Consider the following 487,587-nt stretch of genomic DNA (forward strand, 5'->3'; position numbering starts at 1 on the left):
TGTGATCAAAGCAGGAGAGGGACTCAGGAGGCTCCATCTCTTTGCTCAGGGCCTCTGCTGATCTGGGGAGCTACAGCTCCTCATGCACTTTCTGTGGCACGGCTGGGGAGGAGCTGCAAGCCCCTTTCTGAGGATGACTCTGGTTCAGCAGCCTGGTGGGAGCTGTGCTGTCTGTGCCTGGTGCAGAGGGTGCAACACACTGCCCTCAGAGTAACTGTGAGCACTGGCTGCAGCCTGAAGCATCTACTCAAGCAGAAACGTTCTTGCTCCTCCTGTCATACAGTGACAAATATCACAATTCCTCCCATGAAACCTCAGGCCAGAATTACCAAATCATTCTAAGCTGTCATAGAGCTGTACAGTATTTCAATCTGATTATGGCAACTGAGGAACAGCTCCTTGGGATCAGACACTTCCATCTTCACCCTTCCCCAGTGCCAACCCCAGCTGATGTTTTATGCTGCATGGGAGAAAGAGATCTGAGCCATCCACAGAGGAAATACCATCCTCTGCTCAAAACAAGCATGACCAGAGCTGGGTAGCCCACAGCTAAAACTGCTTCCTTTTGTGGCCGGGGCAAGGGCAAAATGGACCCACAGCGAGGTGACGTGATGCTTTGCACCCAACCTCTTCTTTGCCATCTCACGAGGGGTGCGCCCACTTACCCTGCCCAAAAATGAGGAAGGAAAAGAGAAAAATGATGCAAAGAAGGGAAAGTTTTGGTGGAAGGATATTTCCTGCCCCTGACAATCAAGCTGCAGATCCAACCCACAGTTTTGCCATCTTGGGTAGAGCTAAAGTGGGAACTGAGTGCTGTGTGGGAATGTCAGGGGCTTTCTGATCCCCTCAATCTGCATGCAATCAGATGATGAAATGTGACAGCAGAGGTCAAAGGATTTGGGAGTTTGGGGCTCCTTTTCCTCAATCAGGGCTGGGGATGAAGCTTCAATTTCCACATAGGGAACCCAAAGTGGGTTGGGGTGTTTGTTCAAATCTACCACCTGGCCCTTAAGCTCTGCTCAGCTTCTTCCTGAGCAGCACATTCAGGACTGCTGGGCACGATGCCCGTGTGACTGGGGAAGCCCAGCAGGCACTCATCTCTCGCCCCTTCCCCCAGCCGAGCACACACCTTGCTGAATAACCCTGCCACTCGGTGTCGGTGCCGTGCCTCTGCTCACACGGTCCCCTTCCTTCCCCTTTCCAAAGCCCCACGCCCTTTCTCCACTGCCTCCCTGGCAATGCCAGGGTGGATTTCACACTGAGCATTATTCCAGAGGCGTCAAGAGGGCCCCGGTCCCCGCTGTACCCGCACTGCCATGATGCCAGAATCACAGGGTGGGGTGAGAGGCTGGAAGGAGGGCACCTGCCCCGAGGTGACAGCCCTGGGCAAGGCAGGGCAGGAAGCTGCGAGTTCCCCGGGGCTCGCCAGCAGCATCCCTGCTCCCACATTAACCGGGACCGCTTCAGCCTGGTCCCCCCTGCCCCTGCACCCGGGGGTGGGTGGATTCCCAGGCGAGCCCCCTTTGGCGGGCCTGTCCCGACGGGAGTACCCGCTCCAGAGGGGTGTTCACTCCAGAGGGGGTGTTCACGCCAGAGGGGGTGTTCACTCCAGAGGGGTGCCCGCTCCAGAGAGGCTGTTCACTCCAGAGGGGGTGTTCACTCCAGAGGGGTGCCCGCTCCAGAGGGGTGCCCGCTGCAGCGGGCGCTGCCCTCCGGAGGGGCGGCGGTCGCTGCCCGCCATTAGCGCGGCCGGTTCCCGCCGCAGCCCTTCCCGCGGAGCGGGGCCGGGACCGCGCCCCCGGGCTCCGCGCCCCCGGGCTCCGCGCCGCTCCCCGGCCGCCCCCGGCTGCGCCCGCAGCACCTGCGGGCCGGAGCCGCCGCCGCCGGCGCTCGCCCAGCGCGGGGCTGGCAGCTCGGCAGCACCGCCCGCTGCCCGCGGCGGAAACTCACCTCCATGCGGGCCAGGGGCAGCGAGAGGATGAACGCGAAAACCACGCCGAAATTCATCCCGACTCCAGGCCCCGCCGGCTGCGGGCACATGGACGGCGAGCCCCGGCAGGGAAGCGCTTCCCGCAGACAGCCCCGCGGCCGCCCGGCCTCAGGCATCGAGGGCGCTGCGCGTTCCCATGTCCCCTGCGAGCCGGGAGGAGGTGGGAGAGCCGCGGGAGCCCTTGGAGGAGGACGTGGAGGTGCTGGTGGTGGTGGTGGTGGTGAGGGGAGACAGAAGTAATTCTCGGTGACTCGCCTGCCTCTGCGCTATCTCATAAGCCCGGTGGGAAAAAAATGCAGTCCCTCGGAATTATACACATCCAGATTCTGGGTCCCCCTCGGCGCAAGGGATGCTTCAGTGGTGGCTTTGGCTAGGTGGTCCACATGCTATTCTTCCTCTTGGTTTTCTTTTAAAAAAAGATGTATATCTTTTAAAAAAAATGTATATCTGTAAAAGCTTTTACATGCAGGTAACAATGTCTCAATGTTCTTAGAAGAAGGTGCACAGAATAGTAACTAAAAGGAAAAAAAAACTTTTCCAAAGTTTGGAGTGAAATCCAAAATATGAAATCTTCTTCCTTAAGTTGTCCTCTTCTTAAAATGCTCCTTTTCTTCCTTTTTGCCACTTGTTTTTTAGAGAAAAGTTGCCAGTGTGCATTGAATTTCTTCCCCTTACATTAGTTTCTGGCTCGGGTGCCTTCTCGTTCCAAGAGTTGGCTTGGACAGGAGGTTTGCTTTGGGTTTGGAGACAGGTGAGAGCAAATGTTTTTGCTCTGGGTTGTGAGTGTGTGTTTGTGTGCGTGCGCTGAGCCTTGACAAGCCTCAAAGTGGAGCCACTGGTGCTGCCTCCCGCACTCTGTTGCAACAAGAAAGGAAAAACAAAAAAAAAGGCAGAAAAGGTAAAATTGCAGGAGGGCCGAGTGAGCTGATGGGTCTTTATTTTCTGCGAGCTGCAAGAGAGACTAAGCTGGCACTCGGGGCTGCTCCTTTTATGAAGGAGAGGAGATGGGTGGAGCATAACTTGCCATCCTCCTCTTTGGCTGGGTATCAAGGAACAAATCTAGTGAGGGATTACTGACAAAATAAAATACTGTATTACTGACAAAATAAAAAGTGTATTAATTTAAATGATAAATTAATTAAAAATGACTAATGCTGCAGCAACCTGTATAATGTGGCTTTAATATCGCGTGAGGAATGGGGACAGAAATTCCTGCCTCCTCGGCAAGAGATAAGAAGAGAGGAGTTCCCGGCACGGTAGTTTGTTATTTTTTTTGGCCCCAGGTTCTCGCTGTTTCAGTCTGGAGCCCATTCCTCTAAGCTCCACTCGCTGCCTTCCCTGCCCTGCTACACCACTAGCTCCAGGGAGAGAGATGACTTTAATATCTCACATCTCTTTGTGTGCAGGGGAAAAAAAAGAAGCCAGAGAAATTTACACGTTGCTATAAGACAATCTGGTGTTGCTCGTGGCACCCGGAGGTATTTTGCTGCATGATTATCTCCACGATGTAATAAACATCTGAAGGGAAATTAAGCCAGCAGATATTTGCTGTGGGGGGGAAAGGGATGGGGAGGGTAAGGCTGCTAACAGGTGAGTTCAAGAAAGAGTCATATCCTGTTGAAAAAACACCCTCTCACGTACATAGGAGCGCTCTCCCGGCGCCGACTCGCACACTCCGGGCACGAGCAGGAGGGATCTCTGCTCTGCACCATCTTTGTGCAGGCTCGTATCCACCGAGACATTCCTGCACCGTCATGCACCGCAGGCGCTCGGCAGGCGCTCGCTCTGAATCCCAAGCATCCCCCCTGCCTTTCCTATGCTACGCACACGCTTCTGCTCGAGCCGCTCGCATGCACAGCTATGTGCAAATTTTGTCTCATTCACACATCCCTGGGCATCCATGTGTTCTCCTTCACTCTCCCCCTCTCTCTTCCCTTCTCACATACATACACCCACTGGCATACCGGTGGCCTCATCTCACAGCATCACACATGCTCCCTCAGCCTCTCTGGGTGCCTGTAAGTCTCCTGCAGCCAACCCTCCCTAAAACACACGGTCTCGCACCAGCACTCCAAAGTGCCCGGGTGCAGGAGGGGCAGACCCTGGAACTGGGCAGCAGGCAGCCCCCCAAATGCTCCTCTGCAGCAGGCACCTGACACCACACCCCAGCTTGGCCAGCTATGCCCCTGAACCTGGTTTTGGTCTCATGGATGTGGGTGTTGGTCAGGAAGCACAGGGACACAAGGAATACTGGGGGTCCTCCATAAATAGCCTGGGTCCTCTGGGGCAGCATGTCAAGGTGCTCTTGGGTCACAAAGATTACCTTCATTCACCCTAACCCAGAAGAAGAGTGGGCAGGTTTCTCCTCAGTTGGAGAGGTGGTCAGAGCCGTGTCAGCTCCAAAGCCCAGGTCATCTGAGGTGCCTGAGTGCAGGGATAAGGAGGGTCCTGGGAGTCCCTCAAACTGAGTCTCAAGTGGCTCAGTTCCAATATTGGAGCTCAAGGGGGAGGAAGTAGAAATGCAAGGCATACCTTTGCTCATTTCCACCACCAGAGACCTTAACAAGACTTTATCTTAGATGCTCCAGCCATGATAGCCCTGTCCCACCCCAAATTCCTCAGGACGCTCTTAGAATTCCCCTCATTCTCCATCCTGGCCTGCCAGCAGCGTACCAGCCATTTCAAGTGATGATAATTTGGCTCTAACCCCCAGTGATGTGGAGCTGCAACCCTGATGTCCACCTGGGTGCTGAAACACCTTTTCAAATCTGTGGACGGCTTCAAAAAAAGAGTTTTAAAAGGGCCTTGGTCCATTTCACCTCTTTCCAAATGGCACCAGCCAAAGAATTGCTGCAGCCTTGGGCTCCTTGGCAGTCAGCAGGGGAAAAGGTGAGGATTTGAGAAGTTCTTCTATGTCTGTAGAGGGCTCCAGGGACAGCTGGGTCCTGAATGTCCATGACCCTGTTAGGTATTTAAGGTTCCCAAGGGGTCACTGGAGGCCCAGGAGGGATCTCTGCCCTCAAATAAGCTGGGGTGGCTACACCACCCTGGTGCCACCTGTGTGGGGAGTCCCCCACGCTGTAGTGGCTTCCTGGCCAGGACAGAACAGCCTGTGTGTGGGAAGGCTGATCAAATTCCTCGGCAGGAATATTGCTGCCAGAGAGGAGAAGGTCTCAGCAGAAAGCTAGCAGGGACTGCTGCAAATTTCTTGCTTGGTAGCAACAAGAGCTGCTGCAGGGCCTGATTTTGGGGGAGATGTGGTGTGCTTTTTTTTTTTTTTTTGAATATCCGGCTCTATTACATGCTAGATGGGATAGAAATAGAGTTATTTATTTTCATGTGGATGATGCTGGGCAGTTTTTAGAAGCTCAACATCAGAAACAAAAAGCTAATCCCTGTAGAACCTCCAGACAGCAAGGAAGAGGATGTTTGGAATTTGACTAATCATCTACCTATGACCCTGCCTGGAAATAGAGCAAAGTGATACTCAAGCTGCTCAGGCTTCACCAGTTTTTCTGTTTTTAAGACAGGGAGAGATTTTTCTGTAGCGATGTCTTTAGACTGAGGGGGTCGGTCTCACTGGCACTGAGTTTGATAGGGGTGCTTGCACCTAAAACTGCTGTGCCTTGAGCCTGCTGGGGGCTCCCTTGATTCTCTTACTTCTGTGGAATTAGTTTGAGATGTGTCCCACAAACCCCTAAAACTAATAGGGGTAACTGGATCTCCCTCTCACCTGGCCTGTGGGGTAGGCGTGGAGGCCTGTGGGGCTATTGGTGTCCCAGATGTCACAGGTTAAGAGTTTGAAGCCACCATGGCATATATTGGGAAGGTATTTTGAGGCTACATGAAGCATCTGGACCATAAAAATGTCCCATTAGAGCACCATGACTTGACAAGATATGGTTGCAACTGTGCTAGCTGGCAATGGCCCCGCAGACAAACCACAACAAAACAAGATTTCCTAAGAGCCTGCACCAGGATCTCTTTTAAAACACTTTCACCACCACTACAGCTCTCAAACCTGCAAACAGCTGAACTCATCTCCCTGGTTATTCTGTTATCACCAGGGAGGAGAGCCACACGTGTCTGAGGACAATAGGCAGTTCCTTGCTGCAAGGCTGCTCTCCCCTCATCTCGTGTTGATGGAAAAAATTATCGTGCTAACCACCATCCACAGCAGCATGGAGTGAGGGGTGATTTTTTTTTTTTTAATTTATTACCTTTTTTTTCAGAGGGGGCAGGTAGAGAATTATGAAACAACAGGAAGAAAAACAGGGCTTACAATGGAAAGCAAGACTCAGTCTGAACAGCTGAGGTGTCTCAGCCTCTCCATGATGAGTCCTATTTTGAAAACAATCAATGGAAAGAAATTAGGAGGTGTTGACAGCCAACGTGTAGTCAGCCGGCCCACTCAAGGTATCTGACTTAGGTGCTGCTGCTGCTCCGGTCCCGGGGTTCGGGAGGAGGATGAGCAATCCCTGCGCCCACGCCCTGGGGCTGCCGCAGCCGTCAATGGAGGGGAGACGCCGCGGCAGCGAAAGGAGGCACCTGGAGTGAGTTTTACACCTCCTTTACACGCGGAGATACGCTCTGTGGGCGAGTTGGTGTTACACGCAGCCCCCGGCCGAGCGGGGTTTATCCCGGCTGTCCCAGGGGATAAGGACGGGGTTACTGTGCCCTGCTCACGCTGTGTTACTCAGCATTTGCCCCAGAGGGGCTGACACGAGAGCTGCCCCGACTTCCCTGAGTAAGGACTGAGCTCGGTTTAATGGAGGAAGAAGGAGGAAAGGAGAAGAGAGGCCAAAGGAAGGAGACAGAGGCAGGCACGGAGCTTGGTGCTTGTATTTGGGGCTGGAGAAAGGCAGAGCCTCAGGGTACCCAGGGCTTGCATAATTTGCCTTCCCGCCCCTGGCACTGGCAGGGAAAATGCTTTCCAAGGATGAGTAAAACCCTGACAGAGCCAGCGGCTCCAGGGGAAAGGGAAGGTGTCACCTGGGGAGCAGGCGTTTGATGGGACCTGCCAGGCTTTCCCTGGGAACCACCCCCTCTGCCTGTCTCTCCGTCAGAGGGATTCCCCCAGCCCCTCACCACCTCCCTCATCTCACCCATTCCTGGCAGGAACCTGGCAGAGAGGAGAGGATGGGGACGGGGACGGGGACCAGCATGCAGACAGATGCAGAGGGCAGAGCCCAGCCCCTGACAACCGCAGAGGGGAGAGGGAGAGGGCTCCTGTCGGCTGTGCCTTCCTGCCCCGTGCTTTGAGATGAAGGAGAAGGCAAAGGCATTTCACATCTCTGCGGATGTGCAGCTCGAGCAGGATTCAAAGAGAAAAGGCAAGGCTGGGGGGCACTGATTTCCCAGCACTTTCCCGTGTGCACACGCTCCTGCATCGAGTGGGGAGGAGGGGATGCAGCCTTTTCTGATCATGCTGCCATATATTTCTCCCCCACCCCAACCCCCAAGTTTAGGGTAGAAGGGAACAATTTCCTTACACTGGCAACCATCCATTATGTCTATGGATCTGCTCCCCACCCCATTCCCCCTCTCTTTCCTGTTTTGATGAAAGGAAAAAATGTTCTGCTTTCCTTCTTTATTTTTCCAGACTGGTGAATAGCACTCGAAAGGAATTTCTCTCCCTCCCCCCTTCCCCTCTCCCAGTATAATAAATACATACGTATGTGTGTGTGAATACGCCACACATTGCAGGTCATCTGTTGTTTTTCAAAAGGCATACACTATTTTTGTTTCCAAATTGATTAGGTGAGCAGCGGTCCCCCTTTCCACTGACACCACCCCAAACACTGCTTCCCCTGCCCTCGCCCTCTGCCACTCACCATGTCCCCATCCTTTGCCCCCGGGTCCGCAGCGAGCGGCGGTGGCGGTGGCAGCAGCGAGAAGGAAGCTTTGCTGAGCTGGAGTAAAAATAGCCCCAGCAGTTACTCAGCTCAGAACGTAACATGACTCATGTGAAACGAAGATGAGGGTCGAAAACCAAAAGCAAGCAGCTCTCCCCCCCCTGGCCCCTGCCACCTGCTGCTGCTGCTCACGTCACAGAGCAAAACCCACTCAGAGTGCTCCTGGCTGGGGGTCAGGGCATCAGCCAGGATGGAAAGCCCCGCTCGTGCTACCTGCAAGAACTGGTCCTCTTGCCTGCACCCATCTGGTGGTGCTGACACCAGCAGCAGGCGAGTTTGGTGATGCTGCAGCCGACTTTCAGCTCATTTAACCTCCCTTAAGCTGCAGGCCCTGAGCAAAGCTGACATCCCACAGACACAGTGGGACCAAACACCCTGCAGCAGTACCCTTGTACCAGCAGCACAAGTGCAGCCAGACACCCCAGTTTGCTGTGCCTGCCGTTGCCTGAGCCTGGAGAGAGCAGCGAGGTCATGCCCACCCTGCACCCACCCCTGGCACTGGCAGGGTGCCCCCCGTGCCCTGTGTGGGACAGCTTGCCCCCAGTTTTGGGTGGGTGGGAGAGCAGCACGCCTGGCCTGGCAGGAGGTAGGCCGCGCTATCTTCTGGCCTGTGTAATAAAGGAGGGAGTTTAAAAATAGCCCTTGAGCTGCAGTGCCGGAAAGGCAGTGAGACGTATAGAGAGGGTGTGTGTTTATCCTACACACCCTGGGGCTGCCGCCCGCTGCCACGGGACCTGCCCCAAAGCACAGGCACCATTCACTGCTCATGGCTGCCTGCCTGGCCTGGCAGTGCGGGGCTGAGGGCAGCCCTCAGCTCTGCCTCACAGGTGCCAGGGCTGCTCAGAGGTGCCCACCCACCAGCCCATCCCAAAGCCATTTGGAAATGTGGGACATGCACCTCTCCCCCATGCCAGACCAGCCTGATGTGTGGCTCCTCCACCCCCCTACATCCAGACAAAGTGGCATCTCTCAGGACAAAGCCTTTCAATAGATCCCCTGCCCTCTGCCCTCTCCTGAACAATGAGAAATCAAGGAATATTGTCCGAGCTGAATAAAAAGATCTAAATTTAGAGTGTCTGATGTGTTCTTGGTTTCCTGCCATAACTCCCCTCCTCCCCGTCCTCCCTCTTCATTGCTTGCTTAGCCTTATGCACAGAAAGGTTTCTGATGGGGTGAGATCACCACCAGGACCCTGTCTCCCCAGTGATGAGACAGAGGGGAATTCCAAGTTTGACTCTAGTCTCTGTTTTTGTAAGACATGGAGGAGGGGAGCACACTGGTTTTTTCCTCACCAGCTTAGATGTGCAGAAAAGGGAGGGAAACCTAAGATCAGGAGAGAGGAAATTTTCTCTCCCACTTCAGCCTCCTCGTGTCATGGCCCTGACCTGCCCCAAGCACTGTCCATATGTTTCCATCTGCTCATGGCATCCCCTCCTACAGCTCTGCCACGGCAAGTCCCCAGAGCAGCGCTGCCCCTGTGCTGTTCCAGCCCAGAAGCTCAAGCCTGTAGGACCCTCACTGTCCTCCCACTTCCTCCAGGTGGGCCCAGACAGAAGCAAGAAGCTCAGAAAGTACAAATAAAAGCAGAAAAAAGCCTGACACAACTCCCAAAAATGCCCAGGGGGGAGGGAGAGGAGGGGTGTTATCCAGCAATGTACTCCCGATGTTTAAACAAGGGACTCCCTTGGGTTCCTGCCTGATAAGTCTGGGTGTCAGGGGAATCTATTCATTTGTTTTCTTTTTTAAACAAAAAGGCCTTCCCACAACCACAGCGAGGAGGGAGCCAACACTTCTTGACAAACAGACATGTCTAAAGTGCACACATGGGAATCCTCTCAGCCTTGCTCCTGGAGAGGAAAAAAGCCTAGACTGCTCCTGACCACATTGCTCAGTGTCAGTGGAAAGGGAAGCATGGGCCAGCAGCATTTTCTGCACAAAGATGGACACCAGCAGATAACTCCAGCTTGCCAGCATGTCTGTGGGGTGTCTGGAGGTGCAGAGATCTTTTCCAATAGTGGAATCCAGGCAGGTGGGCTGGGACACTGACTCAAAAGCGAGGAAAACTTTTCTCACTCTCCTTTGGCTTCAAACAGTGTCTCCCAAGAGCTTCCTCTGACCTTCCCCAGCTTGGTCACTGAGTTGACAAGCAGGTGGAACAGGACTTTGAGGCCAGCTAGGCCCTCCCTGCTTTGCTCTCTTTCCCTGGCTGCATAATGTGTCTGGGAGGATTATGAGTCTTTTTTATTATTATTGCTAATTTTCCTTTTGCCAAGTATTCAGGGACAGGGTCTTCAGAATGACAGCACAGCGAGTGTGCCAGGGTCATTGCTGGACAGGAGAGGGGAAGGAGCAGCACTTGGGGCTCACAGGGAAGGGGAGGCAGCCACAGCCCACCAACACAGTGAGAGCCTGCAGAGAAGAGAAGCAGGGCTGCACCCACTGGGGCAGAGAGAAATGCTCCCCTTCCTTCCCTCTCAGAAAGAGGGAACAGCACAGGGGGCTCAGCAAGTGAGAGGGAGAGCTGGGACCCCTTTGCTGCTGGAGACTGAGTTTAGTGCCCATTCCCAGCTCAGAGGGATTGGCAGGGCTGGAGGCTGGGGAATGGAAAAGTTCAGGTCTCCAGTTCCATGTGCAGTTGCTGCCAGAAAGCATCAGACTAATGGATAGAGCAGGGTGGGAAGGGAAAATCCAGCACCAAGGCTCCTGGAGAGGAGGCTTCCTACTGTGGTCTGGCTTGTCACTGGCAAGGAGAGGGCTGTTCCACAAGAGGGGACACTGCAGGTGTGACTCCAGCCCAGGTGTGACCGCCCTGGTCCAGGTGTAGTTCCTCAGTACCTAAGCAGAGACAGAGATGAGGCTGGAGATGAAGTGACCCACAAAGCAGGTGTCAGGTCTGTCTAGGAAAACTGGTCAGGAAGCCAGGACAGCCAGGACAGGAGCAGGCACAGATGTGCCTCCAGCACAGCTGGGCTAAATGGAGTGTAACATCAAGGTGTGTTCTCACACCTCATGGAGGTCTGGGCTCTGTGGATGGCTCCTTGGGAAATGCTGGATAACACACGGCAGGGTCATGGAACTGGGTGAGGATGGTGGCACAGGACCAGTTTAAGGTCACAGTGCGGGGACAGGGAATTTGGAGCCAGGTTGGGATCATAACTTGGAAGCAGTGCAGGCACATGAATGTGCTTCAGAGACACAGAGATGAAAAAAGGCTCCCAGAGGCAGGCAGACATGGGGAGGGGTGCCAAGGCCCTGCTGTGGAGAGCCAGGGAGTGGAAAGGGACATGGGAAAGCCAGTGTTGAGAAGGCACAGGGACAGAAAAAGGGATGCAGTAGTACCCTAAGGTCACTAGGGAAGTAGTGGGGTGCAAGGTCCATGGCCTGCCCCCAAGGAGGTGCAGGTCTGGGTCATACATAACCCAGTTCCAGGCTCCAGCACAGCTCAGGACTGAGAGAGCTCAGCTCAGGCCAAGCACAAGCCCAGCATGGTCCAACAGGTGATCAGCACCACCAAGGTGACAACAGGGAGAAATTCCAGTCCCAGCCTTAGGCAAGTGAAGATACTGTCAGGAGCAGCAGGAGACGGGGCTGCAGACAAGGCTGCAGCACAGGCCCAGGGGGCATCCTGGACACCCAGCTACCACCAGCTAAAGACTGGAGTCCACTTGGAACAACCAGTCAGGATCCAGAACAGCTGAGGAGGAGGCTGGGCACAAATACACCTACAACAGAGCTCAGGAGCAGGTACCTGGACCTGAGCTGAAATGGAGCTTATATGGGGCCATGCTTGGCAATGCCATGAGCCTGCCTGTGCTCATGGCACTGCCAAGCATGAGCCGTCCCCACAGCAGGATATTTCCAGCCTCTTTAGGGTGTGGGACCTGTAAATCTGTCCCTGGTGAGGCTCACCATCTGGGCAGGATGTTGATTACCTAAACCAGCCAGAGGGAAAAGAGGCTCAAAAGCCAAGACACACCTGAGCAACACGTAATCATGCTGAACTATCCTTGCCTGGCCTCATTCTTCTTTCCCTCACTCTCCCTTACTCTCTGGAATGACAATGCAAGATACTACCTCCATCTCTGAAACCTATGCCAAGAAACTTTTATTTTTAAATTCACAAACAATGACCTAGCAGCTGGTCCAAGGCTTTTTTTTCCCCTTGCTAACAGAGTGGAAATTATATATATATTTAATTAGCTCATCGGAGCTAAATTTCCCTTCCCACCATTCTTCATTAAAGGCAGATGTAAAATGACCCCCGACTCCAATCTCTATTGAAGGGGGTGTGACCCCTCTCCATCTAACAGAAGTTTCCAGAAAGCCAGTTTCTCCCATCCTGCCTCTTTGCTTTGTCCAATTGTTGGTAGAGGGAGCCAGGAGTTTAAAATGCCATTTTGGCTGCCTCTCCATTATCTTGGGCAGACGGAGGGTTGAGATACCTCAGAGAATGGAAAAATCCTGATAAAGGGCTGTGGTACAGATATACCCTCACGTCTCACCAGCCCTTGGACCCAGCTGGGATTCAAAGATGCTTTCTTGCTGTTAAAAAAAAGAAAAACAAAACTAATTTTTTTTTAAATACCAGCCATCTCAGGTTCTGGCTGGACTTGAAATAAAGGCCAGCCTACAGGTCTTTAGCTTCTGCACCCAAATATTAGCCCTTCCCTATGCACTCACTGGCCATGTGCCATTCCAGGGCAACCCTCCTGACCTCAGGAGAGGGGCCTGCCTGCCACCTTCATGCACACCACACTGCCACCAGTGCCACCAGTGCCACCAGTGCCAGCAGAGGACCATGGTCACTGCACGAGCACTGTCTAACATAGGTGCATGCCTTCCACCACCTGAGGCACGGCAAGGGGATTCAGTAGTCTCTTCACACCTCTGAAAATTGTGCTGAAACCTGTAAAACCCTTGTTTTCTTCATGTTCTCCCTGAAGATATTCCCTGAAGGCATTGCTTTTCTTCTCCTGGCTCCTTTTTTAGGAAAGGTACTGGGCTGACTGCCCTGGTCCCTAAAGTCCGGAAGTGGCGAAAGGAGCACACGTCCCCTTTTTTCTGCCCTTTCCAACCTGCCCAGATATTTGTGTGAGCATCAGGAGACAGAATCCATGGCACAGACATCCCGTACAGCCACTGCTCCTCACCTTGAGAAGGACCTTGTGCTCCAAGGTTCAACAAGACCTCCTCTTTCCACTGAAAGCAGCCAGCCAGAGCTACCTGAAACATGGATTTTGGTACCTTTGCTACATGTCAATCTTTCTGCCATCCTTCTTCTCATTGCCTCCCCTCTCCCCACAATTATTTATGACCCGGATCTGGACTTGTCTTAACTAAGCAGAAAAAAATAGCACGATGGATGCTTCTGGCATGTTTGGGTGCCACAGTGGCCTGGACTTGACTCCCAGCTATTGGTGGTGGTTGGCTATTGCTTGGAAAGCGTCCTCCAGGATTTTGAGATGAGCAGTTCCTAGATGCATACAGTGTGGGTTAGACCCCCCCACATGCCCCAGACCCCCCAGTCAATCTGCCTTGCACAGGGCCAGGCCAGGACATTCCAGATGGGCTGTTTTGGGCCTGGCAGCAAGTCTGGGCTTCTCTGCATGGCTGTGACATTCCCAATACTGGGAATGTCTCAAAGTCTGGGAGTTGTTTGATCACTGCCATAATCTCCCTCAATGTCTGAGCCACAATAGAAGGTCAAAACAGACGTAAAGGCCGGCTCCTGCTGCTGCTCCGGAGTGACTGCGAATAGGTCAGACTTATCTCAAGAAAACACAGCTCCAGGAATGGCACAGACCCTCTTGTCCACCTGTCTGGCCTCTCCTTCTCCTTCTCCCTCACACACCCCCTGCAGGACTCTCTGCAGGGCTGCCAGGGATGCAGGAATCTCAGCAATGCTGGTCACACAAAGCCCTCTCCAGTGACAATAGCTCCTTCCTTCCTTCCTTTCCCCGTTCCTCCTTCCTTACCCTATTCCTTCTTGCACCTCTGCAGCTCTCACACATTCCCAAAGTTGCTCCCAGGGGTTTCCAGGAGCTCCTGAGCAAAGCCCATTCCCGGCCTCCTCCCCCAGCATGGCAGGCCACAGCCGTGCAGGGCAGCCAAGGGGGTGCTTTTGGGGAGGAGGGGTGTCCCCACCAAGCAGCTCTGCTTGGGAACAGACATATTTACATCTCTGTCTGTGACTGAGGGTGTGGTTTCAAAAACTGGCACAAGTCACTTGGAAAAAAGCTTCTGGAGAAAGCAGCTCTCCTGCCTTCTCCCCTCTCCTTCCAGCTGTGCATTCTCTTTTTTTAAAATTTTTTTCCCCCTGGTTCATCCATTTTGCAGGGATTGTTTTCAGCCTGATCGGCTCCAGCTTGCCACCCTGCCACCTGTTCACTCACACTGAGATAGGAAGCTGCAGAAGGCATGGCCAGGCTGGAGGAACCAGCCCCTCTGCTGCCAGCAGAAGCCAAGACCAGCAGAAACCAATCCTAAACCCACTCGCTCCCAGTCCCTCTCTCTTCATACTGGGAAGTATCCCCACAATTATGTGGGATACATGTACCTGTGGCTGTGCCTCTGAGCTGAAGGTGCTCCACACATCTCCAGAAGGCCACATAAGTGTGTGCAGGGAGAATTTTGCTGTATAATTTCTTACATGGGAATGGATGCCATGCAAGTGGCCCAAAGGTTCTCTGTGGACTCACATGTGTCCCTGTATGGGACACATGGCCTGTGGGATTATCTGTGTTCCTTGTGTGAGGCAGCCATACACAACTTTGCCTTTTCCTTGCCCCCATAGAGCTGGATGGGGCTGGAGCTGGGAATCAAACCCACACAAGCTGCTTTGTTCTTCTGGGACTCAGCTGAGGGAAGCCAGTCTGGAAGAAGCAGCAGGGTTGCTATAACCCACTCTCTTCTCCCCCTCCTCCTCTGCCTGTTTCCTGACACAGTTCCTATATAGGACAAGTTGCTGTTGCAATCAACTCTTAAGTTAATGAAACCCTGAATTAACCCCCATTTTCTCCCACCTCTTCAGGGAAACTGCCCAGCAGGCCAAACAAATCCTGGGTATCTGTTCCCTGCTCTGAGGGAGGTACATTCCCAAGGACGTGTGTGGGAACTCAGGCTGGAGTGGCCTGCAGGTCGAGGACCAGTTGATAAGGACCTTTAAACCTTTAAACCCCACTGCACACAAGAGCATAGGGACATTTACCACTCTCATGGAGGATGGTAGGAAGAGAGAGAGGGAAAGGTTTTTGGGATTCCTCCATCCAACAGACAGGGCAGCAGCAGATAAGGGGCAGTGAGATCTTTCAGACATTGCCAGCAAGGTGTTTGCTGGCCCCAGACACGCTGGTTCACTGGTGGTCTGAAGGGCAGCCTGGCTGACTGGCTTGGAATAAAACACTGGATTGGGAGAGAGGATAGTCCCTTCCTCCTTGAGCTTTTCTGTCAGGTGCAGGGGGACTCCAGCTGCTGGCTTAGCCAGGGGTGGTGGGCACATTTAAAACCTCTCTATGCTGGACTGATCAGTCCATTTTTCCAATATGGTGTCTTTCCTCATTTAAAGTTTGCACTGAGGTTCCTGCCTGACTCTACATGTTTCCAGAGCTATTTTTTACCTTTACCACTGATGGAAATTACCAATCTAGAGATTTCAGTACATTAATACTATGTATGTGTTTTCCTGCCTCTTCTTCTGGATTGAAAGGTTGCAGTTAGCTTGTGGTGGGGCTAGCAAAGTGCTTCTGCCTGTGATGTTCATGCTAGGACACCGAGGGAGCAGGCCTCCCTCTCATTTGCACCTTTACTGCAGCCTAGATCTGGAGTGGTGCTGACCTCCTTCTGCTGAGGGACTGGGCTTGTCAGGAGCCAGGTTCTCTGGTGCTGCTTCAGCTCCAGGCAGGGAATTAGCAATGGGTTCTGAATCATAAAGACCTGTGATTTTTGCTGAGAGGTGGTGCTGGGTAGAAATGTCAAACTTGGACTGATGTTTCTGTAAAAATGCAGGGAAGCTGGAAGGGGCCTGGGGGAGGGACCATGAGTTATACAGAACAGATCCTTTGGTCCTGCATGGCATTAGCACTTTTAGCAACAATGGTAATATTCATCATCATCACAGCATTCAGATAGCAATTTCCATCTTGTAACTGCTGTGTGTGCACTGATTCATTTCTTTCCCTTGGTGAGACAGGGAGGAATTGTTATCCCATGGCTAAGATGTGGGGAAGCAGACATCCCAAGCCCTGCAGAGAGGGTCAGTCCTGGGGTGCAGTTGGTAAAATGGTCCCTGCCTTCTAGCTCCACATCCAAAAGACTCTGTGTGAAAAGTGCCCTCTAAAACACAGCTACGCAGTCACGGCACCCCAGCCACAAAGGATTTGATGAATCAAAGTGTGCATCTCTCCCAAACTATGCAAGATTTTTTTTCCTAGCAAAGCTGTTTTGGTGCGTGGGCACATGGGAAGGATTTTACCACCACTGTAAGCTCCTAAAGTCCTGTTATGGGCTTTAATTTGCAGTGCTGGGGTTCTGGCACCTTGCAGTGGGACTAAAGGGGCTAAGAAGCGTGTCTGAGCCCGGAGCCACCCGTGTGACGCACAGGCCACCGAGTGCCATGGAAGGCTGGAGCCTTTTCCCAGGCTGCCTCCCCCGCTCCCAGCTGTGCCGGCCGGACCCTCTCTGCCGGGATGGGACCGCTGTGTCCGTGGCTCTGTGTCACCGCCGGCTCTGTGTCACCGCCGGCCGAGCCTGCCCCCGTCAATAGCAGCCTTTGTCCCGGGAAAGGTCACCCGAGCCAGGCACGCAGAGTGCAGCGAGCGGGGAGGCTGCTGCTGGAACAGCTGAGCGTGGGGAAGGGAAGAGGGGCAGAGGGCACAGGGGATGAGGGGATGGAAGGGGCAAGGACGTCGGAGAAGGTCTGGGTTGCTCCTGCTTGGGGGAGGTTTGGTGTCCGTACGCAGCGAGGAACTGGCCGATTTCCACAGGGTTACGCTTGAATTTGTGTGGGCAGCACCTGGACCCTTGTTGGGAAAGATCTGACACCACAAAGCTCAGTGCTTTCCTTGGCAATCTGCTTTTCCCATAGCTGGCTGTGCTTTTCCCATCCTGAGCGCAGCGCTTGCAGGGCTTTAATGGCTTTAGCACCGCACCTACAGCCGACAGCACCTGATCTCCTCTTACACTCTCCAGTCCCCAGACAAGGGCCGTGATTTACTCTGTCTGACCTCCTGCTGTGCCACACAGGTGAAGGAATGTCCTCTGCACGGGATCCCATCACCTTTATCACCTTCATCATCCCAATGAAGTGCCACGTTCATAGTGCCAAGGATTTTTATGCCCGTTGAGCAAGACCTTTGCTCCCTGGCCCGTTAGCATTGGGTCATTTGTGCTTTTTTCTGAAGCTTCACAAAGAAAGTGGGGCTGGAGCCATTCTGGCAGTCATTTCCTTTCCCCTCATCCCAGCTCTCTGGAAAACACACTGGAATTTCAGTAACAAATATTTCTCCAATTTCACGTTCAGATGTCTGGGTCGTGAGTCCCACCCTGGTTTCTGAAACACAGGCTTTACCAGTCCAGAATGGGTGTCTGCCTCACCAATTCCTTCGAGGATATCCATGAAACCACTCACAAAGTCAAAGCAATTGCCAGCATTTTTTCCTAATCTATTCATAGTTCTGTAGGGTTTTAGTCAATGCTCTGGAAGCATATGCCATTGGGTGATCATCTTGCATTTGAACAGCTGCTAATCTCTGCAAATTTGCATTCACCGGGTTTTTTTAGCCTCCTCCTTAATCTCAAGGCACTTGGTTTTGGGGTTTCTGTAACAAGTATTTTTTAATTTTCCAAAGCAGTTCTCATTATCAGAGGGATCACCCTGGGACAACCATTCTCCAGGGAGAACAGAATGGAGATAAATTAGAGATGCGTTTAATTTTAATTCATTTAACATGCCCAGGATGAGCTGGAGGGTGGGCAGGGCAGCAGGCAGGGAGGGAGAAGAGTGAGAGCAGTTTGCCCCTGGGTACCTCTTGAGAGAGCTTGGCTCATTACATTATGAGACATCCTCATTTAGGCAAGATCACAGACCTGGGTTTGCCCCAGACCCTGTGGAACCTCGCTGCGCCCCTGGATACGCCTGCAAATCTCCACAAGGCTTTGGGATCCTTCTTCACAAACTACAGCCTCACAACACTCTCCAAACCCTTCTTTTGCAAGCCAGGGGAATAAAGACTAAGGGGGGAGGCAGAGCTGCTCTTCCAAGCTCTGCCTGCAGAAGGAGGTCAGCAAAGCGTGCTGCCAGCAGGAGACCCCGGGCATGCAGAGCTCTCTGCTTGCAGGAGCTGGTAAAGCCTCCAGAGCCCCACTGCCCCTGGCTGAATCTGCTCTAACCTGCCCCTGTGCTCTGCCAGGCTTCTCTACATTGGCACCATCTCCTGCTCAACGGAGAAATAAGGGGACTTTCCCAGGCATTCATTCTCCTGTAAGGGTACCAAAAGGAGGCAGCTCTGAGAGCAGGCTGCTCTCAGCTAGGAGATTCCCTCTGCAAGGAGCCCTGGTGGCTGCAGCGATCGGGGCCAGAGTCACTCTCTTTGGCTGGTATCTTCTTCAGGCTCCAGCTGTGACTTCCGATCAATTTGATTCCAAATCAGCCTATCAGCCACGGGCATTTCTCAGCTCTCAAGTCCTTCAGACACGTGTTTCTTTGAGACACCTCAATTACCAACAAAAGGGTCAATCACAACATCCAGCATGGAAAAACAGAGTGGAAATATTTGCACTTTCTTTGACTTTGTCTCTCCAAAGATTTTCTCCCCCAACCCTGTGCAGAACAGACCCTTTTATTTTGATTGATTTATGATCACTTCATTGGAGGTTTGCCTACCTCAAATCCCAAAGGTGCCATCAGAAAAGGGCAAAAATTATGCAAAATTAAATAGTTTCTTCAGTGTATTCATAATCCTGGGATCCTGTTGCCAAAATGAAGTGGTTTAGAGTCATATGAGATGTCTTAGAGTATCTGAGACACATGAAGGAGGCTGGCAGATCTGCCATGGAAGTTACTGGAGCCCAAGACCGTCTGGAGTAGCAGCTGGAGGCCAGGCAGGATACACTACTGCATCTAAAATGAAACTGGAAACCAATATTTGGGCAACTGCATCAAACCACAGCTGAGTGAGCTGTGAGTGTATCCCCAACCCAAGAGAAACAACCTCAGGATGAAGACAAATCTGAGAACTGAACAAATGTGGCACTACCAAGCCTTGCAAGCACCCTGTCTTCTCTGCCAAATCAAATCCGGTTCTTGCACTAACACTGAATTGAGCTGCTTGTCAGATCTGCTACAAAATAATTTCATCCCCGCTCAGGCTGGCCATCTGTTCACTCTTTGGATTCACATGATTTTATGCCACCACTCTGTAACCTGATGATCAATAGCTTCACCATTTCTGGCAGCTGCCGTGCTGCGTAAAATCTTTCCCAAGCGCTCTGCTTACAGGCATGGGTGTAAGGGGCCTTGAGATTCCATGGTGATGTTGACCAGCATTTTTCCCTGCCTCTGCCAGGATGGAGCATGGGTGTCCTTCATGTCTGCCTCCCCTCCATGCGGTGTCAGGGACTATTTCAGCTCTTCTGCCTGCCCTGAGGACCTCACTGCTACAGGGGCATCCAACCACCTGCCCTCAGCCCGCCAGCCTGACCCGCTCTGCTTCTGTGGAGGGTTAATTGCTTTAGGCCATGTGGAAGCACCCTGCCACTCGCTGCAGGGCTGATAAGAGCCCGAGCTTTATTCCTCGGCCTCAGTTACCTGTTGCTGATCAAGGGTCGTGCGGCTGGGGCCAGCAGGCATTGTGTGTTCTGCCACCTGAGTGTGTGCTGGGAGCAGCACGAAACCACCACGGTGCTCCCAAGGCAAAGCAAAAGGCTCTCAGTTACCTGGGACTCACTGGTGTGTTGGATGAGGCTTGCAAAGCCCAGAGGTGCTGTGGTGGACACTAGGTCGACACAAACGTTCAGATATGAAAGGGAATGTGTCCCCAAGGGTGTCTGGAGAGCTGCGGGGCTGGGAGCCCCCATCACATCCCCACGGGGATGGGAGTAGGGAAGGAGAGGCCCCCTGAGGAACAACGGAGCATTGAGCTGCTGCCCTATCTCTCCAGGGGGAGGGAAGCGGAAAGGTGATAAGAGCCCTCTCAGATGAGGAATTCCTTCTCACTTTCCCCTTTTTGTTTGCCTTTCTTCAGAGATAATGTGGGTTTTGGGCAGCTTACCTGGATGCTGAGCTGCAGCAGAAGGGGCAGCCACAGCCACCCCAGACCCATCCCCCTGGGTACCCCTGGACCCAGGGCTGCCACTGTTCCTGGTGGGTTCCCACAGGAGCAGCCCAGCCATGGCCCCTCTCCTTCCCCATGCTCTGACCTGTGTCCTCCAGCCTGCTTGCATGACACCCCATTGATTTACATCAGTAGCTGTAACCTGAGGAGCAATTCGGAAAAAGGGAGCAAGATAATGGGCAGTAAAGCCGAGGCTGATAGAGGTGGCAGAATATTTGGGTAGCATTTCACAGCACAGGCACTAACCTCCTGAGAGGGAGCAGGAAGCACCAGAGTGCCTGCCCATGCCGTCCCCAGCCTGCACTGTGCAGGCTTTGCATGGCCAGGACATGACCTCTGTTCTCAGAGGCCCTGAATCTATCTCCTGCCCCCGCAGATGGGATGGGTTTGAACTGAGCAGAGCTCTGGGAAGAGGGGCACAGAGAAGCAGCACTACCAAACTGTAAGTCCCTTCTGTGACTGTGTGAACAATCTCCAGAAGGAGAGGCTGATTTCCAGCCGCCTTTTCTAAACCAAATCGCTCTGACTGCTTAGTCCAATCCCCTTGTCCTCTGCATGACACAGCCCAGAAAATCTTGCTTGCCAAGCCTTTTCCCCAGCCCATGTTTTTGTGGCTGTGGTGCCTCCAGTGACCAATCCTTGCAATGTGGCACAGCAAGGTACAAGTGTGTTACAGGATTCTTGGGAAGTGGGAAGAAGATGGGAGACTTGCAAGCAGTCAGACCCAGTGTCCTCTTTTCTGCAGAGAGGCTCAGCTGCACAGTGCTTGGGAACCCCAGAGCAAGACTGCACTTGTCTCCGCAGCAGATGTGACTGACAAGGTTTGTCTGGAGGGTTGTGGCCGTGTCCCAGCTTCACACCTTGCTGCCTACACCCCCTTGACAAGAGCTGGGACATGGATCATTGGGTATGGCAGCTCGAGAGGGACACCCTGTCAGCTCAAGGTGGGCACATCCAGGCCAGGGTCTACCCATTGGTGTGAAGAAGAAAATGAGAGGGAAAGAAACAATGAGAAAAGTATGGGTAATGGAGAAAGACCAAAGCATGAAGCTGGTGTTTTATCCTTGGCCTGGGCTCAAACCTTTGGAGCAGGAGAGGGATCCTTACTCTGTCCAGAGGAAGTTTTGGGAGTGTCCCTTTGGTGCTGGAAGGGATCACAATTTGAATTCAGTGCTTTTAGGAAGGGACTTAAGCACAGCTTCCAGTGAAATGGCTTGGAGATTTCTCTGCTGCTGGGATCACCAGTCCTTGTCACTCGGTGATGGGTAATGTCCCCTGTGGTGCTGCAGCTGGGACACATATTCTGGGATGCCCAGGGATGGCCTTCTGGTCCCTCAGTCACCCTGGGCTCTGATTCATTCCTGCTGTTTGTTGCCAGTCCTTGCCAAAGGGAAGGCTGAGGAGAACATGGGAAGAGAGGGTGACTCATCCTTAATGCCCAGGTGGCTGTCCTAGCTGAGGGACACCTGAAGGCTTCCGGCATCACAGGAAAGCGGTAGGAAGGGCAAACATTGCCAGAGAAGCCATGCAGGAGAACAGGGTTTCCCTGCTGCATTGTGTGCCGGTGCATCTGGGAATCTCATCAAGCCCACGCGGCAGAGTGAACTCAGAGCCAGCGTGGGAAGGCAAACCCAGAGCCTTTGTCTGCCCTCAGATCCCATCCAGCCATTGCTCTGGCTCCCTGTTGTGCTGCCAGGGTTGGCAACCACTAAGTGGCATCCCCAATCCACTCGTGGCGAGGTGGGGAGGGAGGATGATCCTCAGGAAATATGTTCCTGAAGGTGTAGCCGTACCTCCACCAGGATCTGTCACCTCCCTGCCACTGCCACCCCCCTGCCAGCACCGCCAGAGACCAAATGCTCAGGGGAAGAGGGAAAGACACATGATTTGGGAGAGCAGAAAAAAGGGAGGAGGGACAAGAAGGTATGGATGAGGGCAGTGGAGATGGTGGTGCAGCCGAGGGAAGCTGGAGCCAGCCAGGGATAGCTCGGGGCTGGGTTTTGGAGAAGTAGATGACATGGAGGTGGAACCACTGCTAATGAATACTGTATTCGACCTGGCAATTGAGACAGATCGTACACAAGATTAGAGGTCATGGAAAGTGTATTACAAGCTCTGCATTGCTTTTATTCACTGGAGACTTTTGGAAAAACAAGCAGGAAGGCAGCACAATGGGTCCCCCAGCTACGGACATCTCAGCACACATTTGAAAGACAATGGAGAAAACTATTAACTCTAAGAGTCCTCTATCCTGTCTCCAGTAAGATGCATTCCTTGTTTGGCCTGGATAGGAACTAGGGATCAAACAGACAAAGCCAATTAAAAAAAAAATCTGGTAGAAATTTCTTCAGGGGAAAAAGGGGGTTGGGTAGAGGGGAAGGATGACGCAGCTGCCAGGATCAAGCACAGCCTGAGTAAGGGCCTTCAGCAGATGTTGACTGGCAAAGGAAGGCAGGTTTGCACACAGCCTGTGCTGTGGGGTCTCTCTGTCCTGGATATGGAATACCTTGTTTTGGTCTGGCTGCTGGTTCCCAGCATCCCCAGCCAGGCCTGCAGAACGATCCCATCCAGCCCCAGAGGGGTTCAGGCTCTGGGGAGCAGCAGGGAGGGTCCTGGGGACCCTCAGCTTCTCTTCTCACTCTGGCACTTGGCCTTGACTGGAAGGACAAGGTCAGAAGCATCCTTGCTTGAGGTGTCCACAAAGGTCTCTCCAGGAGGGAAATCTGCATCCTGTCACCTGTCTTCATTAGAGAGATTATCTAATGAAATTGCTCTTCCATCAGCATTCCTCTGATGACAGATGGTGGCTTCCTTTCCCAGGAACCAGCAAAGCTGTGCATGTCTCCAGTTCTGCCACATTCTTGCTCATGACCACAGCCCCCTCTCTTTGGATAACCACCAGCATTCCCCAGGGCTCTACTGCAGATTTTAAGGTTCAAAGAGTCCCATTTGTCCATAGGGTGACTGAGGGGACCCTAAGGGGCTGCACCACCTTCCCTGCCTGAGATGACCTGAGTCCTTCAGCCATAACTTCTCTGCTAGACAGAGGCAGGCCAAGAAGCACAGGCACAGCCCCTCAGGAGTTCTGATCCCTGTGCTGGCAGGGCTTCCTCCACCTCCCTGGGAAGTTCCTGCTGGAGTTCACAGTTACATCAGCAATGGCAAACTCTTGCTCAGATGGGTAGTGGAATTGGACAGGCTATCCTGTTTGAAGGGTCCAGCAGGATGTTCAGGCTGGCTCCTGCTTCCTCTGCTGCTGCAGCACAAGCCTGTTTGCTCTTCCAAACCCCAAAACCCATCCCATTGTCTCTTTGGCTTCTCGCAGGTCAGCAATCTCATGACTCTGCCATTACACCACCCCCTGCTCAGTCTTGACCCAAGTTTATCCTATTTGTTTGGGCTTAGAAGGTTTCACTTGCAGCTTCTCATGTTGAAATGAAAGAAAAAGGGGCAGGGGGAAACCAGTGGTGTAGTCAAAGGAAGGCCAGGAAAAGTGATGGAGCTGAGGAGAGGTTTGGGGCAACCTCTCCTGCTGCAAGTGACCCTCTCACCCCTGCTCCCCACGGAGCCCTGGGGAGCTACTGTCACATCTTGGCTCTGGAGGAGAGGGGATATCCTTAACATAATTTCTTGAGGTATTTTGGCCAAGCATCCTGTCCCCTCTTCCTCTCCCTGAGTTCCTGTCATCTGCAATGGCCAGTGACCTCAGCAGCACAACGGGTTGTTGAATTCAGTGGTATGAGACCATGAAACATCCCCATGGCTCCTTCGGGGCCTGTGGGCTACTTGGTTCATTTCCTAAGTCTAGAAATAACCTGTTATTTCAAAAGATCCATCCCAACCTTGAAACTAGCCTCCTCAAGAGTGCTGTTTTTGTTGTTTTGACTCACATTCCCCCCTTCCTGCCCCAGCCTGGAAGGTCTCAGACCCTAATTTAACCATGGGTTGGTGGGGTGCCCTGAGGCTGCAAAGCACTGGGGAGTCTCTTGTTGAACAGATTCTCCCTGGAGAAAAACCAGAGTTTTTAGGCCATTCCCTACCTTCCCAGCTTTCCATCACGTACCTCAGCAATCCATTTCAATTGCCCTCTGTCCCTCAGTCTTGCTTTTGGGGGTACCTCTGTCCCAGGAGGTACTCTGAGCACCTACTCAATTCCCAGCATGGTCACTGGAAGTCTCCCTAAAAAGACCCCTGCTCTAATCCCCCTTCAGCACATTCCACTGCTGATCTCCCCTTCCCTGCACGCCCTTCCATGTGTCCTTTCCCAGCCCCGCTCCTGGACACACGTGACAGTCCCAGGTTTGTTCTGCAGTAAAATGTGCCTCCGTCCCTGCTCTCCAAGACACCCAGCCCCTGACTACATCCCTGGGAGCACCTCATCTTCATGATTCCCAGCCCTCCTGAGCTCGGCAGCCTCACCCCTCCTCCACCACTTGCCCCAGGAAACTCTGTTCAACACGAGGAGCAGCAGTGCTGGATCCTGCTTCCAGATCAGCATTTATCCCATGCTGGGCTCCATCCCTCAGAATCCAACACACATCCTTAAACCTTTTGTATTCTGCATAAACATCTTTGCCCAGACCTCCTAAAGGGCCAGGCAGGAGAGGAAGCAATAGTGTCCAAGAGTGTGGAGCCTTTGCGTCATGGCCGTATCGCCCCATCCCTCACGGATGCAGAGAAGTCCGGCTGTGCAACGCTGCATGGGGCTGTACAGGGAGCAACACGAGGTAGGTAGGGTTGGAATGTGTGTGAAAGGCCAAGATGTGCCAGTGATGGATGCACAGCATCGATTTCCTACATCCTGAGTCCCCAGTTTCCCACCTGGGTCCCTCAGAGCATCCCACAGGACACCCCACACCTGCAGCATCCTCCCTGTGACTGGAAGCTCAGGAACCACCCACTCACCATGGCTTTCCCTGCCTTCCCTGCCTGCCTGGCAGAGCTGGGCCTCTGGATTCACACATGCAGAGGAATGTGGTCCATCCAGGAGGAAAAGCAGGTGTGGATAAATTTGGAGCATAAGGAGGCGGAAGGGTCCTCGCAGCCTGGAGGAAACCAGCTGCCAGTGCTGGGGTAGCTCAGGGGAGGCAGCAGCAGCAGAGCACAGGGCAAGATTGCAGGAGCTGGGGGAGGCTCAAATGAGGAAGTTAGTGAAAAGCATCTGGAGATTTGAGGTCAGGTAATTCCTCATATAGCAGTTCCTGCACCACTCTGGGAACGGACAAACAAGGCCTTCCTTCCTCCCAGCTTCCTCCTCCTCAGCAGCTCTCCTTTTCAGGAGAGGCAGGCAGCCAGCCCTCCCCTCCCACATGGCTGACTGCATCCCTAGGGGTGACTCACCTGGGCCTTGCTGCGCTCTAGGGCTGAGCACACCTCCCTGCCCGCCGTGGGACGTGGGACGTGTCAGCAGTGTGGGCACAGGGACGTGCCCGGGGCCACACAGGGCAGCAAAGGGTGGTGTCCTGCCATGGCACAGGCAGCAGCTGGCACTGCTCTGGGCAAAAGTTGGAAACCACCTGCCAGCCTCCCAGTGCAGTGAGGTGTGGCTGCTATTTTAGGCTGGGAAAGCACAGGAGGATGGATCTGAAATCTCCCTGCAAAGCTGCGGAGGGCACTCAACCAGGTGTCAGCTCTAGCACTGGTGAGCCCAAGTGGTGCTGCTATTTTAGGAATGTATTCTTTTTCCCTGTTAGGCTATTTTTGGAGGCTGAGTAGGTACCAAAAGGACCCAGATAGGTTGCAGATAAGGGACTGATGACATTTTGACGCTTATGTTCCAGCCACAAACACTGCTCACAAAGGCAGACCCTGGGGATTGGAGGCACTCCTGGCAGCAGCAGCAGCAGCATCCTGGCTGTGCTGCCGTTTCTGCAGGCAGCAGGGTAGGAGTGCTGTAAGCTTCCCCCCAGCAGTGCTGCCCCAAATGGTTCCGTGGTCCCCAGTGTCCCACAACACCACTCAGCTTCATTGCATCACTGGTAGGGAAAATCCTTCTCCCTTACTCTGGAGCAGGCAGTGCACGTGCCGTAGGGATGGGGTCATGAAAGGGAGGAGGTTCTACGTCTGATGGAGCTGGAATGGGCTCTCACTCCTGAGCCACAGAAGGATCTGAGATGTGAACACTGCCCCTTATAACAGAAAATGTGTCTACATTACTTACAGGTACATATGCTCTTCTTGGAATTAGGGATATGGGAGCTGGATGGGGCAAATAACCTTGGCACAAGTGTGTTGAGGAGAAGGCTGTGTCCACTGTCATCACACTCCACTGCCACAGGCAAGGCCAGGACTTAGAGAGCACCCCAGCCCAGCCTGGCTGAGGCACTTGCACCCCATAGGGCCAGCAGCTAGGACACCCAAGGTCTCTGTTCTGGGAGAGTGGATTTCCTGCCCCAGAGCCACATGAAAGATCCCTTGGCACTTGGGATGCAGCACTCCTGACCTGCACCTTCCAGAGAGGAAGCACATGGTGGCTTCCCTAGGACCTGGAAGGTGCCATGGATGGGGATGAGGACAGGGGCAGCTAAGCAGGGGTTTGCATGCTCCTCCTGGCCCTGGGTGAGATGGATGCCAGACCCTCTGACCTTTTTACTCAGAGTTTCCTTTTGTGTCTGTGGGACAGAGGGCCTGTTGTGTGTGCAAGGCGTGGGGACAGCCCCCTGGCACTCGGCGGGATGGAGGGGAGAGCTCTGAGGCAATGGTGAGGCAGGCGCCCACGCTGCCAGCAAGTGTTGTGCTGTTCCCATGGCCACCATACCAGCCAAAGCTTTTGCAGCAGCTGGGGATAGAGTAGGGGACATCCCCCCAGGTCATCTCCTCCAGGGCTTCTCCATGGCAAGAACATCAGGCAGCGTTAGTTCACAGCTGCTTCCTCTCCTCACCCGGGGATCCCCCGAGGTCTCTTTGCAGCCCAGAACTCAGTGCAGGAGGCTGGGCTGGGGGAGATGGAGGTGCAGCCTGCTGCAGGAATGTGAGGTGTGCCATAAGCTGGGACTGAGACTACTTGTCTGGGCTGTCTCCAGCACAAGCCCATGTCTAACTCCTTCTGAATGTCTTTGTTCCCCTCAGTGGCGTCAGCAGCTCTTCGCTCCCTCCAGGAGATGATTCTGCTTCCGTCGCTAGCATTTCCTGTGTTTCTCCCCCCTCACTCCCGTAGAGCCAGGCAACACCAGCACAAAAACAGGATTTGAGTGGCTGGAGAATTATCCTGATAACAATGACCAAGGAGACAGTCCTCTGGACGGGACCCTCCCTAGAGTCAGCCCTCCAAACAGCTCACACCAACCTTTGGCACCCCCTTCTTCCCTGCTCCTGTGGCTATTTGTGCACAGAGGGGATTTTAGGCAGGGGAGTGAGCAGCCAGAAAGGGGAACTGCTCCATGCTGGCAGGTCCTTCCATCCCCACACCTTGGCCATGGTGGCCAGGCAAAGCAGCTCTGACACTGTTCCCATTGTCCCGAGCTGCTGTCCCATCACTGGTCAGCAGAGCAACAAGTTACTGTGCCATGCTCTCCTCTTGCCATTCCAGTTCCATTTCCCAGGGAACAGAGCATTTCTGGGGAGCAGGCAAGGGTAATTGCAATGTGTCTTCATCCATGAATAGAGCTGGAGGCAACTCTGGCTTACAGGTGGGAACAAGGGAGATAATGCCTGCAGACATGCTCCATGCAGCAGCAGCCCTGGGCCTGTGTGTCCACCTCTCCACCCAGGCATGCCCAAAGGAGAGCTGGGATTGCTTAGCATCCCACATGGAGATCTGAAATTCAGGGAGCCCTCACTCATGGCCCAAATATTTGCCTGGATCTCCTGGAGGAGGTCCCATCCCCAGCTGCTGGCCACCCCTTCCTGATGAGGAGCTGCCACCCTCCCTGCGTGCTGCCGGCACAGCTGGGGCAAGGAACAAGGGGCCCGAGCGAGCGGCTGATGGTGCCTGGAGCGAGCGAAGGAGCACATGCACAGACTGATCTGCTGGCAGGGCTGGAGGCAGCAACAAGCACTGGGAAGGAGCTGCAGAGCTGCAGAGCAGCTGGAGCCTGAAGAAGGTGCATCTGCAGCCACGCTCCAGCTTGTTGAACAAGCCGGGTCCGTGTCTGCGCCGCCCTCCCCCTCCCAGGTGCTGGGCTTGTCCTTCACTGAGTGCTCCCTTTGCTGTGCACGGCAGGGACCTGCAGACTGACAGGGGGACAGCCAAAATTGACTCAATGTGCACCCAAGGGACACGCCCCTGGCGCTATGGCCTGGAAACCTTTCCACTAGCATGGCATCTGCTTCCCACCAGGGCTCTGGGTAGCTTGGAGGTGGTACAACCCAAGAGAAATTGAGGAAGTCCTGCCTGCTGCAATGTCCAGCAAACACCAGACTTGCAGAGCTGATGGAGGGAGCAAGACAGTGCCTCCAGCCTTATTGGACCTTCCAGCCTCAGCCTGGCCTTGCTGTTCCTCCACTGCCCTGCTCTGTAGATGCCCAGCAGATGTGCTGGGCCTTTGGAGCAACTGGTGGGACTGAGGCCAAGTGTAGACAGGAGTTTGTCCTGTCAGGGCCGGGGGGTTGTGATTCCCTTGTTACCATCAGTGCTGCTGATCCATAAATTCCTGGCAAGGGAGGAAATCTGATTTTTGGCCAACACAGGAGGTCTCTGACCAACAGAGGCAGGAAATAGCTACGGTGAGCGAATAAATAAATGGTGCAACTGTAGCTCTGCCTTACATGGTCTTCATGGGGAGTTTTCCTTTGTTTTTCAGGTTGGCTATTTATACCGCAGAGTGTGAAAACGATGTCAGCAAAGCCTCTGCTCCTCACCACAAAGAAAACCAGACTTGAGAATTTTTGCAGGGCTGACAGACCTCCTTGAGCTGAAAGTTTCAGAGGCTGTTCACAAGGCTGGTGGACCTGGCAGGAAACACCATCTGCCATGCAGTTCCTGAGAAGTCCCCTCTACTTCCACACATCCAGCTCAGGGGAACAGTGGTCCCAAACCCATCTAGAATGTGGCTCTGCCCTGTAAAAGTCCATCTTGCCTAAAATGTACTCACAACCCCCTCCCAGTACCCCTTCACAGCCTCCCTTTTCTCACTGTCTCTCTTTTGCTCCCTTTTTTTCCTATCCCATTCTCCATTGCAGCCTTTAAGAGTTTTGGCTCCTGCCTGCTCATCCTGGCAATGTTTGTCCAAGTGTACCCTGGAGGACAGGAGAAGAAGGAATGGGGAGTTTTCTTTGTGGAATGTTGCTGCTCCCCTGGGAAATCCCAGGAGATATTTTGGAGAAAATAAACCCCAAGATGGGTCATCCCCATGCTCACAGGAGGTAGGAAAGGACAGACTCAGCCCAGAAGAGGAAAGTCTACCAAGTCCAAGCTGAGCTTGTTCAGCTGTGGATGGTGAGCAGCAGCGGCCATGCTTTGGGAAAGGAAAAGAGGAATAAAACTTTCCTTCCTCCATGTCTGTCCCCTGCAGTTAGGAGTGGCTACAACAAGCCCACACGAGTTGGAGTCGCTTGGGTGCCAGCAGAGCCTCGGTGGTGCCCATGGGCAGGGGCGGCCGAGGGCTGGGAAGGGAAAAGCCAACACGAGTTCAAGGATTGCCGGTGTACTTGAGACAAGAAAAACTCTTTCTGGTGACACATGCATCAGGTGTTTCCAGACGATAACAAAACCTGCCTGAGGTCATCGATATTTAATTAGCAATGAGCTCGTTAAACATTATCCCGGGGGCAGGAGGGAGGGGAAAAGGTGCCGAATTGGAGAGAGATTTAACTCTTTGCAGAGAAGAGAAGGAGGAGGGAGGGTTGCCTGCAAGGAGAAAGGGTCTCCGTGGTTGGACCCCATCAGATTTGAACACTAGACTGGGCCCAGGGGTAGAAAATCTTTGGGGTACGTGTGTCTCTTGGGTCTCCAGGGGAAGGAGGTGCTTTTTCCCGTAGAAATGAAAAGTACTAAATGTGAAAGCTCAGTGCTTCTGCACCCCAGCAGCCCCGGGGCAGGAGGAGGAAAAGGCTGGTGAGTGTGAGGCCAGTGCCGTGCCTGGTTTCCCCTGCGGAGCCCTCCCGGGCCGGCCGTGCCAGAGCCGGGGCAGCGCGGCGCTTGCTCTCGGCTGGCTGAGTCACGGCCCCGCTACCTGGGTGCCTTCACACCTGGGCCCCTGCCCCGCCGCCGTCTCCACTGCTTCCTCTGGCACACATCCCACGCTCCGCACCGCACAGACCCGGCTCAGCACCCTGGGGGCGAGGAGGAGGAGCAGGAAGGCATGGGGGGACAGTCCTGAGGGTTGCCTTTGGGGTGAAGAAGAGGGGATACCAAAGGCTCAAAGTGGGGGTGACATGCATTTTGGCCCTCCAAACCCTGACATGCTCCAGGAGGAGATGCTGTAAAGGTACCAAAATCCAGCTATGGACCACCCTGCTCTGTCCTTCCCCAGCCACTCACACGTGCTGCTCCCTGCTACCTCCCCCCTCCAAAATCCCCTCTTGGCTGCCCCAAACCTGACACCCATAATTTACCCCTAGATCACAGGGACCTGCTGAAAGATTGAGCATGAGCTGTGCTGTGAGGGCAGACATGAAAAGCAGCTGTGTCTCCTGCCCACAGCCAGGCTCCCCTGCCACGCCAGCAGCCCCTCAACACCAGGGACACCTGGGAAGGCTCCTGCTTGGAGAGGGAAATGGAAACCTCTTTGGGAGATGGACAGGACAGCACGGCATGGCTTGGGGTATGGTCAGCCACAGCTTCCATCAGCTGGCTGGAATCCCTGGGGCCTGTTCCTGCTGGCAGGAAAACCCCTCTTGGAGAGGAGGCAGGTGAATCTGGGCTGGTATTTGCCAGTGGCTCAGTGCCAGGGGATGGTTCCACTCTGCCTCAAGCAGTCAGCTTTTGTCAATGCTCAGTGTCACCTCTCTGGAGATGCTGCATGCTGTCTCTCCTGCATCTCTGGCTGCAGTGGTGGTGGGGGGGTCTCCCCTTGCTGAGCACCTGGGAGGGATCCCTAGAACAAAATCGCCTTTGTGGAAGGGTCTGATGAGATCCCTAAAACGGCTGCATAGTGAGGGCCTTGGGCTGGGATGAGGCCAGCAGCAAGAGGTTCCAGCAGCAAGGATGTACATGCTGTCTCCACATCATCTGTGATGCAGACAACCTTCCCAGCACAGGTGTACTGCCTTCCTAGAACCTCATCCTCTCCTTATCCCTGTTTGTCACCAGGGCCAGGCACCAAAGAGGAGGATGGATGCGTGGGACAGATACAAACTCCTGCCAGGCACCTTGCCCTTGGGTAAGGTGCCAGCTCCTGCTTTCCTGCTCCATTTGCTGCGACATCCATGGGCAAAGTTCACATGTGACCCATCAAGCACAGCTGAGGTCCTTCAGAAGTGGGAGAGGGAAGGAAGCTGAGGTGGGGAAGGTGCCACAATCCTAGTCCTCTACCCCTCGCCCACAAGCTCTGAAAATGGTGGGGAATGGGGTGGGAAAAATGAGCAAATCCCTAGTTTAGGGGCAGAGTAAACAGCAGCAGCAACCCACCAGGTCTTGGAGCGAAGGAAGAGGCTGCAGCCCCAGGCAGGGCGGAGCAGGTCGGCAGATGCAAGAATTTCATCTGCAAGGAGCAAGGAAATGTCCCGGAGCTGTTTGATCTCATTGTATGAAGGGAAGCGGGAGTGGGCGTCCAGCCTTGCTGGAACCAAACAAAGATTATAAATACCTCTGCCATCAACAGCTCCTCGCCGACCTGGCCTGCCAGAGCCCGGCTGCTGGCTGATTCCCAAGGGGAATAATGAGCTTTGCTTTCCATCTACCCCTCGAGACAGTGGCACAGAGGAGCAGAGCACACAGCAGACAGCTCCAGCCACAAAGGTGAGGGGGAATTATCCTATGGAATGATACATGTGGGGGTAGCTCCTCTCACTGACTGCCTGCAGGGCTGTCCCCAGCAGCAACAGCCGCTGTTGGCTTAATTCAGTCTCTACCGCCACTGGTGTCAATAAAGAAGTTTAAAAATACATGTTTTAAAAGGCCTGTGATGTGGCATTTGGGTGTGAAGTGATGCCTGGGCCCAGTGGACAGTCTCAGGGAGGTGTCCCTTAGATCTCCAAGCCAGATCTAGGTGTATGTCTTTCCCTGATTCAATCCTTGGGTTTGAATTTACGCCACGCATGCTACCAAGAATGCTGCCTGACATCAGAGTGCTTTGGGGCTTGTAGGGAGCTGGGTGGCACCCTGGCACAGGAGCTGTCCCTACCAGGGAGGGAGGAGAGCCCCACACAGTTTTGGGGAAGTTGGGAGGCTGTAGAAGACAAATTTAGCCTTCCCCCATGTGCCCATTGGTCGCCACAGAAACATGCGATTCCTTCCCCAGCACCGTGCTGAGGGAAGGAATGAAAAGACTTCCCAAAACTCACATGAGCTCCCCTAAGTCCCGTGCCCAGCCAGGGAACAGTACTGTACCAGGACTACTGACATCTCCCTGGCAAGAAGGCCTGGTGGCCATGGGAATGGGGAAACTTCAGCTTTGGCTTTGCTTTGGCACAGGGGAGCAGCAGTCCTGGAGCAGGGCTGCCTCCCACCCCCCTGGCCCACGTTGGGAGTGCCTCTGTGGGGAACCACTCCTCACCACATCCATGCCCCCAGGTCCCACAGGCAACTTCTAAGGGTTGGTGAGAAGCCAGCAAGTTGTCAGGTACAACAGGAGTCCTCGGGCCGGGGCGGGGGGGGGGGCTGCAAATCAAACGCAGCACGCCGCCCTCGGAGCAGCGCCCTCGGAGGAGCTGCTCTGGCAGAAAAGCCGCCGCGGTGCAGTGCGTGAACCCGGCCGCCGCTCCCCCGGGGCACCTTCATCAGCCCTGCTCCCCCAGCGAGCATACTTGAAGCTCCCTGCTTGTCACTGGGATCAAAGGCAGGGGCCGGGCTGGGAAGGCAGGGTGTCAGCTGGGCCACTTGTGAAGCTCACTGCGGGAGCCAAGACCTCCAACTTGAACCCAATTTTTTTTTCCCCCCCAGGCATCCTTACACACTTCTAAGGTCTCCGCTCCAGCATCACAGCTGCATCTCGTTTCATCTTCGGCGAGGAAGAGAGGCAGCAGTGCTGGCTGGGGCCAGATGCCGCTGGAGGAGCAGCCCCCGGCCGGGAGCACCGGGTCCCAGCCCCGCTCCGCCGGCAGCTGGGCTGGGGAGCACCGGCTGCTGGGGGAGAAACCCAGCCCCGCTTCCCAGCCACAGCCCTCCCACCACCAGCTGGGACAGGGCACGTTCCCACGGCTTTTGGTGTTATTTCAGCAGGGCCAGGGCTGTCCCTGTCCTCCTGTGGCTCCCGGGTTGGTCTGAGCATCACCAGGGTGTGGGATCTTTTCTGACTGGACTGGGATGTTGTTGGACATTTTGGAGCAGGGAAGATGCAGTCATGGAGCTGTGGGATATGAGATGACACTGCCAAAATGAAAAACTCAAAGTAATTAAATATAAATATAAGTCACCCTAAAAATGTTGGCTCTCAGGAGCTGCTGGACCAATGTGTGATGTGCAACAATTGCTGCCTGTTGCGCTGGGGATTGTCCCCAAAACAGAGGATGTGTGCATTGCAGGAGCAGGAAGGCTGGGAGATGAGAGTTGCAGGGTGGGCCCAGGCTTTAGGAGTGGGAGGCTTTGCCAAAGCCAGTTTGGCATCCCATGGCTTCACTCCCCAGGCACACAGCTTGGCAGGGACCTCTCACAGCAGGTTCCCAGGAGCTGCCCAGCAAGGCAGCCAGGAGTTATCGTGGGGTTTCAGAGAGCCCTAAGGGAGGCTGAGGGGACTCACACAGCCCGGGTGCTCCGGCTAAGCAGGGCTTTTCCCCAGGCCAGTCCCACCAGCAAGCCCTCGGTGACAAGTGTCTACAGAGGAAGGAGCGCCACCTCCTGACGCTGGATGTCCCTAGGATTCCAGGAAACTGCTTTTGTGGGGATTTTTTTTCCCCCCACTATCCGCTGTTTTATCAGTCAGCAACAATCGCTTCAAAAATAAACAAATCCAAGTCTGGCACTGGGTTCCAAGACAAAGAAACTCCTCCTGCCAGACACACGCCGAGGATCTTCAACAATGACATTCCTCCAGGACTGCTTCCACCTACTTAGGTGCCAATTTAACTAAAAATTGCCTCTGCTATCATTGTCGCTTAAAATCAGCAACATCCCAGAGCTCCCACCACAAGGTATGGTACAATTAGGTGCTTTTAGAGATTTTCATCAAGGTAGTCCACAGTTTGTCATGGATGCTCACCCCCAGCACACCCATTTATCCTGATAATCCCAATTCCCTTGGATGCATCTTGACTGGTGAGATGGAAACAGCAGCAGGCAGGGCTGGCTCAGAGCCATGCCCTCCCTAGCCAGCTAGTACAGACCAGCTTTAAAAAGTGAAAAGCCCACCTAAGGCTAACAGGTGGAGGGGAAAAAACCTCACTCCTCAGAGCTGCCATTAAACTGCAGGCTCAAGCTCGACAGAGATTGGGAATTCCACTTTTCTGCACCAGAGGAATACTAATTTAAGGATCTTCTCCACCTACCTGCCAACTTGAGACTTGTGACAAGGGAAAAAGAATTACTTATTATTTCTCTCTTATTTCACTTGGCTGAAATCAGCTAGCAGGTTCATGTGTTAAATGAGGCTGACAGTGAGCCAGGCAGCTCATTCAGTCACCCAGTCTGGTTTCTAGGGAAACAAGGTAAATGTTTTTCCTCCTTCTTGCCACCTTTTAACTCTTAGAAGGCTCTCGTTCACCACATGAAAAAATCTCTACATCCCATTTTTCTCCACTTTACATAAGAGCAAATAGGGCCAACCCAGGTCTGTTTCAGGGCAGTGCTACACTTTGGTGTGAAGGGCTGCAGTTACTGCCTCAATTGCTGCCACGTCTCCAATTATGGTCACACCAAACCATCTCCCCGGGAGCCAGCAGGGTATTTTAGGCCAGGCAGTAACACAACACCAGCAGCACTCACAGCTCTCCCACCTCTCAGAGGGTGGGATGCAAATCACCCCCCTCCCTGCCCAGGCAGGGCTGCCTCCTGTCACCCTTAATCAGGGAACTGCATGCAATTCAGAAAAATCCAGCTGCTGTGAGGCTGGGATTTTTTAGTGTATCTGCTGCTTTCTGCTGCTCTGAGAGACAGCAACAAACTGTATTTGCAAAGTGTGCACAGGCTACAGCCCCTGCCATACAGACACTGGAAGGTTTCCATGGCAACAACCAGCACCCACCAGCTACCCAAAATTTAGTGGAATGTCTGGGTTATTGCAAAACCCATTTGACTCAAAGCTCTCTGTCCACCCAGCTGGGGCTTGACAGGTGGACTAGTATCTCAGCAACTGCAAACCTATTTAGGGCCCCTGCTGCTTCACTATTTCACACACCCAGAGACATCCTGCTCTGACCCACAATCTTTTCTCTGCAAAACCAGCAACAGCAGCTTCATTTTTTTTTAGAGCAACCCTGCTGCTATAAGGGAGATGCTCATAGGCTAAACCTTTACATGCTTCTTTGGTTTGATCCACACATAGAACCTGCAGTCAGAGTACCAGGCTTGACATAGTGATATATATAATAAAAGGCAAAATTAATTTCTTTAAAATATTTATTTTTTTGGTCTGAGAGCACACAGGCCATAGGACCATTCCACCCATTAGGCTGCCTCCTCTTTTGCAATGCGATCCTTCTTGAGTGGTCCCTGAAAAAAACCCACAAAACAAGCTAGGTGAATAGCAGCCTGCACAAAAGACATAACATCCCAGTCACAAAAGCTGTAAAGAAATCAAGGCAAAAAAAGCCCTCCATGCTGCAACCCATTGGAAACCCCATGCCCCAATCCCACAGTTTTGGGAAAGCTGAACCGGGCTGGCCGGGTGACTCCGGGTGCTCCTGAGCACAACGCTGGTGCCACCTGGTGGGGAAGCTCCTGCTGGGTCCCGAGCACGGCACTGCTCTGACCCTGCCAGGGCCTTCAGAGCTCCTGGCTGCCTTCTCCAGCCAATGACAAACTGGGAACGCCACCACTGTGAGCACCCTCCTCATGAGCTGCTCTTAGAGAAAATGGAGTAGTGCTTGTTCCATGCTTCAACACTGAACAACTTGTACCCTAAAGTGGCATCACCCCTCAGACACAGAGCTGTCACTGGGGAACAGAGACCCCAGGCCCTGCAGTTATATCCAAGCTGGCAGGAGGAGGTCTCTCAAGTGAAGTTTCTGTTTCACAGGAACTTTGGCCACATGACAGCCCAAAGGCCAAGCTATCAGCTGCCATGAGCTCCAAGACAACCCAGTGGTACACCAATAGATGTGCCAGGAAGAGCCCTTACCATGAAAGCCTTCTTCTCCTCAGCTGTCTGGAAGCGGCCATGACCAAATTTGGAGGTTGTGTCAATGAACTTCAAGTCAATCTTCTCCAGGGCCCGGCGCTTGGTCTGCACAAGCAGGGACTAAAAAGAGAGATGCCAGGTGAGTATGCAGCAGCAGCAGCGCCCTTTTAGCCTCCAGTACACTGGCTACTTCTTGTCCCCTCCATGGCTAATGCCTCCTCAGTCCCTCTGACCTCAACTGCTACCATGTGCAAGAACACCTGACCATGAGCCATCTACCCTGCACCCGTGGCCTCCCAGGCTGAAGACTGGCCAGCTCCCTGCAGCACAAGCCCCACTCCATCAGTGTCCTTCTGCTCACAAGATTTCTCAAGCCTTAACCATGTCCATCACTACACCTGCAGAAATGACCTCATGCCACTCCCAAGGCCATTACTACGAGGTGGGTTGTGTGGAAGGCTTTTCTTTCTAGCAAGCCACATGATTCCCAGAACAGCACACACACCATCTGCACCAGAGGCAGCACAGCTCCCTCACTGTTCCAGCCCATCACTCACCTTGCGCAGGGTCAGGACCCTCTTCTTGGTGCCCACAACGCAGCCCTTCACCATGATGAAGTCATTGGTCACCTCACCATAGTGGACAAAGCCTCCCTGAGCAAGGAGAGAACAGTCAGTGCTCTGTACCAAGCAGGACCAGTGATCACATCTGCCTACAGATCTGCACCATTTCTGCGCCTTGACCATTCCCACATCCACTGAAATCCTGTTTCCAGTATTGCCTTTCACTGGTCAAGTTTCTTACGCAGACGTTTACTTGTTGCTGTAGGGCTTTTATTAAGAACAGCAGAAGAGGCTGACAAAACAGCAAAAGCTCTCCCTGTTAAGTTATTCCTTGTACAAGTACCACTTAAGGTTTGCAACATCTCTGTCTTATTGCCACATAACAAATTCAATTTCCATGTTATACAAGTCAGTACTGAAGCTGACTAAACACCACCACCTTCAACAGCAGCTGACTTATCTAAGAGCTCTTCATTTAACCATTTTGTGTCTTATACCAGGGCCCATTTGCCTCTCAGGATTGCAACTCACAAGCAGACTCTTGGCACAGAGCTGCAGCAACTCACCAGAGGGTTAATGCTCTTGTCAGACAAGTCATAATCAGTCGATGCATTGTTTTTGATCAGCTTTCCATCCTTGATTTGGTAACCTTGGCCAATCTTGTAAATCTAAAAACATAAAGAAAGTCTACTTAGCAAAAGGTAGGAAAAAGAGCCTGTCATCAGATAAAATGTAAGGAACTCTCCAAAACCTCAGAGGAAACAGTCTGCTGCACTTGGGAAACATGTGGCCATCCAAGAATTTTAGTTATCCAACATAACTAACCATGGCCACTATCCCCAAGACAACATTCTAACACAGCAAAACACCCCAAGCAGAACTCCCCACTCTGTCTGTTCACTGTCACAGAGCAACTGACATCAGGCAGCTCTCACTCCTGGCTAGCAGCTGAGGGACACCAACCTTCTTGTTGATCTCGGTGCGGTGGTGGTAGCCCTTCTGGCCCGCCCGGGCCACGGAGAAGGCCACGCGGGCGGGGTGCCAGGCGCCGATGCACGCCACCTTGCGCAGGCCACGGTGAGTCTTGCGTGGCAGCTTCTTGGTGTGCCAGCGGCTGGTGACGCCTGCAAGGGACCAAAGCAGCCTGCTGTCAAGCTGAGATGTCACTTCAGTCTTCAATCACAGTTTAAGCCACCTTTTCAAGCTGCAGTCCCCAGGCAACAAAAGGGATGCACAGACCCAGCATCCCAGGAATCACCATTTCCTGGCGAAGGTCCCTCCCTGGCTGTCCCTGGGCTGTGTTCTCAGAAGGAAGGCAGCATGGAATGACTCCTCACGGATGTCAGGCGCTGTGCCCAGCGCTCATTCCATGGTCTCATCATTGAACTGTGACAGCAGTACAGATTTACCTACCCAGCTCTTGGTACATGCACTTATGAAAACACAAGGCCAGCATTTCATTAAAAACTGTATCCTATCACAAAGAGAAGGACTTCCATGTGTTTACCTTTATACCCCTTGCCCTTGGTGACTCCAATGACATCTATCATCTCATCCTGGCCAAAGACCGTTGACACAGGCACCTGCTGCTCCAGCTTCTCCCGGGCCCAATCCACCTTCTCAGCAACAGTGCCACCATTCACCTGGATCTCCATCAGGTGAGACTTCTTCTGCCTCAGGGGGAGCAAACGCATCTAGAACACAGAAAACATGACATTCAGCTCCTGCTCTTCTGAAATGAACCCTGTATTAATAAGCCCAGCATCCTTTTAGCCCTGGCCTAATATATTTCTCTAGTATCCTTTTTCCAAAATACAGAACTTAAAGAAGTCCCTACAACAAGGGGGAAAGTTGTAAAGTGGCTTGCAAGTCATTACCCCACAGCCATCAGCAAAATTCCACTGAGGAATAACAAGAAACAAGGGGCAATAGTTTTAAACTGAAACAGGAACAGAGTGGATTTAAACTGGACCTAAGGATTACTTTTATGATGAGGGTGTGAGTCACTGGCACAGGTTGCCCAGAAAAGCTCTGGATGCCCCCACACCCCTACAACTGTTCAGTCAGGTTTGACAGGGGCCTGAGCAACCTGGTATAGTGAAAGGTGCCCCTGCCCATAGCATGGGGGTTGGAACTGGATGATCCTCTTAAGGTCCCCTTTAACTCAAACTGTTCCAATTGTTTGATAAAAGCCTGCTACACTTAAGGCCACTTTGGGCTGGATCGCATTTACAGTTACTTCTGCTGTATTTAGGAGAGGGAACCAGTGAGAGAATCAATAGAGGTTGCAACACTACTGTCTACTACAGGAAATTAATTCTATTAAAATTTGCCATCTTACTGCACTAAGAGCCAACTTGAAAGATTCAATCCATCTCCCAAGAAAGTCAGAGCACTGACAGCTGGGGAGACACCACATCACTCAGCAGAAGATCTCCTCCAGCTGAGCAAGAGAAGCTGCCGAAAGCCTGAGTGCTCGCAATCCCAACAGAATGCAGCCTGAAATGTTGCTAAGCACACAAACCTGAGTTTAATGTTCAGTCTGGTTTTATATGTATCTGAAATTGAGACTAGGTCTACACAGTATAAGCAAAGGACTGTTCCTTTGCAAAAAGTTCTTACTACAGCTCAGTGTCTTTTGGACATTCCTTCAAAACCAGCCAGTGGTTGCCAAGGCTCCTTAAACATCCAGTGAGCACAGTTCTGTAGAGAATGAGTGTGCTGAATAGACAGCATCAAGCTGCAGGGGAGGGCAGAAATCTCCCTACAGAGACAGATCAAGTTTCAAGCCGGCCTGCTCTCTCAGCAGTTTCCAGCATACCTGAGCCCACAGGCACTTACCTGAGTGTGAGCCATGACTCTAATAACCTGGCAGTACTTCTTCATGCTATTGAAATCTTTCTCCAACTGCTTTTTGCCCTCCTCATCTTGCCACTTCTTGCAGTATTTGGTGAAGGCTTTCTTCTTGGATTTGTGCCTTCAGGAGCAGAGCAGAGACAAGGTTTGGCTAAGCCCTTCATCAATCCCCAGGGAAGTGGGGTGAGCGGAAGGAGTTGCCACCTCAGTTGGCTTTGGCTCATTGCCAGCTTCTAATGACTCTTTTCCACTGGCAAGCGGAGCCTGGAGCTCATCAGACAGTGGCAAAATTGCCAAAGCTGAGTGGAGCTGCCATGAATTCCAAAGCACATTAACATTCACGCTACAGAAAACAAAAGACTGTAAGGAGATGTCAAACAATAACAGAAAAAAAACAATAACAGATCTTTAAAGCAATTGTGAGATGACTGTGATCTGCTTCAAAATACCCTAATTCCCCCCCCCCCCCCCTTGTGTGCCCAACAGCAAGGTTGTTACTAAAACACCCTTGAGAACCTTATTGCTCCACTTTGACGTCTTTTCAGCCTGCCAATTCATAAACAGGCTGGAAGCTCCAGACACGCTGGAGCCACACTTGGGCAAATGCACGCTTTCAATCACAACAACAGCGCCTGGAATGGCAATCACAAGTGACACTTGTCTTCCCCTTTCCTGAGAGAACAGGGCTACAGTCAGGACTCGACACTCATCAACAAGCACCAGAGGCGATTTCCTTATGTCCGCCCGTCGAAGTATCATCACGTGTAGCCTGTTAGGGAGCGCCTGGGCAGAGCCAAAGCCACCACACCCACACCAGCACCACCTAAAGTAATGTGCCACCCTCACAGCGCCACTCCTACAGCCTATCCCATTATTAGTGTCAAAGCTAAACACTAACTACTAAAAAGCCGTGCTAGGATCATTGCAGCCCAACAGTAAAAACACAAATCATGGCCTGAGAGCAGGCAAGGCCCTGCAGTCTCACCAGTTCTTGTAGAAGCGGCGCTTGCACTCATCGCTGATATGCTCGGCAAAGATGGTCTTGAAGCTACGGAGACCACGAGGAGTCTGCACATACCCCACGATGCCCACGATGACCATGGGAGGGGTCTCTATAATAGTGACTGCCTCCACCACCTCCTTCTTGTTCACCTCTGCATGGAAACAGAAACACAGCGCAATTAATTCCAGCAGCAACTCTTTTAACACCACCTGTTTTTCCTCACTCTCAAGTCCTCCATGTGAAAGATTAAATGACTCAAACTCTTTTCACAGAGATGATGCAGGGTAAAGCAACCAACTCTGAAGTCATTACTTAATGTCTTGCAAAACTTTGAGGCTGGCTCATAAGGAGAAAGGTCAGCCAAGCTGGATAGGCAAAATGGATGGCAGCAAGGACTGGACAATCTCCAAAAAAACACCGAATGCAGATGACTGATGTCCCCCCACATCCAGAATAGCCATCCCAAGGTGCAGCTAAACCAAACCAGTGGTTACAGCAGAAATACACCTCCTACTTGGACGTGGAACAGGGTGAAGTCAAGCTAGGACTAGAACCCAGAGCTGCTGCTGAAGGGGCCACGTGTCACCATTCCTGATCAACCCCACCTCCTGTTCCAAGAGGAACACTAATACCTACTGGATCCAGGTCTGTCCACCTCGCGGACAATGTGGGTCATGCCAGCTTTGTAGCCCAGGAAGGCAGTGAGATGGACAGGCTTGCTGGGGTCATCTTTGGGAAAGCTCTTGACCTTGCCCCGGTGCCTGCTGCTGCGCTTGCGGGGCAGGAAGCCCAGGGAGCCGTGCCTCGGGGCCGAGAACTTGCGGTGAGACTGCGGAGAGACAACCAGCACTCAGTGCTTGCTACAGAGGCTTGCTTGCACCCATGCGGGGCCAAGGCCAGCTGTCCTTGCCTGAGAACAGGAGTATTACACATATCCAAGACATTTTGCATTCTAGAAATTCTCACTATCACCTGCTAGGCTTCTGTATTCTATTATGTTACAGGACTGTAATCCCCACGCAATAACTATGTACTTCTCAGATTTCTTTAATGCCCCTTCTAAGCTTATTCTTATCTAAGATGCCACCAAGTCCCACTCTGGCCAGGGAACTACAGAAGCTGTAATTTGGCCACAGTGTGCCACTACAAGTTCAGTCCACCCCACGAGTCTAAAAAATACAGCTTCACATTTTTCAATGAATCGGTACCAAAATAAGCATTACAGAGACAATTTCAGTTTGAAAAACTGCAGTAAAGCAGCATCTCAACACCCGCCTTTGAGCCAGTTGCCCTGGGTGGAAAAGCAGTATTTTTTCCCAAGATTTTCTCCTTGAGTACCACCCCTGCAGCCTACGAGCCATTAAAGACTGGCTTCCACCCGGAGAACTCTCACGCCCAAGAAAGATCTACCCATCCAATCTCACACGCAAATTAAAGAAAAATACCGTGCAGGTGTGCACGGAACTAAAAATAGCATGAATTTATTTAAAGAAAAAAAAATACTCCACAAGAGTTACCCTAAGCGAAGTTTAAATCCCCAAAAAGGCCATAACCCCAGGATCTCTTTAGAGAGAAGCCGTCCCCCCCTCCTACAAAAAAGCGCCCCAAATGCCCCCACAGCTGCCCGCGCCACCCACACCCCGCTCCCCGCCCGGCATCGCACTGGCCCGCCCGGCCTCCCGGCGCAAGGCCTCGCCCGCGCCCCGACATGAGCTCCGCACGGCGTCCCGCAGGTGCCAGGGGCGGCGGGCGCGGGGCCGCGCGGCAGACGGGGCCGGGATGGCGGCGATGCCCGCGGGATGCGCGGTCAGGCCGGAGGCCTCCGCACCCACCATCTTGTCCACGCGCCGGGCCGGAAGGGCCGCTAGCGCCGCGCGCAACCTTTATAAGCGCACCGCCCTCGGTCTCGCGAGAGGGTGCGCGGCGCTACGGGTGGCGAGCGCATCCATAAAGGTGCGCAGGCACCGATGCGCAGAAAAACAACACCGCATAAACCATCTAGCGGGGCTTGTGGGGAACTTCGGTCATAACAGATAATGTTTATTTCACTTCATCCCATTTCATTCAACTACATTTCATTTAATGTCATGAAAACTTGACGTGTCGTTTCGTTTCATTTCATCAAACTTCATTTCATTTTTCTATTTCATTTCATTTAATTAAATTTTATTTTATAATGTTAATTTCATTTCATGAAATTTCAAAATGTCACTCAGTTTCATGAAATTTTGAAATTTCATTCCATGAATTTTCATTTCTTTTTTTTTTTCTTGAAATGGAGTTTCAAAATTTAATTTATTTTAATTTTGTGAAATTTCATCTGTGTTATTATAATGAACACGGGCCTTAATCCACTATTGCTCGTGGTACAGAAGAGGATGCAAACCCAAGACAATGGTATCAGTGGAAGCCAGAGCTGGGTGGTTTGGAGCCTCCCACACATGGGGCACCCTCAGGACCTCCTGGGGCTGACAAATAAGGATGTGTTTGACACAACACAGCGGGGAGATTCCTGCACCCGGAATGAACTGGAGAGCTAAGGATCCAGCTGTGCTGGTACTGCAGCTCATCTTCCTAAAACAGAGATGGCCCATCTCTGGAAAGATCCAAATTCAGGTGGGACAGAGCTCTGAGCAGACTGATCTAGTTGAAGATGTCCCTGCTCCTTGCAGGGAGTTTTGGACCAGATAACCTTTAAGGCCCCTTCCAGCCCAAACCATTCTAGAATTCTGTAGCTGGATGTGATGGAGGAATGTCCATCTTCTACTACCAACCCGCCCCTCAAAAGGAGCCCCACAAAAGGTGAGGAATGGCTGCTCACTCTTTGGAACTCCCAATGGGAGCCCATGGCTTGGCTATAAATGCTCCTCTATCTCCCTTGTACATTTGTCTTTCACTCTTGGACATTTTTGGCTTCCACTGCTGAGCTTAGGGAACCATGTCAAAACCCAAGGGCTTGCTTTCCATTTCAGATTATTAGGGACTCTGCAGCAGCCAGCAGACCACTGGTGTGCAGCTACTCTGCCCAACAGGCACAGGTCAAGGAGCTGGAATTGCCCCTAAGGCTGGAGGGCTTCTCCCCACACATCCCTTTCGGGCTGTGCCAGTGGCCGCGGTGGTAATGTGAGAAATGGAGAAGTCCAAGTTACTGTCAAGGCTGCAGCCTCTGGAGTGCAAGGTGTGTATCTTGCAGTCTCTGCCTCCTAGAGTCAGTGAGTCTCCCCAAAATCTGGACACCCCATGTTCACAGAGGGCCTTTTCCCACCCTCTCCTAGGACGCAGTGTGGGTGGGGTGGTGGATGCTGGAAATGAGAGCCCCAGGCTTTGCTGCAGAGTGATCCTGAGGCTCACCGAGCATCTTTGTCCAGGGCAGGCACCTGGTGAGGGATAATGGGTTGTGCCCAAGGGCCCAGCCTTATCCCTCTGTGGGGCAGCATCCCAGAATGACAGGACTAACTGCTAAAAAGTCCCTTTTAGAAGTCCCTAAAGAGGTCCCTTTTCTCCAGGGACCTCTGGAGATCACCTCGTCCTGAGGCAGGGACACCTAGGGCAGGTGACATGGGAAGAAGGCACGAGGTGTCTCCAGAGAGGGAGGCTCCATGACCTCCCTGGGCAGCCTGTTCCAGTTGCCTCTGCCACCTCGAACGTAAAGAAGTTCTTCCTCCTGTTGAAGTGAAATTTGTCGTGTTTTAGCTTATTGCTCTGCTGGGCACCACTGAAAAGTGTCTGGCACATCCACCCACCTTTGAGATATTTATATGCATTAATGAGATCCCTCTCAGTGTTCTGTTCTCCAGAATAAAAAGGCCCAGCTCCTGCAGTCTCTCCTCCTAAGAGACGCTCCAGACCCCAAATCATCTTTGCGGCCTCTGCGGGACCCCCTCCGGCGGCTCCTTGTCCCCTACTTGGGAGTCCAGAGCTGGGCACAGCTCCCTGGGGCCGAGCAGAGGCTGTGGGCGGGCGGGGGGCTGGCCCTGCTGGGCCCCACAGCAGAACCCAGGGGTGGCATCGCCCCCATCCCTGCCCCGGGGTCTGGGTGTCCTGCCCTGGTACCGGAGGTGTTCCCCGCCCCGCAGTGCCCGCACCCCGGGCACTCGGCACCCTGCGGCCCCAGGACCCCGCGTTTGTTCCCGCAATGTGCCGCGGGCGGCCGCGGCGGCGGCGGGGCGGGGGAAGGGGAGGCTGCGCGCTCCCGGCGCGGCGCGTCCCCGTGGGCGGGCGCGCGCGGCTCGTCGCCGCCGGGCTGCCAGGCACGGCTCGGCTCGGCGCGGCTCGGCGCAGCCCGGCTCGGCTCGGCGCAGCCCGGCACCGCCCGCCGAGCCCCCCGCCTGCCTCCCGCCCACCCCCGCGCCGCCATGGACGGGGGCGCCTTCGGAGCGGGGAAAGCCGGCGGCGCCTTCGACCCGCAGGCCTTCATCCGGCAGCCGCAGACCATCCTGCGGTTCGTCTCCTGGGTAAGGCCCCGCCGCCCCCACGGGCAGCACCGACACCGGCACCGGGGCGGGGGGCGGCCCGCCGGGCTGCGGGGGTCGCGGGACTCCCTCACGGGCGGGCGGCCGCCACCGACCCTGACCTTCCCGCACACCTGCATACACACTCACACACTCACATACTCACACAAATAAAATCATTACGCTGTATGTTATATAGCATTATATGTTATTATATGGTATCATCATATGCTGTTATGTATTACATATTTATTGTTATGTGCTTTATATATGCATGTGTATGCGCATGTATCCACATATATATATAATATGCATGTGTCCATCAATATGTCTCCACACAGCCTAGGTCTGTACGCAGAGATATGTACATACATGCTTCCATAGCATTTATGGCTATGCCTCTGTTATAGATATGTTTGTAGGGATCTGTCTCTGGGTTTATATATATATATATATATATATATATATCTGTATGTATAAATGTCCAGGCATATCCACACGTATGCATGCACACAGATGTACAGCTGTATGCACATGTATCTGTGTGTGTGAGTACAGGCCCATATAGGGTGAGAGCAGGCGGGTTTGGGGTTTCTCCCGTGGGGAGGGACAGGGTGAGTCAGGTTGGACCATGACCCTGTCTCCGTCTCTGGTGCTTTCCAGGGTGGGCTGTCTTCTCACTCTTGCATGCCTATCTGTTTATGGTAGACGCAGGGAGAAGGCAGGATGTGGGGTGACAGGGGGAGCCTGGGAGGGGGATGCTGCAGTCCTGGAATTGCTTCCCTGTGGGTCAGAGGGTGCTGGGCTCAGGCCGTGCTGGGGGAGTTGAAGGGGCTGTGGGGGCTGGATGTTGCTCTGCCTTTTACCCCTATCCTCTCAGCCCCCCAGCCTGCTTCCCTGTAGCGTTTTCCTCTTGGTAATTCGCGGGGAAGGGGGCAGGGGGAAAGAGGAACCTAACGGGGGTGTCACGGGAAGGTTTCTCTCTCTTCCCGTGACGCTGATCCATGGCTGCCCATGGGGCTGGCGCGTTTGTTCAAGAAGGTCATTGGGATTAAGGGAGCAGAGCTGCAGCAGCGAGCTGGCGGGGGAGAGATTGAGGTCTGAGCCGGGAGAGGAGAAGGGAGGGCAGGCAGAGCGCCGGGGAGACACATGCGCACGGGAGCTGGGAGGCAAAGCGGCAGGCTGGCTTTGGGAAAATAAAATAAAATAAAAGCAGTGCCAGGTGCAATCAAGGAGGGAAAGGGAAGGTGGCCTGGCTTGCTGGTGGTGGTGCAGAGGCAGCCCTTGCCTTCCCAACCGGGTGGGTGTGTGATATCTCCTCCGGGCGACTTGGAGGGTGGCTGGAGAGTGCCAGGACAGCTGAGGACTTGATTAATGCGGGCATTCTGTCTGTCTGTCCATCTGCCTGAGCTTGTTTACAGTACAGCACATCACACTGGCAGGGGAGAGCTGCTGCTGGGCGCCAGGCAAGGGGGTACACGTGCCCCCCGCCCCTGGGAGGCTGGACTGGAGCCAGCCTGTGTGCCCAGGGATGATGGACGTGATGTGACCTACAAAGGCTCTCCCGTTGCTAATCTCTGTGGCAGAATTTTATGTTTTCTCTATCTGCCTCTCAGTCTGGTGGGTTTTTTTCATCCAAGCACTGCAGGATTTTGGCTTCCCAGAGGCGCCAGGTGAGGGAGAGAGAACAAGAAATACATTTGTTTTTTAATTAGGCACCTAATCTGCTTCAGAGTATCTCAGACACTGTTGGCTTGATTGCCGAGCTCATTTCTGTGCCCTGCAAGGTCTCCCCTGGCAAGAGGCACTTTCTACAGAGCAGCATCTCCTTGGGACCTCATGCTATTTCTCCCTGCCCATCTGACCTTGACAGAGGACAGGATGGGATTTACCCCAGGCACTTCACTTGGCCCTGGAAATTGAGGTTCTTTTGCAGAAGCTGGAGGTCCAGGTCAGCAGTTCAGCAAGGGAGGATGGCATGGCCATCATGGTGCAAGGCTATGCCTTCCTTCTCCTGCTTTTCCACTGGCTTGGTCTTGTGTGTTGTCCTGAGCATCTCTCCTTTAACAAAGCAGGGAAACCGAAAGCTCACCCCAAATATTTAGTTGTAGTTTTGGTCTTTTCTTTAAACTTGAGACCAAGAGAGTTCCCTGTGGGCAGTGAAACCCTCTCTCAGGCTGTCGCAAGCATCAGACCCTTTATGGCCCCTTCCATAAATTGCATGAGCTTTTCTGAAAAAAGACTAGTTTGTGGTTTTCTTCCCTTCTCACTTCCTCTGAGAGAGGCTTCCATGGCTCCAGTGGTCAGAGGTTTTCCATTGTAAATCTGTTTGGTATCTGTTTGCTTTTGTGATCTTTTGCCCTTCACTTTAAATGGTGCTTTTCCGTCCCTGGTGTTTTCCCCTGGGTATTTATAAACTGATTGCATCCATACTTAGACTTTGCAGTGCCAGGCTCTATGAACCAAACTCTTCTGGTGGCCAAGGGCTCTCCCTCCTCGTGGTCTCCCTGAGAATCCTTCCTCTCACATGCTTTTGCATGCACTGAAAGTATTTTGCCTGCCATCTCTGAGATCTCATTTGCCTTTATCCTGCTCACGGTATGAATGGTGCATTGTCCCTCCAGGGCAAGCTGGAGGCTCCTTTTGCCCTGTTTCACGTGATGAGCTTTCACTGAGCAGAAATTCTCATGATTGCTTCCTTAGGCAGTGACCTTGTGCTTGGGTCAGGCTGCCTTTTAGGACACTTCATGATGGCACAGAGGTGCACATGACTTTTTACTAAGAGATACCAAAACTGGCTCTTACCCACGGAGTTTGCAGCCCAATTGAGGCAGCAGCAAATCTCCAGGGAGAACTTCAGGATCAGGAACAGATGGGATGACCAAAGATTATTTCTGTTGCTCCTTGCTGCAGAGGAGATAGGATAAATTTGACAAGGGGAATGCTAAACTGTGGAAAGAGTTTAGCAATTCTGGAACATCTGTCCACCACGACAGTGTTGTGAGACAGCTCAGGTTTCATGGGTGCTTTGGAGAGGTCAGCAGGCACAGCAGAGTGAGTGTCTCCTTCCAGAAAGGTTGCCTGGTGTGTGTGCTGGTGATAGTGGTGGCTCTGTGGGGTTCCTGTGTCAGGTTTGGATGTTTAGGTGACCCAGAAGCTGCAGCTATTGGTGCTACAGCTGGAGCCAGTGGCGTTGGGTGACCCACACTGAGCTGGGGCTGCACAGCTCCAGGATTCTTTTTGAAATAAAGCAGGCAAGTGTGAGCACATCCCTACATATTCCCACTGTGTCCTGACCCACAGGGCAGTGCAGCAGTGCTCTCCACAGCTGGTGCAGGGGAGCTGGTGGCTCTTCTGCAACCCACAGGCGTTGGATATAGCGCTGGCGCCATAAATAAGTAAAATGCTAATTGAAACAGGTTGTTCCAGGTGCTCCTGTCTGCTTGGAAACCTGCTTGCTGGAGAAACTGAAGTGCTGCTTGATGTAAAAGCCTAACAAGGCAAAAGTAACTCAGTTTTTGGAAGCAGGCCCAGCTTGTTTTGACGTGGGCTTGAGTAAGAGTATTTCTAACCAGAGCTGCACAGACAAAGCAGCCCGTTAAAACTTGTCACATAGGTTGAGGTGCCAAGTCCCCCTCTGACACCAAGGACACTGCCTCTCTGAAGGGAGGTTCAGTGAGGAGAGGCACTCAGTCTCCTTTTCCATCACTTGCTGCTGTTGCCACCATGTCCTTTGGCTGATAGGAGCATCCAGAACATTTGAACTGGTACAGGAAGGGCTGTCCCCTGTGTCTACAGGCACAGCACATCCCAAGCAGCTCCAGCTGAGCAGACAAGGCAGGTGAAGGACAGGAACCACATTCCTGGCTTCTCCCTGAGAGGCTGGCACCTGAAAGCTGGAGGATGGGAGCTAGTCACAGCATGGCAGAGAGCCCCATCTCCTGCCTTGCCAGCAGGTCCCTGGCTTGCCACACTCATGCTTGGCTTACAACACCACTAGTCTCTTCCCAAGGACATATAGTATGGGCTTGCAATGGCAGTTAAACTGAGCCTTAGAGCCTGGAGGCCTTGTTAGTCTAAAACCAGCTGCAGCTGGGCTCCCACCTTCCTTCTGTCCCCAGCTAATTTAGCTGAGACCTTGCTCATGTTCCTGACCCATGGCTCATGCTTTCTGCCTCTGCTCCTCCACTCCATTTTGCTGCGGCCCCCATGCTCGCTGGCTGCGTGCTTGTGAGATAAATTGGTGCAGATGAAAGGAATATGGAGGTTCAAAGCATGTGCTCTCAGTCAAGCCCTAGGGACAGTTCTTCATGGGATGCCCTTGCCTAGGTCAGCTTCAAAAGGATTTTTGGGGTTTTGCTGTCATTAAGATTGGGTGAAAGGCTGTGTCACAAGATGAACAACAGATATGCACAGTTGCTCAGTGATTCAGGTTTAATATAGCAGGTTGTGTTGTTTCCAGCACAGCTTTTCCAGGAAGGATCTTGGAGCAGAAACAAATCTCTCATTAATGATATTTCCAGATAAAAATCTGAGAAGTAGCAATAGGGACCAAAGACAGTCAGAAACATGAGCAAAAAATAACCATATGTAGTCTGCTGTTTGAAAACATGAGAGGCATACAGGGGAGAAGCAGAGGAGCTGCGTGGTGATGGGACATGGCTAATGCAAATATTTGTGTGAAACAAGGCAGCAGAGAGGACCTGTGTGGCTGCAAGAGGAGCAGGCACTGCAGGTGGCACGGCATGCCATTCTCTGCCTATGCTGGCACAGCCAAGCCAAGGAGGGGGAGATGTGCCAGAAAGAAAACTGAGCTTTTCATCAGGGAAAAAAAAGCAACTTTTGGGCAGCCACTTTGCTGACCAGTGGCACAGCAATGTAGGGACCATCTAGAAAGTACAGAAGAACTTGGATACCACCATGGATATGGAATTGTGGAGGGCTGTCACCAGCAGTGGTGGGACAGAAGATGCTGTTTAACCATGGGAAGTGCATGAGACATGAGCACAGATCTGGTGGGAGGCAGAAGGGTTAATGGCCAGGCAGTCAGCTGCCAAACCATGTGTAAAAAAAAAGGCTGGCTGGCCAGGAAAGTGTGTCCCAGATCCCATGGCAGGAATTAGGGATGCGGAGCCTTTCTGCCTTTAGTCACCTGCTCCGGCTCAGCCCTGGCTGGGGAGCTGGTGCCACATGGCTGATGGCCAGGGAGGGTGAGCTGGGAGGGAAGTACTGGCACACCCGTGCTTTTCCCCTGTGCCATGTTCAGGGAAATGGGGTCCAGGGAGACTGGCCTCCTTCAGCAGCTGCACAAGGCTCAGACTGTCGAGACTGTGGGCAGGAGTTGTTTGCTGCCTGCGTGGTGCTGGCTGGGGGGAATAAATGGAGGCCGCCTGTTTCCAAGCTGCCAGCCCCATGCATCTCAAAAGCTGCATGTGTTTTCTTCAAAATGAACTAAATACCAGTAGATTTAATGACAATAATAATAATAATTATTATATTCCATGTCTGTGCAGGGCACTCCAAAGCTTTCCAGAGACTCCATTTGCAAGTGGCTGAATGAAAATGAAAGCCAGATCATCTCTGCCAGTTTATCATTTGCACCGTCTCCTGCTCTTGCTTTCTTTTTAAACAGAAAAATTTCATTCCTGGTCATTACCAGATCAAACTCAGAAGAGGTTATGGCTTCGTTCTGCCGGAGGGGGATTTGATTTAAAGTCCCACGAGGAATATTATGTCATTAAACTATTTCCTCTCTATAACAGAATAAAAAAGGGGGTATGTGAGAGGGAGAGGCAGCACGCAGTGCGACAGAGGCTCTGACTGGAGGGCATTGCAGCCAGCCCAAGCAGGCAGCTCGGCAGAAACCCTCTTCAGCCTCATCCCAACCACAGCCACCATGGGGATCTTGGGGATGAAGTCAGGAAGGCAGCCTGACAAAGTGCTGGGATGAGGTACAGGAAAATCCTAATGCACTGCCAGAGGCTGGCCGTGCTTTGCATCCATCACATGATGCTCAGGAGCGTCTGATGCACGGCTGGGGATGGGCAGCATGGTGGAAAGCACCTCACATGATGCTCAGGAGGTTTTGCCTGGCTTTCTGCAGGGTTGAGCCTGCAGTGGGGAGGGACTGGAGAGCCTCTCTTCTCATGTCTCACCTTTGCCTTTGGCAAAACCAGATCACCTAGTTTACCAAGGGGGAAAAAAAAAGGTGTTTTATGACAAGAGGCAGAATTTTGCCTGGTTGGCACTTTTCTCACTGTAATGAGCCTTTACATGCTTGTAATGGCCAGCATGAGCCCCTTGAGAAACAAGGAAAGGAAAACTCTCAGCTTCTCTGTCTCCTCCCTGCAGTGCTAAGCATTAAGTTCATTTTGCTGCGTCTCTTGGCACAGTGCTCTGCCTGTGTCAGCTTTGCAATGCACCTGGCTCTGGCTGCACTTGGTGTCCTCAAAACTCTTGGATGGAAACAGGAATCGAGGAAAATGATTGCAACAACCTATATGGACATGGTGTGTAAGGAGCAGTGAAGTGGAGCAAAGCCCAGTCCCAGTAGCAGGGCTGAGTTGGTCAGATCTTTTCCACGTGCTCTTTTCTGTCCCTTTTTTGAGTGTAGCCAAATATATTACTGCTTATTAAATGAGTACCTCCAGACAGGCCACACATCTGCCCAATTGATGTTGTTCTTGGAGGCTTAAAGAAACCCTCTCAACCTAAAAATCTAGTTAGTTCAAGTCTGTTAACTGACTTAAGTAGCCTTGCTGAAGAAATGAGGCCGCTTAAGAGCACAAAGCTGGAGATGGTTGGCTGGTTTTCATTACCAAGCATAGGAAAGTGGCCAGTGATCTCCCTCTGCAGAGTGGAAGTATGGGCTGCATTCGGGAGCCTCGGGAGACCTCCTGTTGGCTTGCAGACAAGCCACTTGTCTGCATCTCACTTCTCAGTCAGGAGAAGACTTCTGCCATCTTCTCCTTGCCTCCTCTTTGCAGTTGGATGTGTATTTTGGGCCACTTTATCAATGGCTGTAGGCAAGGCTTTGTGCAGCAAGTGTCAAATGGGGCGAGAAGACACAAGCAGCAGTAACACAGAGCAGTAAGAGGCTTGTGCCAGTGCTGTTGGTCACTGGTGTTTCCTTACAAGTCCTGCAGATGTGCCAGGAACAGGAACGTAAACACTTCATCCTTGAAACTTGGTGCTTTGTTTATAATCTAAGCAGTCATTCATTCTGCATCTGCTGCTTAGATCATCTTTCAGGGCATGGATTGTGAAATCAAGGAAATAAAATATATTTGCTCTTTCTAAGATGACTTGCCACATCAGTGAGCTTCCACCCAGCTGCTCCCTTACCAACAAGGAATAGCTGCCATGGATGAAGTGTGCAACTGCTTCTCCTAAAGGCTGCAAGATCTAAGCTCATAACTATGATTTTTTTTTTAGAAAATTGTTTGTCACAACAGTTTCCAGGGATGGACATCATGGCAATGAAAGAGGTGATGTTGCCTGGCAGCAGCAGCAGCAGCAGCAGTTGGTTCTTTTGCTGTCCAGGTCTGCCTGGAATCTCTGGTTTGAGCCTGCCCATTCTTGCCCAGTCAGTGTAACCCAGCCCAGCTCAAGGCTTCTGTGCACAGTGGGCATTTTGCTGTGCCACCAGGGTGGTGACAGGCTGGCAAAGGGAGCACACCCTCTCTTTGCCCTCTCTGCAGTGCCAGGGAGTGGAGCATGGATCAGAGCTGATGCCAATGGTGTGGAAAACACAGAGAGAAGGAGACATCTTGTAAGCTAGTGTGCTTTGGTCCATAGAAAGCTTTCCTAAGGACAAAGAGTACTTTGGGATGGCTGTTTCAGGACAGAGGGGATAAGCATCCACAGTGTCTTATTCTGCTCACAAGTGAGAACATGCTTAGTGAAGAAGAATCTCCCTAGAAAACTCCTAAGATCATCTGAACCCAGATGCTTGCCTGTAAATATCCCTTGGGCACCTCCAGGCTAGGAAACAGGTTTCTCTTCATAGGAGAGAAGTCTGGCATCTTGGCTGACTGCAGGTGGAGAAAGGAAGTTAGAAATGCCACCTCTGCTTGAAAATTAGGGAGAGGGAGATGTTCCTCTAGTCTTGTGACTCTAAGCTGTGCCTTTATGATGTGCCAGCATAAAAAGATATGAAAGAGCAAATGCAAAAAGAAATTATTCTGTCCAGCCCAGCAGCAAACCCAAAGGTAGGAGCAGAGAGGAGATGTGTATCAGGATGTATCTCCACAAATGTGTCTCTGGGGAGAGACCATTGCAAAAGTTCATTCATCCCAAATGATTAAACAGAGACTCGCAATAAATCTCATTGCAAAGGTTTGTCTGACTCAGGGAGTCAACATTTTACTAGTTTTGAGTCCTAAACCAAAACTGAACAGCAGACTATGCTACTTTAGAGGCTGTTCCTCATCTTCCAAAGAGAAGATAGGCCTTCTGTGTGATGCTGCAGAAAACAGGGCACCCACTTTGTAAGCTCAATATATGGAGATTGGTACTTCAGGTGTCAGCATCAGTGCTGGTCACAGCCTCACATTGGGATGTCACTTCAGGAGTCTGTCAGCTCTCCCTTGGGTCAGAAGAGCAGGGTGTTATATTCAATGACCCTAGCAGACCTGCCAGCCCAGCCTGTTGTGAAGGTGTGTGAGACATCCTACTGAAAGAGCCTAGCTGTAATTTTCTGCAATTTTGCTGCTTTCCAAACCATTCAGGCTGAAATTTTGAGGACTAAATCTTTGCTTCTAACAGAATAGATTCTTATTTAATTTTCACAGGCAAGTTCTGCAAAATATGATCAATCTTGATTTGCAAGAAGAAGGAGGAGGAGGAGGAGGAGAAATCAGTTATTTTACTTCTAAACTTAAAAAGCTCTTATGATTTTCAGAGAACCCATATAGCTCCTACGCTTAGGAACACCAGCTTCCAGCTTTTTTTAGTTTGCTCTAGTGTGATACACCCAGTTTCAACAACCCAAGTGTGACCCAATTACAAGACTTGAGGTGAAAAACTAATATTGGTTGTCAGTGGATATTTGTTGGAGTTTTGCAGGTGAAACGTGGTTGATGTTGAGTGTCTGCCCAAGGGCTGTAGAGGGGCTCTGAGTAAGGCTTTTCCTCTGGATCTTGATGGCACAGGCCAAGCAGCAGAGGTCTGTGCTTTGGATCTCAGGTATCTGACCTCACTGATAATAGGTGGTGTATTGGGTTGGCATTAATCAGCCATTTTCCCTGCAGTCACAAAGCTGCTTCTCTGCTTTCTGGGTTGTCTTCTGGTGCTTGGTTGGGTTAAGTGGAACTGGGGTCCTGACCAGGCAAACACTCAGACCAAGCTCCACTTCTTACAGGAGACTTGACCTCCTCATCTTCTTGTGTGCTGCTTTTCCTTGGGGATGGGAGGGTGGTTTCAAAGGTGCCAAGTCTTGTTGTGCAGACATCTCCCAGGCTGGCAGAGTACCCTGGTGATGCCCTAGTGCACTTCATATGTAATTTCATCCCATGCTTGAGGTCCCATTCCCATTTCCCTGAGGCTCTTCTTGCAGGCAGCATCCAGTCAGCTGTTCCTAGTGAGGGTCTCCAGATGACTCGCAAGGAAAAATCTGTACATGCTGCCTTAATATTCCCCTCTTTCTTCTGTGGGGAAGGGGAAGCTGTTTATTTGAGATGCAAGGTGCAGGACTGGGGCTGCTGTAAATAGCTCTGTGCTTTGGTGAACCTGCTGTGTCAAAGAGGGACAGCCTTGTGGCAGGCGGTGAAGGCTAAGCCCATGAGCAAAGATTAGACCAGCAACTGCGGATTAGGGCATTTCTACCTGGACTCATCCTTAATTCTGCCTGATTTAAAATAACATGCAGTGGCAGTGGTGGTGACAGGTAGGGAGGACTCAAAGTGGCCCCTTACAAGTGGACCTGGAGTGGGGATGTTTGGCCCCTGAAATCTATGGGGAGGGTTGGAGGGTGTTGGCATATGGGTGAGTGGACAGGATAGGTGGTGTCATGGAGTGGGCTGATGGAAAACTGGTGGAGAGAGGTGTGTAGTGTGGGGAAATGGGGAGAACAGAAGCCCAGCAGAATGGAGCTGCAGAGCAAGCAGGGCTGTGGATTGTGGGAAGGTGGATGGGGTAAAGAGCGTAGTAGCTTGATAGATAAAATCAGTGAACAGATGCCTGGTAGAAACAATTAATCTCTTGAAGAGAAAGGAGTGAGTGGGAGAGTAAGTGCAAATTAAGAGGATTTCCACTACTAGAAGCCATTGTATGCAGGCACCCACACCAAAACCATATCCCAATTTACATTCCATGTCACCTCCCTGTGTGTCTGTGGGAAGCCACCCTTATTCCAGATTGCAACTGCTTTGCATCGCTTTAGGTCAGATGGATAAAAAGGTTCAATCTAAAAATGTCCTATTATAAGTTAATCCTCAGAAATAAAATGAGACCATGTTCCCAGTAAATTCCCTGTGGCTACAACCCAAGCAAGTCAGCCGGGCAGGAGCTCAGCAGAGCAGAAAGGTGCTGGTGAAGGGTGTCTGTCCCCTGCAGAGCTCTGCTCCTTTCTGCTGGTGCAGAGAGATGGGGCTTGCCCTGATGTGTCTCTGGCCTCCCTCCCCTCCAGGTGTTCTCCATCGTGGTGTTCGGCTCCATTGTCAATGAAGGGTACGTGAACCGTGTGGATGAGGTGGAAGAGCACTGCATCTTCAACCGCAATCACAATGCCTGCAACTATGGCATTACCGTGGGTGTCCTCGCCTTCCTCAGCTGCCTTCTTTACCTGGCCCTGGATGCCTACTTCCCGCAGATCAGCAGCGTCAAGGACCGCAAGAAGGCAGTGCTCTCGGACATCGGCGTCTCAGGTGAGCTTCCAGCCCTTTGGCCCTGCTGGCTTATTCCAGCCCTCAGGCAAACTGCTCAGTGTCAGGCTCCCCATGGAGTATGTCAGAGGGACCAGGAATGGAGTGAGGGCAGGAGCAGGTGAAGCACCTGGATTTGCTAAGGACTTTGGGCTTGCAAGTTCTTTCACAGTTAGTCCCTTGCCTAGCCATCCTATGTACAGCTGACAAGAGAAGGGGAGGGATTGTGCCCTGCTTTTCTGTTGCTTTGGACTGCCCATTTCCCTCACTGCCAGGTGTCTGCCTGTGCTTGGCAGAGGGTGAGTACCTTCTACCTTCACCCTTTCCTGGGGGCACAGGTGTTAGTGATCTTTCAGCACCTTTCCTTGATGTGAGTTCCTGAGCTGTTCTGTCCTGAGCACAAGCTGGTCTCCGTGTAACTGCAGACCAGCTGCTTCCCACTCTTTTGCAGCTCCCGTGGAAGGAATTGCTCTTTGCTTGTCCTTGCAGGACAGGATTGTGAAGCAGTGGCTGTTTCATAGAGCCCAGGTGATTGCTCTAGTACTGGAAGCCCTTCAGGCTCCCTCCCAAGGCCAAATGCAAGTCCTATGATCAATCCAAACACAAGCAAATGCACTCTCCTGAGGTGCTCTCTGCAGACACCTCTTGGTCACCTTGACAGTTTGCTGTCAGGGAGCCTGCCAGCTCACTTGGGCTCAGACTGGCTGAGCAGTCAGTTTGGCCCAGTCTGCAACACAGTGGTGGGTCTCAGAGTTGAAATTTCCAGAGAAATGTAATATGTATATGTTATGCTCATGCATATCTTCTTGTTGTCTTTGTCCTTCCCTTTGGCACACCGGTGGTGGTCCATCCCAGCCTTTTGGGCATTCCTCTGGTTCGTTGGCTTCTGCTTTCTGACCAACCAGTGGCAAGCTTCGAAACCAGAGGACAACCCCCTGAATGAGGGAGGGGATGCAGCCCGAGCAGCCATCACGTTCTCGTTCTTCTCCATCTTTACCTGGGTGAGTAGAGTAGCCATGACATGGGATCAAATGTCCTCTGTGCTGTATTATCTTGTGAGGAAGGAAAGGAGACTGGCTAAGAGTGGGGCCCCTGGGATCTCAGTTCACATGGCTTCTGAGAAGGAAATGCAGGAGAGGAAGCGGTTGAGAAGTAAACTTGGGACTCAAAAACTTGCATGGAAATAAGTTTTAGAGCACTAATAAGTACAGTGAGCAAGAGAGTTTCATATCCCTGTAAGGAGCATTCTCAACAGACCTTTAATAAGACCTTGGACAAGCCAGCTCCCCAGCCACCATTGTCATAGAATCATACAAAAATTTGGGTTGGAAGGGACTTTTAAAAGGCCATCTAGTCCAACCCCCTGCAAAGACCAGGGACATGGTCAACGAGATCAGATGGCTCAGAGCCCAGTTCAATCTGACTTTGAATGTTTGCAGGGATGGGGCATCCACTACCTCTCTGGACAACCTGTTACTGTTTTCTCTGTGTGTCAGAGGACTTCAACATCATGTTCACCTTACAGACACTAAACAGAGAAGGGAGCTGCAGGCCAGGGGTTGCACCCATCTCCCTCCCACCTTTGCTCCCATCATGCAAGATGTCATCATTGTTCTTCTGGATTCTGCACCCACCACTGGAGTGCCACATCACTGGGTTGCCTTTAGGAAGGTGATAGTCCTGTCTTAAGACTGCCCTTTCCTCAGAAGTTCTTTATTGCCAGTTTCCTGGAAAAACTGTTGGGTGAAAGATAAATATCTCTGATGACTTCCTCCTGCCTCTGACTGCACCAAGCACAAGTGATTTTTTTCTGAAGTGACAGGATAGTGCCAAGCAGGAAAGCATTTTACCCTTGTCTCCATGCATAAGCCCTTGTGGCTTTATCTTCTCCTCTTCCTACAGGCCCTGATGTTGGGCAGGGGCCAGATAGGAAAGGTGCCATAAAACCAAGGAGCTGTCAAAGAGGAAGGGGGGCTGCAAAGGGTTGTGCTGTCAGCACCCTCACCACGGTGACACCAGGCAGGATTGAGGGACAGCAGTGTGTGTTCCCTTCATGAGCTGTGTCCTGCACTCGAGAGCTGCCAAAAGCTCCTTGTGAGCTCCAGCAGAAAGTGAGACAAGCAGCAGGGTTTTTGCAAGGGGTCCCTCAGGACACTTTTGGAGGTGCCATCACCTGCAGTGATCCTCTCCCATGCACAGGCTTGCGAGTGGCCAAAACGGCATCCTCTTCCCTTAATTCCTCAGGTTTTTTTTATTTCAGTCAAACACTCTGGTTTGCTCTACCTTACTGATTCTCCTTCCCACAACCCTCTCTCTCCTCACAGGGCTGCCTCGCATTTCTGGCTTTCCGGAGACTCGGAGACATTAATTTTCAGGAGGAATACAATACCCTGTTCCCTAACTCCCCATCCTTGCTGCCTTAGTGCCCCTTGCTGATGGGAGAATTTGGGGGAAGGGGTGGAGGGATGCAGCTGGAGGAGGTCACTGAGCAGAGCTGGTTCCAATGCCCTGACTATGAATGTGTGCTCACTGCAGGGCATGGGATGGGAAGATATGGGCCATTGAATTGGAGTGGGGTTGTCCATTAAATGGGGAATCTCCCTCTGGAGAGTTGGAACTGGCAATTTCTTCTCCTCTTCTGCTCCCTTCTCTCCCTCACCCATACCTTAACTAATGCTGTGTAACACCACTGTGCCTTTTTTTGATGACTGCTCAGACCTAATACTTCAGCCAGGAGATGCCCTCTGCCCCGACTATTTTATCTCTTCCATTTCTTCCCAGACCTCATTCCCCAAAAACCTCTCCCCTGTCACTTGCTAGACTCCTCACCTCTCTCAGGGATGCTCTGGGACAATTAGCCATGCCTGCTGAACCCCGTGCCCAGGCTCCTGCAGTCCTCCAAAGGTGCTTGAGGCAGGAGACAGCAGTTTGCTTGCTAACTGTCCCCTGGTCTGGGAAGCAGCTGCCTTGCTTCCTGCTGCTCCTTCCCAAGGTCTGTGCTACACCTTGCAGATGTTGACTGGTGAAGGTGTTTCAGGGGGTGACCTCTACCTCAGTACATTGTGTCAAATCCTGCTCTCGTTACTGGCCTTTACAAGTCAAATGGCCTCATGGACGCAGCCCAGCAGCCAAGCCCTCTGGTGTTGCCAAGGCAGATTGCCTTCCCACAGCCAGGAGGGGCTGACTGGGATAACTAGTGCCAACTGAGCCTCTGCCACCTGTGCAATGTTGGTGAAACCCCACTGGCGGACAGGAGGTGCCCTGAACATCCCAGAGAAAGCAGGGAGCCTTGGCAGGCTGCACACAGCCAGCTGGTCTTGCAGCCATCCCTGCTCTCTCTCCTTGTGGGCTCATGTTTTCTGTGGGAGAGTGTGGACTTCCACGCTCGTGGGGCGTTTCACCGGCAATCTGCCAGGCGGGCCTCGCACACTAATCCGTAACCACTACTAACCCACTTTTGTTTGTTTCTCTTTTTCGGTACGTTCCTCCTCTTTTTCCTCTTCCCTCTCTGCTTCCCATGTCTTCCCTCCACCTCCTCCCTTAAAGGTGGGCCAGGCGTTCCTGGCGTATCAGCGTTTCCAGTTGGGTGCCGATTCGGCCCTCTTCTCCCAGGACTACATGGACCCAAGCCAGGACTCCGGCATGCCTTATGCTCCCTACACGAACGAGGAGGATGCTCCAGATGCGGTGGGGACGTACCAGCAGCCCCCTCCAGCAGATGCTTTCGACACCGAGACACAGGGGTACCAAACGCAGAACTACTGAGCCACCGATGCCCCTTGCCCTTCCCCTTTCCCTTCTGCCCCCGTTCCCACTGCCGGCAGAAAGCCGAGGCACAAACAAGACACGTGCATAGTGGTACAAGAGGTGGCTCTCAGCTATGCTCCAGCCTTCTGGGTCATCTGTTTTTATTTATTGTTTTTAAAAAAGGCAAAAAAAAAAAAGGAAAAAAAGGTTTCCCCATCACCTATTCCTTCTCCTCTCCCACCAAGCTACCTGCCAGAACCAAATTCTTCCAAAATCTGCACTTCGATAGGAAAGTCCCTCCTTTCTTCCTCTCCCAATGCCTTGTTACAGAGGGCAGAGTCTGTCTTGTGGACAGGAGAGGAGCTATGGCACTGGCAGGGCAGGGGAAAGGGTGTTGGAGGCAGAACAGAAGAAATGAGAGGGACCGGGGACCTTCCTAGAAGTGAGGGTATTGCTAAAGGCTGGAGTAGATGTGGGAGCATCCACATTGGTTTGGAGCACCTGGTGGTTCAGGGAGGAGAATGGTGTTGGAGTCAGCATTCAAGAGTGTGAGGAGGGGCCTAGAGGACAGAAGGAACAGCATTCTCCATGTAAAGACAAGGGACCTTTTCCCTGCAACATGCTAGTGAGGGAGAGGGCCTTTATTTTTAGAGGGCTTGGGAGAAGTGGTATTGGAGAGGAGGAGAGTACAAGAAGAAAAAATGGGAAGAGAAAACGGAAGATTTGCAGGTACAATCAGAAATCGCAGGCATGTCTGTAGGGTACAGCAAGAGACTGAGCAGAGCAGAGGGGTGGTGCCCTGAGATTCAGTCCTTCCTCAGCCCCCTTGGATTGAGGTGGGATGATTCCCCTCGGCTGTACATCCTGCTAGTCACTGCTCTTCCCAGTCCAGTGTTTGATGAAGCAGGAGGGGAGCCATGCCCAGCCTCTGGGCCCAGACACAGTGCCTGTGGGAGGAAGGATGGAGGAGATGGGCTTTCTTGAAGAGAGCCTTCAATCCCAGCTGGGCTGGTTCGAGGGGGAGAGGGGAGCTTTGTCATTTCACCCAGACCAGGAGGAAAAGAAAGACAGTTTTGCTCCTCAGGTCCTGTTGAACCTTCCTCTGTTTCTCTGTTCCTTTACAACAGTGCAAAGCCTCTTGCTGACACCATCTTTGTAGCACACAGGAATGGAGGAGGACCCCACTTAGGAAGAAATACTGCTGCTGGGATAGCCAGCATGTGTCTGGCTCTTGCACAGAGTGCAGCCAAGCAGGAGGGGTCCTGCCCTCTACGGCTGCGCTTTGCCTCCCACTCAGATAGGGAAGAGGTCTTGGTGTGCAGAGAATTGGTTGGGGCCAGACCGAGCTGTCTGAAAACTGGTCTTTCTGTACTTGCCATAGACCATACCTCAGTGCTCTTCTGCAGCGTCTCAGATCCTGGCTGACTTTAAAGCCTCGCCTAGGTGGCAGCAGTGACTGTTAGATAGAGCTCTTATGGGTGTCATTCCACACTCCTCATGACTTTGCTCCAAGTAAAGACACAACTGTGGAAGCCCACTCTTTGTCCCAAGTTAAAAGTTAGGTCTGTGCATGAAGACAGATTCCAGGTTTCCTCTAAATGGAAATAATTCAGCAATAGCTACCTAGACAATTCTCCTGGGCACAGACATCTCTCAGAGCACAAGAAGCAGGCTTGCAGAAGTGAGGAGCTCCATCCCCCAGACAGCCACCCTGCTTGATGCAACACTGGTCCCAGTAGCAGAGATCAGCAGCAGATCCAAAATCTGTCAGTGCCTGCACTGCACATCCAGCCTATTCCTCATAGCCCCCTTAGGAGTGGGGAGAATGGGACACAGGTCTGGGCTGTGGTTGTGTGACTATCTCATCTGGAGGACACCAAGGTTACCAGTCCTTCCCTCCTCCCAGTGCCCCACAAAGATAAGGAAGGGGTAGAAACTGTAGAGCAGCAGGGGGAAGTGGAGCAGTGTTCTCCCCTGTATATACAGGCACCATTTCTCCCTGTTCTTCCAGCACATTTGTGCTGCTGCTGGTGGCTGTCCCCATGGCTTGTCCTCCCCAGGCTTGGCCCATCTCACTGGTTGTTACCCACTGGTGAGGACAGGAGAGGGGATCAGGTAGCCCTAAGGACACAGCAGGAATGACTGGGCACAGGCACACATCCCTTGCTCTGTGCCTATGAGTGAATGCAATACTGTAAATAAGAGGGGTGCCTTTTGGAAGGAAGCCCCTTGAGCTTCATTTTCTGTGGGTTCAGCCTAATATTTAGGCTTGGGACGGGTTTACTTTATTGAGAGAGGTTTGTTGTGACTGGATGTGGGGGAGCACCCTCCTGTTTGTCTCCCACCAGGGAAGAAGAATGAATGATGAGGTGGAGCAGGAGAGAAGTGAGTTGTACTCACCTAGATTCATCTGTGTCATCCTTCATGCTTTCCTTTGGGGTGTGGGGAGGGAACCGAGAGGAGGTGGAGGCTATAAGGAACCATCCCTCAGCACAAAAATATGTTGTACCTTTTGGGATGTCCCTCCTCTGTGAGTGACTGGGCACATAAGGAGAGGTACAGGCAGTATGTAGGGGATCTACCTGGGGCTCTGTTTTGGGGTGTGGTGCAGGAGCATCTTGCATGCCCCTTCTCCCATCAGAGTTACGTAGGTGGCTAAACACCATTTGGGGCTGACTAATGAGCAAGCTTTTCTTTATCCTCTTGGGCTTGCTTCCCTCATGTAACCAGCTGATGGCTCAGGTGGGCTTGAGGCGGAATGAGCCACCCGCTCAGAACCAGCACTTCAGTGGGACTTGAGCCAAGTGACTTCATCTTGGGTGACTTCCCATCTCTCAGTTGTTCTCCTTGCTTTGTGTCATAAGAAAAGAATTGATGTGACACTACAGCAGTAGATACTCAGACAGCTTCTTGCTTTTGCTCATGGGAGAAGACATACTCTGCTTGGGTTTGTGTGCTTTCAGCCTTTGCAGTGGAGGGTTGGTGGTGGCAGACCTGGGAGTGGTCTGCCACTCTGGGGACTCTACTTGTTTGCATGTAGCCCTTTAAAATGCAGAATGCAGTTTCTAGTGGCATTTGGCTGGTTCTGTAGCTGATGAGACATACAGACCTACCAAAAGGGCTGGTTATCTTATCTTAGGTGCTTCTGATAAGGTGCTGCCTATTTCTGGTGATCATAGGCGAGACCTGAGCAGCTGACTGGAACATGTCCCTTTTACATTCTAAGTGTGGGTGAGATCAGCCCTGCTCTAGAGATTAGGAGATCAGAGGGAAGGCTGTATAAGCAAAATGATAAGGCAGCTTTCTTCCCCCTCTGCCATTTGTTCCGATAACAGGGATTACACATCCCTTGTTGGAAGCAATGGCCCCTTAATGTCTTCTTATTTTATGAAGCCCCCAAGTAAGGGACTGTTTTGTGGAAGCAGAGGCTGTGAAGGGCAAAGAGATGATGAAATGTTGCCCCAGTTCTGTCTGTGCATTCAGCCTCCTGATGTGTCCCCATCCCTGGCTCACCCATGTCCCCACTACCCCGTTCATCACCTCATCACATGCCCTTCCTCTCTGCGTTATTCCTGGCAGTTCCCACAGGGGAGGAGGTGTCTTTGTCCCTGTACCCTTGCAAGCACTTGGGAGGACCCAGGAAGGCAGCATTGCAGGGTGATTCCCACAGGAGTCTCAGCTCCCATCCCCAGAGCAGGTACAAGGTAAGGAACCCAGTGAGGCCACCTCATGCAGCAAGTTCAAACCATCCATCCAGACAACTCCCTGCTGCCTGTGTGGCATTTGTAACATCACCTGGGCTGCCCTGCCCCTTCCCCTGCCACATTACTGCCTGTGTATAGTATATATATTATATATATATATTTAAAGAGATGTATAATATAAAGCTATACATATATACGTATACCCGATGACTCATGGATGGCCTGCCGCATACAGGATCCTCTGAGTGGTCTTGTCTAAGCCCGAGTGTCCCTTCAGCCCTCCTCCTCCTCCTCCTCCTCCTCCTCCCCCTGCCCCCCGTCCCTTCCAAAATTCAACTACAGCAAACCCCGCCACCTCGGCACCTGTGTTTACAATGTCCTATATATTTGTGGTTAACAAAGTGAAGGTGGTAACTACTGGTGTCTCAATAAAGTTATGACGTTCAAAATAACCATACTATATGGAAAAAAGAAATGGTCTGGATTTTCTTCTTTGGGGAGGGACGGCTTTTTTAGCTTGGTTGGCTGCAAGAGCGTTGGCTCCTGTGCTCCTGCATGGCCAAGCTGGCAAGTTTAGTGACAATCAGTGGCTTGGATGGAGGAAAGAAACCTAAAGAGCTGCCCTTACTAAGATGTTTCGGTGGAAACTAATGGTTGTATGTTTTACTTGGCCTAAGTTTCAAATCACACACACCATCAAGTGTCTCTCACCTAATCAGTAGGAAAACTTGAGGAATCTGACATGCCATGTTAGAAGTGGACTCTTACTGTGAAAAGGATGTGGCAATAGGAGGTGTGGATGGGGGACTTACAGGAATATAGGATACAAATCCATATGGAAAGAAACACCTGTATTTCCACACCCAGGGAAGCAGAAGTGTTTAGTCCTTTGATGTGTCTTTATCTTTAGTCATCTATGTGTTACCATTGCTCAGGTGTCTGCTGTACTGCAGGTGTTCAAAACATAATCAAATCCTGGGAAATGAGCTCTCAGGACCATTGTCCACAGTGAGTGTCAGTGATTGGCAGCCCATCACTAAAAAGATCTTGTTCCAACAGGCTTTGCAATAAAAATGAAATTCAAAATCCCATCCTGTGCTGATGCTTAGCTAAAGCTTCCCTCTCATCCCCTTTTAATGAGTCTGTCACCCAAGTACCTGAGTATCACATCTCCCAACCTTTGTAGGTTTGAGGACAGTAAACAGAGGTACATGATGGTAAACAGGCTCCAGCCAGTCCTCCAAACTGTCTCCCCTCTTTGAACCACTACTGAGCACACGCTGCAGCTGCACATCAGATTATGTGCAAAAGTGTTGGTGGACCGACCCATCTGTTTCATGATTAATCTTTGTTTGGACAAAGACCCTTCCTACGGTCACAGCTTTTGGGGTGGATGTTTTGTGGAGATACCAAGCCCACAGAAAGGCAAATATCTGTGTTGGCAGCAGGCGGTGTTAAGAACTGGTGAGACAAGATGTTGCCAAAAGCAAGCATTTCAGATGAGTAGGACTCCAACATTACTAGTTTGTTTGTGTTTTCTAATCATTTGAAATCTCTTTAGTTTTGCTCTCTGGTATTTCACATGCTTATGAGTCATGTTTTGAAGCTTCTCCCTGCAGCCATGACATCTAGAAACAATTCTGTTATAAAGTTGTTTTCTTTTTTTTTTTTCAAGTTCATATAATCCCAGGACTCAGGGAGATAAAACTCTGGTTAGTGTATCAAGGAGATCAATAAAATTATATGAAACAACCCATTTTCCTCCCTCATAAATCCATCTGCCCTAAACCAGTACAAACTCTGTTTTGCAGAGGTGTTTGACTCTCTCTTGGGGGGATCAGCACACTCTCATCATTCCCCCTTTCTCTGGCAGTAGCTCTCCACATTGGCTCTCCAACTCTCATAGAGGGTGCTGGGGGAAGGAATCTGTTGTTTCCAACTTTCCTTCCTTAACACTTGTTCTTTTTATTGCCCCATCTTATTTCTCTGCCCTTCCAGCATGCCTGGAAACAGTGGCCTGAGAAGAAATGAGGAGCATTGTGGGAAGCATCAGGCTGAAGCTGGTGAAGGCAGATGAGGTGACCTCGGGGTGGAGCTGTGAGGCCTCACAACGCCACCCCCCACCATCCCTGTCTGTCTGAGCAGAAGCGAGCACAGCGAGTATGGCAAGCTGGCTCTGTCAGAGAGACCCTTCCTTCTTTCCATGTCACCTCCTGCAAGCTTTGCCAAAAATCATGGCTTTCCTTTCCAGCCCCAGCCTCTGTTAGCATCAAAACAGAAAAAAAATCTCCCTACAAATATCTCACACATCATCAGTAGAGAGAAACGATGTGATGGCTACTGCCAGCAATCTGGTAAATGCTTCCCAGTTCCTGAGCACCTACAAGAGCGTTGTGCAGGGGCTGCCCCCAGCTCCCTGCTCCCCATGGCACATTCCTCAGTCATGCTGTTCATCTTTCATCCAGCAGAGTAGTGACCGTGTTTCTTCCTTTCCTGCAGAGAAAGCTTCCATAAAACCAAGAAGGCAGCAGTATAGCTTGGAACCAGGAATACTGTGTGTATAATCCCTAGCACTGGGGACAGAGAAAATGGGAGAGTAATTACAAAAAGAGAGAGAGAGGGAGGAATGAGAAATGTGGGAATTCAACATGAGAGGGGGAGCTGTATATCTGGTAACCACTGAATCATATAATTCATTTATTTGTGCATGGATGGTGAGGCTCAGTGACCAACATCCTGCATTCCTGAGGAGCTCTTGGCTGCATGGGAATACAGCACAGCAATTTCTGAGAGGATTTGCAGAAAGTAAGAAGCATAAACAGAGGTTAAAATAAGTTTGATCAATACAGCCAACAGAAACTCGGTGCACTATTTCATCTTCTAAGTGCTGCATAAAGCTTTCAATGAACAGACATTAATGGAGCAGCTCACCAGCTTCTGTAGCACTTTCCTTTGGAGGACTGTGAAATGCTGGACAAACATGCATTTAATGCTGCAAATGGCCTCATTTGCTAAATCCTACTATCCACTTTTTTCCAGGTCAAGTAGTTAATTGACTGACTCAAGGTTAGGGCAGAAGCTCAATGACAGAACCACAGGAGTATCCAGGCAGAATCTGGCACAAGTATTTTCACCAAGAAAAAAATGCTTTGCACCAGGTCTGCATTCCAGCACAAACTGGCAGAAAAAAGATAAACCCAAATGACAAAGATTAGTGACTACGAGCTGAAGCCAGATATTTAAATTAGGAATAGGGCACATTTTGAACTGCAAGAGGTGACAAGCCATTGTACAAACAAGGAAAGTGGCAGATTTTCTATCTTGTATCTTTAGGAAAGTTGTTTTGCTCTCTCATTGACTTCACATTCTGCCTTATCACACTCTCACACAGACTCTGCTCTTGTTAGTTTCAAAAGGACTCACTTATGGATAGAAGAAGACAGAAATGAGTCCTAAATTCCCAGCCCTGCAATGCAATACGTGCTGACAGTCTCTAGACACACCCAAAGCCTTGCTGATTTCAGTGTCGCTCTGAGCAAGGATGGAGTCTGACTGTGCTCATCAAGGTGCATGACTGCAACCTTCAGTGGCATTAAATAACCATAAGCTGCTGCTGCAATGCTGAAAAAGTGTCACCCTGTTTTAAAGCAAAGGCACTTGCCTGTAGCTTTTTAATGACACGGACAATGCTGTGCTATGCGTTTTTCTGCAGGACTGGGAATTCTTTTGATATTGGCAAGAAAACAAATCTTTGTCAGTACTAAACCTGTCCATCCTACTTCTAATGCAGACTTCAGACCTATTCCTATAATTTATTTGTACCTATTCACAGCTTTACCCACAGGAATACTCTGAATGACATCACTGAGACCAAGCTCATACAGAAGCCTAGACCTGAGGAAACTTGTTTGTACACCCAGGTTCTAAATCTAGCATTTTCTTCTATCTTTGTGTAATATAAAAATAAATACTTTTTAAAAAGTATTTCTGCCTATCTACCTAATTCTAGTTGAATGTTTGTAAGCCTTGCATGAAGGGGAAAGATCTCTAATCTTGGTACATTTTGAAGAAAGAAATGTAACAAAACAATAGACAGAGGATTTACAGGAAAGGAAGCTGGAATCCTCTGGCAGAAAAACCCTGCAGCAAAAGCCATCATTCCATAGAATGAGGTTAATTAACTGGCAATTATTTCTGAAGTGCATCTGAATCGAATACATCTGCCACAAAGATGTCATTATGAGTGTATCAAGCCACTGCTGGAAGTCAAGACTATTTAACACGCCCACCCTCACCACAACTGTGCTGCTGCCCATGACTGAAACTGCATGTCTCTCATGTTGGAGCCCCTGCAGCCACAATACACACAGGGAAACACACAGGGCTCTTCCTGAAGCCTTGCTGCCACAGCCTGACTGCTGGCCATCACACACATTAAGATATGCCATTCACGCTCCTGGAGGGCTCTTCTGCTGACTTATAATATTGAGAAAGCAGTGAGATTGAATCTTGTGTCTTCCCTCCTCCCCAGCTGAGCTGATTCAAGGGAAACAGCCTATGTCTGCCAATAAAGGATCTTAAATAAGAGCAAAATCAGTGCTCTCTGATTTTGTCTGCATTGCTCAAGCAGGCACGCAAGTGATTTTACTGTTGTCCCTGACTTGAGACTAGCAAGAACTGCTCCAAACAGCGGTGAGGATTAAGAACCACTTGTCATTTGTCCTAGACACCTTCCTACTGCTTCTCTGATGACATGGTCCAACTGCATCCTTGTTATGGCCTGCAAAAGAGAGAGGGACAGGGCAGGACACAGACTGCAAGTTGAGATACATGGATGCCATGCATGTGGTGCCTATGGAGCAGGGTGCAGCTGAGAGCTGGTACCTGGGCTGAGTCTTCCCTCGAGGTTGCTTGGAACATGATGCACTACTAAGAAAACTACTTCAACACCAGGCTACCTCAGGGCTCTCTGGCACTCAGGGTGACCCCATTTCACAGGATCCAGGATTCACAGTACCAACGGCACTCAAGGACTGTGTTCTGTTTTAGGCCCCTCACTTTAAAAAGCACATTGAGATGCTGGAGCAGGTCCAGTGAAAACACATCCTATGTGGAACAGCTAAGGGAGCTGGGTTTTTTTAGTCTAAGGAGGCTAAAAAGAGACCTCATTGCTCTCTACAACATATGAAAAGAGGTTATAGTGAGGTCGGGGCTGGTCTCTTCTACTGTGCCTGCATCGAGAGAACTAGAGGAAATGGCCTTAAGCTGAGACAGGAGATTTTTTCCCCCACTGTTATGGTGGTCGGGCATTGAAATAAGCTGCCCGCAGAGGTGATGGGGGTGTTCCCATCCCTGGGGGTGTTCAAGCAGCATCTACATCTGGCGCTGCGTGATGTGTCTTAGGACTTACAGTGGCAATGCTGGGCGGACAAGTGGACTGGACGATCTCACACGTCCCTTCCAACCCTGAGGATCCCATGATTATATGATCCTCACAACCCTGTTCCTCTTTCCCCCTCCTCCACACACACACACGCTGGCAGTGGCGGTCAACAGGCGCTTCTTTCTCTCACACCTGAAGGCCACAGGTAGGAAATGGAGACACCTGCACTCCGCAGAAGGAAGGTGTAAGGCCAGGCGCACTTCCAGGCGTTCCGGTTCCGTGGCTTTGGCCCGGGCCCTGCCCGGCGCCGCCTGGCGCGGGGGCGGGGCCTGAGCGGGCCGAGCTGTGGCGGCGGAGGGCGGGCGTGAGGGAGGGAGGCGGCCGCTCCCGCTGCAAGATGGCGGCGCAGAGGAGGAGTCTGCTGCAGAGTGTGAGTGGCATCTTCCCCCCCTCCGAGCACACGCACCCCCCAGGTGGGTGCGAGGGAGTCCCCGGGCCTCCTCCTCACCCGCCCCCCGCGCTGCCGTGTGGGAAGGGGGAGGTTCCCCCGCCGCGGGCGGTGGGTTGCTGCTCTCCCGCCCCCTGTGCCGCCTCAGGGCAGGGGCCCGGACTGCGGGGGTCCCGCCGTGGTCAGCGGCCCGCACGCTGCCGGACCGGCCGCTCTGCAGCGCGCGGTGGGCCACAGGTGGCTGGGGGGCCGTGCCGGTGCTGCGGGCTTCGGGGTGCCCGCTGTGTGAGGGGGCAGCTGGCGCCTGCAGGCCTGGCTGGAGATGGCGGCCCCAGGGCTGTCTCTCTCATTGCTGGCTGCAGCATCAGGCCCCAGTGCCTTGTCCTGGTTGAGTAGTCCTGGGAGAATCCAGAGCTTTCCCTGCACTCCCGTGGCAGGGGTGCATGAGGATCTGATTCACCATAGGAATAGCTAAGCTAGTGCTGTGCTGTGCTGTATGGAGTGCAAAACTTGTGTGCAAATTTCGCATCTGGCTTCTTGTTAACAAGAGCCAGAGTACAGCCAGAGCTCAGCTTCAGAGAGAAGGGACGTGGTAAGTGATGCTGTTCTGCAGAAAGAAATGTGGAGTTATTGGCTGTGCTATTAGTTAGCAAAGGGAGAAGGGTTGAGAAGAGGGTAGGGGTGGACTGGTGACCTGTACTGCACCACGATCTTCACTTCAGCTTGCTTGGGGTTTACATGGTCTCTTTCCTCTTCCTGCCAGGAACAGCAGCCCAGTTGGACAGATGACTTACCATCCTGCCATCTCTCTGGGGTGGGCTCAGCTCCAAACCGTTCCTACAGTGCAGATGGCAAAGGGACAGAGGGTCACCCCTTGGAAGATAACTGGTTAAAATTCAGGTAAGTGGGTTGCACCTGGGACACTGACTCCTGCTGGCACAAGTGCACGTGGAAGAGGTATTTAGTTTGTCACACAGGATGTGGAAGAAGAGGGTGGGGCCTGAGCATGCAAAAGGTGTCTATGGGAACTTGCTACTTATATCTATGTCTTACAGAGATCTGTGACCTCTTTGCTTCTGCCCTCTTGGCAGGAGTGAGAACAACTGCTACCTCTATGGTGTCTTCAATGGCTATGATGGCAACCGAGTCACCAACTTCGTGGGGCAGAGGCTCTCTGCAGAACTGCTGCTGGGCCAGCTCCACGCAGATCACAGCGATGCTGACGTGCGTCGAGTTCTGCTGCAGGTAAAGAAGCTTTGAGTGGGAGCTGCTCCTCAGTACTGTAATGCTTCTTGCATTACCCACCTCCTCTTTGCCATCAGGGGAACAGCATCTGGTTTCTGTGGGGGTTGGAAACATCTGGTGGTTGCAGTTGCACTCATCCTGAGCATCTGTAGTGCTTTGTTTCACTCCTGCCTCATCCCATCTGTCCCCTGGCTCCGTCAGCACAGTGCTGAGAGCTCTCCAGGAAGCTGCAGCCAGCCTTCCCTGGACGTGTAGGAACAAGTCAGCCTGTGAAGGAGATGACAGTGAGTGAAGGAGAGAAGTTAACGTGTGGGGAGATGGATTTGTGAGTGTGCTTTCTTGAATGACAGGATCAACAGACAAGATCAGATAGGTCTCTGACATTGCTGTGAATGTAATTTTTATGGTGTTGTCTTCTGTTTTGAGTTGTTGCAGATTGTTTTTACAAGCTGTTAACTGGTTGTGCTGAAACAATTGTTTCAATGTGCTGTAGTGGTCCTTGAAAGTCTGTATGTACAGTGATCATCTACTCTTATGAGCTGGTCTTAGAGAGGTGAGGATGAGTACCCCAAAGTCTGTAGGCATCAAATAAGTGCTTTGTTTCTCTTTATGGCCTTTTTTAGGCTTTTGATGTGGTGGAAAGAAGTTTCCTGGAGTCCATTGATGATGCCTTAGCAGAGAAGGCCAGCCTGCAGTCTCAGCTACCAGAGGTAATGTGACCTTAAGAGCAGAGCTTGCTGGAGGTCCCACCTTCCAGCTTGCTGGGTGAGGTTCAGGCACATTAGTCAGTTTGATCCAAGGGAGGCTGTAAGTGAAAATTACTTCTCCATGGTTCTCTTCTGGAAGCTTGCATGAAGAGCAGCAAGTGCCTTGGTCCATTTCCCAGAGTTCCCACTGTTTGTACTGGCACTGCTTAGACCTGACATTGGTCATCTGAGTAAGGAGCTGGGTGTATCACAGAGAGGAGTTCAGCCTCTACATGTGGCTCTTCCAGGACAAAGCCATGCAGATGAGAGGAAAGGCCTCACATCTGCATGGCATCTGGACAAGTATGGGCTTCAAGTGCACTGGACTGTCCTCTCCAGAATTATATCAAAGCTGTGTCATTCAATAGGATTGAACAGAAAATTTTATGTCTTGTACAGGCATCACACAAGGCCAAGGCATGTTAAGATGAGTCCTCTCCCTGCAGAATTTTTATTCCAGCTGTGATTTCTGTGTTGTGGACTGTGTGTTTAAGCTTCCCCCTCATTTTGGCTTCCAGGGTGTCCCTCACCACCAGCTCCCTCCTCAGTACCAGAAGATTGTGGAGAGATTGAAGGTTGTAGAGCAGGAGATCTCTGGAGGAGCCATGGCTATTGTGGCTGTCGTTCTCAACAACAAACTCTACATCGCCAATGTGGGTGAGTTGGTTTTTGTCAGTGGCTCAGTCTCAGCATTCCTGAGGATGGCAGGGGCTCTAGGGAGACATTTGAATGTGGGGGGCAGTTTCCTTGGTGTGTGGCCAAGCAGCAGTATGCTTGCTGCTTGCACAAGCACTTGAAATCAGCCTGACTCTTCATCCCTGCAGATGTTGGTGCGTGTGGCCAAAGAACAGAGGGAAAGTGGGTTGGGAGGAGGAGTGCAGGTTCACTGTGAAATAGAGAACCTTCCTGGGAGGTAGCAGCTCAGGTCTGGATGGAGAGCTGCCTAGCAGGCCCTTTACTATGCTGCTAGCAAGGCTGCTTTTTGGAGATCATGATGAGACAGTACATGAGCCTTTCTCTTCTTTTCTGTCTTTATTCCCGTCTCTGCTCCTTTTCCCTTTGGATATGTTGTCCCTGTTAACAGCAGAGCTATCTGGTGCCTCATCTCGCTGCTCCCACTGCAGGTACCAATCGGGCACTGCTGTGCAAGTCCACGGTGGATGGGCTGCAGGTGACTCAGCTCAACGTGGACCACACGACGGAGAATGAAGATGAACTCTTTCGCTTCTCTCAGCTGGGTGAGTGTTTGGGTTTCATGTTCTTAGCTGAGAACATCGCATGACTGTTTATCTGGGGCACCAAGAATGACTCAAGCCACAGGAACAATAAATAACCACCAAAAGAAACTTACCATGTTTTCAGGTGACAAGTTCAGTGCCTTCTTTTTGTGCCTTTCTAGCCGTTCTGGGGCCACAGGGTGAGCAAGCTCATCTCACTGACCCAGCAGAAAACTACGCTTTTGTTTCAAGTTTTGAGTGTTAGTTTTGTGTCCAGCTGCCAGGGTGGCATTGATTTGCCCTCCAGCTGTTGCTGCAGTCGATAGGAAGGCAGGAGAGGAAGCACAGAGCCAGAGGGTAGGAGTGAAGCAGACAATGTATGACGGCTCCTGTGGAGGCAAACCGCAGTTTATGCTGCTTTAAGTTCTGTGTTATGCCTCACCCTCAGGATGGTACATTTCAATTTGCCTTTGTACAAGCTGCTGCTGAAAAAAAGCAGCTTCACTTCAGACAGAGCCAGGCCAAGCACTGGCATTTACTTCTCTCACATCAATAACTACGGAACTCTTAATGCTGACATTTTGCTTTAGGCAATTTCTCTTTTCCTTTACAGTGTTTGACATGTTTGCTTTCTTGGTCTAGAGCTAACCCAGACCACTTGTGTGATTGCTAGTACCAAATTCTTCTTGCTGAGATACTTGGGTCCTGTACTTTTATTTAGGTCGATCTAAGGTGGCATTCTTCATTAGATTCACCTGGCAGATATGTTCTTATCAGGTGAGGCTCCTGATGTGGTAATTTCTGCTACTAGGTCTTTTATTCTATTTCTCTTTCATCCCCATTCTACTCCTGCACTAGGGATATGTGCTGTGAAATGGAACACTGAATACAAGAATCCAGGGAAAGAGACTTTTTGAGTGTTTTTAGTACCAAAAATGCAGAATTTATATGCAGTCCATAGGAGAACAGGGATCTGTTAGATGTACCAACCTTAACATGGTGCATCACTGGTGCTCCTGTCTACAGTCCCAGCAGAAAGAAGATCCTGTGGAACAAGACAGTGTGCACAGGCTGTTTAGAGGCCCAAGGGAGGTTGTTTTTGGGCTAGGTTGAAGCACAGTGATAAGAGGTAGTGGGGATAGCATTTGTCTGATGGTGCCTGTGCCACCCCTGTCTTGGGGGAGGGGTGGGAGAGGTCTTGTGATGTTGTGATTCTTCAGCTGGCACATCACAGCTTGTTCAGTACCCTGGGAGAGTTGCTGTGATTTAGACATGACTTCTCTTGGCGTCCTGTGAGCCTGCCTGTGTTTGTGTCTGTCAGTGGCATGTACCTCCCTGCCAGGAGCTGGCAAATGAGCCAGGCCATGTTGATGAGTCAGCTGTGGTCTGCAGCAGATGGAGGACTTGTGTCTTACTGCTGGGGTAGGTGTGGAGCCATCTGTGCAGCAAGGCTTAGTTTGACTCAAAGGGGGAGTTTCAGCTGGACCCCTGCCTTCACCTTGTACTCAGGACAGTCATCCCTAGATTAAATCTCAGTGTTTGCTGGCTGATAGCTCTAGGTGTGAGGAAAGGGGGGTTGCTAGAACAGACCAGGTAAGAGGATCATCTGCTCCAAGTCCTGCCTCAAACAGCAGCAGCACTCAGATGGTCCCTGTTAGAACTTTTTTCAAGGTGGGATTACTTCCTAGGCCCTGTATCACCGTAAGTTTATTTAAATAAATACTTGCTTGATCATTGTTATTTTAGGAGTAGCCACATCAGTTTGAGCACTTGAGCAAATTCAGTGCCTCTTGTAGACAGCTCTCCTTTTCTGGGAATCACAGCATGGGTAAGGTTGGAAGGGACCACAGTGGATCATCTGGTCCAAGCTGCTGCTCAAGGAGGGTCATCCCTGAGCACGTTGTACAGGTTCTTCAATATCTCCAGTGAGGGAGGCTCCACAGCCTCTCTCTGCAGTCTCCTCATGTGTTAGTGAAGTTGCCATGTGGAGCTTAGGAGCAGGGGTCAGTTACAGCTGGAAGAAAAAGCAGGATCCTTCACGTATGTTGTCCTTGTTCCTGCCTTCTCCTCCCATCACACAGTCCAGAGCTGGAAGGTGCAGGTGTTCCCCTGCCTTTTCAGCAAATGCCCGTGCAGCCAGGCCAGCTGGTGCCTTTGGACCAGGATGTGGACTTTGTCTCAGGGCCAGCTGTTGCATTCAGATTATGCCTGTTTTGCTTGTGTGTCTCCCTCCTTCTCTCTTCTTCCCAGCTTGGAACTAAGGAGAAGGTGTCCTTTCAAACAGAGTTACTTCTTTTCTCCATTTAGCTCCTGATGATTCTTCAGTGTCTCGTTTTGTCTTACAGTTCTGTGTAACTGTGGATATTTCTTTTCTCAGAGGAAGTTCTGCAAGTTTCACAAAGTTAATGAAGCATTTTTGGTTTTCAATCTGACAGGCTTGGATGCAGGGAAAATAAAACAAGTGGGAACTATTCGTGGGCAGGAAAGCACTCGGCGCATTGGCGATTACAAAGTCAAGTACGGCTATACCGATATTGAACTGCTCAGGTCAGAAAAACTCAGCTGTGGGGTTTCAAGCCCTCCTTTTCTTCATGATCGCTCCATTCTCAGCTACTATGTCACCATTAAATGTCAAATTACTGTCTCCTTCCAGTGCTGCTAAATCTAAGCCAATCATAGCAGAGCCTGAAATCCACGGAGGGCACTCGCTGGATGGGGTGACGGGCTTCTTGGTGCTCATGTCCGAAGGGCTCTACAAAGCACTGGAGGCAGCTCATGGGCCTGGGCAGGCCAACCAGGTGAGCCTGCTCACAAGGGAAGCATTCCAGTGGATATTGACTCACTCCCGTGAGTCACACCACACCAGTGGTGTCAGCTGCTCTCATACAGGCTGTCCTCCTCATCTGTGCTGTCACTGCTGGCGAGGGTGAATGCCTGTGCCACCCCATTCCAGTCTAATAATATGGGAGTTGCTTTGGCAAGCTCATTCTTCTTGGCAGCTGCCTGTCCCTTAGGCGTAGATCATTAAAGGGAGTGGGATGACTCAAGGCACAAAGGGACATTATCAGCAGGTAAGCATCACAGTCAGATGAGTTGCCATAAAAACTCTTAGATCAGATGGCAGGAAAAGGTTTCCTCCAAAATCTCCTAGAAATCTTTCCTTTGGTGATTTTTTTTCCCCCTTCTCTGCTCAGGAAATTGCAGCCATGATAGCCACAGAGTTTGCCAAGCAGACGTCACTGGATGCTGTGGCACAAGCAGTGGTGGACCGGGTTAAGCGCATTCACTGTGACACTTTTGCCAGTGGTGGGGAGAGGTCCAAGTTCTGTCCCCGTCACGAAGACATGACGCTGCTTGTGAGGAATTTTGGGTACCCCCTGGGTGAGATGAGCCAGCCCACGCTGACACCAACGCAAGGTGTGTTGGGGGAGAGAATGAAACAAAATGGGGTGAGGAAGATAAGATCTCTTGATTGATCCAGCACTCACCTCACACTGGGAGAGGAGCTAGTTGGTGTAGAAGGAGTTTTCTTATTAAACAAGGTTATTGGCTTTTGAGTTGTGGAATCTGTGACAATTTGACAGGATACGGTACAGCATCAAGGGCACTTGGATACAAATTCTTGGGGTTTTTTGCTGCTGTGCTGCACCTGCAGTTGCTCATGTCTGAACTGCATTTTATAACTTCTGTTTTTTCCCTTCTTAGGAGGCCGTGTCTACCCAGTCTCTGTGCCATATTCCAGCTCCCAAAGCACAAGCAAGACAAGTGTCACGCTGTCTCTTGTCATGCCTTCTCAAGGCCAGATGGTCAATGGTGCTCACAGCAGCTCAACTCTGGACGAAGCCACTCCCACACTCACTAAGTAAAGTCCTGCTCTCTCGCTACCCAGGGTTTTCCCTGCACCTCACACTGCATAAAGTGGTTGAAAAGCAGAGACAGCTGTCAGTTACCTGTCAGTCAGTCAGTCCCTTATCTGGAGTGTGCTCCCCCCCACTACAGCACTGACAGCCAGCATAACGTGTTAGCTGGAAAGGGATTGCGCGAGGAGTGGGAATGAGTGAAGCAACAGCTCTGAAGCCAGCTCTGGCAACATGCCTTGGGAGCAGCATCTGCTGCTGTTCGTGGAGGGCATTCTGGCAGTGAGCAGCCCTTCTCTTTGGACCTTGTGTGCCAAGTGTGTTGGGTGCTGTGCACAGAGGGAGTGTGGGTGCCCTTCATTGCTGCAAGGAAGAGGGATTATGCAGGTCACCTGTAAGGCTCCTGGAGAGGCTGCGCTGCTGAAGCCGATTTGCTTACAGGCACTGCCCAGGGAAAAAAAAAACCATGGATAAAGGTTAGAATTGGGTCCCCTTTGGATCCAGTTTGCAGTCTAATACTAGTTAGTGGCTGTGGTTTAGGCTGAGCCCTTGGCACAGCATGGTGTGTACATGCTGCTCAGTGAAGAAGTGCTGTGGTATTGTGCTCTGTAGCTCCAGAAACAATGAGGCTGATGTACTGGAGCTGCCTTGGCTGCATCACAGGTCGTGCAAGAATAGCTTTCCTTGCTGCCAGACTCTTCCCGTAAAGCTCGTTCTGTTCTGGGTATGGGGAGGCCAGCAGAGTGCATGCCTGTTTTTTTCTGCTTCCTCTCTGTTCCTCAGATGCCTGGTTGTACTTAAGGCCTTCCATTTAATGTGAATCAGATTCCTTTGATGTTTGTCAATTCCAATCAGTTCTTAACACTTTGAGTGCTCTCATAGAGCAAGTGACTGCAACTTTTTACCTGTCTGCTAGGACAGCTCGATCTGTGGAGAAAGTGGTGCTTGTTCTGGTGCTTTTCTTGTCCAGTGCATCAGGTGGAGTAGAATAAAGATGTTTATGTTCTCTCTTTCTCCCCCCTTAGCCAAAGCCCAACTGTGACGCTGCAGTCGACCAACACTCACACGCAGAGCAGCAGCTCGAGTTCGGATGGAGGTCTGTTCCGCTCCCGACCCACCCACTCGCTGCAGCCCGATGAGGACGGCCGTGTGGAGCCCTACGTGGATTTCGCAGAGTTTTACCGGCTTTGGAACATGGACCATGGCGAGCAGGGAGCACTGACTGTGTCCTAACTTGTGTCTGCCTCCTGCAGACACCTCGTGCTCGTCTGTGTGAGCAGAGACTGAGGCAAGGGTGAGAGTGTTCACTGAGGGCTGCGTTCTGCCCACAGCTAACTCCTGTCCAGGATGTGCTGCACACTGAGCAGGGGATCTTGTGCACTACACATGTGTTGCCTGTGCCCTGCTCCCAATCCTGCCCAGCCCTGGGAAGCCCTGTGAATAGGGGAAGGGGTTTTGAATGCAGCCCTCACTACAGGTTTTAAGGTTTTAGCAAATAAAGGTGTGGAGAGGGCTCCTTGTGGATGCTGCAGGAGCCGGGCCCGTGCCAAGGCTGTGTGTGTGCACGTGTGTAGGTGTACACGTGTGTGCCTGCGTGTGTGTGTGTGTGTGCTGTCATAATGTTTCCACAACTCAATTCATAATGCTGTGATTCCAGTGTTCAACTCCATAGAAGATACCTCTATTTTGCAGAATAAATAACTTATAGCTACAGTCATTGGCACCCGTGTGGCTTGCTCTCTTCCTTATAATGTCATGTGTGGGTGTGACAGCTCCTCCTGGTGAAACCTTCTGTTCCTCCTGAACTGAGGTTTGCACCTTGCAGGAGGAAAGCTTCTGCTGAAAAAGTGGCCTGAAGCCTTGCAAGTGATTTAAAGGCATAAGCTCTTTGTTTACTTACTTGCTGAGCTTTGGCACTGAATTATGGCTTAGAGTCAAACCATAAATACAGGTTATTGTTTTTTGTAGGTAAAATGCATGCTTTTTCCCTTAATGTAGGCCATCTGGAAAGGTGTAGAGGGCAGGTGGAGTTTGTAATGAAGTTTCCCTGTACAGGCAGCTGGTGGTGCACAGCTGGAAGTTACAACTCTCGTGGTGCCTGGAAGACGCAGATGGGCAGCCTCGTGTCAGAGCGGGGAGCTGTGCAGCGACAGGAGGGGTCCTGCTGCCTGCACACCGCCGTGAGCCCGGGCACGGGCGTCGGGATCACGGCAATCCTCCTCTTCAGTTCAGATTTCTGACGGCAGGCGGCAAGCGAGGCTCTTCCCTCCCGCCTCCAGCCGTCCCCTCAAGCCTCCCCCGCTCCCTGCAAACCCGGAGGCCTGGGGGGTGACCCGCAGCACCTGGTACCTCTGGGGCATTGCGGTGAGGCACCAGGCAAAGCCAGGAGAGGCCTAGAGGGCATTAGAGGAGAAGGGGCAAGAGGCAGAACTGGCCGGGGTTCTTTCCTGCGTTTCTATTTGCATCCAGGTTTGTCTCTTTAGGAAGAAGGGGAATGCGAGGGGATTAGGATGAGGTAGCACGGGATGCTGTCATTAAGGCCAGTGTGTAGCCAAGCCCTGACGTGTGGTGGTGCAGGTTTGAGGCACTTGTGGCATGCCAGCCTCGAAAGTAGGAGAGAAGGATTTATCCCTTTGGATAAATTAAGTAGCCCTGAGTGCCCAGAGGCAAGACCTGGGCTCACTGAGAAATGTGTGGGCGGGATCAGAGTGGTGGGAAATGCCCGTTTCCTGGGAGGGCACAGCAGGGATCCCTTGTGTGTGTGGGTGTGTGTTCGTGGCTCTCTGCCTGTGCCCCTCCGGGTGCCGCTGGCACGGCTGTGCCCCGCGGGGTTCCCTGCGCTGCCCGACTGCCTGCAGACGCTTGCGTTTCCCTGCCCTCCTGTCGTTCCCAGGAGGAATGGGTGTGCTGAACGTGCCAGCACAGGCACCTCCTGTCGAGACCCTCCCAGCCCTGCCAGGGAGGTGACGTTCAGTGGCTTGCAGGCAAGGGCAGCAGAGTTGCGGGAGGTTTGGTGCCTTGTCCCCAAGGCTGAACATCACAGGGGCTGGCAGTCCCTCAACCCTGTCCCCTGCCCTTGCCTCTGCCCTGCAAGAAGCAGAGTTCAGGTATCTGAGCCCAGACTGGCCTTGCTGTCCAGGGCTGCTCCAAAATGTCATTTGACCTGGGGGCCCAATCCTCCAGATGGTTGTGTGGCTATTTAACAGGATAGTGTGATCCTAGTATGGATTAAAATGGAGTTGAAAAGGTTTTGTCCTATTCTGTGTTCCCTAACCTGGCACAGATCTCAATAGCTGTATAAACAAGTTTTTCTTGCTTATTCCCCCATCCCATTATCTCTGGTATTTGTGAACTTATACTGAGAACTGTTCCAATGGGAAATATTCCAGCAAGTGGATGCTCCAGATAAAAGTTTAAGAATTGCCAACACACTTATATAAAGCAGATCACGCAAAACAAACTGATCCTTAGGCATCATTACCAGTTTAGGAAGTACAAAAAAATAAAGTGGGTAGGAGAGGGTGGATCACACTAAGCTATGCCTGTACAGCCTCTGGGAACAAGATGAGGAAGGCAGGTTTTCTGTGCATGCTCTGTGAGCCATGGCTTAGGAGTCCAGGTCAAAGGAACAGACTGAACATTGTGTACAGGGGCAAGAGGCTCCTGAGCCAATATCGGTATTTCATATTGTCCCCAGGGAGCCAGGGGAAGATGCAGGTTGTAACAACAGTGGAAAAACCTCCTCTCCCCTGCCCCTTTAAAATGAAGGAGTGGCTGGAAGAGGACAGACCCAGAGCGATCTCTAGAAACAAGAGCAGGGGCCTTTTTGCATTGCAGTGAAATTCAAAACCACTAGAAATGTAAAGACCTAGACAGAGAAAAACAGTGCAGCTATGCTTCACAGGACTGCTGGAGAGAAGCTAGCAAATTAAGATCTGAATAAGCAGGGTAAGTTTGTCTTGCAGGCAGATAATATTATTTTTAAGAGCTATCCCCCTACAAGACAAAGGTCAAAATGAGAAGTTCTATCCCTAGAACGGGAGTAGCAGGAATGCTTTGCATGTCCCTGAGCTGTGGTCACTGTCTGAGGGTCATTGGAGGTGTTCAGGCCAGTGATACAAGCCTTTGGATGCCACCTAAAACTGAGGTTCTCAGCAGCTCTGTGGCTAAAGGATCACCAGGGACTTCTTTATTTTAAGCTCTCCATTAGCTGAACAGCACACCCATTTGTAACAAAATCTTTAAATAGCAGAGAATAGCTGGGAAGGGTCATGGCCACCAGTTAGTGCTCAGCTCCATTACATGGCCTGTGGGTAAGTCACACAGGGTTTGGGTTTTCTTCAGCAGCCAAGGTGTCAGTTGAAGCTTAGACAGGTTATTTTTTCCCATTCACTTTGTTGCTTTTGTCACACCTGAACTTTCCAATAGGGAAGAGGCATAGGGTGAACAAGTGCCACTTGATGCCACCAATGCTCCCTGGATCACACAAGGGTAATGCAGCATCCTCAGCCACAGTCCCTGCTCCCTCAGCCACCATGCTCGGAAGAGGAAGGAATGTGTTCCTCTTCCCTCTCCTCCTTTTTTTCCTCCCACCACATTAAGGCTTTTAGTGTTAGGAGACCTAAGAGTTTCTGGCACCACTGAAAAAATGCCACAAGTGGCCTGGTGTCTTCTCAGGGTGGACATAGCCATAGCTGAAAGGTGAATCTGCCTCAAAGACATAAATATCGTTTAATTTGACAGATAATAGATAGTTGTTCATACACAAAATAATCTGATTTTTCCTTCTTCAAAATGTCCGAGGAAGGGCTTTAGAGTAATCCTGTGCAGTTCATTACTCAGGTGACTCACCTTTCTCCAGAGAAGAGCATCACTGGCACCCTAAAACGTCCATGCCCTAAAGTGAGTTGTAAATAAACCACCAGGGAAGGGTTAGGTATTTTAAATCCTATAGCTCTTTCTGTAAGCACAGGAATTCTATTCAGAGCATTCTGGCAAAAATTCAGCATGAGTACTTATATTCTGCCAACTCCAATCCCCTCCTGGAGTTTCAAATGGATACAGTATTTATCTTCACTTTCCGTCTTAACTATTGTGTGTTGTCACTGTAGGTTGCTAAACAACTGCTGCCTCATCGGTGGCTGCATTTTGCTGGCGAATGAAGTGAGCCCCATGTGCCTATGAACCATAAAGCTATTTGGAGCCCTTGCATAAGAACCCCAAGATACGTGTAAGCTGTTAATATTTATTATGTGGAGCTGAGAACATCACTGAAGATGGAGGGATTACAGTAACTGAGTTCAGGCTGTTGAACAGCCAGACAGAATGAAAGAGAAAACAGATGCCCTGAAGGAATAAGAGCAAAATGCATGAGGAATTTTCTGCATGCAGGATTAGACTCCAGTGGAGCATGGAAAGAAAAAGGCTGGAAATGCTCCAGGGAGCCAGGGCAGATAGGACAGAGGCAGCACTACAGCTTCTTGCTTGAGGTGAATCTTCCCCTCTATGCTTCCCCCCAAGCAGGCATCAGTTCACCCATGGGCTCGCTGGGGTGCAAACAGCAGGAGCCTGTGAGAAGGTTCAAGGTGTTTCCAAGGCATGGGAAAGAGGATTCAATCTTCTGGGATGTGCAGTGCTTGGCCATTGGCCCTCTCACTGCTAGGTGTTTCAAGAGTCTTCTAAGCAGCTTTTTCTTTCTGTCTCATCTCTCAAAAACAGCATGACCCAGAAACCCTGCATTTCTTCTGCTAGTTTTTGCCTGAGCTGGCCAAAGAGTGTCTCTCTTCCTAGAAAAAACAATTGATGGTGGAGAACAACACCAGGCCCTTTCTGCAGCACAAGGTCCTCAGTGAACCAGCTGCTTTAATGTCCAAAGGACTGGTAACAAGGAAAGCCAAGACTCAGAGAGCGAGAGGTTCAGGAAGGGCAGACAACCCCGCACCTCCCACTTCAGAAGTTACAGAAATGCTTCTGCACAAAACCCTTGTGGTTACTACAGCACTAAGGTGGCCATCACCCACCAAAATATCTTGGGAAGCCACTGTGGCTTGTTCCAAAAGCAGCCACAAGCCCAGCCATCCAAAACTGAGGTTCCTTGAAGTAGTTGGGCATTTCCAGACAAACAACTCAGAGTGTTCCCAACCAAAGTGAAAATGGGCAAAGCGGCAGCCTCCAAACTCTGATGAGAGTTGGTTGCTTTGGAAAATTCAGGGCTTCTTTCAAAGTAGTGTGATCAAAACAGAGCTATTAGTGGTTTCATGCCTCAGAGATTGGGAAAGTCCCTGACTGCAGCAGGTAGCTGCTCTAGTTCGCCTATGCACTCGGGGCTCCTCCTGCCCGTGTTGGTGCCAGAGCCCCTCGACGCCTGTCTTGGCTGCCAACCTGCTCAGCACAATGGCCAAACGCAGTGCATCCATGCCCTCTGAGGCAGCCAGGCAGGGTCCTGCTCAGACAGCCAGGGAGAGGGATATCCCATGCACAGGGGGAGGGGAGAGCCCCAGGGCCTTGTCTCCATCCCATCTCCAGACCTGCTGTGCGAGAGCCACCATCCCAGGAAAGGGACACCTCTGTGCCCTAGTTTTAGGCAAAGTGGAGCAAACTGTCTGGTTCACCCCGTGTAGCCGTGGCTAAAGGTGTGGTGTGGGTGCTGCTGCATGGTGGGTGTGGGGGCAGAAACAGAAACTCATCTCTGAATGGACTTGCCAGGCACTGCTTGTTGGTTCAGCGTGGAGAATGGCCCCAGTCCTGCAGACACATCTTATGTAAGGAGAGAAGTGGCTCATCCCTCTCTTTGAAGCAAGAAGCAGCTTCAGAGCTTATCCCTAAAACACTTACAGCTCTTAAATGCAAATGAGAGTCAGGCACTAAGGCAAAATAGGTTTTGATATGAATTCTTCATCCAGGTAGTTCAATAATTTACTGAACTCCCCACCCCTTAATCCCAATGCATTCTGGAGCCAACTCTGCTTTTTGTTATTGTTCCTGTCATTAGCTCTTCCAGGATTTCTCAGCTGCTGCACTGAGGAATAACCAAAATAGCTCCACAAGGGACTTCTTGGAGATCTGAAGGCTTGAAACAACAATAGCAAAATAACAAAAAAAGGAAAAGCAAAGAGAAAAAAAAAGGCTAGATGGGAACTGGAAAGGTGAGGAGACAAAACCAACATGCAGTCAATAAAAGCTTTCAGAGAAGAGATAAGAGCAACAAAACATAGAATGGCTTACTGCTTGCTAAAGGTGTGATGGGAATATGAAAAGCACTTTTGCAAATGTCTGGAGGGGGGAAGAAATTAGAGAAGTGTAACCATTAGTAAATGAGTATGTGAGTGCATTATTCATGGCTGCAAATATCTGAACTGCAAAAGTGCGACATTTTTGTTTCTGTCTGCCTTTAGTGGCAAACTTAAGAATTCTGGATAGCAAGGATGTAATTAAGACCTAGCAAAGCAGCTTGTGCCTGCTGCAGCAAGCAAGGAACGTGGCAGCCTCCCTCCCAAACTCCAGAGGGCTGTTCACCTGCATGAAGTGACTCTGCGTTTGTAGAACTGCAGCTCGATTCAGCGTGAAAAAAACCCAAAGAGATACAGCACTTAGGCAGAAATAAGGTACAATATTCAATGATTTAGCTGAGGCACATATTAGCTGGTCCTCTTCACCACGGGACTTCATTTTTGATGAGTCACGGAGGTCCTGCACCTGCTTGGCACCGAGGGGCCCTTGCTGTGATCTCCTTGGCCCCCGGCAGTGTCTCTTGGAGGGCTGCAGGAGGACCACGCCATGCCTGGAAGCAAGGTGGGCAGCCGAATGTGCCTCAGTTTGCAGCTGCCCTTGCCAGCCCCACCACGGGGCCGCTGTTCATTGTTATGCTTGGCACCTGCAGACAGCCTGGCCACAGCTGCTGGGCCGCCTGCCGAGCGCCAGCCACTGCCTCCTTCGGGGAGACACTGCTAATGGTCTTATGTGGAGCTTTAAGTGGGCTGGGGACCTGAGGCTCTCCAAGCAGGAGAAGCATTTCACTCTTCTCTAATTAGACTGATTTCTTAAGCTGGAGCATTGGAGCAGGGCTGTGGTTCCTGGAGAAACAGATGGCCCCGTGGGCTGTTGGCCAAACCGGCTGCGGACCTCGCAGGATCCTCCATGCAGGGAAGCTGGGAGTCACTCTGCTGCACTGAGCCTTTTGCTACAGCCTCTCCCACACTTCACTGCCAGATGGACACACACTGGTTCTCTTGTCCTCAGGGCAGTCAAACTCCATGACACAAATCAAAACATGTGGCCAACATGGCAGTGCTGGGTTGATGGTTGGACTTGATCTTGGAGGTATTTTCCAGCCTAAACAATTCTATGACTCTGTGACAGGGGGGACATGTGAGGTCCAAGGGTTAGTAAGGTTCTGCATCCACTGGGAAAGCCAATTTGGTGCCCAGTAGCACAGAAATGAGGGTGGTTTCCAGAAGAAGAGCAGCCACAGCTAGTGGAGATCAAGGGATGAGAGAAGATTATGTTGTGACAAACTTTGCTTGAGAGGTGGCTGGTGTTTATTGAACCACAGGTGGGTGGCAGCTTCGACAGGAAATTTCAGCAGAGGATATCAGTACTTCTGTTTCTGAAAAAGAGAATGAAAATTGACAAGGCTATAAATACAGCTATGTGAAAGCACGCTGCCTGGAGGACCTGGGCTGCGATGATAAATGACTGCTGAGTGCTATTTAGGGCACAGAGGCCTAAGGAAGTGCCAGCAAACTAAATATCCAGTCAAGCCTTGGCATCTTCACTAATGAGTTCAAAGGAGGATGGCAAAGGGCTCCAGGCTCCCAACTTATCCAGTGCTGATGAAGTCCCTGTGGTGGAAAATAGCTCTGAGAGGCATGAACTGCAGCAGTGTCGCTGCAGAAACACTCCCAGGCAGCAGTGCTGGGGTTGTGAGGGCCTCATTAGGAGGCATGTTCACTGAACCGTGTCAAGCAGATCATCTGGCGTGGGCACATGGCAGAGAGGGAGCACAAAAGGGGCTCTGGCACGCGGACTCGGTGGGGACAACATTTGGGAAATATGATTGGCATCAAAACCAAAAGGGGTTGGTGCGACACCACGTCGAACAACCTCTGGAGACAAAGCCCTGTGGAGCTGGGATGGCCAAGCATCCTGATCTGCTGATTTCTCCATGCCCACTTCAGTGCCTCCATTTATTTTTGCTAGCATGATCAAAAAAACCAAGTCACAAGAGGATTTTCAAATCAGAATAATTCCCTGGCCAAGCACCAATAAAATTCTGACTTTTTATTCCTGCCTGGTATGTAAACACATTTCAAAGGGCTTCAGCAGCAGAGGAGAAGGAATCTCTAATCTGAGCCAGCTCCTGTGAGCTGGGAGCAGTGGCCGTGCTCCCTGGGCACTGGCTATTCTGTGGGAAGGCATCACTCCTGTGGGGGAGAAGGGAAGGCAGTGGCTCCAGAATTTGGTGTTTGAACTTGCCTTGGACTGCTGACATTGCAGCTCTGTCGCTGGTGGGCTGAACTCAGCCGTGTCCCCATCATCCAGCCTACCCCCAGGCTGCCCTTTGGCTCTTTTGGAGGAGCCAGAGGAAACCAGGTCGAGGAGCTCATCTGGATTAAAAAATAACCCAGGGGAAAAAAGAAATTTAAAAGGATTTTTTCAGCCAGATCAGTTCCCCAGCTGGGCTCGGCGAATGGACTCACATGCAGCAGAGCTGCTAGCAGCACTGGGTTTGGAGCCATTCCCACCATGGGGGGCGTGCTGGGGACGGCAACTGCACAAGTGCAGGGGGCCTGGGAAACACCAGCAAGGTGCAGCAAACCCTGCTCGGCCTTGCTGAGCCAGTACTCACAGGGACCATGCACATGGGGGGCAGAGTGAGATACACATCTCTGAGCACTGGGGAAACTGGAGAGGAGCCAGCACAGGTAGTGGCAGGGTGATGATGATGTGGGTTTTGCTCCCTTAGGGTAGGAAAGGGCTGAAGAGTGGAGGGTAGAGAGGGATAGTGCTGGCACAGAAAGCTGAGGAGGGACTGAGTGACTGTGCTGTGCTGCTTGTCCTGGTCCTGGACACTTGTGGTGTTGGCCAAGGTGCCCTGAGCTTCCTCCCATCAAACAGATCCCAAGGCTGGCTCTTGCCAACACACAGGGAGGGTTGCAACATGCTAACACAGACTTAGGGAGGCTGAGGACTATGAAATTGATTTAGTCCCCCTCTAATGGCTGAGATCTGAGAAAAGATTTGCAAACCACCCCATCAGAAGCCCCTGTTTCCACAGGACTAAGAACAGGGCTCCCCAGTCTTCTGAACTCAGCTCCCATGTGCTGGTGCTGTCTGTTTGCAGAGACGTACAGCAATGCCTTGCTCATCCCCATCTCCCTCGCTCTCCTCTGGAATCCCCAAATACCTCCAGTTAGTCACTCCAGCAGCATGGCATTCCCACAGGGGAGCAGGTGCCACTGTTGGCTAACCAAGGCATGTCAGAGAGACACTCCTGCTCCCCTTGTTCTGGGTACACTGAGCACACAGGCTGGCTGGAAATGAGAGAGACCAGGGGAGATCAACCCCCTGAGGAGTGTATCCTCCCCACAGCTCCCAGGGAGGATCCACAACAGGGACAGAGTCAATTCTCCATTATCTGCAGCACAGGGAAGGCAGCTGGGCTCATGAAGAGCTGAAGGAAGATGAAGGAGCTGAGGGGATACAGCAGAGTTTGCACTGTGTTTACACAATGTGTCTAAAACGTGAGGCCAAACCATTTCATTGGGACCTGGCTGACATGCAGCACTTTGCCCATGGTGACTGCTGCTAGAGGGAGAGCAGACACCCTCAGAAAGGCACCAGGACAAACCCCTGCAGTTCCCCCTACACCAGTGCAAAGGCCAGCAGAGCCCTGCAGGAGCAGCAGTGCCGCACACAGAATGCGGTGCAAAAGCTCGAGGATGCAGTGTCAGCTAGAGGAAACCGTGCCTGGAGCCTGAGCCTTCGTGCCTGTCCTGCCCTGGAACTCCATAGCTTGTTCCTAAATACCTGTGATGGGCCATGTCTGGCCACTGCACTGAGCAGATGCCCTGAAGGCAGGAGAGGGTGATCAGCCTGAGGGATGTGTGGGTGGCATGGAGTAGTCAGAAAACACCGCCATGGCCAACAAGAGTAACACAGATCTTGCTTATTTAATAAGCCCCTACACTAATTCATTGATCCATCATGCCTTGATTAGAGATTGGCTAGAAGGTGTTTGTTTTAGATTACACACAGAAACTCCTGTGCTTCTGAGGAAACTCTGCTGTGTATCACGCCCAGGTGTTCAAACACATGAATTACATTGCTTAATATTCTTGTGTTTGGAGAAAATAATGCCAGCTTCTTTCCATTTGTGCTCTGTTCTCCCAGCCTCTGAGGTGCCTCAGGTAGCCTGTCCAAGTGGTTTTTTGCAACCCCCAGGGCCCAGAGCTCCCAGAAAAGCAAAAGGGGCTCAGCAGGGGGGATGCAGCCAACAGCATCATCTCCTCACCCTTCTCCCCATCTCATCAATTTCCCCCATCCCACTGACACTAAAGGCAACTTCACCAGGCCTGAGCTTGTTCTGTCCTCAAGGCATCTGTGGTATTTCAGACACATACATGTTCTCCCCACCCTCCAGCTTCCAAGACCCATCTAAAGGGCTGAGGAGGGGGCTGCAGCCACCACCAGCAGCTCCCATAGCTGCTACTTGGCCCTGGGTGGGCAAAAGCTTCCCCTCAGCACCAGCACATCTACTCAGCCTTGGCTGTGAGCAACGAGCTTTTTGCAAGCAATCTGGCAGCCCTGGGGAACTCAGACTAAAACTGAACCACAGAACATCACTCTGCCTCCCCACCAGCTGCAAGGGCTGGGGAAGACCTTTTTAAATAGAGTCCGCTGATCCCTGTTCAGTCTGGAGGAAAGCTCCAGCAACATCTAAAAGCTGCCTGCTTTCACGTGCAAGGATTGTTCACTACAGGAAAAACAGGTTTAAATAAGTAAAAAGAAAAATAAAAGAGCACTTGAAAGGGAAATAGTTCTGCAAATTGAGACCCAAAGAATCCCGGAGGTATTTGATGCTTGAACAGCTGAATGAGATGCCATTCTGCAAGGCGAAGCATTCAGACTCATTTATTTATTTAAATTGGCATGGAGATGCTGTTCAAATTTGCTGCCTGCAGCCATGCATCAGCCAGGATCCAGCAGGCTGACAAAAGCACCTCAGGCACAGGGGGGTGCAGAGCCCCCCTCACTCACTGCCTTCCTCAGGAGGGATTTCTTCCCTGAGGTGGGCACGGCAGCGAGGGTGGGCGAAGCAGGGGCAGCTTATCCTCCAGACCCCAGGAATGCACTGCCCTCCACTCCAGCCATGGTTTCCCAGGCCAGGTGCAATTGCATGGGTGGTTCCTGGGAGACCCACGGCATGGGGCCATCCTTTGCTCCCCCCGGGCTGTGACACTGCTGGTATCACATCAGATGCTGCAGAAACAGCCCAGCAGGAAGGAAAGCAATAATTCTCAGAGCAGTTTGGCCCTCGGCCAACAGTGTGTAAGCACAGCAGGGAAACCCAGCTCTGGGGCACCTGTGAGATGGGGCAGCCTGTGGCAAGTTTCCCCAAATTAATTTGGGAGTGGGAGTTAGCAAAAGGCAGGAGCAGCCTGTCAGACCAGTCCTTGGAGGTGTTACAGTGCCGGTAACACCTGAACCTGCCCGGGCAGGTCAGCAGGCTGCGGGTGGGATGCAGACCCCGTGCAGTGATCTGAAACTCTGGCTGATGGTCCAAACACACTGTGGTCTGCTTAGAGGGAGTGCCCACAACTTGTATTACTGCTTTCTCCACCCTGTGGTAAGCAGGGACAGAGAAGTTTTGGCCCTGGCATGGGAGAAGAGCCAAGGGAAGAAGTCATCAACTCTGCTGAGCATTCTGGTTGCCCAAGCGCGAGGCCCCTCGCAGGGCAGGAGGGCTCCCAACACCAACCCACAGATGGAAAAGGTGCTGGTTCTGAGGGGTGGGTCCTCCAAATGCAGGACCCACTTTGGAGGTTCCTTCTAGTACCTCTCCTGCTGCATGACCCAAACAGAACTGCTGCAGTTGGTGAGGACAAATGGCTGTCAGGGCAGGAAGCAGCAGGAAATGGGAATTCACTGCATGAGGTTTGACGAGTCCACATAGCACTAGACCAACTCATTTTTGGCCACCAGCCTCTTCCTGGCCCCCCATGGCTCAGGATGTATAAAACACCTCAAGGGTTACTGCAGCCTGTCAGGAATGACCCTCAAAAAATCGGGCAGCTAGGAAAAGGGGAATTTTGTTTCCATTACCAGCAGGGCCTGAGCTCAGCTGCAGTCAGAGAAGAGGTTTGTTGGTTGAACCTGGAAATAAAGATGAGCTAAACCAAATCCAGGCTTTGTTTAACTGCATTATATTCCTGCATTATATTCTTCTCTTTAGGGCTCTGCTGACATTATACGTTGTTTTCCAGACTAGCACCAGACATTTTCTGTGGACATGTTCCCAATGGTTTTCCAGATGAAGAGCTGTGATAAAAACCTGACCTATTATGTTGTAGGGCATTTCCTCTTCACCCTCACATATTCCAGGAATGGGATTTATTTGGGATATTTACAGCTGTGAAGGAATGGCACCTGGGAAAAACATCTCACAAATCACAAAAGGAGCCCTCCACAATTAAAATGCAGCTAAAGAAAACACGTGAAACCCGAGATATAGAACAAATCCCAGCTTGAATCGTCTGGTTCCAAGGCCTGCGAGGAGCCCATTGAGCTCGAGCTAATATCTATTCACAACATGCAAGGAGCAAAGACAAACAGGGGTGGCCTGGAGCTAAAGTTACCCGGACATGTGGAGACGACACCAGCCCCCTGCCCTGCCCTGACAGCGGCCAGGGCACCCACCCTGCTCCCCCTGTACCCTGTGCCTCTCTGGTGCTGGCACCATGCTGTCCTCACACCTCAGAGCCCTTCTCCAGGCAGGGCAGGAACACCACAAATGGGAGCACACAGCCCTCTGCAAACTCAGGAGCTTTTTGGTGACAAGACCTTGGGCTTGGAAGACACCTCGGTGCACTCCGGGCCCTGTGGCAGTCCGGCAGTGCCAGTTGGAATGCACCCAGAGGGCAAGAGTGAAGCATCCTCTGTCCTCCTGACCCCCAGCTCATGTCTGGTGACATGACAGCCCCTGGCCAGGTATTTCTCCCCCAGGAGCCTGTCTGAGGGGTACATGCAGCAGCCTCCTTTGTGTTCCTCCATGGAGGTGCCCCAAACACAGCAGTTAATTGTGACACCACACCCAGGAGGCAAGACAAAGGCAGCCCTGTGTAGGAGCATGCAAACCTACCAAAGCCCCCATGGCAGCCCTAAGTGACCCACAGGGATCAGCTGGCAGCTACCCTGACATAAAGCCACTGCTCCCTCCCTGTCCCTGGCCAGGACAGCGCTGATGCTGCCAACCAGCCCACGTGAAGCTCTGCTTGCACTGGCACAGGCAGCAAGAACTGGGCAAGCAAGGGCTGGCCATGAAACAGTTGTGGTTAACCTGAGCCACTTTGGCAAAGCAGGTCACTGGCTGATCCAGCAATTTTAAAAGTGCCCAGGAGGAGACCAAGCCTGCTTGTGAGGAGGCTGATGGTGACAGCAAGTCGGGCTCAGTTACCTTTTAACCCTGCTCAGCTGCAGGCAGCTCAGATGCAATCAGATCTTTCAGTGTCATTTCCTTTCCAGGTCTCATTTTGCTTTCTGAATTTTGTGTTTCTGGGCAGTTGGGAATCTGCCCTGGCTAGGAAGATGAGCAAGTCTCCTTTGAGGGCCCTGTGGGGTCACGAGTCCCCGTGCAGGCAGGGACTGTGGGTCTGAGAGCCTGCCAGGCCAGGCAGAGTGTGCAGCTCATGGCAGCACAGCCACATTAGCCCTGCAATAAACCATCACCCTGAGCAGGGCTTAATGGTTCAGGCAGGTTAATGAGCCTGGGAGAGCTGGTCTGGTTCATGCCTCACACGTGTGGCTCACTCAGTGCAGCCAGGAGGGCACCACCATTATGCCAATGCAGCCAAAATTTGCCAGCTAAGAGACTGCAGGGTCAGAGTAGTCCTGCTGAAGGTGTCTCCGTTGGCTCTCCTGCCTGTTCCTGTCACCACTCCCGAGACAGTTTAAACAGTTTTCTCTTGGATGCTTTGATAAACCTCTGTATCTCACAAGTAATTCAGGAAAGAGCAATAAAATGAGATGTAGATAGGACAGGCACACAAGGGGGAAGCAAATGGCACACGTGTTGTAGTTGCCAGCTCCAGACACACACAACAGTCCCCTCCTTGGGGGTCCCCTTTGAAGGGAAAGGCAGCTATTGGATTTCCAGGATTTCACTCTGCTCTGTGTCCCCCTCCTCACCAAGGGCGGAGGAGCTGTGGGTCAATATGAGCGAGGTGCAAGCAGGGGTGAAGCAAGCAGCCTGCCAGAACAGTGTGGGCAGGCTGAGGTCTCCCTCATGTCCTGAGGGGCTGCCCTGGCTGCTCACTACTTGTGAGGGATGAATTATGGGTCCTAAGGGATGTCTTATGGGCGCTGTAAGCACCTTCTGGTACCTGCGTCCCTGTCCCCTCTGCCCGTGGAGAAGGAGCAGTGCCTTTGAGACAACCTCACCCAACACTGATAATTCCTCTCCACAATGTTATCAAAGGCCTTATCAATGCATGCAGCGGGCACCTGGTTGCAATAAAATTGGTTTCAAGCCTGTTTTCTTTAGTTACCTATCTGACACCCTTGCATCAGCCACGGGGGCTGGGAAAATCAATCCCCCCATTCAGTCAGCAGCAGTTTAACCCATCAGGCTGCAGGTCCCATGGTGCCTTTGCCTGTGCTGGAGGTTGGATGGAGGAAGGTGAGGGGAGCTGTGGTGCTCCCAGGAGAGGTCAGCTGCAGTGTGAGCCAGACTCACCTGGCACGGGGCTGTGCTTATCAGGGGCTGCAGGACTGTCATGCAGGACCCCTGCCATGTCTCTGCATGTCTGGGTGCCTTGAAGTCCAGCCTGGGACTTTTTGATAGATGTGATCACAAGACAAGAAAAGATGCTGGAAAAGATGCCAAACAAGGAAGCCACAGAACAACATCAAGGCCTAAGAGGGGAGGGCAGGAAAAGCAGAAGGGATGGCTGGACTGGGGCCTTGCCTGAGCCCTTCAAGGCAAAGATGTGCTTTCAGGGAGGCTGTGGTGGAAACCACACCATGGGAAATGCTTCAAAGCTAGCTCCAGAAAACATTGTCCCAGGAGCAATTCTGCAAGTGTATGGAGATGGCTATGGTTTCATGTGTTTCTCCTGTCTCTGATTTATGGGAGGAAAAGTCACAATTCAGAGGTGTTGGGGCCATCCCCAAGCAAAAGGCAGCCAGAGAAAATCCACAGGTTGAGGTGAGCCCATCTGGTCCTGGCTAACTCCCACAGAAAAGGCCCAGCAAGCATCCCTTCCTGGGTGCCCCAGGATAAATCTCTCCCACTGCTGGTGAACACTTTAGGCCCCCACAGCATGCATGGAAGAATTAACTGCTGCTTCACCATGCTGCTTCACAGGGAGCTTCCTGTGGTTTTCCTCACTGTTTTCCATCCATGTCTTCATGACTATCTCGCTCATGTGCTGCCCAGGCAGCTCTTGGCATCCCTCTGGCTGCAATCTGAGCACAGCTGCTGGCTCAGCCAGGGGCTGTGCAGCCAAAAGCTGAGCTACAGGGACAGCTCAGAGCTCTGCTGTGGCTCAGCCTTCACACCATGGAGAGGATGTGGGCTCTGGGATGTGGCCATGTCCAGTCTGACAGCACCTTTCCCCCTTTTCCCAAGTTTCCTCCCCTCAGCTCCAGAAGGTACTGACTGCATTAATCACTAAGATCAGACCAGGCTCTGGGTCAGAGGCAATGCCACTACAGTGCTGTGGCCCTGGAGCTTTTCCACCTTTGTGAGCACTGGATATGGGCAGCATCAGATACACTGGGGAGCACCCCAGAAGCTGATGGAGGTGAAGATTCATCTGGAATGAATGCAAACAGCAAAGTCAACCTCCTCTAGATTACAGCCACCAGACAAAAACCAGCCCAGCATGCCATTTTCCTTCCTGCCCATGCTGGTGAAGAGACATTGACACACATCTCAGTACGCCCAAGGACATGGCCAGTGCTGCACTGGGTGGGCCTTTGAAAGAAAGCATTTCTTGACAAATCCCTGCCTTGGCTGTGGCTGCCGCCTGGGACAATGCTGGGAGGGAACGTGCCTAGAGATACCATGACTGGTGAGTAACTTGACATGCAGGTGCTGGAATTCAGGTCTGGAAGAGGTTCCTGCAGTGAGGATTAAGGACAGCAAGGCTGGAGAGAGCATGTGATGGTCTTGTCTTCCCCCTCAGCACCTCCATGGGACCAGGACTTCCTTTTCTGATGGCACAGCTCCATTTTAGAGGATTTGGAAACTATATCCAAGTGGCAAATGAGAAAACTCCCTTTGCCTCTGCCCTCCCCATGGTACTTTTCAGCTCTCCTCTGGGAGCTCCCAGCAGGCCAGACCTGCAGCAAGGGGGGATAAGAGGAGCACGTGAGATGGGGAGGCTGCAGGCCCAGGGAAGCACCAAGGTGGGTCAGTTTAACCTGAGCCTGGTTTAGTGAGGAAGAACACAGAGTGAGTGCCTGCAAAATTGCAAACCAGGGGCTGGAGGGGGTGACAGGTGATAGCTGTGGGTGCTGGGTGTGGAGAGAGAAGTGCAGTTCACTTTTCTCCAGTTTTTTTCCTTTTTTGTTTTTTTCCCTTATGTTGTGATAATTATGTTTGTAAAAGCAAATTAACATTCAAGTGTGAAGAGCAAAACTCAGCCTTGGGAAGGAGGGAAGGAGCAAACTGCCCCCCTCCAAGAGGGCATCTGCCTCTCCTTGACTGCAGCGACAGCTCCATGTATCTCCAAGGCTCCCAGACACTCCTTTGGGGTACACATGGCTTCCAACATGTTCCCAGAATCCTTCCAACCCCTGCTGTTGCATCATTCACAGAGATGTGTTCCTTTTGACTTCACCTTCACCTTTGCTTCATCCAGTTCTGCACACTGGGGGGAAAAAAACAATCCTCAGGCTTATCTGGTTTCCCGAGCCAAACAGTGAATACCTGCTGGTTCACGTGTCCATCACTGGGAGAGCTGGCAGGTACTGGCCCCCTGCACTCCAGAGGGTGCAGGCCAACCCAAGCTCAGGCAGAGAAATGAAGGCAGACAATATTCTCCTTTTCTGTTTGCTGTTGCTCCTGAGGGGAAGACATCAGAAAACACCCAGCCAGGCAGCATTTCCTCCACAAGAACGGTTTGCTGTCATACTCAGAGCAGGTAATTCAGAACAGGAGCATGCAGTGACATCAGGATTCTCAGTGCCCTGAGCTGCTTATATTCGATTGCTGTTAAAAACCTCCTCTGCCTTGCAGCAGAGATGCCTCTGAAGCCACTTCTTCTGGTTTTTACGGTGGAGCTTTTTATCAAACTTATGCTGAAATACATTCAGTGGCTGCAAACCGAGGTTTTGCTTCACCTTTCCCACAAGCCACCACTGACCTGGTATTACTCACCCTTCCGTGGTTCTTAGAGGCAGTGGCGGGAGCTCTCATACATCAAGTGCTCTGAAACTCAACCACAAAACATAGCTCCATGCTAAGGAGTTTGCAGGCTGGAGAGGCATTAGCAGGTACACATAGTGTGAACTGGGCCTGTCAGGATGCCAGTGGTAGCAAACACTCTTTGTCTCCATGCCACTGCCCTCCTTTGCCCTCCCAGCTGCAGAAAGACTGGATTTTTCATGCTGCACAGAATTGCTCTGTAGTAGGAGATGAGGATGAAATGCAATCTCTTTGCCTTTAAGATTGCAAACTGAAAAATAGCCAAATGCTATTTGCATTTCAGCAAATAATCCAAGGAGCAGGGCTGCCAGAAACCCCTAAATGAGAGCAAACAGTCCTTATCTGGCAAAGTTTTATGTTACCTAACAGCAGTGCAAGTTTAAGGGCATTTGTTTGTTTCTGTTGCACACAAGGCATCTTTTCTGGGCGGATTCTCCTATTAGGGTTTGTCCCTGAGTATTTGTACCAGCACTTGTTCAACTTCCCTCTTGCTCAACTACAGCCTGATTGCAGGAAATGGTGGTTGACAGTGACTGTAATTTTCTTCGGATACAAGGCCTCAGAGCACTCAAGGAGGAGATAAATATCATTGTCTCAGGCCGTTTGCATCGTGGCTGATAGAAATGTCACTTTGTTGTTTCCCTCCCTGCCACCAGCAGCGCAAAGTGAACAAGGGCATCGGATTTCAAGACTGGTTGGCTCAAAGGAGAACTTTGTTTGCAGAGTCTAGCTCCAAAGGGCATTAAAAGGACTCTAATTCCAAAGGGGAGGGGGGGAAAGACGTGACCTTTTGGTGCTCTTCTGGAGAAAGGGCGACAGTGAAAGTTTGGCTCTGCCACCATTAACTCTGCTCTGTAACTCAGTGTGAAGGAGTTAACAAAATGTCAGTGACTTGAACGCAGAGAGACCAAGAATCACTTACCGGCGTTAACCACAAGGTGAAGAGAAGTTGCCTAATAGCAACTGAGCACATGCCCTTGGGTGCAAACCAGGTTCACCCAGAAGTGATGGAGAAGGGCCTTTCCATCCCCTGCCTCTGGCTGGCAGGTTGGAGCTACCAGCTCCGCCGGGTTTGTAACACTCAGCATATGCCTGACACCCTGCCTGGAGGTCTTGCCCACACCAGCCACTTTTGGCACTGCCCAAGAGGAAGAAAATAGGGCATGTCACAGATCACAGCCACCAAAATATAAGAGAGAAACCCATATAGAACAATATTTTGCTTCAAAACCTTGTACCTGGCAAGGCAGAAGCATGGAGTGGGGAGGCGCAAATCCTCACAGGAGTGAGAGCACCACCTTGGCTTCAGCTGCACACACAAAGTGTCTCAGTTAGTAAACAGGCTCAGCTGTGGCTGGCTGCTGTTTTATCTTGCTGCTTCCATCAGAATTCATTTGCATGCAGCCGTTTGGATTTTTAGACCTTTTAAGGTTAACTCATTGCAATATGTTAATCGGCTGTTTTTCCCGGAGGAGCAGCCGCCGGGGCTTAGGGAGCGTGGAGAGCAGAAGTTGCTCTGCCAGCGGCAGGATGATCATCTCTGCTACATTCGTGCCTGGGGTTGCTGCATGCCCAGGACATCCCTGCAGTGTGCTCAGCTACTTCCTGGCCTTACCAGCCTCACACATCGACCTGAGCTCAATTCCTCTCTCTTGCCCCTCTCTCTTGGAAGCATCACAAGCCACGCCAGAGGGGGTGTTTGGATGCCATGCAGCCCACACGAGCATTCCCTTCCTCCCTCCCCTCTTTTGGCTCATCATGGAGCTCATCTGAATTGTTTTGCTATAAAATCCCTTCCTTGCTGCTGGTGCTGGGTTGGGTTGAAATTGGCCACTGGATTCAAACCGTATGGTGGGCGGCTGATAGACGGGCAGATAGACAACATGATTGTGAGAGCTTCATTTCTGTAAGGAATCGGGCTAAAAATGACTCCTCATCCCAAGGGAGCTTGTCCAGCATGTCTCAAACCAAAGTACGCAAAACAGGGAGAAAACACTCCACAGACAGCAACGGTTACAGTGCTAATTCAAGATTAGCACAGTCAGTTTTCTACCCTACCACAACCTCTCTGTCTGGCCTCCAGCAAATCACATAACTTTTCTAATCCTCTGTTTCTTTTATGTAAAACAGTGCCAAAGGTTTGGGGTTTTACCTTTAGGAGAAGGGATGACAACTGAGTAAATTAGAAATCATGAGGTGCTTGGATACTACATCTAAGACTACAGCTTCACCCTGGTGCCATCAAAGCAGATAATACCATTAGTAAAAACATATAAAACCCCCAACTTCTGTGTCTGGACCCGCAAACCCAGAACCACATGGCTTTGGAAACCAGGTCCCCCTTTAGAGGAGGTACTGATGCAGTTGCACTGGTGTGGAGGAGATGGTGTGGAGGAGATACCAGCGTGCTGCTGCATCTGGCAATGTACTAGCACATGCTGAAACAACAGCCCTCTGCATCATTCTGCTCTGATGCTCAATCCCTCTCTGAGCTCAGGAAAAAAGAGCAAAATCTTGTCTTTCCTCACACAAAGATTTAGAGGCGAAGCTAAAATCCCACATTCTCTTCACATTGTTGCATGGTGTAGCAGAGGGGCAGACACCTCAGGGAGGCTGCAGGAGCCTGTCTCTCGTTAGGAGTACTGAGCGTGGCAAACACAGTCACAAGACCGAGGAGCTGTGGTATTGCAGGTGCCTCTCTGTGCACAGGATGTTATTCTACTCTAGGTTTGTGGTCTGAAGTTCTTGAACATTTGCAATCTCTGGGTGAGCCCGTAAGCCTTCAGTTTTATCACATTAACATGGAAAAGTGTTAGCTGTCTTCACATCACCCCAGGGGTAATATTTGCAGCAAAGGGATAATGTTTTATGAGGAAAGGAGGTCTGAAATAGTGATGTTTTCTTCCCTTTAGTGCCAACCATCCCTTCTTGATGGGTGTTCACTGGCTGGGGGAAATGAATTGGTGATGGCTGCCCATCCCTAATAGGATTTATACTCCCAGAGCTGAAATCACCCACACATGCAAGGCTAATGCTGTCACTTGCCAGCCATCTCAAAAAAAAAAAAAAAAAAACAAACCCCAAAAAAACCAAACAAACCAAAGAAAAAGCAGTCATGGACTCAATGCAAGTGGAATCATGGCTGTCAAATTCTTCATAGGGATGTAGAAGCTGGGGACTCCCTCCAAGCCCAGTTCTCTGCTAGGGACCCATGACTGTCTTGAAGAACATAGTCCTATCAGAGAGCAACTCCATCCTGGACCCACAGAGATGGGGATGCTGTTGTCTTCCCAATGTGTTCCCACCAATATGATGTTGCTTTCCGTGTCCTCAAGGACTTGTGCTGGTGTGGTGTTGTGTCTGCCACAAAATGACCCCTCTCATGTCGTGAGAACTTCCCTTGCTGTATCGTTGTCTTCCTCCTATGTCCTCATTCCTTTCCCTCAATACTTCTACAATACTCTAGAGGCACTTCTGAATCCAGCTGACCTCTGGCTGTCTCTACTCATCTTTCTAGCTGAGTTTGCATCAGGGAAAATTCCCCTTCAGTTATGCTGTCTCTTTGCCTGAGCTCTGACACGTTCTCTATCTTAGCCTTAAAACTCAAAATTAGGGTGACCCCTTCCCATGGAAACCCTCTCTGGTGCTGGCCAGGCAGCAGATCAGAGCGTAGGGGCAGCCTCTTGTGCCACAAGTGCTCAGAAGAGCCGGTGGCAATTTGACAGAGCCACTTCTCACCTTCTCCCCAGCGAGCTGCCCGTGTGCCCATACGATAAATGGCAAGTTGGAGAGGTGTTGGCACCGAGGCTTGTTTGTAATGTGCTGCTTTTCCAAATTCTCACGAAATGTCGAGGAAGGGTGTACTCTAATTCTGCTTCCTTTGACCTTTTGCTTGCTCCTGGCTGCAAGGAGTGAGGTCCCATGGTTGTGTTTCAGCATGTTTGTAGCGGTGCCGCTCCGTCAGGGGGGAGGGGGTGGTGGTATTTGGTATTATGGTTTGGCTTGGCTTTGTTTTCTTTTCCAAAGATGGGCCCAACGTGGAAGAAGGCAGGGAAAAGTTGAATTGAGAAAAGATAGCTTCTGCGGTTAGGGTGCACGACCGGGAGTCAGCAGACGCAGGTTCTATTTCTGGCACCGCAGCAAAACTTCCTGATGTCGCCGGGCAAGGCAGCTCACGCATCCCCACCTCGCCTCCCTCCCGCCAAGCATCGGGAGCTCCCGCCCTCGCCGGCCCCCCGGGCCGCGGGAGCGATGCGGAGGGGGCGGCTCTGCCGCGGGGCTGCGGGCGGCACGGCGGCTCTGCCTCGGCCCGCGGCATCCTCGGGGGGCACCGCCTGGCCCGGCGCTCGCTACCGCAGCCCGCTCGATAGCCACCCCCGGCCCCATCCGCGGGGCTCCTTTGTGCGGGGGGCGGGGGGCGGCCGGGCCGTGCCCCGGGGGGCGGGCGGCCCGCGGCGGCGGCCCGGGGGGGCGGGCGGGCGCGCCGGGGGAGGAGACAGGCGGTGAGGGCGGCACAAAAGGGGCTGCTGCAGCCCTGCCCGCTGCCGCCGGCGGGGCTCGGCTCGCCGCGGCTCCGCAGCGCAGCGCATCCTTTCCCGCGGCCGGGAGGAGCTGCCGGGCCGCTCCGCGGCGGAGAAAGAAGAAGGCGGAGGAAGGCGGCGGGGGGCTGCGGGCTCCGGGCTCGCCTCTCGCCGCGGCCGGCGCCGAGCCATGCCGGGGGGCGGCGGGCGGGCTGGGGGCGAGCGGCAGCCTCGCCCCGCCGGGGGCCCGGCGGGCACCGACTCTGCGCCGGCCGGGGGTGAGTGAGCGAGCGGCTCTGCCGCGGGGCTGGGGCGGCGGGCAGAGCGCGCCCCGGGGGAGCCGCCCCGGGGCTGCGGGCAGCGGCGGCGGCGGGACCCCCATCGGTCCGTCCCCCCCGCCGCTGTCGCCACCTGCAAGTTGTGCCTCGGCCCGGGGGTGCGGCGTCATCCCCTGCGAGCGCTGCCGGAGAGGTTTCCCCCACCGAGCCCCCACCTTCGCGCTCCTTATTTATTTATATTAGTGCTATTTTTTTATTCTCTCTCTCCCCCCCCCCCCCCCCTCCTCCCCACCCCCCCATAATCCCGGCATCCCCTGCTAGGGAGCATCGGCTGTGGGGAGGAGGGCGGTGATGCTGCCAGCCCCCTGCCCGCAGCGGAGGGCTCGCCGGGGATGGAGGCAGCCTCCCTCCGGCCGGGGCACTGCAGCGAAGGCCCATCTGCTGCCCGGGCTCGGCTTGCGAGGAGGGCACGGGCTGGGGATGCGTGCCAAGCCTGCAGCAAGCGAGAAGGAGTAACAGGAGTGCGTGCGTGGGAGGGAAAACATCCATACAAATAAATGTGTATCGTCAAACGTCCCCTGTGCCCTGCTCTCTCTCCATGTCAGATGGCTGCAGGTCCCCTGGTCGGGGCTGGCCGCAGAGGGACGCGGGCACCCAAGTTCTCCCCGCTCATGCGGGGCTCTCGGGTTGTTTGTGGGCTGGAATAGCTGTGTGTCCTACCGGAGTGACACAGGCTGGTGTACCTCAGTCCTTGCAGAGTTTTGCTCCCTGGGCGAGCGTGACAAGGTTGGTGGGGAGCACGGCATCTGCTGCAGCTCTGGAGTTCCTCAGGCAGCTCAGTGAGGGAGGGAGCGTGGCGCGGGATGGAGAGAGGCTTCTCTCAGTGCCTCAGCTTGTGGTTTTCCTTCGGGGATTTCCACACGCTGTGTTTCCTCCAGCCGCGCCTGGGTCGCATGGGAACCCCGCCTATTTCCCAGAAATGATGCTGGGGTCTTGGATTTTTCCTCTGCACCCTAGGACAGAACATCGGGTCAGGAGCATGCCTGCCCGGTCTCCAGAGCATAGTGTGGGTGCTGAGCACCTCTCCTCCAGTTAATTCCACATCTCTCTTCTTGAGTGGGTAGTTCAAGCCTGTGAAAACACTCGGTGGCACCCCTGCTAACAAATATGACTAGAGTCACCAGGAACCCCCAAGCCTGTGCAAACTGAATTTCAAATTCCTGCATACTCTTGCCCCTGTGTCCCTCACCTTGGCAGGGTGTGAGTCAGCAGGAACTTTTCAAGTTCCTTCCCCAAAGGGTGTCTCTTGTGCTCTGTGGGTCCCTCCTGCAGCAGTGATGTTTAGGTCCAGCTGGCAACTGATTTAGGAAGCACTTGCAAGTTCCTGTTGCTGCAGCCTGGCTGCTGCCAACTTCTCAGAGAAGGACAGAAATCAAGAAGGATCTACCATTCATTGCTTGACCCTCAGGCAATTGAGAGACATCTCTGAGGGGAGGAAGGACTATGCGTGTCCCTATGCTCCAGCAAACCTCCAGTTTCTAAAGCCCCTCTAAGCACAGCTCTAGCACCTGTGCTTGTTTCAGCCCCAGTACAAGTGCTGGGAACGTGTCCTCCAAGCTAGAGCGGGAGAAGAGCGGTCCTTTGAGCTATTCCTGGGGAGGGAGTCTCCAGCCTGCCTGTAGCACTATAAAACAAGCAGTGAATGAAAGCCATTGCAAACTGCAGAAGAGCAGTGAAGCTGTGGCTCCTCTACTGCATGTAGTAAAAGTCCCTCAAAGATTTACAGCTCCTCTACACTCTCAGGTGATTTTGCAGTAGGGGTAAGAAATCCACTGCAAGATATAGCCTCTCTTGAGGACTCAGTTATACCTGCATTGTTTATTAATGCCCTGGATATGCCAATTATGTGCTTAGGAGAGGGGATGGATTCAGGCTAGCTGCAGGTGTGTTTTTTTGCCTAGTTCCTAATTTGGTGGCCCAACTGCTGCTTTTTGTCTAGTATACTTTTGGTCCTAGGTGCTGCTGTGGCTCACCTCCATTGGAAGTGCTCTCCACACTCTTGTTTCCAAAGTGGTTTTGGTGGCTGAGTTGCCTGCCTGCTTTCCTCCCTCCCTGAAAATGCTGCTAAGATTGGAAAAAAAGTGGCCTGCGTGGCATGCAGGGATTGTCTTAGCAAGGAGGTCAAGAAGAGCAGGTGGGAAATAGTGTACTTGCAGGAATGTTAGCTTCAGTAGATGCTCACAGCTGTGAGCTTACCTTGAGCACTTGTGCCCAACATGACACAGGGGTAACTGGTCTGGAGGCTTGCTGGGGCTCATGGTGAGCACAGAGCCTGTTGAACCTTGGCCAGGCACATGGCAGGCGCAGACACTCAGTGTGTTTGCCTGAGGAGCGTACCTGTGAGGTTTGTGTACTTGTGGGCTTCCTGTGTGCCTTGTGTTTACCTTTCTCCTCCTTTTCCCACGCATATCTGGCTAAGTGGAGTGTGACACTGGGGCCTGCCAGATTGATGTAACATGCTTACTGCATGCCTTTGAGGGAGGCTTGTGTGGCAAATGTGGGTGGCTGTTTGCTGGGTGTGTGTAGCAATGCACATGGGTCCTGCTGGATGCACTTAGCATGGGACTTTTGCTGATTTTTATGGCTGCAATAAAGGTAGAGCATGTAAGCAGTCATGGGTATGGCAGTTGTTCAGGGCAGTGCACATAGATGTTGTCTATGTTCAGTAGGTGAAGGGCACCTTAGGCTAGACAAATTCCTCTCTGTCCCTCCCTTGCTTTGACCTGTCAGCAAGCAGAGATAAACTCTGTCTCGTGGAAGGGTTTATAGCTGAGATTTCAGCTTGTTGTGTCTGAGCTTCCTCCTCTCTTGAGAACAGCATCTTTAGGGTGCACCTGCTATCACAAATTGACACTCCTACAGCCCCCAGTCTCTGTGCTGGATCATAAAGGCGGAGGAAGGAGGTGGGGGAGTTTGCTGATGGACAGATGGGGCAAGCTGGGCCAGCATTCATTCCTAACGGCCGATTAGGCTTTAGGTGGGGTTAGTTGCTCTAAAATGAGCCCTTTGTACATTGTTGGAGTCTGTGACCCAATCAGTGGGATGTAGCTGGAGGAGGTGGTGCTAACGAAGACTGGTACAGCTGTCAGTAACTCTGGCAGAGAGGAGGGCGAACTGACTGGCACAAGAGATGTCTTCATGACTTTAGGTCAAGTGGAGGTGCCTCAAAGGGCTGGTTCATGTTACCAGCCCTGGCTACAGAAGCAGAAAAGTGTGGGTAGTTGTGCCCACGTGTTTTCTGCTGCTGTCACCCATCAGTTCTGCACAAAAGGTCAGGCTGCACTTCACTAGTACAAAATGCCATCAGGACACTACAATGAAACATTACAGTGGGATCTGAAATCTGGGGAGGGTAGGCACGTGGGGCAGTGCAGTCTAGGGGGATGTGGGCAGTCTTAGGAATGCCTGCTGTTCCCAACTGTGGATGTTCTTGGAAAGGTGGTGACATATCTGCAGTGCACATGTGAACCGTGCTGTCGAGTCAGTGATTCAGGCTGGCCTTGAGGAGGCATGACAGAGCTGCGTGGAGGGGCCAAGACTGGCACTGTGGGCAGGTTTGGGTCGGGTTTTGGGTGCTGTGACAGCATTAGGTGAGTTTCTGGCAGGGACTGGGCTGTGCCACAGCAGCAGTGCTGGGTGGGGTGCCAGGACCAGCTGCTTGTGCCAGGGACCAGGGCAGAGGTGCTGTCACAAAGCTGGTGAGTTTCCCCTTCTCCAGGGGGAAATGCTGGAGAGAAATGCTGTGTGCTGGAGTAGTGGAGTAGGATTTACAAAAGCACTCTATGCCTGCATCCCTGTGGAATAAACTCTGGCTGCATATCTGAGGAAGGCAGAAACACGATTTGTTTACCTTTTTTTGAACTTCTTTGTGTTCCTTGGCATGCAGACCCTTTACTTCCCGAAGCTGTTCCTGAAGTACAACAGGTACCTCCTGCTCTTCAGACCTCTGAACACCTGTAGCAGGGTGGGTGTATTTTTGTGCTCAGAAACTTGCTCAGTAGAGCTGATAGGTGACAGGGAGTGCAGCACTGCATTTTGATGTTTCATCAGGCTGGCTGCCTTAAAAATAGCAAGGGCTTGTTGTGGAGTGGTGGTTTTGGAAGTGATTATTACCTGTTTTAGGACAGCAGGACTTATGTGAGCTGCTTGCTGTTGAGGCCTTGGCCTTTTGTACCAAGATAACCCCCCTAGCTGAACAGGCAGCTTGATGACCTCAGCTAAGGTTCCTTGTTTCCCCACCAAGGGGAGTACCCGGGTCTATATCTAAATAGGCTTTTTCCAAAACATCAGCCATGGCTGTGGGTTATGACCACACTGAGCATTGACAGAATTCTTTTTCAGCCTGTAATGCTCAAATTGCAAGCAAGAGGAGAGGTGAGGAGAGGTGGATGTGGCTGACCGGAAGAGAGAAAAGCAGAGGGGGCTTCTCTTCTTTCTGAGGATCATCTCTGTCTTGTGTTTTGACAGAATTTCTCTCCAAGGACCTTGAAGCAATCTATTAAGCTTCTTTTAATTAGGTAAGCCCTTACCTAGAGTAGAAAAGTCTCTTTATTTCCCACACAGGGAGACTGAGGCATGGAGCAAGGCTGTGCTGTGCCCAGTGGCAAACGCAGGGGTTGGTCAGAAGAGCAGCAACCAAAGTGCCAAGCTCCCTGTACTTGCTTTGCTGCTGGCTGTCTTGGAAATCCTGGAGGACAGCTGGGTGGGGTGCTGAGCCAGAGGTTATCCAAAACTTTCTAGTCATCACTTGGGTTCTACAGCCCTTTTCATCACAGATATCGCCTCCTTGATCTGCTGCCTAATCTATAATCCCAGCTCCCTGCTGCCTTTCCCTCAGAGAATCCTTCTCCCCTCGGTGTGTAAATCTATACAGGTTGGGCTAGGGTTAGCAGGCAGACTCAAACTCCATGCTCTCTTCAAGACTTTGGGGTAATTTTTATCTTGGGATATTGCTGCATGTCTCCTGCATGAGGCAGGTTTGGAGCACAGCTGAGAGAAACACGGATGCAAATCAGCCCCGCCGCACAGCGGCTCGCAGCTGTGAGCTAAGCACAGGTATCTCCTGGCTTGGCGTGCGGATACAGAGCTGGACAGACAGCCAGGCAGACAGCATGGCAAAGAGTCCTGACAGGGAGTCTCTCTCCTAGATGCTGAGCCCTTTAAGAAGGGGAAGGTAGGCTAGAGCCCTGAGATTTTAAGCTGGTTGTGCTGAGGCTGAAGAAAGGGCTACGGTAGTGCTTTTAGTTCTTCCTCTAACCCAGACCCTTCTAGCTGGGCAGCAGGGAAAAGGAGGAGGCTGGAGGCCTGTGCAGGCTGAGCATGGACAGACCTTGGAGGCTGCAGCAGCTAGGAAAGGTAGGCTTTTGGAAGGAGGATTTGGCTGCAGGGGCTGAGGGTGCATGGTGCTCACTGTGTGTGAAGAAGTTGTGTTTTTGTGGAGCTTGTGATGTCAGGGCTGGCTCTGAGGCAGAGCAAAGGGCAGGGTAAATGAGGAGAGCAGTGCCCTGGAGTGATCAGCGTGAGCTACACTCTGTTGCTTAATGACCCCATTTCCAAGGGAAACTTTGGAAGCCCTGATATTCAGGGAAGCAGGATCTCCTGAAGGTAGAAGATTGGGGCAGCAGAACTGACTGTATTTCTCTCTGCTTTCAGCTCAGCCTTCCTTGTATGTTATTTGTGTTAGCAAAGCTCTTCCTACTTTACCACTCCAGAGGGTTTTTTTGTTCCCTTTTCTCCTTCCCACCTGCCCCAGCAGTCCTTTCTTCCCTGCCTCACCGTGCCAATGCTGTCCAGCTGCAGCTTTTGCCAGCTAATCCGATCCATGGAGGCAAGACCTACTGAGCAGCCTTGCTCGAAGGGGACACAATTTTCTACACTTGCTCCTGGGGCCATGTGAGGTCTCTGGAGAAGAGGTGGATTAAAGGAGCTGCTGTTTGCCCATCAGCCAGCCCTGTGTCCCCAAATCCCTCCTCTCGTGTCGTTGCTTGGTGCAGGCCTGGCTGTGAGCAAGTGGCCAGCGTGCTCTCAGATATGTGCTACTGGCACAAAGCCTCTGTGGCCTCAGAATCCCTATCGAGCAGCAACTTCTGGAGGAAGGGTTGACCACACCTGCATTCAGCTTGGCCGGGGATACGATGGGATTGCTTCTGCATAATTTAGCAGTCTCTTGAATTATTTATAGTGCAGTTGTGCTCTGGAACAGAGTCTTCTCGCTTCCCGTGAGCACTGGGGGGGAGGGAAGGGGAGTTTGTCAGGCATCCAGAGTCTATCACTTAGTGATGAGGAAGTGCTGTGGGCTTCCTTTTTGCCTGTTTTTGTTTGCATATGGCTCTGTGCAGCACTGAAAATGCAATTCTGGTTTCTGTACTGCTCAGGTGTGTGATCCTGCTGAGCATCTCTGTGGCTTGGGATTGTGTGAGAGGTTCCTGAGTTCAGAGCCTTGTCTTTGCAGTAGAGACTGTGTCAAGCTGGAGACAGTCAATCTGGTGCTTGGATTTGGTCCCTCACTCAATTACAGTGCTGGAATCTTCTGGACTGTTCTCTAAAATATTTAGATGCTTGAAAGCATTTTTCTTCTTTCAAAGGCCCATCTTGTCTTGCCAAAATGTTTTTTAGATTTGTCATGACACGGTCCATTGGACTTTGCACACGATCATCAGGACCTGAGCACTGGGTAGACCAGGTGGTTGAGTAGCAAACTGTGCAGCTGAAATTGCCATCACTTCTCAGTGATTAAACCTTGAAGAGAAGCTGACTGGGGCAGTTTGTTACAGGCTCTTGCAGCAGTGGAACATCATGGAGATGAGCTGGCTAGCCCAGCTATGTACAAGTTTAATGCCCTTTGTCCCTCTGCCCCACTGTGGCAGGTTGCTGCACCATACAGGTGGGCTGTCCTGCTTCTGCCCTGCTTGTCCTGTTGGCTTCAGCATGACCACAGCTCTCCTCCTGCACTGCACATCCTTCTTGTTCATGACCGATTTTCATAATGAGCTTACACATAAATTCTGTCTTTCTCCTTTCCTTCCTTTCTGACCTGTTTGTGGCAGCTGACTTCTCGGAAACACAGTTCAATATAAATGTTTGTGTTACTGAAGACCTTAAAGAGGCGGAAGAGGGCCGAGGGTGGTGAAAGAAAGGAGCTGTAATCAAGTGATTGTGGTACTAAACTGCTCTGTCTGTTGTGCAGTTGAGCAGAAATGCTCAGCTTCCCTGTTTTTATTTGCACGGTGTTCACTTGTGGCTTTTGTGTTTGGGGCAAAGTTGGACAGGTAATCACTGTATGTTCCCTGGACAAGCTGTGCTGTCCCATCTTGCCCTGGCCTGGTTCTTGGTCTCATCAGCCTGAAAAGAACCCATTCTTTCATCAGATGGTTTTACCTCTTGTCAGGGGCATTACCCTCTGGCTAAACACAAAATTCCTCCTCATCCTTCTCAAGAAATAAGGCAACGTAAAGGAAGAATGTGACGACAGGCGATCCCCAAAACTGTGTGATGTCCAGGATGGCATTTGATTTTGCTGATGAAGACAAACTTTCTCCTTCTTTTCCTGTAGACGTGCTCCTAGTTCTTTCTGCTTGGATTAATCTGGAGATCAGGGTACTGCTTTGCTTAGTGAAAGGGAATGTTTGTGCAGAAGCAGTAAACATATTGTTGAGACCCAGGCCTGCTGCAATGCCTGTAAACAAGGTCCAGTTGTCTGTGGGAGGCAGAAGAGAGATTTATGTGACCCTGAGTTAAGTGCATTAGGAAGCTTTTGATTTCATTCTGGGAAACTGCCCCTTTTCGTGGTACCATATGCCTGTTACCGGCATAGAGCTGTGACTGCAGAATTGATTCATGGGGATTAAATCCAAGGGGCTGCAATGCTGCAGTCAGAAGGATAACATAAGCAGGAGGTTGTCTGTGCAAGCCAGAGCCCCTGAGCTCATGCCCTTTGTCCACCCCAGAGGTGGGAGTCTGGGCTGACTTATTCCTGCCTCGGGGCAAGGCACTGAAGAGCTCTCTGCCTATCGGCCCTTTCTGTCTGAAAATAATAACAAAGTGAAGTGGCAGCGGGGGACCCAGGCAGCCCTGTGTCGAGGTCTTGCCTAAGTCTTGAAAGAGGAAATGAAGAACAAAGGCAGAAGAGACAAATAAATAAGGGTCTGTTCGTGGTCCAAGAAAAATTCCCATGGGCTTGTGTAACATTCTCGGGAAGATGTGACACTCCCTGGGCTGGAGTTAGTTTTTGAGAAAGGAAGGGAAAGGGGGGTAAAAAGGCGAGAGAGTGAGCAGCGGGGGTTGGGGAAGGGGAGGAGAGAAGGAGGGAGATACATCCTAGAGAAACCTCTGTGCGTGGAGTCAGGTTTCTGCGTTTGTTCCTGCTGGAGAGGGGTTAATGCTCTTTGCATGGGATTGGCTGGTCACCAGACATGCAGAATGGAGGGGGATCCGGGGGCTGCCAAGCAGGACCCCTGTGGCCTGAAAAGGAGGGGAGGAGGGGAAGGAAGAGGCTCTTCCAAACAGTAATAGATCGGCTACTGTGGGAAAGTGAGCACGCTGCCAAACCCCAAGTAGTTGGTGATGGATGGGGGAGGAAAGAGGGTGGGGATGGAGGGCCAGCTCTTCTCCTGGCCACTAGGATCTTGCTGCTATTCCATGGCTTCTCTTTATTTATTGTCTTCCTGGGGTTCAATTATTCTGCTTCTTGATCCCCTTTATCCTGGGGATGCACAAACAACTGCCACCCGCTTCAAAAATAGCTGGAGTTAACGTGGTTTCTCCTGCCTGCGTGGGTCTGTGTGCTTCACCCATCACCATGGCATCAAGTGTTTCTTGCCTCTTTCCTCTTTTAAGTGCCTTGCTCTGGGCTCACAGGGCACACTTCACCTTCCTCTGGGCTCTTCAACCTGCATCTCCCTGTTGCTTGGGCTGTCACACAGTCCCTGCTTTCCTTTGCACAGGGTTTGTGTGCCTGATCTGGCCTGTCTGCCACGTGCTCGTCCTCTTCACCCATGGAGCTGCAGGTCAGAGGGTAACCTGGACTGTTCATCTTGCAGCTGTTCTCAGGATTTGTGGCTTGTACTCCACTTGCTTGACCTGCCTGGAATGCCTGCCAGGATCTGCATTGAAAGCAGTTGCCTCCTGCTGCTGGTTCTTCCATTTCCTTCCTTGAGATGTGCTCCTTCTCTGATGCTGCTGGGAAGAATTAGTGAGCTCATGGTGGTTGAATGGGGGCCTTGTTGGAGATTTGGTTAGATGAACAGTGGCTATAGTTCTGTAATTTTGAGTTTCTGAGGATGTATCTACATCTATGTGTTTTGATCAGAAGTGAACTGGTAAAATAATTTAGAAAGTTTCTGCTGGTCATCTGCTTGTTCCCATGCCTAGGCGTTTTCTTCAAGTTTATTTTTAACCCAGCTAGATCTGCTGCTGATATGGCTGTAAAAGCAGACTTTCATGTGATTGACAGCTTGAATTCATGCAACTGACAACTGAGGGATGGGTAAGCGGTGATGGTGGTGAGTGAGGGGGGAGAACCTCTGGCACAACAGCCTGTGTTGTCACGTGCCTCACTTGAAGTCTCTGCAAGCTTTATTTGGTTTTGACCTGTCCCTCTTTGCAAGGCACCAAGGGAGATCTTGCATGCTTGTTTAATTACCCCATGGTCTGTCTGAAGACATAAATTGCTTTTTTGTGTAGTGTTGTCCCTTTTCCCTGTCCTGTTCCTCATGATGGAGTATCCCTTCCCTGTAAGACCCAGAAGACCTAACCAGCTGTGTTTTGCAGTGACTGACTGCTGTGCAGCTGGAGCAGTGAGCAGCAGCAGTTGTGTGTTTCTGTGGGAGAAGGGCCTGGCATCCTGGGTGATGCAATGAGCAATGCCTCAGCTCGCCCTTGGATGTGCAAAGGCCCAGCCTGGGAGCCAGGTGGTGGCATGAGCTCCAGGGCCATCCCAGCAGACCTCATGGAGCAGATGTTTTGAGGAGGCAATAAGCAGGGCTGGGGAAGGGTTCTTCCAGGATATCAGGCACGTCCAGGCAGAAGTGAGGGAGAGAGGTGCCGCTTCTCCTACAGCAGAAAGAGCACTCAGACTAGTGACGCTAGGAAGTTGAAGGTGCAGCTTCTGAGAACCTCTGAAGGATTAGGGTGTGCAGAAGCATCTCTGAAGCAGTGGAAATTCCTATGGTGAGACTGGATTTAGCTGGAGAGAGAAGATTAGCTACAAGGGAGCCCAGCATATCTGAAGGATGCTGAGAAGAATATTTGATTGATTCCAGTGGAGTTGGAAATCCAGCTTAGTTTCCTTTAGCATGCAGTACTGCACTCTTGTGACGTCCAAGTACTTCTTGGATAAAATTAAATTGGTGTCTTGTAGGCCATTACTGGATTTCACTAGAGTTTTCTAGACTTTTCTGAGATCATCTTTTAAATTGAGGGTTGGAGAATTAGATAATTATGCTGCTATCAGTAATATGGTAGCTACAGTAAGAACAGTCTGTTTGAGTGGAGGGTTTTATAATGGACTCTGAAGGTGTTCAGATGTTGGTCTGTTCTGCTGACTTCTGGAAGATCAGTCTTGAGACAAAATCCTGTCAACAAAGACCACTTTATCTCCAGGTCCTATGTGTTCTGTGTGGAGGGTTAAGAGCTGCTTTGTCCCACAGTGTGCAGCTGTCTTGTTGCAACTGGAGGTGTAGCATCTGAAATAACCAAGGCTTAGTCCACTGAAAGGCAGGACAAGACACTTGAGAAAGAACAGTTGAAGGTCCATGGGAAGTGTGGATTCTGAACATACTGTGCTTGCAGAGGTAAGGAGGTGAGCAGATACAGCACATAAAAAGCTGGAGGCTTTGTGTTGCATCCATCTTAGTTTCTGTGTGCAGCAGATAGCAGCTGCTGGTGTGGAGCACTTGGGTCTCCTAGAGGAATGCATTAAAGAGATACTTTGTTTGTTTTTTGACTGTGGATGCTGCAGGTACGTTGAGACTTAGCAAGGTCTTGCACATAGTTTGAAGACTTGTGGTTGATATGTACATCATGTACCTGTCCTCCCTGGGAAGGGGAAGGCAATGCCTTTCTTTGTGCTGTGCTGTCACCCTTCCCTGGCCAACCTCAAACCTTAGTTTTGTGTAGATTCACCCTTTAGCTATCTTTTTTCCTCAATCTGGTTTTCTTTTTGACTTGATAAGACCTATTAGTAGTGGGTGGATGGCAGCTCCAGGGGGCAAATGACAGTCATGGTGGCATACTTTTGGGTGGTTACCTTACCACTCTTCTTACCTGTCTGCAGAAATGGAGGGAAGGTGCTTAGGACAGAGCCTTGCTGTCCCTCAGCCTGACCTTGCTTGGGGAGTGCCCCTGCTGGATGGCTCCATCCAGCTGTTTGGGCTGGCACCAAGTCAGTGGCACCTTGTGGTCAGTTGCCTTGGGGCTGCAAAGAAACGCAGAGTGTGAGGTATTGCTGTTTTGCATTTGTGCTGTGGGCAGCAGCTCTTGATGAAGGACACAGAAGAATGTTTTATTCTGTCCTTGGAACTTGCAGGGAAGCTGATACGGACCTGCTTACATTGAAACCACCTTGTGCTGTGGCTGCCAGAGCTTCTTGCTGACGTCCTTGTAGCTTGCAGTCCCTGAAAGCACCGTGGCATCCTTCATGTGAGAGATGCTGAGCCCTAGCTAACTTCTGGTACATCCTGCTTCTCTCAGATTTTCCTGCAATGTAGGATAATCTTCTTTTCCTACCCTTAAGCAAAGTGCAGTCCTGCTGTGCCTGAACTTGCGTGAGTTGTTGACAAATACTAAGTTTTATGGTTTCTCCTTCTGTGGATGTTTGCAGGACAAAAGTAACTTGAGATTTTTAGAGTGTTTAGAGGTACTCTGGCTCTGACGATGCTTGCTTGGTTCCTGTGCTTGAGGATGGCAGGTAGACCTAGTACTCCAGAAATGTGGAGCCTGTTCCATTTGTCTCTAGCTGGAGCAGAGAGAGTTGGGCCCTCTGTGTGGAGTGGGGGGTGGAAGTCATACTGGGTTTCTAATCTGCCATGTGAAAGTGATTCTAATTTGAATTGCTGCTTTGTGTTGAAGTGTCTGAGTGATCTGCAAATATGTTACTGCATGGGTGTTATGGGATAACTTTAGGCAGAGGAAACAAGCATTATGGTATCAGGGGAAAACCAGAAGCTTCTGCTCTGACTTGTTCTCCACAGCTTCATTTTCCCTGTAACCATGGGAGAGGTCTAAGGAGTCTCGAGTCCCATGCCCTAACAAGATGGGGTAACAAGCCTGTATCCAGCAGCCTGTTGTGTGGCCTCTTGCCAGTGTTCTCCAGAAGAGAACATTGGGGCTGGTGAACTGCCAGCTCTTATTGGTGCATATCTTTCTCTCTGGATTCTTGAAAAATAAGTATGTTCTTTCAGGATGGTATAAATCAACTGGTCACTGAAATGGCAACAGGTGCCTGGGGATAACTCATGTGCATAACACTTCTGGCTTTTTTCCTTTTTTGAAAGCACTTCCCCTGCGTGGTAGAGAAAGAACTTCAAGCAAGGAAATATCAAACCCCAACAAAAAGAAGCTTTCAGCTTGTCTCTCCAGGACTGTGTGTTGCTGAAGCAGTCTATAACTGTGCACTCCCTAAAGAGCTTTGTCTTAATGGAGCTGACTGTCCATACTACTTCAGGCTTTTTCTTCTACTCAAACATCAAAGCTTTTCTTGCTGCTGACAGCAACTTGATCACTCTCCCAGAGATCAAGTTGACTTTTCCCCCCTTCCTCAGTCAAAATTGTCAGAAGGGAAATACCTCTTCTTGCTGTTTTCTGTGTTCCTGGTCACTGATGGTTGCTTTGTGTTGGAGCAGCTGGGCTCTTCTGTGACACACTGAGATATCTCCCTGACTGGTACCTCCCTTCTCATTTCCACCGCATGTAAATATTTTGGATGGGGAGGGTGGGGAATCCTCCCTTGCTGGCCTTTGTCTCCAACTAGCTGCCACCAGACATGCCTTTCACTGCAGGGCTGATCAGAGGATATGGGAAGGGATAGATGATTGATGGTATTTAGTCTTGGCTCACCCAAGGGTGCATGAGTGTTCTCCACTCCCTGGCAGAAGAATCCCTGGCATGTGAGAATGAAGGTTGTTCCCAGGGAAGAGATTTTGAAAAGGACACACCTTGCTTCTTTGCTTCCCTCCCCTCTTTTAGGAGGGGTTAGGAAATGAGGGAAATGAGTTTGTGTTCCCACTCCCTAACAAAACCAACTGAGCAGTGAAAATTGCCTCCTGGGCAGTGTCAGCAGGAACAGCAGAGGGTACTGCAGGGCCAGCTGGCCTGGCAGAGCAGCCAGGGAGGGCTGTGCACCCCAGCCTGGCACAAGAGCCCAGGCAGCCCTGCCCAGAGCCCCTTGTGCCTGTGGCTGAAGAGCTGCAGAGCCACATGCTGAGCCTGACAGATACTGATGTATGCTAATGGCAAGGGAGGAAAATCTGCTTTGCTTCCTAAAGCCATGCGTCCTGCTATGTTGACACGGCGTGCTACATCTCAGAAAGCAGAGCAGTTTGTTGAATGTCAAGAGTTATGGCTTTTTGTCTGGGAATTTACTGTGGCATGCAGAGCATCATCACAGCCATCTGAGAAGGTGATGTGCCTTGTGTGATTTCTTCAGCACTTGCCTTCAGCCCTGGGCTGGCCCAGGGGAAGCTGGCTGCCCTGCATTTGTGTGTCCTGTAGGAACTGGAGCAAAATGAGCATTACCTGGCAGTCATTGGGATTGCTGTGTTGGAGCAGGCCAGCTGTTCATTTTGCCCTGGTTTCAGTGTCTGAGAGAGCAGCCTGATGTCTGGAAGTAATGCCTTGGAGAAGTCACAGGACACCTGGCAAGAGAGAGCTGTACTCATTTACCAGTTAGGGACACTTTCTACTGACACCCATGTTGCAGTGTGACGCCCTTTCCTGTTTCACCTATCCCAACCCCCCAGGTGTGCCAGCCTCTCCTTTCCCCTCCCCCTTTGCCCTCCTGCTGAGAGCTGTCCATCAATCTTAACATTCCAGCAGGGTTATGGTGTGGTTGGCAGAAGTTCAAAAGATGCCCCTCAGGTTCGGGCTCATTGGCCTGTCCCAGTGTCTTTGTCCCTTGAGCCTTCCCCTCCTCACACCTGGTTGGTGCCTCACTTGTCCCTTCCCCTCCCCCTGTCCCCGAGCTTAAAAGGAGATGGGACCATGCGGTTGGGATTCTGTTGGGAGCTGTTACAAGATTCAGAGGTCTGTCATCCTGGAATAAAACTCTGGATTAAAACTCCATGGCAGAATCCTCTCCTTTTTCTCTTCACTGTCACCTGAACCTTTTCCACCAAAGGTAAACTGAGTTTCCACTATGCCTGGATTCGTTCTGAGTGCCCAGCTGCAGCACCCAGCCAGCCAAAGGTGTCTCTGGGGTGAAACACCACAGCTGCTGCCTTTGGTCCAGCAGTAAGGGTCAGATGAGGCCAGGCACGTCCCACCAGGTAATATTGGGATTAATATTCCATACACCCAGTCACTGCTAATTTAGTGGGAGTTTGGCTTCCTTGTGCCCTCCTCTTCCCCACACTTCAAGACAGACTGAAAACTGGTGATGTGTAAGGAAAAGGCACTGAATATTCCTCTATTTTACAAGTGGTCTTGCTGCTTCTGCAAGACATGAACAGAGTCTCAAGGAAAGAATCAATCATGGATAGAAAGAGATGCTCATGGTGTTTTCTGCAGCTCCTTGTTTTGCCTACATGAAGAAAGCTTGACAGCAAGCCCCAAGATTATCTTTTATGGCTTTTAACAAAAATATCCAGCCCCTTAATGGCTGGGCCACTACAAAGGTGATGTCCAGAGCCAGCACCCTGCCCTGCTGCTGACTTGTGTTGTGGCAAAGTATATCAAAACCCCTACTAAACATTAACCAATAGAATCAAGCTCTCTTTCCTTTTTCCTTGTTTATTTTTCTTTCAATTTTTTCCCCTCCCAAGGCCATGGTGTAACTTTTCCACCAGCTTCAGGCTTGCAGTCCTTCAGTCAGAGCTTAATCTGGGACTCCTTGCCCTGCCACCTAAGCACTGGGGACCATGGCAGTGGATGGTGACTTCCACTAAAAATGTGACTGCCAAGTGAACAGAAACACTTTGCTGAGCTGTAAGGTACAACTGTGGACAGCCCCTCTACCAAAGTCCGTGTGAGAGACATCTGTGGAAAGCCAGATACGTTTTCCTTTGGGCAGTTGCCATCCGTCTAAATGCTTTATGGCTTTTCACTTCAGTATTAGAGTCTCCTCAAGTTACTCAGTAACACACTTTGCTGTATTTTACCTAATACTCTCTGAAGTGGCAGGAGCTGGTTGGGTTCTTCTTCTTCTGCCCCCACACCTGCCCATGTGTGGGGCAGCTGCCCCATGACCCCCGGGAGCAGGGACTGCCTCCAGTGAAGGTGTTGCTGGCACCACTGTGTGCCAGGTGGAACCTTTATAAAAGGTCCTGAGCCTCTCAGGAACTTTGGCCATGGAAGGGATACTGCACCAAGGAGAGAAGCACCAGAATGGAGCTTCTCCATTCCCCATGTGGAAGTTCCCTCCACCCCCATGTGGAGGGGGTGAGGTGGTACGTGTCACATGTGTGGGGATCTCTGCCTCTTTGTCACTGCAGGAAGGGTGTCATGCTCCAGGACAGCCTCTGCTTTTTTAGTCCTTTTTCTGAATTGTAGTCTTCAATCACTTCTCTGCCTGACAGCAGCTCTATGTTCCCTGCCTGGGCTGGAGGAGGGGAGGTGTGGAGGGAAGAATGAAGGCAATGCTTCATGTTGTTTGGAGGGAAGGGCTCTGCACCGCTGGCTTCTTCCTGGCCTGACGTGGATCCATCATGATGGCACAGTATTACTGGCAGAGACAGCTAGGCATTTATTTTTGTCACCTTGATCCAGATGTAGAAAAACCTCAGCATCTGGTCCACAGAAAGTGAAAAGCAAAATAAAACATATGGAGATACAGTGGACTTGAGAATCACAGGTGGGAGAAGAGTAAATGTGACAGGATCTTAATTTTATTTTTGTTTTCCTGTCCTCCATGTGAACTTAGGTAGTATTTCCTGAGAACAAGGGTGGTTTTTTAGGGTGTGTGTTGTACAAACATTGTAAAGATCTGGGGAGCGTAGGCTGCCTCTGGCAGTCTGACTAATGATCTCGGTCTTTTAAAACTGCCTCTCTTGCACTGGTCATGTTTCAACCATGTCCCCCCAACTCTCTCACCCTTCCTGGGTTTTTCATTTTCTCCCAATCCCCTGGTGATGCACCTCTGAGGAGGTTTACGTTAATTTAATTTCCATCAGTGAGTAGGGGCAAATCTTGCATGCGTGGTGAGTTCACTAGATCATGAATTCCTGTTATTCTGGGTTTCCTGTCTTTCTAACCCATTGCCAGTGGCTTTCTTGTCTCTGTGGATTTATGAGACTAATCTAGCAAAGATTCAGCTTGGTGTAGCCCAGCTGAAGCAAAAGGCCCAGTGTGAGGATGGCAGGGGATGGAGGTGTAATTCCTGGAGTCGAGTCTCTAAAGATGCATGCTGAATTTGGACCAGCATTTCTCCCTTCCCCAACCTGTTTTTCTAACAGTGGTAAACTTTCTGCACCTCAGTAACTATTGAATGTGACTTTCCTTTTCGTGGCTCTTCCACAGGATGAAGATGAGACGCCATAAACTCTTTCTGACTCTCTGCATGGCTGGTCTCTGCCTCATCTCCTTCTTGCACTTCCTCAAGGCCCTTTCCTATGTCACCTTCCCCAGGGAGCTGGCTTCACTTAGTCCCAACCTCGTCTCCAGCTTCTTCTGGAACAATGCCCCCGTCACACCTCAGGTCAGCCCTGAGCCAGGGGGTGCAGAGTTCCTCCGCACACCCCTGTACTCCCACTCCCCCTTGCTCCAGCCCCTGTCTCCCAGCAGAGCCAGTGAAGAGCTGCACAAGGTTGAGTTCGTGCTGCCAGAAGATTCAACGGAATACTTTGTCCGTACCAAAGCCGGTGGCATTTGCTTTAAACCAGGCACCAAGGTGTTGGAGAAGCCACCCGCGGGCGGCCGGCAGGAGGAGCGAGCGGATGGCGCGGCCTCGGGGCGGCCGGCTCGGAAGCCGCTGAGCGCCGGCGGAGCCAAGCGGCGCAAGTGGGTGGAATGTGTGTGTCTGCCGGGCTGGCACGGCCCCAGCTGTGGCGTCCCCACCGTGGTCCAGTATTCCAACCTGCCCACCAAGGACCGCCTCGTGCCGCGGGAGATCCCCCGGCGGGTGATCAATGCCATCAACGTCAACCACGAGTTCGACCTGCTAGATGTCCGCTTCCATGAGCTGGGAGACGTGGTGGATGCTTTCGTGGTGTGCGAGTCCAACTTCACGGCCTACGGAGAGCCGCGGCCCCTCAAGTTCCGCGAGATGCTCCTCAACGGCTCCTTTGACTACATCCGCCACAAGGTGCTCTACGTTTTCCTGGACCACTTCCCGCCCGGTGGCCGCCAGGACGGCTGGATTGCTGACGATTACCTGCGTACCTTCCTCACCCGGGACGGCATCTCCCGCCTCCGCAACCTGCGCCCGGACGACGTCTTCATCATCGATGATGCTGATGAGATCCCGGCCCGCGATGGCGTGCTCTTCCTCAAGCTCTACGACGGCTGGACGGAGCCCTTCGCCTTTCACATGCGCAAGTCGCTCTACGGCTTCTTCTGGAAGCAACCGGGCACCTTGGAGGTGGTCTCGGGCTGCACCATGGGCATGCTCCAGGCTGTCTATGCTACCGACGGGATACGTTTGCGACGCCGCGACTACTACACCATGCCTGGGTTTCGGCAGTACGAGAACAGCACGGGACACATCCTGGTGCAGTGGTCGCTGGGCAGCCCCCTCCACTTTGCTGGCTGGCATTGCTCCTGGTGTTTCACCCCAGAGGGGATCTACTTCAAACTGGTGTCAGCCCAGAACGGGGACTTTCCCCGCTGGGGTGACTATGAGGATAAACGAGACCTCAATTATATCCGGGAGCTGATCCGGACTGGTGGCTGGTTTGATGGTACAATGCAGGAGTATCCCCCTGCTGACCCCAAGGAGCAGATGTATGCTCCCAAGTACCTACTCAAGAACTACCAGCGGTTCCGCTACTTGTTGGAGAACCCCTACCGAAAGGTGGAGGGTGCTGGGTGAGGCCACTGGGTGGGAAATCAGAACTTCACAACAAAGGGAAAGAGTCGGGTGTTTTCGTCTGTTCCTTCTTTTGTTTCCTTTGTTTATGGGCAGGGTGTGCTTTTTATGTGGGCTCTCTGCCCTCCCTCACTTCCTGTTCTTCTTCCCTTCATCCCAGGCATCACCCTGGGAACCCAAATTCCTCAGTCACATGAAGGGAGACCTGGACAGGAGGAAGAGAGATGTTGAGAACCCGCTCTGTAGTAGCATAAAGACTTCCTTGCATCTTCTGAGCCTCTCCTGCTGGCTGGAGAGAATCTCTGCAGCCAGCTGGCAGATTTTCCTCTGGGGGAGGCTGAGAGGATCCCATGGGGAGACAGGGCAGCTGTTCCCATCCACCCTCATCCTTTGTGGATTGGAGCAAGCATAGATGCAAGCCTGGGCTGTTTATTGAGCGTGTGAGTCAGCAGGCACAAACTCTTGTGAGTGGTTGCGTGTGCAGATGTGTGTCACTGGCATTTTTTGGATGAGTGAATGTGCAAAAGCATCTCAGTATGCTTTTTTTTTTTTTAATACTGCTATATTCAAAGGGTATTTTGGAGAAGGGAAGTCCTTTGCTTCCAAGGTGTCCTTCTAAAGATGCAGCCCCTTGCACAGGCTTAATACATTCTGTCCTGGGCTGGATCTTGCCCCAGTACTCTACCAATCCTGGAGCAGATAGCTAGGAAGCAGAGGAGAAAGCTGGGTTTGAGGGTTTTTTCTGCTCATTTTTCCCCCTGCCCCGACAACACTGCATGGACTTGTCCTACAGAAGCCAGAGTGTCTTCCCTGCAGTACAGGCTTCTGTTGGGGCTGGGATAAGCTATGGGGGACTCAGTCAGATGGTGGGAGTGGACGTTTGCAAGTGCATGGTTGCCTGTGTGCATGAGTGCTCACATGCATGGGTTTGGTGTGCACCTGGGTGTTTATTACCAGTACTGGGGGGGAGGAGGACATAGTGGGGCTTGGCTGTGTGTGCTTGCAGAAAATGGTGGGATCCAGAAACTGATCTCAGTGTTGGCATGGCTGATTTCTTGGACAATTCATAGAAGAGGACCAGGGATAGCATTGGCTCTGCATAGCCAATTGTGGGACTGTTGCATGACTCTCTGGGACTCTAGAGCCCCACAGGCTGTGCCTGTTGCAGGGCTGCTGCTTACACGTGCTGGTTACTCCTTCTTACCACAGGGTAATAAAAGGGAGTAGAGGAAGGGCAAAATTCTGATTGTTGTGCACAAACAAAGCCTGTCAAGGCACGGGGTCCATCTGTCTGCCCTTAGGGTGTGAGGGGGCTCTTGAAGAAACAAGCCATGGGCCAATTCTTCCTGGGGCCAAGAGGCTGTTTGGGGACCACGGTGCAATCCAGAGTGTGTGCAGCCCACGTCTGCAGCCTCGGCCATGCAGACAAGACCATGGAGAGGAGAAGGGGCTCAGGAGTGTGCTAGTTGCAGCTGGTTGGGCTGGTGTCTGCTCAGGCATGGGCAGTGAGGACCTTGCCTGCTGTTGTATTGGGTTGTTCAGCTCACTGAGGAGGCAGATTCTTGTCTCCACCCTTACCACCACCCTTCCTTAGCAGATGGCTTGACAGGGTGCCCAGAGCCTGGGTCGTAGTGGGCAGAGGGTGAAAATCATAATGAACTTGCTCTCTTAGCCTTGCAGTGGAAAGACTGACTCATGTTCCAAGCAGGATAAAGAGGAAGGCGTTGGCACAAAGAAGTGTGGCCCTTCTGGCCAGCTGTTCTAAAGCAGGAGGGTTTTCATTGCCCTTAACTCCATCAGGGTTCCATGGTCCTGTGTTGCCCAGCATGTGCCACCCTTGTGCTTCATTCCTACCTATGTCTCTCTCTTTTTTCCCTTCCTAGTTCCCTCTCTAGAGAAGAGAAAATTGTCAACAAAGCCAACTTGCTTGCCTAATAAGGCAGAGACTGCAATAAAAAGAATGTCTTTTTCTGATCAAATGGAGATGCAGTTCACCTTAGCTCCTTCCTCATGTTGTGTGCCGTAATGCTTCCTTAGGAGAACTGAAGGAACCTCTTTTTTGTTCCATTTTTGGTCTCTTTAAAATCACTGTTCTCAGTTCTGTTGTGCCTTCCCCACAGGCAGAGAAGCCCCTTTGGGAACTGGGTAGAGAGACAAACTTTGCTAGGAGAATGCTTTTCCCCCAAAGGGAAGTTGTGGCTTTAAGTCCAGACTGATTGATGTAGCAGGAGGAACTCCTGACACAGTGATGGGGTTCTGGTGCTGAGCAACTGTGTGGAGGTCTTAGGTATAGAGAGATGATAGAGAAGTGGGGTCCCAGCTGAGAAAGGAGGAGCCTGTATTGAGCAGGATGAAAGCCACAGCACTGAGGATGTAGCACAGGGAGAAGAGGCTTTCCCCAGGGACAGCTGGAGGAGAGCAGGTGTGTTGGGTTGTGCAATTCAGCAGCAGCACAGTATGGAAGGAAGAAGCCATTTCTCATTTTTACTCTGAGGAGAGAGCCTGAGGTCTGCTCTTGGACCTTTTGGCTTTGCTTTGTCTCAGTGATGATAACACAAGGTCTTTGCCAGGCTTTGCTGGAGACAGAGGAGAAAGACAAGCCAGGCTCTGTGTGGGTGCTTTGGCAGCACCAGAGCCCCACTTGAGCAGGAGCTGAAGTTCACGTGTGCTGGGGCTGCACCTCCTTATCTCCCACAGTGGGAGCAGCCTTTCCTCTGATATCCCTTCCCATCCATGGCCATCCTTGGGAATTTTTAGTGCACAGCAGTCATGTTTTCAGTGTTGAGGTGTGGCCTTTGTCTCTTGGGAGTTTAGTAAGCCCACAGCTGCAGTATCTGCTTCTCCCATTCCTGAATTACAGCCTGTTGCTTTCCCTCCTCCATTATTTGCTCCATCATTCTCCTCTTCTCTCTCTGATTTGTCTCTCCCTTCTGCTCCCTTGGGCTGGAGAAGAAGGTATTGCTGGAAAAGGAATGCTGGGGCTCTTGAGCAGAACTCCTGCCCTGCCTGTCTCCTGGACTTACTCACTTCCTTATTCTTAGGAAATTAAATTGAAACCAGACTTCTGTTGTAGTGGGAGGAAGGGGCTTTACAGATGAAATGCATTCTTTATTGTTTCTCTTTCTCAAGAATTGTTTAAGCATTTTTTGATTTAAGGCCAAACCAGTCAATGTTTGTCTAATTTGTCTGGCTAACTCTGTGTTTATTATCCTTAGGGAGCTAGAGTGCTTGTCATTAAAAATCTTCCTTCCTGTCCCTAGAGGGAACAGACACTACTAAGCTGGCTTTCACACAGTGATTTTCCAAGGTGGTGGCTTGCCCTCTGCTCAGCCTTGCCTGTGCTGCCTGCTGGGACCTCTGCAGCCAGCTCCAGGTGGGACAGCCACCCCTCCAGACAGCTGCCACAAGAGGGAAGTCAAAAGTAAGTGTGTGTGTGAGGTAGTGAGAGGCAAAGCAGGGGGCAGGTTTGTGTCAGATCCTTGTTTCCCACTGCTGGACTCTGAGGTGAGCACTGAAGCTCCTTCATTTTATCTGAAGCAGGTTCTGAGATTTGAGAAGGGAAAGACCAAGAACCTTGTCCTGGCACTGAGGTGGAGCTGGGATCAGACTACCCGAGCCTGATGTCTGGGGGTCGTTGCAGCCCATGGGGGCAGTGGGCAGTGAATCCTGCTGCCTCTCTTGGACCAAACTGTCCAGTGGATGGAGGGAATACATCACCAGCCTTTTCCTGCAGCCCTCTTCAGCCTTGTGCTTTTTCATTCCCAAAGCCTTTTTTACCTTCAAATTGGTAAACAGTGGGGCCAGGAAATAGGTGAAGCAGTGTGTGGCACACTCAAGCCTTGCACTTCTTTCTGTCTGTCTTGGTGCTTCCCACCTAGGAAGAGACTGTGTGCCTATGCATGGCTTTGGACTGGAGAGTGCCTCTTCCTCTTTTGCCCCAAGGGAAAGGAAGGATGTGGGCTTTGGTGCACCTGCAGCAGCTGAGCTTGCTGAAGCAGAGGGAGTAGGGCAGGTTAGACCTATTTGCCCATCTGGGGGTAATGCCACACCCAAGTGACAGAAAAGACACGGTGACTTTGTGCCTGTGGTTGGTATGGAGGATGACATGCTCAAAAACACTCTTGCTGTTGCTTTCTCTGATCCCTGTGTCCTGCTGAGGTGTTGTGCTTGTGCTGCCCAGGCCAACCTACTCTGTGTCTCTGTGACAGGTGAACAAGGAAACCCAGCTGGCATGGAGGGAGAGTGTCAGAGCAGAATTGGGTGTTCATTCCCCTCTGCCTGCCTTGCTGTTTCCTTGTGGGAGGGTGTCTCTTCCCCTCCTCAGTGTCCCTGGGGCTGTGTCCCTGTGTCCCAGCTCCTGCTGGAAATCTCTGCGGCTGCTATGCCTCTGCACTGTGAAGATGCTGTCCAGGGTCACTCCTGGTTCCATGGGTGAACACTGGTGGTGGAGAGGGAAGGGACGGCTCGTCCTGGCTTCACTGACTTCTAACCTTGGTGAGAAAGGAGGGAAGTGAGTGGGAGAATGGATCCTGTATCCCTCCATCATTGTGTTCTCCCTACCCACCCTAATCCCCTGATTTCTGAGACATTGGAAAAACTCCTGTTACGGGAAGGGAAGGGGAGCAGGAGGGTAAGGGAGTGGCAGGAGGGGCTCAGATCCAGCATTGAGAAAGAAGAACTGTTTCTAATGCAATACACTGATGTTTCAAAGCTTTGGGCACTACAGGTAATGGATTAAGAAGGGATCTGAAATACTCTAAGAATTCAAACAGCTGTTTTTTCCTGCCTGTGCGGATGATGATGCAGTATCATCCTGGAGGTGGTCCAGCAGCACTTCTGAGCCTGGGGTCCATCTGGACCTACTGCTGGTGTTGCTCCTGGAGGGGCTCCAGGACACCCTGCTTTGGAAAAAGAATGCGTGGACTTGCCAAAAACTAAAAAGAAAAGAAAAAAATAAGAGCATCTGCAAAGCTCCTTTCAACTCTGTAATTTATAAACAGCAAGTAATAATGAACTTTTTGTAAGGATAAATCAAATGTACATTCTGAAATCATTTTCTCTGTAAATGGTTGGATTTCATTTCACCCTTAAAGGGATGCTTAAAAGGAGGAGATAATAATAAAAAATTAAAAAAAATTTACAAAGTATGAAAAGAAACCAAGATGTGTGTGACAACTTTTATTTCTGACTGCCTGGCCAAGGGGGCTGCTTGGAAAATGGGGTGAGGGAGCTTCCTATCTTGGCAGAACACTGTTCCCAAAAAGAGCGATGGAAGAGGACGTGGCTGGTGTGGGGACTGATTCCTGATTTTGTTGGCCCCTGTCAGAGCTAATCTGCATGTTAGGTGAGTGTGAACATGTAAAGGCACATGAATGGGAAACAATGGCTGCTCGTGGCTCTCAGAAGAGCTGGTGGACATGGGAACCATCTCATAAAATGGTCCCTTGACACCATCTTTGCTCCTTTGGATGCATCCATTTTTCCAAGTAAAGCCCTGGAAACCCCAGAGCCCCAAATTAAACCTCCCAGTGCAGAAATGCCTCTCTGGTGGCTGACTTTTGGCATGGTGCATGAGAGAACATGACCTCCTTGTTTTGGTTTATTTTTAAACCTGTCTGCTGTAGTTTTGGCTGTTCCCATTACTTGGTACCAAAGCTGGTCCTGCTCTGAATCCTCCTAACCATCTGGCCCCTGCAGTGCTTTTAGCAAGGGCCTTTTGAAAGCTCATGTGCCACCTACAGCTATTTAATTTTTTACCTTTTAAAGTGTCTTATGCTTCAGGTTCATTCCTGATTACATTTAGAGATAGTGACTGTAAGCATTATAGATTATTTTCCTCATGATTATTAGCTCCAGTGAATTCCCTTGTCTTTCATTCATCCATACCAGTCTAATGTTCTCAATTCTCCTTTTGTGGAAGGGTCTCATCAAACTAGAGGCTTGTGTTGTGCATTGCTGAATGCAATTCTGCTGCTTCCCTCTCTGGAACAAAGGGCGTGAAAGAAACCTGCCATTAAAAATTAGCAATTAAAATTTTCTACATAGAATTTTTAGCATTCTTAGTGATTACTGTATTTTTGTGCCTGAACAGGGGATAATCTAAAAATAGTTGATGACCAGCATGCTTGAAATTTCAATTTTTCAAGAGGGGAAGTATTAAGCCTGTAAGCACAGACCAATGGCAACTTAGTGAGACAGTTTAAGAAATGACTTTGACTAGGTCAAAGGTTCTCCCATGTTATTTTTCTTGCCTCTAACACAAAATCCTTTCTGACACTTATATTATTTTAAAAAGTAACATAAATGACATTTCTTTTTTGTTTCTTGTGAGATTTTAAAAGACCTTTTCCCTGGAAAGCATGAGCTTCTGCTGCAGGAGCTTCAAGTGCCTCTGTGAGCGAGAGGGGTTGACTCTTGGACAAACCAGTCTGGGGTGGAGACATTCCTTTGCAGGAGCAGTGGGGAGCACGTGGCCCCACCACAACCCCATTTACCGTGTCAGAGGGTCCCTCAACACACCAATGCAGCGTGCATCCTGCGTATGGATACAGAGCCTTAAGCACCATATGGAATCAGGAGCCTGCAAGCCATCTGATGCCAAGCAATCCTGCGTGTTTTGCAGGATTTCAGTAACCCAGCAGGTGTTAGATGGGCTGATGCATCCTGGAGCAGCTCTGGGTGACCTGCCTGGAAGTCAGTGGTTTCTCCCAAGCTCTTGCTCTTTGTCATGGATGTCTGGTGCTCATCCTGGGCATTGTGCAACACTGCTCGGTGGGGAGGCTGGGAGGGACCCTCTCATGCAGGGGTTGGCTCCAGCTGATTCCTAATTGATGCCTATCAGGCTAGCTGATAAAGGGATAGACATGCTGTTTCCAAACACCAAGGTGCTTGGAAACAAAGTGACTTCATTATAAACTTAAGACACCTTTCAGAAAGCTGGAAGGGGGATACCAGACCCCATTTTGCCAGCTGTTTGTTTTTGTTGCTGGGATACGTTTTTTCCCTGTGTGAGGACACGTTTTAATGTGCTGCTTAGCAGGGACAGTTAATTTTCAAGTATTAATCCAATTTTATATTATGCTTCTAAATCTCGCTGCTTTAGCGGCTCAGCTGGGGAAGCGGTGAGGTCTCAGCTGGCTGGCAGGCAGCCCGTGGAGCAGCCAGGGAGAGTCACCCCAGCCCCAGAGAGCGTCACCAGCAAATGGCTTCATGCTCACAGCTGCAGGCACTGGCTGCCCTGCTTTCCAGAGCACTGCCACGGACAGGATTTGGCCATGGCAGAGGGGAGGCACGTTCTGCTTCCTGGCAGTGCTGTGTGTTCCTGAGGCTCCTGGGCACGCTGAAGGCAAACCTTCACTGGGCCGTGAGCTTTGCAGGGCTTCGCTCTGTCACTGCAAAACTGTCCCATCTAGAGGAGGGGCTCCGGATCACTGGAGTGAGAAGCTGACATAAGGAATATAACCCATGGATGCTTGGTTGAGGAGCCTGGCTTGGGGCCAGGCTGCTGCAAGCTCTGCCTTTGAAGCTTCGACAGGGACAAGCATATCAGCAAAAAGGTAAAGGATCAGCCCTCTTCAGCTAATGTTTAGGACATTACTGTAAGCATCTCTGAGATCCCCAGACATGAACCTTTACTTGGAGCTAAAGAGCATCTGGCAATCCCAACATTTTCAGCATTTCTGTGTGTGCTTATTTTTTTAAGCAAAGTGAGAAGTGAAAATAGTCCTTACTGTCTTTTAAAGTATATTACAGCTATGTAAGAATACAAATCTTTCAAGGCCATATCTCTCCTCACCCTGCCAAATGAAACACAATATAAAACTCCATTGTTTTACTCTTGTGTTTCCTATGCTTATGGCTTGAACAATGGATCCTCTTGGCTGAAGTCCATCCCAGCAACGATTTAATTTGGGAACACACTTCACCTTTCTAAAAATAAGGAAAACTGAGAAGAAGAGCAAATAAGCTGTACTGAATAAAGATCTAAAATGACTTCTCCAGGATCTGAAATGAGAGAAAATATGTTATCCAAGGAATGCATAAAATAAAATAACATAAGCCTGCCTCTATGCAGCAAACTCTTTCCTGGCATTTTAGCCCTGTTCTACAGTCTGGACTTTTTCCAAAGAGAGAGCAACAAATCATCAGTTATATATATTTTTTTCCCCCCTCAGACACTTACTAAGAACCAGGCATACACACAAAAATAAAAGAATGTAGAAAACATCTACCCACTTCTTTTTGCTTCGCAGTGTTTTTAAAGCTTTTATCTTAAACTGTTACCCAGAAGTGAATGTCAGACCACAGCAAAACCAAAACCAGATAAATGGAACAAAAATAAATCTAAGGGCCTGTGACTTACTTAGGCAAGGTGTGCAATTGGTGCCTTTGCTTAGAAAAAGAAGAGAAGCAGAAAGATAGAGCAGCCATGCCCTTCTCAGGTGGTCTGTATGTACATGGGACCAAACCATACCTGATGCTGGAGTCCAGGATACCCTTACACAAACCAAAATCCCATGTTCACGCTGAGAGTGCCTCATCCCAGCACACAGCAGGTGAAGGAGCACAAGAAAGCCTGAGGTCAGCATGTGCAGCTCAGCTCAGGCAAGCCCCAGCTGCAAGCCCTCTGCTCTCTGCTGACACTTCCCCTGCAGAAAACAGGGGCTGCCGTAGGGATGCAAGACTGCAAGGACAACAGCACTCACAAAAGCAGGGTCTCTGAATGGCTCTTTAAACCTCCTGCAGCATGCAGCTGGTGCAAAGTGAAAAATGAGGAGGGGGGAGGCCGGGGGATGGAATCTTACCCATCAGGGAATAATGAGAAAAGTCCCCAACAAACCCAGCCATGGAGAAATTTGTTTGAAGAAACACAAGTCGTGCTGGGAGTGAAGGTGGGCACAGACCAATTGTAAAAGTACTACAAAAGCAATTTCAGTGTGTTAGGTAATAAAACTGAGCCTCCTCAGTGGCTGTCAGTGCAGTCCCTCGTGGGGACAGCAGCTCTGTTTCACACAGGAGACCACTCACTGCTGATGGTGTTTGCAGCCCCCTGCACTGCAGGGATGGAAGGCTGGGGGTCTGAAAAGCCCCACTACAGCTGCAGCAAGGCTGGGACCTTCCCCTTCTTCCCCCTGTCAAAAACACAGCCTGAGCATGGCTTCCCAGATCAGATATTTACTGTCTCTACTACAATGTGGGTTTCAGCTCTAAATCAGAGACGCTCCTTGAAAGGTGGCTTTGTACCAGTGGTCTCTCCTCCCTCACCATCTGTCTTCCCACATGCACTCAGCATCAAAGCTGCTGGGGCTTCAGGGAATGAAGCCACAAGTGCCACCCTTGGGCCTCCGCCCCTCTTGGCTTGTCACAGCTGGAGAGCAGGATCTCAAATGCCATTAATCCTTGCAACTGCTCAAGGAAAGTAAAGAAACAGAGCTGCAATTAAAGAGAGAGCTGTTGAACGGGGCTGAGACTGCCAAAAGGCCTCCTACAAGGTCCATTTACTAGAAGATACTAAAGATGTTAAGCTCAAGCTCAGATACCATTGGTGGGTCACTATCCATCTTCCCCCTCATATTTTAGAACTTCTCTCTGGCTCCTCTAAGAGACCAGCCTTCTGCTTCCAAGCAGAGTTTGCTTCCCATCCCTGCACAGCCCCTCCAAGCCCCATTTGCAGCTCTGAGGCTCACATTCACCTCCCTGCTGCCCATGGAGGGTTTACTGGCTGGTGACAGGAAGCACAGGGATGTCTCCCTGGTTGGGAATGGTGCTGCCCTTGCAGAATAGGTGGTGGGAAGCCCTGGACATGGCACCTGGCTCCCAGGAACAGAGGCTGCAAGCTGGGCTCAGGGGCAGCCATTTGCTGTTTTTAGTGGCCATCAAAGCCTGTGGCAGTGGCTGCCTGAGTGGCAGGACTGGCTGCAAGCATGAGAAGACCAGCAGAGGAGTGGCAGCTCCAGAGACCCCCAAGGAGGCGAGGGACAGGAGGGGATGCCTTAGTCTCATTCCTCTTTGCAAGGGAGAAGGGGTAGGTTGAGGGCGTGGGCAGCCCCAGTGGGGCAGCGGGCACAGCGAGTGATGTCCCACAGGGGCTGGGGCACTTGGACACACTGCACAGGGTGGGTGGGGGAGCTCTCAACGCGCACATGCAGCTGCTGGCAAGGGGCCCGGGAGCTGGCAGCCAGCCTGGGGGAAAGAACAGAGAGAAACACCAAAACAGGCACAACCCAAGGGGCTGGGCTGGGGACGGGCACTTGTGGAGGTGGCACTCCTTGGCTGCCATGGCAGGAGGGCAGGAGGGAAATCCATCACTGCTCTGCCTGACCTGGCAGATCCCATAGATAGTACACCAGGGGTTCGCCACATGTGGCTGCTCAAGTTTTGATCCAGACTTGAGAATTTTGGGGACTGGGCTGATCAGCACACCTGCCCAGGGGTGACAGAGCCTGCTTGTGAGAAGGGAAGTATTTCTGAGGATTAACAACCCAAGGAGGAGGCAGGAAGCTGGGAGGAGGGGTCAAAGATCAATTTTCATTCTGGCAGCAGGTTAAGAGAAGGGAATGTGAATGCTGCCTCCGAGGTCTTGGATAGCCCAGTATATGAACTGGTGATCTGGAAATAAAGATGAGCAATATACCGAACATTTTTTAAAGTTGATTCAAAGCTATTGACTCTTGAGGAGATCAAAAAGGACTCAGTAAAATGCAAATGTGGCAAATGGGGAACACCACATATTTGCCAAGGATCAACTGGGTATGTGCAAGGTCAGAAAAGGGAAAACAAATTGCACATAAGAATTACAAAGCTCCAGATGTTCTCTAGCAATCCAAGAAATAATATGGATGTCACACAAACCCTGGCTCTGAAAGTAGCTGCAAGTTAAAAAAAAAAAGCACATGCAAAATATTAGCATGCAGAAGGAAGAAGGAGGGAATAATATGGAAAATATGATAATGCTATTATGTAAATGACTAGCACGGCCTCTCTGGGAATACTGTCTGCAGTTCAAGTAAGCCCTTCTCAGAAAGGGCTGATTAGGGGCATGGCAAATTCGCTCACAGAGAGATCAAAACGATTGGGGTTGTTTATCTCAGAAAGGAAATGAACAAGAGGAGATTGGCACGGAGTGAGCCAGTCCAGAGCTTCTGTTTTTCTTCCTGTTTAGTTCTATCACTGTCATATCTGGTGTCGCTGAGAATTGTGTGAAGTGATGTGGCTCTCCTCTGTTACACACCATTTGCTCCTTCTCTCACCCTCCCTTCCAGGGGAGGCACAGCACATTATGTTTTATATTTAGGTAGGACCTGGGGAGGAGGAGATGGCTAAGGAGAAATATATATGCCCCAGAGATGCCTCACAGTAGAGAAGGTGAGAATGGAAAAGTGGGATTTACACCTGGACAGTAGAGCAAAAAGTTCTGGCTTTGAGAGTCTCTTTCTATCAGCTCAGGCAGACCCCAGAGGGGCTGCCAGCTACTGCCCTTCTCCTAGAGCCTTGAGGCTTCCAGACCAAGCCCTGGTCTCGGGGGGTTCCTTGGAGATAAAGAAAAGGAGCTTGAATTTGATAAGTTAGTTTGTAAAAAGCATCCCAGAAGTCAGAAGTACCTTGAGAGGCAGCATTGACGGACTGCTCTCTTCCAGGGGAGGGTCAGGTTGGACATTAGGGGGAATTCCTTTGCAGAAAGGGCCATTAGACATTAGGATGGGCTGCCAGGGAGCTGGTGGAGTCACCGTCCCGGAGGTGTTTAAGGAAAGACTGGACGTGGCACTGGGTGCCATGATGTGGTTGACAAGGTGTTGTTCAGCCAGAGCCTGGACTCCCTGCCCTCAGAGCTCTTCTCCAACTTCACAGAATCCGCGATTCGTGACCGTGGCGCACACCAGACACGCTGCCTCTCGGGCCAGCGCGCTATGTTGCGGCACACGGAGCCCCCCACACGGCGCACGGAGCCCCCCACACGGCGCACGGAGCCCCCCGCACGGCACACGGAGCCCCCCACACGGCACACGGAGGCCCCCACGGCACACGGAGCCCCACATGGCACACGGAGCCCCGGGCAGCGGGAGCCCCACACGGCACACGGAATCCCGGGCAGCGGAAGCCCGGGCTGCCGGGGCCCTTCCCGGCCGGAGCATCCCGGGCTGCTGGGGTGGGTCGGGCGCGGGCCGCTCCCCTCCCTCCCGGCCGCCAGGGGGCGGTAGCGCCGCGCCGCCGCCACCTCAGGCCCGCGCGGCTCGCTGCCCGCGGTGCCGGCGCTGCCATTGGCGGGCGCGGGGGCGCGGCCCGGAAGCGGAAGCGCGGCGCTGCCGGGTGACCCCGGGAGCGGCCCGGAGCGGCCCCGCGCGCAGCCCGGTGAGAGCGGGGCGGCCACGCTCCTCCCGCGGGGCTGCAGCGGCCCCCGCGCCCGCCCGCGCCCCGGACCGGCCGTTACCCCGCGCCGTTGGACAGGCGGCCCCGGCACCGAGCGGGGCCCGCCACCGAGCGGCGGCCGGCGGGTCCCTCGGGGAGGGAGAAGCTGACCCGGATCCCGCCCTCGGTCACTCCTCTGCCGGTCGCCCGCCCGCACCGCACAGCTGTCCCCCATGGCCGCGTGGTCCCGGGAGGCGGTGCTGACTCTGTACCGGGCTCTGCTGCGCCGCGGCCGCGGCCTGCGCTACACCGACCGGGATTTCTACCTGGCCTCCATCCGCCGCGAGTTCCGCCGGAACCAGGGGCTGCAGCGGCTGGAGGACAAGGAAAGGCAGCTGGAGAAGGGGCAGGCTTTCCTGCGGAGCAGGCTCGGGGGCCTGGTTTAGCCATTCCCTGTAGCTCCCACCGGTCCCACGTACCTCCCTCTTCTTTCCAAAATCCCCTCGCCCGCCAGAAGAGATGATTAACACTCACTACCCACCACTTTCTTGAAGAAGTCCTGAAGGTGCTTCCACAGGCACACCAGGAGGACTCTCCTGTTCTCTTCACAAATGCATTAGGTCACAGGTAGGTCATTTACAATGATATAACCATGTTCTTCATGCTGCTGTTACAGTGAGCTTTGCAAAAGTGTGTTCTGCTTGGGGATGACAAGTGAATGAATTCTTGGTGCATCCAGGCAGGAACATTGCCGCTGGCTTGGCTTTAGAAAAAACAAAGGGCAGTTTTCAACCACCCCAGGCAGGCAGGCAGGCTCAGAGCCTTGGAGCCTTCAACACTGACTCAGAAAACAGCCCTAAAGTCACAGTGCAGGAGTTTCTTGGTGTTTTCATGTAGGTTCACTGGGGATCCCCCTATGGCTACAGTGATGGTAAAGTGTGTTTTACAGGATCACAGAATCATTGAAGTTGGAATAGGCCTCTGAGATCATTGACTACTATCTTTGACTGATATCCACCTTGTAACTAAAAGGCACTGCCTGTCACGTCCAAGTTAAACACCCTCAGGATGGTGACTCCATCACCTTGCTGGGCAGCCCAATCCAATGTCTAATTACCCATTCTGCGAGGAAATTCCTCCTGATGTCCAGCTTGAGCCATCACTGGCACAGCTTGAGGCCATGTTGGCCTGAGAGACTCTTTAAATTTAAATCTCAAGGTCACATTTAATGGCAATTTGAGGACAAAAAACTACACATGTAAGAAAATATTCATGTCAGTGTTTGACATTATTTGTCTGAGAGTCAAACCCACCAGCCTCCAGGGCAGGAATAAACATCAAATGAAGGCAAGGGAGCTGTTCCTTTTATGATGTGTTGCGGTCTCTGCTGCTGATTCTTGGGCATCTTTGAAGAATCTGGGATTGGACACTGTTCAGAAATTAATCTGTGAATGGAAGCTCTGAGACTGCCTGTCACTTCTTGGGGAAGATTCCACTCTGTGCCAGACAGTTGACCAACCCTGTATTTCCTTGTCTGTAAGCAAAATCACACTTGTTACATTAGAAATTACAAAATAAATTGGATGTGCTTTGGTTGGGGAGCACAAATTATAAGAAAAATACCAGAATAGTTAGAAGGTTTTGCTTAATACGCAGGATTTTATTGCAAAATACTGTGGAAGTAAATTTTGCTTTCTTTCATTAAACCTATTTAATTATTAGAAACCTCACCTCAAATTTGGATGTGTTCCCAGGGGCACTGGACGTTGCTTCATCAGTACTGTCCTGGCACTGCTGGGAACAAGCAGCAATTTGAGGGAACATCATTAGAGAGGGTGCAGGGCTGGGTGGTCCCTTCCTGTGGTAAAACCTGGGGCAGCAGCGGGTGTGAGGTGTGGGAGGAGGGGGTGAACTGTCATTTTGTCCCACTGTGTGACTCCTGTCCCTCGCAGGTGAGATGGCAGGCGCTGGGCAGCGCAGAGGGAAGAAGGATGACAACGGCATCGGCACCGCCATTGACTTTGTGCTGGCCAACGCGCGGCTGGTGCTGGGCGTGGGCGGCGCCGCCATGCTGGGCATCGCCACGCTGGCCGTCAAGAGGGTGAGCGAGGGGATGAGAGAGGGAGGGAGGGAGGGAGGGAGGGAGGGAGGGAGGGAGTGCCACGGCCAGCACCGGGCACGGCTCTGCCAGCAGGGTGCTGGCAGTGGCCTGGGTACAATGCCAGCGTTGGCCCCTTGGTGACTCAAACTCTTCCCGGTTTAGATGTACGACCGGGCAATCAGTGCTCCCAGCAGCCCCACTCGCTTGAGCCAGTCGGGAAAGAGAAGCTGGGAAGAGCCAAACTGGCTGGGCTCCTCCTCACGCCTGCTGACCCAGGACATGAAGAGCAGCCTCAGCCGCTCCCTGCAGACCCTTCCCACTGATCCTTCAGCTGCAGACACTGGTAAGAGGCATGGTCATCGTCCTGCATCACAGAGTCATCCAGGCCTATAAACCCTGCATTTCTTTAATGGAATGCAGAAGAAGGAAATACCGTGTCTGGCCCAGGATTTTTATGTTTTTCTTTTAAGCAGGTGTACTGGTACCTTCAAGAATCAGAACTGACATTGGGAACAAGTCAGTAGTGATCATCTATTTGCACTCTTTGTTCCTCTCATGACTTCATGATGTTAAGCTTTATTCTCCCCAATTTTTGCTCTTTCAATCTGAATATCTAATCTTTCCTGATAGAAAGCTATTCCATTCGTTTCAAGCACTCTGCTGCCTTTCTTTGGGTCATTCCAGTTTGCTTGCATCTTTTTAGGGGGAGAGTATTTGAGCTGTGAATGTACTATCAGTTTACAACAGTATTTCCTGTATTATTGCTACCATTTTCCAAATAATTTCTGGATCGATGTTTCCATGTTTAGTGCTGCTTATCACTGTGTTTCTCTTCAATAGTCTATAGGAAGTCTCCTGTAGTTTTCTTTCTGGATGGGATAATCAGTAATTTAGAATCCAGCCATGTTTTGTTATGTGTGGGTGGTTCTTTGTTCTCAGTGGTTTTACTTTCTATCTCCAATCACTCATATCAGGAGATTTATACTTGGAGATTTAAACTAAAATTTAGAATCAAGCTATTAATTTGATTTCCAAATTATTTTAAAGGAAGATATCTTTGGGATGGCAATAGATTTTCTGTTGAGGAAACATTAAAAACTAGACAGCTGTGTTAAATGGGGTCTAGATCATTTGATTGGAGTCCCTAAGCATATGGGCTGAGTAATAAAAACATTGATGATGGTGTCTTAAATTCTTCAATTAGAAGTAAATTAAAATTCAGTATGCAAAAATTTTTTTTTTCATAAATAGGCAATGAAATCCACTTCCCTATGGTTTAGTGCATTATTTCCTTTACACAAAAATTCAAATCTATCCAAAAGAACCCAGTGGGACAAGAGACAGCAGCTGCTGAGGCTAGGATAGATGGCTTTGTGTACAGCTTGGTCAGCCATTCCTCATGTGCTGTGTGGCCAAATCATCAAATAAATCATCAAACAAAACTTGGCAACACCCAATTGCTTTAATGGGGCCACTGACTTGGGGATTTCTCCTGCGCCACTTAGGGATCACAGCCCTTCCAAAGTTCTCTTAGATCTGTAATTCCCCTTTAATTCTCATTGTTAATTTCTGAAACTCTTCATCTATGTTAAGAGAAATCTGAAATGGATGGGAAGCATTGATTTATTTCTTTGGGAAACCAGTCAGAAAAGAAGGGACTCAGAGAATCTGTGCAGGTCAGATATTGTTTAGTAATGCAGATAAAATGTAAACCTTGTGTTGTTGCATTGTGCCTCTGAGTGGGCTCTCTGATCTTTTTGCAGTGAAGGTTTCAGGGGGGTATCACTGAAGCTATGGTGGCCTGAGCTGGGATGGCCTCAGGATCTGTCAGCTCATCATCCTAATAACTGTGCTGATCAGACTCCCAACAACTGTTTCATTTCCAGGTGGCACAGTCTTCTCTGATCTCATATGCTAGCCAGGACTGGGTTTCACTGGTAATTTGTAATAATCTGTTTCAATGGTAAAAACTCAAAGAGATCATGCTGGTTGTTCAAAAGTGTTTTATTCACTGATCTGGGATCACACTGAAATCTTTTGAACTGGTAACAGCACTGAATTTTTCATTAAATTGAGCTGACATATTGCCCACCGTAGCCATTAAAATTACATCCTTGTACACAATATTAGTCTGGCTAAATTTCAAATCTAGTAACTTGTTTTCATCCATTTTTATGCTCTTACTAGTATGTTTTGAAGTTCCTCAGCGTGCCCCTTTGGAGCGGTAGCTGTGTAAAGCCTGCAAAATGTCTGCCAAGAGCTTTTTGAGACCTGGGAGGCCGCAGTTCCGCGCTGCAGATTCTGTTCTGTGCAACGCTTCGCAGCGAAATCAGCTGCAACCTCAACAGTTCTTCTTCTGTCTTGCAGACTTCTTTCGACCCACAAAGCCCAAGCCATCTGCCAAGAGGAGTCAGGTGGAGCTGAAGAAGTCCCGCCTTCGGCTGTCCCTGCAGGAGAAGCTGCTGGCGTACTACCGGCGGCGGGTGGCGATCCCAGCGGACGAGCAGGCTCGGGCCAAGCAGGCGGCCGTGGATATCTGCGCGGAGCTGCGCAGCTTCCTGCGCGCCAAGCTGCCCGACATGCCCCTGCGGGACATGTACCTCAGCGGCAGCCTCTACGATGACCTGCAGGTAACTCCTGGGCTCCTCGGTCAGGAGGCTGACCACGCAGGGGCGTTTCAGGCTTCCCTGGTGGCGCTGCTGGCTCAGCACAGCATTCCTCAGTAATAAGGCCCCTGGTGCTGCCTTTCCCACTGTGGAGCCAGGCGTTGATTTCCACAGTGCTGTTTGAACAAGCATGACCAGGCTGCTCTGTCATTGTCTGCAAAGCCTTTGCTTTCTTGTTTTGTCCTTCTTTGTTTCTCCTCTGTCTCTTCTTTTAGTTGTGTTTTTCTTGCTGTTTCTCTGGTACATGTCTGTTTTCTCTCCATCCCTCTGTAACCATCCAAATACATTCCCTTAGAACTCCCATGTATTCACGTAGGTCTTTCCTACCCTTTTTTTTTTTTTTTTTTAATGCATGACAGACCTGGATTGGACAGCAGTCCCTGCTACAATATCTCCCTGATGGCAAGATGCCCATGGCTATAGTGAGTGATTCAGAGGCACACTTCTTTTTTTGAGTCAGAGCTCTGGAATGGAGCATGGAATGTCCAGTGAAACTTAGACCTGGGGTCTTAATCACATTGATGAAAAGGGATCTTTAACAACCTTTTTCCAAACAATGTGGCAGACCAGGTGAGGGCAGTGTACCTAGCTGTAGCATTGGATTATTAAACCATGGCAACGGAAGCTTGTCAAGAAACTTGAAACTCTGTCTCCTGTTTAAATTGTCATGTGGTGTTGCCATGCCCTAGGCCAGCTGCACCTCACAACCAAGGAGCAGATTTAAAGCAGTATGTGGCAGAATGATTCATCTATATGCAGTCCATGTCAGGTCTCTAAATAGTACATACCACGTAAGCACTAGCTTCAGCTATACCTTGGAATTATCCCACTGATGGCTGGAAATAGTCCTTCAGAATGCCTTTTAACAAAGGGAGGCTGGGAATCCCACGCAGAGAGGAAAGCGAGACAGCTGAATCCTTATTCCAGGTTCCTTTGGACAAAAGGCTATCTAAAGGTGGTGAATAAAATGAATGTGGAGTGAGGAAGCTTATTCTTACTGACTTTTCTCTCTTGTGAAAGGTAGTGACAGCTGACCACATCCAGCTCATTGTACCTCTCATGCTGGAGCAGAACCTGTGGTCGTGTATCCCCGGGGAGGACACTATCATGAACATTCCTGGCTTCTACTTGGTGCGTCGAGAAAACCCAGAGTACTTTCCTCGCGGGAGCAGCTACTGGGACCGCTGTGTGGTGGGAGGTTACCTTTCCCCCAAAACTGTAGCAGACACCTTTGAAAAAGTTGTAGCTGGGTCCATCAACTGGCCAGCAATCGGGAGTCTCTTGGACTATGTGATCCGTCCAGCGGCTCCCCCAGCAGATTTGACTCTGGAAGTCCAGTATGATGCAGATCGGCATCTTTTTATTGACTTTCTGCCATCCCTGACACTGGGGGACATCGTCCTCGTTGCCAAACCTCACCGACTGGCCCAGAATGACAACTTGTGGCGCCTGAGCCTGCGGCCAGCGGAAACGGCTCGCCTCCGCGCCCTGGACCAGGGGGATTCTGGCTGCCGCTGCTTGTGCCTCAAGATCTTCAAAGCAGTGTGCAAGTTAAACCCGGCTCTGGGACACCTCACTGCCAGCCAGCTCACCAATGTCATCCTGCACCTCTCCCAGGAGGAGTCTGACTGGTCCCAGGACATGCTGGCTGACCGCTTCTTGCAGGCCCTGAAGGGGCTGATCCGCCACTTGGAGGCTGGTGTCCTCCCGAGTGCCCTGAACCCCAAGGTGAACTTGTTCTCAGAGCTCACCCCTGAAGAAGTGGATGAGTTGGGCTACACCCTCTACAGCTCTCTGTCGGAGCCAGAGGTCTTGCTGCAGACGTAATGGGGCCTTACCTAGGGAAGTGTTGATAGGGTTTAGCCAATGCAGACTTTGATTACTGCGAATTATGTCTCCTCCACTTCTCCCTGTCTCCCTCTCTCTCTCTCTTCACCACTCCCCCCTTTTGGTTCATTAGTAATTCCTGCTTTGGAGTTGGTGCTCCCACTGAATTTCTTGGTGCTACTGGTCCATTTCCACCATCTCTGCCCCAACAGGTACCCATTGGCTAGGGAGGAGAGGCTTTAACTGCAGCTCTGAGATCTTCACATAAATTCTGATGAGTTTTTAGTGTCTACCAAAAAAAATAAACCAAACTATGCACTTCTTTCTTCTGTAGTACACTTACTGCAGCAAACCCTTTTTGGTCTGAAGAAGGTGGAACTGGGCTGGTAAATCCAGTGATGATTTTAGCAGACTTGCACTGAGGTTGTTTAATTTCCTCCAGCCTGATTTTGTCCTATGTTTCTTTTTCTCTGCTGTCCTACACTGTCTCACTTTCCTTTTTTTTATGTCCTTTTGGCCCAGTCATGCAGGGCAGACGGAGTGAGATATTTCGGATAGGGTTCTTTTTGTATTTCTGAGTGGATAATGATTACACTGGCAATATTTAGGGCTGTAGAGCTTGAAATTGAAGAATTCACGCAGCTCCTGCTCCCATGGAGCCTTCTCATCCTTTGGAAGCTGGGTTCAGGATTAAGGGCCAAATTTGTCCAGTCTGCTGCAACACAATGTCCTGTACAGACAATTCTTGTTGAGGCTGTCACAGGGGAGGAAGGAGCCTTTGTGGTCTGGTTGTGTGATGAGGCTGAAGGAGCAGAGCTTGCTGTTCCTGCCTAGCCAGATCTACTGGGAATGGCCTCGGAGTGGAGAACAAGGCAGCTCTTCAATTGTCTCTGGCCTAGAGGAAGAGAGGGTGATTAAAGGGGAGGGGTGAGAGACACACATGGGAATGGGGATTTTTTTTTTCATCTTCCCCCCAAGAGCTTATGGCTGTTTTGGTTTACTGGAGGTGGAAACAAGACTGCATGCCTCAAAGGGCTTTGGCATAAGCACACACAAGCCAGATTCTCACCAGCTCTAAAGGCTGTGAAGGTGATAGAACTGAACTGGTGACATCAGCAAGGTTCTGTCCCATACAGTGATATTAGGGTACATATGCAAAGCTGGCATTTAGGGATATATTAGCTTTGCCATCTGCTCTGTGTGCTTTAGTCTCCTCCCCAGAACTGAGGCTGTCCATCCCCTTCCTCATTACCATGTGCTGACTTTCCAGTGCTCCCATTTTACAAATACTCTTAGAAAGCTGGTGAGGGCACACCTTCTCATTCCATCTCTTTGGACCTGTTGGCAGTGCAGTTCTGCTCACTCCTGTCTGTGGCTGCTCTCAGGCTGTAGACTCTTTATACTCTGCATTTAGCCACCTGCTGTCTTCAGGAAGTAGGAGAGAAGGTGTCCCCCCAAATGTGGAGCTCTGTGTGTATCTCAAAAGACCAGCATAACTATTGTTTCAGAAACATGTTTGCCTTTTCCCTCCTTTAGGAGCTTTTTTCACCCTTGCTGTCCAGCCTCCTTAGCCAGTGGAGAGGAGTACTGTAGCAGCAGAGTTTGGAGGGAGCAGGAATCCTTTTTTCCTTTTCTCCTCCCTTCCTCTCAGGACTTCCCCTATTATTGAAAGAGAAGTTTCAAGGTGAATTTCAGGAGTGGAACCATGGAGGGAAGTCTTTCACCCTGGGTTTTTTTTAGAGGCAGTGGTGAGGTGAGGGAGGGAGCAATTTCTCGGACAATCCGTCCATTTTAGCCAGTGTGTCAGACAGCATTCTGTATACAGTGATAACGCAATGTTGCATTTTAAATTATTTAATCTTTAGGGTACTGGTATTTTCTAGACTGCCAGATGTGTACTTTGGAGTTTGTGTGTGTATATAAAGTCTATAGCCTATCAAAGGTTAACAGGAATCCCATTTGTATGACTTTGTGTTTTGCAGCAGTCAGTGTTGTTCAACTGTTGATTGCTCTTCACTCTGGTTCCCAGATTTTTTCCCCCCTCTTCCTTCCCTTGCCCCCCACTGCCTTTCTTATGCCAGCCTTTCTACCCTAAAAGCAGGCAGATGAGACTTGGAGCCTATAGGCTATTGGGAGGAATTTCCCTTGTTTTTAATTACTTGAAGGTCAACAAAAATATTAAAATATCTGGGTTGTCAGGAGTTCCCCCAAAGCTCATTTCTTCAGTGTGATGTCACCCCTCACTTGGTGCTGACTCCAGTACTGTGGTCTTCACATTTTAACAGCAGTGTGGCTGGAAATCTTTAAAACTCTAGATACAAAAAAGAAAAGGTGAGATATGACCTGAGAACAGTTGTCACATACATATCTGTGTATATAATTTTTACATGAATGCTTTTACTTCTTCCTGGCAACCTAATGAATTAATATTTTATGGCCATTTTTTGCTGCTATTGAGCTCAATTTGTGTATCAAATGGAGACTGAAGCTGCCTTTTTGCCTTTTTTGTAGACTCTGCTCCACTTCACTTGCATCAACCATCTCCATCATTTCTTCCCTTCACTTTTGCCCTCCTCTGAGCTAGCCATGAGCCTGTTCTCAGGGGGCAAATGATCACTTCCCACAGGCAGCCACCACAGCAGGCAATAGCTGCCCTGGCAGTGGCAGTCTTGACAAAGGCCAAAGATGTGATGGGTCACAGGGACACTGCAACTAGGAATATTTTAAGAGCAAGGTCAGGTATAAGAGGCAATAGAAACAGGGAAGGTGTAGGGAAAGTATGCAGGAAACAACCACTAATGCTGCACCCAGCCTTTGGGTCAAACAGAATGTTGCAGAGTCTTTCAAATTGGCACCTTTCAGTATTAAATGCAGTACATGTGTTGATGTACAGCCTGGAGGGCTGGCTTACCTGCAGGTGGGCTACTTCCTGGTCAAATCTGTAGCACAGAGCAGGAGAACCTAAAGCTGAATGTGAAAAGGGCAGCTCCAGGCCACCTTCCTGGCAGAGCGGCTCAGACAGATTGATTGTAAGAGGCCCAGGGCATGCATTGGGCTGGTGGCTGCCTCAGCTTCAAGAATGTCTCCCTGTGTTCTGCTCTAGCTTAGCTCACACAAGCTTCCATGAGATTGTCGTCTTATTCCCTGTAACCACAGGGTGAGGACCAACTTGCTCAGCTGTGGGTTTCACTGCTGCTGAGCTCCACTGCTAATCTTTCAAGTCAGATGGATTTCTTTTCTCGTGTTTAAAAGCAATTATGGAAACAAGAGGCTGCTTTCTGCCCCCTGGCAAGCTGCCATCAGGGCCCTCATTCTTAGCATGTGGGCGCAGCAGTGAGAAGTGAAGAGATGATGCCTCATCTCATCCAGGCCTGGAGGCTGTGGATTTGCAAAGGGGAAAGTCCAAGTGCATGATCTGTGACAAGAGTGTGTGGAATTCTGAAATAAAATTACTTTCCACAGTAACCTGGTTGTCTCTGGCATGTTTATAAACAAAGGAACCTCTCTGCTTTCATCTCGGTGCATCACCTTCATGCTGATACAATTCTGCACCACACCAGTGCTTGGGGACTGACTTGCCCCATGCTGATTCACTTGCTTTCCCTTTGCAGCTCTGGGCACTCAGCACTTTGCAGCTTGTCTCGAGGGAGCAATCAGCTCTGCAGCAGCGTTCTGCCCCTGGCAGCTTCCACACCAGTCACAAGACGATGCGTAATTGTGGTGCTGAGCCTGTCCTCCTCTCCCCGATGTGCCCGGACAGGCACCTGCTTTTCATGTGGCTCCCCAGACTTCAGAGGCTTCCGTGCCTCTGGAATATTAAACTTTCCTGTGCGGGCTCCCCCACCCTTGTTCAGTCACACCCTGGTTTTTGTGTGCCAGGCCTCTCTTATCCAGGCATCAGCCTTGAGGCAGCGAGGAAGCTGCTTTGCCAGGGGCCCATGTCTGGTGTGGTAAAGTTCTTTACAGTAATTCCCAGTTTTATGTGCCTGCCTGGGAAGGTGGAGTGGAAATGTTGGATGTCAAATAAGGTGTGAAGTCATGCTGCTGTTGATGGGTCTCAGGCTTCTTAATTCTTGGAAGACAGGCTACAGTGGCAATGTTGTCCTTTAAGACTTGTCTTAATGAGGACTCTGTAATTAACTGTTTTAGAGGGTATTTTATGATACAAAGGGAGTCTACATCTCCAACTTTTTTTCTAATATTCTTTGCCTGCGTTGCTTTGCTTTTTTTTCCTTTAATCTGTTCTGTAGAAACAGATCAGATGAGATCAAGCACATTTCATGCCATACAGAGTCTTACAGGAGCAGCTAAAATAAGCTGCTCTGTGGAATCTGTGACAGGCATTATCCCCTCAAGTTAAAGCCCCTGGAATGCCTGGAGCCTGCAATACATGGTTAATAGAGACAGCGGTTTGCCCCTGTGCATTAAAGCTGTCCTGGCATGAAGAGGGAGGAAAGATCAAAAGATAAGTGTCTGTTTAATGTAAAGAAGAAATAATTGAGGGGAGTGATGATAATTATTGCAAGTATGGAAAAAGTTGCTACAAAGAAGAACACAAGTAGTTCTCCAGGCTGCAAAGACTTAGAATCTCTTTTGTTCTTAGCCTAAGGAACAAACACCCTAGGAGGAAAGTGAATTTTGGAATAAGCAAAATATTTTGCCCACTTTGTTATATAACCACAGTCCTGTCCTGGATATTAATGTAGCTGAGTTTACATTTTCCTTATTTACTTTCGCATCTCCTAATTTTAAAAATAAATACATAAATGCTGGCCTATTTTTTATATAATCTTAAACTGGGGAAGAAGGATGACTGAACCCCAAATTTGAGATTATCATGCGAAATTGTTGAACTGCATTGATAATGTTTCTTTTTTTGTTCCCAAATACTTAGTTGCATACATGGTTTTTTAAGGTTTATTTTAATATTCTACACTTTAGAAAAGCTGCAGACAGCTGCTGCTTTTTAAATTTAGTCTCATATTTAAAAAAAAGAAGCACCTCTTCCAACTTTTAGTTTCACAGAAAAAAAGAGGAGCCTCTTCCAAATGAGGACATTTTCTTCCAGATAAGATATGTTTGCTCACTACCTGCACTATTCAGTAGCTCCAGCATGGCTTACTGAATCTGGGATTGGATCTTGAAATGTGGGGCTTTGCCCACAGATGCAGCAAGGAAGAAATGGGAGATTCTACCTCCTACCAGTGAAACCCTGTATTGGCTTCCAGCCCCAGGAGAATCACTTGAGATATCTGGATTTTATCTTCTTTATCCTTGTCTGGCTGAGTTTATGATCTGAAGGATTCAAGAAATATCTTTCCCCTCCCTTTTATTCTTTTTTCTCTCTCTCTCTTTTTTTTTTTTTTTGGTAACATTCAAACCTTCTTAGAATAGGTTTAATGTCCCTTGCACAATCAAGGATAAAATTTTTACCAGCATACTTTGAGAAGGACAGCATTACTCACAAGTCAAGGACCCAGAAATGTGCTTGGTGAGCAGGCTATTACTCTTTTCTTTACAGTATGTGATCCTGTGGAATAATCTTGCAAACAATAAGGCAAAAGAGGGTGGTAAAACCAGTGGGTAAGGCAGGGAAGATATGAAGTCACTCTGTAGATAGGAAACATTCTTGTCATTTTACAAAAAGCAGCGAGAGTGGGAGTGGGACACAGAGTTTGGCTCAAGGAACTCAAACTTCTCATGATCTTAAGCTTTGCTAAGTACTCATGCAGAAGTCAGTTCTGAACCAAATCACATTAAACACACTAAAAGTTGGATTGATTTTTATTTTGCTGCCCTGGTTCAATTTCCCTGGCTGCTGTGGCTAAATAGCTCTTTGATCTGTCTATTAACACTCAGTGCTAAGCTTTTCAGGGGAAATATATAAAAATTCTAACCACGTTCTTCATGAAAAGCCTTCTCCATACAAATAAAGGACAAAGGTTGCTCACTTGTGTTACTTGTTTTGTTTAGGATTTTCTTTTGTTAGGCAACAATTCCCTGGCTTCAGTGCAATTCCACCTTTCCCCTTCCTCTCCCTGTGGTGGAATTGTCACTGTTCTACAGAAGCCCAGGGGTGATACTGTCCCATAAGACATCCCACTACAATGATCCCAGTCCTGTACAACCCTCTTGTCTCATTGTGCTCAGCATTGCAAAGGACAGGCCTCAGAGGCAGCAGACACGGGGGTACAGATGGCAAATGTTGGACTGTGTTGGCTCTTTACCTCCCACAATGGGCATTACTTCAAAACTCCTAGAGCCCTGGTGGGCTCCTTACCTCCCTTGAAAGGCAAGATGCAATTGTTCCTGGAAGCACTATGGCAGAATGACATTTTTGCTTTCAGATTCCTGAATTTATTTAGCACAGGGGACCTTGGAGACAGTAAGTACCAGCACTTACATGGATAATAAGATGTGAATCATATTTAGCTGCTGCTTGTTTGCAGCGCTGTCAGAGGTGTGCTGCAGCCAAGGCACTACAAGGCACAGCTGTCCCAGAGGCTGCAGAGCTGCAGCTCCCATGGTGCTTGTTAGAGAGCACATGGCAGGGGCCCAGCTGCCTGGCACTCACAGGGAGGCTGGGTTCTGCTCAGGCAAGGACGTGACCAAGGCACAAACCTTCTCTTTTCCAAATTGCTGCCTGTCGTCGTGAGAGAGACACTAGAAAACACCTAGACCTAGTCTGGTGCCTTTTCTTAACCAAGGAGCAGTGAGCTTGTCGTTATGTATGCCCAATTATCCCATCATAAAAAAAATAACAAACAATATTTGCAATAGCAGCAATTTTAATTGAATAGTTTAGAAAATGTATATTGAGAATATAATTTGATCAAAAATAAGGGATAATTTGGTTCCAGTAATAGCGCATAAGCAAAAGATAAACGCGGGGTACGAAGTGCAGGGTTCTGGACCCCTGTCATCTCACGTACGAGCCTGCCAAGTGAAGATTCCCCCCTTATATGCCATGTGTCAATGCCATCTCCTCCCATTTTCGAGTCATCACACTTCTACCTCCACCCTCATCACCACCTTTGCTGCGCATGCTCCACCACTCGTTTTGGTGGTCGCACAAGTCTTTGGGGGTCGTCACTGATGAAGGCCTCTCTTCTTCCTCGATGTCCTTTAATTCATCTTTGGGTTACACATGCACACCAAGCCAGTATAATGTAAGCCAAGACTAACATAGTACTACATTTAAGCATCAAAGCAATAAATCTCTTATAGCTGGCATTTTCCTGGGACCCAACCAGATTTTCCCTTCCTTCTGTTAATTTTTAGTAACTATTGTCTCTTGCTTTTTCCTCCTGTCCTTGAACATCTGCAGGGAGGGCGGGGTGGAGCCCCTCCTCTCCTTTTCTTTCTTGGCATTACAACTTTTAACTGTTTTATTATTTCCAAATATTAATTACTGTATCAATATTGATTACTGTTTCAATTTTATCAGCACGAATCATACCTATTTACCGCATTATGTTTTGGGCTAGGAATCTTTCTCCTCTTTTTTTTAAATTTTTAAAAATTTTGTAATTCTTTCTTTTTCTATGTAAAACAAGATAATGACTGAAGAATAATGCATCTTCAGTCCATCACTTAGCACTGCCAAGGAGGATGTTTGGTGTCACCAGCAGACTGGTGACTCCCAAGCTTTGTGCCCTGGGACAGATTTACCCTTTTGTAAGCCTGCCCTGCCTAGGGGAGACCTGTATTTCTGATAAGTGGTCAGCATCCAAGCACATCTTACTGACACTGCATGACTGAGGTGAATGGCTCAAATGTTACCTTTCTGAATAGCACCAGCATTGCCTCAACCCCAGAGATGTCTCCCCCTGAAGCCAGGACAGGGCCTCAACAGTCTCACGCTCTGAGTGCCAGAAGAGCAGGCCAGCTGTGCCTCCCCAGCAGAGCTGGGCTGCTGTGGCTGGCTCCTGACAGACCTGGGCTAGGTCTCAAACCAGTTCTCTCTGCAGTCAAGCACAGAAACCTCCTTCCATTAAGAGAACTGCAAACCTCCCTCACCAGGCACCACAGCAATGGCAGCAACAGGGCAGGTGGGTTGAGAGGACACAGCACCTACTCAATATGGTACTTTGGCTGCAAAGTCTTCTTTGGGGACTATTATCCAGCCTGCCCATGGCCAGGCCACCTGTAACACACCTGAGGAGGCCACCCGTCAGTCCATGTACAAGTGCAGGGAGCAGAACAGGCTCAAACTCTTCTGAAATGATCTTTCCAGCATAATTTGCCAAATCGCCTAACACGGAGACCTTAGGAAAGAAAATGGCATTCCTTCAGGAAAAGCTATAAACTCAATGGTATCACAGTTGTGTCAACATCCGCCAGGATTTTTTCTCTTCTCCTTTGTAAACAAATATATATTAAAACAGTACAAAGTCTGCTGGTAAAAACTGAGAAGCTGCTGCCTGTGGAGAGTGGAAAATTATTACTGAATAATGGCTGCGGTGTTCCTCCCCAGGGACCCGGGCAGCTCCAGCCTCAACAGTGACTTATCCTCAAATGAGTTTCAGAGCTTCATCTGAACATTCGTTGTGTCAGTGTTCTTGCTGAAGCTGCCTGCCAGCACCAGAATCAAAGAGACCTCATCTCACACACCCCCAAAAGATCCCTTGACTACTCTAAGGGGCAGTGAGACACTGAAGGAGAACTCCACTGAAGTTAACTCACGCCCTGGTGACTGGGCTGGGATGCTGCAGTCTTATAATCTGTACCTGCTTGTCAGGCCTCAGGTCTTGCTAACTTCGCATTGGTAGAAAATAAGGAATGTGCATTGTCACTGTCCTCCTCATCCTTTTGCACGGAAGGGCACAAGACACCTGGCAGGTGTGACTCCAGCAGATGCTGATAACTTGCAGGTACATACATTTTGATAGACATTGAGCACACAGTCTGCAGAGGGGTCACATCAGCTACAGGCCCATGAAGAAAAATAGTTGACATGAAATGTGTTTCTGTTCTTTTCTTGCTTGGATAACTGGAAAGCTTTTGTTTGTGTGCTAAACTGAGCCCACATGTGCTAATGCACATGAAGGATTATTCTTGACCCCCAAGTCCTTTCATCATAATAAAATAAGGCTGGACAATGAGACAACTAAAAATATCCCCTAATGGTCTGAACAAAAGTCAGAACCCCCTCCTCTCCCTCCTTCACACATATTTTTTGTTAAACATAATTTTCAGCCAGTTGTAGCTTTGCTTAGGAAACTCATGCTTGGGCAAGTTACAACTCACCTCCCTCTTACCAGATTTGCACAATGTTTTTACTTGTGGCAGCTGGCCACAGCCTGGCTGATTCTGAGTAACTATGCCTCTGGAGACACATTATTTTGTGAGCTATCAGCATGTGTTTGGCATGCCCAAGTTTGTTCAGTAAGAAAAATGTAGGTGGACAACCAGGGTTGTTTCCATAACTGTGTGAAATAATTGAACTATAAGTTGCAGATGTAAATTGCAGATTTAATCCTCTTTTTTATTAGTCTCATTTCTAATGTCAGGGATATTTACATAGCAGGATGGAAACAGAAGACAGTGAGGGAGTGGGTAAGCAGTGAATGATTTATTAGAGATTCCATTTGGTGTACTAGTCCAAAACAAACAAGGCAGAGCATATGGATAACTTATTTTGTATGTAATAAAAGATGGATGTTAATACCTCCCAGCCTGATCTTTAATCATATATATTTGCTTTTTGATCTAGTTTTAAAATGGAACATCTATAAAGCAATCCCTAAAGAGCTTACAATGAGAATCTGGCAGAAAATATCTTTCAGATACCTGTTTGTACCATTTGAGGAAAGAAGCAAGCAAGCACTGTGAATTAGTCTGTGCCATAGAGGTTGTAGATAATTCTCCCTCAAAATTGCTCAAAATGTCTCTCTGCTTTGCCTCATTCCTCCCTTGTGTTTTCCTCAGCACTCTGTCTCCAGGAAAAATTCCTGCTAGTCTCTGGAAATGCTTTGTTCATTGAAGTAGAGGGTAAGGCTTCCTGTCCCTCCTGATGGAAGGTTCAAAGGACTCAAGTTATCCCTCATTAGAATCCCCTTGGGGCTTGCCTGACATTAACCCTTCTGCAAAGCAGGCAGTGCCCCCTCCTCCCCAGGCAGCCCAGCAGAGCCCAGGGCCAGCAGAAAGCCCATCTGCTCCTTCTCCGGGGCGCTGAGGCTCAGCGGGGCCCAAAGCTGCCTGCCCAGGGCCACCATGGCCATCATGCACTCTCCCAGGGCAGTGTCAGCCCACCTTCCCCCTGGCTGCAGCTTTCTCCAGAGGAGAGCAGACATCTGTGTCACTGTTACTTTTGCTGGTTTCCCCCCCCCCCCGGCCCCAGCCATTCCCACTCCTCCCAGCACCCCTGCTCCCCTGCTAGAGAGGCCCAGCACTTCCCTGCCACTGACAGTCCCTGAGAGCGTCCCTTCAGCCTGTCTAGACTGTGTGAGGGATGTTACTATGGAAACATTTACGTCCTCTCTGTCTTTGGTGTGCTTACTAACAGCATTCAGCATGTTTGTCTCCCGTATTCTTGCTGGTGGAAGAAGAAAATCTTTTCTTTAAAATGTTTACTTTATCAAGAAAAAAAACAAGAACAACAAGCAAAAACCAGAGAGGTTATTAAAGCCCATATATTGACCTTCAATCCTAAGGAAGGAGGAGGGTGAATGAGGAGTATTAGTTTTCCACCTCCTGATGCTGTTTGGCTGGAGGTGGCTCTCTGCAGTGCTGAATTTATCAGGGCACTTCATTGCTTCCCAGCCAGGCCCTTGGCCTCTCCTGCAGCGAGCTCTGGAAGAGCAGCTCCTCTCTCCTGCAGCTGGCCCCTCGTTTCTGTATCAGGATGGATCTTGCTTATCCCAGGAGTTCCCTTTGCTGAGGTTCCCAGGGCAGGAAAATAAGATCCATGGTGATAAAGCTGTTAACATGACAGCAGGACTTAACTCACCATGCACACAAATTGCTGCTCCCTCAGAAGACACCTTTTTGTGCTGGAAATTAAATTTTCTTCAGAGTTGCTCAGTCTCTGAGCAACAAATATATTATGTAATATTGGAAAGAAATTATTTTTTAGATACTTTTGAGTTAGTAAAGAGTAGCTAGTAGTTCTGTGCTTAGAAATACTGGTAATTTCTTTTGTACAAAAATTCCCAAAAATTGTTATTTGTGCTTTAAAAAAAAGTGTCTTCTACCTTGGTTAAAAAATCTAGACACAGTGGAGATATGTCTGACATAATATCTGCAAAAGAAGAAAGATAATTTATGTTGGAATTGGGGTTGTAGGTCATTAAATGATTTAACAACAGTTATTCTGCAGTTCTGCAGCAAACAGGGGAAATTATGCTTTTCTCTAAATGGCTGGCTTCTTGTTACTTGATTTCACATTTTGGATTGGAGATTGTTACAGAAAATCTGTCTGGAACTCATAATACAGACGAATTTCCACCTCAGTTCACACACAAAAGGGAAAGCAGGCAGCTGGGAAACAGGCAGATCTGGGTTAAGTTCCTCATTGCCTACTTCATTTTTGCTTACGTGATTCTTGCGCACACATTCCCAGAGTCCTTCCAGAGAAATCTATAATTATCTTTTCAGGATGAAGGATTGCGTGTATAAATATTGGGTGCATTTCTGTTTGTTTAGCTGCTATTATGGTCATACAATCGGCCTTTTCACTTAAAGGAAGGGAAGGCAGGCAGGGCAGTGGATGTGAGAGCTCTCCCTTAGCCAGTGAGGACATGGAAGTGCTGTCCACCCATCCACACAGCCAATCACCCACTCGGCTTCTTTAAAAGCTGCTGCATCCTCTCAATTCTCCTTGGAGGCAAGATCTGCCTCCTTCATAGTGTTTATCAGAACAGTTATCTCAGACTGCTCTACTGCTACAGTGGTGTTTGTTGGCACTGGAGGACATTTTTCTCTGCCTCCTCTATTTTAATGAGTCATTTCAAATTCTGTGCTTGCAAAGAAAGAGAGAATTAATCAAAACCAACCAACCAAAATAAAACAGCAACAAACCAACATATAGGGAAAATTGCCCTTTTAATTCAGCAGCCAGTGCTCACATTACAGATGTCATACAGTGACATACTCTGCTTTGTAGTGACAGTGCTAAGACCAGACTGCTAAAAGTAAAAATTAGGTCATGCTCTGTCCTTGCAAATCATCAACCAGTTTTTTAAGACATTCCAGGCAGTTAGACCTGAGCAAACAAGGTGAAGGCTATGGCTTTACCCCAATACTACTGAAGCCTTAAATGGAAAATAGTGGAGCCTTTTGCAGAAGTAGCTGAGAGCAAGCTGAGCTGCAGGATGAGGATGTTTGAACAAAGTCCCACTGCAGCTCTTAGAGCTGATGGTGCTGGCAAAGTGGAAAATCAACCTTTTGAATCTGGGTAACTCTGACACAATGAGGAATGACACAGGTATTGAAACTCCCAGCTCACCGGAGCTGTCCAGTGCCTGTGTGACCCGACTGAAAGGATGATGAAGGAACTGAAGCCAGTGGAAACCTGTTGACCCCTGTGAGTTTCTTGCTGTGAGCTGTCTCAGTGGGGACCAGGCCAGATGGTAGAACTGTTTAAGCAGGAACTGGGTGGGGAAAGAGTCCTAACTTTCTTTCCTGGAAGCAGGCTGATTTGTATCAGATAAAATGCAAAACTGCACTTTGAAAGCTACCCAAGGTGACACTGCCCTTTGTAGATGCGAGGCTCTACAGGTGATCAATTAATGCTCACACCAGTCGAGTGATGTCTGCACAGAGAAGAGAGAAGCAACTACATCCGCATGAAATTGCACGGCAGGAGACGACATTTTTATTCCTCAACTGTGGAATAACCAACTTAATTTTCAGCCCTTGCATGGGTTGAAGGCACTAGTTTGACTGATACTGTCGGCTGCCGGGCAGCGCGGCTCTGCAGCCAAGCTCCTCAGAAGCCTCTCGGGTCGGTGCGGCGCCATGGCCGCTGTGAGGCTGCGGGCAGACGCCCTCCTGTACGCACAAAAACAAACAGCCCCGGAGAGCCCGTAATCTACGCACTCCATGTGTGGGGCAGGCAGGGAGGGAAGGCAGCGCGTTATCTAAGGGAGCAGGACGCCACGGCGGGCTGCCGCCGCCTCGGGGGCGCCATGCCAGCGCCTCAGCCGGGGCCGCAGCCGCCAGCTCCCGCCTGACCTCAGCGGGGCTTTGTGTGGCCAACAAAAGGAGCCGTTGGAAATCGAAGTGGGGAGCACACTCTGCTTCCAGAGGGGCATGTCAGGGGAAACGCAGGGCTGCCGTCAGCGGGCGCCATTTTCCTGCCCGGCCGCTCGTTCTCGACCCGCTCCCAGCATCATCTTTATTTCCCCCACCCCGTCCAGCCGCCATTTTCCCACCCGCAGTTCCTTCTGCCCCGCTTCCCCTCCGCATTGGTCTCCTCCGAGCCCTGGCCAATAACAGCCCACGGGGCACGTAAACTACTCTCCCGTAGCCAATGAGCGCCGCCCTTCCCACGTGGTGAGCTGCGTGACGTTTTCCGCGCGAGCTCCGGCTCTTTGTTGGCGGGTAAAATTCCCCCCCCCCCAACGCTCCCCGCGGGGGAGGGGGGGCGCGTCCTCAGTCGCTCTGGTCACGTGTCACAGCCGCGCCCAAAGTAGGGGTGTCCGACGCGCATGTATACATGATATAGTCCCTTCTTGACTGTTCCGTCGTGGAGCTGTGGCGTTTTGTCGGCGGCTCCTGTGTTTAACTCGTAGCAGAACGGCAGGAGAGAAGCCCACAAAGACAGGCCACAGGCCCCGAGCTGCTGGTGACAGGCAGGTGACGCCTGGCGGAAGGATACCTCAGCGCTGCAGCTTTTCTGGCAAAGCGTCCCATATATAAAAGCGGAGCAGCGCCGCTGCCACCTCATTGTTTCCTGTCGCCGAGAGAGGAGGTTGTGTGCGCGGCTCTGTCAGTGTGCGCAGCACCTCCCGCGCGGCGCGGATAAGAGCAGCCCTCCCTCCCCTCGCCGCCATGGCTCTTTAAGGCGGCAGGGCCAGCGGCGGCATCGGCCAGTGCACCAGGGGCAGCAGCAGCGGCGGCGGCCTCAGCACACCCCCGGCATCTGCAACCATGGCGTGAGTATCGTGTGTGAGGGACGGCTGCTCCCTCTCTTGTGTGGTGATAGGCGCCCTCTTACCCTCTTGGGGTGCGTTTAATGCGCGTGTGGTGTTAGTTGGTATCTCACGGGGAGCGGGGGGAAATATCTAGGTATACTAATGTAATACATTAATTACCTAGTTACGCCAAAATGGGTGCGAGGTGGGGAGCTCTTTGTAGAGCTCAGTACCTCCGGGTGCGGCGAGTGTCAGAAATAACAGGAAATGCCATTTCGAAAGAATTTACGAGCGTCTACGTTTCCTATCGTTCGAAAAACCTTGCTTTCGAAAAAATCTGGCATTTTATTCTGTAATATTTATTTTCTGAGATTTTCATGGGAATAAGGGACTCTCCCAGGGGGGATTTCTTGGCTCTCGCGAGGGAAAGTGCTGCTGTATGTAAGGGAAAATGGGGCATTAGAGGTTGTAGGGTTTTGAGTCTTATGGACCACGTGCTGGAATCGCAGATAGATGAACGGGCTTGTTACTCATCTGGCTCCAATAGTAATGTTAAGTGTTGTAGTAATGTAGCGTTAAGCCTGTCCTGGCCATGGGGCGCACAGCCCTGTGCGGTGCTGGAGCCGCGGTGGAAACGTGGCAGGACACAAAATGGCGGTGGCACCGCGAAATGGCGACGGGTGGGCGGGGCCGGCCCCGAGGGAGGCGGGGGACGCGCAGCAGCACAGAAATAAAGAATTGAGATAATCTGTGAAGTTCCGCCGTGCTCCCTGAGGCGCCCCCGGTAGAAAAGGCTACTATGTTGGTCGAACCAAATACTGATGGGTGCAAGTTCTGTTCGCAGGTTTTTCACGGCATCGCACAGCAGCATTGCTGTAGTCGACGAAAAAACCTTCTACTTGTCTACATCCTTCGACGTCAAAGCATTAAAAGCTGACGAAAATGAGCTTCTTGAACAACGAGATGCTGTTGGGGGATTCAATATCCCCCTTCAGCCAGCCGTGTTCGGTGGCTGAGGAAAGTCTGGGACTCCTAGATGACTACCTGGAGGTGGCCGAGCCCCTCGGTTCGCATGGGTTCTCCAGCGACAAGGCTAAGGCAGTCTCCTCCAATTGGCTTGCTGTGGACAGTTTAGGCAACACCATAGATAGCAGTCAGGGTAAGGTATTACTTCTTTTCGTAAAGGGCAACAATTACATAGTAACACAACATTCCAGTTGAAATTAAATTGCTAGGTTTTCTTAAATCTGAAGGCGATCTGAGGTGTGTTACCTGGGCTTGGAAAGAGTGTATGCTATGCTGCTTACCCTACAAACATTTGCTGGTTATGGTAAAGTGCCTCTTGTGCTGGCCTTAAAATAACACACCAGCTCTTTCTGTTCCTTGACAGAGGTAATAATAAGAAAGCATGGTTGTATGTTGTGAATGTCCCTGAATTCTTCTGGTATTTAAATAGGAGGGTTGGAATGTCACAAGAGCTGGTTATGTTGTATCCTGCAGTTTGAGGAGCTTAATGAAAGAGTATTTTTTTCCTGATGGTTTACTCTTTGTGCTATAATACATGAGAGAGCAAAGATGCCGAGTTGATAAACTGATAGATTGTTTTCATAAGCTTGAGTTGCACTGTGAGATGGCTTACTGAAGTGGTAATCTACTTTCTGTATTGTGCAGAGGATGCCTTCTCTGGCATGGAGTGGATGGTGGAGAAGATGGATCTGAAGGAATTTGATTTTGATGCCCTGTTAGGTATGGAACATCTGGAAGCCACCGTCTCACCAGACGAGCTGATGGCCACGTTGGAAGACACGTGTGATCTATTTAATGCTACCATCCAGGAATTTCACAACAAAGAACTTCCACTGATGAATAACGTAATCACCCATCTCCCTGAATCCCCCGTTGGAGCAGATCCAATGGCTCCATTGGCTTCCCTTTGGTCTTTTCCCCTCTCCCCAGGGTCTCTGACTTCCACTTCAGACCACTCATTTAGTTTAGAACTAGGAAGTGAAGTGGATGTTCTGGAAGGAGAAAGAAAGAGGGAGTACCCCACTGTGGTGGTGGTGATCACCAAGTCTGAGAAAGAGGATGAGAACCACTCAGATGATAGTGGAATATGCATGAGCCCAGACTCCTACCTGGGAACCCCCCAACACAGCCCCACCAATTCACTTGGATCCCCCAATGGCAACCAGTTCCCTGCAGATGCCCCTTGTGGCTCTGTGCAGTCCAAACCATACGATCATCCTGCAGAGAAGGTAGTGTCAGCTAAGGTGAAAGGAGAAAAGAAAATCGATAAGAAACTAAAAAAGATGGAGCAGAATAAAACTGCTGCCACGCGTTACCGGCAGAAAAAGAGGGCGGAACAGGAGGCACTGTCTGGGGAGTGCAGAGAGTTGGAGCAGAAGAACCAGGCCCTGAAGGAGAAAGCAGATTCCCTTAGTAAGGAAATTCAGTACTTAAAAGATCTGATAGAAGAGGTCCGCAAGGCCAAGGGCAAAAGAGCTAGAGTCCCTGAGTAGGGTAGTCAGCAGTGTTGTGTGCATGTATATAAGCTTCCTGCTAAAGCTGTGTATTGCTGTCTAATAAATAATTTTGTAGTAAATGTGCAATGATGGTGTGTGATGAGTGGTACCTGTAAAACCAGCATGACTTGAACCACACCTCGGTGTAAGTACAAGCACAACAAGCTATTGTGTGTCTGGCGAGTGCAGTGTGTCACTTGGTGCTGCTTGTTCTGGGTGTGGATGCAGTGCAAGTGCACAGAGTGCATGGAACTGGAGTGTGTGGAAAGTGTCGCAGTTGACCTGGCCCCTCAACAATTTACATGTATTCTAAAGTAACACTGAGGTGCCTCGGGGTTTTCAGCAAATTTGTAAGCCCATTGAAACAAGTCAGAGTGGAGAGTCATGGAAGGCATAAAGTCAGTAATACCATGTGGTGGGAGGTGCTTATTTTCGGACGTGGGTATTTCTCTGAAGGGAGGAAAAGAGTCCAGGGACAAAATAAAGTTGCGAACACTGGTTTAATAAAGCTTGCTAGGAGACAAAGTTCAGAGCAAGCACCAGTGTTAACTATCCTGTGAGTCTCCCTAGTGCCGAAACCCGAGCAGGAGCTGTTGCCTGGCCCTGTCAAACTGGTGTGAGCTGGGCCAAGTGGATGGGGATTACTGATGGGTCATGTTCCTGTATCAGTGTGAAAGTGCTTCAGCCACCCACTGATGAGTCAAATTTTTAAAGATAATTCTGCCTTTATACGGCCAAGGCTGTAGCTGAGTTGGTCCATAGAACTAGTTCAGCTCTGATCCTGCCTCAGCTGTGCAGGGAGGATACTGATGTGCTGGGGCACCTATGTTTGTGTGGGGGTGTTGGGTGTTAGGGATTTGGGATGTGCCATTTTAAAACTACCTCATGTATGCTCAATTTATTTTTTTGGCCACTGGTACACCCATTTAACACTGCTTAATCCCTTTGGCATATGGACACACCACTAGTGTGGCTTCCTCAGCTGCTGGGCTCAGGTGCTGGACATCTGAGCCTGGCTGGCACGCATGCAGTGCAGTGACTTCAGCGCTCCAGTCTGTGCTGGAGTGGGGAGGGACAAGGTCCTTAGGGAAACCTTGGAGAGTGGTTTCTCCATGGGCTGGAGTGGAGAGGGGAGAGGTCCTTAAGGGAACCTTGGGGAATGGTTTCTCCAGTTGCAGCCTGCTGAGGGTCATGGTCTCTGGCTGCAGTCCTTCATCCCTGCTCCTTGCCCAAGCCCTTAGGGTGAGGTGGGATAACAGCTGTGTGCTGGGGGCCTGGTGTGCCAAGGCTGCTCCAGCCCAGGGATGGTGCTGCTGGCAGCAGGAGCTGGTTGCTGCCATGGAGGGCTGAATGGCCAGGCCCTCAGAGGCACCTGTCTGTGCTTACAGCTGTGCCTGGGTGCTATTTAAAAGAAGGGTCCCCATCAGGAGTTAGGGCTTGTGTCACACTGTGGAGGGGGTGGATAACTAAGACCCTCCCCTTGGAATCATGTTTGAGTAGTCTCAAACCTCCTGGGTAAGGGCACTGGTGACCAGGTACTGTATGAATGGGGTGCACTGCAAACTGGAGACTGCAAGCAGGGACAAGGAACTCTGTTGTGGTTTAGGAGGTAGACCAATGTAATAGGTGTCGTTCAATTCAGCTGCATCAGCCAGGTTGGGGATGGGGATCATTAGAGGCAGAAAAGCCCCAAGGTTTTGGTCAAATTTGCACCTGAGGTGTCATTGTGCTTGGTCTCAGTTGAGCCACAGAAAAGTGGCTGTGAGTCTATCAGCCGGTGGCTTCCCTGTGTAGGGAAAACCGTCCTCTCCTCCTCATACTGATTCCCCCTTTCCCACCACAGGGCAACCACCTCCTCTTCCCTTAGAGCCATAGCAACTTCTGCTTATACCTGGCGGCAGCCAGGGCTGAGGGAGCATCTCCTGTGTTCTGCTACCCTTACCCAGTTCTCCTGAAGCCTGAAAAATTAGCAGCACATTTATCCCCTCCCCACCCCTGTCTGTGGGGTGGGGAGGGGGTAAATGCCCTGGCAGCCCTGGCAGGACTGTCGGTGAGCCACTTGTGGCTAAAACCAATTTTTCTCTGCATTCATGCTCTGCAAGTGGATGAGCTGGCCAGTAAGTTCATGATTCTGGTTTCTACAGCCCTGCAGAGGATAGGCAGGTCCAATTTACCAAATGACACTCACTCCAGGGAAGGCAGATCAGAGCTGGAACAGGTGAGGAGGAATGCATGATGCATCCATGCTGCTTTGCTCTCTGCAGCCATGTGAGTGCTTTACAGAACTCCTTGCAAGAGAATCAGGAACCTGCCCTTAAAGAGCAGTCAGCACCGTCAGTGCTTGCTGAGGCTCCGAGCTTGTGGTTTTGCAGAGGCAGCCCATATGGCAATCTCCTGCAACGCCTGCTTGAAATGACGCTGTGTTTCCATACTTAGTAACTTAGTTAAGATTTTACAGGGGCTGGAGATCAGGGCTGACTCTTCCTCTGCATTTTTAATCTAGACTTTTCCTCCAGGCTTCAGTTAGGCACAGCAAGCATCACACCACTTGGCTCTGCAGCCCAGCAGCTTGTCCAGCCTGCAGCAGGAGCCAAGGAACACCCAGGACACCGTCACAAGCTCCAGCCCACAAGGGTAAAATGTCTGATGGCCTCCTGCCTAGTAACTGATTTTATATTTTGCAAACTGCAGGAGCTCTCTCCTTTTTCTCACAGCCTCACAGAACAAATGTTCTTCAACTGATTCCTTGCAGCTTGGATAAAGCATGATACCATGTCCAGAACTAGATTGTAGTGCATGAAATGCAGGCTTTACCTACCCCTGGAGAAGCCTAGTTCTTCTACATCCTTGGAAACAGCAGAATTCCCCCAATCTGCCTTATATAAAAGCTGTTTGAATCTGAAGTTGGCACACCTGATGGGATTTCTGTCTCAGTTATTTTTCCTCTGAATTAAGGGCAGTGAGATAGACTTCACACAAACAGGGTGTGACCCTCAGGCTCCAATCCCTCAGCCAGTTCTGTGCTTCATGGTAAACAGGAGTCCAATATTCCCCCACATAACCAACCATCCTTGTACAGTTCACTGCTCACAAAGCCCCTTCTCATAAGCTTGTTTCTGCTGTTATCATAATATTTATAACTACCTTCCTCTTCACCCTGCCTTTAGAGAGACCCAGGTGCATGCCCTTCTCTTTCAAAAGGAAAAGGGGAAACCATCACTGCAGATAACTTCTTCACATGTGTGTGTGGAGAATCAGATGCACCTTTGCAGCAAGCTTACAAAAATAAATCCACAGCTGCAGTGTTGGGGAATGAAGAAAGAATGATGATAAAATCTTTCAAATAGCTTTTGCCCTGGCAGAAAGCCCAGAAATAGCTGCAAGGACAGGCTGTCCTTTGGGAGATTAATGCTCCTCCAGTGCTCCCAAGCTGGACTATAGAAAGAAAATGTGGCTTATTCCAATGCAGTTTCACACAGTGATAGTCAATACATAGCATTTTTTGGGGGATGGGAAATCTATACATTTTTGGCCAGAATACCAGTTTTCTTTATCTTCCCATAGACTTTGGCCTTCAGAAAAAAAAAAAAAAAGAAAAAAAAAGAAAAAAGAAAAAAAGAAAAAAAAACCACAACCAAACAGGATCTCTCTTGTCCTTCCTATAGACATAATTTCCATCTTGCGCATACTAATTTTTTCTCAGTATGGTCCAAGTAGCTTCTGGGGATATCCTACCTTCCTCTGTCCTGCTGTATTCACAGCCTTCCCATGCAGTGCTGCACATAAACTCTTGTTACACTTCATTTCCAGTGCAAAGGCCATCTTGGGGTCTTACTGTGAGCATCCCTTGCTGGGCCAGAAGTGCTCACCTTTGCTGACTTTCTCATTGAAATGCTTCAGGCCCTGTGAATTAACAGAGGAATTCAGTCCCCTGACCTAAGCAATACTATTTTGGCTGCTCAGGTATCCCAGGCATGCAGTCTTTGCATTATTTTCAGTGCACTCATGCAGTGTCAGAAGTGAATGAAGTCAGAATGAAGGAAGCTGGCTGCACCCACAAGCTCCAGTTTCCCTATTACAGAGGTGCATGCTCTCCAAGTGATGGCCAGCCACCTCTCACTTCTCCTTCAGCTGCTCTCTTCCTCTCTTTTGCAGGCACACACCCTTTTAAGGAATGGCTGGAGCGAGTTCCAGGCACAGCAGATGCGTCAGCTTAATTTATATAGGGGAGAGAATCTCCTAGTCCTGAAACTCCTCTGCATCTCCATTGCAGTATGCAGGCAGGTGGAGAAAGAGCCCTGGTCTTTACCTCCCATTAAAGGAGATAAATGATCTTGCTGTCATGCAAACACTGCAGCTCAGGACAGGCCAGCTTGGCTATGTTACTGCTTAGTCCTGCCAACAGCTTGTTTCTTCAGAAAAAGGTGTGTGTAACCCTCTAAACAGCTGCAGAGCAACCTTCAAGCTTTTTGTGTCCCCCACCCCCACCGGTTAGTGACTGGCTCTGTTAATCCTATTTAAAATAACTACAGATAGACATGCAAACCTTTAATCCCTCTCCAACCAACCCTTCACCCTGCCTTGGCTGGAGTTGCACATTTTGAGCTGTAAGCAGACAGTAGGCAGTCTGCCTTCTTTCCCACTCCTCATTTTGACTTGAATTATGTCTCAAAATGAGGAACTTCCTTTCATTGCAACTTTTCTGAGTTATTCAGGGCCCTGCTGCTGTGTACCCTTTTTTACATTAACCAATCCCCTTCCTGAAAAGTTCAGGAGCCTGTAAATGCTGTAGGTGCTCATGCTGTGTTGATCATGAACAGGACTGAAATGTAAGGCAGTCATAGAAAAAAATGCCAGAGGATAAGATTGGCTAAAGTTTTTAGGACTCTGCCCCTACCCCTTGATTTTCCCCTGTAGCTTTTTCAGTGTTTTAAATCTCATTTACCTGAGCAAGTTCATTGGCAGACGGGTTTGTTACTGCTATGTCATTTCAAAGGCAAGAAGCTGGTGTCCTGAACAAACATGTTTTCTTGGTTTACATTTGCAGTCCCCCCCCTCTCTGACACACACACAGCGCTGGTAGTAGCTGCTGTTGCTTTCTGTGGCAAGGAAGTGGAGACATGCTGATACAGCAGAGGCTGTGTGGGCTTACATTAGTTTGTACCCACTGGAACAAATTTCCTTTTTTTGCTTTCCATTCACATAACAAGGGAGCAATAGGCCATTAAGAGGCTTGATGAATCTTATTCACACTAAGCTAGCTCAAGGCTGAGCATCTGGGAACTATTCTAAACAGTTTCCCTGGAAAGGTTCTACCACACTAATAACACTCCAGAGCTTTTATTTGCATTCATGTTAAAGCTGCTGCTACTGCTGCCCATTCTGACTCCCTACTGCGTGTGGGTGGAGATGCCCTGTAAGATGGCACCCTCAGCATTCGCTAGCTCAGCTGCCTCTATTTGCTGCTGCAGGATGCTCAGCTGGTGTCGCAGAGCTGGGAAGGGAGCCAGCAGCCTGATGAGCTCAGCGAGCACGCGGCGTTGGCCCGGCAGCAGTGGGACACGTTCCCTGCGCCGCTGCTCGCAGATGCGCGGGACAGAAATGCTGTCCGGCAGATCCAAAGGTTGCTGTGGCCTGCAGCCCTCAGCTTCCAGCCTGGGAAACAGGTTGGAGGCCAGCTGGGAAAAGCAGCGACGGCAGCTGCTGCTTCCCTAACCCCTTCTTGTCTCTTCCATCGGGCAGAGAAATGTGGCTGAAAAGAGCAAAGATTACAGAATCATCGAATGGTTTGGGTTGGAAAGGACCTCAGAGATCATCCCATTCCAACCCCCGAGGGAGGCGTGAATGTGGTCACTCAAAGAGAGAGATAAAGCAAACTGCCCACTTTACAAAAGATAATCTGCCATACAGATGGTAATGGAGAACAACTTGCATTGCAATCTTCAACAGCCACCATCCACTTCTGCTTCTTTTTCTTCATCCCACAAAATAAAATTTAATTTATTTAAAGATACTGTTGACTCTACAATCAAGTTTAGTTTCAAATGGCAAAATTCAGTCTGTCAGGTAGCTTTACTCTCCTTGACAACATAATGCCTCAAGAAGTATGTTGATTACTTGTGTTGGCCTTAATAGTCTTTCCAGCCGGTAATAAGAGCTGCCACCCAATTTTGAAACTCCACTGATCTGAGTGTTATTATCCCCATGGAAAACTGCTCTGGGCCCCACTTTAAAGTTCTTCATTAGCTTTGAAAGAAGAGCTTTCCTGTTGCTTACATTTGCAAACAAACAGGCTGGGTTTTGCACAAAGAGAGTGAACCACATTACCTTCCTGCCCTTTTCTGGAGCAAGGAAAGATGGCTTTGCTTCCCTCAGCCTGCAGGAGAAGGGCCCAGGAACTTAACAACCACAGAAACAAGGATGTGTAGGAGGAATGGGTAGAGGAGGAGCAGGAAAAGACATGAAGGACTTCTGTAGGGTCATAGGAAATGCCAAATACTGAAGATGAAAGCTTAAAACAAAATAACAGCCCAGAAATCTACCTCCTTCAGTCAAATTGTGGCACAGCCAGCTTTTTCACATAGTAAATTATCCTCATGACAGCTCCACACAGAGCTGCTTGTGTTAGGCCAGCTCACATGCACTGCAGCATGCACATAGTGCAGAAGTTTTAGGGAATACATGCTGAATACATATTTTGCATATTAGGGAATACGTGCTGAATACATATTTTGCTCAACTATTTTTTCAAACAATAGTGTTTCCATTCTTTTAAGAAGCTTTTTTCCCCACATTTTTTAATTTTTGGAAGTAAGAACAAACTAAAAAAAAGGAACTGTTCTTTGATCTGTTCTATACTTACCACTTCTGGCTGCAGATTGTTGAATCTGATCCTATTACAAGAAATCCCCTCCCACGTGCTATTACCCAATTTCCAGTACACACACTTCAGTACATTCACTATTTATTTCCTCTGTCTGGAACTCATATATTCAAGTGACCTTTCCTGCTACGCACACAACAGGAAAAGACCTCAACAGAGGAGGCACAGAGTTAAAATGACAGCACCAGGAACTATAATCAGAGGGCAAGGAAAGGATAAGTGAATTCCTGCCTGTGCTGGCATCAAGCAGCTGCTGCTCAGGTCAGACAGGCCCCTTGTAATCGGCTCCAGAGCTTAACCAAAGCTTGGCATTAGTCCTTCTCCTTACCTGCTTTTTTTTTTTTTTTCTCGAAAGGAAAAATAGGGAACACATTTTCCATCTTTTTAGGTAAGGGGCAGGATAAGGCAGAGCCACCCAAGAAGCACATTTAGAGTGGTTTAGTGAGGACGTTTCTGGAACAACACTCCCACCTGCAGGGCCTTCTGTTTGTTACAGCTGGGAACTTAGTGGGAGTCTGAGAGAAAACAACTTCCCTTCAACCCAGCACCACAGGTCATGCTCAGATTTTAATCTGATGCCAAGACTAACATCTGGGTCACAAGCTCTCCTGGCTACAGGACCTGGCAACACTCAGCAGTGGTGCCCTGATGGCATGGTTACATCTTGGTGGGACACTCAGCTATAAACATTGAAAGGATGCTTACTCCATGTGAGAGCTCCTCCTTGGAGAAAGGGAAGATTGTGAGCAGCCAAAATGGAGGAGTCATCTCCATTCCAACTGCACTCTTTGACGACCTAAGCATGTCAGAGAGATGATTTAATACATGTGTTAACATGAATTGGAGAGGCCATTCACACAACTGAGTCATCCTAAAGAGAGGAATGCCTGGTTCACAAAAGAGAGCAATGACATGGCTCATCTTCATCACCTGTCATAATAATCACAACTACAAAGGCAAAGAGAGACAGTGTCTGCAACAATTATTTAATCAAACAGCATATAAAAAGTTTTTGCAATGACTGACAGACCTGACAGGGGCTGTAATCAGAACCCAAACTGCAGGGTTACTCAAGTCTAACAGTCTTTCAAAGCATCCTTCCTTTCTTAATGCTGGTTGAAAACATTTCTCCATTCAGATACAGTACTTTCAACACTCCCTGCCAAATAACACAGGTAGCAGGAGCCTTATAACCTGAGGAAGGGGAAAAAGATTTTTATTTGGCTTGGTCCACCCTTCTATATCAAGAATGCAAGACGTGGTGGCTGCAGGAAGATAATTACAAGGAGAACACACCTTAGAGTCAAGAGCACCTCTGTGGCCTTAGCTGGCCAGCAACAAGCTCTGCATCCAGGCAGAGATGCTCTGCAAGTCTGTGCCATCTCAAACATGCCAAGGAAATGCCCAGGCCTGAGAGCCAGACTGGAGAAGCTGCAGAAAGACTGCAAGAATCCCTGTCACGATGTTTATGGGATCCCAAAGTATTCCCTCTCAAATTTACGGAAATCTTCCTCAGTAAACACAGTGCCTTCGGGCTTCTTCTTTTCTGTCTTCTCTGGAGGCTGATCTTTGGACTTCCTGCCTCTGTTCTGAGCAAGAACCTTCAGACAATTCAGAAATGGAAAAAACAACAGTCATTGTTATCCACACCAAACCACAAAACAGGGATTTTCAAACTCACCTGCAGCACCCCTGCTGTTCTACAAGAACCCTGCTATTTTTCAGAGTGCCTCCAAAGAAAAGTGAGAGGCAAACCACTGATGTTAACCAAAGCAGGTCACTGGGACAACAGCAGATACCAACAAGTTATTTGGAGTCAAATATGAAAACTATTTTCTAGTAATTGTCACAGAGATAAGAACATGGACTTCAGAACTTTCTGAAACTATTACCTTCTTTTTTATCCCCTCTCTCCAGGACACAAACCAAAAAACCAACAAGTTGGTGGAATTCCCTCAGCATTTTCTAATACACTGTCACCTCCTGTAACAATCTCCAGCCTGAGAAACAGTGGCCTAAACCACTTTCTTGTTTATGTAAGTTAAAAGCCTATAGCTCCTAAAAACAGCCCAAGATTCTAGCACTGTCATCTATTATTCTCTTCAAATCCTGGCATGAGACTACCTTTTGGGGAGGACCATTCAAGAAATTCTCAAGTTATGAGAAACACCATTTAGGAAGCTGAGTAATTCCTATTAGATGAACCAGCAGCACATCTGCTTCCTCGTTAATCAGCCTCCAGCTACGGAGAAGGCCACTTTGATCAACAGTAATGAGAAGGTCTAAACAGGGCACCTCTGCCAGCTGAAACTATGAACTATTTTAGGTAATTAAGAAAAGCCAACAATTGTCAGGATATTTTGAGGAACCTGATGTAGCAGGTGGCATTCCTGCCTGTGGCAGGGTGAATGATGAACTGGATGATCTTTTAAGGTCCCTTCCTACCCAAACCATTCTATGATTTTCACTAGTATCAGAGAACATCATAGGGGGCAACATTTCAACATCAGTTTAAATCTTGCTAAGTTATTTTGCCAGTGCACACAGAAATTCCTCAAGGCCATCTGTAGACAGAAACTTAACCTGACTCTCTTGTGTAAGGTATAAATCTGGAAGATCCGGGGATGATTCCCATTCACCTGTGTTCCTCAGTGGAAACAGACCCCCCCCCCCCCCCCCCCATCCCCCAAAAAATAACAGTCTTACTTGTTCTGTGACAGCTTTGTCTGCAACAAGTCGTCCCTTTAACATGTACTGCAGGTTTTCTCTCAAGTGATTCACAGGCTTCTTCTTATGGTACTCCTCTGGGGCAAAGTAGAAAGTGACAAAACGCATCAGCTGCTCATCCAGGCAGCTCACAAGGAGAGACAGAGGAGGATCAGCAAAGTCCCGGGAGAAAGAGGAGAAAGACACCGCTACAGCTCAGGGATAGGGGTGCGCCCACAAACCAGGCTGGGTTTAAAGTGAGGACACAAAAAAGGGCGACACCAAGAGGGCATGCAGGAGAATTGGACGGGATGGGATAGATACAGCAACCGGCAGCGTGGTTACGGGACACCACAAAGGTCCCCGGTGCGAGGGCTGAGGAGGGGTCGGTACTCACCTATCGCCGACTTCACGACTCTGCCCTTGACCGTGGCCTTGTTCCTGCTGGGCTCCGGGGCCCTCTTCCTCCGCCTCGCCGCGCCCGCCGCCCTGGGGCCGGCCCGGCCTCGCTGGAGTCCCGGCGGCGCCTTCGCCCGGCCTGCAACGGGAAGAAGGACGGAGTCACTGCAGCCGTACCGGGGAGCCCCCTCCGCCCGCCCTCCCGGCCAGCCCCGGCCCGCGGGCTCACCCGGCGGCTCCAGCAGCTCCAGGCCGCGGCGCAGCAGCGATGCCGACATGGCCGCGCGCGCGCTCCCGGCCGGCCCGCAGCGCCCCGCGCGGCCCGGAGGGCGGGCACGCGCACCCCGCCCTGAGGGGCGGCAGCGCCGGCTGGGCGGGACAGCGCCGGCGGCGAGGGGACGGGCGGGAGCCGGCCGGGGCCGTCCGGCCGCGGGACACTGCGGGGCGTCGGCTTGTGGAAAGTGCATATTACATGGCTCTACGCAGATATTCACCATATGTAATTTGATGTATTGATTAGTAGTGCTGTATTAACATTTTAATAATATGATAAATGTAGTCTTGTAGTTAAAAGGTAATTTTGTAGTTAAAATAGGAACTATGTAAGTGGGATATTTTTTTAAGAAAGGAATGAGGCACTCGCGCCAGATAGCAGCCACAGGACACCTAAATCTTTCAGAGAAAAAGAATTTATTGCCCTCTTATCAGAAGAAACGAACTTCTTCCCACCTCGAAGGCGCTGTTAGGACTAAGAGGACGAAGTTGACACAGACCTGATAGAATCCTGTGTTTGAATGGAATTTATGCATCATGTATGAAGTGTATGAATATGCAACAGGCTATTGTTTTTAAGGGTTAATCCTTTGTTAACGGGTGTCCTTTTTCGGTTTCGTGCTGCCCAGAAAAAGGTACCCAGACATCTGTAACTCTTTGTCTTTATTGTCTCATATTGTCCTAATTCAATTTGTCCAAATTATTATTACTCTAATTGTATTACTATTTTAATAACCATTTTATTACTATTAAACTTTTAAAAACCAAGTAATTGGTGTTTTTCACAAGCTAAAACATAGGAATTTTCACCTCAAAACGAGGCAGAACTTCTCCGTGGTTAGGGTGGTAGAGCGCTGGAACCGGCTGCATGGGGAGGCTGTGGAGATTCTGTCTCTGGAGACATTCAAAGTCATCTGGATGTGTTCCTGTGTCATCTGCTCTAGGTGACCCTGACTTGGCAAGGACTGGGGCTAAGTTATGTGAATATCCAGATCATCTTAAGTCAGGAAGTTTGTTGATGCAAGATCTTTGAATACTTTCAATGCTAATCAGCAAGAAAAAAGACTTAATTGGTGTAACAGGCAGCAGGCAGCATCCCTTAGTCAAGGACATCCAGGAACTAACAAACTTTAAGGATGTAGTAAGTCAGGATGTTCTGTATCAGTAGATCAGATAGCAGTTAGTATCCCATACTCAAGGATATCCTGGAACTAACAACTTTTAAGGATGTAGTAAATCCAGATGTTGATGTATGTCTATGTATATTGCTAACTTGGCAAAATACTCAAGGTCAATGTGTGCTCCTATGGTACTAAAAATCATGCCAAAAGGTCAAACCGACCCCTGGCCAGGTGAAGGTCCTTCCCCTGAGCCTGCACAGAAATTAACTGGGGTTATGTAATTACTCCTGCTAACTCATCACAACACAGGAGCTGTAATTGGAAAGTTACATACCCTGAAGTTCTGCATATAAATGATAGTGTGGAAAGTCTGGTGGGTGTGCTTGGTTTGGGAAATGTTGCTGAGCACCTGGGCTCACACAACTCTGAAATAAATAATCAAGTCTCTCCTAAGCGTGTAATTATTGGCTGGTTGCACACCTTGTAATGAATCTGATTTTGTGGACAACACAAGGGGTCCTGCCATCTCAGGGGTCATCACAGGCCAGGAGGAAAGGGGATGCTGTCATGTTTTGTCTCAACAAGGCCCCAAAATCCAGATTTAACTGTGCTAGACTCATCAGGCTGAGAGGTTGACTCTGCCATAAATTGCATATATTATTCAGGGTTACTTTAGTGTATTTGTTTAAAGCTTTCTTCTCCAGTTTTCACCCCTCTAGAGACTTCATGCTAATATCTGCTAAATTTAGCTATCATTTGAATAAAGCTTATTCAATTATAGCCAGTGCTGCCAGTAACAAGCTGACACTGGAGGAGGAAAGCAGTTTATTCTCCCTCAGACATGTCCTGCAGGGAGAAGGGAATACAAATGGCTCTCATTGTTTCTCATAGTAATGATCTGTAACAGGAACCAATAACAGTTAAACCTCTGTGTATTAAAAGACAGTCATTCTATGGAAATTGTTCTCCAGCCCCTGCAGATGTCACCTCAATGCCTGTCTTTATTGTTCCTTGTCTTCTGAATCCCTCCCTGGATGGATATCAGCATCCTGTGTCAGCTTCCGCTAGTGCTGCTAATTCATTTTTCTGGACAGGACTTATGTGGTGCCTATTCCTGGCTTCAGAGCTGGGGAACATTAACCATTTACTGCTTGTTCAGCATGTCACTTCTCACTCCTAGTTTCCCTTCAATGACCTATACTTTTAAAAATTGATTTGGAGGAAGAGTCACTGGATATGTAACACAGAACACTTCTTCATTTTCTTGTCTTCTGTTAGTAGCTGGTGAAAAATTGAACCTGTTCAGCTCTTATTCCCTGCCAGATTTGTCCTTCCAGTTGTGTGAAAGCTCACAAAGTTACAAAGAGGTTATTGTAGCTTTGTGAACAAGCTGAACAAGCCATGAGTTAATTGCCTATTGCTGAAATTGAAGAAAGCAATAAAGAATATTATAGTCAGCAGAAAAGTTGTTACTGCTTGTATATGCACATTATCTTCATCTTGGTCAGAGTGAGATAAATGATAGCTGCCAATGCATGGGGAAGGTATTTTCAAAATACTTTATCAGTCAAACACTCTCTTTTAGCCTCTAAAATACAATTTACATGTTCTGTGTAAGCTGTTCATGGTTTCATACCACACAATATATTCAAGACAGCTTATTCTACTGATTAAACACCATGTTTGTATAATTTATTAGGAACACCTAATACTTTGTTATACATGCTTTGTGTCAGAATGGTGCAACCTCACAAATGCCTTATGCAGGCATCTGATGGAAAAACATATTTTTTGCCAACACTGCAAAACATGTTTAACAAATTAGTGTGATAGAAGCTGCACTGATGTATTATCCTGTTCATGGAACACATACCCCTTTTCTACCTCAAAAATAAACCATTACCATCTCATTTCCATTTCTTTTGTGCCAATTAATAACATTCTCAGTTATGTAGGAGTGTCAGAAAATCTGACTCCCTTCTCATTAAATATCTTCAGTAGCAAGGACCCATAAGGCAGGCAACTCCTCCTTGACCAGCAAGGCTGGGTGCAGACTTGCTGTGATTTTAGTCAGCAATTACCTGCAGAATAAAATTTAATGAGCACACAGGGGTCACTTTGCTGAGGAGGGAAGGCAAGGCACTTTCTTTAACTGCATTCACAGTCTCCTGCCTCAGAGTCTGATCAGGCTCTTGAAACTGGTTAGTTCACCAACAGGTTAAATGGATACACACTTTGTGGTTTGACATATTCCCCAGGCTTGGATCTGTTGCCAAAGATCATGGTCTAACAGAAGCTGTGGGGTTTTTAACACTTGGTGAAATCACGTACCTATTATTAATACATTACATTTCTTCATCTCCTTCTAACAGGATCTGGCACCTTTCTCAGGGCATGATTGTTGCTGTTTCTTCTGACTGTGTTCTGGAGGCAGCTGTGCTTGGTCTTACCAGACATGGTGATTTCAGCATTTGTCCTGCTCCTGCTGGGTGGCTCTGGTACAACCAACATCTGCCATGCTCATGCAGACAGAGGTGCAGAGTCTTCCTTTGCTCGTTGTCCTTCATAGAGAATTATGCTCATATCTGTTTCCTGCACTGCAAAACAGGATGAATTTCTTGACTTATATTAGGAATGTATAATCATCTCTTAATATGAACTGGGTTTTGCCTGTGTAATATATGCTACTTCTACTACAGCTGCAGAATGTAGGCATTTGGATCACATAATGTCTTCTCCATGTAGTAAACTGTAAAATATCCTCTGCTGACCTTTGATTAAGTCAACTGCCTGTTTCTGATAAATCTGCTTTGTGCTGAACACAGCATATGAAATGCTATATTTCTCTTTACAGGAGCTTCCATGGCTTTATCAACCTCTCAGTGGTGATATGCTCCTTGTGTCATCATGATATATACATTTAACTAAGCCTTTCTTTTTCTCAGTCACTGTTGAAAGCAACTGAGCAGACCCTACAAATAGCTTTTTCCAGACTAGTATGTACTATTAAAAACTTAATGTTATGAGACTTTGTCTATGTCAGTACAAAAAAAAAAATCAGTATTTCATTATACTGTTTTAGGGCCTCTATTCAAATTAAAATTTCATCCAAGATGAATAAAATTAAAATTTTATTGCTTTGCAATCCCTCAAAAATCAGTTCAGTTAGCTCTTTGAAGCACTTTGGGGACAGAATGAATGCCAAATGTTCTTCATTTAAATGTATAACATCCAAATAAATCACTATCTTAGAGCCTGAATAATCTGAGTTTAGATGGCAAAAGCCACAGGTGCTGCATTTCAGATTGAGCATGTCTTTCTTTCTGAGATTTAAGATGTCTTCGAAAGCTTCCTGACACTAATGTTCATGTTTTATAGCTTTCTTTAATTCTCATGCCTCAGTGGGTAGCTGGCTTTTCAAGTATTAAATAACCCAGCCTACAGATCAGTTGGAGTTTGAAGTAACTTCCATATGTGAATATTATCAGTTCACTTTCTGCTTGCTTTCTTATGGCATTGAAAAATGGTAATTTTTCCTGCTTGAATATGCGGTTAAGTTCCTGGTTCATCTTGGAACAACTATTATTTCCCTATTATTCTGGGCTTTGGAAGACATCTGATTTAGCTTGTTCCAGCTTATTATTCTGCGTTACTTGCTAACAAAGATGTACCTGATATTTATGTCTAATCATACTGCTGTCTGTAGCAGTTCATAATAGCTGTCTGTTTGCTCTTACTTCATGTTCCAGTTTCTGGATTCGGGGGGTTATGTAGGAGTCTCAGTCTGAAGGAATGTTGTGAAGGATGTGAGAAGACAGAAGCTAAGGGCAGCATTAGAAATAAAATGTAACAACCACAAGCATTTATTTAGTTTAGGGCTTTTTAAAAATTTATGATTTTGGGAAATGGGATCCTGATGTCTGAACACTTGGTACAGTCTACACTGACACACATATCTGTATTGTCTCTTCCAAATTAATCAGACTGATTTTCAAGCTGATTTATAGCAGATTGTCACCTCAGCATGTTTCTTCATATGTGGATTGTGGAATGTGCTTTGCTTTAAGCAGCTGTCCAGTTTTACCACTTCCCATATTCTGTATTTTCTCTTGAACAGCAATACCCAATGCTGCTGTCATTAATATTTAGCTGTGCTTGCCAACCTGAAGCAGTTTGTGCTGTGGTCACCATTCCTACAAAAAGCCACGGATCACTGTACCTCAAGTGCACAGGAACCTTTGTCCTTTAACAGTGTGACATGCCTTTGAAAAGCAATTTAACTTTCCAGCCTACTGAATTTGAACAAGGGCTGGGCAATGCTTTGATTCATACACTTGCATGGATAATATCTAGTTATTTTAGACTGACAGAAAGTCTTTTATTCGTTTTTTTTTTTTTTTTTAAATTTTTTTTTTAATTTTTTTTTTTTTTTTTTAATCCAGTGCAGGTATCTACCCCTTCCATTCACTTTTCAGTGACCTGTTCCAGTTCACCAAGAATCTGGCTCTGCCTTGCACAGGTCTGTGGATAATGCTGGAGCAGGTTAAGATTAAATCAGCTTCCCACTGTACAAGATGCTGTAGCAAAAAATGAACTCTGCCCCTGAAAGAGACATCCTATATAGAAGAGATAAGGAAGCACAAAGATTAAGCAACTCTTGACGTCCTTGTCCTCTACCTGTTGTTTTCTTTTGCTCCAAATGGAAAGAGAATAAGCATCAGTAGCTCAAAGAGCTCACTTTGTAGATAGAGAAATATTTTTAAGTACATAAAATGTTGTGTTTGGGAAAAAAAACCCCAAAACAAACAAGCCCTTCTTCAGGACTTAGAATACCAGAAGAAAGCACTTTGCTAGTAATAATTTACATAAAATACAGAGTTGGTGTCACAAGGTTTTTGTGGTCAGAAAAATGGGTTTTAGAATTCAGACTCACAAAAATGCCTGAAAGTCCAGTGCCCTCGTACTTTCTATTTTTCCCTGAAGGGAAAACTCTCTTCAGAAGAGCATCTGCTGGTCTTGCACACCTCCTAGAGTGGAGCAGGCAAAACAGTTCTGCAGCTGGAGGGGAATGATTTCTCTCTGTTTCCCACTGCTGTCTTTAAATGTCAAAAGGATGAAGGAGCAGAAGGATCCTAGGGCTCAGAGTCATTGACTTTGCCCTGCTCCTTCTGTGGGCCACAGACATGGTTTCTGGGTCTTCCTCCTACCCTCCTCACCTTCTTCATTCCTGCAGCATTGGCTCTGGGGGAAAAGGGCAGACCTCACTGCCCCGTTACCCTCAGTTTGAAAGACCTAAACCTATCCTGCTGTAGTTGCTTTCCTCTTTCCCTAAGAAGCTACGAGAAGATGTAAAGATCCTTAGGAGCAGGGATGGGCCTGAGTGAACAAAATATACAGGAGCTGTGGAACTGCTAAATTCTGGAGAACAGGTGTAACAGATGGCAGACACAGGAAGGGGCAAAGGCAGGGCTTGGACAGAGTACACATTTTCTTTGTAGATTTTCAGGCTGAATGAAAAGCATTGTAGGAAGGTGAGTGAATTGTGGACAACACTTACTGCCACATGTACAAATTGGGAACTACTGAAAACTTGAGAGATTTAGGCCCCTCTCTAGCTTATTGGAGATCTGACTTGTTAATTTTTGTGGTTTTGTGTCACTGGCACTGCTGGATCAGAAGTTTAGAGCTGTTTCATAGAAGTCTTTGCAGGGTGTCTTCCCTTGTTATTTGGAACTTACAGTTAGTGTGAGTTTGATAAGACTTCCATCAGCATCTGAGCCTCCAAGTTTACAAGTGTAGGTACAGTTTGTGGTAATTGGAGTGGGGCTGTGGCCAAGCCTCATCCCCAAGGGGCACAGCTGTGAGCAGCAGGTGAGCAGCATTGACAGCAATGAGCCATGGAGTGCCCAGGGGCACTGACCAACCACCAAAGGCAGCAGAGGGCACACAGGTGCAGGGCATGGACATGAGGGGTATAAAAGGTTGGGCTTAAAAAAAAAAAAAAAAAGAAGCAAGCATGCAGACGCAGCCTTGTGTGGAGTGAGCTGCTGTTACTCTGTAGGGGCAGGTGCCTGAAGCCTTCTGATGTGGTATGGTGTCACTCTGTATGGACAAATGGGTTGAAGCTTTCTGAAATTGTATGGTGATACTGTCTGTATTGTGTCTTTCTCAGCTGTGACATGTGCTGAGGCATACCAGGACTTTTGCTTTCCTTTTAAATCAGCTTTAAGCCACTGGACTGTTACCTGCTGACTTGAGTTTTTTTGCTTTCTTGCCTCTGGACTTCAGCCTATCTTTTTTTGTTTTTTTTCCTTTTTGTGCTTCTAGAATTGATCTTCCCTTTTTAAATTGCAGACTGACCTCCCTGGTTGACACCTGCTTCTTTTGTTTAACTTTTGGCTTTTCATTTACTCTTCATTCCTTCCTTACTTTATTTCCTGCTTTGTGACTTTCTTTTGTTTTTTAGTCAGAAATATAGGTCTTCCATGCCAGAATCTGAGAATTTCATCCCAAGAAAGTTCCCCACTGAATACAGAGAAAATAGACAGAAACTGAAAGGAAGATTTTGGGGCAAGTTTCAGTGTATAACATTCTTTAACTAGAGGATTTGTAAAAAGGCAGTAGTGGTTCTCTGTTCTGGAAATATTGTGGACTTTGATGAAATAACATCTTGTTTCTTCCAGGAAGGATGTATTTCATTGTGATTACAGTGGAATTAATGATTTTTCATGTAAAGACCTTGGAAATACACAGAGAAGACGTTGCATTAGAGCTGAAAGCTTATGTGTCCTCATTCTGTGTAGATGTGAAATTGGGCATGGCTGCTGAACATGGCTGCTTTCAAAGCAGTGACAATGAGGTGGAAGGCTCTGTGTTTTGTTCCCAGCCTCTCCACTCCTTAAAATGTTTACAAGCCCCAGAGCTGGCTCAGAATGCAGCAAAGTTTAGCTAGCTATGCTTGTCATAAATTATTAAAGGTTTGGAGACAGACAGGAGGTGGGCTGGGGCCATCACAGGTTTTGCTGCCTTAGGCAGGCCTTGTTAGAGGATGTCTGTGCTCTGGTGCAGAGCAGAGCCAGGGGAGCTGGGGCAGCACTGCCTGCTGCTGCTGGAGCTCCTGCCTGCTCTGTCTTCTGCTGGCACAGCCTGATCTTCCCATGGCTGCAGCTATGTCATGCGTGTCCCTGCTTCACCTGCTAAAGGTGAAACATCTCCCCTGCTGCTCCCCACTCCCTTCAGATTTAAAGGGCTGGATGTTTATAGCCACAGCACACACTGTGGTTTCCTAATTTCTGGGATTTTTTTTCAGAATTTCTCAGAACTGTATAGACTAACTTGTGAGGCTTCTCAGATCAAGGGAAGATATTCTGTCCAGAGGCTGGCAGGCTGCATTCATCAGTGAAGCGCCAGGCCTCTCTCTCTGCACTCTGCTTTTGTAATTTTTTTCTCTCTCCATTTTCCCCCTTCCCTTCCTTTGCTCTTTTTCTCTGTAATAGCTGTATTTTGTCTTTCCCTGTCTTATTCCCTGCTTCCTTGATTGCTGTCTCTTTTTACTGCTTTTGCTTCTCCAAACAGGATCTGCAGTTTCTGAGGCTGTGGGAGGGTGACAGTTCAACCTTTTTACTATTTATTCTTGACTCCGAGAAGTTGAGTCTCTCTAAATGATATGTTTGGGTCTCTCCTCTCCTCCCTTCTCTGTTTTTTAGCCATGCCTCCTCTCTGCACAGGGTAGAAAGCACTAAGGCTTTAAGCACAAGCACTAAAGCAGGTACTTGGGGCACTCCCACTCTCTTGGGGTGCAGGGGCAGCCCTGGAGCTGCTGGGTGCAGACACCCATAGGCTGTGACATGAGACCCCCGCGGGCCAGGCTGCCTTTGCCAGGGCCGCATCTCCTGCTCTGCCTCTGTCCCCTGAAGTCTGGGGAACAAAAGCCAGAAGGAGACGAGGCTGCTGCCGTTGCTTGCACGGGTGCATGGTGCCACCAGGGCTTTCCTCACTAGATGTCACTGTGAGGCTGAGTTTCGCCTGCCATGAGCACTGCAGCCAGGAGAGAGACGGGTGATGAGTGATGAGTTTCAGGAAGGCCCTGCCAGAAGCAGGGGGAGGGCACGGAAGAGATTTTTCAGGACAAACGTGGAGTTGCTGTAGGTTTTACCCATCCCTGACAAGTTTTGGGAACAGAACCAGCAAGTTACACAGGGGCTTTGGGGTGCAAATCCATACCACTGCCATGGAGCACACAGCCTGTGTGACAGTCATGAGGGTGACTTTGGTCTGAGTCGTGCTCATCTCCTGTGGGTCACCATACCGGCTGGGCTGCAAGTCTCTTGCTAATTAGTGCTCAGCCCTGGATTGCTGTTTACTGTCCCATCTGCCAGCACCCCTGTGTAGCCCTGGCCCCAGCACAGCTTTGTACTCTGAGTGGCCATGGGGGCCACATGCAGATCTCTCTGGCAGAGCTGCTGTGGGAGCCCCCAGAGATGGTGGGGGTGAGTGGTGGAGGGAGGCTCGCCAGGGGCTGCTCTTTCCTTTTGCTGAGGAAGCTGAGTGGCTGGAGCCACGAGCCTCTGTTGCTGAAGGTGTGGGGCACAAGTGCAAGGTGGGCCTTTTATCTCTTGATCTTGACTCACAGCACTTGAATTCCTCTAAATCAAAAGACCATCTCTTTCCTTTCTTGTATTCATTACTCTGCTTTTTGTTCCTTAAACTTTGTAAACTGGACCCTAGGATCATGTCTGCAGCCTTTGAGAAGTCCCTACTGAGCAGAACCTGTGAACTGTGTCCTAAGGGAGTGTAGTGAGCTAATAAATGTCCCATGAACCACTGTATCAGTGGCACAGATGGTATTTAGGAGAGTTAGTTTGTTTTATTTTTAAGTTAATCAACTGCAGTTTGAACAAGGGTTATGTGGAAAGCCATCAGCTCTGGGGAAGTGTTTTGGTCTGGTTGTGTGTAGCTGTACAGCCTCTCCCTGTCTCACTGGGAACACCATGATTTATTTTGGGAAGAGAGCACACCCCATATACATGTCAGCATCCACATGAGTGTCTCCCTGGGTGTACTTGCACAAAGGAAGACAGTGCCATGGCAGGTACAGTGTGCCATGCTGGTGTTGTACAGCCAGATCACTGTGTGCAGTTTGGGTGGCTCTAAGTGACTGTGTTTGTGTGCATTTACACAGCTGTCAGTGCTACAGAGGATGGGAAAGCTACTGGATCCAAACCACCAGCACGTGCAGCCTTTGTGGCTGGCCAGATTAGTGGGGAGCCCCAGAGGCTTCTCCACTGGGCTCACCTTGCCCTGCTCTTTTAGCTGCATGCTGCACTGGAGGCTGAATCCAGCTCCACTTGTTCCCGTGCCAAGGCACATTAACAGTCACTTTATCACAGTGCAGCCCAATTAATATTTGACTCTGGTGAATGAAGGAGGGCAGAAAGATTAAATGGAGTTGCTAGCTGGGGTTGTGGGAGTGGTAAGAGGCAGGCATGCTCTTTTTTGTGCAGCCTAGAGGAGTAGGACTAAAAGACTTTCTAGGAGGAGGAATGAGGATTCCACCAGGCTGAATACTGTGTGGGATGATGGAGGAGGAGCAGTGAGCTGCTTGAACCCTCTGGGCCCTAATCATACAGATCTAATAGAGGGGACATGGCTAGTTAGCCAGTGCTCATAGAAGGTACAGGACTTGAAGCAGACTCCTTGGAAAGCTCTCTGCAGGAAGAAATGGACAGATCCAGGCCACAGAGCTCTGAAGAGCAACTTCTGTGTCATTTATGTGATGCATTGGCAGATAGCAACTCAGTGTCAGTGGTGCACTGTCAGTGCTGCTCAGCAGGATGTGTGGCTTTGCTTTCACAGCCCAGGCAGGTGAGATGAGGCAGATGGACTCTGCCTCGTGGCAGAGGTGACTCCTGTGCCATTCCCTTGTTCACAGAGCTGCCTGAAGTCCCCTGAAGGCGGGATGGCCCAGCAGGACTCAGCTGGGTCAGGAGAAACTGGTCTGGCCTGCTGCTACTTTAGGACTCTCCCAGGTGGATTGTCCCTACCCAAGTACACATCATTTCATTTCCCAATTGAAAAGCCAAATGAAGTTTCCAGGCAGTTTGCAGTTTTTCTGATTCAGTTGTTTGCTTTTTTTTCCTGTTCTTTCCTTTTTTATTTTTATTAATTTTTTCTTTCTTCTGTTTGTATTCATTCCTGCCAGCTGCCTGCTTGGAATTTAGTTTGTTTCAAGGGCAGGAGAAATTAATTTTATGATTTCATATTTGGTGCAGAATAGCTTCTCCCCCTCCTCCATTCCCTTTCCCTGCCTTTTGCTGAAAGGGAGAAGAAAGAGGTCTTGGCAACATTTCTTTTTTAAAATCTCCTTCTGACCTCTTGTAGCTATTTGGCCTCTTGGCTGACAGTGTGGGATAAGTGCTACCAATATGCTCCTTTCCTGGAAAATACACTGTTGGGTATATTGCAGAAAACCAAGTGAGAGCACATCTCATTACAAATTTAGCTAAAAACAAAGGGAAAATAAATCTTAGGACAGTTGCAGAGGGAGAGGTTTTTCATCATCCCTGGGGTGATATCCCTGTGGAGCCCCTGGGAGCTGTCAGCATACAGAGAGTATCTCATGGTCCAGTGTTGGGACAGCAGATGTGGGCTCACCCTGACTGGACCTGGGAGGACAGCAGGACAGCAGCCAGGAGGTGACAGTCATTTTGCAGCAAACATCTGGTAACTCTAACATTTTGTTCTGGGAACTGTTGGGTTTTGTGGTGGATTTAAAATTTCCCAGCTAGGCATGCAGGAACTGAAAGCAGCTCCCACAGCCCAGTGATGTACAGGCTCTGTGCGTGTGTGTATGTGCAATAATTTTTGGTAGAGCATATTTGTGAGATGTGGTGTTTATGTTACCTTTTATCAAGGAAGAATCGTTTATCTCAGCATTCTAATTATGTTCCATTAAAATGCAAATTTGGGTTTATGCGTTGAAATTGTCAGTACCATTGCCATGGCAACAGGAGCTTGAGGGAGGGGAATTGGAATAGGTGGGACTGTGCATCTCACTCAAAATCACTCTCAAATATCTCCATGTAATTGAAATACAGTGCCCTTCCCCAGGAATGGTGGCACTTTCCCCCTAGATAATTTGGGGCATCACTGAAGTTCTTCACAAGAGTTGTTCTAACAGGGCAAATGTGTGTGGGCCACCAGGTAACTTCCACCAAAGTGGAAGAGCTGTTGCACAGGTCTGTCAGAAGGAAGAGAATCCTTCCCATTTGACTCCCCCATGTGATGCTTCCTTTGAGGTATCTCGCAGGAAGGAAGGAAAAAGAGAGCCCTGATGATTTAACAAATGCCCACCTGGAAGCCCTTAGATGCTGCCACAGTTACTGGATGGTTTCAATTCCATCTCTGCCTCTAACCCACTCACCTCCAGTTAAGTGCCCACTCAAGCTGCCTGCACTGACAGTGTCCTTCAGCAGTGAGTTCCCCAAGTCAGTCATCCTTGGTGCAGGAGGAGTAGAGTCTTCGCCACGCCGCTGTCTTGGGGCCCTGTTCCTTTCTCTGTTTGTTTTTATGTCAAGATGGTGTGAATCTGTGGCTTCCTCCTCCCTTTACCAAGCACAGATGGAACTCCTGAATCTTGTCTCCCTCCTGTTTAAGAATCAAGTGAAGGGGTTTAAGGATGCTGGGTGGAAGTGAATGCTGAGAGAGACTGAGTCAAGGCTGAGTACATTTTACAGAGGAAAAATGTGCCTTTCTCTTTTGGCTGTTGACTGAAAATTTTGATGATAAATAAAGCATGGTGAGTTAATTCCCAAACTGCAGTGACAGCTGGGCAGGAAAGACAAGACTAGGTCTGTTTTCTGGCTCCCCATCCCTGATAAGAGGTTTACAAAATCATCTGATACCTCATCCTGGTTTTGTCAGGGGAATTTTTTCCTGTGCACTGGGAATCTGATTTGCTGATAGTAAAATCTAGATACAGTCTTATGAACCTGGTGATCCAAACTGCAGTTTCTATTGAACATAATGGACTTGGACAGCCTGAGGCTGGTTATCATCCATTTAACAGTAAAATAAGGAGGAAATATTCAGAGCAGGGTTTAGTTCAACCTAGGGAGATCCCAAGCAAGGAGAGGCAGACTCAGGTACTGCCTCTCCACTCTGAGAAAGAGTGGCAAACTGGAGTGGCTTCAGTGGAGGGCCATGAAGATGGCTAAGGAGTTGTAGCACTTAACATGTAAGGAGATGCTGAGAGTGCTGGCTTTGTTTAGCCTGAAGGAAAGCACTTTAAGGGGGATCTGACTGATGAGGCGATGGGGGATGTGTGTAGAGAAAATGGAGCTGGACTCTTCCCAGGGGTGTGTGTCAAGGGCAATAGGCAGCAAAGACAAGTTGCAGCTTGCAAAATTTCAGCTCTGTATGAAGGAAAACCATAAACATGAGGGTGGATCCAATGTGAGATGGTGACCCAGAGGTGTTTTAGAGTCTGCCTCCTTTGAGATACTCAAAACTCAAGCAAACAAGGTTCTGAGCTACCTGCTGTGGCCTTGAACTTAGCCCTGCTTTGAGCAGGGATTTGGACTGGAGGGCTCCTGAGATGCCTTTTGTCACCAGTCATTCTGTGGGCTCCCACTGGGGGCAGGCTCTGTGACGCACAGTGAAATGGGAGCCCACACTGTTCTCTCTTCCAGGATGAATCACAAGCAGAAATAATCTGCCTGCTTCTTTTACTGCAAAAAGCATGACCCTACTGTGGACCATCAGCTTCTGCACTGGGGCAGTTATGTCTGTGCAGCGAGCACAAAAGCGATGGGGATGGGGTCTGGGCCAAGGTCTGCATGTCAGAAGGACAAGGAATATATCACTTGCTACTGCCACGCTAGGCAAGCCCTTAACTTGAGGAGATTGGCTTTCCCAAGAGTGGCATCTGACTGGGAATGAGGGATAGGACTAAAATAGTCCATTTTACATCTCAGGCTTTCTCAAGGAGCAGATAAAAAATATATGATAGAGAATGTCCTTCCCTTCCGAGTGGAGAAGATGGTAGAGGGGAATAAAAAAAGCTGATATTTGAGTTTCTGCATCTGAAGTGACAAGGAAAGGTATGAAAGTGGCTGGTACCTGAAAGCAGAGCATTGAATAATTGGCTTTGGTGTGAAAGAAACCATTTCACCATGTTCAATATTATCATCATTACACTGATCAGCTTCACCAGTAAGGAGGATAACTGAGAATGGGAGAGAAAATATTGTAAGGTGTGTAGAGGAACACACATTCAAAATAACTGTATTTTGGAGAAGATTTGCCAACAAGTGATTACAGAGGAAAAGACAGAAGGTGAGACAGAGACCAGAAGAAAAAGTGGAGAAGAGAAAATGACAGGGCAGAGGAAAATGGGAGAAAATTTCTATAATTTCTGTAAATCTCTGCATCCTGCTCCTTCACACACAGAAGTATCCTCCCCTCCCTTAGCTGCTCTGAGTACTTCCCGTGGCACTTTGTTTCTTCTGATGATGAGCTGAGGGGCTTCAGCCCAGAACTTCTGCTCGACATCTCTGCCTGCAATCCCTGACTCCCACCCTCCTCTCCACCTCCCCAGCCAAGCACTGTGCTTTAGAATGGAGCATTTGTGCCACATCTCCTTCTGACAGGCACACCAAGGTGCAACACCCTCACTGGGCTGAGGTTATACTGACTGGGAGGATTTGCCTCTGTGTCAGCTGATGTGAAGGAGCTTTCCAAGATAAGGAGTAAGTGCCTACTTTGCTAACATTAGCAAGAGGTGGGTTTTGCCTCACTGATTTGAGGAAGAGCAAACTGACCCCATGTGGTCCCTTGTCACCCCACACTTCTGTAGTGATTCATGTGACACTGTGTGAAAACAGCCTGTGGCCCTTGTCCTTGCTGTATGGGTTGGCATTGCAAAGTATTGTATTGAACCTTGCCTTTCCCAAGGGAGGTCTTCTACTGGCAACCAGGGCAGAGATGCTGAGATCTCTAGCAGAGGTGGCAGAGCCAGGTGATGGTGATGCTTTCCCTCAGCATGAGTTCTGCCCTTTCTCCTGCAAACCTGGGCTGCTTGTGTGCCAGCACACATCCAGACTGGTGGGGATGGCAACGCTGCACCCTCAGGCAGCCATTCCCTCATCCTCCCTTCCCTCTGCCTGCCAGAAACAGATCGCCATGGGCTGCTTTCCTCTCACACCCCTGGCTGTTCTAACATATCCTCAGGGAAGGTGTAAGACTGGCTGTGGCGATGAGATTGTGATCTTTCCTTTTTTATTTTTTTAAAAAATTGTCAGTGGAGTTTCCCTTGCCATTTTCAGCAGAGCTAAAAAAATCCCCTTCATCGAATATTCAGCATCTTCCTGGAGCTCGGCGGTAGCCGGCGGGGGCTGTGGGTATGCAGGGGATGACTCACGAGTCCTGTCTTGTTCTTGGGCCCCCAAGACTCCTCTGCTTCTCTCCCTTTCTCCCAGCCAGCAGTTTGTGCTGATTGGCCTGTGGCTGCCAGCTCTGACAGGGCTCTAGTCACAGCAGAGCTGGGGAGAGGGAGGAAACAGGCACTGCTTGCAGGCTGTGGGGATGGGATGGGATGGGAAGGGAAGTTTTTACTGGAGTATGGGGATGCTTGAAGGAGGGAGCCTGGAGGGTTTGCATGTAATGCTGGGGGTGGCCTAGGGAAGAAAAATGGACCCCAGGAAGCTCCCCCATCCCCTCCCACAAGCTCATTCTTAATAGAACCTGAGCCAATGCTGGTTCATTTTCACACCCTGTCGTTTGGTCATTGACTAAATTAAATTCCAATTACTTTTTTCTTATAAAAAAAACTGGTGAGAAGAGCAGCTTTTAATTGGTAGCAACTGCATGGCCTGTTGCAGCAGTGAAGGGTGTGCAGGTGGTTTGATGAGGAGGAGGAGGCAGAGGGAGGTGCTGAGTCATAGGGGGAACCTTTGTGTGGACACCTGGGAGTGTTCAGGAGTGGCTGCATGTTTCACCAGGAGATGTGGCATGACCTGCTCTGCTCCTTCCCAAGAATGGAGGCTAAAAATGCCATCTGATGGCCCCTCACTTTGGGGTTGTGCACCAGCTGCCAGCCCTGGGAAGGGGAGCCATGCTGTAGGGTGAAATTGGTCTTCAAGAGATGCTCTGTTGGTCCCTTATGGGTGAACATGAACAGCTGGTTTTGATACCCTTGTCCTGATGGACTGCTGAGAGAGTGGCTTGCTTGTCAGGAGACCTGGCACAGCCTGACCTTGCCTCTCTGGGAATGTTTCCTTCATGGCCCCTCAGCAAGCTGAGGAAAGGCAGTGAATGTCTTCACTTGTGCACCTGCTGGGACTTGGGGATGAAGTGTGTCTGTCTGAAGGCACACATTGCTTAACTGCTCCCCTGCCCCTCAGATGAGCAGAGCAGGAGCTGTGCAGGAGGCAAAGCTGTCCTGGATCCTCTGGGAACTCCAGGAGTCATGACAGGTGCATTGTTTTAGATCTCTGGTTTCTGCTGTTGCTCAGTTGTTTTTTTTTTCTTTTCCCTCTAAGCTCCTCACTGCTCTCCTCTGAGAAATGTAACCTGTGACCTCAGCCTTCATAACTATGTCAGCCATGTGGGTCAGGAGCACCTGGGGCCCCTTTTCTGCTGGTGACATCTCCTGGGTACACGGTGACAGGTAGTCAGGACTCATTGTCTCTCAAAGAAACCAGGAAAATAAGCTTGTGTTTGAATCCCAGGTGCAGAGAGGGTCTGCCTGTCACAGCCAATTCAGCTGCTGCTCTGCCTGGCAGTGTTGTTCTGTTTTATGGGCTCCTACTCACACTGCTCTCTTTTTGTTTTGCTTGCTTTCCCCCTCCCTCCTCTCTTTCTCTCTCCCTCTCCTCCCTAAGTTGCCTCCTAGGCAGAGGTTGGCTATTGAAACAACTGCACTGAGATGCACACAGGGTTAGGGACAAATGACACCGAGCACTCGCCCCTGGTGCAGCAGCTGGACACCAGGAATCTCCAGGAGCATCTGCCAGGGAGGGTGTGTGTTCTGGGAGAGCTGCTGAGCTGGCCCTGGCACCACAGGCCAAGGTGTGGCTCTGCACTGCTTGAGCAGCCAACATATGGGCGTGCAAATTTCTGCCATGGTCCATGGGCCAGCAGCTGCTGTGTGTCAGGGTGTGTTATGTACGGACTGGTGGCCATGGAGGAGTTGCTCAGCTCCCTCATGCAGCTGTACAAGAGCCAGGGTAAACACTGTGGACAGCTCTGGGTTCCCCTCACCTGCGGCCAGAATGTAAATGCAGATGCAGTTGTGGTATCTTCTGGCATTATGGGAGCACTGGCTGGAAGGGCAGTGGTGTGGAGGTGGCATTACAGGTTTGTCTGTGTCTGTCAAAGTGACAAGAGCATGGAGGAGGGGAGGTTTGGAAACACTGGAATTTAGGCAGCTTACAGCAGCCCTCTTTGAAGGATGAGAGTGAGGTGTTGATGTAGTCACTTTTTCCCCTTGAGAAGTTTATTTTCCTTTCATGATGGCAATTTCTCAGATGTCTGGACTGTGAAGGGTGTGTGGTGGAATCCTTCGGTAGGGAAAATATGGGTTAGAAGGCGAAAGTCTGGGCACTGGGCAAGTAAGGACATTGTCCTGGAGGAATAGGATAGAGAAAAGGAGAAGAAGATCATCAGACAGACTCAAATAGATTTTGTGAGTTATTCTTTATCTGGGAAATTAAATGCCTTTCCCAGAGAGGCACCAATGATTTGGCCATGGCTGTGTTCAGAAGCTGTGTTGAGGTGGCCATGGTTGCCATGGCTTCTCAGCACAGCAGTGCAGGGTGCTGATGCTGGGAGAGCTAGGGAGAGTGACATGGCCATAGGGCACAGCCAGCCATGCTGCTGGCAGGCAGGGTCCCCCCTTTGCAGGGGACAGAATCAGCTGAGGTGGGATGATTCTTCGTGCACCAAAGGGTCGGTGCCTGCTTGGAGTCTGTCTCACTTTGAGATTGTTCACCTCACAGCGGTTCCCCCTCACTGTGACTTGTTTGACTTCCAGGGATTTGCCCAGGAGTGGGTTAAACTTCATCATTAATAACTAGACTGATAAAAATCACTGGAAAAGGTAAATGAAATGCTGCTCTGACACATCTGATGCAGAGGGGGAGGCAAATTCTCCAGACTGGAAAGCCATTGTCTCCCAGGGGTTTTCAGATATCACATCCTTGATGGAAGCAAATAGGACATGCCAAGCTCTTGAGAGCATCTGGTAATGTAGCATGGAGGGAAGATTCAGGGACAGATTGGGGCCAACACTGCTTTTTGATTTTATTTTGGGAGCGAGCTTCACAGGACAGAGGCAGGCACTCTTTTAATCCTTGAGCTAAAGAATGAAGTGCAAGGGGCAGAGACAAGACCAGCTGCAGGGCTCCTCCTGGGGGGGAGACTCTGTGGGCGATGAGCAGTGCAAGGGAAGAGTGAATCAGCCCCTGTAGGATGGAGTGACAGACCCAGGCTTGGAAAGATCAGCAGTGCCCAGTGCCTCAACACTCAGACTTTTCCCTAGCATGAGCAGCACCTCCAGAGACTTATTTCCCTATGACATAGCCTACAGTATTAAACAAATTAAGAAATGGTTAGGCAAGTATTTCAGCTACCTCTTGCTGTTGTCAAGGCAGCTTTGTTGCAGGCAGTGGTGAGGACAGGCGCAGAGGCTGACTGGCTGCTGCTGGGCAGAACATCCCAGTGGGAGGTCACACAGAAGGGAGTGGTGGGCCAGGGTTTGGAGCAAGGGGTCCTGCTGTAAACGCCTGAATCTTCATCCTAGTGCTCACCTTTGTCAGTGGCAACCAGGCAAACTGCAGCAGATCCCCCCCTTTCTCCTGTGCTTCTACTCTGAATCTGTTCAGAAATAAAAAAGAAAAATATGTTGGATGGGGGAAAATGCGGGAAAACTGCCTTGGAAAAATAATTCTGCTGTAATATAGGGAAAATTGTGTCTTATTTTGTTGAAACAGACTCGGTTTAGAAGGAGGAACATTAAGGAACACTTCAGGGAAATCTTTAATCTGGTTGCAGCATCCAAGAGAAACAGTGTAGGAGAAAAAAGACCTGAGGGAAATGAAGACATGGAGATGCATTAGCAGATAAATAGTATGTAGCAGTCTCTGGGCACTTCCCCATAGCTGTGCTCTGGAAGGACCATCTGGGTTTTCCTTTCAGCAGCTCCAACTTTCCGGTACAGGAAGAGAGGATGCATGGCTTAGCTCCCTGTCCTCTGCTCAGCAGAAGCTTTCGTTTGACCTGGTGTCTAATTCTAATATCCAGAGCTTGTTCCTTTAAGCATTTATACCTCCAATCAGGCCTCCAATCCCACTGCCATGTGCAGCCATAAACAAGGATAAACACTAATTAGTATGGTAAATAGCTTGGCCTTGTGTTTTGTGGTTACAGTATCATGGTAATTATTTCCGGCTCCCTGCCTGTGTGCTCCTGCTGCCTGATTTTGTGCTCTGTACATCCTTGCCACCCTGATTATTGCTGGTTGCATTAAAATTGGCAATTGCCCTCTCCTGTCTCCCATCCATGTCTTGGGGAGGGGACTGGCCTAAGCCACTTTCAGTGAGGTGATCAGGGATGATTGAGGGGCAGTGGGTAACATCACTCAGCTCTCTATCTTCTCCAGTCTATACCTTAATGTGCAGGATGTGGGGTCATGCTGAGATCACACAGCACAGCATTTTCAGGAAGCCCACTGCTGCTCACCAGGGCTTTGTAAAGTATGGGAAGAGAAATGGCTAACTGGGCAGCTCCTACCTGTGACTCCCATTGCTGAGGTTTATTCTCTCTCCATTTTGGCTGCCTTGCTTCAGCAAACATCTTTGTCTCTAACAAAGAGTGTGACTTCAGCCTGGATTTTTGCCTCAGATGGACAGCTGTGCACAGGCACACGAGTGTACATGAGGTGGATGAAGGTCCTGCTCACTGGGGAGGGACAGAGCAAAGATTCCTCATTTTGTTCTCTTGACAAGCATCCCAAGCTTAGCTTCTCTCTAATGCAGTGCAGTTGCTTTGGCATCTACGTGCACGGGCTGCAGCTAGTGGAGAACATATGGGTTCAGGGGCTGTGACCTTCTGACCGCTTGTGTGGAGCCTGCTCCAGCTTGTGAGCCAGGCCTCTGGGTTCTTTCTAAATTCCTCTGTGTTAAAAAAGTCTCTGTACTGCAGTGTGATGTGTCTTGTCTTGTCTCTGCTCTTCCCCAACATTCCTGACTCATTTTTCCTTCTGAATGTTCCTCCTTAGCTGCCCTCCTGCACACTACAGTAGGTAGGTATGTATCTCTGGTTTATTGCACCTTGCCCTTTCTGATATGTATGCACACAAATCAGAGGCACTGGAGGCAGCTTCTGGAGTTGGGGTAATTGCACATTCTCTCCCTCTCTTCCAGTGGCCAGGATATTAGTATGAGCAATTTGTTAGAACCCTCTCTCAGGTCCTGATTTATTCATGATTTCACCTGTGAAATGTCACTAAAATGGTTGTGTGTTCCCAGTTATAGATGATCTCTCCCCTCTTTCCCCTGTGGAGGCACATTGCCTTGCAGCCCCTGTGGGCCTGGTGGGTTGGGTTTTGCAGCACTGTAGGGCTCATTGGCAGATGCCTTGGCTGCTCCTCATGTACACAGGCATATGCCTTAGCTGACCCAGTTTTTTATTTTGCTGGAGATATATGAGTGTTATTATTCACAAAGTGTTGCAAACACATGCTGGGCTCTGTGAGACTCTCAGGAAGACAAAATAAATGGGTATTGCTCAGGAAGAAATGGCCAGGGGAGAAACAGCTGCTGTTTCTCCACAAAAAGCACCACAATAGCAACACTTGATCGTGGTGGTGGCTGCAGGCCATTTGGGATTAGACACCCACAGAAGACAGGCCTGGCTGTGTCCTCGGGGTGTCATTGACTTCATATTCATCCCAGGATGATCAATGCATGCATTATTCCCAAGAGATTTGGGCTGGCCTGGTTTCAAAGCCCTCAAGTGCAGGATGATCCTCAGGCAGTCTGAGCATTGCCCTCCTCACCACTAAATGCCCTGTACTGCAATGTAAGCCCATTGTGGCTTCTGTCCACTGTGGACACTAAGAATTGAGAGCTCTTCTCCTTTTTTAGCAAACTTGTATGCATCTGAGGATGGTTACTGCAGCCCTTCTCAATCTTCTGTAGTCTAAACAGCTTCCTTTTGCTCAGTACCTTTCTGGTAGGTCATGCTTTCTGCATCTCTGCTCACAGTGGCATGATTCTCCCAGCTATTTGGAGCAGTGCTGTGCTCTCCTCCCCCAGCACTCTCAAGATGATGGAAGAGAACCTGTCCATCACTCATGGAACTGTAAGTCCTTACAGAGAGGCATGCTATCCTTCACTCCTCAAAATACCACTTTGACTGCATGTCATTTTCTGAGACAACCAAAGTCATTCATCAGATTTGCCTCACAAGGCTTGGATTGGAGTGTATTGCTGTTCACTAAGGCAATTAATTCTAGCTAAGTCTTGGCTTAGATATGAGCCAAAAAGGTGTCTAAAGGAAAACTGATTTTATGTGTGTCTGTAGTGTTGATCTAAGGGGCGGAGAACCTTTCAATTCACTCTGTGCAAGCTCCCATGCTGCTTGGAAAACCATCTCAACAGTGGAAACCCACTCTACTGCCTGCAGTCAGCAAACAGATGAGCTTTCCCTGGGTGGCTGCCTTCAAAACCAGCCTTTAGGTCCCCTCAGCCAACATATCTGCATGGTCAGGGTTTTGTTTCCTCCATCCAGGGTGCACAGCAGTACATGAAAATGATATAGCAAGATTCTGCAATCTCACCATTCCACAGTTTTTATCCCCACAGTTTTTTATTCCCCCTGTCTGTCCTATGAGCTAGCAGAAAATCATTATCCTCTGATATCTCATTTCATTCAAGCACCTCTCTTTACCTTCATCCTCTTTCTGCCCACTTACAGAATCACAGGATTATAGAATGGTTTAAAGGGCCTTAAAGATCCTCTAGTTCTCTGGGAGGGGAGATCTTCCACTAGCCCAGGTTGCTGAGAGACCGACCCACTGAGCCTGGCCTTGGACACTCACAGAGATGTGGGGCATTCACAGCTTCTCTGAGCAACCTCTTTCAGTGCCTCGCCATCCTCACAGAAAAAAAATTCTTCCTATTATCTAGTCTAAATCTATTCTCTTTATGTTTAAAGCCATTACCCCTTGTCCTATCACTATAGTCCATGGTAAAGAGTCCCTCCACATTTTTTGCAGGACCTCTTTAAGTACTGGAAGGTTGATGGAAGTTCTCTCTGGAGCCTTTTGCTGTAAGCTGAACTGTTGGGGAAGATGAAACAGGAAAGCCTTATAAATGGTTGTCTGGCAAAAGATTTTCAGAATATGGAAACTATAAGCGAGATTGAAATGAAAGCAAGCTTTGAGATCCCTTAGTTACTGAACAACAAGAAAACAATGGTGTCATGGTTTGACACTGGCACAATGCCAGTGCCTCCATGAGAGAATACTCTCTCCCTGGTTTCTGCTGTGAGATGTGACCAGGAATAAGCAAAGCAGGCTCCCACTTAGGAAAAAAAATTTATTAACTAAACTACAAGGAAAAGGGAAAAAAAAAGAAACACACAAGGAAAATGAAAACTTCACAAATAAATCTCCTCCTCCTCCTCCCCAAATTCCCAATACAATACATCCCCCAAATCATCGACTCTTGGTCCAGCACCATCCTTCAGAATACTCAATCCTCAGTTCATCAAGAGGAGAAGGAGTCCTTCTTGTGCCAATGGTGACCTCTTCCTTTCATGTCCAGTGCTCTCACCATTGAACACGGACCAGAGCTGCTTCTAGGGTCGACTTTTAAGGATGCTTCGTCCCACTCCAAAAAGGCACAGTCTCAACTTTGGGACATCTGTCCCCCCATATTTTTCACCCCTGGGGCCGAGGGGTACCCACACAGAACCCTCTTGGTCCTGAGGCATTGCCTCCCCCTAGAATGCAGTCCCTGTATCACAAGGAAACATGGCTCTGTCCATGGCCACACAAAAAGAGTCCAGCATAAGCTACTCCATCATCTCTTCCACCTGAGTTCTTCTCTATTTCTCTCGTGGCCCATTTCCTCTTATCTCCTCTATATCTCTCTTATTCAGCTCCAGGAGGATTAGCATTTGCAAGGTTTCCATCATCCAAGAAAAGGGTTAAAAATCTGAGGCTCTGTCTGTCCAGAACTCCCACGGCAGCCCTGCCGGGCACCTTCTCGCACCCTCCTCTTCTCCTTCTTGGCCGGCCAAGCACAGGCACAGGCTCTCTCTCTGTCTCTCCTGGGAGGGGGTGGTGGCTGCCCGATGGCTCTCAGTGCTCCTCCTCCACCCTTCCATCCTGCAGGGGCCTTCCCCTCCCTTCTGTCCAGGGCCTGGCCTACCTCACCCAGCCCCATGGCTGCCCCTGCCCCGCCCAGCCCGCAGCCGGGCAGGGGAGCTCTGAACCCTTCACTGCCGGAACCCAAGAGAGCCTCCCAGGGGAGAGCCCTGCTTTAACCCCGTGTGCTCAGAGGCCGATCCAATGTCCCAATGGCCACGTTAGGTGCCAATATTAAAATCTGAGCATCCATTGGCCTAAACACAGCATCCCAGAAAACATATTTCCTGTCAAACCACCACAAATGGTGTGGCTGGACTGAAGGTAATCCCCTTTTGATGAAACAATACCCTCTGCTTGCAGACAGGTCTAAGGTTTAGAGCAGACCCTACTAACTTGGCAGAAGGGGTCCAAAGAGTCATTTTGAGGGTTTAAAATGTAACACAATATGGTAATGTAATGATTGTAATAGCCTGTATGTAAATGCTATAGGATTTGTATATTGTACTAGATTGGTTAGTGAGAATCAGAATATTCAACACAAAAGATTTATTGTATTCTAACAACAACTTCGCTCTCTTACCCCTTTTACTCTCTTACCCTTTTACGCTCTTACCCTCTCATCCTCTCTCTCTGTCTCTCTCATCCTCTCTACCCCTCTCTTTTCTTGGGCCTGTTCCAAGCTGTGGCTGGCAGTCCCCAGCAGGGCCCTGCACCCGGGCCCTTTGCAATAAACCCCAAGTTCCATGACCTCGCTGCAGAGATCTCTCGTCTCTGTCTGTCCCGACCGTCCTACCCCCCGACGCTCCTACACTGGACAACTCCAACTCTCTCAACCTTTTCTCACAGAGGGGCTGCTTCAGCCTTTGGATCATCTTTGTGGCGCTCCTCTGGACCTGCTGGGGTGGGTCTGTGTTTTTCTTATACTGGGAGCCTCAGACCCAAACACAGTATTCCAGTACTTATGGCTGTGAGCTCTGCCTACCTGCCATGGCTGAAGTCTTCTCCTCAGCCTTGGTCTCATCTCCCTGATGCTGCAGTTCCCAGCTTTGAAAATTATTTCCTCCCTGCTTCCCTTTCCTTATTCTGCTTTCTTCCTTGGGATCTCACCCCAGTGGCTGTGAGAGTCTTAGCTGGCACTTGTATTTTGGGAGCCACCTGCCTGCCCCTCCTCACCCCTTCTGCTCCTGCTGCACATGGCTGAAATGTCACCTGTCCTCTGTCCCTGTCTGTGTCCCTGGCTGCTGAAGGTTCAGCTCACAGCGGTGACACATGCAGAACAGTGAGCGTGTGCTCAGGACACACAATAACCCTACAGGCTGCCTTTCAGCTTGGCTTGGGCTCCAGCACACTTCAGCAAAATGATTGAGATATTGCCCTCTGCTCAGAGGGGGAAGGTGACTCACACAGAGGTGCCCAGCCTGTCTGTGCAGGAGCTGGGAGGGAAATGCAGGTAGCCTGAGCCCTGCCTGATGCTTCCTGTGGGCAGGCAGTCCTGCCTGTCTCTGGCTGTGTTTGCCTGAGACACCCTGCCACTGGTGATGTCTGTGCATGTGAAGATGTCCCTGTGTGGGCACAGGCTGACCTTGTTCTGGCTGTGGTGCTTGTGAACAAGTGTAGGCAGGTATGTGAGTGCTGGAGGGCATGTCCAGGCATAGACAGGCTCCTGACCCCGGTAGCTTTCACAGTGTCTGAACTCTCTGCCTGGCTACTTTTCAGACCTGTGGTGGCCAGGGGAGGGAAATGAGGAGAGTCACCAGGAACAGATGACAGCAGGGAGGCTGGAAGGGAGTGAGTGGAAGGCAGAGTCTGTGCCTGCTATGGCACAGCAGTTTTCTGGCTAACAATGGCTCTATCCCACCTCAGGGCTGGATGCTGAGAGCTCTGTATTTGGCTTGGAGTGCCCCAGTTAGTTAGCTTGATAGACAGGCAATCAGTAGCCATGGGATGAGCAGCCTTCTCCCTGGAGCTGTGCTCCCCAGCCTTTTAGCTGGGGAGGATGGTGTTGTGCTCTCTTGATTTGCAGATGAGATTAAGCATTTCTGAAATGCTCATGGCCAGTCTGGGGTCCTCGCCTTGCTGCCCACTTGACATCAAGGCATCTCCTCTTTGAAATGGTGGCTCTGGAGTACTGATGGAGACAAGAAGTCCCATATTTTTTCTGTCTACACACAGGCAAAGTATTTTGTGGGTGTCTTCTTGGTGTATTGTAGGGAGTTGTTTCATATGGAACTCTTCATCTCACAGTTTAAAATGCTGGAGGTCCCTTCCTTCCTGTCCAACCCACTAGCACCCGTCTGCTCTGCACATGGCTGGGCCTGACCTCATGTCCCAGTGGGATTCAGAGTGGAAGAAAGCTTTCCTGCTCAAAGTCTGCATATCAGAGAGGGCAGGACAGGGTGACCAGGGGTATGCTTGCGCTGCAAGCTGGAAATAAACCCTGCTGTCCTTGCCCAGGCCTCCTGAGCAGCCCTTGGGCATGTATAAGGCCCACTGCAGTGCCATGCAGACGCTGCCTGGGTGCCAGCACTGGACCAGCTCTATCAGCAGGACAAACTGGTGTGGCTGACCCTGGTGGCTCTGTGCATGTTCTGCAGCCCTGGCTGCTCACACAGCCCCTTCTCCTTGCTCCGTCCTCAGCCAGTGCAGAACTCTCCCTTCCAGTTGTGGGGTGCTCCCAGCACCTCCTTCCCAGCCCGGGGGTGGGTGGGGTGTGGCCCTGGGGGTGGGGTCGGCGGTGTGCAGCCGTGGGGAGAGGCAGGAGCCTCGCATCAAATCCCCAGCCTGACACGAGGTGATGGAGCAGAAAGAGTGAGCGACAGGGAGGGTGGGAGCGATGGGGGAGCTGGGGGAGGGTAGTGAGAGACTGGGCTCCAGCCTGGGAGAACAGCAAACTGGCTTATTATTAACCATAACCCCTGTCCCTTCCTAACCTTGCATCTGATAATCTGTTCTCTGATTCTTTTTTGTTTGTTTGTTTCTTTTTTCTTTTCTTCTCCCTCAGGCACTGCTGTAGCTCAAATTTAGCCTTCAATATTTATATCTTTCTGTCTCTTCTACTTCTTCTCTTGTTTAGAAAATATACTCAAGAGGACTGTGGGACTTGGGGAGAGTTAGAAGTACGGGGTATGCCACATTGGTTTAGCTGATCTACTCCAAGATCTGAATTTCTGCCCATACCCTTCCTTCACAGAAAAATTAAACCACCTATCCCAGTGAAAAACACAGCTGTGTGATGGAAAATTTGGCAGGAAATACCTTCCTCACCCTTCCCATGGCAGTGCACACCTTGAAGTGCCAGATTTGGTTTCCATTAGATGACATTTGGTAATCAGGGGCTCTCCCAGCTGGCTGCTGGTAGAGGATGGTCCACTCTGTGGGTGCTGAGCTGGGGCTGGGCAGTCCTGGATTTACATCTGCTCTGCAGGGTGATCTTGAATGGATCACCTTCTTTCTCTGGACCTCAGTTTCTTTGTCCCTAGGATGAGAACTAAGTGCTTATGTAACATTTCTCCAGCTGAATAATGCTGGAGGAGATGCCTTGTTTTATACTTCAACAATAGAAGAGAAAGTATAGCAGCAATCTCTAGAGCTGGAAAATTCCTTGCTGGTAGCATCAAGTACCTGGAAGGGCATGTTCCCTCTGATGAAGGAGAAATCAGTATGCACTATGCTTCAGATAGAGCTGGAAAGAGAGAATGTTGGGGAGATAATCACCCCAATGGGAAAGGTTCCTCCAAGCTTACGTCCTGGGGATTTGATCTTGTTTCTTCCTGCTCCAGAGCCCAGAATAAGGATCATTGGATGAAATAAATTTTCACTTATGTTGGAGAGCAGGTGAGTCTCAAGCCTTTCTTGTTGTGCCAGTTTATGCTTTTGATTCAGCAAAAGGTATCTTTGCAGCTACCCCTCCACTGCAGTGGTGAGTCCTACAATAAAAAGCACATTTTCCTTTTCATCCCTATATTGTTTTGTTCCTTTAGTCCATAGCTTCTCTGCCAGAGGGTACAGTATGATGGAAAAAGGTTGAATCCATCAGCGGTTTAGGTGTCCTCTGTCATTTGTGCTGGAGTTATCTACTGCCTTCCCTGGGCTTTTGTTGCTCTCAGGAAAAGCAATGTCTCAGTCAAGGTCATGCCTTTCCTGAGCTGTAGCAAACGTGAATGGCTCTCACTTTGTTGATCTTAAACCATATAGACTTCTACCTCAGTACTTTTCCACTTCTGTCCTTGGTCCCAGGATTTCTTGGCCCAGGCTACATTGTGCAAACCCATCATGAGGTGGCACCACAAGATTGCCTTTCTTTTTATTTTGCCTTTCTAAATCTTCCTCCTTTACTCTTACTGGCCCCAGCAGTCCTCTTGGTTTCCAGCCCATTGCTGTTCCCTGCCACTTAGCTGAGTGCAGATGTTTGCCCTGGCTCCAAAGCCAGGTGAGACAAAGCAGCTGTGCAGAACATGGCACAGAGCCTCAAAGAGTTAAGCCAAAGGGATGGATGGTTGATGAGCAGGACTGTCTGTTATCTGAGGTATGGATTTTCTCTCTTCTTTTTTTTTTTTTTTAAGGAGCACTGAACATGCCTGAGAGGAGACTGCAGTCTGCCCTGGGTGCTCCCTAGCCCTTGCTGCCTTTTCCTGGCGTAGCTGCTGATCAGAGGACACCTCTTGCCTGTTCTGGCCTCCCTCTGGCTGTGTGAGGGCAGACAGAGGCTGCCTGACAGAGCCAAGGAGCACAACTGAGCCAAGAGAGTATTGGATGTCTTGGATGCTGTTGACCTCAGCCTAAACAGAGCCTGTCCCTCTGCAAGAGGCATTTTGCAGACACACTTGTTAGATTGCCTATGCTCTCCAAATGAAATGCTGGTGCTTCTTGCATGGAGAATGTACAGACTCCCCATGTTGTCCTTTGGATGATCAGTGGGGTGAAGCAGCTAAGAATAGCTCAGCTTTGATACTTGCTGGGAAATCCACTCTTTAATATTTTGCCTGAGGATGAGAAGGTTTGGAGCAAGATGACAAATAGGGTACTGATGAGACTGTCCCTTAGGAACTGATGTACCACAGTCTAGGTCCAAACCCAAAGGATGCCTTGGGGAACCTCAGATCCAGGTATCACCATTGGGTCCCACAGACTTACATCTAGAGAAGATTCAAAGAGGGCTTTTGAACACAATGCTCCTCTTCCCAGCATCTGCTTGAACTGCAAAGGTGATCTTCCTTTCCTGGATTGAGCTGTTGTGTTAAATTGAATTTCATCCTTTGGAGTCCTCTCTGTCAAATACCCACTCCATCATTATGCTTTTCTTCTCTACTGTTGGTTTTCATAAAACCACCTTTTTGTAAATGGTCTTTGTTTCTTATCTAGAAACTTGTCTGCCACCATAGTTCAGAGCTGCCCTTTGGGGCAGAGATTCCCTTTTCTCTTGCACGCTCTTTGTTTCTCTTCTCTGCTGGAGGGATTAATTTATAATTTCCCCCTTGCCTCTTTCTGAGCTCTTTTTTTACCATCCCCTTCTTTGCTGTTTCGGATGAGGACATTCCAACTTTAGGATGTTACAGATCCACAGTGACCTCCTTGCAGCTGATGGACAGTTTGCAGCCTGTGTCTGAAACATGATGAGTGGCAAATGGGAGAGTGACCATGGCCCCATCGTGCCCTAAGTGTGTGAGGGATGGTGCTGGGAGTGCCAGCCATGCTCTGGCAAGTGAAAAGATTTGTGGAGCTCTCACAGAGCCACCCTTTGCTGATGACAAAGTCTGTTTTCTGGTCTCAGAAGTGGACAATAGCTGGCAGTGGCTGTCAGCCTTTCCTCCTGGAGCACCTGATGGTGTGACAGCTAGGGCCTGAGGCGTGATGGCAAAGTGACATCATGCCACAGGGCATTGGGCTGGAGAAGACAGCGCCTTGCCAGCCCTGGGACACGTGGGTGGGGTCAGAAGTGGAGCTCCATGCTGGAGCAATGGGAGGGGACTGGTGCTCCTCCTGTGAGCTGTGCAGCTATGAGGACCAGCAGATCAGGAGGCATCAGAGGCTGTGACTACCAGCACTGTGGTTGGGAGTGCTGGGCCAGGTCTGGAAAGCATTGGCAGATATGTGTGAAGAGCTGTGCTTAAGAGTCACAACACTGAATCATTTCCCAGAAATCCCCTGTCAGTCTAACCATAAACACGGGAGTGGAAGGTGGGGACATGTGTTTCTTCAATTTCCTACAACAAAGCAAGCATCAAGGGGATTAAGAAGGCAATGCTGGGGAAAAAGAGAGAGAGATTTAGTAGGGAAGGGAACATTAAGACTAAGATGGATAAAATGCAGATTGAAGCTGTTGGGCCAGAACAGAAGAACTTCTCAGTCTACATATTTAGCTCAGTGAGGTATATAAACAGAAACCTACAGCCAGCTCAGCCACTTCTCCCCCAGTGGAGTGAGTCATCAGCCCTTGGATCTAAAGTTAGGTTCACGTCAGAGCTTACACTCTCTCTCATTTTATTTTTCTCTTTCTATTTTGAAAGATATGGGAAAAGCTGGGCACTGTCTCCTGGAAGCAGCAAACATAAACGCACACTAGCAACAGATGCAGGACCTGATGCCCTACCTGGGAGCACTGTGGCAAATATTGCTTTCTGTCTGACTGCTCCTCTTCCTTGCTGCATGCCCAGGGATGAGCTTGGACAACATGCAGCCATGGCTAATTTGGGCACAGAGTGGACCCAGCTCCAAGGGGTTTTGTGCACTCTGCAGATGAGCTGGAGGATGGAATGGGCTGTGCAGCCATTCCTGAGGCCACAGCAACAGGATTCCCTGTGTTTGGCTCCCATGTGCCGTGCAGGGGAGCTGGATTTGCAGGAAGGGCTGGGGCTGGCTCAGCCTGCCAGGAGGCAAGATGATGCCTGTGAGACTTGGCTAGAAGATGCCTTTAAATACAGTGTAGGTTGCTGCCTGGTGGGCTCAGCCCACAGCCACCTGCAAACCTGCAGAGGGGAGGGCTGCATCTCACTGAGCTATCTCTGAAGTCTCTGCTTTGATATGGCTCCCCTTCCCTGCTTTTCCCCTCTCCCCTGGTCCACCTTCTTATGCAGCTAGAGTGAATCACATACTTTCCTTACTAACTCACCAGCCAGTGCTGCTGGCTCAGGTAGTGACAGGAACAATGTGGGCTTTTCTGTTCCTCTCAAAAATCACAGAAAGAACAGAGGGGAACTCTTGGAAATGCTCTGGATGCAATGGTAGGACTAGCTTGTGCCATGCTCACGTCTGGTGTGATCTAGCCCCAGGTCACTTCCAAGAAAGCCCATCTGTGTCACTCAGGGCAGATGACAAAACTCTCTGAAAGTGCACTGGGGGTAGAAGATGGAGCCCTGTGAGCTGCAGGACAAAGAGACCATCTTCAGTCCCTTCCCTTGTGGATGGTGGAGAGGAGGGCCTTGCTCAAGGAGAACAACAGCTTCCCAGCCCAATTGCTGCTCTGGAGGGATGCCTGAGCTGTATGTACAGCTTCCAGGAAGCCCATGGAAATGCCCCCCAGAATGCATGGATGGGGAGGGTTGTAGGGATGAGGGGGCTCTGCTCTGGAGCATGAGCTGCCCTGGGGTTGCTCTTTTCACCAGCTCCAAATGTGTGATGTGTTGAATGGCACAACTCCATTTCCCCACCCAGCCCCTTTCCCTCTCCCTTCCTACCAGGTTTGTAGCATGTTTTTATCCATTTGGAGGGTTTGTCTGAGTGAGAGTTCAAATGTCTCCTTATGCCTGTGCCATGGATGTGCTGGAAGGCAAACAGATTTGATCCTAGGATGAAGACATGAGGGATGACCCACAGATTGTCCTGAGTGTGTGTTTATGTGCCTCTGTCCTGCTGTGCCCCTCTGCATGTACTCTTCACCTCCCTTGAACATTTTGTTTCTTTTGCCTCTCCTTACTGCCCTGTTTCTCCATCCTGCCTCACCCTCTCCCTCTCTCTCCTGCCCTCCTCATTCTCTTTTTCTCATTTGATATTCATGCATGAATAAATTCAATTGCATTTTTCCCTGTTCCCCCTGAAGGGGCTTGTTGGTGAATTACAGGCATCTGAAATCATATAATGCTCAGATTCATCATTTCTGGGACAGATTTGAAGCCCTTCTATTTCTTGGGAAGGAATAATAGATGATTTTTATGAGGAGAGGGACTGGTGAGTGTCGTGTGGCTGGTGAGGAAGAAGCCAAGGAGATTAACCTTGGCAGCACAGAGTGGCCCTGCTAGCAGAGGGGTAAAAGCCAGCCCCTCCTTTGCAGGCATGGGGAAGGCACATGTGGGTAGGGGTGTGTGTGGGATGTGAGTACCTGTGATCACTGCATGCTCACTGTGTGGTGTGAGAGAGGCCCTTAGGGAGGAGTAAACCTGTTAGGGAACTGCCCAGAATTGGCTGAGGAAGGAGTAGCCTGACACCTGAGTAGTTAGAGAGGTTCTCTAGAGATCTGTTTGGGCATCTGCCTCAGCCAGCTTCTGGGACACTTACAGAGTTCTGGTATCACCCCAAACTCGTCTGTGGTTGTGCCCAGCACCACATCCCCATCACACTGAGAAGCTGAGGTTGGTATGTCCCCAAATCCTTCACTTTCAAGGGCTTCCTGTTGTGCATGGGCTGCCTGCTCCGGATGGGAGCCTTCCAGCTCGTGCAGGACAATAAACTCAGGGTAAGCACAACCATCTTTGGGGCCAAAGGTGAGAGAGATTGTGTCTTGCACAGCTCCCATGAAAACAGGCTCTGACCCTGGGCAGGTAGAAGTCTGACCACCACAGAAAATTATTATCCTGGAATAAAATCTCTTTCCAGCTCACGGAACTGCAGCCCTGGTCAGAAGCTATGAAAAAAACCAGCTTGGACTTGTCCAGGGAAGAGCTGCTTTTCATGGAAGCTGTTCATCGGGAAACATTTCATGCTACGTTCCTGTTGTTTATAAGACTGCTCTCTTTTCTTTTTTAGCACTTCTGGAGCAGCCTGAGGATCCTCTAAGGGATGAGTTTACCTTTCAGGAGAGGTAACAAGATTAAACACTTTAAAAAACACAAAAGTGTTGCGTTAAAAGCGGACAGCAGCCGTTGTCTTTGTTCCAAAGTCTTTTAAGGGCGTCCTGAGAGACAGTGATGGTGCCAACCATGTTGCTCAAGCTCCAAGGAGCCTGACTTATGTGATATAAGTGGCTAGAAGCTCCTTGACTTCTGCCTCAAGTCCCTGGTACAGCAAACTGAAGCCACATGGAGATAAATTGCAGAGGAGAGGAGATTTACAGGATATTTTTCACCCTAGGTGGTGAACATGTGTGAGTTACCTTAAGGGTAAAGCCAGAGTAGTCCTGACTTTACCAGAAGGTGGGCTTGCTCCATTGCCTTCCTGTGGTGAGTTAACATCCAAGGGTTTTGTTTCTCAGAACAAAGTGCTTGGTTTCCCAGCCATTTGTAGTTTAGATGTGTTAATTACCTTGACCCAGCTATTCTAGCCATGCACTGCAAAGTCTGTGACAGCTGGAGCGGACATTGTCTTGGTGAGGAAGGTTTGGAGAGGCTTTGTGGAACCTGCAAGGAAGCAGAGGAACTTCTGGGCTGCATTGTTGTGTCATGCCCTAACTGGCAGCTGGGCATTTTTTTTAGCTTCTTATTTACAATATATGCCCATGCTAGAAGCAAGAATGTCTCCATGTCTTGTAACATGTGGAATTTTATTGGTCTGAATGGGAAAAACCCTTGAAAAACCTTGAGGAGTGTGATGGCTTCCTGTAGTGTCTCTTTCCCAGGGTGGACTTGGGATCCCCACTAGGAAAACTGAAGGTTGATGCTTCAAGAATGAGGGGCCTGTGCTCAAGTGGGGCAGGGCTGCTCAGCCCCAGAATGGGACCAGTGGGGGCAGATGGGTGTGCTGGCCCTCCATTGGATGAGGCTGGGGAGGCTGTACTCTGTTCCAGCCACTGGCAGGTGGGATTCCTGCATGTTATCCATCCCCCTCATTTCCCCTGGCTCTACAAAGTTCCATGGGAGACTAATTTGCAGAGAGTTGTTCCCACCCCCTGAGTTCCAGTAACAGATCTAGAAGCAGGATGGGGCAGAGAGGAGGGATTGGTTTTGAGGGAAGGACTTTTGGGGGGGGGGGGGGGGGTTGTTTGTTTTTTTGACTCTTCCCAAATGGTAATTCACTGATCTGCTTGATCTGTGATCTGTGGAGGGACACATGCTTAAAAGTTCAAGGAAAGGCAAGCATGCTGAAGGCAGTGTCCACCCAAAAAGGAAGGATGAGTGGGCTGAAGGAAGGGGCAAACCAGCTGTCCTGAGACCCCACTGTGGATGCAGGTGTGTGATGCTCTGCAAGGAGATTTCTGCCTTTCCTCCTGTGTTGTAAGAATTCCTGCATTCTGTGCCTCTAATTGTAGGTTCCCCTAAAGACATTTGGTGTCACTGTAAGGACGGTGTTTCACTCTCTCCCTGCCTGTACAGTTATTCTCTCTCTCTCTCTGTGCAGTTCGCTCCATAAGCCGGTGGTGAGCATACCATGAGACAGAGCGAGACAGAGAGAAACCACACACCAGCCCTTCCTCCTCACTTCCCCACCATGGAATAGCTTACCTTGCCCCCACCCACACCTCCATCACCTCTCAGCGTCCTGCAATTATTTTGACCCTCTCTCTGGTCTTTTTGGAAGGAAGCTTCTGTCACTTCTTAACACCACTCACCTGGAAAAACACACAGAGGCAAAATCCCCCCAAGCCCTCCTGTGAAGGAAGAGGTCCTTTTTTTTAACCTCTTTTTGTTTGCTCTGACTCTAGAGCTTCAGACTCCAGCCTGAGCAGCCACAATTTCTTACCATGTATTCTCCTTTTAAACCATCTCCTTCCTGCACACGCTCAGTCCTCGCAGGCACGGATCTAACACAACTCCCCGCTCCTCGCCGGCAGGTTCTTTGCTCCCCATCACTCAGCTGATCCTGATCTTTTTTTCTCCTGTTCTCCCCACCCCGGGCACCGAGGTGTGTGTGTCTGCGTGTGAGTGTGCCTGTGTGCAAGGGGGGGAGGTGGGGGGGCCTTTTTTTTATCTTGGTGGGGGAATTTTTTCAAAGCATCTTCATTATTATTTTATTTTGCTTCTCTGACTTGGAGACTTCTCCCTCGGAGATTTCTTTTCCATGCAAAGGTAGGTGAGACGCATGCACACCTGGCTAACCTTGTGTCTGTCTCATTTTGCTGTCCTTTTAATAGAAAACTTGTGCCCACCCATGTACCTGCATCATTCTGTTCTCTTTCGTACCTGTTTCCTCTCTGGCAGAAGTAAAAGCTGAGGGTAGACATGTCTGTAATGGGAATAATTCTGTCTTTCCAGAGAGGAAAGTTGTTTCTGTGTGCATGTCCGGTGGTACGTGTATGTCCGAGTGCAGCGCCCATGTATGTGAAACTGCCTCTGTTTACCTAACAAGTAGCAATAATTGATTTTGGTCTGTGTTTTGGGCAGTGGTGGTGGTGGAAAGGGAACAACTGTGTGTCCAATAGTTCATGTCCACGAGCAATTGCAGCAGGGAATGTGTATCTCACAGATAATCAGCAGCTCTTTATATATGACTGTAAATGATACAAGGAGTGTGAATAATTCCAGGAATTTCAAATTTAGCCCTGGTTAGTTTGTTCTGTTATGATGGGGAAGGATGGTGGGAAAGAGGGAGGGTTACAAAATCTCCTCCCTGGAGAGGTAACTGCCTGAGACTTGTAAATACGTAACTTTTCCTAAAACCTTCTCACTGTTTAGGGTCTTCTTGGGTTTGGGGTATTGTTTTGGTTTTTTTTTTTTTTTTCCAAAGCAAGAGTTTGGTCTTGGATTCAGGTTTCCTAAATTGTCTTTTCTTGTTTTGTTTATGGTTGTTATTGCATTTCAATTGCATGTGCAACATCCTGAAAAGGGACATGGAATAGGATGTACTTTAATTCAGCAAAATGCATCATCTTCTGTACATCACTGGAAGCTGTTGGCTGGAGTCAGGGGGTGGAATGGGGTGGAAACAGAAGAATTAGAAAACAAGAGAAACAGAAATAATGTTAGACCTTGTTGACTGGCAATTATCAGGCATATTTTCTGCCAGTACTGGTTTTCATAACCCTCTTGATGGTTACCTTTTGCTTCTTGGTAACAGCAGCTGTGTGAAAAGTACTGGTGGCTTGAAAAAAATAAAAGGCCAGAAAGAAAAAAAGCCCCAAATGTATATATAATTTCCCTGCAAATTATTGCAGAGGAAAATGGTAAACATCTAAAGCAGAACTTGTTGTGCATTTTCTCTCTGCTAATAGGAGGTGTTTATCTCATTGATCTGGGGGCTGCTGCTGGTTCTGTGTCCCTGTCACTTGGAAAACTGCTATGTAAATTGTCAGTTGTTTCTGTGTGCTATTGCAGAGCTCCTGATCTTAGATTTGGGCAGGTGACTGAGGATTTGTTACCTCAAAGAAGGAAGGGGTCTGCTGACCCTCATCTTGCTTACCCCTCAGTGTTTTAACTCTGACACGTAAGCTTCTCCATCAGTGGAAAGAAATCCTCAAGCACATTCTTTTCTCAACACCCTACCTGCAAAGAAACTTTTAATTGAGAGCACTACAAGGAGAATCCAAGAGCCCCATTTTTGCCCCCCTTTATATTTTTAAGGACACCTTCTAAGCAACTCTCCCCCAGCCAGCACTGCCCATCCCTGGGGTCTGGGCAGGCACACAGCCTCAGGCAGGAGGGAGCTGCCTGCAGGAGACTGAGAGCAGTTATTCCTCTCTCTGTTAAATAACAAAATAGTTTCATGGCATGGCCACTGGATGTGAGCTTCCTCAGAAGGGCTGCAGTGCATGTCTGTCAGTGAAGGTCTGGTGCCACAATCCTCTCCCAGGCAGGCAGGCAGGCAGGGATGGAGTCTGGGCACGGCACTGGGGTGCTGCCCACTGCCAGGGTGCTTGCACCAGGCTGGCTGGGCAAGGGGGCAGTTCCTGCTTGGCAAAGCCTGGGCCCTGACTGCAGCAGGAAGGTGGGGAAAAGCAGCTTCCCTGCAGATCTCACTGGAAAGCTGTGTCTAAACACTGGCCACCTCCATGCACCAGAAGATGCACACGTGGCTTGCCAGGAGATCTGGTAGTGAATATCTCAGAGGAGAGTCAGGGGGACAAAGAAGCGGCTTTGATCTGCCACATCTAAGGGGTTTGCCTTGTGAAGCCTGGATCAATCTGACAGTGCCTATTATAAAGGGGGTTATGCCAACCTGTTTCATGTTTTATGTTTCAAAATCTCCCCTTGTTGCTGCCTTGGGAGTGTTTTCAGGCTGTGGATGTGGCTGATGCAGGGCCAGGGCATCTACAGCCATCAAGGGAGTGAGGGGAAGCATTGTGTGAGGGGGATGCTCTCTCACAAGGAGCTCAGTGCTTGCCTGTGGGTGTTCCTGGGTGGGAACAGTGGCCTTGGCTGGGGTATGAGGAGATCAGCTGGGCATCCTGGGGTCTTTCACAGTGCACCTACAATGCTGGGTGAGCTTTCCTGTGTCCTCACTCTTGTCCCCATCAAGGGCAGCATCTTCCTTGATGGTCCAGTCCTGAGCACCCTCAAGGTGCCAATAATGCACCTGTGCCCTGGGCTGCAGTTCTGGCATCTCCTCTGGTCCTGGGCCTGCTTACTTGCTTCCTTCCACCAACCCACATCCCACCTGGCTGCATCTCTGCTGCCTGATCCACTTTTGGAGACCCCATGTGTCCATGCCCCATGTGTGACGTGGTGCCAGCCTACAGCCCTGTTTAACGTTAGAGCCCTGCAAGGCACACCAGGAGGATGTCCCACACCAGGGTGGCTTGTGCTGAGCCCTGGCCACCTCTGATTTTGGGAGAAGCCTGCAATTCCAGGCTGTGCTGCAAAGAAGCAACATGCTTGGTCAGCTTTTTTTCCCCTAGTGAAAAAAAAAAAAGTTGAAACTAATTTTTATTCATTTTTCTCAAAGAGAACAAGTGTCTACAGCTGGAAACTCATGAAAAGCACACACAGTGTTAGGAATCTTTAAAAGAATGGGGCACTGATTTAAAATAAATTTAATCTTTTATTAAAGTGAAGTCCCAGTCCTGCACATTCAAGCAAGCAGGTGAATTTCTGCAGTTGCCCAGAGCCTTACTAGAACCTCTGAGTCCATGGATGGGTTCAGAAATCAAGTGATACAGGTGCATCTGTAAGATCATGTACTACCATCGCTTAGTTATATTAAAAAAATATTAGATGGGATAATGTAGAGCTGATTTGAAGGGTGTTAAAGATCTGTAAAACCTCATACTGCTCTTGGAAAGTAGAATTTTCTTGTCAGTTATGCAGAGGTACATTGCTGTTTATAATGACCTAATATAGGCAGCTTATGAGTTTATTCATCTGTGTCTGAAGTGCATGTATTGAAGCACCTAGAAATCACATAGTGGTTTGAAAAATGTCTTATACTGATAGAAAATTTATTTAAGTCCTCTAATCATAACTCAAATTGCATAAATCAACCCAGTAACTTTGTAATAAACTCTCTCTCCCGGTGCTTGTCAGGCCTCGGTGTTTGAAGCACCGCAGTGTGCCCTGAAGAGCAATCAGCCCAGTGTATCAGGGACTAATTGCAATGAGGAGATGTCAGAAAATGCCTCCTCTCTTGCCTTGAACTGGAGGTGTGTTCTGCTGTGGTGGCACAGGAGGGAGGTGGTTTCTGGGCCAAGCCAGCCTCAGTCAGCAGGGGCTTTGCAGATTCATCCCAGTCCTTGCAGCCTGTGGGCTCCTGGTGTGGAATCCTGCTTGTTGGGGTTTTCTGCAGTAGCTTGTGCTTCCCAGCACCTGCAGAATGCAGTGCAGAAGCCCCATCTCTGTGTGATCAGGGCAGGATTGGAAGGGTGCCTTCAAAAGCAAAGGTTGTTACCCTCTTATCAAATGTGTGTGTATTAAAAAAACAGCACCAAGGGTACTGCTGGTCTCTGCTTCTGACATAACCATCATCTGCAGCATGGGCACCACATCCTGCTCCGTTTTGCCTTGATGTAAAGCTCCATGGGGGCATCCCTGGAGGGCAAGCAAAGGGCAAATCCTTATGAAACGACTGGATTTGGGGCTATTTGGGGCTAACAGGGTGGAGAGGAGCTGCTGACCTGTGCTGTTGGTAGCTGATGAAGTGACAAATGCCAGGGATTTCACTGCTGTGATGTGGCTGCTGAAAGTGCTTGTCTGGTATGATCATTAGGATGGGGGGCAGAGGGTAGGGAAGGTTTATATTGCCTTTCTCTGAGGTGTCAGAGTTTGGCTGTGGCTACAAAGACACTGCTGTATGGAGAGCACAGGTGGGGTGAGTGGTGTTAAACCTTGCTCAGGTGCTGCCTTAGTGTCTGTCTGGCAGGCTCAATTAAGTTGCTTTCCAGGACAGAGGTTAGGAATGGATTTTCCTGCAGGTCAGACTGTCAGGAGTGGTTGGGATCCTGTTTCTGCTGCTGGATGTGTGTGTTTGCCAGTGTGTGCATGTGTACAGTGGGCCCAGCACTGTCTTGCATCTCACCTCTGAGTGGAGACTTTTGGCAGTGCTGATGCCTTCAATTGCTCGTCTTCCTTGGGCATTTTTTCCCCTTATCTTGCCTTTAAACCCACTATGAATTTGGCAGAGGGGATGGATGGAGGTAGGGGGCAGAGTAACTCCTTATGGACTCTTTCAGACTGAGTTTTCTGGCAAGGCTGCAAGGATTTAGCTTGGATATAGGGGTCCCTTTCAGGTCTGTGGTCAGATATACTTGCACTGGTGTCTCTGCTGCTTTTCAGTGATTGCTATTCAAGCAACTGTCCCAGCTTTGTTTTTTTTCCCCCTGGTGACAGCAAGGAAAGAAGGGGACTTTTAAGCTCATGTAAATGAGCAGCAGTGTCAGTAATCAGGTCATGTGGGATGCAGGGGAACCATCACAAGGTCCTGTCCATCTATTGACCTGAGACTGAACACTCTGTAGGCCTTTGCAGAAGAGGTAGCAACATTGTCTCTTCTATGCTTCTAGAAGTTTCCCATCTTCAGAGCCACATTTATTTCCCATATCTCTCTCTTTTCTGGAGGCAGAGCCTGGGGCATCATCACACTCCACATAGCTTTAGCTCCCTTCCTGTTTTTGTTTTTGCCAAGAGTTAGTTTGCTCCAAATGCGTAGCTGTGTTTATGCAGATTATCTCCTTTGGAGAGATTGAGGGGGAGCAGTAATTTTTAGGGAGGAGAGAGGTTGTAAATGTAACCCTTGATGCTCCCCAAAGCTCTTCATATCGTGTTCCCTTTAGATGTGCTGCTTACTGTCTCCACCTCCCCATTTCCATTTTCACCCCAGGGAATCTCCTCTCCAGATGTGAGTGGTGGTAGTGAGTTGGGAAAAAGTCTGGAGGTGGTGAGGATGCTTGTGCAGAAGTGGGAAGTTCTGTGCTGTGACAGGGACCAGGGAGTCTACTGGGATCTCCCCAGTCCTTGTATGCTGCTGTTTTCCTGCTCACTCCAGCAGGTCCTGAGGGGACACTGGATTGGGCACTGGGATAGAGATGAAAAGGGCGGAGAGGTTGATACAGGAAGGATGGTGTGAAACAGCAGAGCTTCTTGCTGCTGGCTCAGCCTGTGTGGGAGCAGCCCCAGGATGCCCTTTTCCATGCACTTTAGAGGTGCAGTGCTGGTAGCTGCAGCCTGGGGCACCTGTCCTGGTGGTGGGCAGGAGCTGCAGCTCTGCTCTCCCAGCGTGGGCTTCTCTTGGAGGCACAGCTGAGGTATTTGCACGTTTTGTCTTTCCTGCTAGCACTTCAGGATCTGGGTCCTGAAGGGCTAAGAGTGTGAGGATGGCCTCAAAGCCATCATCACTGGTAGCCTATGACACCACTATCTTCCTCTTCATCATCCTCCTCTGACCGTCTTAATTGCCATGTTCATTGCTGACCTGAAGGAGAGTGTAAACAGCGCATTAATGACTTCCCTGGTGATGATAAACCAGGTTTTTGCCTACCAGTGGAGATGCAGTAAAATAACACAAAGGGAAACTACTAAGGTCAGAAAGATGAGTGGAAAATAACTTACAGAGATTAACCTTAGGAAAAATGCAAGCTGATGCATCTGGAGGCAATCAAAAATGTGAAACATGGGCTCTGGTGAGGGACAAGGAAGGGAACGGCTCAGGCCACAGGATATGACCGTAGATGGCACATCAGACATGGCACATCATCGCAGCGTGACAGGGCCAGCAAGAGGCACGGGGATGGCAGCCCCGCCCTGCAACACTCGGGACATCGGTCCCGGGACAGCCTGCGGGGCGACGGGCGGCTGCAGCGACATCCACGCGGAGCCACCGCGGGGCTAAGGAGATTAATTTACGAGCGAGGATTAAGTGCTAAAGATGTGCGGCTTGGCTAAGCGGGGGTTTTGAGTGAGAGGACGCGGCAGGAATTGTCTCCCGTGAAAGGTGTCCGTGTGCACGAGGAGGAGGAGGAGGAGGCATCGCTGGGAGCTGTGCAGAACAAAGCAGTGACCCGGGAGAGCGGGGCAGGTTTGAAAGGGAAAACACTGACTCTGGGGCAGAGTGTCCACATGGAGACAGATCTGTTGCAGTATGGAGTCATCCTCAGAAGGAGATTTTTAGAGTCTGTTCACTTGGAACACCAAAAATGGAAATGCTTTGTTGAAAACAAGTATGCATATCCTCTGGGAAGCAGTGGGACAAAGTTAGGGTCCGCACCTCTGGGTCTCAAACACTCCACATAGTTAAGGTCAGGTCAAGATTTTCCAATGGGAAACTTCTTTCTCCTCTGTTTGCCTACACCCAAAGTGACCATATTACCCCTATGCCTTTTCTTCTCTCATTGTTTACTTTTCCGCCTTCCATCTCTTCAGCAAAATTTTACTGATCTCCATAACATCTCCTTTGGCTTGGCCAAAGGCTTCTTAGCAATGTAAGCAGATCCCCACTTTGCTGTGCCAGGGACCAAAGGTACGGACAGGATGGGGCTGTCCCAGCCACAGGACAGGGAAGTGATACATTGGACATTGAATGTGATGATGAGGGTGGAAGTGACCTGGAGATCAGGGTTTGCCCTTCCTACAGCTGCAGAATGCTGCCTGCAGTACAGGTTGAAGGCAGGGTATTGTTGTTGAGACTTCAGGACAGACAGTTTGCCCTGTGCTGGCTGGACTGCTCCTTCACCTGCTCAATGGGATGCAGGAATTTCTTCTGCTCCCTGTCCTTAACAGGATGAGGGGTGAAAAGTGACAAGGGTGAGGCTGTCAAGCACTCAAGCAAATCTAGCAGAGGGTAATAGCATGTGTGGAAAGAAGGCACAGCAGTCAATCAGCATGCAGCTGCAAAGGCAGCAGGTCATGGGCATTTGACCAGGGCAGGGAACCTGGGAGACCTTGGCTCTGGTGCAGGCCAGGGGTGTTGTGCTTCAGGGGCCTGTGGGAGCACCAGCATCTCCGAGCAATGGATTCGGGCACCATTTGGAACACTCCGTGCTGGCTTTCTGCCACGTCCCATTGCAGGTGGAGGTGCTGGGATGCTGGAGATGTGAGAGCTCCTGTTGCAAATTAAGTGCTAAGAAAAGTGACCCTGTTCCTTCCTGGCACTTGTAGAACCCCCCACACACACAGGCAGATGAGAACAGGCAGAGAAACACGCCAGTGCCAGCTGAACACACACACAGAGGGAGCTGGGTACCACTAATTACATTGTACCACGACAAACGCTCCAAATGTGAAACCTGTATGACTAACACATCCCTGCAGCCAGACACAGGCATCAAAGGTAATGCTTGCCACTTATAGCAGCAAACAAAGGCGGGCTCATGGCCGTGCTCAGCAGAGCCCCGGGAGGCTACAACAGCTCTGGCTGGGGTCACCCACACACCTTCCCAAATATGCCACACACACAGGGACCTCCTTAAATAAGTCTGGGCCTGTGCAAAGCTGGCTGCAAAAACCGTGCCCCAGATGCTTTTCAGCTTTTGGATGGATGTTTGGAGATGATGAATAAATACGTGTGCCTCAGATGCTGCTCCAGCTGATGGGACCATCTTGATCTCCCCTGCAACACCAGCTGGAGGTTGTCATTTTTGTCCCTTTTCTGCAAGGGTGTTAGCAGGACAGAGTGGCTGCTGTGCTTCCTGCTGCTTCTGAGTAATGGGTGACTGATGGTGATGGATGGTTTGGAAAGGACTTGTGTGCCCTCAGAATGGGAGGTGCTGTGTTTACATTTAAAGGAAATGCAGTCTGCACTTTCATTTTTGATGTGGACGCCCGTGTTGTCTGTGTGAGCAGTGCACAGGCAGGAAGGAACAGCTCTGAGGCAGTGAGGGCTGGCAAGGGATACAGGGTTAGGGATGATGGTGGGGAAGGTGAGCTCTGAGGATGGTCCCATGTGAGAGGGGAGTTGTATCCCACTGGACTCTGGGTGGATTCGCTCCAGCAGTGGGACAGTGCTCTGGGGACCTCTCTCTGGTATTTCCCTCTCCCAGCTGGCTGCAGAAGGCCCTTTCACTGTCAAGCTGCAATAGTTCAGAAAGGGCTGCATGAGCCTTGTAGGGGTCAGGTCAGCCCTCCCTCACCCACGGCCCTGTCAGCCCCTCTGCCAAGGGGGCAGAGAGGAGCTGGGAGGCTGCTTTGGCTGGGGTGTGGTGCCTGCAGGACACCTTGGGCTGGCTCACTCATGGCAGGTCATGGCACTGACAGCCCTGGGATGTCAGCTGAAGACCTAAAGGGGGAGTGTGTCTGAGCTGAGACTTCTGCAATGCATGCCAGGAGGTGACATCGGCCTTTTTGGACAGACACCTCTAACCTGTAGCACTTCTCCTGCATTGTGATATTTTCTCCTTTTATTCCTAACCAATTTCCACTTCTCGTGAAGTCCACGACTTCTCTTGCTGTTTTAGAGCATCCTTCTCCCTTCCTGCTCAGTAGTCTGGCAGGACCAGGTGCTTCTGGGGAAGGGCTGAGCCAGAGGCTGTCAGCTTCTCTTGTGCTTGCCAAGGCAGGGAGCTCCCTGCCAGCACACGTGCCCAGGGCAGGTGTGTGTGCAGGATGCAGCACCAGTGGGTGCTCAGCTCAGGATGCTGGTGGCTTTAAATGGTCCTGGGGCACGGACAGTGCAGACTCAAGACCTGGCTTCACAGAAGGGTTTGGCACAGGCTATGCAGGGAGAGAAGCAGGAGGAGCTGCCAGCCAGCCCACAAATAACTTCCCTTCCCCTGGGAGGGAAGTGCAGCTGGTGTAGCATCACTCCTTCAGTGGTATGTGACTTTTGCAGCGGAATGTTTTCGTGTATTTGGGGGACATTTAAAATAAGTCCAGGCTGGGGAGGGTTTGATTTTTTCTGGTGGGTCTGGCCTGCTGTACCTGCTGGGGTTGGGCTTTCCTGAGCAAAAGGCTGAGTGAACAGAACATGCATCTGGCCATCCCATAACCCTCATCTTGGATCTTCGTCCTCCTGTATTGCCCTTGTCACAGTAAGCTGCACTTGCACAAAGGGGAGGTTAGAGGCATCCCAAAGACAAATTCTGGAGATTTATTATTCTGTTGAGTATTACTACAACTGTCTTTTATCTGGGTAGCAACCCTCTCCATTGATGCACATTTCTCTGTATATGCAGATAAATGCATTTGCCAAACTCATTCCTCATTTTGATTTAAACAGGGCTCCCCTGGGTTGAAATACTGTATCAGGCTGACTCCAACCAAGTTACAGAGCAATGCTACAGCAAGGGAAGGCCACAGAATGCAATCCCAGAGAAAACAGCAGTATCGCATGAGTTGCAGCCTAACAAAAATAGGGGAAATAACTCATTCCAACCTCCACATCTGAAATGGTAGCAGAGACAACCCTGGACCTATCTCTGGCAGGAAAACCACTCTACTCTTCTTTGAAGTTGAGATGGGAGGACTGACTGTATGAAGAGCTCAGAAGTGCCCCAGTGCTTGATTTCCCCTCCCTCTCTTTTGACACAGAATATTAATCCTGCTTAATGTAGGAAATACATCGTGATCACAGCCTTGGGAGGCAGAGCAGGATTTAATCTCAGGAAGGTAACGGGTATTACTCACATCTCCAGTGGGGCAGCTGTCATTCAAGGACTGTATTTAGCTTCAGAACTTCCAAAGGGATTCACCTGGCCCTGTGTCCATATGAGCCCTAATGAGTCAGTCTGAGCTACACAAATTACAGTGATGGACTGTCTGTGATAAGCACACTACCCAGTTTGTGCATGAGTGTATTACATGGGCAGAGCAGCATCCCTGAGTCCCAGCTGCATCCAAGCAGTGGTGAGATGGAGAAGGGGCCCTGGATGCTTGCTGAAGGGAAAGCAGGGAAATGATGATGAGGTTGTTTCTCCTATTCCTTCTCTCAGTTGTACTGGTAATTATGAAGCTTTGTACGCTGCAGTTTGGAACTGTCATGCCCTCATCAGTGTGCATGCTCTGAGCACCATAATAAGTAATTTCTCCTGGCTGTCTCTGCTAATCTTTCTCCTCTGTGCTGTAATGGGCGGGAAGTTGGGCTCAGCCACAGCATGTTAATAGACTGCAAGGGAGCCAGCTCAGAGCAGGCAATGGGGAGCTGGTGGGAATGGGGAGTGAAAAAAGTGGTACAAGTAGTTGCACGGGTGCCCAGAGTCAAAAATCTGCCGAAAGTTTTTTTGGAAACAGTAGTGATAGATGGTGAGAAGGATGCACTGTAAATTTTTTCACAGGGCTTAAAAAATTATGAACAGCATTCCCAAAGCCAGTCAGGGACATGGTATCTGTTCTTTCCAATAGCTGCAGGCCTTTGGGATAATGAATTCCAAGAGTCTCTCTGCTATCCCCTCAGGGACACTGTGTCTGCTTTCTAAACCCCTGCACTTGCTGCTCTTTATTCTGACAAATACCAAGCCTCGAAGAACAAGCAAAGCTTTGGATCAAAGTGTCTGTTGGAAGCAGGAGGCTGAGAAAACAGATAGGTAGGCAGAGGTTTCAGGGTCTCATCTGGGAACGATGGGGCACTGCAACCTGAGGTGGAGTGGTTGGCAAGCCTGACAGATGAGTGGTGTGGAGAGCATTGGAGATCACAGATCCAGCATGTGAGCATCAAAAGGGCCACGGGCTGAAATGTCAAGGGTGCATTGCTAAGGCAGAGCAGTGTGAACAGAGCCCCTCACAGGCTTTGTGATCCTAAAGTGACGAGAGCTGAGACAAGTGCCAGGGAGGATAACCTATGGCCAGTATGTGAGGAGATGAGGTCTGGACAGACATATCCTTTCCTGCTGCTCATCATCCCTTTCTGCACTGCAGTGTGTCTGAGGGCTCTTGTGTGGCTTTTAAATCTGCACTTGCAGCATGGGCACTCCAGATGGTTGAGCATGCCAACAGGGTGAAGGGAAGACAACCAGCAGTCATTGGCCAAGCTCTCCTTCCTGAGAGTGTCCCTGTAACACCCCTCCAAAGCCAAGCCTTGGAGTTTATTTAATTCCCCTCAGTCTGAGAAGCCACTTCCACTCTGCTATTGAATGCACAGCACCCAGGCAGCAAAATTACAGTTTTAGTAAAGTTTGGTGTACTTGCTCTGTAGAGCGCAAGAGTGTTGTGGTTCCATCCTGGGTGGCAGCTAAGCCACATACAGCTACTTGCTCCTTACCCTCCCGCTGGAATGGGAGGAGAGTCAAAAGAGTAAAAGGGAGAAAAAGGCAAAAAAGTGAAATAAAGGCATTTTGATGGGTAACACAAAAGTTGTGCACTCAAGTTAAGCAAAAAAAGGGATTTATTCACTTCTTCTCATGGGCAGGCAGGTGTTCAGCCATCTCCAGGAAAGCAGGGCTCCATCACACATAACACTGACTTGGGAATACAAATTCTATCACTCCAAATGTCCCCCTTTCTTTCTTCTTCCCCCAGTTTTATGTGCTGAGAATGATGTCATATGATATGGAATATCTCTTGGATTAGTTGGGGTCAGCTGTCCTGACCCCAACTAATCCAAGAGATATTCCATATCATATGACATCATTCTGGCTGTGAACCCTTCCAGCTCCTTGTGCACCCCCAGCCAACTCACTAGTGGGGTGATGGGGGACACAGAAAATGCCTTGGTGTTGTGTGAGCCCTGCTCAGCAATGACTAAATCATTGGTATCATCAACCATGTTTCCAGTACAAATCCAAAACACATCCCTACTCCAGCTACTGTGAAGAAAATCAACCCTTCCCCAGCCAAAACCAGCACAGGCTGCCAGTGAGCTTGAGCCCCTGCTCTTCTCATGCCCACCCACGCTCTCCGACCATTCTGTTTAGGGAAATAACTTTTGCAGCTCATGTTCATGGTGTTTCCACTGCTCCAGCATAGGAGAGCTCAACAAGCTCGAGTAAAAGGTGCTTAATGTTTAATCCTGCTTGTGTTACAGCTCACTGCTTGAATGAGTGGCTGTTGTGTATGGGTTTGACATGCATTTCTCAGTGTCAGTCTGATGGAGCCTGTGCAATGGTGTGACTCAGGGCCAGCCCAGAGTGCCCTTGGATAGAAGAGCTGGGACAGCAAAGCTGCACTTGGAGCTGGTAGGGCTCTGTTAGGGACTGCAAGGGCAGGATGGCTCTGTTGTGTCAGGATGGGCCCATACTGTTCAAAACATTGTGCTCTGCTCTGGTGCTCAGGCTGCCTCCAGAAGAGCTGCCACCATCCCCTGAGATGATGCAGCCCTCTGACAGGGTGTCTCAGGGGCTGCAGGGATGGTTTAAATGGCAATGGAGGGGAGCAGCCAGAGCAGTCTTGCTGGAGAGGTGACTGCCAGAAAAGAGCTTAAAACTGCTTCAGCACCAAGTGGTTTATCACTTGTCAGAGCCATCAGTCCTGCAGCTCTCCCCTGCTCTGCACTTGCTAGGAGAGCCCAGATGTGCTGTGCTTTTGCTGCTGGTTCCTTGTGGGATTTAATTTCTCTTTCTCGCTTCCCCTGCAGGGGTTCTCGCTTGTGGCTGGCATGGCAGAGTATGTCCCCCAGGCTCCCTCCACCTGGCCTGCAGGCCCACAGCCCCCTCACACTTCTGCCAGCTGCCCCCTGGAGCCTGTGGATCTGGGCACCTCGGAGCAGCCAACACCACCAGAGCAGCCACCCTCCTCCCTGGAGCTGGGTGAGGATGAAGAAGTCACCTCCCCTCCGGATCCTGACGTCCCCTACCCAGACTTGGCCCCTGTTGTCTTCTTCTGCTTGAAGCAGACCACGAGCCCACGGAGCTGGTGCATCAAAATGGTGTGCAACCCATATCCTTTCTGAGCTGCCCCTTCTCCCTCCCTGCCTCTGGCTCCCTCTGCCCTGTCCTCCCCTCATCCTGCCCTCCTGGGGTGCCTTGCAGGTAAGGAATAACTTTTATTACATTTTTAACAACCTTCTTTGTTCATTGCTTGTGTTTAAACAGAACCTTTGCTGGTGTGATTAAAAGACATTGATTATGAAAGAAGGGACTTCAGGAAGAGCCACTGACATTCCCAGGCACAGGGACTGGGAGTAGGGAGAGTGGAGGTGTGAGGAGGGGTACATTAGAAAGCCTGTTCTTCCCCTTCCCAGCTCCCTTTTTGCCTGGGACAGAGTAGGATTTGCCAGCCCAGGAGCTTTTCAGTCTGCCATGAGCAGTGGAGGTGTCTGAAAACAGAGGCTTTACTGAGAGTTCACCTTGCCTTAGTGAGGGAACCACCATTCCTTCTCCACCCTGATTGCAGGGAAACCCAAGTAACCCTTTGCCTTTCCATGTAGTACATGTCACTGTCCTGCCAGTGCCTTGTTGGGATGTCTGGCCAGGAATGAACAGGAGAGTGTGTGCTCCACACAGCCTGGGAGAGATCTCTGGGACACAGGCATGTCCTCCTCTCCATGGTCAGCAATCACACACAGGTGTTGTCACTCACGCTCAGTGCCTCGATGGCAGGAGGGCCCCTGCAGCCCAGCAGTGCCCATGAAATCCACCTGCACAGCTCATCACCAGGAGCCTGCCAGTGTGCTCTGTGGCTCCAGTGGTATAAATGCCAGGTAGAGAAGAGCAGTTGTTCCTTGAACTGTGGGATCATGGACAGTGTGGAGGAAATGGAGAAGATGATGAGTCATCAGAGAGGTTGGTCTGAGATTTTATGTGAGTGTTTTTCTAGCTGGAAATCTCAACTGGCAGCACTTTCTACCAGGAAGTTTCTTAGTTCCTAGTTAGGTGGGTATTAGCTATGAGGATGCCTGCTCTGGGTTTGATGTATAGATTAAATCTGAATGTCTGGGCATGTAGTGGAGCCTAGCAAAATGTTTCCAAGAGTATTTTCAGCTTTAAGAGCCTAACCCCGGGTGAGGACTTTGAAGTAGTGTCAGCAGTAACAGCTGACCTTAAATGGATGAGATTTGTTTTAATTTCAAGTGTAGGTAAAGGTTTGTGTTTGAGCTCTGAGCTCTTGTCTTAAAGTTCAAAAGCCACTGAAGAGTGGTTGCAGTCTCAAACACAGGTTATGGCTGAGAACACATTGGAGATTTAGATATTTTGCTTTCTTTTCCACTGGCTGCTCTATAAAATTTTAAAACTTTGTATTGAATTATGCATTGCTTTTCTATCACAGTGTGCCTGTGCTAGTTATTATGTCCTAGGAATCTTGTCCTAGCATGTGGTAGAGCAGGACTCAGAGTAAAGCCCAAGACATTTGTGTGACGATAAAAGGCTGGATTTGGGAAGTGAAAGAAGAGCAACAGCGTGGGTTTGGGATGAAGGCTTGCTTTTGGATGAGGGAAGGAGGTTGTGGTGGAAGAAGAGAAGAGCCTGTCCTTATTGCTGGCTAAAAAGTCACTCAAAGTAGTCTCTCCAATTTGGTATATTGCAAGGAGTTTCCTTTAAGTTGTTGGAACTATTATTCAAGAAATTGGCCTGTTTTAGTTTTTAAGTGTTATTTTTGTCCTAATCAGCAGACAAATGTGTTCTTTGACTTGGAAAATGACTTTTCCTTATTAGAAACTAGACAAAGGAGGAAAAAGCCTCATCCAATCACCTGTTGATGACCTTACATGTGGCCACCAGGGAGTGAAGGGCAATGGTGGGGCTGCTGGTAACCTTTTGGAAGGGTTGTGTCAAACTTGAGGTTTCAACTCAGCTGTGTGATGTTGGGAGATTTCATGACTAGTGGAGACTGAGAGGTGAGGATTCAGCCCCTCTTCTGATTTCCTTTCAACCCCTTGTGCTTCTCTTTTTAAAAGGCTCATGAAAGAAATGTTTACCTTTTTTTCTCAAATGAGGTGTTGCTTTTGCACCCTGAAGGCTTTTTACCTGTAATCATATGCTCTTGGCATCAGACTTTTTTTTTAACAGCACCATAGACAGGATGCATTTACATGGCCTGGTGGCAGATGCCTGGCTGGGAATCAGACCCTTCACAAGAGACACTTCTATGAAAATCAAATCATATCTTCTAGGAATTGATATGCTTGCCTGCTTTTCATCCTTGCTACACTGAGCTATTGGGTCTCCAATGTGCTAAAGCTAAGCAGGGGCAGGAGGAGTCACTGTCATAGGTCAACACCTGGCCTTTTGTGAAGATTCAGCAAAAAGATGGGGCATTCATTAAATGCCTATTAATCTTCTTGTGGAATTTTTTCCTGGATTAGAGCTTCACAATTGCTGTTGTGGAAGTACTGTCAATGAGATTTAAAAAGGAAACTCTGATAGTTAAGGGCCATGTAACAATTTTTTTAAGTACGAGGTCATTAACCACCAAATTTCAATTTAGGTAATTGCATTCTAACTACTTAAATCCCTCTCTCCTGGAGATTATTTTTCCTTTTGTGAGCAGTCCTGCAATTTTGTTATGTGCTATTAAACAGCTGCCATATTGCTTTGCTGCAGTGCAGTAATAGGAGAAAGAACTGCTAATTTCTTTGCTTTAAAATTCCTTCTGGAAGCATGTTAGTGTAGAGATGTGTGATGCTGTTGTTGCTAAAGTTGTAGATCCTAACTGCCTTTTAAGAAGAGGACTATGATGCCTGTGAAAGTCCATGTATTTGTCCCCAAAGGGAGTATTTGCTGTGTTTTTGCTGTTGTAGTGTGTGGTGAAAAGGAGCCTGATGCTTTTGAGTTTGGTGATTTGAATGTTTTTGGGATGGCTTTACCTACAGCTCAAGTGAATGCATGAATAACTTTAGTTTATTGGGAAGCAGTTTTTTTAATTTATTCCTAATATACTTTATTAGAGACAGGTAAGTGCTGTTTCAGCTGGGTGTGCAATGCAACTCAACAAGCACCTGGAGCCTGGCTTGTCCCTTGATTAGAAAGGAGTTGTTGTGATGCAGCACATGAGCAACCAGCCAGCTGGTTTGTTTAGGTTAATTTGTGCTTTGGTAACAGAAGGCTGGACCACTTGGAGTTGTAGATCATGGAGCTGTTGCAGCTACAACATTAATAGTCATTATTTGAGATATGGTTATGAAAATGGCTGGAAGATTTTTTTTTTTTCCTTTTATAAAACCTAAACTCTGTCATGTAGGATTTGGAGTCAAGCTTGGATGGGGAATAGGATGAAAAGCATAAAAAACATGTTTCTAAACCAACTGCATAGCATTTATCTTATGAATTTATGAAATTTTTGGGACTAAATAATGGGTATGCCACATGGCACCTTAAAAATGGATTCTCATGAGAAGCTCTGCAGTTCACTGCTCTGTCATTTTCTTGCTTTTTATGTACCAACCCCTTGGTGAAGCTGTTGGCCCTTTGGGCTTCTGTTTTGCTGTCAAGCAGTGAAGTGTTGCATTTCCAGCTGATTTCAGTGGTGTAGGAGCAGCAGGTCAGATCCCAGATGAGCCAAAGCTTATGTGCACACTTAATTTTTATTACTGGAAGCTGTGTTTTACAGAGTATTGAGCAGGGTGACTTCTTACAGCTGTGGCATGACTGTGTGCACTGAGGAGCTGCCTTGTAGCTCATTAGTTTTAAAATCCACTGAACAGGGGCTTTGCCATTGTACCTGCTGCCAAAATCCCACCTTGCTTCTGGAGATAGCTTTCCTGTGGCTTTCACTGGTGGCATTGTCAGCTTGGACTGTGTGCTCTGTGCACAAGGAAACAGGACTGGCCTTGAGCATTTTGGTTGGAATCAGAGGAACCCTCAGCATTTATTCCCCACAGGGATAATTTATGTATGAGTCAGTGCAGTATAGGATGGCTGGTGATGGCAATAGTGATGTTTCATGCTGGCACTGCCCCCTGAGAGCCAAGTGCAAAGTGAAATTTTGGAGAAGAAAAAAATGTGTGAGTGGATTGGTACTTTTATTGGTGGCAGAGGCAGGAGGTGCCACAGTGCATGGGGACTGTGGGCTGCCAGAATCACTGCTTTTTGGGTGCTCTGTGGTCAAGGGGGCAACAACCCCATTGCTCATTAAGCTTTGGGTGAATGTGTTATATATATAAAATATGCCTATGTCAGATACCAGTTTGGGCAATTAGTTTATGTCCAGTGAAGTTCTCTGTGCACATTCTGTTGTATGTTGTGTGTGTTTCTGCCTGAAGTTTGTAGACTGTCAAACCCTGGACACACTGTTCTTAATGACTGGCTGTAGTTATATAATAAACAAGCATAATCTGCAAATTTATTGCAAATCTTGTAGTAGTTGATGACTGTCTTAAGGTCTGAGTTCCTGTAATCATTTGAATTTTACTTTTCTTTTTCACATGTGTTTGTATATATAAATAAAAATAATGGTTTTCTGCATCTCTTGTAAGTAGAGAGAAGCTTGGAAATGTGACCAGAAAGTCTAATAGTACATCAAAAATTGAGTGGCTTATTAATTGTAAGCAGCATTGATCATTCTTGAGAACCTGGGGATCATGGCTTTCTGCTCTGGGGGTCATCAGTATCAGCTTTTAGGTGCATATTTGAAAAAAAACCAAACTATATGTTGTTCATGTGTCTCCATTTTAAGGGCAGCTCTCCAGTCTCTCTTAAAAAGCCTCTCTCAGAAGACACATGAAGAGTCTGGCATTTAATTGAGGTCTTTTGACAGCTTTGTATCATTCTAGGTAACCTGGCAGATGTTGCTGCTGTGCCCTCCTTCCAGCCAAGGAGATATATCTATACACCCAAGCCCCACCAAGTGCACGATTTTTTTTTTTCTCTAAGAGGTTATCTGACCCCTCTGCACTCCTCAACACTCTAAGGCAACTTTGCAGTTTCTCCTGTTGCATTGGGAACTGAGATGGCCAGAGCTGTGCAGTGTTGGGGGCACTGGTGTTCCCATGGACATGTGCCAGATGACTTTCAAGCTTTGAGGGAGCAAGACTGCTTTAGGTTCTGCTGGGTTTTCTGCCACTACCAGCCTCCCTGCTGGAATGGAGCTTGCTATCAGCAAATAAGGGTCACTTCTAATAAGTCAGTTGTCTGGTATCTTGATTAATATTTGAAGGCACTGAATGCAGTGGATCAATCTATCATCAAGTGCCCTCCTCCCCTGTTGTGTTAGCAATGTGCCTTAAAGCAGACATGTCTTACCCTTGTGAACTGACCCTTAATTTCCCTGTTAATTTTTCCCTTGGAAAGCTGATAGGCTTTACCCCATCTAACTCCACCTGTCTGAAAGCCATCCAAGGTCTCTGTACGTATTTGACAGACTGCAGCAGGAAATTGAGTGTGCCTAACTGAGCCTCTCTCTTCAGAGGGAGAAGCAGATCTCTGGAAGTTCTTCCTTTAGCAAAGAAGTAGTTGCTGGATAGCAGGCTGTAGGATTTGCATTTAGGATTGCTATGCTGTTTGGTTTCCCAGATGCTCTAGAAGACGGCAAAGGGAAAGACAAGGAGCAGGTTTCGTTTTGGAAACTGCACAGTCTGAACATTTTAATGTTTCCATAATGAAATATTGGGTAATCTTAGTTTTGTGGGAGAAGAACCCCATCCACCTGGACTCTGGATTGGGGAAAAGTAATTCTCTGAATTCCAGATTTTCTTAGGATAGCTGATTGTGGTTGGTAGGCAGGTGGCAGGGGAGGCATGATAGAGCTCAGGGCCTTCACAAGTAGTTGAGAAGGAAGTTGTTTCCACAGAACTAGTGACAAGGGAGTGCCATTAGTGCGGGTCATTTGATGTGCAAATTTACGAGGGAAGTTTAGAGGAACCATTCGCACAGTCAGATGTGGTGTAAATGGAATTTAAACTCCTGCATTGTCATTAGTAGCACACAAGGGATGGATATGTTTGAAGGGGATTTGCATGCTTGAGATCTGTAAGAAATTGGCTGGGTTGTGTGTATGTGAGATGTATGCAATTTCAGGCAAGTGGGCAGATGTAAAGGGATGAGGTCTAAATTTGGCTGGCTTGCAAGATGGCCCTGGGTATCTAAGCACAAATGTTGAAACAGGATAAATCCCTGCCTCCCATCCCTTTAGCTTAATCCCTGGAGGTGTTTTTTTATAGTGAGAACTCAAAGACCATGGTTTGGAAATGAAGCAGGACAGCAGCATGTGCAAAACCAGGGCTCTGAAGATTTAATGTTCATAGGGTCTAACACAGCTGGAAATAAGGCTGAAAATTAGTGGTGCATCCTTACTGTCTTCATTCAAAGCTCTGAGCATTTTTGCTGTTACTGAAAGATGGATTCCTACTGTTGGAGGAAGGGCTATAAGAGCAAAGCACAGAGGAGCCTGTGGTTTAGGAGAGGGGTATTTCTGCTTTGTGTTCATAGTGCCCTGTTTCCTTAATATGTTTCAAACCCAATAAAAAACCTTGTAGGCCTTCTACATGCCCTGATGCTTTAGGAAAGCAGGGCTAGAACTCTTACTGCAACAGCTTTTGATGAGGTGCCTTAATATGGCACCTGGGTTTATGGCCAATGAATGTGGAAAGTGCAAGGAAGCAGGGGAGAGAGCATCCAAGTCATAAAATTGACTGGTGTCAATCAGTGTTATCCAGTTATACCTAAGAAGTTTGTAAGAACAAATCTGTATGCACCAGCCATTGCTCTTCAGGTGAGGCTGGGGAGATTGGTCCTGTTTTGTCTTACAGCACCGTGTATTTGTGGCAAGCTGGGGGTATCTGGTATTGCTAGGCCAGAAGAGAGGGATGGTGTGCTCAGCTGGGATGCAGGGATGGTAGCAGTGCCTGTGCTGAGGGACATCCCATCCCTCTGAGGAATGCATTCCTGAACTGAAACAAATGCTGAAAAACCTTTCTGGAGCATATTGTGCTTATTCACTGGAATATATTTTGCCTTGGAGATGAGAACCATTTATTCTTTGAAAAATGGTCAGTTTGCCTTTTTCAGCCTTCATGAACACCGGAGCAGGGGGTGTTAGAGTGCCAAAGGGGCTCCTGTTGGAATAGAAAGGGCAATAAAAATGCTCCTTTTGAGTTCAAGACCTGGAAAATACGCTGACCAGACCTCTAATAGCATGTCTTGTTATAACAATGTGAATTAACCACTAACAAATTGACCAGCTGCTTATTTGAGGACTTGACACTCTCTGTCACCCTAGACCATGGGAAGGGCCTGCAGCTGTGGGTTGTGAGCAGAGTACTTCACAGGAGCTGTTTCAGGTGAGGGACAGTCAGCAGAGCTGCAGCTCCTCTGCAGCAAATGGCCTGCAGCTGGTCCCAGTGTGGCTAAGATGAGGCTGTGAAACACTTGGCCCATTACAGACCTGTGGAGAGAACAGGAGCAGAGTCTGCCAAGCCATCAAGCTCTAAGCTGGAGAGATCTTTGTGTTCCTGGAGAAACACTATCTTTGGATAGGCACTGGGTTTTGGTGTAGGAAGGCTCTAGTCTGGTGTAGGATGCACCAGGCTCAAGCTTGAACCCTTTTCTGTCTTGTGCTTGCTTTGCCCACTGGTCCTGGCTGGCCTGGAGCACCTTGGTCATCCCTTTCCTGGAGTGCCTGGTGTATCTCTGTGCCACTGCCTCTCCTGTGCTTCCCTGTGTGCTGAGGGGCAGGGAGCCCAGCCCAAACATGTCCTGTTTGAAAAGTGCTGCTCTTAAATGGGGTTTTACAGCCTCTGGCTGGTGGGGCAAGGGGATGAGGGCTGAGAGTGGTGGGAAGTGCCACCAGCTGGGGCTGCCTGTTCCGGGGGACAGATCTGGTGGTGGATTGGGCTTGCCCTGCTCTTTGTCACTGCTGCTCCTTGGGCTGTGAGTTTGTGCTGTGCTATCTCCTGCTGGCTGTGCTCCTCTACCAGGGAGGGGCTGCTGTCCCACCTGCCTCTCCTCCTTGGAGGGGTTCTCTGGGCTCAGCTGTGCAAATGAGAAGGAATCATCTCAGGAAAAGCTTTGGAGGAGGAGAGAGGCTAGCTCAGGGGGATGGCTTTTAATTCCATGTCAAGAAAACAACAGAGCCAGGGATGAGGCTGAGATGAGCAAGGAAGGCAGGTCAGAGGGCAGCTGGACTTGAAATATGAGAGATGAAGTGTGGAGATGAAGATGTAAGATGCTGATGGGGAATGATACATGGAGGTTACCTAGGCTGGGAACAGGTGAAGCAAATCCCTGCTGACCTTGGCAGGCATCTCAGCAAACCTTGAAATCAATGGGATTGAAGGCAGCTGATGGACCTGGGACAATCAGCACAAGTGCTTGATCTCTGGCTGCCATCAAGGACTGTGAAGTAAGAAGCTGGTGTGATGGCAGTGCAAGCCTTGGCTGGAGAGCCTGCTTGGGTGGCTTGGCTGCTCTGAGGGATGGACTTGGTGAGCAGTGCTGGGGCTGGAACAGCTCTCACCTGCCCATCCTGACTGCAAGGTCAGCATGTGGGGATGGAGATGGGAAGTTTATCTTGGCCTTTCCCTTCTCCAGCTTTCTCTATGTGCACTGCATCAGTGCAGCCTGGGGAGGGGAGCAGCTCCCTCAGGGGGTGGGGATGTGCCAAGCTGTGGTGTGGGGACCATCTGTCCCCCTGAGACAATGGTGCCATTTACACTTACGTACTGCAATTCATCCAAGAGGAAAGATAAATATGTCCTGGCTAATGATACATCACAGTCTTTGCTTATCCTTTCTTCCTTTAGTTTTCTCTCCCCCAGTCTCCTCTTGTCATCACCTACTGTGCTTCAGTCTATAAAAGAAGCCATTGCTCCCCCTCCTTAAATGTGATTTGATGTTTGAGTCCCTGCAGCTCCTCTAGCAGACTCCCCTGTGACTAGCCACCCTGTCTATCCCTTTTCCTCTCTATCTGTGGCAGTTTGTCATTTCCCCCCTCTTTTATTATTTCCCTTGCTGTCATTCCTGGGCTTTGCTGCGAGCAGCCTGTCTGCACTGACTGTTCCTGCCCTTGAATTGGCTCCTTCTGCTGAGTGCCTCTCTTGGCCAGTATTGTGGACACCCAGCTTCCTGGGGTGAAAGGTCAGGCCTTAAAGGGGAGACCTGGAGGTGGGATTAAACAGAGGGCATCACCCATTGGCTCATTTAGAATGAGGAAAAAGGCTAGGGCTCTGCAGAGGTGTGAGTTTACCTGTGAAAATAGCAGATTACTGCTATCTCTGGAAGGGATTTCTACATGGCAAGGTGGGATTGCTTCTTCCATGTACTCACAGGCTGCTTCCATCCCCCTTTAGAGCATTCCAAGCCCAGCTCAGCTGCTGTCTTCCTGTGCTCTCTGACATGCTAGTGGCACCTCTGGACCTCTGACACCCCTATCCTGAGCTGTCAGTGTGCAGGAGCACTGAGCTCATTTCTGAGCTGCAGAGTCAAAGGGGTGGGAGCAGGGCCAGGCTGCTGGAGTGACCACCTCCTGAGCCACCCTGGGTGACACTTGCTGCTGGATCAGCTGGCCCTGGCCTTCTCTGGGCTGTAGCTGGTGCTCTGCTAATCCTTTCTAACCAGGTCTGGCTCTTGTGGGCTGGCACAGACAGATGTGAGCTCAGCATGCTGCCTGGGAGCTGTGTGGCTGCAAGCTCCTGGCCCTGTGCCCCAGCTTGGAAGCTGGGCAAGGTGCTCAAGGATTCACTTGCAAAAGTTGAACCAACAGTGCTGGCCCAGCCTTGTTCCTGACCCCTGGACCTTTGTGAGGGCTGTTTCATCCTGACTTTAATAACTTGGTACTGTTTGTCACTACTTCCCCAGGGTAGCAAAAAATTGTTGAAATACTACAAGGGCTTTAAGACTGCTTGTAGGAGCTGGATGCTGGGAGAGGCAGAGTGAACCAAATGTACCTCTTGGGGGATTTCTCTTCTCAGAGTCGTGGATTAAAAAGGCTAACATCAGTACAAATTCATCCAGGAGAAAGCTGCTGAATCCAGTGCTTGTAATGCTAGCTCTGAGATTTGCCTCAATAGGCAAGAAGGGAAAGAAGGAAAGAAAACACATGGTAAAATATTAACCTCCCTATTGGAACAGGCAGCTTGCAACAAACAGCAGCTGTTCTCTTTCATGGCATGAAAGATGTAGGAGCTCAATATTTGAGGGTGGAGAAATATTTTCTTCCATGCAGAGGTTGGTAGTTTCTCACATCAAAGATCCAAAATATCTGCTCATCTTTCAAGCCCTGCTTATTATTTGGAAGCATACTGAAACATCAGTACTTGGCAAATCTGCCTTGCCCCATCATTCACACACCCCAAAAGGAAATCTCTCTGTCTTTACCTGTATCCTGCATCTTGCTTTGCAGCCAAGAACACCTCACTCTAGTGTTCCCCTAAGAATACCATGTCTTTATTTTCTACAAAATGTTCTACAGATCATTTACCAGCCAGCTAGCAGATGTTAACAAGAATTGTTAACAATAATCAAGGTAAAACATATTTGAGAAAAGTAGGTTTTTTATGTACAGCAGTTTTTATTTTTTTATGTAATTATTTTTGTTCACATATTTATCAGCTTGTGATGCAATTTTTGCTTTGAGTAAGTCTCTGGGGTTTGTAGGTGATTTTAGAAGGTTCTGCTTTGTCCACATGTGAGATTCAGGCCAGATCTTGAAAATGTTTGTCATGAGTGAGTTATATTAAAAAGGACAGGCTTATAGAAGTGCAACAGTAATAATATATTGCCTTTGGTACTGCCTGATGTTCAGTGCCACTGGCCAACTGTGATATTTCTTAATGAAGGATTTTTTTCCCTCAAGGCAATTTTTTCTTGCTTTTTTCTTTCCCTATGGCTTCTTTCTGATTAATTTTCTTGATGGTGGAGGATCCTTCCCAGCTTGGGAGTTTGCTCCTCTCTTCTCTGTACTTGCTGACCCACTGTTTAGCAGCCTTGTGCTGGCAACTGCTCTTATCTTCCCATCTGGACCCCTCTCTGGAAGTGGGATTTTAGTGAGTGGAGGAGGCTCTAGATGTTATCCCACTTGTTTTATACAGGAAAGTCCTTTGGAGACAGCAATCTTCTCACTGTTTTCTTGTAGCATTTTTTTCATCCCATGTTACAGTTTCTGAATTTTCCATTTTCTTGTAGGTTGACCCTGTTATCTTTCCCTGTGTAGACAAACTCCTCATATTATATGTTTTCTTCCTTTCTGGGTGCTGAGTAATATTTTTCCTTCTTTTCCTGCCCAGCAGGATCTCTGAAGAATCTCACACAGTTCATCCAAGGGCCAGAACACGAATAGAACCGAAGCAATGGAAGACATAGTTTCCATTGCTACATGAAGTAGTAGCATGGTTTTCAAAAGCTGTCCAACTTTTCCATTGTAACAGTCTTTTTATCCATTAATAAAACCTTAATTTGAGGTCTGGGAGGTAGGGATCAGGTGAAACTCTGGGAAGGATACTGAAGTGGAGGACTGAGAAGCTGAGGAGGAAGATGAGGCCACTGGGTCAGGCAGGCAGCAGGGATCCGGAGTGGAAAGCTTATCCACCAGGTATCTGCCCTCCAGAGTGGAGGGGCTGGGCAGCAATGGCAGGAGGGAGCAGCCTGGAGAGTGGACTGGGTGAGGGTAATGGAGGGACAGGTAAGCAGGGTGGGTGAGGAGAGGCTCTGGCTGGAGGGCTCAGCCTGCAGCAGGAAGGGGTGAGATGGGAGCACCCCGTGGAGTGATGTTGTGTCCCTACCCTAGAGCCTTCATGCTTTGCACTCCTACTGATTGCTGTTTCCCTGCTGCCAGCAAACTCCTGTAAGCTGCCTGGCTCAAGAGGTGTCACATTACTGTCTTCACTGATGCCATCCCTCCCTGTGGGGAAAAAAATCAAACCTGAACATGTGAACCTACAATGAAAGGTTTTGTTGTGAAGGTGGTGTGGAGAGGGAGAAACTGAGATTCCACATTCATCCTTAATTCTCTCTTCATTTATTGGATTGAGTCATATCAAACAGTCTCTCCTGAGCATATTCAGAGCACTTTTTTTTTTTTTTGTATGGTAGCTGCTAATTTATCTCCATTTTGATGGGTTATTAGAGGATGAGTGAAAGGGGTCTTGGGTTACCCTGCTGCCCAGTGTGGAAGCAGTGTTTTGGAGCATCCAGCAGCAAATGCTAGTCAAAAAAACCCATCTGGGACACTTAAGAACAGACAAAATAACTTTTTTTATTTGCAGTCATTGACATTCAACTTAGGTTTTCCTCATAGCAGTCATACCTGCTATGTAAGTCTCAGCTCAAGCTGCCAATCAAATGAAGCTCTAAGCAAATGAGACAGGGTGCTGGAAGGAAGAGGAGTTTGTGGTAGGATTAATTAAAATTAGTGTTATCAGTGTAGCTGCATGCAGCCTTCCACCATATAGGTCAGCTCTCTCTGAAGCCTCAAGTTTCCCCTACAATGCCATAATTAACTATTAAAGTAGGTACTTAAAAAAACCATTCCTCCTCCAGAAAACCATAACCCAGGATTTCTTTTTCAAAGCACAGAATTAATTGCATCCTTCCACAGTATCTTTGAGGTGCTGTTATTTCTTTAAAATGCATTTACAGCATATTGTGATATGTCACACATCCTTTAAATATCCAATAGCTTTTTAACTTTTAAAGATCTATTTCACACTTAGTGGCATGTCTGTAATGCATTTTTCTGCAACGTGTGGCAGATGTCTGGGGAAACTGTGTTTTCTCCCATATGGGGGTTATTTTGCTGGAAAATGAAAGAGGGTTGACACTTCTTTTGATTTTCCTGAGCTGTCACATCAGGGATTCTCTATCTGGGTGTGAGACATGAATTCAGATCATATGTAAACTGCACAAGGGAAGATGTGCTCCCTTCCCTGGCTGAAGGGGGACTTCCCATTGAAGAACATCCTCTGAGGGCTACAAGGGGGAAAACAGGATGGGGAGGTTTGCTCTAGGATTGCCTGCTCCATGGGACTTTCCCGCATGCTCTGGACATACAGAAGTAACATCAAGACTGTACTTGGACCTTTCTCTGAGAGAAGGAGGCAGGGGGGAGCTTTGAGGTTGCTCAAACCTTAAGGAAACTCCTGATACTTGTGACCCAGGTCTCTGAAGTGAGCTGGCACTTGAGAGTTGTGTGGTGATGAATTTGACTCCTGGAGAGGCATCAGACATGCCAGGGCTGCAATCACTTTAGATGTGTCAGACCACTACTGCACGGTTGTGGTTTATGGACAGACAGAAGGAAATTTGTCATCTGTGTTGGCCAACAATCTCTATCTGCAGATCTGTTTGAAGATCTGTGTTTCTGTTCTGACTCCTTCCTCTCTGCTCTGTCTGAATGTGGCTTTGTGTCCCCTTGCCCTTGTGCTGTGGTGAGCTGTCCCTGTGTTTTCTTTCCCGTTCCCAGGCTGAGCGCTGTGCTTGGGGCAGGCCCCTCTGTTGTTTCCCCTGCAGTATCAGGGGGAGGGGAGGAAGATGAGCAGGGAAACTGCTGCAAGCCCCTGCAGGTAATGCTTGTGCCAACATCCCCCTTTTCTGAGACAGATGCAGTGGGGATAAACACCAGGTGTCTCTTAGAGAGTAGTTAAATGCACCAGCAGTCCCTGTTTTGTCGTGTTAGGACAGAAGAGCCTTCCAGCTTTATATTCCAAAAGATTGCCAGTGGCACTTGGCACATCCCTCTTGTGTGCAACCTGGGAGACACTCCTGAGTTTCTGAGCAGTACCAATGCCCAAGAATTACTTGGATGTGGTAGCAGTCAGTGTCCTCACTGCTGGTATGTGTGAGCATGGGCACATCCTGTTGAGGCATTTCTGGGCAGAATTTCCTAGGGACTGAGGAGCAAAGCCCTGGGGGAAACTGTCACTGAGGGCACAAAGCTGGCAAAGCAGGAAGGTGCTGGATATCCCTGGAAATACAGACATGGAGGTGTGCCTCCTGCATGGAAGCAAGGGGATGGGTGGGTGAGTGACCTGGAATGTCCCCCACCAGACTGAGGGTGTCAGCGATCCCATCAGTGGAAGCAAAGGTGACAGGTTAGACAGATCTAGAGGGAGAGCACAAAAGTAATTATTTCCTTCCCCAGCCACTTGACTTCTCTGGGTACTTCTTGAGCTGATTAAGCTGATTAGTGTCATGCACTTGAGGCTTTGTCTTGTACCCATGGCATTTCCCATTCTTGTTTGCATGTATGAAGGGTTTTCTCACCCATGGCTGTGACACCTCTCCCCCCTGGACTCAGGATTATTCTTTTCTGATGATTAATGTTTTCATGGGTCTCAGCTTTTCAGGAACACAAAGACATTCCCAGTGGAGGATCTGATGCCAAGTATTTAGCTGCTGGGTTTAATAGTTACACCTGGGATTATTTCATCCCACTGAATGACCTCTTCTGAGACACTGCTGCTTCCCCCAGGTGTGTTTGTATTTATAGGTTTACCTCTGCACCCTTTCCCCACCAAGAGTGCTGCTTGTGCCTGGTGCCTTCAGCATGTAGCTACAAGCTTGTGATTGAAAATTGTGGGAAGGCCTTGTGTACCTCATGGAGCCAGAGTGGTTCTCTGCAATGTGGACAAGCAGCAGTCAGAGCACCAAATAGCACTGAGGATTGGCCAGAAGAAAAGTATAGGAGCTGTTAGTGCAATGTATGTATTGCTTTTATACTGTTAACTCCTGTATTGAGACACATACACAACAAAGATATTTGATTGATACAATTACTACATAATAAATCATCTGAGTTCTTTATTACTCTAATTTGTATGCATCTGTATAAATCAGAGATGTACTCACCATTCCTTTGCCATCTCTGAAAGATGCAGGAGGATTAGAAAACATTTGCATTGATGAGTCTTGGGTAAATATTTGACCTACTGGTGAATTCCTCTGCAATTATCCCTTGGAGAGATTTGCTGTGCCTTCCCCTGTGCATCTGTCTGGGTGATGCCAGAGGGAATCAGGGAGAAGTGAGGGGGGGAGCCTTTCACTGGTGTTTTAAATCCTGGGGGAAATGAAAAGGTTTTGAGGGAAAGGTGAGGATTTAAAGTGGTTTTTACTGATCAGGTGGTGGAGGCAAGTTTGGAATTATGAGGAAAGAATAGGTCATGGTGTTGGAAATCTACTGGGCTGCTGTATGTTGGGCCATCTGGAGATGATGAAAGGCATGAGACAGCTAAAATCAGTGAGCTCCCAAATGCTCTTCAGGGGTGTTGAAATCCCAGTGTAAATCACCAGTGCAAGAAATTGTGTTGATGGTGGGAGTGAGGTCCTCCCAACTCCTTCTGGGCACCTCCCTGTGGAGTGACATATCCAGTGAAGAGGAGAGGTGTGATTTGGTTAAAAAGTGGGGTGTGCTACAGGGACTGGAGTTCACACCCAGGAAATGGGCTGCTAATGAGAGAGCCTTGTTTTGGCAGAGGTGGGCAAAGGGCTGCCCCTGCCTGCTGCCTGCATGAGAGTTATGTTGGGCCTCCAAAGCTGCTGGGGTCAGTGCAGGCAGGTGCTCAAGCATTTGAGTTGTGTGTGCTGTGGTTAATGAGCTCACACCACTCCACTGACTTACGGAGTTCTCTTTGCTGACCCCAGTTCAGGGCCTCGGGTTTCTCAAACTGGATGTAAATTTTAGAACAGAGAACAAGGTCTCTCTTGCAGAATTTTGGCCACACTTCTTGATTTTGGTCAGGGTGAGTATACCATAAAGAACAGCCTTTGTGTCTGTGTTGATTTCATGCTTCTGTTCAAATCAGGCATTTACTGAAACAAAATTAAATCTGAGCTGGCAAGTTGAGTTTGAGTTTCGGCTTCAGTTGGCCTGTGCTTTGTTCAGATTAATTCTCTTTTCCCCCAAATGCTCGTACCTCCCACCCCACCCCCCAGACAGGGAGGCAGCTGTTGAGTTGTTGTCATTTCTCTGCCTTCACAGAGGCACAGTGGGAAGAGGAGACAAAGCAGAACATCATCTGCCTTCTGCTCGGGTGGCAGGCAGGGAGATGAGCTCCCAGAGGAGCTGGTGCCCAGCTGCTGCCTGTGCATCACTGGGATGCTGCTCCATGGGATGCTCGTGGGACAGGCCTTGCTCAGGGAAACAGGAGGAAGGTCCATGAGAAGAGGCAACAGTCCAAGCACTGTGAAGGTTCCCAGTTTGGATACTTCACTTCTGTGTGGCTGTCTGAGGGAGAAGTGCTAGGGAGGACCTCCTGGGATGGCCAGGCAGCCTGGAGCATGGATACAGCACGGGAAAGAGGACCTGGGGGATGAGAGGAAGCACAGAGTTAGTGCTCCTAGGAGCTGGAATGTCTTTAAAGCTGATGTGTTGCCATGGTGTGCCTGGCAGTAAAGCTCCCTTGTTGCTTCTCTAATTCCATTCAGGCACAGAAGAATGGTGAGGGGATTAAAAACAATGCAGAGCCAAGGCTCTGTGTCCTGCTGGAGTGTGCTCTCCTTGGCTCCTGCCCCACCCAGGGCTCTCTGCAGCTCAGTCCCCTACAGGGGTTGTGTGAAACAGCTTCCCTGGTACCTGCTGCCCCAGGCTAATGCACTGCTTTCCCACATTGTGAGAGAACACCTGCCACAGCTTCTGCATGAACAACAAAGCAGAGAGAGAGAGAAGAGAACTTTCTGGAAAGCCAGGAGTGTGGGTGTAGGACTGAAGGCAACAGAACCAGTGGCAGTACTTCCACTAAGGTAAACAGGAGCAGAACTGGGTTTGTGGTGGTCTGGTGTTAATTATCTTCCTCTTCAGCTGTTTCTGAGTGTGTTAATGGTCCTGAAGCAGACATGTCAAAAGATCCTTGACCAAAAGATATTACAGGTAATGTGACCTAGAACAATTAGTAGCAAGGAAAGGACACAGGATGCCTCTTTAACCCTGTCATCTTGCTTAGCTCTGTCTCCTTCATAGAATTTCCTCCCCATTGTCCATCTCACATTGCCTTGTGATCTGTCTCTAGACCTCCTGCCTTCTGGATCCTTCGCTGTCCCTGCCTGGGCCCTTCAGCTGGGCAAGCCACACTGTTCCATTGCAGGGTGCTGGGGACCAGCCCTATCAAATCTCAGCCTTCACCCCTTGCCCCTCCACAACTTGCTCTCTCCAGTCCTCTGCTTGTGGCCCAATGTCTTGCTCCACTAGCTGTCATGGTCTTTTTCTCCCTGAGACTTGCTGTGCCACAGGAGCCCCTGTGCAGCCAGCATGGCCCTCACTTGTCTGTGCCCACAATCATCCTCCATCTGCAAAATCACTTTATCCTTTCACTCCCCTTGCTTGATGGGGAGACAAGAGTCGAGTCACTATTCCTTCAGCATCTAATATGGGGGAAATAATGTCTATAGAAGGAGCTGTGGTGGTAGAGGGAGAAGCTGCTGCTGTTCCTCTGCATGGGGCTGACCATTCTGTAGTTCTTGAGTGTCGCAGACATCTTTCATGAAAAATCCTTTCTTAGGATTTTTCCTTGTGAGAAGCTGCAGTTTCAGTAACCAAAGTAAACAATGGTTATCTGCTGCTGTGGAATGCAACAGGTAGACCCATGATTGGTCTCCTGTGAGTGTTTAGATTTCTTGACCACTCATGGCAGAGCTGGCTCTTGCTCTGTCTGAGACACAGATCTTTGTTATTCATTCTTGTCTATTCTTAGCTTAGCTAGCTTCTGAAGAAACCTTTTCCTTTCTATTGCTTTTTAGTATAGTCTAATGTAACATATATCATAAAATAATAAATCAAACCTTCTGATCATAGAGTCAACATTCTCGTCTCTTCTTCATCCTGAAAACCCTTGTGACCACAGTCACACTTGAGCAGTTCAGGTGATGTGGGATGGAACTGCTGCAGGGGGTGAGCCAAACCCCTGCTCAGGGAGGGAGCTCCAAAATGGTGAAGAAACAATCCTGTTTCTCAGAGTGCAGCATGCTGAATCTCTCCTTGCTTTAATAAGCAGCTGCTTCTCCATGGAGAGGTTCCCTGTCCCATGACAGTCAAAAGTACTCCTGTGTTAGGCAGAGGCACTTCCAGTGAAAAGAAGCCCTTTCCTGTCAGGGTTCAGTGCAAACATCATTTTCTTGGCAAAACTGGACTTGAGTCTTGTCACAGGTGAGGTACCCCAGGGGAGTCCTGTTGGGGAGCCCTGCTGCTCTCTTGCCCCAGGCTGCTCTCTGCTTTCTCCTCTGTCCCCCCTTCACCTCTGTGGGGTCCCCAGGCCCCTGTGCAGCTTCTCCAGTGGGTCTTTCTCCTTCACACTGAACTGCCAGGCTTCTTGTGCCCACACTTGGTTACTGATGGATTGACGGTGTCTGAAGTTTGGGTTACTAATCCTGACCTAAGGCAATGTCTCATTAATGACAATAAAACTGAAAATTAATAGAAGAGGAAATAAAGAGGCTGAAAGCTGATGAAGAGAGAATTGTGAGGGAGAAGAGTGAAAAAAGGGAGGAAGAAATTCAGTTTGGGACTTGATTTCTCTGGAGGCAAAGTAGAGAGAAGGAAAAATCTGAATCTTGACAGGGCAGGAGAGGACAGAGAGGTGGATGGAGAGAAAGGAGGGTCAAAGGAGCCCTTGCCTAGGCAGTCTGCCATGGGCCTGCTGAGAAGTCAGCAGGGCCGGGCTGAAGCAGATGGGGAGCGAAGGATTGCAAGCCTGAAGGCCGCTTGAAATATTTAAGATGCTCCATCAAACTATCTTCTCAATGAGGTGAGATTCTGGGTGGGAGGGACAAGAAAAGCTTGGCTGATAAAAAGAAATAATAATTTAAAAACCCTGACAACATGTAGCTCTCTTCTTTACATCTCTCCTCTTATCTCTGGGGCCCTGGGCAACCTGATCTAGAGGGTGGCATTTGTGGGAGGGAGAGGGAGGCTGGAACCAGATGATCTTTAAGGTCCTTTCCATCTCAAGTCATTCTAGGATCTTACTCTCTCCAGAGGTGAGATGTCCAGTTATGCTGGATACAAGTCCAGGTTTCTTCAGCCTTTGAGGCTTTAGTTTGCTTTTGCTATGTTTCCTCATATTCTTCCTCTTTTCCCTGTTCCCCAAACTCACAGCACCTGTCACACAGTAACCAACTCCAGTCTAGCTGGGCCTTGCTCCCCTCTCCTACTCCTGAGGTAGGTGTAGCTCTGTCCCCTTTTGGAGTGTCCCCTTTGCACACAAATGTGTCTTCCTTGACCTTCTGAAGCCCTTTTCTTCCTGCACTTGGTGCCTGGTCCTTTTGACATCTGCTCTTGGGAGTGAGATGACTTGACCTGCATTTCAGTTCAGTGAAGCCTTGAGCTCAGCTGAGGCGATGCAGGAACAGAATCTGTTGTGAAAGTATCCACAAGGATTTCTCTGACTTTACCCCACATTGGCTCACAAAGGCAAAACTTGAAGTGTAATGGATGTCACTGAGTGTCTGAGGATCCAGGGAATGGCAGAGCCCAAGAGAAATCAGAAAGCTCAACTGTCTCAGCTCATGAGGTTTTGGGCCACTGTGTCCTGCGTTCTGCCTATATACAAATGCCATCATGCAATTCCATCACCCTTTGCTTTTCCTGCTTCCCTTCCTTCCATGAAAGCAGAGAGGGCTGTTTCCTTTAGACTGGATGTGTGTAATCATCCTGACCTAGTTTGGGAGCTGAATCTAGAAGGGAGAGAAAACCATGTCCATTAAATTAAAAAATACAGTTAATAACTACTGTGTTCCCTCCCCATGCCCTGCAAATCCAGTGTTAAATTCACTCAGTAATTTTGATCAGGCTTTGGTTATGTTAAAAAAAAAAATCTCAACACCTGTAGCAGATGCAGTTTTTAAACGTAGAAAGGAGTACAGACTTAATTCTGAATGTTTCAGCTCTGGAGACCTCATTTAGGGGTGGCAGGTACTGCACCTTTCTTTTGTGATCTTCCTATGCGTGGTGTGTCCTGGCCACTGTTTGCTGCCTCCCTGTCCCTGTGAACCGTGCCTGATTTTTTTCTAAGCTGGTGGAATTGTCTGTTCCTGCTGCTCATCCAGCTGAGGTCTGCAGGTGACAGGTTAGCAGATCCATGGTAGTTTTTGGGTTTGGGGTTTTTTTGAGTGGGGCAATAATGGAAGGAAGGATATGAAGTGCATTTGACATGGTTCATGAAGCAAGTGAGCCTGGGGCTGGTCTCCAGGTTTTCTTGATTGCTCTCTGTCTGGCACCAGAAAATATCACAGGATACAGACAATTGCTACTGCATTTAAAGGCGGGATGTGCTACAGGTCTATACCAGCATGAGTTAGTAAATGTGAAGGAGTGAACAAAAAGTAAACGTTATCTCAGATGACAAAATAACATGCTTTCATAACAAGCTAGCACCCCTTCCTAGGATTGATGGCTTCCTATAAACCTGAGCTAGTTTTTTCCACCCTTTGGTATTCACGGAGAGAAAACATTCAGAAAACCTTTTGGGATTTCCCCCCATCATTTTTGTAAATGTTCCTAGGTACTGAAATATGTGGTTAAGGCTAGTGATAAAACAGCCACAGTACAAGACAGCAGCATTTAATCTGATTTTTCCCAAAGATGTGAAACATGTCTCTGAATTTGCAAGAGCAGTATGGAGTTCATATGTGAGTAGGTTATGCATGGGAAGCCTGCATGTTGATGCTGTCTCTCCATAATCCTGTACCAAGACTGATATTGAGCATTACCTTAGCTCTCCTCAAATGTTGGTATTCTCTTTGGCTGTTCTCATTCCTCCCTCATTAGGAGGAATCCATGAAGGAAGAGTGAAAAATATAGAAACCTGATTTGGCTCAGGAAGTCCTTGAGCTGAGAGTGGTTGGCAGCTGGAAGAGTGCCTAAGGGAAGTATTGTGTCTGCTCATCCCATTTTTGCACACTTCTCTGGCCAGCTGTGTTGCTGCCCAGTCTGGGCAGATGTTTGGTCCAGTTTGAGATGCTCATTTTTAGTTGTTATTGTTATAATATTCTGATGCTCCCAGACTTGTGTAGGCTGGGAGTCTGTAAACTCTTAGGTCAATTGTGGGTTTTGTTTTTTACCTTTTGAACATCTTTTCTGCTTAATTTTTATTTTCATCTGCCATTCCCCCTTCCTCTGTCTTTCAAGACACTTGTCCTTTTGATGGATGTTCCCATTCAGGGGGACATGGGACCTCCAGCTCTGGAGGAAGCAGGATCTGCTGAACTCAACACCTCTTGGTGGGGATTTCTTGCTTGTGATCAATGAGTGTGTGGGGTTGGAGACCACAGTCTCAGCACCTGGTGGTGCCCACGCCATGGGCAGGGTTTTTACCTGCTGCCTAGAGCACTGAGGGAGCTGGCTGGACAGGTGTCCCTGTCCAGGCTCTGTGGTGTCCCATCCTCCATCCCGCCACTGAAAGCAGATCAGGAGTAAGAGCTCTCCCACAAGAGGGAGGTAAATAAAGGTTGGGAAAATAGATGCAACATAAAGATGAACTGCTTGCTTTGAGAGGATGGAATGCCCTCCAAGAGGGGGACCCTTGGTTGGATGCATCAGCCTGGCTCTGATTAACCTGTACACTGAATTCTACTTCAAGGCTTGCTTTGTTTGACATCTCCCTCTCTTTTTTGAGTATATATGAACCTTTGGTATAAGCATTTAATTATGGTGACCTTTTCCTTCTAAGCTGTGATAGTTACAGTCCATGATTATAAAGAAAGATCCAGACCAACATATTTACTTGTTGGAGGCTCAGCCAAGTCTTGAAGCTCATTTGAGGACAAATCTGTAGCACAGCAAACAAGTACACAGGTGATCCAGCAGCCTGAGGCTGCTGAAGGAGAGCACTGGCTGGGCAGAAGTTTTTGTTCCACTGCACAAAGGCACAGACCTGTTGCACAATTATTGCATTTCCCATTTGTGGCTTTACACCAGATCTGCAGTATTTTCTGTACTCTCACAACAGCTCAAGCTCCCACAGGTTGGAGTTATGATTTGGTCATAACACCACTATATGCCAGCAAGAGATGCAGGTGACTTAAATGGAACTGGTTTTCTTTTGCTGTTGGATGGGTGTTTGTGTGAGAAAATAACCTATTTCTGACTTTTCTTTAAAATCATATTCAAAGTAACTTATGTTATATAAGGTTGTCCTCCTATCCTCCCAACCCATCATTTCCTTTATAATGGATTAAGCTGTGGGTGCTGTTCCCAAGCCTCTTTCTTTAGACTCAACATAATTTGAGGTTTTAAGACCTCCTAAGCTGTTTTCTAAAGTCATGCTTACTGCTCAGGACTGCACCTAATAAAATACTGCAAGCATGAAGTAGTCTGGAATGAAGGCAATGGGATGAATGAACACAAGCTTTGGTGGGCATCCAAGAAACAGCCCTGTAAAGGACTCAGGGTCAGTCAGGAGTGTTATTTAACTACTTGAGAATGACAAGCAAATGCTGTCAGCCTTGGTAAAGCCTGCTTTCAACCCCCAGGAGCTGGTCCTTGTTCACAGGTGTTATACTGTCAGTAGCATAGACCAATGCTAATGGAGACAAAGGCCTTGGAGGGGTGGGTCATCAGTGAACCCACTCTCCCTTCTTAGTAGAAGCATCCTGAACACCTAAAGAAGTCAAAAGGGAAAAGGAAAAAAAAGTTTGGATACAGCTGATGCTTGCAGTTTTGAAGGGAATTTAGGTTGAGGGCAGGACAGATGTTGAAGGGAGGGATTAATTCAAATGGGATAAAGTGCCTAATTTGCCTAAGAGGTTGCTTAAAGAAAATGACAACTTGTAAAAATTCTGCCTAGCACTGGGCTAGAGTTTAGAAGGTGAAAATGATTGTTCAGCAGCCGCTGACAGCCCGGAGGGAGCTCCAGAGGCGTTCGCTTGCCAGCGGGTGGCGCAGCCTGGTGGGCACTGGGGTGGGGACACCGGTTCATTCATTTATCATCATTTATTTATCATCTGAGCTCTCCCTTGAGGGTTATCCCAGTCTGGGCAGAAGGCAAGATGAGACTCTGTGAAAGAGCCCTGATTAAAAGAGGAGGAAGGATGAATGCTGTGCTCCTCAGAGAGGGGGTTTGTTGGGAAAGCACTCAGGTGTATGTGCAACATTACCTTGAAGTCTCCTGTAGTAGAATATAAATGTGTTTACCTTCTTCCCAAACCACTTTCTCCATCTGTTTTATGTTTTAGGCACCTTGGTCCCTATCTAATGTTTTATCACCTTGATAGCTCTCGCCTTATTAAGTATGTCTGCTTCTATCTCTCTAATCTCTTCACATCACCTCCCCAGGGTGCTTTCTCCTTTGTCTCTTACAGTTCTCCTTTACCTGATGCTATTTTTTCCCACCCCTCACTGATGCACTGCAACCTCAGTTGACATTTCTGCTTTCCCTTGGAGCAGTGGTGAGAAGTGCTGCTTGGTGGGTACAGGAAAGGGATGCAAAGTATGCAGGGTGCAGCTGTACTGCCCTGGGGGAGCTGGACATCTGGCGCTCCCTGGCCTGGGAACTGGCCCCTCCAGGCTCACTATGGAATTTAAGTCAGCTCTGACCTTTGGTGGCATAGAAAAACCAGTCTTGAAAACCTTGGCTCTGTGTTCATGCAAGGAGGGAATTGATGGTGCTTAGAAGCTTTCCCCAGTGTGGCAGGGGATGCTCAGAGATGTTGCAGCAGTGAACCTTGGGCTCCTGCACTGGCTCTTCCCATGCCTCTCATACTCCAGTCCTGGTGCACAAGGGCAGTTTGGGTGGCAGCTGAGGGATGGGAAAATATTGGATGTCAAATGGAGAGAGGGCTTGGCAATGACAGCAGAAGAAAAAGCAACCTGGAATAAGCATGTATTAAAGCTGCTTGGGACCTGGGGACAGACCCATATTTCCAAAATGGTGCAACAGAGAACTGGCCAGAAGGATGTGCAACTGGCAGGAGGCTGATGATGCTGCTGTTCTGCAGGATGGTTTTCTATCCACCTTCAGCAGAGTTTACCTGTCACTGGCATATTTTCTGAAAAATCCCTTTGCCAGGATTTCTTCTCCTGGGAAGCTGAGAAGCCTCAGAAAAGAATAAAACCAATAATTATCTGATTGCTTCTCCCTGTTTTGCTGCTTTAGAATGTGGTCTGGAGATTGTTTGCCAACTGGTCATTGTTTGATTGGTTTCATATGAATTGTTTTTACTTAATGACCAATCACTGTCCACCTGTGTCAGGACTCTGAGGACTCAGTCATGAGTTTTTAGTTAGGATACATCAGAAGGCTTAACAAGATACTTTCTCTATTCTTTATTATAGTTTTAGTATAGTATTCTTTAATATAATATGTAAGCACATAAAATAATAAATTAACCTTCTAAGAACATGGAGTCAGATTCATCAATTCCTCCTTTGTCCTGGGGACCCAGCAAACACAACATTTACCTGTGTGATCAGCCAGCTCAGCTGAGAGGCAGAGAGCCCTGGATGTCTCCAGGAGCTGGTCCTTGTTCTCTCTCCTCTCCTGGAGCCCTGGATGTCTCCAGCCTGTGCAGACCTGTTCTGCATGGGCACACCAGGGAGAGCTGCTAACAAGAGCTGCTTGCATAGCAAAGGGGCCGTGGTCAGCTGCAACCTCGTGGTGCAGCATCTGCAGGCTTTAGTGTGTATCCAAAGCACCTTTAGTGTGTATCCAAAGCACCTTTAGTGTGTATCCAAAGCACCTTGGCATTGCAGTGGCTCTTGAGCTCAGGTGAGCGCTGTGCTGGTAGACACGAGTCCCTGCAGAGAGCCCCATCCCCTAGGAGTGGGTTTATTTGTCTAAGGGTTGATTTCTCAGTTTGACAGGCTTTTCACTGGGGGTGAGGTGTGGAGGTGAAAGCCCATGGAGATTCCAGTACCCCACCAATGTCTAGAATGGGAGCCTGATTTACCAACTTAAACTGTGTCCCTACCTTCCCATGGGCTCCCTGTCTCCTGGCTGAAGGGGTGTGAGGGGAATGTGAGCTGGGTGTGTGTGTGAGAGAGCTGTCTGCCATTATCCCATTATGTATAATGACATGTATTGTTTGATTTGTTGTCCTGCTCTCCTGGACTGCTATCAGCCAGAGTGCACCATCCCTGTGGCATCCTGTCCTCATGGGGTGCTCTCCTCAGGGATGAGGCTGGCATTTTGAGTGCTGGCAGTGAGGCTCTGCTCCCTGGGGCTGGTTTCTAGGAGGTGATGAGGCTGTCAGTGGAGCTGTGTGTGTGAACCTGCAGCTGCTCCTCAGGCACAAGGACACCAGGAACTTTCTATAACTCCTGAGCTCTTTCTGCTGTTGCATTTTCTCTGCCTTCATTCCCCAGATCCTCTCTATTCTTTGCCTTGGCAGGAAGAGGTGTCCCAGTGTGCACAAGGCTTAAAAAAATGCAAGAAAATTGGAAGTGTTTCAGCTTTTTTGTACATGTTTCAATTTTTCCTTGCAGTTTACAGTGCTAGACACACTGGATCTTATTATATAAAGATGTTGTTTCTTGTCATTAATCCAATGTGTGGTGGCTGTTGGCACTCTCCTAATTTGCTGTTCTCCTTGGTGAATAGATATCTCATGGCATGTGCAGATTTGCTGTAATTTAACCCTATTGAGAGTGCTTGCTCTTTAACCCTAGCACAAGAGGAAGTATCCTTTCATATTTTGGTTTGTTTCATCCTCCTAATTTTATTCATGATATAAAAAACAACTCTGGCTGAAGTATTTGAAGTCCAGCAAAACCTGGACTACTCTTTCTGGGGAGCAAGACTTTCCAGGTTTGTCCATTCAGCTTAGGTAAGAGTCACAGCAATAAAATTTTGGGTCCACTGGAATTGAGCACTGGATTTGTGGCCCCAGTTTTTTCTGGAAATGCCACTTTGAACCGCTGTGAGGATCATTTTCTACGGAAAGAAAACAACTGTGGGTGCTCAGCTGTTCCTTCTCTCATAACTGTTACTAGAATGTCAGCATAGATGTTTGAACACTTTTCCCTTTTTGCCTGAATTGGGATGCAGAAAGCATTGTCATTACAGCTTTTGTGTCCTCAAGCCTGGTCTTTCAGGGAAGGATCTGACTAGAGCATGAGCTGCTGCTGCTGTGGCTAAATCCCACCTGGCAGCCAAGTACCATGCAGCTGCTCACCCATTCTGCCCCAGCGGGAAGAGATAGAACTGGTGGGCTGAGATAAGAATAATTGAAACAAAGTAAAATAACAATACTAATACTGCTAATTATAATAATAATTGTAATGAGAAGGAGAGAGAGGAATAAGACCTGACAGAAAAAATGGGTGCACAATACAGTTGCTCATCACCCCCTGACAAATGCCTCACCTGTTCCTGACCAGGACTGGTGGCTTCTGACACACTCCCTGCAGTTTATATATTGGACAAGGTGTTCTGTGGCATGGAATATTGCTTTGTCCAGTCACACCAGCTGTTCTGGCCATGCTTCCTCCCAGCTTCTTGTGAAGCTCCTCACTGGCAGAGCACAGGAAACAGAAAAGTCCTCGACTCAGGGTAAGACAATACCTAGCAACCACTGAAATATTGTTGTGTTATCAACAGGATTCTTGTGCTTAATCCAAACCAGCACTGTACCAGAAGAAAATTAACTATTCCAGCCAAAACCAGCATAGCTGTCCTGCCGTGAAAATTTAAGGCTGAAATCAGCCAAACTCTCCCTTTCCCTCTGAGGCTGACCTCAGGTGTGTTCCTGGACGTGTCTATATTTCTTGCTCACCTGAAAATAAAAATAATTGTGCTTTACCACTTGGTGTCTAATTAAGGCCTCCTTAAGGAATAGAAGGAGAGGAGGATGGAAACATAAGGAACTGTTGCAGATCCAAGTCCCCTGCTGTTCAAAGGGGCAGCACTAAATAAGTTGGCTGGTGCCTTTTTTTATGTTTTCACAGGCCATGTTTTTTCCCATTGTTCTCCTACTTCTGTCAGGTGCTTGAAGGATGGTGTTCACTTAATGAGCAGCCAGATTACACTTTGTTTTCCTGTGTTTGTTCAATGCGTGGCTCTGGGCCTTATTGACAGCACACTGTGTAAGTCCTGCTCTGGAGATAGGATTATTGATTTCCTCATAGTCCTTTTTATTTTTTTTATCACAGTGGTATCTGAGTGCTCATCGCTATAGAGCCCAAGTGCTTCACAAACATTAATTTATCTTTACAATGCTCCTGGGAGGAAAGGGCTTTTCTCAGCTCTCTGCTTATACAGAGGAGATGGAAGTGGGCACAGATTGAAATCAGAAGCATTCAGTAATTTTGAAATCCTAATTAGAAGTACATGGGATTAGTAATTTCTAGAGTCTGTGGAGTGTAGCACTTGCAATATTCAAAGTGCCTTAGATGCAGAAGTGAGCTGTCAGTCAGGCTGTACTTTGGTTCTGGTCTGCAGTGCATAATGAAAATAACCAAATTAGTGACCACATGCTTGAATGACCAATCTTAGAATCACAGAATCATGAAATTTGAAAAAGACCTCCAAGATCACTAAGTCCAACCTTTGACCAAACCCCTATCATGTCAATTAAACAACAGCACTCAGTGCCAAGTCCAGTTACTTCTTGGGCACTTCCAGGGGAGGTTATTCTACCACTTCCCTGGGCAGCCTGTTCCAATGCTTAACCGCCCTTGATGGTGCTCCACACCCCACTGGAATGAATCATGTGGTGCCACGGCAGCTGCTCCCTCAGATGACAGTCCTGAGACCCTTGGCTGTGCAGCTCTTGCTGAATTTCAGCAGGGCTGGGAGCTGCAGCCTCCTCAGGGACAGCTGATCACTGGGATTTTGCCTTGGCACTTGGTGGGAGCATCCATCAATTATTGTTTTGGAGCCAAACACCTGTGTTAAACTCTTGCCAGTTTTGCAAGCAGGGAAATCAGGGTTCTGCTTTTCCTGTACAGGGAATATTTGGGAAATTTCCCATGTGGGAAATATGGTTCCACTGAAGGAATCCCCTTTTGGTCTATGTACCTGTTTGAACTTCTGTCTGCTTTGCCTTGGGTATTTCAGGTAAATATTAGTTATTTGCTCTTCTGTGCCTTTGTATTTTGATCTCTTTCAGAGAGCTTCTCATCACAACTGTCTTTCAACAGAAAGTAGCCTTCTTAATTTCATGGAAGCTTTGCCATGAAAAGAGTCTCATTTTCACAGAAAGGATTATGTGGGGCAACAAGCACAACACCACAGGGCCTGCAATGATTGCTGCAAGCCCTGAGTATCCAGGCTCTGCAGTAAATTCTGGCTCATAACAGAGCAGGTCATCTGCAGGGTATGACAGCAGCCAGACACCTGTTCCTGATGATGCCTGGCTGCCAGGGTTGGCTATTCCTGGCTGCCAAAATAGCTGCCCTGCTTTACAAAAGTGGTATGAACAAGGACCAAATACAGGGAGAAGTCCAAATGCTGAACAAGTGGATAGGAGCCCAATGGAGCCAGATTTCAGAATTCAAGTGGTTACATTTTTTTTCTGTAATCAGTGTTTTGATTTAATGTCAAAGTAAAGATTTTTCTTTATTTTTCTGTCCTGCTACCCTCTGCAGTACATAATTGCATAGCTAGCAGGGCTAGTAGCTTTGCTTTTTGACTTCCAGCTGTAACTGTTTGATCTCAGCCATACTGGTTGATTGTCTTAATGATGGTTTTGTATGTCATAGTAAAATTTTGGTTTATTTTGCCTCTTGCCCAGCTGTGTTTGCAAGTCTGGGGTTTGCTTGGATTTGGATAACTGATGTCTTGTGGGGGATAAAAGTACTTGTTTGTCTACTTGTTGGCATCTGTGATGGGAAATCTAATCTTTCCATTGGTGTGTTTCTAGGATCCAGCAGAGATAGATATAGCTCTTTATTGTCAGTTTTAGCTTCTTTTAGTCATATGTGTCTGCTGTCCAATGGAATGTCTGGTTCTCTGTGTGCATCTTGATGAGGAAGTAAAAAGGTGCAATGAATGTAGTTCAGTGTAATTAGAGAACTTCACAGCTGAGAGTTGGTCTCCTGTGTTTCTGTTTGCAGTAAATGATCTAGTATGCTGTTTGAGCTTTCCTTCCCATTGTAAAATTAAGCCACTTTGTTGCCTGCATTTTGTTTCCGAGGCAGGAGTGACCACCATGCATTTCAGCAAGTGTCTCTTTCTCAGTGCTGCTCAAGTCATCTGTCCTGCTTCATATCAGGACATTCCTCTCACTGATCTCTTCTGTCAGTGGCCAATGCCATCCCAAGGTGCATCTGCTGTCAGCCATCTCTGGGAAACTGCTAATTGCTGCTTATCCTTAACAAGGCATTTCTTTGTCATTTGGCTTGGAATGCTGCACATCTGGATGTGGAGAGACAGCTGCTTTCCTGAGACTGGGACTGCCATCCTTTGGATGTGGGCACAAACTCTGATCACCTGCACTCTGAGGTGGCATTACCTGTGGCACTGAAATACAGCAGTGAAGCACTGTGAGTGTTTCCCTGTGCTCAGTGCCCTGCTGGTGTGGGCACAGCTCCCCTCTGCTTCTCAGCACAGCTCTGGGGGTGCATTGCTTGCCATACGTGCTGTGGGCATAGCTTCTGTATGAAAAGTTTGAGCAACAACAGAACTGAGCAATAACAAGGCCAGGGCAGGTTTTGGTCCTCCCCAAAGCTGTGAAAGCCCTGCACACACAAGCAGTAAACACTAAAAAATACCTTTATTTTTTAGCTTTGGAGAATGAATGTGCAATTCTTGTTCTTTTGTTATAATGGTGCCAATTTTCAAGACTCTTTGCTGAAATTGCTTGGGGTGTCCTTTGAGGCAGCAGATTTTCTAATGAAAGCTGAGACAGCCAGTTGGAACACTTGCATGAGAACTGCAAGTCCAAGTGTTGGTGGGGAAGTGCTCTTGGCTCTACCTGTGGGAGCAGCTGGTCTGCTGTTACCTCCATACTGACAGATGTCACTCTGAAGCAATTGCTGATGTGGGTGTGCTCAGCTTTTTCATAAAATCACAGAATGGCTTGGCTTGGAAGGGACCTTGAAGAATATTTTGTTCCACCCCTCCTATTATGTGCACGGACACCTTCCACTAGACCAGGTTTCTCAAAGCCCCATCCAGCCTGGCTTTGAATGTTTCCAGGGATGAGGCATCCACCAGTTCTCTGGATAACCTGTGCCAGTGTCTTTTCCCTACCCCTGTAGTGTACAGACTTTCTTCTATTATCTAATCTAAATGTACCTTGTTTCTGTTTGCAGCCATTCACTCTTGCTCAGTTGCTACATGTCCTTGTGAAAAGTCCATCTCCAGCTCCCTTCTAAGCCTCTTCTCAGGGACTGAGAGGCTGCAATGAGATCTCCCCAGAGCCTGCTCTTCCCCACAAACAACCCCAGCTCTCTCAGCCCTTCCTAACAGGAGAGGTGCTGCAGCCCCCTGATCATCTTTGTGTCTGTCCTCTGGACTTGCTACAACAACTTCCAGTGCTGGGGGCCCAGAGCTGGACACAGGACTCCAGGGAGTTTCTCATGAGAGCAGGGCAGAGGAGGGCAATCACCTCCCCTGATGAGGAGTTTTCTCTGTTTGTACTCTACCTGGAAATAAAGGGCAATTTTTTGCTACCTCCCATGCATCACTACATAGTTGTTTTTAGAAAAGCAAAGTGGATCTGTTAGGTGAAAGAAGATCCATCATCTTTTCAGCTTTGGCATTGTATGTTGTAGTCTAGGTGCTGCTCCAAAGCATGCTCTTAAGAGGAGCTCACAGCCATCTGTTTGATATTTATGAGATTGTAATTTTAGATCAGGGAGTTTATTATTCTGTATTAAAAGGTAAGCATAAAATAAACTAAGCTAAAGGGCATACAACCTTTCAAAAGGTTTTCAGCCAGTTAAATCTTTCTCTCTCTCTCTCCCCTATATATTACTATGTTGAAAGCAAGGTTACAAAACCCCTGGATGTGCTTTCTGTTACCTCTATGTCGAGATTGCAATCCAAATGCAACTGGCTGCTGCTCTTGAGGGAACAAAATGCCTTCTGGACCTTTGGGGTTGTTTTGGGAGCAGGGAGGGAAAGGGATACATGATGCCAGCATTACAGCTGACTTATTTAAATTACAGTTTACAGCTAGCCTGTTGACCAGTGTGTTTTACTGTTCTACATCCCTCAAACCAGCTGCTGGAGGCAGGCCAAGTTCCAGCACTTTTCTGGAGTGTTTCTGTTGTTTAATTGTAGACTTGCATTTTTTTTAATTCAGTTTTTATCACACTCACAAATCTTTAGAGATTAGATTCTGGTATGACTGTTTCTCCCATAGCCTTTATTTTGTTTTAAGCTGTCTTTGTTCACTGCAAGTGAAGTTTTCTATAGAAGGGGATGACCCAGAGCTTGACTGTTGCTTGGCTTCTGGCTGGGCATAGGTAAAGAATTCTCCTCTGTGATATCTGTCTGTATTTCATCAGGAGCTTATGTGTGTGTGTGTTTGTCCTTAGCTGGGCTTTTGAAATAAAGATGAATAGTGATTTATGTGTAGAGATGAACTGTTTGCCCTGCAGAGAGCAGCACAAAGTAATGTCCATATTGTTTTCTGAACCAAAGTGCTGCTGGATGCTCAGCAGATGTGAAATGTATGCTTTTAAAGCTTTGCATATATTTATATGTCCATTCATATTAGCTTTTCTGTGCACATGTGACCATGAAATAAAGCTGCTCTCCATGTATACATGCAAACCCTGCACACAGGTTTATCATGTGGAAGATCCATCTCTTCACTTTGCTTCTTGCATGGGTGAATGCAGCTGTGATCAGCCCATAGCCTATGGATTTTGTGTGTGGGTTACTCGAGTTGAGCACATGGCAAGACTTAAAAGCCTGTATGTGACCATTGCAGCACCAGAGGGCAGCTATGCCAGCATGCTGAGGTTCTCAGCATCCAATGAGACATGTGAGTGGCCATCCAGTTTTTCCCCATAATCCTTTCCCCCTCAACAAGTAAAGGTTCAGTGCCTCTTGGGACCAGAAAACTTTTGCCACCCTGTAGTGTGAGGGTAGGTGGATAAGTGGAGCATGATTAGGGAAAGCCACTGAGATTCATTACTGTGGCAGAATATTTTAACATCTGTGATCTTTATCTCAAAACGTGGGGTTGAGTGACCTTGGAGAACAGCAGGAATCTTGTCTTGGGAAATCTGTGATGTGGTTTGGAGTTGAGGTGTTGTGTGGCTTGCTGAAAGCTGTGTCATCTCATGAATCTCAGCTGTGGAGAGCAAATGGCTTTTTCTATTGAAAGAGTGCTTTTAATGCATTTACGAGTTGATGCATGTGTATTTGTAGCAAAGCTTGTCTGTAGGGTGCTCTTTACCACTTGTTATGTCATGTTCATGGCAGAATCCAGGAGAAGTGAAATAAAACAGGGAGAATTAGGCCCTGTTCGCTATTTGTTCCTCTAATGGATTACCCTAATTAGAAATACATTATTTAATAATTAAAATGCACTAATTTGTAATTCTGTAATGATCTAAGTAGTCAGTCTTTGCAAGACCTGAAGAGGAGATTTAAAGCCAGTTAGAGAGCTCTCATATGACATCCAAACAACGTGCACGACCATTAATTTAAGCTTAATCCTTGCTTTCTCCCAGAGTGCTTGTATGCACCTGCATATATAATGTCCTGTGTCTTTTGGGAGCTTGGCTTTTCTCTTCAGCAGTGGGCTTTCTCAGGCAGTGTTCACACTTTCAGTAACAGACATAAACTAGCTTTACAGGAAGCTTTCCTTTTTTTACAACTCTTCAGACTTTCTATACTACTACAGTTTTTGCATGCTGGGAGAAATAAAATTTTTAGCTCTGTCTCCTTGAGGAAAGCTCCTAGGTGTCTGTACCATCCATCTCTTGAATCCCTTGGTCCTACTTGAGTCCCTGTTGGCAGAGAAGCAGAGGTATCAAAGCAAAGCTGCTGCAAGGAGGTCACAGGGATGTAAAAGACCACACAAAGGTCTTTGCAGCAGAAATCCTGCCGTGTGCACTCAGTTTGTGTCACTCAGCAGGGACTCCACGTGGCTCTTCAGCCTTGGAACACATGCATGCAAGGGAGCCCCTGCTCCCTGCAGAGCTCCTGTGCCTTGGGAGTCTGCTACTCATCTGCTTTAATGTCAGCAGAGGGGAAACCCTCATCCCTCAGCTATCCATGCAGCTTGGAAGATGAATATTTGCACCCAGCAGAGGCGAGTTTTTCTTCAAATTTATTTTTGAAAGCTGCTTTCTCTGGAGGCTCTGCCTCTGAAATGCATCTGACAGCTGACCCCCAAGCCTGAAGGCTGCTCCCACCTCCTCTTCCTCCTGCCTGGAGTTTGTTTTCCAGTCCCATCTGAGCGACTCAGTGGTGAATAGCCTCCATCTTAATGCAGTCCATGAAGGGAGGGATATTCCACAGAGGAGCCCTGTGTTTCTCTGCAGGGCCTTGCAGGCAGCCATGCTGTACCAGAAGAGACCTGCAGCCCTGTCCCTGTGTCTGGCACTGCAGTGACACAGGGACAGAACATTAATCTGTGTGCACTGTATGGAAAGTTGTCACCAAGTGCTACTGCAAATTTTTTCCTCTGTGACCAGGGGGGAAATAGTTATTTCCACTAGTACTTCGAGTCCTGAATAAGCAGCATGCCTTGCCTCACAATTTCTGTGCATTTTCCTTAGATGTGCTATTTACCTTTGATGATTAATGCTGCTCAGAGCACCGGTGTCTGGATGACAAGACAGAGTTCTGGCTCTATTCAGCTGTAGCTGCAATCACAGCATCACAGAATATCCTGAGCTGGAAGGGACCCACAATGATTGTGGAAGTCCAACTCCTGAAGCAGTTTGTACTGTGGTCACCACAGTTACCAAACATGTGGATCACTGTCCCAGTGCTGACCAAGCATGCAGGAAGTTTTGTCTGTAGCTGTAATGTAACTTTGAGAAAGGAATTCTTGTGTGTAAGCACTGGTGATGCAATTGACTAAATGCTAAGTGTTTTCTGGTTTTGTTTTCCTGTTTGTTAAAGCTTGTTACAGCTGTGGCAGAGGATCTTCTTTTGGCTGTGATGAGGTGTGGAGTTGGCTCTCAGCAATTCTAGTTTGATCTGTGATTGCTTTAGTTTTCTGTATCTTTTGGCTCTGGGGATTTCTTTGTCTCTTTTCCCAACGATGTCACCTGGAATAGCTGCTTCTGCTGTCTCAAGCCTAAATTTGCATTTAATTGTAAAATGAATTTGCATTACATAGATTTTTTAAAAAATCTCTGTGGCTTGGGTTAAGGTTAAATCAGCTTTCCACATGAGTCTGTGTCTTGCTGGGTCCTTTTGTATTCTGTGTATGAGCCTAATCTCTTCACTAAAGAACCGTATTTCCTCAGACTGACATATTTGAGCTTTAAGCCTGTCATATGCATCTACTGATTCATCTTTCCATTGATGAAGAACAAAGGAGGAAGGTCCCACACCAGTACCTCTCTGCACAAAAGAGGCTCCTTGCCTTGACACCTGTCTGTGCCCTGTTTTGTCATTCTCCCCTTCATCTGGAAGCCATGCATGCCTGCTTTGCTGGGAGCCTGCTGCAAAGAGGGATTGCATTGCCTGCTCTTAAAGGTTGCAGGGGAACACCCAGCCCCTCCACCCCAATTTCGTATTGCTGCTGAGATTTGCTTGGTGGCTGTGGTGGAGGGAAGGCATCATCTCTTTTTTCCCTTTGTGCAGCATCTGGGATATGGGCCCTGACTAGACCAAGGCATGTAAGCACTGCAGTTGTGCAAACAATTAGTAGTGCTAATTGCAAGGTCTCATGCAGCAGAGGAACGCTTTGGAGCTGGATGGCTGGGCAAAGAAAGGCTTTATTTTGTGACAAGAAGTAGGTGGAAACTGCAGGTCTATCCTGGCTGCCGTCAGCATGGCTTTTTTGTAGTGGTGCCAGCTTCTCTTTAATCTTGTGTGGGCTCTTGGCACTTCTGACCTGTGACTTGAGAGGAGCTAATATATTTTAGCCTGCTGATTTGTTGTGTGCTGTCCCTGAAACTGATGCTCTCCCCTTCTGGTCAGGTTGTCTCCAAATGAGGTTTGCACCTCTTGCAGGGGGCAGCCCAGGGCTGTAGGGGGGATGCTGGTCTCTTGATGTGAGGTGGCCTCTGTAGGGGATGGGCTACTCTAGCCCCGTGTTCTCTGGTGTGTCAGGTCTCTCCCTACTGCCACCTCCCGCCTCAGTGGCCAAGGATATGCACCAGGCCTGGCACACCTTGCTGTTGCACCAAGACTGACAAGCTGGGCTGGTCAAGTGGGCTCCAGTGGTATTGGGGGGACATGTCCAGAGCAGCAGAAAAGGTTCCCAGAATCTGGGTGAAATCCTTTGTTTTGTTGCAGAAAAATTCAATACGTCCTCCCCCCTTCTTGTCTTCTTGATTCCCCCCTTTTTTTTTATTTTGTACTTGTTTACATTTTTCCCCTTTCAGTCTATGTCCTCTTTTAAAAGGAGCTAAAGAAAATGATCTCATAAAACCTTTGCTCATGATTGACAGAGCTGCCTTGACACTGAGGCACAGAGGCCTGATTGAAGGGGGGAAAAGCAAATGGTGTTCTGGTTAATCTGAGAAACAAAATTATTTTCTTTTCCTTTTAAGCCTGTGCAAAATGAAAAGGGGGAAAGGTAAAACAGAGGAGTTTGAATTCTGCACCAGGGAAGATATTGGTGTGTTCTGTCCCTGTGCACAGTGTGCAATTATACCCAAAATAGAGCACTGAACTGAGGGAGGGAGGTGGGCTAGAGGACCAAGCAGGGAGGGGGCAGGGTTACTCACTTCAGAAGCGCTATCCAAAAATAAGTCTCTATTTCTTTCCTGCTTTGTTTGATAAATGGGCTTGGTCTTATTAATACCATTTCTGGTTTGCTCTCTTTCCATCTTCATCTGCCCCCATTCTTTCTGCTCTGTCACCATGGGATGTGATGTCCCAGCTCGTGCTGGATCTGCTGTGCCAGGGATGTGCCTGCACTGAAGGAGGCTGGCAGCTGTCTGGGAAGCTCTGGGGAGTGATGGGCTCCAGGAACTCAATCTCTGTTGATTGTAGCTTGTAGCTTTCTCTAATATGTCTTCTAATTAGCTCTGTGGGCTTGGCTTTGTGTTGTCTCTCCTGCCCCCCAGACTGGAGCCTTTTCCTCTTGGTCCAAATATATTTCTGTAACTCTTCGATCCACTGCGCCCCCATGGCTTTTACCAGATTTACGTACTTTGCTTCTGTGCCTTATTTAGCTTTGATTTCCCTTCACTTTTTTCCTTTTTCTTTGTTCAATTTACACTTCTTCCTGCTTCTATCTCATTTTCTTTCCATTTATTCTCTCTGCTTTATTTTTCTCTCATTGCATTGCATTTTTCTAGGGCATCACACTTAGAATATTGCCATGAGGTAAAGGCCAATGGGCTTGCAAAGGAAACTGCTTTGCAAGAAAGTGAGAAATTCAGGTTAATTGGATGCAATCAGGTCAAAATTTAGTTAATCTTTGAGTGGGTGGGTGTGTTAGCACAAGGCTGTGTATGCATGCCCAGTCTAGGGGCTGATTCAGGCATATTCATTTCCAACTTTGTGTGAATATGCACATTCCCTCAGACTGGGAGAGTTATGTGCATCTGGGGAAAACGACAGGAATACAAAAGTGACATCTCTTCATGTCATAGCAGAGAAACTTCTTCCTTCTCTGGCAAGAGAACACGGCTGTCAAATCATAGAGCAAGGGTAGCTGTAGAGCTGTAACACAATAAACAAGAGTGAAAGATCAAATAGTGCATCTGTCCTCAGGAAAGGATGCTCTCTGTAGAGGGCAGAGGGACATTGCCTTTGTGTAGGATGGAGAGAGGGAAGATTCCCTCAGATATATCTATTGATTTTTGTGTGTGTGTGAGATTAAGGAACAGGTTTTGGTTTTCAGAGCTGTCCCATTTTATTTAGCTATTGAGATATTCACTGTATTTGAATGTCTGGATGGGATTAAAAGTTAAGGAAATTGGTGCTGTAGTTTTGAGGAGAAAAAGAAAATCATTGCATCCTTTAGACTGGAAGGGTCCTCAGTGCATCCCTCACGAGTCCAAACTCCTGCTTTAAGCAAGGTGGGCATTGAACTTGGGCAGGGCTTTGTCCAATTGGATTTTGAAAACCTCTGTGTATGGAGTCTGCAGCACCCCTCTGGGCAATGGCTGCAATAGCTGCACTATCTAACTAGGGAAGAATCTTTTGCTTCCATTTCATTTTAAAAACGATTGTTTCCTTTCATCCTTCTACATAGTGCAGTAAAAAGCCTGGCTCCATCTCCTCTCTGCACTGGATAGAGGGCTGTTAGTTCTCTCAGATCTCTCCAGGCTGAACAAGCCCCAGTCTCTCAGCCTCTCCTTGCAGGGCAAGTCCTTCAGCATCCTGAGGCCCTTGGTGGCCCTAGACTGTACCTGATCCAGTTTGTCAACACCTTTCTTGTGCTGAAAGATCCAGAGCTGGTCTATGCATGGTCTAGCAAGTGTTCAGTATGAAGGGAAACAAATGCTTTCCTTAACCTCCTGGTGAAAGTCTTGCAAATACAGTCTTACATGTTCTGTGTTAGCTGCCTCTGCTGCTGGGCAGAACATGTACTCCTGAGCCTTTCCTTGCTGTAAAGCAAGCTGTCTGATGTGGCCAGTGTGGCATCTGAGTGGGGATCACCCTGCTTGACAGCTGACTGTCCCCCATCCAGGCCCTAAAGGCAAAGGATATGGCTCATCATTTCTGCTATGAACTTGGCATGAGAGAGAGACAGTCTGCTGCAAGTGGTAAGGGCTCTGAAGGTAAGGTGGAGCTGCTGACCTTGTCATCAGAAATAAAGGGATGATTTGAAACTGGGTGGAAGCTATTGCAAAGAAAACTGCTGTTTGTATAAGAAAATAACTTGCCCCTTTTAGGGACAAGCAAACAAAACTCCCCACTTCTCTTATTCATTGGGAAATAGTGACATTCTGCCTTCTATCATTTAGTACTATTAAAACAGGCCAATTAGAAGCAAAGCATTCTGAGTTTCTATGGTCAGGGACTCCTCATGACTGAACATGTCCTTCAGGTGCTGGTAAAACACTGGAATCTTGTTTAGGTCTGCAGAGTAACTGTCATGCTGTCCATCTGTCACACAGGAGGGTACTTTGAATAATTTCAGTCCTCCTGTGGTCTTAGGCCTTGCTGAGCATGGTTAAGGGCAGAGAGCATGCCTGCAAAAGTGGTGCTCCACTGATCTAGGCTCTGATGTGTATTTTAAATTCCCAGCCCCATTGTGGTGTGACAGATCTTTGCACTTCTCACAGTGGATGCTCGTCTTCATGCAAGCAGGTGTCCTCACCTGTGTGGCTTGGTGTGACCACTGAGCTGTAGGTTCACAAAAATACAGCCTGTTCAAAGGCTCTTTTACTTCCAGTGCTGGTTTTGACTGTGTGATTATGGGCTAGAGTCATTCACTTGTACATCTTTGCATCTCAGTAGCCGAAATATAATATTAATCAATTAAAAGGCATTTCTGAAGCAATTTGAATATTCAGAAATAAGGTGGAAAATCAGAAAAAGGAATAACAGATAATTTGTAGGGAGAAGCCATTTAGAACCGTAAGCTGAGTCCCCTTTCTTTTGAATTTTGTTATAAATCATTCATTATTAGGGTCTGTAGGAGGCTGCTAGAAAATGGAGATGTAGGAAACTTCTAGGAAGCTGGAAAGAGTGCACTGTCCTGATGTAACCTCAAATGTAATAAAAACCTTGTTTCAAACATGTGCTCTGTCCACACTTGGGATAATCTTCAATGGAGCCAAGGACTTACTGTGGTAAGAGGAAAGGCCCCAGTAATGAATCAGCTGGTCTGACCAGTGGCCCAGGAACAATGAGCATTCATGGGCTTCAAGTGATTTCCCATTTTGGGTCTATGTCAGAGCAGGGTTTGGAGGATGAGAGAGCTGCTGCCCAAGTCATGGCTTCAGGCTGGGATAGGTGGGAGGTGGATTGGGGTGAATTAGACACCCTCCCTCAACAAGGTGGTGGCTCTTGGCTGTCTGATGTGGTGGGTTGCTGTAGGAGCTTGGAGGCTGTCCATGTTGCAAAGGAGATGCCCACTCCATGTCCTGTGGATGCACAGTCTGGAGACTCCGTTACCCAGGATTGAGGTGCCATTGTGTTGAGGTGAGAGCTAAGATTTAGTCCTTGAGGAGTGAAGCCCTGGTGCTTTCTGTGCCCCCTGGTAGGGCCCTTAAGCCCCCAAGGAAGGTGGAAAGCACCCAGCAGAAAGGTGGATTGATGTTGCATCAGTGAGGGACTCTGTACCTTTTATCCTGTAGCTGTGCAAAGGCAGCCCACAGGCCCCTGGCTGAAACACTTTCAAACATCTTTATCTGTAGCATGCTAAATGCTCGTGATTAGTTTTAATTCCAGCTATTTTCAGCTATTAAAGTGCTGCTTTCCTTGCATGGCCTCGTGCTTTTAATTAGCCAAAGCAAACCCATGTGCTACAAAATCCTTTCCTTCATCCAAAAGGAGGAGAGTTTATAATTTCTGCCACAGCTCCTCTTTCAGGCACACAAAACATGATCCAGTAGCTGGGCAACCCTCTGAGCTGCCAGGAGCCTGCAGTGCTGCAGGCTGTTTCCCTGGTGTAGGAAGGGAGGGATGGAAGAACCCTTTTGCTCCATGTATCTGCTCCTTGGTGCTCATCACCAGGGACAGTGGGGACCCAGGATCTGCAGTACAGATGTGCCATGTCCCCTGGGCTGCTGGTGGCACGTGCAGGACCATGGGGCAGTGCCCACCTCACTGCTCTAGGCCAGGTCCCCTCACAGACCCCCACCTGCTGTTCCTGCAGGCACCCTCTCTCCTCCTTTCTCCTCTGCTTTAAGCACAGATTTGCAGATAAGTGACACAATATCATCTTATTTTGTGTGCTATCTGCTGTGCTAGCTGTATTCTCTGAGCACAATAGCACAAATTACTTTACATAACAGAAGTAGGGAATTCAATAATAGCAACAGTAGAGGGAAGGGAGAAGTGAACCACTGACAAAAACAAGAGATGTTTCCAGCTATGAGCTTTAATATGCACGGGAGTCAAATTCAATGCAAGATTGCTTTTTTTTTTTTTTTTTGTGGGCCAGTCATGAAACAACGGAAACACCTGGGTAGGGAGTGACGTGGGGGGGAATCCAGGAGTCTGTTTTTCCTGAAATGCAGTGGAGAAGACAGGGGCACAGGGAATGGCCTTAGGATGGGTACTCAAGCTGCAAGAGCTGTCAGTGTACCTCCTCCAAAATTGCACAGTGGGATCGTGGTCATAGCTTTATTTTATTCACTCTCCCCATTTCATTTTTTTCCCATTTCCCCCCCCCCCCCCCCCCCGAGATGGTGATCAGCATTGCATATAATAATGTGAGTGTGATTCCAGCCCTGAATTATAGAGGGCTCAGCACAGTCTTTGTATTCCTTCATCCTGTTCCTCCTGTGTTCTGACATCATGGTTGTTTTATTTTTTTTTTATTTTTTGCCACAGCTGCATAGTAAGCTGAGCTCAGCATTCAGCTGTTCCTATTGCCATCTAGATTCCTTTCTTTGTTAAGAGAGTTATTTCATAAATTTGAAAGATGTGTGAATAATATGCAGTTTTCTCCTCTTTAGAGGTATTATTTGCATTTAGCAACATTGAATATAACTTCTTATCACAGTCTATTTGCTTGGGTCTCACTCAGGTTCTTCCCTATTCCTTTTGGTCTTGGCTACATCAAATAACTTGGCGTTGTCTGCAATTTTGTCACTTGCTGTGTGTTCTCATTTCCAGCTAAGTGTGTTTAAGTAAAATGTGACACAGCCTAGAAATGAGTCTTTATCTCTCACAAAATTCACTGCCATAGTGAGGATTTTAGCACTGATGTGGTACAAACATTGACCAATTTGATTCATTCACTAGCTTGTCACGTTTGAAATATTCAGAGGGTGGTAAGACACTGGTTTCTTTAGAGTATTAGAAAAAAATAGTTTGTCACAGCATGTTCTTCCAGATGTTTAGATACTATGCTTTCTAAAGATTATATCAGTAGTGAGGCCTAACTTGAAATTGTATAGAGGTTTCTGAGATGCTTTCCAAATGCAAAGTGCAGCCTGCTAATTCCCCAATTTGGTTTACGTTACTGAATTTTTTAGTGATGGATTTGCCTCATACTGCAAGTTATTTAGAGATCATTGGTGTAATATTTGGGAGTAGAAGCTTTTGGGTTTTGCTGTGCTGATTTGTTCCTGAGCTGTTTATCCTCCTGGCCCCTCAGCCCTCAGCAGTGTTGTTTCACTTTTAGTGCAGAAGAGGATGGAAAAGAGGCCAGAGACAAAACTTTTAAAAGGGGAAATTTAAACTAGTTTCTTCTAAATGAATTGTAGATTAATGAATCTATTCAAGAGCAAGAAAGATGATAGCTTTTCCTTGTACAACATGAACAATAAGAGTGATATTGGGGGCATGATCAAGTGAAGTGGGACTTGAGGCAAAGTAGGGAAATGGGTCAGGATAAGAGGAAATGAAAGTTTGGATGAAGGTTACAGTGAAGGGAGACTCAGGAAAACTGTAATGATGATTAATTAGGCTTCTCCGTAAATAACTGTTCCCATCTGTACATCTGAAAGCCATTCAGATGTACAGCACACGTTTGGAGAGTCCTACAGGTAATAAAGGTAAGTAAATTAGGTGTGGAGTTACGAATCAAAGTACCAGAACAAAAGTTCATTGCAATTTTGAACTGCACTGTTAATGCTATTACTACTGTTATTTTTAGCTCTGTTTCCTAAGGAAATGGAGGTGATCAATGCTCCCCTGTAAGAACCTTTTGGCTGATTTCAGTCTCAGGTGGGTGGATGGAGGAGAGCAGTCATACTAATGCCCTCACCCAAGGAAGGATGGGCAGAGCAGAGATGCTGTCTGTTCTGCTTGATCCACCAGCTGCTGAAAGGCAGTGACCTGTGCAGGCAGCCTGCTGTGCCAGATGGCCAAACAGCACCCATGCAGAGCAGGAGCAGCTGGGGTGGCTGCCAACACTTGCCAGGCTGGGAGGGTGTTTGTGCTGAGTAGGGTACACTGGTGGGCACAAGGAATTGACCTAGGTATGGTGACAAACTCTTGAGGAGATGTTGGGAACACTGGGAGGAAGTGTAGAACATTGTGGTGTGATGAAGAGTGCAGAGAGCTGTAGGAGGGTTTGATCTGAGATGTGCTGGTAGGTGGGCAAACCCAGAGAGGATGAAGAGATGAGTTTTGTGAGCAGCAGAACAAATGATGCCTCATGTTTGTGTCTCAGCTGGTAGGAGGGGTCATCCTGAGCAGCACAGGCGCAGAGACCTGTTCCTGGAAAGGGGGCTTCTGGAGGTTAGAGACAAAAACTGCAAAAGCTTAAATTCTGCAGTTCAGAGCACCTTGCTCTTCCTGTCATATGGGAGGATCAGGAACTGGCTGTAGTAGACCTTGTGTAAACACAGGAAGAGAAGATGGTCGCCACTTTAAAGAATTTGTTTTGGAACACAGCAAGAAATCACATTGTAGACCTGGCATGTAGTCCTCCTTTTTCTTGTGTGATTGCAGTTGTTACACATTGAGTACTCTGAGTTCTGGGAGGGATTTTGGAAAGAGCAAAACAGGAAAAGCAGTGAAAGAGAAAACAAGGCAAGTGCCAAAGGATCTGCATGGATTGATTTTTTTTTTTTCTTTTTTTTTTTCCCGCTTTCTAGCAGGAAAGAATTGAAAGTTCTAATTATGGGTTGTTCGACTTAGCAACAAGTCAAGGGGAAGCCTGGAAGGAATTTACAACAATAGGAAAAGTTTCTGTCCCAGGGATGAGGAGGGATTTACTTTAAGGCTGTAGAAATGCTGGAGGCTTTTGGAGGAGGAAAGGGACAAAATATTTTGAATGCTCCAAAGAGCTGTGTGCATGTGAAGGTGTTAGGCTGACAAATGCCTCGTTGTGGCTTGTGGCACTTTTAACCCAGCTCAAAGGCACTGGGAACTGTGTTGCTAGGATCCTTCCAGGGAAGGGGCCTGGGTGCTGCACATCTCTGACACTGCTGACTTGCATCTTTGTGCTGAGATGAGCTCAGCTGGTGAGAGCACAGTGCTAATGACAGCAAGGTCATGGGCTTGGTCCTGGTATGGGCTACTCACTTAAGGGCTGGACTTGGTGATCCATCTGGGTCCCTTCCCACTCAGAGTATTCTGTGATTTCTAGGGGGGAAGCATCAGCTCAAGCATGAAACTGAGAGAATATGCTAATTACTAGTCAGTCAGACTGGAAGCCCTGTCACTGTTTCCTTGGCTCTGGCCCGACCCCACAAGCGGGTGTAGCACAAATGAGGGGAAGCTGGGCAGGAACAAGAGATGCCAGTGGTGATTTCCAGGAGGATGGAAGTGCTCAGCATATAAGGCTGTGCTAAGGTCAAAGAAAACGAGCCAAGAGAAAAGCTCATGGTTTGCTTTGCAGAAGAGGAGATCATTAGCTATCCCAGGCAGTTCCAGTGCTCTGGCTGTCAGAGCCTGATCTAAAAACAGGCTGGGTTTATGTTCTGTATAAAAATGAGAGGCGGTGTTTCCCTCCCCCCTCTGCTTTCCTGAGAAGAGGGAGGGCTGCAAAGTGAGAATATGTTAGGGCAAAGGTGGAAATGTGCAGGAATAAAAGTAGTGACATCTAGCAAGTGGCAGGAGAGTAATGGAGGAGAAGAAATTTGGAATTGTTACAGTGGGGCAGGGAAAGTAGGTGGGGGGTGGAAGAAGTGGGAAGTGATGCAAGAGGAAAAAGAGATGAGGAATACCCTGAGGGATGTGAGAAGGAATAAATAATATCCTGGGAGCAGTGAAAAGCAGCAGCAGGCAGGGAGCAACGATATTGAGATTTAGACTAATCTTACACTGAAAAGAAGCAATGTGCTCTAGCTGCTCACAATACATGTGTGTAAGCTTCAGTCCTGCATGCATACACCTTTTCAATGATAAGGAAATGACTATCCAATTAATTAGGAATTGGGAGCATTGTTCTCATTGTCTGGCAATCCATAAAGAAAAGATGGTCAAGTGCCATGACTGAAAAGGAGCTGGAAGCTCAGAGGAGGCTTGGGCATTTGGCAGTCAGGCTAACTGAGCTAGATAAAGCAATGCAAAAAAAAAAAAAAAAGGCTGGCAAAGCAATCTACTTATCCTGGAACTGGCTTGTGTCACTTCAGCAGTTCTCAGCGCAATACCATCTTGTAGCTGCACTTTCCTTGGGCACAGAGCTAAGCAAACATTCCTCTGCCTGTTTATCTCACAGAGGAAGCTGATGTGGAAAGGGATACGGATGCTGGGCATATGTGGTGCTGGATTGAGTCTGATATGCTGGTGTGGTGTCTCTGACAGTGACTGGTGGGGAAAGTGACAAGTGCCTGACTGGTGCCTGAAAGGTGTTTCTACCTTCTGGGCTATTAACTAGCACGGGAAGCATAGCAGTTGTACTAATAGAAACAATGCTTCTATAAATCGAAAATGGGCTGTTTAGCAGGGTTTGCCTGGCCTGATCTGTGAAGGTCTGACTCAAAATAATGAGAGGAAACTGATCCTGGAAGCAGAAAAATATTCAAATGAGCATCACAGAAGTTCATGCTGATGCCCACTTTATCTGCTGTGACTCGTAGCTGCCCTTTACTTGCTTCGTTCTCTGGCTCAGATGTTGCTTTTCTGCATAGGACTCCAATATGCTTAGGCACTTCAAAAAATCAAGCAGTAAATGTGATTGCCTTGATTATAAATGTCATCCAGCTTGGATGAAAGAGGAATGGCTGAGCTGGTGTAGTACATAACTGCTGGTGATTAACCACAGCAGGGAGCACCTCACAAAAAGGTGTCCAGACCTTGCTGCAGGCAAGTGTGGATTTGTCCCCTGTGTATGCGTTAGAGATGGGTGTAAGTGATGGGGCTTTGAGTCTCTAGTAATGATAACTCTGCATATGGATTTATTTTCCTGTGAATTGATTGGTTCTGTATTGAGTGATGTGGCATTCCTGGTCTTGCTGCCTTCTGTGGCAGAGTTCTGCAGTTTAATCATATATTGAAATTGGGAGGAGGGGAGTGAGAGCAGAGCAGTATTTCATTTCTGCCAGGTTGGATTTGCCATCTTCTAATGACTGTGTATCCTCCTGGCCCTGTGCTGCGAGCACAGAATTTTGCCCGTTATTGGTTTTATTATTTCATGCACTTCTATATTTTTTTTTCTGTTCAGATGAGCTCAGGACCAAAAGGGATGGCTGGAGTTGCCTTATCAGGCACCCTGCAATCATGAGCCCCTGTGCTAAGTCCAGAATGAGCTGCCAAAAATGTACTCTCACACGTCAGAGGCTGTGAAATATTTTTGTGTGCTTTGCAGCAGATGTAGGACCAATGCAATAGCAGATCAAAAATCTTAACAGTAATATACCGTGGTGACAGCCCTGCCTGCCAGAAACCAAGGCTATTGCTAATGCAGCTGGTGCGTGTAGCAGGGAAGAGGATTTCCTTGGTAAAAGGGACAAGAAACCAACCCAAAGTTTTCCCCTCCTTGGAGACAACAGTGTTCCCAGGCTGTCCATCACTTCTGCCACCTTTCTCTGAACTCTCTCAGGTTCTGCAAAAACTGTTGCCACCTGAGATAGCCAATTCTGCTTATTATCTGCGTCCCTCCTCCTCTGGTCCTTTTGCAGCTGGGCACTTCTCCTGATGACACTGTGCTTGGCTGGGCAGTGCTGAGCTGGGTGTGGGGAGCCCAGCTCCTGTGCACTTGCCTCTCAAAATCCTGTGAGAGGACTTGGAGCAGCTTTAATGTGGGTTTTCCAGGATAATCAGTTTGTTTAAATTGACAGTGTCACTTATCATTGTGTTGGCCATCTGCCTTGCTTTGGTTAAGTCTCAATCCAACACCCAAGAATTCTGTCCCAAGATCTTGAGAGGCTGTTTTGAACTCCCCAAAATATCCTGTATCCTCCACAGACTCTGTGACCCCACCACGAGCTCTCTTCCCACACAATTTATATATTATTTAAACCATCTGTACAGCACTTGCTTCCTTTACTCTGAATTAATGTCCTTCTGAATGACTCCCTTTGTGCTCTGAACAGTCTTCTAAAATCTAGTGCCATTTGTGTGTCTCTTGATTCACTACCTCCTCCTAGGCCACTGAACTTAATTACACTGTGAACCATATTACTTAAGGGCTCAGATATTGTCACTTCTTGATTTAGTTCCTGCATGTTGTTGAAAATTAAGTCAGGAGTTGCTGCTTTTCCTTGTGGGTGCTTGAATTAGCTGTTCCAGGAAGCAATTGTTTAAAGAGCTGAGGGGCTGTTGTGTTCTTTATGCCAGCTTACAGGTGAATTCCACCATCTTAATTTTCTAGAAATTGTGTGTTCTTTCAAAACTGCATAGCCAGCTGTCTGTAGCTGCAGCCCTGATGATAGATGTGCAGTAAGGGATTATAAATGTATTGCAGCTCCTGGGGTTGTGAATTCATGCAGAGTTGGTATGATCTTCTGTACCTATTTTTCCCCCTTAAGAGTTTTAAGGTTTTCTGAATTAACTCCACCGAGTTATTGAACAGACTGCATTATTCTTTCAACCTTTGGCTTGAACCCACTTTTCTGTATAACTTGCTTTCAGGTATTATAACATCTAATTTGCTTTTTAGTGTTCCACCAAGTTTCTGTCATTCATAGTGTATTAGTCATCATCCATTGCCAGGATATCTAGTTCACCTTAAAATCAGCCTGTTTTGAGATGTTTAAAGCTAGGCTTGAAGGGGAGAGAGGGAAATGCTAATGCAAAACCTTTCTCCCTTGTTTAAGTCTGAGTAAGGTGTTACTTGATTGGTCTTCCTTGCTTCTGTCTCCTCTGGCAATGCAAGAGGTGCTGACGGAATGTGATTGATTCCTGGGCTTGGATTTGCTGACTAAATGGTTTGTTTCTTTATCTGCTGCAATGAAAACAAGCAAATTGGAGTCAGCAGGCGAGAAAGGACTGTCAGTAATTCCCCTTACTTCACCCTGATGTGTAAACCTGATAGGTTTAAGGGGTTGAGGGCTATGGGGCTTTGCTCTGTGTCCCTACTACCATGATATACTGTGCTGGGAGCAGGGCTGCCAGCTCCAGGGTAGGGTAAATGAATGCAATCTCCTGCCCCACCCCACCTCTGTCCTTCAGGATTGGCCCTTCCCTGAAAGGGGAGGGTGGGCACTGCAAAGCAGCCAAGTCCAGTTTGGAAAAGGGGATTGAGCATCCTGGGGAATCAGGTAGCTTCCTCCCAGGGGAGCATACACCATGGGCTCTGAGAGCTATTTTATGATTATGCCAATCATAGATTATGCCAATCCTTTGCTGTAGGGCTCTGCAGGGAAGAGGCTGAGGGGACCTCCCACAGATTAATCTGGTTAAACTGTTCTTCACAGGGTGGATAATCTCTGTGTCAGCATTTGTGAGTTCAGACCCACTGATGAAAGCTACTCTGCAGCCAGCTGGGAGCTGGATAAATAGGGCAGATGCTGCTGAACATGATGGCTTTCAGCACTCTGTACAAACATTTGAAAGTCAAAAAAAAAAAAAAAAGGAACCCAGTGGAGAAAAAGGGACCAAAATTGGGTGTTTGAAACTGTCCAGATGTAGTGTGTAGTGTCTCAGATGAACACTGGGGACACCATGACAATTCCCAATGGTGCTTCTGGAGAATTTTGCCCTGGAACTGGGTTCAGTTGGAAATTGCTGATTCAGGGAAGTCAGCACAAATTTATTGTCACCCTTCTGCCCCGTGGAAATGATGTGCATGTTTTAATCAGCTCAACACATTTCCTTTGGCTTTATATGTTAATGTAAAAGTCAACATGGTAATGGTGATAGTCAAAACCCTTAGGTCAAAACAAATGTTCTTCAAACAAGTCAAAGCAAAATGCATTCTTGAATACATTGTTTCAGGCCATTGCAAATTAAGATGACACAGGCTTATGGCCCATGACGTTTGACTTCCAACAGCCTATTAGGAATCTGTGGCCTTAATGTCCAAACAAATGTTCAATAAGATTCAGTTTGCTTCTCTTATTTTTAACTGAGTTCAGTTTTGACAAAGGCTGTGGGGCTGACAGCTCTGAACAACCAGCCTTAATGCATTTCTGCAACTCGCATCTTTAAAGCTTGATGTGTCCTGGCAACTCCTCCCCCGTTTCTGAAGCTATCTTTTATCTTTTTTTTTTTTTCCTTTCAAAGCTTCTAATGTTTCCTAGGTAGACATGAGCTACATCTATCCAAGCCCCAGTTTAGCTGTGAGGGGTGCTGGTGGGGCCTGCAATGCAGCCCATGTGGTTTCCCACACATTGCTGGCTCCAAGCCCACTCCTTGTGCAGGCTCAGGGGGTTTGTAGCACGCTCAGGCTGCCTGTGACAGCCCATCCAGACTGCACAAATGAGAAGAGACAGTGCAGGGCTGAGAGAGCAGTGCCTGGGCTGGCACAGGAACTTAGAGCAGCCACCAGGTTTGCAGGAGGGGTGAAGATGAAGCCTAGAGGGGACAGTGGCTTTTGGATCCCTGTGCAACCCACCTGTCCAAGATATGGGATATGCTTTCAGGTGGTTTTGGATAGGAGTCTGCTTCCAAGCTCACCTTTGAACAGGCGCTACCCTGCAGGAAGCAAGGAAGGGATGAGTTCCCAAGGCTTCCTGCTTGTCCTCCTGCCATCCCTGCAAGAGTAGAGAAGGCAGAAGGGTGAGTGTTCCTAGTTGTCCTTGCTCTTTTGTTGGCTGCTGTTCCTCAGAATGGGTGTGCAAGCAAGGGCCTGTGTTGGGAACCAGGCAGGAGACAGGGCTGTCACCTTCCCCTTCATCAGAGCATGGAGGAAGGGCTGAGAGACAGGAGCAAACGTGCCAGGGGTCCTTGCTGGGCATAAGCAAAGGTACATCTCACCAGAGACCATGGCAGCATGAGCCTTGTTCCCATAGAGCAGAGCCTGTAGCACCCCTGTTCCTGCATCCTTCCTGGTGCCAGGGCAATGTGGGCCAGCTGGGGGAACCTGAATTCAAGCTCCCTTCCAGAGCTGGAGTGCTGTGAGGAGAGAAACAAGTAATGGAAATTGAAATGCAAATTCTTTTTCTGAGTGTAGAAAAGGCCCCCATAAATCAGGAGTGACAAGAACACAAAGACACCATCAGGATGCATTTGCACAATCAAGGGATGTTTCATATTTCTGAGAGAACCAAGGCACAACCTCCGCTCCTGAAATAAACCAAATCCATTTTTTTCTCATCAGTGAAGCAGTCTCTGAAATTCCCTGTTTGAAGAGCAACAGAAAAACAGAAAGGAGATTTGAGCTAAATTTTACTCAGATGAGGCATGCTTTCTAATCCAGAAGGAAAATATTTGTTTTAAAGGGTCAGTGATGAATAAACAGTTCTTCTCTCCCTACACATCCAGCAACATAATAGGGATCTGCATTTTTTTTTCCTCTAGATTTGTCATCATGAAAGAAATGGTACAGCTGTTGAGAACCTTGATGATATAATTGTGTAGTCTAGAAACAGAGTAACCTCATGGCAAGGAAAGAGAGCAGAAATGCTTGAACAGAGACCCTGTTCACAGAACACCAGAAAAGGAGCATGGCAGCATGGAGGGCTTTTTCCAAGGCTTGAACCTAAAACTGTAGCTAAGTGTTTCACTAACCTGTGGGTAAGCTGGAGGTGCTGCTGTAGGAAGAGGTGGACGTGGAAGTTTTAATGTGAAATCAGAAATGACAGAGCTGAGTGACTGAATTTGGTCAAGCAAGCCCTGTCCTGGATTTTAGCTTCACTCTTCATCATTCTGTCACAAGCCCCAAATCCATCTGTCTTTTGCTGTAGTAACTGACAAAACTCCTGTGTCTCACTGTCTTCCAGGGAAAACTTGAGACCAGTCTTCAGTCTTACTAACTGGCTTTCCTGATACACAGTGTGTGTTGGGCATCTCTCTACTTCCACTTATAAATTCCTGAGGAGCCTAGCTCCCATGGGTGAGATGTCTTTATCCCAGCCTTGCTGTGAGGAAGTGTTTTCTGCAGTTTTCAGTGAGTGTCTTAAAACCAGGTTGAGCCTGCTATCTCTGCATCGCAGAAAATGTGATTAGATGTGTGCAAGTGGCCTCATAAATCGGCCACAACAGATCTGTGCTCTGCTTCTGACTGCAATTGTGTGGTCCTGTCCCACAGGTAGTGTTGGGTCACCCTGGCAAGACTGAAGCAGTTGCCATCTTCTCTTCCCCTGGTCTAAGGCCAGACTGGATGAGGCCCTGAGCAACCTGATCTAGTGGGTAGTATCCCTGCCCACAGTGGTTGGAATTAGAGGATTTTAAGGTCCCTTCTGTTAGGAAAATTAATCTACAAACATCAGAGGTTTATGTCCAAAAAGAGACAGAGGAATCCTTTTTCTTTATTTGAATAAAAGGAGAGGCCATGGGGCATTCCCCTGGGGTCTCTCAAATTTTTGGAAGATGTAGCCTCCTTTTTATCCTAATTTCCCTTCTCTCTTTCCCCATTGGCTGAGGTACTTGAGAGGTACAGACTTCCCAATATGCCTGATACCAAAGATTTCCCTCTAATGTATAACCCTCCCTTTTAATTTTTAATTCTTATGGAATTTAGGGTTTTTCTTCCCCATTGTTTCTTTCATCTTTCAATGTCTAATTTAGTTTAACAGTAAACCTAAAGTTTATTTGTAAAAGCAAATATCTTTTCCATTCATCAAACAGTGGAATCCTTCCCATTGTTTCTTTTATGTCCCAGTGCTGGTTTTATCTACCAGCAGACCCACAGCTTGTTTGTAAAGACAAATCCACTATTCCTCTCAATCGCAAATTAACTAATTAACTAAGATATGTTAAATGGGTGTGGAGCTCCACAGACTGATGGAGTTACAGGCTATTCCTGCCCAATGCCCAATACAGGACCCTTTTGAAAGCCATTGCACAGTAAGCACTGGAGCTGTCCCAGTTTGTATTTCCTTCAGCTGAGCCATCATCCTCTGCTATTCCAGCTGTAGAGTGGGGATTAGGCAGACAGGCTTTACTGATGTGATTTGTACTGGGTTAAAACTCACAATTGAGTTATGCAGGTTCTGTGTTAATAAAACCTTTCCATTACGCCACCACATGCTCTAAAGCACATTAGAAAGCTGGCTGCATTGTGAAGGGCTTGGGGAATTCAGATCTGCTTTCCTGCAGCTGTTTTTCTGTCCCTGCCAGGGTTAGGTGCATAATGTGCCATTAGTTTCCATCTGCTAGGGCTGGAAAGAACCATCTCTGTTTCTAAAAGATAGCCCATGACAAACTCCCCCAATGCTAAACTGGTTTTTTTGATTTTTTTTTTTTTTTTTGAGCCATTTCACGACTAAAAGGGAAGCAGGAGAATTGTTAAAATGTGAGGAGGCTCCTTCCTATGGAAGGGTGATTCTCCCTGGATCAGGTACAAAATTGGTTGTGTTTCCATAGGAATGCCAAGTATTTCATGAGGTCCTGCTCTCCTCTGCCTTGGTTGCTCTATCCCAGTCCCGTGCTGTGTCTCACCAGCCTGAAGTGAGAAGCAAAACCTCAGCCAGTGGGTGATCACAGTGCCTGGGTGAAAAGAGAAGGTTATGCTACTCTTGCCCCAAAGAAGCAGACAAACCTGCACATGCACATCCATGCTGCTCCCTCTTGATGTAATAGGTAAGAAAATAAGCATGGATTCCCAGTGAAGTGCTACTGAGATTAGAGCTGAGGTAGCCAATATTTGATGGGGTCTGGGAAGGGGAGATGGTTGTCTAACCCTAACTCAAGTTGTCAGGCAGTGTTTGGAGTTCTCTGTGCTGTGGACTGACAGGTGGCTGCTTTACTCAGGACCCTGTCTGTGAGCATGGAGGGATTTCCTGGCTCCAGTGGCTTTGTTCTGGACCTTGATGGTGGTAGTTACAAGAGAGGGTGCCAAAGGATCACTGCAATTCCTTATGCAGAGCAGAGGCTTTCAGTGCAATGAAAAATGATGATTGCTTATTTCTCAGGTTCTTTTAAATTAGGGTTAATTGAAAAAAATTGGGCAGTTCTCAAAAATTGGAAGAAAAGGCCTTCTCAAGAGGGAGATTAAGTTTTCAAATAGGTATGAATGGTTTAAAATAGAGGACTTGGATAATTTAAAAAGAAGTGCATCAAATGTGTCATCAAAAAGCCTGGGCATTCTACTGAAGAAACAAATCACTTGACAGACTATCAAGCCACCTGAATGTAAATGCCTTGCCAGGGAAAGACCTGTATGAGCTGATGGTTGTCCAATGTATGTGGCCTATATCCTTGTCTATGTTACATATGCACAGGCATCCTAGCTTTGGAAAGTTGTAATGCAGCAGCCAGTAATGGGGCCAGCTTTAGTCTATCATTTCTTTTTTCTCCACTTCAAACCAAATCCTATCAGGCAGCATGGGGAAGCTGAAAGGAAGAGTGTGAGGGGAAAAGTGTTTACTAACAGGAAAGGGAAGGATCAGGCATGGATGTGGAGTGTTTGTGGAAATAGTCTTAAAGCAGGGAGGTAGACAGGACCACTAAAAGCTTTGTACATCAGAGTGCAGGCTGATGTGACAATTACCATTTGGAAACTTAAGGCTCTGTGAGGCTGAAAAGTTTTTTTGAAGTGTTGCTAAAACTAATTATCCTGGAGAAACGAAGCTAAACTGAAACAAAGAAAAAATTATACTATGGGTCGCTGTGCATAAAATATTATTAGTGCAAGTTTGATTTTCCTTTGTACCCTCCTCCCCAGTTTTAGTGGCATGTGGGTGGGAAGAGTGCAGAGTGAGGCAGAGTGGTGTGGGGAAAATTGCTTTATCAGCCTGGTGCAGCATGCAGGGGTTTGAGTGGGTGTCTGGTTCCAGACCTGGCACACTGTGACTGCCCTGGCCCCCAGTACTGCCTGGCAGGGGTGCCCACGGGGCTGCAGAACCTCAGCCATGTTGCTGTTAGCTGGGATTTGTCATTCCCCCTGATGGCAGAGGGGTGGGGAGCGGAGCTGGCGTTAGGGACAGGCTGTTCTTTCTGGGAAAGATGGGAGCTCTTTTGCAGTCACTCTGAGATTTACTGTGGGCCCACAGTGGCTGTCTCCTCACAGTGTGCCAAGTCTGGCTTTACTATCCTGACCTATGCTCTGGTTTTTCTTTCCCTTCCACTCACTGTCACAAATAATGTGGAAGCTTTTTAAGTGCAGTGCAGTGGGTGCTCCAGGCGTGCCTGGGAGGAGGCTGTGCTGCACACAATGTTCTCCACACCTGCTGCACACCCTGTGCTGCACACCCTGTGCTGCACACCCTGCACAGGTGCTGGCACCTCCTGCCTCAGCCTCCTGCCACACGAACAGGTATGGCAGCTCCTCTTCCAGAAACAAGCAGTGCTGCAGAGGGGGTTTTGCCTCTTTCAAAGAGGTGTTATGACAGGGCTGTCCCTTCTTTTCCTTGCTGATAAATTTTAAATTATTTTTGGCCCTTACCTGACTCAGACCAGACCACATGTGCTTCCTGCACAGCATTCCATGGGGATAGGCACTTGAAGCAGAGTGCATCTTGGCAGCAAAATGGATGAGTGCTTGGGGCATATAAGGATCTGTAGGAAGTAAGTCTTGAAATATAAGGGTAGGTTATGAATAAGGAGCCAAAATCTTCTGTGGTAGTTTTTCCTACAATACCTCTGACTCCATGTCTGATTGTATCTCAGCAGGAAGAATCATTCTCAGATGAATAAAAAGATTGTGTAGAGAAGATGAGTTTTATCAAGTCACTGCTAGGTGTGTTTGAAAAAGGATGCTGCATGTAGGGTTTGAAAAATAAATTTGCAGAAGTTGATGGGTCTTTCAGCTGTAGGTATCCTGAGTCTAGTAGGAGATGGTATGTTATCTCAGAGAGCAGCACATCAAGCTGCTGCTTCTGACAGGGCTGTACAGGGCAGGAAGCAGCCATCCTAATCCCCCAAGCACTGACTTATCACATATATCTGGTCACTGGTGCTCCTCCAGATGAGACTGACAATGCCTCATCTTGCTGAGCTGGGCAGATTACCAATAATTTGATGACTCTTTGCCTTGGTGATCTGCTGATCCAGGGGCTGAAATGTCTGCACCATGATGCAGCCTTCTCTGCAGGGGACCTTTGCAGGCTGCTGAGACCCTACTGGAGCCCTGCCCTCTGGCTAGGGGAAGATGGCTGGCTTTGTGCTCTGCTCACCAACATTTTGTACCAGCTATGTCTCAGCTAAGCAATCATCTTTCTTCCATCCTCATGGTGAAGTCACTTAATTGTGAGAAACAGAAGGGAAATTTTGGAAGTGTTCTGTGGAAGTGATGTAGCTAAGTATCATAGAATGGTGTGAGTTGGAAGAGACCTTACAGATCATCTTGTTCCAACTCCTCAGCCATGAATAGGAACACCTTTCACAGGACCAGGAGGCTCAGAGCCCATTCAATCTGTCCTTGAACATTCCCAGGAAAAGGGACTGCTTCTTTGAGCAACCATTTTCAGTGCCTCACCACCCTTGATAGAATCATAGAATAGTTTGGGTTGAAAGGGACCTTAAAGATCATCTTGTTCCAACACCCCTGCTGTGGGCAGGGACACCTTTGCAGTGGCAGTATTGAATCAGTGTGCACTATGCAGAGGAGGCAGGAATGTGAGGGTGGCTGACCTAGTGAAGGTAAGAGAACCTGCATGGGACAGAGGAAATGCACGTGATCCTTCGGTGATATTTAAAAATGTTAAATTAATGGATGTCTGTGAGGTACCAAACAGCAATCCAATAAAGAAGCAGTTCCTACAGAGTCAGGCAGAATGGGGAATAGTTGTTAAAATTAAAACTAAAAGGCTCATAAGAGACTCTGAAAAGAGAAAAGGAAATATTTGGCATGGCTAGAAAGTAAGGATGGGGTAATGGGTTAGGCTATCACCTGTGTGTCCAAAATGAAGTGAGATTAATGCACAACTGAAATTTCTGACTGGAAAGAGTATGGGGAAAAATAAGTTAGACTGTAAATAATAAGAAGAAACATGTATTTCCAGAGGCTGTCAAAAGCTCTAGAATAGAGTGTGAAGTTGAATCAATATGAAAACAAATAGGTCACAGGAATACAAATGTGGTACCAGTCCTAAATCTGAACAAAGGCGATGAATACAACAGGCAGAAAGACATCAAAGAGGCAGTAGAGCTATGCTGCCCTGATTGATGAAGGCTTTAGCTAGCCTGCCCTATTAGCAACATGCTGTGTAGGACCTGCCTTTTTCAGAGATGGTTGGTCTGCAGTCAATTGTGTTGGTAACTTGCTCTTATATATCGTGTTTCTATTAAAGGAACCTGGAGTGCCTTTGGAAGGTAGCGAATTCTTTGGCAGATTGGAAAAGAGAGAGATGCGTGGGTGTTAGACTGGCTTTAGTGTTACACTATCACAACTATGGGCTGAGTTTTCTCTTGAGGTCCCAGTGAAGGTATCAGTGGAAGATGAGGTAGAGAGCGTGTGTCTTGTGGCTCTTGCCTGTTTATCCTGCACACCTGAACAGCCAGAAACCTCTCTGAATGCAGGGAGCCCTGCATTTTGGTTATCTATTTGCAGTATGTTACTTGCCTCTACACGTGGAACCTGGACGCTTCTCCCATTGCTCTTAGGAAAGATTTTTGGGGAAATAATTTTCCCTGTGAGCACAGTCCTCATCAAATGCAGTAGTAGTTGAGATAGAGAATGGTCTTAGGTCAAAGATGTTGGAGAACATTTTGGGAGACTCTTGCTCAGTTCCCAGCTGTGCCCCATGTTCCTGTCTGCCCTTGGGTAAATGCATTCATTTCTCTCTGCTCTTGCTTCTTGTGTGTGAAGCAGAAATCATAATGCATCGTTAGCCTGTCCTGTTCAGTTAGATTAAAAACCCTTTGGAGCAGGCAGCATGTTCTACTGCATGTTTATGTAACATTTTGCATAATTTGATCTTGGCTAGCATCATCGAGGACACGTGGAGATACCTCATAAATAATACTAATAATATTTTAATATTGTTAATGCTTAGCACATTCACAGCATTTAACCTCCCCCTAAAACAGCACTCAGCACTGTCGACGTTGCAGTGATTGAGCATGAGTCATGTTGGCTCCTTTCCCTGGCATGGTTCAATCTGTCAACTAGCCAGAAAGCTGAGGCCTTTAGTGAGCATGTACTGGGTGTCAGGAACACCTGGATCTTAATGCAGCCCTGGCAGTAACTTACTGTGTCATTGCTGGGTAATGTTTGTTTGTTTGGGGGTTTTTTTAAAGTGAATTCTGGTCTTTGGCCATCTCACTTGAGATAGTGGGAGCCAGAGGCTCACAGAGCTTTTCTGTGTTAGAAATTAAAAGTGTTACACGTCTTGAAAACCAGTCTCTAAGAAGCTCATGCATTGGAAAACCCAAACTAGGGGACACTTTTGAAAAACCCTGCTCTTCTTGTGCTTGCTTTCTAATCAGGAACAAAGGGGAAGGATTTCTGTACCTTAAGAGGTAGATGTGGAATTCAGTAGAAGTTCACACGGTGTCTTGAAGGAAAGTACTAGAAGATTTATATAATCTCATTTTCTATGACTGCTCTTTGTTGCAGGATGTAAGAGGAGGGATGGAAAAGAGACCAGATGTACTAGGAGAGTGCTGACACATCTGCTCAGCCACCACAGGGTCTCTTTTCCTCCTCAGATGAGAAGCTTAAATACTGAGGATCTCTCCCATCCTTTGTCACACAGACACATCAGGACCTTCCTTTCCAGGAGTGCATCCACAGCCCAGTTGTGTGCTCGAGGAGGTTCCAGCAGCTGCTGTGAGCTTGTATGCTGGCTGGAGCTCCCAGCTTCCAGTTATCTGCTGAGACAGACTGGCTCAGTCATTTGCAGTCTTTCCTCCAGGCACGTGTCCTGCAGGACATCGGTGCCAAATCTTCCCAAACACCCTCTGGGAACCAGGGTAGACTGGCCAGCTACAAACCTTCAAAAGAATTAAAACTGAGAAGGAAAAGGTATTCAAAATAGGGGGTAGTGACAACTTAAACTCTGAAAATTATGCTTTAATTACAGCCAATAATTGAAACAAACAACAGGAGTTTTTATCCAGCTCTGTTACTGCCCTGCATTTTGCCTAGACTGTATCCAATTTCTTCTGAATGACCTTACCTGAGCACTCCCTACACTTCTGAATTAATCTTTATTTCCTTTGCTGCAAAGCTTTGTCCCTGCATGTCTTTTTTTATTATTATTTTTTTCTGTTCTGAAGCACTTGTCAGAAAAGCCTGCTAAGCTAAGCACCGAGCATAGGATTTAGTGCTGCTCCAGCCACTGAAAACATCATGCTGCCTTTCTTTCTGCCCCTCTAATCTAGGATTTCTACTAGAGGCAGAGTGCCCTCTAAGATAATTTAGCCTTGGAAACTGGCTGTATGGAGGAGCAAGGTGCTCACTTCCACGGCCTTCACTAGGTGATGTGCTGGGGTACACGATACTGCCCTGAAACCTGCAGAGAGAAGAGCCCCTGTGCAGAAGGGCATACACACCTTTTAAAACTGTGAGAAGGTCCTTGATCTGCCTTTTGTATTTTCATTGTCATCTTCACATTCTTGCCAGGCAAGATGACCTTTTATTAAAGGTGCCCTGCACTCCCTTCAGACATATTTGAGTTGTACATCCCTCTAAGCTCAGCTTGCACTTGTGTGGCCTTTGACAGGGATAGATGGGAAGCTGCAAAGAATGGAAAAAGTACTTTTTAACATCTGAAAACTACCATGGACTAGAAAGATGGAAATGCTGAACAAAGAAACCAGTGCAAGGAAAAGGAACAGGAGCACAGTTATTGTTTGGTGGTGGGCCTTAGCCCTTTGGTGCTGATGAAGTTTCTTCTACCCTAATTTTTCTCCAGGGAAATGGCTTCTTATTCAAAGACATTCCATCCTTCCTTTGTATATGCTGTAAAGTTCAACACCCAGGACCCAAATCTCTGTCTTTCATGGTTCTATGCCTACAGTCTGGGGGTGGTGACTCCCAGCTCAAGCCTGGGCAGTGACTGGGAGCTGCATCGCAGCACCTGCTTCAGGAGGTTCACTGGAATATCCTCTTCATGCCCCACAGATGGCTTCCCAAGGCACACAGAACCTAAAACCCACAACATGAGGACAGACCCTACACCCATTCATAAACAAACCTGACAACATTAGGAGCAGTGAGGGGGCATAAAAGTAAGGCTTTCATTTTTAAATTTCTCTTCCCTGCCCTCATAAATCTAACATTGCTTTTTCTTTCCTCTTCCTTCCTTGAAATTGAGTCAGACAAACACTGCTGTTCTGGTGCTGTATTTATTTAGTGTTTAGGTCTAGTGGGCCCACCCAAGATGAGGACCCTGTTCAAATCTCTCATGATCTGAAGGTAAAAGAAGGGACTGCAGCACTACCAAACCTGGCAGGATTGCTGCATCAGTTTGACAGGTGCTGAGGAACACTTACACAACTTTGGATGAAGCTGCAGGGTGACAGGACAGTGAGACACAGAAGCAGAGGGAGGACTGGAGATATTTTTTTCCTTTCCCTTTGCAAAACACCTTTTTATACTTTAGGATGAAATTTCCACCAAGTAAGCTTGGCCACAGCCAGATTAAATCTGATAAAAAGTGGCTCAGGCTCTGGTTAGAGAATGGTGACTCCACCAGTCTCTCTGATCATGTCACTTCCTGGGGTTGTGGAGGATGGGGCACTGTACCAGAACATTCAGCTACACTGGTAAAATTCACAGTTCATCATTCTGGAGCACATTACTAATTGAAATCACTTCTGGACTACAAATACTTTTCTGTTTTGGCCTGCCAAGTTTAGCTCTTCTCTGGAGCAGAGGTCCAACTGAGTCCAAAATCAAAGCCCAGCTCTTCCAAGGTCCCTACTTTGCCACTGCTGTCAATAGGGAATTGCTTGTGCTGTGTGAAATACCAGTAAACAATAAGAACTTTAAAATTTGGACCTCAGTTTTGTGGTTCAGGGGGTTTTCTCAGCTGGTCCTTCTCTGGTGTCTGTTACTCCTGTGACTCCATTTGCAGCAGGAAGCAACTGCTGGATCTGCCAGTCTGACTAGGAGATTTTGGAGCAAAATTCTTTCACCTGTCACACAGCATAACAATGTTCCAAGCTGCAGTCCTATAGCCTCATGCTGTGACCTTGTTGAAGCTCCTACTGTGAAGCCAGGTCAGATTTTGGACAGCAATCTGCAAGGCAGAGCCAGAATGCTGCAGGAGGCACCATTTGGGAATCAGCAGGAGGTGTGATTCCTCAAGTCAGTCTTGAACTGGTTCCACAGCATGGTGGAGTATTGCTTTCCTGGCAGGAAAGACAGGCAACCTCAATCCCAGCCATCTGAGGATATTGAAAAGCTCTTTCTCCAGGAACAGTCATTATCTCTAATACCCTGCTTAAGTTTAAACTTGGGTAATTACTTTCATCTGACCTAAAAAAAAAGATTCTTAGGTGGGTTTTTTTCCTAGGTACACTATTTTTTCATGCTTTCTGTAGTAAACAGCTTTGTAGGAGTGCTGCACACTATTAAACAGATGCTCTGTTGCACCCTGAAAGACAGATGCAATTTGGAGGTGGGTCATTATCAGTTGAGAAGCTCTGGGGCTCAACTGCTGCAGGCAGGAGGTGATCACTAAGAGCAGGGCTGTGCAGCAGCAGCATTGATGAGGATGCATGGTATTTGTGAGATATTTGAATAATTAGTGCTGGGATGCACACACCTCTCCTGGAGGAAACACCAGGCTGCTTTACCAACGTCTGTCCATGTACATGCTGTGACAGAGAGCCAGAATTCTTGGTGTAACTCATGCTAGCTTTAGTACCAGTGAGTCCTGGTGGTGAGGGGTGTCTGAAAGAAGCCTTGCTTTTCCCTGCAGCCTCCTGTTTGATTAGGGGCCCTATATTAGGTCAGAGATCTCCTGTTGTCTCCCATTTCTGGAGTATCTGAAGACTTGTCTCATTGTGTTAATACCTCTTTTTTCTTCAGGTTCTTTCTTAGCCCTTTAATCTTCACTGTATGTTTTTCCTGACAGAAATTTCTTACTACTATTTTTGGTTTTAGTGGACTTAAGAGTTTAATGGATGCATTTAGAACATCTGAATAAATCATTATGGAAAGAGTTTTAAGAAAGGAGATAGTTGCTTCCTCTTGTTTCTGTAACAGGAAAAAAAACAAACCTAACAAAATTTTTCAAAAGCTATCTACAATCCTTGCCAGACTTTGAAGGGGAATATGATGTGGTGCCTGAGAAACAACTGACTTAAATTCAAATTTAACTTAGAACCTAATGAAAACAGAGCTATGCATCCAAAATTCTGTGTGGCCTCATACAGGACCCACTTTCTGAGCATCCCTTAGAAGTAAGATCAGAGGGTCTGACCAATGGTGCTTTGTTTTTTTGGTGTTCATCTGATTTAACATGGGAACAACTGAATCTCTGTCTTTTGTAATGAACCTGTCCTTGATAGAACATCCCTTCCAAAGGGCAGAAACACAGAAGCATTGCCAACCATGGAAAATTTCTCTACTGCATCCCCCTTCTGCAGTTTCTTGTCCTGCCTGCCAGTAACACCAACACAAGTTAAGCCTTCCCCAATGCCTCTCAAATCAATGTTTCACTGCACTTGGCTGCACCACAGTCCTTTCCTTGGCATCAGTATTGCTGAAGGCTTGAAGACCTTAGCAATGTTTATGTCAGGTGCCTGAAGCTCAGGTGCTGCTCTTTCATGAGAAAAGTGTTTAAATGATGGTGTGGTGGAAGCAAACGTGGACAAGATTGCACAGCATGAGAGCACTCAAAGCATGTCAACCTTGAGTGCTTGCAAAAAAGCTTTATAAACTGCCCTTGTGGCTTGGCCACCATGAAATGCCAACACTGCAATGCTGGGTGTTGGCATTTGATTTCCAACAGAAACTCAGAACTCCAACCCGGGGTGTTCTGTTGAGTCAAAAAAACCCCAACCTTTTTTTCTGTTATGTTGAATTTTTTCTTTGCATTAAAGAAGACATAGAAGAAATGTTTCAGTCTTAACAAATTAGGATTTTTAAAGTTTCTTGTTTGAGAAAATGTTTTGATTGTTTTGATCCATTTGAACACAAACACATTTTGAGAGGTATTTTCCTTCACATGAACACAGTGTTACATTCAATTTCTTCTAGTGAGTTAGCTCACAGACTGAGCTGAAGAGAAAGAACCCTGTTGATTCTGCCAGCTTATTTTGTAGGAAAAGACAAAACTCCCATGTATCAACACAGAAGGAAAAGACCCCACAAAAGCTGAGTGTTGATAAGAAAAAGTGGGAGGGGGCAAAAAGTGAAACTTGCCTGTAAAAACATTTTCAAAAGACAACAGCAAGGAGGTAGAGAAAATGAGCATTTCTTTTCTTGGGGCTGTTGCCTTCTCTGACCTTTACAACAAATCCCTCCTTCCATTATAAATGGAATATTAACTGTCCTGCTTCAAGTACAGCATCCTACTGGCTTCTTGCAGGACAGTCACAAAGCAGGGGAAGGAAGTAGGGAAGGAACACAACTCTGTGTCCTTAGCTTGTTTCAAAAGGTGGGCCAGAAAATGTAATCACTGCAGACTGGAATGACAGGGTGAAGCCATTTAGCTAGTGGAAGGATGGTGGGATGAGTGGTAGGTGGGGAGGAGCCCAGGGGCAGCAGAGAGGAGTGCTCATGCAGATGTGGTGCAGTGTCCTCAGCCGAGCCTGCCTGGCAGCAGCTCAGAGCTGGGAGGCCACAAGGAGTTGTAGGAGGGGTGGCTGGTGTTTGGGATGCATTGCATGGGGCTCCATGTTTCCACTTGAGTCACTGAGCTGTTCTTCTCTCCATTTTGGGGTAGGAACAGGTTCTGCCATGACCAGCCATACCACAGGGCTGGCAGGCCTTCCCCCCTTGCTGGAAATGCTTTGTAGTCAGGCATTTCTCTGCACGTTAAACAGGTCTGAGATAGTCAGGACTTTCATTGGCACCAGGCATACCCTAGGAGTAGTTTGGAAATAGCAGCAGGAAACACTGAGGGGTTGTCATGCCTATAAAGCTTATATATTTTCTGTGCTGTTAGGAGTGCCTGCCAGCCTCTGGGGAGCTACTTGTGCCTCTGCAGCTGATGACGGAGGAAGAAGAGAGGGGTCCTCAGAGCACTCTTTTATTTTGCTCTGTTGTGTTTTTGTCAGTGATAGAAAATAGAGATTAAGGTCAATCCCAAGAACCTTAAGTGGTACTCAGCTTTTTAGGTGCAAGGTTTTTACAGCTCCAGCACAGCAGACGTTTCTCCTGCTATTTGTCATTCAGAAATTGAGCCCAAAAGCTTTGCCTGTCTCCCATCACCTGTTTCTAACATCATTTTCCATTATGCACAGTTGTGTTATCAAGCACTACCACAAAACACGTCCCAGAAACATCTGCATATCTCCTTAAGTACCCTGTAGCTTGTGGCTTTCGGTGCATCCCATATGGTTTGGGGTGAATGATGGGTCTCTCCTGGTGTGTGCTGGTGATGTGTGTCCCTGTTGAAGCCTGTATCCTCATCCCAGAGTTGCCCTGACCATAGGGAGACAGGGTGTGGAGGGTCAATATTTCACAGTGGCTGTCTCTGGCCAGCAGCTGGCCAGGCCCTGCTCGGGCTGCAGAAGGACAGGGCTGGCGCCCAGCAGCAAAGAAAAGTCTTGCTGCCACAGGCAGGCACCAGCTATAGAACCAGTGAAAGTTTACTAGGCAAAGTATAATCTAGATATGGACCTTGATGTCTCCAGACAGTGCTGAAATGAACAAAACTTTTTTAAGGAGGAGAGACTTCTGTGGATAATGAGACCAGCTCATGGTTACTCAATGATCCTTGTGGATCCTCCCAGCTGAGAATATTCTGTGATTAACTCAGGAAATACTTCTTTTGCTGTATTTCTTTTTTCAAATGAGGGCCATGGTCCTTTTATCTGAAAGGGTTTGAATCAGCTATGAACTGCCACAGTTAGTGGGGAAAAACCCTCCCTTTAAGGGCAAGTTATTACATAGTGGATTCCTGTGAATTTTCTGGTGCACCTTGTGGTGGCCGAGGAGAGAAGCTGACCATGGGCAGAATTTGTGTGGGTCTCCTTTTAGTTTTTCAAACCATTTGGAGGCCCCAGAATTCACTGGGAAAGATATTGGGAATGAGGCTGTGGGAAGGGAGAGAAACAGTGAGGAAGGGCTGGAGCAGGGCGGGGAGAACATGTGCATGGGTTTGCTTGTAATTAGGAGATTTAAACTTTGAAAGAAGTTAATTAATAATGAAACTTCTGACTGAATGATGCAGATTATGAAGACTGGCTTTGTCAGCAGCTGCAATTAATTACAGGCTCAGGCACAGAGAAAAGGAGGGGGGTGAGGGATGTGGGAGAGGGGAGGCATCACCAAAAGAAAGATGATAAACCTGGCTGCAGGCTGTTGCTGTGGTGACAGGAGGCAGTAGCTGTGGTTGACAACGGTGACACATTGAAGGCAGCAGATAGTCCTAATTACCCCCTCCACCGACCCAAGCAGGCAGCAGCCCCTCTTGATTCAGGGTAGGAGATGCTCTGGTTTTCTCCTTGCACTTTGTTCTTTTCTGCTGTAGGTTTGATGTGCTTTTTCAGTGTTTCCAGCTGCTCTGAAAGGAAAACTGAGGGGCAGTGGCTTTTTCTAATGCCACTGTAATAGCCTGGGAATGGCCAGTGGTTCTGTAATATTGTTGGGAAGCCTGGACAATGCTGGCAAACTCTGAGAGCTGATATCTAAAAAGCAGGGGAGAAGAAATCATCTGCAACTGGCCATGGCATTTTGAGCAGGAAGATGAGATGAGATTGCACAGCTGCCCTAAGTTTCAGGCTTTTTGGGAGAGCTTGCCATGTCTTGTTAGGTCTTGTGCTTCATGGTCTCACCAGAAACTGACAGCCCCCTGTCATGGTCTGCATGGCCTTTTGGGGGGCTCTGCAAGGAAACATGGACGTGTGCTGCCCTGCCATTGCTGCTGCCAAGGCACGTGCATAGAAGTGTAGACCTGTGTTAGATCAAAACTCCTGACTTTCCTGAGTTGGGCTGTAGTCAGAGTAATACTCTCGGCCTCCAACGCTCTTGTGTCATGTTTTCTGGAGAAAAAAAAAGACAACTGGCTTTTGAAACAATTTCTGCTTTTCCTTTGTCATGCATTAGTTTGTTCCAGGAAGGTTTGAGGCCCTGGTTTTGTCCACACATCTTCTGACCTCCTTATGCCCAGGGAGAAGGACTTTTGCAACCATTGGCTCAGACTGCTCTGTAACTGTTTTAGCCTCTTGAAGAATGTCGTTCAGCACTGACCTCTATCAGGGCTTTACTGGTGCTGCCTTTCCAGTCACTGTCAAAGCACCTGCAAAAATGGAAAGGCTGAGAGAGCTGGGGCTGCTCAGGCTGGAGGAGAGATGGTTTAGGGAGCTCTTATCCATGTGTATTGATACCTTATAAGAGGAGTAAAGGACACAGCCTGCTCAGTGATGCCCAGTGACAGGCCAAGAGGTAATGGTCACAGCCTGAAAGTGGGATATGCCCTATTTTAACTTAAGAAAACACTTATTTTCTGTGTAAATAATTAAATGCTGGAGCAGGTTGCCCAGAGAGGTTTTGGTGCCTCTATACCTGAAGACATTCAAACCCCAAGTGGATGCAACCCTGAGCAATCTGCTGTAGTTGATGCTACTTTGAGCAGGAAAGGTGGACAAGATGACCTCCAGAGGCCCTACAACATCAACCATTCTGTAAGGGAATGGTGACACCAAAAAGATTTTGAAGAGTTCAGAAAAAGAACTGCAGTCTTATCTAAAAACCCTGTGTGAGCTAATGGAAACCTCTCAAATTGCTTTCCTGGCCTTCAGATCTGATTATTAAAGAAATGTGCAAGAAAGAGGGAGGTGGCAAGTTGAAGTTGTGTTGCATAGACCCTGAGGGAAAATACTTGGTGCCCTTTTGGTGCATTCCTCTCAGAAAAGGGCCTGGTTTTGAAGCCTACATTGAGGGTGGGCTTGATGTGCATGACTTTGTAGAGCACAGAGGATTAACTTTGTGAGGGATAGCGATAACACATTCTTGAAATCACATTTGAGCATAATTGGAACAGTAGAACTAGTGCCCTGCTCTTGTCTGATTTTGCAATTGAAGGTAGCTCACCACAAACCAGGTGGGGGAGAAGAGAGAGAATTAATAATCTTCTAGATCAGATTGTGCAGTTTAGTCATAAATCACTGTCAGAGAATGAGCATGGAAGAGTTGCTCAGAACAAACCACAGAAGCTGGATGTCTTTCAGAAGTGATCAGAGATACAGGCTGCCCTTTTAGATTCAGTACTGAAAGGACTGAAAATGGATGCACTCAGTGGGTTGGATTTTAAGTTGATAATTTTATGCCTCTTCTATTTAAAAAAGTTTAAATTGTCTGACAGTGGAGACTGGGCAGATATGTTGTTGTGAGGTGTGTAAAATGCCCAAGAACGTTTCTGCCAGAGGCTGGAGGTCTATTTAGTCTACATCACTGCTTTGCAATGAGAACACTGGAAAGTACAGCACAAATGTACCCACTTTTAGAGCTAAAATACTGTAAATGAGTTCTTGGATAAGTGTGTATCAGGCTTTAAAACTCCTTCACGAGGAGAAGGATGGTGAGAGGGGGCAGCTGGAGTGTGTAGAGTACAAGGGTCACACAAATACACCATTTTTATCTACTTCTCTAATACATAAATGAAGTGGCACTTGACAAAATTATAAGACAACAAATTAATAATAAATAGGAGGGAACAGTTTTTAATGTAAAGTATAATTAGCCAATGTAGCTCCGGGCTGCTAACTATTATCAAAGCAGATATTTTAGCAAGATTATCAAGAAAGGATTCAAATGAATAAGCAAAGCATCTGCAGGGACACCAGTGTATCTGAGAAAACAATTATAAGGACTATCAATCCTCATGCTTTAGGGCATAAACAGATCACCAGCTGGGGTCAGAAACACAAATTCTCCTTATAGTTAGTGAGTAACTTGGGCACGTTGTGGAGTTTCATACAGCGTGGGTCACTGCTGATAACATAGTGACAGGATCAGTGGCACTTCTTTACCCTCAACAGGAACAGGATCAGTGGCACTTCTTTACCCCCAAGTTTCTCTGAGAGGTGACAAGCGAGTTCCAGTCTTCCCAGAAGGGCAATAATCATGTAGAGATCAATCTGCCCATTTTGATTTAGATGTCTTGATCTTGGAGGTCTATGATACGTTTAGGTATAGTCCACCTTGGAAAGTCTCTTCCATGTGTTTGGAGTATTCAGTAAACCAATGAGGGAAGGGACTCTGCAAACCAACAGGAGAGGAGCAAGCATGTGTTTGACTATGGCAATGATTTGACTTGTGTAAGTACTTGAGGCCTCTTGTGCTACCTCTGCTTTCCCTTATATAAAAGAGTTTTGGCTTAATCAAGGAATGGAGTAGTGATGAACTGGGTGCAGAGAATGTGGGAATGTAATAAATCAGCCTACCAGCACTTCTTTCCCTTAATCTTCCTACATTTTTACTCAAGCCTAGAGCAAGCTTATCTCAGCCATGATGCTTTTGCAGAAGTTTTCCTTGACTCTCTTCCACCTGGTTCGAGTGTGTCAGCATGATGGTGATTTTGCTAAACTGTGTTACCCTGGGAATGTACCAGCCATGTGAGGATATGGACTGCCTCTCTGACAGGTGTAAAATCTTGCAGGTAAGCAGATTTCCTTCTCATTGTGATGGTGCTTCAGTCCAAGTCACAAATTTTCATGCACGCTTTCCTTCAGCGTGTGGGCAATGCCCTCCCGGAGAGGCTGGCAAGGCTGTCCCTGGCAGTGAGCTATCCTGCTGTAAAAGGCAAGAGCTTGCTTTGAGCAGGGGAATGGGACAAGAGAGAGAATGAATGAACTTTGCTTCTGACTGTGCAATACTGAACACTTGCTAATATTCCTGAACCTGCATGTAAGCAGGGGTTTCCTGACACAGACACCCACAAGACACGTGGGTCAGGGTTAGGCCAGGGAGAAATAACTGAGGTTACACGGCCCAGGCAGGAGGGAACAGCAGCTCCCAATGCATTTGGTAGTTTGGTGATGTGCAAGACTATTACTGATTCAACAGATAGTGTGGAATTCAGGATGCCCAAAGGGAGAGCATATAAAGAGAATGCTTAGAAGGGCCATGAGTACATCCAGACTGTAAGACATCAGCTGTGCTTGATGCTTCCCCAAAGAGAAGGTGACAGCAAAGGCTGTCATCCACAGTGGCTAAGGCTTTCAGGTATCTGAAGCTTCTCTCTGTGATGGGTGTGTGCTGTCCAAGCTGTGTGGGAAGCTGCACTATGTCCTCAGCTGAGCCATCTGCAGCAATGTGATGAGGAGTCCCTCTTGGGGGGATCTTGGGAAAAACAGTGTTTTCCTGGCCAGGCTTAGATCTGCTGGTGCTGAACCAACACCACTTTTCAAGTCTATGTAAGGAGTCTCTGAGTCTGCATCAGTTACTTCACCTGTGGGTGAAAAAACTATAAAAGCCCTCACTGAGCTTGAACAGCAAGAAACCATGATGCCAGGGCTACATGGAAGAAACTTTTCCAGCCCTGCCTTGATCTCATTTTCAGGAGTGCTGAAATTAGTATTTTTCTCACATTCTGTGTTTGAAAGTCCAAGGTTGAGAATGCTTGTCAAATATGCTCTTGGGTTTCTGTTTGGCAGGTGTTTGATGATTTCATCTTCATCTTCTTTGCCATGGAAATGGTCTTGAAGATGGTGGCCCTGGGGATCTTTGGCAAGAAGTGTTACCTTGGGGACACCTGGAACCGCCTGGATTTCTTCATTGTCATGGCTGGGTAGGTCGATAATTTCTGGGTTGGTTTATTTTGGGCTTACTAGAGTCTTGTATGGAACAGAAATGATGTGACTGAGGAGAAAGTTTCCACTCTGGTGCTACTCTGGTGCAGCAGCCAAGCTGGATTTGGGCATGCTGGGGTTAGCAGCCAATGGAAGAAAGAGCAGACAAGGTAGCTCAGCTCCTCAGCTGATGTGCAGCCACCTGTTTAGCACAACTTCATCAGAGGGTGCTCATTTGTACCAGCTGAAGAGCTTGTCCAGAGACATTTCTGGGTTTTTGTGTTTTTAAGATGTGTAGGTAGAAGAGGTGTAACCTTTACCAGAACCAAACTGAAGCTAGCATTTCTGTTTCTAGCAGCAGTGTTTCAAGGGTAGGAATGTAGGTTTTTTTTATTCAGGGCTTTTGGTTTTGTATTGCACCAGCGTTACCCGCAGTACTATTGGGACAAGTTGACATTTGAGGGTTTTTTACAACAAAGTTGCTATGGTGAAGCTTTGATTTTCCCCTCTGCATGTATCGAGTGGAAAGTCTACCAGAATTTGCCTGCTAAATCACAGCAAAATGTCCATTTCTGATACCAGTGGGATGTGCTTTTCCCCCAGAATTCTAATTTTCCATTAGAATGCCTTGTGAGATTAAAAAAAAAAAAATCATAAATAAATATGGTATCTTGCTCTTCTCACAGAAAAAAAAAGTGAACATCTTTCAAATGGAAGCCCTCAATTTTATTTTTCTTTAGCCAGGAATTACCAGCTCCACTGTTGCCTGGAAGTGCATGTATTACTGACTGAGCTAGCAGTGAGTTTGAGCTCACTTTGCAGTTTTCCCCCTGGTGTGGAGCAGCACTGTCTTTATATTTGCTTTTGACAGAGTTCTTCTACAGCAAGACTTGAAAGTTATTCCCTCTGGAGGAGCAGATAATTGTTTGCTTCTGGGAGGAGCAGAGATTTTCAAACTTGGTGCAGCTGTAAAAATTTGAAGGCTGATTCTCAGCCAGGTTGTGCATGAAAGAGGACAGGCAGATGAAAACTGTAAATTTTTCTAAATTAACACAATGTGTGTGAGATGGCAAGACCTTTCTTGTAGCTGATTCTGCTGTGGTTAAGATCTGATTTAAAGTGGCCTGACATTAGAAGTGCCCATTAAAGCCCCTGAGACTTGGTGCTGAGGAAAGCCAGATCATTGTATGTTCTAGCCCGAGCTCCTGGTGGCTGAATTGCTGGAGACTGGGTGCAGGGAAAGCAAAGACCCTAGCACATCAGCCTGTGAGGAAGGAAAAGCTGGGTAGGTTTGAAAAGGGCGCCTTAGAGCCCATGCTGCTGTTCCATGTGGGTGATGTGCTGGGAGAAAGACTCTGCTCCAGTGGGCACAGGAAAACCAGCATGGGGTAAAAAGGTGTGGGAACTGGGGGTCTTGCTCTGCCTGGGGTTCCTGCAAGCATGGTATGTGAGTGGTGCTGTCTGAAGAGATGGTGGGGCAATACTAAATGAAAGAGACAGAGCTCAAATACTTCATGCAGAAAACAAGTGAAATCCACACTACCTAGGCAAGGAAGGAGCAAACTCCATTACATATTTCCTTCTGTCACCATTGCTGGCAAGAATTTGAGGAGAGACAGAGTCTTTTGTGCATCTGATAGCAGTACCAGGAAAAAAAAGCTCATATCTGAACTTCTTTTAATGCCAAGGAGACTTTGAATCAACCCCTTAGATATGAAATAATCTGTGTGGGGGATTTTTTTATTTCAGGTCCAAAACTGAAAGAAATTGATTTCCTGATTTCTATTCAATTGTCCTCATGAGGTGTCAGAATGAAATGATAGTAATCTCATTAGAATATCTGATCTCAAAGGACTTCTGCTAAAGAAAGATTTTTCCATTTAGTTATATAGAACTAATGACTATATAATGTATTTCGAGTTATAAAAGCTTGTGGTTATTAATTCATTATTCTTTGAAATTCATTAAAATTGTCTGCACTGTTTAAATCAAATCCAAGGCTTTATCTTGTCCTTACACACCGTAGGCTTTTGCTTAACCTCAAATGCAAGCCCCAACCTTTATCCTTATTGATTCCACACCTGGATCATGGTTTCAGCTTACTGAAGCCATGCTGTCCAGATGCTGCCTTAGCATTGACTTAGGGAGGACACCTAGCATTAGGTCTTGCACATTGTCTCCATGCCAGGGAGCTAGATCCTGATCAGAGGCTAATCAGTTTTCTCTAAGAGCCCTCTCCTTTTCATCATCCTGGATTCTTCTTTTCTGTAAGGGAAGTTATAAACTTGGCTCCTAAGGAAACATCCCTGATGTTGGGGAGCAATGCCCAGCCTGGAGTCCATGCAGCTTCTCTCAGTTTCAAGAATATGGATTGTACCTCCTGGCCCTTTCTCCTCCCTTCTCCCTCTCCAAATAAACACCAGCAAGGCAGCAAAGTTTGCAAAGAAGAGACTGTAGCATGGAAAAGTGAGGTGCAGGCAGGGCCCATTCCGGGGGGCATTCCTGGGCAGCTGAGATGTCTTCACCTGGTTCACTGCACAGCAGCACGTTTTATGAAAGAGCATAATGAGTGTTTGCTGCTATGGCCCCAGACAGTGCTCTGGTTACATAAACCATGTATTCAGGCAAACATTTGTAGTTATTTCCTCACTTCCTTGGAAAGCCAGAAGCTATAGTTTTAGTTAGCTGAATTCCCTCGTGTGCCCTTGCCCTGCTTGCCCCTGCAACCCAGCAGCTCAAGGAGGAAGACTCCATTGTCACTAAAAATGTTCAGTTTCCATGGCAATAGGAGCTGACATCACCAGAATTTTCTCCCCTCTCAAACACTCCCTCCCCTAACCACCTTCAAAATGTTTTTTTGGGTTTTTTTTCTGAAAGGATTAGGAAAAAACCCAAAACAACAGTTATAAGTCAATGTTCTCCCACAATGTTCCCCTCAGACCTCCAAAAATCAAATGAAGCAATTTGGTTTGAAGAGTGCCAATGCCCCTTGTGTGCACAAACAACCAGGGCTGCAGATTCAGCTTGTTGATGTTCCCATTCCCAACTGCTTGCTGGTGACAGGAGGTTGCAGGCTCCCAGACGTTTCAGGCAGACTGTGCTCGTCACCACCAGCTGTCCTGGTGGGAGTCCCTCTTCCCTTCCCTGCGTGATCAGGTCCTGTCTGGCGTCATTTGGTTCCCACAGTGATGGGTGTGTTTGGAGAGCTTGAACTGAGGCAGCCTCAGAGGGCAGCTACCTCAAGTTGAGAGCCTGTGGTGGTTTGAAAGTTGGGATCATGAGAAAGCTAATCAGATGGGAAATGTCAGCCAGAGTCTGTATGTGTGTGAATTTAGGGGAAGAGTCACTTGTTTCTGGGCTCATGCTCATCAAGCCAGGCAGTTCTCTAGCAATGCAAGAGTGAGCAATTGCCCCTGCTCGCTCTGTTCTGTGAAACAGTTGCATTCACGTGTGGCTGGAGATGATGCCACTGTCCCTCTTGGAAAGGAGATACTATCCCTTTATACATCTGACCTGAGGGTCTCCCTGACCTTGGGGGCATGAATTCCATGTAGGGAGAGGTTGTTCTACCTCTCATGATCCAAATGCTGTAATTAACCATCTGTGGTGGGAATTCTGTCTCTCCTTGCCCTCTTCTGTGGCATCCCTGAAACATGTTAGGTATATTAAGGGGCAGAGGACTTCACTATGAGGGGCGGGGGTCAGTGTTTGGTTGTGATTACACGTGTGTCCCCAGAAATATGCCCAAAATCTTCAACTACTTGTTGCTTGAATTCCATTGACTGAGGAGTGGGTCTGTCTTTCACAGAATGCTGTCTTTACCTCTCTCCATTATCACAGTGGAGTGTGCCATGCAGATCTCAAACTGTGGTCAAATTCCTCTTGTCCTTACCTTTGGTGTGAAGAATGGCATTTTTGATATTTTGGCATTTTGAGATATTCTTGGAATGTTCTTAAACAGTTTTTAAAAGTGGTGCATTTCACAATACGACAGAGCATTCTTCTGTCAGTGCTTCAGTCTGTTTTAGTGCCATTGGTTGTAATATTGTCTTACTATTCCTGCCTGAAATTTCCCATTTCCTACAGCCAAGTATTGCAGTAGCCTGTCCATTTAATCACAGCACCTCACAATCAAGTCATTCAGCTGCTTTCTTCATGGTCTCCAAGCTTGATTGGTTGGGGTTTTTTTCCCTATCTCCTCTTCTGAAGAGAGAAAACCCCTTCCTATTAGTAGGAACAGTAAACTTTGTTCACAGATGTATGTTATTTCCATTTTTTCAAACTGGAATACTGGAATACATATTATTTGCATTTCCAAAGCAGTTCATGCTGTTCTATCCCTGACTTGTCATCTTCATTTCTTTTCTGTTCTCCCAAAAATACGCCTCAACTGCAAAATCCATCAGGGACTTTTTTTAGTTTTCTGTCAGGTTGTGATAAATAAATAAAGAACAGAGTGGCAAGAATTGTGCATTACAGAAGTACATCTGCTCACAAATGAATCCCCATTTAGTGTTGTGTGTGAGGTTTATTACTTAGACGGTTTTTCTCCAGCTAATGTATGTCATGATGATTACATATCATTCCAGCCATATCAACCTAATTACTTGTGTGAACCAGACTTGTAATCTCATAAGAGATTATAACACATTAGTTTGATGATGTCTATTTTGCCTTACACTTGTATTGGGTATGGTTAATTTTGTTATCCACTTTTAATCCATAATCTATCCAAGATGCATATTGACAATTTCATCACTGTACTGTCACCAGCACCAGTCCTATCACTGAGATCACTGTGTACTGGCACAACATCAGAATTCCTTTGACCCTTGGATGCTTTCCCAGTTTTCTGAGTCTAATCAAAAATTATCAGTACTGGTCCAGATCTTTTCTGGCCGTCTCTTTTAAAACTCTTGCATACAAATTGTCCAGACTTGCTTATCTTAGAAAATCCCTATTTAGACACAGCCTGAAATACTTGATCACAGCTGGAGCTGAAATTAGCTCATTATGATCAATGGTGCACTTACATCATCTGACCTTCCCCAGAGGACTTTTATTTTAACTGATGTTTTCTGCCTTTTTTACGCTGTTAGTGACAATTCTGTTTTCTTGTTCTAAAACTTATACCATTTTATATCCTCTTTCAGTTCTCTTACAAATTTTCTACAAGTCCATCTCCTAATTTATATGCATGAGTATCACCTCTCCCTTTCCTTCTATTACATTGCTGCTTTTGCTTTCACTCATGTTGTACTATCTTCTTAGCCTGATCACCCTTCTTGTCTCTCCTGAAGCTCCTTGGATACTTGATAAATATTCTTAAACACCACTTGACTGTACTCCACAGCTCATGAATTGAAGTCTGACTGGTTTGGCACTTTTAAAAGACAAGTAGATGTGACTGGTGCTTAAGGATAGGGTTTAGTGGTAGACTTGGCTAGGTTGAATTGGACTCAATGATCTTAAAGGCGTTTTCCAATCTAAATGATTTTATGATTCTATGGCTGTTTCTGTGTGCTTTCAAATTCATGAATATGGCCTCTCAAATCCACCAGATGTACCTGGTACTGTTGGTGACCTTACATGACTTGGACATAACAGATGCAATCAAGTTCTATAATTTTTTTTTTTTTAAGAACTTGATAGAAAATCTGTCTTCCATTCTTGAATTTCCTGTGATTTCCAAGGCTGGCAACTTCCAAGGAGATTTAGGTACCCCCAATGCATTGCCCAAATTTAATTCTTAGAGGTGAATTGGGAGAGTGCTTTTATCAAGAGAGCTAGTCAGCCTGTATTCTGGTGTGATCTGGACATATCTAATCACATCCACAGGATCATAGGCAATCAAGGTTGGAAAGGGCCTTGTGGGGTCTCCACTCCAATCTCATTTAAAGGAGGGTCAACAGCAAACTCAAGTTAAAGTTGTCCAGTCAAGTCTTGACAACCACCATGGATGGAAATGGCACCATCTCTCACCATCCCAGCCTCACTGCTGATGTGTCTCTGTAACTAGTCTGAACCTCCCTTTCCTCTTTGTATTTATATTTGTTGTGTCTTGTTCTCCTGCCATGTGGTATTGTGAAGATTCTGGCTTAAATCCCACTGCCTTGTAGGTACCAAGGAACTGCTGTTAGGTCCCACCAAACTCATCTCTTCTCCTTACAGCACGAATGCTCCAAGCCTGAGCACCTTGGTGAGCCTCCACTGAACTTGCTTCAATTTATCAACACCTTCTTTTATTGGAGGGCCAAAAGTGAATGTGGTATTTGAGACATGGTCTACTGAGTGCAAAGTAAGGGGCATAATCCCTCCCTCATCTACCTGCTGCAATCTGACTGGTGCAGCTTGGTGTGTCATTGTCCTTCCCTGTGTGGACCTGGCCCCAGGACTGGCAGCTCCTTTGCAGCAGCACCACTGTCCATCAGTCCAGCCCAAATGCAGGACCTTGCATTCATCTGTTGAATTTCATGAGGCTCCTGTCAGCCCATTTCTCTAGCCAGGAGGAATTCTCTATATGGCAGAAAATTAATCCATAAGTATTTTGTCACTTACTGTGTACTAGAAAATGCCATTTCTGACAGAGTGTGTTACTCCCCCTCTTTCTGTCCACTTGAGCCTCCTGACTAGGTTAAAATCCTTGATTTTAATATTCTTTTCATGCAGATTTTCCCACCAGGCCTTCCTAATGCCATTTAGGCATTCTGCTCATAAAATGAACAATTCTTATTCTCTTTATTACTCAGGCCCCTGGCACTGGTATATAGGCAACACTATTTTTCTCCTCTTTACATCTTTTAGTGCCTTGATTAGTTTTGTTCTTGACATGTAGGTTCTGTGAGAATTAACACTTTTCCTAGTTTTATCACTTTCCCCTTTGGCCTTTTATTTAATCTTCTGACTGGTCTTTCAGTTCTCTAAAACCTAATTTTTCTTCTAATTAAATGCTGGTTAATATTTCTGCACAGGATTAGCCCAGTTCTCTGCCAGTCTCATGCTCTAGGTGGCTGGCCAAGCCAGCACTTTGTCACCAGATTCCTCCTTCACCTTTTTGCCTGTTGGCTAGAATGTGCCACTAATCAGTTCAGCTGAATATTTCTTGTCCAATTCCTTCAGAAAGGTTCATAAATCCAAGCCTATGATATGTGGTATATCTCTCATGATAAGAAAAACACAGTTCACAGTTCAAAACACACCATCATGAGTAAATACTGTCCTTGAAGTCTGAACGCCTTGCTAAATTTGATTTTTAATTTCACCTATAGTATGGCAGCACAGCTCTCCTGGAGCTCTATTTCTTTTCCAAAGCACCTTTCCTTTCTGAGTAGTTATGCAGCGTTTGGGGAGAGGGTTTTGCACAGCTGAAGATCCCTTTTCAGGCAAGCCTGGCAGCCCCTTAAGCTGAGCAGAACACTTCTTCTCACTCCCTGTCCATTTTGGCTAGTTGCTTCTTCGGGAGTGCTTTATGCAGCTTCCACACTGGGAGTGTGGAAAGTATTTCTATTAACTGAGATATTACTTCTATGTTTTCTTTCTGACAGTTCTCTACTGTCCTTGAGTTCTGTTCCCCATAATTCCCTAGATATGGCATCCTTTCCAAAAACCTGGAGGGATGATGCCTCCCAAATCCATCCATCCAAGCTCTTTTCAGACATGTGCAGCATCACTGTGAACATCAACTTTCTTCTTACATGGAAAGCACTTATGGCCCCAAGTTCATCCCTCTAAATTTCAGCCTAGGAAAGGGAACTGGCAGCTCCCTGAAGGATGTGAGATACTAACCCTCCATTCTCAAATGCCCACCTGTTTCCAGGAAACAAATCCATCACTGTGTGGTGCCCTTCCACACTGGGAAGACGTCTCTTAACCTGAAACACACCAACTAGCCTTAATCTCACAAGATGGAAAAGTGTTGCCAATTTCTGCTTTTTCTTTGCTTTTAATTAACTGCAGTCCTTCAGGGACCTGGCCAGAATTTGCATAGTTATGACTTTAAAATCTCAGATCATTAAATACTTATTAGCAGCAGGGTAAACAGCAGAATGCTCAGAAAATCCTAGTTAGCTAATGTTCGATGCCAAATAGAAGTCTCTATAAAATTATGGCAAGTCAAAGAAAACTGTAATAAATATAGCAATTAGGTGTTTCAAGTAGTGATCAGAAAAAGATGGAAACCAGCAAGCAGCAGGCTAAATAGCATCTTAACCAAAGGTAGAAATAGCAGCAGCACAGCCCTCCCCTCAAACATGCACTCGCTTTTCCCTCCTTAATGATACTAATTATTTCATTTGCTTTCTCCCAGTAAAGCTATCCCTAGATGTGCAACATATTGAAATGAAAGCAGTCATCAAAACGAAATGAATCACACCAGAGAAGAATCAAAACAAGGAGGCAGCTCTACCCTGCCTGCGTAACGGGTAGTTCTCAATTATTGCCTCTGATTTTTTGCCTTTCTGAAAGCTAATTCCCTACCATGTGAATGTTAGGTTTCTTTAGAAAAACAAAACACAAAGCTCCCAAAAAGGTAAAACCAGCTGGCTTATAGGACCAAAATACAGGCATTCTTTTTTATTTTCCTTTTTTTCCCCCTAAGCAGTGAAATACAGTGCTCAGCCTGTGTTCTGACTCTTGGTTTTTAGAAGTGAGGCCCCATCGCTCGCATTCAGTCATCTGAGCTTGCTGAGTCCTTCTGGCTTTCTTATCACAGTGTGAAAACCTGCTTATGTCTTTTCGTATCATGTCTCTGAAACTATTAAGAAACTCTGACATTTTCTCTTAGTACACAGTTTGGAGAGAAATCTGAGTGTTCCAGGGTGTGAAATAATCACATTCCAGGCAGCAAGGGACCAGTCTCACAGGCTCTGGAAGCTTTCAGCGGCTTTTGCTTGCACAGCAATATAAAAAAAAAAAAAAAAGTAAAAAAATATTTTGTACTGGAGAGGGGAAGAGTTGCAGGTTATTTTTTTAAGAATACAAAGCATCACAGCTCAGGAGCTGACTGTATAATTAGTAATTGATCTATAACTCCCTGAGGAAATGTCTTTTTGCTAACAGAATTATAGACTCTTTATTATTATATTTTGTAAATGAGGAAAAAAGAGTGTAATTTTTGCATTTCTTGTTTTACTAGCAAGGCTTTTTTTCCTTCTGTGTTTCAGTTTTCATGTCAGCAGAGAGTTGTCTTTTTCCAGCATAATGAGCTCTAAATTTAAAAGAGATAAGCAGAACTACTTAGCTTAGTACACTGTGGTTTGCAGAGCAATTTGGAGGCCTACTGTGTTATTCCACTTTTTCTTTGGTAGATGTTGAAAGGATTTTGGATCATCTGTTTAGGGTGCATGTTGAAACCTGGCCCCAGAGGCACCAAACTGTGCAAAATGGGTGTAAATGCACAGTTTGTTCTAGAGGTATCTATATCTATATAGATATACCTATCTATCCCAAGAGAGCTGATACTGGTGCTGGGATCTGCCTGGCAGCCCTATGCCTCCTGCACCACAATGTCCATACAGCAGAAGATCAGGTCCAAATAATGAAACAGTCTTTAACTTTTACCACCGCCTGCTGGACCTTTGGGGAAAATAAGGATGTGGCTCCAGCTATAGAGCAAAATGGTGGAGGCATGGGGCAGAAAGCTTAAAAAACTAGGTCCTGGCTGGGAGCCCCGCTGGTCTGGCAAGTAGCATGTGTGCATCTGCTGGTCTGTGTGCATCCTGTGGCTGCAGACTCTGAGTGGAAGCAGTAGCCCTTCACTCTTGCCCAGTGTCTGGTCAGGCCTCATCAAAATCTCCTGGCCCTGCTTCTAATGTGTCCAGATGGATTTACAAGAGATTGGATTAATCTTGCAGCTCTCTTTGTGTACAAGCTCAGGCATGTCCAGCCTTTGCAAGGGATGACAGGAGCAATCTTGAATGCCCCATGTGCCCCATGCTGTAGACCTTTATCTGTGTGCTCTTTTTCCTGCCTATCTGTGCACACTTCCTCCTGCCTCATTGCTGTTACTCCAGTGCTGGGGGTCCCCACTTCCCAGGCAGTTGTGGACCCCAGTTAGTGGATTTTACTGCCTGCCTTCCCTTTCCACAGCACAGATTCAGCTGATGGAATCTCTGGGGTAGCCTGGCCAGCCCTGCTCTCCACACTCCCTGCCCATGGCTACACCTCTGGCCACAGAGGACCAGGGCTGTGTGGATTTAGTGATGCACGTGCCATTTTTTACTTTCTTTTCCCTAGGGTGGATCAATAATCTAAGAGGGGAGATATGGGACCACTGGAGTTCATTGTCCAGTGCAAATTCCAGTTTGCTCTATTTTTGTATTGTAGCCACAGTCTTTGAAGCCAGAGCAGAGACAGTGAGATCACCTTCTCATCCCAGTATGTATGACTGAAATGGAAGAATTTAGGGGTAAATCAGTCTCCCACCACCCCACAAACTTCAGGTGGAAGATGTGAGCTCATGCATCAGGGGCTAGACATTTTGGTAAATGGAGAGATGTCAGCTCCCACCTTTGGCATAGATATATGAATAAAATTTCAGTCAGGGAAAACTGATGGTCTTCCTATGGACTCCTATGTTCTAGATCTTCAAAGTGGTAGAAAATCCAGTTTGCAAAATGTGATAGCCGGATCAAGGAACCAAGGACAGAAAGACATATTCTTGTACACAGAAGACATTGATTAAATCCCATCTAGCCATGGTATAGGTACCCACCAGTCTTTGAGTCCTCACATAGCTGAGAAGCTGAAGGAATTCAGAGCAGAGACCGATCAAACTCTTCTGATCTGGTCATATCAGGTGCTCATAGATGTAGGGATCAAATGGAAGTCCACAGGCAGCAAAAGCTTCATTTCCCACAGAGACCCATAGCAAGTCTGAAATTACAGCTGGAAAGTCACAGCCATGAAGTTTTTGGCTTCAGTGTCAAACCTAAATTTATTTGACAAAAAATATGAATTGATTAGTCTGCTGTTAATTAGATTTCAATTGAAAACTCCTATCAGAGAAGGGGAATTAGGCAGCTTTTGAATTTGACAAAAACATATTGGCTTTGTGTCATAAGAAAAATACTGCCTCGGTATTTTTCATGAATGATTTCAGAATAGGTTTTAAATGCCATTTTTTGGCTGCTAATTTTCAGCAAATAGAAGTTCAGAAGCCAAGACTAGGAAAGTTATTAAGTATTTAATAAAGGTATAAGGAGATGTAAATATGAAGAGGTAAATAGTAATGCTTGAACTGCTTTACTAATGGATTTCATTGAATGTAACTGCTAGGTAGCAGCTAGCCAGGCATTGCATGAGTATATTATCTTCGGTCACACGTGCAGCAAATGAAGTCTGAATTTTCTGGACTCCTTACATGGCTTTTGTGCTGTCACTATGTCTATTTCAGAGAGCCTTAGCTTTATTCTCCCTCCTGCTGGTCAGTCTGCTCCCCTGTGCCTGGCACAGAGCCACGCTGGCCAGGCATGTCTGCTCTTGGACAGCGAGTGCTGCTCCTGCCGAGTGCCAAGGCAGATCCAAGGCCACTCTGGAGCCCACAGGTGCACAGTACCAAAGGAATGCCAGGCTGGAGCTGATGAAGCTCTTCTGGTGCTGTTGAGGCCTCACGGGCATTGGAGGTTTCTGTGCCCCCCTGTCCCCATACACTCGCTGTCTGCTCCAGTGCCGTGACATGGGACAGGGGACACAACACCAGCCACAATCTGGACAGGGGCAGCTGTTAACAAATTGCTCACTTGTTCCCTGCAATTCCTGTGTTTAACTACAGGTCCTTTGTGTGTTCAGCTGAGCAGATTTACCTAAATGGGAAAATACAAAGGAAAGTCAAGGGACAAATGGAAAAAGTGGGAATGAAGAAGAAAGGTTGAAATGAGAGGTGGAAATGTTGCAGGCAGGCGTGTGTCAGAGGGATGTAAGGAGGCAGGGAGCAGGTGGGATGCCTTGAGAGCGGGGAGGGAGGCAGAGCTCAAGCAGAGAGGTGTTCCCTGCCAGGCATCCCTCTGCTTCTGCAGGATGAACCCCATGCATGCAGGCAGTGCCCCTGTCCCTTTCCCCACCCCGACAATGTTCCCAACATGGATCAGTCTTGAGCTCTGTGGTGTGAGGACACTGTCTGTGCAAATCCCCTCTCCTTCCAGTGAGTTTCATGTGGAAGGTTTTGAAAAAGAAAACCTCTAGCAAGGGAAGAAGAATTACTGTAAATATTCAATTATCATGACAGCTCAGCGCTCAAATTCCATCACAAATGAGAAGTTTGTCTTATTTAGCATAGCTTAAGCTTCTGAACCTGTCCTTCTACTCATCCATTCACACAAGAGGCCACAAAATAGTTTAGTGATGCCAGAAATGAGCTGCTGTTTCCCTTGGAAGAGATGCATATCACGTTGTTCTGTCATGATAAAGGGGAAGGACTCACACCCAGCACAGTCTTTTTTTTTTTCCTTTCCTCCCCTTCCCACATCCTAGACTCTGTCTGACTGCCCCCAAACCTTAAAGAATTTATGGTGTTTAGCAACAAGACATGCCTTAAGCAGCCAAGAAAGAGAGGAGAACAAGATGAAGGGTAGTCAGGTAATGGGGGCTACCCTCATTCATGGCACTAAGCTGCTACAAAGCAAGAACAAGGAGCCTGGGAGTCTCCTGGAGTTCAACCATTTTGTACTGGCTGTAATCTTACCTTGGTTTACAAACACCCAGCAAACGCAGGCTTCTGCAGGTTGCTGATGGGATAAGGATCCAAAACCCAGCTTAACAAGAGTCCAAACAAGCACAGCACACCTGACCCACCACCATAAGGTCTCTAGACACAGGAAATGTGAACCTCCTGAAAAAAAAACTGCTGGCAGCTTCTAACTGATCACTTCTTGCAATGAGTCCCTTTGACTCTCTGTCAACATGATGTCACCCCCATGTATGGCACTGGGAGATGGGGCTCAGCCCACACCTAGAGGGGGTTGAGTGTCCAGGGTTTCCAGGCTGTGGGGAGCAGGGCTGGCTGGAGAGTGATAATAACAAAAAGAGCTGGACTAGCAACCCCTGAAATGCTGCAGATGCCTGGAGACTCCAGCAGAGTCACTTATAGAGATCCCATTTCATTAGAGAATGGAGGCAACATTTGGATTTTATCAGTTTTACCTACACAGGAGATGGGTGGGTTTTGGTTAACATTGGAGTTTCACTGCACCTTGGTCACCTGCATTGTGTGGGCATGCGACCATTGCACAAAGAGAGGAGTGAACATAAGCTGATACTGAAGTCATCACTAGAAATGAAAAGGTAAAAATGAGCAGCCCTAATGCAAAATTAGACTGGAATTGTATCAAAGTTGTTTGGATACAATCTGCATGACTACAATAGTAATATCTCATCTGCAGGGATTTAAGCATCCTGGATTTCTCTGCTATTACAGCCAAGACCAGGAGGCCTCAGGAAGAACTGTAGTCAGAAGGGGTCTGTTAATCGAGCTGGAGCCTCCTAGGGCTGAGTTCATTTTTGTTACAGTTGCTCTTTAAAAGATTCAGCTTTTGCCCTTTTCTAACCCATCCTTGGGAACAGCCTGCTGTTTTCCCTGGCAGTGTGATTGTCTGTTCAGCTTTTTTATCTGGCTACACTGGAACATAATGGCAGTAAATCTGTGACTCTGGCCACTGAGGGCTGCAGGAGGCTGGCTTGCTGCTGTCTGAACCACAGGGTTGAGTTAAGGCAGCATTTGTCTTGTGCTGAAAGGACCCACGGTCACTACTTGGATGACTGATAATTTTCTAGTGACACAGGAACTGTACTATGTAGGTGGCAAACTCATTCCAGCTAGGAGAAGGCAGTGATTTCACTGAGTTAAGGTTGCTCACATGCTGTAGCCACAAGAGGACAAAACCCAAATGGTTTGAAAACATTTTAAAATTAATTTTGCATGGTTAAGGCTAAGAGAAGATGTCACCTCCATTTCATGTCACCCCTAGCCCTGTGCTTTTTCCCTGTGCTTGGTTTCTCTGAGTATTACTCAGGACTTCACATTTGGCTCCTCCCAGTTCAGAAAAAAATAATTTCTGAAATTAGATGTATTTTGGGCCAACAGCTTACTTGGCATTTGACTGTTGTTTTGGGTTGTTCTGCTTCTGCTCAAAATTTTTTTAAAAAATTTTTTCCCCTCAGAGGCAACCCAGTTCTCTTAGGAGATAAGTGTTTTTAGAGAGAGGAAAGGAATTTCAGTGGGACTTCACCAAGCTTGAGGGCTTTATGTTTCTGTGCATATACATACCCCCACGATAGACTGCAGCATGGGGGCTCCATCAGTCAGGAAGCTGCTTCTGTGTGTCAGCTCTCTGTGAAGAGAGCTGCTAGCTCATGGCCTGGGAGCAATGTAACTGTAATTCTAAAGTTTCAGCAGGTCTGTCTAATTCTGAAGCAACAATGTGCTGATGAGACAATCTTGCTTTATTTGGAGCAAGGTTGGTCAGTGCTTACTCAAGGCCCTTTCACTGTGTGCCTTTGCACCACACAGGGCTGTCCTGGAGTCATCTCCATGTGTTTTTATCTCTGTGTGTTCCTCCTGCTTTCATACCTGCTTCCAATTTCATCTGACTGCATCCCAAGCCTCTGTCTATCACTAATTCTTTCTGTAGGCTGGTTGAACATTTCTGTTTGGCTTGGGGTCGGGGCTTTTTTTGGGCGTGGGAATATTTTGATTATCTGCATGAAATCCCTTGTCTCTTCTTCTGCACTTGGTACATGTGGAACTGACAGCTCCAGGGAGGTAAATGAATGCCACTGCATTTCAGAGGAAAAATTATTTCATGCAATTACCCTAAAAGTGCAGGAGAGAACAGACTGTAAGGAATGAGGGAGAGAAAGAAAGAGAGCATGAGAGAGGATAATCACAACACTTCGACAGGTTTACCCCATCATGTTTGAAAATCTATCACTCTGACAAGTCCCCTTTGTGAAAGGTGTAGACAGATAACCAGGCATTAGCTCTTCAAGGTCCTCTTGAATGGAGGGTAATCTATAGAAGGATCAGTCCACTGTTCCATTTCACTCAATGCCTCTCCCTTATTATTTTTTATAGACTCCTGTACCCCATTCCCCTCTCAGCGTCTCACTTAAGCTCTCATTTAATTCTCAGTGATTTCTGGTCAGGGGGACTTGGGTAAACTTTTGGTTGACTTGTGGGTCTTTCTATATTATGTTTTTGTTCTGAGAAAGGGTGCAGTAACAAAAGGCTGTCCCCCCAGTCCCTTCCTGTCTCCTGAGTCCTATTAAAAGGCCAGAGAAAAGGGAACTTTTTGTAGTTTCATTATTCATGTCTGAGAAGAGATTCAGTAGAAGCAGTTCCTGTCCTGACTCTGCTGCTATTTCACCTGCCAACGTTGTCATGCTCTTGATCCCATGTGCAGACCAGAGTTAGCCAAGGGAAGCTGGTGACAACAGCCCATGTCTTCCTGAAGGCCTCATGCATGTCTGTTCATGAAAACTTCTTCATGAAAGATGATTTGAGGTCCTCAGGTGGAGATTTCTGGCCAGGATTATCATTATAGCATTATAATTATCAAATTATCATTATAAAGATTTCCTACTGTGCTTTTAAAGAGACAGGACATTTGCCATACTGGGCAAGGAGAGAACACTGGGCTAAGGATTGCTGGGCCAGGTCACTTTCTGTCACCTGCACCTGCTGCTCTTGCAGCAAAGCCAATGCATGAGTCACACCTATTTGCACTTTGAGGTTATTTACAGCACATGTTGTTGGGTTAGGAGAGCTAAGGTCTAGCATATGTCCTAAAATTAGGCTTTTCTCCTTTTGGTTGGTGTCAAAAAGGAGTGATTCACAGCCATGGGGGAAGCCTTTCCACCTAGTGAAAGCAGTTAGTGCTTTAAGTGAGAGGGTTTATTTCTGTGTGAGATAAAGCAGGTTTCGCTGAAGCTGCCTCCCAAGACACACCCTGCAGTGGGAGATGAGGGGAACACAGGGAGCACCCTGCTGTGCTGCAGGTAACTCCCAACAAAACTGGCCACATGGCTCCTGTCCTGCTGGCTTTGGATGCAGGGGCCACCCCATACCTGTACTCTAGCCAGCAATGCCAGGATGAAGCTCAGGCTTCATACCCATAACTTCCAGAAGCTCTTCAATGAAGAAATGATAAACCCATGGCTCAAGCCAAAATTCTGGATTCTTTTAAACCTTCTTTTTCTCTCTTTTTTCTCTCTCTGTCTCCCTCTCTTTCCCCTGCTGCAGGATGGTGGAGTATTCCCTGGATCTCCAGAACATTAACCTGTCTGCAATCCGTACTGTCCGTGTCCTGAGGCCCCTGAAGGCGATCAACCGCGTGCCCAGTAAGTCGTGCTCCCCTCCCACCCCTCCCAGCTCCGCTCCTGGGGAGCACACGATCCATAAGGCTGCCTGTGCTGCTGGTGTCCCAGCAGGTACAAAGGGAATAGAGGCTTCTGTGCAGGCTTTTCCTCATCACAGGGCCCAGAGGTGGTGTTGGATGGGCAGGAATACAGCAGTCTCCCAGTGTACCTGCCCTGGCCATCCTTTGTGCCTGGCCATGCCAATGGAGCTTCAGGAACCAAAGGTGAACAATGTGCAGTAAAGAGAAGGGGTTTTTCTTTCTCTTACTGAAAGACATCACAGGTTTAATGATGTCTGTAGCCTCAAAAAGGCCTGTGTGTGAGGTCTGGAGAAGGATGAGCTTCAGGAATCAGGGAGAATTAGTTTGCTTAGGCTTTCACAAGACCTTCCAGATCCTCTCATCTGAAAAATCTTCATGCCATCACAGGTTAGGGGCACACACGTAGCACCGACTCTTTTTTTTCCCCCTCTTCACCTTGTGCTTTGTATTCTCTCTTTTGCGCCAGCTCTCCCTTCTGTGAGCTGCTGTGTGTGTATGAGCCAGGTCTGGGGCTGCCAGGGGTGTGCCCAAGCCCAGATGTGTCAGCCCTGGGAGACTTCAGGCATTTCTTCTGCAAGTGTTTCAGTCTTACAGAATGGCAGGAAGTCTCCTTGCTGTTCTCCATAATCCCCCTGATCAGGCTGTTGGCAGTGGCTGAGACCTTGCCAGAGCTCTCCTAATCCTTCTCTCAAACTCAGATGCTCCTTTTTCTTTTCCAGACCTGAGAAAGTTTGCACAGTTGACCTCCTAATCTGCATCATATGTTTTCCCTTGTGCCAAAGTAATTTTCATGATGTCACCTACTTCTTGAACATGCTGTGGAGGTGGATTTCAGAGACTCAGGCTTCATGCAAAGCCTTTCTATAAGAGGATCTTGTCCCTCTTCCTGGATGTACTTTTATCCTTGAGCAATAGCCTTGAACAGAAGGTGCTGAAAGGTTTAAAAGAGAAACCAAGGCACAGTCCTGTGTGCTCAGCATGGCAGAAGGGAACCAGACAAAAGAGCCACAGGTTGGGGCACTGAGAGAACAGCCAGGAATGTGACAGGTCCATCATGGAATGATAAAGATGAGGTTCAGGAGAAGCTTTTGGCTATTCATGGTCAGCAAAACAAGCCCCCCAGTCTGTCTCCATCTCTCTGGCCCTTCTCCAGAGAGGAGAGGACTGGGAACCAGCCCTGGTCCTGGCGTTGATGCCTTGAGAGGCTACCTAGAACAGAGGCTAGACAGAGTTAAAGGAATAAAGCAGGTATTTATTAAAAGGCCTTCAAAGGATACACCTTGGGCAGTACAAGAGCCCAGCTGTGGCTCCACCCAAGATGGACACCCGGTCATGAGGTTTCACACTTATATAAGTTTTGGTCCATTTACATATTGAGGTTAATTGTCCAATTACAGCTTCAGCTTATGAAGTTCCATCCTCCCAGATTGCTCTCCTCAATTTGCTGTTGTTTACACTTTTTGGGCCTGAAGCTGCAAGTGTCCTTGGTTCTCAGGCTGGAAAAGGACTGCTGTGCCTAACTGCCCTGTGAAGAGAACTTGCTAACACTTTATATGAAGCTAAGAGTTACACACTAAGGCAGTACAGAATCTAGAAAATATGAAAGCTAAAATTTAAGGCATCATCTTTCTGCGAGGGGTTGGCCTGGAGGCTGTGCATGGCAGACTCACCCCTTCCAGGAAGATGTGGGCAGCCATGTGAGAGCAGCACCATCCTCACAATGTGCAGCCTTCTTTCCTCCCTGCTTCATAAGGCGTGCCATGAGTTTGTGCTCAAAGACTGCTTGGAGAGACTGATCCCTGTTATCAGGGCAGACTTAACCTTGGAGGCAAATGGAAACATCTGGAATGACATCCAATTAACTCTTACAGGTGTCTGCCTTTTAAATTGCTGGACAAAGGTGGTCAGGAAGAGAGCTTGCCTGGCAGAAACTTAAGGCTTTTTATTAGTCCTGTTTATCTCTTTATTAGAGCTGCTCCAGGGAGGAACATTGTGAGCCACGTCAAAACTGACCTGCTCCATCCATGCAGAGGCACCAGAGAGGTTTTCCATCATCTTTCCTGACCTTTGCAGAGCAGATGCCATTGAATTTTTCCTGGCTGTCCCTGCCCTGACACTGCCTGTTTGCTCTTTTCATCAGTATAGAACTATACCTGTATGAAATTGATGTTGTTTTAATTTCCACTCTGTGGTTAAACCTTTATGTATTTTTCTTGCTACATAAATCTGTGGTAATATGCAGAAAGTGTTTTGGAAGAAAGACATCCTGCCATTAATTAAAACAAAAAAAAAAAAAAAAAGAAAGAAACTGGATTCCCTGGGAGAGGGGGCATTGACTTGAGGGCTGAAAACTAGCAAAGAGGTTGTAAATAAAAGGTTTGTGATAAATGGGAATGAGCTGCATTAGAAGAAGGTGTCTAGTGGGCTACAACAAACATAATTAATGGGACCTTTGGCCACAAATCTTTTTTAATGTCTTTTTAAAGTTCTTCATTACTAATCTGAAGCAAGAAGAAAGTCTATTAGTGAGATGTACTGATGATATCAAGTGGGAGGTGTTGCAGGTGCTACCAAAGTGGGAAATAGGACAGCAGGAGGGAGAGGGAGATTGAGGTCATGGCTGTGAGTGTGAGATGTCTGGGAGAGGCAAGGACTGGGGGGTGGTTGATCCCAAAGGCAGATATTCAGCCAAGTTCAAAAGGCTATGATGGGCTGGGGGGCCCAGTGCTCATCTTGGGCATTTCAAAGGCTCCCACATGGACACCCAGGTAGGGACTGATTTCCACAGGGGAGTCTGGCTGTGTGGACTGAATAATGGCAGTTTATTATCAGGAGAATTGACAAAATGATTAGGAACCTGACTAATTAGAACACTAATGGAAGACTGCTCAAGTGATCTGTCAGGTAAATTATTTAGTGCCCAAAGAACTCTACTGATCTGCCAGCTTTGAAAAGTTCACATACTTATGTGAGAAATTTCTGAAGAAGTTTGAGAAAAATTTTATACTACCTGAAGAAAAAGAAAAAGGCAATAACAGAAAATTAGAAGAGAGGGAATTCAGAAGGAATTTCTAAGGAAACAGTAGCAACATGGCAGAGTAAAAAGTTAAATAAACTTATTTTATATTCTTAGCAGGTGGGCAAGACTGAAGCTTAAATGCCCAAATTCCCAAATTGGATGTGTCTAAGTTCTGCTTACGTGTGCTCATCTGCAACGTGAAACTACTGAAAGCCCTTCCTCACAGTGACACTCCTGAGGCTTTGAAACAATATCCCACAAAGAGCTGTCAAATTCTATTTACTCATTATTTATGGTACAAAGGATGCATGTAAGGATGTAAAGCCTCTCTGAATCATGACAGAAGAAGAAAGGGACAACCAGTGAACCAAAAGGTGATAAATGTCCATTGAGAATGCCAGTTTCTACCCAGTTGTAGTTAGGCTGTAGAACTCGCTGCCACAGGGAGTGGCACTGTGCAAGTAAAGAAAGCAAAATGAGATTTTCCAATGGGATTTTCCCATCCTTGGAAGTGTTCAAGGTCAGTTAGAATGGGGCTTTGGGGGACTGGACTGGTGGAAGGTGCTCTTGTCCATGGCAGGGAGGTTGGAAGTAGACGATCTTCAATGTCCGTTCCACACCAAACTATTCTGTGAGGACTCTCATGGAGACACTTCTGGATTTCAAACCTCCTTTGGGGTTAGAGCTGATCTTTAGCTACCAGTTATCAGCAATTGACTGCATTTCTTGCAGTTCTCAGCAGGATGTGCTACTGACTATTTCAGTTTTCCTGTCTGAAGCAGTCTGGGGTTCTGCCCCACCTGATCATTCCTCCATTCTCCTGCCATCTGTGGAGCGTGCTAGAGAAAACATGAAGCACCCTGGTCTTGTACCACACCTTCATTAACATTCCCTCTCATTCTTGCATTCCTGACTACAACCCCAGGAACTCAGGCTTTTGGGGTCATGTTTGAAAATGCAGGAAATGAAAAGTCAGAGATTGGTCTGGTCCTATTGCCATGGGATTCAATTCCATGGCAATGAGTTGGTGTGACAAGCCCTGCAAGTCACTGAATCAGGGTAAAGAGTAAAAAAATACCCTCCAGGTCTCTGTCCGAGGTAGCTGCCTTCTGCTCTGGCCATGTCTGTGTCCTGTCTTGGGGTGAAATTCCACATCCATTTATTGTTATCCTTTTGTGATTGTGTTACAGGGTGAAATATTGCTCTTTGTGCTGGCTCTTTATTTGTTGCTTCTTCTCAAGGCAAGGCACAAGGTTTGGGGAGAGAGGCTGGTTTTGTTTTATTTTTGCCTTCTTTCCAGCAGTGAATCTGTGATAATTTCTGATAATTTGAATTTCTTGCTCTTCTTTTATTAAGTTTTTTTGACATTTAAGAAGGAAATGTTTCTTCATTTTACTCTTTCTTGTCACATTGGCCTTATGCAAAGAAGAACCCTTGCATTATGTGTGATGTCTTCCAGTTTCCACTTACAATTTAGTAGCTGATTCATCATTTGGAAGTAGATTTCTTCAGCTGGATGCACTGTATGCAAGTGAAAGAATCTGTTGCAAAGCAACTTTACAGAGTAGAAAGTATACATATGTGCTAATACTCTGTCTGTAAGTGCACTAATATTTATGTGGAGTTGTAGGTATTAGAAAAATAACATTATATGCTTATTATTTGCTGTGCAGGAAATAAAATTTCAGATTTGTGGGAAGTTCTGCTTTTTCTAAATGTGTTTTTTTTCCATCAGAACAAAATTAATCTTTTCCCATCCTTTTTAGTACAGCTGTATGCTGCCTAATTTTAGAAGGTTTGTTTAATTTAATGTTTTTTCTTACACTGGGTCCTGACAAAAAAGTCTAAAAATCAGAAATCCTTAATCATGCCATTCTAGTATAAGAATGCTTTCCTCTCTTCTTGTCCTCCTTTTCTTTTTGCTAAATGTTTTAATGACTACTGCAGTGTTTTTATTTCAATCAAATAGCAGGTTTTTTCCTAGTACAAGTGCTGTGTATAAAAACTCTTGATCTAGTTCCATTTTTCTTTTTTAATGATTGTAATTATAGTAGCTCCATGGGTCCAAATAGACTGGAGTTTTCTCCTTCTCCTCTATGGATCTCAAAGATATAAACCATGGCTTGTTATTTTTAGTCTTTCTTATGTTTCACACCAGGTTAGTGGGACCCAGTAAGTGTCGCCAGCAGATTCGGGAGTACAACTGACATCTCCTAACTCCCAGCTCTGCACTCATCTCACTAGACCAAAGCCCCAAAATAAAAATAATCTGAACCATCTGAGTGCTGAAATGGGAAAAGCAGATGTTTAACCTGCATATGCCTGCTTTAAATCTGTATTCCACACCAAGGTACCTGTGCTTGGCACTGTAACAGTGCCTAAAACAGAGTAAGCTGGCTACGAACCCCGCACTTGGCATGGGGGAAAAGTGATGACATTTACTTCTCTAAATGTGTTTTTGAAGAACTAATTTCACTGATGAGCGTGTGTGAAATGAGCTTCTGACTGAGATATATGAGGCTGTAAAACAGTCTCATTTACAGCTAGATCAGACAAAAACCAAGCACATTTGACAGGCACAGTCCTGCCCTAGCAGTTGGAAATGCAAACGGATTATGAAATTCCTCTTCTAAGTGCCCCCCATGGGGTCTTTGCTTCAGATGCTTCAGTGTTTTTGCAAGAGGACTTGCTTCTTCTCTTCCAAAACTGATTCCCTTTCAAAAATGTACTCTTCCAAATGACTCTTTTGGAAGTAATATCCCCCCCCTCTCAGCTTTATTTGTGAAGCAATAGCTGAAACTCAGATACTGTTGATTTTTCCAAGTATTTTAACTTACCCAACTCACAGTCCTTTGTATGAGGTGCTCTGTAAATACGTATTATCACACCTCAGTGACAAACAAACCACACTCTCAACCATGTGCTAATGTGTATACATACAGATTTATCCACATACAGCCTGAGCAGGTTAGTAAGGGCACAGGAGTGATGTTCTCTGGCAGCACCCATATGAAAACGTTAAGAGGTCATAAAGCCCTGTTCATTCCCTGATCAGGCTGTGTGACTGAAATGTATTTAAAGGTGAAGCTGCCAGCTTCCTGTGGGGGACATATCAGAGATGGAATTGTACTCTGAGCTGCACTGTCCTGTATGTGCAGCTCTTTATCAAGTGTCTTCATCAAGTCAAGCCCTAAATTAGATGGGCACGCTCAGGATAAAGGGAAACCATGTGAAGGGGAGCAGAGCAGAATGAAGATCAAGAGAGATGAGAAAAAGGAAGGGGAGCTGGAAAGAGAAATGCACAGGAGGCAAGTGGTAGGGTTTGCCAGGCACAGCACACGAAGGCCGGATGCACCTCTGTGTGTAGGATAATGCAAAGAGGCAGGGAGGAAATCAAAACTGATACAAAGTCAAGGACAGTATAAAGACTCACAAATATGCTGGATGGGTTTGCAAATCAATGCATCTCTGAAGCTTTTTAACAAACCAACTGGTCTGTAACCAAACCCACTTTTGCAATGCTGGAGGAAGCCCTCAGAGAAGCCTGGAATGGTTTGGGTTGGAAGGGACCTTAAAGATCAGGGACACCTTCCACTAGAGCAGGCTCCTCAGAGCCCCATTCAGCCTGGCCGTGAACACTTCCAAGGATGAGGCATCCACAATTTCTCTGGATGTTCCAGTGCCTCACAACTCACTGTAAACAATTTTTTCCTGTACTTAATTTTAAGTCTTCAGTCACTGAAGACAGGCTCCAGTTTTATTTACTTCTTGTCTGATCTCCGTGCTGTTTTTCATGTAGATTACAAGTGTGCAGTGTATTGCCAGGTGTTTAACTGGGCAATCAAAGTAAATTTTGGAGAAAAACCCCAAAACATAATGAAAATTATATTCCTTTGTTAATGTGGCATCATGGCAAGGAGCTGGGAAACACTGAAATGCAGGAAACAGAGACCTGGAAATGCTTTGTTTTGTATGATACATTGATTATTTTCTATTTTTTGTGGTCACAGATCATGGGAGAAAGTAATATTTCCTTCTCTGAACCAATCCACTTCATTTCTGAATTATTAGCAAGTATTCAAAAGTCACTAATTGTGGGCTTGTAGGTTTTTCAGATGGCTTTAAAGCCATGAGATTTGAAAAAGGAAAAACAATCACAGATTATAATTATTTATTTTTCCTGTGGCTTTCAGACCTTTATACCTCTGAGTTCATATCTTTTTTTTTTCCACCCATACTAGTGGGAAATAAAAACTTCTCTCCTTTTTTTTTTTTGGCTGTAATCTGAGGTTTTCAAGTCATAGCAAGATTTCCCACCTGAAGGTTTCTGCCATGTAGCTAAAGACTGATGATAAAAATCACAAGAGTCTGTAACAACTCTTCAGAATTTGTGTTAGTAAAGCAAGCTGGAAAAAACCAAGCCAAAACATTACAGAAACCAGTCATAGAAACCTTTGATGGAATCTTTATTTCTCCCTTCTCCTGTAGGGGAACCTGCAGAGCCAGAATTTTAAAAAATGCTTAGTACCTCACAGCTCCCATTGTGATAATTCTGCTGCCTGTTCAAACAAGCTCAGCCTCCAGTGTACACAGCAATCACGAAAGCCCAGCCATGTATTTTGCTGCCTAAATGGGAGCTGAGCTGTTTTGCAAAATCTGTCCCATAGGACCTATCAAGCAATGGATACCATGGAAATGTGAGCAATAATGACAGTGTATTATGGGGTGAATGATACTGTCATATTACACTAATGCAAATTAAACTTTGTGTGTGTGGGCAAGGCAATTTACAACCATAACCTTAAATTTCTCTATCTTTGTGTATTTTGGGACCGATTCTCCTGTTCACACTCATTTCACGTAACGTCATGTCATTGCCTGCAGTAGAAAGAAACATGATTCATGCTAGTGACAGCAAGAGGAAATTAGCCCTGTTAAATCTTACCCAGAAGTTGCATTAATACTGTTTTACATAATATTTTTCATTATTCTGTCTCACTTAGCACTAGAGATGTGTAAAGAGCTTAAGGATATTTATAGGATGGAGGCAAGTGGCTTGCAGCCACAGCACTGGAGTTGACTTTTGTCCCTGGTGTTAGGTGGCTCCTGCAATTCTGAAAGAAAAGCTGGCACTGTATGTTTTTAATAGACTCTTCACTGAAAGTGAATGCAGTCATCACTGCAGTGATAAATGGGGAAAAAATGAGATGATCACTGAATGAACTGCTGTAGCAGGTGGTAGTAGGTGTTGCTTATTAGATGTTCAGTATTACAAAAAAGAACAGAATGACAGTAATCCCCCAGAGAGACACCTCTCTAAGAAATAATCTGACACCTGTCATCACTTTCCAAGACAAGGTTGCTTAACAGTCCAAAGCTTGCAAGGGGATAATGGCAGGACAGAGAAGAAGAGGGCTAGTGACTGGGACCTTTGCCTGTATGCATTTCTGCTCCTGTCACGGATTATGTGGCTACCAACCATGCTGAGGTGGCACGTCCTGAATGTGACTGCTTGTGGAGGAGGAGTTTTTGGTTGTTATCTGTGAACCTTATCTGGGCTTACAGCATCCATCATGAGGTGCAGCCTGCTGCAGAGCTTGGTGTCTCCTTTTTGGATGACAGAAAAGCTTGGACTGTGGCCACTCTCTGTTCAGAAATGTCAGTATTTAGGTGTCAAGGTAAATGCTCTGGATTTTGCTCTGCTCTCTTTCTTGAAGCCACTGCAGCTGTGGGGTCAGGTCTGCAATTAGGAGGCTTCACTTCTGAGCTTGCTTCTTCACATCACCTGGCAGCACCAGCTGAGCCCCCTTTGGCAGCCTGCTGAGCTCTGGGGCTCTGCAGTGCCTCTGTGTTTATTTGTTCCTCTACTGCTCCAAGGAAAAGAGCTTATCTCTGGTTTCATTGGCTCTCTTTTTGGTGGTTGTTTTAGCTGAATGTCTGTTGGGAAGTATTTTAAGTGATGCATTTTTTTTCCGTTCTTACTTTACTTTTTCATGACCTGACCTGGTCTGTGTCTTGTTCTCTGACTGAAAAGAGGTGAGGTCTGTGTTAGTCCCTGGATCCCAAGGGAATTGTTTCTAGAGCCTTGGAGCAAGCTTAAAGAGATTTTTTTCCTCTTATATGACTATACTCTAAACCTTGTCTGGAAAGCTTTGTTCCAGCAGGGTGAAGCTCTGGCCAAAAAGGTTTTTTGTGGAGTTTGTCTCTCTTTTGGCTACCTCAGGCTTAAGCTGAGAAGTACCTTGAAGGTAAGGACTAGGGGCACTTAGTGTTTAAACTTGAGTATTCTAAGGGAAGTCATTGTATGAAGATGAGGATTGGTATGCCCATGCTACTGAGAAAATAAACAACAGCTCTCCATACTGGCTGAAGCTTTATAAGTGCTACAAATGTCATGTTTTGATCTCTTCTGTGGTTACACTGGGGAGTGACAAAGATAATTTGAGGTTATGTCATCAACAGGCTGGGTAGGATGAGATGCCTGAGCCAGTCAGGGATGCTAAAAGGCTTTGCTTGTCAGTAAGGCAAGAGTGGGGATTTGGTGAGGAACTGAGCAGTGCTCCTGAGCTATGGATCATGCTGACCATCTGCAAGTGTTAAACCCCCAGCTCTAAATGTACCCTGCAAATGCGCCCAGAACCTGACAAAGAGATTGGTTGGAAGACTTTTCTTTTCTCTGAATGAGCCCAGTGTGTCTGGGGCAGTTTTTCCTTAGCAGCAGAGCTGGTTTAAGATCTCTCAGTACCTCATACTGTCTGTCAACTGGACCAGTCTTTCCCCAGAGTTGATTTAATTTGGGTCTGGCCATCCATCTGGACATGCTCTCTCTCCTGCCTTGGTACAAAACAGGCAGTGATGGTTTGCAATGTGAGTGAGGCTGGCTTTGCAACTTGAGGACAAAGCATCTGGAGCTGCACACTGGCTCTTCCAGCTGAACTCCTTTAGCTTGCATGTGTTGTTTGCAGAACAGGCCTCAGTTAGAAGGAATGCATCAAAGAGAAAAGATCTGCATGGCAAGAAAAGCTGTGGGTTATAGTATAGGTCAGCTTGGCAGTGTGTCTGCTGTTGGACCCACAGCTGATTGGTGTCTCTTGGCAGTGTTTGGCCCAAGCTGAAGCTGAGTGCAATGTGTGAAATGACAGCTAAGCCTCGGGTCAGCAGGACATCAGTGAAGATGGCCACAAGTTGGAGCACCAGCTTGCACTGTGCACACAAACTGAGATTGTTTTAACTACAGGGGTTGGCTGCAAAATTAAAAGAAAAGAAGAAGGTGCACGTCTCTCTGTGTGTACTTGCTGCACAATCTATCTGCTGGAATGGTTCCTCGGTTCTGAAAATTTCCATAAAGGAGCACGCACAGGAGAATGCTGCCAACCCCATGCTAGCTGGATGGACTGCCATGTGTCCTGGGGCAGGGGAGGAAGGAAAGAAGGCACGCTTGGACAAGCAGCCTGGCTGAGGGACATAATGACACTTCAGTTTCTGCATTCTGCAAAATGTCCTGCCAGCTACAGTCACAAGTGCTGATGGGAAGGAGATTTGGTTTTGTTCCAGTTAAAATGACAAGTGGTAGCTTGGTCCACGATGCAGATGAGATGGGAGCTGAGAATTATGTTCTCCTCCTCTGCTTTACCCCAGGCGAGGGAATGATGGCCTCAAATCTCCTTTTGACTTCACATGCGTTGGCTCTGTCCCTCACGCCGTAGCTGGGGCGGACTGAAAGCCTCAGAGGTGAGAAAGAGCAGGGTTTCTCACCCCTCCTCAGCCGGTCCCCGTTCGTGTCACAGGGGGGTTAGCGCCAGGGAGTGAATCAGCCCAGCTCTCCTGGAGCTCGGGAGGAGGCAGGGGGGACAGGGCGAAGTGACAGGGCTGCTGTCACTGGCGGTGGCGGGCTCGGCTGCCCGGGGCTCGCCCGGCCCTGTCCTGTCCAACCCGGCCCGGCCCGGCCCTGCCCAGGCCAGCCCGGCCCAGCCGCGGTGCCCCGGGGCGGTCACGGCAGACGGGTCCGCTTAGCTGCGATAGCCAGACTAATCAGGGTTGATGGCGAGTGTCGGGAGGGAGCTGGGGTCATTGTGGTGTCTGCTGAATTTGTCAGGAAGGGCCTCTGGGTGCCACCAGGCTGAGACAGACGCGTTACTTCTGAACAACGGAGCGAGCTCAGAGGCTTTGCTCAGCCCTGTGAAGACGGGCTGCTCAGAAGTGACCATCCTTCTGATGGTCACTTCTCTTGCCTTCCCACCATTTTTTATCCCTGTACATACTTTCCCCCATCTCCTGCTGTGTTTGAGTGGTGAACACACCTGTGGCTTTGCTCCTGCGGGATACCTTACCAGAAGCAGCCCTGCCTTCGAGGTACCATCAAGCACCCTTCTCTACCCCTTGCTCAAGGCCATGGGTGAGCAGCAGGAAACCATTATGTGAGCATTGTTTCCCTCCTTGGATGCCCACAGACAAGGCCATTTCATTTCCTCCCCCCGGTCAGAGTAGTGGAGAAAAGATCTTTCCGAGCCCACACCTGGTGCTCATAAATATTTAATGTTTCTAGCTTTTATTTCCCTTGAAGAGCAAAGCCTTTTCATATTTGATGCCCTGGAAGGCTGTTTGGTTGCTGAATGTTGTTTCATCAATGCTCTCCCTCCTCACTTTTCCTCCAGACTGCCCAGCCTCTCTTCCTTTCTCTTCTTGAGCAGCGTTCCCTTTTTACAAAGGTTGCTTCAGAAAAGGTCACTGTGCCTTTCATATCCCCTCCTTACTGTGAGCCAGCACAGCTTCTGCTCTGCCAATGGCAAAGGAGAAATGGGGATGTGGGGAAAGGCAGCAGTGGGGAGGGAGGCCAGGAAAGGTGTGCACAGAAGCTGAGGAGCAGTACAGAGGCAGAGAGGAGTTGTAGGCAGAGCAAGAGAAAAGTGGCTGAACAGCAGGTGGAGGCAGCAGAAGGTGGGAAGGAGGCAGCAGCAGGATTTTGGTGAAGGGGCTTTCCAGCACCTTTCAGAATTTGTCATTCAAGATGCACAGGTGTTGCAGTGGATGGCAGCTTGTCCAGCAGGGGCCCTTTGGAAAAGGAAGGCATCCCAATTCCCCAAAACAGAATACTCCCAAAGCTGCACTTCCCATTTCCACTGTTGGGCAGTTGCTTTAGAGACCTCATTATTGTGGCCACCAGCTTCTCTGGTAAATCATCACCTGTTGGCCTTAGGCCATTCAGCCTTTCTCCCTCTTTCTCCTGCAATTGAAACTGATGTTTGAATGTTTAGATGGGTGTAGATTCAGCATTACTGCTTTTGAAGAGCCAATCTCATATCCATAGTCAACATCAATGGCAAGAGAAAGATTAATCTGTCAAACTGTGAAATTAAAAAAAACAAAACCCCAAACTGGTTTCATTTGGACTTAGAACCTGTTAATGCTGAAATTCTTTCTGATGTGGAAAAGATGCCACAGGGGCCACCTGCCAGTTCTTGGGTCATGGCCCCACGTACCCCAGAGTGCCTGACATGGGGGCAATAGCTATGATCTTGGAGCTGTGGAGAGCATAATCTTGTACCATCAGTAATCCCTCTGAGAGTCAGGATGGAGAACGTATGGGCAGGCAGGATGCTTCCAAGAAAAACTCAGACAAGTTTTGCACGTCATTTGCTTTCTCTTGGAACATAGACAAAATCAATTTTTGTAAATTCTGACCCAACAAGGATGCTGTCTGTAAAATTCTGGTGTGAATGTCTGTTTTGTCTGTTCTGCATTTCAACGTAAGGGCAGCCTCATCTCTCCCATTACCCAGCTCTGAAATGGAGCTAGCATCAACTGATCTGAAAAACACCACCCCCTCTTGCAGCATTACTGGTACCGTGTCACTTGGCTCTCCCTAATGTACTGACCAGGACAATTTATGGGAACTACTGAGCTTCTCCTGTGACACAGCATTAATGCTGGGAGCACATAGCACTACAGTGAGGGTGCATGGTCTTGAAGTCCCAGGACTGTCCAGAGTATTTCTCGAGGGCCCAGCAGGTCTCAGTGGCTGTGCTATTGGACTTGGTGTGCTGAGAGCTCAGAGAGCTGTCAGTGACTCAGGGCACAGCTGTGATCCCCAGTGTGTGGCTGGAGCTGTGTCCCTGATGTACTCATCTAGAAGCTGCCTTATGTGGTCGCTGGTGACACAGCAGGACAGGCAGACAGCAGGGCTTAACTACTGCTCCACAGCCTGGTCTTAGAGCTAGTGACATCATCCTTTATCCTTCATGATCCCATGGAGGCACCAATGAGCATCTTCTCCTTCCTACACATCACATACCTGTAAATGCCACTCCTGTCTTTTCTACCCTGCTCTGTCTCCAAAGCATTCTCTACTAATTTAACCAGTCTGCTGTTCCACAGCAGGCACACTTCTCCCTCTTCCTTCAGTGTTTGTGAATTCCGTGCCTGCCTGCTCCACCACAGGTGCCACTTCCCTCCCCTCTCTGTGGGGCAAGCAGTCTGGGGAACAGACACGGAGCATAATGTATAGTATTGTGTGGTAATTACTTGGTGCTGGGTACACAAGGGAGATTATCTTGTGCCTCAAAGGGCTGTCAGAGAATCCTAATCCTATCTTCCTCTCCTCTTTCCCCTTCCACTGCCATCTAAAGCAATGAATTGGTTATAAATACCTAATTAGCTAATTATTTGCTGGCCTACATGGAACATCTTCAGTGAAGGAACTCTCTGGGTATCTGAGGGGAGACCTCCATGGAGACAAGGAGAGACAACCTCGTGAGGTGTGCACAGGGATAAAGGCAGTACTGTGATGCTCAGAAGATTTTCTAGGCTTTCACCATCCCTGGAGAGCAGAGGAAAAGCCATTAGCTCCATGGAGAAATGGACTATGTTTACCCCTACTTGTGGCTGTGCGCTAAAGAGCCAAGGGGAAAATAAAACCACAAGAATAATTCATTAGGTAATTAGAGAGTAAAAAAATTTTTTTTTTAAAAACATTTGCACTGGGCAGAGATTCTGTGCTGGAAGCTTTTTGGGCTGTGCCTGCTACTTGGGTGCTCCAGCCCCACTGGGGCATGAGGACTAGCCAGGGGAGGAAATTGTGGTTTTCATGACTGTCTCTTGATGATACTGTCCCTAAAAAAAACCCCAATTATCTAAGCCAGTTTATATGTTCTGAAAAGGTTCATGCTACTGGCAGGCTGGCCTTAGTCTATCCATGCAGATCTCACAAGCTGCAGGATTCAGTTGCTGTACTAGGATGACTTTCAGTTGGAGCCATTGGGTAATGGGGCTGTTGAGCTGACATGCCCCTTTGGGACCTTTGTCACTCTGTTGTCCTGCAGGGAAAAGGGAGGGAGGTATGTCAGTCAGATAGCTGATGGCACCAAAAGTCTCATTCTCTTTTCTTCTCTGCTGCAGATGGAGGCCTAAGGTTAAGAGATCACAGCATCACAGCAGCTCTGCTGGGCTGCCTGTCAGTAGAGGTTAGGACAAGAAAGGGCAATAACCATAAATCTGGCCGGGTTTGGACAGTGGTTAATTTCTGACACTATGCTTTTATTTTCATGGGGCTTTTTGCTTTTATTATGCATATCTTGTAAACTTCTTTCCTTCTCCTTCCCTTCCTCTCTCCCTCTCTCTATCCCTGTGTCCCACACTTGCTCCTGCTGGTTCTCTTCTCCCCCTGCAGGCATGCGCATCCTTGTGAACCTGCTGCTGGACACCTTGCCCATGCTGGGGAACGTCCTCCTTCTCTGCTTCTTTGTCTTCTTCATCTTCGGCATCATCGGCGTGCAGCTGTGGGCTGGGCTGCTCCGCAACCGCTGCTTCATGGAGGAGAACTTCACAGTGTGAGTGACTGGAAGACAACACCTCCTTCCTTCCTTCCTTCCTGCTGTGGATGTTTCTCTTTCCCTCTGCCTGCTCATGTCTTCTGCCAGGCTCTCTGTGCATCACTTACTCCAAGTGTGCGATGCTAGTGTGCCACCAAGGGTGCTGGTCACACCTTGCAGTGGAAAGGGAGGGTGGGCAAAGACAGCTGGTTTTCTTCTGTCTTCACAGCAAGTGTCTGGGCTCATTTGGATTTGATCAAGGCACAGGTTAGCATGGCTGCCCCCTCCAGCCATGTCTAATAATACAGGATGGTGCTCCTACACCCAGAAAAAACTGAAACTCTGAAACATGCTGCCGAAAGATCCTGAACCTGCTCCTTCTTGACAGAAAAGAACACTCACAGGAGTCTTAGAGAAAGCCAAAGTGCTGCCTGATGCATCCAGGAACATCTTTGACACCTCCAAAATGGAGCTGAAGTCCCTGTTTCAACAGTAGTGCATTTACCTTTGAAGGGACACTGAGAAATTTCTACAAAACTTCAGGAGTAGAATTGCATGTGGCCAGTGCCATGGGGAAGAGATAGAGGGCTGGTGAGAGAGATGTCCCACAGCTGGGTTAGTAGAAGTGAGAGCATATGAAAGCAAAGAATCAATGTTTGAATGGGACAAAAAAGTCATGGGGAAACAAGGGAACGCTTCTGTCAAAGAGAGCCTGAAGCCACACAGGGGTCAATTACAGGTGTCTGAGGTTTGTTTGGGGGCTCAGGGGGGAGTCTGCAGAGCACAGCTTTACTCCTCCCACAGGCAGTGGGGTGGAAAAGCTTCTGCCTGCCATAAATTCTCCGATTACCTAGTTTCAGGGCACAGCTCTTCCTGTTGACTCTCTGGCTTTAGTAGATCTCAGGCTTTAAAACGTTTTCTTAAAACCGTATGCTAATCCCAGGGGTGCTATCAGTGTAGACTACTTAAAGAAAACCTAGAGCTGTAGATCAGTTTAAACTGATTAAACAGTTCTGAAGCTTTAGAGCATCTCAAATTGGAAAAAAAAGTGTGAAAATACAATGTGCAGAACAGCAGTGGAGTTGCAGAGTAGGAGCTGCTTAAAGCAGTGTTTATTTATTCCTTGGGGAAAAACTACTGTTTAGGATGATTGTCCTTTATGTAAATCAGGAGTAGCACTTCTTTAATGAGTGTAATTACATCCATGCAGAGTTGATGTAACTGAGAAGTGAATTGGGGCCACAGCCTTCACAATGACAGATATTAGAAAATATTTGGCTGACCATTACTAGGGAAATCAGTTCTGAAGGTGCCCATGCACCAATGATGAGGATGAGTTACAACATACTTTTGTAGTTTAGTCCTGCTTAGTTAACAATCAGAGCTTGTCTTTTTCTTTTTCATCAACACCTGTCCTCTTCCAATGACACTTAGTGAAAAAGTCTGCATTTGCACAACATGAAAGTTGTGCATTGTAGCACTGCAAGGACTACACCAGCTAGAGCTTAATCCTTTTTTTTTTGTATTTCCACCTTTCACTTTTCTGATATTAGCTCATCTCCAGCTAGGCAAGCATAAATGATTTTAATTATTCATGCATTTGGAAGGTGCTTGCATTATTTGGAAAAAATACATGAACTTGTCATAAAACATTGCACCCGTAATGCCAGCTGTCAAGGAGGAGTCAAAGTTAAGGTTAAGTCAATTTTATCTTTCCATTTCTGAATTTTAAGGCTTATCTGTGCAATGTTAATTATTCATGAACTGGATTTTTTTTAGAAGTACAGAAGGTTCACTACCAAATGTTATAAAACATGTCCATCAGCAGTTACATATATGAACATATTACAGTAAAGCCTGATGAACTTCCTTAATGTCATTGCATCTGATTTAGCTTTGATGTTAATGGGGAGAGTATCAGACTGCAAATCTCTGCATTCCAGCTTTTTTTCATCTCCATGCAAGTTGATTGTGCAATTTGGCCTGGGGTGATCTGATGGCAGGAAAAGCTCTGAAAACTGGGGGCTCACCCTAGAAATTTACTGGTTTTCAGGTGCCCTGTTATTCCTCCCCTTCTCCTAAGTCAATAAACCTGGAAATCCCCCACCCAATGCAGTCCCTCTGTCAGAATGGGGGCTCCCAGCCCCACCAGTATCACTGATAGATAGGAAACTCTTTGTCACAGGAAATTTGACTGTGGCTTCTTTTGCAGACAAGGTGACATTGTCCTGCCCCCTTATTACCAGCCAGAGGAAGATGATGAGATGCCCTTTATCTGCTCGCTGTCAGGAGATAATGGAATTATGGGCTGTCACGAAATACCCCCGCTGAAGGAGCGAGGCCATGAGTGTTGTTTGGACAAGGATGATTATTATTATTACAATTCAGTCCGGCAAGAGTTCAATGTCAGTGGCATGTGTGTGAACTGGAACCAGTACTACAACGTGTGCCGCACAGGCAACGCCAACCCGCACAAGGGTGCCATCAACTTCGACAACATCGGCTATGCCTGGATTGTGATATTTCAGGTAAGTCTGAGTTAGCCTCCTTACAAGGCTCAAGCTTATATTTCTGTTTTTCAAACTCAGTCCTTCTGGGCTCCAGGGGTAGTTTCTGCAGGGTGTGACAGAGATGCAAAGTAAAGGGCCTTGTAACTCCCCTGGTAACGGAGACAGTGCATACATGAACGCGCTTGCCAAAATAAGCTCCACTCTTCAGGCTGACTTGTACCAGTTTCCCCTCCAGTCCAGACAGCTATAGTAAAGGAGTTTTTTTTTTTCTTTGTAATTCCCAGCACGTGTTGCAGATGGGAGCTAAAATCCATGCTTTTTTTCTTTTCCTCCGGCTGTACGCGGTGTCCAGTCCAAGGGGCACAGCAACCTGCTGCGGGTTTTCCCCCGCTGCGATCCAGGGAAATGAACTATTTTAATGAAATATTCCTGCTGTGGACTAGAATGATCTCACAGGCTTTGACAGTATGCCAGTGTCACCAAGCAGTACCATGCTGATTTCCCAAAATGGAAATTTGGCTTCGTTGAAATGAATTGTTGTTTCTCACCTTTCTTGGGTTGCACCCATCCTGCCAGTATCTGCTTGTTATACACTGAGGAGTGAGTTCTGGATTACACCTCCTGCTTCTCTTGTTTGTCTTTGCAGGTGATCACACTGGAAGGGTGGGTGGAGATCATGTACTATGTGATGGATGCCCATTCCTTCTACAATTTTATCTACTTTATCTTGTTGATAATCGTAAGTATAAGGTTTGATGAATTGTTTGTCAGCAATGCAAGCTAAGAGCTGACAAAAACCAGGTCTTAGGTCAACATAGATACTGGGGAAGCAAACTTCTAGAAATTTCAGAAAATCCAGCTAGTTGATTTTCACCAAGAGTCTGAGGAAGGATCACATATATACTTGTCAGCCAAGTTATTAGCCTTCACTCAAAAATATACTTAAGATTGATTTTTAAAGTTATACGTGCCTGGTGTAGAATAATGTTCTCACTGGCAGATCTTCTTGCAAAGTAAATTCCTCAAACCAGTTGATTTAAAAGCCAATTCTTTCTCTGCCCTTCTACTAGGTCTCTATCGAGTTTAAGCTCTTGAGTAATTTTTGAGCTGTGTTGAATGAGGAGCTTTTGGCAGCACTTGGGTTTATCAGGTTCAGAGTCTGAGATTCACATTTTGTTAGATTCGGGGTCTGTCATGCTGAATTACTTCTTCACCATGAACGAAAAGGAGCTACTGCTCAAAAAGTGTCAGGAGTCCAAAAGAAACTGGCTGTATGAGATCCCTTGTGGATGATAGGATGGAAAGAGAGAAGTGTGTCAGCAATGAGAACTTAATAAGCAGTTTATAAGCCCTGTGGATTTATACAAATGAAGTCTGAAGGTTGGTTTTCTGCAAGGATATTCATTATCAGCACCTGGGATGAGAGCTGAGAAACATGGTGCCATTGCCTCCCTGTTCCTCAGGCTTCCCTTGCATAAGTGCATTTTCTTGGAGGGAATATCCTGTTTCTAACAAGGAAGGATTGAGTTTTTTATGAAGGGTCTTGCACGTTGCTCACCTTGGGGACCAAAGTCAAGAGTGAAATGGAAAGACATAGGATGAATTATAGGAAATATAAAATCTGTACATGGTAGATGCAATTTAGTTTCAGGTCACTGAGTAAGCACCTCAATGTGTATTTCCAAGGCCAACGTGCATTTGGATAAATGGACCTGGCCAGGACTCTGATCTTCATCCAACACTTGTGCTACAGGGCCATGCCCTTCAAGAAATAGGATCTCTAGAAGCAGTCACCCAGTAACACTAACAGACTGACCTGGTACAGGATCCAGTTTACATTCAAGCTGGCATACAATGGCTTGAGATAAAGCAGACTTTAATCCATTTCTGTGAGAAATTCTGCAGCCTGTACGTATGAAGGGCGGCCCAGAAGAAAAAAATCTCTTGGCCCATTCAGGTCAGACAACTTAAAAAAAATCTTACTATATCCTTGATTTCACCCCGCCTTACAGACTTCTATTCTCACAAGGGCAAAATAAGGAGATAAAAACAGGAATATGACATACTCCCTGTAGGCTGAAGCCATAAACCTGGACAGCAGAGGTGAAATATACCTTAAGGAATGTTGCTTTTACTTTGATGCTGGAGAGTCCCAAAGAGACATTGTAGAGATGTGATTGCACATGGGATGATGGAGGGGAGTTTCCACAGGCTCTGTTCTCAAGGGCAAACTGGACATCTAGTGCTTTTTGGGAGTTCAGAAAATAATATTTTCCCATTAATTTTGTTCATATACCCCACAATGCAATAGATATTTAGTATCCACCTGCATTCCTACTTTGATCAGTGTGGTCAGGATATCCCAATTTGTAGAATATGCAATTAGACACAGACTTTACTCCTTGTCCCACAACTCCAGTCTCTCCCAGAGCCAGGAAGGACTGTGCAGGGTAAGTGTTTAAGCACTGGGGCACACATACCCAGTCTTTTGTAGGCCAGTTCCCGAAACTGCCCTTCCCCCCACATTTCAAACTACATAAATTCTGTCAGCGTATTTTTGGTTTTTAAGTATCCTTCTAGTGCTGGCTCACGTCATGTGGATTCACAGTGATTCAAACTGTGTCTCTGCATTTGCAGGCACCGAAAACCCTCAATTAAACACTCCACCTGAGATGTTACTGCAGAGTGTCATTGACATTTCTAGACACTCCCTCCTCATTTGCAGAAGCCATATATGTTTATTTCTGTCAAACACAGGAGAACATGATTCTCAGGTTACTTTGGGGACTGCTGAGAACAAAGGAGTCACATGCTAGGTGGAATATTTTCTTTACCTTTGTGGAGTTAGACCAAGGAAGTATTTAGCCTTCCTGCTACCTCCTTGGTGTGTGATGCATCTTTTGCAGCACATACCAATGCCACCGTGTCTAACTTGATATAATTTGGCTGCATTTTCTATCTTAATCTTCATATAGAAATGATGATCTCTCTTTAAGTCTCATGAAGTACAGCCCTTCCAGCCTTTATCCTTCCCTCCTTCTCCATGCTTTGAAGGCCTGGCTTTCTAAGCAGGATTGTTCTGACAGTTGTATTTTAAGCCCTGACTCTTTGCTTTTCCACTCACATTCTAGCTTGGGCTCAGGCTTACTCTTCTGGGGCTGGATCTCTGCAGCTTCTCTCTAGAGCTGTGCTTTCATCCATGACTTCTTTCCTACAATGATATCTGCAAACACCTACATGGGGCATTACCTGCTACTGCTCATATGGCAGGAAGAAGGCTCCACCACCTGGATACACTCCCAGCACAGTTAGAAATCCTGCACAGATGTGCTTCTCTGAGGGGAAGGATGCTGACTGACCATGGTACTCTGAGTGACCTTGTAGAACAACCTGGGAAAAGCATTTTATGTGTTCAGCAGATTTTAAAATGCTTCCCCCTTGACCAGAGATCATGGATATGATATGAAGGAAGGACTACTCCCTGCTTTTGGGTCAGTGTTTCACTTGGGTTTTCCTGCTTGAGGTCCAGGTATCTCTTTGACACCTTTCCAGCTACTTGGCCACTGCTATGGCTCCTGGAGTGGAGCAAGCTCTTCTGAACTCTTACACTGGCATCTGCATTGCAGCACTCAGGGGCTCCTTGAAGGGCTCTGTGCTTACACAAATGAGCCTCAGAAGGTAAGCTGGATATCCAGGCATAGGCAGTAAAAGTAATTGACAAGTCAGGATCTGCAGCACTAGTCAGATTTTGTCAGATATTGCAGAGGTGGGGCTTGAACTTTGGGCTGAATGAGGCCAGGATCTGCTTTATCAAAGCACAGCTCAGTCTCAGGACACTGTGTTGGGACTTGGAATCAAGGGTCTCCATCTGCTTCTCTCAAATGCTTTGACTCCATCTCTGACTCTTTCTGTCTCTCTGCTCAGCCAGCTGAGATGAATCACTTAATTAGGAGCCTTTGGGACCCTTCCTGTCCTTCTCCTACCTGGGAGGCAGTGCCAAGCTCAGCAGAGACTGAGAGTTTATGGACTTGCCTGTGGTTTTAAGGATTAGCCAAGCTAATTTGCTTTGTGTTTGATGTTTCTAGCTAAAAGAATAAGGACTGGGGAGTAGTTCCCATATCCAGACCTCTCACTGCCCCCTTTTTGTTCATCTGGTGGGAGATGGCAGCAAACGGTGCCTGTGAGGACAAGGCTCAGGGATGTGAACCTGAACCCCTCTCCAGAGTCAACCCTAGGCTGACAGTGCAGTCCTGGTGAGGCATCTCAGTCCTCAGCTCTTCCTCTAGTGGCCCAGAGAGAAGGTGTGGCAAGCCCTAATTGCTTGTTGTTCGGGAGCTGTGGGAGGTTGCAGAGTATGGGGCAGTGTCACAGGTGGTGTTCCAGAAATGCTCACACAGCTGGTGCCCACCTCCCTGCCCTGCCTGCCTCAGTGCCAGCTGAGGGACACAACCAAAAGGGAAAGCCCAGGTGAGGATCATGCTCCTGAGCAGAGTGCATCTGAGAAGAATCTGGATTCCCAGTAATATGCTCATCAGTTAAAATAAAACATGCAAGACATCACAGACTAGGGAGAATGTTGGGTGAAGGCAAAGGAATCTGAACAAGGCATTATTTTAATTTTCAAGGCTGCATGCTGAAAGCTGAAGGAAAAATAGGCTGAAATATGGGGGAAGGAAAGAGGAGAGAAGGGTTCAGTGATGAAGGGAAACAGAATTAGAACAGCTTTGAAGGGTGCTGAGAGGAGGAGGGGAGGGAAAAAAAAGCCCTTTATTGTGAGATACTTTATTGTCCTTATGTTGAATCTGGATCTGGTTGGAAAGAGCTTCGTGTTTCAAAGGGTTATTGAGATGCTAGCAGGGACACGTCCCCTTTGAACAAAGGGCACCTGTGTCCAAGAGAAAGGGTCACCCAGAAGGGCAAGCTGGTCAGGGGGGCAGTAAGGGCTATGAACTGAGGGAAAGGCTGCTTGGATAGGTAAAACAAGCTTTGAGGTACTTGCTGAAATAAATTTTTTTTTCCATTCACAAGCACTGGGGTCAGGTTATCAGTACCTTCGCCTGCTCTGTCCCTTTTGCTGGAAAGGTTTACAGGAGAGGAGACATGTGAAGACAAGGTCAGGACTGAATCCTGCTCCCTGTCAGAGCTGTTTGCTTGCAAAGGAGGGACAGTGCGGGGAGATGGGTCCTGTGTGGGAGAAACTGGTGCCAGGGTGCCCCTTGGCAGGGATACTCACAGGTCCAGAAGAAGCAGAAATCTTGAGCTGGTGCTTAACCTCCTCCCAGGGGCTGCCCCACAGAGTCTGTTTCAGAGCACTGCAGATGCAGAGTCCTTGTTTAGAGTTTAGGCTCTGCATTTTATCAATGCCCTATTGACACAGCTCTGCAGCAAGTAGGCACCAATCAAGGTGTCTTAGCTTTTGAAAATTATTTTGAATGTAGTTACTAGCCCATTTATATATGAAATTCTCATCATATTGAAGCCCAGGATTTATCATCCATCTATCTATCTATCTATCTATCTACAAATAGACCTCCTGGTGGAAATTAATCTCTAATTTCATGATATATAGCACAGGGTGAGTTTATTTTGCCTCTAGAACTCTCAGCACAAAGAAATGCTTGCTCCATTTTATAAATAGGAAAACTGAGGTTTGAAGGGAGCATTCAAGTTTTAAATTAAAGCCTGGTAGACATTTGGGCTTCTGTATGGAGAATAGGGAGAACTGGGGCATTTCGTTTGCTCTTTCTAAGAACTTGGGAGTGCGTTTTTTACAGTTTTTGTGTTTGAAATGAGAAGCCTATGTAGGCCAGAGGACAAGTTAAAGAAGAGCTAATATGATATGCCTTGTATCAGAAGAATAGAAAATAAGCAAGGAAGCCTGGCTTTACCAGACTACTTAGTGTCCTCCTAAAAAAGGACACATTTTATTTGTAAAATCTTTTTTTATTTCAAAAGCTCACTCATTTCAGGAAAGCTCCCTCTGCCTATATGGAGAATTAAGGTGCAAATGGCAGAAATCAATAATATGCCCCAAGTATACTAGTATGTCATTAAAATGATCTGAGAATACTGACATTTATTCCAAGAGGTGGAGACTATAAATGGCTTTTTTCAGGGGTAAATTAATTAGTAGAGGAGAAATCAACCAAACTGGTTTTCTGTCTCCTACCTTCTATTTAACACAAAGAAGAGGGGAAAATATAGCCCAGTTTTCATCAAACTGTTTGTATGTAACTTATAAGTGATTGCTAAGGGTCCCAAAACTTGCTGAAAGTTGGACCTATTTTCTGAATTTCAATGCATAGCTTTAAATTCTTAATGGAAAATATGTTGAGTGAGCTATCAAAACCAAGCTCATGCACTCCTGGCTTTTTCTGAAATCTCTTCTCCATATGCAGACTGATTCCTACTCCTCTGCCTCCAGTCACTTTCCCCTCCTCTCTCCTCTTACAGTCCTGCTCCGACGTGTTCTTTTTCATGCTGACATTGGTCCCTTCTCCTCCTTTGCTGTTAGGTGGGCTCCTTCTTCATGATCAACCTGTGCCTGGTGGTCATCGCCACGCAGTTCTCGGAGACCAAGCAGCGGGAGCACCAGCTGATGCAGGAGCAGAGGGCCCGGTACCTGTCCTCCAGCACGGTCGCCAGCTACATGGAGCCAGGAGATTGCTACGAGGAGATCTTCCAGTATGTCTGCCACATCCTGCGCAAGGCCAAGCGCCGCACCCTGGGGCTCTACAACAGTGTGCAGAGCTGGCGCCACGGGCAGGAGCCTGGCCATGCCAAACCCGGCGGCAACAGGAAAAGCCAGAGGCACCACAGTAAGGATTGCGTGGGTAAAGCTGGAAATGCCAGTGGTGGAAATGTGACAGGAATGGGAGAGTCTCTGTGTGCCAGCTTGCAGAAGGACCTGTGCCTATAAAGCACAGACTTAGAATTAACATTGGCCACTGAGCATGGCACCGTGACCAACACACCAGAGCAGCAAGGTGGGGGTGACCAGCAAGAATGGGAATGAAACAGGGCTGGCCAGCAGGTTCAGATCTGAAACCCAGAGATCGTAAAGAGATAAAGGCACTTGTAAAGGGCTCCATGTCTGGTATAGCCAGGTGTTGATAGCAGTTTGGGAGAAAGAAGAATTAGGGGATACAACAAAGTGGGGCGAAGGATTTGACTTGGTGGCACAGTAGGTCTCCTAGACCTCTCCTCCCAAAGTGAGTTGCTTCCAGACCTGAAGAGAGAGGCAAAGAGTGTTGAATTGCAATAAGGTGTCACCTGAACCTAAGGAGTGATGCTGAAGAAGTCTGGTTGATATGCAAGGATGATGGAGACAATTTCTCTTGACGGCAGCACATGCTGTTGCATAAAATTAGACATGAGATATCATTTAAATTGGGTTCCTGGCTGGAAAAGTCACTGTAAAAATGGTTTTATAGAGTTAGTATTAACTGCCTGCTGATGCCTTTCCTAAGTTATGCTCCCATTAACAACCAAAAAGGCAGATTTTCCTTCAGCGTGTCTTGCATACTCAAACTTTCATTTTCTTTACTTGCTGGAAGAAAAGTTTCTGCAGGCTTCATGCACTCTGTTAATGAATTAATTGCTTCATTTCCTCCAGTGTCCATTTGATCTTCCAGGCCAAAATGGAGGATCAAGGAACACTAATTTAGATTTCTCTGGTTCATAGTGCACACTGTCAGGGGAAGTGTTCCTGTGTTACCTCTTCTTGAGATGCTTTGCTAATGTAGTTTCTCTGATTTAGAGAGTTCAGTTCTGTCTGGAGTTTCTCAGACTCCACTTGTAGCAGTTCAGGCCAAAAGCAGCTCTCATGACCACTTTTCCCCTCAGGTCCCACTTAACACAAGCTCGTGAGTCTCAAGCTATGATTTCTGCATGAGACAAAGCAGTTCTTTCTCTGATGGACATGAACCCCATTCAGCCTAAGCACAGGCAAGCTGAACAGTACCATGTGTTTTGGAGACACAGCCTGTCAGCATAGAGCCCCCAATGGCAACAGCTCCCATTGCTGCCCTTGAGATGATCTGTCAGTGTTTAATCATCCTCGCAGCTAAAAAGCCCAGTTACCCAGTCTAAATACCCAGAAGCCAAGCAGGTGTCCACTTTGAATGTCTTTTTCACATCCTCCTTCTTTAAGCAGCACCATTTCTCTTTCCAGGGCTTTGCCAGCAGCACAACTCTCTTGGCTGCCCTCCTCAGGGCTTAGTCCAGCCCATTGCTGTGACAGCAACCTCTGATCCCACCAACTGCCCCCGATGCCATAGGGCAGAGCACGAAGCATCCAGAAGGCTCTCAGTGCTGGATAGCACTGGCTCAGACCAGGAGGATGGAGGGGCCAGTGAGGGGGAGGGGGAGGGCAGCCAAGAGGACCAGGGTGCCTCAGCGCTGGAGAAGGAGGAGGAGCTGGAAGAAGGAGGACGGCTGAAGCTCTGCAGTGACATGTGGCGAGAAGTGAGGGTCAAGCTGCGAGTGATTGTGGACAGCAAGTATTTCAACCGTGGGATCATGATTGCGATCCTGGTGAACACCATCAGCATGGGCATTGAGCACCACGAACAGGTAAAGCACCTCAGGGCACAAGGTGGGCAGCGTGGACTCCTCCTCCTGCTGGGGGTTATGGCCTTGCTAAGCAGTTGATGCAACTTGGTGGAGGCAGAGACTGAGCAATTTGGACCTCAGACTGCAGCACAGATGGTCCCAGCATGACTTTGGAGAAAGCCTCAGGATCTTGCAGGGTCTCTTGCTTTCTTATACCGTACTTAATCGCTTTCTCTCTCTCTCTGTGTATTGTCCTCTCACTTCTTTTCAATGCCTCTCTTTTCCTCCTCCCTGGTCATTCATCCCACTGTTTCTTTTTTGCCCTGTCTCCACATTCTGTCTGCTTCTCTCTCATCCTCATCTCTTCCATCTTCCTCATCTCTCTCACTTGTTTCTCTCTTCATTAGCTTACTGAATCCTTAGTCTATGTGGTTAATTTAATGTGCCCTCTGGGGATGTCAGAGGCACTTCACCAGCATCTCAATTCAAATCCATCAGCTTTCTAGCCTTCTGAACTTAATTAAGAGATGTCTGAGCACATTCTATCTATACAAGAAGGCTAGGAAAGACACCACCTCCAATCTCCAGTCATTTTGGGGGCTCAGGCTGCTTGAGCCTTTCCTTTGCCCTGAGAGTAAGAAGTGATAGATATGTCAGACACAAGCAGCAGGTGTGGGCACAGGCTTGACTTTCACACCAGTAGTTTGCAGGCAGCTCTGAGTCAGCCGTATACTTTATCCTAATGACAGACCTGTGAGATGGAGAGGAATTGTGTGCCCTCATTTTATAGCTGGGAGACAGAGACTGTGTCTACACTGTGGTGTGCAGTGCCAATGTCAGAGGGGGTTAAGCATGCCCATGACCTTGCATCTGCATTGCTGGTTGGTAGCTCTGCTGCACTTTGCATTGAACAGTCCATGCAGAACATCCACATCTCAGATCTATCCTGCCAGTCTGAATGTCACCAAGATTCACTCCATGTGTCTACCCAGATCACAAAATAAGAGATTGCTGCACTACTGAGTTGCTGACTGTATTGAAGCTCTGGGGCCACGGTGAAGTCTGGTCCTGAGCACAGTCTCAGGCAGCAAAGAGACAGGCAAGGAGCCCACTTCAAGCAAGGCACTCAGATTTGTCCTGTGCTGTATCAGGATGAAGATACCTTCCGACCCAGAGTATCTTAAATTCCCTGTTTGAGGCAACACAGTGTCTGAGGCAGTATTTGAAGCCTCAGATGTCTGGATCCCACCCACGTATCAAGCTTTAAACCAATTTTCAAAGCCCAGCTAGTTTCTGATACAAGGCTGTGACACCTTAATTTGATCCCAGAATTCAAAACTGCACTGGCTGCTTCAGTACCAGAAAAATACTGGCAGGAGCCCAGAAGAGAGGAGAATGAAGAAGACGCTGGAGGGGTTGACTCATGGAAATAGATAAAAAAGAGCAAAGTATTTATCACGTAGCAGAGAGATGACTAAGGGCTGGAGCCCAGGACAATTTGAAAACTGCCCACTGGTATTTTAAAGATGTGATCACTAAGCAGGGAGGGCCATTGTTCATCCTGGTTTAATGGACACAGCGTGAATAATAGTTTGACAGAAGAATACTTGAGCTGGAGATAGAGAATTCGCTCTCATGCTCTAGCTATTGTATGTGCAGATTTAAGCCCTTCTAGGATGCCTCTGCTGTGTTTGTACAGCCTGCAGCAGAGTAGGATCTGCCTCTGCAGCCTTGGGGTTTCTTGTAGCAGGTTCTTAATGACAGTCCTCAAAATTGTACTATCACTTTTTATCCATAAGTAGTTGGGAAAAGCTTATGACCCTGCATGCTGTTTCTACCAGAAGAGCTGTCAGCCAAACTGATCATAACTGAAAAATGTGGTGCAGCCTGTTTATTCAAAATGTGTACTGAATTCTGTTATCCTGGCACAAAACTAAAACATATTCATACCATACCATGAATTTTGGGTTCTTTTCTGTCAGCAGTTAACTCAGAAGCACACAGACATTTGTACCTCCCTTTGGTCTCCTCAAGTTTTTGTCAAACCACGCCATCAGTACATCTTAGGCTGGTGCTTCATTGCCTACTTATTTCTCCTTTCTTTCTCTTTTCCCTGTTATCTTTTCTCCCAAAAACACAAATTTTCACAGAACGAAATCCAGCAAAGCCCCTCTGCCCAGCAGGATCTGTGATTTGCAGGGTGACACCATCCTATGATTGAAGAAGCTTCTGTTGTTTCAGCTATTTCATCATGTGATATCTTCTGACCCAGAGCTAATGCCTGTAGAGACCTCTTGAGCTTTTATTTTCTGGTACATGAGCTATCACAAGCCCAGCCACTCTCTGGGGACATTCCTGGCTGGGCAGCTCATGGCATGTGTGTCAGCAACTTGGCACTCCACTTTTTTATGGGCTGTTCACCAGCAAAGCACCCTCAGCCATCAGGTTAAGGGGTGAGGCACAAGTTTCAGGCTTATAAGCACAGGAACTCAGGGGACAGAGCACATGCATGAGTGTTGCCCTGTCTTGACCAACAGACAGAAAGACATGAATTTAAACTGTTTGGTATAATTCAGGGGTTTAATATTCATGGTGGCTTTCTTCCAGGAGACTTAACCTCAACAACTCAAATACCTTTACTCATATTCAAGTGACCTTGGAATTTGGCTTAGTTTGGCTTATTCATCCACTCCTAATTGTGTGGCCAAGGCAGCTTCCATCTGCATATATATATTTCTTGTGAGGGAAATCAACTCATTTTAGGAGAAACTGAATTTCTATGAGTCATTTTTAATCCATGATCTTATAACAAGATATCATTTGTAAATAGCTATGTTTATTTAAATCCATCAGTTTGCAATATACCATGTAATATTCTCAGTATTAGGCCTTTAGATATTGCTGAGACATTGCATAAGCCAAGCCCCATCATTTCAAGCTTTGTCCTGCTTGAAATAGTTTTAGCAGTTCTTCAGATCTGCCTCTATTTGGAAATGTCTATTTTTAAAATCCAGTGTAGAAAATATTAGATTCTTGTGGCTGTCCAGAAGAATTCTTTTAAGAGGCTTATTTTTTTCTTAATATTCACAGTGGGTCTGGTGCTGCTGATTTTTCTCCCTTACTCAGCATGAGAATGAAAATCTTGTCCCAGCTGAATCTCCCAGACTGCCTTTCTCATCATGTATTTCTTGAATGGCCTGTTGGATTCAAGCCTCTCTGCCATTAGCAGCCATTTTAGACAGCTGAGTGACTTGGTTTATCTTCTCCAGAATCTACTTACAGTTTTCCTTCATACATCATATCAGTATTTTATGAGGTCTCTCTGTGTGGATTAAATGATGATCCCCTGTTTCCTAACTAGATCCATCCTGTGGATCAGTACCCTCATATCCTTTAGCCTGTGTGATTTCACTTTATACCAGCATTTATTGCATTCGCAAGTTTGTATTTTACAGTTATTGCTTCTCTTTTTGTCATTTGCTCCTTGTCAGAAACATTCAGCAAATGTCCAAGCCAGCTCATCATACTGATGTTTAGTGAGGATGGAACAGTCTCCCTGGAGTGGTGATGAAACCACGCTACCTCAGCCTTGTAGAACCTTGTAGAACCAATCATGTAATCCTGCATTGGTTGTGGGGTGGTGATTAAACTTATGTAAAATTTGGTATGCTCTATAGCTGATTTTTATGGCTCTTCTAATTATTGCCAAGTGATTTTGAAATTGTGAGTAAAAATAGACAGGCTGGAGAGATCTCTTTATGGAATATTTCTTTTTCGTGATCTCATCACAGAGGCGGTGATGTGTAGGTTCAGTAGGGCTGGTCTCCATAGGTCACATCAATTACTCTTCAGTTTCTAGACAGTTGCAAATTTATTCCTGGTTAGGAGAAACTTTTTTCTGCTTCGTGGGGATCTGTATTTTCTTAGCCTTTCCTATGATGCAGGAGTTTCTGTCTGTTGCTAGATAATGGACTAATTATATTTTCAGTCAAATCTGGCAAAAGAGCTCCAAAGTTAGTAAGAAATTGAAAGGGAGAAAAAAGCTGAGCTGCTGTCCTCTATTGCCCCGGTTCTAGTTTCTGATCATGGGACAGGAGTGCTGAAATAAATCTGAATCATATCTTTTACTCTCAGTACTTGATGAACATTGTTAGAGATGGAGGACTTTATCCCACAAAGATGTGAATTAGATTGTTTCATGGATTGGGAAAGAGATCCATACACAGGATAGATTAACCATTCTGGTTAAAACACTGGCTCTGGACATGCCTTGCCCCCTGGGATCTCTGCCCCTTCAAGCCATCCTCCTTACCCCAATACTCAGCTCCCATAATTATGTTCAAGTTCCACTTCTAGTGTGATGGGTAAATCAGTCTGTCCTGTCTTGGCAATGTGAACAGACTGCTTGTGGGGAGATTTCTGGTGTTCCTTTCTTTTCCTTGGACTAAAGTAGCCTTGAGCTCAGTTCTTTCCTTGGAGATTCTTCAATGTACAGTTTCTAGGTAAACCTGGGAGGAGGAAGGGTTTAGATGCTGAATGCCTGAATGCTGTCTGTGGAAGCCCGGGGAGACCTCACAATTGCAAGGTGACACATCCACCGTGTTGGAGAGCCCATGTGTTGGTAGGAAGAAAAGGAGAGAACCAATTTTCCCCTTTGCTTGTCCTCTTCATCGAGTTCTCACTTGCCTGGCCAGAGAAGGGTCCCAGACACCTGCCTCGTCCATTGTCACTCCCAGCCACACCGCCCTAGGAACAAGGACATTGCCACACAGGACACAACCCCGGTGAGCCCCACCCTGCAGCCTTGGCCTCCAGCTGATGGCTCTTTGCACTCTGACAAATTAGTTCTATCTCCAAGAAACAGCTGCAATGCTGGATCTGCCTTAGTGCTTCTCCATCTGGCTCCTGTTTATCACCTCTTTTTTTTTTCCTGAGTTAATTTCTTTTGTGTTGCTCTTCCTTTCCCAGCATTTACTTCTTTGCTACACTATTTAAAACAACTCTTTCATTCTCTACTTCTTGTGGGTGCTAGTCAGTTTAATTTTTTTCCAGCTTTGTTTTTTGATTTCTCTTTTTCTGCTTTTATCTCTGCTTATCCCTTCTTTCTGTCTTTCTCTGCCTAGTCTTTCCTGTTCCTCTGTTTAGGAAGGATGCTTTGCTGTGGCTGAATGATGGTCCATTAGAAACAGATTAACAGGTGAGGATTGACTAGAGAAACAGATGTCAAGGAGGGAAGGAGAGACAGAGGAGCAGGTGACCTTTTCCACAAGCAAGATGCAAGCATGGTTTTTCAAACATCAGTTGCTCCCCACAAAAGCACGAGAGAATGTATGGAAAGCAGAGCGGAGAATAAGCCCACCATCATAACCTGTTGTTTTTTTGCATTGCTTATTTACACTGACATAATGGTTTGATTCAGACTGAAATTGGCATCTCAGTTTAACATATAGACCTCGTGTTGTCAGCAACTGTTACTGCTGGGTCTCAGTGAAGTGATCTTCACCTCTCTCTTCCCACATGCACTTGTTCATTCCTTCTCTCTCTTCTCTCATCTCCACTCTTTTCTCCATCATTTTCAGGGTGGTTTTGCTTTTCAGATGTAACTATGGATGGAAATTGATCCATCTCCACTTTTTTCATTTTAAAGACATGGACTATTTTAATAAAAAGCTGCAATGAGGAGTGCAAGAAATTAACAAAGGGCATGGGAAGCCAGAGCTGTGAGGAGCAGTTTCCAGATCAGTTGTTCACCTGGAAGGATACTGGCCCCTGGGGGGCCTCAGAGCAGGGGTTAAAGCAGACTCCAGCTGCAGGCAGAGAGCCAGAAAGAGAACTGCATTCCTCCCTCACTTCCCTTTCCACCAGCTGTATCGGTAACAGGCATGGCCAATGCAAGGGCCGCCCTTCAGCAAAACAGCAATTTTGCAGACCATGGGGAGAGACCATGACTTCCCTTCCTCGTGGGCACTAATACTGAGTTAAAAATATTGGCTCTGACCTGCAGGGACTCACTTTTTTGTTTCCACAGGGCCAGGAATGTCTGTCCTCTCTTGCTCTCTACAACAGGCATTTGCAGTTTTCTTGTTCTCATCCATTTTATGTGATGCTTAAAAGAGTGGCTTGGTGGTCAGGCAGAGCTCAGACCAATGCAAAGGAAGATGCATCCTCTTTATTTTTCAACAGTCATCTTGTGTCCTTCTTGGATTTTTCACCTTGTGCACTTGCCTTTCTCCTCTTCCTGTCCATTTCTCTGTATTCTTCACCCTGTCCTTCTCTCCCTATCCCTTACAGATAGGTTTTAGCAGTGTGGTCCTCCTTGCTGTTGTCCTGTCTAGTTTGATATTTTCTTGGGTAATTATTGAGACCACTCTGAGGATAGAGGCATAAGACTGATGGATCAAGACCAGGAAACTAATGCATACAAGGGTTTAGTGGGGAAAGGGGGAGAGAAAAACGGGGAAGTGAAAAAATAGGGAGGAAAGGGGCAGATTAGTGCAGTGATATTTAGAGGAAAATGGAGAACTGCTTTCCAGTCATTTAAATGTTTTCAAAATTTCAGGGAAAAAAAAAAAAGCACCAGCTACCTGTGGAAACCTCAGAGGAAGAAATTCTTGAAGGAAGAGGTTGACTGCAAATGAGCCAATTTTGCTCTCATTCAAGAAATACTCAAGTTCTTTGCCCAAAATAAGTTCTTTGCCCTGCCTTTAGCCTGGGGGACGGGATCTGAGGTGGTAGGAGATGCTTTGTCAGCCTTGGCTGTGTGAATGGCTGTGAGGCCTCTGATTTTCTCTAGTAAAAAAAGTTGTTAGAGATTGAATCTATGATGAAGGTAGCAAATCTGCACAGGAATTGGAGTGCAAGTATCGCTGTCCAGCTCCACTCTAGTCTCACCCAGGGAAATTTGCAACTCCCTACAAACCCTGTTCCCTGGGAATGGTAACACTTTATTTCCCATAATTTCAGGGCTCTTTCAGTTCTGACTCTCTGAATTTGCATTCTCTCTAGCCAGAGGAATTGACCAACATCTTGGAGATCAGCAATGTTGTCTTCACAAGCATGTTTGCCCTGGAGATGATCCTGAAACTTGCTGCTTTTGGTCTCTTTGATTACCTTCGCAACCCCTACAACATCTTTGACAGTATCATCGTCATCATCAGGTGACAAGGGCCTTGGGGATCAGCTGAAATATGCACAGAAAAGAGTACCACAAAGCTTGCAGAGTATTTAAAAAAGGATTTAGCAGCTACACTGAGAGGAGCTGGGCTGATGCACAAGGCCAAGGACTGGGAGACCAAGATGTCTTTTCCCAATGCTTGGTGTTCGTGCTATGGAAGCCACACAGCATTTTTGTCCCTTAGTTCTCTCCTCTGTGGAGTGAAGGCAGTTGCAACTGCCTTGTTAAGTTCACAACAAATGTTAGCTGTGAAATATTTCGAAAATGCACAAATTGAAGATGTTACAAAGGTTTAAAGTGTGATAGAAGAACTTGTCTTGCTGGAATTTGATGCTGCAAGCCTTTCTTAATTCCTGCAACATGTACTGCCACATTCATGTTCTTAAGGAATAAATGCAGCTTTCATCATTCAATGATAAGCCTGTAGTTCATACTTCTGCCTTGCTCAGACAGATTTTCTCTTTGTATTGCTGAAATAGGGGTCTCCTTGAGCCAGGTTTCATAAGCTCTTGGAGACCTATTTCACACCCAAGGTAGCTCAGTTACCTTAGAAGGCATAAAATCAGCAGGATGGCTTCTGTGGTAGTGTTGGAAACAAAAAGGTTTTAATAAAAGACAAAATAACAAAACTCTTTACAGAGAAAAACTGAGCCAGGTGCAAGAGGTCCTCCTGCCCCTGGTAAAACTCCTCACAAAAGCGATTAGTTTCTTTGGTCTCTTCTTTTTCTAGTAAATTGCTCAGGCGGGACTTTTTGGCTCCTGTCCAATTAGCTATCCTTAAGTTTGAGGTGAAGTCCCCCAGGTTCTATGAGATATCTTTTCACCTAATTGAGGAGAGAAACTTCTAGGCTTATTTCCTTTTTGAGGGAATGAAAGATAGTTTTGTAACTCCGTCAACAAGGGGCATATTCCTATGTACTGCCAATGCCAAAGTGAAGACTTAGCCTTGTTATTCCTTGTTTTCTTCTGTTTGCTCACTTGTATTTTGTTTTGTGCCTCATCCTTGCCATGCCTGTCTGGACCACAGCATCTGGGAGATCATTGGCCAGGCAGACGGGGGCCTGTCCGTGCTGAGGACATTCCGCCTGCTCCGTGTGCTGAAGCTGGTGCGCTTCATGCCGGCGCTGCGCCGACAGCTGGTGGTGTTGATGAAGACTATGGACAACGTAGCCACCTTCTGCATGCTCCTCATGCTCTTCATCTTCATATTCAGGTGAGCAGGCAGCAGTGTGCTGGAGTGGCACTGTGTGGCTCATGGGGACAGCAGCTTCAGAGCATGACTGCATAACTCATCTTGCCCTTTGCTCCAGGCCAAGACAGTACTGACAAATATTTATTTTTTCATAAGGACTGAACTTGCTCCTGCCTTAAATTGGATTCAGCAGCTGAGGATTTTGGCCTGGACAGGGTGGTGAAATACTGCCAGCAAATGCAGACATTGAGCATAATGTCCCATTACAGGATAGGTGAAGTCTCCTGCTAATCAGGACTGGCTACAGCAACAGTTCAGTCGGGAAGCTGATTCTGGCAGAAGAGCAGCAGGAAGCAACCAAGAAAGTTTGTCTGTGCATGCCATGGATGCCCTGATAGCAAGATGAAGACATATGAGAGCAAAAAGGACAATAGAAAGGACAGATCTGACTGACAGGTTGGAGGGAATATATGGGCTCTGAGTCAGAAGAGATGGAAAGCAAATTTTTTAGTCACCTACAGGGTTGCAATATGTAGTTCCTTCTTCACAGATAGCTCCTAGTGGTCTGATTGTGTTGCTGTACCCCTTGCTTCTGTGATGTTGCATTAGATTTTCATGAGAAGATAATTACTCTGATGAGTTCATTGTGGTAGCAGAAATATTTATATTTGACATCATCTTGTTCCAAAGCATCCTGGGAATGCACATCTTTGGCTGCAAGTTCAGCCTCAGGACAGACACAGGAGATACAGTTCCTGACCGGAAGAATTTTGACTCCCTGCTGTGGGCCATCGTCACCGTCTTCCAGGTGAGCCCACTTTGCTCTCTATGGGTGGGCCAGGGCAAAGTGAAGAGGATCAGGAGATGCTTGTTCCTCACTGAGGAACACTGCACTGACTCCTGACAGCACAAAAGGTTGTGGAGGAAGAACAATTGCATATTGGAACCAAGCACCTGGTGTATATCTCAATAGGGGACCTTCCTCCTTCCTATGAGACAGTGTGCAAAGGTGACTCCTGCTGTGGCAACTCCCAAGTTTAACGCTCTCACCTCAGCACATGACTGTCCTAATGGCTGTTCTTGTTTTTTCTTGCTCAGCTAAGGGCTGGACAGTGACAGTGGGTGTGTGTTAATGGGGAAGGTCAGAGGCCTGGTCTGGTCCTGATGTGTATTCTTTGACTGTCCTTTTCTGGGAATATGCTTCATGCTCTTCCATCATGTTTTCTGAGTTTCTCATCCTCTCTTGCAGATCCTAACCCAGGAGGACTGGAATGTTGTACTCTATAATGGCATGGCCTCCACCTCACCGTGGGCTTCCCTCTACTTTGTGGCTCTCATGACATTTGGGAATTATGTACTCTTCAATCTTCTGGTGGCCATTCTTGTGGAGGGATTCCAGGCTGAGGTGAGCTGCCACCAAGTCTTCATCAGAAGAGGAATAGAGGCGCTAAAAAGGGATCCTTTGTGACACTTTGAGGGTACTGGACTGAAGGACTTAGAAAATATCACCCCTCTTTAATTTCACTCATTAAATAATCCTTGTTAGGGTAGTATTCCATTAAGCAAAAGAAAAAAAATGAGTGTTATTCCTTGCAAGGAAAGAGGCTCTCTGGAAGGCCATTCACAATTTCTGTTCTGCGTAACACAACAGAACCTACCTTAGGGTGAGCCCTTTATCCATCCAAAGAAGCAGTGCAGTCTTTCAGCCATCCCAGATCACAGAAGACTCTTTCCAGTGCTCACACGATGCCTGACTGCCAAGGACAATTTTGCAGTTGTTCCAGAAATGAAAGACAAAAACAAATGGTCTTTTGTGTTTGAGTTTCCAACTTCTAAATCTCTGTGTTCCAGGGTGATGCCAACCGGTCATACTCAGATGAAGATCAGAGTTCTTCAAACATGGAGGAGTTTGATCAATTCCAAGAGGTCCAGGAAGGCTCAGGTACAATGGCTCAAACAGTCTTATTTGCTTGAGTCCTACTGCTGTTTGGTGAGAAACCTAAAAGCAGATTCTGCAGAAAATTTACTCCCACTTCTGAGAACTTGCCAGTTTTTATTTTGAACTTTATGCCAGTTTGTGGTGTTATTTGTGGGAAAAACAGAGACATGTTGGCATCCTGAGGAATGTGGTAGCTAAGTGGAACAGTTCTTGAATGACCTCCAGAACAGCAACTGGAAGTGAGAAGTGAGCCTGTCTCTGGTTATCTTCAGGGTCACTATTTCAGGAACACTGTATCCAAATCTGAAACCCACATTTGGAGAAGGGATACAAAGATGGTAAAAAGGATTCAGGCAACTTTGGAAGCCTTGCCTCATAGTGAGAGACTAATGAAGCTTAGAGAAATCAGGAAAGTTACTTGATCACTCTCTCTGTAGTTGTAGACCAGAAGGAGGAGGTTGTGGTGGTAGATAGCTCTTTAATTGAGCAGAAAAAAGCATAATGAGATTGGAAAGGTCGGAAACTCAAGCTAGACAAATTCAGGCTGAAAAAAAGCCGTATATTTTCAAGGAGAGATAATTAACAGTGGGAACAACCTGAGTAGAAACTGCCTGCTAAGGTCTCTATCCCTCTGAGGGGATAGTCTTTTTACAAAGACTGAAAGTCTTTTTACAAGAGGTATTATACTTCAAACAGGACTTGGTGGCAGGGAGCAGTGAGAGTAGCTTGCTCTGCAATGGATGGTGAGCCAGGAGTTGAAGGGGACAAAGAGCCAGGCAGGAGGGCAGGGGCCACGCTGCACACTCTTGCACAAGGTGAGCAGAGCAAGTCCACTGACACTAGTAAAGGTCTGCCAATAGTTCAGTAATTACCAGGCAAACCCACAGTGGTGAGGAAGGTCTAAGGTCAAGCCAAGTCCAGTTAGCAAGACAAGATTAGGATCAGCAAGGTGCAAGGACAGGCACAAGCATACTCACAGCACAACTCAGACAAGCACCATGGGCACATTTCTGAGCATAAATGCAGCTCCCACAGCAGGGAGCAGTGGCTCCAGTTTTTGGCTCACAGTTTTTTTTCCTGCAACTATGCTCTTTTCAAAGCAATCTTATCCTGAGCTACATGGTTGCACCATATCAGAGCTTATGCTGAATGCAGGCAGTCAGACCCCTGAGATGGCAGAGGAGGAAGAGGTTACAGAGGTGTTAGTGGAATCATGGCTGCCTGTCATGCAGACGTGGATAGCTGACCTTCATTATGCAATAAGTCAAACAAAAATGATTGCTCCAGTCCTTTCAGGCACTAAAATTCAACATCCTGTCCTTTCCATGCATCTCAAAAAATGCTGATGGTCATCGACAGGACTTAAGATTTCCTTCAAAAGTGTTCTAGATCTTAAAGGTCAAGGATCAGTCATTTGAAGAAGGGCAGTGTAGTAGGATAGACTGGGTTGCAGTTTTTGTATGCAGTATGATTGCAGGAATTTTAAGGTGACCTCAGTACATGGATGGCTGTGGCTATCCCTATATCTTAGTCTCTTGCTCAGTGTTTCAGCCTAACTACTTTAAGTAGCCAATTTGACAGCTGGTGGAATTTGTTCAGACCTGAAGATGCTGGTGTCTGCTCTTGGCATGCAGAAGCACGCTCTTGTCCCTCTGTTGGCCTTCATGCTCTGCCTGTCAGTCTGAGGCTGCCTGGCCACCACTCTGCTCGTCGTGGTTGGTTTTGGAGGCTGAGGAAATGACTTTTAAGCCTTCCCAGCTTGCACTGCCTTTGTCACCACACCCTAAATTGGAGAAATTGATGTTGATTGGTGCTAAAGGGCTAACAATCTGTTACCTGCTGTAAATGTGCTAAACTGCTTAGGCATCAAAACAGTCACTGGATAGTGAGGAACCCAACTTCTTCTTTACTCATTCTTCTTTCTGCCTCTTTCCACTCAGATCCCAAGCTCTGTGCAATTCCTGTGACACCTAATGGGCACCTGGACCCATCCCTGCCCTCTTCCAACCCACCAGTGGCTTCTGGGGGGGTCACGAACTCTTCACGCAACTCACTGCAGCTTGATCAGATCCGAGTTGCCGTTGGCTCCCGGAAGAGCAGTGTGATGTCCCTGGGGAGAATGACTTATGACCAGCGGTCCTTGGTGAGTGAGGGAGTAGAAATGTGTGTCATACCCTTCCTTTGAGGCCAAGCACTTTGTTGGTTTTCTGCCATCATCTGGGGATTTCTGGGAAGGATTGCCCTGCTGCTGTAGACTTCTGACACAGCTCTAGTTCCTGTCTTTAGAATCCAGCTCAGTACACATTATTTTTCTAAATTTCCAGATTTTTGAAGTCTATTTCAAGATTAGTTATCTATAATCCTTTGAGTGTGGGAGAGGGAGAACACCAAGAAGACAGTCTCCCTCTTACAGTGGAACATGTTTTTCCTCCTTGCCTTTTCCTTGTTTTCCTAGATTAAAGGACACAAAATGTTGCCTTGAGTTAAGAAGTGATGGCAGAACCACCAAGTGCCATTACAGATGGGATTGTATCAGAGCTTTTGCAACAGTGGAAAGCTTGTCTTTGAGCTCCCCATGGCACATTCTCCTGCCCCATAGCATTTCCCCAAGCATGTGAGTTTGTCTAACCAGCATATCTCAGACCTGCTCACCTTGTAACATCAAATTCTGGGCTTTCTACCCACTGGCATACACAGCTCTGGGGAGCGCCTTGGTGCTTAAAGGGTTCATGCCCCTGTTATTTCCAAACAGGGAGTGCTAGCAGCCATGTACTACATGATACCTTGCTCATGTGGTTGGACTAGGCTGTAACCAACAAGCCTGTTTCTCTCATTTCTCCCTTTTACTAAGACTGGACTCAAAGATGGTGTGTCAGATGATCCATCACCTTGTGTTATGCTTAACCCCAGTGCAGTGTAAAAAGCTGCCAGTCAGATTCTTTGAGAACTTTACTCTTGCTCTGTGCTGGTGTAAGTAACAATATCAGGCACCTGGCCTTTGGCTTTATTACTTACCTTCCCTGAAAGTGCTTTGCACACAGATGCTGCTATAAAGTAATCACAGTCAACACTATTGCTAACTCATTACCAATTTATTGTCAGATTTACTGAGATTGCTGCTGAATTCACACCATGCAACTTGCTCAGTGTCTGATAAATGGCAGCCTTTTGGCTTAGGGGCTCAGGAAGCAGTCTGTGCTCTGAGAGAGGAGCACATGCTCCCTCCTTGTGCCCAGAGTCACTGAGTCCCCATCCCACTCTGTTACAGTCCAGCTCCCGCAGCTCCCACTACGGTGCCTGGAGCCGCAGCGGAGCCTGGGGAAGCCGTCGCTCCAGCTGGAACAGCCTGGCCCGGGGACACAGCCTGAAACACAAACCTCCCTCCGCTGAGCACGAGTCCCTCCTGTCTGGGGAAGCACACAAGGCGGCAGATGGGGAGCCGGATGGGACAGGAAGGGTGCTTCATCACCGCCGGACACTCTCTCTGGATAACAAAGGCTCCTGTGACCTGCTGGAGTTGGCCTCGGTCTCTTCTGGTCACAGAGTGACCCACAGGCTGGGAGCACCGCCTGGGGCCAGTGAGCATCAGGACTGCAATGGCAAAATGCCCAGTATTGTCAAGGAGATCTTCCCAAAGATGAACAACCACAAAGAACGGGGAGAGGACGATGAAGAAATAGATTATGTGAGTGCTTGGTGGAGGACTCTGGCATTACATCACAGTGCTCTGGGATACCCCAAATCCATCCTCAAGTTTCAGTCTCCTTGCGTGTGGATGGGAAAGCTTGCGAAGGTGCTTTAGGAGAGCTGGAGGACAGCTGGAGGACTAAATGCAGATAGGACTTTCTAGGCACAGACAAGCTCACACCACCTTGTCAGGCTTGCAAGGCAGGTGGGTGGTGGGAGGAAGGCAGGTGTGCAACATACATGTGGTCAGTCAGGGGCTGTTATTTCAAAGCAGTGCAGCCAGTGTTTTCTACAAGGCAGGGGAGGTCAGGCAGTGCAAGAGTGGGAGTTTTGCGTGGGGAACATCGGCAGACCAGAGCAGGAAGCACAGGCACCACAGGCAAGGCAAGTGGGTTTTGTGGTATCAGCCTGGGGGACAGCAATCTGTGAGCAGATCAGAGAGTGGAAAAAGTGGAGTGAGAGTCAGTAGAAATTTGAACAGACATGTTCAAATGTCTGTAAGAAATTCTCAGCCCAAGTGCCAAAAGAAAGCCTTCTTGTCCTGGCTTCTCATTTAGCTGAGGCAGGGAGGAAACATTGGCCTCATGTAACACAGTCCCTCCAACACCTCTAAGAAGGCATCATGGGACAACATCCTACTCTAGAAGGGACACCAGCAGTTTTATTTTCATGATCTGGGGAGGAAACCAGATGCCAAGAGGTAAACAAGCCCTGGCAAAGCAGCTTCTACCTTCTTTTCCGTGACTTGTTGCCTTTGAGTTGATTTTCTCAATTGAGGGATTAAAGAAAAGCAGGTAGTGGTGCATTTGAGTCAGATGTGAAAGGAAGAATGTCTCTCTCAGGCAAGTGGGAAGGTGACCAGTGGCAATTGCTTCTGCTGCATCCCTACAGAGCCTGTGCTTTCGCATCCGGAAGATGATGGAAGTCTATAAGCCAGACTGGTGTGACTTACGGGAAGACTGGTCCATATATCTCTTCTCTCCACAGAACAGGTTTGTGCAGTTTTTGCCATGAGAGGGTTGAGAAGATGGGACAGATTCTGTTGCTCTGCTGGCCATATCCCCTGGTGCTAGGTGACAACTTCAAACTTAGCAGCTGAGAATGTGTATTTTCTCCTCCATTGTTCCTTCTACAGCCAAACTGCATTTCTTTTCCTAGATTGTGGCAATGAGAGGAAAGTTGAGCATCCTAAATAGCTATTGTGATCTTCCCTCCCTTTGGAGCATCCCATTTTTATTTTCTGTAATCATAAATATTTATAGCAAAGCAAGGCAGGGAATACTAATGTTAACACAAAGAGGATAAAGAATGCATTATTGATGACTCCATAATACTGATATTTCCTCCCCTGGTACCAGAATAGCATCTTCATTTAATTTACAGTACCAGTACCAACTTACCAGCAGTTATATCACACCTTTTAGGGTAAAGTTAGAACTCTTCTTGCCTAAAAAAAGGAAATTTGGGTTGAATTCTTCCTGTTAAAGAGATCTCACCAGACGAAAATATCCACGTACCCCAGCTAACATTATTGTCACCCATTCATATTCCCCCTTGAATAGAAAGGGCTTTCATTTTAGGTCACAAGGGAGAGCTTTTTTTGCTCTGTGTGACACCTATGTTAATGTACACAGTGTCTTTCAGAAGTGTGCTCCCCACATCTGCCAACCTACCTGCCTCTCCTGAGCTTTCAGCATGTGGCCTCTTTGCTGTGGAGAGGTACAAAGTATGAGTTTGGAGGAAAACAGGAATGCAGCCTCTTTACAAGGCAGGAGAGGAGCACAGGGTCATAGTGGTTAGGATACCACTCTGGCACTGGAGAAATCAATGGAGGTTCAGCACATTACTCTGCCCTTGCTCTGCTCCAGGCTCCCTATGTGACCATTAACCACCCTGGGCTATTGCCATTCCAAGGGACATCAGTATCAGAGATAGGAAAGCTGCTATATCGGAGCCCAGTTTTAGCCAGAATACTTAATTCTGTGTCCTCTTTGTTCCTAAATCTATTCTGCCCAAGGCACAGGTGCCTACTGGAACTCTCTTGCAGGTTTCGCCTCCTCTGCCAAACCATTATTGCTCACAAGCTCTTTGACCACGTAGTGCTGGCCTTCATCTTCCTGAACTGCATCACCATTGCCCTGGAAAGACCCCAGATTGAGCACAGAAGCACGGTGAGAACCATTACCTGTCACCCACTTTATAGCACAACCTCTAACAGTGGTTCCTGAGTGTTCCTGGTCCTCCTATGATCTCTGGAAGAACTTCAGCATTAAACACCAGCTCCGACTCATCTATTCAAATACCTAAGTATTAGTAATTGACATAAATATGTGTTTCCCCTGCAGGCTTTTATAATGGGGAGACCCACTTTATAACACAGAAAACCTAGTTCCTTCTGTCTTGGAAAGTAAGTGTCTCCTCCAGGAGCCTGCATATAAGGGATGAATGGCAAAAGGGACAAGGAGTGGAACTGAGAGATAGAAGTAACTTCCATGCTGTAGCAATGGCACATCATCATTCATGTATGTTGCTCTTGAGCTATCTTGGAGGTGGCTCAAGCTGGCAAGTGAAATTACTTTTTCTGCTTGTCTGCCTTAGCTGACTCCCAGACTTTGCTGCACTTGGACACAATCAGTGGTCTGTGCTCAGCAGCTCTTTGGGAAGGAGTGCCAGGTCAGTGCAGCAGGTTAGGCCTGAGAAACACTGACAGAAAAGGGCAGAGGCTGCCTTGAAACCAGATCTGCCGGATGCAAAAAAATCCCATCCACTATGGTCTGGCAGAGCTGCATAGGATCCTGTCCCAGCCAAGGTATATGAGCTGAAAGCTGCCTAGCACTGACCTCTGCCAAGAACATCTCCCTTATTTCCTCAACTTTCAGACCTTTCACAGGAATGCAGAAATATCAAGATCATCAGAGGGGACTGACAGAGTAACAAGAAGCAGTGAAAATACATTTAAGATCTTTCTCTTTTTTTTTTTTTTTTTTTTTTTTTTTTTTTTTTTTTTGTTTTTTGTTTTTTGTTTTGTTTTGTTTTGGTTTGGTTTTTTTAATTTTTTTTTTTCTAGGAAAGAATCTTTCTCACTGTGTCCAACTACATTTTCACAGCAATATTTGTAGCTGAGATGACATTGAAGGTAAGTTACTGGAGAACAGCTCAGAGCCTTTTTCCAGTGTCAAACACTGTTCATGTTTGCTCAACACCCTTTTAAAATGTGTTCATCTTTTTGGTGTGCCAGTCCTTCCCTCTACCTTTATAAAGGTAGATACTGCCTGGGGTTCAGTCCTGTCTTGTTAGGCATAGAGGAGATGTTTATTGCAGGCATTAGATCCAGTTGGATCTTAGTATTCATGAAGGATAGCTGGCACTCAAGTATGGATTTTGTAATGATGTCAAATGTCCGTTCCCTTTCTCCTGGAGCAAGAATGGGGGACATTACAACAATATTAATGACATGCTCAAAGGTGAGATAATGATTCAATAGATGTCAAAGTACTTTGCAACAATCAGAAAACCTTGTTATTCCCTTCTCATATTTGGGGAAAAGTCCTAAAACTGTGTGCTGGAAGTTAAACCCCTAAAATTCATATCTGAATTTTGACTGTGATTTGGAGGATGTTAGTATCTCCCCATGACCACCAATTTCTGTAGCACCCACTGTTTTTGAGAACTGCTGACAAACAAATTACCCCTTTAAGAGCCAAAGTATGGATTTGGTGCCTGACTTTACCTCCCAGGTGATCTCCAATTTCCCCAAGCCTCTGGTGTGGCAGGGAAAGATTTCCTGTCTATCCCCTACAGTGTCGTGTTACTCAGGGAGGCAGAAGAAAGGTGTTTTCCTTCACAGACATCCAGGTGAAAGGAAAAGATTATGAGATGACACTTCAGTGTCATGAGGAGTTGATAACTATTCCCCCTCCTCCCATTCTCTCCATTGTTGCCCTCTATCAGGTAGCAATAGAAATTTCACTCCCTCTTTTCTCCCCTCTCTTCCAGGTGGTCTCTCTAGGCCTGTATTTTGGGGACCAGGCTTATCTCCGCAGCAGTTGGAACATCTTGGATGGCTTCTTGGTCTTCGTGTCTCTCATTGACATTGTGGTCTCAGTGGCCTCTGCTGGTGGTGCCAAAATCCTGGGCGTGCTGCGAGTGCTCCGGTTGCTGCGCACCCTCCGTCCCCTCCGGTCAGAACCCCACCGAGCCCTGCTTGGCCCCCTCCTCCCACTGGTTACCCCCAGGAGGGGTCCCAGGGTCAGATCAGCTGTCCCAGGCAAAGAAGGGTCTTTAACAAGCAATAGGCCACAAGGGGGTCCCCCTTAGCCATATGGGTCTGATGCTGGAGGTACCTCATCAAAGAACAAATCCATGGGAGAAAAAAGGCCTTTTGACCACAGGGGAGGGATCTCCACTGAGGGGTCACTGCCCATGGTGACAGGAGTCTGCTGCTGCTTAGGTCAAACGTCCCTGCCCTGTCCCTCTGTCATCTTTCCCCTTCCTTCCTTTCCAGAGTCATCAGCCGAGCCCCTGGTCTGAAGCTGGTGGTGGAGACCCTCATTTCTTCCCTCAAGCCCATAGGAAACATTGTCCTCATCTGCTGTGCTTTCTTCATCATCTTTGGCATCCTGGGTGTGCAGGTAGGTTGTTACTGTCCATCAAACAGCCCTTAAGCCCCCACCCCACAGGTATCTGTACCCCCAGGTCCTATAACAGACACAGGGAGCCAAGCAGAGCAGGAGAGACGGTGAAGCCAGTGAATTTTCTGTGTTTACCTTCTTCCACAAGTCATCTCCATAATGATACAGCCTTTGGCAAGCACAGACAGGTGCTCAGCAAGTGCAGGCATTGCTGGACATGAGAGACAGGAGTTAGTGCTCACACCTGGCAGCAGCTGGGTCAGGGTTTGAGTCAGTGTCATTGCGAGAGCCCAGGGCTGGCACAGCACAGGGCTCCCTGGACCCACCCGTGTCTCCCCACAAGGGCAAGCAGCTCAGTGCCTGCTCACATGAACCCTGCCACCAGTCAGCTCTCCTTCTCCCCCTCACTCTGAGCCCTAAATCCACCCACAAACTTCTTTAATTTTTTAATTTAATCCTCCTTATTTTTGGCTGTTGCATTGCAGAGGAGCAAGGGTGTGGGCGTTACTTCCATCTCAGGGAATGCGCTATACTTAGTTTGCTCTGATGCATCTGTACAAATGCACAATCCAGTACCTTCCATATGGGGAAAAGAGCCCTGGGCAGAAGAGTCATAGAAGTGCAGTGCAGCTTTGTGAAAAAATATATATGAGAAGAAGAGGATGTTTTTTTCTGGTTCTTTACCCTCAGATGAGATATTCTTTTCCCATCAGCACTTTCAGTAACTGGGAAGCAGGGAGTGAAGATTACTCTAGGGGACTGATTAGAAGATACTTTTTCCCTTTGTACCCAGAAAGGCTGCCTTAAGGGCTGTCAGATGGTGGGCTTACAGTCACTGCTGCCCTGGAGCAATGGAGAAGGCCAAAAAGCCAAGTGTGAGCTTACAGGGGTGGTCCTGCCTCCTTTGCAATGGTTGAGCCTGTGCTGCACATTGTGTTGGTGGTGTCCCTGTCATGCTCTATGTGGCTTGCAGTCTTGCAGGCCATGCAGCATCTTGGCAGCTTCTGTACATCCCAGGGAGCATGGGGAACCCTGTGGGGAAAGGGGCTGATGGGGCACTCCCCTCCTGCAGCTTTTCAAGGGCAAGTTCTACCACTGCCTGGGAGTCGACATCAGGAACATCACCAACCGGTCTGACTGCGTGGCAGCCAACTACAAGTGGGTGCACCACAAGTATAACTTCGACAACCTGGGACAGGTGAGTTTGCCCACAGCCCCCCCCTCTGATGGGAACCCAACACAGGGTTTGTCTCCTCCCCAGGGAACAGATGCAGTGTCTGGAAAGCCAGAAGGAGCAGTTATTTGGCATGCATGCCCATGCAGAAGCTGTGTCACTAGTTGGTTGGTATCAAAATGATACTACAGGATGAGTGGGAAAGAAAAGTGGTGGCAGCAGAGAGCTTGATTTTCTCTTTTCTCCTGCCATGAAGCTGATGTTCTTCACAAACTCTCTCCTCTGGTGGGTCTGGCTGCACATGGCACCTTGTCACCCTGTCCCTGTCCTCCGTCAGGGAAAGAGCAGGTTTTGATGTGTGCAGAGACACAGGAAGAGTATTGCAGTGGTGTGTGTTATAGAGCATAAACCCACAATAATTTTTTTCTGCCTGCCAGATGCACCTGCTCCACATCAGTTTTGCTTTATATATTGCAGGCTCTGATGTCCCTCTTTGTTCTGGCTTCCAAGGATGGCTGGGTCAATATTATGTATAATGGACTCGATGCTGTGGCTGTTGACCAGCAGGTACATGGACTTTCTTGTGAAAGGACCTTTTCACTTTCTTGTGCCTGTAAGGCAGAAAGCATCCTTTAACATCCTGATTCAGTACCTCCCTCAAACCAAGAGTCCCTTCCAGGCCTCTTCTGAATCCTTTGCTCACCTGTTTGCAAGGGGTCAGGTCCATGGCCTTGTCTAGTCCATGCAGGAAGGTGTAGCTGTGGCTATGCTGTGGGTGTCTGTGGTAGGGTCAGTGGGCCTTTATCTATTTGTAATGAAGAAATAATAATGGCATGTGTCTTTCTGGGCATGCTGGCTCCCTCCTGGCCCACTCATGGTTATTTCAATACCTTGTAAAGCAGGATCTGTTGGGCTGCCACCCACTGCATCCCTATTCTTCTACTGCTAAGACAATGTCTGCCTCTGTTCTCCTCCCACTCCAGCCAGTGATCAACAACAACCCCTGGATGCTACTCTACTTCATCTCCTTTCTCCTCATCGTCAGCTTCTTTGTGCTCAACATGTTCGTGGGGGTGGTGGTTGAGAATTTCCACAAGTGCCGGCAGCACCAGGAGGCTGAGGAGGCGCGCCGGCGGGAGGAGAAGCGCCTGCGACGTTTGGAGAAGAAGCGAAGGAGTAAGGCACAGCCTAAGTGTTTGGTTGGTTCGTAGGCCAAGGTTTTCTGAGAAAAACCTTTTCCTCTTATTTTTCTTTCCCAATGAGCTGGTCTCCAAAATCCATCGCTCGTGGCCGTGCTCTCAGCCTTCCTCCCCGCACCACTGCTGTGTCTCCACACACCTCACTGGGGTGGTCTGGGGAAGAGGGGTGGCCAAGGAGGTCTGCTAGGACTCCAGGGAAGGCACTGAGGAAGGGTTTTAGCACCCTGCTCCTCAGGAGATAACATACCAAAAACACCCCTGTGCACATGCCAACAGGCACTGTTGGCATGGGGCGAGCACATATTGATGCGCTTCCTGTGCTTGAGGTAGAGTCCCACCTGGGCTTCCTGCAGCTCAACTGGTGGTTGAAGAAGAACCTGAACAGACCATTCTTTGTGTTTAAACCCAAATCTAAATAAGAGGGGAAAAAAAAAAAAGAGGAAGACTCCTGTGTTTTGTGTCCCAGTGACCCCAGTGTTGCAGTGTCTCTCCTTGGTATCTAAAACCCTCTGTGGTGTAGGAAACCTTCTATTCCTAGTGTTTCTGTCCTGTTTTGTGTTACCTTTAGATAAAAATTGCTGAAGCATACTTGCTCCTGGAAATCATCCCTACTACCCAGACTTCCATTCACAGCCTATGGGCATGCTTTCCTTTCCTCTGCTCCAGTTTTCCCCTTCTCTCCTATAACACCCCAGGGCCTCTCCTTGAACCATCTGCTCCCTTTTATCAAGAGTGATCTTAATTTGTCAAGACATGAAATGCTGATTTATCACCATTCCCACAAACACAGTCTAACAGATTTTTTTCCTAGTATTCCATTCTTTGTCTTTTTTCCTATATATTTTTCCCCATGTCTTCTTTTGGTGAGTTTTTTTGGGGTTTTTTGGTTTTGTTGTTGTTGTTTTTCATTTTTTCCCCCTCTTCTCTATATCCTTTACCTATTCTTTTCTGGTTTTTCTCTCTCCCAACTACATTCCAATTCCTTTCAATGCTATCACCAAGCTTACACCTTCTCCCTCCTCAGTGTTTCTTACCCATTTCTCTCTTTCTTCTGATTTTTTCCTAACTCTGCCCACATCCCTCTTTCCACTGAAGAGGCGCAGCGTTTGCCGTACTATGCTACTTACTGCCACATACGCCTCCTTATCCATTCGGTCTGCACCAGCCACTACCTGGACATCTTCATCACTTTCATCATCTGCCTCAACGTGGTCACTATGTCCTTGGAGCACTACAACCAACCTGTGGTGAGTGAGATCATGGAGATAAGTTCTGCCTCCAGACACTGTCATTTTGGTACAGCTCTCTGGTGACCACTGTCCACCAGCATAAATAGGACACTTGGGTGTCTCTAAAAACTACTGTTAAAGTTTTGTAAGAATTAGTTTTGTAGTAGGCAAATTTGTGTGAAGATTTTCATGTGTATCCAAAAAGGTAGTTCCTACTCAGACACTTGTTATCCATTAAAATCCATAGAGAGAAGGTGTCTGAGCACAAGTCAAGCCCCTAGAAAGCATGGTACAATTAAGTCTCTGTGCTTTATATTAGTAAGTGGATATGTGGGTCACCCAAATTTAGCTGCCTGCTCTGCTTTTTATTTTTCCCTTGTTCCTAATGGGAGCAAGTGGTGGAAGCAGCAGTGTCCTGGGAACTTCAGGCTTTGCATCATATTTCCAAATGTCAGCCCAATTCCCCTGCTATGTGGCCTCAGCTGAGAGAACCAGAGGGGCAGGTTGCATGTCATGGGATGGTCCATCTTTACCAAGCCACCTTTTCTTTATAAGGGAAACTGCAGAACCAAAGTGCTGAGCAGAGCCTCTCTCAGCTGCACCAAGCCACCTTTTCTTCATAAGGGAAACTGCAGAACCAAAGTGCTGAGCAGAGCCTCTCTCAGCTGCAGGGTGTGGTTCCAAATACAGTACCTTGGAGGCCAAATAAGTTTTTCACTTTGTTTGGGTACAGACCATGTACCTCTCAGTGTTCCTGGCAAAGCTGCAGATTCTTTTGGCAGGAAAAATGTATACTGCACATATCAAAGGAGCCTTCTACCTCCATATGTAGACAGAGCATTCATCATGACATCTGCCCAGCAACATTTCAGTTTTCTCTTCAGAAGACCCTTGGTTTAGGTGACAGCTCTGGTGTCTGAACAGATTGTCTGAGGTAACTCAGGCTTTGATCAGGGGCTGAATCTGTCCTCATTCAAATCTATTGCCAGGCTCCTCTGTTTCCTGCCCACCTTGCCCAGCTGCCCAGCTCTCATCTTTCCCTAGATGGTGCCCAGTTTTATATTTCAGGAACTCTCAGCCTTTATCTTTTGGTGTCCTCACATAAGATCTTTGTTCCTCAACAAGTCACTAGTCTTCCTTACTCTTCAGCTTCTTTCCCTGGAACATAGCTCCAGCCAAGCCAGCCTGCTGTCAGGCTCTGTTAAACAATCTTCTCAAAGCACTTCAAACCCTTCCAGTACAAAATGCCACCAAAAGCTGCCCACTGCTCACACTGGTTCTTGGTGGTCATGAAGGGGCAGCATGTAAAAGACCCAGAAACCAAACAGCTCAGAGATGTGATGTGCTGGCACCAGACAAAGACACAGCAGAGATGACCTGAATCCACACCCAGAGTAACCTCTGTGCTTCACTCCTGGTTGATAGCTGTGCCAGTGCCATTAACAATGTGTCATTCAGGTGGCACAGGCTACTGGCAGAAGAAAAGCCTGATGGCATTTTGTGGATTCTCTTGCAATAACCTCCTCCTCCTGATTATGCTGAACAGTACAGAAGAAAGGAGCAGTAACTGATCCTCAGAACTGATCCCATCTCTGATGGGCAGAAGGGCTGGCTGGTGGTTGCCCTTAGTAGACGACCTCCACATTCAAGTACGTAGGAAGCATGGGGCCACTTCCCCACCCCACCATGAATATCTGGGGCAGCTTCTGCACCCAGAATGAGTTCCTGGCACTTAGGAGAGTGCACACAGGGGGGTTATGTGTTTGATGTTGCTTTTGCCTCAATTCTTTTCCTTCTCTTTTCTGTGGCAGTCCCTGGAGACCGCCCTCAAATACTGCAACTACCTGTTCACCACTGTGTTCGTGTTTGAGGCAGTCCTCAAGCTGGTGGCATTTGGTCTGCGACGATTCTTCAAAGACAGGTGAGCAGAGGGTTGTCAGCAGTGGCTGTGGGACAGCTGGGTTTGGGGTAGAAGTTTGGGGATGGTGCCCTATTTAGACCATGAAGTGGTGGCAGAGTGCTCTGACTGTCTCCCAGTTCTGCGCCGCATGGACCTAACCTCATCCTCCACAAGGTGCACTGCCTAGGCAATAGCAAGAGTTGTCCAAAAATTGCCTCTTGGTTGCAGTCTGCTGGTTAGGCTAGAAAGCAAAGGAGATGAGGTTAGAGTGAGACATTTTTTTTCCTGCCCTTGAGGCAAACTGTGAGCATGCAAAAGCAGAACATATATAGCAAAGTTGATTCAAGGTAGTAAGGCCGTAAAAAGCTGAGCCCATTAGTCAAAGCATAGCGCCATAGTAACACAGCTCCATGCTTTCAAATCAGCCTGGCTTGCCTCTGGCTGCTCAGGGTGTGTGTAAAGTGAGTCTCTGTTTCTCTGGAAAAGCCCATATAGGTTGACTCAGAGTGGGCCTTGAACTCATACATAAGGAAATGTTTAGGATGAAGTGGAGACAAGTACCTTTCTTTTTCAGGAAAATGGAAAAACTCTATCTTCGTGTACTCTGTTCAATTTTTCTCCTAAAGGTGGAACCAGCTCGATCTGGCCATTGTGCTGCTGTCTGTCATGGGCATCACATTGGAAGAGATTGAAATCAATGCTGCTCTCCCAATTAACCCCACTATCATCCGGATCATGAGGGTGCTGCGAATTGCCCGGGGTGAGAGAGACGCTGGCCAGAGCAGGGGTACATGTGGCCATCGAGTGCAGCTTGGTGCCACCACTCATTGAGCAGTGGCTGTAAAGTTGTGAGCTTGCCCTGTCCTGGCCCTCGAGGAGCCTCTGAAGTGTCCTTCATCACATCCCAGCAGGGATTCTAGGATCTAGGATAGCCTAGAAGCTCAGGCTTTCTGGTTCCCTGGGAGGTGAAGCACTGGGAGGGTGGGCAGATTATGTGAGAGTTGAACTTTCTCTGTTACTCATTTCTGGGGCAACTATAGTAGTGGTGTGGGGAGCAGAGGCCCCTGAGCAGGTTGAAATTTGAGGTAAGAGGGTGGCCAAGGTGTGCCAAGATGGCATAACAGCAATGGCTGAAGGGAGAGAAAGTGATGGAAGGAAAAATCAAAGCAGAAGGACAATTAGGACACACATTCCTGAGAAGAAGCATGTGGCTGGAGTGTCTGGGTGAAGCAAAAGCAACCCAACAGGCATGGGTGGCCGAAAGAAAATATTTAGTAAAAAGGATGTCAGCTTGAAGAGAAGGAACAACTGGGGTTGTACCATCAAAAGCAAGAAGAGAAATGAGGGGAAAATCCATTTTTTTTAGGGGAACAAGATACAGGACATCTGTCTTGTGCTACTGTTATTAGTAAGTCACACAAAGGATGCCTCTGAGCTCAGTCTGACTGACGCTTCTCTTGTGCTTGTTGTGGCAGTCCTGAAGCTACTGAAGATGGCCACAGGAATGCGAGCGCTGCTGGATACAGTTGTTCAAGCCCTGCCACAGGTAAAACATTTTCCCAAAAGACTCTCCTCTTCTGTCCCTTTTTCCAAAGGGTTGATTCTTGTGGGGTCTCAGAGGTGGTGTCTACAGTGGTGTGTAGGCAACTACCTGCAGGTCATGTCCAAGTTCTCATGTCATTCCTGGGGTTACAGCTCACCTCACATCTCTCTTCTCCAGCATCTGAAAAAATAAGGCTTGACCCCTGGATAAGGGTAGGTTTCTTCCCATCATGCCTAGCTAGTGTCTAACTGTTTGCAACTAGTCCTTGGCTCCTTTCTCCCCTCTCCATAAGAAGGAAAGACTGATTGGAAGCCATTTCAGGATGAAAGGACATCTTTCCATCACTGCAGCTCTCACCCTTCCCCAAATATGTCACCTTTTCCCTCCTTCTTTTTCATTTGCACTCTCCCTTTCTTAGCCAGTGCTTCCCCCTTTCTATTTTTTCTTCTTTCCTCCTCCTGAATCCCTTTGTGTTTCTGAGCAGCTCATGCATGAGAAGCAGTGACACGCTGTGTTGTGGCTCACACAGCCGGCAGTTAAGTGTCTGCTGCAAGACATCGAGACAGAAGGATCTCATGAGCTGTGAGTGGCAGCTGCTCCTAAACGAGATGCTGACACTGTGCTTTACACAGGCTTCGAGCCCACTGTGAGCATCCTCCATGATGGATGAGCAGTCAGGGAGTCTGGTCCCCTTCCTTTTGGATTGTTGGGGGAGCATTGTTAAGCAAGGAGTAATGCACCAAGTGGCTCTGCCGATCATACATCAGACCGGTCCCTTGGCAGGCCCTGAGAAAGCAGCTCTACTGCGTGATATCAAAATGCACAGGCATTTGTCAGTTGATTTATCAGCTAATGTGCCAGTGCTGGTGAGTGATGATGAGCTGGGAATCAATCTGAAAACAGCATGAGTAGTTACCAGGGAATTTACTTCTGGTGTGGGTGACAATAAATGTCAATCTGAATTAGTGGAATATGATGGCACAAAAGTGAAAAGGAAACTCTGTGATCTTTTATGGATCCTGAGCTCTGTCTGGTCTTCCATGCTTTTTATTAAGCAATAATTATTTGTGATTTATTATAGTAATAGTAATAACAACAATATTAATAATTCATTTGTAGGATACACAACATCATTCAGGATAGTTGAGGGCTGAGATACACTGGACAATAGAAGGAAGGGGAGATAAAGGATGGTCTTAGTGCAGGCAGATCTGGAATGTAAATTTTTATTAGTTTTTTGTTAGCTCTGCTGCCACAGACCGGCTCAGTGCAGCTTCTTTGCACCTTGCTCTTTTCCATTCCAGGAGCCACAACAGACGATTTTTCTCAGGAAAGGATCTGGGACAGAGCAGGTCTTCAGATCCAGTGTCTGCATGTCTGTGGCATGTTTATTCTGAGACCCAGATAAATGCACACAGATATTAAGAAATAGTATCCAGAAACTGTTGGTAAGAGGACTCTGCAATATATTTGCACTTAAATGATGAGATTCAACTTCCACCCCCAAAATACAGATAATAAATAAGAGAGGAAGAAATATTCATATCCCTGTCATGTAGACAGAAAAACAGTCATCAGACAGTTAAGTGTTTTGCTCAAGATGGCAAAGAGCACAGCTGGGACCTGTGAGTCTCTGTTTCTGGTCCTAGCCAAAAACCACAAGTATATTCTTCCACACTTTCTCATTTTTGATTTTTCCCATTTGCCTACAGCTCCTTTGCTAACTAAGTTTGTAGGCCAGGTTTTTTGGAGGTCAGTAATATCTGTCTCAAAGCAAGCAGATATCTGAAAGTTTGGTCTCTAGGTATTCCCTGGAAGATAATAAGAAGCAGTACTTAATCCCTCCAGTATCAAAGCCTATGACTTTCTATTGACTGGCTTTTGCTGCTTCCTATAACAGGTTGGCTTTGATTAATAAAGTTGTGTAGCAGGGATAAAAAAATCCCTCCATACTTATAGTTGCATAAAAATCTGAACTTCAAGGTCTAAAATCCACCAGTTTCAACGTTAAAAGAATGAATATAGTCTCCATATTTTATACACCGGGTCTTTGGGGGACAATTGAATTATCTGTAATATTCTCTAAGATTTATTGGCTTTGCCAAAAGAAGTAGTTTAAAATAAGCTGTCCTTTCCCTTGCACTTTCTCCTCTTCCTGACCTTTCTCTTTTTGTTCCTAGAGCACAGACTCAAATCAGGGATTTTGGCTTGCTAATGGCATACAAGGCATCTCCAGTTGTCCTGTTTCAATTCCCTTCCTGTCTTTGTTACACTGCAGCAATTCTTAATAGTGAATAGAGCTTTAATTTTAAAGAGCCCTTTGGAAATGTAGTCCTTAGCTAAGTTTTATTAACTTCCTTTTCTTAACGCCCTGTAGACACAGACCCAGCACTGTGCTTTCACAGCATTTACTATGGTGTCTAATTTAGTCATCAGAAATAATTCCTTCCAGTGAGTATGTAGCGAGCCAGGATGTGGCAGTCCAGGGGAGTGGGTGGGCTGAATCATTTATTTCTCTCCTGAATTTGGATGGCACAGCAGTTGCAATGACTAAATTAGATTCCTGAAGTGATGATCCTAACGTAGGCCCAGTGACCACATGCATTCAGACCAGAAACTGTTTAGTGTTTCAAAAAACCCCATTAAGTCCTTAATTTTTCCATGCCTTCTCTTCCCACCTTCCTGCTCCTCCCCCAGCCCTGATGGCAACTGGATCCATCACTGAACATTTCTCAACTGTTGAGCAATTGTTTGGTTGCATTTGTATACTGGGATTTCACTTTCTTCAGACTTGGAAATGCAGAAACACTTTCTGTACAGATGAAATAGGCTTTGGGATAGGCTGATGGTGCCTTTGCTTTTAGGTGGGAAACCTTGGACTCCTTTTCATGCTCCTCTTTTTCATCTACGCTGCTCTAGGAGTGGAGCTCTTTGGAAAATTGGGTAAGTCTCAAGCAGACCATGCTTCAATGTGAGCCACAGACATGCTGGTTGGGGTTTCTCAAAATCAAAATCAAAATCAAAATCTTCAATAAAAGCACTCAGTTGTTTGATGCACTTCATTCTCCCTTATGCATAATTGATGTAAGAGGAATTTCCCTCTAAATTGTTATCCTAACAGGCTAACAAAATAAGAGCAGCCTCCATTTTCTCTTACAGTCTTAAACATTTGATTTTCCTGCACTCTGTCCCTGACATTGCCTTCAAGATTACAAGAAAAAGTTTGTGAAATCTTATTTACATCTCTTGCCATGGAATATTGATCAAGAAGAAAGGCAGGAGAATGACTTGCTGGGAGGATGCCCCTGAGCAGCAGTTACACTGCCTGATATCCTGGGGCTGGGCCATCAGGGGTTTTTCCATACTGATGGCTAACAGCCAACTGTTGGACAGGGTGCTGACACCATTCATTACTTGAGGTCTTCAGGTTGTGAATCCATGTTGTTGGTCTCAGGGCTGGTAGTGTGTCCTCCCCTGAGTGTCGTGCCCTGCACTCCCCTTGTTTTTCAGTGTGCAACGATGAAAACCCCTGTGAGGGCATGAGCCGCCACGCCACCTTCGAGAACTTTGGGATGGCCTTCCTCACACTTTTCCAGGTGTCCACGGGTGACAACTGGAATGGGATCATGAAGGTAACTGGGACTTGGAGGCAAGGATCTCCAATTTGTGGGGAAAGAGAAATTCTGATGTGTGGTCTGTTCAGCAGAGCTTGGGCTAGCAAAGGGAAGGGGAACAGAACACAGAAGCTGGGTTGCTAGGTAAGGTCCCTGCTTGGTCCAGAGTCTCTCTCCCCACTATGGTAACTCATGCCTTGGGCTTGTCTAGTCCTGGAGACATCTGATTGAGAAAAGTGGCAATTTTCCTTAGGAGGAACAAGAAAATCATTTAGGCTGAGGGAATATCCAGTGTAGTCAGGACTGCACAGGACATGTCTGTTGGACATGGCACTCATCTGCAGAGCTACCAGGAAAAGACAAAATAAATATTTCCTTCAGAGGACATGGAGAAAGGAAAGTTCTTTCATCACAAATGGTGCTTTTGAGAATAGATGGGAGAAGGTAGTACCAGCCTGCTCATTTTTGGTCTTGTTTACATATGTGGTGCTACAGGGGCAGCAACATGTCATGGTCTGAAAATTTGCTTCATATGCCCTTAAATGGTTTTGCTTTCAAGCAAACAGCATATGAACAGAGAGTATCCTAGATTCTTTGGGGAATCGTGCCAAAAGACATGGGGTGACAGAAGTGTCTGCCTTGTTCTTTCCATTAGCATCAGTGTTTTTTGACAGAGAGAACAGCCAAGTTTCTGTTCTTACTTTACTCTTTCCTTCCTTCCATGGTTCCCTCTCAATCCCAACTTCCTCTCAAGGATACCTTGCGTGACTGCAGCCACGATGACCGGAGCTGTCTCAGCAACCTGCAGTTCATCTCCCCACTGTACTTTGTCAGCTTTGTGCTCACAGCCCAGTTTGTCCTCATCAACGTGGTGGTAGCTGTGCTCATGAAACATCTCGACGACAGCAACAAGGAGGCCCAGGAGGATGCAGAGATGGATGCTGAGCTTGAGATGGAAATTACTCACGGGCTGTGCTCCCACAAGTCAGGCTCTCCAAATTCAGGACAGGGAAAAGGAGCAGGAACAGGAGGAGGTGGTGGTAGAACAGAACCCGAAGGACATCTGTGCATGAGATGTTACTCTCCAGCCCAGGTGAGTACACCTTTGAACTTAACTAACCAGACAGCAGCAAGGAGCTGTGGGCATTAGCTGGGCAGCTCAGATGATTCAGGGCTTAGCAGTAGCAGAGTCTTCCACCTTAGAGTGAAAGGTTTGCTTTCAGCAGTAGACTTCTGAGTTGATAGGATCATGTAGGGACAAGGCTATGACAGCAGTGTGTCCTGTTCATTGTCATCATGGCGTAGGAACCTGAGGGCCAGCAGAGTAGGGATGGAGCAGATCAGCTAAAGGTGTGACAGGAGCAAATTTGAGAGGGGAGCTCAGGAGAAGAGTGCAGGAGAAATGGCAGATCAAGAGTGAGTGACTCCAGCAGAGCTGGAAGGGAGATGTGAGCACTGAAAGTGAGTGAAGACTGTCCCTACTTATTTTTTTTTTTTTTTTCATTGAACTCTGGCACCTTTACACACCTTGTGGAGCAAATGTTTCCCCCAGTGACCCTGTGCAAGTACCTGCAGAACAAGATGCTGCTCCAGATGAGTCAGGGTGGAGAACCCAACCCCAAATTCACAAGAAACTTGAAAGCAAAAAACTCGACATTCTTAAAATGATCTCTCCCATCCTCCCCCCTTTCTTGTCCCCTAGGAGAACTTATGGCTGGACAGTGTCTCTTTAATTATTAAGGACTCCTTCGACGGGGAGTTAATGATCATCGATAACCTATCGGGCTCCGTCTTCCATCATTACTCCTCGCCGGCCATGTGCGAGAAGTGTAACCATGACAAGCAAGAGGTAACCTGCGTACGAGGATGTGTGAGGGGACTCTTCCCCCCAGACCTGCACACCCACACCCACGGGCCCGCAGGTCGTCCCATGTGTGCTCCTCGCTGTAGATTGTGTAGACAGTAGAGCTTGTGGACCTGTGTTTGTTATCTGTTGTGAAGTGCTGGTACTGCCTCTAGTACAGGCCTGCCCTCCTCAGCCACACGTGGATGTTTGAGGTGGTGGAAAAGTGAGACGTGACAGGACACATGTCAGGAGGGACTGAACGACCTGTAGAGAAATGACTATGAAGGCATCCCTTGTCAGCTCTTGTTTTGTTCAATTCTGCAAGAAAAGTCTAGGTTCAGGCTCATGTTGGATAGAGGACTCTAAGGATCTCACCCCAATGAGACCACTCAGGAGCAATTCAGGGGGAGATTTAAGCTTGTGTTTTGTCCTCATTTTAAGCATGTGCTTGCTTATTCCCTGTTGAGGCCAATTAGTTAAGCACATGTTTAAATGCTTTGTTGAATAGAGTTTTTGAGCAAGGATTGGTTTGTGTTGAAAACCAGTTAATTAGTTTGAGCAAAAACTAAATAAACATGAGCCCACTGAGAAAGTTTGTTAGCTGACAAATGGGTTGTTGGCTAAGACCAGGACCAAATGGCTTAGACTTGAGCTACCAAAGTTGGTAGAGGCTTTGGAAAACTCCTTCCTAAGCAATTAGTCTTTTCGGGTTGTGAAAAAATAGGAGCAAAATAGTCTGGGAAGGGTAAGGTGAATAGCAGAACTAATCTGATTCTGAAATAATTTTATTGTATTTAGGTGCTCTGATTTTGTGTGGTCAGACCTGTAGCAGTAGTGTGGCTCTTCTGACAGTAAATTGGTACATCAGTGGCAAACTTTACCCTCTCCTTCCCCATAACTGACTGGATGTGTTGTTATAGCTTATAAAGAAACAAGGAAACTTGGGGAAAGAGCTCTTATTGGCAGGTCATTCTATTCATGTTTGAAGAAAGCAATATTTTGTTTGCTCTCAGATGCCTAGTTCTGATGCTCTGATATTTTTTCAGCTTCTCAGCTGTCTGCTTTTCCCCATTGCTTCCTTTTGAAACTATCAAAATGCAAACATTGCTGTAGTTTATCCTGAGACACTTCACAAATGAATTCTGCATTAATGAAACCAAATAACTAGTTTTCAATTAACTGCAATTTTCACTACTTTGCTTAAGTCTTTATGTTCAGCAATTGGTGCTCAGCTTTCTCAGCAAATGAGGTCTAAGGCAGTCCAGAATGATTGCCCCCGAGTCAAGTCACTTGCAGCTAGTTTGGTACATTTGAAAACCTCACAGATAGTCTTCAGTATCCCGCCTACGAGTGAAGACAACAACCCATTTTCTTACCTTTCCAGCAAAGAAACTAGATTAGCAAAATCTTCAAATGCAACCCACAGCTAGAGCAAAGAATTTGATGTAATTATCACAACTGAAAAATTATTCTTAGATCATACTTTCTAATGGGTGTTATAGAGCCGTAAATTACTTTCAAAAATGGTATTTCAATACATCTAAAATGTGGAATTGAAAAGAACTTATCTATGCAAGAATGGGTTTAGTAATAAAATACAGATGCTTTATTTTGGATTATATGAGTCAAAGTGATACCTTAGGATTTTAAGCCAGGACTGACCATGATGTTCTCATCATATTTCAAAGTAGAAAAAAGAAATTGAGGAAATTGAAATGGTAAATCACTACATGGAGTCATAGCTAACATCACCAATGCACAGAGTCATTAAATTATACTGTGCTCTGGTACATCAACATACCCAAATGAGCATTGTACACAGACTGAATTGTACAGTCCCAGAAGCAATTGACAGCAATTTACATAGGCAAAACTATTTATCCAGTGCTCTTAAGTGTGTGTGTGTTAGAAAAACCCAGTATGCTTACTGTCCACCTAATCAGCCTTAAACCACCCTTCTGACAAAAATCATATATTAGGCAGAAATGTCCCCTCCAATTTCATTGGTAGTTCAATTCACCAAGATGATGAGCACAGCGGATGGACACAACATTTAATGTTAATATGTGCTAAGCTTTTTGTGGCATTGAGCAGAAGTGCTCTGTGGCTTTCCCAATTATGCTCCTGATACTTTATTTTAAAACCAATTATTTGTACAGTTAAGGATTCTTGTGATCATGAGTCTGTTCCTAAAGATATATCTGCAAGTAGTTGTTTTCTAAGGGATATGCGTGCATTGTTCAGTATCTCAGGCTGATGCTCCTGGCGGGTTTCATGGATTGGGATCTATTCAACAGCTCTTTCTTCCTCACTGTAATTAAAATTGCCTTTTTGTTCCTCATCTTTAGTCAGCAGATTTTAAAATATTCTGCCGTAAGGGAAGCAAAAAGATCAGAACCTCCTTTTTTCATGGTGCTAAACTCTTCTCTTGCCATTTCTATCCTTTCACTCTTGGGATGGTTGACAGACTTCTGTACATGGATGACTGAAGTGTGTTTAGCCACGGTAGGAGTTTGTCAGTGAGCACCAGTGAAATGTGTTTATTTCACCTGCAGTTTATTTAGGTTATGACATTGTTGACTGTGGGTTTTATGTAGATCTCAGGGTGGTCAGAATATTCAAGCAAGTGGTTCAGTGACAAAAAGACTGTTCTGGCTTTTGTTGAAATCCTTCTTTATGGATGGCAAAGGTAGTCACAGATGTTTACCACATGTCATGCTCGCGTCTCTACAAGCACAGCTGTAAGGCTGCTTTGGTGTAGCAGGCACTTGGGAGAGTAATAGATGAGTACAGACATTAAGTGGGACTGAATGAAGACTGTGCTTCTCTGCAGGAGTTGTTGCTGACTGGTGGCCGTGTAGCATCCTTGGCATAAGTTCATTGTGGGCTCTCTGTGCATTCATGCTCTGAGGAGCAGTTGTTGGTTTTGGGCTCTCTCCGTGGTTGAACAGCACCATGTTCCTGTGTCAGAATAACACCTCAAATAAGGATGTCATTTGTGCATTTTATTTAAATCCAGCTTCGGGTTTCCATTCTGCTTGTTTAAAGTGCATTATCCCTCAGATGGAGACCTCTTCCAGTCTCTGGCATTGGCAGAAGCCACTAAACTTCCAGCTCGAAAGTCATCTCTCCAAATGTTTCACCTGCTGTCATGGTGCAAGAGCTGTAGCTGCCTCTTGCAAACACAAACACATGGCCAGAAGCTGTCCCGACTGAGACAACCCAGAATACAGCTCTCAAGACTTAGCTGCTGGTGGTGCAAACTTCTGGCACTCCAGAGACCAGTGATGGAAATCCGAGCACAGGAGGGACAGAGTAACTGCTTAGGCTGGTAGAAAAAGATGCTTTTCAGGCATTGTGAGAAAGAGTTGTCAAGCAGAGGGGATTTAAAAGCTTGGAGGAAAAAGGATGGGAGAGGGGCACATGTGGTATAAAATAGGCCAAAAGATGAAGCAAGGTCAGGCATGGGACTGGAGCAGAGCTGAAGCACAAGAATGAGAGAAATGCAATGGTCAGACTTGCTTTCAGAAAGCAGGAGAGCTCAAGTGTGGGTGTGTGGGAGGGGGTTAGGGTTAGAGATGGAGAACAGAATGGAAGACGGTGTTAGGTAAGATCTTGGGTAGGTTAGAGGGGAAAGGCAAGATGCAGGAAAGCTGGAGAGAAACAGGGTTTCAGTAATGAAGGTAAGAGAATATGAAAAGCATGATACTGGCATGGATTGCAAAAGGCATGACTTTCCCTGGAATGAAAGCACCTTCATGTTTAAGCAGGGCTGTCTGTGGTGCCTTCAGAAAGAGGGGTCCACTCTTTATCCCTCAGCAGAGCCAGCTGCCCTGTCACCAGCCTGAGGGACCCCTCTGCCTGCCTGGCTTTATTTGCAGGGCCTTGGGCCAGCTGTACCGCTGTGACAGATACAGGACTCGTTCCTCCAATTCTGGCACTAGAGGAGCATGGACTGGTAGCAGCCTGCTTGCAGATCATATATTCAACCTTTCTTTAAAAGTGAATTCTCCTGCCCAGCCCAGTTCTGGGTTAGGCAGCTCCTGATATATCCAAGGAATATAACCTAAAATTGATTTTGGGTCTACAGGCTCTCACTTATCCACCATCAACAGTGTGACTGCTTGAAATGTGGATTCCAGGCATGACCTGTGACAGCTCCTTTCCCTTCCTGCAGGTCCAGCTGGCTGAAATGGAAGCATTATCTCTCAACTCAGACAAGTCCTCTTCCATCCTTCTAGGAGATGAGTCAGACAATCGAAATGCTGCTCAGCTGAATCCTAAGGAGATCAAGGTTAGCCTCAGTCAGCCATGGGCATCCTACACCCTGTGATGTACTTATGCCCCTGCTCATTTCAGGTCTTCTGTATTCATTCAGGTGTCCCTGCTGAGCAATATAATTCTGGTCATTTTTCAAGAGCTTCTCCATAGAGACATACTGTGGAGTAGGATTTGAGGAGAACAAAAGAATACATGTATTTGAAAGTTCTCTTCACTACTGTTAGTAACTTCCTCTGAATTAGTCAAAAGGTGATTCTGGGCTGGAAAATTGAGCATCTCTTAGCTAGGTTGAAGTTATTATCAGAATCTTCTTCTTGAGGCTTTGAAAAGTCTGCTTGATCATCTTCCATTAAATTTCACTTTGTCCTTGCTTATTTTTTCCAGCAGGATGGCCAGGACAACCCTGACTCCACTGGGGCAGACAATCTGGGGGAATGCTTGCTTCCAGCATCCAGAGAGGATGGCTCTACAAACCCAGAGAGTTACCTGTGTGAAATGGAGAATACACCTTTCGACTCAGTTCAGTCTTGGCTAAAGCATGAAAGTAGCAAAGGTGAGCAAGGCTCTCATTCTCCAGGTCTGCTGAAACTGTGGGTTGGCTCAGCTCTGTTTTTCTCCTGCTTTCCCTCTGCCAGGGGGAGAGTTAATGTGACTTCAGGTTACACTAACCAAGAATTAGTTTTCAGTTTGCTAATTTGCTTCAGGAATGGGGGGAGGAGCAGTTCCTTCATTTTTGTTGCTAGTTTTTATATCTTCCCTCAGACATGACTCTGTGCAATACTGTGAAAGTGCTGATCTCTATTTGCAGTAGTGCACCCATACACGGTCAGAAGAAAGTGGGGACAGATTCTCCTGACATGCCAGCTGGATGAACTGTGCTCACTCAGCACAGAAAAGCTCTGCTGCCCCCTGAGACCAAGTAAAGGTTCAGGGAACACATAACACACGTCTGCCCTTGGTGGAAGTGCTCCAGTTCTACTCTTGAGCATGCCCTGGTCTCCTGTGGTCCCCAGCTTTCCCAAACCACCATTTAATTTATCTCCCTTCATCCCTCGCCTTGCAGGATCTGGGATGAATGTCCTCTGGCAGCAATACATACTTGAATCAAGGCAATATAGCTCAGCATTTCTCTGTGAGAGCAACAGCAGAGCTGGCCTCTTACCTTAGGGCTCTGAGCTGTGTTAGGTCTTCCTGATCTGGTGCAGGTTTTTGTGCAAAAAGTGGGATCCTTAGTCTGAACACCACACTGAGGCTTCTTGGCCAGGAGTGCATGCTCCTGAATATCCTTTGTTCACTGGACCTGAGACTTTGCTCAGTGTAATAGCAGCAAAGGCACAAAATAAAATCAGAGGACTCTTCAACTTTTTTTTTCTTCTATTTCTGTTCTCCTCCCTTTTCTTTTGATGCTGTCAGTCCCTCCCAGCCCCTTCTCTCCAGGTGCATCTTCCCCTCTGTTACCTGTGCCAACAGAATTTTTCCACCCAGCCATCTCTGCCACCCAAACAGAGCCTGAGGAAGTCTCATGTCCACACAACCTTCCTAAGATCTCTCTGCAAGGCTCGTGGGCATCACTGAGATCTCCAGGTGTGAACTGCTCACTTCTCCATCAGGTGAGGAACCTCGCTTCTGTCTGCTAGGAAAACTCAATTTTCACATCCCACCCAAACAGAGGGGGCTGAAGAAGGAAGAGGGCAGAGGAAGGAGAGAGGCAGCTGTGCTCACAGGCTGGGTAGCCTGGATAACCTGGGTCTGTAGGAGGAGCACAGTGGACTGCAGAATGCAGAAGGGTAGGGGAGGAGAGAGGGTAGTATAGCAAAGTGGTCTTGGATAGCTCTCACCCCATGAAGTCGTTTGTTCTTCTGCTTTGGATCAACAAATAGTTTGACAGCTGCAGTGGGCCCCACATGAAGATGAAATCACATCACTCTGTAGCTCCCCCCTGGCTTCCTGGCACTGGGTGTGCTGCAGACACCTGTGTGCACAGCAGCCATGGTGTGGGCCAGGGAGGTGACATCTGCACAGCCTCCTCGGGTCCCCTTAACACTGTGACTCCAAATCATGCTCCTTCTCTGTTGGAACAGGCTTCTTCCCACCTGCATCCTCCATATTCCTGAGTGCCCATCCACACACTGTGTCCCTAAGCTCACTGTTTTGCACTGCCCACTTAACTCTCACGTCCCAGAAAGGTGCCATCTCTTTCTGAAAAGGCAGCTATTTCTCACTAACAAAAGAGAAGAATAAAAGCACTGGGGGGATGTCAGGTGTCTCTGAAGTGCAGAAGGTGCAGAGATTAAAGCCCAGTAGAAATCCCTGTTATTGTTCTTGGAAGATATACTCCATGAGCAGGGGCACTCTGTTCCAGACAAACTGAAAAAATAAAATCAGGTGTTATTCAGCTATATATGACAGACACTGTTGGCACAATACAGATGTGTATAAATTCACCAAGGATAAATTTAGCCTTGGTCTGAGATTGAGTTGTAGCAGTGTTGAAACCTCTGGTAAAATTAAGACACAAAAGAGGTAGAGCCCTGGCGCTGGCACACCACTGGGACAAAGGTACTGAATTATTGTAAAGGAGAAATTAGTAAACTTCTGATTATTTAATACAGACTGTGTTGAATATCTATGGAGTCTGCTTCAGGAGACTGCTTCCAGTCCTACATGCATCAATCCCAGTGCAGTGTCCCAGTGATGATCACGTAGTGCAGACCAATTTCCTAGAAACAACTAAAATGCAGCTTAACTAGATGAGCCCTGATACAAGAAAATTAAGGCTGTTTCCTCTTCCTGCTGGAAGGGGACTGCACCTTTGTACCCTAAATGCAAGGGTAGTTCCTGCTAGTCCTGGTCAAAAGAACCATGGGGCCTCTTTTCTCTCCCCAGATATTGCTGATTTTTTTAAATGAGAGGAGGTCTGTACAGAAGCTCCTTGATTCCTGTGCAGCTGATAGATGTGTCCCCATCTGTGTGGCAGGTTTATAGGCAAGCCATGAGTGAGGACCCACAGGGAACCTTTGCTCTGGTGCCTTCTGGACCATCAGTGCTCAGGGGAGAGCACAGTGGTGGGTGCGGCAGGGCTCGGACACAGCATCCCTTCCCTTTGGTGGAGCACTTCTTGTGGGAGGGTAGATTCATTCTGAATCCTTTCCTCCTCCTTGCCCAGAAAGAAATCCCATGGCAGGCTGCACGGCTAGTGCTTTGAAGCACTGGTTGGTTTATGGCTCCCTTCCCACACAAAGAAGACAGGAATGGAGTTTTCCCCCTTTCTGTAATGGTGGCTTATTTTCGCACCCCTAAGTACCCCCAAAACCAGTAAGGCAAAGTCTCTTGCCCATCTCCTTCCTGAGAACTGTGTTTTCGTGCTCCGCTCCCCAGCCCCCCGAGAGCGACACGTCGCTGGACAGCCGGAGCAGCAGCTCGGCCGGCAGCCTGCAGACCACGCTGGAGGACACCAGCCTAAACCTCAGCGACTCCCCGCACTGCGCCCTGGCCCTGCCGGTGGCCCTGTGCCCCGTGCCGGCGCCGGGCACCCAAAGACCCCTGGCAGCGCCCCTGTCCCCCGCCTCCCGCCGCCGGAGCCTGCGGGGCCGCGGGCTCTTCAACCTGCGGAGCCTGTGCCGCCACCAGCGCAGCCACAGCAGCGGCGGCAGCACCAGCCCCGGCTGCACCCACCACGACTCCATGGACCCTTCGGACGAGGAGGGGGCGGGCAGCAGCCTGCGCGGCGGGGGCAACAACAGCGAGCCCTCGGAGACGCTCAGCAGCCTCTCGCTGACCTCGCTCTTCTCGCCGCCGCCGCCGGGGCTGAGGCTGGTGAAGAAGTGCAGCAGCACCAGCAGCCTGCAGGCCAGCCCCTCGCCCCGCCGCCCCGCCGCCCACCACGCCAAGCCCTTCTACACCGTCGACCCTCGGGGCTTCCTCTCGATGCCCTCCTGGGTGACGGACTTCTGCAAGGACACCCCCTCGGCCAGGGAAGGAGAGGAGCCGGGTGGCCCCGGCAGACTGGGGACAGGGGGCCGCAGCTCCCCGCTCCCTTCCGAGCTGGAGCTGGGGGACGGAGTCAGCAAGAGGAACAGATGAGGGTCCCTGAGGTGCAGGGAGGGAGCATTCGGCCGCTGGCACGGGGAGCATGTTTCACTAGCTTCTCCTTGGCAGCAATTCCAAAGGATTTGCAAGAAAAAGAAAACAGGCAAACAAAAAATTATAAATATATATATATATATATACGTAAATATATATATATATATAGAGATATATATATATATAAAATAAATATTCTGGTACCGTACCTTAGAGGTGTGGGAGAGTGCAAGCAATACGGGAACAGTCCTGCCTGAGGGCAAGACCTGGGCCATGACCCCAGAGACTACAGTGACAAGAAAAGGCCATGGGGCTGGCAGGGACAGGACCCTCCAGCCAGGTGACTGCTACATGGCAGCTGTTCAGTTATATAAATATACATATATAGAGAGATCGATTTATTTATTTTTTTTACTGAGAGATTATGAATTTTAGAAAGTGCTAAGGAGGAACAAGAGAATGGAGGGCCTGAAGGAGCTGCTACACCAAACCATGAGAGTGGGGTGAAGGGAAGCAGGGTAAGCGACAAGAGAAGAGCATCTGGGGCTTGCCTGATGTGTTTCTGGGAACTTCTTTATTGTCCATGCTTCCATTTCCAAGGTTAAAAATTGTGGGCCAGATCTTCAGGATGAGCATAAATTGGCAAAACATGCTGTTGGTGTAAAGCAGCAGAGTTCTGGCTTGAGGTGAATTCATGCTGATTTACAGCAGGTGAAAATCTGGCCCCAGCAACAGAGAAAAGCAAATAGCCATGGACCACAGGGAAACGTTTTGAGGTGAAAAGCCTTGCTTTGAAGGGAATGTGTGAACACAGCGGGCATGCTCATAGAAGGAGAGATGGCGGCTACATGGCTTATTTTTGTTGTTGTTTTGTGGATTTGGTTTTTTCATTTTCCAAAGAAAGAAAACTACAAAGGAAAAAAATTACAAGGCTCATGGGGATATTTGGAGTGGGAGAAGTAGGCTGGAAGGGAAGGAGGAGGTAAAAAGGGGAGAGGAAATTGTACTTTTCCCCCTTTTATTTGCAGTGATTGTGATATTTTATTTTAGAAGCCCAAAGGTGCAAAAATTATCCCTAGAGATACCTATCTGTTATTTTTGTATCTATAGCTATATATATTAAAAGAATACAAAACCTAGAATATTAGAAAAGACATAAAAGCAAAGGGGGCTTCAACAACACAAAATACAATCAGTCCCTTGACTGAGGGCTAACCCTGTTCCATGTTCCAGTGGGAAGACCCTGCAAGGACATCCTCAGCTCAGTGGTGGTTGTCTCCTCCCTAGCATCATCCTCTGGCATTTTCCTGGTTTGCATCAGTGTAGCTGAGACCAGAGTCCTAATCAGTGCCAGGCATGGGCATGGAGAGCAGCGAACATTGATTGGAGAGTGTGTGTGTGTTTGCGTGTGCCTGCCATTGTAAGGATGTTGATGTGTGCTGTGCCCAAGCCAACTGGCTCACCAGCTGGAGAGATGGGTGAGAGGGACAAGGAGAGCTGCAGCTCTCCTTGTCTCTGCCTTGCAGGGCAGTGGGAGTGGGGAGGATTGTGGAGAGTGAGGGCAGAACGACCCCTCAATCCATGACCTGCCCCAGGATCCAGGATTTTTTTCAGCATCATCCTCTCCCAGCGTGGTTGCAACAAGGCTTCCAGAGGCTGCATCCCTTCTTGCTTTTCCAGTGGTACAACTGCACAACTCTCCTTCCTGGCAGGGCCAGCCTGGATCTCCTCCTGAAGCTACTCTAAGGCTTTGTGCCCTTCCCAGATTTGCAAGTGGGTGGGAAAACCAACCACCCAGGGGGAACAAAGGATTCTGGATGTCATGTACCACCCCAGGGATGTTCCACTCAGGTGTGTCAAAGATAGACTGGGAAGGGCAGCAGGGAGATGATAGCAGCCTAATGGAGACAAATGTTTAGAGTACTGAGGAGAAGGAGCAGGGCTCCCTGTCCCATTTTTTTCCATCAGACCAAGAGGGCCTCTGCAGCCCTCCCAGAGGTCTCCCAGCTGGCACATGAAGCATTGTGAAGAGGGCAGCACAAAAGATATTCTGATTTTATTGTGACCTGTCTGACTTGAAAGCAGCTGCTGCATCTTACAAACCAGGGTTGTAAACAGTGAGCACATCACTTAGGACCAGCAGCCAGGAAAGGGATGATTACTGTGGGGACTTAATTAATTTGCTCTGTTGCAAGTGTGCATGCTGACTGCAGGGAGGTCAGACCTGTGAGTAGAGGACAGGAGAGCCTGGGTCCTTGTCCTTGCAGAAAGATGCAAATACAGATTTATTAAAGCAATAATAAGGGTCTTTAAATGCTTTTTTTGCACTGGTGGTTCTTTGAGTGAGTTGCCCCTGCTCACTGTCCCGTGGGCAGAGAGGAGGGACACGACACATGGTTTCACATCCTCAGGGAAGGAAGTCAGTCTCTAAATGGCTGAACCATGAACTTGGGTTGCACAAGGCTTTGACCCAAACCCAGAGCTGCTTTGAAGCCAGAGGTAGGGTTTACACAGAATGCTCCTTGCAAGTTTGTCATAAGAGAACACAGAAGTGGGACTCCAAGCTGTCCTGGCAGTTGTGTGGGCTGTGAAATGTCTCAGCTGAGCAATGGGAGAGACATTAGAGATTGGTGGAGTGCTAGAAATTACCCCAATATTTGATCATGAGAGAAACATGGCCTGCACTTGGAATAACTGGGAGGGAAGAAGGGTAAGAACATGGTGGTGGTGACCTCATGGGGTGACTACAACCCCTTGGATGGATACCTCTAGGCTTATTCCTGGTTGTCCCTGGAAGTGACATCTTTGTTTCTCCCGTGGTTTGGGGTTTACGGCAGTCCTTCTGCTCTGCAGGATGTCTCCCCTTCACATCCCAGCAGGGTCATGCCACCTCACCCACCTCCTTGCAAAAGGGCTTTCACCCTCCCCTCTATGACTGGAGCAAAAGGCTTCTGGCTTAGGAAGGAGGTTACCATGGAAACAGAAGACCAGATAATCCTTAAAGAATATTTTGTCTCTTTCTTTTAATTATTTACTAACTGTTTCAATAAGAAGCAGAAAACATCTATCCTTCCCAAAGAGGAGGCAGAGCACTAAGCCCCAGCAAGAACTTTGTGTTTTTTTCCTGGGGATTTCTGCAGTGCTTCAGGTTGTGCAGCTTCTCCTGGCAAGAGCTGCCTTTCCCAGCTTTGCCTGCCTGCTGGCACACAAAACCTCTGTCATCACCCACCCACCTCCCAGACAACACCTGAGGGCACCTTAGGATTTGCCCGGCATCTATTCAGCCTCTAATACTCTCACTTCCCACAAGGGGCTGTACTACAGGCAATTCCTGCCAGGGTGCTCTCTGCTGTCATTAGCCTGATATTGGTCTGTTTTGTCCATTGGGGCCTTAGGGGTTTTTTTTTGTTTTGTTTTGGAGGTTTTTGTGAGGCCTATGTAAAGGACTGCACAGCACCAGCCCTCTGTGAAATTCTTATGAGCTGAGCAGGACTTGATGGGAGGGGAGGAACTGAAAACATTATTGAGCAGGAAAATAATTTTTGAAATAGAAGAAACATAAAGCAGAAAACCTTGAAGCGTTTCAAGGAATTTTGTATTTTTCCCACCAAAATGGCTCTCACATTCAAAATGCTTCCAAAGGGCATCACACAGGCATTGTGGCCTGGTTGGCCTCTGGTGACTGCATCCTCAAGACCCCAGGCCAGTTGTCCACCTGATGAGGCACTGTAGATAGGTCCCAGGCAGTGAGGTGCCTGCAGGAAATATGCCCTGCACACACGTACAATGAGAGCAAAAGTTGTCCTAACACTGGATCAGAAACAGAGATTTATTTTTAGCCAATGTGACTAAAAACTCAACATTTATTATGGAAGATATGGAGGTAAGTGGCATGAGTTCACTTGGGTTCATCACAAAAATTCCACAGAGGAGGAAAAAATTAAACCCTGTGGATTTTTTAACTAGCTGTGATACAAAACACAGTGCACCTTGTAAGAAGAGCTTGGTACCTTGCAAAGTCAGGCACCTGGATGTCTGCCACTCAGTTCAGTTTATCTATATGTGACCTGACTTCCCAAGTGTCTCCCTTCCCTGCTCTTCACGAATACTTTATGAGATCTGCCTTGCTTCTCCTTTTTTCCATGTTGTTTTTGTTCCTTGCTAGGGACTGGTTTCCAGTAGGAACTCACTATCTCCATATCTTTGAGTTATCACTCATTCCTTCCACCTCATTTAGATATATATATTTCTTCTCTAGCACTTTTTCCTTCTTCTGCATATTTCCAAACCCTGTTTACATTTCCTGAGATCCTGCCACACAGGAGCTGGAGCTGGCAATCTGCTATCCAATATTTATGCCTCCCAGCCACTTCTAGAGCAGATGTGCTCAGTTTACAGGGAAGGAGCTCTCCCCCCCACCAAAACCAGCATCCCAGACACTGGTTTGCAGCACACCTCTGCTTTTGCTCCAGCATCAGCTGCAGCAATAAGCAATAACAATCTGCCCTTCCCCTTATGCCAGTGGTGGGGTTGCAAAGATGAGCTGTCCGCAGGGTTTGTTCTCAGCCTTGCTTTGCGTGTCAGCAGTGCTGCTGAGCATCTTTCATGCCCATGGCATCAGTAAGAGCAGGGAGGACTCCACACCTCCTGCAGTTGCTCCCATGAGCAGCTGGGCTGTTGCCATGAAAAGCACAGCAGGCTCCAGCTCACACTCCCCCTTTGCTGTGCAGTGCTGTGGACACAGAGGAATACAAATCTTTTTCCTTAGTGGTTTTGTCTGTAGTCACCAAAGTCGACAGATACAACTCTCCCTTTGTCTCATGGTCCACAGAGCAGAATGATAGCAGAGGGAGAGGTACTGTTTTTCCAAGGACATTTTCAGAGACCAGAGCACTTTAACCTTCTGTCTAATGCTGCTTTAACTACCTGCATTATTGTGGAGAACTCTGAAAACAGCTGCAGCTGTGTTTTGTTGTTTCATTCTGTTCTGCTTCTGGTTCCTGGGGCAGTGTCGGTGCACATAGTGCACCACGCAAATGAAGCGGCTCTTCCTGCAGCCCTTCCCCTTTCTTTCCTCCAGCTGACTCATCCTGGATGAAATTTTTGAACTGTAAATTGCCTGCTTGTGCTGACCACCGTGAGGTGGGAGTTATCATAGTTCTGCTGCCAAAACTTTCTTTCTGTTCTTCTATTTCTTATGCTGCTAAGGGAAATAGCACTGTTCCTTCACAAAGTCTGGCAGAGTATCTTCAAAAAGCAGCCACCCAGCACAAGCAGGCAGGACAGCCACTCTTCCTTCACTCAGAAACACTCAGAGAGGCTAAGATGCTGCTTCAAAACAAGTGATCAGTGATACCATGGGCTCTGTGGATGCCAGTCTGAGGAGAAAGTATTTTTTAGTGAAACGTCTTTAATCCAAGATTTGCTCTTAAATTGAAAAGTGCCTGTCTAGAAGAGAGCCACCCACACACACAAGGAGGAGAAGCATCATGCAAGAACTCAAGGTACGTGGTCCATGCACTGGCAAACATTTTTATTTCCCAGCAAGTCCTTGGTATAAGACTTGCTTTTGAGCTATCACAGCTTTGGAGATAAAGCACCAGGTGGACTGTCCTCTAAAACTACCATTGTCATCCTCAGCTGCATCTAATAATCACTGGGATAACAATGAAAGTGGGTGATCCCATTTCTCCTTTCAATTACTTCACCAATACAGTGAATTTATTTTTTCACTTACTTCTTTTCTCGCCTCCTTATCTGAATCATATGAAGGGTTCATTTCAAGATGATCCACACACATATTCTAGTTAATAATAGATATTTCTAAGAAGAAGAGCTGAGTGCAGTGTAAATGGGGTGGTGTGGATAAAAGATCTGCTTTTGTGTGTATAATCCCTCTACATACATACAACTACCCCATCCTCCCTGTACACTAATATTTTTTGGTAATTTCTTTGAAATTACCTTACCCTGAATGTAGAGTTAATAACATGTGAGACTGTTAATCATCATTGGCCACTGATTAGTTTCTGCTGTTATTGTAAGCCCAGGCATAGGAAATAAATCAGGAAGGTAAAAAAAAAAACAAAGCAGCCAACAACAAACAACATGGCATTGAATAAAAAAAACCAGAGAGACTATTCTGAAAATCCCTTGGTGTCTGCTCAATATTTATTCATATGCTTCCATAGTCACTGCTGCTTTGTGTATGTGCGTGGGCAAAGGCATATACTTGTTTCAGGGTGGTTGTGGCTCATAAACAGATCTCCCACTGGTCTCTTTTTTCAAGGATATATTAAAGCAGCCCAAACTGCTGACTCGGGACACTGCTCACCAGCAGAGCCCACAGCTCTCAAACAGGCAATGTCTGGGCAGCACTGTCTGTAATGAGTTGCAAAGGTCTCTGTATGCCCCAGGGCAGTGAGCCCTATCCAGCCATGTACTGTGGGCCTGGGACACGGGGCAGCCTCAAAGCGTGGCAGCCTGAGGGGCTGGGCACAGCTGGGCTGCCACCTGTGCCAGTCCAACCTGCCTCTGGGGGCAGGGGAAAGAGCAGCCCTGGGTTGGCAGGGAGCTGAGCTGATCCTGTGGTGGGGCATGAGGGGACCTGGGGCTGTGGGAGCCCCCACGTGTGTGTTTGTGTGTGTGCACTTGCACTGTTGTGCACCAGCAGGACCCTCTTCATGCCGTGTAAATTGTTACTCCATCTGCTAATCAGAACTGAAACTCTGGCACTTCTGCATCATCCATTTGCTCAGGAACACAAAGAGGTCACAGATCCATGTCAAAACATGTTGAAATACTCTCCCTTTTTGGCAAGGATGTTCAGGCACCTACATTGGAAGGCCAGGGAAATGGCAGCTCTCCCTGCAGTAGAAACCACCAGTGTGCAAAGCCCTGGCTGGGGTGGGAAAGCATGGCAGTCACCCTTGCACTGCTCACAGATTTGGAAGGTTAGTTATTGTCTACCAGATGATGGCTCCATCCCAGCCTGACTGGTAACAAAACAGCCTTTCCTTTTAGGCTTCTGTGGACACAGCATTTTAATGTTTATTTATGTCCAACCAGCCTGGGTAATAAAGAGGTGAGAGCGCCTGAGGGGAATTTGCACAAATGATGGAGAGATCTAAGGGTCTGGAGAAGATCTGACTCCTGACTTCCTATGGATGATTGACCTTGAGGGACAGGACACACCAGGGGTGCAGGTTTCTTCCCTCCAGCCTCACCCCCGCTTGCTGCTGCATTCTTCTGCTCTGTAAATACCGCAGGAATCAATGCAGCAGCTAATGTGGCATTTTGACATCTGAGGGAGGATTATTTCACCAGGAGTTTATAAACCTGCTTCATCAAAAGCTCAGAGTCAGCAAGCAGATGCCACCTTGCAGCCCCTGCCTGTCTCCTGCTGGCAGCCCCAGGGGGACAGGCCCCACGTGTGTGGAAAGCAATGGGGCTGTTGCAGCACTGGATGAGTCCAAGCATGCAGGTAGGGAAGGAAAGAGGCAGCCTGGCTGGTTGTGTTGTTTGCTTTGCACTGGTGATAATGCAGTGGTATCTTTTTCATGCTAAATGCTAATTTTCTGCTTTGCTGGCCTCAGAATAGGCTACATTCATATCCTTCATTGCAGCAATTAAAGGGCTGGGTGCTCAAGCTGAGGCACTTGTGATGAGCATGATTTTAATCAGTGTGCATGAGAGAGAAGGAGGAATGTGATTGCCTTGCTGCTGCTGTGGGAACACGTGACAGCCCATGAGGGGTAGGTAGGAGAGCCCCTACCCTAGTATGAGCATGCATCAGTTTCAGCTCAGCACTGGACAGGGAAGAGCAGGTTTGCCCCACCTTCCATTTCTCTGTCTGGTCAGGAATTGCTGTTTGACTTCAGCAAAACATTAGAACAAATCACCTGCTCCCCTGGCTCATGTTTATAGCCGGTGATGCTGCCCTCCAAGGTGCCATGCACATGGCACAGAGATCCCCAGCTGCTGTGAGACAGGCTGAGCATCACTTGCCTGTCCCCTCCAGTGGGGAGGCAGGGCAGGAGGAGAGGGCCACACACACGTGCAAGATTTCAAGGTGTGCCTGTAGGCAGAAGGATGGAATTCCATAGGTGCCTGCTGTGAGACTGCATCTGACGCTGCTCTGCCTGGCTGGGCAGGAGAGTCCATTTGTGAGTGCCAGGAACAGTATTAGAAGTAAGTACTTAAGCATTTACACTGTTTGCCTAAATCATAAAGCTCATCCTGCTGGATTTGCTCACACATCCCCTCTGCCTCTTCAGGTGGCTTGAATGTCCCTCCAAAGGGGAACAGGGACTGTGTCCCTTGAATCCTCAGTGCTTTGCTTTTCCTCAGTGTGGCTCAGTGACCATGTTTGCAGGGAGGGGACCACCCTGCTGGGTTTCCCAGCAGAGCCGTACCTCTCCCTGCTGCTGCCACAGCACTGTGGAGAGGTAACATGGGTAAAAAACCCCGAGAGGGGGAGTGGGGAGGGACACTGGGCTTGGTTTCCCATGTGAAGGGATTTGTATGTGCAGGGATATCTGCAGGAAAGGAACATCTAGGGAGAGACCAAACTTGTATCAAAACTGCAGGAGCCACTGGGAGGGAAACAGGGGATAACAATATTTTTGTGACTCTACAAGCTTGTCTCTACAAGCTTCCTAGGGCATATTTCAGCTCCTCCTTGAAATGTATCCCAATTCCTTCCTACATGGGCAGGGACACCTTCCACTTAGACCAGGTTGCTCAAAGTCCTGTCCAATCTGGCCTTGAATAATTCCAGGGATGGAGCAAGTCCCTGTCTGTGTCATTTCCCCATCCCAGGGCCTACCTACTATTTTTGGCACCCAGAGGTAGTAGTTGCAGACAACATGAAAATCAGAGGAGTGGCTGGTTTTGTTCTCTTCACCAGTTCAGAGAAGGTCTTGAATCTTTTCTCTGGATTAGCCACCATATCTCAATGCCTATCCCGCTCCCACAGGTAAACTTTATCACAGACTTTTGAACACTTACCCTGTTTTTCTGGAGGTTTTAACACTGCCACTGCTCTCTGGTCAGGCAGAAGGCTGAGTAGCCTTTGCAGTCAGTGGCAATCCTGGGCAAACAGCCCCCACATACTTATAGCACAGCTTCACAGAGAGAAGGTGGATTCTTTCCTCCACTGAGCTCACAGCTCATGCCCAGCAGAACCCTCTGCCAGGCCCCATCTGACCTCTCTAAAAAGCTCCTCCTCTGTCTTGGCTGGCACTCAAGAAGGGAGGACAGACACAGTAGGCACAAGTGTGTCAAAGGTGTATGTTCATTGTATTAAAAAAAAAAATTGACCAGCAGCATCTGCAGCAAGCTGCTATTTCTCTTTTCATCATGGATAGATGGGCTTCCAAGGCTCAGGCACCTCCAGGACAGGGGCAGGACGTGCTCACAGTGTGGAGTGAAGGGGCCTGTTGCACATCCCAAAAGTCCATATCAGGGAGGGCTCACTACAGCACAAGGAAGAACAAGCAAGACCCTGGCGTGGACAGATTGGCAGTGAGTTCCCTCTCCCTCCTGCAGAAGCTTGGGTGAGAAGGGAGGTTTCTCCCTCCCACTGACTGAGCTTTGAGCTGTGTACTCATGATACCACAAGGAGGAGAGGAACTAGAGATTGACAGCCATGAGAGATTTTTGTTGCTGTCTAGGATAGACCTCTCTCCATCTCTTCTTCTGTCTTTCCATTTATTCTGCACCTCCCCCTTTTTCCTTCCTCCAAACCCTTTCCTCCAGGCCAGCTCTCCTCTTCCTTTTCTCCTAGTTCTCCTTGCCTTTTCAGTAAATGAGGAATTAAACAAGCCTCTATGGAGACAAAACTAAATAGTAGATTCTCCCTTGCCTCCCTGGCTAGGATGTTGATGAAGTTAGTGAAGAGACATCTCCTTAGGATGCTGCTTTTATTTTATTATTTAGTCCAGCATACACCGGATCAGGAGTTCAGGAACATCTTTAGAACCACATGCAGGCTTGCAATAAAAGAGCTCACTGTGAAGTCCCAGAGCAGCCACATACACAGGCACCTGTCACCTGAAGTGACAATAACCACCCCCCAGGCACTGCCCCACACACAGGAAGGGTGGGGTCTGAGCAGCACCAAGGGCTCCCCATCACTCAGACAAGGCCCACCTGGAAACAGTAATGAAGAGGGGAGTCTAAGGTACCAGCCTCAGGTGTTTGTGTTTAGTAGGTAATGAAGGAACCTGAGGAGCAAATTAAAGAAGGAAAGATGCAGAGGAAGGGTTTCTCTGCCTTGCAGTGTGCTTGGCTGGGGCCATCCCTTGGTGCTGCTACCTTGTATCTGTGCCATCAGAGTAAATAAGCCTCCTCTTGTAAATGCTGACCTCGAGCTGTGTACTAAATTCTGGTGCCAGCCAAACCTGTGTTGGGTCTCTTGCAGCAGTGTGTTCTTCTCACTATGCTGCTGCTCTATTGCTTTCACCACAAGCACCAAAGGCTGTTAGATGCTTTCCTTTGGGACTCAATTCCAGGTACAGTGCAGCATCTGGTCAAATTTTTTTATTGCTTGCTCTCACGCCTCACATTTCAAAAGCAGCAAAGTTTGCTGTTATGTGTTTTGCCATGTTTTTTCTTCAGAGCCAACTTAATCTTCGTGTTTTCCTTTCTCTGTTAATCTCAGGATTAAGGAAAAGCTGTGAAAGAATGATTTGAGCTTTTAGAAATATTTTCTGCTTTAAAGTTAAAAAAAAAAAAAGAAATTAACCTGCAATGAGCAACCCTTTTTATTTAGAACTGAATTAATGAACTCCCACTGAAGATGGGCATGTTGGGCATTAATATATGTATAATTATGCAAAACCACTGTTATGCCTCTAATGAAAATTAGATTCTACCACTGAGGCTGTGTTTGGCAATAGTGTATATCTTCATTTGTGCTATATTTATTCTTTTTCCTAGCTGCATGACCTAGGATTACAGTTGCTATGGCGATAAGACAGTTTGTGAAGGAAGGAGTGAAAGGTAAGTTTGTATGTCTGCCTGTGCTGGGGGGGCTGGCAATCTCTGTCCCCTGTGCTGTGTCTGCCTCCTGCTACTGCAGGCACTGCAAGGCTCTGTTGCACAAGTGATGGTCATTTCTCAGTAACTCAGGGGTGGGTGCTCAAGCAGCAGAGCAAATCAAGTTGGTTTTTCCCTTCCCAGCAGCGTGTGTGCATAACCAGGCCATGGAACTGCTGTGCTGGGACTGTTTTAGTGGGGTGGGGGAGCTGATCCTTGTATGCGTCTTTGCTGCTGGCCTTGGAGGGGTTTAGAGGTGGATTCTGGGGCTACTGGGGACCAAAGTAAAACCCTCCAACTACACTTCTGTATTTGTTGTGCTGCATTTGTGATCTTCTGTTCCCTGGGCTTGGGGCTGGAGGTGCTGAGCAGATTTAAAAGATGTGTAGCTGTGGTGAATTTGGCAGAGCTGGGTAAACAGCTGACCTTGATGATCTTAAAGATCGTTTCCAACCTAAGTGACTCTTTGGTTCTATGAGTGACAGCTTTGTCTCCCTTCAGCTGAGTTACATTACCAGGCCTCCTGCTGGGGTTTGCTTTGTGGTGCTTGCTGCAGGAGATGCAGCATTCCCCAAACCTTCCCAGAGCCAGTGCCACCTCCAGACCTGGACAACAGGCTCAGGAGTGCAGGGGTTCTTTCAATAAGTAGTTGATAGTGGAGGAGAGTCTGTCCTTGGTGCAGCTTTCTTTGTTGAGCAGGAACACATTTCCCTGAGCACAGCTGCCCAAACCTCTGTGTCTCTTTCAGCCTTAGCTTGCCCTGTATGTGTGGGAAGGGCTTCCCTGGCTTCCTGCCTGCCTCTCCCATCCTGTTTTCTCTGTCTTCCTCTGCACCTCTCCATCAAAATTGCCATCACCATTTGCTTTAAGTTCCTGGAATGGAATGCTTACCATGGCCAGCCTTCATGATTGCAAGACTGATTCAGGCAGATTTTTTTTTCCTTGCAATTGTCTATTTCAAAATAGCTGGATAGGCTCTTTTTGTCTTTTTTCCTGAAGGAGTAATGGCTGCTATCACCAGCAACTTGAGAACTTTTCACCTGATCCTCCCAGAAGCAGTGCCTTAGACACTCTTTGCAGCTCTGGGTTGTGTTCTTCTCTCAGAATCATTGTGAATTAGCATATTAAGGGCTAGTGAGTAAGTCTCAGGCTCCCATCAATTGGTTTCTGTAGCCTTGACTATCTCCTTGGACTTGCTAAACTTTTAATTAGGTATAGATTTTCCCCCAGAGGTCTTATAACTTGTTTAACAAAAGACAAAAGTGTTTTAAAAGACTCTCTCCTCTCCTGCCCTGCCGTGCTTTGCATTTTTCCCCAAATGAACTCTGCCTGTTTGCAAATTATCAACAGTGCAACCACCTTAATGCAGGCAGACAGTGCTCTCTCACTCTCTTGGACAGGGGTAAGGAAAATGAGCTGTCCGACAGGGACAATCCTGTGCTTGTACTAGTCTGTCCCCTTGAGGAAAACTCTTCCAAGCCACTGAACTTTGCTGGGGTTCTCTCCATGTGCAGTCACCCTCTCATCCACGACAATCAGCATCCATCAGTGCCTGCACAAAATGCCTGTGCTTACAGGGCACTGCACAGCTGGGGGAGGAAGTGGGAAAACCCCATGGGCAATGCTCATTGGTGATTTAGAGAGCAGGGGGAGTTCTTGTCAGCCTTAAGGGAAGGGTGGGAGCTTGAAGGATCTGTATTTTAGCCTGTTGGAGAGTTGCTGCCACCCTCTCATGGGGAAGGTATCCTTGTGGCTAGCTCAAAAGCTGGGGAGGAGCTGGTACCCCTGCTCCTCCAGCAGAGTCTGTCTTCCTTCCAAACCCCAGCATCATGGAGCTGAGGGCAGAACAAACCTGTGGGACTGCTTAGCAAAGTAAACTCGCTTGCATCTGCTCCAAACCCCAGGGCTCAGAGGTGCTCAGCTTTCCCCTTGAGGACTGTTGTAAAGTGATGTTAAATGCAGCCTGGAGATCAGGAACATGATTCAGTGTGCACAGCCTGGAAAAGCAAGGAGGAATAGAGAGCTGTACAAGGGGATGTGCAGCTCAGACAGATGAGAAGGAGCAAAACAAGCTCTCTCACATTTTTGACTCTCCTTCCCGAGATGAGGAAAACAGGATTCTGCCGGGAATCCGTCCTGGCTAAATCCTGCTTTGGCTGTGCTGTACCTCAAGATGCCCTTGCACAACAGGTACAAGACTCTGCAAGTGGAGCCAAGCAATAGTGAGGGATGATGGTTCTTCTAGTTTGGAGGTGTCAGTGAGGTTAAATCAGCCTCCACCCTGCATCAAAACTGCTTCCCTGTGAAAGGCTTGGTCATCCTCATAGGACACTCCCTCTGAGGGAGCAGAATCACAGAAGACCCCATATGCAGGCTGAACACACTTCTTAGGGAATTCTGCTGCCTTCCTGGGGCCTGGGTTAAAGATGTGGAAAAAAAGCTTCCTACCCTGATATGATCCTTGGTTTTTCTTCCATTATTGATTTTTCAGCTAGGCAACACTCAAGTTACAAACCCAAGGGCAGTCAAGAGAGACTTTGGGGCCTTGGGACAACTGGGTAAGGGAGCAGGAGCTCAAGTAGTGATCTCATCTATCCTTCCAGTTGCAGGGAATGATGAGGGAAGAAATGAGAAAAGCCAGCAGATAATACAAGGCTGCTGTCACTGGCAGAATGTTTGGATTTTGATCATGGATCAGTTTACATAACATCAGACCTGCTGGTGATAGACACAGTACCCCTGATACAAAAGTGGGAAAGGATCTTTCCACAGGAGTTAATCAGGCTTGTGGAAAGAGGTTTAAACTACCTTAATGATGGTGACAATAGGGTTGGGTGTTTATGGGTCAGAATCAAGGGGAAGGCCAAAAGCCAAATAGCTGCTGCTTGTGCCTTGGGTGGGTGTTCACTTTTCTGGGTAAAAAACTTGCTGGATTACCAGCCCCAAAGCATGCTGGTGAATGGAATTGCATCCAACTGGTGGCCACTCATCAGTGGTGTTCCACAGGGCTCAGTACTGGATCCAGTCTTTAAAATCTTCACCAGTGCTCTGGACAAGGGGATTGAGTGCTCCCTCAGTCAGATTGCAGACAGCACCAAGCTGGGCAGGAGTGTTGATCTGCTTGAGGGAAGGAAGCACTAGAGTGAGATTTGAGCAGCCTGGAGAAAAGGAGGCTCAGGAGAGATCTTGTTGCTTTCTACAAGTACCTGAAAGGAGGTCATAGTGAGATGGGGGTTGACCTCCCAAATGACAAGAGGAAATGGCCTCAAGTTGCCAGGGAAGGCGTTAATATGAAATTAGGAAAAATTTCTTCACCAAAAGGATTCTGAAGTACTGGAACAGGCTGCCCAGGGAAGTGGTTGAGGCACCATCCCTGGAGGTATTTAAAAGGCATGTAGATGTTGCACTTGGGGACATGTTTTAGTGGTGGACTTGGCAGTGCTACATTAACAGTTGGATTTGATGATCTTGGATGTCTTTTCCAACCTAACTGATTCTGTGATCTCAGCTATGAGATGAAGCTTGCCAAGCCATGATTCTCTTGCAGCCAATGTCTGAGGTGAAGGTGAATGCCCAGAAAAGGCAGATTTATTGCATGACCTCTGGGGTTTCTGGTTAATGCTTCAGGTTGCCTTCTAGTGGGGAAGTGTCAGATGATAAGCCCTTTGAGGGGAGGCATTAAGCTTTTCAGGCTTACTTGTGCTGTGGCTCCAGCCCAGGTCAGCAGTGTAACAAGTCATCAGCACTGGGCTGAGATTTGGCAGTGATCTGACAGCTTTGGGCTTTGGTTTAGAGGTGTCAGTGCCAGGTCAGAAAAATCAATACAGTATGAAGCAGTGTCTTCATCAGCCTCTGACTTTTGCACCTCTTCCCTTAGTCTTCTGCAAGGCAGTATTGAGGTGGGTGAGATGTGTGCACAGACAAACTTGCAGTGCCTCAGCCAGCTGGGTAGATAAAGAGGGCTGGAGGCAGCCTGGGTGCTGTCAGGCTGGCCTCTTCTCTGTAAGAAAACCTGCTGGAAAAAAATCCCAGCAGGTAATTTCATGATTTCTCCTCTTCTTCTTCTTTAAATATTCAAAATAAGCATTTAAAAGGGAGCAGCTGCAGTGGATGAATTCTGAGTTGTCATTGTCCTTTCAGGAGGACAGCCTAGTCAGCACTCCAATATCCTTCCTCTCTCTCCAGCCCCCTGCCACCTCTGTGTGCTGCATCCTCATGCTGCCAGGGTTCCATAAAGAGCTTACAGACAGGGATGCAGGAAACACATGCTGTGCCTGTAATCCCAAATGAGCTACTCAGGGGCTTAAGGACAGAAGCTGTTCCCAGTAGGAGCAGTTGGACTGATGCCAGGTGTTCATGGGGAGGGATTGCCTTGCCATCACAAGTTTGGCCTCTAGGAGGGAGGAGTGGGCAGTAGGGTCAGAAGAGGTTGCTAGAGGTTACATGTTCAGACATCAATGCAGCAGCATGGCTTCCTCACAGTCCTTGTGCTCAGTTCACACAAGTGCCATCAAATGCAGGCAGGTCACACTGAGGGCCAACAGGTAGCCAGGAGCTGTGGATGGAGCTGTGAGGGTCCTGTGCGCTTGTCAGAGAGATGAAAGAGCTGGCACATTCTCCTCATTGCAGGACAAAAGGAAATAGTGGCATTTGGGAGGATGCAGCTGGCTGATGAATTGCCCACCTGCTTTGTAACTGCATTGTTTGCAGGCAGGTCAGTAGCTACAGAACATACCAAAGAGGTGGCAACTTGGGGCCTGGGGGTGTTTTGGCATTTTTGTTCTGTTTACTTCAAGAGCCATGAGATGTTGTGATGTCCCTGTGCATCAGATGCCTGTACTCTCAGGTTGTCCCAGGTCATCAAGTTTCTTCCTAGGCTCAGTTCTGGGCCAGCAGGGATATGGTATCTCCTTACCCTCATGGGATGATGGGGGGATATGTGTTTGAGAGCTGCAGTGAGTTGCCAGGAAGGACAGGCTGATAATCTGTGTACTTGCTTTTGCATTTCTATTCCTTCTTTGTTGGCAAGAAAGAAGTAGCTTAAATATCTTAACCTGTTGATTTTTATAGTGCACCCTTTTTCCTTGTCATATGGAGATAGGAAGAAGAAAGGGATGCAGGAAGGAAAGATGGAAAATGAGATGAGGACTGCAGTCAGCTTTAGTCCTCTTTAAATTACAGTTTACCAACAAGGGCAACTCCTGTGTCTCCATTCTGTCTCATTAATTTGTGTGTGATATGAAGCACACAGATCACTTTGAATGCTGCTTTGTTTTTAAAAATTGGAGTAAAGCTAAATCCATGTGAAAGATGGAAAGCCTTTCTTAACCCCAAAAGCAAAGGAGAGAGTTCAGAACAGCCTACCCTGCAATGTAGTAATGTACCCTGTAACCCTTGCACTCACTGCTGGGAAGTGTTTGACACCCTGAGACTCCTGCTGAAAGCAAATAATTTGTGCTTACACAGTGATGGATGTTGGGATTTGGTATCTCTTTTCCTGTATCCTTTTCAAGCTTCTATTGTCCTTGCTCTTTGGCTCTTGTGTGTCAGGATAAATTCTAGTGGTGAGCTTTTCCAAAAGTGAGAGAGAAGCAGCATGTCAGCTCTTCCTGTATCAGCCTCTTTGGCATGACTAAAATACAGCACCTTATACAAAGGACATCTGATTAAATTAAAAGATGGCAAGCTTGGAACCAAGCTCCAGATCATTGCTAAGTAAAAGCATGCTGTTCCAGCACACCACTGAAAACAAGACCTCTGCAAGATCCATTTGTGCTTGATGTGTGAGAGCTGACTGAGAAAATCCAGGTATTTCAAAATATGTAATATTCATTGATATATGCTAAACTCTATGCTTCAGGCCCTTAGGCAATTCCTGTTTACAAGAAGCCTGACAAGACTAGCAGAGAAGACTGATGCTTTTGCATCATTTACCTTCTCTGTAGCATCAGGCAGTGGTCACAGGAAGACCAAACTGTGTGAAGGGCTTCACCTGGGACACTGGACCCAAGGATCTGTGTGTCTTCTTCCCTTCCTCCTGCCTTCCTTGAGCTTGCCAGAGATGTTTACAGGAAGATGAACGGAACTGGAGGTTGGCTGATCCATGACAAGGTTTAGAGTTCCTGTTACAGATGAGTGAGCAGCTGACAGAGTAAATGGAGATTACAAGGTTGCAACCTGGACCTCTAGTTGGATAATTTGTACATCTTCTCTTCAGGGGCAGGTTGGGGTGCCAGGAAAGGCAGGGGAAGTCCTTTTTGGAGGTGGAAACTTTTTTTTTACTGTCTCTCAGCAGGTTCCTGGGAACCAAAAGGAGCTTCCATGCTGGCGTACCAGGGGCATTTCTGAGACAAGCTAAAACCCACCAGCTCAATAAGCAAACCAAATAGCCTGTGCTTTGGGATAGCAGCAATTCAGGAGGGAAGGCTGAAATAACCGAGTGTCAGTTGGCTCCATTTGTGGGTCCTGAAAGGTGGCTGTAATGATGTCACACTAGTGAGGACAGTGCAAGGTGGGGAAGAAGGGAGATTTAGGGTGGTGAGAGCAGATATAACCTGGAGTAATGATGTAGGAAACAGGGCCTGTGGATCAGCAAGGGATTACTGCTTTATTAACCTCTGGATTAGTGTCCCAGGGCTGGAGAGTGCAGAATAGACTGTATTGAAATATTCCTTATCAGATGGTGCTGACTGACTCGTGTCTGTCCCAGTAAGCTCCTTGGTTGAGGAGGTATTTTCTGTGTTCAGGATGGTGTGCCATAGTAAATAGCTTGGAAAGGGATGGCTTTTAGGAACAAGAAAACCAACACGGAGATGAGGAATTATAAGAGGACTTGGAGGTGAAGGAGTCACACAGCAGTTGTTCTTCCTTGAATTGGAAGGGCTCTCTTATTTCCAGATAATCTCTCAAGACATAGCTGGAAATCTCCAGTCTTTGATTATGATAGCTTTTATTCCAGCATCTTTCCATGTTCCTATTTATACTTCAAAGGTGAATTCAGACTAGTCAAATCTACTTTGACTACAGGTTTAAAATGTCTGGGGATATAATTTTAACCACAGAAAACAGTCACCTTATTGATATATCTGTGAATGAGGAAGAGAAACAGACTGTGTAAAGGAAAGAGGGCAAATATACCTGCAGCTGTCCTGTAATTATGCTGTGAGGCTGGAGGAGGCAAGGACAGAGACAAAGGTGGCAGAATGTGATATTGCTTCAGCAGGGCCTGCACCTCACTGTGAGCCAGTTCCTCAACAGACAGGAGTGTTGTGATGAGACACCAGCCCAGGTATCCCATTTATTTCTTGCTACCAGCTATACAACATTCTCAGGGAAAAGGATATGGAAAGTGATTTGCCTGGGGAACCTCTGGCTGGGAGGAAGGATGAATAATACTTGTGTTTCTACTGTATTCTGAGCCTGCTGAAAGTGTAAAGAGGCAAGGGGCTCCCTGTAAGAGGAGTTCTGGCTACAGTGCTGTGATAGGCTGTAGGGGGATAGAATATAAGAAAATAAAGATAGTGTAGAAAGTAATCTTACCCCTAAGGAGTTGCAGCTGGGCCAATTATCAAAGATTAGGAGCAGCCCTGACTTTACCAGGCCACAGCTGTAACCAATGAGAAGAAGATGCTATAAAAGAGTGGGGTGGCTGGTGGAGAAGGGAACTGGAGTCAGTTGGCTGCTTTGTGAAGAAGAAAGAGTCAGTGCTCTGAGGAGCTGCCCATGAGAAACATCAAGAAGGTATGAAAATTTTGTGGTTAGGAGACAACAGTATGGAACCCCTGCAATAAGATGACAACAATAGGCCATTAGAAGTGCAGTGTATTGTAAGATAAAGGAAGTTCCCAATGCAGGGCTATTACCCTTGCTCTGTGAAATAGATTTAGGTTCTGCTGTATCACAGGTGATGTTACACTAACGTTTTAAGCCTTTATTTGCAAAGGAAAACCTCTACACATGGGAACCACTTATGACCAATGCACTTTGAGGCTTGAAATGGCAAATCACCAGAATTAGGGCTTTTTCAGCAGAGCTGACTCCCCCAGACATCCATCATCAAAGGTTTCTGAATAAAATGCTGGTCACTTCAATATGTGAAATTTGTTATCATGTAAATATTTGAGAGCTGGGCACTTGAAGGCAGTGAGGAAAATGAAGAGCCACCTAAGAGAGGGCTCCTGCCTATAATGTGCATTTTGTGCTGGAGAATGCAACAGAAATTTTCTATGTGAATAGCACCAATTACCATCGTAATTTTGGATGAGTGTGGTGGCCTGCCAGCAACCTTTGTGCAGATCTCCAGTAGCTAGAGGGGGTCATGCACCTTAACTAGCTAATGTGATCCACAGCTGGGAATATAGTACCCCCTTCTCCACACAATCACACTGGAATATGAGGGACTTCATTCCCATCATGCTAGTAACCACAGTATTTAGAGTAAAAGCAACCACATCCTGTCGCCTGACTGGCCTCTCTGTGAAACTCTACTGAGTGCTCCTGGACCAACAGAAATGTTAGAAGCAGTTTTGTGCTTGGGCTATGCTCATACTGGCTCTTGAGAACTACAAATCTTCACCAGGCTGCAGTGACTGATGCTAAGCTTTGTGGACACTTTTGAGGGAAGGCAGGTGATTCAGAAATGAATGTTGACCACTCACTGGGTATCACCTGGGCCCTCTCTAAGGCTAATAGAGACATTTTGTTGCCAGAGGTACTATTTTTTCACTTAGAGGTACACTAAAAGGCTGGGTCATTAGTGATGCCACAATATCTTCCCCATGAGTTTGACTGCAATCCTCACTGTTCCTCTGAATTTCACCTAGTGAGAGTGGTGTACTGCTGACTTGGCATTTGTTCTGTAATCTAGCTAAAACAGTTGCTTTTCATTTTCCTCTCTCTGACTTTGCCATATAGTTTTATTGTCTGTGGTTATACAACTTAGTTCTGAAGTGAAGCCAGCTATATTTCAGCTAGATGAATGATCCCTATATAATAAGCATATATGGCAGCAAAGTGCTTCGGATAAAAGACGCTAAAACCCACAAGCTATTATTTTGCCTTTTCCTGGGTTTTGCTTTGTCACATGTTATTTAGTAGCTTTGCTGAGGTTCTGTCTCAATGCATTGCTGAATGAAGTGTTCTGAACAGTTTTAGGACTGCTGGTGCGTTTTATTAATTGCTTTTTGCAGGTTGTTGTTCCGTCTGTTTTTAAACTCCTTGTTTCACAGACATAATGAAAAATAAAAGTTTTAAACTGAAGTTTTAGCTATGAAGGCAGGGAGGGAAAGAAAGCTCAGCAAAATATTTGGCCAATCTTAAGCTCAGTGTTGGGGATGATGTCATACCAGAGACTTCTCACAGTGGGGTAGAGGAATAATAATAACTGAAAGGGAGCACAATGCACGGTGTTCCAGGAAGGACAGAATATGCCAGTAACCCATATGGGTCTCTGACAACTTCTCAAAGAAGGGTTTTGTAGACTGAGATTTGTTCTGACAGCAGTGTTTTGAAAATGTTTAGGACCCTTGCCATCACATTTCTTTTAAGTCTGATTGCCTTATGTGACACATTCTCAGCTGCTCTAAGTTGCTCCCACTTCATCACTCAGTGACGTCTCATCGGTGTACATCAGCAGAGGATTGGCCCTCTGCTTCCAGACATTGCCTTGAGCTGGGTTGGGATCTCACCACAAGTCATTATGAGCCAGATGAGAGTGCTGAAGAGAAGACATAGGCTTATGATAGGTTGTGGTGAGGACTGACCCAGTAAGTGGAACTCATTTACTTTGAATTTATTACTAATTCCAGTTTCTCTGTATGATTTTTGTCTCAGCACATATTATCTTCTGAGACAGAAAATCTTGTAGTTACTGAGACCTCTGTGCTACCCTTTGTAAGAATTGGGCTGATATTGGTTCTGATGTACTGGCCAGCACCATTGTAAGAAATTGCACTCATCCTTCCAGAATTCCCTGTGTAGGTATTTAATACTCATCTCTGCTGCTTGTCATAAGGTTACTGTGTTACAGTTATGTGCTGCTTAGTGTTTTATCATAACTCAGGTATAAGTCTTTCTCTGGGGAAGACCTTTTGAAATGTCCTTTGGTATCCATTAGGATGAAATGTGCCACAGAAATGCAAATCATGTCACTGGCTGCCAAGGAGCACCTGGCCTCCAAAGAGTGTCCTGCTGCCTTTCTGAGGAGGGGGAAGAGGAGGCCATCAGGGCAAGGCAGAGGAGAAACTGGATTTTTCTTTTCACTTAGAGGACTCTTACTGGCAGAATGGCATGGCTGACATTATGAAACAACAGAGAGCTAGAGTTTGAAGATTTTATGATTCAGTTTTTGATGCAGTTTAGTCAATTGCCAGGTTGCAAAGTTCAGACTGGGGCATCTCTTAACCCTTGCCAGAATACTCTGAGTCATCTCTGTAATAAGTTTAAAAAAGATATTTGAACTTTTTGTAAATTTTATATTATCTTCATCCAGTCTGAACTTCAATTTATGATAGTCACACAAGAAATGTTATTACTGAGTGAGCCTTTGTGTTGACAAGCTGCTTCTTTCCCTGAATGGTATCCTATGCACCATATTTTAATTTTTGGCTGGCTTTAGGTCAGATGGGTAAATTTGCTTCTTAGTGCTTCAAGGATTCCAGTGCAGATATTAATTTCATCAATATGAAGTGCTACAGCCTACAGCAAGTCTGGCCATCACAAGGATCACGAACTGAGGATATTTGCTGTGTGGTCCTAGAAAATAAATCCTAATCTTCTAGGCTAGACACAGGCTTCAGGCTGTCCTTAGGCTAAAGGAAATATGTTTAGGTCTTGCTAAATGGAGCATTGCCCAGTGACATTGGGAAAGCAAAGAGTGGACAACTCTGCCTTTATATCAGGTATGTCTTGAACCTACCAATGCATGCACAGCAATCAGGAGATCTTGCAGGTCTTTAGGCAAGAATTCTGATTCATTCAGCCTTGCAAATGTCTCCCTAATGGAGTTTGCTTGAAGCCATATGACCTTGAAAGTGGAAGCTCCTAGAAAGTACTGCCTAATGTCTAACAGTTAAACCAATATAGATGGGGACAAGTGTGCACTATGCTATGAATGAGGATTGTTCATCCCATTAAAACTCAAGCTTATCAGAGAAGGAGCCTTTTCCCTTGGCAGAAGTGTTTTCCAACAATATTAGGCATGTCCATCTTACAAGAAAATGTCACAGCTGAGCGAGGATTTGAAAATATTATTCTTGCTCACATATGTGATGCGTGTCGTATAAAGATTTGGGTGCATCTGCAGTGTTTGCTCATTGATAAAGCTACACAGATGATTTAGCAAAGACTGTTACACTCTTGCTAATACTGTATGTGCTTCTAATATGTCAAGTGCTATTAAACAACCCTGGTGTTGTCAGAGACCAATTTTTGTGAGAGCTGCAATGAAATACTCCTAATCATGTGTAGTATAATCCCTCCTTGTCAGGAGAACATATTGTGCCTCTGAAGTAAACATTCCTGCATAAGTGGAATACTGTCTTATACTTTCAGCCAGTTGGCCCTTATGACTGCACAACTGCAAGTGTACACGTGCATGCAGCATGGAGAATTGGCGATGCCTATGTGGTAATGATTTTAACTAGCTTTGCATCCAGTTTTGAAGCCTTCTAAATCCCCTCAGTAACAAAGTCCATTCTCTTGATTGTTTGTTTGTATGATATGTGGCCAATAAACCATATTTCTGGCAATTGAAAGCTGTTTTGATGAAAGGAAACCCTAATATCAACTGTGCTGTTTGCTTTTTGCAAATACTTCTTTCTCAGGCTCTATCAGAAAAGTGACTTGGCCTAGAAGTTCAGTTTTGCAAGAATCCTTGATGATATGCTGGCATGAAGCATGACTTCAGATCAACTTAGGAAATGGGGTTTTTTAAGCATTTGCCAAGGCTTCTTCAAATTTTTGTAATACTGACTGCAGACCTTAAAGGCAAAATTTTTCAAATCCTCTGGCACTTACCTAACTTTTCTCATCCTCACCGGCTTAGATTTCCACAGAGCAAACTCTGGAAAGCAGCAAAGCCTCCCTCTCTCAATATCCTATCCAAAAATTGTTCCTTAGGCTGGTGGTGCTGAGCTATGGAAAAGGGAGTGATGTTCCCAAGTCCTGTCTCTTGGTTTACAGAGCTGGCAGTTGTTCAAGCTGCACTCTTGCAGACAGATTATGTTCCAGTAGCTGAGCACTTGGGTCCAAAGTGGTTATGTGTTCTCCTAGTACTCTCTGTGGATTTGGGGAGCTCTTGCTGAGCCCTTCTCCCTCTACAGGGGACTGCAGTGCTCTGCCCAAGAAGTAGTGGAGTTTGTAAACAACCTTAGCCCAGTTTTACATTCAATGGAAAAATTAACGTCTAATTGCAGATTTCTGTAGATCTCTAAACTAATTTCCTGCACATAATATTTCTGCAAAGTGGATTCAGGAAAATGTTCCTTTTGCTTTAACAATTTCAGAAATAACTTCAACTCTGTACAATGATTCTTCACCAACTGTACAATGGTACAAGGAACAGCATAAGGGTCTGAAATGGCATGAAAATAATGTTTTTTCCTATGTGTGTTATTAACAGGTTATCTTCTTGGTGTTGCTAGATCAAAAAAACAATGTTATTTTTTAAAAGGAAGCCACACTGCAGGGAAAAAAGAAATTCTCCTTTTCCTCTCATGCACCATCTTCTTGCCAGGAATCTATTGGCTAAACTGGAGAAAGAAGCCTGGGGGGAGTGTAGAGTAAGAGAAAGTATGAGGATGTGCAGATTGTATTCTGTATCTCTTGTGCCTCAGATGTTGCCCTTCACAGCATTGCTTTGTGTCCCCTGCAGCTGTGCTCTGAGCTGAATCAGAAGCTGCTGAAAGCAGCCTGGAGTATTCTTTCTCTTAATAAGAGCTGAAGCATATCCAGCCTGCTTTTCTCTTGCTTTCCCTACCTACCCTTCCGGCAGAGGAGAAAACATGAAATTAAGTGGGTCTTCTTCCCTGCATAATGCCCTGCAGCCTTCCTTGGATCTTGCTGCTTAGCCCACTCACACCACTACTACAGTTTAGATGCAGGAATGGTATTGTGGTATGAATGTGAGCCAAGGCCAGGGACTGCAGGTGTCCCCATGTCAAGAAACAAGAGGCCATCCCCAGTGCAGTGTCTGTGTTTTGCTCCTTGCCCATGCTCCTGGTGGGCTGTGCTCAGTCAGTCACAGTGACTCCAGCATGACCACCTCGCACAGTGTCAATGTGTCCACTGTAACACAGCTGAGGTTTCTCTAGGCAGTGGCAGGAAGCCCAGCTGCAGCCCACAGAGGCGTGCCCCAGGTAGATTAAGCCACAGGCAGGAAATATCTGTGAGGAGAGTACGGAGGCTCAGCTACGTGGTGTACCGCTCGCTGTCACCTCTGTGGGAGACAGGCCTGCACTGGCTGCAGTGTCTGTGGTGTCCCAGTCGCTGTCACCTCTGTGGAAGCCAGGCCTGCACGGGCGGCAGTGGCGTCCCAGCTGCAGGCCCAGAGGAGCAGGGAGCTGAACAGCCCTGAGCCCCATCTGCACCTATCAGTGAGAGCAGTGCCTGCTGGGCCCGAGGCAGGGAGGCTTTGTTGCAGTCTGTACTGCTGCTGTCCCTTCCCCGGGGATGGCGTTGTCACTGCGTTGTCAGGGTGGCGGTTTGCTGATGGCTCACTGCAGCAGCCAGCGTGTTGCACGGTGCAGCACAGGCCTTTGAGGCCAGACATTGGGAAAGACAGCTCGTAAAGGGAGATCATTGTTGGCACAGCTAGGGCTGTAAAAATGTCAGTGGGAGAAGTGGCCAAAACACAATAGAAAAAAAAGAAATTTTTCTGCAGTTCTTTGCCAGGAGATGTGATTCTTCTAGTGTGGGTTGCCCTTTGAGAGAGGGTGACATCAGAGGCCTGGAGATTTTAGCCATGGTTCTCCTCTTTACCAAAGGACACCCAGCTGTGTTGTTCTTGGACCTATTCTTTCAGCTCCACTCATCTCCAGGGTATACAATGAGATAACTTCCCACATGGAAGTGCTTTGTCAGGCTAAATTCAGTGATGTCAGTGATGGCACAGAGATGATGGAGGGCATCAAAAGAATGTGTTGATTCACCAAAATTTTCGTAGTACTGGGGAGTTCAAGGGAAAAATCACTCTGTTACACTTCTCTCTCTGGTCTGAATTCATTCAGATGGGTATGTTAAGGCATAATTGTGTGTGTATGTCTATATATTTTTTATGTCTTTATCTGTATATTTATAATTTATTGCAACAATGTGGAAAAACTAATAATGTAGCTGGATGTATCTAGTGTAGAAATCTATAGGTTTCTATACCTCTTTGCAAAGGACATTAGATTTTTTTTTTTCTTCCTCAGAATGTAGCTAGTGGTGATCTCTTCCTCTTTCCATCTAATCACAAAGAAATCTTCTGTTTTGCTTAGTAATTAAAATTGGCATTTTTGCTTTTGCTGCTCACAGGCACTGCACACAGGAATCAATATAATATCTGACAGTAACAATTGATTTGCACACTTGCACCCACACTCAGGATTTCAGGCCTCAGGGATCAAATACCTTGAGAGAAGAGTAAAGTCACTTTAAATTGAGAATTACCACAATTGTAACTTCATTATACTGTGACTTTTGCACATCCCAGCAGCACCTTGAGAGGTCCTGTGCTTTTTGCTTTGGTACTGACAGCTGAGGAGCATAAGCCAGTGTGGTGGTTTGACAGGAAATGTGTTTTTTGGGATGCTGTGTTTTTGGCCAATGGATATTCAGGCTTTAATATTGGCATTTAACCTGGCCATTGAGACATGGACACGCCTCTGAGAACACGGGGTTAAAAGCAGAGCTCTCCCCTGGGAGGGTCCTCTTGGGTTTCCGGCGGGAAAGAGTTCGGGTCTCTCCCCTGGCCCAGCTGCTGGCTGGGCAGGGGGAGGGGAAAGCCATGTGGCCGGGAGAGGTAGGCCTGAGCCCCGGGGTGGAAGGGTGGAAGAGAGAAAGAGAGAGAGAGACACCGGGAGGCATCGGGCAGCCCCCCCTGAGAGACAGAGAGAGAGAGAGAAAGAGCTGCTGCCTGAGACTGTGACCTTGAAGCTTGATAAACATGGGCCTGTGCCGGCAGCACGGCTGGGACGGAGAAGAGGGGGGGGTTCAGCCGGCCACTTGTAGGAGCTTTTAACCCCTTTTTGGAAAATGAGAACTTTACAGAACATTGACCTTTCCTAGAAGATAGAGTGGAAGATGAGGAAGAAAATGGGCCAGTGTGAGAGAGGTCTGGGCAAGCGAGAGATAGTAGAAGAGTAGAGAAGAATCCTAGTGGGAAGAGATGATGGAGTAGCTTTTGCTGGACTCTTTTTGTATAGCCATGGACAGACCCATGTTCCTTGTGATACAGAGACTGCATTCTAGGGGGAGGCAATGGCCTCAGAGCCAAGAGGGTTCAGTGTTGATGCCCCTCGGCTCCAGGGGGTGAAAAAAATATGGGGGGGACAGGTGTCCCAAAGGAGAGATTGTGGGGACAGGTGTCCCAAAGGAGAGACTGTGCCTTTTTTGGATCGGGACAGAGCATCCTTAAAAGACAACCCTAGAAGCAGTTCTGGTCCGTGTTCAGTGGTGAGAGCACTGGACATGAAAAGGAAGAAGTCACGACGGCAGATGTACTCCGGGCGGTGCCACGAGTGACACGGAAACACAGGAGGCTTCAGCTGTGTTTCCAGGGGAAGCCCATGGCACAAGAAGGACTCCTCTCCTCTTGATGAATTGAGGATTGATTGTTTGAAGGGTGGTGCAGGACTGAGAGTTGGTGATTTGAGGAACAAATGTATTGAGCTGGAAATTTGGTGGGGGGAGGAGGAAATGCATTTGTGAAGTTTTCATTTTCCCTGTGTATGTGTGTTCCTTTTTCTTTGTAGTTGTAGTGTAGTTAATAAAGTTTTGTTTTCTTTTTCCCTAAGTAGGAGCCTGCTTTGCTTATTCCTGGTCACATCTCACAGCAGAAACCAGGGAGAAGGTATTTTCATGGGGGCACTGGCATTGTGCCAGTGTCAAACCCTGACAGCCAGTCACATTCTTGGTGTACACAGGCACAATGTAGGCAGCAGCTGGCTGGAGGTGAGCCCAAGCTCAGTGCTGGGCTGCTTCTTCACTCAAGGAGCTGTAACTCGGTGAGCTGGCAGGGACAGGACAGTACAACCTCCAAAGAAAGACTGAAAGGGGTTAAGAAAAAAGTTTCTTCAGTTGTCTTCTTTCACTGAAACCATACATGAAGGTCCATCAGCAATATGATCCTTAACTGTCATTAATGAATGAATGTCAGTGGCAGGGTCGTTAGATTTACAGATGCTGGTTCCTTCCTCCTTTGTCATGCTGGCAGCAGCTTTCTCTGATGAAATATGCAGTACATAGCTTTTCATTAAATTTCTGTTTCTATTCTCAATGGGATTGCAGTAGATCACAGCATTTGGTGGTATACTCCAGGCTTCTTTAAACTGGCAGGGGGGAGTCATGGATAAATGAAAGGTGGAAAAAGCACAAAATGCTACCATAGATGTCTAGATCAAACAGGGTAATGCTTCTACTGTTTTCAGCATTTCCAATCTGAGATAGTCCTAGCATGATGTTCTTTTGCATATATTGGTACTGCAATGTGGCCTCTTCAGATGAAGAAGCAGGGATTAATGAGCCACACAGAAACTCTAATTTGTCTGGGTTAGAGGAGATTAGTTTTGTTTAGACCATTAACATAATTAATCTTGAGACTAGAAGTGTTCATCTAGTATTGCAGACTCACTGGGTTTTTTTTCAGAAGTTGTAGCCCAAACACTATTAAATGAGAATTTCAAAATGTTATATTTCAAAACGGGATCTCTGTTCTTTGAAAGTATTTACAAGTTGTGTGCTCTACAGTTATGTAGAAAAAAGGATATGCCATTGCTCTAATAATTTGTCCCGCTATAGTGTCTTGAGGGACTCCAAACTGGTCAGTTCCTCTAAGAGCTTCAAATCAAGGGCTGCTTATAAGGTTTACTATGTTAAGGACAGAAGGGAAAAAAAAAACCCAAGTAACTTGCAGAGCTGTAAATATTTGGTTGGTTTGGTCCCTTCTGTCCCATCATACTGTCTGGGGAAACATTTATGTATTTTAACATCTCTTTTCCCCATTGCTAAGTCTTTTATTCCTCATAATAAAAAGGAGCTGAAGTCAAACCATGGGAATAATTTTTGGGCAACAGAGGGGGACTGCTATGGATCTTAGAAAGTACTCATAGTGACTAAACTGCTGCCTGTAAGGGACAAAGATTTATGGTGTACAATCATCTTGTCCAGTCAGGGAAAGCCATTTTCCTTGCGTTTTGTGGGGCAATTACTGACTTGGAGAAAAACTAGAAAAAGTGGGCTGATAAGAGAGGGTCCATCTCTACTCTATGAGACTCCTAAGAATGGGTGTGAAGTTACACCTGCTTCTGTAGTTGTGCACCTCCAACCATGAAACAGCTTTCATTCCTTATCCTTCTTGAGATTTGGGATCAATGCAATACAGTTAGTTCAGCTTGCAACCAGCTTGGCTTTAAAAATTCTGTTTCAAGAATCATATGGTTACAAATCTATCTGAAAAGGTATAAAATATTAAGGCACTGGTGTTAAAATAAATGTGCAGACTGACTCTGCTATGGGAAAAAGTATTTGCAAAAATGATATTGGGATATAGCTTGTGTTGGTCTTTGATTTAGTTTGAGGGAATTCAGAAACTCTTATGGAAACATTTTTTAATGTGGAGCTGCTAAGCAAACTTGTTCTAGCAATTTTCCAAAATGGAGAGTTGTGCTTTATAACTTAGAAATGGGGTTTTATTTCCAGCTCTTTGAGAGGAATGGGAGGAGCAGCTTTCCTTCTGACATTTACTTTAATTCATAAAAATTACAGGCATCTGCCAAAATATCCTAAATTGTGGAGGAGGTAGAAATTGGGTCATGGAGAAAGATTAATGTCGAGCAAAAATATTTGCCAGTAGTTTTATATGAGAAGGGGAAAATTGTGTGTGCTGCAGAAGAGCCGTCTGGCTGTGGGGTTTTTTTTTTGCACAACCACATCTGGCTTGTTGCTTTAACAGAGAATGAAGAGAGGGGGCTAGAATCTGGATAATTATCTTTGTGCTTGTTTGCTCTTCATCCTTTATGTATCATTAGATCTCTGTCACCACGATATTTTCTGAAAAATCCTTTCGCCAGGATTCTTCTCCCAAGAAGCTGAGAAGCCTCAGAAAAGAAATGTAAACAATAATTATCTGATTGCTTGGAATGTGGTCTGGAGGTTGTTTACCAACAGGTGCATCTTTGATCAGTTCCATGTGAATTGTTTTTGCTTAATGACCAATCCCAGTCCAGCTCTGTTGGACTCTCTGGTCTGTCACAGGTTTATATTATTCATTCTTTTCCAGCCTTCTGTCTGTATCTTTCCTCTGTAGTTTAATATAGTTTTAGTATATAATTTCTTATAATATAATATCATAAAATAATAAATCAGCCCTCTGAGAACTTAGAGTCAGATTCTCATCTCTCACCTTGTCCTGGTACCCACAGCACCACAACAGATCCCCATGTCCTGTCTTGTTGCTTGAATTAATTTTGGGCATCTTTTTGTTCAGGGAGAGGAAAGGCCAAAACCTCATCAGACCTACCTTCCACAGGGGTCATATCTTATAGATGCAAAAAGCTTTAGGCAAGACACTAGCAGTGCCCTCAGCAGAAACCTTGGAGCTGTTCCTCTCAGTGGAAGGAGGGAGCTCTCACAGGCTCCTTCAGACAGAGTTTTGTAACCTGCAGGGTGGAGTGTGCGATTTGACAGAGGTGGAGCTGCTCCACCAGCTGGTGACAGCTGTGGGATTGAGGGCCTGTCGCTGGAGAGCAATGAAACAGTCATCTCTTAAGGGTAGCCTGAGGGTATCAGAATAGGGGAAAGAGGATTGAGAGTTAAATGGGAGCTGCTGTCAGCAAAAGTGCCTGGAGATTTAATGAGGATTTGGTTTCTGTTTCCCAGAGCAGCTATTCACCTACAGGAAAAAAAAAAAGAAATCCTCAAAAAGTCTAGGCACAGTAGTCTTACTTGTCACAGTGTGCCACACTAACCTTGGCACAGTCCCAGGCTTGATGCTGGCCTCACCTATGTCCCAGAAGTGCTTATCCAGCCACAGCATACTAAACAGCAGCATATCAAGGTGCAGATTTACAGGCAGAGCAGCTGCTGGCTTCAGAAGTCATGTGTGATTTCCTCTCCCTCTCCACCTGTCAGTTTTATCTCCTACACCACTCCTATGAGCACTGCCTTGCAACCCAATGACAAGATTACACTGAGGACTAACTGTGCAAGTGGGAACACCACCTTTATATCCTTCCTCTACCTCCTAGGGCCAGCTGGGGATGTGTTCAGCCTCTTAGCTAATTAATTATGCTGGCTTGAAATAACCCTTCAGTCATTTATTACTGTTCGGAATATTTCTTCTTTGGGATGCAGGAGCATGTTTGAAACAGCTGTAATTCCCTGCCTGTGAAGGAATGCAATGAAGTGTCTTTTAGACGAGTTTTATGGCTCCTTTTCACCAGGAGACATGACAGAGTCCTTGTGGGCAGTGATCTGCCCTTGTCACACTGTGATGTGCTGATGCAAGACACCAGTGCATAACTAGGCCCTGGTCTGACTTGCATGAGAAAGCACATCAGATGCAATCATTTTGTGAGGTCATGTTAAGTATTTTTATTATTATATTATGCCCATGAAAAGAATATTCATAATTTAAATAGAAATCCATTTCTTAATTTCAAAGATACTTCAGATAGATGTGGATTTAACCTGTCACCTTGGCCTTTTCCAGCAAGCAGTATTGGCTTTTTGACTGTGTACTCCCAACTGCCAGTAATGACACAGGATGCTTTTTTTCTTTTTTTTTTTAACGGTCTATTTGAGACAAAAGCTTCTCTTCTCTTCTATTCTAATGGCTTCTCTTTTATTCTGGGTATGTACAGAATTTTCTTGCTGGCAGTAATGTCTCTCTACTGCAATAAAGTGCATCTTTCAGCATCTTCAGAGTAGCCACTCTCCCTAGGATGCTCTGAAATTATTTTCTGTATGCTGCAGAACAGCCATGTGGAGGATATGAAAATTTATCTGGCAGAGTGCCCTCTCCTCCAGCAGCATGAGTGCTCTGAGTGCCACTGCCATTCCCCAGTGGTGAATGGTGCTGTGGTGTGGCAAGGAGAAAGCAAGGGGCACTTCCTAAGCTCAGCTAATAAAACAAAGGCATTTTTTCTTTTCATGTCAATCTAAGAACATCTCTCTCACTTTGCCAAATTAAAAACTATCATTTTGAACATTTTCAATCCTTAATGTCTAGAAATAACTGCAAGGTTTGAATTCCCTCAAGGACAGAGGGGTCTGGGGCAAGGAAGGGCTGGTTGTGTCCCTGATGAGGCTGCTCATGTAGTATCAGTAACTGAAGTGGTTTGTGTTTGTCATTGGTAAGCCAGAGCCTCTGCACTGAGTTCAAACCACCGAAGTGCACACAAATGCATTGCCTGATTTTGAAGTGCTCTGTTAAAGATTATTGTTACTCATATTCATGACTAGATTTTAGCCTTTAAGAAAAAGACCTACTGTTGAAAATGATGATTTAAATAATAATGATTACATAAGCCTGGACAGCCTGAACTGTCTTGAAGCAACTTAACATATTCAATATTGTACTCACTGGGGGAGGCAGTAAGAACTGCCTACAGCACAAAAGGTGATGCTGTTAACAGACACTAAACTGTGAAGGGCTAATGTTGTTAGCTGAGCTAGCAGAGAATTCTCATCCAGCAAGGCCTAGGAAGTAGACTGTGAGTGGGCAGATTTAAGAAATCCATGTAGCATTGACTGTGTAAAGTCCCCTTGCCCTAGAGAAAGGCAGAGAGATTTGCCAGATGCCTGCATGCTGTCCCAAGAGGAAGGAGTTGGCTTTAAAATTGCTTTGCTCACTAAAGCGGTTCCAGAGATTGAGAGGCATTGAATGAAATAGGCTAGGTGATCTTCACAGGAGCTTTGCTACTGTGTGGAAAAAGATCCCTGGCTTTGGGTTTTGATAAAAGTCCTGACATCTTTTGACACTGGCAATCGGGGATCGAGCAAGAGGGGTTGTGTGTCTTTCCTTTGCATGCTGACTGCTTCTTGGAAGGAGGATTCAGGGTGGCAGAGGAAGCTGGGTTTGAGGCAATATTATCTCCTTTTCTGTTTAAACCCCCTGCTTGAGAAGTAGCTTGGTTTGTCTCTGAAGGGCAGGAAGTGGCACCTGCAAGGCAGCAAATGAAAATAATGTCACAGAAAGGGAATGTGTCACAGGTGGGGTGTGTGGGATGTTTTAATCTTGTGGGTCAGAGTGTAAGTATCTCAACATAAAAATGATCATGTATTTTGATGTAATCTGCAAATGGGATTGTGCCAGAAGAACATCTGACCTGACAAACCAGATGGCCAGCTAGCCCCATTACTGCTCAGGGACCTTCTCAGACAGAGGTGGTGCTTTTAGATATGGTCATACTGATTAGATTATTTCTCATGCATGTGTTCAGTCACTTTTTGCATTTAGGTAAACTTCTGGTGCTCATAACATCCTTTGGCAAGGAGTTCCACAGATCATCTATGCCTTACTGAAAGGACTACTGTTTGGGTTTTTTTTAATGTCACTCTTGTTTGCTTTTGTATCCAAGTCATTCCTCACTTCCTATTTTACCTGCAGGGTCTGATGTCTCTCTCTAGCTTTCACAGTTCTGTTGCATGACTGGGGATAGCTTGGGGTGAGGATGGTGACACATCAGAACAGATGCAATATGCAAAATGTGGGCACATCATAGATGTGTACAGGTGCATTAACAATGATCCCCTTTGGTCCCGATTCCTTTCCTAATTGGTCATGCCATTAAATTTACTTTCTGGCCACTGATGAGCAATGAACTCGTTTCCGCACTTCTCTTATGATGCTAAGCCCTTGCTTCAAAGGAGTGATTGTCAAAACTACTTAGTGTGTGTAAAGTTGTTGGTTTTCCTCATGGAGGGTGCTTTACCTACACTGTACTCCCTCTGCCTTTTTACAACACTTCTGTTCAGTATTTTGGCAGATCTTTGTTGTCAATCTTTATCTTTAATAATCTGATTAATATATGCTTCTCAGAAAAGTCTGTCATTACATGATATGGTTTTTTCCTGATCATTTCTGTATATGATGAGTAGGACATATCCCAGTGCACATTCCAAGAGGACTTTTTTGGTGACCCCTTTCTTCTCCTTTGCCTGTTACATGATCATTTGAGTTCCATTATGGCAGGTAACTTTTTAAAAGAATCTTAGCTGAAGATCTTGTTGAATTCCTTTGTATTTCTGGAGGAGGAAAATTTGAGATTCCCACAGCGAGTGTCTGCTCCAGCTGTGCCATGCCACAACTGGGCAAAACTGACTGCCATCAAGTAGTTCTTTAGAATAATTTAAAGGAAACTGAAATGAACAGCAAATTGCAATCACTATAGCAAATTGCACATAAGTAAAAGTTGCTAAATCTGAGTTTATTTTCCATTAATAGAGCATCAAGAATCAAAGAGAGTTTCTTGTTTTGTTATTCTGGTGCTGGATTACCTAAGAAAAATGAGATTTAATATTGCAATTCAATGAGATTTAATATTGCAATCAGAAGGACAGTCCTGATGTACTTAAATGGGGAGAGAAGGTGTCTCATCTGTAAATATTCACTGCTAAGCTATCTTAACTAATCAGGATATAGAGTTTGCATGGATATAATCTTAAGTTTATGCTTATTCTATGCATTCAGAATGAGTTCTGCTTTCTAATGTATTAAACTCAAGAGAGTCTTGATTCCTCACTGATATGATCAGTCTGAAATTTAAAAAAATCATGTTGTTGAATCCTGACTGGGGTGATCAGAGGATAAAGCCTGACCTGCTGATAAACCATATGGTATTGTATTATATTATAATGATGTCACTCCCTTCCCCCTACACACACAGTGTCTGTTAAGGACTCATTTCTTAATACTAAGTGAACCCAGGTGGCCTTGTGAGTGACCCAAGTCTCTTCTTTGGTCTTCTCCAATGATGCACGGTAAGATCACTGAGATATTTGTGTGATGTGAAGTGTGCAACTGGAATAAAACTGCATGACACACTTCCAGTCAGAGAGACACTGACCCCACAGGAGGAAAGTAAAATATACTAAATGAGATGAAAATTAATCATCACTCCCCATATATTACTGACTTATTCCAACTCCAGTCCTATCAACAGAGAATTTTGTGCAATTTTATGAAAAAGAGTGAGGTGAATGAATACTTATAACTGCCATCAGAAAGGGATATTGCAATAAGCCTCTACATGTTCAGAAATTTAGGAAAGTGAATTTTCTGGTTCAGCTAGATAAATTACTTGGAAGCCATCTCCTTGCCTAATAAATGAAATTATGTAAGTCTTGTCAGTTATTGTACAGCTCGACAGGTTGGAAAGGTTTGAAATGTATTCAGACTGCTGTGTAGTCTAAAGATCCCTGTTGCCAAAAAGTTACCTACAAGTAGTAATATTGATGAAACAGGTTAGTAAAAGAAAAAAAAATTAATATAGTGCAGCAGTGGGGCACATCACTCTCCAACATGCCTTGACAATCCATAACAATACAGGAAACATTGTGTTCGGGTAATTGTTGCTGCTTCTCAAGATAAATCAATTTGGGAAAATTAAGTGTGGGGTGACATGAAGGCAATAGCAATTTATCATGCCAATACTCTTGGTTCTTTCTGAAACAAGGCAGTACAGCTAAAAAGGCTCTTTTTAGTGAATTCTGAGGAAGTTGAGAATGATTTAGTACTCTCTGGGATTTTCTTTTACTATTGAATTTTTAAAAATATGATAAAACAGCTATATTTAAGATAGCTAAATTGCCATGGATTAGACTGTCTTATTCTCCTGCTAAATGGTCTGTGTTTACAGAGAATGGAGGCTTTTCTTCTTGTAACTTAGTTACAGTCAGGAAGACCCTGATGGCTTCATTACATTTGAGCCAGGACAGAACTGTGCAAAATTTATGTCCAGGAGGACAGTGAGGGTTTCTTTGTCATGGGAAAATTGTAAATACAGTTTAGAGGTTGTGAATCTCTTAGCAATTTTATTTAACTCTCACTAGCTCAGGGAGAATGGTAACAAATCAATCAAACACAACTATGAAACAAGAGTGGTAGAATACTCCAGAAAAAACACATTGTTTTTTATAATTTGAACACTTCTTAAAAATACTTTGTAACTATTTAAGTTGATTTTTATTATTCAGTATCAGTATGCCACTGGTAAGATAAGGAAAATTTTGTCCATTCAGAGCGGATTAAGATGTTCCCAGACAATTATTTGTAATAGGATCAGAGGATCATTTGGTGCCAATAGTTCCTGACCAGCAAAACTATGAGAAAGCTTTCTTGCAATAGCATTTGGCAAAAAAAAAAAAAAAAAAGTGAAACTTTAACCCAATTCATCAACAAAATAGATGCTTTCCACAGGGCTGCAATCCAGTATCTGTATAATAATAACTCTTTATGAATAATTTTTCATTAGCTGTTGAACCAGAATTGCCATTATGGTGTTCCAATGCAGTGCCTGATTTGCTGAAAAAGGTTTTCCTTGTGTATCTCAGAGTGAGAAAAATAAGTATACTTGCATGGTGTCACTATTGTGGTGTTTTATGATCAATGCTTTAGGAAGTGAGCTCAAGTGATCAAATTATTGCAAATTAATCTGCAGCTTCTGAACACAGGCCTCTCATCTCGTCATGATTCATCATCCTGTGATCTTTTGAAATAAACAGCTCTGCTAGTCTTGGTTAGACAACAGGGATAACAGCTGATTCAATTCTTTTTTATGTCAGAAAGAGAGCAAAAAACCTTTCCAGAAACTTCAGGAAAAATAACTCTCTTATAAAGTATAGTGGCATTTATGCCATGTGTTAGTAACTGACTTAAAGACATTAGGTGAACTGAATCCCAGGAGAAGATGAAAGTCATTCAGAGCTGGTTTTTTCCTGGTAAAAGCACCCATGGGATCACAGAATATGCTTTATTATTATTTCCTGAAGAATAGATATTCTGCTGCTCCTCTGGACAACATCCTTGAAACTTTTTTTTTGAGAAATATTTCAGTGTTAAGGAAGATCTCATGCCTCTCATGTTTGTTCTGTCCTTTGAGAAGGTAATTCCAAGGCCCACACTGAAAGCGTTTGTAAAATTGCACATTTCTTTGTCCACCCACAGTTAGCCCTGAACACTTGCTGCCTTTGCACATGTGAAGGGACCTGTCAGTACTGGAAGGACAAAATATATATTTTTTGCCAATTAATGTAATGCACTGTGGAGTGACACAGAGACGTTGGGTTAGTTATGTAACTCCTTTAATTCAAACTATCAAATTGTCAGTGCTTTAGTACATCGTAATACAGGTGATTTACAGAAACATTTGGCATGCAAACAAATACCCATCATAGTTTGGAAATAATAAACTAAAAGTAAAATTGATTTTGCTCAGCCTCTTGCAAAAAAAACGTTTTCTGATTATTCTGTTTTGGTTCTTAATGGAGCAATTCCCACCAACACACTAAGTTCCAGCCAGAGTACAGAGTATATGCATTAGCAGTGAAGTAAAACGGCAAGATTCAGGCTCCTGTTTGTTTATAAACTAAGCCACAAACATCAAAGCTTGAAGTCAAAGAAGATGTGTGTGTGTATTTAAGAAATGTCCTAATCAGTTGACAGTACCACAGATGCACAGAATGTAGTTGAAGTGTGTATGTTGTGAAATCTAATGAGCAATCTTGCTATTGCTGATGAAGGTCTTGTCAAGACTGAACAATTTATTCATCATCACTGTGTCCGTACCAGTGACAGCACAACTGTTAAAACCACCAGATTAGTTCTATTTTCCCCTAAAAAGTGAAACAGTAGAAAACATTCCACCCACTCATCCCACATTGATACAGCACACTCACTGAGCAGCCCTGGAAGTTAGCTGCTGGCACCAAATGGTCTTAAATGTGATTGTTAGCAAACTCAGAGCCATGTGGAGAAGGAAAGGTAGCTGAGATTTGCAGCCTGTGCAGAAAACTCTCCCAGAGCAAGAATCATTGGAAGCTGCTTGCAGAAAAAGACTTAAGAGCCATATATAAATCCAGAGGCTGCCCCACAGCATTGTGCTGTCTCACCATGACAGAGAATAAAATACAACATGCAGCTGTAGGCATGCGAGGCAAGTGTGGGAAATGAAAAAGAGGAGTAAACATACCTTCTCCTACTTTGCACACAAGAGATGTGTGCAAATTTTGTAAGACCTGTGTAAAAATTGAGTAAAATCTATTTTTTTTAATTCAACTGTGCAACAGAAGGTACCATCTGCAGAAATCCAAAAGCCATATAGCATATGGTAGTGTTTTTTCCTCCTTTTATTTAAATGGTAGGAAGTCTGTTGATGTGGCTTCTCTCCCTTACTAGGTTCTCTCAGTTACTTTTTCTTGGCTGAGACAACGCAGGTATCATAAGAGGTACAGGCTTGTCATGACTGATGTGCAGAAGACCCCAATGTCAGGAGTTTCTTAGACCTTCCATGGACATCTCCAAAACCAGGATATCCCTTTATGCATCACTGCAACAGCAAAGCTGCATCTTCTGTGGCACACTTTGGTGGTGTTCATGGAGTGCTCTGGCTACAGAAGTACCAAGCACAAATTTACCTGTGACTTGGAGCTTATATCCAAATCAAGGCCTCTTTAGAATGATGAGATACAGTCCTGTATGGGGAGACAGCTCAATTTGTCATGCAGGAGATGACAAGTGATCCTGTGGAATCTCTTCTAACAGCTGAAATATAATTCTGGGCTGCACAAGCTGATGCCATGTGAGTCTCTGCACCTGTGGTTCAGACAGACCTGAGCTGAGTTTCCTCTTGATTGCTGATTTACTTTCATTACAGGCACACACCGTGTTGTTCTTCGTGCCCTGTAACCAGATCTGCCTTTCAGAAAGTTAGATTTTTTTAGAGATTGTCCCTGTAAGCAATTTCTCCAGTAGCCTGATATGCCATATCCCATTAAAGTTTACAAAGCAGAGCCAGCAAGGATGACTAGGGATTAAAAAAAAAAAAGTTTATCTCTTGATTTGAAAATGTGCAAGTGAAGAAAATCTTGCCTTCAATAATTATATTGCTGAAAGAAATAGAGCTCAGAGATAATGGAAAGGCCAGTGTAATTGCTTGCAGTATTAAACAGTTGATACACTGGGGAATTTGAATTGCTTAATGAACTGACTTAAAGGTAGAGATGTTATGTCCTTTAATGGTAACTGCAAATGTCCTACCAGACATCTCAATTGAGACAGGGTTTTAATTCTCTCTTTTCTCTATCTTCCACCTCTTACACAAAGATGAGGCAATGGTATCCCTCTGGTAATGGAAAGATATAAAATAACTGTAAAAATCTACACATTTTGAAAAAGCTTTGAGCATCTTAAATTTGGGTGGATGATTTCCCTCTGGACTTGCACGCTCCAGCTTCAGCAGAAAACACATCCAAAGGTTTTCCAGTTAGGTAACAATACATATATGCCAGCTGATGCCTTCTGGCTTTCTTTCATGGGGTGAACTTGGTGTGAAGTGGATGAGTATAACCTCTTTAAAGTAGAGTTTTGTCTGAGAAATGTCATAGCTGATGATCCTTTTCTTCACTGGACTCTAGTTCTTTTGCTGGTATGTTGTAGTGTATCTACAGGCCTACCCACCTAAAACTTTCCTACAGAACATCTCATATCAGGAAAGGCAGCCTTGATTATTCACCTTCATTTTATTTGTCTCCTTCCTTTCTCCTCCTCCATCTTCATCCTTCTCCCTCCCCTCAAACACTCATTTCCTTTGATATTAGAGAATAGCAAAGACAGTTAAGCAGGCAAATGTGCTCTGAGACAAGCACTCCCAAAAAACCCACCAAAAACGAGATTGTGTGCAAAGGGCTGGCTACAGATCCTGTGGAGGACTGTGCTCAAGGGAGGTGACAGCTGTCACCTTCTGGAAGCAGGGGAGAGGCCTACTGGGAAAATATCAAGGTTATTAAAGATCAAATGCTTGGAAGTTGGGGTGCTAAATTCTTCTGTGGATTTTCAAGAGACTCTTTGGCTTTCAAGGCTGCTGGCAGTGCTTGAACTCAGCATTTCTGTCAAAGCTGAGGCAGGTGGGCTCCTCAGCATATTTTGCCCTGCTTTGTGTGCCCAGACCCCTGCCCAAGCTGCACTTTTAGAGAATGTGTGTGTGGTCCCTTCTTATGTGCCCAGGCAGGAGGGAGCTGGGGTGTGCTGTGATCTCCATATCCAAGGGATGAGATTGTGCAGGACACTCCAGGCTGCACCATCCCCAGCTCTGGGATGCAGCCTGAGACCTGCACTGCAGAGCTGATCATGGCATTCACACTGCACCAGGGTGAGCCAAGGACCGCCAGGAACTCTTGAAAAGTCGTGGTCCATTTATTCCTGCATTTTCTATAAATACTTAGGCATCTAGTTTTAGGCTTCCATGATGAGACTGCAGGGGGAAGGGGCACCTGGAGGAGTTTAACAACCACTCACTTTGTTTTTCTGCAAATCTTTTCCAAAAGAACAAAAGGTTCTTTAAAGGTGTTTCAATCAGAGCACAAAATTTCAAGTATTAGGGCTCAGTGCATTTGTTTTGGGTGACTCAAAATGTGGACAGGAGAGGGGGAATGGCAGAGTGTTCTGCCATTCATTCTGCTGCCTTCTAGCCCTGATTTTTTTTAGTGAATTAAGAAGCTCTGGCCCAGCCACCTGAAACAATTAGGTCACTTTTCTTGTGCAGCAGCTCAGGGTATGCAGTCCTAAACAGAGACTCAATGAAGCAGATTTGTGTTAGATATTAAATGACAGCTGAGTTACAATAGTACTAGGAGTTAAGTGAAATTTTAAAATTCCCCAAATGGAAAAATGGCACCATTAAAAGCCTCATCTGAGACAATTATTCTTTTTTTTCTGGAATTATGGGAGACAGTTGGAAAGAATTTAAACAGAACTTTCTTGCTGCAAGGAATGGATGCCAGAAACGGAAGGCAATCAGAATAGATCTTTATTTTCTGACAATAGCTGGGTTTGAAGCACTAGATGTATTAAATAGTTTCAACTCAAACAGTAAAACTCAGTTATGAAACCATGTACAAGAAATCTGAAAAGTATTACATTTGCACAAAGATGGAAAATCTGGGAGATCTGAGGGGAGGTTGCAAACTGTTTGAGGAGGCAATCCATATTTTTGCCTACCTCTTGATATCCTTCATGAAAAATCAGGCAGTATAATGTTTCAAGGCCAAGAAAAAGACATCAGAGAATCAAAACTAATGGTTAAAAAGAGAAGTTTGGTAGCCTATACAGCAGCTCATGGATCATGTCCTTGAGATGTTGATTTTATTTGGGTTAAGAGAGACCTAGACAGGTTCAAATGTACATCTAGAGAGAAAAAACTGCTCTGCTACACTTTTTGTGTAACAGGTAGCTATAAAGTTTCAAAGCTATAAAGTGTCTCATTGCTAAGAAAAGGTTGGGTATTCTCTCAAGGAAGTTCAAAATGCTGTAAGAAAAGATACTGCAGAAAATGGAAAAGGCAGAGTCCACACCAAAAGACCTCCACATGTAAAGCTATTTATGTTATGAAAAACAAACAAAGAAAACAGCCCAGACAATCCCTTGCCTTTAGAAGAACAGCTGTGTTTCATACAGATTCTGTTATTTGGCAGAAATTTAATTTTGGCAAAGTTTGTTCAGCATAAAGCAAAACCACAAGAAGTGTTACTGTCTCTTTGGGACTTGGTGGACAGTGCTGCAGTGGAAGATTAGTGGGCTATCAAAATGAAGTGTGCTCAGTTTCAGTTAAAGGCAGGAGGACAAGCCAGCAAAGTGGGACCTTGGAAAGCAATTATAGGCTGTAAAAGCAAAGAAAAAAAAAGTGTTTATAGAAGTGAGCATATACCCTTTTTATCAGAATGTTGGGTATACAACCAGGCAGGAGAGAGGTGTATTTTGTGGTGTCAGGAAAAAAGAAATCTAATTACTTGAGGATATTCAAGCAATATCCTCTTCTTGGAACAGGAAGCAAATAACAGAGAGAATATGAAGTTGTTTCAAAGAGATGCAGGAGCTTCCACTGAAAAAACATCTTTTTTCTCTGTCATTAGAAAAAGTCTCTTAAGCCAGAGGTGTCAGGAGGAGCTGGGTAAGACCTGCTGCTCTGTGACCAGAAGGGGTTTGGAGCCTTACCCTCTGCTCACAGCAGGCTTGGGGACAGCTGCTCTCAGCCTCTCGCAGCACGTGAAGCCTCAGATGCTCTTTTCAAGCACATTCACATGCTCCCCCCGTGTGAGAAGCACAGGTTTGTTTGTCTATCACAAGCCAGGAGTGTGAAAGTGTTGTAAATAACACTCTGCCATCTTGCCCACGCAGGGCCCTCCCTTCTCTGGGCAAAGACCTCCCAGTGTTGCCTCCTTCCCTGGAGCTGCTATGTTGCCATCACCTCCTGCTGCAGTGCTGCTCCCACGTGGGCCCCAAAGGCAAGCCCCATGCTCAAACAGCCCTTGCAGTTATTGCAGGTGCGATGGGGCTTCAGCAAAGTCTCCTGGCAGCTTCTGAAGTGTCCAGAGTTGCCTGCCTTGGGCTGAACAAACAAAAAAGCAATCCCTCTGCACTGTAATATAGTGAAGTTCTTCACTGATACGTGATCTGTCAACAAAAAGGTCCAAATCATTGCCAGTTTGTCTTTATTCGCAGACAAGGGTGGAAGGCAAGATTCTCTGAGTTGCTTAAGTAGCTTCCTGCCCAAATCACCCACCAAATCAGGCACCTGACCATGCAAAGCTTTCGAGTCGCCAAGGGGTTAGAAACTCTGATGAATGGGCTGCAGCTCTGAGGTAATAAGTGATAAATCAGTTGTTCACACCTCTTTGAGCTGAACAGAAGCACAGTCTTCATAACAGTGTGGTTAACATTGCCGGTTGGTGTTGTGCACATCACAGGTGCTAAGAAAAAATGAACGCCCACATGTTCAAATAAAGCAGAAATCAGTGACCATGATCTACAGGGGTAGGAAAGGGTCATATAGTGACCTGAGAGAGGAGCAATAGCTGAAACCAACCAGAAGGTGTAGATGGTACTGTGATGGACAGAAGAAGCCTGCCGCAACTTACTTGGAGTAAAAATTACTCCTTACAATAGTCTTACTATTTGAACACAAAGCTGGATGCCTGCTGGCATAAATTACTGTTTTTCCCACAGGTCATGATATTAATCTGAGTGACAGTGTGCACTACAAATGTCAGTTCCTGGGTACTTCTCCTCTTTGGTGCCATCTTGTTGTCTAGTGAGTAAAGAGATAAAGGTTTGGTGACTTGTTCGGTAATTCATTTTATCTTTTCAAAACAACTCAAGATTAACATTGAATTTTCTGGGAATTTGAAGGAATTAGTGTTTTCCCCAGGATCATCCGAGAAAATAAAATTCTTTTTTCTTATCCAAAGAGACCTACCAAACCTACAAGGGAATCCTAGATGTGAGGGTGAGGCTCTATGAGACTAACACACAAATACATTTCAGAAATTTCCCGGTTTGACTTTTCTACTTTGCATGGGACAATTGAAACATTCACTGAGCCAAAAACTGGAGGTGAATTGGCTGGCACTAATCTGGGAAGTGGGATAATTGTAGTTATGTCATGAACTGTGTTTTAGTTCTGAACACTTGAGTGAACACATTTGTTAAGGTTCATAGTCATTCCCTTCCTTTGCTTTAATTTTGGTTAAAGATGCCCAGAACAGGGAAAAAATATTTTTGTTTGAATTGAACTTTTAATTTTTTTTTTTAAGGAAACTTGGTTTGGATCAGACAAAGGAAAGTATTTTTGTTCTGCATGTGGAAACAGATGGGGGAAATTGTTCATGCAAGCCTAATACTACCCCCTTTTCACTGGGGGTGAAAAAAAAAAAGAGAACAGGATTTATCTGTGCTCAATGATCTTTCTGCAAGATCCTTAGCTAGTGGTGACTTGCCATAATCCATGATGTCAAATATATTTTAGGAGTCAGGTCTGTTCTGGTGGCCATCCATTTGCAGAGCAAGAATTCAGCAAGCAAGGGCAGGGATTACAGAGACAAATCTCCCATTTGGGTTTTCTGCACTGCTCTAATTGCTTCCTCGTGCCTGGCTGGCAGCCAGAGTAGACAGAGCTGTGCATGGGAGGTGGCATGGGAAGAGCAGGGCTCTTTGGCCCTGAGTCAGCCATCTGTGGATGTGGCACTGCTGCTTCTGCATCCTCACAAGCTCATTGCATCGTGAGTTGGGCTTGGTGAACCCGCCTGCCCTGGCAGCAGCTGAGGGCACCCTGCACTGCAGCCTGCTGCAGATCCCCAGACACCCACAGGAAGTCAGCAGCCTGAAATAATGCTCTCTGCAGACCAGATCGCTGCATTTAACAGACCTTTTTAAAATTAAAGGAAGGCTTGGCTCTATCTTTAGCTGTTAAGTATTGCTCAGCAGTCATTTAGACCTTTTTTTATGTCGTGAACAAAAAGGTGTAACTGAGGAGAGTCTTTCTCAGAGAGGCACAGTGCTGGGGATGAGATCTGAAAATGCAGCTTTAGTCCCAGCACTGATGATGGAAGTATTTGACTGTTTAGACAGTTGTTTTCAGTTCTGTCTCTCAAAGGTACCTGGAAATTATTTTAAATGCTTCATAGTACAAGATGTAGAGCATCTCACTGCACTTACACTGTCAGGGAGTTAATGTTTAAAAACCACTTATTTTTTGTTTTCTTTACCTCTGTTTTATCTAAACAGAAATAGATCTGACTAGTTTGCTTGCAAAAGTTGCCTATAATGTAGTTGCCTAATGTTGAAGAGTTTGCTACTCATCTTTTTTCATTTTCAAAATGAAATAAAGAAGAATTAATTGTTCAGCTGCTACTCTGACATCAAGGGAAACTAACTCAGAAATTATTGTGACTGAGCTTAGAAATGGGCTGGGTGCCTGCAAGGAGGCATAAGAAAGCTAAAAGCAGTATAATTTTGCTTTATGCAGTTCTCTTTTTGCTGCACTACTGCAGTAGAGCGTTCTAGTTAGGGCCTGAGTGTCTCAAAGTTGTTTTTTCTTGCTCCTAAGGCTGTGAGAAGCTTTGGTGCATCTCAGACAAGGGTCAATGAATTTGATGTTTGTCATCTTTAAGCATCCTTCATGTCTCATGGGCTGGGAAAATTAATTAAGAAAAATTGCATATTCAAGTCTCACTCTTGTCCCAGTAAAGCCAAAATTTTCAACAAATCCATAGCAACTTTTAAAAGAAGAAAAGAACCACAGTGTATAACTAGGTCAAGGAGAATGGGTTTATTTAGACTAAAAGTTTCAGTAGCTGAATCTGTTTTAAGTCAGGGAGAAGTCAAGTCGCTCTCGACGTTTTGAAGATGAAAAAAAATTTTACTGTCATTGCCCACCTTGAAGAAAGCAGCACTTGTAGCATCAAACTTGTCTGTTCTAGGAGAAAGCTTGGAAGACCAGGCTAGTGGTCTGACTACCATAATTCATCTGTGCTGAGTCTGAGCAGAATATTACAGGAAAGGCTGCAGGTCTGACTTGTCCTGGCTTGCAGTGAGTAGAAATCTGATATTCAAACAGAGAATTACTTCTTTAGTGTACTGCTACATGAAAAAAATTGCATCTCTAAATGCAGCTGAAAGAATAACTTCTTAGTGCAGCTCTATTCCAAGGCCCCTGCTTTAGGGCTATTCCTCCCTTCAAAGAGATGCCTACTGGCAAACTTGGGGCTGTTTTCACACAGCAACCACTAAACATGCTGGGGAAAAATAGAGGCAGAGAAGTCTCCACTTTAGTGATAAAAAAAACCCATTTCTGTGTCATGGGTGGGGGCCATCTCCAGTGCTTGTGGTAGGTTTTCTTTATGGGCAAGGCAGTTCAGGAGGAGGTAAAATTCAAGTGCTGGGCTGTGGGTAATTTAAGGCAGAGCAGCTTGTGTTCTGGAGACTTTCTGGTCGCAGAAAGGCAAAAGTAAGTTGTTAGATGGGTTTTAAAAGTTACCCCTGGGAAATACAAGGATTTCATTTATAACCCATTTTTTGTTTTGTTAAAGAGGCCAGCCTTGAATTTTACTGCAATGCACCACAGGTAGCAAACCTCCAGCATGGGAAATGTGAGCAAGAAAATTAATTTCGTTTTCAAAGAACAGAAAGATCTAGAAAACAAAATAAAGGTTACTGAAGTTTCCTGTGACTGCAGTCATACCTTGCTTACCGTGCATCAGGAGAGGCAATTAAATCTGCAGGTTTTTTGGATGCACTCCTGATTCTCAGCCATTCTGTCTTTGAGGTTTTAACTGTGGTTTAACTGCTGTAGCTTTATCTGGAGCTAAGCAGCTTGCATCAATTTCAGGTGGCTGCTGCTTATTAAAAAGTGAACTATACCTCTTGTCTTTTCTTAAGGGATGTAGCTGAGGTTCTGAGATCACGTTTGTGAGCAAATACAGCAGTTACCAGACTGCACAAGGAAGAGTGGCATTGGGGACTGCGTTTGCAAAGCTAGAAGGACTTTAAATGAGAGCAATGCTGGCTTTCCACCATTTTGTCAGCACAGAGAACCTGACTGAAATAGAAGTATTCTTGTTTGTACTGTTGTTGTTTCTACCAATGAAATTAGGTACTCACCAGTAAGCTGCAACTCAGGAAAAAACTGTTAAGGCAGCCACAGACAATTCTGCTGTTCATGAATCTAATCAAAATCGTGTCACTTGCTCCCTTCCTCTCCTCACGATTTGCTTATTGCCTTCTCACAAAAAAAAATTATGCTTTTCAAAGACTGATTTTTAAATCATGGCTCATAGCAGAATGAAGACCTCAAAGGAGTCTCTAAGTGCTACCACAGTACAAGTCATTCTTTAAGTAAATTACTTTCCTCATCACTGGCTTTTTTCCTAGAATTCTTGCTTTCCTACCATAGTGGTAATCAGGGACAAAATGTACAGAAGAGAGGTTAAGTGAAGATCAGGATAGAAAATCAAGAACAATAGCCTAATTTACAATAACCTGCCCAAATACAAGTTCTAACATTAAAAAATGGTAATAATTTTAAAATATTTTAAAATTTCCCTACTTCTAGAAACACAAAACCACCTTTTCACATTTCAAGTGTGGATACTCATAAGTCAGCTAAATTGCTTCAAAGCCTCACCTCTTTAAGCTAATGAGCTGGCTTCACACTGAAGCATGGGAGAAGTATCCATATATTTTGTTTTGCAAGGTTCAGGTGTACAACTCATAATCTCCACCAAAAAGACAGTAACAAACAGTTTGGAGAAGACAATGTCTTGATTTAATTGAACTCATTGCCAAGTGAATGTGTATCCAGCAGTTAGATGCAGAGCTTGTTTGCTTTCTAGATGCTGATAAAATAACTGGTAGTATATGAGATTGATGATCCAGTTTGCAATTAATACCAAGTGATGGCAACATATAAAATTTGGGGTATGGGAGATATATGAGGAGAAGTATAATTAATGCAGATGACCTGTTGGAGCTCAGATTTTTTTATTAATTTGTTAGGTTATTTATGTTGCATTCCTTCCTCTGGCTAGATTCTGCTCTGTGTTTTTCTTGTGTGGTGAGGGCAGGAATCTGTATGTGATGCAGTCAAATTGGCAATAAGACAGATAAGCAACAATATATAGAACAGAGTGACAATTTCCTGCATTCCATTCAATTTATTGAAGGCTTTCTAATATGATAGAAAGATTATTTCTCTCTTCAGGATAATGCAAGGGGACTGCAGTGCTATAGTGTATAGTTAAGCTTTTCCCATTCTTTTGGTTCTTTAACTGGTTTTTACTGCGGCAGCTTTTCTGATGACTTATTGCATTAACAGGAGTAAAAATGAACCTTTTTGTCATTGCAGCATCACCACCTCCACCCACAGTTTTTTCACAGACTTTTTGGAAAGAAATTTACAGCCTGCTTTATATGCACAATTAATAGTAACACATTCTCCTATGTTTTTATAGTCAGAGGAAAGGAATAAAATTCAATAGGATTTTTTTCTTCTGTATACATTTCCTGTACACATACCTAAAACCAATTTTATAGCTAAGCCTTCAGTTCCATATTCTCAATTTCATGTCTTCATTATGAATATAAACAGTTACTGAAATCTCTCTGAATACATAAAAAAATTCTAAATGCAATTCACTTTCTAATCACTGAGATTTCCTTCATCTGACTCCTCCTCATTTTTCATCTCTAAGGAAACAAGCATTCATTTGCCATGAAAATAGGCTCTTGGTTTCTTGATAGTTGACTAGTTCCCACTACAAATACTTTTTTCACCCCTTGCCTTAATTTATTGTCTATGCCATCTGCTGGTGACATCAATGGTGATGTTCCAGAGGATTTTGATTGGAGGTGCAGGAGAAGAGGCAGCAGGAGGCAGAGGTGGAATGTCCTCAAAGAAGATGAGTGATTTCCCAGTGAAGTAGAAGGAAGGAAAGCACAGAACATATTGGGGAGAAGTTAAACTGCTCCTACATAAAATGATATTTTAAGCTCATGTCAGCTGTTAGAAATCCATATACAGAAAACTCAGTTTCAGGGACTGCTTCCATCACGCTAACACTATGCAAAACTGATCTTAAAAATATTAACAATAATTTATTCTCGGTAAACATAAGAATTTTCCTTTCAGGCATCCTGGCCTTAAATCCCCTTTCATGTTAGTTGGCTCTGATCCTTGATTCTATTTTTCTGTCCTGTGTTCCTCTTTCCCTATGACTGTCTGCTTCCAAAAAAGTTCCCTGCTACACATCCTTCCCAAACTAGTCTTCATTATCTTTGGAGAATGCCCCCCGTGGTGTACAGGATGTCTCTAGAGGCTGAGTTTCATGAACAATACTTCAGTGTATTGATCCCTACTTTGTAACATGTAATGTAGTGATAAGCTTTTGAACATGAGAAGCTGGAAAGTGTAAAGGTAAAAGATGCCTATGGGCAAGCAAAGATGTCTGTTTGCTCCAGGCACCATGACAGCATTGTTAACCACCTCTCATCTGCAGAGCTTCTGGCAAAATAGTTTGATGATATTGTGGGAGTAGATGTGTTCTGCTCACCTTCACTGAACACTGTGATGAGAAATAAATACAGAAATGATAAATGACACAGTGAATGTTCATACACAAGTCACTCTGTTCTGAGGATATAATTTCATCCATTTTAAGTTGTGAGAGGAGGAAGAAGAGCAAAGTAGTTGCAAATTCCAACGCATTTGATTGGTATTGCTGTGTAATGAGCCTGTTGGCCCAAGTGGCAAAGTTTGTAAAATGCTTAAGATAGGAGATGATTGCCTTCATAGCCACAAGAAATTCAGGTGATGAGAGAGACACTGATATTTGACACAGACAAAAATATTGACTGTTTTTTTCTCTCCTCTGCAACAAGGGCTCAGGAGGAGTAGGATGTTTCCCCTGCAGCATGTAGTAATATCACCAGTGCTTCTACTGCAACTATAGCTGCTCCTCCTTTGTGTTGTTAAAGCAAGAAGGCAGCACCGTTCAGTGGCCACTCACGAGCTTCTCTGATCACCTTTAAAACAAAAATAGGACCTATTTAGTAGGCCTGATCAACTAAAGGGCATCTTGCATGCTTTAAAAAAAATTCTAAAAAATAAAGAATATTTGTAATGCTTTTTCATAGCTGTTTTTGAAAAGCTAAGTTTTGACACAGCTGTCTTTAATCCAGTTGACAGTTTTACTGTTGTTGGTAGTGCTTCTAATTAATACCTTGTGTTTTATCACATCCTTTATGTTAATGCCCTTAAGTATTAGATTAAATTAAATGAGCTGCATTGCACTATTGTGTAATAGGCTATGAAAAGGCTAGACATATCTGGAGTGGGAGAAGACACTGTAATCACACCCAGAGCATCTCCAGTAGGTAAGGAAGAGAATATAGTCTTTATCAGTAAATTCATACCTGATAAGGAAGCTTCATCACCTGTCAGTGAATTCTATCTGGAGTCACACACAGACAAGTCTGATATCTCTTAACTCTGTCAAAATGGTAGGCCAAGTCTTCATGTGAAATGAGGGGGTATTGACTCAGTGAAGTCAGTCAATTTGTGTCTGTTTTCATATAGTGAAATTCTAGTTAACTGGCCCCTGTAGTTGGTTTGATTTTTAAAAACAGAAACAGAAATTGGTAACAGGTTTCTCTGCTTGTGTACAGGCTGATAACACACACAACTAGTATCCAAGCATGTAGTATTTGAGATGTTTATCTCTGTTTACAGAAAAGGCTTAAAATCTACAGCAAGCCACCAGTTGTTTAAATAGATTGGGTTTATCAGTGCACTGTTGACAGCAGTTGAACAGGCAAACAAGGCTGTTTTTTTTTCAATGCTACCATAAAAGTAACTTGCTTAAAGGAGGATGATGAGAAAGCAAATAGAATTGAAGCAGTGGTAAATAACCCTTGAGTATGTCAGGGCAAGGACCCTTCCAACCTAGACCATTGCATGACTCTACACTGGTAACACCTGTTATTAGCAAAGGATGTTTCTGTTCTGCAGTCATGATGAAAGGCATAAGTTCTTACAGTAGGTGAAAGTCATTCTGCCCTGGTAACAAATTGACAGCCGCCCGGTGCAGACAGGGAGTAACTGTGATTGACATATAACTGGAAGCAGTAGAATTTTGAGTGACATAAATGTGTATGATCTTATAGGATTGCAATGTGGGTGGATTAACAGACACAGACATATAGAAGTGAAAAGCAGTTTCTTGATGCTGCACAGGATGCAAGTTTGAACACAAAGCTCTTCAGGAAGTGCCCTGAAATTCATACTTGTCTTTGTTTATCTTTCTTCAAGACAATATAACAACAAGAAGAAAAGCTGACAAAAGCCCAAAAAAGAGTAGCCCACATCCTTGTCTGCCTCTTTTTGTCACAACATAGAAAGCGCATATCAGAGAAGTCCAAATTCTTTCACACTGTTCTCACACTGGCACAACTTTAAAGTCTTGGTAGTTTAATTCATGTAAGCATCTAAAAGTTTGGCTGATCTCTGTTTTGCCCTTTCCTCTTAGTCTTGAAAAAGTAGCCCAGAATTGCTGGGGGAAGAGGGGAATTCGTTCCAGCATTTCTGTGTTTTGTTTCACACTGAAAAGAAAACTAAGAACTTGGAAATAAAAAATGAGTGGAAAACCTGACAAATCATTCTTGAATCTCTGAAATTATTTGTTTAGGTTTCATTCCAAATTAAGACAATGGGTGCTATTTTGTTTTGTTTCTAAATGAGAATCAGGCTACCCTTGACAGGCATATTATTCCAATGGCCACGCTCTATCCTGTCAGGATCTGCTGGAAGGAAAAAAAAACAAAGGAGGCTGCAACTTTTATGAAATGCTAAAAAAGATACATTAACAATGTTTGGGATTGAAGTCACTTTGTATTTTAAGGTCTGTCTTAGTGCAGAGTAATTGTAGTTAAAACAATCTGAAGAATTGATATAATTACAAAATGATAGGCAGTCGATATTTTTAGTTAATATTATGCCCAGTGTCTAAATTTTTCATTTTCCGCACATTTGTAGCTGCTTAATTCTAGACTTTAAGTCCAGACTTCTGGTTTTTCCCTCTGAGCTGATAAATTCTTAGAAGTCAGCAAAAGAATTCTTAGAGGTTTTTAAGTATGCAGAAGTTGCAAAGCCAGCTACAAAAGTAAACAAGGAAGATCAATATCAGTGATAACTCCCATGCTCAGAAGGACATCTTGCTGCAATTTCAGTTGTCCTCTCCAAAGCTGTCAGCAGCTGTGGAGTTCACTGTCATTCATCACTTAGCATTGCCTGCATTGAGACTGATGCACTGGGCAGCAACTGAGCTGCTTGAGTTCAGCACTGTGGTTTTTGCTTAATCTTCTATGCGTCTGTGGAAAATCTCTTTTTGGAGTTCCCTGGTCACTGTTTGCATTTCTTTCTCATTCCAATGCTTTCCTAGCATTAATTCTGTTCTTCTGCCTGGAGCCTTCCTATTTGTCCACTGCATCTTGTCTCATTCACAACAGGCTTGAGAACAAAAAGTCCAAAATCAGTTTTCTGTACATATCTGTGTTCCCTATAAATACAGGTGGCACATAATGTGTGTTTTGAGGTGTCTGCTATCAATAAAATAGCTATGAACCAGTAAATGATAATCCCACCTCTGTGGCAAAATAGCCTTCTCTTCTACTCTAGTATTCCAGTTCAATGTGGAGGCCATTTTCAGAATTCCTAAGGATGTATTTTTGAATTTACACAAAACTTTCTCCTTAAGAAATGAGTGTTAGATTCATATGAGAAAAATTTGAGCACTGGTCATGATCAGAGAGATCCTCAAGCCATTTACTTTTGAAGGTTGCAGCAAGAAAGCAAAGGCATGTTCCAAACAGTAAGGAAAAGGGCTGATCTGCTTCAAAATGCAGCATCTGCACGGGTGATGTTGTGTAGGTCCAGCACTCTGTGGTTGAAATGTATTCCTTCAAAGCTTAATGTCTAAGCTGAATTTTTTTGTATGTGGTTTTTTTTTTCTTTGCCTTTCTTTCTCAACTTGTCTTCTGAGACCTGCACTGGTGAAGTGGGGGAAGTGGGAGATTTTATACTAAATTAATTAACATCTCTGAAATATTTAAAAATATGTATTTCAGAGCTTGGTGTTGGTAGTTTAAAAAACTTCTCTTCTCTTGACACTTTTCCTACTCTGGTTTCTTTTTCCTCCCTAATCTTCCACCTTTTCCTTTGTTCATAATACTTAGTCTAATAATAAATATTGTTAGTCTCTAGTTGTCCACATTACAAAACATCAGCTCAGTGTTGCAGAGAGATGACAAAGTCAAAGGGAATGTTAGGAGTTACTAAGAAAGTAAAAGAATAGGACAGAAAGCATCATTGTGCTACTGTACAAATTCCTGGTGCATTTTCAACCTCGACTATTGCAAAGAACTGGAAAGACTACAGAGAAGGGGTGCAAGTGTGATTTAAGGTATAGAGTGGTTTATACAGGAGGAAGTACTCAATAGTTTCATTAGCTTGGCAAAAAAAAAAGCAGGAGATGTTTTCCGGATCTATAGAAGACATGTGGAGCACAGAAAGTGAATAGGAAATGACTACTCATTATTTCTTGCAACACAGGAAGTAAAAGATATGCAGAGAATTTATAAGCTCTGATAAATTTGCTTTAATACAAACTCAAAACAGCAGCTTTTGCCACAGCACATAATATATAATTGAAACTCAGCACCACAGAGTTTGAGGAGGCGAAGATCAGAATGGGTGTCAAAACCAGCCTGAACAAATTCAGAGGAGAAATACATTTGTGGCTACTGAACATGCTGCTCTACATTCACCCCTTAGGTCAGTTCTTTAAAGCTATTACCTGGCTTGAAGTTACAAGATTATTTTAGGAAAAGATCACCCAGAATTTATCCTGCTTTTTGTAGTCCTTCCTAAAATAGTACTTATGTTCTCCTACTGCTGAACAGAGGATACTGAACTAGGGGAACCTTTGGTCTAATTTTGTGCCATTATTGTTACAATCTCTGAATGATGTAATTTTGACAGTATGCTCAGAAACCTTTTCCTATATTGAAGTGTAGTGAGTGATTTATCTCCTGGAGATTTGGGTTTCATCTTCCTTGACATCAGTTGATCTCACCAGATCAGACATGTTGGTCTTGAGCAATGTAAGGATCACTAGTCCAAGGAAAAGTTTTGTTTGTGTGAAGTTTTGAAAAAAGATTATTATATTTCCAAAAACTAACAAGAAAATGGAAAGAGAAGTAACTCTGAGTAATCTGGGAGATGTGTTTCTAACTCATCTTTATTAATGGTAGTTTTCTGCTGTGGTTATTTCATACATTTATAAAGAGCAGAGCTATTTTCCTCATTCTCGTCATGTCTTATAAAATTCCACAGTATAGAACTCTCACTCATGCTTGCCAGGGATAAAGCATTGGTGTGCTGTGATTTAACTATAAGCAAGGTGGTTTAAATAGTGGTTATGGTTTGTCTTTAATCAGCACGTTTAGGATATGCATTTTTGTTTTGCAGAAACTTTCAAATTTTCTTTGACATCTTTCTTTTCCCACTGCAGCAGTAATTGCTCATGTGCTCTTTAGTGGTTATAGGACCATGCAGTTTCCCATAGGGATAGGCAGGGCTCTGCTAAAATAACAGTTGTATTTGGGGCAGGAATCAGCAAAATAAATAAGAGCCTGTATTTCTGAAGGCTGATTTTTGCCAATAGGGGGATCCTCATACAGAATGAAGCAGGACTGTGTTAATCTCAACAGAGTTACTTTCTTTGATGGGGGTAAAAATCTGGACCCAAGTGGGCAAGACTTTCTCCTTAGGTGGATGCGATTATCAGCACTACGCCTGGGTGAGGTTTTGCTTCTGTCTCCTCCTCTCTTTATGGCCCAGCAACCCTACAATTGCACTGCTTATCCCATTTCTTTTCTGGAAGTTTATCCATGCTCACATGGCAAGCTGCATTTGTGGCTACAAGTCACTGGTTGCACAAGTTTTGATACCACAGCCTTGGTGGCAGTAAATGCACAGCAGCACTGGCTCTGCTGCAGTCTTAGTCCTGTGATCATGTGACAGTTGTTGCTGAGACTTATGAGTTTGAAGGCTAAATTTTGGCAGAAAACATGTTGTCAAGTTGACTGAAGGTAATACTTTACGCCTTTTTTATAAGAGACATGACAGATGCCAAACCCCACATCCAGAGGTGACTGACACATTTTATATCATCAGCTAAAGATGCTTCAGCTGCAACATTTGCATCTTTCTTTCCCTGAAATGAACCCAAGAACTTGTGAGGGATGGTGCCGTGCCACACACTGCAATTGGAAACTGGAATGAAATACACGGATTGGCTTCCACCTAGCTGACTCCCTTCAGGCTACTCCATCCCCTTTAACTGACAGGACCAAAGGCAATGAGCACAAACTGAAATACAGGAGGCCCCATCTGAGTTTCAGGAAACACTCTTTTACTGTGAATGGGACTAAGGGGACACACATTGCCCAGGAGGGTTGTAGAGTCTTCCCCCTTGGAGATAGGCAAAAGCCATCTGGACATGATCCTGGGCAGTCAGCTCTAGGTGGCCCTGCTGGAGCACAGGTTTGAACCAGATGGTCCTCCAGAGGTCACTTCCAAACTCAGCCATTTTGTGATTCTGTGGCAGAGCCCCATATAAAGTGAAGGCTGATATTTACCAGCAGGTAAACAAACCAACCAGTTTGCTGCTGACAGCATTTCACATGTGCTCTGAGCCACACCAGGAGGGACTGTCAGGACACAATAGAAGAGGTGGTCCTAGGCATTGCCCACAGTCATATCTGAAATGGGATCAGACTCTCCTTACAGGGAGAACTTCTGCATTTGATTCCAGCTAGAGCTCAGGAGCCTGGGCAGCTGGGGAACTTGGTGCAGAATGCAAAACTGGGAATGAAACAACCTGATAGTATTCAAACACATAAGAACCTCTTTATGTTGCCTTGCAGTAGTGCTCCCATCAATAAGAACTAGGCCCCTAACCTCAGGGAGAGTACCACTTAATGTCATTATTGTCAAAAAAGGCAGTGTTTGTCTGCTGCTATCATATTGTGAGAAATCACAGCATTTTCCTGTTTTTAGAAGAGAAATGCAAAACATCACATAACGTTCTGCAGTACTGTGCCTGAACAACTGCTACATTTTAGGAGACTTAGTATATCGCACAGTGATATTTAGTTATTTAATTCAACAGTGAGTTGAAACAGTAAAGTACTTTCTAAATGCTAAATATGAGTACTCCAAAGCATGAAAGACCAGAAAAGTAGAGCCCTGCTTTCCTAAATTCCTGCAGCCTATGCATGGAAATCAAGATGGACTGAAGCAGATTTTATCACAAGCCACTTAAAAAGAGAGATGTGCAGGCCTTGCCTGTGCTGACTGAGCAACCATAGAGATGAAACCTTTCCAAAATCCCCTTTTGTGACCAGTGTGCACATCTTCCTCCAGCACTAGAGCTCACATACGAGTCCTTGCACAGCACGTGTGGACATGGCTAATAAGATTTACTCTTTATCCATGCCAGCTTTCATCATCCACTGAGAAGGCAGCTTGCTGAGCAGAGGGAAGAGTTGGATTGTGTTGGATGCTGCTGATACTAATAAGAAACTTGGCAAGAATATGGTGGAATATTGCTCTAATACAATAATTTTTTTAAACAAACAAAAAAAATCATTAGCAAACCTCTTTGAAATGCAGGAGCCACAATTTATAGGAAATTATTTGTATTCAAGAAAGTGGCAAATCAGTTACAGCAGGTTTTCACAAAGCCCATTGAAATGATCATCACAGGCAGGTAGGAATAATAGATGAGTTTGCCCTCCATTTCCTCATAAGATGTTGTAAAATATTTGGAGGCATATTCCTACCCTCCTGAGTGCACAAAAAATTACCTGCCTTGGCTGGAGAATGTGTCCTCAGAGTCGTAGAGAGTAGAGCTATAAACAGTTACAATTTGTTTAAAAAGTGCTTCTCTCAGGACAGATAAAAATCTTTCAGGCTTGTTTCTTCCCCTTTTTTATTCCTCTTTTCTCCTGCTGCTCTGAAATTCAATGTCTGAAAATCTCATTTACTCAACATCTGAATTCAGATCCAGCCATGGTCTGTATTCTCTACTGTAAAAACTCTAAGGAATGAATAGCTGGTTGACAATTTCATAGTTTTTTTTTCCAGTTTGCTAGTTTCAATATAGGTCATTCCAGTGTCCTTCCCTAGTTTTGGCATCAAGGGAGGAGCACAAGCATGTTTACCTTACGTGATGACTGTTGGTTCTTCAGTGCTTTGAAGTCTTTCAGCACTCTGTTATTATTACCTTGAGTAACATGGATGACAGATTTATGTATAAAACATCTTCTAAATTGAACATTTTAACTAGGTGAAATATTTCTCACACATGACAGATGTAAGACACTGATAACTAGATACTAATTAACTAGTTTAAAAATAATCTTCTGCAGAAACTAGAACCCTGGAATCCAATGGAGCATGAAGCAGGTAAAAATTTTTCCCTAGAATACCAATGCAATTTTATAGCTATATATTATTATGCATTCATTCACTATTATTAAATGTAATTCTGAAAATTAGAGAGGGTTTTACTTTCTAGAGGGCTTCAGCTCTGCTGACTGGTAACCAGATGCCAGATTAGTCAACTAATCTAATCCCTTGTTTATGTTGCTGAGTCAAATTGTGATATTTTATTCATCTTAGGTAGCACCTGGTCAATTTAAACAGGATTACTCATGCTGTAAGACAGGACTAAACATGAGTGAGTACAGGGCACAATTCAAAATGGGTGTCTCACTGGAATCTCAGAGTACAATTTAACAATGTGAAGGAAAATGAACTCTCGCCCAAGATACCACAATGTCTCAGTAAAACCTATACTGAAGTATTCTGAGCTGCACATCATTCTTTGCAGTTCCAACAGAGGACTTGGAGAGAGTGTTAATGCTCATACTACAGAGTTTTGTCTCAAACATAATTTTTAAATGGTAATTTTGTACAATTTTTGCAATGCATATTTGATTGCTGACAGAGGAAGTCAGGTAGGAAACTACCTTGGTCCCCTCATATTCAGTATTATTGTAGTCACCCATGAAGACATGTTTAAATTCTTGTTCTTACTGCATTTATACCAGAGGGAACAGATGACAAATTAAATCACTATCTTCATTTCAATTGTTTGGGTCCCACAACTCTGCCCCTGAGAAACATCCTTATGTGAAGTATCTGACTGCTAACACCATCAGTTTGATATTTGTTAGTTAATTACTTGGAAGGTGGGGGAATAGAATGATGATTAAATAAATCTGTTAGATATCCATCAGCTCTTTCCTTCTAAGTGCATCAGTGTTACTTATAAAATAGGCCTCTGATGATTTCACATTTTCAGAGAACTTGTCTGGCTTGGGCTACTGCAGTTTTTGCCTGGGTGCTGGAGAAAGCTGATTTTGATATGACAGGGATGCTGCCCTGGAAAACGTTCTGCTAAGAAATATTTTTTTAATTATTGGAGGGGGGGGAGGTGATTTTTTTTACACAGATGTTAAATTTCCTAGAATTAATCGGGTAGAAAAATGCCTTTGAGGCATCATTCGGTCCATTAACTGCAATGCCAACAGCCAGTGGCTGGAGTTGAATACTAACAGACTTTATAGCTCTTTACAGTAATGGACAAAGCCAGACAGATTCACAGCTCAGCCTGGCCCTCCTGTTCTTACCTCCTGCCTTCTGTGTTTATATCCCCAGTGTCTGCAGTGTGCTTCCTTTTTGAATAGGGAGACATGGATATAAGAAGCTGTGTTGGTTTGCTTATTTGTGTAAAAATTATACACTCAGCAAACCAGGATCAGGCCCTCCTCCTCCACTTCCAGGTAGTACTTTAAAATTAATGCTGTTGCAGCATTATGTCAGACACATGTGCTTTGTAACACGTGGAGCAAAACAGGAGAATAGGGAACAGCTGAAAAACTAATTTTAAGGATGAAATTTCCAGACAGAAATCTTTATTCATAAGACAAATGTGAAAAAAAATACCGAAGGAAAAGGAAAAGATGTCGGTGTTATTTTGTGTATGCATGTTCTTTTGTTGGCTACATTAAAGCTTTTAATAGGTTTTTTTCATACAGAATACAGCCAGCGTTCTGAATCATAGTGTCTTTCCTAGGGAAGGCAGGCAGGCAGTCCTTGTTCACTTCTGCATTGCAGAACTGAGTTCAGCACAGAGGTGTATAGCAGTGGGGATATGGGCTGTATGTGCCCCTATTCTGGATTCTTATCTCCATATTTCACTCAGGCTGTTAGGACCATGCCTTCCCTGTTTGCTCTAAGCTAGGAGTCTTTGCTGCAATGGGTTATGACAATTTAGTATGCAGACTACTTCTCTGAGTTTCTACTACACCAGCATTCATAGAACATGCTGACCTTGGAATCAACTATGGATGAGACATAAACCCCAAAACACTTAAAACTTTGAGTGGCTAATAATCCTAAATTAAACTTGAAAGAGTAAGTGATTAACTTTAGGACCCTGATAATATTACATTATACACAATTAAAAGTTCCTCCCTCTTGTTTCTATAGAATTTATGCTATTTCTTCTCCAATAGACGACATCTGCTCAGATATGTTAATGAAGGGACCAGATAGCTAATTATTTAATAGCTTGTTTATCTGTTTGCTGTGTGGTATCCCTGCAGCAGTCTCATTTCTTTGTTTGAAGTCTTTTTTATATACATGCATTTATAAGACACTTGGGAATGTGAGGAGAAAAAGCAGCAAATAAATATGTTTGGAAAGCATATGTTGTACTAAATCAGCAAAGGGTAAGGAGCTTCCAAAAGGAGAAGGGAAGAAAATGGGCTCCAACTTAGGAAAGCAATGTGAGAGATGCTGAGTGAAAAAAGAACAGTCACCCAGCTGGGATTTATTATGTGGAAAGCTTTGGGATTTTTTTTTAAAAAAAGCTGTGGAAGATCAGAAATCAAAGATCACTGTATATTTACCAGCTTTTTTGAAGTATCTCTTCACTAATATCAGAATATCTCATAAAGACTGATCAACTGATCTTCAGAATATCCTTATGAGTTTGAGAGATTTAAGCCTTGTTTTACCATTGGAGGAATAAAGAGATTATTTATCTAAAACTACACAGGAAATCTGTGATACAAATAATAAAGCAGGCCTTAATTCAGTGCAGTGACTCAACCATAAAACCAGCCAATCTTCTTTCAGGGTTACAAGGCACTAAGGGAGGGCTCTTGGTACAATTCACAGCCAAAGGAGAGAAGGTGATGAGAGACTGCCCCCAAGTATAGATGAAGAGGGTTATATAATTCTGCTTGTTGGGGAAGATCTACCTTTTATCTTGTGTTTTGATTAAAGGCAGTGCCATAAATGGACGTTCAGCTAACCCTTTCTGGGCATCTCTGATGGTAGCCAGTCTTAAAAAGCCAAGACCCTTATAATGAAATCTGAGACTGTTTTGAGCTTTGTCTTCATGTGGTCATTTTATGAAAAGTTAGAAAACTTGTATGCAGTGAAGATGATAACACCCATGTTACAGGAAGTTAAAGCCCTTTAGATTGATAAATGACAGATATAGCTAACACACAAAAAGGAAAAAAATGTCCTGTTTATTGTTCCAGTTAGAGTTTAAAGCAGAATTACTAATACTTGAAAATAGGACAAAAATCATGTCGTTTAAATAAAATTTTCCCATTTTGTGTTTTCCTTCAGCTTTTAACCATACATTGCTAAGGTTATATACAAGCATAATCTCTGTTAAAACTTTCAGTCATTGGGATTGCTGGGTGAGCTGACCACATTTTGTGCATAGCTCTGAAGGAGACAGTTGTCATGCACTGTGATCTGAGCATATGTCATTATTTATGTTACCTCCAGTGAGAATCACCTTGTAACCACATTCAATATGGTTAAGTGAGATTTTTATGAAGGACTTGCACATCCATATTGAAAATGCTGTAGTACATTGGAGAAGATTGATGCAACTTTTATTAGCCCTATTAACTCACTCTAATAAGGGGTTCTCTGCCTTTCATCCATATTTTCAAGGTACATTACCAATTGCATCATCTACTTCTGAGGGATCTGAGAGCTCAGAAAAAATAAGACTACCACCATTGTGGTGATATTATACCTTTTCTGAGCAAAAGACTGCAAATTAACTGTGCAAATTGTTAGGACTCCACTGATCAAAAAAGTTTAAATTCACCACCTCTGGGACTTCTGAGTCCTAAAATACAAGTCTTATTATCCAGCATATTCTTTAAGGCATTATGGAGCACACACTGGAGGCTCTCTGATTCTTCAGTTTCATAGTTTTGGTTTTTCCACAGATAACTGCAAACAGAATTCAGTCTAGGCAAAAAAAAAAATCTAATGATTTCTAAGATTATGGTGATTCCCAGTTTGAAGTTAATATTACAATATGGAACTATTGACATGAAACAAGAGCAACAAAAAAAAAAGGACATAAGATGTTAGGAATTTCTTTTATATCAGGATGATTTAATCTCCCAAAGAAAATACATTTCTGAAGTTTCTTCTGTTAGGAGCTACACAGTGTCCCAAATATTTGAGAAACAGATCAGGTGAAACTACTTGTGTGAAAATGTTTCTTTTCTAGAAGAGGAATGTGGTATTCACATACTCTTGGAACAGAGAGCCATAATTCTCTCTCCCAGGATTTTTCCTGGGGAAGGCAGTGAGAAAGGTCAGAGAAAGAAGAAGGAAAACAATTCTTATCTCTACTTGCTGCACCTGTTGTTTGGCACATGTGGAATGTGTTAAGGAGATTGTTATGGAGAAAGGGATTTGTTAATTGGACTCTGCTGATGGTTGTTTGGACTGACTGACCAATTGGGTCAAAGCTGTGTCATGACTGTCTGGAAAGGGTCACAGGTTTTTCTTTAGTAGTATAGTTTAGTATAGTATAGTAGCAATATAATCTAATGTAATATAGCTTAATAAAGCAATTGTTCAGCCTCCTGAATCATGGAGTCAAGGCTCTCAATTCCCTGCATTGGGGGTGTGCCTGCATTGATAGAGGGAGAAGGTTGTAGCTCATGTCTGGTGAGAATAAGAAAGCAACTTAGGGAGGCAGAATGCAGAAAAGCTGCAGATTATAGTGGTTTTCTCTGCCTTGGTTAAAAAAAGAAAAAGAAGAAAAAAGACTAATAACTAATAGCATTTTGAGTGTTAGCTAGTTTTTCATCAGCCAACAAAAATAAATTGTACAGAAACATTAGATTCTACTCCCATGGTGATTAGCTATTACAGTACATATGGTATGGAAACATCAAGGGGTGTTTGGAGACCTCACAACGCCTAAACACCGCATGCCGGCCAACTGGTGACCATACGCTGCAGCTGACACCAACATGGAGCTGCCTGCTGCTTTCCTGCACCTGGATTTGCTGCACTGATGATTCCTACAGGTTACTGCAGAGCAGGGCTCAGCAAGGACTTCATTTACTGCTGTTAGCAATAGATGCAGCAAGTACACCACACATCCCCCACCAATAAAAGCAGATATAATCTTCTGTTTGAAATGAGTTTGTCACATCACAAAAGATTTGTTTTCACACTGTCCAAAAATTGCAGCACTTCTGTTTTTCTCTTGATGAAACTAGACAACATTGCAACCTTTATGTTATACTGACTGCATCTAAAATAGAAAAATATTTAGGACTGATGGGTAAGGCTCAAAAGTGCAGCAACAGACTAAATGCTTTACCCAGTGACTTTGGTTGGTTTGGACGGTATGTCAACTTGAAGAGTCATGTCCTGTAGCTTTGTATTCAATATCTGGCATTTCAGTCTTAGAAAATCAAGGCAAAAATTCTGAGTAATTTTTTTCACATATTAAAGACTGGTTTGTTTTGGGAAGTTTCCTACTGCAACATCAGCTATAGTGAAATTTACAGCATCTTAGAAGATTATCCTAACAAAACTAACTCCTGCTAATACTAAGTATTAACAAGGTTCTTCTTCCATTTTACAGTTTAAGTCTTGTGTAGAGCTATTTACTCATTAGTAAATAGTCTTGATGTTTTTTAGACTTCTGTTGTATCCAATATATTCAAAAGCTGCACAAAAATAACTGAAAATATGCTACAAGGAGGCAATTTCTCTTCGTTTTGTGGCACAGAGCATAGTGATTTAGCTAACACGATCATCCTATTAACATAGACATCCTGTTCCCATGTTATTCCACAGTGAATATTATCTAACATTTTATTCTGAAAGTAGTGACCTACCTGGAAAGTGGATGACTTTTTCTGAATCCTGCCTAGAACCCAAAGAATTAATTTCTCCTTTTATCTATATATCCTGTATAGTTTGTGTGAACACCAGTAGTCTAAATTATGTAAGACATCTGTAGCTGGAATAAAGTATAAAGAAAGCTGTTACAAATCTCCTGTAACCACTCTATTGATCTCTACCCACCTCTTCAGAGCATTTAATATGGTTTCTACAGCATGTCTGTTCTTCTAGTACTTTTCAGTCCCAGTGCTATTGCACAGTTAGAACAAGAGTCCATTTCACTGATTACTTGTTATTCCCTACTGATGCTCTATTCCTAGTTCTGCACAGGCACTCAGTCTTGACCCAAAGCAAGACTTTGTCTTCCTAGCTGTGGGATCCCAGAGGACTTTCTGTCAAGCTATTTTAAGATTAATCATCAATAGGCCCTGCTATCCCAGTTTTTTAATTAAATCTTTTGGTCAAACCAAGCTTTATCAAATAGGGACTAATACAACAGAAAAACAGGTTGAGACAGAGAAATCTTTGCTAGATTTAAACACCCACAACTGTATTTGTGACAAAAGGGTACCATAACAAACCCATTACGTAATTCCTAAAGACTTCAATTTTTCCCTTTTTCTAAAGCCATGGACCTATCCTTTTTACTTTTTGCATTATGTTGGATTTTTAACCTTTATTTTAACAAATACCCCTTTTCTTAGCATAGAAAGCTTTTTCCTTTTAAAACAACTAGAAAATTTAGCAAAGATCATTTTAAAATATAAGATTGAGTTCTTTAGGCTGAAGTTTGTAGAAAGAAAGTCTGGTAGGAGTAAAAAGAAATTAAATATTGGTGAGCAGCCTTTGATAGTAGATCTCCTAGGGGAGAGCTTAATATAAGAGATACAACATCTGATTATGTTTTAGTTGTCTTGATGCCTGTTTTCATATTACTACTTCTAATACTATCAGAACCACTAGAAATGGAAGATAAGGCAGATTTTTCCTGGGTTTAGGATGCTGAGCAATGACATTAACATATGCTATAAAATGCCTCAAGAGACAGGTTACAGACACAGAAAGACCTCTGGCTCCCTCCTTTCTTGGAACTGTAAACCTGAAAATTCAGTACTAAGATGTCCTTCTCAGTGTAACTTTACTTTTCCTCTTTCATTCCTGATTTCTGTTGTTAAGTTTTACAAGCCCTGAATCTGACAATATCAGACTAATTAAGTCTGGAGTGAGCTAAATACAGTGACACCATGGACAAATATAATGAATTTGTAGATGGTAGTTCAGGTGGTTACTTCTGTCACTGATGAGTACAGGGCTTTCAAATTCCTCTTCAGAGGGATTTTGAAGTTGGGATATTTTAGTTCAGAAATAGGATGGAGTAAGACTACATGTATTGTCAGTTAACAAAACTCAGGTGAAGGGCAATAGCAATTTCAGACAGTGACAGCATCTTAGAACTGAGTGACCAAATGTTAGGGTTTTTTTCTAACTTGTTCTGAAATCACATTAAACCACATACTACTTTCAAGTTAAGCAGTGAAGATGGAAGCACGTGCCTTTCTTTGCTGAGAGAGGGGAAAAAAAAGGAATTGAAATGCAAATTTTTATGGTATAGTTAGAGTTTTCCTTAGTTTAATCTCTTAGCCTCCAGATTTTTATACAGTCACTAAATAGTCTTGAATTTATCTCATCAGTACAAAACCAAGAAAATCATTATGTGCAGCTGTACTGTAGAAGCATCACAATGCAATTATTTCATTGCACAGAGCAGATGCATGCTGCTGGCATGTCAGAGCCTATAGGAGCTGGATGGAGTTTGTATCAGCAGGAATTCACTTTCACATACATCACTTGAGGACAGGAATGTGCAACGTGACAGGCCCATCCCTACTCATCATTCATCTAATTTTCTATGGCAAGGAGGATACTTGATTGTGTCTGAGAGTCAACAGGTCAGGGGCTTCATGTAGCAGCTCATGCTGTTCCCAGCAGTGCTATGTTCTTACTAATCATTTAATCTTGTATTCAAAGTTCAGCTCCTATGGCTTACCTCCTCCTTCTCATTTTCTTCCACTTTTACTTAAAAATATGATGTTCTATTTCATATTAATTAACTGCAGTTTCATGGATCACTACAGCAGGAATAAGTTGTATACATAATACTGTAATCCACCTATTTGTTCCCCAGGATGCAAACTGACTTGATAAGCAATTCCATGTGCTATGTAAATAACCCTACTTCTAATTGAGAGTGCTGCATTTTCAGTGCAGATGGGGAAGGGAAAAGAAGACTGTCTCTGGCTTTGACTTTCTGATAGTTGTTGCAGGATATTTTGTTTACATTTTTTTAAATCTATCATATAGAAAATATAGGCAATAGCTGCCTTGATTTCTTTTTAACAAAAGCTCCAGTGGTCTACTGATGCTTTGTTCTCCCTCTTTCTTAGAAAAAGTTTTCAAAATCTGTTTTTGATACAATATGCCAGATGACAATATCTAAAATGCACAATTCCTCTAGCTAGTAGATAGCAATTATCATAGGAGCGAGAATAGAACATGACTCTTGTTCTTTCAGCAGTGTGTCAGTAATGGGTAAGAAGAAACACTCTACACTAGGATAAACAATAGGGAGTTTGCTTTCCATGGCCCTCTGTGGGGTTTTCCAGCAGCTGGAATAATTTGTATGAACTGGATACTTGGTTTTGTAGTGTGGATACTTTTCTACTATTAATTGATTGGTATTTCCATTTCTTTTCTCTATAAATATATTTGTAATTATAAAGAACTTCCTTCAGGTTCAGAGTAAAAAATCAATGTCTAGATATTATATAGAAAATAAAGGCAACACCTTTTCTATGTTCTTACAATTTCCTAAACTACCAGGTTTCTCAACCAAATTGAGAATTTTTAATTATAAAGTAGAAGTTACTGAAATGCCAATGGTAAAGATATTTGAATGATAAACACTAAATATTGTCTACCTGCAAACTTCACTGGACTTCCAAATTGAAGTCCATTAAGTTATCATAACCTAACTTCCAGGAGAAACAAACTTATCAAAATTACCAGACATAGTTTTTATACTAAAAGGAGGAAGTGTTCTTACATGCCATGCAGTAAGTAAGTTGTTGCATTTGTTGCCACAGAATGTAACGAAGGACAAAAACATAGACAAACTCACAGAAAATAAAGGGCTCTTTTAAATAATTGTTCAGATACAATCTCTGGCTCAACCAGTGAAGTCAGACTTGTTGCAGTGAAGAATTCCTGGAAGGAATGTCAAGAAGGCATGCTTTGTTTCCTTTTCTCCTGCTCATTTTCTGTAAACAGATGATATTGGCACTCCCAGCTAGACACTGGGCCAAGTGGGCCTTTTGCCTGACTCTGTACACCACTGCAGTGCTCTTTTGTGCATTATGGCATCTTCAGTATGATTCCTTGGCAAAGTCACACGTGCTTCAGAACAGACTTGTTTCTACCTGTGGCATCTGTCACAACTGCAGACTGAGCAAACTTGCAGGCTGAAGCTGCTTCAGCACTTGCTTCCCAGGTGACAGACACTGGGGGTGCTGCTTGGTGTAACTTGAGTTAACTGGGCTCTCACTGCACTGAGAGATATGAGAATTATCCTATTCTCATATCAGTACTCATGTAACTAGGAATTTGTATACAAAAACTCCTTCTAACTGCCTTTTGTCCAATTCCCCTCATTAATCTAGGAAAACACAGCTATAGGAACATAACATAAAGACCAATCTATTTTAATATGTGCTCTAGAGTCAGAAAATATTAGTTTGTCTTGCTTACTTTCAAGCCACTAATTTTTAGAAATGCCAAATGGATGCTAATTACTTTTCAATTTTCAGCATTCTAGCTCATCTGTCTTTATATTCAAAATTACTTCCATTTATATGTAAGCCTAAAACCAAGAGTGATGCCATTTTTCCTACATTCTTACTTGTAAAGATGTTAGTATTCTTAAATAGTTTTTTCTGAGAATAACATGGAAAAGTTGTTTATTCTTATGCTTTTCCTAACTTGCTATTTTTTCCTTGAGCAATTTATTTAAATAATCAACTCCAAGTTTACTAATTTTAATTGACAGGTCTTCTCAAGTAATCCTTGATTCTTTTCAGTGTTATCCATATATTGAAATTTTTGCAGTATCTCAGTGTTGAAGAAGCCCTGTTTATATTGGTGTCTGACTTTCTCTGATGCATTATTTATAAAATAGTCCAACCATGTGAGGCACTGGAACACAAACCTCCAGGTCTTTCTGCAGCCATTCATCCAGTGGCATAGCTGTGTCCATTATCCAGAAGGAGAAACTGTGCTGTCTGTTAGTTCAGTGATCTCCCACGTTAACGAACTTGGGAGGCCCCAAGAATTGTTAGTGGCTGCTTTTCTCACTTTAACTTTTTTTAGATATTTTTTATAAAGGTTTTTTGCACTTTTTCTAGTTATTTTCCAGCTATATCTAGTTTTAGTCAGTAAGTGGTGCCAGACACATCTCATGGTGCTTATTTTATTCTCCAAATGACAAAACTCAATGCACATCTGCAAATGTAACAACTCTAATTAGGAATTATGGCCTCTGTCCTGAAAAAAGTGGCAGGACGAATAGCCCAGCCGAAGTGCGTCTACACCAATGCATGCAACATGGGGAATAAACTTTTAGCAGGAGCTGAAAGCCATTGAGTAAGGGCAAGGCTGTGACACAGCTGCCATCATAGAAACACGGTGGGATGACTTGCACAACTGGAGTGCTTGCTGTGGATGTCTGTAAGCTCTTCAGGAGGGACAGGTAAGGAAGGAGAGGCAGTGGGGGACCCCTGTGTGTTAGGGAGTGTTTTCACTATCTAGAGTTTAACGATGATGAAGATAGGCTTGAGTGGTTATGGGTAGGAACTGGGGGAAGGCCAATAAGGTGAGAGTCTGTTACAGGCCACCCAACCAGGGTGAAGAGCAGACAAAATATTCTGTAGGCAAATGGGATAAGTCTCATCATTGCTGGCCCTTTTTCTTGTGGGGAGCTTTAACTTACCAGGTGTCTGCTGTAAGTGCAGCACAGCAGGGAAGAAACAGTCCAGGAGGTTCCTGGAGTGTGTGGAAGATAACTCCTGACACAGCTGGTGAGGGTGACAACTAGGGAAGGCATCCACTGGGTCTGGTGTTTGTGAACAAAGAAGGAGTGGTGGGTGATACAATGGTTGGAAGCTGTCTTGGGCACAGCAGTCATGAAATAATATGAGTTTTTGGAGTCCCTTGGGAGACATTCTTCAGGAAGAAAACCTTGAAGTTGCAGGAGTAGGCTGTCCCCATCTGCTGAAAGATATGCCAAAAAGGAGGAAAGATTGGTCAGGCTGAACAGAGAGCTTTGACTGGAACTCAAGAAAAAAAGGGAGAGTTTATGATCCACAGAAGAAAGGGCAGTAAACTCAGGAGGATTACAAGAATGTTGTGAGGTTATGCAGAAAGAAAATTAGAAGGGCCAAAGATCAACTAGAACTTAATCAGGCTGCTGCCATGAAAAACAATCAAAATGTTTATAAATACATCAGCAACAAAAGAGGGGCATGGAGAATCTTCATTCTTTTTCGGATGTAGAGGGAAACATAGTGACAAAGGATGAGGAAAAGGATGAGATGCTGGATGCCTTCTTTCTCTCATCCTTTAATAACAAGACCAGCTGTTCAGGTAGTATCCATACCCCTGAGCTGGAAGACAGGGACTGAGAGCTGAATTAAGTTCCCAAAACCCAAGGGGAAATGGTCAGTGACCTGCTACACCACTTAGACACACACAAGTCTGTGGTGTTGAATGGGACCCACCCAAGGATACTAAGGGAGCTGGCAGGAATGCTCATGATGTCTATAATTCTGTGATATCATTTACTTAAAATTCTGGAGAAAGAAGCAGAGGCAGAAATAATTTCATCCTCCATTTCTCATCTGTGTAAGGAAGCCAAAATCAGGATTCCATGGTAGCAAAATTAATGAACAGGAGAAGTGGATATTGCTTTCTGCAATAACCTTTTGGTCCCATTCAACTGTCCTTAACCAAAAATACAGCAACCATAACAGACCCAAGGAGAAAGCAGAGAGAATATATCTAGGTTCTTCTCCTTTTGGCAAGACTATGGTTTGATACCAAGCTAGAAGGAAAGTGACTTGGTTCTTGGTACACCATAATAATTTAGTACTTTGATATTTACAGATTAAAAACACAATATTCAGGCGTTCCACTATGAAAAGTCAATTAAAAGTACGGAGAGCACCACCAGCAAGTAAAAGAATAAATGGATAATTTTAGTGCCCAGTAAGTTTGTTTAGACACATCCTAACACCTTCAACTGTTTAACCACTGCTTCAGTAGACTTATGGTGCTAATGTAGTTAGCATTTTGATCACACCTATAACAAGATCCAAATGCAAATGTCAGAGTCAGTGAAAGTTACATTACAGCAAAAGAACAATATCTGCAACTAAGGAGAGGGAAGGAAATGTCTCTTGTCAGTCTAGTGCAACCTTCTATTTACAGAATTGTTGAAGGGCTCTAAAAAAGAGCAGAGAGTGAAGGAATTACAGCAAGAGCTTCCATTTGTCATAGAATTGCTCTGCTAAATGGTAACAGCAGTTTTTGCAGACCAATAGGCTTGGATCCATCAGCTTTTCCCAGCTCAATACTCAATAGGAGATGCATTTTGGTCAATGCAGCAGTAGCATAAAAAGGGAATGCAGCCTCCAAATGATTTAAATGGTGCTTGTGAATTGTTATTTCACAGCTTTAAGAGATGTTCCTGTTCCCATCCCTTCCTTTTATTGGTTAGCATAAGGCTGGGTAGATTTCTGTGCAATTCCCAGGTGAGTCACCAGAGAAGGTCCATTTTCATCATGCATCAATTTGATTTCAAGCCCTGACAAACACCCAGCCTCAGGAAGGGAGACAATGGTGATATACTTTGTGAAAACAAAAAGTAAAAACATTACAACTCCTAATAAATTTTGTTTTCCATGTGAGCCCCCTTCCCACAGTTCCCCCTTATGAACATGTTTCTCTTGTGTGCTACCTACCACAGTCCAGATTAAAGGATATTTTAATGCAAGGATTGGCATAAATTTCAAGCAAAAGATCAAAATGGTACCTTTTCACATTTCTAAAGAATAGAGCTAATTAACCTTTTTATCAAACTACACATTTTCAAATTACTTAAATGGGAAATATACTGGTTTAATTAAGATTCTGCAGGGAGAGACAGTTGCAAACACTTGGAACAGAGAGAAAGTGGGATGTTTATGAGGAAGGTGCTGTATGCTTTATAACTCCCTGTCTTTTTCTTGTTTGCACTTCAAATGGAGTCCATTTTTATCTGTCTATCTCCTGCTGAGAGAATCTGATTCTATCATGTGTTTCAAGGAAGCTATTAAAAAACTTCAATCATGAAATTCTTCTTTCCCTGTGTATGTTTCTCTCCCCCCCCCCCCCGTTAGAGTTGCACTGTGACATTGGTTATATGGCAGGATACATTGATTTTTATTTGCTTTATAAGTTGATTAGCTAATCCTCCTGCAATAGAATCTTTTTTTTTTCAAAAACCTTGGTTCCTGTGTTTTCCTTAGCTGGGTCCACAGGTGATTTGACTTTTGTAGGTCTAGGACTTTGATGTGTATGCCACACTTTCTCCTGTTTCTTTGCTTTTAGTAAATGGTGAAAACTTCAAGAGTGACAGCTTCAGGGTCTATACACATACAAAAGGAACAACATGAACAATGCCAGCATACTCCTCCTCCTCCTCACTCGGGATCTCAAGAATATTTCAGAAATGTAAAAGAACATACTAACTGATATAGCATTACAATATCAGTGTTTTGGTGGCAATATATAAAAATAGTTGAATCATAATTAAAAGAAGTTATTAGCCTAAAAGATCTGCCTCTGAAAATTAAAAAAAAAACCAAAACAAGCCAACAAACAAACAAAAAAGCCCACCCTGAAATATAAAATTTGGTAGATATTTGCATTTAAGTAATATTCAAATTAAGCTACTGAGACTATGAAAGCATGAAGTCTGGATAGAGCCATGCATTAACTCCCAGCCTTTTGCTTTTGTCAGTTAATGTCAGACACATCATGCCATATCAATGAAGCTGAACACTGTATAAGTCTTAGTGCTAGTAGAAAAGACATCAGCATTGGATTGTTGCATTTGGTGCCTCTGTTCTTGAGCCAGCTCCACGTGACTAATGCTACAATGGTGCATATGTAACTGAGTTTTAGTTTGCTGCTAAGATTGACAGCTCTAATGAAAAACAAATAATATTTTTGGCTGAATAGCTAAGAATATTTTATCTTAAGCCAAATGGAAAGTTGTGCTTTGCCCAAAAGCATTTTTTATTATTTAATATGTTTTTACCTTTTTATTCAAATCAAAGTAAATTGTGAGCTAGAGAGCTGGTTTTAGCTGGAAAATCAGAACATTTCATATTGAAAGTACTTAAGCTATTAAAAATGGCAAAAGAGTAATTTAATAGCAATTACAAAACACCTTAATTGGTCTCTGTAACTTTTTGAACATTTTGAAGATATAATTAAGAATACTTTTTTCAATACTAGATATTTCAATACTATCAATAAATTTTTGCCCGTTTCAGTTTGCGACACCTGTGCTCTTTTGAAGAACACAGATGGAACCTCAGCAACCTGGCTGCTTGTTCTACAAAGTCAACAGTAATTAAGTGCTAAAGTATTTTTTTTTGGTGCTGCTTTTGAGCAACAGGCTGGGAAAAGCACAGACCATTTGGCCAGGCTCTGAACCATATCCAAGGAAATGGTAGAAAGAAAAGTGGCTTCAGGAACTCAGAGCCATGTGGATCTCACTGGCTCAGGAACTCAGTAATTTATGAATCTATTTCAGCTGCAGCAAATGGCCCTTTCATGGCTTACAGCTACCCAGCAGAATTTAGATGATGTTTTTAGGCTGTGATTTTAAGAGGTCCTCGACTGGTGGCTGCAGGGGGAAATTTCACTTGATGTCAACTCCTTTTTGTTTCCTCTGAAATGCCTCATGTTAATGACTGCAGACAGCGCACCAGGGAGGCCAGGGCAGGGGCTGGCACTTCCAAAGGCAGATTTCTGCTCTCCAGTAGCAATCATTTTTCCAGCCACCAATGGTCCTTCTCCCCTGGGGCCCTGCTGACCCCTGGCAGCCCTTAGGCTGCCTTCAGGAGGAGGGACTGGAGCTCAGAGAGCAGAGAAGAAAAGATGGGAGGGAAACTGCCATTCAGAGGCCACCCCAATACACTCTTGGTAGCAACCAAACTGATGCAACAACTAAATCAGCAAATGTGTTTTTTCTGTGTTCTTGTAAGAATCACATTTTTATAGCTCTTTTTCTCACAGCTTGAAGACAGCCCCCTGGTTCACACTTATTGCAGAATCTGGTGGCATCCTGGTTTCTCTCTCACATCTACTCCCTCTCGGGCTGTGCCTACACAGGCACAGATGATCTTTGCGTTCGCCTGCATTTGCTTATGGACTCCAAGCTCACAGGAGCACTGTGCACACACACCCATGGAGCCTGTCACGTCACAGGGGTGTGTGGCACCAGAGGTGCTCCATGAATTCATGTGCTGATGGCCTATGGCCACTGCCGTCCCCCCAAACAGAGAGGAGAGCGCATTTTTGGATACTTGCGATGGCTTGCTCGTGGGGATGGATCACTACTAATATCTGAAGGGGCCAGTGCTTTCCAGACAGATATATTAAATAACTGAACACTGAGCAAGTTGTGAGGTGCCCCAGCACAGCTGTAGCATTCAGAGGAACTGCTCTCAATGCAGTTTCCCTCACAGTAAGACAGTAAAACCACACTAAGCTGAGTCCCATACCCAGCTCAATAAGCTGCTGTGACTGTGAGTTCCTGTGTGGTTTGTGGTTTGCACTCTACCAGCTTGATTGGCTGCACTTCATGAGGGAGAGGCTGAGATGCTGGGTTGAAGGTTTGTGTGTCCCGAATGGCTCCACAGACTTTGGTCCTTGCTAAGCATTTGTGCTGAAGACAGGTTGTTATGAGACTCGTGCCATTCCCACACTGGTTTTTCCCACCACAGATCCTGAAAGACCAGAGTGTAACAACCTGCCACAAAGGTACAGATCTGCTTGGGGGCTTGCTTCTTTTGCTGTGAGGTTTTACGGGTACATGCATTGGCTAAATTAGCATTGCATTTTCTACAGAGTTAAACAAGTAAGGGCTTATCTGCAAGGCTTGGGATTCAATGTGTTTTCTTTTCCACTGCAGGTGCATCAGGTTTTTCTCCTTGTCAGTGGGGTATCGGGACTGTGCTCAGGAGGAGCATATTTATTGGAACAGAGCAAAGAAAATAATGAATAGGATTTTTTTATTTTTTTTTACTAGTAACAAGCACAAGGCAAAGAAATAATCAGTTTTCCCTGGTTGGGAAAAATTTAAGGTTCCTCTAGCAGAGATCAGGCTATTGTGTCTCCGAGACACCCATTGTGATCATACTGAAAGGGGCAAGATGCCTAGAAAGAAAAATGCTTTAGGCACCTGGAGATTTGGCATTGTTGACCCTCCTTTTGCTCAAAACCAGGGCTTTGCTGCTCAAGTAAGCTGTTTTTCCTGACCTGTTATGTCTTCTGTGAAATGTGGTGGTTTCTGAAGGGGTCAGATGGGCATAATTTTTCCTCACTTGTTTTTAAATGTTGTTGTAAAGCTTTTTTGGTGCATTGTAAGCATAACAGGCAATATTGTTATGAGACACATCTTTAGACTGGAGTGCTATAGAGCTGCATGGCAAGGTCTTTCATGTGTTTCATGTATATTTGTGTGCATAAAGTTCATAATACTTTATGCACACAAATATACATGAAACACATGAAAGACCATAGTACATGTCCTTTGCTTGTAGGAGCAAAAGGACATCAGTCTCCAAGACATGATTTAGTAGCATCCTATCAGTACAATATTTTCTTGGAAAAAACAATAATCTAAGCTCTCTTCAGCAGCAGCAGGAGAGCCTGTCACATTTATAATTGTCCAGTGAAGAAAGGTTTAATGATAATTGAGCTTTTAGTAAACAGGCATGGCAGGAGGAACTGGGCCTTGGGATGAAAAAGAGTTACCTACCAGTAAAGAGTTACCTACCAGTTTTGGCATGGAAGACCCCAGATGATGCAGCCAGCAGTGCCAGTCATCCACTTGAAAGTGGAAAAGAGACAAACTCATGCTTTAGCCTCTGCCGCTAGGTTTCTGAAGAAGACAAAACTTCTGGCTATCATGTGATGGCAAAATGAATTGTGGAACAGATAGGAAGGAAACCTGTTTCCTTAGCAGTGAACAAATACATTGCTCTTGCAGTGAAGCAATTCCCTTTGCTTTCCTATTTGGTGACATTTATTTCTATTTCATTCTTGCATTTGAACTTGGCAATCCCACAAAGAAAAGATTAGGCACAAACAAGCACTGTCATTCCCTTTCTTATCAGGAAAGCAGAATAACCTGGAGATGGATGGATATGCACTGTGAAATGCACACAGCTAAATTTAGCTTAGTTTTGCTGTCTAGATTTTGGAATTACTTTCATGTCTACCACACCCTTCTGCACACATCTCCTAAAATTGTTAAGACTGACGGATCTGCCTGGGCAAAACAGGCAACTTTCAGAAAAAGGGGGCTCTGCTGCTCGAGCAGGCTGTTTGTCCTGATCTCCTACGCCTTCTCACTTTAGTTTGCATAAGGTAGAGCAAGGCTGTAAGCTTTTCTGGTTTCTGTAAGTTATAGCCATTATTCTAGCAAGAGACATCACTTTCCTCTTCAAACTTCATCTTCCTTTACCTGGTTACGTGGAAATTCTTTTTTTTCCCCTGATGATTACACTGACTCTTGCAACCATACAGCAATGCCCTCCGTTTTTGCTGATTCAAGGGCCAGTAGTGCAGTTGTGATGTCCCCTGCACCATGTTACACTTTGCCTTCCCAATCAAATTGCAGCTTGACAGCAGCTCTCCTTAGCCACAAGCAATATCTGAAAGTTTGGCAGGCAAGAGGTTGCTATTAAGCCACAGTTTTGGAACTACTGCTGTAGGCAGTCTCTTTTCGTTTATTTTTATTGTCTGATACAATGAAAATTATCTTCATTCTCTTCCCTATGTTTCTTCCCTTAACATTGTTTTCACTTGAAATTCTGCTCTTAGTGGAGCTGTAATGTATATATGGATGTGTGTGTGTGTATAGATATATACATATTTTTACATGTATTTATTTATACGTGTGTATATATATGTGTATATACGTATACACACACCATAAAATACACTCACTGGCAAGTTCAGTCGCTGGTATCAGTTAGAAGAACCTACCCACTGTGGCTGACAAAACACCACATGTTTGACAAGTAAGGAAGTATTGCTACCAACAGTTGATATGCCTGGGCCTTTGGGGCTCATTTTAGATTGCGTGGAGTTTTATAAATCTAAATTAGGCCCTGATTTCTTCTACCTTTCTTCCTCATCTCCAGAGTCTGATTTTGGTCTAAGAAGAATGTAGCAATTCTGTCTTTTATTAGTTCCTCAAAGAGCTATATAGAATCATAGAGTCATCAAGATCGGAGAAGCCTCCTGAAATCGAGTCTGGCTGTTAACCTAGCACTGCCATGTTCACTGCTAAGCCATGTCCCAAAGTGCCACATGTATGCTCAGTATAATGATGGCAACACACTTCATTTAAAGCTCAGGGTTGACTGCCAGCCATATCCCAGTCAGCACAAATGTTATGCGAAAGTCCCTCGATATCTTTCAAAAATCTTTATTTTGTAGCTCCCTTGAAGGAGTCCTCGGCATCTTCTTAGCTTAGCTTTCCACCATTGTTTGTATATTACCATCAGTAATAGCCAGCAGGAATGGAAGTATATTATCATCAGTAACTTTGTGTTTCCTGCACAAGCCTTTCATCTTAATGTCTGCACACATTTTTGCCTGTTAATGGGTGTTTTACCCAGCCATTAAGACAGGTGAGTGTGAATTCTTTCACTTTATAATCTGGCCCATGTACATGAGTGTGATGACATTGAGATGACAGAAGCACTAAAGCTGTACCAGCCTAACTTGACAATCTGCAAAAAACCCTGCTGCCCTGAGAAGGCAGTACCCCATTCCATTGAAATATCTCTATGTACAGCTTCACTGAAATTTTTAAATGTGTCCTACAGTTCAGAGAGGTGAAGTGACTTGCCCAGGAATGCACAGAAAATCTTTAACTGACCTGGACTTGGAAAATTGATTCCCACTCTTCTTTTTTCACCACTAAACAAGGGTGACTTGTTTCTGCATTTTATAGTGATCATTTGATTTTAAATATGATTTCAAATGACTGCTTTTTTAAAGGGAGGGAAGGGAAAGAGACTTACACAAACAAGAGTAGAATTGGTAGAGACATCAGCTAAGCTAACAAATGTGTGTACTATAAATTTCACGGTTCAAGATACAAACTAATTCCCATGGTACAGCCCTTCTAGGGGGCTGATACTGTAGTCAAATGCTTCTGATGCTTGATTGCTACTGTCCTAGGGATGTTGAATTTACCCCACTGGGTATTCTGGTGTCTTTCTTTTCTTTTGACTTTTGTCCAGAATGCTCTCTCTGAAGCATAGTTGCTGTCTATTATTTCTAGAAGGATTTCAGATAGATGAGAATTTAAAAAAAGATGTTTTGGAATGGTCTGAATTTTTCCTGTAGCCTTTTTTTTTTTTTTTTAAGTTGTTCTGCTAATTGGAGAACCATGCTAAAGTACCTTTTAAATAATATCTAAGCAGAAGGGACTACTCTTTGAGGAATAAGCTTGCTAAGAATGGACACATTATCCTGGCACTAAAATCAGAGGTCAGTATTGTAAAATATTATGAGGTAAAAGAAAATTAGTTGAATGCCTAAATGAACATCATGTGCTAACACATGATGAAATTCTTTTTTACCTGTCTTTGAATTCTAAGATCCATCCTTCCTCTCTCTCCCCAGCTCAGTCTTTTTTTATAAATGGCTTTATCTTTTTGGAGCAGTGTACAGTACTAATAACATGCCACTTTTCCACCCCGAGGCATTGTATACCTTACATTCTCTAGTCTTTCCAGTTCCCCAGTTGTTTTATCTTATCTCATCATGAAAAATCCGCCGGTAACTCACAGAGCACAAACTTAAACCCTTGGAACTCTGACATTCCTTTTTTATTTTAAAAATCTAGTTACATAAATAACATCATGCTTCTAGGTCAGAAGCACTTGCAATCCAAACAGGGATTATTTTAGGATATGGACCAAGTTCTGAAATTGTCCCTGTGCATAATCAGGCTCTGGTAATTGTTTTTCATGCTAAGTGTAGAGTGTCTAAAGCCAGGACACTGGAGGCTTCTCTCTCACTGTTTGTACATGGCACTCGCTGTACCACATCAGACTGTTGGTCTGTCACATCCACTACACTTCTCTAGTAGTGGTCAAAAATATTGATTCTGAGAAAGGTGACCAAACCCTCTATGAACCAAGCACGCACAGCTCCAGACGGGGATGGAAGAAATGCTTTCTAATTCTGTCAGGGAGTTTTGTTTACAGTTTCAAGTGGTATTATCAAGTTTCGAGCTGTATTGTCATTACACTGCTTGGACTGCGCTTTCTTGATAATTCTAAAGTGTAACAGATCTCTGAGATTAAATCTATCAAAACATAAAAAACCTCCCAATTTCCTCAACTCTCAAAGATAACTGAGTCTCATCTGTAAATACTTTCCCATCTTAGACAGAAGATGAATCTTAATTCATTGAAGCCATCAAGTACTGCTACATTCTCAGTAGAAGGGAATGATTGACAGGCAATATTACATTGCAATAAATTACATCAGTGGTGTCATAATCATGTTATTACCTTCAGCAGAGGCCATGTGCAGCACTTGCATCTTTTACCTACTGGTTTGACATAGCATATACTGCTGTGTCCTGTACCCCAAGTAATGACACCTGTACCATGAGCCTAAAAGGTTTAATGCTCTCTTCTCCATTGGCTGTAACAAGCCCATTCAGTAATGAAAATCTCTGATTGTGTTGTCGGATTAGCTTTAAATGATCTTCAAGAAAATATTTTTCCCTTCCCACAACATCACAGCAAGGCAGCTCTCAGTGGGGCAGACGCTGCTGCTCACGGAGTTTCCTCATTGCAAGCAGCAGCTGCTTCACTCTGTTTCCAGCAGAAGTGAAGCCAACTGCTCCTGCTGAGAACTGGTGCAAGTTCTCCTGTCTACTAAGAAGCCTGGTGTGAAGTGATGAACATTTTGAAAGGACCATTCTAACTGTGGGCAGGTGTCTCGAAAGCTCTATTTGTAGCATCATCAGACGGAGTAAATCAAATTCCAAGTCTTCTATGAAGGGAAATTTTTTAATTAAAAGTATTGTAAAGGTAAAAAAACTTGGAAAAAAATCTTCACATATTGTCTATACAAGATTTTTGTGATCTTTAAGCAGAATAAAAATTTGGATTAATTATTCCATTATTGTGGCCATAAAAAAAATTAAAGATCAAACCCAGAGTGTCAAGTTTCTTAAAGAACCCATATTTAAGAATAATTTTACTTAGTAAATTAATTAATAGATTCACATGTAACATATCAGGAAATTCATTATGTGCCCATACAATTAATGCTGTAATTCTTAATGTATGCTGTGTTTCTCGTACATAGCAAAACCACTGAATCTGAATTTTAAGTTCAAAGCTCAGGTCAGCTGAAGGTACACAGACATGACTAGTACCGCCATAGAACACACTAATTAATTTATTTTTGTTTTCTAACTAGTTTTCAACATTATTCTGACTGTTTCCCTTGACTGTTGAAGTCACTGGAGCAAACAAGGTTGAAGCAAGCACGAGATGATGTCTGTAGAAATTAATAATTCATTAATAACTGCAACTGTGAAATGGGTTTAAAAATACTTTCTTAAATATCCAGGGCTTTTGAGGGTCAGTTGTTTAAGCATCCTGAGTTTTATTATTAATTAGTTCTCTTACAGAAAAGCTTCAACTGACTTTCAGACACCGTGGATGTTGGAGACATCCTCCTAGAAATTATACCTTCATTGCAAAAAATAAGCAGTGTTTAATAGTCAAGTGGTTTACTCCAGGTTTATTGCCCCATATGGACTCTCAGGGAAGAAAAGGCACAGGTGATTTCATGGCATTGTTGCTAGCTGTGGCCAATGAGAAATGCTTCCTTGCAGGTGTACCTGTACCAGCTCAGTAATAATTTCATTGGCAATTTAATAATCAGTGGTTGTCTTGATGTAAAAAAGAAAACAGAAAACCAACTAAACACATCAGTTCTTGAGATGCAGGCAAAGTCATAGCAGAAGAAAACCCAGTCTCAGCAAGCCCTTTCTAAAGAGACAGGTGAGGGAAGAGTGAAAATAGAAGGGAGGAAAGATGAAGGGCTTGTTTGGATGGGGAGCTCTCCCAGTGTTATCCCAGGATGGTTGTTTCAATACTTCAGAAAAAAAAAAAAATCCTTTTTCTGATTTGATTTCTTTTTCTTTGGTAGTGTCTTAAAGCTCCCTACATCTGCTTTTATTTTGTCTCACTGTAATAAGTCATCAACTGAAGGATCCTTTCGCCTCCACCACCAGCTAAACAGATTTTACCATTCCTTGCACACCATACAGAGACACTGGGAATGGTACCACACTTGTAGCCACTGCTTTGAGTCTTCTAAGCACTTTATGATTTCAGCTGGTAATTTTGGGGAGATTTCTAAGAAAAACCTCAGTGCTTTAGGAGGTACTTGACTCAAACAGAGTCAAGCTCTTTTCTCTGAGTCAATACTGAATGATGTGCCTAAGCACATTTCTTGCACACGAGACCTGCATCTGTAGGTTGATTGCCTGTGGTCATCAATTATCCTTCAGTTAATTGCATAAGCCTAAAGGCATCTTGCCCTGATAACCCAGGCAGGTCAGTTTGATTACAGTTTGCCTTCTGCATATCTGACATTTCAATTTTAATTGGGCAGTTGTTGCTTCTGCTCTTCACCTGCTGTGCACTGCTGAAAAGCACTGGAGGATGGATTTTATTGTTAGGTGAAGGGATAAACAGAGTCAGGGAAAGCAGCCACCAAACTAGAGGTGTCCTCCAGGGTAAAGCTGGGGTCAAAGGACACAGTCTTCATATTTTGACATTCAGTCTTACCAGTTCAGCTAACCCATACCAGGCATGTCCAGAGAAATGTTATTTTCAGTAAGGCTGCAGGAAAAAACACCAGAGCTCATAATAGAGCTTCTTCATTAAAGTGCTGGGTAGTTTTAGCAAGCAAAGGCAATGGAACAGCTGTAATTCTTTAAAACACGCCAGGGAGAAGCTCTACAGCAGTGGTCTGTGTCTAGTACTGCTGCATCCCCACCCCAATGCAGTCTATCAGGATACCAGATACACAAAGTGAGTCTGAATATAACTCATGATTTGTGAAATGCATTGGGAATCTCTTGGAATGAGCAGTGGTTATTTTCCTAATGAATTACTGCTGTTTTGAACAGTTTTGTTTGTATGTTTAACTTTTTTGCTTGAAATGGTTTTTAACTTTTGAGCAGAATGTTCTTTTGAAATGTTATTCTCCTTTTCAATGTAAATACTGGCATGATATTTTTAGGAAGTGGTTTTGAATGCATCATCTTCTGCTCTGCAATCTTGGATGCTTCACTGACTCAAGCTTCAGAAGGGCTGAACATCCACCGCTTTCCTTTCTAAGCTGCAGAGATGAGCAAAGTCCAACCACCATCAGACAGAGCAAACAAGAAAACAGTAGTCCAAAATTCAGTAAATGCTGTGTGGATGATTGTGGATTAGCTTCTTTTACAAAGATGATCACTTTATAAAGTATAATCGTTTTTGTACAGCTAAACTAAAAGACAAGGCTTATCTGTCAAGGCAAAAGAGACAGCCTACTCTAATCAAATATAGCAAGATATGCAGTAGTAATGAATCTGAACATTGTAGTCCTTAAATCTGAATGCAAGTGAAGTAGATACAAGCAACTGATAGAAAGCAGAGCAGAAAATGGAAGTGCGGTGAGCATAACAGGGTTTTGATTTTTTTTGTATGGAAGCAGAATTGCAGTGTTGATAAAGTTTTTAGATGTTTTCAATTTGGAAGAAATTCAACTCATTCATTGTGGAAGTAATCACATTAATCCCTGTTTTCCTTGGTTAAATCTCCATGTAGCAGTGCACAGGCCTTGTTTAAGTCTCATGACGAGTAATTCCTGCCACTGGCAGTTTTCTCACTGCACAGCCTGTGAGAAAAGCCTTGCCATGATCAAAATGCATCTTGAAGGACAAGAGCTGCACAGTTCCTACAGTTTCTGGCTCTCAAAACCTTCTTCTGCAGACTTTCTAAGTATTTAGAAGAGGAACACCTTCTTGAAGGCTGTATGAGCTACATGACATGTAGTGTTTTCCACTGTGCCGAGTTAAATAACTGTTTTTTCCAGTTTGGAATAATATTAAATTATTCCAATAATTTAATATAAAATTAAATAACTGTTAACTGTGCCGAGTTAAATAACTGTTTTTTCCAGTTTGGAATTTTCCCCTTCTTTCCTCTTCTGCATTATTTCCTGAGTTCCATCTCAGGAAATAATCAGATTTTTTAAACTATGTAATGAGGGTCTTCAGCACACAGAGTTCAGGAAATAGTGATTGTAATGATAGCCTCATTTTAGTGTGTGTTTAGATAATATGCCCTTTATAATTGGAGTCTAACACTGCAGTCAGTATCATCTTATGAGTGCATATTGAAAGGAAATATCAAATAATTTAATGCAGGTCTTCTACCTAAATGATTTCCATGTGTCTTTAATCTAGGCAAGTGTATGATTTATATCATTGCCTGAATGAGACTTGTGTTTCATTAGAGTAGTCACTGTAGAAAGATGAGGTTACGTTCTCATTTTGTGTGATTTCAAAATTAACCCTGCTGTGGGCAGGGGCTTGAACTGCAGGATTGCCACAAATTCCTTTTAATCTACTTATTGTAGGATTCTATAGACAGCTCTGACCCACTGGTTTTTGTTATGCAGCACTGTATGGAAAAATGCCATTTGCTCCAAGTGATTTGCCATATGGGTAGGAAAGACAGTGAAAGGCTAAGGAGAAAAGATGTAACACAATAAGTAGTCCCACAGTAGTCCAAGAGAGTTCAACAAATAAGATATCAATTCCTTGATTTTTTTTTTTAATCTTTTTTTCCAACTCTTCCTCATGAGATGATCCTTAGATCACAGCAATGATATCAGCAGAGTGTGTTCTGGAGCATGTCTTGTAGGAACAACTGTGCATGATGTTTTATTGTGTTGTGGAAGAATAACTTATTTTCCTCCCCTCATAGACCATAATGTGATGTTGAATGTAACACCTGGCTTCTTTAAATACGTACACATTTGTTTCTCAGTCTTAGAAAAAAATCAAGGTAAAATAAACATATTCTTATGCTTAAGGGAGCTGGTAGGACCAAAGCCAGTTCTCAGGGGATCTGTGAACTGCCTTTTGGCTGTTGTAGATCATGTTGTGCCTCCGTCCAGATTACCTAAGCTATGATATCCTCAGCACATCTGGAGGTCCCACTGCTGCTCAAGACCCTCATGGGTTTTACAAAGGGCTTTGGTGTGGAGTCTCCCCTAATTGCATCACAAGTTCCAGTAGTTACTAGACCTTTTCCTCAAGAAGTGTGCCTTGAAGTGGACTTACTAATAAAAATTGGATTTTCATCTCATTCCATTTTATCTTCTGTAGAAAGCCAATACAAGCACAGTGGGTAAATTGGAATTGCTATAATATGCCTGCAATTGCCAGCCAAACAAATCAAAGAGTACATTTTCTCTAAACTTTTTGAACTAGAATTGCACTCGCTACTTAATGGGACATAATCTGCAATGACTTGGCCCAATGTTTAGGCTTTCAGATAATGAAGCTTACAAGGCTTAATACGAATCCAACCGTCAGGAATGCGCACTTTTGTTTTCATTAAAGCATTTTTACTTGGAGATTTAACTACTGCTCCTCAGTGGTTTGTATGCAAACTGTGTCACTGAGCAAAAATGACTAAAACTGAGAGAGACAATGTCCATTCTGTGTTCTGTCCCCAAGGTTAATTGAGTGTGCTATCAATAACTTGCAGAATAGTGGGGGGGCATCTACACTGGAATACTTTGAGAGGCTGCCACGTATTCTTTCCATGGAAATCTTTAGGTAGGTGGTTTACTGCTAATGATGTTTGACAAATGTATAAATTCCAGCTTCTGCTGACACCTGCTCGTGCTCTTGGGTGCTCCTTGTCACCCACATGCACACAGCTCACACACCTACCCTTCAAGTGTACACAGACCAGCTCGTTCCGATTTGTATTTGCCAAAGAAAACAAAACACACATCACCTGAAGTATGCTCATGGGACCTCCCTTCCTCTCTTCAGGCATACTGCCAATGAACATCTTTCCTTTATATTCAGCTCCCTAGAGATAACACAGGCTCAAGCATAATGTTTGCTGAGATGTGTTCAGGCTTGCAAGTAGAATGCCTGCTCCTGTATGAAGGTAGAAGAGGCACTTCATACGGTGCTGTGTTCACCCAAGCATGCATGTAATCTCTCATTCTCACACACGTGCAGTCTGCTGTGTTCCATGCATGTGTTGTAGCAAAAAATTTAAATCTTTCTTCCCATTCTGCTTAATATGCAAATGTGGATAGCACATCAAGATTGGAAATAAATGTAGCAGAATGACTTCAGTCAACCTGAAATGTCGAATGACTCATTCACACCCTTTGCACAGTGTTCCCTCTTTGCCACATGCAGTCTATTGAGTAGTCTGAAGGCTGTGTGGCTCCCTGCTGCAGAGCAGCAATTGATTACTTGCTCACTGAAGGACTGGGACCATGATTATTTTTGCAGGATGTACAAGGGTTATGCAGAGAGGTTCCAATGAACCTCCTTGCCATGACAGTGTGCTGTGGGAAGGGGAAATGTAGGATGTCACACTTGATCTTCCTATAAAGAACTTTCTGTGCTTAATTAAGTTTCAGTCTAAATGTTAGTTCAGTAACCAATATTCTTACATTATGGTATGACCCATTTTTATTCCAGATAATAAGAACCCCTTCCAATCTGATATCATTTAGTTTTGGATTAAGATAAACAACAATTAGTTGTACCTAATTCAGAGTAAAAAATGTCTACATGTTAAATCATTCAGAAACTGCCACTGTACTTTAATTTCAAAGGTATAATAATCCAAGTGAACTACAAAATGCATTGACAAACATGAAATATGTTCCACACTTCTACTTAAAATGGTACAATCACTGTGCAGAGAAACCCCAGGAATAGTAACAAGCTGGCATTCACACATCTTATAATGAGAAGAAAAGTTGGATTGGCTGTTGCAGTTGCATCTTTATATGTATGAATTATTGTAATTTATTTCTTTTAAAACCCCTTCAGAATCATTCCCTAATGCAGATGCAAATGGCCTGACTTTAATTTATAGAAAGGTTTTGTAGCACTCACACCTTGTAAAAGAGGTTCTGTGTTTAAATGGAAGTTGAGCTGTGAAGACCTATTAAGCAGAAAAAATATAGTTAAGACAACAAAGAAGCTCCAAAGGTAAATTTGCAAGTGGGGCTATTATGCAGTGAAGATATCACAACTGTGCTCATTATACCACAACACAGATTCCACCAGCAGCATTTCAGTTTCTCTGCCCTTACCTAAATGGGAGGCTTTGTATGTGTATCAGTTTGTCAATTCTTCTCAGAACAAAGGTGGCTGAGCTGCAATTATGTGCAACATGTCCAGGATAAGAGGACCATGAAAACCAAGCAGTTAGATTCCCCATGTTTGTATGTACAATGTCATAGCTAAATGTATGTTGAACTAAACTTTCATATTTCATTCTTTCATAAAAGTACAAGAGGAGAGGAAAAATATACAAAGGAAAAGAGGCAAAGCAAACTTCACCCCACAAATTTTGCAGTCAGATGAAATTTTGTATTTTGTTCAAAAATGGGTTTATGTTTAAAAGGACAAAGAACCTTTACTTTTTCTTACTGACCTAACTGTAGCTTTACCTTTGTGCAAATCATATCTGTTGCAATAGAATCACACTATTTAATTTTAGTATGAGAGTTCCAGATTTTGCACAGTTATCTGTGGTGGCAGGACCAATCTTACACACACACACGAGGGGGAAAAAAAAAAACCCAACCAAAAAAAAAAACCCCAAAACCCCGCAGTTTAATCTCTGATCTTGCTATTCTTCCCATTTTACACATTTTTTTTATCAGCTGGTCTTATCAAAGAAACATGCAATAGGTGATTGGAAACACATATTTTGTACCCATCTGTATATACTAGCAGATTTTCATAGCATTTTGTTCCCATATCCCACTCAAATGTATTGCTCCAATGCAGAGTCCAATATAAGATTAAAAACTATTTTTACTAGATTGGATTAATGCCTTAATGTAATGAATTCTCTAGGCTGTGCTATGCCCAGAAATAAAGACATTATATCTTTTGCATCTTCCATCTTTCACATAGAAAAAAAGGAGTTTCATAAATGCTGTGGAAATGATCCAATGACATAAGGTGAACTTGCTCCTATTTTAGCACAAATATTTACAGGTTTTTCCCTAGATTTCCATTTCACATTGCAAAGCGCTTGATTGCTCCTGGACAAAGGGAATTTAACATTCATGTGCACATCCAGTGTGTATTCATATGCAGACCTGCATGAAGACCAGAATTCCTCAGCTCTTAGTTACAGGGCAAGAGCTCAGATTTACAGATCAGCATGCTGGAAACTATGTTTTCTGGAATTCTCTCTCTGACAGTCACAGTTAGAAATATTTAAACCTTGAGTATTCTTTCCCATATTTTGAAACCTAAATACAAGGAAAGCACCTTGGAATATCTGTATCTAATTGTAGGTGGGTTTTATTGCCTGTTGGTTGGTTGTTTTTAATCAGATCTCATAGAGTCAGATTCTTGTTTCTGTTTTTACTCTTTTGCTTTGGAAGTGACTTTTGAAAAGTCCTCCCTGATAGCATAAATGTGTGAAATACATCATCACTCTTCATCCCAGTCTCTTCTATGATCGATTTGAGAAATATAATTCTCCGTCTGACTTGCAGCCAGCAGAATTCCCCAGAGCTGGTCACAGCTTGTGTGATTCAGAGAAGCTCTGAAGGCACTTGAAATTATACCAAAGACCAGTTTTAGGATAAATAGTCACAGGATTTCCCAGAGCCCAGGCATGGCCTGATGCCCACTTGATCCCTCTTGACTGCAGTCTTTTACTGGAAGTAGATCTCAGATGATGAAGATTTTAAAGGGCCGCACCCACATAAAAGCAGGTGTATGTACATGTGCATAGATACCTGAACAAATTCAGAGGTGTGCATTTTGCTCTTTTTCTGCCCTATATCCATTTATCCTTCAATGAACCCGCAACATTAGTGCAAATAGGTTGCACACAGGCAGTTCATTGGTATATTGATATGGTGTGTTGATCATAGTGGTCTGTTGCAGCCCTGAATTTTATGAATTCATGAAGTGCCAGCTCCACCTGTACACAAAAGTGGATCCCTTGCTTACACACAGGCACAGTGGGAGCAGGGTTGGTGGGAACAGGGTTGGTTTTTCTGAAGAGGGTTGGTTTTCTGATAACCACACATTTGCAGTGCACCATATATCAGTCAGTGCTGAAGTTTACCAAGAAAAGATGAGAAAAATTGAGAGGCAGTTAGCAAGATAAGGTATGAGGAGATTTAAAAGAAAGTAGCATAGAAGGAAGTGGCTACATTTTTCATGCTTTAGTTGTTTGTCTGGAGGGCTTGAGAAGGAGCTGCTCAACAGTTGTGCTAAAAGAAAAGATTCAAAGCAACTTCCCATCAGGCAGCATTCCTCAAGTGTCTGCTCTCAAGGAGCAGTCAGGGAAAATTCATTCTGTAGGAAGCAGTTAATGGGGCTGCATTACCGACCCCTTATTGCTCTGTCTGATAGAGAGACAGCAGGTTCACTTTGGCAGCTCCAGAGCCCTGATCAGTCCAGATTAGTGGCCCATCATCTGTCTGCCTTAATCAGGCATGTTTAGATATATTAATCATGATTAGAGGGGTGTAGTGCAGGGAGGGGGAAGAAAGAAAGAGTGAGATTACTCTTCTCTAGCTTCAAATGGAAGCTTTGCAAATTCCACTGAGTCAAAAGGTGCTCATCAAAGGAAAATTTAAATCCTGGAAAGGAGTGTTTTGTTGAACACTCCAGCACTGGATTCAAACCACTGAAGAAGAGTCTCTTTTTCTTTCTCTCCCTTCTTTTCTCCATCTGCTGTCTTTACATGCAGCAAAGAAGAAAATCAGCAGCTCATACAACCCACATTGATTTGGCTTGATATCCCCTGCTCAGCTTATTTGTAGCTCAAATTTTAACTGTTATTTCAAAATTAGCCATCATCATAATAGCCGAGACTTCGGAGTCCTGTGTTCTTGTCATGTTTATCTTTTGGGGATGCACAGGGTACCATTGAAACTAAGTCCCAGTTCTAGGACTTACTTTGGTACTTGTTAGTGTCCAGAAGGGATGGTAATAAATTGTAAAGTCTGGGAAGAAGTTCTTTTTTTCATCAGTAGCAGTGCTTCTGCGGTTTAAGATTAGAACACTGTTAGAACACTAATATATAATTACTATTATATAGTGAGATGTGCCAAATTTGCTGCTGTTGTAACTTAGTATAGTTCACAGATGATGATGGAGATCAACTGATTAACACTTAAGAGTCTCTGAAAGAGACCAGCAAAGAGAAGAAAGTTTTGGCTCCCAAGAGACCAGCAAGGAGAATAAAGTTTTCTTAGACCTCCCTCCATAGTGAGGAAGATCAGAAACTAGTCCTGCTGGTAGAAGGCTACAGAGCAGAGGTCAGACTACAGGATCTGTGGTCTTTTGCCCTGAGTAACTAGGCCCTTTTTTGCTCTTAGATGAGATAAATGTAGGACAGGCTTGGAAAATGTGCTGTTATGAGGAATGTATTCTGTTCATCTTGTTCTGTGGCCTCCAGCCTTCTTTGGGCCTGCAGATTCATCCAGGTTTCCAAGTGAAAAGTACAAATTGCTGTGTGGTGAACAGAGACCTCCTTGACAGTGAGCTGGATCTTCTTTGGTCCCAACAGCCATCCTTGAAACCCAGTTCATGGGCCTAAACTGGAAACTCTGACATGGAACACTATAGAACACAGCAGGCTTGTTTTGGCTGTGTGTGCTCAGAGCAGCTGGCAACACAGGAGCTGTAAGGCAGCTCTTCCTGTCTGGGGTCTTGGGCAGCAGTGCAGCAGTTAAAGAAAATCTGTGGAAATCAGGAAAAATTATTTGGTAGTGGAAAAAAAATAAGTCAAACTTCCCTTTCTCTGTTGTAATCTACTCCTTCCTCCTCTGGTACTCCAGTCGGCTCTGTGACAGTTCAGGTCTTGTGGTCTTGTAATTGCTGTCAAAATTATAATCTTGGTATGTCACAAGACTGGCTCAGTGTAATCACTGTACAAATGCAGGAGGTAGAGAACCTGACTGCTTAGAATAAAGAAGCTGCTAGAGAGACACTAATAATTCAGTAGCAGGAATTATGGAGTAGGGGACGTAGAAGAAAAAGTTGGCAGGTTTGAAAGGATTTGATGAAAATATTAAATATCAAGTTTGCCAGTACTTCTTTAGAATAGGAAAGTAGAGGATCTTAGCCATAAACTTCCAAAGAAAAATCTCTCAGAAGTGCAGAGATGCTCCTCAGCCGAAATGGAAGGGGATATCTTTGGAGATCAATTCGCAGAATGATGGGAAGCATTGTATGAATTAAGTAGCAAATTAACACTGATGTTCAGGATTAAAACCACATCTCCTTGCAATAAATGGATGGGACCAGGCAGTGAAGTTGTATCCTCTCCTGGTGGATACACAACCACAGAATTAGAGCAGTACTCTTACAGGTAAAGCCTATTTCTGTAAGAGAATTGGCTTCACACCTTTAATTGAAATTATTGTACCACTTGTGAAGGCACAGTAGGCTTCAGTCACATCAGCTAAACTGAATATTGTATGTGAGGGTGATGGTGACAAGATCAGCACTAGAATAGCAATAGCTTTGCAACTGATGCTGATGACTGAGTTTTTTGAAAATCCTGGGACATGATCAAAGAGGACTGTTGCAGGTGAGCAACAAGACACAGAGCTTTCAAGACAATTTTTGCTAACAGGAAGCACAGCAAACTGGGAAAGAGCTCTTCCCAGATCAGTTCATGGAGCTCTGCAGGGAAGCTTTTATAGCACTGCCACTTCTGTGCACTCAGTCCAGAAAAAAATAACTGCCTGCTAATGACCTGTCACTGTGGACAGCCCGAGCAGCTGTTTGCAGAGAGCAAAGCTGGGAGAGGATGAATTGCTCTGAGTGCAGCATATCTGAATGTGAGAACAGGAATAGATGGGAGGCTGGGAAAGACTAGACAGCTTCCATTCATAACGTTCAGCTTTATGTGGATTTACAGTCCTGATGCTCCCAATTCCACAGATGCTGGGTCATCACTTACAATTACTTACAACAATTGAAATCTCCCTTGTTTCCACAGTTTGACTTCTGTTTCCCTTGTTGACGGTGTTACTTTCTGGAGGCAAACTAAGAACGGGGGAAGCAGTTTATCTTGAGGGTAACAAAACCTGGCCACTTAATTCTTCGAGTATTATCAACTCAATTCAGAGTAGACAAAATATTTGATGTATATGTTTGGTTGGAAATTACCATTTTTCCTTTTTCTTTGCTTTTTCTTTTCCCTTTGGTTTTCTTTCTGGCTGCCCACATGTTTCTCAGATGAAACTAAAGTGATATTAAAGCTTCACTTTAGAAACTAAAGTGAATAAAATGTCTTGGAAAAAGATTCTTCTCTTGAAAATTTCAGGCCAGCAAGAAATCACTAAGATTTTTGTGAGACAGTGTGTTCTTAGACAGTTTTCAGATGTGTTTGCAGACACATCTGTTTTGGGTCACTCACCTAAGTGCAAAAGCAGGTGTAAGTTTTTCTGCATTAAGCTTTTTAAATCCAGGTCTTCTCAGAGTGTATAATAGCTATGGTTTGACCGTCCTGTCCGGATTGTGTCAGTAGCAGATAATGACAAAGAAGTCTGCAGCAAGTAGCTGTGGAATAACCTGTCTGCCTGGGCTGGGTTTAACCCAGTTTTCTAATAAAGATTGGCTAAAACACGGCTGTATGGAGTCTGATGTCCTTCCCATTAGGTTTGTTTCCATTACTTATGGCTGAAGTATCTGGATATTTCTTCATATTTCTCAGCATAGCTGTGATGGATGTATTCTGCAAGGTGAAGAGGTTAATGTGTTACCGTAACTGTGACAGAGGAGGAATATATAGAAATGGAGAAGAAAGAAAAGAGAGTTATTTCCCATTCTATCCTATTTCCTATCCTTTCTCAGTGTTGGAAGCTTGCCAGTATTGAGTGTTTTGTTTATAGTATAGAAAGCCACATCTCTTATGCCTTGACATTTAATAGATTTAATATTATAATGCAATAGTTCTGGATACATAACAGGAATCCAGTGTTTTGTGACATTGTCAGGCAGCAAGCATGAGTGGCAAGTCACCAGCAGCGTTCTTGCTGGGGGGCCCATTAGGTCACATCATGGTAGAAAATAGAGAAATTAGGTCGTTCCAGTGTGTAACGTAATGCAATCTGTCATGCCATTCACAGACCATGAAAAAGCACAGAGCTTAAACCTAAGAAGACCATAAGGACTGGTGTCCCACCTTCCTGTACAGAAATTTATATTTCTCACGTACTGATAGCCACACAGAAAACGTTTCACAACATGGCAAGAGTTCACTCCTGTACTCTTCCTTTAGCCCCCTGCCTGATGAACCTGTACATTTTTTCAGCAAATATATTCAAGATTATCCCATACAGAGGGAGTTTTCATTGTGTCTACCCCTGACTTGTCAGAGTGCTTCATAATGTTCACACTACCCCTGTTTTAACTCACAGATATTCCAGTGAGATTACTACCTCCCCAGAAGGTGGTGTGGGGCAGGGACTACCACCTGCCAGCCAGCTGCTGGACCATTCCTCTTGGACTAGCACATTGTGGTGGTTTTTGGTGAAGGGCCACAGCTTCTAAGGATTAATTGGGTCAGGTTAAAGTCACAATCCATGATGCTGCTGCACCCAGCAACCGCTGCTTGGGGAAGGAGAGTGAGAACTGGACAAGTACATGTCACAGCTTCTTCCCCTATGGCCTCCCAGATTCTGACACTTTTGAAATGAAGTCCTAGTGCTTAGCATATGAGAAATGATGGATAAAACTTCCTGTTTACCTTTTTCATGACTGTCATTATTTCCAACGTTGTTTTGCATTTATCTCTATGACAACTTTTTTTAAGGGTGAAAGATCCCAGTCTTTGATTTGGCCCTTCCTTGTTCAGAAACTTCCCATTCCCTCGGTCATCTTTAGTTGATTTCTATCTGCTATTTCTGATGCTACTGTCTCTGTTTGAGATGGAGGGATGAGAAGCAGCTGCTGTATTCAAGTGACAAATATTCAAGCGGGTGCCACAGGGATTTGTACAGTGACATCATGTTGTCTTCTGGTTTGTTTTGGTCACTTTCTAGATGCTTCCTAACCTGCCTTTTTGACTTCCACTCAGCTGACCCTTTGGTAGGACTCAAAGAGCATCTTAAAGGTGTCTTTTCCCAGTGGTAATTGCTAATTTAAGCTCATTCCTGTGTTCATGTAGTTATGTTTGTTTTGTCCCGCGTGCGTTGCTTTTGCAGCCATCAGCACTGAGATTCATCTTGCACTTCAACAGTATTTTTAAAACCATCTGCAAGGCTTTGTGATCAGATTTAATTTGTATTACCCTGGATATTTTCTCATCAGTAAGTTTTGTCACTTCATGTTTTCCAGATCATTTATTAATATTTTGAACAGTACATTCAAATTGTTTCATAACTTTTAATCAGTTGTTAATCATCTATAGGACCTTCCCTCCTATTTTTTGAGAACTTAGGAGGCTTTTTAAAGACTCTTTGATGAAAGACTTCATTAAAAATGATGTAGAAATGCAAATTTTATATCAAGTGATCACCTATATCCACATTTTTATCAGCTCTTTCAGAGAACTCAGATTTGTGCCATATGACTTCCTTCTACAAAATCTGAGTGAGGAGGAATTGGTATGTTATTTCTCTCGTAGGACCAGTAATTCATTTCATCATTAATCTTTTAATCGGTTTCAGGCACACGGAAGTCACACCAGCACCTTGCATCCCCTCAAAACACATCTCAAACACTGGCATTGCGTTTGCTGCTTTTTCCTAGTACCGAGGCTTAGTTAAGTCTAGCATTGTAAGCCACCGTTTAATTGCTCAACTTTCACTATTTCATGTTCAGTTTGGATTTCAGTCAAGGTCGATAAAATATCAAATCCGTGAATTTACCCTTGTTCATTTACTGTTTTTTCCTGAAACCTTTTATTCCAGTTCTTCATCCTGAAATAGTTCTCCTGGCTTTCCTCTGCAAAGAAAACTCCAGTGTGGGAACCTTCTTATATCCCTATGGGAGATGCATGGATGCAGAGAATTCATTTCGCTTTTGTGCTTCATCCTTATCTTCTTTGCGCATTCTTTTTACATTTCAATCATCTGTCAGCCCTACAGACACACTCTGGCAGGCTTCCTGTTTCTGTTGTCTTTGAAAATTATTTTATTGCATGTTTTTATGTCTTTAGCTACTTGTTCCTCAAGATATGCTTTTCAACAGACTTACGGTTTCTCAGTTAACTTAGCAGATCTGTGCTCATTTCTGTTTCCTTATTTGGGTAGAACTTGCACTTTTTGAGGGACCCTCCTTTCTTCATCTGTTAAACCACCCTGGGCTGAAGCAGCAGCCAGGGGCAGCTCCTTTTGAACCGGCACCACCATTTGAAATATGCGGGGTACCAAATATTTCTGCCATGAGGGACTGGACACTGCCCATGCCCGCTCTGTCCCGTGCCAGGCACGGCTGTGTCCTGTGTCCCCGTGCCCACCCCGGGCTGTCGCTGTCCGCTGGCACGTGGCCCGTTGCCGGAGTGTGACACGGGCGCTGAGGGAGGGGCCGGGGCTCTGGCTCGGGGCCGGGCCTCGGTGGCCCCGCAGCCGCTGCTCGGAGCCAGGGAAGGGAGCGCAGCGAGGGACGGGCTGGCCACGGCTCCGGGACCGAGGGGAGCACCTGGGACCAGGTAAAGGGAGCAAGGGTGGCTTGGGAAGGAAAGGTGAAGGACTGCGCAGTAGGGGCAGAGCGGGGGATCCCAAGGCCATCTTGTTTATCAGCTTTCTTTTGCAGGACAAATCCCTCTGCTCCTGCCACATCTGACCAGCTGGGATGTGAGGGAGGAGGTGTTTCCCCACCACCCCAGTCCCCCCACACCAATCCTTCCAGCACAGCAAAGATTTGGGATTTTATACTGTCGCAGTTTCATGCTGTGATATCATACCTGGTACTGTATCAGGTGCTCCTCTCTTTGAGCCTGTTGTTGCAGTTGCTTCCCATGTTGCTGCACAACTCTACTCTGACGTGATGGGAAGGAGCACAGAAGACCTGGGTTCCCTAGGGAAATTAAGCCCCATCCTATTTTGGGGCATTTGTTACCAACTGCTGTTGGTTATAGAGTCCTGAAAGTTTGTTTGTTCTGTGAATCCGGTTCCTAGGAGGCTTATTTTGTTTGCACATAGGCTCAGCCGAAATGCTATGCATTGCTCTGCGTGGCAGAATAGCAAAGACTTAAATGCATCATTTCTGAGTGTTTTAGTGACTTGTTCTCCCTTATAAATTTTACCCTCTTATCACTGACAGTCAGCGAAGCTGCAACGTTAGCTCAGTAGCAAAGGGTTTGTGTTTTTGGAGCTAAATATTCCCATGCCACTTGTATGTGGCTTAGCTGGTGAAAACAAAGCTGTTATCTGCAACAGCTCTCTTAGATTACAGGTCCCTTCTCCATTGTTTCTGCTGAAATGTCATCTGGAGTTCCTGTGCAGATGCTCAGGGTTGAATCCTGTTCCCGGTTGCTCATCAGTCCAGCAGGTTGTTCTTGCAGAGCCGAACAAAGACACGGCAGCTCGTGCTTATATCTTGGTGCAAAACCTCACTGGGTGAAGCTTCAGAATGGAGATGTGTGCAATTTTTTATGCTACAGGCATACATGTAGAAACTTTTTGTATATGGTTTCATTAAGTGAGTGCATTGTTGTAATTTTGCTCTCCTTCTGATGTAAGTAGGTGAAATTAGGAAAGGCTGAGGCTGGGCAGTCCCTGAGTGACGAACTCTTCATAGGTGGTGACCTTCCCTGGCACTTTCACTGCTGAATTTGGAACCAACATGGTGTAGGGTAACGGTGTTAAACTCTCTGGGACTCTGCTGTCAGGCTGTATTGCTTACTGACATGTTTTAGGCCTTGGCACTTTCCATCAACAGAGACACTGATGTTCTTGCTCAGGGAATGGCATTCTGCCCAACAAAAATGCCTACCTTGTGCTCTGAAAGCCATGCTGCTTTTCACTTTTCATTTTGTGAACTTTCTGTTGCACCAGCCCCACAGAACTGCTGTAGCCTCATGCCTCTTGAATCCACCCTATTACAAAGGTGAACCACAGAGAAAATTCACCTGCGTGCAGAAAGCCAGCACAAAATGAAGGGCACTGGTCAGCTCACGGTTGGAACTGAAAAATCCCTCTTTGAACATTGCATATCTTTCATGCTAAACTCTCTACAAAGGTGATTTTCACAGAGAACATTATGCACAGTCTAAAATTGTCCTTGGCGATCAAAAGGGTAAAGGAGTTGCACCACGCGGTTAAAAGCAGAATTTGGGATAAAAGGTGCGTGAGAAATGGAAGTTATGATAACAGTGAAAAATTTCCTGTCTCTGTTGTGGGGTGGTGCTGGGAGTCACAGGCATGCAGAGAGGGAAAGAATGGGCTCCAGGCAGGGGAGTTCTCATGAGGGCCCAGCACTGACCCATGTGGAGTGGGGATTCTCAAGTTACACATGGAGGGAGGAACAGGATCAGAAAAACAGAACTGGTTTGAAGTTCAGGTGCTGAAAAGTGGTAGGCTGGAGTTCAAAGACACGATTATTGGCTAGTGTTGCTTTAGTAGCTGTTGGGGGAAGAGCTTAAGGCCAGAGCATTACTGCATTGCTGATTTATCTACACAGCCAACACTGTGGATGCTGTTTGAGCCACTTCTAAATCCAGCCGCTGGCAATGAAAGGCATATTTAATCCATGTGTTAGATTGTTTGAAGAGGTATCTCTCTCCTGGTCTCTCCCTGAGGCTGGGATTGCTGAAATTAGAAAGGAAGTGAGAGGGAGGATTTTAACTGTTTCACAAACTCTTCTCCTTCGGAGGGGGCCACATTCCAATAGCACCTTTAACATTTGGGTTATTGAAAAAATTAAAGTTTTCCTACTCTCTTGCCCCTGTAGAGGGAACCCCCACTACTTCTTCTGTATTTAAGAGATATAATCAAAGATAGGATTTGTATTCAAATAGTTTGCATTTAAATTGTTTTTAAGTGTGTTCTTTTCCTCAAGCTGGGATTAATGGTCTGCATTTAGGAGTTCCAGGATCCACCTGCACTGTTGGCTCTGATCTCTCTGCAGCAGGCCACCACTGCAAGATAAAACACCAAAAAACAACCCTTACTAAAGTAATTCTCTTTTAGTATTTTTCTTCGATTGTCTTCCATGAAAGAGTATAATTGTTTAACCAGTTCCCTTAAGGGTTAATTCCCCTCCAAGTTTTAATTCCCCTCCTGTGCTCTGTTAGCACACAATGGGACTGACACTGCCTGTGGAGGGTGACAGACTGAAGCTCCAAAAACATATATGCAAGAATAGAGGACAGTTCTCAGATCAGGCCTCAGCTGCACCTGCAGGGTAACACCAATATCTTGGAATAAGAGTAAGACAGAGGGGGACCCTAATCTGAAAAAGGTATCAGAAGTAAGAATTAAAGACCATTAGTAGGTCAACAGGGAGAATAGGAGATGAAAATGTTTGGAATAGGGGGAAAGCTGAAGCCTGAGAATAAAGCACCAATGTGCCTTGGGGTATCAGGGCTCAGCACTGCTGTGTGTTGGAAGCCCAAGGCAGCAGGTTAGAGTAGCAGGCACAGGGCAGATCTCAGCTGAGCTGTGTACCCAGACCTACCTGGGAGGCCCTGGCACTGAAGCAGCCCCAATTGCTCTAGAACAGATCCATGCTGAATAAGCAGAGCTCTCTGTGGACTGCCAAAAAATTTGCCTTAGTGCTTCATAGCTCTCATCAGTCACATGGATATAAATTCACCTATAAGCAGCAAAAAAGAGAGTGCTAACAGAGTCCACTAGGAAGCATATAAATAGGGTTTGTTTTTTTTTAGTTAGAAGTGATTGTAACAAATATCAGAACTAATATACAGTGATGTTATGGCCCCTCTTGTGAATCACTTCATTCAGGAATCTTCAGCAAGTGCAAAGGGACTCTGCAAGCAGGAAATAGACAATTTAGTCAATAAATAACTGCTGTATACAGTTAACACACACAGAACCTAGTTAGGATTTAATTAAATATTAGGCTACACATTAGCATACTCCTCACCTGTGTAAAGGCACCCAAAGATTCTTTGCAGGTATCAATCAGAAATGGAGTCACCCTCCATGGTTGCCATCTGCCACCAGCTAGGTCAGGACTGATGGCACTGACAACTCACCTCAGTGACCCAAATGATTCATGACAGGTACTCAGCTAGACTGACTATCACAACTAAACTGTGGTTTTGTTTTTCCTCTGAGATTTTATATCTTCCCATGTTGGTGGTTTTCCTCTGGAATCCCTGGGCTAATGCTGGTGCAGTCCTAGAGCTTTTGCCCTGCAGGCTTTCTCCAGCTCATTCTCAGCAGTTTAAGTTGAGCTGTATCAGAGCTGGGCCCTGGATCCTGGTTACACAGATAGTTAAATCCCTGGGCTGTGTGTCAGAGGAGGAGCATTACAGCATGTATTGCCGAGAAGGAGGGCTACAGCAGCCTTTTGATTTTGAAGTGGCAAAATTCTGGAGCTTGCTCAATATCAACACTTTATATTTTGGGGATCTTGTGTCAGTTCTAATCAATAAGAAATATCTTACCCTAATAAGGGTTGTTCATTTGTTTGTACAGTGTCTTTTTAGAGCTTTCTGGTTAAGAATGTTTTGGATCAGGCAAGCTGGCACTTCATCTCAAGACATGAATACTGGGTGTTTTTGTGAGAATTGAGATTAGGTAGTGGAACCTGTGGCTTCAGGATCTTTGTTCCCAGACAAATCTAGCTTAAAAATTGTAAAAACTATTTCTATATTGCAGCTGTCTGATGGTCTTCAGAAGCTGTGCTGCAAGTGCATCTGCCAGCAGTGCACTTGCTTAAGGTGGTAGTGCCTGGCTATTTCTTGGCTTGTCACTGGCAGCCTCGCCACTGGGCTGTGGGGTACATGACCCAGCCATGGGAAATTGGTAACTCTTGATTATAAAAATGGTCCTGCTGGGGTACATCCGAGTTACGTGAGCAGGAAGTGGTGAAGGAACAAAGCCCATCTTGCCACTTCCCCTGCCACATTGCTCTGGTGCTGAAAAGCAGGCTGTGGTTTGCAGGCTGTCTGATATATTTTGGGCTCTTGGGTTACCAACACTGAGATAGGCTAACTCTCTGCCAGCTTCAAAATAGGGAATGCAGCCTTTCTGCAAACAGTGTTTTCCTACCTGAAAGTTGTGGTCACCCCTGTTAAGCCATCACAAAAAAGAGACTCTTTCAACCTTCCATATTGTGGCCCGTGTCCAAGAAAAAAATATATATTTATTGCAGCCTCGTTTGTTTTGTCAGCAATTTGACTCACTCTTGAGGCAAAGAGTGAGTCACTGCAGGGGACAAATGCATTTTTCTATTGCAGGGCAGAGTTGCTTGCTTTCTTGGGCACTGTGACAGAATTGGTCTATGCACGTTTTTCCCATGAGATTGCTCTAGAGAAAGAGATCTGTTGGAGTAAGCATCCACTATTGGTTATTTGTACTTCTGACTTCAGCTAATTACAACTCACCCATGCCCTCTCTTCTACCTGCTAATATCTTTCCATGTCTAGTAACTAATGGCTGCCCATAGGCGGTGAGTGCTTCTCCAGATACAAATCCTAGCACTGCCTGTCAGCTTTCCAGAGGCTGGACTCCACAATCCCAGTAGCTCTTAGGTGCTGACAAGTATCTGACATTACCTCTTCCAGCTTTGCTCTGCCCCCAAGACACAGTATGGAAGCCATTGCGAAGTTTAATTTCACTGCTTCTGGAGAAGACGAGTTGAGCTTCCAGGCTGGGGATATGTTGAAGGTAAGTACAGTCTCCAGCTTGACTAAACAGCTTTTCTGAGACTGCTTCCAGATCTTTCTTGTGCTTCCCTTTGCCTTGACCAAAGAGATGTAGACACATCTATAAACTAGGATACAAATGCAGGATACTCCTCTCCCATAGGGTTTGCAATAGGACAACAATTCCCAGGTTACTTGAGTCTGTGTCCACTTTTCTTGATTTTATGTCCATGAACTATGGATTTAGTTGCCCTGCAGTCCTCTGGTAGTCAGCAGGGAAGGGTATGTACCTTTGCTGAGGCACAGACCAAGATCTTTGGTGGCAGATTTTGAGGGTCCTGTCTGTTTTCATTAACCAGGTAAACCATCCACAGTGACTACATTATGCTGACTATGTCTAAACACAGGTGGGATCAGTGCTGTCCAGAGGGATTGCTGTCTTCCTTATTTCCAGTTGTTGAACTGTTTGAAAGAAACTCTCATCCATTCTAGAATTTATATCTAACTTTTCACTGTTAGTAATTATTGTTAGATGCTCCAGGGATCTTAGGCAATTGCAAATAGAAGAGGAAAATTCCACGAGACAGACTGTTACACACATAGTGGAATAGTTTAAGAGGTCCTGGTCTAATAACATTATATACACCCTTGCAGGAATTTCACAATGGGGTAATGGCAGAATAGAGTTGGTCATCTACAATACAGAGCTTCTGGAAGTCTCTTTAAAGTTGATTTGTATGTGTTATGATAGAACAGTTCTTGTTAATGTTACCAAAGTCCCACAAATGAAGTCACTTGAAGTTTCACCCTACCACTTCTCAGCCCTAGATGTTCTGTTTCCATTGAAAATGCCTGAGTATTACTCCTCCCTATGGCCTTAGCTCCTTTACTGTCCAAAGGGATGATGTACAGCCACAGGATATACAGCCCTGTTTGGCGAGGAGCCTTTGCTACCCCTCTGTGCAGAGACAGATATTCCAGCTAATAATCAGATATTGAGTCTCAGCCTTGCCTTTTCCATTACCACCCTTTTTTATTTCATTGGCCTTTTAATACTTGGCACTTAGACAAAGTTGATAGCATCCAGAGCTCATTAGTACCAAATCTTTCCAAAGAGCTACAAGAAGGTTCTGGAGAAATCACCGCCTCTCTTCAGCACAGATAACCACTCTTATTCTTCCCCAGTCAGTCCCTTCTATCACATGACCTTTACTGATGCCTTTTTTCTCAGGAAACTTCCATCAAGTCCCTGGCTGGGGTGATGGTGTTGGCCAGGTCACTTTTCCTTCTGTTCCTCAGTTCCCTTTCCTGTAAATCATTATAAGCTAGAGCTTCTTTTCAAAGAATGCTGGAATCCTCTGATAAAAAGTGTCACACTACACACCAGTTTTATTATTATTGGTTGCCATAGAGAATTCACTACCAGAAAAATCAAACTCCTTCTTGCTTCAATGTCCTTGAGGTAAACAAAACAGCACCTTAGCCACCCAAGCTGTAGTAGCAGTAAATCAGCCTGAGTAACAACTCTGTTCTGGCATAGGCACACACACATTCGTACCCCATCATGAGCCCCCTTGTGCTGCCTGCTACAACCTGCTGATATATGAAGGAGATAAGGTGAAATATTGATGTAGAGATTACAAAACAGGAAACATGAGGCCCTCAACCAGTAGTGACAGGAGGAAATCCACCCTCTTACCCCGCCCCCCCCCCCCCCCCCCCCCCCCCCCCCACATCCTTCTCTGAGAGGATGACACACTGAGAGAAACCTGCCAGCTCTGCAGTGGCAAACAGCTGGTGGGTCATTCTGGAAACCTCATTTCCAACAGAGCAGGGCCCAGGCATGAGCAGGAGGTAGCCATCATCCCCTATGTTTGGCCACAGCAGTGAAAAAAGATCCTCAACCCAGCACCCAGGCATGAGGACAGCAGCGACTGTACAAGTAGGAAATTCCACAGCTTTCTAATCCTCAACTTTTCTGAATCCAAATGTTTGAAAAGGCCTATGTGGCAGGGAAGGCAATGAAGAATTGGCTCCAGAGACAGTAACATCCTGTTGCCAATACAAAGCAGTTAAAATGTGCCTTAGGCTCCCAAAACCATGAGAGTGGCTCACAAAGTAAGTATTATTACTGTTAACAATAGATTTTAAATTAAATCATTTCCACTGGCTTTTTCCTTTTAAAACTATCATGGCTCATGCTTTTAGGCTCCTCTCCAAAACCAGAAAGAGCAGGAACATGGTCTATTTCGTACAGCAGAATCCTGTCCCAGGAGCTGGAATGTCAAACACCAAAGACCACAACATCTGCAGTAAAATCCCACTGTGGTTGTATTCCTGTCCTCTCTCCTCTAGCTTAGGGCTGTATCTTGGGCCATAAGCCCGGGTGTCATGAATTTGGGCCCTCCCTGATCAGCAGTGATGCTTCTAAAGACCATTACAGTTAACATTAATATGAGCACACTTGAAGCTGCTCCAGTGTGTGATGTGGACTCACTTCCAGCTATCCTAGCTATCTTACAATGTCCTAAGTATAATAGTGTCTTGAAAACACTTTTTGCCTCCTTCTTATATTTACCTTGGCAAAGCTCAGAGCAGCTGAAGGCTTAACCCACTAAAGAATCTCTTGTGAAATGACAGGTGAGAGCACATGGTAACATCTGTGCAGCCATAACACACATAGACACAGCTGCATATCTCTCCATACCCATATGTCAGAGGAGTTTTCAAAGATATTTTCTTCTTCCCTTGTGAATCTGAGATGCTACAGTACCAGCTACAAAAGGCAGCGCAGAGAATAAATTAAACCCCTACTAAGTCTTTCAAAGCTGAATTTTCTTCATTTCACAGGCATCAGAGATACCGAGACAGGCAGTCAGACAAAGGGGTAAAGTTAAACAAGCCATCTCTCTAATTCTACTTAGGCTTTTTTATTGCTTGCTTGCTCTGAAGTGGTCATCAGCCACTAACCTTGTTGCACCATGGGTGGGGAGCAGAGAACACGTACAATTTTATTTTATTCTTACAAGACATTCTAGGTTTCTTCCTGAATCTTGGTTACTTTTGCCTGTCTCAGGAGATGCATTTATTCCATCCATTTCTCCGTTGCAGATTTTGAGCTCCCAGGAAGAGTGGTATAAGGCTGAGCTCAGAAGTCACGAGGGCTACGTTCCTAAGAACTTCATTGATTTCCATGTTCCTCCGTAAGTGTGACAGAAATGGTGTCACCACCATGGCACATTTCCACTGAGAGCAGAGAGGAAAGGACAGGGGAAATGCTGGGCCTAACATCCTGCACTTTGGGGCTGGCAGGGATTGCTGTAGTGCTACACACGGTTCTGCCAGCACAGAGTATTTCTACCCCAAAGCATCCTCTGCTTTCGGAGCTAAATGGATCTGATGATCGCTGTCGGTCCCAAGTGACTCCTTTGTTGCTGCTGCGCACAGGGACACTGGGATGTGGCAGGAATTGCATTTAGAGGTCCTCAGAGAGAAGGAGAATAGTCATGATGTGAAGTCTTGGGAGCAGAGACAGAGGCTAAGCATAAAAGGAAGAGCAAGAGATCTTTCTGAAAACGAATCATAAAAAAATTTGCTCCCCTTCGGCTCTAAAGGACACTGACTCCCTTTTCCCACCCTGCCGCCGCATTCCCTGCCCCCGAAGTGCCTGTGAGTTTCTGTCGGTGCACTAGAGGTCAGTGCAATGCTGTGACAGCTGGTGGTACTCTGGCTCGGCAGAGCTGACAGACCAGCCATGCCGCCCTGCTCTCTCTCACACACACCAACAGATCTGTCAGGGGACAGACGTACCTGCATTTCTCTCTTCCCGCTGAGGAGATGGAGCTGCACTTCCAGAGAGGACTGATGCGTGTTGGAATGCATGTTAAATGTGCTCTCCAGCCCTATGCCATAAATATGACAGTGCATGGGATTTTTACAACCTTTCAGTTAGCAGAAAAGCTCCCAGAAGCACCTCTCATTGTCCTCTTTTTTCACAAGTGCTGCAGCATTTCAGGGGTGAACAAGCAGAGCATGCACCAAGCCCAATGCTTGTGGCTGTAACGCACTGCTGCCCTGAGCAGTCAGACTGGGAGCACACAGGGATTTTGAGGTTACAAATAAGTGCCTCTGTCCCCTTTGGAGGTGGCACTTAGTGGCCTTTTTGGACATAAGCCAACCTGCTTGGCTGAGCTGAAGGACATTATTCGTTTGCTGTGCAAATAAGGGCTTGTACTTTTGGGCCTCAGGGGGATGAGATCTTCCAGTCAGTTGTTCTTGTTCACTCTTTCACAGGGCTGTGCCATCACTCAGGAGCACTGGCAGCTTCTTTTTTCACACACATTTTTCTTGTGTTGCTTTCTCTGTGCAAGAGCTGTGAAGAAATATTTCCACTTTGACACTTTTCTAAGTGCCAGGTCTGCAGTTTGAAGCAGTTCAGCCCAGATGACAGAACTAGACGTAGGGAAGAAAGTTGCCTCCTATTTTTGATGGATGGTTTTTGCCCATCTTTTTTCTGATTAAGTAACCATTGAGATTGTTTATCAAGGCTCATCTGATTTTTCTTTGCTAATGATACATAGGTAAACTGTGATGATAATAAGGAACTCTAAAGCAGAAATGAGAGATGTTAGGAACTTAACAGTCCTTCATTTTAATGCAATACAGGCAATTATGTATTAGGTGAAGTCAAAGACTGCAGATTGTAGATTTATTAGCTATGGAGTGGACATACGCAAATGTATATGATTTTGTGTTTCTCTACAGAAAAATTCCTACTGACATCATATTCTTTTACTATTTATGGTGACTTTCTCATTATTAGTCCAGTGCCCTATGCTGTTGTTTGGTATGCCTGGCTAGATTTGTGTAAGTGTGCTTATGTATTCTGCACTTCTGTGATTTTGTGATATTGCAACTCTTGCAGGAACCAATTTATTAGTAGTAAAACTTTCATGGCTTGCTTCTACTAAAAATTTATGTGCGTTCCATGCAATATATCCATCACAGCCCAGTAATTTTCAATCAGTTTGCCAAAAAACAATTTGATGTATATGTCTGAGAGTTATGTGTGTATATATGTATACATACACATTTTTCATTTAAAATTTCTTTGACTAACACCTTATTGTACTGTGTCTGTAATTACCGTTTCAGCTGAGTGTTGCTTCTTAGCAGACCAAAGCTTACATTGTTCTCTTTGCATGTACATGCTTTTACTACTCAAAGAAAATTATCTGCATCCATCAAACCCCTGTACCTCAGCATATACGTGGCCACTGGGAGTAGCCATGTGTGCTCCTCTGATCCTTTTGTTTTCTTCCCTCCACCCTGCTTATTCACGTTCTCCCTACCCTCAACTTTTTTATTCCTCACCTTAATTCCCATCCTTATTCACATCTCCATGATTTTTCCCACTTGACAGCTGGTTTGATGAGAAGATATCCCGCCATGAAGCAGAGAACCTCCTCATGAGCAAAGGAGTCGGCTGCTTCATCGTCCGAGCCAGTCAGAACTCTCATGGTGACTTCTCCATCTCTGTCAGGTATCTGCTTCTAGCAGCATATTCCTGCTTCTTTTCCTGTTTAATGGTGTCCCTAGCCTCCTCTCATAAGAATTCCTAATGTGATGTAGGCTCTTGAGAAGTTTGCAGGCTGCCAGTCACTGGTAGTGCTGCTGTGTTGTGAATGAGAACAAATTAGGCATCTGATTCCCAAACGTTTCTGCCTCTTTTCAAGTGACACAGTGAATGCCCCATTCCAAAGCTGCATCCCCTGGTGACCTCCTTCTCTGAAAGAGCTACAGCAGAGCAGAATGGTACAGGGAAAGTCTCCCACTGTGCTTAACATGTGTCTTCCATTTGTTTTAATTCCCTGACAGCTCTGGTTACCAAATCCAAGAATTCAGCTACTACCTATGAAGGGATTACTATTACATTGTTAACTTTTTTCCCACAGGTCACTAAACAGCCATTGGACAAGGACTGGTTTTTCATTGCTTGCAGCCCAGCTGCATTTCAGCAGCTTGCTGTAGCCCAGCACTTCTCAGTGCATTTTCTTCTAAACAGAGCCTTTCAATGATGTTTGGTTTCCCAATTTTCAGTCAAATAGTTGATAACCAGTTTTAAATTAGAGTCATGATTACCAAGTCATGATTAGTCTTTTCCAAGTAGTATGTACTTGCTGATTCAGGCAGCTCAAAAAGTATCCAGGAGGAATGCAGGAAAACATTCTGGTTACATTTGCACTAATTAACACCAGCAAATCAAGTACAGTCAGGCTCTTTCTCTGGCCCTAAAGTCAAGCAGTGAGGCAGAGGTCAGATCTGTATGGCTACACCCTCTTCACCCCACCAAACAGAAGAGCTATATTCAAGCAGCTCCCTGTGAACAGTTCCTGGCCTGTTCTTTCTAACCATGGCCCAGCACTATCTGAGGGAGAGCTTTTCCATTTAAACCACAACCATGCTAACACTTCAACTGCTTGGGGGCTGTAGCAGTCAAGGATAGCATTCAGTCCCTGCCTGTCCCCATCTAGTTTATTTGTGCAGATGTAGCCTCTGAGAAGAGTGTTTTTCATGCCTGGAGTTGCACAGAGCAAGGAGGTGGGTACCAAAGCTAGATCACATCTGGTGCAAAGAGGAATTGTACACATCAGACAAGAGGTGAGAGGTGGGGAGGTGCGGGGGGAATAAGGCAGAAGGTTCAGATTGTTAATTTGGCTTGTAACAGCATCAGAAAATTCCTTTTTTTTCTTTTTGGATAGGGAGAATGACCTGTCGTAATGATGGTACATGAGATTTTATACCATCTTAAAAGTTTAGTGTATGGCTTCACATGACTTTGTCTGCATATAGTGGTGGTCCCCATGGTGTGTAAAGGTGTAATACAGGTCTTGTAGTCAATGCAGACTGGATGTTAACAGGACCTGCAGAGGCTGTTAGGTAGACTACAACTGCACTTTTTCACCCTGGAAGCTCCTGTGACCTTTATTTCAAAAGAGAAGGTTTAAAACCCTGTGCTTTGTTTTGATAGTGCTTTGTGACTGGGCAGCCCTGGGGCACTGTGTGTTTGCAGATTGACAAGTCTTTTGAAACAGAGCCACATCTGGGTCCAGTAGGCACAAGGACTGCCATTGCATGACTTTCCAGAAGTCCTGATTTGGCCAAGCAAGAAGTCTTGGTACCCTTCTGGAAAAGACTTTTTAAAAAAAGGTAAAAGTGCAATCTGTTGATGATCTCTTTTCCATTGGGATCCAGGCATGAAGATGATGTGCAACACTTCAAAGTGATGAGGGATTCCAAGGGTAGCTATTACTTGTGGACAGAGAAATTCCACTCACTAAACAAGCTGGTGGACTACTACAAGACAACTTCCATCTCCAGGCAGAAGCAGATCTTCCTAAGGGACAACAGCCAAGAAGAAAAGGTAAACACAAACTGTCCTTAGGAATTTCTCAGTCAGAAATCTTTCTGTGGAAGGAGTTCATCCCATGAGAATGTCTCATGGTGAGGAGGAGGACTGCGTGTCCCTGGAAACCCAGCCACATAACTACACTGGTGGGGCCTGAGACACGGATTCTTAGTGGATTCAGTGGTATGTAGAGTTGTAAAATTGAGCAGAATTTTTTGATTCTTCAAATCTGAATAAAGGTGCTTTGCTAAAGCTTTGCTATGAGCTCAGAACTGAAGTTCTGTGATGCCAAGGGAAGCAGGATTTACCTTACTGAAATGCCTAGATTTCCTAAGGGCAGGTACAGAGCTGGCTGGTGGATTGTGACTGAGAAGAATTTGAGTCTGGTTTCTTAGGGTCCTTGCACACACCCAGAGTGCAACTACACCTGCAAGTTTGTCTGCTCAGAAGAATTGTCCATCTCCTGTTACTGAGCAAACACAGTAAAAGGAATTTGGGGAACAGAGGGCAGAGCCTGGAGCAGTTAACCTGGCTGTTAGGAACTGGAAGGTACTACCGAGAAGAACATAGGAGATCTGGGAACAAGATGTGCCTTCAGGGAAGGTATAGTCAATGTTTGAGAACGCAGACAAATCCCAGTCCAATGAATGCCTGGTTTTGTGCCAGGGGAACAAGCAAATGACATAGCAGAGGCTGCTACACCTTGCACTCCCTGTATTGGGAGTGAACATGCCTGGTCACTGCAGCAACCCAAGTCCTGCTTTACTGGGAAACGGATTCTGGTATTAAATTACCAGGATGCACAAGTAAGTAGAGACAAGTCAGAAAGTATGTGACCTGCTGACTACAGCAGTAAAGCTTTATAGGCTGTGTGTGGGTCACTCTTGCTGGCTCAAAATGAGAGATGATACATTCTCAGTCTGAAGAATGGGCCTGGGTTGTTGTCTCTTTCTAGACCACTTATACAGAGCTTTAAAAATGCACCAGTAAGGTATTAAAATAGAGGCTCTGGGATCTGTAAGAGAGAGATCACAGCAATGAATCTCTGTGTCTGGGGAAGGAAAGAAAGACTGTATGCATGTATATCAGTATAACAACCTGTTTGGGCTGACTGTGAGCAGGAAAGGAAAGAGATGCATTTGCTCCAAGATGCAGACAGGCAAATGAAAGAACAGAACTCAAGTTTGCTTTGGCAAACTCTCTGTACATTTATTATGGTGATGGGCACAGCAGAGTATGTTTAGCACCCATCACAGTGGGGTTTCTGTTCACAATTCAAATTTTTAGATGCTACAGCCATATGATGAAATGATTGTAATATATAAATTTCAGTTCAGAGACAAACGGATTCTAAGGGCAGTATTTCAAGAAAGAGCTTGGCTCCTGCGCTCATCCTCACATCAGTAGCCATATTTTCAGCCCAGCACCTCCCAGTACTACACTGATTTCAGATGGAGAGTGGCTACAAAGATCTAAAATACAGGATTCCTGATTTGTTCTTCTGTTCAGAGAGGCGGGGTCTTTTATTTGAAAGAGCCTCCAGAGTAGTGGGTAGTAGTGGTAGTGCTCAGTGTGCAGTGATTGCACAGCTTTAGTCAAGGATGTGGTAGGAGGTGACCTCACTTGTGTGATCTTTCTTCCATCAGGAGAGGTGTGGTGGGAGCCTGGAATGGATAGGTCGGGAAGGATTCCACGTGGGAGGAGCAGCTGGAGAAGATCATTCTTCTGTATCCAAGAGATATGTAGACCATCCTGTTCCCACACTGCAGCAGCAACAGGTACTGCCAGGAACAAGGGGCTGGGACATCAAGCCCAGGCATATTTTTATTGCTTGGTAGTGAGTGAGCAGTCATTTTGTCAAAAATCTGTGTCTTTCAGCTGTGCACACAAAAGAGAACTTGTTTCCTAGATGTTTCCTACTTCTTCTCTTCATCTGCCTCAGCCAATTTGTGTTGGTATGACTTAGATGTGTGGTCATATGGCTACTTTTCTTTGAATTTGATTTTGTCTCATTCTTCTTTGGCTAATTTGGCTACTAGATTTATAGGCCTGCTTGCTGTCCTTTACACTATGGAGCAGCCCAAGAAAAAGTAAAGTAGTGAGTCCTCAGATACAGTCAGCTGCACCAGCACAATTGATGTTCCTCCAGCACATGGGACAGAGGAAGAGCAAGGAGTGGGCAGGACTGGGTCATAATAACTCAAGATTGGCTGAAGTCACCTTGGCAAGCATGGTTTTTATCTGTGAGTTAGAACAACCTTAGTTTTTTCTCCAAAAGTCTCAGAGACCAAAAAAGCCCCTCTCTGACCATTTGTCCCAGCAGCTGTGAAACACAGCTGAGAGTCAGCTTTCAATTCCTAAAAAGTAAAATCCAAAATAGAGCAGTCTAAGCTGACCTCTTCCATGAGGGTCATTACTTGCAGAGCTGGAGCACAGGGACTTTATTGGAAGCAGACATCTAAAATTATTGATGTGCGGGCTTGGTCCTGATTCTTGGCACACTAATGATTCTTAAATCCCCTCATTTATACATCTCAGAATATATATGTGTCGTGGTTTAATCTCAGTAGGCAACTAGGAACCATGCAGCCACTCACTCACTTCTCCTCCTGCAGATGGGAGTAGAGAAAGAATCAAGAAAAAGGTAAAACTCATGAGTTGAGATAAGAACAAATTAATAATTGAAATAGAGTAAATAGTAGCAGTAGTAGTAATAATAATAATAGTTGTTATTATCATTTTCTGTTTATTTAAAAGGAAATAACAAAAAGAGAGAGAGGAATAAAACTCAAGAAAAAGAAGTGATGCACAATACAATTGCTTATCACCCACTGGCTGATGCCAGTCCCTAACCAGTTATTGGCCTCTTCTGGCCAACTCCCCCCAGTTTATATACTGGGTATGATGTTCTAGAGTATGGAATATCCCTTTGGCCAGATACTGAGAAGTCCTTGATTTAGAGTGAGCCACTGCTTAGCAACAACTGAAACATTAGTGTATTATCAGCAGTATTCACATACTGAATCCAAGCCACAGCATTATACCAGCTACTACAAAGAAAATTAACTCTATTCCAGCCAAAACCACAGCAACATGACTTTTCTACTGCTATTTTCTTTCCAGGAAAGATATGGTGGGAGTCTGGACAGGAATGACATGATGCACAGACTAAGGGATCATGGCCAAGGCAGTGCAGGAGCTATGCAGAGGAGACACACGGACCCTCTGCACCAGCAGACACCGGTAGGTGATGCACCTGGGAGGCCTCCTCTGCCCAAGTCACTGGGTCCCTTAGCAATGGCCAAGCAGTCTGCACCATGTCACCTACATGGAGGTTGCATGAGAAGTAGTGTATTTTGCCTGCCAGGCCATGTCTTACAAGACATTTCTGAGTCTCATGACTTTATCCCAGCCACTTGAACCTGCTCCTGGGACACTCTGAGGGTAGGACTACAGTGTAATGTGAGCACAGTTCTGGTAACTGCTCTCCAGGTCAGTCTTATGCAGCCTTATGGAAGAGGGAACTTAGCATGAGCTCAGCAAAACAGGAACAATCCCTATCTGGGACACTGGAATGAGCACAAGCTCACCCATGGATTTTGATCAAGCATGCGACTAGTCCAGCAGAAGAATTTCTGAAAGCCTAATGATCTCTTCTAGAAGAACTTCATGTCCATTAATGCACAGGGCTTTCAATTATCTTTGCTACCACAGCCAGGCAGTGACTGATGTCAGTAGCTAAATGTGCAGTACATTTTTTAAGTTCTATGGAGAGCAGCCTCATGATACTATACCATACTACAATGTTCCTCCTGTCTTGCAATGCACTTGTAGTCACACTGTCTCTTCCATTAATTTTTGCTGCCATCCTGAAAAGGCCTGAGATCACCCAGCTCTACTTGTCTGTGCCTGGCACATCTCTCAGACCTCCTTTGCCATCAAAGCGGGGCTCACCAACCTGACACCCTTGGCTGTCAGAGCCTCTTAGCACAGTGGATGTGGGTGTGATGCAGTTGTGTCTCTGCAGACATCCCAGACCACTCCCCTGTGGGATCCAAACCTGGCACTTGACCTTCAGTCAGTACCTGCTCTGCCAAGTCCCACTGTGTGAATGCCCACACAGAATGTGGTGTCTGTCTCTGCCTCAGCCTGTGACTCCACTGCCAGCTACAAATATTTCCCCATCAGCTCAGTGTGACCTAAGGATGCTCCTCTTCCTTGAAGAAAAGTCCAGCTTCAATGTCTGGTTATGTCTCTCTCCATAACCAGAGAACCTAGATCCAAGGAGAGAAGGGAAAGACAGCAAACCTTTCTCAAGAATGAGTGAAAAAGATCAGATTGGATTAGATTATTTGGAACATGTTAAAAAATAGGGGCATGCCTCTTCTCTTGGCAAAAGCCCGGAATCTTTATTGTAATCCAGCTTAAAATACAGTGGTTTTTATCTCTCAGAGGCTGTGGCAATGAATAACAACATGCTTTTGCCTGCCACATCCCATCAGTGATGTAGAAGCCACAAATCCAATTATAGGAAGTTCTATATGTCCAACCAATTAACTAGGGGCGAGGTCTAAGCAGGGCCCCAAATGGAAGATTTATCAAAATTTGTCTGCCTTCAAACAGATCTCTCCCTCTGTCCCTGCCAGATATACCTCCTAAATTATCCATGCCCTGTGGTGTGGCTGCCAACAATTTCCCAGAAAGAAGCCCAAGCCATGTCCTTTAAAATATGATTTCTGGCCAAAGAAATCTGGGAGATTGACTGCAAAGTCCTAGAGAAAAAAATCTAACCATAGTGCACATGACAGTGCACACTCCAAATAAACTGGTATACCCAAACAGACACTAAATCCTTTGGATCTCAGGGACCTGACCTTGGGGAGAGTCTGAAGAAGGTTTAAGACCCTTCCCTATGTCCCTAAATTGCCTGAAAGAACAAATATCCTTCTTCATCCTTCTTTACAATGTTCTCTACTCTTGCCTGTGTGCTTGCCTGTGTGCAGTCATTCAACTGGCTGAAGACACATTTCCGTATCTGTACCAGCACAGGCCAGCTCCCTAGAGCCATTCCCTGATAGTTACAGCCCAGCAGGTCTCAGGCAGGAGTGCTTCTGTGCTCCCAAAACTGGCTTCAGATGTGGCTGTCCTGGCTGCCCTTACAGGGCAGAGACATCCTAAGGACCTGCTCTCAGTCTGACTTTTCACCTTATGGTGCAAATTCCCACAAATACACTGAGGCTGCTGAGAAACCAAACACCATCCCTTGGGTGTCCCAGTTAATTGGTCCCTCCTTCCTGCCATCTTGGCCACTTCCTGGTTTAATTGCAAGTTGGTCTAAAATTCAGCACTGCTTGTCCTTGCTTAGTGAATGTATTTACTGGGTCTTAGGAGGGGTGGCAAAGATGATCTTTCACAGTCCTGGCTCCTTGTTCCCTGCCTGTCTCTCCTCTCCGTTCCAGCGAACGCTGTGGGTCCGTGCCTTGTACGACTTCGATGCTCTGGAGCACGATGAGCTGGGCTTCCGCACTGGGGACATCTTGGAGGTTCTGGACAGCTCCAACCCCTCCTGGTGGAAGGGACGCCTGCGTGGGGAACTGGGGCTCTTCCCTGCCAACTACGTCACACCGGTGGTGCTGTGAGGGCACAGTGCGGCCCAGAGGGCTCTGCTCGAGCTGCTCTTCCGACGTGACAGGGACAGAGAAGGAGTGCATCTTCCCTTGCCACCAGGACATGCATTGTTTTTTGTTTTGTCTTAATTTATTGGCAATTGATCTTTTGAAATGATGGTATGAAAGAGAACCCTTTGAGGAAGAAATTTTTTACCCCTTTTTTTCACAGTCATGAAGGGGAGGGAGCAAAAATCTTGGACTGTTCATTAAGACTTTGCTGGGTGCTCCCTGCCCTGTCACCTCTTTAGCTAACTATTGATAAACTCCTGCAATTAGGTTTATTCTGTAGAAATGCCCCTCAGGAAAGTCAGGCTTCAGGTTAACTTCAGGTTCAGTATTCAGGTAGCCCTATCCCTTCATTTTGGATCTGGTAGCAGTCATAGTCTCTTCAGGCTCCATTCCACCTTTCTGTCAGAGGCAGGAGGGACACCCACGTAAATTAAATTATCCTTGGCCACCACATTAAACCTTCAGTTAGGGAAGGAAAGTGAAGGAGGTGGAGGTTGAGATAATCTAGGCTTTCCCTAATAGTTTCTGGCTTTCTTCTAGTTTAACTATTTTCTTAATAGTTTCTGGCTTACCCATCTCACACTGTGTGTATGGACTGTATGGATATACCAGATGAAGGGGAGGAACCCTGTAAGCTTTTGTATAAACATGCAAGTGGTGAAGGTATGGGAGGGCAAGAAGCTTTCTTTGCTTCTTGTTGTAGGCCTGCTCTTCTTTCTGTACCCCCTAGCAACTTCCAATTTTCCAGCTGCTCTCTTAGGTACCTACACTTCAGCTAGATAGTCTGATTAGAGAAGATCAGACCCTTCAGCTAAATTAGTATCCACTGGATTGGATAACAGTTAATATTCCTCACTGGTTCCTTTTGTAGAACTGAACTGGGGAGGAATTGGAGAGTTTTCTCTGGTTTGGTGGCAGAAATTCTTTCCCTGACAACTTGCTGTGCTGAGGATCACCGTGTACACAGCTCTGGCTTACTAGAAAAATGTCCCATCCAACAGGTTAAGCTGTTATTTTACAGTATGCAGAGAATAAAGCTGTAGCCATCTAATAGTCTATTCTCTATTCCAGTTTCTTTTGGATAAAATAAGGTAAATTAATTAATTAAATTAAGTTTTCAAATAACTGCTAAGTGAATGCCCAGATGTGATAGAAATTTATTGCAAATGCACATTACATGTCCCCTTAACAAACCCTGTGATGGGGACTCTACTGCATAACCACTGCTCAGGCATGTTGATATGAAACAAGCTGCCTGAATTTTTCACATGTGGGACCTCAGCAGTCAGCAAGGAGAAGTGATGATTAATCATTATTGAAAAAGAAAGAATAGCCAAGTGAAAACCTCTAAGCACAAATCAGACTCAGCAACAACAACAACAAAAAGTTCTTACCTTTTGTTAGTCTCAGTGGAAGAAAAAGAACCCAGGAAATGGGTTCTTGGGGAAGGCCAATTCAATGTAGCTGGCCTGAATAAAGCTGCCAGCTAGACAGAGTGTTAGCACAAAGAACCCATTTTGAGAGAACTCCACCAAAAGCAGATTGTTAATGGGTGAAGTAAAATGAGAATATTTAACAAGGCATATAAACTCTATAGAGAATAGAAAACTTTGAAAGACTCAGTTAGAACTTACTGGCTACCACAGTGGTCCAGGGAATATGACTGCCTGGGCTGGATGTGGCCCTGTTCTCTTGCAGGAGCTCTGCTCTGGCCCTTTAGTGTCTTCTTCTGAAGGGAAGTCCATGAGGCTTCTTTTGGAACAAGATCCCTTACCATTTGTATGAGGGTGTAAGCTCAGGACTCCAGGCAGTAATAAATTTGGAAGTAAGGTAGTAATAAATTTGGAAGAGAGAGGGTTAACACTCAGTGAGGGAGAGGGAGAGCATTAAGGCCAAGAGGAGATGGAACCAAGAAACCAGAGACTAACAAAGGCAAAGGAGGGATAAAAATGATGAATCTTTCATATTCAGATCTGGCTGAAACAAAAGAAATGGTGTATTCACAATTATTCCCATCATGTCAAATCATCTTTCAATTTTCTGTATTAGTTACTTTTAAAATTAGAAGCAATGTCTCTTTTTCCTTTCCTCAGCACTCTAAAGACCCTCTTGGTAGTGAAGATGTAGTTGCATAAAATTAATTGAAGATAATGCACTTAGCAGTTTGATAGCTCTTCATGCATTTGAAACCCCTTTACAGAGATTAACTAATTAAGCAAGTCTAAGTAGTGCCTTGCAAGTACCCCTGTGTTAACTCATGACTCATTTGAGGAAGAGGTAAATTTTCATGTGATTTTTTGAATTGATGTTTAAGGAACTAATACCTAAGGTAATTAGTATTAAAGGACTGCACACTAATTATGGACAGCATACCAGAGCCACAGTAAAATCAGGATTTCTCATTATGAGCAGCACCTAATGACAGCAAAATTACCAGGAGGTGACAGCCTCATGGCATCTGTGATAACTCCACCAGGGCCTTGCTCTGCTGCCCTGTGCAGGGGCCAAGCTCAGGGCTGCCTTGCCCAGTCTCTCTTGCCTCTGCTTTTGGCCTTGCAGTGCTGCCTGCAGGTACTGCACATGGCAGGAGCTGGGAGGCACAGGAGTCAGCCTGCATTTTTGTACCCTCCCACAGTAAAAGTCATTTTTCTCACAGAAAAAGAGCAATGCTAAGGATTGTGGCTATTCCCAAATCAGTGAAGACTCCAGATACAAGGGCAAAGTGGGGAATTTTGGAAGGATAGAAGGGGCTCTAGGATGGAGACATTTTCTATGTCCCATGCTATTTTCTCCCCATGAAATTCTCTCTCTCACAGATCAGGCCACTTCATAAGGAGAGACACTCCTCTCCTCTAACCACATACCCTGCCAGCCTTCCTGCGCTTTCTTCCAACAGGTTTTAATTGTAGCACAATCCTTATTAATACTGTGTGATTCATTCACACCTCAGAGTCTATTGCTCCTGCAAGAGGCACATATTAGCAACCTGGGACTGGAGCCTTAAGGTGACAGTGCTGCTCTGACCTTACCTGACATTTGCCAGTGTTTTGGAAAGAACCAAACCTCTGTCTGGAACGTATCCCAAGAGAGTCCACTGTGAAACCAAAATGGGAAGGGATAAAGAGGAAAACCAGAAGAGTATTTTGTTTGTTATTTTTCTTAAGCAAGAAAGACAGTTCATGAGAGAAGAGAATGTAAACTGAGATAAAAGTAGGAAAAGTATGTGGGAAGGCAAACATAGCAAATGAAACAGAGGAAGCTGGACTTGTACATGGTAAAATAAGTTTGATGAGCACAGCTGAGCTGTGCTCCTGTCTGAATGAACTTTTTGCCTATGTTCTGCTGCAAATATTTTGTTGGAAATGTCTATGTGATTAATAAGGCTGAGATAAAAAGAGTAAATGGAAATTTCCTTTGATGTGAAAGATGTGCAGGCAGTTTTCTGTGCCACAAAAGAGAGGTCTCTCTGCCTTGGTGTACATGTTTGCTGTAGCAGCCATGCTCACTGGAGAAACCACGGGGTCAGGGCTGGTTCCGATTGGACTGCTTACAGGTAGGAGCACCAGGGAGATGACCTACCAAGTCAGCACCTGCTCAGGCTGCTGTTCCAGCCTCTTGTGCCAGGAAAACAAGTCCATGGGTGGTGGTTGTTGTTTTTTAAATGGAGGTTTCAGTGGGCTGAGCAGGAAATTTGAAGCTTCTCACAACAGCCACCTGTTACTGATATTTTCCTATTTAGCAGCACCTCTCATCCTTCCTCTGCAACAGGATCCCAATGCTGCAGGCTCTAGAAAGGCCCTTTTACCTTCAGCCCTCGTGGAGAGTAACCAAGGATGTCACAAGCAAAAGATCCAGCAGCCAGGACTACATGGCTTGAGCAGCCTTGAACAGCAGTGTGCCATCAGCTGGGACATTTTGCACTGCAGGAGCAATGGCACAGCAGGTGTAGTCCAGCAGCCAGGGGAAGGGTGACCCCTACCCCAGCTGGGAAGCAGCAGGTCTTTAGTCAATGTCAGTGTCACATCACAGGGACAACAAGGATGTCTGGTGGGACAGAACTGTGGCCATCTGGACTAGGGCTCTGCTCAGACTCTTGTTCTGCAGCTCTTTGCCCAGGAGCCTGGTTACACCACACTGGTGTGAGAAGTGTTTGGCAATGTTGCCCATCCCTGCCCAGTGCAGCCCCAGAAGTCTTCATGCACCTCCTTGCAGCTGCAGCCCATCACCTTGCTGCCCCTCCTGGGCCCAGCTTGTGCCTCTGTGCTGAGAGAAAGTGCTCTGCAGACATCTCATTTCAAATATTTGTTCAAAGCAATTGGCTCAGGTGCTTTTAGATGAAACCCCATGGAGGTCAGTCAAAACCATTAGTGTTCCCTAGGTGATCCAGGCAGTTACATTTACTGGCTAAAACACAGGCATGAGCTAAAGAGCTTCTGACACCCAGCCCGTCATTGCTGCTGAAAACTTTGCATTTCAGTGGGGAACCATGAACTGAGTGCATGATAAAGCCTTTAACAGCCCTGAAGAAGAGGGCAGAGCATTGCCAATTTCTCCAATTTTTTAGAGGCAACTTTCATGTGACAGAACTCATGAGCCTTAATTGGCATCAAATGCAAAAGAAGTTTCTTATATAAGCAGAACTGCCAGCAGAAAACAGCCAATGACTTATCTGTGAGCTCCAGGGTAGCAGGGAAACAGGCAAGTGAATGAGGAAGGGTCACTGACCTTTGCATGCAGAGAAAATTCAAAGCACATTGTCCGCTGCCATTGTGCAAGTGAGAGGTGCTTGGCCCATGTCCAGCCTGCCATCATGAAAATGCAAAATTTCACAAATGGCAGGCGTGCAGGAATCCTTGTAGACATGCAGAAATAAAATTAGCCCAGGCAACAAAGGGAGGAAGAAGAAACAAATTAGGAGATCTGTAGGCCTCTTGTGGCTTCTCCCGCTAGTCCAAGTAGGCTCATTTCCACCAGGATTTGTGAAAGATAAAGCCATGGTGAGTTTGTCACAAACAAAAACATCAGTAAAAATGGGGAAGAAAAAGCAGTTTAGGATGTACATCTACTACTGTGCACTTAAAGCTATAAAATGATGACAGTGTCCTGAGACAATGACTGAAGTTTGAGTTTCTGTTTAAGTGGTGCTTCTGAAACCTTTCAGTGCTGTCTGTGATTCATGCACATCTATGAATTCTGTGGTTCTATATCCAGCCACAGAAAAGGAAAAAAAAAAGGAAAATCCGGGAAAAATATGAGATACATTGCAAATGACCTCTAGATCAGGAGAGAAGGTATCTTCTATGACTGTGCTGTACTGAACGTGTCATAATTCCTTGTGCTACTAACCAGTCCCTTTTCCTGGTCAGATTCCAAGATGAGTACTACTGCAGTGCCAACAGGTAATAACATACAGCAGGAATCAGTGCCTGGTGCCCTTTCTTGTGACTGAATGTTTTCTGCCAGAGTTTTGTTGCTGGTGTTGTTGTTTTTGTTGGTGTTGGGGGGATGATGTTGATGTTTTTTGCAGCATACCAAAGGTTTGGTTGTGAAATGCTGAATTAGAAGCAGACTGCACCAACATGGGGTTTTTTAAATTTGGTTGTTGTTGGGGTTTTCTGTTTGGTTTGGTTTTTGTTTTTCTTATCAAAATTTATGTAGGAAAAAAATCAACTGCAAGTTTACTACCAGGACTAAGGGTTTGGGAAACTGCCCTTTGCTCTGCCCCTTCGAGAGTGACTTTGATCGGAGCAGAGTGGGCGTGTAGCTCGTTCTGCAGTAGCAGCTCTCCGCGCTCACCTGGCAGAGGTGCCAACAAGAGCAGTGTGCGGCAGCAGACACTCAGCTCTCCGTAGAGAGTGAGTCGATCTGAGCTTGCTTGTGCTTTATCGGACCGAGATGGGCTGCTAATAACAATGGCCGTGATTTCATCAGAGCGGGTGAGTCAGTGCTGCAGCTCGCTGCCGCCCTGCACAGAGGCATCCGCTGGGATTTGCCGGGATCAGGAGTTGAGTCAGCTCACCGAAGGCTGCACAAGGAGGCCCGGAGCCAGCGCAGGGCGAGCAGTGGAAATGCACAGCCCGGAGGGGAAAGGGGAAGGCGCAGCCTCCCCGTCCTGGCAGCAGGAGCTCTTAGATCACCTCCTCCTCGGCTGCGGACTCAGCAAAAGGAAAGCTTCCCTGGCAGTGAGGTGGCCAGACAGCTTTCACATGAGATGGGGATCCTTTCTTTAAAGGTCGTCTGGGGGATCGGAGTGCAGGCAGGAAAGCGGGAGAGAGCTCAGACCTCTTCTCCTCCATGGAAGCTTACAGAAGCTCCACTTAGCAGCTGTAGAAATTTTGGGTTGGTTTGGGTTTTGGGGTTTTTTTTACGAAATAATTTGACCGTAGTCAAACTCTCAGTCATTCAAGTTATGCTCAACATTAACTCCGAGGAGAATGGAACATACTCAAGAGTTTTCAGGAGTAGAGGAATAAAAGCGAGAGGCACCTCGCTGCCCTGTGAAATCGCTGAATTATCAGAGCCACTCGCTGTGCTGCTGCTTCTCTCTCTGGATGGGGTGCAGCTCTCGGTCACGTTTATCAGGCTGCAAAGCACGCCAGGGCTCACCAGTTTAAATCCTCAGCGTCAGCTGACCACAATAATAGCTGCAAATTCTCATTTAAAATGTGCACCCCTTGTAGAGCACAGGCGTTTCACAAACGCTGGAACACCAGACATGAACACCTGGAATTTAGGGCTCCAAAAATAAGAGGTAGGGCTCCAAGACACAAAAAATGGGCGGTTTGCATTTCTGAGAAACAAAATGAAAAATCAAGCAGTGAAATGAAATTAAAATAAATGCAACGTCACTGAATGAAATTAAACGAAATTAAATCAAAAATCAAGGAATTAAGTGAAATAAAACTTCAGGGAATGAAATGAAGTGAATGGTAAGAATCTAGACATTTCCTTTCATGAGATGAATCGTCATTCAAGGAATGAAAAGGATATCAAGGAATGAAGACAAAATATAACTTAAAGGAAGGAAATTAATTCAAATTGATCGAAAGAAAATTAAAAATAAGGAAATGTAATTAAATGAAGTCTCAAGATTTAATTTTCTTTTGTGAAATGACAAAGCAAGGAATGAAATAAAATGAAACTTTATTTAATAAAAGGAAATTAAATAGAATTTTAAAATACAAAAAAGAAAAAATAAAGGCAATTACAAATCAAGGAATGAAATGAAATTTAATGTATATCATGAAAATAAATGAAAAGGCAAAAAAATGAAATGAAAAAATTTAAAAAGGAAATGTAACAAAATGAAATTAAATAAAATCTTGAGATTTTATTTTCTAAAAGGAAATAAAATGACAAATTTCATTTGATTTAATTTTGTTACATTTCCTTTCATTTTGTCATTTAATTTCTTTTCCTTTTATCCCATGAAGTTTCATTTCAGTTCACTTCATTTTTTGATGTTTCATTTCATTTCATCTTTGATGTTTGATTTCATTTCATTTTTCATTTTCAGTTCATTTCATTGAATTTTCATTTCATGAAAGAAAATGAAATCTTGAGATCTCCTTTAATTTAATTTCGTTACGTTTCATTTAATGCAGCTGTCTTTTGTGTATGAGAAATTCACCTTTGTGTTGACCACCCTATTACTTTGAGCATGGTTTAAAACTCAGGTTCATGAGTGGCTGTCCTCTTTCTCATAGGGTGTTTGTTCCTTGTGTGGACAAGGCCAGACTGGCTCAGCTCAATCACCTCAGCCTCTGTGTCCCTTCTCACTCCCACATCAGCTGGGACCTCTTGTCTTCATCACTGTAGCTTCTGGTATCTTCATCCTGCATCCACAGCTCAAATCCTTCATTTGGTTCTTAAATTCGTTGTACAGTGTTCCTGAAGTCCACCATCCCCATCACTTCCTTTCTCAAAAGTAGGTAGATTTGTAAATTTGCTTTCCATTTTCTTACACCTACCATGGACATGAGTGTTCTCTCTCTTGTGTGTGTGTGTGGGTTTTGTTTTATTTTTTAAGTTTTGCAAGCATTATTTTACTATTTTTTCTCACTGTTTCCAAGTTGCTGTAAGCACTTGGGAATGCTAAGTCCAGGCCAAGGCCCTGTAGTGCTGGCGCTGTGCCTGTGCCCCAGAGCTCTTGCAGCTTCCAGCTGGTGATAAGAGGTGTACAGACAAGTCAACAGGAATAGCACAACTGTAGGACCACAATTCTTACCAGGAACAATCATTTTGTCCCACCTTGTCAGCTTGTAGTTGGCAATACAGGGCTGGCCTCCCCTCAACATCTGCACAGATGCTTAGGTCTTAAACTAGCCTGGAAGTCACTCAGGTCACTCCTGAGGTATGAATGCTTGATCCCAATTAATAAGGGATGAAGCAGAGAGAACCCATGAGATGCAGGAATCCAGAGTCAGCAGCTTTGGCAGAACTTTGTGAGGTTTCAGCCTTGGTGTCAATGTCTAAGTTTTAGGAAGCAGCAGCCTGTGCTGGCTTAGTGGCAGAGCTCAGGCAGCAATTTGAAATTAAAATTTAAAATATGTCAACCGGGGTGAAAAAAAAAATAAAGGATCCTAATTAGAAAATGCAGAAAACTGACAGAGAAAACCAAATACATCAAAGACATAACCCTGACTGGAAACCTTAAAACAGTAAAGGATTTTAAGAAGATTTGGAATAGGAGTAACACTAGCAATGATACAGACTTGAGAAAGAACATTTAAATTGATATAGGGAATACAGGGGCCTTGAGTAAGTTTTTATGGAGTAAGCAATGTATGTTAATCTTGGCCAACTCTGTCCTATGGCTTTGTCCCTAGTCATACCCAAAACATCAGGGGTGAAAGGAAGACAACATGGAATCAATTCCCTGGACATCTCTGTGCTGAGAGAGGCCGTGACAGGTTCAGAAAATGAGACAGAAACTAACAGGGGAAGGGAAGAGGGTATTTTTCATTGAACAATGACTTCAAATCCATGAGAGCCTCAGTGTCACACTGAATGGAGGGCAATGAAACAAGAAGTCACAAAGGTCCAAATCCTTACACAGGTCTTTATTTTCCACATCAAATATATTTATATTAATGGCATCTCATGCCCATTAATGGCATCTAATGCTTAATATTTGCAGTGGAACTGCCTTGCATAAGTGGGACTTCAATGTCTGACTGCACCTGAGCATCTGACCCTCTGAAATGGGCTCTGCTGGCCCTGCGGTGTCCCTGGCGCCTCTGCAGTGCAAGGGCTGCTGTGGGGAGAGCAGTACGTGGGATGGGAACAGAGCCTCCTGTCCCTGTGGTGGAGGGGAGGTGCTGCACACAGGATACTCTGCTGTGGGCAGCTGACATCCTGGACCAAAGGTAATTACTCACATCTTCATTTTCCTTCTCTGACTCCCCCACTAATGTTTCTTCCCTATTTCTATGGGCCTGTGTGTGCAGAATGCTGCCTGTGGTCCAGAAGATTTATTATCTTCCCATCCTGCCAGCTTGATAGGCAGTAGAATGAGTGGGATACAGCACTAAGAGATCATTAGCATTCAAACAGGTCAGGAGCTCACTTGGGGGTTTTGGATGACAGTGTTTTCCCAACTTCTTGTCAGAAACAAGTGTTGATAAACACGAGGGCAGTCACCAGTGGTGAAACTGGAAACATGAAATCAAACCTTGGTGGTGCCTGGAGGCAAGGAGGAGCTCACCTTGCACATTTGCTCACCTGCAAATGTGAGGTGAGGAATGGGAGGTCATGAAATGCTGCCCAGAAAATACAAAGTATGCTGTGGAGAGCTGGCAGTTTGCTTCCAGCACCTCTCCTCTGCTGTCCAGGGCAATCTCAGGGTCTGAGAATTTCCTTTTCTTGTGTATAATATGCCGAGCGAGCATATTATATATTATATCTCTCTCCTGTCCTACACAGAGCTTGTTGGTCCCTAATTTTCAGTGTACACTAAAATGTGTGTGGACAGCTATGTGTATGTGTGTGTCTGTAGAAGATTCAGTTAGTGCCTGCTTAGATTTGTGGGTCTATGTTCTTGTTAGGAATTTCATCATTTCACCCAGAGTTTCCTTATGTGTAAAACGGAGATAATAACAGGTAATTACCAACCTGTCAGGGCTGCTGTGAGGACAAATTAACCAATGCTTGTGTGGGTGTTTGCAGATGAAAAGCATGATATTAGGACTAAATATAATGATTGAATATTACAGAAGAGAGTTTGTATTTACTATGGTGATTGAATATGAGTTGAAAGCACTTTGTAGGTGTTTATTTCTTGTGCAGTACTGAGTATTTGTGGAAGGTGGAAAACTGGTGGAACCAAGTTTGGGGTATGTGTCAAAGAAATGGTTGAAGTTCCTCTTTAACCTGAGAACTGACTGGCTTTCTTCTCTCAACTAAATCTAATGCTGAACAAGGGACAAGGGAACAGAGGAATGAAAATGTGAGCAAGCTAGAGAGGGAGAGAATGAAAATGAAATGCAATTGAAGATCATGATTTCAAAGAACAAAAATGTAAAAAAATGAAAGGGAAAATAAAAGCTAGGGGAAATTAGGACAGAGGAAAGGAAAGAAACCTCAGGGATTCATGGGTGTTACATTTTCTCAGTACATGGAATTATGAGAAAGTAAAGACCAATTTAAGAGGCATCAGAAACAATAGATGAAAAGCATATGCAGGGAAAGAGATTTAGTGAAATGGGAAAGAAGCAAAAGATGTGCTTAATTATTTTTTGTTTTCATTTTGTTTAGTGTAATGACATAATTCTTTTATTTCCTATGGGTTGTTGAGAGGCACTTCTTTGCAAATCTAGAAGATGGTATTTCAGATGCTTTTTGCATGTGTTCCATGGGCAGGCTGTTAAGAGTTAAGGTGTGGATGCATTTGTCAGCGTGAGAATGGCCCTGTCTGGTTTCATCTGGCTTTCATGCTGTCTCTGGAGAATTAATGGAACAAGTTCATTTCCATCAACTCCAGTGAAGCTGCACTGCAAGTGAATCAGAGCCACTCTGACTGCTAAATGCAGCTGTTGCCCTATGAACCCCTGGTCCAAAGTGTTCTTCAGGTTAAACCTGGAAAGTTTTGTGATTAAACCAAAATAATAAGACAAAAGCTTAATTATTATGAACACTCTGAGTATGGTATGTTGATGTGCAGGCCGCCCAGAGGATTAGCAAGAGGAGGTGGACCATGAGAAGAGTCAGGTGGGAATAACCAACATACACAGAGTTCAGGGAGCAGACTGGCTTTCTTTGTAAATTGTCCTAGGCTGCAATGAAAATCATTGGCAAACATCCTTGCAGGGTCCTGTGGCCTGTTTGTTTTAGCACCCTCTGGTTTGCCCTCTCTCACCCCCACTCTCCCTACTTCAACATCTCCAAATCCAGGATGGCTCCAGTTCCTCACCTTGCTTCATATCTCTTCCTTGCACCCCAAAACCTTTTTTGGGCTGAATCACTCTTACCTCAACTCACTGGCCTAAATTAATCTTTTGTGTAATTCAACTGACTGAAATTGACGTAAATTCAGTTACATCAGAGCTGAAATTAACACAGTCTGACTAAAATAGCACCTGCCTTTTCTACCGAACCAATGCCTGCTTCTTCCCCACCTCCACCCACATACCATGATATTAACATTTCTTTCTCCTCATTGCTCTTTCACTTATCCCACTGCCACAAGCAAGCTGTGCTCTCAGTGGTTGGTGCTGCCCTCTCTGCTCCAGCATCCTGTTCTCCTTCATCCCACAGCACAGGCTGTTGGTGCCCTGCCTGCGTCCAAGCCCATGCAACAGTTTTGCATCTTCTATTGGATTTTCCTGTCCTTTACCACAGAGATGCACCATCTGAGTTCAGAGCCTATTTGCACTAGGCACTTCCTGTACCTGTAGAAATTATAGTCTTACTCCAAAAAATTTGCAAGTCAGAGTGCCATGATGTACAAACAGGAGGAGGGAAGTTAGATGGGGGTGAAGTTATTTGCCAAAGGTGGCCTAGCAGGACAATGGCAGAGTTGTGGGTATCACACTCAAAGCCTCTCTTCCTTCTCCATGACTTCCTTTAAGCCAGCATGGCATTTCTCATCACCTCTTTCAACCCCTATCTTTGGGCCTCACCCTGACACAGTGGTAAAATACCTCCTTTGCTTGCTTTCTCATTCCCTCTGGCTTTCTGACTTCCTTCAGCTTTCCCTTGGAGCATGCTCATGTTGGCTAGGCTTTCTTCAGTCCTCTTGAAAAATCTGGGTGTTTGCAGCCAAAAATAAAATATGGCTTCTCTGGTTGAGCTGTACTTTATGTCTGGCAACATGCTCCACCCTATCCATCAGGGTATCTCTTTGGGGCAAGGATTTATTCCATAATTGCTCTAACTTATATATTATCATGGCATATGTATCTGCAGTGTTATGCAAACTGTAAAAGCTCCTAGTTCTAAAGGTCATCATGTATTCACCTTTCAAACACAGATGAGCTCAGAACAAAAGGGAATAGCAGGCTCATGAGGAGATGAAGGCAGGGACTCACCCTGATCTAACTAATTTGCCAAGGCAGTGTTCACAAAAGTTACCTAGTGCTGCAGACAAACAACCCAATCCAACTTCTCTGTCTTCCAGATGAGTGAATTAATTTCCCAGCACTGCTGTGTAGCTCCATAGCAGTGGAGAGCAGCATGGACCCCCAGAGCAGGATGTTTCTCATCCTAAGTGTCAGGCTACCGAGTCTCCATGCTGGGATTTACACATGGAGCTTCTCGTTCCGCAGTGTTGGGTGCCAGCTGTAGCTTCCTGGAGGTGGTACACTGAGGCTGGAATGTTGTAGAGGCAGCTGTGATAGATTTATCCCCAAGCTCACAAGAGCCTTGCTGCAGTTAATGGCCTTCAGAAGCTGGAGAGCCACTGTGCTACCTGGTGACCAAGGCCACCAGTACATCCCACACATGGCTTGTCAGTGTTACCCCGAGCACTGGCATGAGTGATTGCTGAGCTGTGATTTGATTTTCAAATTGCTCTGAAGTGTTGAAAGAGGATCACAAGTAATTTCCTTACCTGAGCTTGTGAAGTGACCCCACTACATCCTATATGTGATTTCCAGGAGGACTGGGGATAAATTAAATGCTTGTGAGATATGCAAAATTCTAAACCATTATTGGCAGTCCTTCCCAAGAACATATTTTGTCTAGTCACAGCATTTACCGTGACTTAGGTCAATTGTCAGCATGAGGGGAAAAATAAATCCAGTCATTGCTTCCTGCACTAATTGGCAGCCTCAACTAAGTGGAATTAGAGCCATGAAGACTGGACTCTCTCATTCTGATTGTCAGAGCAGAGATGCTCTGGTAGGGGATCTTCCACAGGTTGCACTCTTCCCCAGGGGATGCAGCTGCTTCTCCAGTAGAAGAATATAAGTACAGGAGGGTGGGAAGAAGGTGTGGGGGTCTGGCAAGCAGAAACCTGTTCCTGAGCCAGCCATGCTGGAAGAGTAAAAGGAAAAATGCCCAGGGTCACTCTCAAGGGAAGAATTTTTAAAGATCCCACTGAAGTATGACAGGGCAAATAGGAAACAGGTGAGTAGATAAGCTAAAGACAAGGGGAGAGATAAGGATTCTTCATCATCAGGAGAAGGGGGGACAGGAATATAGATAAACTTAGAGCTGTGGCTTATTTCTGCTGCAGCTTCTCCTCCCTCTCCCCTTCTCCTATGTGTTTTGCATGAGGGTGCAGCACAGTAACCTGTCACAAGCTTGAAATAAAGAGTACTGGGGGACAATCTGTCTGAAAAATACCCCTCTGCCAAAAAAAAAAGTCTCTTAAATATGATGATCAAAGTGTTCAGGTATTAACAGATGAGAATGGTTTATGAATCTGGATTAGCTCAGAATCCATCTGAGTATTTTTAAACCTCTAAGACTGAAAGCTATAAACCTTCCTGAGAGAAATGCCATTTATTTTAAAATGAGCAGCAAAATCTTGATTAATTGAGTTGCAAAAGAAATGGATCTAAAACCAGGCACTGGAGGAACATGAGTGCATTATGCATTTGGGTTTTGCTTTTGGAAGAATTCAGAACCACATCATGTTGCCAATGCTGATCTGAAAATATGATATTCTAAGCCTGAATTCAGGTGTCCATAGACCCAGGGAGGGATTGTCCAGGTCACTATTCCTGTGACATTTTCTCAGGATCAGGACCATCACCATGCCTTTGGTCAGTTGGTTGAGAAGTTCTTCCCTACTGAAGTCCAAGCAGAAATGTCTCCAGTATCAAAACAAAGGTGCTCTGTTGGTTTCCCCGTGTGTGGCTTTGGGGTGCCCAGGGTGTGCCCCTGCTTGGAGGGATGCTATGGCCTGGGACAAATTCTGCTATGCAGTGTCTCAGCCAAGCCACATGCTGCTTTGGCCACAAAGAGCAGCTGGAACGGGGCAGGGAATGTCACCTGGTTCTTTTTCTATGACCTTACTTCAGCATTTATAAAGAAAAAGGAAAGGCAAATTACTTTTGAACATGAATTCCTGTGAAGTTTTGCTTTCACACCTCCAACATGTCTGTCTGGAAACGGCCTTTCCAGAGGGAGGTTTGGTTGGCTCCTTTTATTTGCCTTCTCTGACTCACGGGAGTCACTTGCACCCACTCAATCCTGCCTGCACTGTGGCACTGCTGGACAAAAGCACTGGCAAGTGAAAGGCAGGGATCTTCTGGAGCTAGTAGTGCTTCTGATAAGGTCATGAGCAGCTGATTTCTCCTTTGCACTGCTTCTTTGCATGTTTTTAAGCTAAATACACATCCGAGTCCCATATATGCTGATCAGTAAAGGACATCTTCAAAACCAAATTAACACATTTCTACCACATCTTAAAATCTTCTGTATCTTTCTTTATGTTCATGAATCACAGATCAACTTGTTTCATCTCCAGGTCTAAGCCTACGCTTCAGCCTCCTGCATCTCTGCTCAGAGGGTTCCCTTTTTCCTTCCTATGCCCCTCCGTTCACACAGTTTTGCATTTTTTGTGGGGGCCAAACTGCTTCCCAACTATTCATTTTTGTATTTTTAGGGCCAGCTTCTAACTTCTCTCCCCCCTAGTCAAGCCTCACAGTTATATTCTTTCCCCCTCCTTATGAGAAACAGTTTCCTATTTTGCCGTGGCTGTTCTTAGCCATCCTCTGGGATATCTAAAACTTTGTAGATACCAGAGCCTCTTCTCTGCTTCCAACTACTTTCCTTTCCTCCACTGAATATGCAGCTTTTCAAATAAGTTTGTTCATTCTTGAACACTTCATGTCTCTCTTGCATCCCCTCTACTGACTCCCTCTTCCCCACCACTTGGGTTATAACTTTGCCATGTCTCATCATCAGCACATAACTCCATCTCCCACTTGTTGTTGCTGCACTGGCTGGAGGTCTGCACCACAGTACCTGGATAGTCCCATTAATCACTTCCTGCCAGTCTGCTGCTCCTCCCTCCAGTCTCTGCCTGGGAC

The 487,587-nt window shown here is 46.5% G+C and overlaps 11 protein-coding genes and 1 non-coding gene across 22 annotated transcripts in view; 8 read left to right on the forward strand and 4 right to left on the reverse strand.

Moving 5' to 3' along the window:
* PDGFB (platelet derived growth factor subunit B) overlaps nucleotides 1–7,996 on the reverse strand; it is a 21,250-nt gene extending 13,254 nt beyond the window's left edge. For 2 of the 3 annotated variants that reach the window (XM_054631794.2, XM_077178583.1), the window contains exon 1: nucleotides 1,951–2,959. In XM_054631794.2, the coding sequence (XP_054487769.1) occupies nucleotides 1,951–2,106 (156 nt within the window). In that variant the 5' untranslated portion in view covers nucleotides 2,107–2,959. Of the gene's footprint in view, nucleotides 1–1,950; nucleotides 2,960–7,824 lie in introns of those variants that run through there. The other variant, XM_077178584.1, reaches the window with a different exon arrangement.
* Nucleotides 7,997–35,808: 27,812 nt separating this feature from the next.
* Nucleotides 35,809–42,886, reverse strand: RPL3 (ribosomal protein L3). Its single transcript, XM_054631639.2, has 10 exons — nucleotides 42,802–42,886; nucleotides 41,606–41,798; nucleotides 40,952–41,120; nucleotides 39,952–40,087; nucleotides 38,618–38,804; nucleotides 38,074–38,234; nucleotides 37,677–37,778; nucleotides 37,105–37,200; nucleotides 36,548–36,667; nucleotides 35,809–35,919 (listed from the first exon to the last, which is right to left on the reverse strand). Exons 1-10 carry the CDS (start codon nucleotides 42,802–42,804, stop codon nucleotides 35,875–35,877), a joined length of 1,212 nt encoding a protein of 403 aa, XP_054487614.1. The 5' UTR covers nucleotides 42,805–42,886; the 3' UTR covers nucleotides 35,809–35,874.
* LOC129120129 (small nucleolar RNA U83B) lies at nucleotides 38,408–38,500 on the reverse strand. The gene has a single exon (XR_008534190.2). It is a non-coding gene; the product is annotated as a small nucleolar RNA U83B (small nucleolar RNA).
* A 2,277-nt stretch (nucleotides 42,887–45,163) lies between the features above and the next one.
* On the forward strand, nucleotides 45,164–64,208 carry SYNGR1 (synaptogyrin 1). Of its 2 annotated transcripts, none has more exons than XM_054631079.2 (4): nucleotides 45,164–45,423; nucleotides 56,048–56,285; nucleotides 57,138–57,283; nucleotides 58,607–59,822. In XM_054631079.2, exons 1-4 carry the CDS (start codon nucleotides 45,325–45,327, stop codon nucleotides 58,703–58,705), a joined length of 582 nt encoding a protein of 193 aa, XP_054487054.1. In that variant the 5' UTR covers nucleotides 45,164–45,324; the 3' UTR covers nucleotides 58,706–59,822. The 2 variants fall into 2 exon arrangements, with proteins under 2 accessions (XP_054487054.1, XP_054487053.1); XM_054631078.2 differs by lacking the exon at nucleotides 58,607–59,822 and adding an exon at nucleotides 59,829–64,208 and having other exon boundaries at nucleotides 45,175–45,423.
* A 5,232-nt stretch (nucleotides 64,209–69,440) lies between these two features.
* On the forward strand, nucleotides 69,441–78,348 carry TAB1 (TGF-beta activated kinase 1 (MAP3K7) binding protein 1). The gene is made up of 11 exons (XM_054631077.2): nucleotides 69,441–69,546; nucleotides 70,328–70,464; nucleotides 70,656–70,809; nucleotides 71,433–71,519; nucleotides 72,074–72,212; nucleotides 72,680–72,793; nucleotides 75,208–75,319; nucleotides 75,426–75,570; nucleotides 75,967–76,189; nucleotides 76,478–76,634; nucleotides 77,655–78,348. The coding sequence occupies exons 1-11, from the start codon at nucleotides 69,514–69,516 to the stop codon at nucleotides 77,860–77,862; spliced, it is 1,509 nt and encodes a 502-aa protein (XP_054487052.1). The 5' UTR covers nucleotides 69,441–69,513; the 3' UTR covers nucleotides 77,863–78,348.
* A 21,414-nt stretch (nucleotides 78,349–99,762) lies between these two features.
* On the forward strand, nucleotides 99,763–123,472 carry MGAT3 (beta-1,4-mannosyl-glycoprotein 4-beta-N-acetylglucosaminyltransferase). Its single transcript, XM_054631849.2, has 2 exons — nucleotides 99,763–100,076; nucleotides 116,805–123,472. The coding sequence occupies exon 2, from the start codon at nucleotides 116,806–116,808 to the stop codon at nucleotides 118,312–118,314; it is 1,509 nt and encodes a 502-aa protein (XP_054487824.1). The 5' UTR covers nucleotides 99,763–100,076; nucleotide 116,805; the 3' UTR covers nucleotides 118,315–123,472.
* A 7,121-nt stretch (nucleotides 123,473–130,593) lies between these two features.
* On the forward strand, nucleotides 130,594–131,104 carry MIURF (mitochondrial elongation factor 1 upstream open reading frame). Its single transcript, XM_054630818.2, has one exon. It carries the CDS (start codon nucleotides 130,890–130,892, stop codon nucleotides 131,100–131,102), a length of 213 nt encoding a protein of 70 aa, XP_054486793.2. The 5' UTR covers nucleotides 130,594–130,889; the 3' UTR covers nucleotides 131,103–131,104.
* A 43-nt stretch (nucleotides 131,105–131,147) lies between these two features.
* Nucleotides 131,148–140,715, forward strand: MIEF1 (mitochondrial elongation factor 1). The gene is made up of 5 exons (XM_054630817.2): nucleotides 131,148–131,283; nucleotides 132,609–132,757; nucleotides 132,920–133,100; nucleotides 135,125–135,387; nucleotides 136,444–140,715. The coding sequence occupies exons 2-5, from the start codon at nucleotides 132,614–132,616 to the stop codon at nucleotides 137,248–137,250; spliced, it is 1,395 nt and encodes a 464-aa protein (XP_054486792.1). The 5' UTR covers nucleotides 131,148–131,283; nucleotides 132,609–132,613; the 3' UTR covers nucleotides 137,251–140,715.
* Nucleotides 140,716–150,951: 10,236 nt separating this feature from the next.
* On the forward strand, nucleotides 150,952–153,937 carry ATF4 (activating transcription factor 4). Its single transcript, XM_054632350.2, has 3 exons — nucleotides 150,952–151,349; nucleotides 152,173–152,487; nucleotides 153,000–153,937. The coding sequence occupies exons 2-3, from the start codon at nucleotides 152,271–152,273 to the stop codon at nucleotides 153,845–153,847; spliced, it is 1,065 nt and encodes a 354-aa protein (XP_054488325.1). The 5' UTR covers nucleotides 150,952–151,349; nucleotides 152,173–152,270; the 3' UTR covers nucleotides 153,848–153,937.
* Nucleotides 153,938–161,698: 7,761 nt separating this feature from the next.
* On the reverse strand, nucleotides 161,699–164,225 carry RPS19BP1 (ribosomal protein S19 binding protein 1). Its single transcript, XM_054632351.2, has 4 exons — nucleotides 164,068–164,225; nucleotides 163,837–163,977; nucleotides 163,440–163,537; nucleotides 161,699–162,334 (listed from the first exon to the last, which is right to left on the reverse strand). The coding sequence occupies exons 1-4, from the start codon at nucleotides 164,114–164,116 to the stop codon at nucleotides 162,200–162,202; spliced, it is 423 nt and encodes a 140-aa protein (XP_054488326.1). The 5' UTR covers nucleotides 164,117–164,225; the 3' UTR covers nucleotides 161,699–162,199.
* A 33,851-nt stretch (nucleotides 164,226–198,076) lies between these two features.
* Nucleotides 198,077–367,523, forward strand: CACNA1I (calcium voltage-gated channel subunit alpha1 I). 6 transcript variants are annotated; one of them, XM_077178588.1, is made up of 38 exons: nucleotides 198,077–198,596; nucleotides 198,727–198,760; nucleotides 211,557–211,857; nucleotides 278,418–278,530; nucleotides 279,528–279,661; nucleotides 295,897–295,994; nucleotides 310,738–310,897; nucleotides 313,092–313,407; nucleotides 314,036–314,128; nucleotides 319,904–320,207; nucleotides 321,563–321,963; nucleotides 328,948–329,099; nucleotides 330,144–330,329; nucleotides 330,999–331,116; nucleotides 331,558–331,713; nucleotides 332,160–332,250; nucleotides 334,188–334,390; nucleotides 335,516–335,932; nucleotides 336,826–336,926; nucleotides 337,982–338,105; nucleotides 339,002–339,070; nucleotides 339,931–340,115; nucleotides 340,439–340,565; nucleotides 341,638–341,763; nucleotides 342,217–342,306; nucleotides 342,723–342,915; nucleotides 344,034–344,185; nucleotides 345,979–346,088; nucleotides 346,694–346,827; nucleotides 347,543–347,613; nucleotides 350,475–350,553; nucleotides 351,121–351,242; nucleotides 351,979–352,317; nucleotides 352,927–353,073; nucleotides 357,248–357,364; nucleotides 357,736–357,904; nucleotides 358,765–358,961; nucleotides 360,730–367,523. In XM_077178588.1, exons 3-38 carry the CDS (start codon nucleotides 211,578–211,580, stop codon nucleotides 361,432–361,434), a joined length of 6,579 nt encoding a protein of 2,192 aa, XP_077034703.1. In that variant the 5' UTR covers nucleotides 198,077–198,596; nucleotides 198,727–198,760; nucleotides 211,557–211,577; the 3' UTR covers nucleotides 361,435–367,523. The 6 variants fall into 6 exon arrangements, with proteins under 6 accessions (XP_077034703.1, XP_077034704.1, XP_077034702.1 ...); XM_077178589.1 differs by lacking the exon at nucleotides 198,727–198,760; XM_077178587.1 differs by lacking the exon at nucleotides 198,077–198,596 and having other exon boundaries at nucleotides 198,611–198,760.
* A 4,787-nt stretch (nucleotides 367,524–372,310) lies between these two features.
* GRAP2 (GRB2 related adaptor protein 2) lies at nucleotides 372,311–475,533 on the forward strand. Of its 3 annotated transcripts, none has more exons than XM_077178593.1 (8): nucleotides 372,311–372,438; nucleotides 458,942–459,044; nucleotides 462,134–462,225; nucleotides 464,445–464,564; nucleotides 466,277–466,445; nucleotides 468,077–468,208; nucleotides 469,554–469,673; nucleotides 471,890–475,533. In XM_077178593.1, exons 2-8 carry the CDS (start codon nucleotides 458,967–458,969, stop codon nucleotides 472,067–472,069), a joined length of 891 nt encoding a protein of 296 aa, XP_077034708.1. In that variant the 5' UTR covers nucleotides 372,311–372,438; nucleotides 458,942–458,966; the 3' UTR covers nucleotides 472,070–475,533. The 3 variants fall into 3 exon arrangements, with proteins under 3 accessions (XP_077034708.1, XP_054487289.2, XP_054487290.2); XM_054631314.2 differs by lacking the exon at nucleotides 372,311–372,438 and adding an exon at nucleotides 433,549–433,688; XM_054631315.2 differs by lacking the exon at nucleotides 372,311–372,438 and adding an exon at nucleotides 453,776–453,895.
* The last annotated feature ends 12,054 nt before the right edge of the window (nucleotides 475,534–487,587 follow it).

Source organism: Agelaius phoeniceus, chromosome 5 (genome assembly GCF_051311805.1).
Source record: "Agelaius phoeniceus isolate bAgePho1 chromosome 5, bAgePho1.hap1, whole genome shotgun sequence".
NCBI lineage: Eukaryota > Metazoa > Chordata > Aves > Passeriformes > Icteridae > Agelaius > Agelaius phoeniceus.

What these genes read in the sequence shown, in the direction of transcription:
- RPL3 (XM_054631639.2), bottom strand. An exon ending in GAGTCATGGCTCACACTCAG is followed by an intron (nt 38,805 to 39,951) that starts GTAAGTGCCTGT and finishes TCTGTGTTCTAG; the next exon opens with ATGCGTTTGCTCCCCCTGAG. An exon ending in AGGAGAAGAAGGCTTTCATG is followed by an intron (nt 35,920 to 36,547) that starts GTAAGGGCTCTT and finishes GGTTTTTTTCAG; the next exon opens with GGACCACTCAAGAAGGATCG.
- SYNGR1 (XM_054631078.2), top strand. Translation starts at nt 45,325, where the DNA reads ATGGACGGGGGCGCCTTCGGAGCGGGGAAAGCCGGCGGCGCCTTCGAC. An exon ending in TCCTGCGGTTCGTCTCCTGG is followed by an intron (nt 45,424 to 56,047) that starts GTAAGGCCCCGC and finishes CCTCCCCTCCAG; the next exon opens with GTGTTCTCCATCGTGGTGTT. An exon ending in CTCGGACATCGGCGTCTCAG is followed by an intron (nt 56,286 to 57,137) that starts GTGAGCTTCCAG and finishes GGTCCATCCCAG; the next exon opens with CCTTTTGGGCATTCCTCTGG.
- TAB1 (XM_054631077.2), top strand. Translation starts at nt 69,514, where the DNA reads ATGGCGGCGCAGAGGAGGAGTCTGCTGCAGAGT. An exon ending in GGAGGAGTCTGCTGCAGAGT is followed by an intron (nt 69,547 to 70,327) that starts GTGAGTGGCATC and finishes TCTTCCTGCCAG; the next exon opens with GAACAGCAGCCCAGTTGGAC. An exon ending in GCCACTCCCACACTCACTAA is followed by an intron (nt 76,635 to 77,654) that starts GTAAAGTCCTGC and finishes CTCCCCCCTTAG; the next exon opens with CCAAAGCCCAACTGTGACGC.
- MGAT3 (XM_054631849.2), top strand. Translation starts at nt 116,806, where the DNA reads ATGAAGATGAGACGCCATAAACTCTTTCTGACTCTCTGCATGGCTGGT.
- MIURF (XM_054630818.2), top strand. Translation starts at nt 130,890, where the DNA reads ATGGCCGCGTGGTCCCGGGAGGCGGTGCTGACTCTGTACCGGGCTCTG.
- MIEF1 (XM_054630817.2), top strand. Translation starts at nt 132,614, where the DNA reads ATGGCAGGCGCTGGGCAGCGCAGAGGGAAGAAGGATGACAACGGCATC. An exon ending in CCACGCTGGCCGTCAAGAGG is followed by an intron (nt 132,758 to 132,919) that starts GTGAGCGAGGGG and finishes TTCCCGGTTTAG; the next exon opens with ATGTACGACCGGGCAATCAG. An exon ending in GCCTCTACGATGACCTGCAG is followed by an intron (nt 135,388 to 136,443) that starts GTAACTCCTGGG and finishes CTCTTGTGAAAG; the next exon opens with GTAGTGACAGCTGACCACAT.
- ATF4 (XM_054632350.2), top strand. Translation starts at nt 152,271, where the DNA reads ATGAGCTTCTTGAACAACGAGATGCTGTTGGGGGATTCAATATCCCCC. An exon ending in CACCATAGATAGCAGTCAGG is followed by an intron (nt 152,488 to 152,999) that starts GTAAGGTATTAC and finishes TGTATTGTGCAG; the next exon opens with AGGATGCCTTCTCTGGCATG.
- RPS19BP1 (XM_054632351.2), bottom strand. Translation starts at nt 164,116, where the DNA reads ATGTCGGCATCGCTGCTGCGCCGCGGCCTGGAGCTGCTGGAGCCGCCG. An exon ending in GGAGCTGCTGGAGCCGCCGG is followed by an intron (nt 163,978 to 164,067) that starts GTGAGCCCGCGG and finishes TTCCCGTTGCAG; the next exon opens with GCCGGGCGAAGGCGCCGCCG. An exon ending in AGTCGTGAAGTCGGCGATAG is followed by an intron (nt 163,538 to 163,836) that starts GTGAGTACCGAC and finishes ACTTTGCCCCAG; the next exon opens with AGGAGTACCATAAGAAGAAG.
- CACNA1I (XM_077178588.1), top strand. Translation starts at nt 211,578, where the DNA reads ATGGCAGAGTATGTCCCCCAGGCTCCCTCCACCTGGCCTGCAGGCCCA. An exon ending in CCTGGATTGTGATATTTCAG is followed by an intron (nt 313,408 to 314,035) that starts GTAAGTCTGAGT and finishes TTGTCTTTGCAG; the next exon opens with GTGATCACACTGGAAGGGTG. An exon ending in CTCTTCATCTTCATATTCAG is followed by an intron (nt 330,330 to 330,998) that starts GTGAGCAGGCAG and finishes CTTGTTCCAAAG; the next exon opens with CATCCTGGGAATGCACATCT.
- GRAP2 (XM_077178593.1), top strand. Translation starts at nt 458,967, where the DNA reads ATGGAAGCCATTGCGAAGTTTAATTTCACTGCTTCTGGAGAAGACGAG. An exon ending in ATTGATTTCCATGTTCCTCC is followed by an intron (nt 462,226 to 464,444) that starts GTAAGTGTGACA and finishes CCCACTTGACAG; the next exon opens with CTGGTTTGATGAGAAGATAT. An exon ending in CTCTGCACCAGCAGACACCG is followed by an intron (nt 469,674 to 471,889) that starts GTAGGTGATGCA and finishes TCTCCGTTCCAG; the next exon opens with CGAACGCTGTGGGTCCGTGC.